The sequence below is a fragment of the Prionailurus viverrinus genome, chromosome A1 (assembly GCF_022837055.1).
Source record: "Prionailurus viverrinus isolate Anna chromosome A1, UM_Priviv_1.0, whole genome shotgun sequence".
Classification (NCBI taxonomy): Eukaryota; Metazoa; Chordata; class Mammalia; order Carnivora; family Felidae; genus Prionailurus; species Prionailurus viverrinus.
In genome coordinates this window covers 176,941,978-177,491,677 of record NC_062561.1, presented here as the reverse complement: position 1 = coordinate 177,491,677, position 549,700 = coordinate 176,941,978, and the positions used below count along the sequence as shown (strand labels likewise).

Sequence of the window (549,700 nt, the reverse complement as noted above, 5' to 3'; positions counted from 1 at the left end):
CTGACTCTCCCACAGTTGGAGCCAACTTTGAGCTTCGAGTAGAAGGGAAGACTTCTGCCAGGCTGTCTCCCATTAGAGCAGTTCACTTGACCCTTAATATCTGTCATTTAAGAAAGCAATGCAGGTGGTTACGGTGGCCACATAAAAGGATGCCACGGTCTTTGAGCCCTAGCCATCGGGGAAGCGTGACTCCATTGCAGCTCTCCACCCAGATTCTTCTCGCCAGGCTCTGCACCCCATTATCCCTGGGGGCGGGGGAGTCCGTCTAAAACCTTCCCACTGCCACCCTGCACTGCTTTCTTGCAAACCACCACGGTTTTGAAGCTGAGCCTTGTGATGTCTCTTGTGTAGTGGCACTTCTTTGAGTGCTGCTTTCACGTGGCTTGAGTTCAGCATGCTGCATTAGCCAATAGGGAGCCTACATAGTTTTAGGACAGCAGACCTTAGCTATGGCGTGCTTGCAGCAGTGATGGAGAGCACCATTCATGATCATATTTTGACACATTTCCAATGTAATGGCCTAGTTTAAGGCAGAGGTCATGACCCTGGCTGATCCAAGTCCCTGATTTCTGCCTTGTTTTGTTACTTTGTACTGATGCATTTTTTTTTACTTGCCATTTGCTCTCAATTAGACATTGGGAAACCAACTGGATTACATTGCTATTTGCACTAGGGCTTGCTTGCCACTTGCTGGGATCCAATTCCTACAGACACGAGTCAGGAAGGTTAGTATGTCGGCTGCACTAGTAACAGTGTGAAACACAAGGATGAGAGCCCTGAAGGGCCTGGTTCTGTGCCAGGGAGGTTTTGATTGTCCCCCAGAAGGGAGCATTCTGCTCAGTAAGCCTTCTAGGGAAGGAAAAGGCCCTAATGAGGTAATAGTTCAGGCCTGAACCTGGAAGGGTTCTCCAAACCCTACTGGGACTTACTGCTAGTGAGGCCCTAATGGCCTCAGCATAAAGCCTATGGAAGAAGACAGGAGTAGGGGCGCCTGGGCGGCTCAGTTGGTTGAGCGTCTGACTTCCGCTCAGGTCATGATCTCACGGTTCGTGGGTTTGAGCGCCACGTTGGGCTCTGTACTGACAGCTCAGAGCCTGGAGCCTGCTTCAGATTCTGTGTCTCTCTCCCTGCCTCTCTCCCACTTGCGTGCGCTTGCTCTCTCAAATATAAACATTAAAAAAAATTTTTTTTTGAAACGAAGAAGAGGAAAGGACCTCCTTTCCTAGCCAAATTAGAGATCAAAGACTTCCTAGATAATCGCAAGCCCCTAAAGGCCAGGTAGGGTCACTCTGTCACCTCATAGCTTTATTGGTATTGCTGAAATGAGGGAATCAGCTCAGATTCCATGAGGGAAACTTGTCGAGTTCCCTTTGCCCAGGAAGTCACTTAACTCTTGAGCCTGTTTCCTTGTTTATGAAAGTGTTGAGAATATTAATATTAACCAGTATATAAACTCAGATACATGTTTTCTCCTCCCCTCATTCCTAGTAACTGACCCATTTTGTTACAGCATGGCCCATTGTCTGATATGGATGGATGGCCGCGAATCACATTCTGCTTGGCAGTTCACTTGCTCCAGTGATTGTCGCGACCCCAGCTTAGAAGGAGCTCCATCCAGCCCTTTGAGAGGATATTGAAAATGTCCTTCTACAAAGCCTGTCCAGGTGAACACAGTGTGGACTCCTGGTATGATCATTAGACTAGGTGAGGCCCCAGGTTTGCAATCTTACTGCATCACTTGCAAGCTGGATTAACTTTGCACAAATCATTTAATTTATGAGCCTAAATTTTTTCTTCTACAGAATGGGGCAATACCTGCCCTTTCTGCTATCCAGGTTATTACCAAATGAGATGGTGGTGGTGAAGATGATTTGTAAATTTTAATAATACACAAAGTGTATTTTGGAAAGAAACGACAAAACTGCTGGGACCCCCTGATGACTTTCCTATTAAGATAAGCCCCAGAGGGGCAGCCAACTGATATTTTCTTCTACATTTGGTTTACTTTTTGATTAGTCATTTGTGCTTGGGTCATAGAAAAAGAAAAGGCATGCTCCAGGCTCCAGGCGTGAGCTCTCAGCAGGGAGATAGATCTCTTAGAAACCATCATAGCATAAATGCCTGGACCACATCCTTCCTGCCCTTCCAGATTCTACACGAGTTCTATGAGCCCTTCTGCCAGGACAGGAGTATTTCCAGCATGATTTGAAGATGTAATCTGAGGGGCACTGGTTACTTTTAACAATGTTTTCCTTGTTTTCTTTCAACATAGAATGATGTCTATATACTTATTACTGACCCAACAAAATTTTATCATATGTTACTTTGACATTGCTTCAGATATAGCACCATTTTGTGCATTTCTTCTGGGCAGTTTTTTAACAACAGTGCTTGGACTCATGGGAGATTTGGGCCTGGATTTCCTTGTCCAAAAATTTGAAGAGTAAATTGCTCTTTTATTAAACTATATTTAAATTATATCTTAAAATACATATTTAGGCATTTTAGAATGGGTTCACCACCCTATCCTTGCTCCCGCCTGTTCAGAGAACAAATGTATTTTTTTTTTTAACGTTTTATTCATTTTTTTTTTAATTTTTTTTTTCAACGTTTATTTATTTTTGGGACAGAGAGAGACAGAGCATGAACGGGGGAGGGGCAGAGAGAGAGGGAGACACAGAATCGGAAGCAGGCTCCAGGCTCTGAGCCAGCAGCCCAGAGCCCGACACGGGGCTCGAACTCACGGACCGCGAGATCGTGACCTGGCTGAAGTCGGACGCTTAACCGACTGCGCCACCCAGGCGCCCCTGTTTTATTCATTTTTGAGAGAGAGAGAGAGAGAGAGAGAGAGAGACAGCACGCCAGCAGGGGAGGGGCAGAGAAAGGGAGACACAGAATCCGAAGCAGGTTCCAGGCTCTGAGCGGTCAGCACAGAGCCTGGTGTGGGGCTCGAACCCATGAACCATGAGATCATGACCTGAGCCGAAGTCAGTCGCTTAACTGACTGAGCCACCCAGGTGCCCCTAGAGAACAAATGTGTTTAAAATGAAGATGGGCTCTTAGGCAAACGTTATGTATTTTTTTTTCTTGCCCCTTTATTTCAACTTCTTCTCAAGAGTTGAATGGATGGAATTAATTGTAGAAAAATCCATAATTTTCAAAGAAAAAAAAATCACAGTATAAAATACCATTGTAAAGGATATTTATCATGGTACAGAATGAAAAAACACCTTAATGCCCTTAAGGAGAGGCTTAAATAAGTTATACTGCACCCAACTGAAGGAATATGGTGCATTTAATAATTTCTTTTTTTCTGGAACATATGCCTAGAAATGAGATTGAAAAGAGAAAACTACTAACATTGCTTCTGGATGGGAATCACAAGTGATTAAAATTTTCTTTTTCCTTGTTAGCATGTTCTCCTATGAAAAGGTAATACTTGAGTAAAAAACAATAACAATTATTTTAATAACAAAAGATAATAGAATATTAAGAGAAAAAGGATTTTTAACTTCTGTACATAGCAAAAAGCCTGGTGAGAAACAGACCAAAATGTTGATAATGATTATTTCTTGTATGGCTTTGTATATTTTCCAAAAAGAGCATGGTATTACTTCATAATCGGGGGTAAGAGGGAAGGCATTTTGGAGGGGACCATTGTCAAAATAGTGTTAGTACTTCCTTCAAACATTATATAACACACACACTTTTTTTTTTCTTTGAGAGCAATTCAGGGTCAGGGGAAATGAAGTCAACTAGCTCTATTAAAACACTGAAGCTATTCTGAATCAATAAAAATGAGCAAGTTCACACAGCAATTCTGATTAACTGTTTCCATTGTGCAGGACAAAGTACAGAGCATTCAGCTTATAAAATTCTGGCCTCCTTTTGTATAGGTGTTCACAGTGACAGCATGGTGAAATGAAAGGGAAGCATTGATTTCGATTCTGCCCACATAGAAAAGTAGAAGCCTGGGGTATTAATGTTCTGGGGTCCCACATGCATTAGAATAAGCCCCACTGTTCTTTCCCTCCCAAGTGCTCCAAGCAAGTCTTTTATTCAGGCTGTGTCACCGCTTCAGTTAAAACCTCCTCCTTTTGAAATGTGTTGGCCCTTTTTCCCCCCCAATACTCACCACCACCACCCCCCCCCCCCCACCGGCCAGCCGTAAAACAGGAGTATTCTAGTGGCTAAGGATGCTCAACGACTAATAACTGCTACCCACGTGAATCCAGTCAGGATTCTGACATGGTTTCCATAGTTTCTTTACACTGTCCAAAGTGTGGTACTACACTGTGGGTTGCCACTCCAAAACAGAACAAGCAGAGCAGATGTTTTATAAAAGTAGGCGATGTATTTGAGGAAGCTGGAGTGGAGAAGCTAAGTGTGACTGTGCAAGCCACAAAAGCTTTTCAGCAACACTCAACAGGTATTTCCAGCATTGTCCCGATGTTAGCTGCTCGGAACAGTGGGAAGCAGGAGACTCCCCCTGGGCTCCTGGAGCTTCGAATTCAGCAGGGTGACAACTGGCACTGGGTGTCCCTGGTGGGTGGAGCCCGAGGTAGCCAGGTCCTGTGCCTTAGGACGGACTGGTTGCTGGGTAAGAGCACTAGAAACACTGGTAGCGGGAGGCTTCTTGAAGGAAGTGACCTTTAAGGGTAAACCCAAAGGATGATTAAGAGCTAGGCCAACGACTGATGCCGCTGTTTCAAGAGTCTGCGAGAGAGAAGTATCCTGGGTTATGGTAATAGGAATGAAATGGAGTCAGAGAAGTAGTGTTTTGGGGGCTAGCGCATGTTTACTAGCATATTCAGGTGACTGATTGGATGTTAGGGGTGGAGGTAATTAAGGGACAGGAAGGAGTCCAGGTTCCCCGCTGGGTGGACATTGGAACCTTTCACTGAGATGAGGGCAGTGAGGAGTTTAGTTGTAAACAGATGGAATTTGCCGGCACCAGAGGTATGCACGTGCAGATACCCAGTGGGCAATTGTTATGTGGCTCTGGAAGTTGAGCAGGAAACCCGGGCTGTAGGTGGGGGTGTGGGGCACCAGCATGGAGATAACTGAACCTGTGAGTGTGGCTACGAGGGCCAGGAAGAGCATGTAGAGTGAGCAGAGACGCAGTCTGGGCTGGAGGCTAGGAGCATCCTCTCTTAAGCGGTGGGCAGAGATAGAAGAGGAATCTAAAGGGGACCCATGGAAAATGCCGCCTTGGCTTGGACAGCAGTCAGCACTGCCCTCCCCTCCAGCTTCCTCATATACCTTATCCTATGAGTAAGTGGGACATATTCCTATTTTACAGTTGGAGATACTGCGGTTATGTGACTTAGTCAGTTTCACCCAGAGGCCACCACCTGAAATCCACAAAATTAGGTGCATGTACACTTGTCTGTGTTTTTCCCGGGAGCAAGTATATGGCTTTCATGAGACCTCTGGAAAGGTTCAGAACCACTGTTACTAGTACTATCAACAGTAGGGGCACCTGGCTGGCTCAGTTGGTGGAGCATACGACTCTTGATCTCAGGGTTATGGGTTTGAACCCCATGTTGGGCAAAGAGTTTACTTAAGAAAATAATACCAGGGGCGCCTGGGTGGCGCAGTCGGTTAAGCGTCCGACTTCAGCCAGGTCACGATCTCGCAGTCCTTGAGTTCGAGCCCCGCGTCGGGCTCTGGGCTGATGGCTCGGAGCCTGGAGCCTGCTTCCGATTCTGTGTCTCCCTCTCTCTCTGCCCTTCCCCCGTTCATGCTCTGTCTCTCTCTCTCTCAAAAATAAATAAATGTTAAAAAAAAAAATTAAAAAAAAAAAAAAGAAAATAATACCAACAATAGCTGATCCTTCCCTGGTGCCTACTGTGTGCCAGGCCCTAAGGACTTTACCCTTCACCAGACTGTAACTGGGGCAGGACAGGGCAAAGAGCAGTATCGCACATCTCTCCCCTTTCTAATAGTCTCAACTCCTCTGTGTCCCCCCAACCCCCAGGCAGGAGAAAAGACCACCAATCTGGTCCTCTTTTCTCCCGTGGTGTTTACGGGGGCTGCTTACTGTTACTACTTCCTCTTTTAGAAGGAGAGGAGAACTGCCCCCTACTTTGTCCTAATCTCACTTCAGTCTCCACCTCGACTCCCAGTTTTCCCAAAGGTGACTCCCTTGTTTTGCCATGCTGGGAAGAGATGCTTGGATAGTGGGCAAGAAGCCCCCTCATGCCAAGCTGACTGGTTGTAGGGGCACCAGGGAAGAGCTGTGGCCAGGTGATCAGGACTCCTGCAGCCATGATCCTGGCTTTAGCCTGAGTGACGATGGGTGGGCCGACCAGGTTGCTAAGATGTCCTCAGGGTCTATATGGAAAGGCAGGCACCCTGCAGGGGCCTAGGTGGGCACTGAGGTATGGGGGCCAAGGCATGCATCTTCCCCTCCTAACAGGATAGTACCTGCACTTGGCATTCAGGTTTGTTAACGTGCTTTATGTCTTGCTGTGACTGGTGTATAAGAACAGGTGTAGAGGATGGTACCCATTTCTTTTACACATTTCACTCCTGGGCTGGACCCTGTGAGGCCAGGGTGAAAACACTGGTGGTACCTCCCCTGGTGTTGCTGTCACACCAGGGAAATTTATGACATTGCGAATTTGCAGGGAAAACAAAAAAACCTGGGATACACAGGACCCCCCCCCCCCCCCCACTTCACCCATAGTTCTCTGAACTTTTTATTCTTATTTATTTCTGTCTTCTAGCAACCTCTCTGGACTGTTCACTTCCTGGATGTGGAAATCCAGCTTCATAGTTTTACACTGGATTGAGGCTTTCGGAGCACACTTCCATCCATAGCTCAGCAATCTATTATCAGAGTTACAGGTCTTGGTTCCTGCTGCTTATCAATCTGTTCCTCCACTTGCTGTTTTTATCGGCCTACTTCAGGCCTCACCAAGAAGAATGTCTTGTTGTACCTGTCCTTTGGGAATCTTTCCTACAACAAATGCTAGATTGTTCTCACTCTCTGGCTTCCTGGTTCGCTATCAGTTAGAGTTGCTGATACTAACAATGTATGTTCAGCTCAGTGCTGACAAAAAACCAAACCAAAGCAAAAAACAAAATCCCACAGGAACTGCTAGCTGTCCTAGAAGTTTTCAGTCTTAGTGGAACAGACAAAACAATTTTGACAGGAATGCCGCCTTGGAAGATAACGGAATCACCAAACAGTCTGAGTTGCTGGCTGCCTTCTCTTGCCAGGCTACTTTCCCTTTGCTGCTGCTTCTCTTCTAAGAAGCTTCTGGTCACATTCCTCCCTAGAAGGTGGAGGAGGGGAGAGCCAACACTGTTGAGCACCATTATGCATCAGGTTCTGCATTTGATTTTCAAAATCAACCTGAGGGAAGTTATGCCAGAAATCAAGGAACAGTCAGCTTAGTTTGTGCCTTGCCCCAATACGTTAGCAAGAAAGTGGCCCTGAAACACATAGGTATCTTGTTGTTAACCCCTGCACCGCGGCCTCCCCTGTTATAAACTCTGTTGTTGTTATTGGAAGCTTTTCATGTCAGTCTCCTTCAGGTTCTGGGTTCCTCCAGGGCGAGGACTGTGTCTTCATGCACACATGAGACGTTCAACTTGTCATTTTATTTCTCTCTCTTCTCTTCCCCTACTCACCACTAAGCACAGGCTTGATTGATTATGCTGTCTAGTGACGTGCTTTGCACTCTCCCTAATTCAAGGACATATTAGTGTTTATGCCACTTGGTTTATTTTTTTTACTTATGTTTTTAAATATAATTTATTGTCAAATTGGCTTACGTACAACACCCAGTGCTCATCCCAACAAGTGCCCTCCTCAATGCCCATCACCCACTTTCCCCTCTCCCCCACCCCCATCCACCCTCAGTTTGTTCTCTGTATTTAAGAGTCTCCTATGGTTTGCCTCCCTCCCTCTGTGTTGTAACTATTTTTTTCCCCTTCCCTTCCCCCATGGTCTTCTGTTAAGTTTCTCATGATCCACATAGGAGTGAAAACATATGATATCTATCTTTCTCTGACTGACTTATTTCACTTATTTCACTTAATACCCTCCAGTTCCATCCACAAATTGCTGCAAATGTATGCGCCTCGATTTAATTGAGGACATAATAACACATGATATGAATAGTACAAAGCAATAAGTACATTAAGTGCTCATTTGGGTGGTAGAGGAAAGGGTATTAATGAGGGCAGTAGTAGATATGGTAGAAACAGACTTCATAAAAGATGTGGGATCTTGAGCCACGGAGGATAAATAGGATTTGGACCATAAGGGGTTATTAAGCTCCTATCCCATGGTAGGCCTGGTTCTCCATATGGGGAGTGAGGAATCAGGGTAAAGAAGTAACAGATAGAGTGGAGAAGAGCCTTGGCACAGAATTGGGGGCTTTCTGGGAGAAGAAACCAAAGCTCAGAGCTGTCACATAAAGAATACTGCATCCTACGGAGAGGTTTAGGCCAGGGGAAGAACTGAACTCTTCTTCCCCCAAAGAATGTTTTTTAGGAGAAGTAAATGAGGGACGGGTGCCGATTGCCAACCATCAATTAGTATTTTTTAGATTCACCCTCAGCAATGCTCCAGTGTCCTCAGGAATAAAATCAGTTTTTAAAAGTGCGAGAAGGACACAGCTTTTCCTGAAGATCTTCCAGCTTTCAGTTAATCAGTCGCACTTCTGAAGCTGTGAAATCTTCAGGTATCATACAGGTCCACAGGGGCCTGGAAAGAAAATACTTAGACTCAAAAGGATAACACTCATTTAAATATGTACATAATCAGCAGGCAGGGCTCAGTCTGTGCTCGAATGAAGAATTGCAAACTTTAGGTCGTAAGTCAAGCTAGGACCCGTGGCAACCATTTAAATTATTTTAATTATTTTCAGGAGAAAATCGGAACCCAGAGAGGTCCAGCCCCTCACCTTGAATCCTATAGTAAGTGGGCTCAAATTGAAGTCTTGGGTCCAAGAACAATGTTTCAAATACATTAAGGTTTAAAGTGGGTGAAATGTCAGCATATCCAAAAAAAAATATCGCTGGTAGGAAACACAGAGCATGGGCATTTGTGCTTGCTTCTAAGAGGGGAAAACGAATGGCCAGGGAACAGGGGTAGGGGAAAGATTTACTATTCACTGAATACCTTTTTGTACCTTTTGAATTTTGTGCTGTGTATATGTTACCTAATCAAAAAATAAATAATTTATTTTTAAGAGTTCAGCGGAGTCCTAAGTATTGCATTGTGTCCCCCATTGTGTCATGTTTGTGTAAAAAAAATATATATATATATATATATATATATATTTTTTTTTTTTTTTGACGAAGGTTATGTAAATGATTCTGCAGAAGCAAGGTTAAGCACTTTAGAAGTGGTGATGGCAGTTGGTTTCTACTTTGTGGCTAGAACAAGAGGCTCCTGAGCCTTAAGCCAATGCTATTCCAGAGTCCCAACTTCCTGCCAATTTTGATTGTGGCACAATCTGGCAGGATAAAACCCAGAGAAACACAAATCAATTAGCAGTCAGTGATTTCATTCACTTCAGAGCAAGATATGGTCATTAACGAACCGTGATGTCTCTGTTAGTCAAAACTGTCCTTTCCAAGACAAGGGAAGATGCAAAGTCGGGAATCCAATGTACCTCACTAGTGAACCCCTTCAATGGCAGAGCCCTGTGCTAGAAGAATCAGGCTGCTCCTTGATCCCAGCGAACTGTTGCCCAGCAGAAGTGTGAAAATGATGTGTCAAAAGGGCAGTGGAACAATGGAAGAGCTAACCATCAGCTGGAGTTTTTCCAAACATAGTATTACGTGAAAGGATAGTCTGTGATGTGTTCCATGGAGATTTAATACATGAATCAAAATGTGAACAAGTGAGAGGAAACTGGCCCAAATTTCCCAAGCCAGTTTTTCTATTGATGCTTCAATTTTAAACTCCAGTTGATATGGGAAATTAGAATGTGGTATGTTAGACTTAAAAAAAAATAATTACAATCCTGCTACTTCCTGTGCAGTAGGGAAAAGACTTATTTCTTCACTGGGCATTGAGACCCTAAACTATTTTGAAGGATACAGAGGTGAGATTTACTTTCCCCTTAGGTATCTACATATACCCACCTACTAATATTGTTTACAAAGGTATTATTTTAGTGGCTGTTAAACTGCTAAAGTCTAGAGTTACCCTTACTTGCTATTTAGTTTACAGTACATCTTCTAAATGATGTCTTTGAAACAATCTGATAATACTACCATTCATTAACTGCTCACTATATGCAAAGCACTGTGGTAAGTACCTGGTGAATTTTTCCACTCACTTCTCACAACCCCCATGAGGTACTTACAGAGGAAGCTCACAGAAGTTAAATAATTTGTGCTGGTTCACATATGGTAGAGGCAGGGATTCAAATCCAGCATGTTATTCAACAAGTATTTAATGACTGTCTATGTCATGAAAGGTAGAGGATAAACAACCGGGCTAGTCCCTGCCCTCTTGAAGTTTATGATCTTTAGAAGTCTTTGAATTACAAAGTCCATGGTTTTGACATTGACATTATACTACTTTCCTAGGTCTGTGCAAAGAGGAGCCACATTTTCTAAGGCAATTATTCCTAAGAGAAATATGGCAGCCTGAGGGAATCTGGCCAAGCATTTCTGTTCTCCTATCCTCCTTTCTCCATGGCTACTAAAGTCATATTTCTGTTCCGTGCTCAGAAGATAACTTCTGTGCCCTTAAGAAGTATAAAGAGGAGTCTGGAAGCACAGGCTATGGTAACAGATCTGGGTTCCGGACCCAGCTGGTTCATTTACTAGCTGCCTGACCTTGAGCAAGTAATCCCACTGAGCCCTAATTTCCCCCTCTGCAAAAATGTGTGTATTACCATTGCGCGTCCCTATAGGGTGAACTAAATGAGATGATGAGCCCACCACACAGTACACGTTCAGGAGCAGAGGGTGGCTATTGTTATCAACAGGATTAGGGAGCACAAGAAAACCTCAGGCACATGTGTTACGAAGGTTTGTTTGTGTAGGCGCTTCTAGTTAGCACCCTGTTTGTACAGTCGTGTACAGGTATTCTCTCTCAAATGTGCACGCAATATAGTTGATCCCAGTGTCTGGGGCTTACGTACGCAATAAATATTAATTGAATGAACGAAAGACTAAAGGCAAGGTCAGTCTCAGCAAATTAAGAGGTTCAGATGTGGAGGACATACCTAAAACAGTCGATACAATTCCTCTCCTAAGCTTATGCCACTATGGTCCCGGAGCCCCCTTCAAGTTTCACTGAACTTCGAATGTAAATGCAAATTGGCATAAACATAAATATAAACGGGTATACGTATATTCAGGCCTCACCGTGTAGCTGTGAGATCAGATAAAACGCTGGACGGGAAAGTCATTGTAACTGAACCTCCTCTACAAACGTGAGTGTGGCTGGGTATCAAAGTCGGCCCACGCCCACGCAGCAGTGGCAGGCGCCAAGCCCCCGCTCCGCCCCCTCTTCCTGGTTTTTCCCGGCAATCCGCCCCTCCGGCGTCATGTGACAGGGGTGCCCTGCCGGGCCGAGTTCCTGATTGGCCCGGCTGCAGAGCGTCTCGCGATTGGCCCGAGGCCGGCGGGCCCCCGCCTCCCTCCTCCTCCTCGCCGCGGCCCACGTGAGGGGGGCGAGTCACGCGATTTCCGGGAACCCGTCAGGAAGGACATAAACAAAACAAACCGAGGCAGCATGGAGAGGGGCCGCGGCCCCTGCAGCGGAACCGGACCGAGCCCCTGAGCCGCCCCCACACGCACAGGTGAGCTCCGTTGCCCTCCGCCCAGATCCCGCAGGGGTCTGGGCTGGAGGACTAGCCAGGCGAGGGGCGGAGGAGGGCCGCTGGCCTACGAGGCAGCAGCGCCGGGGCTCTGAGCCGGGCCGGCGCGGGGCGGGGGCCGGGACCAGGGCCGAGTCTGGGGGCGCGCGGGCTTCAGGCTGCCGCCTGCCGGTCACGGGGTCCCCGGTTCCCCTCCCCCACCCCCGGCCCGGGACGGTTATATAAAAGCGCGGGGCGGCGGTGGAGGGGACCCACGGGTGGGCGGCAGGGTAGACCGGGGGTGGGCAGCTCCAGGCGTCTGTCCTGCCAGGCCGCCCGGCCCTTCACTATTGCCTCCAAGCCCGGGGCCGTGGCTGCCGGCAACCGGCCTGTCAGAGAAGCGAGCGGGTGGGAGGGGCCGGAGAAGGGAGGGGAGGCGAGGCTGGCGGGGGAGGAGAGAGAGGGGCGTGTGAGGAAGGGCCGGGTCCACTAAGGTTGGAACCGTGCAGGCAAGAGACTAGGAAGCGCGCGCTGGGGGTGGGGGGGCTCCAGGCAGGGGTGTCTCTGGGGTAGCCGCTCCCCCTTCCCGTCTCCGCCCCAGAGACGGGCGAGAGGGGCCTCCCTCCCGGGATTTGTTTATATGTCTTCTCAAAGCAGCTTGAAGCGGCTCGTAGGCGGAGCCCTCAGCGCGGAGTGGCAGGCCGTTCGGCCCAATGGGGCAGGCGGACGGAGACTGCCGCGCCAATGGGCTTGGGGGAGGCGGTGCCGCGGAACCCCCCTAGTTGGTTAGGCTGTGCCGGGGGGTGGGTCGGGTGGGGCGGCCATGTTAGATGGGAGGGGACCGGTGGTGGTGGGTCACTGAGAGGGGAGGAGACAGGGCAAAGGGCGAGGGAGCCGGGCCGGGGGCGTTTCGGGTGTCCGAAGGCGAGTCCGATCGGACCAGGAAGTAGCTCAGGGGAGCCAGACCCCGACCCACCGCTCTCCCCTCCCGAGCAGAGGAGGCAGGGAAGTACCGAGGGCAGTCTAGCCGCCCATGGGGGTGGTTCCTGGGACTAGATGGAGCTCAATCTCTGGATTCTCCCTCTTTCTCTGCCCTACCCTTCCTGACAAACACGGCCGCCAAACCCTGTAATTGCTCTCTTCTAATCCAAGAAAGCAAACCTTTTTGCTGTTTTCTGAGCGGGCTTGAGCCTTACGACTACCTTAAGAAGGTACTTGGATAACTAGCGGTCTGAATTTCGGCACAAGGCCTCAGATAGAGGCAGGCAGTGAGGAGGAAGTTCTGCTTCTCTGGATTTTGCACAGAAGCCGGGACTAGAAAAAACCGAGAAAGTTAAGAGCTGGGTGGGGTTTCCATGTTTTCATCAGGGTACCTTCTGAAGATCGCCCCCGCACTTGCTTGTCCAGTCTTAGGAGTAATTTGCCTCTCCTGCTAACATAAATCTGTAGCTCACGTGAATCAATTTCATGAGAAAACAGCCTTCAGAAAATTATTTACATTTGAAGGCTCTTTAGGAGTTTGTCTTCTGAATATCCTGCAGGTGAGGAATAGGATCAAGATCTGACTTAACTTCCTTTTTAAAAAGCAGAAGAGAAGACTTTTGTGTAAATCTGGTCATCTGTGGTAAACTGGTTGTCACTTGATTGTACTGTTAAATATTTCCCCCCGTTTTCTTTTTATCCAAAATAGCTAGGAAAGCACCAAAGATGAAGGGGGGAGATGGTATGAGTAGTTAGAAAATCAGTTATTTTACTTTGTTTCCTGGTTATTTTGGCATCCCGTCGCCTTATTAAATGCTTGATTTAGCTTTATGTTCACGTCACCTTACAACCTGTAACTGCACTGGTATTGTCGAGGGTACCAGGCTGCGTGTTGATGCATCTTTGGTTAAACACTTAGGGTATCAAGCAGAGGCTATTCAAGAGTTGTCTGTATTTACGAATAGGCGTTATCTCCTATTGTAACTGGAGAATAATAATAATCGGTAAATAAATGATTTGTCAATTTCTGTATTAATTGGACATGATAGACTCAGTACTGTTAAGAATGATATGTAAAAATGTAATCCCTGGTTTTTTAACAGACGTCAGTTCTTAAATACAACTTCTATAGCAAAAAAAGTATTAGCTTTTTTTTTTTTTCTTATTTGAAGAATGGCATAAAGAGGGGTGCCTGGCTAGATCAGTGGGTAGATCATGCCGCTTTTGATCTCGGGGTCAGGTTCAAGCGCTACATTGGGCCTAGTGCTTACTTAGATAAAATAAATGAAGAATGGCAAATAGATCCAGCAGGACTTACTTGACTGTAATTCTTCCCTATGACTTACATACCAACTTTGGGATTTTTAGGCTAGTAAGCACAGAAGAGGCTGAATACATCCAGAAGAAGAGATTTTGGATGTTCCACTTACCATCCCATTCTCTGTCGTGACAGGTGAAAGCAAACTTAGAAAGATTATGGCCTACTTTGTTTACTGGTTCACTGTGTGTGGGCTCTTGGATGCCAGCTTAAGGAGTAAAAGAATAACTTGCATGGTTCCCTGGTGGTGGTTAACTATACAAGTGACAGTGAAAGTCAGTAAGTTTGTATGTTTATTCTATTAATGTAACACAGTTTTTAAAAGATTAAGAGTTGAATCCACCATTTGCTTTGAAAGTTTAGTTTTTAGTCAAGATTGACAATTATATGACTTGGAATGAATCAGCAGAGGTTTGCTTCCCTGTGGGTTTTGACTTGGATGTTTTGGGGAAGAATTCTCTTTCATTGTATTCAGTAGTTCATCATCCAGGCTAGGTAAACTCTTAGGCGACATAATTTGTCAGGTCATTAGTCTGATGATTTTAAGATAGGGGTTGACAGACTTTTTCTGTTCAGGGTCAATTAGTAAATACGTAGGCTTTGTGGGCCATGTAGTCTCTGGCCCAACTACTCAGCTCTGCAAATTGCATGAACAGCCATAGACAATTTGTTTGGGGCTGTATTGTAATAAGATTTATTTACATGAGCCGGTTGTGGTTGAAGGTTGTAGTTTGTCAACCTGTATTCTAAGATATCAGTCACTGGGTTTTAATTACTTAGATGTCTAGATATTGCAGCCTATATGAACATGCATCAAAAGTAGTAATTGGAACACTTGTAGAATGTACGTATCTCTTGAAGAACTTTCAGAATAAGAGCACATGGGAGCATTGTATTCTATATTTTTATATCATTTGTGGATAGATGTTTTCCTGAAAAGACATTTTAAAGCAAATGTTGGAATATTAAGTCCTATTTATTTTAGAGATGCATTCTGATTGAAAAGATTTTGCTTTTTAAGGTATGATACCTAAGAACCTTAATACAGTCGAGAGTATGGTCCTATTGATACCTAAAAGTGCATTTAGGTTATCATGCCTAATAAAACTGTGTATAGCTGTTTGAAGAGATGTCAGTGAATCGTCCACACACTTAGCTCTTATATACATCATGCAGTTAATTTGGAAGCCACACTGATAGTGCCATTGCCTGAGATGTTTGTGAAATTACCTAAATAGGGTTGGGTACTTTTTCACACAAGACCCCAAAACGTACAGATTGCTACCCCTTCCTTGGAAAACGTCAAGTGGTGCTAAGTGCCCACTGAAGCCGAGATGCCAACACCTAAAAATACTACACAGGCATATACTTAATTTTCTCATGGGTGGCTTTTTGCTTAGTTTCTGTGTAGTATTTCTCCAGTTTTGTTGACTTGAACTGGATTTCAAGTGCGAGCATGACAGTTGAGAAAGGAGAATATATTGATCTCTTAAAACTGATAAGCATCATGTGGCCTATAATCTTTTTTCTAGTTAACCTGCTGTTTGCCTGGGTGACTGTGGGTAATCCAGTTTATTAATTTGTGATGGGAGAGATTAATATTTTCTGTCTCACAGTGGGATTGGGAAAGTGTCAGTTACTGTATTCCCAAGCTTTTCTACTTTGAATATGCTAATACTTCCAGCTGCTTGGAACCACCTCTCAAATCTCTCTTCCGGTTTTTTTTCTCATAGTTTAATTGCCTCTCAATTTATCTTTATTAGTACTTGTTCTACTCTACAGTATTTATCTACTCATTTATCTCATCTACCTGGTGAGCAACTTGAGATCAGAGTCTGCCTCTTTATTTCTATATCCCCAGTGCCTCACCCTGTGCCCAACATCTTTTAGTGCTTGTGAACTGTTTAATTAAATGAGTAAATCGGTGCCTGGGTGGCTCAGTCGGTTAAGCATCCGACTTCAGCTCAGGTCATGATCTCACAGTTCGTGGGTTTGAGCCCCACATCAGGCTCTGTGCTGACAGCTAGCTCAGAGCCTGCAGCCTGCTTCGGATTCTGTTTCCCTCTCTCTCTGCCCCTCCCCGGCTCATACTCTCTCTCTTTCTCTCTCTCTCTCTTTCTCTCTCTCTCTCCCTCTCTCTCTCAAAAATAAATAAACATTAAAAAAATTTAAATAAATGAGTGAATTGCTAAAGATTGCTTATCTGGAAGGCAGTAAGTCAGTTTGCTATTGGTAGAGATGTTGGGCTTAGTTGGAAGGGAGGAATTAATCACCATCTATTTCACTTAAAAATTGACCTTTTAAGAAAGTTTATGTAAAAGCTATTTTGATGATGTCTTAAAATCTCTTGAATTCTTAAAAAATTTTTTCAGATACATTCTATTAGTTAAATTTGTTGAATATTCCTTCTAGACGCATGCATACAGATATGCACGCGCACGCACATAAAACCCCTGTGCCTTGTCCTTTGGATTTGTCATTAGCTCTTGGCACACTTGGTCTCTGAGTGTTTGGCAAATGTGAGTGGAACCTCTTATTTCTTAGAGGTTTGTGATAATTGTTTATCTGTATAGCAGTGTTCCTTGTCTTGGGGAAGCACTGTAAAATCGTTCTTGCTACTAAGTCTGGTTCATCCCAGTGGGGACAGTTAGACTCAGAGTTTGTTGCAGGGGACTGCAGTGCTACTTGGTGACTGCAGTACCATCCCGTTCCTCTGCCAGCCAAGCCTTACATGCTTTTTCACCAGTTCATGACCTTTCTTCCAAAACGGAACTTTACTCCCTAAACGACTTTCTAAACCGCTCATCTCCCCACTGATTCCCAGCAATTCTGATCATCCTCCTATTCTGTCCATTTTTTCCCCTCTGCTATTCTGTCCTCTTAACACCAAACCCACTTTTACATATTTTGTTACAAAGTCATGTTTTACTTATTTATCCTTGGGTGTTGTTGACTTTGACAGTTTCCCTGTGAAAGCATTATGAGCGTGTTGATTTTGTTCCCTCCAGTTTTCTTCAGATTCTTTTTGTACACTTATTTTCTTTAGTATATGATGTTCTGCCTTTGAGGGCTTAAGGTGCTTTTTTTTTTTAAATTTCAGAGAGGAAATTCCTTCTTTGACTACTACACACTATTCCTGATGCAGTTTGCCTTCTCTTTATGTTTTTGCCATTCACTGGAAATTTAAAGCATTACAAAAATAAAACTTTAAGGGGCATCTGGATGGCTCAGTCTAAGTGTTCAACTCTTGATCTTGGCTTAGGTCATGATCTCATGGTTCATGTGATCAAGCCCTGTGTCAGGCTCTGTGCTGACAGCGTGGAGCCTGCTTGGAATTCTCTGTCTCTGCCCCTCCCCTGCTTGAATGCTCTCTCTCTCTCTCTCTCTCTCTCAAAATAAATAAACTTAAAAAAATATATTAAAAAAAAAAGTTGACCATGGGCCAGTTAAAAGAAAATAAAACTTTGCAAAAGGGTCCTTTATGGTATGGGGAGGAAGTAGGGGTAGGCCATGTGGGCTCTTGTTCAAAAGATTCACTGTAGAATCCCTTTAAACAGCAAGGCTTCTAGCTTCCTACTTGTGATGTATAAGATGTATAAAATTTCCTACTTGTAAAAAGACTTCACAGTTTTTTTAAATGCTTTTTAGTAAGGGTTTTCATCCTTCCTATTGAATGCTCTACTGGAGTTGCTCGTAGACTAATAGAGGAGACAGACATTGCAGTTCAACAGGATAGCATTTAGAACAACATGTTCTGAAGATATGGAAGAGGGACTACTAACTCTGCCTGTGAAAGTTGGAGAAACTTCACGGAAAAGGTCTATTTGAACTGGGTTTGGTTTTTTTTAATACTTATTTTTGAGAGAGAGAGTGCGCGCGCGAGCAGGGGAGGGGCAGAGAGAGAGGGAAACAGAATCCCAAGCAGGCTCCAGGCTCTGAGCTGTCAGCTCACACAGGGCTCGTACCCACAGACCACCGTGAGATCATGACCTGAGCCGAAATCAGACACTTAACCCACTGAGCCACCCAGGTGCCCCCGAACTGAGTTTTGAAGACCAGCAAAGGAAACATTCTAGTCCAGTCAAGGAGGTATAAAAGGGGTATGCGGGGCACCTGGCTCAGCTGGTAGAGAATGTGACTCTTGATCTTGGGTTCAAGAGTTCAAGCCCCACGTTGGGTGGAGAGCCTACTTAAAAAAATGAAAGATGATGTATGCAATTTGTGGGATAGGCTTGGGTATGACAAGGCTTCGCCTAAGGCAGGGTCATGGAGAGGGGATAGATGGAAGGGGAGGAGACTACTTGGTGAGATTTAGGAGGAAAGTGCTTTTTTGTTTTCCCCTTGTTCTCTACTTCTCCTGGGCCTGCTCTACACTGCCAGGTCTCTGGTCTCTTTTCTCTGTAGCTCTGACTTTGACTAGATGCTCTCTTTCCCCATAGTTGTTAGTTTTTCTTTTAGTCCTTCATCAAGATCTAACATATCTCCTTTCTCTCTTACAGTTTGTCAGTACCAACATACCTTTTATTCTGACCAAATGTGTCTCTTGCCTTTATTTTACCTCCTTGCTTGCATCCCTTTCTTTATTCCTCCCTTTGAGTTGCTTTTCACCTTTTTTTGACTCTTGCTTTTCCTTTTCATTTTGCTTTATTTAAAAACAAAAACACTTTCACGCATTTTCTTTCTGCTTATTTTGCATTTGAGCAGTAATATATGTCTGAGTTGACTTCCTTTTGGGAAGTCTTGTGAAATCAACTTGTCTTTGATACCTATCCAAGTACTGATTATCCATCTCTATGAATTTCCTTTTATGAAGCATTTTCTTTGTATTCAGAGATGCCATTTCTCATAGGTTACAATGCAGAATATAATCACTTACAGGTTTTGTTTTCTATCTCTTATGCACCTTAAAATTACTCTATGATGAGATCCAATTCATATATCACCTTTTCCTGACATTTTCCCGAAATTACCCAAGTAGAGATGATAGTACTCTTCTCTGTAGTTCTATAGTATTTTCTAAACACCTCTTTTTAAGTCAGCTTTATTGAGGTATAATTTGCATAAAATGAAGTTCACCTAATTTTTAGTTTTGACAAATGTATGCAGTCATCTAATTACCTCTGCAGTCATGATAACAGAACATTCCCAAAAAGTTCCCTCATGACCCTGCTTCACCTCTGGCCCCCAATCACTGAGTTACTTCCTATTACTATAGTTTTCTCTTCCTGGAATTTCATTTCATTTATTTATTTGTTAATGTTTATTTTGAGAGAGGGTGTGTGCGCGCAGAAGGGGGAGGGGCAGAGAGAGAGAGACACACAGAATCTGAAGCAGGCTCCAGGCTCCAAGCTGTCAGCCCAGAGCCTGACATGGGGCTCGAACCCACAGTCCACTAGAGTGTGAACTGAGCTGAAGTGGGACCTTTAACTGACTGAGCTACCCAGAGGCCCCTCCTGGAATTTCATTTAAATGCAGTCATAGAATGTGTTGTCTTTTGAGTCTGTCTGCTTTTCCTTAACATAATGCTTTTGAGATTTCATGTCATCTCAAGTATCAGTTGAGTACTTGTGTTGTATGGATGTACCACAATCTGTCCATCCATTTTGGGTTTGCTTCCAGATTTTAGGCCATTGTGAATAAAACTGCTATAAACATTCATGCGCAGATCTTTTAAATACTTCTTTTATCATTAACTGTCTTTGATTTGGAGGTCCAGTTGCAGAATGCTTACGAGTAAAAGTCCTGGAGTTAACTGTATTCACAAACAGGCTTTTTGCTTGTGCTGTGGTTTTTGGCAGTGTGTTAGCTTAGATACCTCATCTGTAAAATGCAATTGGTAGAGATTGGAGCAAGCTGGAGAGCACAGGCCAGTTTAAAGGGATAACTCATTTCAGTTTGAGTGATTCAGTTCAAGTGATCTTGCTGGAAATATGTACCCAATGACAACACCCCCCCCCCCCCACCAAGAGAGTGGCATTTGTTAACAGGATTCAGAAATTGTATATGAAATTTCCAATTTATTATTTTTTTTAATTTTTTTTTTCAACGTTTATTTATTTTGGGGACAGAGAGAGACAGAGCATGAACGGGGGAGGGGCAGAGAGAGAGGGAGACACAGAATGGGAAACAGGCTCCAGGCTCCGAGCCATCAGCCCAGAGCCCGACGCGGGGCTCGAACTCCCGGACCGCGAGATCGTGACCTGGCTGAAGTCGGACGCTTAACCGACTGCGCCACCCAGGCGCCCCTGAAATTTCCAATTTAAATGCTGGTAGTTAAAATTAAAATTTTTTAATTAATTGTTTTCATTTTAATTTTTTCATTTTAATGTTTTCATTGTGTGAGCCGAACAAAACCTGTATGTAGGCATTGATTTGTGGCTCCAGTTCGAGACCTTTGTTTTAAATCTTCAGTTAACTTTGTATTTTGTTTTAAATTGTGTATATTCCTGGTAGAGTGAACTTGGTAGGATCTTGCTCCCTAGTAGCTTAGCATAATAACTTGTGGTTGTCCAACCTCCCCAGTGAAAAACGAATGAATTACTATAAATGAATTTCATTCTTTTCTCTGGTAGGAGGATTATCAGAATTCTGAGTGTCTGATGGGAGGGTGGGATCAGATTCTTTTTACTTTTGGTACTTCTTTGATAGTGGCTCATTCTATTCAAAGTTCTGTTTTCCTGGCAACTGAGATAGTCCATCTCCTTTGGTTTATTCTGAACCCTATTGAGACAAGTATAATATAAACTGTGTGTATTTATTAGGAACTGTGTAAGGTATTATGGATATAAAGATAAGTTTTAAATGTTAAGTCCATTCTCTTGAGTTACCCATAATCTATGGTGAAGCTAATATAACTATAAAAAAGATAAACTGTATGTAATTGGACAATTAGAGCTATAATCTCTCTGAAGAAAGCCTTTCCCTCTTGTAATTTTCTTGCCAGTTTTTTTTTTTTTTAAGATTTTTTTAAGTGATCTCTACACCCACTGTGGAGCTTGAATTTACAATCCTGAGATCAAGAGTCGCATGCTCCACTGATTGAGCCACCCAGTCACCCCTACTTGCCAGTTCTTTATTGTTGTGTTGTGTTTTTCTTTTCTTTTCTTTCTTTATTTTAACTGTTTATTTTTGATAGAGCACGTGTGCACACGGGGGTGGGAGGAGGAGGGGCAGAAAGAGAGGGGGACAAAAGATCCGAAGCAGGCTGTGCTGACAGCAGGGAGCCCAATTTGGGGCTCGAATTTGCTAATGGTGAGATATGACCTGAGCCGCAGTCGGCAGCTCCACCGACTGAGTCACCCAGCTGCCCTTATTTTATTTTTAAGTAATCTCTACACCCACTGTAGGGCTCAAACTCACAACCCAAAGATCAAGAGTCACACTCTATCGACTGAGCCAGCCAGGTGCCCTGCCAGCTCTTTATTGTGTACAGAGATGACTAGCTGGCAGCTTTATGAATTACTTTGTAAATCCAAAGATTCTTTTGCTGATTAAACCGGCATAATTGACACTGACCCTCATAAGCCAGGACAAGGATGTTAAATGACCTGTGTTGCCTGTGTATACCTTATACATCCTAGTGCCAAGCAGTTGAGTTTTTGTGATAATTAAGTGTGGAATTTAGACAATCTAGGACTCTGAGTTGAGTTTGGGTTTATACCTTAAGTAGCTGCAACGCCCCAGGATTATTTTATAACAAGGAAGAAATCTTAGAATAAAAAATAGCCACAATTTATTGAGTAGCTATTTATCTGTTTTGTGCCAGGGCACATATTAATGTGAATCACAGAATCCCTGCAAAGTGAGATGGGGAATTCTTGTATTTACAAATAAAAGAAGCCAAGTAAGAATCTAGAATGAAATTCCAAATACTCATAAAGCAGAAACTTTTATTTTGAATCCAGAGTTTGCTTCTCACAGAGCAAGCCTTTGGAGTACTAGAGCCAAAGAGCCAGCCTTTCTCAGTGTTGAAAGAAAAGACTGCAAAAAACTATTCACAACCTCTTTGTAGCCTTATGCCCATAACCCCTGTACCTGCTGTTCTGTAGTCTTGTGCCAGTGGTGTAGCTCATTTCACACAATAGAATTTGAAGAGGATTTCAAAATTGTTGTATATATTTTTGCTACTTTTCAAAAGTGTCCAATCTGGGAAAGGAGGGAGGAAACGAAGTTTGAAGAAGAGCCCAGATCGCTGATAATGAGTGCTGAAGTTGTTAGGGTATGTCCAGCGTGTCTCGTGATGGTTATTCTGCTGGAATCTTGCAGGATGGTTCAAGCGTGTTTGCTTACACCACTGTCTGTTTCTATGCTACGACCTTTAATCCTGCGGGTTCCTTTTTACACTTTGTAGTTCTGCTGAAGAGCTCAGAAAACTAAAGGATTTTTTAAAATTTCAGCGTTTAACCTGCAAAAATATCTTGTTTTAATTAAAAATGGGAGTGGGAAGAGACAGAACAGTGTAACATGTATCAGTCCAGTGCCTTAATTCAGTTGGTTTAAATAAAATTTAATCCTACTCCTTCCTCTTCCCTCTCCTCACTAAAGAAGAATTCTCTCTGGTCTTCAGAATTGACTGGAATTCAAATAATACTTTTCCTGGTTGTGTAAAAGAAAATTCCGGAGTACAATTTAAAATATTTTTATTATATGACACTACAGTGATTCAAGACTCAAATTAACAAGCTACTACTAGATAACTTCAGAGCACATAAAAGATGATCAATAAATATACAGTGCCCTTGAATATCATGTGGGTCAGCGGCACTAACCTTCCCCTCCCATGCAGTTGAAAACCATGTGTAACTTTTGACTCTCCCAAAATTTAACTATTAATAGCCTGCTGTTGACAAGAAGCCTTACCGATAACATAAACAATTGATTAACACGTATTTTGTATGTTGTATATATTATATACTGTATTCTTACAATAAAGTAAGCTGGAGAAAAAAATGTTCTTAAAATCATAAAGAAGGGAACATACTTTTACAGTACTGTACTTATTGAAAAACATTTATGCATAAGTAGACCCACACAGTTCAAACCCATGATCCAAGGGTCAATTGTATACTAAATGACTGACTTCTTTGTATGTAAAGAAAGTTGCACCTCTGACTCCTTATCCAGAAAGACCTGTGATCTTAGGGGATTTCCCATTCATTGTCTGTCAGCTCTTGTCTGGATGCCTGTCCTGGGAAAGGCATTGCTTTTGGCACTGTTGTGAAATAGAGATGGTCGTTCTCAAAGATTTTACGATCTGATAGTGGAGACAAGGGATTGAGGAGGAGGAAGAGAAAAGCCATTATGAGCAAAGGCATAAAAGGCCAGAGCCTCACTGTTGGAAATTCCTGGTGGAGTGAAGTGAGATTGTGTGTACCTCAAGGGTTTGATGGAATTGAAAGATCAAGCTAATATTAGTGTTATAAAATGGTAGTGGAAGATGGGATTGGAAAGGTAGTTTCATTGTATCTGAGTATTTTGAACATTATCCAAGACATTTCTGGGAGCTGATGAAAACTTTTGAGCACAATGCTAATACAAAGTGGTGGTTTAGGGAGAAAATACAGTGGGACATAAGAACTGAGAGGGGGGGGGAAGGTCTCTAGGGCAGCAGGAAGGTCTGTAGGGCAACTATTGGAATGGTAAATATAAAACGATGAGGCACAAGTAAGAGTTGAGAAAGTGGGAAAGGCAAAGATGAACAGATGCCTGTGTGCTGGGTACAAGGTAAGTTGTCCGTGTATCTTTGTTAAGAGAACTGGCATGATTTAACAAAGACTTGAGGAGGAAGAAAAGAGGTTGAGATCAGTGTTCCATGCCTGGATGTCTGAGAGTGGTAGTACTGCTGACAGAATGGAAATGTTTGGATAGGAAGGTGACATGCTGTGTCTGAGGTCATGGGATGTGAATGAACATGGAAATAGCTGGTTCTCAGAAGGTAGGGCTCGTGCATTCACATATTTAGGCTGAAGGTGTGGATTTGGAAGTCTTCTGGAGATGCACTGAACGAGATAGTCTCTATAATGATAGGTTTGCACAGAGCCATTTACTAAATGACCTCAGATAAATCCCTTATCCTTGCTGGACTTTTTTTATTAATGTAAAAATGGTTGGACAGAGGTTAGGGCATGGCAGTGATGTTAATATGTACCCTAACTACTTCACCAACTTGTTTTATCAAATGACGGGGTATAGCAACGTGCCTGTTGTCTGTAAACAGTAATACAGGTATAAACTTGTGAATATTTTGTTGCCAGTGGTAACCAAGTGTGGCTGGGGTTAGAAATGCATTCTTTAGTTCTGTCAAAAACTGTCCCATACTCTTATTCTTGTGCTCTGAACAACCTAATTGACAGGTTTCAATGCTTCAGAAGGCCCCTAATATCTTGTAGTTAATAGTTTTTAGACACAGAAAGTAGCTCTTCCTGGGGGTGCCTGGATGGCTCAGTCGGTTAAGCATCCGACTTCGGCTCAGGTCATGATCTCACGGTTCATGAGTTCAAACCCCACGTTGGGCTCTGTGCTGACAGCTCAGAGCCTGGAGCCTGCTGCGAATTCTGTGTCTCCCTCTCTCTCTGCCCCTCCCCTGCTCACACTTTGTCTCTTCTCTGTCGCCAAAATAAACATTTAAAAAAATTAAAAAGAGAAATAAAAAGTAGCTCTTCCTGTTTAACTCACGTCGATCCAGACACCTGCTTTAACGGTCTTTCTTTTTGGATCCCAAAGGGTTTTAAGTAAGCTCCCATATGTTTCTGTAGGTCAAAGATTAAAGTTGGGCAGGAGCCTTTGGAAAGGAATTGAATAAAATTCTGAGAGGTCTTGTGTCTTCCTCCAAAACTGTATTTCAGGGAGAGATCATTTTTGAGATGTAGTATCTTTTCTTAACTCCTCAGGATTCTCAGTAAAATGTAATTATTTTAATTAAAATATCCGTATTTTTAAAACTCTCTGAATGTGAGGATAAAAGGGGACTATCGGATTTACCCAGGAATAAAGAGTTTACAAAATGGGGCACCTGGGCGGCTCAGTTGGCTAAGCATCCAACTTCAACTCAGGTCATGATCTTGCGGTCCATGAGTTGGAGCCCCACATTGGGCTCTGTGCTGACAGCTCAGAGCCTGGAGCTTGCTTCGGATTCTGTCTCTCTCTGTCTCTCTCTGCCCCTCCCCTGCTCGTACTCTGTCTCTCTCAAAAATAAATAAACATTAAAAAAACAAAAATTTAAAAAGTTCACAAAGTGTTACAGTAGGAGGATTACATCTGCTTATATGGGGCCATGATAGGTACTACGTGGCTAGGAAAATGATCTTTTCTCACTCAATATGAGGGAAAAGATACGTCTTCTCTCTCTTTACCCTGCTCTTTTCCTTAAACACCAGCAGCAGCAAGGTTTGGAAAATAAATAATGGGGGTCTTTTGCTAATAATTCCAGACATAAAGTATAACCATTTAGTGTGAAGTGTTACCTGTTTTCTATATTTTGGAGTCCAGAGAACTGCTGTTGAAAGGTAGAGAATAGCAGTTCACTTGCAGTGTGTTCATGGGATTTATATTACATAATAAAGGGAGACTGTGGCCACCACCATTTGCCCCATGTGTTCCTTGCATAGGCAGTGTATGCTTCCTTAATGGTTTGGAGATTAGTGGATCTCTGATTTCTGCTGTGCTGTGAAACAGGTAGTGACTTGATTCAGTAAGCATCTGAAGAACTGTTTTGTTCCATAGAACTATTTTGTTCACTATTCTGCATAGTTTTCAAAAGGAATTGTTGAGTGGGACATATGAAGTATGGCAGGATGGATGGAATGTGGCTCATGGGTCCTGGTCTGCTAAGGAGCTTGGGCAAACTGATGAACTGTCCCATGGGGAATCCCGTGGGACATACACACTGTATAAGCTTAAATTACCAAGTCGGTGGTCCTTCTTTCCTTCCTTCTTCCTTTTCCTCCGCTCTCCTTCCTTTCTTTCATCTTTACTTGGGGATTAAGCTTCAGGAAAAATGGTTTATTTAAATTAGGGGGTCAGGACAGTGAGCCACATCTTAGAATTGTGGATCTAGCACAGTTGAAAGATAAGGGAGAGAACCCAGAAACTCTGCACACATGAAAGAAATGATGAGCACGAACCAACAAAGATTAGGAAATCTTAAAATAAACCATGTATGTGAATTACTTAACAATGTAAATGTGTTGGCATTTCTTACCTCAAAAAATTTTTAAGTATTTTTCATAAAACAAATTTGGCCATTTAAACCATTTTCAAGTGTAGAGTTCATTGGCATTCAGTACATTGACATTCTTGTGTAACTGTTTCCAGAACATTTTCCTCATTCTAGATAGAAACTCTGTACCCATCAAACAATAACTCTCCCAGCCTCTGGTAACCTCTATTCCACTTTCTGTTCCATGAATTTGCCCATCCTGCTACCTCATATAAGTAGAATCATATAATATTTGTCCCTTTGTGTCTGGTTTATTTCACCTAGCATCATGTTTTCAAGGTTCATCCATGATTAGGATTTCATTCCTTTGTATGGCTGAATAATGTTCCGTTGTATGTATTACTACGTGTGTGTGTGTGTGTGTGTGTGTGTGTGTGTGTGTGTGTGTGTGTGTGTTACCGCATTTTGTTTATCCAGTCATCTGTTGATGGCTGGTTAGGGTTGTTCCCACCTTTTGGCTATTGTGAATAATGTTGCTGTGTAAATGGGTGTATGTGTATCTGTTTGAGTCCCTGCTTTCAATTCTTTTGGATATATAGCCAGATGTGGAATTGCTGGATCGTATGAATTCATGTTTTAACTTGGTGAGGAACTGCTAGAGATTCCCAGCTGCACCACTTTGCATTCCTACCAGCAATTACACAAGGGTTCCAATGTTTCCGTATCCTCCTCAATATCCTCCACTTGTTATTTTCTGGTTTTTGGGTAATAACCATCCTAATGGGTGTGTCAGAAAGCTTTTGACCTCTACTCTGATGAGTGTTGGATAACTCAGAAATGCTACCTCCCACGTGTGAGGAATCAGTTCCCTCGGGTTAACTAAGAGGGAGCAGTGACCTAAGTTAGTGCCATAAAAGGGGAGCTCTAGGGATTCTGACCATCACATATAGTATCTGCTTTTTTATAAGATATTTTCATTTGTAAATTCATTTATATTTTTAGCCTTTTTTTTTTTAATTTTTTTTCAACGTTTATTTATTTTTGGGACAGAGAGAGACAGAGCATGAACGGGGGAGGGGCAGAGAGAGAGAGGGAGACACAGAATCGGAAACAGGCTCCAGGCTCTGAGCCATCAGCCCAGAGCCTGACGCGGGGCTCGAACTCATGGAGCGCGAGATCGTGACCTGGCTGAAGTCAGATGCTTAACCGCCTGCGCCACCCAGGCGCCCCTAGCCTTTTAAACATATGTGGACTCTCAGGAATCACGTGAAACCCTCAGGTTCAGAAGGGGCACAATTTAGGGGCTCTTGGATATGTGTAAGCTGCCTGGGCCCCTGCAGTCAGCTCTTCAGTTTGGCTTTTTAAGTTTGGATTAGTGGTTTGAGCAATCCGAGGGATGAGCTTTTGTAAAAGTCCTTTGGCCTTACCTATCATCTTACTTCACATTCACTTTTTGTCTTGCCTAATGTACATAGTAAGCCTCAACGTATTTTCAAGTGGAGTACTGAAAAAACCTAGGGAAGGACTTGGTAAAAAGGGCTATGAAAGATACTGAGCTGTGGTTGTCTTCGATAAAGTGGTAAATGCTCATAAATCAGTCATTTGGTCCATCTCATTTGTAGGGGAGGGAAACTTTTTCTTTCTTCCCTTGTAGGTTCTTTGGCTGGTCTTATGTAATTAAATTGACACAAGACAGATTAACAGGAGAAAAAAATTAATTTCATATGTATAGGAGCTCAAAGAAGTAAGAGATTCAAAGAAGTGACCAAAGCAGGCAGCTTTTATACCTTTAGACAAAGGAACAATAAATCTGTTAAGAGCTGATAAGACAAAGATGGTTGGGCTTGGGATAGCAAATTAATGAAGAGATAACAAGGTTTATTTATACAACCTTCTTGGCCCTGAATTGCCTATCTCTGGCAATAAGTATGCCTCTATCTCCCAGGTGCAGGGAGGGTACCTTCCACATGAAGACTTTATTTCCTGCTTTCAGGGGGACAGAAGAGGGTCAGAGTATCTTTCTTGTACTGGCTCTTTGTTGAGTAACTTTAATTAAAAATAATATACCAGGGTGGCATATTTTGGGGTGGCCTGTCCTGGACCCCATCACATTGCTTCAGAGAGCTAATTTTCTGCTAACGGTATCTTCCTGTGCCTAGAAGATGTTGTTGAATAGTTCTGAACAGACCCAGGTACAGGAAATGTTGGCGAATGCTTCTTTTTAAAAAAAGCTTATTTATTTTGAGAGAGAGGGAGCGAGTGAGCACAAGTGAGGGAGGGGTAGAGAGGGGGAGAGAGAATCCCAAGCAGGCTCCAAGCAGTGAATGTGGAGCCCAGTGCTGGGCATGATCCCATGAACCATGAGATCATGACCTGAGCCCAAACCAAGACTCAGATGCATAACTGACAGAGCCACCCAGGTACTCCTACTGGCAGATATTTCTGATGGAAGACAGTCTTCTCTCCCTTGAAAAGCCCACAAAACTATATTGGGAACTGGTGAGCCAGAACTATGAATAAAAGGAACTCATAACTAGGGGAATTAATTTAGCCTTTTCTTTAGGGTGGTGGTGTTGTTTAAGAAGCTCTAGTCTTGAGGTCTCCTTGAGTGCAGGGTAGAGGATTTTAAGATCAAGTAAGTTTGGGAAATGATATCTGCTCTATTCATCTATTGGTGATTTATAATGCACAGTATCACCTAGCACCTTAAAGTTCGCAAGAAGTCCTACGTAAAGGTAGTATTAACAGTTTTATTTAATGTTGTGTTTTCCAAACCTCATAACCCTTTTGTTGAGTAACTATTCAACATCATTTGGAACAAATACTCCTCAGGTCACACGTTGAGAAATTAATTGCTTTTAAAGTACATAACTTTCATATCGAAGCTTTGAGTAAAATAGTGGGTATTCTTGAGAAGTATGAAGGCCTCCTGAAAAGCCCATTGTTACACTTTTCCTCTTGTTACTTGCTCATCTAAACATTAATGTACCCTCTGTATATGGCTCCCCAGTATAGAAGATGATTTGGGAGCAGTGTATCATTACAGAAGATTCTGTGCAATGGTAATTGGTGTAGAAATCTTTATTCTTTTTTTTCCCTTCCACTTTTCAGTGGGGAATTTTGTTGTTTGTAGTTATTTCACAATAAATGTTTGGAATGGTATGAAGCATTTGGAAAACCTTGGGAATGAAGATAATTGATTGTGACCTTGGATCATTAGTTTTAGAGACTGAGAGAGTTTATTACTGAAAAGAGGTTCTGCTGCTTGGGGTACAATTGGCTCTTCGCCCATCCTGTTTGCTGCTACCCGAGAGACTGGGAGAAGCACCTAAGGACCTTTACTCCAGGAGTGCGTGCTCAACTCTTTACATGGTGGATACCCTCTCTTTGGGAATTGGTGTCCTTAAAACATTCAGCCTTGCTGCCAATAACTGTCACAAATGTTGCGCTTCTGAGATGGACTACTGTGCAACGAAAGCATTGGCAAAATATACCTGTTGATAATAATCACCTTTCAGATTTATTTTATTAGTACATCCTAACTTAATATCTCATTCAAGTCTCATAGCATTCCTGTTACATAGTTAAAGGAGAATAATTGTAATTCCTCGGTCTGGGTGCTCAGTCATAAATTTAAATAACTTGTTCAAAGTCATAAGACTGTTTAGTTTTAATTATGGGATCAAAACTGGAATCCAGGTCTCCTGTCAAGTGCTCCAAACAAGTGGTCTTTTTGCTAATTGCATTGACAGCCTAGTTTTGATGTCCAGTGTTTAAATAAAATTTTAAATAAAAAAAGGTTTCTCCTGCTATGCAAAACTAGAACGCTCTTCTGAAACCTTTCGTAAGCTGAAATGTCATAAGGCGGAGAAGCAATTATCATTAATTATGAGGAAAAATTTTGATCATTCCCAGACCCGAAAAATAACCTCTCCTAGGGTTTCCTGATAACCTTAGGATACTCTTGCTAACACATGCGCAAAATAAATGTAGATAAAGCACAGATGCTCACAGACACTGTTCAAGCTGTGGCAGCTTGATGCTGAGATGCTGAATGTGGTTCCCAGGGAAGGAGCTGGTGAGGCTGCTCTCGCTGCTCTGCTTGTGGTGTGCCACTGCCTCTATAAGGGCCCAACAAATGCTTAACACTATTTTCACCTTTTTTCATAAAAACAAAAGTTTGCTCTGGATTTCTTTCAGTTAACAAAAACTGGTACTGATGTAGGTCTTTTGTAAAAGTGAGGTGGCATAACATGAACTTCAAAAAGTGGGATATACCTGTATTGGTATCTGTACATGGTTTTGTGGCTCGGAGAATTCAGTGGTCAGGAAACTAGTATTTTTAGTAGTAGTGTTTTCTTTCTAGAAATGAGAAACATGAGGCTTAGAAAGATTGACCTACTCAGTGTTGTATAGTTTGCAAGTGAGAGCTGCAACTAGAACTTGGCCCTTTTTTGGTCCAGTGTTTCCCTGATAAACCAAGTTGTTGGTAGCTGGTGTCCTTGATAGACGTCGGTAAGTATTTGTTGAATAGAACTTAGTTTTTCTTGAGTTCTTCAGCCCTGTTGCTTAGTAAGGGTAGACTTCAGGTTTTAGAGTATCAAACTTGTCTCCCAGGTCCATACTAACCCAGTTTGTGGAATGCATCATTTGAATCATATTCCTTTTTGGAATCTAAAGTAATAGGTCTAGAAAAGGCAACTTGACCCTGTTTCTCACAGGAATCAAGGGAAGAATTTGGACTGAGATTATGTATCAGTAGTAGGACCAAGGCAGAAGGAAGGCTGCATTAGGAGAAGCTTGACTAGAACTGGCCTTTGGCAGGAGCAGGGAATAATCTGGTTAGACTGTAGCATTGGATTGAGATGCATAATTATTGAGATGTTAATTCTGTTTCTAGGCCCAGTCTGGGCGCTCGATGGTGTTTTCTAGGCTAGAACAGTAGCGTAAGAATGAGAGCCCACCAGAGGGGAGAGCCCAGCAAAGATCCAGGAAATACAAATGGTTGTCAATTTATTAATCTAAAAAGTGGACCAATTGTTGAATCCCTTGTTGACAGTCTCTTATTTGTTCAGCAGAGGCCTTTGAAATTGATATAATGTACTATTCTAATCCTCTAGTCCAGATGTGTTAACTATGGAGCAGCTCAGCTTAAATTGGCTCTTTACATCAATCCAAGAAACGATACTGCAACTAGGCAGAAATGAGAGCAAAGAGTTGAGTGTAGAGCTGTGGTTCTCAAATTTTAGGGAGAATCAGAATTGCCTAGAGGGTTAAAGACATAACTGGAAGAAACACTCCCAGAGTTCTGCTTTAGCTGCTCTGGGTTGAAGCCCAAAATTTTGCACTCGTTAACACATCTCTAAGTTGATGCTGATGCTGCTGGTCTTAGGATCATGCTTTGAGAACCACTGACAGGAAAAGTTGATGAAGTGGGTATAATTAAGGCCTTCACAGAGAAGGAAAAAGGGAATTAATCCACCATAGTCAAGACACTGTGCAAGGTGATTTGCAATCATTACTTAATTTAACCCTTGAAACCCCTCTGCAGAGTAATCCTTAATCCCTGTTTCCCCCCAGGATAAACATGTTGTTAAATAAGTTATAAAAAACTTACTGGAATAATTCTCATTTCAAGGACAGCTTTCACTTATAACTCAAAGAATAATGTTGCATATGCTGTTATGAATGTGATTTTATTTAATGCAGAGGATGATGTGTTAAATTCCGTTGTTGACTTTATTTATTCGTTACTCTTGTAGATTTATAAGAGATATAAAATGTAGATCGGTTTTACAGTAATAATTACACAACAGATGGAATTAAATGTTGAGACATTATCGTTTCTCATACAGAACATAAAGTGAATGGGAACTTTATTTAACGTTAGGTATCTTTCAAATCACAGGAAAAGGTAGGCCTCAGTTAATTTCGTCAAGGTGGTTTTTTTTTTAATGTTGCCAGTTGGTTATTGACTTACCCTGTTTTAGGAACAAATAGAGGGATGGTGAGTTTCAGGAAAGTTACTACCAAGAAATGACCAAATTCTTGAAATTGCAACCCTAAGACTTACTCCTTTTTTTTTTCAACGTTTATTTATTTTTTTGGGACAGAGAGAGACAGAGCATGAACGGGGGAGGGGCAGAGAGAGAGAGGGAGACACAGAATCGGAAACAGGCTCCAGGCTCTGAGCCATCAGCCCAGAGCCTGACGCGGGGCTCGAACTCATGGAGCGCGAGATCGTGACCTGGCTGAAGTCGGACGCTTAACCGACTGCGCCACCCAGGCGCCCCAAGACTTACTCCTTTAAAATGTTCTTTGTTAATGTCATTTTTGAAAGGTCAACTTGTTTTTAATGGCACTCAGTAAAGTTACTTTGTGTTGTTGTTTGACAGATTCACACAGAATTACTTAAAAAAAAAAACAAAACAAAACAGTGATCCAAGCATTGAAATTGAAGGCATTCTGGGAAAACCTGGCATTTATTGTGAAAATCGTCTTTGATCTTGAAATTAAAAGTAAAGCTGGAAAGGAATTTACAAACGAGGAAAAAGAAAAGTTTGCCATCGGACTCACAGGATCTGGGCTTGGAAATGCCTCAGGTAAATTACAACAGAGTAGGTACAAAGTTTTATATTTTCCCACTGCAGAAAAGTCCATACCATTGATTCTGTAAGTTCTCTGAATCTTAACACAACTTGACAAACACTCTCTTTAAGACATTTTACTTACCACCTCAGCTAGTTTTGAATACATGTCCTTCCTTCCATTGCTTCTATTTCCTCCTTTGCTACCACTTTGAAATGTAATGAGCTTGACATGGGAAACATGGTGAATGAAAAGCTGGTTAGAAGGGGGACAGGTCTGCTGGCTTTATGGAGGCTAACCCAACTCCCCTGAAAATATCAGTCTGCCACAAAAAGCCCACTTCCATCTCCGTGTCTACTTCCTGTTTCCTGTTTGTTCCTTTGCATGTATGCCTACTGAATTGAAAAGTAGTTAAGAGGAAATGGTGAGATATTTCAACCTTTCTCTCTTTCATACACACACTTATGTTCCCATATGTGTGTGTGTGTGTGTGTGTGTGTGTGTATATATACATGTATATACATATATATATATATATGTATGTGTGTATATATATATATACACACACCTCCCAGAAAACATTTCTGAATGATTATATCTATTTATATTATGGTAACTACTTAGAATTGATTAGCTCTGGTTTGAGGCAATTTCTGAAAAAACTAATGAAGCCCCCTTTTTTTTTTTTAATGTTTATTTATTTGTGAGAGAGAGACAGAGTGTGAGTGGGGGCGGGGCAGAGAGAGACAGAGCCACAGAATCTGAAGCAGGCTCCAGGCTCTGAGCTGTCAGCACAGAGCCCGACGTGGGGCTCGAACTCACAAACCGTGAGATCATGACCTGAGCCGAAGTTGGAAGCTTAACCGACTGAGCCACCCAGGTGCCCTGCCCCATGAAGCCCTTTTAATCCCCATTGCACATCCATACTTCTTCCTGTCCCCCTCCAGTGGTTAGTTCTTACCCCCTTACCTCTTTCTGTTTGTTAAGTGCTGAGGAGAAGCCTAGAAATAATGAGAGGGCAGGGACTCTTAGGTGGCTTTATGTGGGGCCAGGCAGAATTACACCTTGAACACAGAAAATAAGCAACTTGGTGGGACTGTCCAGAGGCTCAGAGGCAGGCAGCAGAGGCAAAGAAAGGGGATTTGCTGGTTAATATTAAAACCAGGGGCCTGTCTCCACCCCAATATCTGTGCCAAGTAGACTACCTGTACTCGTTTAGAGTTCTTCCCCATTCAAAGTTTCATTTGCTCTTTACTGAATACTTGAATTTAGAGCTATAAAACACTTACTTTGAGCATGTGGCCTGGTAGGGTTGGGAAAAATCAGAGAAAGAAAAGAATGGATTGGGAAGTGCCAATGAAGAAAAAACATGATAGGAGAGTGTGTAAAAAGGCCAGTCCGTGGTAGGTAGAAGCTATATGAATAGAGAAATACAAGCAAATTGGCTAATATAATTTTTTTAAGTTTCAGCAAAAACTTGCAGAAGGACAAAAAAGAGAGAATTTTTATTCTTTCCCATCTTCTTCCTTCATCCAAGTTAGATTTCAAAGTTTGGCCATTCACTTGTTTGGCCCCTTTGGAGTGTGAGTCCTGACTTCACTCTGGAGTGATTTATATAGATGTTGAAATGGAAAAGGGGGATGGAGAAAAGGAGCATCAACTCTGGGTGCCAAGTTTTTTCCCCCTAATTTTATTACAGAATGAATGGTACCCTTTTCTGGAATCAGGATTTTTTTTGGTAGGAGGGGGTGGGGTATCAGGATAAAGGTTACTGAGCTCATGCCCAAGTGTCTGGTCTCACCAGTAGGATTTTTGGATATTTGGCTGTTCCTATCTTCATCACGTTCCTGGATGCACTTGTTGCACTGCAGATGCCAGAATTCTCTACTCTTCTAACTCGGGGAGTTAGAAGAGGGAGTGTTGTTAGAGATAGATTTGAAGAAATGTCATATAGCTGAATAAAAGTACTCATTAAGTAGTGTAGGCTGATTCTAGTGGCTAAATAAACTTCAGTTTTTAGAAGTTAGATATTATTAACAGTTGCCACTGTTCCTTTTTCTGCTTTTAATGCATCTTCATTGTTTTCCTAGTTTAAGGTCACAATTTAATGCTAATTAAATCTCTTAAATGCACTAAAAAGTAGAAAATATACAAAATTCTGAAAATAGTAAGTTAGTAGGCACGGGAGTGGGGTGTATGTGTAATAAATTGGCCTTGGAGTAGTCTTTAACTTGTCTAAAATTAAAATCACTCTGTTGTAGCCTAGTGTAAGCGGAATGGATCCGCCTTTTGGGGATGCCTTTCGAAGCCACACCTTTTCAGAACAGACTCTGATGAGCACAGATCTCTTAGCAAACAGTTCAGATCCAGATTTCATGTATGAACTGGTAAGTAACACTTTCTTGGATTCTGCTTTAATTGATTTGGGGTAAAAATGTTGTGGTATCTTTTTTTTTTTTTTTCATTTATAAATGCCTGAAAAGAGAAAGGATGTCAAGTTTGATTCTCGTGACTGTCAGTCTAGTAATTTTAGACGGCTAAAATTGAAAAGAGTAAAAGGAAGGCAGGTGGGTGAGGGGATGGGTGAAATAGGTGAAGGGGATTACCATGAGGAGCACTGGGTAGTGTATCGTATCGAATTGTTGGATCACTGTATTGTATACCTAAAACTAAAATAACACTGTATGTTAATTATACTAGAATTTTAAAATATGCATTATAATTATAAAAAAATAATTCTATACATACACACATGCACACACATAAAAGAAAATAGAGGAGAGTTTACCTTTAGATAAGTCCAGCTTTTGTTGATGAGGATGGGAAGCTTTTTTGATATACCTAACTGCTAACGGGCTCTTCAGCTGGGATATTTAGGAATGATAACGTTGAGCAAAGCATCTGATGCAAAGAATGTGAGGTAAAAATAGCAATTCCAAACAGTATACTTATTACTTATTCTCGAGGTAAATAGACACCTAAGAGTACTAAAAAAAATTTTTTTTTAATTTTAATTACATACCATTTAAGCAACATGGAAGTATATAAAAACTGAAAAACTAAAACTAAGTACACAAACCGGCTAATTTACTACAAATCATTGAATTGTACACTTGATATAGGTGAATTTTGTGGTCTGTAAGCTGTATTTCATTAAAGCCATAAAAACACGCAGAGACACACATATAAAAGCAAAAACAAAACAAGAAAAGCCCCAAACAAATGGAAAAATCAAAACAGAACAAAAGCATGCCGAAAAAGTGAAAATTTTCCTTGTTTCCTTCCTGAACCTCCACCCTCCAAACTTTCCTCTCCAAAGATAGGTACTCCTAACAGAGTTTTTCTGCTTATATATAAATATATGAGTATTTTAAGTTGGGTGACATATTCGTAGATACGGTATTCTATAACTTAATCCTTTTAACATAAAGACTCATGGTGAGCAGCCTTTTGTGTTAGTACATTAGACCTTAACTGCATTCTTTTTAATGACTGCATAGTCTTACTGACCTATTTTAAAAGTCCTATGTCTGTTCATGAGGAGTATCATACTTGTGAGAAGTAATATAGTCCCCATGCCCGGGTGTTGTTAACAAGGTCTTACTGAAAATCATACCCTTCTGTGGCTGAGTTTCAACTCTTCTTTGGTTTGCTCTTTGTCTCAATATTAAGTTCTCATTTAAGAAGACAGATCCTTCTGTGATGAAGGTAAGGTCTTCATTATTTGCTTTGTAATTGAAGCTCGTTTCTAAGGAGTTCCTCAAATCCTAAGTCAAAGATCAGGAAATGTAAAGGTTTTTCAGGAAGAGTGTTTATAGTAAAGTTCAAGAGCCCTTGATATTTAGACCATACCTAAGCCTCCCAAGGGGCATATTTTCCCTTTTTTTTTCCTTGCGCCGGGAAATGATATTGTATGGAATGGTAAAGTGACCTGTAAATAGCCTTTATCTTAAAATAGAACAGACCAGAGGTCAAGTACTGATTTATCAATTTGATATATGGATGTGAGGATGGAGGTAAATGTTTCTTTCCTAAAATGTGATGTGTGATTTTTTTTTTTTTTTTAACTTTTCTCAGGATAGAGAGATGAACTATCAACAGAATCCTAGAGACAACTTCCTTTCTTTGGAGGACTGCAAAGACATTGAAAATCTGGAGTCTTTCACAGATGTCCTGGATAATGAGGGTGCTTTAACCTCAAACTGGGAACAGTGGGATACATACTGTGAAGACTTAACAAAGTATACCAAACTAACCAGCTGTGACATCTGGGGAACAAAAGAAGTGGATTACTTGGGTCTTGATGACTTTTCTAGTCCTTACCAAGATGAAGAGGTCATAAGTAAAACTCCAACTTTGGCCCAGCTTAATAGTGAGGACTCTCAGTCTGTTTCCGATTCCCTTTATTACCCTGATTCACTTTTCAGTGTCAAACAAGCTCCTTTGCCCTCTTCATTCCCTAGTAAAAAGATCTCAAGCAGAGCAGCTGCCCCTGTGTGTTCTTCTAAGACTCTTCAGGCTGAGGTCCCTTTGTCAGACTGTGTCCAAAAAGCAAGTAAACCCACTTCAAGCACACAGATCATGGTGAAGACCAACATGTATCATAATGAAAAGGTGAACTTTCATGTTGAATGTAAAGACTATGTAAAAAAGGCAAAGGTAAAGATCAACCCAGTGCAGCAGAGCCGGCCCTTGTTGAGCCAGATTCACGCAGATGCAGCAAAGGAGAACACCTGCTACTGTGGTGCAGTAGCAAAAAGACCAGAGAAAAAAGGGCTGGAGCCTCTTCAGGGTCATGCCACTCCAGCTTTGCCTTTTAAAGAAACCCAGGAACTATTACTCAGTCCCCTGTCCCAGGAGGGTCCTGGGTCAATTGTAGCAGGAGAGAGTAGCAGCCTTTCTGCCAGCACATTGGTCTCAGATTCATCCCAGAAAAAAGAAGAGCACAATTATTCCCTTTTTGTCTCCGACAACTTGGGTGAACAGCCAACCAAATGCAGTCCTGAAGAAGATGAAGAAGACGAGGAAGATGCTGACGATGAGGACCATGATGAAGGATTTGGGAGTGAGCATGAACTTTCTGAAAATGAGGAGGAGGAAGAGGAGGAAGAGGATTATGAAGATGACAAAGATGATGATATTAGTGACACTTTCTCTGAGCCAGGTATGGTAATGCTTGGAGGCTTACCAGAATGACCTTTCTGCTATCTTGAGATAGGGGTATTTTCTTTGTCTTAGTTTGGGGATCAAATGACTTACTATCTTGGATCAGATATGGAATTGCTTTTTTCTATTCAAGCAGTTCTGAAATAATCACTGCTGCTCTTACAGGCTATTCTTCAGGAGCTTCTTCTTAATTTATCTTATGTTAAGGGACCTACTTTGTTACTCTCTGCAGCAGCTGTGCAAAGATACCAAGAATAGATTGACTTAAAAATATTCCTATTTATACACATGGACTTCTGTTACAGTCGAGGCAAGTTAGGAGGGCCCACAATGGTAAACCAAGTGACGATGGTTTGTATTACTTATGCTTGTAACCAGCAAGGCCTCCTTAGTCAATAATGTAAAAAAGAGCTTTTTCTTTGTGTCTGCCCCATCTTTCATTCACAGTGTTTTTCCATTTAAGAAAAATACATGCTGTAATTTAATGCGTATGCAGGCTACTCTGCTTTATTGATGTAAACGGGAGAAAGAAAAGAAACCTGTGGGAACTGGTTCCCTTCATTCAGCATTTACGTGCTCGGGCTGTTGCCACTGTTGGCTTGTATAGTATTTATGAAAATGGTATTGCCAAGTGGCACACAGTTTAAACTGCACAAAGAAGTGAAGATCTTCAAATTTAAGCAAAAGTTATTTTCTTCAAAAATAATGTTGATACTATAACTTGTACATAAAAAAATGAAGTTAGTTTTTAAACTTTATCAGTTGTCAGAGAGAGCCCTTTTGTTATGATTGCTGGAATTTCTAGCAGTATAAACATTAATATTTAATTTTTAAAAAGGCTTTTTAAGCCACGGTAGCTGTATGGTAGCCCTTGAAGCACTATTATTGCCGAAAGACTTCCTTTAATGAAATCTTTCTATCGTAACAAATGCTTAGATGTGTGTTTGATACAACCCAGTTGTTTGACTTGGGTGGAGTTTCAAGTAAGGAAAGGGTCCTTTAAATTTAACGTGGAGGAAAAGGGCTTGTGCGTTTTTTTGGTTTGCTTTAGAACTCTGTGTCGTCTAGATAGAACACTTGTTTTTCTGCTTAGCTGGAAAACTTTCCTGTCAACAAATTAATGAAATCTGCTTTGAGGGTCACCTAGCTAGCCCAGTTGGTAGAGCCTGTGACTCTTGATCTCGGGGTTGTGAGTTTGAGCCCCAGGTTGGGTGTAGAGATTACTTAAAAAAATTTTTTTTAATCTTTTTTTAAAAAAAATCTGCTCTGAGATGTTTCAGGGAAAGTTGTCTTTGTAGCTAGTGGTAAGTTATGTAGCTCCCTCCCGTGGGAAGACCAGAGTGCTGTTTATGAGTGGTCATCAAGGTCTATAGATCAGGCCTATTGCTTTGAGTTCCATACTTAGGATCAGGGTAGGAGGGTAGGGGAAGAGTGAGATAAAGAGATGAGTAATAACTAAGGGAAATGGAAAGCGTGGGGAAAGAGATGCCTTTGCCAGTGGGTACTTAAAGGAAAATATAAATCAGAGGGAGTCAGTCAATCCCACCATCACCAAGGACTGTACTGTCTGTCTCACTTCTGGTTGTAGTTTTGCTTTTCTTTGGCTTTCAAGTCCACTTTAAATTCACCCTTTATCTTTTAATGTGGTTTTACCTGGATAAATGTGTTGAGAGATGAGTAGGTCCGCGAAGAGAGATCACTTGATGAGTTGACCCTCGTTTCCATTTTCTCAGCCTTTTGACTCTCATAGGGAGGGGGGACCAGTGTTATAGTTGGTGTTGCCCTCATGCCACATTCTCTTGCCCTGTCTCCTGTAGAATTATCCTGATTTGTGAGCTTGCTGGTGTTAACCAACACTACTTTGAAACAGAAATGCTTTGGCTGGCACTCAGCAGGGTAAAACTCTCCTCTTGGCTCTGTTTAACAATGCTAAATGTTTGGATGGCATTTAATTCATTCATTTCCAGTTGACTTGAAGTAAAGCCTCTTTGGTTAGTATTACTTGGACAGTTCTCACAAATGGTAATGAATGACATGATTTAACCACATAACCAACACAATTTTGTGGTACTATTTGGGCTTTATTCACATTTGCTAGTGAAAATTTCCCTTTTTCTTGGAAGAAAGAGCTAAACAAGTGACTTCAGGAATGCAAAAGTGAGTTACTGGTAAGAAGCAGGAAGACATTCTTTGAAGCAGAAAAGTGGGGATAGTTGTAGTTTCTTCAGAGTGCTAGTTTTAGAGTGGGTCGATTGGTTTAATTTGCAGCAGAGAGTTACAAAGGCCCTTTTGTGATGACTAGCTCCCTTGATGCTGTTTCTTGGCAGTTGGCTACAACAGTGCCTGAGCCTACAAAGCTCCAGGAAAGGTGTAAAATGGAGTTCCAGTCCCTACTTTGGCCTTGCTCCCAAGTTTTAATAGAGCCTATTCTGTGGACAGGCTGTGACTGTTCGGGGTCATTGGGATTACATGGTTGTAATAATAAGAATTGGGCCCCCAGAAAGAAAGTTTATTTTGTAATCCCTCCTAAACATTTTCACGATTGACTTTACTGGTAGTCTGCACTAACCAACGATGTGTGATTAGAATTTTACAGAATAAACGTGGCCTTTTTGATTTCCATCTGATAATCATGTCAGGAAGGAGTGAGTCAGATCAGTATGGTGATCCAGCAAATGAAAAGAAAAGGGAAAAAGGCTTCATGGAAGTGTTGCGTTAAACAAATACTTGATTTGTTAAAAGAAAAATATTTCTGAGTGCCTACTTTTGTGTCAGGCACCGTGTGTATTAGGTATTGGCTATCTAGAGATGAACAAGGGAGACATGATTCTTATCTTCATGGAATTTAGAGTTGAGTGGGTTTGTTTACTGTTACGATTTCTCCGTCTTTTAATCCGCTTGTGTGTAGTGTGACTCGGCAAGAGAGAGATGCAGGATGAGGGTTTCTTAAAACTTATTTGACCACAGAACTCACTTGGGGATGAAGGCCTATCTTATGGTAATAGTGTTTCTGAGAACATACTTTGAGAAATATTTAATTACCTTAAATGCTAGACCTATGATCTGGGAATATAATTTTTCTGCATTCGACTTGCTCATGGTGGTCTCTGTATTGCAAAGTGGCCATCTTAAAGAAATCCATTGTGTATGTATGACTGTCTGTGTGTGTGTGTTATGGTGAATTTGTGGTGTATGTTACTAGAAAATGTTAATATGTTAGGTCAATACGTTATTGATGGCCCTTCTGTTTTTTTTTTGGAAAAGGCTGACCGTATATAAATAAATAAAACTGGTAACTAATTTGAGTGGACCGGAGAAATTGAAATCTTCATCATTCTTTGAATTTGACACAGGATATATGTGAAGAAAAATCCATTGAGACCGTTTAACTAGACAGATAGGAAAAGAGAGAAGACCAAGAGGAGCTAGACTCCTTGAGTCACGGGACTTGGGTCACCAGTTCCAGGTCTGCCAAGTCACTTAAAGCCTCCATGAGCCTGTTTCTTTGTGTAAATAGGGTTAAAAATGTCTTTTTTTTTTTTACCAGGCTCTTAGAAAGCTCAAATATCTGTAAGTGAAATGTGTAGGTACATTAAATGAGATAGACAGTGTTTTGCCAGAAATCCAGGCCACCTGAAGAGAACTGCTAAGTAGGGGAGAATATCAGATAAATTGCCAGAGGGATGGGTTGCCTGAGGAAGCTGTATAGGAAAAAATTTCTTTTCTACTTTGGGCTAGGGTAGATTTCAATATGGAACACTAGTTCTTTCATTTTTTTATTAAAGTATAATTGACATCCAGCGTCCTGTTAGTTTCAAGTGTGCATCGTAGTGATTCGTTATTTTTATATATTACAAAAAGATCTCCATAAGTCAAGTCTGTCACCATACAAAGGGTTTTTTTTTTTTTTACTTTTTAAAAAAATTTTATTTATTTATTTTCAATGAAAGTATGGTTGATATACAATGTTAGTTTCAGGTGTATAATATAGTGATTCAACATTTATACACATTATAAAATGATCTCCACAATAAGTCTAGTTACCATCTGTCACATACAGTTATGACAGTATTATTGATTATTCCCTAAGCTGTACTTTATATCCCTAAAGCTGTACTTTATTATAACTGGAAAAATATACATCATAATCCCCTTCACGTATTTCACCCACCATCCCGTCCCTCTTTGTATCTTGTATACGGTTTGTTTCTTGTATCTGTGAGTCTGTTTCTGTTTTGGCTTGTTTGTTCATTTGTTTCGGTTTTTTGTGGAACACTATTTCTTGACATTGGTAGGAAGTTGGGAGTGTTTTTGTTGGTCCACCTGCCTGTGTTGAGGTGTTCCCAGCCATACTAGGTTAATACCTGTGGGCTGGTAGTTTGTTCGAGCCAGTAAGCTTTTCTTGGTGAATACACCATTTCTGGTGGCACAGTATTGCCCTTGTGCCTTTTCCAAAACTAGGTTGATAACTGGAACAAGATAAAATCCTTTAATTTGAAGTGTAACGGTGGCACAAATAAATAGACTAAAGCCATTGCTTTATGTATCTAACACAGTTTTTAAAAATCAGACTTCTAGGAATGATTGTGTGACTCAACTTCTGGATCATGTCTTAAGAAGAACCTGAAGTTCACTGTCACATCCCTTGCCATATTGTTTTAAACTACCACGTGTGCAACTCTCATGCTGTTAATGCTAGCAGTGCTGCAGAAGCTTCTCTTGATTGTTGCCCTGAAATCATTCTGGTCTCCAAATTGATTCTTTTTTAAAAGGTCATGTTTATTGCAGTGTTTATTTTATGTATTGTCATACATAAAATTCAGCCTTCTTTAAGTGTATACGTCTTTGAGTTTTGACAAGCGTATGTACTGGTGGTTGTGTAACCATCAGGATATAGAAGAGTTTGATCACCCCCCCCCCCAAATTTCCCTTGTGTTCCTTATAGTCAGCCCCTCCCTCCACCCCCAACGCCTGGAAGCCACTTTCTAGTTTTGCCTTTTCTAAAATGTCATATAAATGGACCATATTTCTGATTAATCCTTTATTTATTTATTTTGAGAGCAAGAGAGAGCAATTGGGGCAGGGCAGAGAGAGAGGGAAAGATCGAATCCCCAATGTGGGGCTCAAACGTAAAAACTGCGAGATCATGACCGGAGCCAAAATCAAGAGTGGGATGCTTAACCAACTGAGCCAGCCATGCACCCCTCTGATTAATTCTTAATCTGAAGTAAACCTGGTAAAATTCTCAAATTCTAACTTTTTTCCAAAATGTGCAAATGTCATCACTTTCTAGTGTCCGTTCCAGAGGAGTGATGATTTTAGGAGGGAGAGTGGTCATTTTGCTTGGCCAGAAGTGCCCAAGTTTTCCTGGCCACGTTAGGGTTGTATATATCTTGTGTGGGGCCCATCTCCACTCCCCTGCATATCTAGAAGTAGTGATGTGGAATACACTGAGATGGACATTCTCTGAAGGTATTTTAGATTTGTAGGTCATTCTGCGTGAGGTCTGACCAACAGTTCCAGCAGCTCAGTGTTAACTATGTTCTGAAACTCCCCATTAATAAGGAAAATAACTTCTTAAAAGTGAAGTAAATGCAAATTTCTTCCAGTAAAATATTAGACTGTGCATATATGTTTTTATTTGAGAGTCTGTGCAAGAATTCTCATTTTTGTACTTTTACAAAACGGTTAGGGTCAGAGGTAGGAAGAAAACCACTCCTGCCTTACAAAATTGTGTCTAGTAAGAGACCATCATAGAAATGCACACACCTGTCTGTCTGGGAATGTTTTGGATGCATAAATTTTAGGAGAAAGACATTAAAAATCACAGTGTCATGTCTTAATACCATTATCTAATGGTACATTTGACATTCCTGTAGCTATATTTCATCATTCTCTCAGAGCCTATGTGAAGATACAAAAGATGTCATGTACTAACTTATAAGAACCAATGAGAAATAGAAGGCGAGTGAACAGTATAGTTATCTGTGTTTATTAATCTCAATATTTTATGAGTTAGAGATTTCCACATTAAGTTATTTTATATGGTCTATTATCTTTGACACACCAGTGATGTTTTCAGATGAAATGAACCAAGTGACAAATAGATCTTTTTATTTGCCCCTATTGCTATATTGAAAGTTGTGGAACTTAAAAAATTGGGGGTGGGGGGGATTTTTTTTTTTTTAAGGCTATGAAAATGATTCTGTGGAAGACTTGAAGGAGATGACTTCAATATCCTCTCGGAAGAGAGGTAAAAGAAGGTACTTCTGGGAGTATAGTGAACAGCTCACACCATCACAGCAAGAAAGGATGCTCAGGCCATCTGAGTGGAACCGAGATACCTTGCCAAGTAATATGTATCAGAAAAATGGCTTACATCATGGTAAGACGGAATTACAGCCAAACATTTTGTGTCACTTTATTTTTTTTTAATGTCTTTACTTATGTATTTTGAGAGAAAGAGCGCTCAGAGGAGGGGCAGAGAGAGAGGGATAGAAAGACTTATAAGCAGGCTCCATGCTCAGTGTGGAGCCCAATGCGGGGCTTGATCTCACAACCAGGAGATCATAACCTGAGCTGAAATCAAGAGCTGGATGCTTCTGAGCCACCCACGTGCGCCTCGTGTCACTTTACACAGAGACCATAAACCATAATGCTTACTAAGTGTACCTGCGTATTCAGCCATTCCTAGCAAAGTGGACAGGGGAACAGGAGAGCTGCTATATTTACTTATTACTGCAGAGACACTCACAAGTAGCCTTTACCAGTTGTGAGAGCTGTCACCTAAACGGAGGAAGGCCTGTGCAGAAACAACTTCTAGTCATCTCCTGTTCTATTTATCCTACTCGGGAAATGACCAGGAGACTGCCGATTCCTGACCTGCCACAGTTGCTATAAACCAGAAGGGTTGGGGAGAAAGGGGCTGGGCTCCAGCATCTCTATCTTCTGTTCTTGCCCAATCTCCAGGCTGAAATGTAAACAGGGAGATTGGAATCAAAATGGTAATAGGAAGGGGCGCCTCACTGGCTCAATTGGTAGAGCATGCAACTCTTGACGTTAGAGTCATGGGTTTAAGTCCCACATTGGGTGTGGAGCCTACTTTAAAAAAAAAAATGGAGGTGGGAAGAAAGGTGGGAAAAGAAAGGAATGGGAATAATTGTAGAGAAAAGCACTGGAGAGAGGAGAGTTGAATAGTAGGAGTCAGGAGAAACTTATAATCATAGGCAAGCCAAATTTCCAATGGTGAACAAAGGAAGATGTAGTTAAGTAGAATTTCTTCTTTTATTCTGTATGATCTAAAACCTGTACTGAAAATGGGGAGGGCACTAGTAAGTTTGGCTCTCAATAAACAGTTTTCGTAATCTCTCATGCTACAGATTTATGTTGCTAAGCAATTTTGACAACAGGAATTATATCAAAAGTGTATCTGTGCCTCATTTTCCCTTTCCACTGGCACTCAGTCTGTATTCTACTGTTTGTCAGTGAATATGGCCTTCAGATCGGTTTTCTACCAGAAATGAAGACAGGTCCACTAAATAGCTCTAGGTATCATGTGCCGAGTACTAGGAAAAGTTATTTGGTGTATTATAGTTCACCCCCCATCACTCTTGTCTGCAGTGATAGGGCAAGACCCCTGAGTCTTCTGTAATGTTATTTATCAAACTAACCAAGGAAGAGCTTTCAAAAAAAGCGGTCTTTATTTGCTGGCCTTTTGAGTCCAGCAACAAGGTATACATGTCTGAGAATTTTTCAGTCATAGCATCAAAATATCTTGGTTTGAGTAAAGTCTCCAGAGTCTTTTCTGGGTGTATATTCTACCCTAGCCCTGATTTTTGGGCTTGGTGAACTTGCACTCAAGTCCTGAGGTTTGAGATGCTTATTACCACCATGCATATAATTAAGATTCTGACATACCAGGGCTAGAAACTCTAAGGTGCATAAGGACTTGGCGAAGACTGGCTCTGTGCCATGTTTCCCCCATTTCTTGCAGTTACAAGGTGGGAAGGAGAGGAGGCTAGCCCCTTTAGCATAGGCTGTTAACATGCTGAGACTTCTGAAACATGCCAAGACTTCTAAAAAAGAAAAAAGGTGGAGGGAGAAATGTGGATTTAAAATATGGCTGCAGAATGTGTCTTTTGTTAAATACAGTGATCTAACTTAAATCTCTTTATGCCATCTATAGGAAAATATGCAGTCAAAAAGTCACGGAGAACCGATGTAGAAGACCTGACTCCAAACCCTAAAAAACTACTCCAGATAGGCAATGAACTACGGAAACTGAATAAGGTGATTAGTGATCTGACGCCAGTCAGTGAGCTTCCCTTAACAGCCCGGCCAAGGTCAAGGAAGGAAAAAAATAAGCTGGCTTCCAGGTAAATGATAATCATGTTCACCTGTGTGAATAAAGTCTAGGAGGTGAGGTTAGATTCTAAGTGAGCTTTTATGGATGGCCATCAACCTCTTACTCAGATATATGTTTTTAGAAATACTACAATGAGAGTATTATAATTTTTCCTTTGAAAATAAAAGATGGTATTCAGACTTCATTTATGCTTCATAGTACCAAGAGATGGTATTATGCTTTTAAAGGGGAGAGGTGAAAGGACTCTCAAGTGCATTATATTACAGCAAGGAAAAGTTTTGTCATAATTTTAATTTTTGTTTTGTAGTAAATCAAATTTTTTACTGGGATATAATTTACTTGAGGTAAAATATATCCCTTTTAATGTACACTTTTTATGGGTTTGACAGACATACCCAATCACATAGACACCACCACAATCAAGATAATGAATATTTTCCATCACCTTAAAAAATTTCCTCATGCCTCGCTGTAAAGTGAACTCCTTCTCCCACCCCTAATTCCTCACAACCACTAATCCGTTTTCTGTCCCCACAGATTTGCCTTTTCTAGAATGTCACATAGATGGAATTATATGTAGCCTTTTGAATCTGGCTTCTTTGATTTAGCATGAGGAATTCGAGATTCATCCATGTTGCTGAGTAGTATTCCTCTGTAGGGATACACCGTAGTTTATCCATTCCCTAATTGAAGGGGCATTTGGGTTGTTTCTGCTTCTTGCCAGTAATGAGTAAAACCACCATAAACATTCACTTACAGGTGTTTGTGTGAACATAAGTTTGCATTTCTCTCTACATGTTCAACTTCATAAGACATTGCCAGACTATCTATTTCTGAAGTAATAAAGTAAATTTTAAAAAACTTACTGTTTTTCAAAGTAGCAGTAAGTAGTGTTTACATCCCAATTAGCAACATATGATGGTTCCACTCACTTTACATTCTTTTGGTATTGTCAGTTTTTGTTTGTTTATTTTAGTGTACTGATCATAGCTTTATTTTTGGATGTGTGGTAAAATTTTTTAAAAATCAGTTTGGATTAATGACTGTATTGTGTGTTTTTTGGAAACTGAGTTCCTTGATATAAACATCAATAGGCAGTGATTCTCGGTTGCTATTAGAAAATAGTTTGACAGCAGCAAAAAGAAGTATATTCTGAATGTTCACTTAAAAACTAAGTGAACTAATTGCTCCTTCCTTTCACAGGGCTTGTCGGTTAAAGAAAAAAGCCCAGTATGAAGCTAATAAAGTGAAATTATGGGGCCTCAACACAGAATATGGTAAACCTAAACTTTTAAGAATTTAATTAACCTCCTGTTATTTTGCCAACCACTCTCTTTTTCTTCGGTTTTGTTATTTGCTTTCCCTGTATTCTGCCAAGTTTTAGGCCAGCCTCCTTTTTGTTCATCCATTCAGTAAGCTACATACTCTTATTCATTCATGTTCTCCTTTTAGTGAGTGTATCTGTGGCTCCCCATGCCAAATTTCCTCTCTACCCTAGAGAGCTTGTATACTTGTGACCACAATAATCTCCTACTTCCATTTTACAATTGTATTGCTGGGTTAGCCAGTTTTATTGACTAATGTCTATTTGAGTGGATAATTGAGATCTGTGTTTTTCAAACTTGATGGCTCCTTAAAAATCATCTGGGTACATGTTAAAATATAGATCCCTAGGCTTCTCCCCAGATCCAATGAATTGGAGTCTGTGCAAGTAGAACCCAGGAGTCCATATTTTTAACACTACTCCAGATTACTCTAGGCAACTATCTTAGCACATATTTGGGAACTGTTGGCTTAGATCAGTGCCCCCCAGTCTTTTACAACATGGCACATGTAAAAAGTTATCATCTCTAAGACATCCTGGAATATAACAGAGTAGGCTGCTCAAGGGAGGGGAAGCCCCTTATGGACTGAGAGGATTATTATTTAAAACACCTGGAACCCTTTTTCAGCACTCTAGAGGTTTGTAAAGCTCTGGTCTTGATCTTCTGTAATAAGAACCATTCTTCCTTTCTTCCTTGCTCTGTTACTATTCCTTAAGCCTGGTATCATAAGAGTTTGTATGTTCTTTTGCCTCTAAAATTATGTTCTTCACTGGACAGCTCTTGGGCTACGTTGTATCTGAAAGTGGATCAGTGGCAAAATGACCAGTTGTTATTTGTTTCCAGAGATTTTCTGAAGTCGGCACAATGTCTGGCACATAGGTGCTCACTAAACTTTGTGCAGTTTTCTTAATCCTTTATCTTGATTATCTTGCTTCCACTTGTGAGGGCAGAAAGAGGATTTCCTACTGTGAAGTTTACAACTTGTGAAATGAGCTGATGGTTTTATTTATTAATGGCCACTCAGGAACTCTCATCAGATAAATGAGTTAGGTAAAACAATAGTTGGTTTGTTAGAAAAGAAATCTACTCATTTTCCTATTATTCTTTCTTGCTGTTGAAGCATTCTGACCTTGAGCTCTGTGAGTACATATACACATAATTATTACAATACCTTAGGCATTCATATTTCATTTTGGAACCCAGATGACTTACACTGCAGGGAGATATGATGGGCCATTTGGGAGCCTTCTGGCTCTGTGTTTCCTTGGACACTTGTAGGCATCTATCTGTGTGTTGTTCAATTTATGTATTTAACTATAAGTTTGTGTATCTGTGTGCCTGTAGATTTGTGCATTTGTGTATATGCTAATTTACATCTCCACACACATGCTTTGGGTCTGTAATGTAAGCATATTCTGGATTAGGGAACACCTGGGGAATTGCTAAGGGCCAGTTGGAGTGTTTCTGGATGTGTTCTATCTCATTGATTTTTGATAGCTGCCTTAAATTTTTCTTATTTCCAAAACTAATAAAGCCTCTGTTTTCATGTAGGAATAGGCCTGTCTTTAAAAGGTTATCATTTTCTTCTCAGTTAGTCAGCATGGAGGAAGAGGATCTTCTCATTCATTTATTTCTCTTCCCCTTCTGCCTTCCTTCTCTTCTCCAGTTTCTGGGAAAGAACAGCCAGCCGTAACTATTGGATTAGAAGTCATTTCAGAACCCCATGAGATGCTCTCATGTAGTCTGCCACATGTAGTTTGAAAATTCTTCCTAGGGTTTCTGGTTCATCCCTCAAGAGAGTGGTGCCCTTGATTCCTTGAGATATTTGTCGGTCAGTCAGTTAACTGTTTTGTGGAACACTCATTACTCACCACCCACCGATTAGCTGAGTAGTTCCTGGAATTTGTGATTCAAAAATCTGTGACATTTGAAAAAGAATTTGGGATTTGGAACTATAGGTTGCCAACCTTAAATTAAACTTTATGAAAAATATATTGCATTATCCTTATCTGTTTTTATTTATTTATCTGTGTTCTGAAGGTCTTAGTTATTCTGCATTGTATGTTTTGTACTACATAGAATTAAGCACAGCACAGAACCCTTCCTTCATCTTCCCTAGCCCCTTTATTTTAGGATCCAACAACTTATACACTTAAGATGTTAAAATGGAATTTACTTGGCAGTTAGAGGGAAAAGGATTAACAATATCTAAACACAGGAGTTAATGAATTCATCATTTCTGCTAAAGATCAAGCACCCAAATATAAAAGACCACACTGAGAGGGACATCCCTAAGACATCCCCAAGTGGATAATGAACCAAGTCATGGAAAACTGAGATAGCCCCAAGAGCTAACAAAGAGCCAAAAATTTTAATTTTGATGGACTCCCAATTTGCCAATTTTTCTTTTTATATTTTATATTTTTTGTGTTCTGAGAAATTTAGTCAACTTCAAAATGCACATATTTTCTTGTATGTTTTCTCCTAGCATTCCTATAGTTTTAGGTTCTACATTTAGGTTTATGGTCCATTTTAGGTTAATTTTTATTTATGGTGTGGAGTGAGAATTGATGTTCATTTTTATCTATATGAATATTCAGTTGATCAAGCACCATTCATTGAAAAGATTCTCCTTTTCCCATTCAATTATTTTTTCATCTCTGTCAGATCAGTTGACCCTATATGTATGAGTCTACTTCTGGACTCTGTATTCTGTTCCATTGATCATTTGTCTACCTTTATGTGAATACAAACTATTTCGATTTCTGTAATTTTATAGTAAATCTTAAAGTCGGGTAAGTTTAAGTCCTTGTTAATCCTACAATTTTGTTTTTTCAAAATTATGTTGGTTATTCTGTGTCATTTACGTGACCATATACATTTTGGAATCTCTTTTTACAAAAAAGCTTACTGAAATTTTGATTGGGATTGCTTTCAATCTGTAGATCAATTTGGAGAGAACTACCATCTTAACAAAATGGAGTCTTCTAATAATCCATGAACTTGGTATCTCTTTCCATTTATTAGGTCTTCCTTAATTTCTTTGTGCCTTGTTTTATGGCTTTCGGTGTAGAATGCGTAACATCTTTTGTTCTGTTACTGGCTATTTAATATTTTTTGGTGCTCTGTAAATGGAATCGTTTTTGAAATCTATTTTCTTAAATTTTTTGTTTTAATGTTTTATTTTTGAGAGAGAGGGAGAGAGAGTGCAAGCAGGGGAGGGGCAGAGAGAGAGGGAAACAAAATCTGAAGCAAGCTCCAGGATCTGAGCTGTCAGCACAGAACCCTTTGTGGGGCTTGAACTCACAAACCACAAGATCATGACCTGAGCCAAAGTCAGACACTTAACCAACTGAGCCACCCAGGCACCCCTAATTTTTAAAAAAAATTTTTAATGTTTATTTCTTTTTTGAGAGAGAGAGTGACAGAGCATGAGCAGGGGAGGGACAGAGAGAGACACACACAGAATCTGAAGCAGGCTCCAGGCTCTGAGCTGTCAGCACAGAGCCCGACACGGGGCTTGAACCCACAAACCGTGAGATTATGACCTGAGTCAAAGTCAGATGCTTAACCAACTGAGCCACCCAGGTGCCCCTGGGCACCCCTATTTTTTTTTTTAATGTTTATTTTTGAGAGAGCGAGAGAGAGAGAGACCATGATTGGGGGAGGGACAGAGGCAGATGGAGACACAGAATCCAAAGCAGACCCCAGGCTCCAAGCTGTCAGCACAGAGCCCAACACGAGGCTCTCCGTGAGATCATGGCCTGAGCTGAAGTCAGCCACTTAACTGACTGAGCCACCCAGGTGCCCGTGAAATTTTACTTTTAAAACTCTTTGCTGCTAATACATAAAATGGATTTTTATATATTATTCTTATATCTTGTCATCTTGCTAAATTTATTAGTTCCAGTGTAGGTATGTAGATGCCCTGGGATTTTCTGTTTAAGCAGTCATCATCTGCAAACAGGGATGGCTTTATTTTTTCTTCCCTGTGTGTGTGTGTGTTTTTTTTAATGTTTATTTTTGAGAGAGAGAGTGAAAGCAGGGTAGGGGCGGGCAGAGAGAGAGGGGGACAGAGGATCTGAAGTGGGCTCCGTGCTGAGAGTAGTGAGCCTGATGTAGGGCTTGAACTCACAAACTGTCAGACCATGACCTAAGCCAAAACCAAGAGCTGGATGCTGAACCGACTGAGCCACCCAGGCTGTTTTTTCTTTTTTTTCTGATATTTTTTCTTTTTTTCTTTTCTGATATTTATGCCTTTCATTTTCTTGCCTTATTGCAATATCTAAGACATTGGATAGACATGGTGATTGTCTTGTTTGCAATCTCAGGGAAGGGAACCTTTCACCTTAAAGTATGATGTTGGTGGTAGGCTTTTTTGTAAGATGATACCCTGTATCACTTTAAGTAAGTTCTCTTCTTTTCCTAGTTTCATTTATCTTGAATGGTGTTGAATATTATTATATGCTCTTTTTTGCATCTATTGGAACAGTCATGTTGTTCTCCTTTATTCTGGTAACATATCACATATTTACCTCTTAATATGGTGAATTGCATTAATTGATTTTTGATTATTAAACCAACCTTGCATTCTTAGCATAAACTCTACTTGGTTATGATTTAGATTCCTTTGTATGTTAGAGTCTATTGCAAATATTCTATAAGATTCCATTCCAAAACTTTAAGTTGGATTCTGTTGCTAATATTTTGTTAAGAATTTGATGTCTATATTCAAGAGGGACATTGCTCTGTGATTTTTTTTTGTAATATCTTTGTCAGGTTTTGGTATTTGGATTATTTTGGCTTTATAGAATGAATTAGGCCATGATCTTTCTTCCACTTTTCTGAAAAGTTTGATAAGATCAATTTTGTTTCTTCATTGTATATTTGATGTAGTTTTCCATTAAAACCCTCTGGGTTTTCTTTTGGGAATAAATTTTGGATAAATTAATACTTTTACTACAAATAGGGTGTTCAGATTTTTCATTTCTTCTTGTGTCAGTTTTGTTAAGTTGCATTTTCAAGAAATGTGACCATTTTTTACCAAATTGTTGAATTTGTTGGCATAGTATTTTATTATTATTCTTTCAATGGCTCTAGATTCTTAAGTGACAATCCCTTTTTCATTCCATGTCAATCCAAAAGGTGGAACCCCTTTTTCATTCCAATCAATCATGTAGGTGATTGATCTATTTAGCTGGGGTTGGTTGGGGGTGGGAGTGGATATCAATTTTGTTGATCTTTTTAAGGAACCATTTTGGGCTTTGTTACTTTTCTCTCTTGTATGTTTGTGTTGTTTTATTGATTTCTGCCCTTTATGATTTCTCTCCTTCTATTTACTTTTGGTTAACTCTTCTTTCTTTCTTTCTTTCTTTCTTTCTTTCTTTCTTTGTTTCTTTCTTTCCTTCCTTCCTTCCTTCCTTCCTTCCTTCCTTCTTTTTTCTTTTAAAGCTTCTTAAGGTGGGGATATTTGTTTTTAAAGTTTTGTCTTTGGAGGACTTGAAGGACTTCATTTGATTTATTTAATAAACATGTATTAACATCTATGATTTGATATACAGGCACTATCATAGGTCTTAAAGCCATGAAGACAAGTAAGGAAATTGCTTATAGGATAGTAGACATTGATACATGTCTACAGTGTGTTATCGAAAATGGCACCTCATTTGAAGTTAGTCCCTTTGGATAAGAAAGCTTATAACCATTACTACTTAATATTTTCTTACACATTTTCCATTTTTTAACCAAATAACTGTTACTACATAATAAAAAGCAAATTCTTCCATGTCAGTGACGTGTTCCAAGTGTCTTGTTCTGTCTTACAGATAATTTATTGTTTGTAATCAACTCCATCAAGCAAGAGATTGTAAATCGAGTACAGAATCCAAGAGAGGAGAGAGGACCCAACATGGGGCAGAAGCTTGAAATGCTCATTAAGGATACTCTTGGTAAGAAGAATATTGGAAAAATTAATAACAGTAACATGTAGTGTAAGATATATGATTTAAGGAGATACTAAGTTCTTTTAAGGAAAAACCCAAATGCTTTTATTGTAGTTAGTTTTCTTTACAAATTGTTTTGTCTTTTGAGATTTTGCATTCATAAACGTATTGCTGGTTACCACAATTTGTTATTTATACTTCATTACTGAACTATTTTAACACTTAGGAAAGATGAACTTCTAGCAGCTTTACCTTTTGTGAGGAAAGGAAAGATCCCTGAGCTGTCAAGCCTGTAATTTGTACTTTGGTGGAGGTTCTTATCTGTACGTTTACTCAGTAGTACATTTCACGGGATTCTAATAAACTTAGTTGTATGGTTTTCCCTGGACAAATTATACAACATGAGGAGGAACAGAGAGGCAGGCATCCAGAAATCAAGTAGAGGAATACCTGATGGAGGAAAGAGGGAGATAATACAGACATGAGAACTCTAGAGGTGCTGGAGCTTAGGGGCCATAGGAGCAGATCACCTTGAGAGTAGCATCCCAGGACATTGCAGCATAGTGCAATCTGTGAGAACCTTGAAGCATCATAAAATTGGTTCAGCTGTTTCATATGTTCTTTAACAATATTTATTCTAGGACGGTCTTTTAAAAACTGGTTCTTATGTAGTCATTATGTAGAGTGACATACTTCAGCTATCTGAGAATTTTCTTCCAGTTCATTTTTCCCCAGGCTGCTGATTGTGTATTGAATCAGGTCACTCAAAAGAATTAGAGCTTACTTTTTTTTTTATGTTTATTTATTTATTTTGAGAGAGAGGGAGAGAGAGAGAGCAAGCAGGGGAGGGGCAGAGAGAGAGAGAGGAAGAGAGAGAATCCCAAGCAGGCTCTTCACTGTCAGTGGGGACCCCAGCTTGGGGCTCGAACTCACAAACTGTGAGACCATGACCTGAGATGAAACCAAGAGCCGACCGTTGAACCGATTGAGCCACCCAGGTGCCCCTAGAGCTTACTTTTTAATAATTATTTAGTTCCTTACCTGAATTCTAGAGTAACAAACACTATAAATCATTCTATTTTCTTAAAACTGTAACTATCTCAGAATTTTTTTTACATTTCTGTTAAGACAATTTTTCTTACTTTTAGTTACTATAAATTCATTCAAAGTTTTTTCAGTGCCTGCTATATGGCCCAGTGTGGGGGGATATAGGGTTGAATAACAGACTTGGTCACTAGTCTAAAAATGGAAGACCAAGAATGAACAGAAAAAATAACAAATTGTGGCAATCGCTGTGAAGAAATCAAGATGTTTCCATGGAGTGAAGTAACAGTTTATTTCTATTTATTTATTTATTTATTTATTTATTTATTTATTTATTTATTTAAAAAAAATTTTTTTTAACGTTTATTTATTTTTGAGACAGAGACAGAGCATGAACGGGGGAGGGACAGAGAGAGAGGGAGACACAGAATTGGAAGCAGGCTCCAGGCTCTGAGCCATCAGCCCAGAGTCTGATATTTATTTATTTAATATAATTTATTGTCAAATTGGCTAACATACAGTGTGTAAAGTGTGCTCTTGGTTTTTGGGATAGATTCTCATGGTTCATTGAACAGTTTATTTCTATTTATACAGAAATACTTCTCACAGCTACCAAAATGATTGCATTTTCTTTGATTAAAAATAAATGCAGATTGAATGCTTCCATGCATGTGTCCACAATGCATGTTTCTGATGGTCTTTGAAATTATTAGTTTCTCTTTGTCAGCATTGTGTTCATACTGAAGGTAAAATATTCTAGTACATTTGAAAGGTAGTTTGGAAATCATTGGTAGAATTAGCAATGCATATAGATACTAGCAAAATAGTTTCATAAAGTTTGGCAACATTTATGCTTGAAGGCCAAAGGAGAAGGTTTGTAAGTGAGATCATGGGCCAGGAAAGAGGGCTTCCTCAGGTGTTCGGAAGGGATAAACAGCTAACATTTACTGGGTACTTACTATGACCCTAGGACCTGTCTGCTAAGGTTGTTTCGTCATTTACTTTCACAGTTCGGTGAAGGAGGTATTATTACTCTAGTTTTACAAATAGGAATTAGAAAACACAGCAAGGTATTAAAGTATCTTATGAGTCCCACAATCAATAAGTGGCCGAACCAGGAGTAGAAGTTCTTTGAGTTCCAGTGCTCATACTGCCTCCACATACCATCATTGAGCCCTATCATCTGACTCTCATCTCTGTAGTCTGACCTGAATAGTTTATCATTGGCCCCCTAATCGCTTCATCCAGTAGGCCTACTTGAGAATTTCTTTTTCTTGACACTCATTGTAACATTTGGCACTTTTGAGTATTTTTCTGGAAGCATTTTCTTTATTTTAAGATCTGCAAGCCTTGTTTCCTATCTTTTTACCAAAGAACAAACACACCAAAAAAACCCCAAAAAAACAAAAAACAAAAAAACCCTAACAAACACTAGTGGCGTCTCTGTGGCTCTGGAAAAACCAGTGGTCTGAAAATTAAAGTCATGTTTCCAAAAAACAGAAGTTTGTTTATTGTAGTGGTTAAAATCAGAGTATTTGAAATCAGTTCTAGATTGAACTCCTGGCCCTACTACATACTACATGAGGACCCTACGAAAGTGACTTTACTTCCCTCAACCTAATTTTGTTCATCTATAAAATATGGACAATTGTGTGGATTAATTGAGAAGAGTGCATATAAAACACTTAGCACCCTGCTGAGCACATAAATTCTCAATATTCCATAAGTGTTAGCTGTTGATGTTACCATATTACATCTTAACCATTTAGGTTTTTTTCTTTTTTCTTAAAAGTTTTATTTCCACCTTATTCCTAAAATCCATCATTCATATTTTAGAAAATTGAAGATTTTTTTCATGACAAAGTCAATTAAAATTAGTCAAATGCTTAAGTTGCATGTTCACAACATATTAACCTGATAATTATTTGTGATATAATTGGCTAACAAGATAGATCTAATTTTTCTATTTAGGTATTCCAAACGGTATAACATTTCAGTGATTACTGCTTATCAGTAATTAATAATTCTTTTTGCTAAGTTTTGGGAAATGACTTATAGTTACTAGGTAAGTTCACAGAATAGTAAAATGAATATGTAATTATTATATTTACAGAATTACCTTTTCAAAAATAGAGTTGTACATATGTATCAAAATAGAGTAATGGAAAATGAAACGAAACTAAGAACTGTATATTTATACAGAAATAAACAGTAAAGGGGTTCTTGGGTGGCTCAGTTGGTTAAACGGCTGACTTCAGTTCAGGTCATGATCTCGTGGTTTGAGTTCAAGCCCTGCATTGGGCTCTGTGCTGACAGCTCAGAGCCTGGGGCCTGCTTCCGATTCTGTGTCTCCCTCTCTCTCCACCCCTCCCCTGCTTGGTCTCTCTCTCTTTCTCTCTCTCAAAACTAATAAACATTAAAAAAATTTTTTTTAAAAAACACAAAAAACCCAAGATCACCTCAATTACCCAAAATACAAGATGAGATTGAAAAACTACCATTCATTTAAAAAAATAAAAAAATAAAACAGTATGAAAGATAAGAAGTTTATTTTGAACAAAACTATATTTATGTAGAAAACACTTAGGTGAAGAGTGGATTCTAACTATCAATATTTTCCTAAACAACCAGTTACTTTTTACCTCATGTAGATTAATTCAGTATGCAAATAGGAAGTCCTGGTGAATTTACTTGACTTTTTCTTCAAATGGATTGATGCTGTTTTAATATTTTATGTATTCTTTCAGTGCCTTTTTGTCTTTAATGTTCTTTAAAATAATTTTCAGTTCTTTTATTAGGTAGAGGGAGGAACTTAATATTACAAGTAAAGATTCTTTTTACCTTTTTAGTTTTTAATTTAAAGGCCTTATATGTTGATAAACGTGTATATAAAGGTCAATTTCAAATTCCTTGACTCACATTTTCTTTCCTTTAAAAAAATTTTCTTTAATGTTTGTGTATTATTTTTGAGAGAGAGAGAGAGAGAGAGAGAGAGAGAGAGAGAGAGAGAGAGCACGAGCAGGGGAGGGGCAGAGAGAGAGAGGGAGACACAGAATCTGAAGCAGGCTCCAGGCTCTGAGCTGTCAGCATAGAGCCCCACGTGGGGCTCAAACTCACAAACCCTGAGATCATGACCTGAGGCTAAGTCGGATGTTTAACCAACTGAGCCACCAGGTGCCCCTTTCCTTGAGTATTTAAATATGCTTCTCCGTTTGTTTTTTTTGTTTGTTTGTTTTTGTTTTTTTTTGGCATAAAATGTTTCTGTTAAAAAGCTAATAATTGCCTAGGTTTTTTTTCTCCTTATAGGTCATTTGCTATTTTTGCCAAGTTGTCAACAGGATTTTTTCTTTTTTTTTCTTTTTTTAATGTTTATTTTTGAGAGAGGGAGACCACTAGGGGAGGAGGGGACAGAGGATCCAAAGTGGGCTCCACACTGACAGCAGTGAGCTCCACACGGGGTTCAAACTCCCAAACCCACGAGATCATGACCTGAGCCAAAGTCAGATGCTAAACCAGCTGAGCCATCCAGGCACCCCTTTCTTTTTCTTTAAATCCCAGTAATTTCACTAGACTTTGTCTTGGAGTTGGTCATTTTAGGTTGATATTGTCATGTGTGTACTGTGCTCTTTCAAACATTACTATTTGACCTGTTTCCTTGCTTTGTTTTGTTTTTGTTGTTCAGGAAATTATTATTTGTGGGTTGGACCTTCTTTGCCTGGCTTCGGTATTTCCTATGTGTATTTAGTTTTGTATCAGTTTTTTGCTTCTTAATTTCTTTTTTTATTTTAAAATTGTTTCTTGTTTGCACCTCCATGTCTCTTGAAAGCATTATTGTTGTGTTTATTTGCTACTCTTGTATTTTTTTGTTTTTTCTTAATTTCAGAAATTAATTTTTCTTCCAGTTTTTTTCTGAGTTCTGTCACCTTATTTCTGAGTTTTTCTATTTCTGATTTATGTTGTCCCTTCATGTAACATTTTCTCTAATGTTTTTTAGTTCATTTTGAATATCCTTGAGTTCGTTCTGAAATAATAGTAGGTTCTGACCATTTGGGATAATAATAAAGGATATATATGGTCGTTTTGTGGTCATATCTGCTAGGATATTCATTGTTTGTAGGAATATTCTTCTCTTTTTTCTTATAATAACTTTATATGGGATTTTTGACCTTGATATTTTTCTCTTCATTTGTATGTGAATTTGGTTTTTCTGAACTTTGAAAGTTTGGTTCACAATAGCTTTCCTGACTTCAGGCTTTACAGAGTCCTCTGTTTTTGTTAATATAAAACTATGTTTTGTATTCATTTATGAGATGGTGTATAGTCTAGCCACAAGAAGGGGACACAGGAGAGGAGCAGGAAGAAAGCTTATCCTAGAGAAACAAAGTCACCACATGCCACAAGGGGGCCACATGAAGGAAGCACTAAGGGAGAAGACTCAACAAAGCAGGTAGGGAAGAGACAGAGAAGAGAGAGAGACATGGAGTGGGAGAAAAACAAAGGAACCTGGGGACAAGTGCCTTTATTGGATGCTGAGGTGATATGCAAAAGCAAAGGGTGGGAGGCAATTTTTTTGGTACATTTGTATGTCACTAGCCCACAGTCAAGTGAGGGCAAGAAGAACTTGTGGCAGGGCAGGTGCACAGGGCAACTTGCTTTCTGAAATTTCTTGTTCTCTGCTCCTCTCCCATTTTATCTGCACCGTCTCTTTCTTTCATATCTATTGTTCCTGTCTTACTCAATTTTGATTCTTACCAATCCTGGCTCTTCTCATGCAAGGGAGTCCTGGTTGGTCAGTTTTTAGTTCACAGAGGCTAGACTGCTCCAGCCCCTCAACACCTTACTGCGGGCTCCTTGCACTCACCTTGTACTCACTATTCATTTGGACAAAAATCCCTCACGGCTTCAGCTGTGTTCTCATGTTGGTTTCCTGTGGCTTCCAGTGCATAATCTGTTGGCTATTTTATGCTTTTGTTCTCAGGTCCAATTACTCCCTTTTGACTCATCCTACACAAATGTTGGTAATGTTAATACCATGGAGGTCTTGTCACTTTTGATAGTTTGTTTGAACCCTTTCGGATTTGGGGGTTTGTGGAGATAACTTGTCACTTGTTAATGTTTTCCATGGGTTTATGGTTTTTCTGCTTAATCTCTTTATATGGGGAACTGAGGAGATTAAAAATCTATACAGCTTTGTAACAGTCTTTTCAGAATTCCCCTCTGGAGCAGTTTAAATAAGTTGGAGTTTCTTTTTCTTAAAGATTTGGTAGAATACTCTTTCAAACTGTCTCCATCCTGTGTGTTTTTTTGTGATTAACTCTTTGAAAACTTTCTGTGTTCTCTCTGATAATTTGTATGTCAGATTACAAGCTCTTCTGGAGTCAGTTTTGATAATTTATATATTCCTAGAAAATTACCCACTTCCTCCATGCCCTCAAATTTATTAAAATTATCTTCATACTCCTCTGTATCCGTGGCTAGTGCTTCATTTTCATTTGTTTATGTCTACTGTGTTCACCTTCACTTCTTGAATTGGTTAATTACAGGTGGTTCTGCTTCCCCCCCCCCCCCACCCAAACAACCAGGTCTTGAATTTGTCAGTTCTTCTGATTAGATGTTGGTTGCTTAATTCACTTCTTTTTATTCTTTCTTGTTCATTATGTAATTAAAAACCTTTGAAATTTCTTCTGAGTGCTGCGTTAGCTATATCCCAAATTCTGATGTCATATTTCATTGTTTTCTGAATACTTTGAAATTTTATGCTTGATTTACTCTGTGACCCAAGAATTGCTTGAGAGAGATTTAAAATTTTCCAGAAGGTAGGTATTATTATTTTCTAGTTTTGTTATTAACTGTTCTTTTCGTGTGTGTGATTTAAGATTTTTTTAAGCTATCTAACATATGATTACATTTATTTATATTTGTTACATTTATTACAACCTATTTAAATGTTCTGTAGGCACTTGAAAAGCAGATATATTTATTATGTTAAGACTCCCATTATAGGGGCGCCTGGGTGGCGCAGTCGGTTAGGCATCCAACTTCAGCCAGGTCACGATCTCGCTGTCCGTGAGTTCGAGCCCCGCGTCGGGCTCTGGGCTGATGGCTCAGAGCCTGGAGCCTGTTTCCGATTCTGTGTCTCCCTCTCTCTCTGCCCCTCCCCCGTTCATGCTCTGTCTCTCTCTGTCTCAAAAATAAATAAAAAAGTTGAAAAAAAATTTAAAAAAAAAGACTCCCATTATATTGGGGCACCTGGTGGCTTGGTTAAACATCTGACTTTGGCTCATGTCATGACCTCACAGCTTGTGAATTTGAGCCCCACCTCTGCTGTCAGCACTGAGCCAGCTTTGAATCCCCTACCCCTGCCCTGCTCATGCTCTCTCTCTCAAAAAATAAACTTAGTAAAAAAAAGACTCCGTTATATGTTGGTTAGGTCATCTTAATTAGGTCTCTTTTTCCTTTTCATGTTTGTAGGGGTGTCCATTTACTCTATGTAAAACTGAGAATGAGCACCCACCACTAATGTATTTCATTTTTCTCCTATTTTCCGAGGTTTTGCTTTTGAATGCTGGAGTGCTTGAATGGGAATCCTTACCAGTAGATCTTTATTATGAATTGTAATCTTTACATCATGAAGCATACTTCTTTTGTCTTAATAGCTTTTTCTCTGAATTCAGTCTTGTCTGATATTATAATCATAAATACAGCTTTCTTACTATTTATATTTGCTTAGTATACCTTTGCCTACTCTTTTATTTTCAGTCTTTCTGAATCACTTCATACTAGACAGATCTCTTTTAAAAACATTTAAATTCAAATTTAATTTTGATAAGCATATTATAAAATTCACTTCTAGATTTTTATATATACCATATAGTCCTTTATTTGTCAGACTGGGAGTTTTTCTTTAATAGGTGAGTTGAACTCATTTTTTATTTATTGATACATGTTTGATTTTAGTTTTGTCATCAAAAAATCTGTTAGCCTTTGTTCATATGGCTTTTGCCTTTTTGTATCATTCACTATATGATCCATTATTATAGTTTCAGTATGTGTTCTTTGATAATTTGTAAGCTCTGCGTTGTTATCTTGTGAGTTGACTTTTTTAGTTATAACATATATATTTTTTCCCTTAACGTTTCATTTAAGATTTCATTCCTGTAAGAAAAGTAGAAATAGTACACTGAACATCTGCTTATCATTCAGCTAGATTCACCAGTTGTTAATATTTTGCTGCAGTTGCTTTATTTGGATTATCTTCTTATTTTTATTCCTAAGTATCTGAAGGTAACTTCTAAACATACTCTTCATCCCTAACTACTTCAGCATGTATTTCTTGAGAACAAGGACATTCTGAGAATAAGGCACAATACCATTTTCACATCCAAGTACTTCAACATTGATACAATATCTATATGGAGTCCATATTTAAACTTCCCCATTTGTCTCAATAATGTCCCTTAGAGCCTTTTTGGTTTTTATCCATTAAGTATCATGCATTACATTTATTTATACCATTTTTCTCCTTTAATCTAGATCAGTCTCCCAGTGTTGTGTTTATTTTTTCCTATGAAAAATCTAGGTAGCTGTTCTTGTAAAATGTCCCAACATCTGGAGTTGTCTGTTTCCTCATGATTACATGCAGTTAAATTTTCTTGGCAAGAATCTTCATAGGTGATTATCCTTCTCATTCCATCAATCAAGAGGCACATATATCAGTTTGTCCCATTATTGGTCATGTTAGATTTAGTCACATGATTGAGGTAGTGTCAATTGTCTGGTTTTTTTACAGTATCTTTTGACTTCTTCCTGGGAGCAGTGACTAGATATTTTTCTCTTTCCATCTTGTTTTAATCATTTATTTTCTCATTACTTTTAAAACGCGCTTATACCTCTGTTATTTGACTTACTTTTTTTTTTGAGTTTTTTTTAATGTTTATTTATTTTTGACAGAGAGAGAGACAGAGCATGAGCAGGGGAGGGGCAGAGAGAGAGGGAGACAAAGAATCCAAAGCAGGTTCCAGGCTCTGAGCTGTCAGCACAGAGCCCGATGTGGGGCTCAAACTCACAGACCACGAGATCATGACCTGAGCCGAAGTCGGACACTCAACCGCCTGAGCCACTCAGGCGCCCCTGTTATTTGACTTATTGATTTGAAGTACCTTTTGACTTCAGCTGTAGGAGATGAGGAAGATGAAAAACTCAAAATACACTATCTTCTACCTTTTTTTCCCTCTTCTCTTCCAACTTTTGTTTATTCATTCACTTTCTTTAAAATGAAGAAAAGGGGGGGGAGGGCACCTGGGTGGCTCAGTCGGTTAAGCAGCTGAATTTGGCTCAGGTCATGATTTCGCGGTCCATGAGTTCGAACCTTGCATCAGGCTCTGTGCTGACAGCTCAGAGCCTGGAACCTGTTTCAGATTCTGCGTCTCCCTCTCTCTGACCCTCCCCCGTTCATGCACTGTCTCTCTCTGTCTCAAAAATAAAGGTTAAAAAAAATTTTTTTCAATAAAAAATAAAATGAAAAGGGAACATAAACTTAATCCAGTAGTTCTAAAAATTACTGAAAACATCCCTCAGATCAGAGTCAGTTACATGGGTGAAAGCCATCCATGGAATGCACAGAGGCTGGAGAAGTTGGAAGAGACAGGCTGAAAAAACAGAGCAAACATGCTGGGCTGGGGAGCAACGCTTGTTGGTGGGTGTGGGTTTGGGCTTGGACTATTTTTTGGAACCTATTACCTGTCGTCTCCCCCACTTAAAAATGGTGATTAACCATTCTTAATTATTGGTTTGACCTTTCTAATCTAAAAATTATAGGCTCTGGAGCACCTGGGTAGCTCAGTCAGTTAAGCATCTGACTCTTGGTTTCAGCTCAGGTCATGATCTCATGGTCTTGGGATCAAGCCCCGTGTTGGGGTCTGTGCTGAGCATGGAGCCTACTTGGGATTCTCCCCCACCCCCCCCCCCCCCGGTCCCTCGCCCCTCCCCTCTCTCTGCCCTCCCCTCCCCCCATCTCTCTCAAAATAAATACACATTTTAAAACTGTAGGCTCTAATCTGATGAGGAGATTGAATTTCTATAGTAGCAAGCAGCTGAGTACTCATCTAGGACTGGTATCAAGCTGGGGGCCACCCCTGACCCTCATACCTGCCTACTTCTCACCTTCCATCTATGCCATCGCCATTTCTGTGCCTAAGTGTGCCTTATTTCTTTTTCCTAGGTCTCCCAGTGGCTGGGCAAACCTCAGAATTTGTTAACCAAGTGTTAGAGAAGACGGCAGAAGGCAATCCCACTGGAGGCCTTGTAGGACTAAGGATACCAACGTCAAAAGTGTAATCAGCCTCATTGGACCACTGGTCAGAAATGTCTGTGTTTGTCACATTATTCATTGTAAATTTTCATTCTGTTTGCATGTCAGTTTAGCATTATGTAAACATTGATTAGGTTACATTGTTTTAAGAACTAAGTAGCATAAGTGAAGCATGATCCAAAATACTTGATTATTGCATTTTCAGAGCATAAACCATGGTTAAAACTGCTACTGGCATCAGAATTGGAACGTGTACATTTAAGTAAACGTTTAGGTACAGATTGCGAAAATCTGTTAAAGTCAAACAAGTTTCGGAGGAGTGAAGATATTAGTAAATGCCAAATACTGTGGCAGGTTTATGCTCTGAACCACACAAAAAAATTGAGGAAGCATTTTTTTAAACAGTCCGTTTAGATTGTTTTTAGAATTATTCCTTCTGTTCTGATTTTTCCACAACCATTAATCTCACTTGTACATGGCACAACCCAGCACTCATGCCCATGTGCCATATTAGAAGTTCATTTTCCGAGCTCAATATGGTATATATAAATATATATATAGATATATATATAATGTCTGTGCAAGTAAGAAAAAAAAGCATATTCTTTGTGCCTTGTATTTTGGGGAAACTATAAAACTGGTAATATTTTGTATGATGAAAACCCTACTGAGGAGAAACAAGATATATAGATGGAGAAATTATGGGGTTTAAATGTTTTTTTGTTCCAACTCTTTTTCAAATTTTTTGAATGTATATAGGACTATGTTGAAATGTAGATATATGCCACAGAGTCTGTGTATTGTATAAAAAACAAAACAAAAAAACAAACAAAAAAAAGATGGCTCTAGAAAACTCCTATTTCGGTACTTGACCGGAAGAAGACAAATACTTGCACATTATTGCGATTGTTTTATTTTTTGTACCAAAGACAAATGCAACTGATATGGCAAACTGCCAGTCTAAGTAAAGTTTTGCACAGCTTACATGATACTGTATGAATGTATGAAAAACAAAGGAAAAAAAACCCAGAAAAATGAAAAGGTCAGGGTTAGGGATCTTACTGAACTGTGAATCTTATTTCTGTTTGGGTCCAATTATCTACAGAAGGAGCATCCACACATACAGATATTATTTTGCCGTTCCTCTCATTCGCTTCCATAGTAGATAAGTTGGTGGCCATTTAGATGTCCGTAAGTCTTTTTATTTCTGCACTTATTGTAGGAAATTTTAATATATTTCATTTTAGTAAGCTATTGGTAAAATAGTTTTTGACCTTGAAAATTAAAGTTTATTTAGCTTATTGTAGTATACTTCCACCAAACAACCAAAATACAGATTATTTTTATTGTATTATATATATATATGTAAAGAAAGAAAAAAAAGCTAAAAATATCTAATTCTTTAGTTGCCACTTTTCCAATCAATGTATTATTGTGCATGTAATATTTTCAAAGATCAACACAAGCTTAAAACAAAAACAATTTATAGATTTTTATATTTTTGTACAGGTATTTTCAAACTAGCTTCTTCAGACTTACATGTGACTTCTTCTATGTTTCTAGAACTGAGAAATAATTAACACATTTAGTTTTTAGGTGCTCTTTTTTGCTCACATAAAACAGCTTCATTAGTCAGTGTTTTAACTATGTTAAAGCTTTACCTCTTGATGAGAAATTTCTTGTGTCAAGGCAGCATTATAAACCTTCCCCACAGATCTTTCCATTCTGTCTCTCTTACTGTTGATTCTCTAATCTTGTGTTTTGAACTCTGAAAACTGGTGGCTTAAAAACTATACTTAAAAAAACAAAACAAAAAAAAATCCTATCTAGCCCAGAAAAAATACCAAAAATTTCAGACCTAGCTGCTGGGAAAGTATCTATTTCTCCAACCATTTCTCTGTTACTCCCTGGAGAATTTATTCCTTAATTATATTTTGTTTTTACAGTGTGTTTCCTTTTCTTCTACTTTATTCCCCCAACCCTCACCGCTATTTGTAAGCTGTAGCATATGAAGCTATAGCTTATAAAGGCTTGATTCTAAAACACACAGTAACAACTGAACTATGTCCTTATATGCTTCTTTGACATCATGAAAAGGAAACTCAGAAAAGGATTAACACCTTAGCTGAACTGTGATACACAAGATTTTCCTGTGTGCTTGGTGGAAATGTACCTGGTCAGTGCATTCATGCTCAACAGGCGATAAGCTCAGATCTAATGGTTTAATAGAACGTAAGCTCATTGTTTAAAGTTTTTCCTCTTCAGGTGGGAGAAGGCAGAGCACAGGCTTATAACTTGGAAGTATCTGAAGTTTTGACAGAGTGTGTTTAGTAGATTGAAACATGTTCCAAAATATGGCAGTTTTGCAATCAGGTGAAAATCACTTCATGATAGAGATTCAGCTGATGAGGTTTATAAAATTGCCCCTTTCTAGCTGCTCTGTTAGGAATTCTGGTTTTTGATACTTTTTTCCTGTCTGCAAACCAGAATTTGATTTTTTGGTCTTGCATTTCAGAAAAAAAAAAAAAAAGACTTTGAATCTGTTTAGTAGATTCCATATCCTTGCATTTCAGTGTTTTATATGTACTACTTAAGTTAAATAGTTTAAAAGCTTTTAAATAGTTGAGCTTTTTAATGTTGACACTTTATTTTGTACCTATTTATATATGTATGTATATCTTAGAAAAGCACTTTGTTAAAAAAAAAATTGCATTTTATATGATTCCTGCCATTTGCTGCTAAATCTGGGCTGGTCAGAATGCTGCAGCGATACTTGATCTAAATAAAAAAACCTGGCAGTAAAATGTAGAGTGAAAGTTAAATCCTCTTGCTGTTTTAACTTTATCATAAAGATGACATAGGCAAGCTGTGCAGCTTTACATTTTAACCAGGGGACTCTGTGGCATTTAAAACCGTCTAGAAATGGTTGTACTTTAATGCCAGTAATAATCTGCTTCCTCTATTGTCATTCAAATATATACGTTTAGTGTATCACACAACAGATCTTATAAGGGTAACGTAAAAACCCCAACAATTGTACATGTTCTGTTTTTGAAAATTGTGGCATGTATTTTTGGGCGAAGATCATTAGAGAAGAGCTCTCTAAAGGTTTTCTGTGTTCATACATGGTATACAGATAGCTCATAATGAAGTCCAGAATCTTACTTTAAGTGAAGGCATTGTGAATTCACCTCAAGTAAACCCATTGTTCCAAAAGCAATTATAAACTTTGACTCGAGTACTACTATGATTTAAGAAAAAAAATACAAAAAACGTTCTTCCTCGTTTCAGATACACTGGATTCTTTATAGAGTTTGTCTCCATATGAAAGCATGCTGTCCAGTTGTTCTTGTTAAGATCTTGTCTGAGTTTTGAATTGGGTGCCACACTTTTTCAGTCAATATGATTGCTTGTCCTACTGTACCATGTATGATTCTTGTCCTTTCCTATATCCTTCATGACAGATTATGATGTGGCTTTATATTGTGCCTTACTTGTACATTGAAACTGAACATCTTCATTCCCTTCCACTTCCTAAATCTTTGACTTTGACCTTTTTGGTAAGAGAATCAGAGCAATTATAAAAACATCGTGAGGGATTTCAGATGGGTATGGTTTCAAATTCCCTCTCTTCACAGTTATTTTATATTTGTATGGAAGACCAGTTTTGAATGGTCTTTAAATATGAGAGGGAAAGACTTAGCAGTAATTTCACTACATCCCTTTTTTCTGACTTTCATGAATTTGTCCTACATCTTCTTTCTGATGCTTGACTTTATTTGCTCCGTAGCAATAGTCTGCATTTAAAGAAAGGTGTGTTCAGTTCATCAGCTTGAAATTGACTATTTCATCTTTCCAGAATTTTTTAGGAGAAGAATACCCGTTTTGTTTGTTTTATAAAACAGATGACAAGTCTCTTTAAAAGAAACAGAAGTACAGTACTTTTGAAATACAATGCTGTTAGTTTGGATTTCTTTTTTTATATATACTATTCATACAATTATCTGATGTTTGCCTTCATTAATAAAGCTGTTAGTTTATTCACCAAAATGTCAAGAATGGATGTGCTTTTCTTTATTCCATACATTTAAAAATATTTTAGCTGCTAAGATTTAATTAACTTTCTAAGAAACAAATTCAAGTTGCCTTCAGCAGGAATTAACAAAAGCTTATGTTCCCTTTCTTTATATAGTCTTCCTAAAATTCTGTTCAAGTATTTTCTAGTTAATTATGTAAGAGAATGTTAGCATCTCTCCAAATCTTGAAACTTGAATTTTGAGAATGCATTGAATTATGCTTTCAGTGTTAAAGTAAAAGGTTTCAATTATCCTTCTAGTGAAGTCGATTGTGGAATACCATTTCCCATGGAACTGAGGCCATTTCCACAACTTTGCACAGAATTGCAGTCTTGTTCTTCCCTTGGATCATGACAAATAAGTCTCACACAGTGCCGTAATACTTGTGGATTCTTTTGTAATCTTTGTAATCTTAATAAGGGCATTATGAGAAGATGACTCCATGTTTTTTTAATATTTCAAACACATTGGGATGGAACAATGAATGTCCGCTGTAGGAACAGTTGTTTCGTTTTAAGGAATAAGCATGTTGGGAAAAGATGATGAAAATGTACTACTGACAGTTTTACACTTCCATAGGCGAGTGGGATTATGTGTTGAAGCATAATCCTCATGCTTAGTAAACTGACTGAAATTGTAGAAATTACACCTAGGAACTGAATGATGCCAAATTGCCATTTTTCTTTAGAAAAGAGAGGTTTGGGTGTAGTAGTGAGGGACTAGAACCTTAAAACTGCTTCCAAACAGTGATCTTGGAATCGAAGACTTGGTGACTAGCGAAGAACACGAGGGTCCGGTATCTCAGTGTGCCAAGTTCAGGTGAACTAGGTTTGCCTCTTTCATAACCATGTAAACACAATGGTGTGTAGGTAATTAAATTCTGGGTGTATGGGAGCGGGACGGACTACTGTGTCTTGCCCTTCGCCCTTTGTTTTTTTCGGAACCAAATAACAGAAATGTGTATGTGCGTACTGTATCTGCCTTCTCCACCGCATCTTTATGACACTGTGTTCCGCTGCCTGCTTTTTTTTTTTTTTTCTTAACCTTCTTTCCCTAGGATTTGTCCTCCAACTTAGCATTTGTGATTAACAGTTGATACTAGGGCTGACCGCACATGAGAAGTCACAAGAGAAGAGCGGAAGGGCAAGAATTCAGAGCATTCGTTCATACAATGTGGCGACCTCTTTTGCGTAGTGGCGTAGGATCCTGTTTGTAATGCTATCATAAATATTCTGTAGTTTTGTTTCCCCATTCCCCCAACTGGAGCTATGAAACTTATTGGATTCAGTCTTGTCTTTTGTCTAGAAAGAATTTTATCTTGTTGACGCATGAGCTGTTTAAAAATTATTCTATTACATGTTGGTTAATAGTTGTGCAGTTTTTCTTTTCAGAAGAAGAGGCAATTCAAATGTTGCCTTTGTTTTCTGTCACCTTCCAACCCCCCAGCACTTCTAGTCAGATACAGATTCATCAGTGTATGCAACATCCTTTGTAATTTAAAATAAAAAAAAGATGAAAAGGTTTTGAATTGTTTGCCTCATGTTTTCGCCCTTCCCTTCTCTGTTGCTTTTCTGTCGTTTACCAAGGTGGCTAACCATCTCCTCGTCTGCAAAGAAATTGCCAACTAAAGACAGCAGTGAACTGTGGATTGTGCTGCCCCTCTCTTGGTGTAGGGCATAAAGAGCTAACGTTTTGGACACTTTGGGCTTTTTCAGTACTCTAGTGAAAGTTAGTGATTATGGAAAATTATTTGTTGATGAAAACATTTGCATTCTTCATAGTTTGGAACATAGTTTAGTTTACATGTATTTTTCGTCTTTGATTCTTCAGGCAAGCAAGGGAAATAAAATGTTTCAAGTCTCTCCTGACTTAAACATTTGTATGTGCTTGTATGTTTAATCAAAGTACGTCTCTGAGATAGGCTGGGTATATACACAGAGCCTTAAGTGAGGGGACCCGAGTGAACACCACCGTGGCACTGTGTTCCTTCAGCCAACAAACATTTGTTTAGCCCATGCTCCGCCAAGACTTGTGCCAGGTACGGACTGTAAAGAGATTAGAGAGACATCCAGGAACTCCTGAGGTTGCTGAGGGGAGGCAGCATGTGAACAGGATCATGGAACGAGACAAGAGCTGTTACAAATGGAAAGGGTTCTGGGTACGTTATTGCCGAGATACTTGCAAGGATGCGAGTACCACATCCAGTAGGGTATGTTAGGGAAGAATTGACAGGCTTGTGTTCGTGATATCCCAGGACTCTTGAAAAAAGCTCTTTTTGCTTCATTCAAGGGATATTGGGACCATCAGAGAGCAAAGTGGACATGGCCTCTCAGGGACTGGTTCTGCTTCAGGACTTGACCTCCATCCCAGGAGCCTCTGTCATGGTCTGGGAACTTTTAAGGAGTTGGGTGAGCCAAGTCAGTATAGTTCTTAGGAAACCAAACCTTTTGTGGGTAGCATCTAGTTAAATGGGTTGTTCAGTTGTCCCTCCTCACCCAGTGATTTCAGAACCAGGAGAGCTCTTTAGCAAGCAAGAAAGACATAAGTTGGGAAATGCTTTAATATTCCTGCTGAAAGGTTTATAATAGGAAGAGGGTGTTAGAAAGGCTAGGAGCACCTCAGTGACTCTGTTGGTTGAGTGCCCAACTTCGGCTCCGGTCATGATCTCACGGGTTGTGAGTTTGAGCCCCGCATCCAGCTCTCTGCTGTCACCCTGTCAGCACAGAGCCCGCTTTGGATCCTCTGTCTCCCTCTCTCTGCCTTGTCCCCGCTTACGCTCTCCCCAGAATAAATATTAAAAAAAACAAAGAAAAAAAGTCTAGAAGGCTGGGGGTAGCATTCATTAAACCCCTGCTAGGTGCTTTCCAGTCAGGTAACTCTGCTCTCTGTGGTGCAGTGAGGTGGGTGGGTGTGTCCATCTTACAAAGGAGAATAAACTCCGTTGAGGAGACTCACCTCACACCCAGCATGTGTGATGGCCCCAATTCAAACTCCTGTCTGCTGTCTGCACTGAGAGACGATTCGTACTCCTGAAGGGCCAGGCCAGGTCACAGGCAGTGTATAATGGTATCTGTGTAGGAGGGAGATAATAGACTTAGAATCTGAAACCAGAAAGAACTAAAGCTAAAACCAAGCAGACGTAGTAACCAAAAGTTACTCTCAGGATGTGTGGGTAGAGGTGATAGAAGCAAAATAGTGTTGGCCAAAGCAGCCTGTGATCGAGAGTGTGGGTCACCACACTGTACGTCTATCCCTCAAAGATGGCCTCTAGATTAAGGGCTTAGAGTTGGGTCTCTTCGTTAGAAGGGAGCATGTTGGAGGTGGAGAAAAGGGGATCTGTGTTTTCTTCTCTAATTGCTATGTAGAGAATTGCATGGAGACTGTCAGTTGCATAGAGGCCCAAGGTCATGCGTCCTAAATAGGGAGCTTCTATTTGAGGATCCAAAACTTTTGAGTGATCTGAAAAATGTCAGTTTCTTTAAAAGATTCTAAACTTACAACATCACCGGGAATGAACTTAAAATGTACAGGGTCTGGATAAAGAAAACTTTAAAATAATATGAAGGACATAGAAGAAGACATGAACAAATGGAAAGAAAGACCCAAGTTCTTGAACTGGAGCAGCCAACAACATGAAGCTGTCAGTCCTCAAAATTAACTAATGCTATCTCAATAAAACATACCAATGGGGTTTAAAAAAAAAAAAAAAACACCTAAGTTCATATGGGGAAAAAAATAATAGCTGGAAGATGATGCTAGGGGGAAAAAAAGATTGGGTGTTTAATCCAAACATTAAAACACATAAAACTATAAATAAAACTAAAAATTTTTGGTGCACAAATGAATAGGCCAATAGAACAGAAGGAAAAGTTTAGAAACAGATTCAAACATAAGAATTTATTATGGTAAATGTGCCATCCAGAACCAGGGAGAAAAAAATGGATTCTTCAGAAAACAGCGTTGGAACAACTGGGAAACTCTCTGGAGAAAGAAAAGTTGGCTGTATCTCACACCATATTTCAAACTGTATACATAACAGGAAATGTTGGCAATTCCTTTAAAATCTGTGGGAGGGGGTGGGGAGAATGTTCTAACTTGGATCCCAAATTCAGGAGTCATAAATGAAGATCGACAAATTCTATGTGAAACAAAAATAAAAAATTGAAACCTTTTTAAAGTCAAAAACATCCTAAGCCAAGTCAAAATGCTATAGACTATGAAAAAACTCATCTCTAAGGGCTAATCCTCCTAATATATTAAGAGCTCCTGGAAACTAGTATGAAAAACCAACCATCCAATAAAGAAATGAGTAAAGTAACTACAAAAAGCACTCAATCTCATTCATAATAAGAGAAATGCACATTAAATATGGCAGTTTCACTTAATCAAACTGGGAAAAATCCCAGTGTTTAACACACCATGTTGGTGAGGCCATGGGAACGCAGGCATTTGTACCACCTTGCTGTGGATAACTGACGTAACCTCTATGAAGAGCAATCTGGTAGTTTGTATCTAAATTTTAAAATGCACATATCCTTTCATCTAGCACTTCCATTTGCCCTGGGCAAATCATCCTGTGCCTGTTTCTTCATGTGTAAAATGCAGACAATTCTACCTCGTAGGGTTGTTGTGAGAATTGTTAGATGAAACACATTAAGAACTTTGTACAAAGTGCCTGGCACATAGGAAGTACTCCAAAAATGTCAGCAATGTAAGAGCAGCTAATGCACGTTGAGTTTTTAAACATATGCTGCATTTACTACACGGTGCTTGGTGCTTTTCATGTATTACCTCATTTAATGCTCCAGCCATCCCTGTGATTATCACCAGTTAGCCTCAAGATTCTGAGGCACAGAGATGTGAAGTGGGTTGTCCAGCAGGATTCAAGCAGGGTTGACTCCCAAGCTTCCCTTAAGGGAGGGTGCGTGGAGCACTGGAGTAACACAGATGGGCAAGCCATGTGTTGAGTTTTGAGGGAAGATGTGGCTCTCAGTTAAGGCTCTGCCACTCTCAAGTTGGGTAGCCTTGGGGCAGGATGTTCAGTTTTGTTTCACTTTTGACCTACTCTTAGTCCATCTGCCAATCTGTAAAACTGGGGTGTAACTATTTCAAGTGTGGTTGAGAGGATTAAACTAGGCATTCAGGTCTTCCTAATTCATGCTTGCTGATGTGAACAAAAGTACACAGGGTGGGAGCAAAAGGGGAAACGCATTCTGAGAAGAGGGAACAGCACATTCCAAAGCTACAAATCTAAAAAGAGCCTGAGGAATCCAGGAGTGGGATGAGATGTGGTGGCTGATGGCCTTGAAGACCAGCTAAGAAACTTGGACAATTTGATAATAAAAATAAAACGAAGAGCCACCATTTTCTGAGGGTCTGCTCTTAATTATTTCCATCAAAACTACTCCAGCGAGGTAGATTTAATAAATCCAACTGTACACAAAAGGGAACTGCCAGGAGCCACAGAAGAGGTGTAAGCTGGGAGGTGGCTTGATCAGTTGTGATTTTAGAACCCTTGGACCAACAGGAGGTGCTCTAAGAGAACTGCCTTGAATCCCATACATTAAAAGTATTAATAACATTTATCATTTTTGCATTTATTCCACAATTTATACTCACTGTAGAACATATGAAAAATACAAGAAAGTTTAAAGATATATAAAAAATTGTTAATTCCACCCTCTAGAGAATCCCAAGTGATACTTTCCTTCCAGTCTTCTCCCCCCGCCCCCACCTGTATGCAAAAAAATATGTAGTGATTAGAATGGCTCTTAGATAGAAGATGTGGAGAGGTCAGTGTTAAAACGCCCTTGATACTCCTTCTCTTCTTCCTTTTCTTAGGACCACACCAAGGGGAGAGCCGACTCCCTCCGCGTTTTCAGGGATACTCCCCAGGACTCATCGCCGCCACGCTCGCCTCGCCTCAAGCCGGTCTCTAGGGGGCGCTGCTGCAAGACCTGGAGCGGAAGGAAGGCGATGCTGAAACGCGGTTAAATTTGGGCACCGCCGCCGCCCGTAGTCGGCGTCCTCAACATGGCGGCTCCCCAGGATGTCCACGTCCGTATCTGTAACCAAGAGATTGTCAAATTTGACCTGGAGGTGAAGGCGCTTATCCAGGTACTAATTCCCGGGACCCCTGTCGGGCCCCAGCAGCCCTAAACCCAGGCTCCTCTGGCCTCCTGTAAGCTCGGCGGTCTCACTCCCAAGCTTTCCCCGCTTGGTCAAGTCTCCGAGTTCGTTGGCCCCGTCCCAGGGCCGGCTGCTCCCTCCCTCCCCCTTTGGTCCATCTCCTCAACCATTGGCCTTGATCCTCTATCCAGTTGCGGTTGTCTTGCCCTCTTCTGGACACTCTCATGCTCCCCCATCCTGACCAAGCTTACCCTTTGTGACCCCCACTGGTCCCTCCCACTCCCACTTCTCGACCCGGACCGCCACACAACATACCTGTCACCTTGAGTGGCCCCGCCTTCTGACACCGCCCTCCCCACCAGTTGGTGGCGTCCTGAGAGCCATTGGCCCCGCCCACTCCTGACCTGCTCCTCTGGGTCTGGTGCCCGGTGACACCAAAGGCCGCCTGACACGGGAGGCACCAGGTGAAATGAACGTAGGCCGTAGTTGTGACTCTGTAAATGAGGAAATCAGGTAAAATGCCAAGGCCTGGGGCAAAACTGCGACCCGGACGAGGAAAGTCAGCCTAGAGAAGGGGCTTAGGGAGTCTCTACAACTTTCTTTAACTGATGGGGTAATTGAGGTGTTTTGCCTTAAGCTATTTAAGGTAGAAGGCAGCAGAGCCATGAACCAATAGGCACAGGCAAGAGTTAGGAATGTAGAAATGATCCCTCGAACTTAGCAAAAAGAAACCAAGAGTTTTAAACCTTGGTTTCAGGCAAGTCATTTCCATTTCCAACAGATGCTATTAAACATTAGATGTAGGGGCGCCTGGGTGGCTCAGTCGGTTAAGCGGCCGACTTCGGCTCAGGTCATGATCTCGAGATCAGTGAGTTCGAGCCCCGCGTCAGGCTCTGTGCTGACAGCTCAGAGCCTGGAACCTGTTTCAGATTCTGTGTCTCCCTCTCTCTGACCCTCCCCCGTTCATGCTCTGTCTCTCTGTCTCAAAAATAAATAAACGTTAAAAAAAAATTTTTTTTTAATAAACATTAGATGTAGACGCAGAGTTTGCAAGTAACTGTGGCAAAAACTGAAGGAAAGTCGGATTCCCCATGGAAACCCGATGCAGGATAAACCAAATTAGTGCTTTATCATGGTGCAAGAAGTGGGGTTTAATAAGTCAGAGAACAAGTGAGGAAACTTGATGCAAACATTTAAACTTCTTCAACTTCACTTCTTCTCCATACACACTGCAGTACTTCTGGGCTGACTCTGGAAAAATAAGCGTAGGATTCATACAAATAAAACATTTTCACATAATCTAAGTTGGGTAAGCCCCTTTTGTACTGTCTGTGTTTGGGTTCTCATGATTGCAAATGAGAAAGATTGATTATACATAGATGTACTGCACTCTTACTGTGTTCCAGCTCCCCTGCAAAGTGCTTTACATACATATATGGTTTATGTGGTAGGTAATGTGGTGAGGAAACTGAGGCACAGAGAACTCAATGACTTTTTGTTACACAGCTAAGAAATTGCTACAGCCAGAATTTGCATCTGCATACTCTGGCTCCAGGACCTGCTCTAAAACCTGACCCCAGGGCTTTTGGATGCCCAGAAACCAATTCTAGATCTCCCCTCGAACATGTCTGTAGAAAACAATTCTAGATCTCCCCTCGAACATGTCTGTAGAAACCAATTCTAGATCTCCCCTTGAACATGTCTGTAAACACCGTGATTTATATATAATAGATGGTTTGTAAAATCAGGGTGAAGTTAATCTTGTCATATGATGCCAGGAGTTGATCCTGATTTTCAAGTTGGAAAGTTCTAAAGTTATAGTGTCACTTTTGGATGTCCATTCTTGTTGGACATACAAGCTGCTTTAAGCCTTTTATACTGATCCTGTGGTGTTTTGTTGAAATCAGGAACTAATAAGTCAGGACAGCTGTGTTTCTTTTCATACTTTTGTGTTACCTGCTCAGAATTACAGAAATAGGAGAGAAATGTAAATGATAATGTTTTTGCTTGTGTTGCTGAGGTAAACAGCAAAGATCAGGATGAATTAACAGGCAGTAGGCCAGCCTTAGTTGTGGTCTGAGCCAGTCTTCTCACTGTACAAATGGTATCATTTCACTTCATTGCCTTGAGAAAGTCCCTCTCACCTTTTCAATGTCTCCTAGGATATTCGGGATTGTTCAGGACCATTAAGTGCACTTACTGAACTGAATACTAAAGTGAAAGAGAAGTTTCAGCAACTGCGGCACAGAATACAGGTGAGTAGCTGCAGAAGTAAGATGTGGAGAATGCGTCACAATGAGGGGGCTCCCTCCGGGAGCCACCTGAGCGCTGTCCGGTTTCTTCAGTAGACATTTAGACAGTGAGGGTAACTGTACTAACTTGCTCTCAAGGTAAAAGTGAAGAACTTTTGAATGCGTTGCTACTGTCTCTTGAGGTGTTTTTTTGTTTGTTTGTTTCCTCCTGCTCTTTGCCCAGCCTCTTCCTCCCTGTTTCTGAGGTCTCCAATCACATCACACGCACATATAACGCTCCTGAATCCAACTATGGCATATGTGCAATCTCAAAACCAGTGGAGCGAGAAGTACCTGTTTGCATAGCCTGCTTGTGCTGCCGTGCCCTAGAGAGAATAAGATGAGTACATGGGCCTGCCCGTCGCTGGGTGGGTCCTGGGGCCCTTGGTCTCACTCTGTGGTACTGGAGTTTACAGATCTGTGCTTTTCCTGTGACCTGGCCCCACGGGCCAGCCAACAACTCCTGTTGCTTAACAGAGGATAGTCTGTTTCAAAGCTGGTAGCAAAAGTGGCCATTTGGACCTGAGAAATAGTATGTCTGGGCCCTGTGTATTGCTTTCCTAAGGGATTTTCAAGGGCAGTTTTGAAAATAAGTACTTTCTGCCGTAAGAGTTCACTTTAGAATTTTAGCAAGGTCACTGAACCTCGCTGATCTTTTTTTGCCTCCGTCTGTAGCACTGATTTATAATTGAATTTTTATTTTTGAAAGGCTGTTACTTTCTCATGTATGTGTATACATTCTATGTATGTATGCCCATGGGTGAATATGGACACTCAGTGAAAAGTCCCACGTATGAGTGTTATTATTCTCTATTCCTCTCCTCCACACGGGTAACCACGTTTGTTACTTAGGTATCTTTTCATGGTGTATCTACTCAAATACTAAAAAAAGCCAAATATATTTTCTTATTTCCAGTTTCTCATATAAAAGGTAGCATACTAAAACACCACTTTTTAAAACTTAACAATATCTTTTGGAAATCTTTCCATATCAGTATTAGAGTGCTCCCTCGTTCTTTTTTTATAGTCCTAGTTTTCTAGCCAGTTCTGTATCAAAGGGCATTTTATTTGGACTACTTCTCTGCTTTTTGGTTTTTCGTTTGTTTTGCTTTTTAAAGCTAATGCATTCCCTGAAAGACCTTTCTTCGACTCTCATGATTGCAACTCTGCAGCCACACCCACCACCTTAAGTATTTTCATGTTCTTTCTGTTTAAGTATCTGAGTGCTCAGTGTTTATTTCCTTCACTAATTGAAATTACTTCACTGATACATGTACATATTTATTATGTCCCTCTCTCCCATAATCACCTCCTCGAGCACCAGAATATCCTGGCACCTAGTAAGGACTTAATAAAGCACATGGTCAGTGAATGAATAACCCCATCCCAGTTTTATCTGCATTTCCTGAACATTTATGCCAGGAGATATATACAAGATTTCTGTTTGATGTTTTTAGCTCTTTATGAATGACTACTTTGTGTATTTGCAACAAGATTGTGTAGTACTGGGGGAACGGGCCTCATATCCTCAACATATGGCCTCATATCCTCAACATAGGCCTCAGCTGGGCATCGACTGACTATGTGTAAATACCTGTGTGAATGTCTTTGTGTATGTGGTTCTCAGACTGGAATTTGAGAACTATTTTACCCCTTTCTTTTCTTCCACAACTATTTGGTTCTCTATGACAGAACTCCCTTTTATGAGGAAACTATACATTTCTTCCTTCTTTCCTTCCTCCCTCCTTTCTTCCCATGCATCCATTCTTCCATTCAGTGATTTGGTGCCTAATAATGTGCCGGCACAAGGAATATATATAATGAACACTAGATAAAATCTTGCTTTACTGGAGTTCACATTCTGGTAGGGAATCTAGATTTTTTTTTTAATGTTTATTTATTTTAAAAAAATAATGTTTATTTTTGAGAAAGAGAGACAGAGTGTAAGCAGGGGAGAGGCAGAGAGAGAGAGAGAGACAGAATCAGAAGCAGGCTCCACGCTCTGAGTTGTCAGCACAGAGCCCGACATGGGGCTTGAACTCATGAACTGTGAGATCATGACCTGAGGTGAAGTTGGACACTTAACCAACTGAGCCACCCAGGTGCCTGGGAATCTAGATTTTAAGTAAATAATTAAGCAAGTAATTTACTGACCACATTCGCAAAACTTGCATTCCTTTACATTCTTTTTTTTCTCTGACTCAGCCATATCTGGGACCATTAATTGGAAGTTATCTCTGAGCTAGTGAAATGGTGGATACAGACGCGTGTTCCTGACCAGCATGTGCAAATTAACACATAAATGAGTATATAAATAAATAAATGCGTATATAAATGCACTAATATGTTGATGTTTTTAGCATCAGTAGCTTGATTGGAACTGGAACTTGTTTTAATCTGTAAACAAAGAACATGGCTTGATTCTTGAGGTATAATGACGTCTTTCATTAGAGTCTGTCTGCTACTTCCATCATGTGAAGTTCTTGGGGGGTCTCAGACTGCCAGTTGTTGTGTCCACTGCCCCTCACTGAGGTGGACCGTTTGTCTCCTGGCGTTTGGTGATTCTGGGTTGTGAGCAGTCCCCTTCAGCCGACCTTATCTGTGGGACTTTTGTTCAACCTGGACTGAAGGCAGCAGGTCTCTTCAGAGGTTTTTGGATTTGCTTTTGCTATGTCTCCTGGGGTCGTAAGTCTGGAAGCACTTTGTATGCTCATTTCTCCTCGTGAAGATTCCCAAACCATTCAGAGAGGAGGAATTGTTACTCCAGATCAGCTTGAGGGTGGCTCCATGCTTTTAAATTCTCAGGAGATATTTTGTATCCTAGCCAGAGCCCAGGGCAGGAAAAGGGACAAGCTTCCATGCTGTCTCTCGTGCTGGTTGACAGACGTTTTCCTAGTTCACCTTTTCACTGGAGGGATATCCCTTTGTAGGTCTTGGATTTGTGGCTCCCTGCCTCAGATAGCTCAACACTTTGTTTGGCTGTCCATATATAGGCTTTAAAATCTTCAAACTGTTTGCTACCAGTATATTATGAAATAGGTACAGAGATGGAGAATGAACATTTAGACACATATAGCAGTTTGATGTTTGCATGTATCTCAAAGTGGGACCAAGGGGCTCCTATTTAGTAATTTTTCCCCCCTTTTGATTCCAGTCATGGCCCGGACTACAGGAGTAAATGTCCTATCCCAGGGCAGTTGTGCCTCACTCACAGTCTGACATCTCTGGCTCTTAGTTTCCTTCTCACCTTGGGGCCTTGGGGATTGTCCTTAACTTTCTTGCAAACTCAGCTCTATATTTAGAAGGATGTTTGTTATATGTCACCTGGCATTCCTGAGTGTTCTCTTTTAGGAGCGTTTTTAAGTGCTATCATATAACCTCCCTAGAAAGAGAAGTGCTCTTTGGTTTTTATATTGGCTTTTAAAATCATTTTAACATAGAGCTATTTTCCCCAAAGGAGCTTGAGCAGTCAGCTAAAGAGCAAGACAAAGAGTCAGAGAAGCAGGTTCTGCTCCAGGAAGTGGAGAATCACAAGAAGCAGATGCTCAGGTAGGTGGGGCCTGTGCTGGGTCACTTGCTCTGTGGGAGGCTTGTGCAGAGCTTTGCCTAATAAACCTGGCTTCATGATTTAAATGTGTCATTTATACACAGACTGTCCTCTCTAGATGAGTAATTCTCAAAGCAGGGGCAGGTAGGGGCTATCGGTAGGTCGAATTGTGTATAGTTTACAAAAGCGCATTTAACCATATGCTATATTTTATATTTTTAACACAAACCCAAAAAATGGTTGCTCATGTAATACAAGGTCCTTTTTCTTTAAGGATAATTGATACCAGAAAAAGCTGCTGAAAATGAACCTACTTAAGATGAAACAAAATTTAGAAAGTTTTAAATGGGACCTTATCTTAAAAAATGAAACCAAAAAGATGTAACTAAGGTGATGTTATGTTAAATAACTTGGAGATGATCGTTATAACTCATGTGCTAACCTTTAATTATATTACTGAGGTATGTGCTCTTTCTTGGTATTGAGTTGGAGGACTGTCCAACAAAATTGTCTGATGGCATGAAACCGTACCTGTCCCTTCACATTTGACCTTGGTACCATATCATACAGAGGATTATTGTTGCAAAAATATCAGAGGGCTCCATCATCTGTCCCAGTCCTCTGGTAGCCAGGTCATTCTCTTGAAGCCCCTGCTGGTCATCGCCCTCCTAGGTGTTCTCTTCCTCCTTGTTAATTGCTCTAACTCTGCCAGATCTGTATTTGTCTGTGGTTTTGCTTCTGATTTGGGTGATGATCCAGCAGTATCCTTGCTGAGAGCAGCTATGTTTATAATACCCAGCAATCAGGAGAAGACTGTCTGACAAAGATGGGGGCGTGGTAGAGACTAGTGTAAGCAGGGAGGGATGTGTGCGTGGTGACCGGTGTTAAAGTGCTTGGCTCAGTAGTATCACTGTGTCATGATGGCATTTGCTTCCCTTGGCCACCAAGGATACCCAGGTTGTAAACAGTGAGTAAAGAGGACCCTTGTATAAAGTATAGTAAATTACACGAGGTGAAACAGGCTCAGCACGGGTCTGAGAATGGCCATCCATGATGTGGAGTTACAGGTAGGGAGAGCAAGCAGTAAATGAATACTTTGGCAAGCCGTGTTGAGACAGCAGTTGTGCTTGCCCGCGTTATTGTGCTTATCACACCGGCCAACAGATCCTTTGTTTGCTTGTCTTTCTCCCCAAGAAATGTGAGCCGCTTGAGGGCGGCTCACTCATCTCTGTGTCACAGGGTCAAGCAGAGCTCCCTTGCCCACAGTTTGAAAATGTAATTGATTCTTTTTAAATATCAGGTGTGAAATGGCATAGCAGGTGCTGTTCAGGTGACAGAGAACTTGTTTTAATGTTTTAAGCACAGAGGTGCTATTAGAAAAACACCCTCTCAGTTCATGTGCCCCGTGCTTGACTTTGTAAATATCTCAGGGGTTAGCAAAACTGACGTGATCCAGCTGCCTAAGAGTTCCAGTGCTTGAGTTTGATTCTCTGAGGGGCCCAATTAACATTTTTATAGTCCATCAACAAAGGTTACACTGCTAACCCCAGGGAGCCGTTCACCAAATTTGAGTTGTCTCTCACAAGGGAGATCAGGTAAAGAATGTAAATAAATCGTGTCAAACTGGGCTCTGCTAATACATTGTTGTTTGTATTGTTCATGATTGGTCTGGGTGTGTAAAAGACAGCACATCTTAAAGAAATATCGAGCAAACCCTAAGTGCTGAATCACTATATTGTTCACCTGAAACTAATATTACACTGTATGTTAACTGGAATTTAAACAAAGCTTGGAAAAGAAATACTGGGGAAAACGGTCTTTCTATGATTTTTCTACTTCTTATAACACATATTAATTGGCTAATGGGCCAGAAACTGTTGTTCTAATTACTGGTGATCCAAAGATGAGTGAGACATGGTTCTCAAGGAATGGAACTAACCAGTACACAAGACAGAGCCTTGAAGTGTTACAGATGTGACTTGACAGAACAGGGCCTTGTATGTCCAAGGTGGATTTGAACTCTGAAACCATGGCTGGCTGTAAACACAGAAGTGGCATGGCCAGACTGCTCCCTCTGGCTGCCCTGGAAGGAAAGGGACAGCTATGGGCAGTAGGGCAGTAGGGGAACATCTTGCAGGCAGCCTCCAGGGTCCAAACCAGAGGTGTTGGAGCCTTAGCTGGGGCAGCTGCTGGGGCAGCCAAGAGGGAGAAATGTCGGGAGGTGGAGTTGGGCTCTGTGGGCCAGGCCTTCCCCATCACTCACTTGCCGTGACTTGATCTGACTGACAGAAACTCATGTGAGACCCTTCTGATTCCAGCAATCAGACCTCATGGAGGAAGGCTAATCTCACTTGCAAAATTGCTATCGACAATCTAGAGAAAGCAGAACTTCTCCAGGGAGGAGACCTCTTAAGGCAAAGGTATCTTTCTTTTTGTCTTTCTGGGCCCTGATAATGGAATTGACCAGGTGCAAAACCCACTGTAGGCAGCCCCTTCTTGTTTTCGATGTAAAACTGGTACTTAATTTTATTATATAAGTAGTAGTTTTTAAAGTATGAAAGAAATATATGCTTACTTGTAATAAACTGATAAAGAAAAATATTGATTATAAAATGAGAATAAGCTGTAATCGTGTTACAAATGTTGTGATGTATTGTCTCCTCCCATTATTTTTTTTACAAAGTCAAAAATCGTACTATATATAAAATTTAGTATCTTGCTCGTCTTCACATTGTATAACACAAAGACTTGCTTGTTGTTTTAGAAAACTCTTTAAACGAAGTTTTAAGAGTCCGTAGTATTCTCTTGTATTAACTAATCCGCTGTTCGCATGTGTTTACATTTCTAGTTTGTCAGTATTATAAATAATACACAAGGGCATGTCTTAGGACATAAGGCTTTGTCCACATTTTGGATATTTCCTTTGGAGAGATTCCCAGGGATGAGATTATTGGGCAAAAGGCACGAACATTTCTAAGGGTCCTGATACCTGTTGCCGAATTGCTCTCACAGAAGGGTAGCAGTCTTCAGCACATCCTTGGTGGCATTGACTGCGATCATTGATATTTAAGTATATATGGTATCTTGATAAATAAAAAAATGGGATCTCATTTGAAAATGGGGTTTTCTCGCAGTCAGGCTTTTGTTGACATTCCTCCTCCCACTCTGGATTTTTAGGAAAACCACCAAAGAGAGCCTGGCCCAGACGTCCAGTTCCATTACGGAGAGCCTCATGGGGATCAGCAGGATGATGTCCCAGCAGGTTCAGCAGAGCGAGGAAGCCATGCAGACGCTAGGTAAAGCCAGACCTGGAGTTAGAAGCTTCTCCCAGAGACACCAGCTCCAGAGCCTTTGCCTTGGCACCTGCCACCAGGCTCTTCCACCTCTGCCCCCCACCCTAGTCCCGAAGCTTGCTGACGTGGGTGGCTTCTCACTTCTTCGACAGCGTGGTCTTGCCCAGAGTGGGATGTGTTGCTCTTACTTCTCGTTTTGGTTTTCATGGTTGTACTAGAAGATCTGCACACCACTGTCAAAATGTTTCCCAAGCAGAAGCACTTCCAGGGTCTCATGTGAAAGGCAGAGATCTCCAGGCCTTCTTCTGGAGAGTGGGTCCCAGCAGGGCCGGGGGAGGGGCCTGGGAGTCTGTATTTTTTTATCCAGCATTCTGTGGACCCGTGTGGCCGGGCAGGCTTGGGAATCACTGCCTAGGGAGATGTTTAGTGTATCGGCTGCCGACGAGGCTGCTAGGTCCTCGGCTTACAATTATAACCCCCAGTGTTATTTTCACTGTGAACTGCTTTTAAAAGATACAGTCAAAGGCCATAGAAGAAGCTGCTGGAGCATCTGGTTCTCTCCCAGCAGCTTTCCCACAGTGCCTCTCTTGTAATGCAGAAGAGAATTGGCCCTCTTCAGGGTCTTCCATATAGGAAAACAGAAGAGGAGAGTTTACACTTTGAAACACTTTTGGCAGATTTCACAAAGAGACAGTAGAGAGCATGGTGCAGAGGTCCAACGGACCCATTCCCCCAGCTTCAGCAGCTGTCTGCTCATGGCCAGTCTTGTTTCGGCTCCACCCTTCCGTGCCCTCATCTGGATTATTTTGAAGCAAATCACAGACATCATCTATAAATATCTCAGTGTGTCCCTCTGAAAGATAAGAGGCTCGTGAAACAAAAAACAAACAAAACCAGAGCACGATACCATTATCACCCCTAAACAGTATCTGTCATTTTGAGCCACTTTTTTTTTCAGTGCACTCTTCAAACAGGCAGAAAAGCACAAGGAAAGCAAGCAGCTTGTTTGTCCCCAAGGTCAGTCCCTCTGTTTGAAACGTATCTGGGCATTTAGGCTCAGAACCAGCCGGTCACCTCCTCTACATGTGTGCTGGGGGTGGGGCTCAAGCCTTGGTAGAGGCCTTGGAGAACATGCCAAAGGGGGGGCTGCCTGGCCTTGTTAGTTGAGGGCTTTTCTGCTTTGATGCAGGTGACGGGCTGCGCATGCACATACCGGAAACAGATAATGTAGTTAAATGGTGAGAAGGGTACAGAGATGCCGATGGCCTCTGGGGTTTTCAGGGCTGTTCTTGGGGCCCATTCTCTCCTACCAGGAGAGAAGCTGTTGAAGAAAAAAGAATCCAATATTTTAATTTTTTTTTTAATTTATTTATTTTTGAGAGAGAAAGTGCGTGCTCGAGAGCAAGTCGGGGAGGGTCAGAGAGAGAGGGAGACACAGAATCTGAGGCAGGCTATGGGCTCTGAGCTGTCAGCACAGAGCCCAGTGTGGGACATGAACTCACGGACCGCAAGATCATTACCTGAACCGAAGTCAGTTGCTTAACCGGCCGAGCCACCCAGATGCCCCAAAAGAATGCAATTGTTAATCCTTTCCTTATAGCTCAGAAAGTCAGCTTGATTTAAAAGCCTGTTAGGGCTACAGTTATGTTTTGTTTTGTTTTTTGTTTTGTTTTGTTTTATTTAAAGCATATTAGGGATATAATGGAATTTGCTGAAATCGAGTGGGGTAGTATTGTGGGGACAAGAGTGCCAGGGAGTTAGCAGTTTAGGGTATGGGTGATGGGCACAGGGCATTTCATGATACTATTCTGTCTACTTTGGCGATGCTTTAAAATCCTCTATGATTTTTAAAAAGAAAGGCCTACTAGCTTTTTTTCTGAACAAGCTCTTAGGTTTTTGGAATGGCAGCAGGCATAGAGAAAGAGGACCAAGAGGTATTTTTGATATCTGAGTGTTTATTTTCACCCCTCATCTGCCTGTATATAAATGCTTCTCTGTTTCCTCTGGTAATTTCTTTTACTTACTTATTAACTTTTAATTTTGTGAGAAGGTAACATATATTACATGATTAAGGAGGAACCTCTAGGCCAGCACTGTCCAACAGAAACACAATGTGAGCCACATATGTAACTTTAAATTTTCTAGTAGGCACATTAAAAAGGTAAAAAGAAACGTTTGAATGTATTTAGCCCATTACATATAAAATATTACCATTTCAGTCTGCAATTAATATGAAAAATTATTGATACTTTACCTTTTTTTTTTTTTCATGCTAAGTCTTTGAAATCGTGTGTGTGTTTGACACTTAGGGACATCTCAATTTGGTTTAGCCACATTTCACATGCTCATGTGCTGCATACGTCCAGGGGCTGCCGTGTTGGGCTGCCTCGTAGACACCAGTTCTACTCCCCAAGGGCAACCATTGTTAACCACTTTCTTTTATATCCTCCTGAGGTCTTCCAAGCATGTCTAGCACAAGCAGATTAAATACTGTTTATACTCCTGTCTCTTCCATAAGTGGAAATTTTCACATACGCTCTTTCACACCTCACTTTAACAGCATATTTTATTCTGTGGATGTTTTGATGATGCCTTGCTAGGCTTTGTGGGAGAATCTTGCCGCGTATACTCAAGTGTCAGGCCCAGATACCCATACTCAGAAGTAAATTTGACTCCTGGATACAATGAGCCTTCAGGGACATGTACTTCCCCTTAGATTTCATACAGTGGCCAGAGCACAGGTGCGTCATCTTTAAAGCTACAGCAGTGTCTCAGGACTGAAGGACTGGTATGTGTGTGTGAGGGCTTGTGGCAAGGCCCAGCCCAACTTCTTGTGATCCCACAAAGAGCAGATCTGACTGTCAGGGGTGCGGGCGGGGTGCACCTTGGACAGTCTTGGTGACTCCCAGCTTCTGCCCCCGTACCATACATTGCCTGGCCACAGTCACCCAAGTTCGTTTTGGGACTGGTGGTTCTCAACACCTCCCTGCTTCAGAAAACTGAAGTTGGTGGTCAGGAAAGGAACTCGCTTCTGCTTTTTTCCCTGGTGATTGTTCTTGTTGGAGAACACCTAGTTATGGCCCCGTGACATTGTATATAAAGCCACATCGCTCTAAGCTGGATGAGACCTAGAGAAGTGCTTTCCTTGTAGTATCCTTATTCTTTGCTCCTCTGGATTGTCTCTGCTCACATCTTTGCTTCTGGCTCAAGGGAACTTGCTATAGAGTGCAGTGTTATTTAGTGGTAACCCAGCCAGCAGAGCAAAGTCTTTGGTTTTGGTGCTCTACGGTCTCTGAGTCAGGCTTCCTCCCTCTTCTGTTTCAGCCAATTCTTCCCGGACTATCCTGGATGCAAATGAAGAGTTTAAGTCCATGTCAGGGACCATCCAGTTGGGACGGAAGCTTATCACAAAATATAATCGCCGAGAGCTGACGGACAAACTTCTCATTTTCCTTGCCCTGGCCCTTTTCCTCGCTACGGTCCTCTATATTATAAAAAAGCGGCTCTTTCCATTTTTGTAAGATAGGGAATTACCAGCTTTTGCCCTTTAAAGTCCGGTGTCAAGATCTGGCCGTGCTACCAAGCTCTGGTAAACCAGTCCATGCCTCCACGGTCTGCTCCAGTTGTTCTACGGGTTGGATGGAGGCACAGAGTTCCCCAGGTTCCTGCAGGTGGCTGGCTTGCAAAGGGCGAGCAGAGCAAGGTGTCATTGAGACACCTACAGGGACACAGGGACTCCACGAGCCGTCGCAACAGTGCTTATGGCTGTCACATGGGGCATTCAGAGGCCAGCCTTCAGGCTTTGATCCTCCTTTCTCTCCTTCTCCCGCTGTGGCCTTAGTGCCAGATCTGGTAGAAGGAAGAGAAAAGTGGGGGGGAAGGAGGATAAGGAAAACTCACGTCCATTTCTTGAATAAACTTGACTATATTTAATAGAATGAAATGCATTTGGATTATAAGGTATCCTTCTGGGAATTTGTGTCCTGCTTTTGGTGTCCAGATTTCTAGGACGTGAACTTAGATCATTTATTTGTTCTCCCAACAAAGGATTATCAGGCAGCAGTCATATGCAATGTATTACAGACCCTGCGGACTGTTACAAATAGATTGGTAAAGCAGCTGTGGTTCCTCCCTCAGGGAGCAAGGAGAACAAGATCTCATAGGCTCCAAAAAAGTAAGTTACAAAAAGCCCCCACCGGAGGTGGCTGACCCATCTGAAAAGGCTGAGGCAAACAGCCTTTTCTTTCTGTGTACAGTGGTGGGCCTGGCCTCTCGGTGTGCAGCGTCTTGGGGGCTGGCGCATGTCTTTCTCTTTGAGGTGCAGAGCTAAATATAACGATGAGAGGGAGGCTAGTGATAAGCGGAGTCCTGTCTGGGCCTGAGTTCTGTCGAGGCCTGGGGGATCCTAGGGCTCAGGCTGGGAGATGTTCGTGTCCTTGTGCTATAGGCCTGGCTGGCCTCACACATGAAATCCCAGCCTCCCCACTATTTATAGCCCCAGAGGCCCTGGGGTGTGTAACATGGAGGCAGAGGGTAAAGTGAAAAGAACATGGACTTTGAACCTTGGTTTTGAGTCTTGGCTGTTTAACTAAAGGATCATGTGACTATGGGCAAGATATCTTATGTCACTAAGCCTCAGTTTCCCCACCTGTAACATGGGGGTGATAGTCCACATAGACATTTGTTTAGTCAACATGAGACTCCAACAAGAACGTGAAGTAACAAGTGCAGCTTCTGTCTGACTGAGCAGTGGGCTTCCCAAATGGGGCCACCTCCAGGGCTCTGGACCCTGAGGTTTCCTGCAGCAAACAGGGGCTTCGGTGAAAGCTGGCCTGGGCATCACAAGTTCTGTTTAGATCTGTTTGAGCAGAGGATGTCAACAGTTAAGGCTTTGGCTTCAGTTATGAACTGGCAAATCTTCATGGGACCAAGTACTTAAGAGATTGGCTGCACACCTCAGACTGACTAGTTTAATGAGTAGGTTCTAAGTTAAAGTGCGTGCGTGTGTGTGTGTGTGTGTGTGTGTGTGCGTGTGTGTACACACTTCTATATATACATATATCATACTTAAACAATTTCTGGCCTCAGAGGACACTCACTGCAAATTGTGCATGCATGTGTCTTATTTATAGTCAAATTAAAGCTGAGAATAAAGCACAGATGGGAAATTCCCACTCAGATTCCAGCTGTAAGTGCAGCAGATGGATGTTATCAATTTAGGATTTTCTTGTCTTAACATTTTTCTTTACCACTTCCCACTAATTGTCAACATCCTCCTTCCAATATGGGAATGTGTGGGCGCTGTACTCCTTAAAAAATCTCCCTTTGACTTTATTCTTCTGTAACTTGCTAGGTTGAATTTGAAATGTCATCAATAGCATTGTATCTTGGAACCCCATTCAGCCACCGGGATTCAAAGTCATCCCCTAGCCGGCTGGCTGGACGGAGAGCAACCATCTCCATGTTCAACCGTGAGGGGGCAGTGTTCACATTTGCTCTGTGGTCTTGCTGTGTGTACGGCTTCATCAGTCCATACGGAATGCTCTTGCGGATTTTTTTTCCCCACGTACCAGACTTTAAAAACAAACAAACATACAAATGTACAAAGTTTATAGTTTTTAGAAGATGTTTCATAGATGATTTTCATTTTCACTGTGAAAAGTAAGGCCAGCTTGTGTTCTATAGTTTGGTTAGGTGACAGTCAAAGAATTAAAAGTATAGAGCAGCTGTCAAGAGATTGTTCATTCCAAGTATTTACTGAGCACGTACTTTGTACCAGGCACTGTCCTAGGTATAGGCAGTGAATAAAACAAAGATTCCCTGTTGTTGTGGAACTTACAATATGTGAGAGAGGGCAGGCAGATGATAAACAAATAAGCCATTCATTCTGTTAGACAATAAGTGGTCTAGGAAAGAGGGAAGCCCGCTAATGGAGACAGGAATGTAGGTGTGGGGATAGGTTTGCAGTATTAAGTAGGGTGGTCAGAGCTGGCCTCACTGAGGAGGTGAGGTCTGAGCAAAGGCTTGTTGGGGAGGGAGACCCCTTAGCCATGCAGACTGCTGGGGGAGATGGGCTCTGGCACAGGGACCAGATGGGGCTGGAGCAAAGGCCTATGGTGGGAGCACCTGCGATACTGTGATTGATTGTGTGTGTGTATATATATATGTATGTGTGTGTGTGTGTGTGTATGTATGTATATGTATATGTGTGTGTGTGTGTGTGTGTGTATATATATACACACACACACGTATATATATATATATATGTATATGTATATATATATACATGTGTGTGTGTGTATATATATATATATATATATATTTGGTGTCCCCAGTCAGGGGCACAGAGCTCCTAAAACCCTTGGACTTTCCTGCAGTGAGAGCCATAAAGGTTTCTTTTGTTATGTGTATGAGGCGACTTTTGGAAAGCACTAAAGACAGGGCTGGTTGCCAGTGGACCTCAGAGGAGGGGAGAGGGGTTGGAAATTAAGTTCAGTCACCAGTGGGCCATCATTTAATCGATCATGACTGTCGAATGAAGCCTCCACAAAACCCAGGAGGACTGTGTTCAGAGATTTTCTGGGTTGGTGAACACGTGGAGATTGAGGGAGGGTGGCACACTTAGGGCATGGAAGCTCTGTATCCTTTCCTCGTGCCTTGCCCTGTGCGTCTCTTCCATCTGGCTGTTCTACCCTTTCTTAATAAACTGGTCGTCTAGTAAGCAAAATGTTTCTTTCATTTCTGGGAACCTCTCTAGTGAATTAAGCAAACCCGAGGAGGAGATAGGTGTTCATGGGAACCTCCCATCTACAGCCTGTTGGTCAGAAGCACAGGTGACAGCCTGGACTTGTGGTGGGCAGCTGAAGTGGGGGTTGGGGGGGAAGTTTTGTGGGACTGAGCCCTTAACCTGTGGGATCTGATGCTGTGTCCAGCAGATAGTGTCAGAATTGAGTTGAATTCTAGGATACCCAGCTGGTGTCAGAGAATTGCTTGTTGGTGTGGGGAAGAAACACACACATCAGAACTGGGTACAGAACTGGAACATGACTGATGTTTTGGAGAATAGCAGGGAAGCTAGTATGGCTAGAGCAGGGTGTGAGGAGTCCTAGAAAAGTAACAGGAAATCGGAGATGCTGGGGGACAAAATCATGAAAAGCCTTATAGGTCATCAGAATGACTGTCCTTGTACTCTGAGGGACATGAGGAGCCAGTGGAGCAGGGGAGTGACAATATGACTTACGTGTTGATAACAAAGTGAACAAGACAAGTGCAGCATCAGGAGGCCAGCTGGGGGGACGATCGCAGATGTCCAGGTGGCAGATGATGGTGGCTTGTACCTGGCTGAGCAGGAGAGGCGGTGAGAACTAATCATATTCTGGATATATTTTGAAGATAGAACCAACAGGATAAGATTTCTTGAAGGAATGAAAGCAAAAAACTAGGAAATTCTTTTTTTTTTTTTTTTTTTAATTTCTTTTTATTTTTAAGAAATCTGTGTACCCAGCATGGGGCTCAAACTCACAAACCTGAGATCAAGAGTCGTGTGCTCTACCAAGTCAGCCAGCCAGGTGTCCCAAAACTATGAAATTCTTGGCCTAAGTAACAAAAGGAGGAAAAGATCAGGAGTTGGGTTTTAGACCCATTGGGCTTGAGATGATCTATTAGACCCTCTAGTCAAGACGTCAGATACACATGTAGCTATGTGTGCATGGGGTTTGGGAGAGCAGTCAGGGCTAGCTGGATAATTTGGAAGAGGCACGTAGATGGGATTTAAAGCCATGAGGTTGGATGAGACCACCCAGAGATTTGAGTATAGACAGAGAAGTAACAACTACAAAAAAAGAGGAACCCGTACGCAAGACTGAGAAGGAATGCCCAGAGACAGAGGAGGCACTTGTACTGGTTAGACTTCTTAGGGAGTCTGTTCATCATTTAATCCCCCAAACAAGGAGACTTCCTGATATACAAGGATCTGTGTTTTTCATCATCATCTTCATCGTTATCATTGTGGCTGCCATCATCATCAAAAAGCATCTGATATTTATAGGGTTCCCGCTGTGTGCCAGGCACTTGAGGACTGCACATAAATGTAGCCCCCTGCCTTTAAGGACAACCCAGAATGACGGTGGTGCCTATGCACTGGGGACCTGTGGAGGGAGAGAGTGTTCCCCTGGACAGGACACGGAAGAGCATGCCATCCCCCTGAGCCACTGCTGTCCTCTCCCCTTTACCACCCAACTTCTGTGACAAGTCTCCATTTCCTCATCTCCCACTCCAGTCTGACCTCCGCTCCTGTCACTCTCCCAAAAACAAGCCTTGCTGAGGCCTCCTCCAGACTGTTCATCTGAAGGATGTTTGCCTCCACCTTCTCTCATCCTCAACCGTTGTTGACCAGTACCTCCTGCTTCTGTGACTCCACACTTCCGGTGTTCCTCTTGTTCTCTGAGAACTCCTGTTCATTCTTTTTTCTTCATCTCCCACTCAGCCTTAAGTGCTGCTTAGAGCTTCTGCCCTCGCCTCCCTCTATATATTCTCTCACAAGCAAGGACCTCCATGTCCTCCACAGTTTAATAATCATCAGGAGAATCACTGTCAATAATTCCAAAGTTATTTCTCCACCACAGACTCTCAGGTGAGCTCCAGGTTCCTCTGTCGTCTCCATTCCTCCACTCCTCCGCTTGAGCTCGTCCCTGACCTCTCTCTCCCAGGCTCTTCTCCAGCCTCCCAGTCTTCCCGGACACAACTCCCATCCCCCTTCCAGGCTTCCTGTTCCCTTCACCAAGGCCATCTGCTTGACACCTCTTCCCACCCGCCCAAGGGAGGAGACTTCATTCAACGGTCAATATATTGTTCTGAAGGAAGGCAGATACCTTGTGTTGGCGAATTTAGATGGCCGGAAACGCTCTGCCGAAGGCAATTTGGCAGGGTGACCCAATTTGGATATTTGTCTAAGGAAAACTGTAGTCTAAAAAAAAGATAGTAAAATGTATAAAATAAGCTCAGTTTTCTTCCTTGACTAATGGTGGTCTCCCCTGGGGCCCTGCCTGAGGGTTTGCCCAAGCTGTGTTTCTTCCCTAAACAAGGGCAGCATAAAAATAGCTGGGGGCTAATCTAAGAGATACCAGCCAGGAGTCTCAGCAGTTGTCAGGAATGAAGGGCTGCAGGCGGGTGGGGTGGGGGGGAGAGGAGGGGTGGGTGTTATCTACCCCACCAACCCCCCCCCCCACCCAGTCCTCAACAGCAGAGCCCCAAGGGCCCATGGTATTGGTCACCTTGCATTTTCAATGGGCTACAGTGCACCAGCCCAGAATCAAATTGCAGTCCTCCCGGCCATATGCCCCTGGGCAGGGATTGCCCCTTTGTCATTTCCTCATCTGGAACACAGAGGCAGCCAAGAGCATTGACCTCTTAGGGGTGCTGGGAGATTGAAGGACAAAAGTCCTCCGAGAGCCCACACAGTGCCTCACATAGTGCCTCTCACACTGTCACTCCAATGGCCACTGCATTCGTGGCATGACCTCATTCCCCTTTCTCTTTGGGGCTTTATTTTGGGTAAATGGTGGCTAGGCAAAGAGGATGCTGGGATAGGTAAGGAATCAGGCCCAAGGATGGAGTAGAGTTTCTCAAATGGCAGGGAGCTAAGTGGGACAGAGCAGGCTGTGGCAAATTGGTCATCTTTCCCAAAACGTCAAAAAAAAAAAAGAAAAAGTGAGAAGAATTAGCTCAGTGTAAAGTGTTCTGTTTTTTATTAATATTAAATCTTTGCTCTTCTCCCCCCACAGTCTCGTTCACTGGCAAAGAATGCTCCCGGATAAAAATCCATAATGTAGCAAGTTAACTATGGTCTGGAAAATGAGGAAACGGTCAATCAGTTTTAATCCTGACAGCTTGACTGGTGTGAAAAACAAGAGGGTTCCTGACAGAAATGCTATAGTTTCTAAGAAAGGAGTTTTTAGTGTGCAAGTGATGGCTGTGCCATTGCCACCCTCTGAATAGGTTCGCAAGCCAGTGGATTCGAGGGCCAAGGGGAGGTGCATTGTTAGACTGGGCAAGCTCCTGGCTGCCTCCCTGAATGACCTCCACCCACTGCACCCCCAGTCCATTCCAGAGTCCTACTGGTATGTGCTTCAGCTACACTCTGTGCTGGGCACTAAGGATAGAAGCATAAGATTCCACCTGCCTTGCGGAACCCACAGCCTGTTAGAGACAGAGCTGGAGCTAGATAGTCACCCCAGAGGTGGTAAGTGTGCCTTGGGGAGCACAGTGGGACAACCCCTTTAGACAGCTTAGAAGCAGCAAATAGTAGTTAAAATAAAATTAACAATGGGGCAATCATAATGAAATCCAAAATGAGGTTAGTGTATTGAGTGCCAGGCACTGTGCATTATTTCCTTTAACCCAGGAATTCTACCCATAGTTGGTCGTTGCTACCGCTGAGGCAGTTGAGATGCAAAAGGGTCCAGAAACACACCCAAGGTCACACAGCTAGTAACTGGTGAATCTAGGGTTCAAACCCAGACAGCTGGGCTCAAGAGTCTCTGGACTTCTCCCAACAGTAGGCATAAGAGAGGCCAACAAAGTTGTAGGGGCAGAGACCCCTCAATACACATCCCACCCAGCAACCAAAATGATGTAAAGGAGAGGGTAGAGATGGAAGGATTTGAGGGTGCAGGGTTCGCAGATCCCTGTGAGGATAGCTGCTGAGCCCAAGGTCGGCACTAGGGGTTCAGGAACAGGACAGTCACATAAGCAAAAGAAAGAACTGACTGGTTTACGTAATGGATGTGGCTTTCGGCACAGCTGGATCCAGGTGCTCTACCAAAAATGTTAAGAACTCGTCCCCCTCCGTCTCTTCTCTGTTTCCCACCACTTGGCTTTCTTCTGAGTGGATTCTGACCAGGTATCAAGTCTCCCCCTTCCTCCATGGGCAGCTTCAGACTTCCATCCACTTAGCTTGGGATCCCTAAAGAAAGAGCCTTTCCCCTATGAGTTCCTAAATATCCTTGGTGGGACCCTGCACTAGGCCCTGTGGTGAGAAGGCCAGGATGTCCTGATTGGAGAGGCCCGGGTCACGTGCCCAACATTGGGGGGGAGTCAGCCCCTCTTTGACCACCAGCAGAACCAAATATGGGAGGGGGTGGTTCCAGCTGCCTTTCTGCTAGCACAGTGGTGCACATGCAGTAGGCTTTATGAAGGTTGGGGTTACTTCCTTTGTAGGAGGAAGCATACTTGGGCCAGAGGATTCCCCTTTATGAAAGTATTACATATTAATTGCAGTGAAATTAGAAAACATATTTAACCCATGCAAACTCCCCCTCCCAAAGATAGGAATTTATAAACCCATCTAGAGAGAATTGCTGGAAACATTTGGGAGGGCGTTCTATGTCTTTTTTTCTTTCTTCTTTTGTACCTTCAACAAATACAGGATTATCTGGTATAGCCTGTTCATTTTTTTTTTTTTACTTTAAAAATAATTGATGATATAATTTATAATAAACTACACATAATTAAACTGTACCATTTGCTGCATTTTGATGTGTGTACCACCACAATCCAGGTAATATCCATGACCCCCAAAAGCGTTCTGGTGACCTTTGTAATCTTTATTATTTTTTTTTCCTTTGTAATCTTTAATGCAGGTGCTGCCAAAGCGAACACGTGACCCTTTGTCACCTGTTGGCCGGCACTGCCCCCCCACTGCTCCCGCACTTTGTCCAGATGACCGCTGATCTGCTTTCGATCACGGTAGACTAGTTTGTACTTTTCATCATGTTACATGAATGGATCATATCATATATACTACGTGGGGGATGTGGCTATTGGCTTCTTTACCTCAGTATAACATTTTGAAGTTCATTTGTGCTGTCAAATGTGTCGATAGTTCATTCCTTTTTGTTGTCGGGTACGATTCCATTATATGGGTGCGTCACGGTCTGTTTATCCGAACCGGATAATGGACTTGCACAACCATGTTCATAGCAGCATTATTCATGGTAACGTACAGGTGGAAATAACCCAAGTGGCCCACCGATGGAGGAATGGATAAACAAAATGTGGTAATACATACGATGGAATGTTACTAGGCCTTAAAAAGGAATGAAATTCTGCCACGTGCTACGCGGATGACATACTTTGAAGACATTATACTAAGGGAAATAAGCCAGACATGAGAGGACAAATATTGTATGATCTCACTTACAGGAGGTACCTTTCCGAAATTCACAGAAACAAAGTAGAAGGGTGGGGCTGTGGGCGGGGTGGGGTGCGAGTGGGGGAAAAATGAGAAGGGACAGTAGGGAGTTACAGTTTAATGGGGACAGAGTTTCAATTTAGGAGGATTCAATTTGGGAAAAGTTCTGGAGATGGATGGTGGCGATAGTCATACAATGGTGTGAATGTGCTTAATGCCACTGAATTATATACTGAAAAGTTAAAATGATAAATTTTATGTTATGTGTATTTTACCACACCTAAAAAATTGTTTTAATGGCGAGGGTGGATTTCCTGGGACCCCAGTGGAGTGCCTCCAGATGTGAAGGTGAGCTGTCAGAGCCTGGACAGCTCTGGGACTGAGTCCTGAACAAGTCCTGAGCCCAAGCACTCTTCCCCTTCTGCCTCCCGTCTCTGCTCTTCTCTGGAAGGCTTCACCCCCTCAGCCTTTTCTTGGCAGGACACGTGACCACTCGCTGCTCTGGCATTTAAGAAGACGGAGAGAACTTTCCCCCATCTAGGAAGAAAGATACTAGGGAAGGATTCATGGATCGCAGACACCGGAAGCCTCACAGTCATGTTTAAAAACTCCCTCGCTTGCCCCCATAGTATCACCTCCAAGGGCATGACCCTTCTTTACCAAAGTGAAATTTCCTTTGTCTCTCCCTTTTCCTACTGCCACAATTGGGCTTTGCCTAGTTTATTGGAATAACTTTCTGGATGGTCTCCTTACCCTAGGCTCTGAGGGCTGGGCTTATTTAAGGTGAAGAAACTTAGCACACTTCAAGAATATGAGGGTGAATGGAGAGGAACGTACGCAAGGTCATGGAGGAAGTGAAAAGAGAGGGTTCACCTTGGGAAGGGGGTTCAGGTTCTGCTCTAAGAACACTTCGAGGGAGTATGTGCACACGTGGAGACATCTGTCTCTGGTTTCTCTTTCATGAGGGTTCAAGGTGGGGTTAGGGGTGCTGAGGAGATGAAAAAGACAGAGACTCATGGGGTGGTGGGTAGGATGGCTGGTGGTATTGAAGCATTGCAGAGGTTCTGGCAACTTTGGTTCAGGAAACCCCTGTGTAATCACTTTAAAAGATGTTTGCAAATTTCTTGACATTCTTTTCATCAAGAGGTATAGTCTAAGTCCTCACCTCTTGAATATGGACTGACTGTCACGATGTGCTTCTAACAGTACACTGCAGTGGCAGTGAGGCTGTGTCACGTCTCACATGTGGCAATATAAGGCAACATAGCATCCATCCGGCTCTCTGGGGACACTCACCCTTAGAACCCAGCCACCATGCTGTGAAGAAGCCAAGGCCAAACAGGGAGGCCATTTGCTAGTGTTCCAGCCCAGCTGAGGTCCCTGCTGACAGCCAGCATCAGATGCCAGGCATGTGAGTGACGAAGGCTTCGAAATGACTCCGGCACCAGCCACCATCTCACTGCACCTGCGTGAGAGGCCCCAAGGAGGAAACACCTGGCTGAACCCCACAGATCCCCGGAACCCCGAGAGGAAATAACAATGGGCGAATGCTGTTGTTTTCCGCCGCTGTGTCTGGGGCGATTTGTTAGGCAGCAGTTATTACCTGGAAGGTGCGGCCAGATCTGCTTCCCTCGCAACATCGGTTCCTTTGGTTGATTTTGTCCTCGTTGGATGAACATTCATCTTGTGATGGTAAAGTGATTCATCTGATGGTAAAAAGTGGTACAGGTTCATCTGCGAAAATTTGGAAAAAAGCAACAAAGTCTAAAGAAGAAAAAAAATTTTTACCTGAAAACCCTACTAGCCAAAATAATCCCCAGCATGTAATAGGCATATTATGTACATAATATGTAAAATTATGTAAATAAATATTTTCTAAGTGAATGAACCTGATGATTTGACCCCTCTCCATTTTTGGGCATTTAGGTTGTTTGCAGGTTTTTGGATGGTAGGTTTCTTTTTTTTTTTTTTTTTTTTAAGTTTATTTATTTATTTTGAGAGAGAAAGAGAGCAAGCAAGGGAAGGACAGAGAGGGAGAGAGAGAATTCCAAGCAGGCTCCGTGCTGTCAGCACAGAGCCTGACCTGGGGCTTGAACTCACAAACTGTGAGATCGTGACCTGAGCCGAAACCAAAGTCGGAAACTTAACTAATTGAGCCACCCAGGCGCCCCCAGAATGGTAGGTTTTTGACCTCTGGAGTTTCCTGTGCCGAGCAGGTTGGAAGCCGGGCACAGTGAACTTGTTCGGCAAGCCATTCTAAGGTTTGCAACCTCAACATTTGTCTTTCCCAGGTAGAAAAGCATTTCCTGGAGCCTTCAGCTTCCTCCCATCTAGGGCATTGACTCGCCCCCAGCTTGGAAAAGAGATTGCAAACATCTTCCTTCTGGAAAATGGATTTACATAGGAAGGTGAGCTTTCAGGGGTAATATTTATTTCCATCTTTCAGTCGCACTGCTCATGTTCCTCAGCGTCGTGCTGACTTCAAACTCTTTATCCAGCAAGTATAGGTATTGCCATCAGCTACTCTCAGGAACAAATGTGGTTGTGTAATCCCAGGGCCTACGAGCAATGTGGCAGCAACTGAAACCAAATTATTAACCATTTTCTAAACCAAAAACTGAAAAGCAAATAGCAGAGGTACTTTTGAGCAGATAGTATTAGTGATCCAGAATTTTATCAATCTTCTAACCAAAATTCACCCAGATCCTTCTAACTTAAAAGAGTCCCCTCACAAGGTTAATGTGTTTCTTTGTGTATTTAACACACATAACATTGCTTTCTTCTCTAGTGTTCTTGCAGTGATGTAACTTGTAGAAACAGAATGGAGTTTAAGCAGGGGGTTGGGGGGGCTCCCCAGGTAACCAGGAGTATTTCCCTCCTTTCCTTAGGGACTGGGGAAGTAGGTATAGCTAAGCACAGATGAGGTTATTTGGTTGTAGTAGGGAATAGTCTGGAGGAAGGACCCACACTCTTTTCCTTTGGGCAGGAAAGGGATGTCTCTCTCCCTCAGCCTCAGCATTGAGAAGCAAATGCCCTGTGGTGGGCATCTGCTATGTCTGCCTCTCCCACATCTATTTCCCTTCATCTGGGAATACCCCACCCCTGCCAGTTTTTCCTTGGGGAACTACCCTTCTTCACTCTCAGTCCACATGGTTAGGGTGGAGCTCACCCAACCCTTGATGCCAGGGTTGGAGATGTGACCTGGACAGTGAGGGTCAGATTAGCTAAGTGATTGTCTCATATAACCAAAGCCAGGCCACCAAACATCAGTCCTCAGATATTTGCTGGAATTATCCAGAAAGAATTCTGGAGATTGCTAAGATTTCTGGGATTGCTAAGCTCATAGGAAGGGATCCTGGAGTTACTATCTTTGGGGGATCCTGTTCAAGAAGAGAGCTGAGAGTCAGAGGGACAGAGAGACAGCATCCTATTGACATAATTTAAGACCCCGGGATCTAGCCATGCCTGAAACCAGCTGTATTTCTGGTCTCCCTATGTAGGTCATCCAAAAATTAACTTATTTTACTTTGGGTTCTGTCACTTGCAACTGAAAGGGTCCTTACTCATACAGCCCCTGCATATTAGAGGAGGGAGAAATGAAGAGGGAAGGAACTGTCAGGCCAACCCCCTTCCCAAAGAGGCTTCCGAACAAGGGCCCTCCACATCAGCATGGCCTGAAGAATAACAGTTTTTATCCGGACTGCTCCCTGCGAAGGCCCAAGCCCCGTAGGCCTCGTGGCTTACTTTTACCACCAGTTGTTCAGTTAACTGTGGACTGGTCTTAACCCAGAGCTGGGATTAACGTTGTCCCAAAGTCTGGGATTTGGCCCTTATTGATGTTAAGCCTGACCCTTGGCTTACGACGGGTTTCTGCCCCAAGACCAAGCCCTACTTGACCACAGGGATGAGTGCTTAAATCTGACCGCTGACCAAGAATAAAGAAACTGGGTGTCAAAAGCTTTACCAACCCCAGTGGTGTTTCCTGTTTGGGTTGCAACCTAATTACCATCTCATAACTTCCCCACCTTTGTTGGGGGGCCCCCAGTGCCCAAGGCAGAAACTCAACCTCCTTCCCACCTCCTTTGTCTTTACCTCTGACTAGTCATGAGGCCCCCACTTCCACAGAAACACTTAGTATGAAGAAATGTGTCCGGATTCAAAGTCCCAAGAAGTTCGTACACTTATGATTGCCAAGTGAAAAGAGAGGTTCTTTAAACGTAGTTTTGACCGTTGTAAATTTTTAGAGATGGCAAAAAAATTTTTCTAAACGTTTTTTTTAACTACTTATGAAAGCAAAATTTGTTGTTTTTTGTTTTTTTTAATAATATTTTAAAGTTTATTTATTTTGAGAGAGCACATGTGTGGGCATGCTTATGAGTGGAGAGGGGCAGAGAGTGGGAGAGAGAATCCCAAGCAGGCTCTGCCCTGTCAGTACAGAGCCCCACTGGGAGCTCAGTCTCACAGACTGTGAAATCATGACCCTGACCCGAGCTGAGATCAAGAGCTGGACTGAGCCACCCAGGCACCCTGTGAAAGCAAAATTTCTTAGCAATGGTGACTATTAAGAATTTGAAGCATTCATCATTAAAGCAAAGATTGCAGGTGGCCGTGAGCCTAAAGCCTGACACAAAAGTTATATTCATGGAAGGAAATTCTCATTCAGATTTTTGAAAATATTTCATTCAAATTTCCTATTAAATAGGTTTTCTGCTCTTCGTAATTTATTTCTAAATCAGTTACATATTATGAAAGTGTGGTGAATGTTTTCACTAAGCCCCATAGAGACAGGTCTGAAACCCCTCTTGTGTTGCCATAGCAACATTACCATCTTGGTAAAACAACTTTCTACCCTTTGGTATGTGTGAAGTATTTCTTTTAAAAGTCTGACAACTAGGAATCCAGAAGCTTGGATCATCCTTACTGTCATCACTTTCTAGTCCAGACCCAGCACACTATTTTCATTTTCTCCTCTGTACCCATCTCAGGATCCTACTGAAAAGCCCACAGCTAGTCCACCAGTAAAATGAAAAACAAAACCACGTCAAGCATGGACTTCCATGTCATTGCGTGTAGAATGGAGGTACAATGCCTGTCTCTTTTCTACTTTTCAAATTGGTTATGAGAATAGCATGATTATCCCTTGAATAAAACTGACACGTAAATATTCTCTCATATGCAAATTCTATATGGAAGGAGCCCCATTTCCAAAAGCCGAGTGAGAACAAGATGATTTCCCTTCAGAAAAATGACTAACTGTATGGTGTGTTAAAACACAAAATCCAAAGTCTTTGCAGATTGGAACTCCTTGGGAGACGTGCGCCAGATAACAGAGAAGCTTAAAACGACATGTTCACTTGGGCATTTATCCCAGAGAAATGGAAGTTTATATCCACACAGAAACCCACAGACAAGTGTTCACAGTGGATTTAATAGCCCCCAAACCAGAAACAACTCCAATGTCCTCCAGCTGGTGAATGGCTGATCAAATTCTGGTGCATCTTTACACTAGAACACTACTCAGCAGTAACGGGGGGCAAACTGTCCATATGTGCAACGACCTGGATGGGCGTTGTGGGAATGATGCTTAGTGAAGAAAGCCAATCTCAAAGGCTGCATGCCCTATGAGTCCATTTATGGAACATTCTCAAAATGACAAAACTACAGAGGTGGAGACCAGATTAGAGGCTGCCAGGGGACGGGTGGAGGGGGTTTTGGCTGTGAAGAGGTAACGTGAGGGGATTCCTAGGTGGGGATGGAAAGGGTCCGTGTCTTGATGACCGTGGTGGTTACGCCAGTCTATCCATGGGATAAAATTACACAGAAACACACACACACACACACAAGTGAACATGTAAAAACCGGTGCGGAGGAAGGTCGGCGGTCTAGTTAACCGTACTATGTCCACATCAGTCTCCTTGTGATGTTGGGCTATTGCTCTAGAAGATGTTACCACAGGGGGAGGGCTGGCCGAAGGGTCCGTGGAATCCTGTGTACTATTTTTGCAACTTCCTGGGAGTCTCTAATTATTTCCAAAGTTTTTAAAAACCTTAAACATTAGGAATTAATACAGATAATACCTTTTTTTTAATACTTTAAAAAAAAAGGCTTCTTGCTAGACTCAGGTTCAGTTTACTTGTGCTTGACTCGCTAAGTACTGTGCAGGGGCACAAGTCCAAGTGCAGAGTATCATGTACCTTATGTGCTTGTGAATTTGACTTGTCTGTTCCCCCCCCCCCCCCCCCCCCAGTAAAGACCAGGCTGCAGCTCGTCAACTGAAATGAGATGTGGCTTTAATTCCTAGACTCTCAGTCCTCACAGTCATCCATTTGGTTGGGGACCAGAGGTCACCTGGCGGAAGTGCATCCCTCCTGTCTCACTTCTCGCCTTCCTGGCCATGGCCGTGGGTCCTTTTAACAGAGTGGCCCCTCCAGGTGTGGCCCCCATGACCCCTGTCTTCCCCTCACCGGGTGCAGTGCTCACGTGGGAGGCTGTCCAAGGCCCCCATCACTGGCTTCAAAGGCGGCCCTTTCAAGGAAACAGAGCTCAGCTGTCTGTGCCCTGTGAATAGTTATGAGTTGGGGCGGGAACTCTAGAGAATCACAAGCAGCTCCGATTCCCATGCTTAGGGCCACTCAAACCACCTGGCTTTGAAGCCCCAGCTGGGGTGTCTGTGCAGCTTCCAGCAGAGCAGAGTTCAGGGAAGGAAAACAGATGGCTGAGTCATTAGCGGAGGACAGGGGACAGCATCCTCAGGCCAAGAATCCAGGGCTCCGGATGGGTTTCAGCATCCCCTGGGGTAGCTCCGAGCCTCTGGAGGAATAACCCAGGGGTGCCGCCAGGCTCAATAGCACCTTTGAGGAGTTGGACAGTTGTGTCCCTCTAGGGGGGGTCACGGGTCCTCTGGCCCACACAGTTGGCCAGCAAGTGGCACCTTACGTGAGCATATTCAGCCGGTTCAAGGAAAGCTCAGATGGCCAGAGGAGAAGGCTGGAATGCAGGCTGGGACAGGCTATGAAGGACTTAGATTTTCATGCCAAGGGATTTGAACCTCATTCTGTGCTTGAGTGGAGGGCCAGGTGTCAGTCAAGTGAGGCATACCCCAAAACCTAAGCCTGAGGGAAATCTGGTTTCCTACCTTGTGGCTGTAATTGACCATGGTAGTTTTGAAATACAGCCACGGATTTGTTGGCACTTCTCTTTTGGAGGAGGAGTCTATGTCTCTGTCCATAAACTCCATGCCCTTCCTCTCAAAACTCCAAGGGCTTGGTACTCTTTTGATGAATGGAGTACAGTGGAGGTGATTCTCTGTGACTTCCAAGGTTAAGTGATGAAAGGACATACAGCCAAACCTTGTTCTCCTGAACCCTTGCCCTTGGAAAACTGAGCTGCCGTGTAAGAAGTTCAACTCTCCTGAGGCCAATATGGTGTGAGGCTCCCAATCCACATGGAGAAGCCAGCGTAGATGCTTGGGCTGTCAGTTCAAGTTGCGGTCAATCTTGGGGTCATCCCAGCGTAGGTGCCAGATAAGTGAGTAAAGAAGGCTCCAGGTAATCCGAGCCCCCAGCCATTGCAGTCTTCCCAGTTGGGGCCCCAGACACCATGGAGGGGAGACACATCATCCACACTATGCCTCATCTGGATTCTTGGCCAATAGAAGAGTTAAACAGTTGTTCTGTTGTTTTGGGGTAGTTTGTCACATAGCAACAGATAACTGGAACATTACCGATAACCTGAGTAAGACAGAGATCTTAACCTCAGATGCTTCCACTTGGGCAAGGCATGAAGTAAGAATGTGAGCATGGGGCCTAATGAGGGAGTGGGGGGGCCAGTAAAAACACCGTACCTGGCGAAAAGCACCCACCTGATGGCGCTGGGGTGAGGCCTTTGTGACATTTGGATTAAACCAGTAACACCTTGGTCAACGTGAACCAAGAGTTGGAGCACACTGTAAGCTCCAACCAGCGTCATCTGGGGCAATCTCAGGGAGGCCCAACTATTAGAGGGGACTGTAGATGCTTTTTTGAAGCAGAAGCCTCATCTGTTGTGTGGCGCCCACCTAGAGAAACAACCTTGTGATCACTTCAGCCAGGAGGATAGGAAAGGGCCGCCCCTGAGGCCTCACCTCACAGTACCCCCCAGCTCTGTCCATCAGGGAGGGGTGGGTCGTCACCTTCCCTGCTCTGGTTCCAGCCTCCCCTACAAATGCCTCTCCTTGATGGTGGTGCCCTGGTCCTGTCACCTCCCGCCCAGGCTCTTCACCCCTACCCCTTACCCCTGGGCCTCCAGGCCTCCACATGTGTCCCTAGGACCTAGCATGGTGTCTGCACATAATAGTTGCTCACTAAGAACTTGGTACATGAGTGGATGGCTTAAAACAATAGACAATTATTGTCATACAATTCTAGAGGCTAGAAGTCTGGGATCAAAGTGTTGACAGGTCCGTGGTCCCTCTGACAGCTCGAGGGGAGAATCCTCCCTTGCTTCTTCTAGCTTCTGGTAGTTACCAACAATCTCTGATGTTCCTTGGCTTGTAGATGCATCACTCCAGTCTTGGCCTACACCACCACATGATCATCCTCTCCCTCTGTGTCTTCATGGTCTTCCCTCTGTGCACATCTGTCTCTGTGTCCAATTTACCCTTTTAATAAGGAGACCAATCATACTGCCTTATGGCCTCCCCTAATGACTTCACCTTAATTAATTACATCAGGCATAGCCCTATTTTCAAATAAGGCCACATTCTGAGGTACTGGGTATCAGGACTTCGCATATCTTTATGGGGGAGGGGGCGGCACAATTCAACCTATAACAGCTTGGATAACATAAGTCCACCCCAAGATAAGGACCTACTCCCAGGATGCTGATGAAAAGCCCTCTGAGCCAGCAGGATGAGGATGAGAACCCAGTCTGAGGGGTTCACCAGGTGACCAGTGGAGCACCCATCCGGGAGGACTTATCAGGCACCCTAATGCATTGGCTCTCCCATGGGCTTACCATCCCGTGTAGAGGTAACCCCTTTTCTTGCCTTTTGGCACATCTCTTCATAGGGCAACACTTACTACCACATGTCATTATTTTATTCACTAGAAGCTCCAAGAAGGACAGGGTCCTCGTATATCTTATTAACTCTTCTTTCCCCAGCCCCAGCACAATGTCTCAATAAATACTGAGTGCACACATGAATGAATAAATGAATAGTGATTCACTGGAGGGGAAAAGGGGTTTCAGAAAGCTCCCTTTGAATCACTGTGGAGGGGCAGAGACGGAAATTGAGGGGACCAAGGAGGCGGGCGCCGCCATAGGCTGTCACATAGAAAGCATTTGAAAATTGATTTGCGGAGGTTTCAACCCGAATGCAAAATTGCTGCCTGTTCCTTCCAGGAGAGGGGTACCTTTGTGCCGTGATAGTGGCACCCCTGGGAGCCAGGGAGGTGCTGGGCAGGGATCAGCACACGCCTAGTGCCGTGAATGGACCGGTGGGTGGGAAATACAGGACCGCATGAAAGCAGGCAGCAGCCCACCCTGGCTCCCTCCTTTCCAATTGTGTGCTGGTCAGATATGACCCAGCGAGGCTTGTTAACTCACCCCTTTCCAGACCTGTCTTGCCCCTGTACCTTTCCTTTCTGGTGTGGTGGCCAAGGTGACCAGGGACAGTGACAGCAGAGCAGACCTATGCCCTCGGCAAGCCCTCTTACAAGGAACAGTCATGCTAGCCAGCTGCTAGCCCGTGAACAGATACAGAAAACGTTGCCATATCTGTCTGTTCAAACCACGTGATGTAAACCCCACTCAGTGATTTACAAGCCCTTTAGTGTTTCTCAGTAAGTGCTCCCACAGGCAGGACCTCATTGCCCCAGTGACGCACAGGAACCCGAGATACAACAGAATGAAGTGTCTTGACCAAGATCCGACAGCTCAAGAGCAGCAGTCGGACTCTCTGTGCCCAAAGCCTGTCCTCGACCTACACTGCAACCCGACTTCCAATTCTACCCAGTTGGGATAGTCCAACGAGGAATCTCAGCTTTGGGGCCCAGGACTGAAACTACCTTACTTAGGCCCAGTCTCCCGCTTGAGACAGAGACCCATGGAAAGTGGGGAAGGGAACTGATGTTTGTTGAGAACCTGTATTATCCCATTTTTATACTCCCAGCAGCATGGCACGTGGGACTTTATTAGTCCCATTTGACAGGGAAATCAAGAGGTTGTTTCATGACGCTAGAGCATCATAGGATAATAACGTAGGTCGGTGGGTGCTAAAACCAGTGCTTTTGCTACTACCCCATGGTCCTTTCCAGAAGAAGGCCTCCCTGTACCTCCCTGTGTCCTCCCCCAGACAACAGATCCTTATGCATCCCATGGGCCCTGCTTGCCTGTGGCTGTAGGATGTGGTCAGTCCCCCCACCCAGTGCTGGGCTCAGTGGAGATAAGAGGATGGGGATTGTTGGGCTGGGTTGGGGTGGATGCCATTTAGGGATGGGAACATCCCTATGCCGGCCAAGGCCCATCTGGGGAGAAACCCCAGCTGACCATAGCCCTCAGGAGCCTTTCCTGTAGATTCAGGGTGAGGATACTCTGCAGATATTCAGTAAGGTTGACAAGACCCTGAAATGAGACACCCTTAGAGATGACCCCTGAGCCCCAATAGCCTACCTAGTTCACCAGATGTATATTTTACCCAGTCCTGGGCAGAAGGGAGGGGAAGGGAGGAAGGGAAGAAGGAGAGGGCAGGTACAGAGGCTGAAACACAGCCTAGGCAGTCTGGCGTCGGCTCCTACAAACTATAAAATGAACCCAAGAGAGAGAATGTTGAGCTTAGCTGGGGCAGGTGGCAGAGGCGTGATAGGGGAGGCATACTTTGCCTTAGATTTGAAGAATGAGGAAGACTTACCAGGGAGTCAGTCTAGGGAGGGCATTCCAGACAGAGGGAAGGGTGTACACAAAGGGCACAGGGGAGTGACGGATCATGGGAGGGCAAATTTCTGAGGCATACAGGTGGGACATGAGGCTGGAGGGATGAACAGGGCGATTAGATGACAGAGACTGCTCATTCCCTCCTCTTTGTATTGTAACAATTTTTAGGTAGGCACGAACATAGACATCAGCTTACCTACATTTGGCAACCTCCCTCGCAGCTAGGTAGGTGTGGCGAGGCAACTATTTTCAGATAGCGGGACAAGAGTGAATGTTCTAAGTGAAACTTTCAGATTGTGTCCCTCTCTACTTTTCCCTCATCCCCCCTGGCTGGAATGCAGCTGGGATGGTGGGGCCATCTCAGACCACGAGGTAGCTGTTGCATATTGAGAACAAATTACAGAACAGGATAGAAAGAGCCCAGATTCCCAACACCATCAAATCATAAGTTGGAACAAACTTTGCATGAAAGAGAGATAAACTTGTAATTTGCTGAAGCCATTCTAGTTTGGGGGTGCCTTATTATAGCCGCCTTTTATCCTAACTTCATTATACCCTGCAGAGAGGTTTAGTTCTCTCCCCAGAACAGCAGATACAAACTCGACGACTTACAGAGGCCAAGCAAGCCATGCAGATGAGGAAGGCAGACTGGGTGCTTCTTTTCACCAAAAAATACCTTCTTTCCTGTTTGAAATACAGGATCCTCGCCGCCTAGCTTTAGTTTTTCCAATTTTGCAAGACAAGGACATAAGAAAGCTTTCTCTGTCCTCAATGCCGCCGTAAGAGAAACAGCTGGTGCCGCCTCATTGTTGGGGAACGATAGGGGGTGGTGGGGACTGTGGTGAATTGGAGAGCAGATGCTTCAGTCAAGGGGCAGCTGCCACCTGGCCTCTCCTCGTGGCTGCCACGTGGGAACATGAGCGCCCGTGGCTGGATAACTCCACTTTTCAAATTTAATAATCTGAATTGTTAAAGTTCTCAACATTTGGGGGCGCCTGGGTGGCTCAGTCGGTCAAGCATCTGATTTCGGCTCAGGTCATGATCTCACAGTTCGTGGGTCCAAGCCCCACGTCAGGCTCTGAGTTGACAGCTTGGAGCCTGCTTCAGATTCTGTGTCTCCCCCTCTCTCTCTCCCTCCCCTGCTTGTGCGCTCTCGCTCTCTCTCTCTCTCTCTCTCTCTCTCTCTCAAAAATAAATAAACATTAAAAAAAAGTTTGGCACCATCTGTGTAGCAGAGGAGAAGAGCCCAGAGCCTCCTGAGAGAGCAGCCAGCTGAGAGACCTCACATGGGAAGAGCTTGGTCGGATGGACAGTCCTTCAGCTCTGCAGCACCTCCAAACGGTAGCACAAGGCCAGTAACATGAGGCCACCTGGGGCCATGAGACGTGGGACAAAGAGAAGATAGTCTGGAGCAGCACAGAGCCTGTCTTCAGCGTCGCTGTTACACTGTAACGGTAAGGAGGAACTGCCAAGGAGTTACTTTCCGAGCTCCTAGAATAATCTTTAAAGGCGTTACATCAATATTCATGAAAATCACATTCATTGTGCTCATTTTAGAAGAGAGAGAGAACCCTGCATGGGCAAAACATTCCAGTTTACAACCTCAACAACTCTAGTGACTGGAGAGCATGATGGAATTTCGAATGAGGACGTTGTGGGGAAGATTTGTGTGGAGAATGGATTGGAGAGTGAGAGATAGGGTCGGTGGCCCAGGCTGGTAGAAGGCAATGGAGCCTGACTAAGGTGGTGACTGTGGGCACAGAGAAGGGCAGGCCAGAGCCCAAGGCCACCGCCAGCGGGGAAGTGGACCGCCCCCCCTTCCCTGGCTTGCATCTGGCTGTGCTTTGGGAGGCCCTCCGGCTGGCTCTGCGGTGGGGGCTTGGGAAGGTGGGTGCGGGGTGGGGGGGTGCTGGCCCCGCAGAGAGCGACCTCTCTCAGGAGCCTCATCCCTGATGTGCTGCAGCCCACCTAGAACATCGGCAACCCAGTTTGGACGCTTCACAGGAGCTCAGTGTGGGTAGGGCAGCATTTCCCACGGTGTGGCTCCCACAATGTGGGGCACAGGACCCTGAGGCCATGAAAGACAATTTCATTGTATTTTTTGATGCGTTTATTTATTTTTGAGGGGAAGGGAATGGGCGGGTGGGGGGGACAGAGGCTCTGAAGCGGGCTGTGTGCTGACAGCAAGAGCCCAATGTGGGGCTCGAACTCACAAACCTTGAGATCGTGACCTGAGCCGAAGACAGACGTTTAACCGACTGAGCCACCCAGGTGCCCCCATGAAAGGCAGTTTTAGATGGTGCACAGAAAACATTTTAGTTGTCAGTAATTTTGTACTGACTTTCACGTACCTTTGGGAAATGGAACTGGCATATCAAAGCTGTGGTTTCACAGGTATTGTTGAGGATTAGGCAAGTAAAAGCAGTGAGTCACTTAAAGTGAACTTGGGGAACATGTAAAGTAAATAAGCACCCGAGCGCCAGGGTGAGTGGCCGTGGGAGAAACGGAGAAGGTGAGGCGTCAGGGCTGGGGCTGGCTGCGCTGGCGGTTTCCAGTTCAGCCAGCCATCTTTCATTACCTTTGGTTGTCTTGTGTTTGCCAGATACTGGCTCAGTGTTTGCACACACATCGGGCTCCTTATTGCTCACAAGCCCGCCTGCTCAGTCTTTTTGTCCTCATTGGAGGATAAGAAAGGCTAAATGCCAAGGGCTGGCCTGGACTCTAAGCTCGGTGTCTGGCTGTTTGGGATAGTTGTGACAGGCAGGCCGTTACTCCACAAACAGCTCTGAGAGGCGGGGCTGGAGTAGGGGTCCACCTGGCTCAGGAGCTGGCCGTGGCCCTCAAGGAAAGAACGTTCACCAAGTGTTGAGCACTTGCTAGGGTTGTTGTGAGGACCCTCGCAGGGTCAGCCAGACTTTGTTTTGTTTTTCAACATAAAAAGTGTTTTTTCAGTTTTTCAAGGAAATGCGTGATCATTCCAAAAATTCAGAAAGAAGGAAGAAAACAGACACACGTAATCCCACCAGAGATGATCAGTGTTAGTGACAGACAGACATTTGGGTCCAAGTTCATCATATCAGAATGCAGGGGAAAGCATTTTCTCTCCAGAACAGAAGTGTCTCCCCATAGCCACCCCCCACCCCTTTCTGGTACCCCATCAGGTTGCCCCCCAAACATCAACAACATTTGACAGGTCCAAGGACTTTTCTTCATCTGATAGATGTTCTGATTTCTACCCCTTGGCTTCTGGTGTTCCCCCACTGTTGTGCTCTGTAGTCTCTCTTCCCTTCTGACCCTCTAACCCCCGTCTGTCTGTGCTCCGAGTCCACAAAGCTCGGCCTGACGGCTTTGGCATTGAAAACACCTGACTTTCCAGTGCCATCTGAGGAGGGCGATGCTCCTAGCCCAGCTCAGAACAAAATCCAGAGTGTTTCTGGTAAAGAGATTAGGAACATAAAAAGGAGCAAGTGTCTGGGCACGGGAGCTAATTGCTTGCGAGGCCTCGCCTGCCGCAGGCCCTGCGGCTCACCCCACACTTGACTCCGGACCGCAGGTCCCAGAGGCTGCGGATGAAAGAGCAGAGGCTGGATTCCAGCATCTTGATTTCAGCCCGCAGCTTGGACAGCTGTGTGAAGCAGGCCCCCGCTTCCACAAGGGGAAGGCGGCCCAGCCATCTGGTTGGCGGGAGTCAGGGGCACGATTAGCTTCTTCTAAAAGCCGTGCTTAAACCAGGTTCTCTGGCTTTGAAGATGATTCCCGCAGGTCCAACAGTTCATTTCCTTGTGGGGAAACACTGTCAGGTTCAAAAGCCATCATTCTCCCGGGAGGCCGGGTGGCTCTCTCCTCATCTATAAACACTGTTAAGGAGGGGCTAGGTTTCTGTTCTAACAGTTCCTTGAGCTTTACGCTTAATGGGGACAGGGTGGCACAGGGAACAGATGGGCAGTGAGGCCATCCATGGCCCCGAACAATTTGGTCTCGTCGTCTTGTGTGTTTTATTTTCAACGATGCAGCTGTGCTCTCTGCCGCTCTTTCAATAAGGGCACGCCGTTCTCAGCCCAGGCGCCACACCTCCAGGGAACATCCATCCGTTTGCCATGTATTTACTGAGCAGTTACTGTGTTCCAGGCAGGGTGAACCAAACGGAGCAGTAGAGTCCGGAGGATACAAGAATGGGCTCTGGGCCAAGCCTGCCTGAGTCCCGAGTTCAGTCCTGGCTCAGCCCCTTACTCTCCATGTTCTGTTCACTAAGACTCCGGGCCTCGTCCATAACAGGAAGGTAATGATGGAATCTGTCTACGGGGTTACTCTGAGGATTAAATGTGATGTTGCAAGTGCAGCCTGATGCTTCGTAATTGCTCAGTGAGTACTGACAGTGATTGCATAGTCCCTGCCCTCCATGGTGCTGATGGTCTAGAAGGGACAACAGCAAAGCAATGTATCTGCAAATGTGTGGAACAGATGTCATAAGGGGCGCTAAAATAGAGGACACGGAAGCACTCAATTTAGTCTAGGGCTCAGGAAGGCCCTCTCAGAGAAAGCCACCTGCAGGAGCGAGTGATGCTGCTGGAGAGGTGGACAGGCCTCGTTGCCCAGACAAGGAGTTCGAGATCCCCTGCAGGCAACGGGGAATCCGTGGAAGGTCTCGTGCAGGGAAGTGACAGCCTCCAACTTCTGCCGTGTGGAGACGAGACTCTAGGGAAGTGGATTTGTTTTCTATTATCACAAACTCAGCGGCTTCAAACAATACAGATTTATTATCTTACAGTCCTGGAAGTTGGAAGCTCTCAAATCAAGGTGGCAGGAGGGCTGTGTTCCTTCCAGAGGCTCTAGGGAGCCTTTTCCTTGCCTTTGCCGGTTTCTGGAGGCTTCCTGCCTTCATCCTCCCCCAGGTGCGTTCACCGCAACCTCCGCCATGATTGTCACATTTCCTTCTTTGACTCCAAGCCTCCTGCCTCTTGTAAGGACCCTTGGGATGACAGTGGGCCACACAGTTGGGCACCAGTCCGCCCATTTCAAGACCCTCAACCTAATCATACCTGCAAAGGATTTTTTTTTTCCTCATAAGGTAACATTTTCACAAGTTCTGGAGATTAGGCCATAAACATCATTGACATCATTGTGGGAGACTGTTATGCTGTCTAACACAGGGGGCAGGAGTGGAAAAGAGGAGACTGGTTGGGAGGCTACTGTGATCATGCAGGCGAGAAGGAACGATAGTCTGGACCAGGTTGGAAGCCGTGGAAGTGGAGAGAAGTGGGTGGAATTAGAGAGCTTTACTGGTTGCCCTGGCAGAGGAAAAATGAAAGATGGACTAGTGTTCTGGCCCTTAAAGCTTTCATCTGGAATTGACATGTTAATATCACTTCTGCTCACAAGTGACATGGCCGTGCTAACTTTAAGGTGGTGGGGAAATGCAATCATGTTATGTGCCCCTCAGGAAGATAGTGTGTGTGAACCAGCCTCGTGACTGCCACATCTGTCATAGAGACACCGGAGCTAAGGGCCATCTAAGGCAGCATTCATCCAGCTGGCTTCTCATGCCCCTTGAAATAAAATCCCAGCTTCCTACAGTGGCTTCATGTGAGTTAACTATACCCAAAACAATGCTGTGAAACAATCCCTTCCCACCAATCCAGTGGCTTAAAACCGTCAGGTTTTTTCCAACATCTTTGGGTCGGCTGTAGTTTGACTGAGGTTGGGTGGGCTTGGCCCAGGCTCTAGGTTAGGTCCAGGCCTGCTCCAGGTGTCTCTTATCCTTCTTGGACCAGTGGGCTGGCAGAAGCCCAAGATAGTAAGCCCCACCATGAAAGCATATGTCAAACCTCTGCCAGTGTCCTATCTGTTAACATCTCATTCATCAAAACAACTCCCCTGGGCAGGCCCAAAGTCAAGGGTCAGGGAAATTCATGTACAGACATAAATGCCATACAGAGCAGTGGAGACTTATGACCAATCTGCCCCATGTCCACAAGGCTGACTTCTCCAACCCCACATCATATTCCTCCACCCATCCACTGAGCCAACCATCTAAGTGCTCACTAAGCTCTGACCAGCTTGTTTCTCAAACATGCCAAAGTAATTCCCACCTCAGGGCCTTTGCACAAGCTGCTCCCTCTGCCTTGAACTCTCTTCTCCAGATTCTTCCCTGGCTGCTCCATCTAAAAACTCAGAACATAACTAAAATGTTACTTCCAACGTGTGGCCTTACCAGACCACAATGCTTAAAACACCTCTCTCCGTCCCTTACCCTGTCTCACCCATCCAAAGCACCCTCTGTCACATCACCCAGCCGAATTTTTTCTCAGTACTACAATCTCAGATGACTCTCTCTATACATGTATTTGTTCGTTTATTGTCAGCCTTCTCACCAGAACCAAAGATTCGTGATGGCAGAGATATTGCTCACTGTTGAGTTCCCTAGTGCCTTACACATGTTTAATAAATATGTACTGGAAGAATTTCAGTGGTGCCAGAGAGGAGCAGAGGAGGGAAGTTGGAAAAGGTGATGAGTAAAATGCAGACAGTCCTATTTCTTATTCCATCAGCAGAAGTGGATTTCTTTATGTTGAAAGTCAGAATTGATGAATCCACTTTCATTCAGGCAGTACACATTTATAACACGCTTTCAGGGATGAAGACTCTGTACAGGGTGAACCTCCGCTTTCAGGGATGAAGGCTCTGTACAGGGTGAACCTCTTTTCCCTAGAGGGCCCGTGATTTAGCAGCAAGACAGAATTGCAACAAGATGAATAAATGCTCTGTTACAGAAAACAAATGCAGGAGATTATGAGTCTGCAGGTGTCCTTCCTTCCTTCCTTCCTTCCTTCCTTCCTTCCTTCCTTCCTTCCTCATATGTGAGCACCTACTAAGAAGTGTGTTCTGTATTAAGCACTGTGAGCATAGAGATGCATCAGATTTCCAACAGTAGCCACCACGTTACAAAATCTGTGTAACAGTAGGGAATGCTTCTCAGAAAGGGTGGGCCACATGACATGGACCTTGATGGATGAGTGGGAGTTTACCAGGTAGGAAGGAGGAACTTCAAACATAAGAGTGGAAGTGTATATAAGAAAAAGTACTGTTTTTCATACCGTGAGAACAGGGGGTGGGTTGGGGTGGAGTGATCATTCTTGAAGGAAAACTCATGCTAGAAAAAGGGCTATTTAACATAAATGGAGTCCAAACTGAAAACAAATGCTGAAAGAAAAAAAAAAAAAGATTAGTTTGGGACTTTGTCTTGAAGAAATGAAACATGAGAAAAATAAATTCATCTAATAGTCAACAAAAGTTGTTATATTGACAGTTGTTTTAATTCTTACAGCAAACCCAAATGGAATCAGATGTTCATTTGGGGAAAGATGGACTTATTCTGGCCAAGTTCGCCACATCCTTCACTTTGCATTTGACTTCAGAGCACGGGCCACAACTTGGGCGGGTTTCCCCAGTGCCTGTCTTTGCCCTCTGGTGTGTTGAATTGCTCCCATTTGGAGCTGACCCTCTCAGCATTTTCCTGTCTTTGTGTTTTTTTTTTTTTAATTAAAAAAAAAATTTTTTTAATGTTTATTTTTCAGAGAGAGAGAGACAGAGTGTGAGCAGGGGAGGGGCAGACAGAGAGGGAGACAGAATCCAAAGCAGGCTCCAGGCTCTGAGCTGTCAGCACAAAGCCCGACACGGGGCTCGAACTCATGAACCGTGAGATCATGACCTGAGCTAAAGTCAGAGGCTTAACCAACCGAGCCACCCAGGCGCCCCCTGTCTCTCTTTGTTGATAGTTCTTTGCTCTCCTTCCCTCCCAGCCCCCAGTTGTCCAGGACTGAGCTGGTGTCCATGAGGTTCTCTGATGCCAAGGTCCTCAACTTCATGACTTCCTGCATCTTTTGCAAGAGTTATCTTTTCATTTTGCTCTTGATTTGCATTTATTTGCACCATCTCATCAGAATGCTGGTCAGGCAACCCACAAAGATACTAGCAGGATTACCGGTGGCCTTGTTGGGGACCAGGGGATGGGTCTAGGCAGGTAGGACACTTGTGTTAGGCTGGTCAGGTCCTTAATGATACGTCTGCTTCCCTGTGCCTCAGTATAAGGACTTACACATTGCAGACCCTCTGAAGTTGCCGTGTCTAGGGCCTGGGTGAGAGGGCGCAGGCTGAGGCTGGGAAAGGAGAGAGGCAAGCCCTGGCAGCTTCACGTGCCTGATTTTCCTTGAGGGCAACAGGAGCCCTGAAGAGTATAAATGGGGTGAGACCAGGTCAGAATGGACCTCAGAAACCTCCTCCTCTGAGACAACCAATTGGCTTGGAGGGGGCAGGGAGGGGCACGGAATCCGAGCCAGACTGAGGCAGGAGCTGCCCTCCTCCATGGTGGCTGGTGGCCCAGGTGACTTTGCGCACGTTTAGGCCCCTGTTTTGCATGAGCTGGACTTGAAGGACAGATGCCCATTCTTGGCTGAGAAGGGGTTCTTCTGGAATCATGGACTGTCAAAATAGGAGATATGAAAAAGAAGTTGGAAGGGTGGGGAGGGACTCTTCTGGATGTGGTGGCCAGAGAAGCCTCTCTGACGAGTCTTAATCCTTAAACAGGAGACCAGAAGGTTGAGAAGGGGCCAGTCAGACAATGGTATGTGGAAGGTGCTGATGGCAGAGAGAATAGCATGGCAAGGGTCCTGAGGCAGGAAGGGGCTTCTCTGGTTCAGGAGACAGACTGCAGATTGGTATACCTCATACAAGAAGGGGATGGGCTAGGGAAAACAGGAGAAACAGATAGGGGCTGGAGCAGCAGGCCCAAGAATTCTGCCCTAAATTTAAGGAGAAGTCATTGAAGACCTTTAATTAGGGGAGTGATGTGATTCCATCTGATTTGTGTCTTTGCAGGATTCCGTTGGCTAGAGGCAGGCAGAGGGGAGCAGGGATAATGGAGCCTGTGGCTTAGAATCCCAGTGGGACCAGGTAGTTGCTTGGCTCAGGGCCGTGGAAATGGAAATGGAAACAGCGAACAGATGTGAGATATAGTTTAGAGGGCCCCCCAGCTGGGCCTTCTGATGTCTGCCCCCAGATCTGTCCACATCTCACCTCTGAGGCAACAGAGTGTTGGACACAGCATGGGTTTCAGAGTGAGACAGGCCTGGGTTACACATACTCCAGAGTAGAGCCAGCCTTCCCACCTTTCTGAGACTTTGTTTTCTTATCTGTAAAATGGTGATGACATCCTCAAAGAGTTAAATATAGAATCGCCATATGATCCAACAATTCCACCCCTAGGTATAGACCCAAAGGAATCGAAAGCAGGGGCTCAAACAGGTACCTGTGTACTCCTGTTCATGGCTATATTATTCACAATAGTCAAAGAGTGGAATCAACCCAAGCGGCCATCCACACACGAGTGAGTAAACAAAATGTCGCGTATCCATGATGCAGTGGGATCCTATTCAATCATAGAAAGGAACGAAATTCTGAAACAAGTTACAACATGGATGAACCTGGCAAACCTTATGCTAAGTGAAATAAACCAGCCACAAAAAGACAAATACCATATGTTTCCACTTATTTAAGGTATGTCGAGGAGGCAAATTCATAGAGACAGAATGTAGAATAGAAACGACAGGGGTTGGGGTAAGTATGAGTGGGGAGTGATTACTCAATGGGTTCAGAGTTCCTGTTTCTGATGATGAAAAGTTCTAAAAATGCATTGTTGTATGACATTGTAGGTGTGCTTAGTGCCATTGAGTTGTACACTTAAAAATGGTTAAAATGGTAAAATTTTATTATGTGTAGTTTACCACAATTAAACAAACAAACAAACAAAAACATGGTGCACCTGGCTGGCTCAGTCAGAAGAGCATGTGACTCTTGATCTTGGAGTCTTGAGTTCAAGCCCCACATTGGGTATTGAGATTAATTAAAAATTTTTTTTTAATATGAAATTTATTGTCAAATTGGTTTCCATACAACACCCAGTGCTCATCCCAACAGGTGCCCTCCTCAATGCCCGTCACCCACCCTCCCCCTCCCTCCCACCCCCCATCAACCCTCAGTTTATTCTCAGTTTTTAAGAGTCTCTTATGGCTTGGCTCTCTCCCTCTCTAACTTTTTTTTCCCCTTTACCCTCCCCCATGGTCTTCTGTTAAGTTTCTCAGGATCCACATAAGAGTGAAAACACATGGTATCTGTCTTTCTCTGTATGACTTATTTCACTTAGCATAACACTCTCCAGTTCCATCCACGTTGCTCCAAAAGGCCATATTTCATTCTTTCTCATTGCCACATAGTATTCCATTGTGTATATAAACCACATCTTCTTTATCCATTCATCAGTTGACGGACACTTAGGCTCTTTCCATAATCTGGCTATTGTTCAAAGTGCTGCTATAAACATTGGGGTACAAGTGCCCCTATGCATCAGCACTCCTGTATCCCTTGGGTAAATTCCTAGCAGTGCTATTGCTGGGTCATAGGATAGATCTATTTTTAATTTTTTAAAAATTAAAAACTCCACACTGTTTTCCAGAGTGGCTGCACCAGTTTGCATTCCCACCAACAGTGCAAGAGGTTTCCCATTTCTCCACATCCTCTCTAGCATGTATAGTCTCCTGATTTGTTCATTTTAGCCACTCTGGCGTGAGGTGGTATCTCAGTGTGGTTTTGATTTGTATTTCCCTGATGAGGAGTGATGTTGAGCATCTTTTCATGTGCCTGTTGGCCATCTGGATGTCTTCTTTAGAGAAGTGTCTATTCATGTTTTCTGCCCATTTCTTCACTGGATTATTTGTTTTTTGGGTGTAGAGTTTGGTGAGGTCTTTATAGATTTTGGATACTAACCCTTTGTCTGATATGTCATTTGCAAATACTTTTCCCATTCCATCAGTTGCCTTTTAGTTTTGTTGATTGTTTCCTTTGCAGTGCAGAAGCTTTTTATCTTCATGAGGTCCCAATAGTTCATCTTTGCTTTTAATTCCCTTGCCTTTGGAGATGTGTCAAGCAAGAAATTGCTGCGGCTGAGGGCAGAGAGGTTTTTTCCTGCTTTCTTCTCTAGGGTTTTGATGGTTTCCTGTCTCACATTCAGGTCCTTTATCCATTTGGAGTTTATTTTTGTGAATGGTGTAAGAAAGTGGTCTCGTTTAATTCTTCTACATGTTGCTGTCCAGTTCTCCTAGCACTATTTGTTAAAGAGACTTTTCCATTGTATATTCTTTCCTGCTTTGTCAAAGATTAGTTGGCCATACTTTTGTGGGTGCAATTCTGGAGTCTCTATTCTCTCCCATTGGTCTATGTGTCTGTTTTTGTGCCAATACCATGCTGCGTTGATGATTATAGCTTTGTAATAGAGGCTAAAGTCTGGGATTGTGATGCCTCCCGCTTTGGTCTTCTTCAATATTACTTTGGCTATTTGGGGTCTTTTGTGGTTCCATACAAATTTTAGGATTGCTTGTTCTAGCTTCGAGAAGAATGCAGGTGCAATTTTCACCATGATCAAGTGGGATTCATTCCTGGGCTGCAGGGCTGGTTCAACATTTGCAAATCAATCAATGTGATACATCACATTAATAAAAGAAAAGAAAAGAACCATATGATCCTGTCAATCGATGCAGAAAAAGCATTTGACAAAATTCAGCATTATTTCTTAATAAAAACCCTTGAGAAAGTCGGGATAGAAGGAACATACTTAAACATCACAAAAGTCGTTTATGAAAAGCCCACAGCTAATATCATCCTCAATGGGGAAAAATGAGAGCTTTCCCCCTGAGATCAGGAACACGACAGGGATGTCCACTCTCACTGCTGTTGTTTAACATGGTGTTGGAAGTTCTAGCATCAGCAATCAGACAACAAAAGGAAATCAAAGGCATCAAAATTGGCAAAGATGAAGTCAAGCTTTCACTTTTTGCAGATGACATGATACTATACATGGAAAACCCGATAGACTCCACCAAAAGTCTGCTAGAACTGATACATGAATTCAGCAAAGTCGCAGGATACAAAATTAATGTACAGAAATCAGTTGCATTCTTATACACTAATAATGAAGCAACAGAAAGACAAAGAAACTGATCCCATTCACAATTGCACCAAGAAAAAAAATTTTAATGAAAAGGAAACAATAGGGGCACCTGGGTGGCTCAGTCGGTTAAGCGTCCGACTTCGGCTCAGGTCATGATCTCACCGTCCGTGAGTTCGAGCCCCGCGTCGGGCTCTGTGCTGACAGCTCAGAGCCTGGAGCCCGTTTCAGATTCTGTGTCTCCCTCTCTCTGACCCTCCCCCGTTCATGCTCTGTCTCTCTCTGTCTCAAAAATAAATAAACGTTAAAAAAAAAAAAAAAGGGAAACAATAGATGCCTCGAGGGAGCTTGTGAAGAGGCAGAGAGCCCCCCAACCCATCACCTGGTGTGGACCCAGCCCGGGTGGAATGAATTAGGAAAGGGCTCCCGTCCAGCATGTGGGGACCACAGGCACCGAGTTCAGGCAAGGCAGCCCCTCGGGGAGCAGAAAGGAAGTAACTGAGGCAGAATGTGTGATGTGGATCACGGTAGTTATCAAAACAGAAGGTGGGGTAATAAAAACAGAAATTGTGGCTAGAGCATGCCAGTGGGTCAGAGGATGGTAGGGCTCAGGTTTGGATCCAGGGCGGGGTTGGGTTAGGCTTTGACCAGCTCGCCTGGAGCCGCGGGAAGGCGCTCCCCAGGACCAGGTCAGGGGATGCCTCTATCTGCTGGAAGGAGGAGTGGAAAACACTGAAATGCCATTTGCTGCTTGTCAGGTGGGCAAAGATGAAACCATGTTCACATTCAGTAACACTTTAGCTGGTGCCACGTTCTCCAGGGCAACTTGGCGTCACGCAGGCTCGAGTTTTAAAACAGTTTCTAGAAGTTCTACTTCAGTGTATCCGTAAAGATGTTCATCGCAGTGTTGGTTATGAGAGAAACACAAGGGCCCCGAATATTTTGAGTTAGGGGAGGCTAGTTAAATTATGCCATATCTGAGCAACAGAATTGTTTGCTGCAGCTAATAAAAGTGGTGTCTTGGGGCGCCTGGGTGGCGCAGTCGGTTAAGCGTCCGACTTTAGCTCCTGTCACGATCTCGCGGTCCGTGAGTTCGAGCCCCGCGTCGGGCTCTGGGCTGATGGCTCAGAGCCTGGAGCCTGCTTCTGAGTCTGTGTCTCCCTCTCTCTCTGCCCCTCCCCCATTCATGCTCTGTCTCTCTCTGTCTCAAAAATAAATAAATGTTAAAAAAAAAATTTAAAAAAAAGTGGTGTCTTGTTATGCAAGAATATTGACTATTATGTAGAGGACACAATGTAGGCACTTACTATGTGCCAGGCACTGTTCTGGGTGCTTTATGTATATAAACAACCAATTTGATCCTCCCCGCAGCTGAAGACGTAGGTGCTATTATTACCCCCATTGTCCTCTTCAGGAAAATAAGGCACAGAGAGGCTAAGAAAGCTGCCCAAGACGATACAGTTGTAAGTGGCAGAACTGGGATTTGAAATCAGGAATGCTGGAGCCAGACTCTCAAAAACATTCGTGGCGTACTGTTAGGTGAAGGGACGTACCTGTGTTTTGTTTGTTTGTTTGTTTTTTCCTTAACAAAAGAAAAGTTAAGAAACGACAAATCATTGAAAGGGAAAGATGATGTTGCCTGGTTCTCGCTGAGTGGCATCATGGGTAAATTTTACCTCTGCATTTTCTAAATTTGCTGCAATGAAATGTGTTAATTTTATAGTAAGGAATACTTTTTAAAAACAATTTTGTGTTTTAGGGCCGTTTTAAGTTCACAGCAAAATTGAGTAGAAGGTACAAAGAGTTCCCAAATATCCCCTGCCCCTACACACATGTGGAGCCTCTCCCACTATCAAGATACCACAGTACCGTAGAATGCTTGTTAGGCTGATGAGCTGACACTGACACGTCATTATCACGCAAGTCCATAGTCTACTCTAGGGTTCATTCTTTGTGTGGTACATTCTATGGGTCTGGACAACTGTACGATGACATATGTCAGCATCATACGGAATAGTGTCACTGCCCTAAAAATCCCTTGGGCTCCTCCTAATCGCCCCTCCTCCCCCAACCCCTGGCAACCACTGATCTTTTTACTGTCTCCATGGTTTTGCCTTTTCCAGAAGGTCATAGAGTTGGAATCATGTAGTGTTTAGCCTTTTCTGATTGGCTTCTTTCCCTTAGTTATATGCATCCAAGGTCCTTCCGTGTCTTTTTGTGGCTCGATAGCTTATTTCTTTTTAGGAATGAATAACATCCCATTGTCTGGATGCACCACAGTTTATTTATCCATTCACACATTGAAGGACATCTTGGTTGCTTCCAGGTTTTGGCAATTAGGAATAAAGTTGCTATAAATATCTGTGTGCAGGTTTTTATGTGGACATAAATTTTCCACTTCTTTGGGTAAATGCCAAGGGCACGATTGCTGGTATCATGAGTATGCTTCGTTTTTTAAGACACTGCCACACTGCTCCCAAGCGGCTGGACCATTGTGCATTCCCACCAGCAATGAATGAGAGTTCCTGTTGCTTCACATCCTCACCAGCATTTGGTGTTGTCAGTGTTCTGGAGTTAGCACTTTCCTATTTGCAGAAAGAGCGATGTCCCTCCCAGCTTTTCCTTGGCCACCCCAGGGCCCACCTGAGGATTCCATGCTCCACTTAGTGGTAGGTGCTGGTTGACAAGGCCAACTGGCTCATGATGCCCCCTTCTCTGGGAACAGTTGCAGTGCCCAGGGCGGGCCCTGAGTTCCCTCTGGCCCAGTTGATGGCTCCAGGGATAGAAAGCCTCCAGCTGCTCTCCTCAGTACCTGACCACGGATGGAGCTTCACAGGCTGCAGCCATTGGGGCTCGGTGGCTTTTTAACAACACCCTCTAAAGAGGGCTGTGCTGTGAACTCCTCCTCCAGGTGGGCCTTCAGGATGCACTGGTTCTACACCTTCTGGACCTCGTTGTTTGGGTCCCCTTCTTGGATTTGATGAGCTGCTCTAAGAACTGTTCAGTGAAGGCCTCTTTTGGGCTTGTTTAGCCAGAATCGGCTCCTACCATGTGCTACCACAGAACCTTAAGCCAATACCATTTCATTTCTTTTTTTTTTTTTTAATGGTTTTTTTTTTTAAATTTTTTTTTCAACGTTTATTTATTTTTGGGACAGAGAGAGACAGAGCATGAACAGGGGAGGGGCAGAGAGAGAGGGAGACACAGAATCGGAAACAGGCTCCAGGCTCTGAGCCATCAGCCCAGAGCCCGACGCGGGGCTCGAACTCACGGACCGCAAGATCGTGACCTGGCTGAAGTCGGACGCTTAACCGACTGCGCCACCCAGGCGCCCCTACCATTTCATTTCTTGTAACTGCAGGTAAAAGGTAAGAGATACTACAGAAATTTAAAACCCTCAAAATGCGGCTGTCATTGTGAAACATATGCCTTCTATAGTTGTAACTTGAAAAACCCTATTCCCTACAACCCAGAAATTACACCGCTAGGTATTTATCCAAAGGATACAAAAATGCTGATTCGAAGGGGCACACGCACCCCAATGTTTATAGCGGTGCTATCGCCAATAGCCAAATTATGGAAAGAGCCCGAATGTCTATCGACTGACGAAATGATAAAGAAGATGTGGTAGAGGCACCTGGGTGGCTCAGTCGGTTAAGCATCTGAATTCGGTTCAGGTCATGATCTCACAGCTCGTGAGTTTGAGCCCTGCATCGGGCTCTGTGCTGACAGCTCGGAGCCTGAAGCCTGCTTCGGATTCTGCGTCCCTCTTTGTCTCTCTACCTCTCCCCCACTTGTACTCTGTCTCTCTCTGTCTCTCAAAGATAAATAAACATTTAAAAAATTAAAAAAAAAGATGTGGTACATATATACAATGGAAAAGTACTTGGCAATCAAAAAGAATGAAATTTTGCCATTTGCAACAATGTGGATGGAACTAGAGTGTATTATGCTAAATGAGATTAGTCAGTCAGAGAAAGACAAATATCATGATTTCACACATATGTGGAATTTAAGAAACAAAACAGATGGACATAGGGGAAGGGAAGAAAAAATACGATCAAAAGAGAGGGAGGCAAACCACAAGAAACTCTTAAATACAGAGAACAGACTAAGGGTTGCTGGTGGGGTGTTGGGTCAGGGGTAGGCTAAGTGGGTGATGGGCATTAAGGAGGGCAATTGGGATGAGCACTGGGTGTTATAGGTAAGTGATGAATCGCTAAATTCTCCTGAAATCTTTATTAACTATATGTTAACTAGCTTGGATTGAAATAACGTTAAAAAATTTTTTTTAATTTAAATAAATAAAAATATTAAAAAAAAGAAAAACCCTACTAAAACACATAATCAAGAAACGCTTTGTATTAATGTAGCAGTTGCCAGAATAAAAAAAGATCTTGAAGCACTGTGGCAAAATATCATCATTAAAGATCTCAGTCTAATAATAGTGATGGTTGCACAACAATCAAAAAAGAAAAAGAAAAAGAAAGAAAGAAAGAAAGAAAAAGGAAAAGAAAAAGAAAAAGAAAAGAAAAGAAAAGGTGTTGCCAGCTTTCTGAAAGCTGAGGGAAGTGCTGTTCCATTTATACCCAAGGCAACAGGAAGATAAAGACCTGGCAGGAGGAACCCAGTTCCTCACACACAGAGAGAAAATCAAGGAGTGATTTGTTAAAAAGCAAAAATCCAGTAGAACCCAAAATTCTCAAACATTTTGTTCCCAGGAACACTTTACACTTCTTAAAAATTATTGAGGACCCCAAAGAGCTTTAGTTTGTTGGTTGTATTTATTGATGTTTATCATATTAGAAATTAAGAGTGATCATTCTTAAAAATACGTATTAATTCATTTAAAAATTACAATAAGCTCATATGGGGTTTGAGATAGAAGACAAGCGAAAAAGCAAAGAAAGATGTAAATACGTGGGCAAGTATAAGCAGACATTGAATGTAAGACGTGGGTTAAGAAAAAGGAGGGGCTAGAACCCTAATACCAGATAATAGTAACTTATACATGAGGAGCGGTGAAATGGAGCTGAAGTGTGTTAAGCTCCAGAAGGAGGATGGAGGTTTTGATTAATTGTAGATTTTCCCAACTACATTATATTTCTCGACTTGGGTGGCAGTTACATGGGTATTGCTTTACTACAATAAGTAAAATTGCACATATGTGTTTTATGCCTCATTCTGTCTGAATGTTATATCGAATCATTTTTTAAATGTTTGGAAAACTTTTACAAAGCCCAAAAGGATATCTGGTGACGAACTGCATCCTTGCACAGATACCTGATGCATAAACAAGCAAATACATGAGACTCTTCTTTTTTCTTTTTGCCCCCTTTACATAAGTGGCAGATTTTAGACTCACTGGTCTGCACCTTGCTTTCTTATTTATTTTTATTTTTTATCTTTTACTCGTGCAATATCAGGGTTTTATTAGCTTTTAATTATTTTTATTATTTTTAAATTATTTTTAAAATATAATTTATTGTCAAATTGGTTCCCACACAACACCCAGTGCTCATCCCAACAAGCGCCCTCCTCAATGCCCATCACCCACTTTCCCCTCTCCCCCAACCCCCATCAACCCTCAGTTTGTTCTCAGTATCCAAGGGTCTCTTATGGTTTGCCTCCCTCCCTCCCTGTAACTTTTATTTCCCCCATTCCCCTCCCCCATGGTCTTCTGTTAAGTTTCTCAAGATACACATATGAGTGAAAACATATGGTATCTTTCTCTGACTGACTTATTTCACTTAGCGTAATACCCTCCAGTTCCATCCACGTTGCTGCAAATGGCCAGATTTCATTCTTTCTCATTGCCAGGTAGCATTCCATTGTATATATAAACCACATCTTCTTTATCCATTTGTCACCTTCCTTTTTAAAATAATTTTTGGAGTTGGCTCCATTATCAGTTAGTGAAGCACCTTACTCTTTGTATTATAAGTACGTACTGTTTCACTGCATGGATGTACCATTTATTTTGTTGCTTATTGGTGGATATTTAGGTTGTTTCCAATTTTTTTGTCTTGAAAATGATATTACGGTGAACACTTTATTAATATGCCATTTTAGTGTTCCCACACTAAAACTCTGTATCCATTAAACGCTAATTTCCCATTCCTCCTCCCCCCAGCCCCATGGCAACCACCATTGTACTTTCTACCTCTATAAAATCTCACTACTCTAGGTCCTCCTATGAGCGGAACCATACACTATCTGTTCTTTTGTGTCTGGCTTATTTCACATCGCATAAGGTCTCCAGGGTTCACTCGTGTTGTAGCACGTATCGAATTCCCTTCCTTTTTAAGGCTTCATTATATTTCATTATATGTATATATAGCACACTTATTCATTCATTCACTGATGAACACTGGGATTGCTTCTCTTAGCTATTGTGAATAATGCTGCTGTAAACATTAGTGTGCAAATGTCTGTTTGAGTCTCTCCTTTTACCTCTTTTGGGTGTATATCTTGATGTAGAATCGCTGGATCAAATGGATCTTCCATGTTTCAGTTTTGAGGAATTGCCATACTGTTTTCCACAGGTGCTGCGCCATTTTACATGGCCACGTTTCTCCACCTCCTTACCGACAACGTGTTATTTTCTGTTCTTTTGATAGTAGCCACCTTAATGGGTGCAAAATGGTGTCTCGTTGTGATTTTGATTTACATTTCCTTAATGATGAATGATATTGGAGCATCTTTTCATGTGTTTATTGGCCATTTGTATGTCTTCTTTGGAGAAATGTCTATACAAGTCCTTTGTTCATTTTAAAATTGAAATCCTACATGTTTTGTGGGATTTATTGTTTCATTTTATAATTGAGTGGCCTTATGGAGTTGCACTGGTGCTGACACACTGCTACTGGGGGATGCTTGGGGGACTTTGATCTAATGGCAATGGTTCTCCAGGTACACATTTGCAAGAATTTCTCTAGAGTGTGTATGTAGATGTGAAAATGCTGTTTAAATGAGGCCTACTTTTTAAAGTTGTCAATTTGTTAGTCATTATTTTTTATTTTCTGAGGACTTTTGATTTCTTATGAAACCTAGGCCAAGTGATTTGGATAATGACCCTGATACAGTGTTGTGGTGCTTTTTGATTCTTTTAAACAAACTCTTTTGAAACACAGACACTTCTCCCTTCCTCTTAAAGACTTTCTTTTAGACTGGTCAAGGCTGGACATCTTGGACTTTAGACTTGGACAAGTCTGGACAGCCTTGGACATCTCCAAGGCTGGACATCTCTTGACTCTGGGAGAATCAAGGCTGAAGTCCTTGGAAGTAAGACTCATACCCCCAGATATTCTTCAGGTTCCAGCATAGACCACAGCCGTGTAGCCCAAACTCTGGGATCAGCCTGGTTTCTGGGGCCTCATCCTGGAAGTTGGGCTGAATTGGAATCCCCAGGGCATGGGCTTGGGTGTTGTGTTTCTGATATCTCAGAAACATCTCAGCATGATGGTCAAGTTTGGGAGACTGAGGATGAATGTAAAAGCACTTTGTGGTCGGGGCGCCTGGGTGGCTCAGTCAGTTGGGCGGCCGACTTCGGCTCAGGTCATGATCTTGCAGTCCGTGGGTTCGAGCCCCGCGTTGGGCTCTGTGCTGACAACTCAGAGCCTGGAGCCTGTTTCAGATTCTGTGTCTCCCTGTCTCTGACCCTCCCCCGTTCATGCTCTGTCTCTCTCTGTCTCAAAAATAAATAAAGGTTAAAAAAAAATTAAAAAAAAAAACACTTTGTGGTCAATATTTAGTCCACATTATGCCAGGAACTGTCCCAGACCTTGAGAATCCCAAACCCCTACCCTCATGGAACTTCCACTGTAGCAATGGAGACAATGAGCAAACGCACCATCATTTCTAGGAAGGATAACGCACTCCTTTCTCTCTGTCCGGCCGTGATCTCTAGTTCATAGTTACCAGGCCTCTTGGTTCACCAAGAGGGCCTCCACCTACTGCTGTCTCTATTTTTTTTTTTTTAAGTTGGCTTCACACCCAGCATGGAGCCCAATGTGGGGCTTGAACTCAAGCCCTGAGATCAAGACCTGAGCTGAGATCAAGAGTTGGATACACAACATACTAAGCCACCCAGGTGCCCCTACATATTTATATTTTTAAACTTTGATTTTGTTTCTGATGCTCATTATAGTAGACTTCGAATGTAAAGAAATCAGAGTTTGTATCTTACGTTGTATATAAATTGAATCCTGTGCTTTTGAAGTAGTATAATACCAAAAATAATCATTTCCCTTTAGATGCAAAACTTGAAATATGGAGGCACCTGGGTGGCTCAGTTGGTTAAGTGCCTGACTTCGGCTCAGGTTATGATCTCACAGTTTGTGAGTTCGAGCCCCGCGTCGGGCTCCGTGCTGAAGGTCAGAGCCTGGAGCCTGCTTCAGATTCTGTGTCTCCCTCTCCCTCTGCCCCTCCCCTGCTTGTTCTCTCCCCCCCCCCCCCCCAAAATTAAATAAAAAGCATTTTTTTTAATTAAAAAAAAAACTTGATATATGAATTGCACTTTCCATTTAATCCTACTGCAACCCAGGCTTGAATGATTTGAAGTCCTAAGGAAGCCTTCCTCGTATAAAATTTAAGATTACCACTGGCCAGGCACGTGTCGGCGTATTTACTTCCCACTTCAACCCCCCCCCCCCCCCCCGTTTGTTGTGAGCGAGGGGGGAGGGTTGCAGCCTGTAGCTGAGTGACTTGATTCACTTTGCCTCTGTGTCCTCAGTTGAAACAGTACCTGGGTTAATTTCACAGAATTGTCAGCGGCCCGAATGGGCATATGGCTTGAAAGGGCTCAGTGCACAGCAGGCTAAATAACATTTGACAGCTGGAAAATGTTGATCATTAGACAATATAAAGAATATTCATAATAGCATATAATATGAAATAATAAGTATACACTATTTTTTTACATACCTGAGACCCTCCTGGAAACAGTTTTTATCTTGCTTTCTTTCACTTTGAAATATGTCTTGGGCAGAGCCTCCTTATTCTAAGGCTAAGTCCTGAAACTGAGGATATTATGATCAATTTTGGGCGTGTATTTTAAAATTGTGAAATATAGGATTTTACATATGTACACAAAAGAGTGTTATAATTTGCAAAATTTAGTTGACCATGTAAGATTTATGCACTTAACTGTAAATCATATTGGAAAGTTAAATAATAATAAAATTTTAAAAAAGAGCATATATATGTATAGTTTAAAGAAGGATAAAATGAACTGAGTACTCATCACCCAGACCAGGAAATAGGCCATGGCCATACCCCACAAGTCCCCACTGAAAGCTCCCCCCAGTTGCATTTCTCTCTCTCTCTCCCCCTGAGGCAACCACTCTTTGAATTTTGAGTTCATCATTCACTTGCTTTTCTTTATAGTTTTGACATCTAGGTGTACATCCTAACTAATACGTCATTTTGTTTTGCCCATTTTCACCATTATGTAAATGGAATCTCATTGTCTGTATTCTTTGGTGTCTTGCTTCTTTTGCTCACCTTTGAGCACTGATTCATCTCTGAGATTGATTCATGTTGACAAGTGTGGCTGTGGTACCTACATTTTCACTGGTGTATAATATTCCACTGTGTGATTCTTCCATCCAACTGCTGATAGGCATTTGGGTTGTTTCTAGTCCATACTGTTACACACAAAGCTATTTTGAACTTAACCACATAATTACATATGTCTCTGGGTGCACATATATAAGAATACCCCTGGGATATGTGCCTAGAAATAGAATTGCTGGATCTAAGGGAGGCTCTTATTCAGCTTTACTAAGTTGTGCCAAACTGTCTTCTAAAGGCTTTCTACTTGGTAATGCCTCTTTCAGAGGAATAGTTCCCAATGATGCTTATTTTCCCAATTTCTGCTACTAATGGCTGATTTTTGCCAGTCTGGCGGGTGAATTATAGTACCTCATCATGACTTTTTGTTTTTCTAATTAATGAATAGATTAATTGTATTTATATATTTTGAGGACATTTGTACTTCCTTCTCCATGAAATTCCTGTTCATTTCACTTGTCCACTCTTCCCTTTTGGATAATTTGTCTTCATTTATTCATTCATCACATTTTATTAAGCATCTACAAGTGCCAAGTACTCTTCTATATGCTTGGGATACATCACTAAACAAAAAAGCACATTAAAAGGTGACAAGGGTTAAAGGAAAAAAAATAGGGACTGCCAGGAGGATGCATGTGCGGGAGGGGGGGATGTGTGTGCAATTTTAAATAGAGTAGTCAGGGTCAGCCTTATGATAAGGACATTGGAGTAAAAACTTAAAACAGATGAGGCATTAGCCAGACAAATATCTGAGAGAACGTCATTCCAGACAAAGAGAACAGCCAATGTAATGGCCCTGAGGCAGGGATATGTGCCATGTTTGTGTGGCAAACAGCAAGGAAGCCAAAGAGGGCTGGAGTGTGGTGTTGAGGAATTGTGTTAGGATTTCATTATATATTCTGCATACTAATGTTCTGTTGGCTATGTGCATTGCCAATATCTAACGGAGACAATCTTTTCCTTTAAGTTTATGTGTTTTGGTGTTATATTTAAGTAACCTTTTCCTACCAGAAGGTCATAAAATTTTTTCTTACGTTGCCTTCTAAGTGTTATACAAGTTTCATTAATCTTGATTTCGTTTTCATGAATGGTGTGAGGTAGGAGTCTAATTTCATTTGTTTTTTTGTCTCATGAAGCACTATTTTCTAGGAAAGTCCACCCTTTCCCCACCAATCTGCAAAAATAATTGTGTTATGGGGGCACCTGGGTGGCTCAGTCGGTTGAGTGTCTGACCCTTGATTTTGGCTCAGGTCATAATCTCACAGTTCATGAGTTCAAGCCCCGTGTTGAGCTCTGCACTGATAGCACGTGGATCTTGCTTGGGATTCTTCCTCTCTCTCTCTGCCCCTCCCCTGCTTGTAGTCTGTCTCTCAAAATAAATAAATAAAAACTTTTAAAAAAAAGTAACTGTGGGGGCGCCAGGATGGCTCAGTTGGTTAAGCCTCTGACTTTGGCTCAGGTCATGATCTCCTGGTTTGTGAGCCCGAGCCCCATGTCGGGCTCTGTGCTGACAGCTCGGAGCCTGGAGCCTGTTTTGGATTCTGTGTCTCTTTCTCTCTGCTCCTCCCACACTTGTGCTTTGTCTCTCAGAAATAAATAAATGTAAAAAAAAAAAATCCACATGATCCATTACTGTATTATGGATCATACATGTATAGATATGATTCTAGGTGCCCTGTTCTGTTCCATTGGTTCATTTTTCTGCCCTTGTGCCAAAACCACACCGGGTTAACTACCATGTTAACTGACGGGGAAAGAACCCCCCCCCCCTTGTTTTCCTTATTCCTTATTGAAGAGCATCTTGGCTTTTCTTTACAGTTCCATGTGAATTTTCTAATCAGCTTGTCAAGCTGCATTATACACATACGCACTACTACCATTTTGATTGGGATTACTTAGGGACCTTTTAAACCATCATTTCTTTATTGACATGTTCTAAACCTCAAATCTTTCCAAATGGCTCTTGGATCCTTATCTAGGTGGCTAGGAACTCTAGATCATGGAAGTAAGTCAAATAACCACCAGTGAGGACAAACATGATGATAACTGAGCGTCATATTTGTCTGGAGTTGGAGAAAAGGGGAAACTATTCTTTTTAAGTTTTTTTTTTTTTTTAATTTTTTAAAATATTTATTTATTTTTGAGAGACAGAGCACAAGTCGGGGGAAAGGCAGAGAGAGAGAGGGAGACACAGAATCTGAAGCAGGCGCCAGGCTCTGAGCTGTCGGCGCAGAGCCCGACATGGGGCTCAAACTCACGAACCATGAGATCATGACCTGAGCTGAGGTCAGACGCTTAACCTACTGAACCATCCAGGTGCCCCTATTCTTTTTAATTTGTAAGGAGAGAGCTAAACTAAGGTCATTAGCAGGATATATTTCCTATTGTTGAAATTGCATGGGGATTTATGGAGGGCTCCAAAAGAACAATAATGAATAATAACTGTTGCATTCATTGCAAATAAGAACTCCTTTCTATATAGCAGCTTAAAAAAAAAAACCTCTCCTAAAAAGTTGGGATAGAGGAAATCAGTTGGAGCCAATGCGAGTCAATGCTTCAATCGAGATTTCTGTAAACTGGAATCTGGGTGGGGTGAGGATAATTGGGGGGCGGGGTGTACTGGAAAGAAGAGGGTTTGGTGTTAGAACTCAACTTGACTACTTCCTAACTGTTGGAACAGGGCAACTGACAAAACCTTTTAAAGCCTCACTTTCTACATCGGTAAAATGGAGCCCATGATGACCAATTAATTGTGGGGCTTTGATGGCCTCACACAGAGGGCCAGTGGAAAGCCTAGCACACTATAAATCCCTCTTGAGGCTAGTTTCCCTCTACTCCCCTTCCTGTGGGACCCCACAGTGGAGCTTAGAGCCTGGAGGAAAGGATGGACTGTCTCTGAATAATCCCCCCAAATTTCTCTTCTCTCCTATGCAGTACTGGCAGGCCCTGGGTTGTATAGCCCACAGGGGTGGCTTTGTGGTCTGGGCCAAGACAAGTGTGTCCCAGAGTACCTCTCCCAACCTCAACCCCCTCGGTTCTACCTCTTTCTGCCCTCCTCCCTGCTCCCAGGATTCCCGACACTGCCTGGCTGCTGCACAACCACTGTATCACAGCAGACACACGGAGACCCTGGGATGGAAGAGCAGGACCTAGAGAGGGGAAATCTGACTCCAGTTTCTCCCAGGTCCTCCAGAACCAGACCCTGGAGGGTCTGGGGGCCTCTGTGAGCTGCAGTTCTGCAACTTGCCAGATGATGAGAATCACCTGGTTACAAATGCGGTTTTCCAGGCTCTGTCCCTGGGAGTCCAATTCAAGGGAGTCAGGGCAGGCAGGGGTTTGGGTTTGTTCCAGCCTCCAGCAGGTTGTGTCCTCTGGCAAGTCGGACAACTGCTGAGAATGGTTTAAAGAGCCAGGATTCTACAGGCGTCATCGTCTGATTCAAGCACGGGCTCCCCCCAGTCCACACTAGCAGAGTGGCCTTAGAGAGGCAGTGTCCTTAACTTCTTTGGGTTTCAGTTTCCTCCTTGGGAAATAACAGAATGAGATTTGCGGGGTTAGCACTTAGCCCTAGGCCTGGCACAAAGCAAGCACGAACAGATGTTAGGCAATAATATGTATTGTTATCCCATGCAGCTGTGGGTTGCAGCAGGGTAAGGAGCCTGTGGTGGCTCTGGGTGACCAGGCTGTGAGGGGTGCTCATTTTCCACCCTGTTCTGCAGTAAAGTCTCCTGAGATGCCGCTGAGTGGGGCGAGGGGTGATTGCCCCCCTGGAATCCCAGTTGCAATGCCTCCCCCACTAGGAGATCTTGGGCGGGTCACATCTCTCTGTGCTCTTTTCCTCTCCTGCCCCAAGTGAAGACTAATTGCACCCATTTCATAGGCATGTTATGCCTGGTACATAAAAGCCTTCAAAGAATCGTTAGCTAATATTATTACTGTACTCTTTAATCAGTTGACAAACATTTCTTGTTCCCCTCTCTTTTTGAAAAAAATGTTTATCTACTTTTGAGAGACAGCGTGCACGAGAGGGGGAGAGGCAGAGAGAGAGGCAGACAGGAGCCTAAGCAGCTCTGCACTGGCAGCAGAGAGCCTGATGCGGGGCTCAAATGAACTCCCAAACCGCGAGATCATGACCTGAGCCAAAGTCGGAGGTTTCACAGACTGAGCCGCCTAGGCGCCCCCTTGTTGCCCACTCTTTGAACTGGGGGTGGGAGGATGCTGTGCGCTCAGGTTTCAGAACCAGCCTCCCTAGGTTTTTGTTTTGTTTTGTTTTGTTTTGTTTTTTAACCAAGCTCTGGCACTGACCAGCTGTGTGACCTTGGGTGAGTTACTCCTCCTCTCTGAACCTAAGAATGATTTTTCATCTATTTCCTCAGCAGAAGAACTCAGACGTGTGAAAGAGGATTAGATGGGTCCATTTTGTAAAGAGCTCAGGACAGTGCCTGGCAGGTGGTATTGTGCCAACAGTGATAAATAAATGAAACCCAAGCCACGGGCCCCCTTTTCCAGGAGCCCAGCGTGAGGGGCAAGTAGGCAAGACCTGGGACTGCGCCTCCCGTACAGGGCCTTGAGCCTGAGTCCTGAGTTTGGAAGACGTCCCAGAGGAGGCAAGGGGCGGGGTAGGGTTCCTGGCTGTTGCCAGGGTCCGGGGTCTGCAGCGATCCCTGCGGGTTCTGTGCCTCCTTTTCAAGACAGGTATTGAGATACACAACATGGTGTTGATTTAAGAGGTGTCTGTACAAAATAAGAAAACAGGAGCTATTCTGATTTGGCAAAAGCTTTATCTGTTAGCTGGGAATAACGCAAGGAGGCCAGAGGACCTCCGGGCAGAGTGCGGCTTCACTGGGAAGGGCGGGGTAGTCTGGCCTCTTTCCGAGTGAGACCCCAGCCGCGCGTCTCCTCTGCCAGCCTGCGCCCGGGGCGGCGCCGCTCTGTGGTTACCACTCCATCCGAGCCCCGGAAGCCAGCTCTTTTCCTATATCACCTTGTAGCTCTCATTGTTTTGTTTGCTTTAACTTTTTAAAATATTTATTTATATTTGAAAGAGACAGCGTGAGCGGGGGAGGGGCAGAGAGCAAGGGAGACACAGAATCCGAAGCAGGTTCCACGCTCCGAGCTGTCAGCACACAGCGCGACGTGGGGCTCAAACCCGCGAACGGTGAGATCATGACCTGAGCCGAAGTACAACGTTTAACCGACTGAGCCACCCAGGTGCCCCCTCTCTCATTGTTTTTTTTTAACCGGGGCGTCCTTCTTTGATTTTTTAAAAAATTATTAAATATAATAATTTCCGGAATGCGGAACCTGCCTGCGCCACCCCAATCCTTGAGCACTGTGCCACCTCGGAGGTGGCCCGCACTTCTCATCTGTTTCTTAATTTTGTGTCCTGGTTCAATTTTCTCGCTGCGCGCGTCGTTTGTGTAATACTTGAAAAACAAAACAAGCGCTACGGATTTAATTTGGGAAGAGATCACTGTGTAAACGCGGGCGTTTAGGATACTTCTGACCCTGCGGGTCCCCGCCCCCTGGCTTCCGGATCCGACACCCTCGGCCGGCGCTTCCCTGAACTCCACGCACTACAGTTTACCGCATAACGAGCCTGAATATGAAGCCTGAGACTCTTCACCGTCCTGGTGAGAGAGTGGGGTCGGCTCTGTGACTTGGCCAGAAGCAGGGTCCCGCTGCACCTTTCTGGAAGAGAGCCACCTAACGTGGCAGGCTCGTGTTTCTTCACCATGGAACCCCCCGCTGCCACTCAGTACAAGCCTGATGGGTTTCCCAGCTCCACGCTGGGGAAATGTATGACCCTGACCATTACCGTAACCTCGGGCCCTCAGTTTCATCGTTTGCAAATTAAGATGGATTAGAGAACTCCTATAAAGCATTTATTTAGTCGGGAGTCCCGGCAATTGACAAGCCCAGTGCCAGCCAGGTATTGTTATCCGTTTGTGACAGATATTGCAGTCACTCAGCTGGTCCCTGGAGGGACAGGACAGAGAGTCATCATAGAAAAATCCTCACGAGGGGTGTCTAGCTGGCTCAGTCCGCAGAACATGGACTTTTGATCTACCGTGGTGAGTTCAAACCCCAGGTTGGGGTAGAGTTTACTTAAACTAATTAATTTTAAAAAAGAAAAATCCTCACTGTATAATGTTAACTGAAAGAAATATTCTCTCTAATGTTACCGTAGACCTGTGTAAGATGAAAAAGGCCAATGAATGTGTAGGACCCCAGGAGGTTGTGGGCAAATACGCTGATCTGATTAAGAGCTCAAACATGCGTGAATTCCAGATAGAAGAATTTTCGTGAGTGTGTGAGTTAGGCCGCCTGTGGGCCGGGTATGCATGGTAGGAGAGTGCCATCGGGCTTCAGAGCTGGTCTGGTGGCCTGGCGGAGCCTCAGTGTGCCCCTCTAGGAGATGGGACCAAGGCATGCATCACTGAGAGGGATAGGGAGCGCCCAACACGCTGGAGGTAAAGGCACAAAGCAGAGTCAGGCCCAGAGCAAGGAACGCTGGGACTGAACTGAACACATCCTCTTCCCCGTGGCGCTGGCCAGCCTGGCTTGGACCTTAGAGCAGGGGGAATAACTCCGGGGGCCCAAAGCCAAGCCCTGAGCTCAGCCGTTTCCCCTTCTTCACAAAGCCAAGTGCAGAACCCTGCGATGATGGATTGTGTGCTCCCCGTGGCATCCAGCTCAGCACCTCGCACGGCTCCCAGAAAGCAGTAGCTTTTGGAACCTCTTGGCATCTTCCCGTCTTTCACTGGCAGGGTGTGGCGGGTCTGAGGGCAACACTTACCCAAAGAGACGACAGGACAGGCATTGGCAGTGCTGCATGGGCCCCAGCACGTCAGCAGGAGGGCTCCTGGTTGGCTTGGCGGCGACTCTTCCCGGCACTAAGGCACATGAGTCGTGTTGGGTCCCTGAAGGCTGCAAGCAATATTTTGGCTGCGACCAGGAGTTCTACGCCAAATGCCTTAAGCCCCACGAGGCCAGCCCAGCGATTTCTGGGGGGAACTCTCAGAAAAACCTATATTCCACTAGAACTCGAAGCTTGGACTCCTCCCCGCCCCCCACCCTTTCATCCCCTTTAAGAAGCGCAGTTAGTTCCTCCAACCCTGGAGGCTGGAATCAGAAGAGACTCACTGGTAGGAGCTGGGCTCAGAGCAAGGTATTCTTGTCATCCACATTTTACAGACGAAGAAACCAAGGCGTGCAGCGAACAAGTCTCACAGTGAGCAGGTTTTTAGCTTAATTTCCCCGAGCCTGTTTCTCATCTGTAAAACCTGGACGGTAGCATTCACAGGTCACAACTATAGCAAAATTCGTTAAATGCGGAGAAGAGAGGACGGCAGTGGGGTTTGGGTGGGAGGTTCCCTGACACTGTGAATTCTTGTGGCACAGCCACAGCTGGAGTGAGCGAGGTGGACAGGACACCTCTCCCTGGAGCCTACCAGCTGGTGAGGCTGGGGCCACGGGTCACAGGCCCTCTTCCTGGCGGGGCTGGGGAGTTCAGGGAAGCTTGACAAGCGCTTTTCGATTCTAGATTTTCCCATCTAGAAACAGGACTGTAAAATGGACTAAGGTGTTCTTTCAAGCAGGATGAATTATGGTGTGCTCGAACTGCCTAGGACCCAGGTCCCTTTGCTCTCCATTTAATGCCCAGCCCCTCAGTTGTGCGGGACTGGTAGGGTTCAAGGAGGTAAGGTTGGGAGTTCTGGCAAGGGCCCTCTGTGAAGTGAGACCTGGAGTAGAACCTCTACCACAACTGGCTGTTTACTCACAGGCAAGTCATTAGACCTCTCAAGGAGCTGCCCAACTTTAAAATCGGACCTCCTTTTTGGGCATTATTGAAGATTACACCAGACGATGCCAGGAAGTATCTAACAAAGGACCCAGCATGAGTTGTTTATCATCATCATCATCATCATCATAATCATCATCATCATGTTTGCTCAGTGAATGCCTATACCTGCAACTCTAAACCAGACGGGACGCATGCTCTGCTTTCTAAAATTCAGTTTGGGGGGCGGGGCGGGTAGCTCAGTCGGTTGAGCCTCGGACTTTGCTCAGGTCATGATCTCACGATTGGAAGCCCACGGCCGCCGCCGACTCTCTGGAGTCAGCGCGGAGCCCCCTTCGGATCCTCTGCGCCCCTCCCCCCCCGCCCGCCCCGTCTCTCTCTGCCCCTCCTCTGCGGGCACGCGCGCCTTATCTCTCAAACATAAATAAATATTTTTAAAAATCCCTTCAAAAGTCAGTTTCTCGAGCACCGCAAGCCGAAAGAAGCACACATGCGGATCAGCGCACTCTCTTTAATGAGAAGGGAATTCTCATTTCTTACAACAACAGGTAAAAACATAAATACGGGTGGGTGGGCGGCGGCAAGGCAGCAAGGGCCCGGGCGCCGGGCCCAGGCTCGAAGAAAGGTGCACCCGGGCTCCCAGTCCCAACTGGCCCGTGTTCAGCCGGTTGGGGGTGCCCGTGGCCGTTTGGAGGGCACTCGGGACGACGGCTGAGGCACCAGGTTGCGGGATCGTTCGCCGCAAGCTCTGTAAACGCGGCCACAAACTCTCCCGAGCATGGGGACAAAGGGGCATAGGGCCGAAAAAGCTCCTAGGCCCCTGCGGGAGTGAACGTGAAATCCAAGGGACTCGGAGACACGTCAGGGGGTCCTCCCTCCCCCGAGAGTCCGTGTCCCTCTTTAGAGATGGGATCGGTCGGGGCGCCCCAGGTAGGGCCCTTCCCTACCAGGCTCGGATACCGTGCAGCGTGGACACTCCCGAGTTGCCCTGCGGAATCCCGGGGCTCTGCACCGCGTTCAAGTCCCCGACGCTGAAGTTCACGAAGTTGTTGTTGGTGGCGGCCGTGGCCGACTGCGCCGGGGGCGGCCCGGCCGGGTAAGCAGCGGCGCAGCTGTAGCCAGGGTTGCAGGCCGCGCTACCGTAACCCGGGTAGGCGGGGTAGGCGTTATAGCCGTAGGCGTTGAGGCCCACGCCGTAAGCCGGCGCGTAGGGCGCCGAGTCCCCTAGGCACGGCTTGCCATCGCGCACCAGCACGGGCACCGCGATCCTGCGGGCCGGCGGCGGCGGCGGCGGGGGCAGCCCCACCAGCTCCAGAGTCTGGTCCTGCCGCTGCCGCTTGCATTTGTAGCGCCGGTTCTGGAACCAGATCTTGACCTGCGTGGACGTGAGCTTCAGCACGCTGGCTAGCTGGTCGCGCTCAGGCGCGGACAGGTACCGCTGCTGCTTGAAGCGCCGCTCCAGCTCGTAGACCTGCGCCTGTGAGAAGAGCACGCGTGGCTTCCTCCGCCGCCGCGCCCTGGGTCGTTCGGCGCCGTCGGCCTCCGGCTTCTCCAGCTCCACCGCCTTCTGCAGCGAGCACAGCTCTGCGGGGAAACAAAGGGGCAGAAGGACGCCGGATCAGGTCGGAGCGGCCCGATCCGCGAAGCGCCTGCGAGGTAATTAGCCCTAGCGGGTGCCACCCCCGACCTGTCTGGAGCGCCCAGCTTGGCTGCGTCTCCTCTGCCGCGTGCACTGGGCGCCACCGACAGCTCGCTTTCCGACCCCCAGTTAGCATTTGTTGAACGCTTACTATATGCCAGGCATGGCTCCCGGCACTGGAGAGCAAAACACCAGAGGTCCTTGTCCTGCGGGGGGGGGGGGGGGGGGGGGGATTCACATTCTAGTGAGGGAGACGGACTGTGACTTAAGATTTCAGGCTGCAAAGAAAATAAAACCGGGTGATGCCCTGGGGCGAATTAGATTAAGGCTACTCTGGCTTGAGAATTTGAGTGAAGGGAACCAAGGCCTCACCCCAGGATCGGTCACACTGTCTCAAAATTACAGAACCCCGAAGAAACTGAAGGGGAAAAGGTGTTGGTTTGCTGGTCGAAGCCGCCACGGGGCTTGTCCGGCGCCCAAGAAACCGCGGGTGGTCAGGGAGCCTCGGAACCTGCCCGGCCCGCCTACTCGAGTTGGAGTCGAATTGGTAGCGGTCAATGGAATTGACCCGCCAGCGGCTGTCTCCGGGCCTTCCCTTTGCTCCTAGACAAACCTCTCTAGGCCAGAAAGATCCCTTCTCGGTTCATGGCGGCCCTTCGCCCGGCGCCCCCTGCCACCTCGGATTCGCCCTGACCCTGTGTTGGAACAAAGTCTCCCCAGCGTTTCCCTTTCTGCTCCAGGGCCAGCCTCTCCCCTCTCCCCGATCCTGGGATGGCATTCGGAGAGATGCGGGCACCTTCCTCAGTCATCTCCTCCATTGCCTCGCGACTTTACCGCGCGGCATTTCCTAACTTTTTCCAGGAGAGAACCCCTGGGCCCTGGTCGCCTGGGGAAGTTGTGCCAGAAAAATAAAGCTGCTAATCAGATTCTTGAGGGTCCGGCAGTATCTCATTTTAAACTCAAGGCCTTTGTTCCCAAAGATTCCACTGTCCTGGCACAAAGGAGGAAAAACCCCACAAACCCGGGTTACCGGTGGGCTATAGAAGGTCCTGGACCTTTCTCCAGTTGTGACCAGCAAAATTATGTCTGTTGTGCAGAATTTTAACTTGTGTTTAGGTGTTTTTGGCAGATTCTGAAAAGACCTTTAAAAATCCAGAAGAGATTTAAAAAACAACGCCAACAATCCTAACACAGAATATCTCTTTCTCTATTCTGTGTGCCACAAACCGATAGCTAACTTCGTTGAGTGAGGCTGCTGCCTCCTGGGGCTTTGTTAGGCCAAAAAAAAAAAAAAAATATATATATATATATATATATGTATATATATATATATATATATATATATTCTTTTGTCTCTTGTTTCTGATCATCTCAATCCAGCATTTCTTTTAAACCTCCGATTGGATGCGGGGCTCAGGGGCCCTGGCGACGACCTTGTCTCTCAGGATCAGAACCCCCTGCGTTCGGCCCTCCGCCCAAGCACTCGCGTCTCCTCCACCCAGGCCAGAGTTTCTAGGCGGCGGCTGGGGACACAAAAGCGACCCCAGGAGGGAGCAGGGGCTTGTGTTTCCTTCTCACCTTTCTTATCTGCTCGAGGATCCTTGGCAGGGTCGGGGTCGCCATAGGCACGCGGATAGAAGGCGGGGGCTCCCGGGAAGGCAGGCGCACACTTGGCGGGCGAGGGCGCGGGGCCCAGCTCGGCGCGCAGCTCCGGGAGGGCGGGCGCCGCGGCCTCCGGCCCCGCGTAGGCCTCGGGCTTGAAGGCGGCCAGCATGCAGGAGGCGGGCGCCAGGGTGGCCTCCAGGCGCGCGGAGAGCTCCCCGGCAGCCAGACTGCGCTGCTGCTGCTCCAGGTTCAGGATGTCTTTGACCGAGAACGGCGTGGGCGTGAGCGCAGGGCTGGGGAACATGGTGGCAGCGCGCGTCTCACAGCGCCAGGTGGGCGGCAGAGAGCAGCGCTGCCCACGGCCTTTGGCAGCCTCCCTTCATGGTGCCCGCCACCCGCCCGCGCACCCGCCTCCCTGCTCGGGTTGTGGCCAGGCGGCAGGTAGTGCGGAGCACAAGGGGCAGGAGAGGCGGGACCAGGCCAGAGGAGGGGGACTCAGGCTGCCATTGGGCCGGGGGCCCCGATGACAGGAGCGATGAGCAGTTTCGTGTCACCTAATATAGTCATAGGGCTAAAAAAAAAAAAAAAAAAAAAAATCCTGTTCAGCTTTTTAAAGGGGCCGCGAAGCATTTGGAAGGCTCTCCTATTGCTCCTGTAGCCTGAGATTTCTCCACGGTACTAGCCTGAAACCCCCACTGAGGCGCATATACAAGAAAGGACCTAATTCTTCTCTAGATATGGAGTCTGGGCCAGGTTGGGTGGATCTGGGGGTTGAAGAAATGTTCCTTGGCACCGAAAACGGAATGCAGGAGCGAAGGATTGGGTGGGGAGCTGGGGGGGAGGGGAAGTCATTTCCAGGAGTCTTAAAGACTTTTTTATGCAAGGGAAGACTTTGTATAAGAAGAGAAGCACCGGGGAGAAAGTTTGCTCTGGGGTAATGGCAGGAGGGGGAGATTCTGGGTAATTTGGGGGTTCTGTTTGGCTTGACTTACAGGGCCGGTCATGCCCCAGTAGTGCCCCGTACCCTAGGAACAGGGCAGGAACCCTAGGGCAGTTGTGGGGTTGTGGGTGGCCACCTTCTATGGTAGTAGTGTAGGTTATACACACACACAACTGCAGGGGGCGTCAGTCGCTATCAGCCTCCTCTCAGAGATGACCATCCCCTTAATAATGAAACAAAGCCAGAATCCCAGCAGTCAGCTCAGCTTCCCAGAAGAGAACTGTCTTCTAGGGCGACCTAGCTCCCCAACCACCTAGTTTCTCCTTTTCTGGAGCCCACTATTCCTGCCTCCTACTTTCCCCTGTCCTTCCAGCCTAGCAGCAAGGCCTCTAGGCCTCATCAGCCCCAGCACCTCAGGCTCCAGCCCAGGTTTAGTTCTCAGGCAGGCAGGCAGGGATCCCCGGAACCCATCGCGGAAGGGATTTCTCAGACATCTCTGTGCTGGCTTTGGCTCCCAGGAGGGCATCCCACGGCAGTGGCAGCGGGGCCAGGAGCATGGGGGAAGGGCTGGGCACACGGGGTGTTAATTTTTAGCCCCAGGGTCAGTTAAGAAGTGATCTCCATCTGACAAATCTACCAATGTTTCAGGAGTGCAAGCTACCTACCCGGCCAGACCCTGTGCTGGTCCACCTCATCCTAGTTTCTTGGGAGATCTGATGAAAGCTTGGGCTATCCCTCACCCCCAGAATACTGCAGAGAGGCGCTCTGTTTTGTGTACAGTTTCAAGATCCAGGCAGGCAGAATGGCCCCCAGGTTAAGGTCGCTGTCTTAACTTTATCTCCAGTTGGTGGTGCTTGTTAGGAGAACCGCATCGATTTTCACAAGGCATAACCCAGACTTATGCCAGGAAGGCGCGGGCGTGGTGCGGGGACTTGGTAAGAATGGAGACTTGGGAGGCTCAGCTTTTAGCAAAGTACGTGTTTGGGGACTGGGGTAGAAGTGCTTGGAGTAAAAGAGTGGCGCGCAGGGGCAAAGGCAAGCCAAGGACATGGCGTAGAGCCGAGACTCCTGAATTCACACTTGAAGCACCGAGGCAACGCACAAGTTTGGTAACAAGAGGGACAGGATGGTGTCTGTCCGGGACATGGACCTTTGGGTGCTCAAGCGGGGCGGTGAGCCGTATGGCAGCGCCTCAGGGAAGGGCGAGATCAGATTAAGCACAGGCCTATCATTGGTATCTTTACGGAGGCCCCGTCAAACCCGCACTCCCAGGACCTGTGGCCTTCGGGTTAGGGCGAAGGAGAGTGGACCCCCGCGAGGCTCTCCCGCGGTCTCGCAGCTCTCGGATCCGACTTCCAGGAGCCAGGTGCCAGTACCAGGCCCAGGCCTTCGTGGTGGAAATCTATCTTTGAATTTTCCAGCCAGGGTCGACGTGCATTTCTGGAATCTTTAGTTGGGTCTGCAGAGAGATACCTTTTTCAAATGTGTGGAGGGCGGGGGGAGGGCGGGGGGGGGGGGTGGGGGGAGGTGCTCTCAAGCCTCAGAAACCCTTGGCATTCACCCATCTCCCAAGGCCCCAACTCGGGTTCTTCCTTGAGGGACCTGCAGACCAGTGGCCTCTCTTCTGCCCTTCTGCGCAATGCTTTTGGTTATCGTCCTCAACTAACCTAGTTTGGGGGCCTACCTCGCCTTTGAAGATTTTGGCAGGGGGGGAGTGGGGAAGGATGCCTATCGCCTAGGCGGTGACGTCTGGCAAACGAGCCACATCCGATTCAATTAAATGTCTCATTCAAAAGAGCTCCAAGCGAGGGTCCTGGGAGCGCTGTTAAGTGAATAGGCTGGTCGGGCGGTTTGCGATGACAGTTTGAAAGATTAGTGTGAGCCAGCGCCTGAAATATTACCGTTTAATGGGGGACATTGAGGCTGCATCCGGGATCCCTGTTTTTAGTAGTTTTTTTTTTCCCCGTGTGTGTGTGTGTGTGTGTGTGTGTGTGCGCGCGCGTGTTTAAGAGATAGTTCTGCAGGAAGAAAAAAAAAAACACCTTGGCATTTCCTTTGCAAATCAAGGCGGTTAAGATTTATCACCTATTTTCGGGTATGGTTCCCAGGGCTGACAGATAGACCTGTGGGTCAGCTGTCATGAAAAGGGGAGGAAAGAAAACCTTCCCTATTTGGACGAAATCAGTGGCTTCTCCACTCCCTATACCCTCAGTGAATCCAATTGTAGTTTCCCTCGGCTCTAAAACAGACCTTAGCGTTACCAGAGAGAGGAAATCCAGCAAAGAAAAAAAAAAAAAGGGATAAATACCAGCAAAATGGAAACTGGGCGACCCATGCTGGTGTCCACAGAGAAATGTCCAAGAGCAATTGCTAACTTTTCTTTGCAGTCCTCACTTTCTGAGTGACTAAAACTTTTTGTTTTCTTTAAATAGAAGTTACAGTGGTTGGGGGTGGGGAGGTACGAAACTTGATTCTCCAGACTCACTAGGGACACGTCTTCCTTCCCAAGGGCGGCTGACCCAACCTGGCCGCCTCTCTAAGCCGCACTTTGGCCGAACTAGCAGGACAAACAAACAGCTTTCAGCCTAGAGAGAAGCAGAGAGAGAGAGAGGGAGAGAGAGAGAGAGAGAGAGAGAGAGAGAGAAAAGGAGGCAGAGAGGAGAGATCGAAAAATCTATCCATCTATTTCCTCGCCTTTTAAAGAGTTGGGGCTTTAAGATGAGCCAAATTCCAGATGACTTGAGCGCATTCTGCGCGCATAAAATATTATTAATTGAAAAAGCGATCGGCACGGCCCAAGCCGCCCCCCCTTTCCTGCAATCAGCAGGGCCGGCCGCAAAAGGTATATATGATTAATTGAAAGATAAGCTGGAACTATCACCGGGAATGTCATTAATGCGCCGGGGAGACGTCCATTGGAGACAGGCGGCGTTATCCGCGGCTTTATCTTCAACAACGCCTCGCTCTCCGCCCGCGCCGGGGAAACAGATGGGGGTTTCTGTCTGGGACGCTCGCCCCATGTTTATATTTTGGGAAGAATCGCAACTCGTGGGAGTCCCCGGCGGGCCCCCTGATAAATGAACATTAGCACTTTTTCGGACTACTGTATCAACAAAGGGGCTGCGGCGCGGCAATAATTGGCGAGAAAGCAAACAGAGGGCCGAGAGCGCGCCTCTGCTCTTCGTCCGGCTGATGGATGAGCAGCGGCGGCTGCGGCCCGGCTCCCGGCCCTCAACTCGGCTCCCCGCTCTGGCCGCGGGGCCCCTCCACTGCCCTGGCTTCCTTCCGGGCCCGGGGTTGGGGGTGGGGGACGACTCTGAGGGCTACCGCTCCGGTCCTTGGCTTCCGAAGCCTCCGGGAGGCCCTCCGCGCCACTGGATGCTTCCTGCAGGGGGGCGCGCCTCACGCTGGTGGCTCAGCCCGGATCAAATCCTGGTTTTGCTGCTGTTTCTAGAGCTCTCACTGAGTGAGGCACACGATCTCCAGCGCTGGGCAGAGGAGAAAGAGGCTCAGAGAGGTGCCCTGACTTGCTCAACGTCCCACAGATGGAACGTGACAGTGCTAGGATTCGGACGCAGGACTCACTACAGGATTTGTGCATATTTTCTTTTATTGCACGTGGCTGCCTCCTAGAGTCACATCAACTGGAGAGGAAGCAAGACGCTGTCCTCTCCACCCTCGTTCACACACACACACACACTCGGGCAGCTGGAGAAGGGGACCAGGCTGATGCAGGGTTGCCCGAAAACCTTCACCGACGAGAGGGAGGGGCTTCCCTCAATAAGATTGGCTGAGAGAGAGAAAGAGAGGGAGAAATTTAAGTCCCCCCCCTCCTCCTCCTCTTTGGTAACACCTTCATTGAGATCTAATAGATATTTAATCATATACCATACAATTCATCCCCTTAAAATACACAATTCAGTGATTTTTTAGTATAACCACAGAGCTGTGCAATCATCATGCAATTAATTTGGGGACATTTTCATCACTCCCAAAAGAGACCTGTAGGCTTTAGCCATCCGCCTCAACCCTCTCCCCCATCTCCTACCCCCTCAGCTCTGGACAACCACAAATCTGTCTACTTTCTGTCTCTAGAGGTTTGTCTATTCTGGACATATACAAATGGAATCATTTTAAACGTGGCCTTTTGTGACTGGCTTCTTTCACTTAGCATAATGTTTTCAAGGTTTACCCATGTTATAGCACGTAGCAGTATTTTGTTCTTTTTTATGGCAGAATAATATTCTATGGTATGGATATATACCCATTGTTTCTCTATGCAGCAGTTGGTGGACATTTGGGTTGTTTCCACCTTTTTGCTATTATGAATAGCATAACTCCCAGCTCACTTTACCCTAAAATCTAGAGCTTTAGAGGATGGAAGGCTCTTCTCTCCTCTCCCTTGATACTTAACCCTGTCCTTCCATGAAGACTGGCCTAGAAGGCCCTGTGCTCTGCTGATGTTGTCTTGAAATTCTTGATAAGTTTTGAACAAGAAGCACTACATTTTCATTTTGTACAGGGCCCTACAAATCATGTTGCTGGTCCTGTATCCGGGCAGTCTGAACAGAGCCCTGGAAATGCTATCTTCATGTTCCCCTATAATCTGTCTGGCTTTTGCCCTAGGATCAGCCTCTGCTAGCTAGCTAGGACAGGCAGGAAGTCCCCTGAAGTGCTTTAAGGGCTGTCTGTCCGAAATTGCTTAGCCATAGGAAGGGCCTGAGGCCCACAGAAGGGGGAAGCAGAGAACAGATCTACCTGGCTGGTGGATATTATGTACATCTATGTATGAGTGTTTGAGTGTATCTCTCTACAGGGGGGCGGAGGGAGGGCAGTGAGGGGAAAAGCTAAAAGAGAGGGCCAGAATATTCCCCCCCGCCCCAGCCTCCAAGTGACTCCCAGCCTAGTCACTATGGGATGCTGGACGTGATTTCTGCATCTTTTCACCCACATTGACTGGGTGCCCCCCCCCCCCCGTCCCCCCGCACCAGATGCTGGGATTGCACAGCCCAAGTCACACAGACTCTGAAGGATGCAGAGTTGTACCAGAAAGAGTACCGGACCATGAGCCAGTACTAGGTTCTGGTCTTGCCTCTCGCACTGATTGGCTGATCCTGAGCACATCTTTTTTCCCCTCGCTGGTCACCAGTTTCATGGTTTTCTTTTTGGTGTTATTAGTTGCACCTAAGGTCCCTCCTCAGCTGTGCTGTTCTGGGAAGCATCCCAGGTTGTTAACTGGACTCACCTGGGCCGTGGGTCTGGTGACAAGGCATGTTGGTGATTGTGAAACTGGTTAAGATGGGAAATAAGGTCCCTGCCAATTGTGATGTTACACTATTTGAGGGAGTGTAGTACACATTTAAAATAAAGTGAAGTGGTGTTAGAGAGAAATGGATTATTCTTACACCAAATACTTTCAATTCTGGAAAGATTAAATATTTAGACATAAGAATCGAAACATAAAAGTGCTATAGATGATTAAGATAATAATTTTGGAGTGTTTGTATATTTGGGAGGGTGGATGAGGAGAACTAAAGATCTAGAAACCATAAAAATAAACTATATAAACCTGATGGCATAAAAAGAAACTTGTGCACAGCAAAAACAAAAAGAAAACATGAATAGAATCAAAGAGAAAAAACATACAGGCTAAATACTAGAAATAATGACAACAAAAAACTAATTTCCACCATATGGAAAGAGTTCCTGTAAATCAATAAGAAAATGACTCAAGAAAACAATTGAAAAATTGGCCAAGAGTAGGAGAACGTTTCTGATAAAACGGAAGAAAGAGAGAAAGAAAGAAAGAAAGAAAGAAAGAAAGAAAGAAAGAAAAAGAAAGAAAGGCAAATTAAAACACAAAGAGGCAAATGTTTTCACGTGTCAGACTGGCAAAGATCAAAAAGTTTGATAATTACCCTTCTTAGTCTCTCTTTTGCATTGTTGATTAGAAATGTAAATTGATAAATCTCTTTGGAATAATTTGGTACTATCAAAATAAAAAAAGGCATAAGCCCTTTGGACTAGTATTCCCACATCTAGGACTCTATTTTACGGGTATATGCAAACAAGAAAAGTATTTTTTGTTGCAGTTTTAATCTTTTAAAGAATCAAAACATTAAACAAACCCAATATGTTGACCTTAGGGGAATAGTTAAAAACAAGTTATGTTCAGCAGTAGAACAGAATACTAGCAGCCATGAGAAATAGTTACGTTTATATGTATCTCTATGGATATATTTTGAGGTACATTAAAAATCAAACCTGGTGGCAGAATTTGTATTTTATAAATGGCCTTATGTACATATATGCAGTTATGTGGATTTTTTTGGAAGGATAAAGAAAATGGTAATGAAAGCTTCTGGGGAAGAGAACTGGGGGAGCGGGGTCAGGAAAAAAACGACATTTTCCGCAGTACATCTTTTAGGACAATTTCTTTCTTTTGTTTTTTGTTTTCTTGTTGTTCACCATAAGCATGTATTGCCTTAAAGAGATTTTTAAAACCACAATCAAGATAAGCCCCAAATGTAGTGAATAAAGGGGTAACCATCTAGGCTAGAATCTCCTGTGGCACATGTTGAAAAAAAGCACATCTCTGAGCCTTCCTCCTGAACTTTACTAATCAAAGGTGTGTACAGTTTGAGACAGGCAGCCCAAGTAGCAATCCAGTGAAATCTCCATGGAGGGACTGGAGCTCAGCCATCAGCAGTAAGAAATCTGAGTCCGGTGGTCCGCAGAGCCCCAGAGATGGGGGAGTGGGACGGACTTTGTCCCACACTATCCAGGGACAGAACCTCAATGGTCCTGACCGCCACCAGCAAATTTGCTCTCATGATGTGCCCCTAACCTGTCCCAGCAGCAGAGCCAAGTCTTGGGGTCACCGGGAATGCAGCCCCCTCACATTACTCAGTGCACTGGCTCGCTGGTTGAAGGTCCCGTGGCTTCACGGGGCAGCAAATGAAGTTGGCTGGTGGACTTGGTAACCCCACCCAGGCCCTGTCCCCAGGCCAGCTAGTTTTCCTGGCCCCTGGTCTCTGGCCCACTGTCCATCTGTCTCTTGAGGGACAGCCTCCAAAAACCTTTCTGAAATAGCTCTGAATCCGAACCAGATCTGGAATCTATCCTAACAAGGCCAAGTGACTTTCCCCTGTCTTCCAGGGCAGTAAGTGGAGATAGTTCATACCTAGTTCCCCCAAACAGAGGTGGGACCCTTGCAGCTACTGGTCCCAGAGAGGCTGTGGGTTTGGTGGACTCCCATCTCTCCGGCCAGGAGGCACCCTGCCCTCCTGCTTAGCCTTTGGGCGGCTCTGCTTGCCCCCCAGGCAGGTCTGGAGCCCTCGCGGTTTGGCCTTCCCTCGGCAACACAGCCGGTTTCCTCCTCTTTGCTCTAAGCGGGATAGCGCACTGCTGCTCCTGCTGCTCCGGGAGCCCGAGGAAACCCTCCCTCCTGCTCCTGTGGCTTTCTGTCGCGTGCTTCCGTGGCCGGCCTGCCCTGAGAGTCCTCAAGGAGATGACAGCCACTCACATCACACATAAGCACCGGAAAAGTTCTGGGTGTTCATTTTTCGTTGGTGTGCTAAACATACGACCAAAACCCAAATAGATCAAATCTGAACACTAAAGATATTGCCCCTTCCAAGATATTTTCTGGGCTTGGACAGAGCATGCTTTTTTTTTTTTTTTAATCCCTAAAACAGGGTGTACAAGCATCTCTGTTTTTGCATTTGTTGGTTTCTTTAACAATTGCTTTACATTCACATCACCCAACATCCTATTTATGTATTTTGAATACATATTACACCATAAAAACAATGACAAAACCCAAAACAAACAGGTGAAAAGGATGCAATGTAAAGTGTCCCATGCCTTTCCCCCAGCTACCCAGTTTCCTTCCCTAAAGACCAAATTGTCAGTGGGTTTATTTATTTTTCAAACCACCTTTATTAAGGCATAATGTACCAAAAACAAAATGAACAGTTCAAATGTACATACGGTTCCATGAGTCTTGACACAGGGAGTAAACCCCCGTAAGGACCACCACATTCAAGATACAAATACATTTGCATCACTCAAGAAGGTTTCCTTGGGCCTCTTAATTTCCATCCCCATTCAGGCGGTCACCAGCTTTTAAAACATATATCTTTCTAGAGACATTTTCTGCAGATTTCAGTATTATTCCTACATTGCCTTTGGGGGGGGGCATCTCCTTTCCGTTTTTTGCCATTGACAGTTTTCTTGTTAATATCTTTGTGTAAGCCACTTTTTTGTGCTTTGGGGAGTATGTTTCTAAAACCGAATTTATCTTGAATTCGTAGCTATGACCCACTTTAAAACTCGCGTTAGGATCTGCCAGATCCGAGGGAGTCGTTTTCAAGCTTCCGTTGTCGTTTTGTGTTAATTTGGCGCTTTCTCCTCGGTGTTCCCGCTGGTGCCCCAACCCCCACACCCCACCGCTACGAACCGCTTCAGCGAAAACAGCGCGCAGAGGCCAAGAGAGCCGGGACGTGCGAATCAGTCCCTCAGGATCCTGTCATTGAAGGTCACGGCTGGAGAAATCAGATGACACTTGAGTCAGACGGATAACGATTCGAAACACAAAGAAGAGGAAAACGGATTTTCTAGGGATGATCCGTACCTGCCTGGCGTGGGTGCAGCTTGGGGAACTGCGGCCTTGGAGGAACCCTGGGCGTGAGCGCGCAAGGTTGGGGAGAAGCGGGGCTGGGCGAACGGTCAGCCGTTTTCGTCCAAAGCGCGGGGGGCTGGCGAGGCCTGGGGCAGGGTGGCTTCCCGGAGGGAGAAGAGTTGAGCTCAGATCAGTGCGGCGTCCCTGGCTCGCGTGGACAACCCAGGCCGCGGCGCCCGGAGCTTCAGCCCTGGGTTGCTGCGGCCTGGTCTGTGTTGAATTTCAGCTGGAAATTAAGCGAGCGATCGAACCTTCCTGTGGCCTGCCGCCACCCTTCCTTCCTCGGCATCTTCTTTTCTTGTCTTGCCTTCCAACCTGCTCTGCGGAAACGCCGCGAAGTTTCCACGGTCAGGTGGAGCACATTGCGAGTGCGTAGATGGCAAATTGCTGTACCGGGGAAAACCATTCGATACCGTCCCTTCGGTCCAATCAGCATTTACCCAGAGCCTCCTCCCGGCACGGCTCAGGGAACCCAGGGGCCAGCAAGCTGCGGGATTCCGGAGCACATTCAGTGTCATCGGGGATATCGCCGGGGACATTCTGCGGCCCCAGCAAATGGGCGAAATGCGGGAATTCGAACACAAAATGGGCGCGCTGTAACGGGTTGTGTGGACCCAGCTCCATACTTTAAGGGAACACTTGACGGTTGTAGACATTCGAGCCCTGAAAAGGAGCACAGCGGAGCATTTACGTTGCCGACGTGTGTGGAATCCACTCACAGCGACCAGTAACTTTGCATGTGTTTACTGGTGTGCTTTAAATACGCTGAAACGACACGGGTACACATTTGTGCTTCAAGAGCACAGCCACTTACTTTGTGTGAAAAAATTTCAAAGGGTACAGAGGATGATCCTGTGAAATGCCCCTTCCTCCCCTCTGCGCTCCCGCTGCCCTCTTGGCACGCTCGCATTTGTGCAGTCTGCGGTGTGAACGTGGCTCTCCTCTCCCCGCAGCCTAATTGGACGTCGCTTGTGCAGACCCTCCGATGTGTGTGGAAGGCTGTGGCCTTGTATCTCTAAGTAGGGAACATCTTTTGTCTCTCGGCAAGAAGCTTTCCTCTGGGAGAGATAAAGTAATCGATAGGGTCTTTTAAATAGCTCCGCGTTTCCTGTCGGGAGAGGAGTATCAGCGCGCACACCAAATCTGCTCTGGTATGTCACCTTATCTCCCGTCCCCGCTGTTGTCCCCAAACGCCGCCTGTCAAGGGAGACGCCACCCGCATTAGGACCCAGACTGGGGCCCTTCCGCTCGGGGTCACACGCAGCGCCCTTGGCCAGGCCCTGCTGCCCCTGGGGGAGTGTGGGAGGATGAGGAGGGGAGGAGGGGGCCAGCACGAAGGTGCGGGGGTCCAGAACTCCCAACCCGGCCGGCCAAGAGGAAATACCCGGCTGAAATCGCTGTGTCTAGGGGAAGCCTTGGGATGCAAGACTCGCTTCGCCGGGAGAGGGGACTTCTTTTCGTTTTTTTACCTAACCACGAAGATAGTTGATCTGGGCTATAGGCTAGTGAGAGCAGGCGTCAGAGGCTATGGGCAACCTTGCTCGCTGGCATCTGGAGGAAAACCAGGTTTAGCATTTGAGGAGGGCTGTCTGGCCTCTGGGCGACTCTTGTCGGGTGGAGGAACGAACTCCCGAGCCCTAAGGGCTGGAGAGACTACCAACTCCAGCCACCCACCGTCGGAACCTCTGGCGGCTTCACCTGCTCAGCCTGCAGCAAATCCGACTTGGAGCTGACTCCAGCCAGGCCCCAGGCCAGGGTGCAACCTGAGGCTGGTCTTCCAGCCTTAGTGAAGGCACTGTGGCCAACCTCAGTGGACCTGCCCCTGGTGGACCTCCCACGGGGATCTTCTGCAAGCCAGAGGTGCACAGAAATGTTTCTAGGTGTGGATGGACTCTGGACCTCCCCGCCACATCGAAGCACTGTTACCCACCTCTCCTCATTTTTCTCCTCCTATATTGTAGTTGGCTGTACCCAGCTTTAAAAACATTTTTTTAAAGAAAAATACTCTAAACAATACCAAAAAGCTTTCAACCCCCTCCTCCTCCTTACCCCGTAAGCATGCGCAAAACCACCAACCATCTGGATGAGGTGGGATTCAGCTTCCCTTTATTTCCAGCCTCACAATGACCCACAGGGATCCTTTCTCCTGGGAAGCTGGAGGGGGAAAAAATTACTTCTTGGCTTCAGTACAGACTTGCTTCCTTCCAAGTTGCCCAGGATCATCTGGATTATTCCAACTGCTGAGAGAGGACCACCCACCAAAATGCATCTAGAGGAAAATGCAGGCCTTGGGAAAATTTGGGTTCTCATTGATCAGGGTTTATTTATCTAAGTAGGAACTCCTGTGGGGAAATTAAGTAGGGGAAAACATCACCTTTCTCCCTCACAGGGAGGGGGCAGCATTTCTGAATCTTCTTAGCCTTTAAGGCCCTGGTCTAGGCCTTCCTATTCCTTGTGAGCCTTTCCATATTATCTCAGCCTTGATTGAAAAAATACTGAATTTGATTATTATCCACACACACACACACACAATGTTGGTGGCTGTGGAGGGGAGACTCTAGCTGTGTTTTCTGGCAGGACAGCTCACATGTACCATGTGCTGTGTTGAAACTAGCAGGGTGTGCATTAGACCCTGCCATGCCGCCTTTGAACCGATGGCTGGATGTCCTTTATCTCCTGGCCGTTGGTGTTGCAGTGCTGACCTAGTTATTCCGTCCTGGGTAGACCAGGAGCTAGCCCTCCATCATGGGGAGAGTTGCTTCCCCCATTCCTTCTGGACAGGGGCCCTCTTAGAGGGCTTCTTCTGAATGAACACTTTGGTGCTTTGTTTCTTTTCTTCGAACAAATGTATGGGGTGACGGATGGGGGAAGTTGGGGCATTTAGAATGAAAACCGGTTAGAATAGCCACGGGAGGAAATCAGTATGGACCCCCAGTACCTTGCCCTCTCCCTCGATGTGGCAGTCCACTTCTAGGAGCTCTCTGCCCTCTTCCTAAGGGAAAGCTGTACTTCCTGTTCGTTAGAAGTGGCACCAGGTGGCTCTGGGGACAGGTCTCAATCAGTTACAGGATCCTGAGCTTGACAGTGACTCTGGGAGTTACTTGGGAGTAAGAAAGTGATAGACCCTGGGGTCACTTAAGCCCCTGACCCAGTCCAGCAGTGCACATAGTCCCCCTCACTGAACATTTTATTCCAGCAGAACACGGAGGTGCACAAAATCAAAACGAACAACAGCCTGGTGAATTTTCACAGTCTGAACACAGCTGTGTAACCAGCGCTTGGTTCAAGAAGTGGAACATTAATGGACCTAGAAGCCTCCTCCTTTCCCCCCAGGATAATCGCTATCCTGAGTTCGAACAGCACAGAATAGTTTTGCCTGTTTTTGAACTTCACATGTATCTAAGCGCACTGTCTGTAGACTCTTCGTGTCTGGCAACTTTCACTCAATATACGTTTGTGAGATTCGTCTGCATTGCTGATGGCTGTGGCTAGCTCCTTTTAACTTTTGTGTAACAGTGCATTGTATGCACATACAACTATAGTCCCATTCTCTATTGAGGCACGCTTGAACGGTTTCCAGCTTCTGATTGTTGGGAACAGTGAGTGCAACTATGAACACTTTAGTACGTGTCTTTTGGTGAACATATGCACACATTTTTACCGGGTATAAATCTGGGAGTGGAACTGCTGGGCCGCAGGGTACTCATAAAAGCAGCGTCAGTAGATTCTACTCAGCAGTCTTCAGGTTTACAATTGTTGTGCCAACTTGTACTGGCAGCGTAGGAGGTTTACAGCTGTCCCACATCTTCACCAGCGCTTAGTATTGTCAGTGTTTAGTTTTCAGCCATTCCGGTGAGAGCGTTGGGCTATCGCAGTGTGCTTTTACTTTGCCTTTCCCTGCTGAGTAATGAAATTGAGCACCTTTTCCAATGCTCATTGGCTTTTGAATATCCTCTTTTGTGAAGTGCCTGCTTAAATCTTTTGCCTTTTTCTTACTGATTTCTGAGAATTCCTTATATATTTGGATATGAGTCCCTTGTTAGATATATGCTTCTTTTGAGTATCATCTCCTAGTCGGTGGTTTGCTTTTTTACCCTCTCAGTGCCGGGGCGTCCACTGTTGGCTCCGGTCTAGCGACGTGTTTCTGACCTTGAGGTAGTAGCATGGCTAGTTTCTATATCTGGAGTGTCTCTGGCTGAGGTACCTTCTTGGGCTCTAGGCAACCAGTCCTTCTGTCCATGGTAAACGTACCTTGAAGACAGAAGCCGGGTCCAATTCTGCTTGCTTTCCTCACAGGTGCTAGAGCATTGTCTTTTCTGAGAATATTTCAGTCATCTGTTAAAAAGAGGAAATCCCAATAGAAAGAAGCCTTTGGATCTGAAGGAGGAGCTGAATTCATGATCATATACCCTTTTTCATACATAGTGCTAGGTCAAATATCTACAGAGCAGTTTAAGCAGAAGAATTTATTTGTTTATTTAATTTATATTTTTTATTAACATTTTTAAATGTTTATTTTTGAGAGACAGAGAGACAGAGCACAAGTAGGGGAGAGGCAGAGAGCGGGAGGGAGAGAGAATCCCAAGCAGACTCCATACTGTCATCACAGAGCCGGACACAGGGCTCAAACTCACAAACTATGAGATCATGACCTGAGCCGGAATCAAGAGTCAGACGTTTAACTGACTGAGCCACGCAGGTGCCTCTAAGCAGAAGAATTTAAGTTCCAGTTCCGTGAGTTGTTCAAGCATAGTGTAAATGTTACAGTGCAGCTGAGACCTCCTACCCCCTTTTATAGTCCCAGCCCAGCCCTGCCTCCCCCAGGGGGTCTTTCGTGATTGCTGCAGCTCAGGAAGAGCCACTGACCTCTTAGAACATGAATGAAACAGGACTATAATTTTGTACATTCATTCTGGAAAGCAGTCTGGGAATCCTCACTTTTAGAATCTTTGCAAATATATATAGTGAAAACAGCATATTATAATTATTTTAAATTATTTTCATTGTTTTCAAATGTCTGTAATCCACCTGTATTTTTCTTGTTTAAATCTATCACCTGCTTGCATCTTTCTGCTATTTACTGAGATCTTAATTTTGTCTTGTTGATTTCTATGAGCTCTGTATATTAGTTAGTAACCCTTCATCATTTTATGCCATATACTTAAAAAAATTTTTTTTTCCATTTTCCCACTTGTCTTCCTAAAATCTTCATTTGTATTTTTTGACATCTGATGGTAATGTTTAAAGGAGATACTCAAACATTGGTGGGGTTTTGATACCCAGTTGGGACTGGCCATGGTTCAATGGCAGAGTGAAGGCTGGGCACGATAGTGGCTTCCCTGAGGCAGTGGGGATTCCAAAGGACAAAGGTCATTCCTACTCTGGCCAGTAGAGCGTGAAGGGCCCTAAGTAGCTGACATTAGAGACTGGCAGAAGTCAGAGCAGTGCCTTTCTTGACATTTCCATCCCAGGCCCTGGGGCTGGTAAAGATGGGATGGAGGTGAAGGGCAGAAGGAAATTTGCAGCAGGTAAACCAACAGAAAGAGGTGAGGAAAGAAGCATCATGGAATTTGGGCTGGGGGGATTTGGGGAGCACCCAGAGCAAAGGAAGGCATCAGAAATGATAGGCAGTGAGTCATGTGGACAATGATTTGGAGCATAGGCTCTGAAGTAGGCTGCCTGAACCTCAACGCCCTCATCTGTAAAATGGGGATGTAACTCCTGTTTCCTCAAAAGATTATTGTGTGGGAATGGAACAAGATAGTTGTAAACCGTATTTCCTGATGCTTAGCCATTCCTCCCATTGAGAGGTGGGGTCCGTGTATGTCCTCTCCCTTTGAATATGGGCAGGTTTGACACTGCTTTGACCAATACAACCAATACATTAGGTACAGTGGCACCATGTGACTTCTGTGGCTAGGTCAGAAAAAGCCATGTAACTTCTTTTCTACTTGCTGGTGCATTTGCACTTGGAGCCATGAGCTACCATGTAAGAAGTCTGCCTACCCTGAGGCCACCAGGCGGTGAGGAAGCTCAAGCCACATGAAGAAGCCATGTGTGGGCACACTGGTTGAAAGTTGTAACTCAACCAGCCTTCTAGCCATTCCAGTTTAGATGCCAGACAGACCTGTGAGTGATGAAGCCTCTGGATGAATCCAGCACCCAGCGAGCGGGGTCTACTTTTCACAGCTAAAGCCCCAGACTCCATAGAGCAAAGACAAACTATCCCTGCTGTGCCCTGTCCAGATTCCTGACCCACAGAATCAGTGAACATACCACTATATTTGGGGATGGTTTGCTATGCGGCCGTTGATAACCAGAACATCGCTCAAGCGAAATGGGTTGCATAATGTTTGCTTGGTAGCAAGTGCTTAAGAAACAGGGGCTCTTAGCAGTATTATTGGCAAGAGAGTCATCCCAGAGTGGAGAACAAATGGCCTAAGGGAGAAAAAACAGAGAGGCCTACTATAGGAAAGTGGATCCAAGATGATCTTAGGCCTTCCACCTGGACTGTGTCTGTATTTTGGCTCCAATCATAGCTCTCCTTCCCCCCTACCTTCCCAGTCCGAAACTGCAAATGACCACAGAAGGAGGTAGTCAGAGGGTCTTGGCATATTCTTTTTTTGCACCGCCCCCACCTTTAAAAATTTTTCTGGAGTGGTGTCAGCAAGGGTTGTAGGCTGGAGTGGAGCTTGGGGAATGTGGGGGTGGGGAGCAGAGCAGGCGTGAGAAGCCATTTTGTTGCTTCAACTATAAAATCTTAGTACTGTAGAGTAATCGGAATAATAATCATGCAGAATAGTAGCAGCCCTTTGCCTCTGTGCGCGGCTTTTCGGCTTAGGTGCCTGTCTTCCTGCGCATTGCCTCGTCTTCAGGCGTTTGAGGGCAGAGAATACATTCTTAGCACCCTTCTGGGCTGGGTGTGCAACAAATGCTTGCCGGTTGATAAACAGGAAACACGTGGCACAGCGACTTTTTAGCAAATGCTGAGTGCCACCCAGCGCTCCTTGGATCCAAGAGGCTTCTCCTCTCTCTGCAGAGCTGCAGGCGCCCGCAGAGAGGAGCATCCGGACAGAGGGTTCCCGCAACCCTGCCCCGCTGCCCTGCCCCGCTGGGTGCGTGCACTCCACTCCCTTGCGTCTCGCTCTGACCTTCTGCCTTGGGGAGGCTGCCCCGGACCTTCTGCCTGCCCTTCTTCATTCCGCTTTGCTGCCTTCACTACTGGTTGCTCTTCCTAGAGAACCGGAAGAGAGAGGGAGGGTGTTGGAAAGAATTGGAAGCGAAAGGAGAGATTGAGAGAGAGGAGATAGAGAAATAGATAGGGCGCCGCCGGGAAAGGAAAGCTTTCAAGTGCAGGGAATGCGCCCAGCGAGCCTGGGAGGGCTGCGGTGGGTGTGGGGAGAAGGAAAACTGCTATAGCTCCCTCACCCACAAGGAGACTGACAGCGGCCAGGTGTCAGGAGAGGAGAGTGGGCATCAGAGTATTAAAGGACATTTAGCTTTGATGAAAACGTTCATCGGCCTAACTATTGTGAGGGGGCCCTTCTTTTAATCAGCTCAACGTGGCTGAGTGGGGGGTGAAATGAGCAGTCAAGCATTTTGGGGCGGAGGGAACTCTGGTGTGTGAAGCGGCCGGGAAGGAGGAGGGGCGGAGGAATCCAGAGGATAACTGTCCCTCCCTGGCTTTGTGAGCCTGTGGGCCACTCCCTTCCTTCAGGTGTGACCTGGGAAGAGCAGCCCCACCACCTTCTCTGGTTGTGGTGGAAATTAACTGTGGTCCCTGCCTACACCACCTAGCTCAAGACCAAACCCAGAGGAAGAGCTCAGGACACCTTAGTTTCTCCCTCCAACTACCCATCTCTTAACCCTCCCAGCTTCCTGCCCTTTTTTGTGAAACAGAGATGATCACACCTGTCAACTTCACTTGTGGTTCAGATGGTAGGAGGGCTCAGTTGCATTTGAAAGATGTTATATACATGTGAGCAATAATTTTTCACTATGGGTAATATGTTTTTGAAGAGGTTGCTTCTCCCCTTTAAACATTAAATTGCACATTGGTTTATTTAAAGTTTTTTTTTTTTTTAAAGTTTATTTTGAGAGAGACAGAGACAGCATGAATGGCGGAGGGGCAGAGAGAGAGGGAGGGAGAGAGAATCCCAAGAAGGCTTCACACACCGTGCAGAGCCCAAAGCAGGACTCAAACTCACAGAACTGTGAGATCATGACCTGAGCAGAAACCAAGAGTCAGAGGCTTAACTGACTGAGTCACCCAGGTGCCCCGAACATTGGATTATTTTTTTAAAAAGTAAGAAAAAGCATGTGATAACCAAAACCCAAAACCAAATAGACACAAGATCTCACCTTGAGGGAGAATGTTCCAGCCAGATGTCCCCATGTCATCTCTTGGATGGTGGAAATTTTGCCTTCCCAAACAGAGACAAGGGCTGTGGGAGGGCTCTGGTCCACCAGGCCAGGATCTCTCTGATTTGGAGGTAAAAGCAGGGCTAACTTTGGACAGGCAGTCTTTACCAAGGGATGGCCTGCTTTTTAGTTGTGGGGTCTGGAAGCATCATTCAGTAAGTACTGTGAAAGAAGAGTAGCCTCCCTCGGGGGTGAGGCAGGGGGAGGGCTGGGTATTTGGATTTCCTTTCTTCAACCACTTTTTTGTCAGTATGGTTCTGGGTGGAGTCAGATTCTAGCCAGGAATCTAGCAGTGGAAAGTTGGCTAGAAGGGATGACACCCCTTTGTATCTTAGTTGGTTTTAGAAATCTCTTGGAATTCTTGTATCTTGCAGATTTTGTGACCCCCACCTCACCAGTTCTTATTTTGTAGGGCTCAGGAGTCTGCATTTTAAAACTAGCATCCTCCCATGTCCCTTGCTATTGTAATACACTCGTTTGCACATCTGCACTTTGTCAGAGCTTCAATCTGAATATTCTAGAGGACTGCGTCCCCCCCCCCCCCCCCCCCACCCCGCCGAGGTAACAGAGTTCTCATGGAGGCACCATGGCTTTCTGTTGCTAGGTAGAGAAGCAAGCAAGGTGACCCTCAGGAAGCTTGCTTTTGGCTTCTGGCTAAGCTAGGGCAGTCGCAGATCAGCCAGCCAGCCCCTGGGGCCAATGGGGCTCGAATTTTAAACAATGCAAACACCCTTTGCTGATGAATGGATTTGAACACTATGTTTCCTCATAGCTCATTTATAAACTGTTGGTTTCATGTCTCATGTTCTGGTTCCTATTTTTTTTTTTTTCAATTTCAGATTTGTTTTATAACATTACATAAGTAGTGAATATATTCTCACTGCAACGGTTTCTAATTCTACACAAGCCACTTCATTTCCCCAATTCCAGTTCCCTCCCCAGAGATAAGTCTAGTTATCTGGTGTGCCTCCTTCTAGCCTTCACCTGTTCAGTAACACTGTAGCTATAAGCCACATGGGGCTATTGAGCCCTTGAAATGTGGCTAGTAAGAATTGAGATTTGCTTACAGCATAATTTTCAGGAGTTAGTACTAAAAATGTTACATAACTCATTAATAATCTTTTATAATGATTTATAATATTTTGGATGCATTAGTTTACATAAAATGAATTCCACTTTGTAAAAATATGGATACAAGAGAATTGTAAATTACGTATGTGACTCATTTCTATACACAATATTGTTCTAAACCTTTCTCTATGCATTTTTAAAAAAATTTCTAAGCTTTATTTATTTTTGAGAGAGAGAGAGAGAGAGAGAGAGAGAGAGAGAGAGAGAGAGAGAATGTGATGGGGGGAGAAACAGAGAGAGAGACACACAGAATCCGAAGCAGGCTCGAGGCTCTGAGCTGTCAGCATAGAGCCCGATGTGGGGCTCAAACCCACGAACGTGAGATCATGACCTGAGCCGCAGTCAGATGCTTCACCGACTGAGCCACCCAGGGACCCCTCTATGCATTTTAAAACCTGGATCTGTTTTACAACTACAAAGAAAAGATAACTGGGATCAGTTAGCTTTTCCTCTTACCAATTTACCTTGGAGATCTTTTTATGTCAGTCCATATAGATCCCTTTTTCTTTTGAATTGGTGCATAGTATTCCATATTGATAGGCCTTGATTTATTAACCCATTTCCTATTGATGGACATTTGACTTATTTCCATGTTTTCCCTGTTACAAACCAAACCAATGAACATCATTGCTTTTTGGGTTTTTAGCTAATTAATTAAAAAATTTTTTAGGTTCATTTATTTTTTTTTGAGACAGAGAGAGAGTGCAAGTTGGGGAGGGGCATAGAGAAGGGGACAGAGGATCTGAAGCAGGCTCTGTGCTGACAGCAGAGAGCCCAATGTGGGGCCTGAACTCATGAACCCTGAGATCATGACCTGAGCTGAAGTCAGACACTTAGCCAATTGAGCCACCCAGGCACCCCAGCCCTTGGCTTTTTTTTTTTTTTCTTTTTAAATTGGATATGTTTGATCTCTTTGCCTTTTTAATCCCTGTATGTGTTGGCTTTTAGAACTACCTGGGGGTTTCCAGATTCTTACCGAAAAGCATAGGTGGTGGCTGGGTCAAAGATAGAGTGACTGTATAATCTATTGTGAAAATGGGGCCTTTTGAGAGTGAAAGGCAGTAATGATTCTGGGATAACAAGAGGTACAAACTGGGACTATCCTGCACAGAGAAGGACATATGGTCACCGTGCCATATAAGGAGTCCCAGTATATGTGTTAATTGTGGATTACTTTACAAGAAGATCTGAAGCCAGTCCAAACCCTTGTCTCAAACAAATGCTGGATTCCTCCAGTTCCACCCTCTCTTTCTAGCTGATCGTCTGTGGGCATTGGGGCCATCTTCTGAGGCCGGGGGTGGGAAATGGATCCAAATGTCTAAAGAGAATGCTCAGTGAATGGGGAGACCCATTTGCTGGAGGCTTTGCCTCTAACAAAGTCTTTGTACAGTAGGTGGTGGACACATTAGCAGAGGGCTTGAAGAAGTTGATTTCATTCTTGACGGCCCATTGCTAACTCAGGGACAATCTGAGCTGCTGTGACCTCGAGGTGAAACACCCCAGATCTTGTTACTGGTTCCTTCAGGAAACCTCCACTGTCTCCCGCCCTCCTTTCTGTGACTAATTTCTGAAATCTCTGTAACCGAGAAGGCATTGCATGAGGTTTCCCACTCTGGGAGGGCTGTGGGTGCCAGACGGGGGTGGGCGTGGTGATGGTGGGTGAGGGGCAAGACCCCTGTGCACATCACATGCCGTCCCTCCAGAGCAGGAACACAGGCCTCCGTATTGGGTGGCAGCAGCTGGTGGGGTGTTGGGATAATCTTGCTGATGACTGGGTAGATATGAACCTCTTGTGTTAGTGGATTCCAGAAAGTAACGTGCTCCTTGATGAAAAGGCCTTGGTCATTGTCTTGTGGGATCTGCCTGGCCCAGCTCTGACAGTTCTCAGCTGCTCCATAAATCTCCCATCAGTTCCATCTGGCCAAAAAGATGTCATCACCATTTTCTCATAGCGATGAAGAGGAAAGGTCAGCAATGAAATGTTCTGCCACCCCTGTTCAAACCAAGGAAGATGAACTTGAATTTTTCAGTGGAACAGGAAGTTCGTGTTATGTTGGGTTGTTTATGCTATAGTGATAGTTTATATTCACGCTTTAGAGATGATGACAATGAGGGTGATTATGGTTTAGGTATTATTGGATACTCTGGGCACCCGGATACTTAGTGCACAAGAAATTTGGAATCTGAAAGCTTGAAGGAACATTAGCAGTCATCTTGTTAGCTGTTTTCAAAGGTTTCTGTTTTGTTTTGTTTTAGAGCAATGGAATCCTTATCGCAAATGATTTTTTATATGCAGAATCCCATAAAACAGAAGGGATGAGTGTAGGGGAGTCCTCGTGTCCTCATGGTACTCCTGTGTGGAAGCCATAGTGTTTAAATTCTCTCTACGCAGTCCCTAAATCCCCACTGGAGCACCCCCAACGGTTGGACTTTAATGTCCTGGCTCTCGCTGGTGTAATTCCAGTGGGCAGAGCTTAGTGTCTGGGGCAAAGCTGCCTCTGCTGTGCCACGATCCATCGATCAGGCCAATGGTCAGAAAGACTTACTTTAATGCCGGTAAAGTCCTCTTACCTCCTTGTCTCCCAAATCTGCCCCCTAGGGGCCCAGTAGCCCATTTGGTGCCCCCACTGGAGATGGTGAATATCTCAGGCTGCTGAGCCATTTCTGTGCTTAAATAATGACTCAGTCCTTTTGTTGGACTGTGGTGTTTATCAGAGATCTGGTAATGTTCGTCTTGTCTGGGACCGAATGGACACCGTAAGGAGCCAGTGGAGGTCACACATCTCCCTCCTTGAAGAGCTTGAGGACCTGGTGGGAGAGTTCCTGGGGCGGGAGGTGGGAGAGGCGGGAGAGTTCCTGAGTCCCACACCCTGTTCTTGCAGTAACTCCTCCAGCCCATGGCTTCCCTGGCTGACAAGGACAGGCTTGGGCTTCAGCGTTTCCCTCTGTAGCACTCGCAGCTGGAGGTGTTCAGGTCACAAGCCGTCTCAGTAATTTCCAGAATCCACAAAAACCAAAAATAACAAACCAGACGCATGGTCACCGGAGAGGACTCTCCGGTAGCTTGTGAACTTGACTGTGTCCTACCTCTGGTTTCGCCTTGAGGCTGCAGAGCCTGGAGGTGTCGGACGACTGGGGATTTTACCGCCCTCTGTGAACTCACAGCTGGCGGTGACCGGTCGTGGTTTGGTCCGATCGCGCTTCTTGATCAATGATGTACATTTAAGTTCTGGTTGGAAGATAAAAAGTTCTAAAGGGGCTCTGCTAGTATCTTTTTAGCCTTTAAAAAAACATTATTTTATTTAGCATGAACATTTTTTTTTTCCCCTGCTAGTATTTTCAGTAGCAGAAGCAGACGTGAGAAAGCCCTCTGGTTCCTCCCTTGCAGCTCCCGGGACCGCCTGCCTTCCTAACCAGTGTCGGCTTCCGCGCGCTTCCCACTCTGTGGGGCGGGAGCTGCCACTCAGGCTCCGGCCCACCTGTTGACCACTAACTTGTTTCTGTTGGGAGTTAAGGATTGTTCCTACTAAACTCCATCATTAAAGACAGAGTTTGTCCTCAGGCGAATGGCCAGAGACCCAGGGAGAGGTGGACAGAGAGCGGGTGAGATGTCTTGGCCTCCACCAACATTCAAGCCAGTGTCCTGGGCATGGATAGGTGTTTGATCTGCTTGCTTAGTTTAGGTCAGTGGTTCTTAAACTTGAATGAACACCGAATCACCTGGAGGACTTGTTAACACACAGATTACTGGTTGCCACCCCTCTGTCTCTGACTCAGTTGGGTTGGACAGGACCCAAGAGTTTGCATTCCTGACACGTTCTCGGGTGATGCTCATGCTGCACACTTTGAGAATCACTAGCTTAGATCTGTCCCCTGAATTATGGAGCTCCAGCGGAAACATGTTTAATCTTATTTCTTGTGGTAGATTATGTAATAGTCATTGATCCCTCCCATCTCAGTATACACACCCCTTTGAATGTGACTTTGCTGTTCCTCCCCAGCAGAAGTGGAGTCTGTTCCTACACTGCCTAAAATCTGGGCTGACCTGTGGCCTGCTTTGGCCAATAGAATGTGATGGAGGCCACCTTGGGTGAGTTCCAGAGCCCAGATCTCAAGAGGCCTTGCAGCTTCCACCTTCACTCCCTTGGTACTCTGCCCTGAGACCGTGCTGTCAGGAAGCTGGTCTGGCCTACTGGATGGAGGACGAGAGGCCGCACGGAGGAGAACTGAGGCCCCTAGCCAATGGCCAGCACCAGCGCCAGAAGTGTGAGTGAGGGCATCTTGAGTTTTCCAGCTCTGTGGACCCTCTAGCTTGGGTTTCTCAACCTTGGCACTATTGACATGTGGTTCCAGATAATTCTTCCTTGTGGGGGGTGACCTATATACCATACGATGTTTTACAGCATCCCTGGCCTCTACCCATGAGATGAAAGTAGCACCACCAATGATGTCTCCAGACATTCCTAAATGTTCCCTGGGCGGAGGGGGGGGGGGGGTGGAATTCATCCCTGTTTGAGAACCTGTGCTCTAACTGAATGCAGCTGCCTAAGTGAGCCTGGGGGGAAACCAGCAGAGGAATCATCCAAACAACCCACAAAATCGTGACAAATAGTAAATTGTTGTTGCTTTAAACCAGTAAATTTTGGATGGTCTGTTTTGCAGAGATAATTGAGATCCTTCTTTTCTGGTCATTTCTCCTAGAGCTCTTCCTTATAAATCTTAGCAACATACGTTGAAAATGCTAATTCTTTTTGTTGAAGTGTCTGCTACCTTTTTATTCTATTTTTATATTTGTCACTTGACTTTCCTATGAACTAGTTTGTCAGACATTTAAAAATCTATCCCTAGCAGAGAGATGAAATGAAAAGCAAGACATTAAATAATTAATTAAGGTCACGTACCTCCTTGGAAAAGCCGGCCTTTCTGATTCCTCGCCCAGTATAACCCAGCCCCTGAGGTCAGGCTGATACCAACCTTACTCTGTTACTTAAGATGAACACAGTCTTGGAGAAGTCACTTAACTTATCTGATCCTCAGTCTCTTCATCTATAAAATGAGGCAAGTAATATCATTTCCCTCATTGGTTTTTACATTTTTCAAATTAAAAACTTTCGTTTCTCCTTCCCCCCAACCCTCGTCATATGGTTTTTATGAGGTTTTAGTGAGATAGAACACAGCAGATGGGTAAAGTTTTTCTGTAAAGTACCAGATAGTTCATATTTTTGGCTTTTCAGACCATATGCTTTCTGTTACAACTCTTCAATTGCTGTTGTAGGCAAAAGTAGTCAGAGATAATGCATATTTGAATAGGGGTGGCTGTGTTCCATGAAGACTTTCTTCACACAGCCAGGTGGTAGGCTAGACAGGGCCCATGGATCATAGCTTTTTGACTACTGAGATAGAGCATGGAAAGATCTTGGCTTTTGTCCAGGATAAGGGAAGCATTCAATAAATGATGGCTATTATTGCTACTATTATACTTTATTTACTTGACATATTTATACTTTCCTATTACTTTATTCCTTCAGCAGTCCTGTTCTGCTCTCCATTTTTGTGCTTTCTTTTTTAGCATTGTTACATGCTCTGTTGGGATGTGAGGAGAAATTCCATTCTGTTCTGGCCAACTGTGGCAGCCAGGTCCCAAGATAGTCCCCACGATCCTTGCTTTCTGGTATTCTGGAAGGATAAGAGGCCATGTGGAGAAGACCTGAGCCCCCCATCCCCTCCCACAATGAGTGGGGCTGACCTGGTAGCCAATAGGGTGTTGTAGAAATGACTGTGGATGGGCTCCGATGCTCAGTCTTAAATGACATTGTGACTTCTCCTTGCCGTCTTTTGGATCACGTGCTTTGGGGAAAACTAGCTACCAGGTTATGAGGACACTCAGCCCTGTAGTCTCTGTGGCAAATAACTGAGGCCTCCTGCCAACAGCTAGCTGGAACTTGACAACCACGGGAGCAGTCTTGAAAGTGAATCTTCCAGCCTCAGTTAAGCCTTTAGATGACTGTACCTGCCTTGCATCTCATGGGATACCCCAACCCAGAAGAACCCAGCTAAGCTGTTCCTGTATTCCTGACCCAAGAGCTGTATGAGATAATACATGTTCACTGTTTTGTAAGCTGTCAGGATTTGGGGGGATTTGCTATGAAGCATTAGATAAACCAGTATAGCAACTGTAGTAATCGAGAGTTGCTCTGTATTAGCTGATCACTGTTTAACTTGCATAAGAATAGGCTGGCTTTCAGGTGAGAGTTTGCTGATCATCTAACGCTTTGAGTGACAGAGTGATTGGCAAAGGTGTGACCACTTGGCGACTGCTGCTGTGATTTTGAGGCTCTCCTGACCTCAAGTGATTCGACTCCAACCTGACCATCTAGTTACATCCTCCAGAAACTCCTCATGCAACCCACAGTCTAGCCAAGCCAAATTATTAAAACTGTTTTTAATAATACATGGATCAATATCAATAAAACTGCCATTTACTGCATACTCACAGTGTGCTATGCTATTCTCATTTAATTCTCAGGACAGCCCTAGGAAGAATGTACTAGTGTTAGTTCCATTTTACTCCGATCAGAAAACTGCTTTTCAAAAGGTTATAGGGGGAGCCTAGCTGGCTCAGTCAGTTGAGCGTCTGACTTCAGCTCAGGTCATGATCTCATGGCTCGTGAGTTTGAGTCCCGAGTTGGGCTTTCTGCTGTCAATGTAGAGTCCACTTCAGATCTTCTGTCCCCTACCCGCCCCCCGCACCTTGCTCTCTCTCTCTCTCTCTCTCTCTCTCAAAAATGAATTAAAAAAAAAAAAAGGTTACAGAACTAGGGGCTGACCTAGAATTTGAACTGAGCATGCCTGCCTTTAGAGTCTGAGCTTCTCAGACACTCTATGCTTTTCGTCTTTGCTTGTATAGTTGGTTCCCTCTTCCTGGTATTCTCTTCCTCCTTCTCTAGCAGGTGAACAAGACCCAGCTCAAATATCACCTCCCCTGTGACACATTCTCTGACATTCGTAGCTAGTGACCCATATTTCTTGAAGGCCTGTTAAATGACAGTCACTGAGCCACAAACTGGGGATGCACTAGTAAAAATAAATCAAAGCCCCAAAGAACAACAAAGTTCCTGCATTAAAAAAGATAACATTCTGGTGGGAGAAAATGAAAAAATTCAAACTGATAATTTTTTTTTTGGAAGTAGAGCCCACTGATGTGCTGATGGATTGGTTTTGGGGGATAAAGAAAGGAGAAGAATTAAGGCCAACACCTTAGTACATAAGTACCTGGCTCAAGTAACTAGTATCATTTCCTGGGGGAATTTCTAGTCTTATCTTTTATTTCCTAGAACGTGCTATGCATAGTTACTCTGAAGTGTTTGATAGCTCCAATATCCAGAGCCTCTGTGATCTGTTTCTATTATTTGTTGATTTTTTTCTTATTCCTTTTTTAAAAATACTGCTTTGTGTCCTTTGTGCCTTATTATTTTTCATTGTGTTTTGGGCATTGTATCTGTAGGTTCCACGTGGGATTAATTTGAAGCCTCCGGGGATGTTATTTTCTTCCCAAGATTTGTCTTTGCTTCTGTCAGGCTCTGGGGACACCAATGATCCAGGATTACTTAAATCTAATTTTAGGGCTTTAGAATACTTGAAGCTGAGCTGTAGTCCCCGCAAGGGCCTGTCGACTTCTGGTTCACACTTCTTGCAGAGAGCATCCTTTTGGAGTTCCAATCCTTTCAAGTCCCAAACTCTTGGTAGGCCTTAGATACGATCTCTGCCCCTTTATCCCTGTGAAGCTGTCCAAAGTGCCACTCAGCCTCTCAGCCACCCCTGGTAGAATTAGCAAATGCCCCCACGTCTTCAAGCAGCTCAAAGAATGGACTCGCTTCTCTGGGCCTCCTTCTTCCCTTGGATCCTGGCTGGTAATTCTTCATTATTTTGTGAGCCCTCTGGTGTCTTTTTTTTTTTTTTTTTTAAACATTCTTTTACTACATTTTCTTTTCTTTGTTTAAAATTTATCTATCTATCTATCTATCTATCTATCTATCTATTGAGAGAGAGAACACAAGCAGGGATGGGGCAGAGGGAAAGAGAGAATTTCAAGCAGATTCTGTGCTGGGCACGGAGCCTGACACAGGGCTCAAGCCCACAATCCTGGGATCATGATCTGAGCTGAAATCAGGAGTTAGATGCTCAACTGACTGAGCCAGCCAGGTGGGCCAGCCCTCTGGTGTCTTTAAGCAGGTTTTTTTTTGTTTGTTGCTGCGAATAATCATCAGTTTATTTATTTATTTATTTATTTGTTTGTTTTTAAATTTTTTTTAATGTTTATTTATTTTTGAGACAGAGAGAGACAGAGCATGAACGGGGGAGGGTCAGAGAGAGAGGGAGACACAGAATCTGAAACAGGCTCCAGGCTATGAGCCATCAGCACAGAGCCCGACGCGGGGCTGGAACTCACGGACCATGAGATCATGACCTGAGCCGAAGTCGGACGCTCAACCGACTGAGCCACCCAGGCGCCCCTCATCAGTTTTTTTAAAAGCACAAAACAAATGTTCATAAACGACCAAGTAAGCTGACAATGTATTTCACTGGATTTATTCCTTTTCTTTCTCAAAAAATATTCTGTCAGTCAAAATTCTCACAAAGAAGCCACTTCCAAAAAAAAAAAGCACATACAGATTTTCTTTCCCCTTGTTTTACCTGTACATGCTTTAATGATAAATCCTCACATCTAAGGCAAAGTGATCACTATTTAGGATTCATAACAATACAGCTACTACTAAATATACTTACTACATTTACTGAGAAGAGTGGCTGGGTCATTTTGTTACTGCCTTTGAGTTTACTGATAATCTCCCAGTTTAAAATGTGCTGGGGAAAGTAACAGATAGAACTTAGCAATATCTCTCTTCTTTATATATTCCAAGACAATTTATGAATTTCTTCCATTTGTGCAGTTAAGGATTTGCTGTTTCTGCAAGTTTTATATTTGTCCTCAGCAGAGTGGTGTTTGGTCTGAATGACCTAGCCTGTTACTGGTGACAGTCGCTCTTCCAGATTCTGGTTCTAGTCTCAGCTTGGTCATGAACTATTTGTAGGACTGTGGGTCCCACGTACTTTGGTTTCTTCATTAGTTGGAAGAGGACAATAACACTGGGCTTACTTGCCTTGCAGATTACTGTGGGAGCAAATTACACAAGCTGCATGGAGACATGGAATTCTGTACAAATGCAAAGTGCTAAAGTCCGTTTCCTCTTGATCCTCAACCCAGGATTTCCAGAGGCATCTGAACTCCTTTGGAAGGAGGACCCTGCTGACTCCCAGCCCTGGGTGGTGGTGCCCAAGGCTGTTTGCCTCAGGTCATCAGTCCTTCTGTGACTTTTTTTTTTTAAATGTTTATTTATTTTTGAGAGAGAGAGAGAGAGAGAGAGAGAGAGCAAGTGAGCAGGGGAGGGGCAGAGAGAGAGGGGAACAGAGGATCCCAAGCAGGCTCTGCACGGACAGCAGGGAGCCCGATGTAGCGTTCGAACTCACGCACCAACCATGAGATCATGACCTGAGCCACTAGGTGCCCTGCTCTGTGGCTTTCTAAGCCTCAGGCCAGATGTTGGTACACTGCTCATTACAGCAGTCAAACCTTCAATCTGGATCATCAGGTGAGTTTTCATTATACCTTTTCCCACACGTATAGTGCTAATTCCCTGCACTTCAGGAAGCATCCCTGGCTTCTTTCTTTCTTTTTCGCTTTTGTCTCTAATAGCCTTCCCTGAGCAGATCCACAGTGTGCCGCAGCAAGGAATCAGGACTTGGCTGACTGACAGCTCCCAAGCCTTGACCTCCCTGGGCCAGTCACCCCCAAGGGCCCCTCTGGGTCTCACTTTTATTTTGGCCTTTGTGAACTGTGCAGAACCAGGGCTGACCCTGCCGATCTGTGGATGTGTGGCCAAGACAGGTCCCAGTGTCCTGCCGGGTCTGTGCGTGTGAGGGGAGTCTGTGATGCAACGTGATGGCATTTGTGACAGGGTGAGGGAAAGAGATTGCTGGCTGGGGCTTCAAGGGGTGCGATTAGATTACAGCTGGAGTTGCCTGTCTGGCAGACATGGAAGACCTGGGCCTGTTCATTTTGTATGCAGTGGAACCCGGGTTTACATACTGGCCAGAGGGGTCCATTTCTGGAGCCGGAGGCACCAGCCCAACAAACGCAGAGCCAAGAAGCTAATTCCACAGCGCGGCCCCGCGCACTTGCTTTTTTATCCTTGACTTCGTTTCCTTATCTGGCTTTCTTTTTCTGAGCTCATGTGTCTCCCCGCTGCTGAAACGTCTGGTGAGAAAGATTGTCAACCACCTGGAATCTTGTCAATTGCAGCTCACGTTCCTTCTTCTTACCCCCTCATCGCTTTCTGTGCACGTACACACCCCCTTTCAGAGACTGGGAGCAGTGTGCTTTCGTGCCGAGACCTTGGGCTTTGGCTTCAGATTCACCAGATTTGGATCTTTGCTTGGTCGCTTCTAGCTGGGTGAACTGTCATGAGTTATTTAACCTCTCTGAGGCTCTGTTTTCTCATCTGTGAAATGGAGAGTGTGATGTTTCAGTTGTTGTTGGGGCCTGCAGTCAATGAAATACATCCTGTTTCGAATGCAATTTTTGGCACATAGTATGTATTAAATGAATGCCATTTCCTTTCTCTGTTTATTCTCTCTCATTTTGGGGGGGGTCCATTTTTTGTTAAATATATATAGGGAAAAACTTTTCAGTGGCAAGTAAGAGATTCAGCTCTAGTTAGGATGCATTGCAATTATTATCCCAACCGTCATCTTTGATCTCAGTTCAGGTGACCGAGATCAAAGGACCAAGGATCTGTGTTGGCCGAGCAGTGTCTGGGCCAGTGTTAAAGCTCACTGGATCAGGAGACTCCTGCGGGGCCTCATGGATTCACCTGGGGATGAAGAGTGACCTCAGTGTTGCCCTTCATTTAGGGGCCTGCTGGCCTGTCACATGCTCCTTGTGAACTCCGTTCCTCTCTCGATCCTCTGTGTGGATCCCCCTTTGTGGCAGGCATCTTAAGGGTGGAATGGGTTATCCCCCAAGTCAGACATTTGTACATATTTTTCAGGCTTTTAAAAACTAATACACTAATTTAGAGTTTCCTAAACCTCAGTTGTTTGTCATAATTAGATAACATCTGTACTATTTTTATTTAATATTTTAATTTAAATTGACTCACTTTTTTTTTTTTTACTTGAAAACTTATTTTCAACGTTGACCCAAGCAATCATATCTAAGAAATCATGGGTTTCTCTAATGCACAGGGGATTGTCAGGTCCCATGTCCCTTCTTTAGAAGGGTAATAAACTGGTGGAGAAACCCAAGTTTCTTTCATGAGAAAGAAGAAAAAAATCATAATCTTACTAAGTGATGAAAAGCACAGACTGTGTTCGGGTGTGTGGCTTTCCATTACCTTTACATAATTGAGATCATATCGTAATGCAATTTCTGTCTTTTGTACATGCAAATTTTGCACTTTTGTCTCAATTTCTGTCCCAAATTTTGTACAAGTTTTGTACTTAATTGTGAAATGCTTTTATAATGATAAGCATTGAACATTCTCTTTGGGTTTGATCTTGGTGGCTGAGCCTCCTATGGTGGCCCAGGATGGCATTTCAACCTCACATGCCCTTCTTTTGACAGGTGGGCTGTGGTGACCTTGAGGTGGGCAAACCTTCAATCAACTCCATTTGCCACCTTCAGCTTGGGGCTTGGAGCTTTGTGAAGCTCATGGTTTGCTTTTCACTGACATGTTTGTGGCTGATCTTTAACACCGTGTTAGGGGTAGAGAATGTGGTGACTTCCATCTGTGGTTGACTATATGAAGCTCTTGTGTAATAAAGTGACATGAAACTCCAACACAAAAATAACGCTATTCACAATAAATTGGGTTCTCCAATCTAGAGAATCACAGAACAGCCTCTCAGAAACCATTCTTGTTCACTGTCACCCCTAGAATGTGTGGGGGTGACAAGTGACTCCACCTCCGGTCCCTTCTGGTCTGCTCTGGAATGTTCCTCTTCCCTTTTGGTATACAAAGGATGGTAATCATGGTTCCATAGGGAACCAGCTCTCTTGGGTGCTCACTGAGGACGTATTTCTGAGGCCCGGCGCCCACCCTTGCTTCTGAGCACCTCTGTGGCCTGGTCCCATTACTGTCCTTCCACAGCCGCCCAGCCTGAGCGGTCCTCACGCCTGCCAGCCTGTGTCTGCAGTGCCTGAGAGAGAGCGTGCCTCATGACCCAGCAGAAGGGATTGAAGTGTCCAGGGCCCTTCAGAGGTGCAACTGAGGAGCTCGGATGAAGCAGGGTGTGAAGAAAGACATGACTGACGGCTGGGGATCGCTTGTCCATCAAGCAGATAGAGAATCAAGGGACTCACTAAGCAGGAGAGAGGAGGCCTGAGCTCGTTGCGCCATCTCACCAGGTCCTCATTGAATGTCTTGTTTGAGCAAAATGGCTGAAGACAGCCAGCCCAGCAGCTTCTCCCAGAAGAGAAGAAGCTGGTGGTCGCCGCAGGAACGGTGGCTACAAGCCATCTTGTGGACGTTCAGCGGTAACCACTTGCTGTGTCGGCATGTCAGGACTGGGGGCAGGAGCCCAGAGTTGGTGGCCACAGATCCACCATCTTGGTCCTGGGAGCCAGAACGTGGCAGACGCGTGGGAGCGGCCCCAACCCTCCCAGACTCTGCAGGACAGTAATAAGACCAATGATGTCAATAACGCCTGGAAGTCACACAAAGCAAACCCCAAAACCCCATGATTTCACGTACATCGTTGTATCTCAAGAAGGATCAGGGAGACCAGGTTCACATGGCTGCAAGCTCAGAACTTCCACGGTGCTTCTGGAAAACGCATCTCTTCCCAGGCAGAGCGCCCGCTCAGAGGTGTTTTTCATCAGGTCTCTTTCTCCCAGTTAGTCCGTGCTCTCCAGCTTTGCTCTGGCTTGCGCTCTCGGCCCAGGCCACCCAGGGGCAGTGGGCTGCTGATGGGGGCAGCCCCGGCAGCTGCTGCCTCCAAATTCTCCGGGATTCCAGGCCGGGTGCTGGGTGATTACACTGCTGTTATCTGGGATTAGCTATTTTCGCTCCCTGTATTTATATCATGGAAGCTGCAGCATGATGCTGCCAGATGCCAACACAGGCAAACTGTGCCTTCCTTCTGGACCCACCTGCTGTTCTGCTCACACCCGGCAAGGTGGCAGTTGGTGGGGACCAGACCTGCCAAGCCCTCCCCCACCTCCCCAAACATCCCCAGTGTGGAACTGACACCTAGGGAGAAGCGGGGCTCAGCAGCCAGGATGGCACAGGGAAGGCTGGACACAGGAGTGGGGGCGGGGGGCGGGGGCTGGCAGTGTTCCCTGCACAAGACGCCTGTCACTTCCCTAATCCCCTGAAGTCTTGGAGTCTAGGAACCCTCTTGCCTGCCCCCACCCCTGCTCCGCTCCCACCCCATGTGTGGCTTTCCAGTTTGCACGTGAGGAGTGCTGAAGGGTCCTCATTTTAGGCTGCCCAGAAAAGCACCAAATGCCCGAGCGTCCCAAACTTAAGTGCAGGGGGATTAAAAGGCCCTGCTCTGTTTAACTTGGTCCATCTTTGTTTCCATCCCTTTTCCTTCTCTCTTTTTTTTCCCCCTCTGCTTGGAGGAGGTGGGGAGATCCTGGCTTGTCATCTCTTCTTTCAGGAAACGGAGAGGGTTTGGGAAGGTATGTCGTGTCTCACCAGGATTGGACCAGATGACCTCAGCAAGTGATTTAAAAATGCAGGCTGTTATTCAGCAAGTGGGATTTGCTCCCGGCCCTGCTGCATGGTGAGTGGGGCCTCTTTCACTGTGCCTGGGAAGGTTGCTTGCAGACTGGTTTCCTCTCCTGGGTAAGAGTGGACCACCCTAGGCCTTGGCCCCAACCTCGGGAACTTTCAGACAGGGTCGGGAAGGTGCTCCCCTGGGGAGGCAGGTGGAATTCTGCCCTAACAGAATTCACTGGGGAAAGCGCTGCACTGAGCGTGGTCTTCTGTTTAGAAGCCTGTCGGTTTCCATATGCCCGTTGTGGAGCTCCAGCTGTGTGCTTTTCTGCCCAGGCCCACTTCTCAGGGTGGGAGTCTCAAGGGTAGCAACGAATATAGCCCTCCCGGATATGTATTAAACCATTAAAAAAATTAGTAACCTGTTGTAGAGGTTCCTTAACCCCAATTGTTTGCCATACCCAGGTAAGATAAATGTGTAAACATGTACAGATAATGGTAAATAAACATACGAAGTCCATAATATATTTACTAAAATAACATTTTTGGGGGGAGATAGGTGCACTTTGTCTTTACTCGAAAGCTTATTTTAGCGTTGCCCCAAGTAGTAATACCCAATAAATCAGGGGTTTGAGACCCTGGCTGCATTTTGTCTTAATACACTCATCAAAAAGTCAATTTTGTGTTTTGTCTTAATATACTTTGTAACAAGTCAGGACAGTGCTTGGTAGTTTTTGAAAATCCGGGTACTACCATGCATTGTACAATTCTGGCCTGACTAAAAGAAAGATGGGAAAATGGGGGCGAATTCAGGGGGCCCCAGTGGGCTGGCATGAAGTGGGAGGGGAGGGGACATATCTGGATGGGGCTTATGGGTGGGTGTGGGCTGTGGCGGGGGGGGGGATGACGGGTGCGACGAAGGAGATACTTCCTGTCGACAGGAGATGGTAGAGCGTCATCTTGTCTGAGGAACATTCCTCAGGGCGGAAGGAGAGATGAAATGAAAGCTCCAATGCACTAATACAAAGGCTCTGATGGGGCGGATGGTGATTTCCCAGCACCAGCTACACTGGACCAGAGAGCGTCATGGGAGCAAACCTCACAGCAGCAAAGAAATGGCAGCCTCAAGCCTGGGGCCAAGGGATTCCTATTTCCAAAGCAGGGGAAAGGAACGTGGAAACCAGCCCTTACCTTACCGCATCCCAGTTCGGTCACCCTTACATATGAAGGTGCCCAGACACCTTGGGAGAATCTCCCAGGAGGTGGAAGATATGTTGCTACCCCTCCCCTATTATATTAAAAAAAAATTTACAAGCTCACTGTTGTCATTTTGGGAAACAGAGAAGAGGAAGAAAAAACAATTTCGCCAATTGACAAGAAGCACCACCAATATTTAGGTGCGGTGTTTACCATTCCTATTCTATACATGTTTCACTGGCCGAAGACACGTTCTGTGCTATTTCTGATCTGATTCTTCTACTTGATAGAAAATTGTAAGCCTTTGCCCATGCTGTTGAATACTGTCTACAAAGACAAATATGGTTTACGAATAGTCTTGGCAGCCGTTTCCTGTTTTTGTGCGTTCAGGGTCCCTCCCACCCCCCTTTTTAAACTATTATAAATAATGCTGCAGTTAATATATTTGGTCATACAGCAAACTTTCCAGTTATTTTCTAAGAACAGATTCCCAGAAGTGGTACCAGTGTGGAGTATTGGATGCAGAATGTGGAAACCTATGTTTTGTGTAAATAAGGAGCAAATATAAGCATCAATTTGCAGGTGCATAAAGAAATTATTGAAGAACCAATAAGGAATGAATACCAGTCGTTACCTGAGGGCTGCGAGGCGGTGGGATCTGGCCAGACAAACTGAGAATCAAGAGAGACTTCTCAGGGTATACATTTTTGCATATCTTGAGTTTTGAGGCATGTATACATATGGCCTCTAAAAATTAATCCAGAACAAATCCTAATAGCTACTTGATTGTGGAACGGAAGCAGCAGTCCCTCTGTAACCGGCTCTCGTGTTTTCTGTCACACCCGGGGCTGTGCACTCACGGTAAACAGTTGTGTTGGATGGGCTGTGGACTCTCTGTAGCTGGGACAGGGAGGCAGTTAGCTCCACTAAATCATCTGGGGCTCCAGGTTCCTTCGGTCTTGTTGGTCACCACCCATGTCCCTGCCCCAGCTTGTGTGATGGGGGCAAGAGAAAGGAAGTGGGAGGCAGACAGTGTTCTTTTGAGGTAGTGATGTGGAAGTTGCACACAGCACATCTTCTCAGGGTCATTGGCGAGCACTTTGTCGGGGGGCCACCCCCAGCTGCAAAGGAGCCTGGGACATGTGGTCTCTGCTCCGGCAGCCTGGATGAGGGCAGGGGTTCTGTGATTAAAGGAAGGAGGGGAAAAGCAGACTGGCGGATAAGTAGTGGCTTCTGGCCGGGGAGCTTTGACTTAAAAAGAATGACTGGAAATCATTGGCTTTACAAGATTATTTGGCAGGCTTTTACTTTCACCAAACCCATAAAACTCTGTTACCGTGGGGGCAATTAAAAGGATGTGGTAGTGATGGTATTATTACAATGGAATCATCTCTATTCTCCTGTAATTATCCCTCCGTGAAATACCTTCTCTCACATGAGCAGCCATAACATAAGCTGCAACAGCCAATTATTCAGTTCGGCAGATTTGTGAAACGATACCCTCTTTACCTGCTTTGCTGGATGCGAGGTGGGCTACAAAAGGAGCGGAGGACACAGCTCCCATTCGTGGGAATGACAAGGAACTACCCGTTTGTTTACTATCTACAAAGCCAGTGTGTCCTCGTGTCCTAAGCTAGGGATGATCAACACAGAAGAAACTGAGGCCAACGAAGGGAAAGCATTCGCTCAAGGTCATCCTTGGAGCTTGGAAGTGGCAGAAGCAGGTCAAGGCAATGTCTTGACTTCAAAACCCGTGCATGTAAGACAATCCCAAAAATTTTGTCGAAAGTATCTTGCTCTATCTCCCCCCCTCCCCCCCCCGTCCATCCAACTAATGCTGCCCCCCTCCTCCCAGAAACAACATTTGTCAACCCATGCCACTATTTATCATTGTATTTGCTTCCATATTTACAAGTCATAAGTATCTCTTGATTCATTGATTTGACCATTATTGCTTGACTTCCAGTTTTACGGCAGATAAAGTTTTTAGCCCACTTATATCTTCTCATTCCCTTTCCCTCCAATATAATTTATCTCAGCATTTTATAAAAGCTTTATTCAGTATTTACATTATTGTGACCTTATAAGCATTATTCACTGTTGAATCTGCTAGTCTACTGTGGTTAAATTTCCTTTCTTGTACAATTTTTTTGTTTGCTTAGTTTTCTTCCAGTACCTAACCAGTCATGTCCTGCTCTTCAATAGCTCTGTAAACCTCTCCGTATAATTTTCTATGCAGTCACATCTATCAGGTAATTAATTCATCAGTTTAACAGTATTCTCCAAGCCCTCCCTCCTTCCACATAGCTATTGGCCGTTGTGGTATTTCCTTTCACTCCTACGTGGGATTTTCGTTTGCCTTTTTCTCACGTTGGTTTCCTTTTCCCTCAATCCTTTGCCTTCCTTGTTTCCTTGGAGAATACCTTTCAGCAATTTTCTCAGAAAGGATGCACGAAAGGTGAATTCTTGAGATCTTGCATGCCTAAAATGGGTTAACTTTTAATCTCTTTATTGGATTTATAGTTTGGTTGGATATAGAGGTTGAAATTAATTTCTCTTAACATTTTGCAGTCATTTCTCCATTTTCCTCTAGCTGTTGAGAAGTTGGCTACCATTTTATTTCTTGATCTTTTTCTGTGTGATTTGGTTTTTTTTTCCTCTATGGATGTTTTTAGTATCTTTATGCTCACTGTTCTGAAATTCCAAAATGATGTTTCTTGGTACAGTTATTTTTTTTTATCATTTATTGTGCTGGGAACTTTGAGGGCTTTTAAAACCTAGAGACTCGTGTCTTGTGATTTTTTTTTTTTCAACGTTTATTTATTTTTGGGACAGAGAGAGACAGAGCATGGACGGGGGAGGGGCAGAGAGAGAGGGAGACACAGAATTGGAAACAGGCTCCAGGCTCTGAGCCATCAGCCCAGAGCCCGACGCGGGGCTCGAACTCACGGACCGCGAGATCGTGACCTGGCTGAAGTCGGACGCTTAACCGACTGCGCCACCCAGGCGCCCCTCGTGTCTTGTGATTTTGTGGAATTTTCTTGTATTCTTTTGGTGATGATTTCCACCTTGCCATTTTATTTGCTCTCATTTTCTAGAATGCTTATTACTTGGATTTTCATTGTAGCCTTCCTCAATTGATTCTCTGATTTCCTTTTGATCTTTTCTCACCTTTTCTCATTTCATTAATTTTCTACTGGGGGAGAAATTCTAATCCTTTTATTGAAGCATTGTTTATTTCAGCAATAATTAAAACAAAGAAAATTACCCTGAGAAATTTCTTGTTCTTTGGCCTCTCCTTTTGTGTAGTATGCTGCTCTTGTTTCATGAGAACAGTATCTTTCATGGAAGCAGAGGGTATTAATTATAATTCTTTGAAGTGTCCTTGAGCTCTGAATCCTCTCTGTTAACTCTGAGTTTCTTCATTGTCTTTGAATGTTTTGGTTTCTGTCTTTCATGGCCAAAGTGTTTTCAAGATTCTGGCAGTCCTTGCCTCTGAGTTTATATTTAAATTTTTTTAATGTTTGCTTTTGAGAGAGAGAGAGAGTGTGTGGGAGGGGCAGAGAGAGAGGCAGACAGAATCCGAAGCAGGCTCCAGACTCCCAGCTGTCAGCACAAACCCTGAAGTGGGGATCGAACCCATGAACTGTGAGATCATGACCTAAGCTGAAGTGAAGTCAGATGCTTAACCAACTGAGCCACCCAGGTGCCCTCTCAGTTCATATTTAAATCGGAAGAAACTGGTTGTAAGCTCTGTGTACTCTTTTTTTTTTTTTTTAATTTTTTTTCAACGTTTATTTATTTTTGGGACAGAGAGAGACAGAACATGAACGGGCGAGGGGCAGAGAGAGGGAGACACAGAATCGGAAACAGGCTCCAGGCTCTGAGCCATCAGCCCAGAGCCCGACGCAGGGCTCGAACTCACGGACCGTGAGATCGTGACCTGGCTGAAGTCGGACGCTTAACCGACTGCACCACCCAGGTGCCCCCGTGTACTCTTTTTTTAAAAAAGTTGAGATATAATTCCCATACACAAAATTTATCTTTTAGTGTACAATTCAGTTGCTTTTAGTATATATATAAGGCCATCCAACCATCACCACTCTTTAGTTCCAGAACACTTTCATGACCCCAAAGAGAAACCTTGTACACATTAGCAGTCACTCCCCGTTGCCCCTTCCCCCAGCCTCTGGCAATCACTAATATTCTCTGTCTTTGTAGATTTGCCTATTCTGGGCATTTTATATGAATAGAATCATTCAATATGGGATCTTTTGTGTCTGGTTTCTTTCGCTTAGCATTGCTTTCAAGTGTCATGCATATTGTAGCCTGGATCTGGACTTCATTCCTTTGATGGCTGAATAATATTCCATCCGATGGATATATCACATTTTGTTTATCTATTCATCTGTTGGTGAACTCTGTGTACTCTTTAAAGAGATTTTTCAAACAATTCCTGTTTTCACTCCCTGTTCTACCTCTCTCTCTATATATATTTTTTCAAGTGGTGGAGCCCGACATGGGGCCTGAACTCATGACCCTGAGATCAAGATCTGAGCTGAGATCAAGAGTTGGATTCTTAACTGCCTGGGCCATCCAGGCACCCCTCTACCTCTATCCGATGTGGGAACTTGATGCCTCCTATTCCTGAGCCTTTTGGGCAGTTCTGTGAGAACAAATGATGTCCCTCCACCCAACCCCACAAGCCCTCGGGTCCGACATGCTTCTTCCCTCTTGGATCCTTTACGTTCCTTCAGTTGCTGTGGTTTTATATATTGGGGTTGAGGGCTACAGGTGTCTCTTGGCTTCACTGGAGATGCAGTTTGTGCCTGTTTCTTCTTATCCTTGTGTGGTTTCTAAGGGGAAGACTTTGTTCCGCCCTTTTGAAACTGAGCCACTGATGTGCCTTCCATTAGGCTGTGCAGCGTCGTGTAGAGTATAGTACGTGGGTCAGGTGGTAAGTGCTAAGAAGAGTTATTCATTTCATCGACTCGTTCAACAGATATTTACTGATCACCTATTATATCTGGGCAGCATGCTAAGTCCTGGGGAATCGGGGACGATAAGAGAGATGCATCCCCTACCCTCAAGGAGAGTACACGTTAGGGAAAGATCTAGACGAGGAAAGAAATTGCAGTGCAGTGCTCAGGACTCAGATGGTAAGATCGGAGAATGGGTGCACATGGGGGAAGCACTTAGCTCAGGCTTGGAATAAAGCTCTGACTTTCCAGAACACTTTCACACGTTCAGAAGAGCTCCAGTTAAGTTCAGAGACGAGAAAGCAGCCCTATATTGTGTCCTTCCTGCTGTCCAGTGGCATCTTCCTTTGGTGTGGAGAGAGCTCCCTGAGGGGTCCCGGCTCCCTGCAGCCTCTGGGAGGTAACGATATTTAAACGGCCAACCCTGGCCCAGGTTGGATGCAGTGAGGACACACTACAGGTGATGGCTGTGATGGCTGTCGGTGGAGGGGTGTTCGTGCTTCTAAGCAGGCCTGGCTCACATGATACAGGCCTTGTGGACAGAAATGTGTTTGAACCCAGCCCTGCCTGCGCCATTTATTCTCAGTGCCTGAGGGTGCTAGAATAGGACAGTGACAGCGCAAAAGCCCTGGAACAGACACCTGGACAAAGGCCTCATTGCAGGAAAGCTTTAGCTGTGAGGATGAGGGTGGCCGGGGGAAAGAGTGGGGATAGACGCTAAGAAATCAACAAGTGTCTCAAACTAAGATTCGTCGCTTCACAAGGAGCTCCAAACACAGCTATACTTTTTGTTTTCAATATTGTACCTTTCATGTCTTTCCTCCTACTGCCACCCTTCCCCCCATTTTGTTAATGTGAAACAAAAGGGGATCCATTTTGCATTAATATTGGCCCAGGTCAGGGAACTGGCAGGGCCCAGCTGGACCCCTGCATCCTGCCATGGGCTTCTAGGGACAGGGATGCTGATTGTGAGGGGGGCCTGGTGGGGCAAGGGGAGGGCTCTGAGGGCCCAGGCACTCAGCTTGGAGGCACTGCCGAGCGGGAGGGGGACTGGCTTCCTTCTGTCTCTCTTCCAGGGCAGAAGTAGACTTGGGGGAGGATGTATGTTGCGCGAGCCAGATTTAGCCCAATGTATTAGGACGATGTTTCTAATCGTGAATGCCTTAATGAAAGAACAAGCTGCCTACTGAAGCAAGGATGGCTCCTTGGAAGTTGAAGCAGAGACAGGAAGTTGTTACACGATGTCGGACCAGGTCACTTTGGTCTTTTCACGTCCGGGCCCTGTGATCTCCAGAGCAGTAACTAAGATCTACTGAGCACAGACTCGCTGTCACTTTACTTACCTTAACTTGTTTTACTCTCACAGCAACCCTCTGAGGTTAGGTGTTATTATTTTTTCTAGCCCATTTTACAGATGAAGACCCTGAGGCTCAGAGGGGTTGCCGCGTTTTTGTCGTTGTTCTTTTTACCATCGAAGTGGCCTGGCAGAGTGAAAGGCACCATATTGTAGTGGTTGGGAGCTTGGACTCTGGAGTCTGTCCTACTTTCCCAGCTAAGGGGCCTTGGGAAAGTTCCTCCTTGTCCCTGAGCTTTGGTTCTCTCATCTGTGAAAGAGGTACGGAAGCAGGGCCTCCCTTGTTAGGACTCTGTCCTACATACAGATGTCAGGCAAAACCCAGCCCAGCCCAACCCAGGTTATGTCCCATGAGAAATCCTTTCTTTTGGCGCATTTGCAGATTGGCCAACACCATCCTCACAGGCGCTGCTCACGCGAGTTCTAGGCAAACGGGGTTTGAACTGAGCTGTTTGACCTTGGAGCTTTCACACAGTGGAAAGACTCTGGCTTCATGGGCTGGTGGGCTGTGTCCCCTCTCCGGCTGATGCTAAGAGGCAGGAAGACCAGAGAGAAGGAGCAACTGAAGGAGCCAAGAGTGGAAACCGGGACCCACGAGCATCTTCTGAACACCTTCCCTGCACAGCCTCCTGCCAGTCAAACTCTTCGCTTTAATCCCAGCAGCAAAGGTACCCAGAACCTGCTGGCACATAGCTCTCATTCATGTCACCATGGGGATGAAGACAGGGTCTCTGTGCAGCCTTTTCCCCCTTGCTTGGTGTTTAAGGCCAAACCCGGGTCCTGCCCCCCATGGAGCCCTGCTGGGTGTCCTCTGGCTATGTGTGTGGTAGAAGGAGCCCAGGCTTTGGGAAGGGACACCTCTGGTTCAAGGCCTACACCTTCGTAAGCTATGTGACTTCAGGCAAGTGGCTTCTCACAGCCTCTATTTTTCATCTATGAAAGGAGGAAAGTAGCACCTACTATCTCATGAGGTTGTTTAGTGCATTCAGTGGAAGAACATGCGTGAAGTGTCCGGTGTTCTGCTTGGGACCTAATAAACAGGAATGCTTAATAAATGGCAAATTATTACGATGATGACAGGAGCAGTAGGTAAGCCAGGTCTGCTCAAATAAAAGATGATTATTATGGAATAGTATCTCCTTCCGTTTTCTTCCATTCTCTTCCCTTCATGTTGAAATTCTGCTTTTCTTTTTTTTTTTTTTAATTTTTTTCAACGTTTATTTATTTTTGAGATAGAGAGAGACAGAGCATGAATGGGGGAGGGTCAGAGAGAGAGGGAGACACAGAATCCGAAACAGGCTCCAGGCTCTGAGCTGTCAGCACAGAGCCCGACGCGGGGCTCAAACTCACGGACCACGAGATCATGACCTGAGCCAAAGTCGGCCGCCCAACCGACTGAGCCACCCAGGCGCCCCGAAATTCTGCTTTTCTACAAGAAAGGGAGCTAACCTATTCAACACCCACATTCTTCTTTTCCAATGTATTAAAAAAAATTTTTTTTGTCTACTTATTTATTTTGAGAGAGACAGCACGAGTAGGGGAGGGGCAGAGACAGAGAGGGAGAGAGAGAATCCCAAGCAGGGTCCGCGTTGCCAGAGCCCTACACGGGGCTTGAACTCCCGAAACCACAAGATCACGCCCTGAGCAGAAACCAAGAGTCACACGTTTAACCGACTGAGCCAGACGGGTGTCCCTCCAGTGTGTTTTAACAGTGCTTGTCCCCTCCTACTGGCTGAACATTTTCTTTAAAAAAAATTTTTTTTTTTAATGTTTATTTATTTTTGAGAGAGACAGAGACAGAATGCAAGTGGGTTAGGGGCAGAGAGAGAGGGAGACACAGAATCTGAAGCAGGCTCCAGGCTCTGAGCTGTCAGAACAGAGCCTGACGCTGGGCTCGAACTCATGAACCTGGAGATCATGACCTGAGCTGAAGCCGGAGGCTTAACCGACTGAGCCACCCAGGCGCCCCTGGCTGAACACTTTCTAGCTAGTCTCTCGAGACCATTTGTATTTTAACTCACAGGATTACCTCCACGGTGGACACCCAGTGACTTCAGGGGCCAGAAGCAGGACTGTGGGATTATGGAATCTGCGTGTTTTCTGCCACATTCTGCTATACCAACACCCACTAAGAGTCCCGAATATTCAAAAAGGGACTAAACAATATGAATGCAAAACAGAATATATGAAAAAGTAACTTACAGTCCTGTTACCTCAGGAATTCCTTTTTTTAAAAATTTATTTCCATTTCCTTTTTCCTACAAGCATATATAATTTTGAGATGGCTGCCGTATATAGAACAAAATTCGCATCTTCGTTCTGCTTATGTAATTGTCCCAAGTTGCTGGGTACTATTCATCATTAGAATTCAACACGTCCATTCAAGTGGATGTGCCATAATTTACTTAGTGATCACAGTCATTGACATTGCTTGCAATTTTTTTATTATCCGTAGCTAGGTCTGCAAAGGTGCACATAGCTCCCCATGACCTCATCTTATTTTTTGTCTCTTTATCTTCTGACACCAGCTTGTACCACTTTTATGGAAGTAGCATGTTTCTACTTTGCCTCTAGAATGGCTCTTCAAAAGTAAAGAAGAGCCTGGTTTTGAGTCCGTGCTCCGGTCTGGGGAATTGAGAACGAGGAGGAGCGGTTCCCCCCCCCCCCCCCCCTCGCAGGTTGGAATCTGAAGCTCAATGTTGCCTCCAAGCGAGAACGCGCGGAACTGCAGGGTTGGGAGCCGGGGTCTGAGCCTTTAGTGAGGGGCGCTTTGGTTTCAGACTTAGGAAGTTGAGAGAACAGGCCGTCCTCTCCAGTTTTGAGGAGACGCTGATCTGGTTAAGAGACGGACCTGGGGCAGTTAGACGACCACCGCCAGGCCGGAGACTTTCGGAATTCAGTTTTATGGTGGATTCCTTTCTAGAGGAAGAAAAAGAAGATTAATAATGAGTGTGGTCACCGTTAATTAAATGCCTATTATGTGACAATATTTTTTGTTAGGTGGTTTGTGTACATCAGTGCTGAGTTTTACAGCAAAGCTCTTGGAACTGCTCTTTTGCAAATGAGAGAACTGAGGCTCAGAGAGGTCAACTCTGTTGCCTAGAGTCAACTAGCTGTCAGATGTGGGAGCCAGGTTCAAGGTCAGATCTGTTGGGTTCTAAAGCCCTGCCCGTTTTATTAGACCAGGCCCATCTGCTGATGAACCTATTTGGGCAACATTGACCTGAGTCCGGGTTGGATTGGCAGATCCCAAGGCGATACCTGTTGCTTTCACAAGACCACGGTCCTGCTATTCTCCCAGAGCTCTGTTACCCAGGCCCTGCTGGGAAGCTCTGTTTTCTATGTCAGTAGGCCAGAGGGCTTTCCTGGTCGGGACTGCAGTACCAAGCACCAAGCCCTCAGTACCCAGCGGACCTGTCCTGGTTCCTCAAAGGTGGCCACCAAAAATCAAATGGTGCCAGCTTCCCGGTAGCTGAGGGTGTCCTGGGCCCTGTGCCCCAGGGCGGAGACTGCCACCCTGCCCTGGAGAGGGAGGGGCACTGTGGAGCCCACCTCTGCCAGCTGCCCACCTCCCACTGTGGGTGCCAAGGAGGCGGGGCCACAGCAAGCCCTACACTGCCACCCTCCTCCATATTGATTAGGTTAAAAATTAAGAGCATGTGAAAAGGGAAAAGCAAGCAAACAAAAAAGTCTCCACAAACTCCGGTCTCCAGACCACCCTCATTAATTAAAAAAAAATCAATGCATTCCAATGGCAAAAAAGTACCTCCAACAGCATGAAAAGGCAGGAAGGAAAAAGTAAAGCCTCTTCTTCCAAAGGCAGCCTTCAAACAGCTGCTTGGATTTCCTTTAAGACTTTTCTTTTGCATGGACTAGCGCACCAATAACACATAAACTTATTTGCACGTGTGTAAAACTTACACGAATGAGGTCGCGTTACGCACAGGTCGAGCACTTTGCTTTTTTCTCATTCAATGTATGTTGGGGACTTTCCGTATCAGCAGGGGCCCCATTCTTTGTAAGGGCTGCGCAGCGCTAAGCTATACATGCTGTGATTGTTTTAAGCTGCCCCCTAATGGCAGTCACTGATATTTTGGTTATTCTGGTGTTTTCTTCAGCAAGTCCAGTGTGGTTACCCTACCCCATCAGCCGGTGCAGGAACGAACCTGCTACAGGGGGCCGGGGGTGGGGGGCGGGGGCATCTGGTGGAACCTGCTCACCCAGCGGTGGCCTCCTGACCCAGCACTGGCCGAGGGGTGGGGGTGCGTGTACCCGGAGATGCTGAACTGCTGCCCCCTTGTGGCCTGGCGAGGGCGAGCCTCTTGCTAACCAGGTGCGATCTAGTAAAACAGAATCCCACCTAAATCCTCTCCATGGAACCTCAGCTCATCAACCCATTCTTGGTGTGAGGAAGGGAGGAAGGCAGAGAATCTTTGGTCCTTACACCTCATGGTTCAGTCATACCTGTGGCTGAGTCCAGCACTCAGTCTTGGAACAAGGATGCTCAGCTGCTACGGTGCTTGGGCGGGAATGTTTGGCAGTGATTGGGTGCCTGTAGCCTGCCTGCTTAGGGTGCTGAAACCCAGGATCTCCCTTATGCTCAAATGGAAGGATCTTGTTGGAGTTAGGTAAACCTGGGTCGGCCACTGACTTGCTGTCTGTTCATCCATCCATCCGTTCTTCCAATCATTCAAAATTATTTATCGAGTGCCAACATCTTGAGTGCTAAGCTCTGTGACTTTGGATGAATTACTTCACCTCTGTGAACTTTAGTTTCCACACCTGGACGTTGAACATGTTGACATTTAAATCATACTGGGAAGGTGTAGATGAAATACGTGTTGTATGGTATAGACTCAGAAAAAGATATTTAGTGGATCTGAGAATTAGGAGATGCCTAATCTTCCAGAAGCTTACACCTTAGTTAGGGAGACCTGATGTAGGTACATAAAATGGTCAGGGACTTTTAGCAAGCACAAAATAGTGTAAGCCCATTGTGTGTGCACATGTGTGTGCACGGGTGTCCAAGCTGTAGGCCTGTGGGCTGAAGCAGTGCAAAGTAGGAGGCGGACCGGAAGGGGCTTCTCGGAGAGACAACTCTTTAGTCAGGCTGTGAAGCATCGGAATTGCTAGAGAGAAGATGTCAGGAAGAAGGGACCACACAACCCAAAGGACTTTCTTCCACAGAAGTGCAGTGCTGTGGTTTTACTTGCATTTCCAGCCCGTGCGCCGTGGCTTCCACCCAAAAAACAATGGCAGGTCCTGTCGAGACAACCTGTTTCCTGGGGCAGTGAAGCACCCAGCCTATTCCAAGCTCAAGCTCAGTCAGAGTCATTTCTTGCTGCCCAACCAGTCAGTTGACCGCTAAATGCATGCAGTAATGTTGCCCCTGCCCCAGTAGCCTCCCTGGCAACCCAGATAGACTTTGTTAGATTAATTGCAGACCAAAGTTCAAGGATTCTGATTTAACCAATGATTATTGAGCACTTGCTTTGTGCCGGGCCTTGTGCTGGATTCGTCATGTAGTTGTAAGGTTGAACTGTTACGCTCATTTTTCAGAGGAAAAGACTGAGGGTCAGAGAGGATAAATGACTTGCCCAGGACCTCACAGCTAGTAAATTATAGAGTCAAGATTCCAACCAAAGCCTCCTGACTCATTGGTTTCCCCCTATATTTCCTCTGTCCTCTCCCATCCACTCTTCTGGAGTTTAGCTCCAGGTGCAAATTAATTCCCAATAATTGGGTCTTCCATGATGTTGGCCTGAGTCTCCCTCCCCATCGGGGAGGACATAAATGGCCTCACCCCATCCAGAGTGATTGGAGGGGACTCAGGAAACCCCTGGGGGCTTCTCTTTCTTTAAAAGGTAACCCCAGGGGCACTGGGTGGCTCAGTCAGTTGAACAACCAACTTCGGCTCAGGTCATGATCTCACGGTTTGTAGGTTCGAGCCCCACACTGGGCTCTGTGCTGACAGCTCAGAGCCTGGAGCCTGCTTCAGATTCTGTGTCTCCCTCTCTCTCTGCCCCTCCCCTACTTGTGCTCTGTCTCTCTCAAAAATAAATAAATAAATAAATAAATAAATACATACTAAAAAAAAAAAAAAAAAAAAGGTAACCCTAAACACAACTCTGAATTTCAGTGCCAGAGTCCTTTTTTTTTTTTTTTTTTTTTTTAGAGAGAGAGAGAGAGAGAGAGAGAGAGAGCATGCAAGTGGGGGAGAGGCAGAGGGAGAGAGAGAGAGAGAGAGAAAATCCCAAGGAGGGTCTGCATTGACGGTTCAGGGGCTCAGTCTCACCAACCGAACTGTGAGTCATGACCTGAGCTAAAATCAAGAGTCGGGTGCTTAACAGACTGAGCCACCAGGTGCCCCCGACTCAGCATTTCTACCTCTTTAAGAATCTGCCATATAGAAACCTCCCCCACCCCCACCCCATGCCCCAGTCCCCGCAGTGACCAGAGTTATAGGTACAGGGATGCTCTGCATGTGTAGTGACATCCAACTGCAAGGGACTGCTCTGAGAGCAAAACTCTGTGGCAACACTGATGAGAATACAGTAGCTTATGGTAACGTGGGAAGACGTCCAAGATAGGTAAAAAACAAAACAAAACAAACAAACAGCTGTAATGCACATCTTATTCCAGTTTCATAAAGAATATACTGTGTGTAATCTCTGGTTTTATGTATAGAAATACTTAGTTGAATATGCACCAAATTATTTATGGGCATGTGGGGGGGGGTTGTCCATATTTTTTAATACTTCTCTAATTTTATTTTATTTTTTATGTTTATTCATTTTTGAGAGAGAGAGACAGAGTGTGAGAAGAGGAGGGGCAGAGAGAGAGGGAGACACAGAATCTGAAGCAGGCTCCAGGCTCTGAACTATCAGCACAGAGCCCGATGCGGGGCTCGAACTTGTGGACTAGGAGATCGTGACCTGAGCCGAAGTCGGACGCTTAACTGACTGAGCCACCCTGATGCCCCAATATTCCTCTAATTTTAAAATTCTGTGTCAGGTGAGAGGCCAGCCTGCAATCTCTACTGGCCAAGGCAGGCAGGCAGTCTCCATCTTGGGGGGTGTGGAGACGAGGTCAGCAGGGCCTCGGGTGTACAGGTTCCAGGGCGTGTGTGCTCGTCTTGACATCACTGGCTGTGTGTGTGGAAAGGTGGAAGGTGGGGGAGCAGCTGTGAGATGGGCTGTCAGCTGCACAGGGTGGGGACTGCTTCTCTTCTACTTATCCTGGCCGACTACAGGCTGAGCCCACCTGCACAAGGTGGCTCCCACATCTGTAGGGTGCCTTATAGCATCCCAGGCTTGGTTCCTGGTCCTTTTCATCCAGGCCCCAATAGCTTTGTGACACAGAAATTATTACCATCTCTATTTAATAAATGAGAAAACGAGGGCCAGGATGGGTAAGTGGCTTGTCTGAAGTTACATGGTTGATGGTAGAGCCCAGACTATAGCCCAGGTCCTTGGGCTGTGGAGTTGTTTCTCTCTCTCTCTCTCTCTCTCTCTCTTGCTCTCAGTAAATTTTCTTTGAGTCAATGGTATTTTATACACTTAGGATTGAACAGTTCAATGCTCAATCTAGTTAAAGAAAGAGGGACAGAATATATTAAGTTACAACATTGACAACTGCAAAGAATAAGGTTTCAGGCATAGCTGTATCAGGGTGCTCAAATGGTGTTACTAAAGATCTACTTTCTCCATCTCCCAGTTCCTCTTTTCCCTGTACTGGCTCAAATCTCAGGCAGACTCTTTCTACATGGTGGCAAGACAGCCCTCAGCAAGGCCCAATTTCTTTCTGTGGAAAGATGCCTTAGAGAGGCAAGAGGCTGGGCTTCAACTCGGACTGAATCCCGGTGAAGCCAGAGCCGGGACCCGTGAGTGAGGAACATCGCTTTGCATCAAGACTACAAAGTGATGGCCGAAAGGGTCTCTTTGTTTGGCCTCCACAGTGTTTTTATTTATTTACCTTTGCATTTTAATTAATTAGTTAATTAATTAGCACAGTGGTTTTTTTTTTTTAAACTTGGAGTTGGTTGCCAATATTTGAAAATCAGATTTCATGTTCAATTCGTATTTCCAGCTTTTGAAAAATAAATCGGAGTCCTCATCCTCGTCAGGGAGCATACTCACTGGCAGCTTTCCCCTCCAGTCTGGGTGTGCGGTTTCTAGAGCATCACAGTCCCCACCCCTCCTTCTTGTCTTCTGTACCTGGTCTGCTTCACTCATAGAAAGTATAAGTCGTAGAAAGAGTAGTTAACAGCGTGGACTTGAGCCAGAGTGTCTGGGTTTGAGTTTTACCTACTGGCTGTGTATCTTAGACAGGTTAGCTAATTGTTTTCTGCCTTAGTTTACAAACCTGTGAAATGGGGACAGTAGTAGGGTGTATCTCATGAGGCTGTTTGGGGAGGCTTAAGTGAGCATATATAGAAAAACTGCCTGGTGCACTGACAGCATTTTATAAAAGCTAACTATTATTAAAATTGTCTTCTGGCTATATATATTTGCAGTTTTTGGACAGCCCCTTTCCCCTTACAGTGACAAACGTTTTTCCTTCTCAAATTGTGAAACCGTCTTCATCCAGTCTGATAGACAGAAGAGTTTGCAGAGGGGGTTATGAACTTGTCCAAGATGTTGGTCGAAGCAAGGCAAACAGAGAAAGGAGGCCAGTGTGAACCTCCCGCCATGGCCGTGCCTTTGGAGGCTGCTGCTCCTGGCTGGGAGCCTGCCGTGACCCCGGGGAACCGCTGAGCAGGCTGTCACTCGGCGTCCCCAACACCCTGGCCTGTCAGGCAGAGACCATTCCCTTCTGCTCGGCACCAGACACCTTCAGACCCTGGAGTTGGGAGGCCCTGCTCTCCTGCTGCTCAGCTGGGCTGCTTGGCCCTGCTCTGGACAGGCTCAGAGGACAGAGGCAGAGCTTAGAGCCCTTTCGGATGGCAGCTGGGATTCAAGCTGTCAACCGGAGGCGAGTCGACACAGCCGGGCTGCGGAGACCAGGCGGCCGCGCGGAAGGGCAGGAGGTGATGCTGTGCAGGTCTCCCGCCCCTGCGCTCTCTTCTATTTATAATTCCCCTTGATAATAGGGCACATTCATCCCCCTGCAGGCCACTAATTGCTCTGGAGCGAAGGGATGACAGCCTAATTATTCACTTCACAAAAATTAAAGTTGGGCCATGTCAACAAAGTCCATTCGCTGTCACCCAGATGCAATTTGTTGCCCTTCGTTGGGGCAAAGGGCAGTTAGAAAAAACCCCCAGACCCTGGCCTGGTTCCAGCTCGAGCAGACTTTTATTTTCTGGCCTCAAATTATCTCTGGGAGGTTCTGTTTCTAGGAGACAGAATGCCTCTTCCCCTTGGCCGTAAACTGCGGTCAGCCGGTCACTGCTTCCCTGACAGGAGGCGACATTTTGGTTCCTGGAAATAAGGCATCTGAGAGCTAGAAGGACCTCAGGGAGATTAAAAACCGGCAACTACTGGGCCCAGTTTAGCCCATGGATTTGTTTTATTTGGCTAGTGGGGTGTTTAAAAAGCTAGACAAAAACAATTTGAGATAACATCCACATTACATAAAATTAACCATTTTGAAGTGTGCGATTCAGTGGCATTTAATACATTCACGATGTTGTACGACCTCTATGTGGTTCCAAACAATGTCCATCACCCCAGAAGGACCCCCCAGTCACTCCCCATTGTCCCTTCCCGCCAGACCCTGGCAACCACCAGAGTTGCTGGTCGATACTCTCTACTCTGGATATTTCACATAGATGGAATCATATAACAGGTGGCCTTTTGTGATTGGTTTCTTTCACTTTGTGTAATGTTTTTGAGGCGAGTCCACCTCAAAACGGTGCGGTGTGTTTCCGTACTTTATTCCTTGCAAGCTGAATAACTTCAGAAAGCTTTTGCATTAGTTTATAACAGCCTCCCTGAGATACACTCTGCACGCCATCCAGTTCGCCTTCTGAAGCACACAGCTGCGTGCATTTCACGATGGCGTGCAGCCATCAGCACAACCAAATTAGCTTTTGACCCTGAAGAATCAGATTTCGCAGAATGCCTTGGAAAACCAGAAGATGCGGTAACACTGAGCCCCCGAGTCACAACACGGTACTGCGGCCCAGCCCTCTCGATGGCACTTGGGTTTACGGGTCGTATGGCTTCCTGCGGTGCGGAACAGGCCCCTTCACTCGTTTGCCGATCGCCTGGTCCTAGAGGCGTATGTGAGCGTGTGAGACTGTCCGATGCCCTGCATGGACACATGGAGAAGCTGAGACCCCGCCAGGCCATGCTGAGGTCACGTGAGATGGGCTGCAGGTTAGAATGCAGACTTTCCAACTCCTAGCCCCACACTCCCTCCACTCTCGCATGGCTCTTTCTACAGCTGTTGAAGCTAATTGTCAGAATATCTTAAGGGAGGTGTGACCCTATGTTTGTGACAGCCTTTACACCGTGTTATTTGATTAACGGGTGTGTTGGGGATGTCTGCTTCCTTTGGTGATTATACTCCAAGCTTCTTTTGGGGAAACCCCCCAAATAATTCCATGGTTTGGGTGGGGGCAGGCCCTGAGCGCCCCCATCTTAGGGAAGTGCTTGTAAATTTCCAAGCCTGACAGTCAGACTCTGTCCGGATCAGGGCTGAGGAACTTTTGTTGGATTACTGGAAAAGGGAAGCTCCTTCCCTGGTAAGGGTCCTGACGCGGTGAGATGTGAGTGGAGGCCTGCTGAGGGCTATCTCACCATCGTGTGGAAAACCTGCCTGAGACTTGAGCCAGTGTAGGGGGAAAAAAGAACTGAGAGATGGCGAAAGCAGATCTGTAGTAACATTTGAGCACCCTGATACAGCTGTGCCTGAAACCCTAATCTTTTCAGTTTTCAGTGTTGTAACTTAATATATTTTGCCACTGTTTTTTTTTTCTTAAACTAGATTGAGCTGGGTTTCTGTCACTCACATTGAGCCACTGAATCCTAAGTGTATGAAATGCTATTCACTCAAAGAACCTTTATTGAGCACTTATCCCATATCAGTGTATTCACATACGTGATCTTATTTATGTGAAAACTCTGTAAGATAGGTAGCTACAATTATTTCTGGTTTATGGACAGGATGGGAGGGTTGGAAGGTGACTTACCCAGAGATACTCAGACTATGAGTGAGTGACCTGGGCTTTTAACCTCATTTCCAAAGCTAGTTCCCACACCATAGCTCCTCAGTGCATGTTGGGAATGTTTTCCATTTTCCAAAGAGCTTAAACACATTTTCTGCCCCCAACTCCGTGATAAACTGTGAAAATGTTGGAGTATATAGAAAGTATATGAAAAATTCTACAACTCACAAATAACCCTCGTGAACATTTTAATGTAGACACTCACGATTTTGTAACATACGAAAGTTTATATAGAAAGAATAAAAGATCAGCCAGTATGTACCATTTCATATGCTGCCTTTATCACTTAAAATGATGTCGTAAGAATGAAGACAGTTTTCCTTGTGTTTCTTGAGTCAGAGGAAAGAGGCAGCTTGCTAAAGCTTTGGGGTAGAGCTGGCGCTGACCCGCCACTGGCTTGTGGCCTAGAGCCCCGTGTGGCACCTCTGTGTCCAGGTGGCCCCTTCCCCGCCTGGGGCTTGATAGACTAGCGGGACTCCCCGGAAGGGTCGGCGACCCCAGGTCTGTACTGGATTCTGTCCAGCGGCAGCCAGAGCCACGGGAGACCACAGGGCCAGGAAGGGACGGCTTCCATGTCCGTTTCCTACACAGGCAGGGTGTGTTGTAGTGGAGTCAGTATAAATGTGAGTCCCATGGGGAGGTGGAGCAGGCTGTGCTGGAAGCTCTGGTTTTGCTCCCGGTGTGACATTCCCATCACCTCCAGGATCACCTCCAGACCTAGGAGGCGCTGAGGCTTCCTCCCTTCGCCCGCTTGATCAAAAACACGCTGTGCTTTCAACGGCCGCCAGGTGGCGCTATAGAATAGGAAACGAAATTGCCGCTCAAGCTACCGGAGGAGACCTGAAGGCCGAGGGAGATGAGATCTTGAAGAGAAGGAGGCAAGCTGGGAATGTACAGTTACTGAGGGTGCACCATGCAGGGTGAGCAGGGAAGGTGAGATCCCAGACAAAAGTAGGAGCACACTGGGGAAGAAAGATACAACGGTAATGAATCAATTAACACGTCGTCATTGGAAGCTAACACGAGAGGCATCTGATGGAGAGGAAATTCCCGTGGGTGGTGGGGTCACACAGACTGGGTGTGGATCCACGTTCAGGGAGTTACTGGCGCGATCACAGCAAGTCACTTCGTTTCTGAACCGGAGTTTCTTCATCTGTAAAAGGTACTGAGCTCTTACAGGCTGCGTTGTCCTGAGGCAACCTCTGGGCTCCAGGGCTGATGAGAAAAGGAGGAAGGGAGGCTCTTGTCTGGATGGCTCCCATTGCCTGTTGGGAAGGTGTGATTAGCCCAAGATTCTCTATGGTGTTTTGGTCCTCTGTGTGCTCACTGGGGCCAGGATGGTGTCATTTTTTGCACAATGCCTGCCCTGCTACCTTGTACATACAAAGTGCCCAGGACATTGTGTATTTTATTTGAATCAGTTGAATGGATGTAAATTACAGAACATAACCATGGGTTTCAAGCTGTGATATGGACAGTGGATAGTGGCCATCAGGTAAAATAAAGGGGTTTAGGAAGGCTTCTTGGAGCAAGTGGGGCTTAGAAACAGGGCAGGATTGACTAGGGAGATGAGAATCCCAGCGTTTTGGGCTAGGGGGCAGCATGAGCAAAGGCCCTGAGGTGGGAGTGGGGGAATGGATGTGGTGCAGGAGGGAGGTGCCTTGCTGGTGCTGGGAGAAGAGTGAGGAGCTGGAGCAGCTAGGAGGGAGGGGCGCCGTGTGGCAGCCCGAAGAGCCCAGCTGTGAAGTGCTTGGATTTGCCTTGGCAGGTGCAGGCCACTGGGCAGTCAGGTCTAGGACACCTGTCCCTGGGACAGTCACCAAATCAAGTCTGTCTTGGTTCCAGACCCTCCCATCTTGCCCAGAGGCTCAGGGCTACAGGGGCTGCCGTCCATATAGGTGCCTGCCTGGTCTGGAGGGTGTCAGTGCAGGCAGGGGCCATGGATATCCAAGAGTCTTTTGAGGTTCAAGGCCCCCTGCTGTCTGAGGCCTTACCTGCAAGGAGGGAGAGGAGAGGTTAGGAGGCTGTTCTAGGGGTTTGGAGGGACCGTGGTAGGCCAACATACTCTCTTCCATTGGACAGCTTCTGTGAAATGGGAGTGGCTACAACTGCCCTCCTTGTGGCGTGTGGGGCAAGGAGCCAGGAGGCCAGGCCCAGGGGCCCCTGACTGGGTGAGTGCTAAATAGGTCTGTGTAAACTGCAGGGCTCTGGGACCAGGAACAAACTGGTGGGTAGATGTGTGCTTGCTCACAGGCAGCTCCTGGATCCTGGCTGTGGAGATCCTAATTCGGAGGTTTATGGTGAGGACCTCAGTGCTTCTGGGGCATGTGGTCACCGGACTGGACTTGGAAGAAAATGCTGGACTTTACCTGTGTGATTGATAAAAGTAATGTGCCCCACTGCCCGACTTGGTAGGATCTCCTGACAAGGGGAACCGAATTTACTGTGCACCTATTTTGCGCCAGGAATACATAATCTTATTTAACCCTTTTCATAAATTTTTTTGGTGTGTTTCTTTATTTTTGAGACAGGGAGAGGCAGAGCCTGAGCGGGGGAGGGGCAGAGAGAGAAGGGGACGCAGAATCCGAAGCAGGCCCCAGGCTCCGAGCTGTCAGCACAGAGCCCGACGCTGGGCTCGAACCCACGGACCGCGAGATCGTGACCTGAGCCGAAATCGGACACATAACCGACTGAGCCACCGAGGTGCCCCTACCTAGTACTTTAAAATGCACAAACTGCTTTTGCTTCGTTCTCTCTCGAATCTGTTTTTAATCCCCTGATACCCGGTGAGCAAATAAGGCAGTTTAAAGAAAACCATCGCCCTCATTTTACAGATAAGGAAATGGAGGTGCAGAGAAGTTGAGGCTGGCCTAGGAGGCAGCTGACCAGCGAGAGGAGGGAACAGAACAAGCCTGAGTCCACAGATCCCAGGTTGGGTAGTGACAGGCAGGGGCAGGCTGCATTTCCTGTTGCCACTGGGGGCCTGGCAAGAAGGGTGTATATTCACGCTCTGGCTGGTGGGCAAGAGCACCTCAAGCCTGGGCCCCAGAAGGCACCGTGGGGCGAAGGGAAAGGAACTCGCCTACCGTTGTATCAGTTAGACCGCCTTTGGCTGCAAGTAACAAGAAACCCCACCGACACTGGCTTGAGCTACAGAATATTGAATGATCTCATGGACAAAGAGTCTGGAGAAGGCTTTTGCAGGTATGGCTCAGTAGCCCTGCCATGGCCTCGGAGGTCAAGGCCTTCTCTTGCTTCCTTTCTTTTTTTAAAATTTAATTTAATTTTTTATTTTTTTAAATTTACATCCAAATTAGTTAGCATATAGCGCAACAATGATTTCAGGAGTAGATTCCTTAATGCCCTTTAGCCCATCTCCCCTCCCACAATCCCTCCAGTAACCCTCAGTTTGTTCTCCGTATTTATGAGTCTCTTCTGTTTCGTCCCCCTCCTGTTTTTATATTATTTTTGTTTCCCTTCCCTTATGTTCTTCCATTTTGTCCCTTAAAGTCCTCATATGAGTGAAGTCATGATTTTTGTCTTTCTCTAATTTCCCTTAGCATAATACCCTCCAGTTCCATCCACGTAGTTGCAAGTGGCAAGATTTCATTCTTTTTGATTGCTGAGGAATACTCCATTGTGTGTGTGTGCATATATGTGTGTGTGTGTGTGTGTGTGTGTATGTGTATATGTATATATATATACACCATATAGACATATATGCATATATACACACATATATGTACATATACGTATATATGCATATATACGTACACATATGTATACATACATATGCATATATATCTATATATGTATACATATATATATGTGTGTGCATATATATACACCACATCTTCTTCATCCATTCATCCATCCATGGACATTGGGCTCTTTCCATACTTTGGCTATTGTCGATGGTGCTGCTATAAACAAGGCCTTCTCTTTCTACTCCACTGGCTTTAGCATGTTGGTCTTACATCTGTCCTCTAGGTCACTAGATGGTTGCTGCCGCTCCAGGCCACACATCCTCACATAGAGCAGGATGCCAAAGAGGACATTTCCCACAGTGCTCTTTTTTTTGGGTCAGCAACCTCAGAAAATCTTGGCAGACTTCTTACATCTCATTGACCAGAGCTGGGTCACACGACCATTCCTGGACTCTCACTGGCAAAGAGGAGCAGGATGGCCGAGACTGGCTCAGACAAAGCATAACTTATCTGCTGGGTCTAGGAGCGAGAGTCTGGCTTCACTCAGCAAGGTGTCTGAGCAATGTCCATGTGTGTTATTGAGGAGGAAGGGGCAGGCAGGTGGCGGGGTGATACAGAGGAAAGCTTGTTGTATAGGAGACCACTTGTGTCTTCCTCGATCACGGTGGGGCTGGGTCTAGCATGGCTCTCCTTGGGCAGGGGAGGGGGCCGCCGTGGCAGGTGTGTACCTGTGATATGGTGGGCCCGCCTGTGAGCGAGGGCCTGGGTGGCTCCTGACTCAGCAGCCAGCAGGACGGCACAGGTGGGAGGGGTGAGTGCAGTGGCCTTTGCCTTGCAGTGGATTCAATAAAGCTTTTTTTTTTTTTTTTTTAATGTGGGGCTGCAGTCCCTTTAATAGGGGAGAGAGCAGGCCTGGAGCTTGGTGTTTCAGAAGAGCCTTTGGGGGCCGTTTACCTTTCTTGGAGCTTTGCCACATCTCTCATGATCATTCTATACCTTTGTCTCAATGTCAGGGGCAAGGTTAGGGTGGAGGCTGCCAAGGTGAAAGAGAGAGAGTTGGAGGAAAGCATCTAGTGGGGATGGATGCGTCCCAGGGGTGTGGCGAGGGGCTGCCCAGGCTGTTCACTGCACAACCCAAGTGGCTGTGACTTGCGTAGATCACGGCATTTAAGGGCCCCCTAGAGCTGTGTGGGCACAGTCTGGAAGACCCGATGAAACCATACATGTGTGTGGACAAAGGGCACGGATTTGGGGCTGTGGGACACTTGCTGCATTGTATTTGCCATCTCTCCTCTTCATTCCCCCCACCCTGTTCCCCCTCCCTGCCTCTCAGTCACCTGGCCCTGCACATCTGTCTTCCTGCTGTTGTCTTCCACTCCCTGGGGCCACCACTCCCTTTTCTGGTCACCTTAGCCCTCAAGGCAAGGTTCTGGTGCTGGAACCCAGAATCCAGGCCTGCTAGTGTGAAGACGGGGACCATTTTCAGTCCTCCCTGAATTTTCTCCATCTGCCCACGCTCCAATGTCTCTTAGCAGCCTCTCTCTCACCTCCTGTTCCCCTCAGTCTCTTCACTGGGGGCCCAGCTTCCATCTAACGTCAGCTAAGTCCAGAGCTCAGTGAGGGAGAGGGCACTGGCGAGTCAGTGGATGCGGGTGGGGCGCAGGCCCCATGCCGCCAAGGTGTGCTCCTTCCCCTTGCCTGCTGGATTGTTCTCTTTATCTCAGGTCAAGGGCTGCCCTCTCCATTTCTCCAGCTGACCTGCAAATGGGCCCCACTGTTTTGGGGCAAATGGAGAGATACAGGGGGAGGAGCTTGGAGAAGGATCCGGGCCAATTCCTTTACAGGGCTTGATGAAGCTTCTTGCTCGGGACTGCAGACCAGTAACGTCACCTTTCTATGGGAAGAATGACACCCTGTTGCCACGCAGCCCTTGAAAACTACCTCGGCCCCTTTGTTGTCTATAAGCCCCGTTGGGGAATGTGGTGAGTGATCGTGTCCGATGACCAGATAACAACAGCAGCAGCACTGTCCCCACCATGGCAGACCTGAACAGAGCCTGGCAGACAGCTCCCGGGGCACACACTCCTTGGATGGGATGCCAGCATTTGCATGCCAGTCTGGTTCTTGAGCTGCTGTTTTTCCATTTCCTTGTCTGACTTTTAACATCCACTTTTGCAATGCTGATCCTCGGAGGGCAGATATCTGGGCAATCTTGCAAGGACGGTACCCAGGAGATAAGAAAAGTACAAAGATAGACACGATAAAAGAACGATAAAGGACTGTTAAAGGAACGATAAAACTGACTTTTAAGTTGTGAGTTGCCTCTCTTAAATCTGGATTTTGAAATATTTTGCCGGAGACCTCTTTTCGCCCCCCAAAACCTAATAACACTAACGACAACAATAAAACAACAACAACAACAACAACATCAGTGACAGCAGCTACCATCACTGAGTGAGTTTTATGTGCTGGTTGCTGAGCTCATTTAATTTAACATAGCAGCTATTATTATCACCATTTTACAGATGGCAAAACTGAGGCCCAGAAAGGGGAAATGACTCGCTCAAAGTCACATACCTCATAAGACTTGGAGGCAGTATTTGAACTCAGCCAAGGGGGCTCTAAAAGGTAGGTCCTGAATTTGGCTGCATTGCCCCCTCCAGTGAGCTGTAGTGAGAGGAACGCCAACTCAGAGAAGGTCAGTGATGCACGGGGTCTGTGCCAGGTGGACCTGATGAGGAAGAGGTAGTGGTCTTTCCATTCTTTTTATTTAAGAAATTTTTTAAAATTCATTTGAGACAGAGCGAGTGGGGGAGAAGGGCAAAGGGAGAGAGTCTTAAGCAGACTCCAGGCTCAGCCGGGAACGTGATGTGGGGCTCGATCCCGTGATCCTGGGATTGTGACCTGAGCCGAAACCAAGAGTCAGATGCTTGACTGACTGAGCCACCCAGGCGCCCCCAGAGGTAGTGGTCTTTTAAGAGTTGCACCCCGGGGCTCCTAGGCCAGGGGTTCTTGCTCTGGGTAGGTCCTGTGGTTGGTGAGTGGAGCAGTGGGGGAGCCCAGAAGCTTCCCTAGGCTCATGGCTCTCACTGCCTTCTCTGCCGTATCTTGCTCCCACCTGGGGCCCGGCACGGGTCTGAGGGGACAGGTGCTAATTCCAACCTTCCAAACTGGGAGATGAGGCTCCAAGTCCTGCAACCCAGAAACGACAGGAAGCCGGAGTCATCTGTCACACCTGCTCTCCTGCAGACCCTCTGGTAGAGCACATCTCCCCTGCTCGGCTTGCTCTGACTGCACTTGGGAAGGTCTGGAGGGAGGTTCTCAGTGACAAGAATCTCTTGAGGAGGCGAGAAAAGGGAAGGAAGGACCTGTGAGGCTTTTGGGATGGTCTCCCAAAATCAGTGGCCTGCTCTTTCTTCCTTGTGACTGCTCCTCACTGGATTCCCACCCACATCTGGGCCGTGATTGCTGTCATCGTGTGGCCCTTTCCAGGAACAGTGGGTGGAGTTATCCTGATGTTTTTCTGAATTCAAAGAATTTCTCCAGCCTCTCAGAACTCAGGGATGGCCTGGACTTGGCCCGAGAGCTGCCGGGCTGTGTTTCCCCGGCCTCTAGTGAGGGTCAGATTCCGAAGGTCACTTCTCTGTCCCTTCCCTCTGCTTCCCTTTCCTGTTCCCCACTCTTCCCCGGCAGTCCCAACCCCATTCCCACCTTGATGCTTCCCAGCCAGAGATGCGTGTTTGGAGGCTCTGCATTTGGCTTTCCTGGTGGTCCTTTTCCTGGCCCTGTGGTTCTTGATAGCTCATGATGGCTTGGGTGGAAACTCCTGCTCCAGCCCCAGATCCCTAGGAACCCAACCCCGGCCTCGGCCCCTCCAGGGCGCCTGGCATGCCCCATCCCTGCCTCCCAGGCTGCGGCTGCGAGATGGAACACGCTGAAGCCAATGGAGAGATGGGTGCAACAAGGCCTTACGCTCCCAGCCCCCTGCCGTCTCTCCACCCCCAGCACTTCCCGGGGCACTGAGTAATGCTGAAGCGTGGCAAGTCTCTGGCAGTCTTAAGGTAGAAACAGAGAAAAGGGAAATAAAGTGAGAAACAAGTGGCAAATAGAAAAAAGAATAGCATTACTGTTGTTGAGTGCACTGTGCTTGGCACCTTACATAGATTATCTCGTTCTATCTCCATAGCAGTCCTCTGTAGCCGGCACTGTTAACCCCATTCACAGATGAGGAAACAGGTTCACAGGGGGACTCTGACCCCCTCAAGGCCCCACAGCTGGGCAGTGGCAAAGCTGGCAACCCTGGCTCTATCTTTATCCCAACGAATCCCTTTTAAATCTCCAGTCCAGGCCTTTCTCTCAGAGCTCCAAATCCTCATATCGGATACTCCCTACATGGCTCTGCTCTGAGCAATCAGTGTATTTCTTCTCCCTGGCCACAGTGACTGTGGAAAACACACACACACACACACACACACACACACACACACACACACACGGGCCAACGAGAACCCTTGGGAAGGAGAAATTTTTTTCCTCTGTGATTGCCAGTAGGAAGGAGGCTGTAAACCTGCAGCATCCAAGGGATGCCACATGGCATCCTAGAAGGAGGCTGGCATGGAGAGAATCGGGTCTGAAAGATGGAGAGGAGGCGGCTAAGTCCTCATGGCACCGTTTGAGCCTGGATCCAACTATGCCTGAAGCTGGAACCCTGACCTTTTTAGCCAATAAATTCCCTTTGTTGGCTTAAAGCAGTTTGAATTGGGCTGCTGCCACTGGCAAGCAAAATCGTCTAATACAATTGCCAGGACTTGCCCTAATTCCCATTTAAGTGATTTTGTTAGATCTGTCCTTTTGAAGCACCTGGTGCACAAAGGCCTTATAGTCCGCCTTGCTCCCAAGTGGGCTGTCTTTTATAATTAGTTGTATGCTCCCAAGCCTGGGGCATAGAAGGTGCTTTATACAGAGTTTTAAAAATTTTCTCTCTCTCTTATTATCATTATTTTTTTAAATAAATAACTTTTGAGTTCTAGACTAACAGCCAGCAACCACCTCCCTCTTGCCTGTTCTGACCTAGTCATATATTTAGTTCTTTTCAACCCTCTCCCTAAACTTTGTAGCCTCTCCACCTCCCTGGTTCTTGCTGTCTTTATAAATACATGAAATGCTCTGAGTGGCAGGTTGTGAATCCTCAGGGGCTCCCTTCACTTTGGTGTTCCCAGATGCAATGTAGGAGCCTAGGTCCTAGAGTTTCGGGACACTTTGGCCTGTCCTGCTTTGCCCCTCTGCCAGCCTCTGGCCTCTTCTGAGAAATGCTTAGGGAGCCATACACCTACATCGAGTGGCTCAGTCCTCCAGATTTCTGCTTTGTCCAGTGACCTGGGTAGACCGCGATTGAAGACACAAGCTGAGCTAGACCATGGTTCTCTCTCCTACGGTGGGGTTGGGAGTCCAGAAAGTTCTCTACAAAAATGGTTGGCTTGGTTTGGGGCTCCTGTCGGACCCAGCAGAACCTGGATGGAGAATCTCCTACTTTATCAAAGCCTGGCTCACTTCCTTGAAATGATCTTTCTCACTCCCACTGCCCCAATGGGAAAACTGAGGCAGAAACAAAGGAATGACCTGCTGGAAATCATAACCCAGAGTCTGACCTTTGGACTCGGAATCCCACGCTGCGCTTTTCTGCACACGTAATTCGTCCTGCTGCTTTATTTGGTCTCTTTCCTTCCGAGCGGGAAACACAGCTGTTGGAGCTTTGGGGGAGGATGTAATGCTTATTAAGACCCCCGCTCCCCAGGCAATGGCTCAATGGCTGAACTCCTGACCCTCGGGCTGCTGCAGGAAGTGTGACGTACTGGCTCCGGCTGGATTCTGAGGTCCGTGGGGGAGAGGCAGACAAGCCAGATTGAATTCTTGCGTCCAGGAGGTTAAATATGTGTAAGGGAATGGCAGAGCTAAAGCTGCTGATGCACTTCTCTCGGCTCCCGGAGGAATCGGCTCTGCTGGAATGACGTGTGAGCATCCGTGAGCCTGCTGCTGGGAGGGTCCTGGCGGGATCTGGTGGCCCTCAGAGGCTGCAGGTGTGAGCTCTGGGCCCCGGGGTCGCCTTCGGACACCTGCAGGCCTCCCCCGAAAGGTTGGGAGACTCCACAGCTGGGAGTCTTGGCCAGAGCACGTGGCGGGGGGCAAGGGGTTGAAGGGGAGCGGGACAGACCTATCCCTCCTCTGGGAGCCCCAAGCTCTCGACAGGAACCTCAGCTTTCATTTGAGAATCTCCTGTGGGGAGGCAGGGAGGTCGGTACCTTTGTATGACTGCCTCGGAGGGTGGGAAGTTGTTAGAATGCTGGGCCCCGGAGGCAGGAACGGTTGGTATAAAGTCTGCCCAGCCTCCCTCCGCTTCTCCACCACGTGCCCGTAAGAGTTCTGCTGATTTTTGATGCCTAGTATCCATTCCCCTTTCTCTTTGGTAGCACGTCTTGACTTCTTTGGGGAAATCTGCCACTGACCGATTAAGGTGGGGCTGGCCTTAGCTTCCTGATTCCAGGTCGGTGACTCTGCCCAGCCAATCAGAGCCCCACACCCTGACTCAGCCTAGCCAATCAGAGCAGCATGCCGTGACTCAGTCTGGCCAATCAGAGCACCATACCTTGCTGGTGCAGGGGTGAATCTGTATCCCAAGGTAGACCAAGGAGACATGCATTAGCGTAGGCCACGTTAAGCTGCTTTAGCAAATCCGTTTCTAATTTCTTTACAGCCACCGTGTTTTGCTTGTTTGTTTTGTTTTGTTTTGTTTTAAATCCCTTCTCAACTACCTGCTGTCTTCCTACTGGGGTGGCAAAACTGTAAGATCGAAGTGTAGGAAGCCACTCTTGAGGGAACCTGCCTTGGAATGAAGCCAACACCGAGGAGAACGGAATGGAGAGAGGCAGTTCCTGATAATCTATCATTTGAGCATCTGGATCTAGCCACGCGTACATCCCATCTCCTGAGCCAATACAGTGACCTCTATTGTTTTCTCTTTCACCCCTCCTCTCCTTCCTTCTTTTCTTCCTTTTCCTTTTTCTTTTAAAAATGTTTATTCAATTTTGAGGGAGAAAGATAGCGAGCGGGGGAAGGGCAGAGAGAGAGGGAGACCGAATCCCAGGCAGGCTCTGTGCTGATGGCGCAGAGCCTGATGCAGGGCTCCAACCCCCCAACCGTGAGATCATGACCTGAACCAAAACCACGAGTCAGAGTCTTAACACACTGAGCTTCTCAGGCGCCCCTCTTTTTCTTTTCTTGTTTGGCTTAAGCTACTTTGAATTAGATTACTATTGCTTGAATCAAAAGAACCCTAATATATAAGTCCAAACTCTTTTTCTCCCACTGGCTGGTTCAAAACTTACCTTCTCCAAGATTAACAGTTCTTCTTTCTGACTCACTTATTTTTTTCAATGCTTCCTCAGAATTTACAACTTTTTGCATGACGTCCTTTTGTGCCTATTTGTGTATTGTCATTTTCTCATACAGTTCTTTTGAAATTTCCTTGACTAGAGTTTCAGTCAAATAAAAAACAAAAGATATTTACTGGGCTCTTCTGAGCAAGTGGCAATGTGCTGGGTGGTGGGGTGGAGGGAGGGTAAGTCATTTAAAAATAACAATAGAACATTTGAATTGGGTCAGAGACAAAACTCGTGCATTAGGAAGGCCCATTCAAGCTGGGAGAGTCCAGGAAGGGGTGATGCATGAGCAGGGCTTTGTCCTGGCTGCTGTCATGGACTCAGGACTGGTTTGCAGGTCACTTGCAAATCTGATGATGTGGAGAAGAAAGACCTGTAAGCAGCGGGACGGGACGGGAGGGAGCTAGCTGAGCAGGTGCCACTTCGCGAGTTGCCTCCGGGGCTCTCTGTCCTGAGGTCCGTGAACTCTTGAAGCTGCTTCAACTGCAGGCTCAGGCGTCAGTCCTGTGACCTGTCAGGGAATATGAAAGTTCTCTAAGGTCTCTCTGGCCGAGTCAGCGTTGTATCACCTCACTCTGACCTAGAACTCAGCAGGCCTGTTTCCTGATGACCAAGCCTTGACTAACTTCTGCCTGGACCCCTTGCCTGACAGCAGATTCCCTTCTGGGCACGCGGTCCTGCCTTGACCAAGGCTTTGCAGGTGCCGAGCCCCAGGCTGGGTCCCTCCTCCTGGCCTCCACGTGCTCTGTCTGGCCCTCTGCTTATTTCTGTCTATCAGGCTCTCCCTGATCCACCTGCTACTTTCCTGTTGGGCCGTCTGGGCTCTGGGCTTTGGTTGGTCCCCATGAGCCCATTGCATCCAGACGGATCTGGCTAAGATGGATTCCGGGGGCAGGAAGCTCCCTCTACCCTCTGCCAAGGTGCCTCCGTCTCCCTGAGAACCATCTGCTTCTCCTCTGAGACCTGGGGTTCAGGGGCAGGAAATGACTGTCCCAAAGTCACTTGCGAGGGTCTGCAGTTTTCCCTAGAAATGTTAGTGAGACATTGTGGGATCTTCAGACGGAAGGCAGCAGATAACTATCATTAGAGCAGCAGAGAATGACTCTCCCTTCTGGTATTGGAGAAATTGGAAGAGAAGGGCTTGGAATTCTATATGCTCAGGCTCATAGCCCAGGCTTGACAAAAGCCCTTTCAGGATTGAAATAACTGCCGCTCCCAGCTCGGCTGTCCATTTCTGGTCCCAGCAGCACTTTCTCTTTGTCTGCAAACTGCTGTGCTGGTGTTTGCAGAAGGGGTTCCTGCCTGCTAACTGTGTACTCTTGCTGCCCTGCAGAAGGCAACTTCCTAGGAAACAGGGCCTCTCACCCCACCGGGCCTGCCTGTTGTTTATCTTGTCTTCAGATGAGTCACTGCTTCTTGTGACTTATTGACAGGCCTGATGTGGCTCTGCAGAGAATCCAAAAGCCGCGGGTGCTTCCTTGGAGGAATGCCTGTCTCGTGGAGGAGAGAAACCAGGACTTAGTCCTGGGGATTCCTGAGGTCATCTGTCGGCAACTGCAGTCGTGACCTGGGGAAGTTGCTTAATCTCTGGGCGTCTGTTTCTTTATCTGTTTTATTTATTTATTTATTTATTATTATTTTTTTCATGTTTATTTATTTTGAGAGAGAGAGAGAGAGAGAGAGCGAGCTGGAGGGGGTGGCACAGAAGAAGAGAATCCCAAGCAGGCTCTGCACCGTCAGTACAGAGCCCAACACGGGACTTGAACTCCCGAACTCCGAGATCATGACCTGAGCTGAAGTCAAGAGTAGGACGCTTAACCGACTGAGCCACCCAGACGCCCCTGGCTCTTTATCTGTAAAGGGGGAATAACCATTTCTGTCTCTCAGGGGCATCGTGCAACGTCATCTTTTGAAACCCTGGTCTAAATGTGGAAGTTGAAGAAAGATTTCAGAGCTTGGGGCTGCCTGCAGGGCTGTTGTCTCGCAGTTACCTGGACCGGTGCCAGGTTATTGCCCTGTGTGCGCTACCCAATACCTTAATTCCCTGACGTCAGCTTCTCAGTCTTCCTTCTGTGGGCCTGCTCCTGTTCCCTGGCTCTGGTGGGAGGCCCGAGGTGGCGTTCATGCTCTCATTAGGTGTTTTCAGCTGCCTGCCCAGTTGTGTGCTCAAGGCCCACGAGCCTGCTGTGCTGGTCCACCCAGCACAAGGGAAACTGCTCTTCCCTTGGCTGGTGGCTGCTCATGCTATTCCTTTTCACTTAAATTTTAAGTTTCAGCTAAGTAGTACCTATATATAGTTAAACATTTTAAACACAAGTTCTATTGGCACAGACTCCTTTTCCCTCACAGGCACATGCCTTTCCAGAATAGACATGGTTTTTTTTCCAGCTCCCCTTTGCAGCGGGGAATGACCATGGGACTCAGTTCTGGCCAGTGGGATTGACACAGAAGTGTTGTGTGGTCATGTCAGGGAAACATCCTGGAAGGACAACTGGAATATACTCTCTTTCTCCTCTTTGTCCCCTTTCCCACCCAACTGGCAGGAATATGGATTTGATGGTGGGAACTGGAGCAGCCATATTGAACTATAAGGTGATCTTGAAACTGGAGGCCATGTGTGGTCTAGCAGCAAGAAAAAGGAGCCAGAGTATTTGAGAACTTTGTGGAGCAGCCCCGAGTTGCTTATCTTCAGTCTTTTACCTGGCACAGAAATGCATTTCTGTTTTCAGGATGGGCTTTTGTTTTGGGTTTCTGTTTCTTTCTGCCAAACCTAATTCTAGCAGACCCAAATGACCTGCCCTGCCACTCCCCACTGACAACCCCTTGCTGTCCTTTAGCTGTTTCTTCTAGTATTTTCCTCCAGATGTCTGCATAATGCACCTTCATGCTATTTTGTTGTGTATTTGATTTTAGACATTATCTATGACTTCATGCTACAAAATATTTGGATGTAGCTTTCTTTGCTCATCCCCTCACCTTCTGCTAGCCTTGCATACTGCCCTCCTGCCCGATCTGGCCAATATGGATTCTGGTTGAATCCATAGATAGTGTATTTATCCATTATTACCACTGTGTAATTACTGTCTATAGTACAGGGAGTATCCCACAACTACATTTTCTTTTTATTTATTTATTTAAAAAAAATTTTTTTTTTTAACGTTTATTTATTTTTGAGACAGAGAGAGACAGAGCATGAACGGGGGAGGGGCAGAGAGAGAGAGGGAGACACAGAATTGGAAGCAGGCTCCAGGCTCTGAGCCATCAGCCCAGAGCCTGACGCGGGGCTCGAACTCACGGACTGCGAGATCGTGACCTGAGCTGAAGTCGGACGCTTAACCGACTGAGCCACCCAGGTGCCCCTACATTTTCTTTTTAAACATAACGTTTTGCTTTTCATGCAATTAATAATGAATCTTTTTTGGTTTGTTTAGTTTTCTTTCGAGGCTTTATTGAGGGGTAAATTATGTGTAGCAGAATATGAATCTCTTAAGTGCCCGGCTTAATGGCTTTTACATGTGATGTACCTGTGATACCAGACATGTGACATCCCAGAAAGTTCCCTTGTGTCCCTGTCAGTTAATACCCACCGTAGAGACAACCACTCCTCCCCCACCCCAGAGATAACCACTTTTTTGGATTCCAACTCCGTAGACTGGTTTTTTCTGTTTTTGACACTTATATAAATAGACTGATACCACGTGTATTCTTTTTTGACTGACTTCTTACCCTCATCGTTTTTATTTATTTATTTATAATGTTTATTTTTGAGAGAGATAGAGAGAGGGAGAGAGAGAAAAAGTGTGAGCGGGGGAGGGGCAGAGAGTGAGGAGGACAGAGATCCAAAGCGGGCTTTTTGCTGACAGCAGAGAGCCCAAAGTGGGGCTTGAACTCATGAACTGTGGGATCATAACCTGAGCCGAAGTCCGACGCTTAACTGCCTAAGCCACCCAGGCGCCCCACCCTCATCATTTACAGATTCACTCGTGTGCTTGTGTGTATCAGTCATTCATTCCTTTTTAATGATGAGTTGCATTCCTTGGATGGAAATATCACACTTTGTTTATCCATGGACATTTGGGCTGGTTCCAGTTTTTGGCTATTATGCATAAAACTACCCTGAATATTCTTGAACTAGTATTTTTCCGGCTCTATGTACTCATTTCTGTGGACATATGCCTAGGAGTGGTGTTGCTGCCATAGGATGGACGTATGTTTACCTTTATAAGAAATTGCCACAGAGCTTTGCAGAGTGTTGTAGTCACCATTTGGCCCCCATCAGCAACATATGAAGGGGCTCCTCCTCAGCACTTGGGATTGCCTATCATTCTTAAAATTTTTTTAATGTTCTTTAAATTTTACCTTGGGGTGGGGAGGGGCAGAGAGAGAGGGAGACACGGATTCCGAAGCGGGCTCCAGGCTCTGAGCTGTCATCCCCTGACACGGGGCTCAAATTCACGGGCGGCGAGATCATGACCTGAGCTGAAGTCGGATGCTCAACCGACTGAGCCACCCAGGCGCCCGTATCATTCTTAACTTGATCAATTCTTCTGGGTGGATAGTGATCATCCTTGTGGTCTTAATTTGCATTTTCTTAATGACTAATGTTGCTGACACCTTTTTCATCTGCTTGTTAGCTATTTGGACATCTTCTGTTGTAAAATGCCTGTTTGAGTCTTTTGCTCGTTTTTGGTTTGCTTAGTTTCCTGGAGCTAATTTAAGCATCACTAACTTACCCCTCAGCCCTCTGACAGAACCATGAAGTGACCATCTGCATTCCCCTCTGCCCCCTGCTCTCCTCACCTTGGACTCCTCTTCCCACCATCCTGGGAAGCCTCTTCCCTTTCCTTCCCCTGTGCTCGATCTCTGCTTCCCGGATCAGATTATGTCTTTGTTCCCACTTTACTCCCTCCTTTTGGTGGAACACAGCCTCTGAGCTTCCTGTGAAAGGATATTTAAGAAGGACATTTTTGGGGACTTGGCATTTTTGAAAAATATCTGGATTGTACTCCACTTAATTGATGATCTGACTGGGTGTAGTATTACTTCCCTCACAGGGGTGAAGGCTTGCTCCTTTGTCTCTGGCTTCCAAAACTGCTGTTGAGAAGTCTGAGGCCATACTGATTCTTGATTCTTTTTATGTCACTCCTCCCCCTGCCCCTTAGAAGCTTTTGGGATCTTTTCCCCCTTTCTTCCTAGGAGTTTCAAAATTTCACAAAAATGCTTCTTCTTGGGCAGTTTTTCGTTCATTGTCAGGTCCTCTTTCAGTCTTTTCAGGCAGATAAGTCGCGTTCTTCGGTTCTCTACTATTTCTTAGATCATTTTCTCCCTACCGTTTCCTCTGTTCCCTTATTCTGGCATTCCTGCTGGTCGGATGTTACATCTCTGAGACTGATTTTCTTTCTTACCTTTTCTCTTCCATGATTCATCTCTTTCTGTGGGATTTTTCCCAAATTGGTCTCCCGGTTGTTTTATTGAATTTTTTATTTTTCTCGCTTATATTTTAATATCGAACTCCTTTTAGGTTTTCTAAATGTACCTCTTTATATCCCCAAAGGGAATGGAATGACCGCGAATGGCTTGGCTGCATCCACGCGTGTAGACAGGTGGCCTACAGGGGCCAGGCTCACCTAGTGTGCGCGGGAAACAGGTAGAGTGTAAGACAATAGGGAGTGGGGGGACCATGCTGAGCTGGAACATGGACTTGGGATTGGTGGATGTTTTTATTCTCGAAGAGAAGCTGGACATCTGGATTTTTACGGCTTGTATGTGCTAGCAACTAATTTGGCTTAAAAAAAATTATCGACATGTGAGTTAAACCAAATACACGTATAGGCAATATTTGACCTGTGAGCGACCATTTTGTGAACCGCGAAGGGTGTGCCTTCTTGTTTGAAAATTACCCTTGCTTTCATTCTCTACTTTGTTTCTCACAACAACTCCGTGAAGCCCCTTGCCTCAGGGCTGGTCATGGGTAGAACCGTTCTCAAGAACTAAGTATAGTCCTCTGCTTAAAGATGCTCGGTCGGTTGGGCGTCTGACTCTTGGTTTCGGCTTGGGTCACGATCTCACAGTTCATGGATTCGAGGCCTGTGTCAGGCTCTGCGCTGACAGTGTGGAGGCTGCTTGGGATTCTCTCTCTTCCTCTCTCTGCCCCTCCCCTTCTCGCGCGCATGTGCGCGTGCTCTCTCTCTCAAAATACATTTAAAGAAAGGTGTTTTTTGGGGCGCCTGGGTGGCGCAGTCGGTTAAGCGTCCGACTTCAGCCAGGTCACGATCTCGCGGTCCGTGAGTTCGAGCCCCGCGTCGGGCTCTGGGCTGATGGCTCGGAGCCTGGAGCCTGTTTCCGATTCTGTGTCTCCCTCTCTCTCTGCCCCTCCCCCGTTCATGCTCTGTCTCTCTCTGTCCCAAAAACATTGAAAAAAAAAATTAAAAAAAAAAATTGAAAAAGAAAGGTGTTTTTTAAAAAGTGTTGCCAATGAGCAGCGATGGGAGCGTGCTGCTCGGGTCTCCCTCCTGTGCAGGGTGTAGGGAGCTCAGCCTCCACCTGCCTCTCCTTTGGAGCCTGTCACGGTGTCGAGGCTGAGCCATACTCCCCCCAGGCTGTTGCCAGCAACCACCGACCACAAAGCAGTAGGGAACAGAGCCGGCCATTTCTGCCCCACTCAGCCCATCTCTAGCGTCACACCTTGCTCTGGGGTCCCCAGGCCCTGGATGACACTTTCTCAGAGCTTCACTGCAGTCTCACTCAGCTCCCCCTTCCTTCTCCTCCTCCCCCTTTGCAGATGTCAGGCCTGCACCGTGGCCTGAGGCTCTGTCTGCCCGCTCCTGCTCTCCACCTGAGCCTTCCCAGCCTTTCCCCACCAAATCTTGCACACTTTTAATTCTGTCTCTGCTTCCCCAACTGACGCAGCTTCTGAGGCCCCAGGCCCTTGAAACATGCGTGTGGAGGTTACTTCCATCTCTGCCGGTGGTAAAGGACTCCCAGGACATTCATGCCTGGCAGGGAAGGGCCTTGAGAGGGCAGCTGGCCCCATTCTTTCTGCAGAGCTGCGGCCGTTAGGAGGCCAGAGGGCCCCCCACGCCCCCAGTCCCCGAGTCCCCTTCAGGTGCTGGCAGTTGTTTGAATGGGTCAGAGAAATGGCTTCTCTTCTTGAAGATGCTGGGATGACAAAGGGTCTGGGGGGCGAGGGGTTCTCTGCTGGTTTCCCATTTTCTGTCAGAATGTAGGGGATACAGTCAAGGAGTTTCCTCACAGGGGCAGGGGAGTACCCCCTCTGCCCGCCCCCCTACCCCCGGCTTCTTACTTCGGGACAGTTGGGGCATTGGGGTTTGATCTGCTGACCCCCTCCTGGGGTCTTTCTCTGTATCCATCATCGTGCTCCCTGCCAGGCTGGCCTCCCTGCTTTACATCCTCCCAGGAAAACACATATGGGTGGTTTCCCCAGTGACAGGAGCCTCTGGGTAAGAGGAGGTTGGGACACCCTTACAAAAGGCTGGTAGGGTTGACCTGCCTCTGAGGGGTTGCGGTTCTTAGGCCATGCTGAGCTGCAGTCTTCCTCCCAACCCCCTCCTTTTCTAGAAATGTGAGTTTCCACAGAGTTCCATGCTTGGGAGGAGGCGGAGCCCCGATGCGAACCCAGCACTTATTGGATGACCCTTGGGAAGGGACACACAGAGCTGTGGCTTCGCGTGGTTCTCGCATCTCTTCTCATTATCACATTTGTTCTCCACTGAATGTTTCAAGATGAAGCTTTTGCAATCAGGGTCATCTGACCTTGGCTGTCGGAAGGGACGGAATTATGGCAACCTCTGGGGAGGGTGCCTCCTTCCACCTCCCTCCCTCGCGGTCCCCCGGATGGTTTTGTGGATGTAATACTGTAACAGAGCGAGGGAGGAGTCACAGGGCCCGCGCCAGCCCCCCCTCCCCCACCCAGGTGACTGAGCCCGAGGTCACCTTTCTACCCAACTCCTTGGTCACAGAACTCACTGCATCCTCGGAATCAAAAGTGTGGAGAGGCTTCCTCACTGCTGGGTGGCTTTCAGCATTTTTCCTGCACTGGTGGGCACCAGCCCCCGGGGCCCATAGGCCTGGCAGGCCCCAAGGACTCTCTTCATTTTCCTGGTGTTATTCTTGGTTTAGGAACCCCAGCGAGCTCTCGAGCTTTTTGTAGATGCGTCCCACTTACTCTGAGAAGGCATTTGGACCCTATCCTGGGGCTCCATTTTGTTCCTTTGTGCCTCTCATCATTTTGCTTTTTAAAAATACATTTCTCTTCATTTCAGCTGAGTCATTTTCCTCCTCCTCCTTCTCTTCTTCTTGACACTCCCAGGAGCCGGAAGGAGCCCTGTCCCAAATCCTTGGCTCCACCAGGCCAGATCTTTTCCAAATGTCAAACTCTCAGGAGCCTTGGCACAGAGCGGAGCCGACTGGGTTCTGGCCCTGACTCTCTTCCCTCCCTCATCTCTGTCAGCCTCTGCTTTCCTTTCTCATTAGGGAGGTTTATTAACTGGCTTTTCTGCGGGTACCTTTGCCTTGAGGTTTGCAGACAGAGCCTGGCAGGAAGGCCCTGTGCTCCCTCGCATGGCCCTGCTGCTGTCTGGCCCAGCCCGCCCCTCAGAGCTCCCCTGGGCACTCGCTTCTGTCAGGAGGTGCAGCATCAGGGAGCTGCTTGGGGGCCACCCTCCCATCAAGAGAGGGGCCGGGCCTTGCTCCAGGGTCTGGGCCTAGGCGGCTTCGGACCCTCGTGTCTGCTTCAGGGAACGCTCCCACCACGAGGGACCGCCCCTGCCCCGCCCCCTGCCGGCACCGTGGCCCTGGCCACGAAAGGCTTTGTACCCGCCTCACAGAACCGCTGAGACAGTGGAAAGGTTGGGCCGCTCATCCCGTCTGTACTCTTGGCTGTAGGGGAGAAGCCTCCCAAAATGGCCGGGAGAAAGAGCACCCAGCCTTTGCAGGGCATTTCATGGGCTTCGAAGACTTTCCCATGTATTGTGACTCCGGTGCAGTTTCAGCTGTCTCGTCCTCACCGACCACTGTGAGGGAAGCTGGGTAGCTGTTCGTTTCCTTATGTTTGTAGCTGAGGAAACAGGCTTAGAAAGTTTAACAGATTTGCCAAAATCTCAGGGCCAGTCCTGATTTAGTTTTTCAGTTGTTATTAAAGAGAGAGAGAGAGGGAGGGAGAGGGAGATTGACCTAGTACAAGACAAGTAAGGGGCTGGATCACTAGTCCTGTCTGCGTCCCCTGATGCCAAAATTACAGGCTTCTCAGTGATTTTCAATTTTGATAGCCACTCACTGATTCTATGACATGTTGGGGCCTCTCACAAGGACAGAAGGGTATATTTGCTTTATTTTTTATTTATTTATTTAAATTAAAATTTTTTTTTTTAACGTTTATTTATTTTTGAGACAGAGAGAGACAGACCATGAACAGGGGAGGGGCAGAGAGAGAGGGAGACACAGAATCGGAAACAGGCTCCAGGCTCTGAGCCGTCAGCCCAGTGCCCGACGCGGGGCTCGAACCCACGGACCGCGAGATCATGACCTGAGCTAAAGTCGGAGGCTTAACCGACTGAGCCACCCAGGCACCCCCGTTTATTTATTTTTGAGACAGAGAGAGACAGAGCATGAACAGGGGAGGGGCAGAGAGAGAGGGAGACACAGAATCCGAAACAGGCTCCAGGCTCTGAGCTGTCAGCACAGAGCCCGACGCGGGGCTCGAACTCACGGACCACGAGATCATGACCTGAGCCGAAGTCGGACGCTTCACCGACCGAGCCACCCAGGCGCCCCGGTATATTTGCTTTAGAAGTGAATTGAAATGGGTCTGATTTGACAGCTTGGCACTCTTCTAGACATTCGTTCATACATTCACTCTGTGCAATGGCTGGGCTGCTGGGGAGACACGAAACTGTGTGCAAGTGACATGGTCTCTTCCCTCATGGCATTGAGGTCCTGGGGTTGTTACGGTACCAAGGATGAAATCAAAATCCCAGTTTGGATTTGAAGAAGGTGCTGCAGGATTCTCTAAGTTCACTTAGGGAAGCCAGTCTCCGTCTGTCACTCTGAGGGAGCCACACTGTGAGAGGTCTTGGGACCTGATCGTTCTTCCTGTGCACAGCCCTCTCTGGCACCCTCCGTCCTTTGCTGAGTGCCATTCCTGACTCTGGAGGGCCAGCAGGCGGCTGGTCCCCATCCTTGTTAGCATCCCACTTCTTTCCATGCATGTGGGCACTCCCCTTAACTTGAAGAACTATAAAAAGTCCTGAAAACTCTCTGAGGAAAAGTGGAACCAGCTGATTGTCGTCCACACCTTGTGAACAGTTGCCCTGCCTCTGAGAATTCCGTCGGGGGGGACTGTCGCTTGTCCCTCACGCTTTTAGTTCACCTGGGCAGACCTGATGTTAAGCGCTGGCGAGGCGGACGTGCGCCCTCAAGAGCCACAGGGCTTGGGTTCTGTGGAGCAGACATCGGGGCTCATCCCGGTGGGGCCCGTTTCGTGCATAAGCTGAGGTTGGCTTTGTGGGTTTTTTTCCGTTCTCTTTGGGGAGTGACTTTTGGTGTGTGTGTTCTGAGCTGCTTATGCAAGCAGCAACGCATGACTCCTAGCCCAAGGCTTCTGTTACTCTTTTCTTCTCTTCTCCGGCCACAAAAAATAATTTCACATGAAACCTGTTCTCTGGCCAAGGCTTGTCCCCTCCTCGGCAGGGGGCTCTCTTTTGTGTTGACTTTAGAACAAATTCAGATTTCTGTCTCCAGATTTTGGGGCGCGCAAGCTCCAGCTTCCTTTGGAAACTTTGCTTAAATACCAGCATACTTGGAAGCCCTCTGCCTTCTTCCTCCCACAGTCTAATAATTCCTGAACTGATGGATGGGAGCAGTCCCGAGGGCTGGGGGGGGGGGGGTGGCGGGGAGCCAGCTGCCATTTTTGAACACGGTGTATTTCACCCACGTTTTCACACCCGGGGTGAGAAATTGGGAGTAAGACTGAGCAGAGCGAGCCCTCGGTGGGTTGGCACGCCGAGTCTAGAGCTCGCTGGCCTTGTGATGTGATGAGCTCCAGGCATATTAAGATGCCTTTGAGCCTCAGTTTCTCCATGCGCAAAGTGGGGTTCAGAAATAATGCCCATAAAGTGCGTGGGGGGCACACAATAGAAACTGCAGGTGTCACGAGGAGGGTGGTGATGATTTCCGGGGAGCCTGGCTTCAGATGGAGCTGGTGATTGGGTGGGTTTAGTGGAGAGAGTTCTAGCTGCATATTCAGAAAAGCCAGCCGCTCCCCAAAGCTCCCCTCAGCCACGCCCGAGAGAGCCTTAAAAAAAAACTACCTATGTGCACAGAAAAGTGATGAGACTCCACGATTCTCCTGCTCTCCCTTATCTGAACCAAAATTTGAGTCTTTGCAGAGAGGAAAGGTGAGGGCAACAATTTTCCTTTCCGTTCTAAAGCAGAGCTCCTCAGAGGTGCTATAAATATAAGAGTATAATTATTCTTTCTCTAAGCCTTGTGTAAAAGGGGCATACTAGTGATTGGTTTAAATTAAGAAGAAATCAAATGTGGAGGTTCTAAGCCCGAAGAAGGGGAAAGCAGGTGGGCTTAGAGTCACAGATCTGGGTTTGGGTGCAGACCCCCCCCCCCCACTAGCCACATGGTGGGGCTTGGGGCCAGCTGACCTTCCCCCAGCTCAGTTCCTGCGCCTGTGAAATGGGGGTGATACCCACTACTTGTAGGACGGAGTCTGGAGGAGGTAACAGATGCAAAATGGCGCCCGGCACGTGGTAGGCACACCAGTGGCGTGTACCCTGGGGGGAACCAGGAACTCCAAGCTCTGCTCTGCTGTGGTGAGGCGCCAGTGAGCTTCCCTGCTGGTGCCAGGCCGCTGAGCTGTCCCGCCGGTGGCACTTGCCGCAAGCTCAGTGTGAAAGAAAGGGTGGCCAGGCCACAGGGGAGATGCACAGGTGAGACCAGAGGGACTGGTGCCTCTAGGCAGGCTGCACGGAGTGCATCTTCCTCTTTGTCTTGGCGACTCAGGCAGCGGTTTGGACAGAGTGCCTCTAATGGAGGAGAACCCCGGGCCGGTCATCTTCACCTGGTCCCCACCCCCCCACCCCCGCCCCGTAAACGGAACACCCAGCATTTTAAACGGACTCAAAGGCTCACTTGCTCACAGCCTTCCCCCCCACACACTGGATGCCCAAAGCACTCTCGGACAGGAACACTTACTCAAGGGAAAGCCATTTATTTCAAATCTTTATTCATGATTGGAGAAAAATAATGCCATGTGACAGTGTACAGGTCCTGCTCCCTAAATCCATAACAGAGATAGACGTTATGACTTAGCAAGCTCACGTGGTGCCAATTCTGAGATCAGATGAGGTTGTTCTTCCGTAGGAAATGGGCCCTGGTAGCATTGTTTTTCCATGTTGTTCTAGAAAAGCCTTTTGCTTGGTTCACGTTTAAGTTTCTCTCTTTGTGTGTGTGTCTAAGTATGACTACAGCTCTGGGCTGGTGTTTTCTATTTATTTGGTGTCGGGTGTCAGCATTTCACGGTACTAGGATGGTCCTCTCCTTTGAGAATAACAGGGCTATTTATTGATACAAAGGAGAGGTGTTCAGATCATCTTGTTAAGATGCAAAGCTCAAAATAAACACCGTATCTTTATTTGGAAATCCACATCCTTCCTTAAAGGAAGGCTCATGAGTAAATTTGTATGAAGTATGAAGCCCAAGCTGAGTGTCTATTTTTAATGACTTCTTTGCTTACATTTTAGATTGTACAAATGCCTCTGTCAACCCTTACAGGAATTTGGACTTCACTCAGTTTCGAGCAAAAGAACCTCAGCAATAAATACTACCGTATGCCTAGAAACATTACGAACCAGAACGAAAGGAGATCTACCTGACTTCTGAGAAGAAACAAACCAGTGGCAATGAAAAATATACAACCGAGATCAGTGAAGGGATTTAAATGGACACAATAAGCAATTTGATGCCTGGGGGGAAAACACGGAGATAATAAATACAAATGACAAATATTTACAATGGAAGCAACAAACAGGACATCAGTAGGCGAACACATAAAACATTTACACTGAGGAAAATATAAAAGCGATGCCTTTCACACATCCAGCCCAGGAGCCGACGAACAAACGAACAGCTGACCCAGCAACGCGGGAGAATGTTATTGTTTCAGCCTTTGAGTGATGTAAGTGAAATAGTCAACGTGCTGCAGTGGCCCATGGCATGAGACAGCCATGGTTTACGCTCGGTTCCCATGGCAGAGCCTGACACATCGCTCCTCCTCCCCCCGCAGGCAGAGCTGGCTTCAGTGCACCATCTTTTCTGCTTCCTACAGCTCTAGCTCTTTCTAGGTGCTTCTCCCAGCATTTTGTCACCTTCCCCCACCCCCCCCATACCCGAATGGTTTCTTTCCAACGTGCACATGAAAGATTCGGGGAGATGACCTTCCAGCCGGAGGCTGGAACCAAGGAGATTGGATTTGGGGTACATAAATACTAGCTGGGTTGGGGTCAGGGCATTCCCTGGAACAAGTTATGTTAGAGCAGATAAATTTAGCTTCTCTATCTCTGGCCTCAGGTTGCTTTGAGGGAGAGCTATAAGCTGATATAAACAGAGGATGCTTCCTTTTTTGCCAACTCACTAGAACGGGGGTCAGAACACTCAAGCCCAAGAGCCAAATCCAGTTGGGCACCTGTTAAATATAATTTTACTGGAGTGGAGCCAAACTCCTTTGTTATGTGTTGTCTCTGTATGCCTGCTTTCATGCTATAATGGCAGAGTTGAGTCTTTGGGACAGAAACCACATGACCCACCAAACTGAAAATAGTGTATTTACTATCTGGACTTTTACAGAAAGAGTTTGCTGACCGTTGCTCTAGAAGGAGCTGGCCCAGAACACCCGTCTATTCTTTGTAATACTGGCCTTCTATTTGAGTACTGGCTGCAAGAAAGGATAAGCTTTAATGTGATAACCCAGTGGGAAAGAAAGGGCCTATCTATGGAACATTTTGAACAATCACAAGAACCCCAGCGCTGACCCTTTATTATAATCCTCTCCTTCCTTGCCTTGGAATTTTACTTCTGTCCCTCCGCTCTTTCTTTTGTCCACTCGGACTCTTTTCTTCGTTGCTAAATTTCCAGTCCGGATCTGGAAAATCCTGTCTCTCAGTGCTTCCTGGCGGTCTCCTCCATTTATGTAAAAAAGCTCAGCATTTCTCGCTGGAAATCACAGTCATCTGGTTCTCTTCTCCCCCTTTCCATGCTCTAAACCCAGAAGCCACGTTTCCAACTTGGCCTCATGGCATCGGGTACAGGGCTTTATCGATCTTGGCTGAGGGTCAAGGAGAGGTAACAAAATGGTAAAGAAAATCTGTCAAATGTACTCCTCGTGTGTGCATTTTCCTCCAGGTGTGTGGTTTGCCCTAAGTGGCTAGAAGCCCACGCCAGGCAGTTAGATGTACAGGTACACCGTTCTTTGATTCCTTTTAAAATATCACTCAAAAGAAAAAAAAAAACGCAGCCCCCAAAGATGGGCTGTATTTCTTTTTCCTTTGAGTTGGTTTTAATGACCCAGTTGCTTTGTTTGAAAGCCATTTATTTAGACGACAGGTATGTAGATGTAACTGGATAAATAAAAAAGTGAAATAGAGATTTGAAGCAGTGGTTAATATACAAACACACAGGGGCCACTCCCTCGGACATGGTCCCCCAGACAGAACAATGGCTCAGAACTTACACGTAGAACCCTTGCCCTCCCCGTCCCAAGCAGCTCTAAACCTCAAGGTCCCATGCAAGAAATGGAATTTCTGTTCGGCACCAAGCACCCACACGGCCCTGTCTCCTCTCCACCCTTCTGACTCCCAGCTCGATTTTTACATTCACCCCTGCATCCGAATCCAGCCGCCCTCTGCCAAGACAGCACCGGAAGATGCGGGCCGGGGCCCAGCACCAAGTGCGAGGTCTAGCTGGTGGGCCCGCCGACCCCTGCCCTTCCCTGGCCCACCTCCCCCACAGCAGAGCAAACCGCAGGCCGCCGCCCAGTGGCTCCACGGTTGGAAAGAAGACAAAGTTGCAAGGAGGCTGCGAGGCACGCTCACTTCAGGATGTGCAAGTGTGGAACCCACCGGGCACAGCCGAGACCTCGCCGCTGCCCAGGCCGTCTCCGCCTCACCTGTTCGTTCCGCTAGCACACGCCTTCATCAAGTCCGCAATCCCCACCAAATCCTGCGTGTGACATCCCCCCTCTTTAATGGCAAATGTTCTGGAATGTCCATAGAGAAGAAAATGGACGGCATGGAGGAAAGATTTCCCGGCCAAGCCTTTCGTTTCACCTCCGGATATCGGAGTATTCAGACTGTTCCTCCTCCCACTCGCTGCTTCCAGAAGTTCCCTGGCCCCCGTGGCCGGCTGCTCTGCCCCGGGCATGAGCGTTTGGGTGGCTTTTGCTACCTCGCTCACCCTTGACACCTCGGCCCGTCTCCCGACTACTGGGTTCCGAGAGGTGGTGACCTGTGTCTCCGTGGTGGGCCCTAGAGAGCTTGGCTCTGTCCACGTGGAGCTGGCGTTCAGGGGGCACCGTGGGAGGCCTCTGGATGGCTGAGGTGCAGAAACTCAAGATGGAGCACAGGCTTCCCCAGTTCTGCTCACATTGAGCCTGAACGCTGTGGGTGATGGCCTCCTTCACCTCCTCCCCACAGGTCAGCAGTAGGTTCACCAGGTCCACGTAGGGTCTAGAGATTGAAAGCAGGAGAGAGAGAGAGAGAGAGAGAGAGAGACCGAGAATGGAACCAGTCCCGAATGGGCCACAGAGGGCAGCGGTGACACAGGCAAGAGAGATACAGCCAATGCCTGGCTTGGGTTTCATTTGGTGAAAATGCTTTCTGGAATGGCCTCCAGCTTTTATACATATCCTCTGGAGTGCTGGCCTCCAACTACCATTTACTAGGTGGCCATTACGTACCAGGCTCCACGCCAGGCATTGGAGAGAGAGAGGCTGGTGACGGGGCCTACCATCAGGAAAAGGGCCAGTGGCAATTTACAGGTGCATACAATAAAAGGAAGAGCCTCTGGGGAAGGTGGGTGAGAATGCCAGGTAGGGCGGCTGTGTGAATGTTGAAAAGGAGCACAGGTCATGCTTAGGGTCTGCTTTTTAGCAGGAGGAGCAGTGAAGTGTCTTGGGGGCCAGTGGAATAATACTTAGGCAAATGGTGAAGGGTCTGAAATACCAAACCGAGGACTCTTTTTTGGCAGGGGAGGAGAAGCCATCAAAATTGGGGCTGGGGAGCTCCCCATCGCCCTCTTGCAGCATGGTGTCAGGTGGGGCCGGCTGGCTTTGCACTTGGTGCCACTCTCCTGGGTAAGCCTTAAGCCTTAAGTGAGACTCCCAAGAAGCCAATCTCCCATGTCTGTGTCTGCCCCTGGTTTAGGCTCATGATGAAGAAGGGTGTTTTTGGAAGGTACTGGATGCAATTCCATCTGTACCTGGAAGAGTCTGAGATCGGTGGAGAAGGGTGGGAGGCAGACGGCCACCCTGGGATCTTCCCTTTCCTGGTAGTAAAGGTTGAGGAAGGGGAGTGGCTATCCAAGCATCTCTACTCTTCCCACCTCGGCTTGCCTGGAACTCGAGGTGAGGGCTGGCTGCAAGGTGCCTGTGTGTTGGAATGAGCGCCAGCCGTCTGTGAGATGAACACACTCGGTTCTGGAGGGGAGAGCATTGCTCAGGCCATCCAGCTGCCCTGGGTTGTTCTTTAGGAAAAGTGCTGGAGGAAGAACGGCCGCATCATGCCAACATGGGGTGGGAGTCGTGTGCCGAAGGCGGACACGGTGTGTCTGCTTTTATGGGCTTATCTGGTAAGAGGCGGCCCCAGCAATGGGCTCTCATGGCCCACTCACTGAACCTTTCTTACATCTCACTGGCCTTTTAGAATCCCCGAGGCGGGTATGGAGTGTTTCATGTGGCTAACTAGCATTCTCAAGCAGTCCTTGGCTAGCAGTATTTCTGGGTATATCTGACCATGAGCATCGTGCAGCTCCGGGCCATCACCCGGGGCAGGAAAATCACTCTGGAACGGGAGATCATTTATAAGAAGGGGCAAGACTTTTTTCCCTCTGTGAGCCTGGGCCACCTGGGTGGCTGCATTTTAGCTCACATCATCTTTTCTTTGCAAGCTGACAGTTGCTGCTAGGCACGAAGAGCAGATTGTGTTTTAGGACTTGTGAAGTAGTTTACTGCCATTTTTATGAATTAGTCCTCAAGTTGTAGTTGATTGAACTGTCCTCATGTCATAGATGTAAAAATGGAGATGGCTGGGGGGGGGGGCGACGGGGGGAGAGGAGAAAGTAGTTTTTGGAAGCTTCTGGGCTGGGAAGGCCTAGAGCTGGGCTGAGAGCAGAGAAGAGGAATGTTCTGGCTGATAGAGATCAAGCTGCCTTTTAAGGCCTACTTGATGCCTTTGGAGTCAGAGAGTCTGTGCATGGCTGATGGACAGGGTGCTTAAACTCTCTAAGGCAGGCCCCTAACAGTGACAAGGACAGCGATAACACTCCTCGGGCTAACAGAGGAGGGGAGAGGGCAACACAGAAGAAATGTTCAAAGCATGTTTGTTTCCTTCCATCTTTTGACAACTAGCAACTGATTGCCTGAGGGAGCTCAAGGTCATGGAATGTATCTGCTACCACAGCATCAGGATTTTAGCACCTGATTGCACCTGCCACCCTCTGGGGCTGGATGAGCAAATTGTAGGGGCTGAGACTCTCTCTTTTTTGGGACTAGCCCGGCGCTCTCCGAGTTTCTTGCCCCAGGGTAAGGGGAGGGCTCTCTTGGGGATGTATAGGCTGCCTCCTGGCCTCCTTTGCCAGGGCAGTCTGCCTGCCAGATGAGCTCTCAGAACCCCAAGGCGGATCCGAGAAGGCTGGACAACCCCACACTCTCTCCTGCCCTTGGCACCCTCTCCCGAGGAGAAAGCTGTGAGCCATGGGGAGGGGTGTGTGTTAATCTAAGCCGTGTTTCGAGCTGGCGTGGTGCCTTCTCAGGCTGCAAACTCAGCCCGTGTCTAATGACAAAGCCCAGCTTTCTGAACTGGGTGTCAGCAAGGCTACAGGATTTTAAAAAATACTTGGAGGGGGATGTGCCCGGAGGCTGCCAGCACCCAGTGACAGGGCGTGTGGTAGCCAAGGCAGTTGATATGGAGAAAGTGGGGCGGGAAGGGGTGAGAGGAACAGAGGGAAGCAGAGAGCTTGAAGGGAGCCGCTTCAACCAAACATGAGTGTTTTGGGGTGGTTGGGGGTTGGGTTGAGGAATGGGGGTGATGTGGATTCTGGAGTGACTGTGATTTCCTCTTCTCTAAAATGAAAAGCAAATTCAGTTCTCATTTTGTTATCTGTGACCAATGCCACACGTTCTTAAATGGTCTTCTTGATAATTGGGGACTGACAGGATCCTTTGTGCCCAAATCGGTTAAGATAGTTAAAGCACAACTCAGTCAATTCAGCCTGAAGTTCAAGTTGATGCAGTGCATAGTCATGGCTTCAGAAGGGCAGGTAGTGGGTGGGGGGTCCGTGGGGAGTTGGGGTTAGGTGAGACCCCCTTTTGGAGGTCCTGGCTTAGCAAGAGGGAAGAGGACTTGTGTGCAGGCACAGTGAGTGTTCTCAAAAGAGGCCCGGACTCACTTACAGGGTGAGCCACCTGCACTCCCAGAGCGGGCTGGGGTGGGGGGCTATGTGTTCATTCTAAATGACCAAGGAGTCCTTCGGAAGTAAAAATCTCATGCCCCCATAGGCTATATTTCCATGGAGGAGGCACCAGAAAAGCCACAGGGCTTTCCTCCTTCTTAAATTCTAGGGGGGAGCAAAAAACAAAACAAAACAAAACACCAAAAAACAAACAAAAACCCCCTCTGAAACCTTCAGTTTTCCCAAAGAAGATTTTTCTCCAATCTTGAAAAAGGCAAAGTCTCCTTGCACTCCAGGAATGTATTATTGACTTATAAACTAGTGCGCGTCATCCATTCTTGAGGCCAAACAAACTATCTATAGTGGATGACAGTGGACTGAGGACAAAGGAGCTTCAGGACTCTCTCAGCCATGGGACATTTGCCTCTTCCAGAGGCAACTCGAAGGAAGGGAATTTCACAGTGCTCTCTTTGTGAAATGGGGTGTATTTGGGAAAAGGGAGAAACCTCTGCTACATCTGGGGGCCAGTGAGCCTTTAGCAGGTCTAATGGGGACAGAGAAGGTCAGGAGCAAGGAGGTTTGATGTCTATTCCTGATAATCAGCTTTAGTCATATATATTGCCAGTTCCCAAGCTGGCAAGTAGGGATCAAACCTCAGAGCAGGATCTTTAATCTCTTAGTTTCCCTTTCCTCCTCTATTAAATGGGGATAGTCATCTCTATCTTCCAGCCCTGTTGGGAAAGGTGCATGAGACAGTCCAGGTAAAGTCCCTGGCCAGGGGCCTGGCCCACTCACAAAATGATAGCTATTATCATTATTGTTATTGTTGTGGAAGCTGTTGTTGCTTTGTTTCCTTACGGGTATTTGGAAGAATGATAGATATTTTAGTGGATGTTAGTGTGACTAAGGAAAAGGCAGCATCATTTTGCTCCTGGCAAGAGCTGCCTGCAGAGATTCACGGCGAATCTTATAATTTGCAGCAGGGGTGTTGCAAGATACCTACAGCCTCATAACCTGATGGAAAGTGACGGGTGATGGTTGGCCTCTGTGACCCAAGTGGTGTGGGTCAGGTGGGGAGCAGTCTGCTTAGTGACATGGCTTGGGGAAGGCCATGGCACCAACGAAGGAGCAAGATTTCATAAAATTGTACAGATAGAGACCAGCGGTGCCCTAAGTTGCTGAGGCAGGAGCCATCGTAAGCCACCGCCCATGCTTCATGTCAGGAGCAACTGTGTACCACGTGCTTTATCACTTTGCAAAGTTTAGGATCCCATAGATGGGATATATGTGTGCATATATATATATATACATATATATATATATATATATATTTTTTTTTAAGGACTAAGATGTCCTGGGTTTATTATGGCATTGCAAGTCTTTAAATAGGTTAGCTCATATTTACCCACTCTGGCCTAAAGGTGTTTAGCTGGTAAGTTTTTGACATTGGTCTTGTGAAAGTTTCCTCTGGGAGGGCATTCATGTGTTAGGGAAGGTGAAATGGACCTTTGGAGGAAAGAGGGCTACAGAGGCAGGGGAAAAAAAAAAGCTATTGCTGTCAGCTTTTGGCATGTAAGATTGTGGAGCGGGACTGCCTGCCTTTGCCTCTCATTGTCTGTGTGACCTTCGCCTCAGTGAGTCCGTTTTCTCATCTATAAAATGGAGAGAATGACGCCTAGCTCGCAGAGCTTCTGTAAGGATCCAGGAAGAGGGGCGTGTGAACACCTGAGCACAATGCCTGGCACTCAGTAAACGGCCAACAACTGTTACGAGTGCTCAGGGGCACTTTCATGGCCACTTGGAGTATTCACAACTGTTGGGATCTGGGCAGAGGGGAAGGCGAAGCCGTATTTCTGAATCCTACACATTTCGTGCTTAGTAAAATGTTTTCTGTTGCTGTTGCTTATGCTTGTGAAGCCAATGGTGGAAAGTTCTTTCGCTTTTCCTGAAGGCCAGCAGGAAAGGGACTCCCAGGGGAGTCAGTGCAGCTTTCTGAGGTACAGCGCAACCTTTCCCGTCTGATGGGAGTTTGGCCTCCAGCAACAAGCCCCTTGGAACGCCTCTAACACCAGCCAGTGGAGCGGGGCCCCTTCTCCCCATGGCCCCCGTGGGGGCGGCACTCACTCGTGCAGCAGCAAGTCCTTGAAGTGAATCATCTCCACCATGACTCGGGTGTTCTCCTGGGCGGCAGAGCACAGATCGTGTTTGAGGTAGCACTCCCGTTGTAACTGGAACACCATTTCCTTAATGGCTGGGCACTTCCGGCTTATGCAGCCGAATCTGTGCCGCAGAGCATGGGCCTTGCACTTCAAGGCCTCTTTGATAAATGACTTGCCCTGGGAACAGAGAGGACAGAGAAGACAGAGTGGGGCAGAAAAGACAAGTCCTCATTATAAGCTTAGACGTCCGCCCTTCTTGGGCTTACACGGGGTCTTTGTGACAACTGAACCTTAAGGCCCTGCCTCACGCTGACGTCCGCGCAGGTGACGGGCTGACGCTGCATCGGGAGGTATGTCTCGAGTGACACGATACCTCCGGCATTTGGCCAAGAAGGATGTCACCGGGAGACTTAACAAATCTGCCTCCTTCCTCCCCAGCTGCTCGCCTGGTTTCCCTTGTCCCGGGGCTGCCGTGGCCATCTGTCCTCAAGGCAGCTCAGTGTTGGCGGCTTGGTGGTAACCTTTCTGGAACACAAGGGGAGTTTGGCCAGATGCAAATCCAGAGCTCCCAGCAAGAGTTTTCCCCAAGTAGAAGGTGTCTGCTCATCCCACTCTCACATTACTGCCTTTTCCTCCTGTTCCACGAATGACATCAAGATTGGGTGCTATCTGTGCCTCCTTTTCCTGTCTCAGCGCCTCCCACCGCCCCCAACCCATACCCTTGTCTCCTCCTATCCTTTAAGGAGGAGCATTCTTTTCCTTTTTGAAAATGATTCGACTCCTTTAAACTGTTAGGATTATTGCCTCTAAAAGGCCCGCCTGGCACATTGCCTGGCAGCATCTGGAGTCTGAACTGCCCAACTGACAGCCCCTCCCCCACACTCCCTGCCTCTGAGTGGCTAAGGCAGCCAGGCATACATCTGGCCCACAGTTCTCTTTCCTGGCAACCCCATTAGATTGTTCTTATCCTAGAAAGGAGACAGCTGTTGGGGGTGTGGAGGCAAGCTGGGGCGTTAGGTCCCTTATCAACCTCTCAGGGCAGGGAGGCATTCTGGGATGCCTACCTAGGGATCCCCATTCCCCCATCACTATAGAAACAAGCTGTCGTTGGAGAGGTCACCCCTCTGTTTTTAGCCAGGCCTGAACGTAACTGAGTTGAGAAAGTAAACGGGGTTAGGTTGGAAGCGGGAAGCCAGCCAGCACATTTATTTCAGTTCTTCCTTTAGAAGCAACTGAAATGGCTACAGACAGTGGCTCATCACTGAAGAGCTACCTCCCTGAGGCCCCTTTTGCTCTGACTTTCCAGTGGGAGCCAAATAGGATGGAGGGTAGGGTGTGCCGGTCTATGAAGTAGTTACATGCTGAGAACCAGCTTGAAAGGGATGCTCCGCACTTGAGAACATAACTCCTGTTGGTTGAGAGAAAAAGGAAGATTAATTTGTCTGAGGGCTGCGGCAATCTGTTTGGGTATTCTTCCCCAACATCCTGTGGGATTGCCCTTCGGTACACATCTTTCCTCCGGATTTCCTATTACGTTTCCTAATTCCAGTTAATCCAGAAGGGATCCTTTATTAGGGAGCCTCGAGGAGTTCAAACGTTCTACTCTTTCCTTCCCTGGCTTCTGTTTCCCCTCCTGCCACCCCACATCCTCTGTAGGGTAGGTTGCCAGGCCCGTCGCATCCCTTTCTGGTTCCCAGGCATTGCTTTGTCAGGCTCTCTACAGGATGTCAGTAGATGATGACTGGTGACATTCATAAATCACACCTAAACTGTTGGCCTCATCCAAACATTGTCTCCCACTCTCTAATGCAGTGGGAGAGGAAGCTGATGAGAGAGAGCAACGGGGGTGGTGGCGGGGGGGAGCTTCAGAGTGCATATACGGGTTGGGGAGAACGTGAAGAAGGTGAGCCCAAGGCCATCTGCCACCTGAAATGTATTTGGATTGTCAGCACTGGGACCATAAGATGGCTTGTTGGGTTCTTGCCCTACCCTGAGCAGCAATTAGGCTTTGTTTTCTACCCTGGGGATTCTGGGGTAGCTGGATTGCATTAGGCCTTATTAGAGGACTCTGTAGACTAGAGCTCATTCAGGGTTTTCAGGTTAGGAGAGGAGGGTCTGCTACTTAGGAAGAATAAGTCTGTTATTCTGGAGGCCCCAAATTATCCGTGTTGCCTGCTCACACACCCATTGGAGATGATGAGTTTCTACAAAGTTCGTGTCCCGTTTATTCTTTCTGAGAAGGTGAGAACAAGTCTTGGAATGTATAATTGGAGTCGCTGCCCTTCCCTCCCCGAACCTACTGTTTCTAATGTGATGGGCCTTGCAGACCGAGTTCTGGGTGGCCAGACATAGTGTGTCCCCTTACAAGATGTTTATTATTTGTTGTGACTTTTGTGCTCTCTGTTAAGAATACTTAGATGATTGTTCAACTTGCTCTCCGTCCCGCTCTGCCTGTGTAGACACAGCTTAAGAGTGGAGAAGGGTTTTGCCACCCCCCCTGACAGTTCAGGAGAGAAGAGTCCCATGAGTGGACTGGGGAGAGACTGGCATCCTGCTGTGCACCAAGAATGTCTCTTGCAAACGTTAAAACACACCACGAGGATCAGCCACGGAAATCTGTTCACAAGTCCTTCCAATGAACGTTTCAATCATGTGATGCCAACCTAAAACATTTTGTGCTCTATGTGGTTTTTACCTGCGCATCAAATTTTCCAGCGTTGTGCAGAAAAGTCATGCAAATCCCATGTAAGCCTCGAATCTCACAAGAGTTGTTCTCGAAACATTCAAACACACCACACCCCACATCGCCAGCGTTGACCAAACAGTGCTGGATTTCCGCTAAAATGAGAATTACATACAAATGTATACAAAATTCTCAGCCGTGCTGGGGAATGCAGAGAGGTCGGCTGAAAGAAAAGTTAGTAATGACTAAAAGAAAATTTAAGAAGATAAAGTTAGAAATGACTATTTTGGGATCTAAAAAGCCAGGGCAAGAAAATTTCATCATTTAATCTACTTATGGAAATGTCACTACTTGTAAATACTGTATCTGTAAAAAATTAGCCAAACCTACGTTACAAAAATCACAATCAGAAGTTAGGTCTGAGCACTCCACTTTTCATCCTTTCCATCTTCTTAAAGTATTTGTGGAAATACTTAGTTTGAAAGCAGAAGATATTTCAGCTTCCTAAACCCACACACAAAAATAAGATTTTAAATGATTAGCTTGCTCTCTTCCTTCTGTACTTCATCAATGAAATACCCTTCTCTACTTGGAACTTGAAGCTGCTGCTGTTAAATCACAGCCATTTCCTTCCTGACCCCCAAATGCCAGCGTCCAAAGAGCAGTTTCAATTCAGCTTTGTGATTCAACACCTAAAAATCAAAACAAAATTCCTATTAAGGCAGCGCCTCCAAACCATCAGCATTAAAAATACCAGGCTAGGGAAGCTGCGGTTGCGAGAAGGCTCAGGAATCAGGAGTCAGATGGGGGCTAGCCTGCAGAAACGCAAACGTCGCAGTTAGAGGCTCCTTTTAAATAGAGATCCGGTGTGAGATATCACTTAATCGCCTAGAATTCCCGCGACCGGGGAGTTTGCCGCCCTCCTTCGCAGAACGTGGCCCTAATTCATCTCTCCAAAAGGAGAGACTGAGGGAGTTAACTGTCAGGCTGCCGCACGTAAAAGCCTCTCTTCCGTCCCTCCCCCCTACCCAATTCACTGATTTAAGCCAACCACAAAATTACATCAGAAAAGTATATTTTGGAAGAAGGGCGGGGTCGGAGTAGATAATCCGCATTCAGATTAAATCTACCGAGAGAATGAGGGGCGTGTATTTGTTGAGGTCACCAACTACCGAGAATCACGTTCAGTTCTCAGGGAAAGCACCGGAGAGGGGGAAGGGTGGGCGCGGGTCCCAGGGTGAACCCCGCGCCGGCGGGGGGTGCGGGCGCTCGCGCGTGGAGGTGGGAGACTCCCGGATGATCCCACGCGCGGCCCCGGCGCGCCGGGCAGGAGCGCGCGGGGCTGCGATTCACTCGCTGCGGGCGTCCCTAATGGGCACTCGTGCATTCTTGCTCGTGCGGTGAGCGCACGCACGCCGTAGCTGGGTTTCAGACCCCCACATAAAGGTGGGGGGGGGCGGTGCGCCGAGCGAAGGAGCTGCAGGCAGATTTTCTTTCTCTCTCAGGAGCTGGGAAAAGGGCCAGCCCCGTGCCCTGCACGCCTGGCTCTGCTCGGCAGCATGCGGGTGAGCTGAGAGCCGGTTGAGCAGCGGCGGCGCACAGTTCGGGCCGTGTCACCATTTCTTCGCCTGCCGACCTGCCCTGGAGCGGGAGAAGGCGGCAGCACCTCAGAGGTACGCTTTGAGCCACCTCCCCTCACCCCTCCGCGGAAAGCATTGCCCCCATGGCGAAAGTTCGCAATGTAATCGGTCTGGCCTACAAAGTTCTCGGGTGTCGGGCATCTTTTGAGGGGGGTGGGGTGGGGAGTGGTCCCGTCGCGGCCAGCCGGCTCGGAAGAGTTCCCCGGGTGCGGGGCGCAGGCCGGCTCCGGGGACCCTCGGTGCCTCCCGAGGGGCGGCCCGGATGGAACAGGGAGCTCTCGCCGGAACGGAGACTCCGGGGCCGGCAGTGGCCTGGTCAGATGCTACCTCTTTTACCCTCGACCCCGGGGAGGACAGCAACAAGTCCTGCCCCAGCCATTTCATCACCCTGCCAGCACGTGCGGATTCCCGGCGCGCGGAGCCGGGCGCGGACCGAGTCTCGCCTCGCCTCGCGCTTTCCTTTGCATGTCCCGCGCCACCCCAAGAGTTTGCGCTGCCCTAGGTGGGCGCTCACTAACCAGCAAAGCGCCCGGGGTGCGCTGCGTGGGTGCGCGGTGTTGTCTCCCCGCAGCTCTCCGCCTCGGGGGCGCTCGCACTTACCTGTGTTCTGCAGGGACAGGCGGCCTTTCTGCTGGGAGCCCCTGTCTTGGGGACCCTCCGGCGGGTTGGTGGCGTCGGTCCCCCGCGCCGGGTCGAAGGTGGCCAATACCAAAGCCAGGGTCACGAACTGGCCCAGCCGCTCGGCACACATGGTTCTTGGTATAAACCTCCCTCCCGGAGACCTGGATTCTTTGTGCTCCCCTCCGCCTCTTCCTCCTCCTTGGCCGCTTCCCCTCCTCCTCCCACTCTTCCTCCTTGCTCGCCTTTTCCCTCCTCCTCGCGGCCGCGGCTCGGATAGAGGTTACCCAGCGCCCTCCCGTAGCTCTCTGGAGAGCATGTGACCAGGCCGTTAGCGGCGCCGCGAGTGCCCGGCAATGGCAGGGATGGTGCCTCAAATATCCCTGGAAGCTCTGGTGTCACTTGAATGAAGGAGTCGAGCAGGTGTTGTCCCAGCGGCTGGACCAATCCGAGACCCCGGCCCGTTTGACAACACGGCTGGGAGGCGGGGCCTGCGCCCAACTACTACAGGAGGAAGCGGAGCGCCGCTGGGAGCGCCCGACAAAGTTGCCGACCTGGCGGCGGCCACGCGTTTGCGTGCGTGTACGAGTGTGAGCGCGGCCGAAGATGCGTGCGCGTGTGCTGATGCTCCAGAGCTATGGCCGAAGGCACTTTAAAAAAATAAAAGTGAATCCCAGCTCCGATTGTAGCTAAAGAAGGGCGGGAGGCGACGATCTGCGCTGGGACAGCGTTCCCTGGCTCGCATCACACCCGCAGAGTGCTGGGAAAGTTTCCTTTCTGTCGTTTGGAATTGAGTGAGCTTCCCAACCCCGAGCCTTGACAGATTGGGAGTCTCCTGGGCACAGTGACGCTGGGGGCAAACTGAGCACATATGGGAATTCCTGTCTTTGTGACGCTTTGCATTAAGAAAAAAAAAAACCCACCACAACTCTCAAACTCAGATAGGAGCAGAAGCACTAGATACAGGACTTGGCCTGAGCAGCTGGCCCATCTTCCCCCCTTCTTTTTGCTCCGATTTGGTGGGCGGTGCAACACCTAGGGTGCCAGTTCCTCGCCCCTCCCCCAATCCAGACGGATTCCGGGCCGGGCTGCAGGGATCCAGGTGACCGACTGGACTTGCATCATTTCCAGGCGGGTGGCTGTGAGGCCCAGGCAGCCCTGAGTCAGCCCTCCGCGGAGCATCTCTTGCCCCGGAGGTCGGAGCTTGAAAGGCAACTTTACGCGTCTCCAAACACACTCTTCCATTTTCCCAAAGCGCTACTCGCCGCCCTGGTCCGGGTTCCTTTTACTCTCCAATCATCGATGTAAATGGTTAAAACAAAAACACAAACCCCCAAAACCAAACCCGGGGAAATTCTCTCCATCTCTTCTTTCTTGTTGGAGCTTCCTCCGCAAGCGCGGCCGGAGCTGCATCGCCCCGGCTGCTTTCTCCCCCGGCCCGCGGAAGCTGGGAGAAAGTTGGGCGCCGCTCGGAGCGCCTCTTCCCCCGCTGTGTGTGTACGTGTGCACGCTCACGTCTCCCCGGCGCCGGGGCCGGGGACAGGAACTGCTCTGGGCACCGTCAGTCCGACGGCGCAGCTCCGGGGGCTCGCGCGGCTGGGGGAGGGCGGGGACCCGAGCGCCGCGGCGGTGCGCCCAGCCGCACGCACTCACCCGGGTTGGCCCGCCCTCGCCCCTCCCCCGCCGTCCCCACCCGCCTCCCGGAGAACAGGTGAGCTCGGGTACCAGCTCCCACCCCTCACCCCCACCCCGCTGCCCGCCCGCGCCCTCTGCGGTAATGCGCGGGGGAGGTTTCATCACCCACCGCCCGCGGCGACGCGGCCCAGGGTCTCCGCGGCGGGACGCACTGCGCGCCTCGTTGGGGCCGCCATGTGACACGGTTGGGGGAGGGGGTGCGGAGACGCGGGGGCCAGGTCGTCTCGCGGCCGCCGTAGGGCCTCCCGAGCTTCCTTCCAGGGTCCCGCCTGCACTCGGGCGTAGGGAATGCGGAGGCGGGAGGCCTGGGTGGCAGTCGCTGGCCGCAGCTGTCCGGCGCGTCGAGCGGCCCTGAGTCTGGAGTCTGAGAGGAGGGGGTGGGGAGGGCGCCTTCGGAGTGGGCAGTCCACCATCCCCGCCCGACTTTCAGAGCCCCAATAAATGGTCACTTTGAAGGTTTGAGTCTGCAGCCGTGACAAGAAACCGAGCACTTATGCCCATGATTCCAATAGCAATTACTTTGTGCAGCCTCAGATCTTTTGTGGAAGGAGGTGGGGTCCAAGTGCATTAAAATGGGTGGTTCGCATTTCCCACCCTGCTTTTGTTTGCATAGTTAACTTAGCTTCCTTTATTAATTTATGAAAAACATTCTCCTGGAGATTCTTAAAAGACAGAACATAACAGACAGTGTCATTCCGGCCTCTTCAGGAACTCCAGAAGCCCCCGAATTTCCTGGGTAGGCTTTCCTTCCATGAAGCCTCTTTTGTAGGTGAGAGCATGAGCAGTGTTGGCATTTAAAAAGGCGTCTGGTCTCTTGGTGCTTTGAGCAACAGAAACAGAAGAGGTCCAGGGGGCAGGAGCAAGCCCACCTTTGCTGGATGCAGACACTGTGAGTCTACTTGATAGAAGGCTCCCAGGGCACCTGGAACAGTAGGGAGGCAGATGGCAGGTCTCCAGGCTCCTGCCTCCCCACTGCCTTTGGCTAGGCACTGCCTTGTGCCCCAGGGCCCTGGGGCTGCCCTCAGGGGACCTGCATAATTTAAGTAATCATTTGCTCCACTTTCACAGGGGACATTCCTGTCTCCCACCTGAGCCAACTGCCTCTTTAGAACTAAGTGAAAAGTAGTAGTTAGATTTTCAGGTGTTGCAAGGACAGGTACTCATTCTTAAACGTTTCATCTCCAGGCCACTTGGCTAGGGCCAAACATCCTGAGGAGAATGCCCATCCCATTCAGTCTCATCGGAGCTGAGAAAGTTCTGCGGAACCAGTAGGCAGTTTGCTGGAACAACTACCCCGGGCCTGTGGCCTGGGGTGAAAGCTGGGAGGGGAGACCAGACTGGTGACCTTGTTGTGACCACCCCCGCCTTCATTTTTTTTAGCTCTAGAACTCTGGCCTAGTTTGGCAGATTGTGGCTGATGAGAGTGGGGGTGGGGAGGGGACAGTAATGATTTTATTATTATAAAGCTAACATGAATTGAGAACAGACACGGCACCACACACTGAGTTTGTGGCTTTGGTGTCTCTCTAGACCTGAGTCCACCCTACGTGGGAACTGGGACTTGGGAGGAGCAAGGACAGACTGGCTGGTGTTGTCCCAAGCTTCGGCGGAGAGTCTGGCTGTCTGGGCCCTCCTCAGTTTAAGACCCAACCAGCAGTGGGGGCAGTGAGGCAGCCTGCCCGGTGACATCCCGGGCCTCCTGTGGTTGATGCCCAGGATCCATGTTTTCCTCTCTGATTCACCAGTTAAATTCAGTTAAACAGTTAGTAGGTTTTTTTTTGGGGGGGGGGGGAGGATATTTGGTTAGACTTTGAAAGGCGGGAGAGGATACTGACAAGTAGAGGTAAGGAAAAAAGAGAGGGCATCACAGGAGGGAGGACCAGCGGGAGTCAGTGAATGGAGGAGCCACTGTGGGATTTGCATCAGGAATAGGGGTTCTCAGTTCAGAGTTAAAGTAGGAGACAAAACTGGCGAGGGCATCTGGGACCCTGTTGTTAAGGCCTTGGGACAAATCTGTGCTCACCATGTGGAAGATCTTGTTCTGTCATTGTGATGGCATTTAAGGATGAGACTCCAGCATGCTCTTAGACTAGCTTCCCCTTTGGAATTAGGACACGGAGGGGTCCGGTGCTGACGTGATGAAGGGGGAGGTGGGAGAGAGGAATGGGAAGTAATTAGTTGGAATCTTGATGTGGGTTTTGAGGCCTGCAGGACAGAGGTGTTCTTTCAGGGGCAAGCAGGCGGGGCCGTGGAGGGTGGGAACACTTGTTCGGTGATGAGGCAGCGATGTGTAGGTTGGTACACGGCTGTCTGGTCCAGGCTTTTTGCGAGTTCCAGAGCCTGAGTGGAAAACGTGGCTTCCACGTGGAGAGCTCCTCCTACTGCACACCCCGCCCCCTTGGGGCTGCCTGTCTGGGCTGATGGCACCACCTTCTGGTCGGAGAGGGAACTGTCTGACCACATAGTGGACTCTTCCTGACTCCAGGGCCTGGGGCACTAATATTGGGTCCCCTGCCCTCTTCTCAATTTCCTTGACAGATCAACTAATACCTATTTTGGCAATCTCCTCATAAAAACTGCTTGAGCCTCATCAAGGACATCTCTTTCAAACTTTTTGCTTTTCCTTCTGCATCCTTTGCTATCTTGCTACCCAATCTACCCTCTTCCTGGCTTCTTTGAGTCATGCCTATGAAGGAAAATGTGGGCAGACAAAATAACAGACCGCTGCTATCAGCTTCCAAAATTCTTGCAAGCAGAAGTCTCTCCATAGAAAGTCTCCATCTTTCCTCTTGTTTTCTTTCCTTGAAGTGGTTGTTATGTTAAATAGAATTCGGGATAAAGGAGAATACGTCTTCAATATTTGGGTTTGTTTACTACTATTCCGACAAAATTGCTCTCTACTAATTTTTACTGGAAAAGCACAGAGCTTCAACAACGTTATGAATTAAGACTTTTGTGGGGCTGGTTAGGAAACCTCACCATCATTTATAATGTTATTTATTGAAGGAAAATATATCCTGAGTTCCCAAAACAACCAACTCCCAAAGTTTTGGAACATACTACTTTTGTGAATTGGACATTTCCTCTGGTCCTAGATTAACAGTCTAGTGTATTCATGAAATGATTGGAAACACAAAAGATAAAAAAGAATTTTTAAAAACCCCACAAGAATAGGAACATTGTCTCCCTCACCATAAATTCATTTACTGGAAAGAATATAAAGCAGTAAACATCGGGTGTCTGATTGTGGTCGGAGTTTTCTTGGTGCTTTGAAGCCTGAATAGTCTTCCAGAAGTCCTCTCTGTTTTCCTTGGGTCATCATTTTTGTTTCCTCATTGCGTGCCAAGATGAAGTCCAGGGGAAAATGTCCTGGGCGGGGGGCTGAGTGGTCTCCATGGGGAGTGCGGAGGAACCCAGGGGTGAGCATCTATGGTGTTGAAGCACTGTGGAACTTTCTTGGCTGAGTTTCAACTTTGGTCTGAGAACTGATGGATTTCAAGTGGGTGAAGAAAGAGTCTTTTGGCGGGCCAGTTTTCCAGTGGGCCAGATTGAGAAAGTCTTCATGAAGCAACCAAATCTATAAATGTGATTTTAATGGTCAGTATACAGTCAGGGTCCATTGGACCCAGTTTTGGTTTCTGAGTTGTTGTTGTTGTTTTTTTTTTTTTTTCCTTAGCAGTTCTAACGGTCTGTAAAGGTTGATGTTTCGTGACTTTTGTTCTTTTTAAAGAAATCTTCCAAAGATCAAAGAGGACATTTACTTTTTAACAAAAACAGAATAAAGCTCGTTCTCTCTTGAATTTACCATATGGGACCATTGGAACCATTTATAAATCTAAGATACTTCATGGGATCTTAGTGAGCTTCTTTTTTTTAATATATTTTTTTAACATTTATTTTTGAGAGAGATTGAGAGAGAGAGAGAGAGAGCATGAGCAGGGGAGGAGGAGAGAGAGAGGGAGACACAGAATCCAAAGTAGGCTCCAGGTTCTGTGCTGAGCTGTCAGCAAGGAGCCCAATGTGGGGCTCGAACTCACGAACTGTGAGACCATGACCTGAGCCGAAGTCGGATGCTCAACCAACTGAGCCACCCAGGCTCCCCATGATCTTCTTTTTCTTATATCTTGAAACATTTTCCATTTTATTATCCTAGGAATTATCTCATCATTACCCATCAATTATTGCTAATTGTTTGATACTAAAAACACTAAAATAATAAGCAAGTGGAAGAATGATGGAATCACCACCTAGCAGGATGAAGCAGTAGTGATATAAACCATCACTACTGCGTTGCCTTTCTATTTTTTGTTTGTTTGTTTTGTCCTTTTTTTTTTTTTTTTTTTTTTTTACATTTCTTAGAGTATTACACCATCTTTCAAGAAGGTATAGAAGGAGATGGAGGACACCGTCTTTGTCCCTTTCATTGCATCCAGTTGAGAATTCAGAAGTTTGCATTTCCTGCACAAAATGGTAAAGAGAAGAAAATTGACAAAGGAAAATGTTTTATCGTAGTTGGACACAGCAGACGAGACAGCAGTGCTGTTGACTTTAATGATAACAGTAAAATTGCTTGTCTAAGCAAGATCTCAGACTCTGAGCCTTACAAGGTAATAATCTGGATGAATTTTTGTCAGACTTCTGAATCAATGAATAAACAATATCTTTCTGAGGACAAAGAGAAACTATGATATTCTCCTCCTGTTAGTCATTCCTCAGGAATGATTTCATCACCCGATATTTTGCAACAAGAACCTGGACCATCCTGTTTTGCTGAACGAATGGGGGCCAATATTCTTTTACCTCTTGTGGTGTTTGGTTACCAGAACGTCCCTGATATAGTTCGCAGGGGACAAATGATGAAGTCAGATGTGTTTACAAGGGCAATCAAAAGGAAATAGATGATACAGAAATGGGGGGGGGGGGAAGTTATTGGTCTAGTTCTTGCTGGTGTTTGTACATTTAAAAATAAAAACCCTTTGCAAGTGGGGGGAACAGAAGATGCTCATCTGCTCTTTAAGAAACTGATGAGCCATCAGAGGTTTCAAAAGTAACCGATTTTATCAAGTGCCGGTGCCAGAAGTACCAGAAATAATGGTAAGCTGGAACTTCTGGGAGATTTACTTGGAATCCGTATTGATAAGATAGATTTGTGCCAGGTTGCTGCACGACGGCTGAGGAACAGTTAGTTCACGTAGATGACGTTGCGCAGTTTGGGTTTATATACCTTCGAAGTCAGGAAAAAGAGAATGGAAGTTTGCTATATTTAAACCGTTATATTTTGTAATGAAGTTCTAAACACTATTTCTTTATTATTACTTCTATAAATTGCTCATGAAAATAAAAAGGCCCCCATTCGCCCCTGCTGGCAAGTGACGCTGACCATTTTTTTCACCGAGGCAAAATATTAAAATAAAAAATCAAGTAAACCCCCTTAGGCAAGCGAGAGTCCGTGGAGCAGTATCCGTCCACTTCTGTTTCCCCCATCCCACCTTCCTACATGTGCTCACCACTAGGGATTGATGATTGTTTGAAAGCAAGCGGTTTGAATGAATGAGAGACACTGTCGTATAACCTCTCAGTGTATTCCCCCCTTTAGCGGAACTTTGTGCTTCTCAAAGTTCCATGGGGATAAGAATTAACTGCACGGGACACATCACACGGATACTGTATTTTAGTGTATGATATTATGGTATGCAGGACCTTTAAGATCAATTTTGACCCCTTACGGTTTTCACTTTGTTTGAAAACTTTAGAGCCTAACTGTCTTGGTCCTCTGGGGCTGCTGTAGCAGAACCATCAGCTGGGTGGCTTGCAAACCGACATTTATTTCTCGTAGTTCTGGAGCCTGAGATCAGGTGTCAGGGTGGTTGGGCTCCCGGCGATGGCCTGCTTCCTGGTGATGTCTTCACGTGGCTCTCTCTCTGAGTGTGCGTTGGGGGGGGTGGGGTGGGTGGGTAGGGAACAGGAGAGCATGAACAGACGGGTTGTAAGCTGGATGGTTTGGTGTGGCTGGGCAGGATGGTGTGTGAGGAGGAGAGAACTCATAGGTGCGCACTGACCAGTGTTGGACCCTGAGGGCCTGGTGTGTCCGCTCCATCAGCAAGTAAGAAAAAACCCAATGCAAAAAGTTTTAAACAATAGAGGCAAGCACGTTACCCCGTATTTCAAGAAGTCCTGGGGGTGTGGGGCTAGTGTGGGCCCAGCAGATGGATTGGAGGTGAAGACCTCGGAGGAAGGAATACATTGAGAAATCGGGTGGCAGATTAGAGGCGGAAAAGGAACAGGTGATTTTGAGAAGCTTATGGGGGACCAGCTGGCAAGATAGCCAGCTTGCACGCGTGAGGAGTAAGTGGGGAAAGTGATGGCAGTCTAGGCCTCTCTTTTCCCGTTCTCTTCTGCACCTGCCCTGCGTCCCTCCCCACACCGTCCCCTCCATCTCAACCAGTGGTATCACCACATTTCTGGTTGCTCCAGCAACCCCAGCCCCCCCCCCCCCCCGCCCCGATTCATCTTTGATACGAAAATGAGTCATCTTCTCCTCCCTTCATGCTTCCACATGGAATTTATCATGGATTTATTTCCGATTGCAAAATACACATGATTCTGTTCACCTCCCTCCATTGCTACCATCCGGGTCGTCTCCGTCTTGTATAGTGTGGGATTGACCAGCTGGTCTTCTGCTTCTCCTTCTGCTCACCAGCACTCTCTCCAAATTCTCTGCACTGTAGCCAGATTGAAGAAAAACCAAACCAACCAACAAAAATAAACCCCAAACCAAATCGTACCACTCAGTTGCTTAACTCTGAAGGCCTCTGTAGAATCAGTTTCACACTCCTGACCGTGGACGGGGCGGCCCTGTAAAATCTGGCCCTGCTGGTTTCGAAGACCTCAGGGGAACCGCTCTCATCCTCGCTCATTCCCTTCCAGCACTTTCTTTCTATACTGCAAATAGGCCAACCTCTTCCTTGCTTTAGGGCCTTAATGCAGGCTGTTCCCATAAACCAAGGCCTTTGCTCAGTTATTGCCTTGTTTATTTATTTAAATTGTCTGCTGTGTCTTACTGCTGCTCCCACCCAAAATGAATTATAAGTTCCTTGAAGGAGGGGATGCAGCATGCCATGTTCAGTGTTCAGTCCTTAGCACCTACTACAGTCCCTGACTCACAGCAGATTTAGTGTGTCTGGTGTGTGTGTGTGTGTGTGTGTATGTGGTTATCGGATGACAAAATGCCTCCTAGTTCATGAGAAGAACTAGTACTTAGGGAGGGGAAGCCCAGATTGGTGGAGAGGGGTGAACTGAAGGGCTAGCAGGCATCCTTCCCACTCTTGTGGCATTTCATCGTTCACCCAAGGCCCTGATCCCATACTGCTTTGTGCTGGAATTATTTGTAGGTTGAAAGTGCTTTCCGACGTATTACTCCTCTAAAACTTCTCTCTAACCTTGGGAAGGGTAGAATTATTATTCTCATTTTACTGGTGAAAACCTCAAGCTCAAGAGATTCTTGTCCAAGGCACACACAGCTGGAAGGGTCCAAGTCCAGATTTGGACATGAGTATTCAAATTCCCAGATCTTTGTATTTTATTATTGTTCTGGAAGTCATAACCCACTTCTCCATCCCTGCCAATGAACAGTCAGGGTTATGGATCACATTGCATAACGCTTTCATTTTGATGCTTATCAAAGTGAGTTTAGCTAGCTTGATGGTCAAAGGAATTCAGTACCCTTGTATGTGTATATAATACATACATATATATATATATATATATATGTATTTATTCTCTAAGATCTTAAAACCTTGAAAAAGTCAGAACTAGGAAGAGAGACAAGTAAAAGAAAACTAAAAGAGGGACCTCAGAGGAAATAAATGGAAAGGAACAAAGGTAAGATTATAATCTAAAAGGAAGCCAAAGAATATTTTCAGAATCTTCTTGTTTTTTGGGCAAGGTTACAAACAAAAGAAATGGGTAACAAGATAAATTAGGCACATAGAACAACAGGAGGAGGGCTGGTAATTGAGAAAAAAGGGAGAAAACAGCCCCCCAGGGGAAGGCAGAGGAAAAGAGAGGCTGGCCAGAGCGGGGTACATCCGTGAGCACAGCATGAGTTCGCCATCGTCACCTGTGTGATGTTCACTGTAGGCCTGGCATGTGTTTGCTGTTGAGGAGAGACAGAAAAGAGGAAGGTGTGGGGCCCTTGATGTTGGCTGATGGCGGAAATGAAGTCGAGCAAGGAGAATTAACCTGTGGAATGTGCAGGTGGGGGATACTGTCTGGGTGGGTGAGGAGGGCTTTGGACCAAGATGCCACGAGGTTCAGATCTCAGCCTTGAAAGCGATTAGCTGTGTGACCGAGGCCAGGTGACTTAGCCTCTCTGAACTTCGGTCTGTTCAACATAAGCCCGTGGTTAATACTATGTACTTCATAGGGTTGTTGTAGAAACTGTGACGTTCAGTTGCTCTGGGCACCCTCGGATCCTCAGAAGGCAGGAAACAGAGTTGGCAAGCTTCCCTCTCCTCCCTTGGTTCAAGGGGCTCCATCTGGATGGCGAGATTGGGGTGGGTTTCCTCTGGGGGCAGCTGTGTGGGTCGTAATTGGGTACGTTTTTATTTGCAGGTTACTGTGTGCAGTAACTTATCACATTTTCTTGTTAAAAATGCCTTAATGGACTGCTATAGTGGAAGGAGAAAAATCTTTCATTCGTATGTGTATGTCATTCAAATGGTATTTTTAAAGATTTATTTTTGTGTGTTCACGATGTTCTTGAATAATGTTTCCATAAGTACGGTCAAAGATAAAACTTGCACGGTGCGCAAAATCTGGTCATGCATATTTTAGAGTGTGACCGTCTTTTGGCCAGCCTTGGGCTCCATTTGCTGACTTCTTCACTGGCCGTGTTTCCTTAGGAGGGCTTGCTTAAACTGGCTCGCTGACCGGGAAACTTCTTGAACACAGGCTAAGCTAACGGTGGTGCCCTCCGCCAGGGTCACCCCATTCCCCTTTACCGCCAACAGCTCGGCTCTCTGTCCGAGCCAGTGGAGGCCAGGCTCTTGTGTCTGTCATTTATTCAATAGATACCTGATGAGCGCCTTGGACGTGCCAGGTGCTGTCTGGGCTTTGCAGGTGAATAAGATGGGCAAGTTCGCTGGCCTCATGCAGCCAAGAAAATAATGAGAAGATACAGTTTCTGAGGGCCTCTGTCAGTGAGGGTGGCTCGGGATCACCTGCCTGAACAGGGATCGCATCTTGAATGGCACAGAAAACTTAAGTGGCATGAAAAACCGCCACGTGAAGGTCGGGAGAGGCTGCTTCCAGGCAGAAGCAGGTAAGTACAAAGGCCCTGGGGTTGGCATTCAGTTTGGCTAGTTCAGTGAACTTAAAAGATGTTGGTGTGGCTGGAACCTAGTGAGTGATGTCCGGAGACTGGCAAGAGAGGAGTAGTTCAGGGCCGGTGGCCAGAGCGGGGGTGTGGCCGTCTTACGTAGTCTGGGCAGCTATGAGCAGATACCACAGACTGAGGGGCTTAAACGACAGACATGTGTTTCTCACAGCTCTGGAGACTGGCGGTCTGAGCTCAGGGTGCCAGTGTGGATGGGCTCCAGCGAGAGCACAGTTCTTGGCTTGCCGATGGCCATCTTCTCGCTGTGTCCTCACATGGTGGAGAGAGAATGAGAGAACGAGCTCTCTGGTGTCTCTTCTTATGAGGGCATCCGTCCCGTCATGAGGGTCCCACCCCCCTTGACCTCATGTAACCCCTCATTACCTCCCCGAGGCCTCATCTCCACGTGCCATCCCAGGGCACCAAAAGGCGCCCAAAGGTGTCGGCTCTCCGGAGTCAGAGGAAAACGCAGCAGTTGTGAATGCCTGCCTCTGTTCCCACTCAGTGCTGCCCCGGTCTCCGGATTCCTAGGTCAGCTTCTGACCTGGAAGGAAGACACATCTCCCCAGCCACCGCAGACCCAGCAGCATGAGGCGCCCCTGTTTCGCTTCATTCTTCAGCAGTTTCTGTAAACGAGGACGTGTTCTTTCCAAGTGAACGATAAGCTTCCTGAAGTGGGGTTGCTTCTGTGTGATGCTCACAGTCCTGGACACAGCAGAAGCTCTGGGCAGACATTTGTCCATTGAATCAAATTGGCTTGTGATTCTGACCCATCCTCGATTAGCCAAGGACCAAGGTGGGTCTATGGGACGGGCCTGTATTTAGACAATTTACGTCAGGATCACCAATCGTCAGTCATTTGCTCGTCACCGTTGTGGTTTTCACCATACGTGCATTCCACCATGCAATTACTTGCTTTCTCCCTTTTTTTTTTTTAATTGGCTCATGTTTTTCACTTACAGAATTAATTTCAGCAGGAAACTTGATAGCATGACTGTGCATGAAAACCACTATCCCTTCCCATAAATACAAGGTAATTGTAAAAAGAGATCCAAGTCTCTGAAATAGAAGGCATGCGTCTCTTGCCCCATGAAGCAATCCTCTCTCAAGCGGTCCAGTGATATGCACATCACGCTTCAGGGAATTCCGATTTATGGGACAGGGGACAATGCATTTGGGAATATGGCGGCCATCCCTAGACGTACCTCTGGATCTTGGGCACCTTCCCGTCCCGTGCACTGTGGGCGTGACAGCCAGGGACTGCCACTCCTCATGGATTGCGTGAGGAGGCAGCTAGGGAGACCAGTGAGAAGTACCCGGGCAGTCTTCTCCTGTCTGTGGTTGCCCCCTGCTCCTTGACCCTCCGCCCTGCTTCAGGCTTCTCCTGGGACTAGGACTCTGGTCTTCTTCCCCCATTAGCTGCTAGTCCTGAGAACAGCTGTGAAGGAGGAGGGAGGGAAGGGGAGGGGAGGAGAGAGGAAGAGAAAAGGAGGGAGGGGAGGGGAAGGGGAGGGGGAAAAGGCAAAGTCCAGGGCGGTGGCTCAGGAGGAGAGAGCAGGATGAGGGGCTAGAAAATGAGGGGAGGGACTGAGAGGTGTATCTTGCAGAAGGCAAATGGTTTTGGCAGAGAACCAGGAGACAGTGTAGTGTATATTTGTCTACGCGCTGGACAAGCACAAAAGCAACACTCTGATTCTTACACTGCGACGCGTAACCCTCTGCAGGAGAAAAGAGTTTAAAAGTAAAAGGCGAGGCACCAGCATGAAGGTAGTATGATTACTATTCAGGTGACAGCTTTCACTCTCTCTGTGTTGGGTGTTGGGACGTGGCTTAGTTACCGGTTTGGATTTCAGCGGGTGAAGAGATCAAGTGACACGGCAGGTCGTCCACAGGTCTTCACGTTCCAAGTCTGTTGTGTCCCGGCTCATTGTCGGTGCAGAGACCCCGAGGTGGCGGGGACCTTAGTGGGAAGCATCTCCCCAGAGCCCCTTGGCTGGCCCCTCCCTACGTGTCCGGCATCCCCAGAATCTGAGCCTAAGTCTGGTGGGTGGCTTCCCAGCAGGTGACCCCCTCCCTGGCTTCTCAGGGCAGCATCAGCTTGTGCAGGCTGCGAATGCATAAAAAAGCTGCAGGCCCTGCCCTCTGAACCCTGGGCTTCGGGCTCCTGTGCAGACATCATCCTGGTCTGAGACAAGTCTTGGCAAGAATGTTGGGAACCAGTGTGCCTTGTTTGAGGACCTGGAAAGAGGCATTGCAAGCTCCTGGAGAGTCCCCCCTTCTTCCACCTCTAGATCAGTCAGCTTGCTCACGGGGTTGACCCAGGCTGGTTTGCTTCCAGATGTGCAAACCAGCCACCGTATATAGTCTCGCGGCCTGCATTTGAGCCCGTTATCTCTTTGCTTTATGGTTTCAGATGAGTCATTTCCCCTGTCATACATACGTTGGCTACCTAGTTTGATTCCCAGCTTTGCCCCTTGCTGGCTGTGTGACTTTGGGCTAGTTGTTAACCTCTCTGTTCCTCTACATCTGTCTGTGAAATGGTGATACTTAGCATACCCATCTCTTGGGGTTGTGATGACTTAGAGACTTGACGTATGTTAGTCTGTGGAGCCCCGAGAGTCGGGTCTGGTGGGCAGTAAGCACTATGTAGAAGTGTGAGCTATTGACATCATCTGGGGGTGCTGTCTCCACTGCCCATGCACGCTAGGCAGGTGTGGGAAGTGTTTGCCGATGCCTGCCTGCTGATGCTGTGGCCACACCAACGTTCCATTCTTGATTTGAGCTGGGGCCGCCGATATCCTGATGCGTGTGTATCATCTAATTTGCATCTGGCCCTCCCCTCCTTCAACCTCCTTCAGGCCACAAGGCTGTGTCCCCCCACCCCCAGTCCTCTTGCCCTCCCCTACATCGTATACCCTTTCTCCCAGTTTTCTCTTCATCATCCCTGTTCCTTATCCCTCGTTTTCGGTAACACCTCCTACCCCTTCCTACGAGGTGTCCAGATATTAACTGGACCCCAGCAGGGCCGGATCCTCTGGAGAGACTCCTCTAGGCTGTGCCTCTGCCTCAGCCCCTTCCTTGACTGTATCTCCTCGTGCCCTTGGCCGCAGACTTTTCTCTCATGCTTCCCCTCCGGGGCCAGCTCATTTGTAGTCCAGGGTCACTATGATGCTTCTGCGTGTTTCAGGCTTTCTCGGAGGACATCCTGCTCCTCACCCCTGCCCTCGCCTCTCCACTTCCCTGTGTGGCCTGGCTGGCGTGTGTTGGTGGCCCGCCTGACATTCCAGGTCTGTCCCCTTGGTTTCTTGTGCTCGTTGGAGCTGCTCTTAGAGGCTCCCCCTCTGGCCTTTTTTCCTTTCAGTCTCTTCCTCGGAGATGCCACCAGTTACCACGGCTTTGGCGGTTTTCTGCTCTGCATGTGGCTGCGTGTCGTCCGTGGTCTGCGTCCGTGTACCCCCGAAATGTGGTGACCCAGACTCCTCGTTCTGCCTTCCATGCCGGCCCCTCCTGATTTCGCCCCTGCTGCCTGACGCGCCCTGGGCCCACCTGCCTCCTCCCTGCCCTGCCCTTGCCAGCCACACTTCTCAGTGTCTCCAGGCCACCCCCAGGCTCCAGCCAGTTCATGCTATTGCTTGTATCATGGGAAACCTTTTACCAACTCCAGGGGCCAGGGCGCAGGCCCAGGACCTCTTAGCAGAGCGTCGAAAGTCCTGCCTGTGCTGACTCCCAGAGGGCACGCCTGCCATGTGGCCCCGGGGTTCAGCTCACTGTCATCAGTGCTCTGTCATGCTATTCTCTCCTAGGCCAGCCTGCCTCCCGCCGCTCATCCTGCCCTTCCTTGCTCCTTATCCCATGCCTCCTGTCAGGTTAGTTTTATGTATCGACTTGGCTAGATGATAGCACCCAGTTGCTTAATCACAGGCTCATCTTAGTGTTGTTGGTGATAGTATGTGGTTAACATTTGTGCTCGGTGGCCATTAAGTGAAGAATATTACCCTTGACGTCCTGGGTGGGCCCCATCCAGTCACCTGAAGGCTGTAAGAGCAAAACTGAGGTCTTGTAGAGAAAGAATTCTGCCTTGAGCCTGGGGCATTGACTCCTGTGTGTTTCCCAGCCTGCCGGCCCCTCCTGGGCTCAGGTTTGCCAGCTCCCCACGATCACGAGAGCAGTTCCCCCCAAGAAATCAGTCTGTGTGCATATACACACATGTGGCATGTGCATATATAAGCAGTCCCCAGTTATCTGCAGTGTTGCTTTCCATGGATTCAGTTACCTGTGGCCCACTGTAGTCTGGGAGCAGATGACCCTCCTTCTGAGGTGTCAGTCTAGTGTGATGCTGTGTCACAGCCCCTGTGCCATTCATCCATGTCCTCTTCCCATGCAGGCGTTGTGTCATCTGGTATCTTCACAAGAAGTGAAGTATAGTACAGGCCTCCTGGGGGGCTCAGTCGGTCGCTCGGGTCATGATCTTACAGTTCGTGGGTTCGAGCCCCGCGTTGGGCTCTGTGCTGACAGCTCGGAGCCTGGAGCCTGCTTTGGATTCCGTGTCTCCCTCTCTCTGCCTCTCTCCCACTCATGCTCTGTCTCTCTCTCTCTCTCTCTGTCAAAAATAAATCAACGTTAAAAAACATTAAAAAAAAAGTGAAGTATAGTACATTATTTTGAGAGATAGAGTCCACATTTACATAAATTTGTTGTATATTATAATTGTTCTGTTTTATTATTATTAAATATATATTTAAATGTTTATTTTAGTTAAAAAATTTTTTTTGAATGTTTATTTATTTTTGAGACAGAGAGACACAGAGTATGAATGGGGGAGGGTCAGAGAGAGAGGGAGACACAGAATCCGAAACAGGCTCCAGGCTCTGAGCGGTCAGCACAGAGCCCGATGCGGGGCTCGAACCCACAGACCGCGAGATCATGACCTGAGCCGAAGTCGGACGCTTAACCGTCAGAGCCACCCAGGCGCCCCACGTTTATTTTAGTTTTGAGAGAGTGTGAGCAGGGGAGGGGTAGAGAGAGAGGGAGACAGAGAATCCAAAGCAGGCTCCGTGCTGACAGTACAGAGACTAATGGGGGGCTTGAACTCGTGAACTGTGAAACCATGACCTGAGCTGAAATGAAATCAGGAGTCGGATGCTGAACCGACTGAGCCACCCAGGCACCCCTGTTCTGTTTTACTGTTAATCTCTTCCTGTCTCCAATTTATAATTCAACATTTTCCATAGGTATGTATGTATAGGAAAAACAGTATGTATAGAGTTGGGTACCACCACCAACAGTTTCAGACATCCCCGGAGGGGGGGGGGGTCTTAGAATTTAACTCCTGTAGATAAGGGAGAACTACTGTATATTCATTTATTTGTACGTGTTACTGGCTCTGTTACTCTGGAGATCCCTAACTGATATACCTCCTCTGGCATAGCCCAAACCTTGCTTTCTGGAATCCTGCTCTGAGTATCCAGTCTCCAGGAGCCGTGCCCTCCCGCCTGTCTCTAGTGGGCAGGATTATTGGGATGCCTCCTTGAGCTGGCTCATACTGTGCCTGGTGGGGTTACATAGCTTTCAGGTGGTGCACCCATCTCATACTTCTCTAGAGCTTTCCTCAGCTCCCAGGGAAACTGGACACGTAGTAGGTGGTCGCCAGACATTTGCTGGCTGAATGCACGTGGTGGGGACAGGGTGATAAGTTGGGGATGGTGGTAACCGTAAGCTGATTATAAATACTTCCCTGGATTTGCAGGGGGAGGATTGAGAGTGTCTAGCCCCAGGTCATACTTCAAAGAATTGGCTTATTCTTCTCGTGTTTGAGGCCTAAGGCTCTAAAATATACCTTAACTACATTTCTTTCCCCTTGTTCTCCCTTTTCCTGCCTCCCTGCCCGACATAGTTTCCAGAACATAAAATACAAGTTCAGACATGGCAGAGGAGACTAGAACACGAAATTCCGAAGCTTTCAGGTGGTTATTTGGTTGGTAGACACAGCTCAATTCTTGTTGTGCTTGGTCGAACTCTGTCTTGCTCACGGTCGAATATTCTGGGATTTGCCTCTTAAGTGGCCATCCCTTGGGTATCTTCAAGTAATTCCAAGTGGAAAACCACACAAGTGCCCGTGGAAATGTAGACAGCTGAGTCGACTGCAGAACAGTGGCATCCCTGGGACCTGGAGGCCAGCCTCTACCACGCAGGCTGACCCCTTCCGTGTCCCTGGCGATGCCTCACCACATGACCTGGCAGCCACGGTGAACATGCACTCAAGAAGTTCCTGCCTTGAGCTAGGGAGCTTTTTAGTTTTAACAAAAGCCAAGGCCTTCCTGGAATTTTCTTTTAAAGTCCCAGTACATAACCCTGCTTTACCTCTACTGGGACTTTTTGGAATTGACAACGCTTTCTCTTTTAACCCAAAACACCACTCTTCTTGGTGGGCGAGGCGGAGTTAATGAGCACAAGGAGGGCATTGCAAACGAGTTTTGAAATGGCAAAAAATTCCTTTTATTTTGTCGTTTTTATGGAAAGGTCAAATCGTTGAAAAAAAAAATGTCCTCGATGAGTTATACTTAGGGTTTACAAAAAAGCACACTTTGTTGATAAAATATGAACTGTTTGAAAGATTTATAAGAGTCTAAAATCCTGCATAGCCCTTCAGAATTTGAAGCAGCAGGAAACCACTGTGATATTTTTAAAACAAGTATTTATAAAAGTAATTGGGTACTCTTGATGTGGAATGAGGAGGAAAAAAAAAACTGCTAAAGAAGCTATATTGGACTTGACATAAAAGCAAGGTATGTAATTTGGGAGCAGAATGAAGGGTGAGGAACGTGTACACACAGTACCTGCGGGCCTCTCTTGTTCAGAAGAGGGGGAGGCCGGCACAGAACCCTGCCGCCCCCCAGTGCGGGGAGAGAGGGCCCTTCGGCAGGGCCCGCGGGCCATGCCCAAGTACTGCAGCTCATTTCTGAAACCCCAGTTCAAGACTCCGAGGCCCTCTAAAACTGATTACATGCAAACGGGACAGAAAACACATGTTTCTGAGAACATTTTGGTTAAAATTAAAAATGTGGCAGAGGCAGTGCCAATAACTTACTCGAGAATATCTGAACCAGATGCTGCTAGCCCGTAACTCCGAGTAATTTGCCAAAATTATGTATTTACTTTAATCCCAGAGATGAAGCTTCACTATGCATGGTTTTTGTTATTTGTGACGCAAAAAAAAAAAAAAAAAAAAAAAAAATCTGAGGTGACTTCGGCAAATACTGGGAAGGGAATGAGAAATGGGCAGGGCTGTGTATTAACTGCCACTTGAACCTGCACGGAAGTTAAGGCAGAGGCTGTCAGAAATAGATCCTCAAAAAGCATAACATCCTAGGAGGTTAGGCAAACATTTTTGAGTAAGTAATTTATAAAATGACAAGCTTGCATTAAGACAGTGTTTCTACCGGTGACGGTTCCTGAGAGGCTCCCACTCATGGGCATATCATCTTGTTTCTGTCATGCCCAACATCTGGATGCCAATGGAAAAAATACTGGTTAGCTGTCTGGATTCCTGTTCTCTATGAAGTCGAATAATCGAATGACGGGGCTGGGTGGACATTGGATAGCGGTTTCTTGTTCCTATATAGATATTTAGCATCTAAGTGAACAGAGGCCATTTAGGGTAGTGGGTAAGCATGCAGACTTTGAAGCCAGGGTACCTTAAGTTCTGTGTGCTTAGACTTCTCATCTGGAAAATGGTCATAATAATGGTATTTACCTTGTAGAGTCTTTGCGAGAGTTAAATGAGTTAATAGAAGTATGATACCTGAACACAGCAATTGTCCTCAATGCATGTGACTCACCTTCACTTTTCCTAGTATTTGAGCCCTAGGGGAGGGTGGTCCCTGCATTTATGCCTTTTTTCCTTTTGACAAATAAGTAGTGTCACTTGGAAGGGGAGAGGTTTTGTGTGTGTGTGTGTGTGTGTGTGTGTGTGTGTGTGTGTGTGTTAAAATACACAAAACTACCATTTTCACTATTTTTTAAGTGCATAGTTCAGGGTCATCAAGTACATTCACACTGTTGTGCAATCATCATCACATCTACAGAAGAGAATTTTTTTTTTTTTTTTTTTAATTATAAGAATCCTCTCGAATCCATGGCTGGCTGTCCATACCTCAGTTTGGCCCTTGTCCTCTCTCTCCGGAACTATTACAATGGCTTAGTGGTGGGCTTCCTGCTCTTCTGCAATCCATATATGGCTCGAGAGCAGCCTTTCTAAAATGCAGATCTGATCTCTGTTAGCCTTTTAGGGTCTTTCGGCAGCCCCTGCCCCCTGTATCATTCCTACAGGGTAAACGCTGGCCTCACTAGCATGGCATTTTCGGCATTTAAAACTTCATGCCTGATGGCCCGGTGCTTGGCATACAGGCTCCGAGAAGTGTTTGGGGGCCTCTGGGTATGTGCTGCCGGAGAGATAAGGGATTCAGGGATCGTGCCCATTTTATAGACGAGAGGTGGTGTCATCTTCAGCCTGGGGTGGTGCCCCACTTATGACTGGGGGCTTTTTGGAGTCTGTCTTACTGTGTACAATTTGAAGGGTACTGGGATCCAGCCAGCATTGCCTGCTTCCAAACTCCTGCTTGGGGTTGGTCCTTGCATGTGAGATGGTGCTACCAGTGGGTCGGGCCTAAGGAGATGTGGGTTCTAGTCCTGCCCCTGCCCCTCATTTGTGGTGGGACCCGACCCCTCCACCCCTCATCTCTTAACTGAGGAGGTTAGGCCTTGTTGGTCTCTGGGGGAGTGGATGAGGCCTTGGAGGGCGAGGGGTGCTTCCTCAGAAGAGTGGGGAGACCTGGTTAGAGGGAGAAGGAAGGCCCTCCATATTTCCCGCTTTGCTTGGCAAGCTGGCACCTGCTCGTATTCAGGAAATGGGCAGCCCAGGGCCTGGTCCCGGGCGGAGGCCAGTTAGGGAGCTGTGGAGTGAGGGGATGATCTTGTACCTCAGTGACACTTTTGATGGTCACACACTTGTGAGCAGCCCTCCTCTTTGGCTCTAATAATTGATTTCCCCAATGCTGTCCCCCTCCGTACCAGCTATTGTGCCATGCATTAGCTATCTCCTGGCCTGTTCTTAGTCTCTAGTTTACCTTGGGGAATTGACACCTTTCTTCTGGATGCTTCAAAAAGAAACTGAATGCTCAGTAGGGCTGCATTCCTGCTACTTGCTCTCTGGTTCTTACGCCTGCCCCCATTATTGTGGAAACGATCCCAGAGACCTCTGGCTTTACAGACAGGACAGGGGTCTCCCTGGAGGGGTGTGATTCCAGATTCCTCCAATCTGTGGAGAGCCTTCTCTTTAGGGTGCCTCTCCTTCTGACCTGTTTCTCACTCCCATTTTCACTCACAGTAAGCTGCCCCTGGGGAAAGCTTTGCTTATTGTCTTGAGTTGAGAAAAGGCTGCAAAACTACTTTTTAAAATTTCAGTACTTGAAATAGGCTGTCAGGTTGCCGATGCTATTAGGACTCGGCAAGGAAGATCCCTGCTTGCTTCGAAGTTTCTGTCCGGTCTTGCTCTTCTGCTGTTTGCCTGGTTTCAAGAAAGGCCCTAGAAGTGGGACCCCGTCCCACGGAGTCAAGAACGGTACCATCTGTGGGACAGACTTGAGCGTGTGACCGTCGTCACAGCCGGGAGAGCCCCGTTCAAGAGCGTGTGGGTTAAATGGTACACCCCATGGGAAGGAGAGGCTGGGGATGTGGCCTCCCTTTGGTGCTCAGGCAGTTGGGCCACCCCGGGGCCCCACAGCCATGGTCATTTAGACCCTCTGCATCTGCAGGAGGGTGGAATTAGCAAGCTTTTTCCGTCTTTCAAATCTGAGGAATGTGTGAAAGGCGAGTGTCAGACCAGAAAGGAGCGCCATTAACTGTGCCTCTGGCACTCCCAGCGGGCCTGCCCTGCCACAACCCTGCTTGCTGTCAGTTTGTCAACAACTCGGACTGAGCCTCTCTGTCCCCGGCTGTGTGGACGCTGGGGGAGACAACAGGAGACATCTGCTGCTGCTTCCAGGCAGGGTGGAGGGCCGGCTCCCAGGAGGCTGTTTATTTCAGATGAGGAATTTTGCTGGCGATTAGGCCAGGTTGCCGCTGGGAAAACACAAGCGTGTTGGTGATGGTGTGGGCAGGCAGGCTTCTTACGGGCGTGGCCACTTGTGCTCACACGCGCACGCACGCACACACACGCTAGCATGTGCCGACACGCGTGCACCCATACCCTCACACGCACACACGTGCATTACGGGCACACGTGCCCCCTGCATGCACACTCACGTGCACACCACCCAGGCACACGCACGAGCACAGGCTTACACACACACGTGGACACACACTCGCCACATAGCTCCTTTATCAAGCAGGCAAACGTAAGCATCGAACACCCTGTTTATGGAAACAATAAAGCTGGCAGAAGTTAATAAACTAAATGGGCCAACGGAAAATTGCGTCCTTTTGTCTCTACTGCTTATCTGTTACTAACGCTTTATCTCTTTCTTTCTCTATTTCTCATTCTGCTTTGAGAAGAGAGGCCGCTTCTTCCTCTTACTCGGGCATTGAAAGCTGCCCTTGGATGTGATTCTCGGCCCTCTGAGCAGAACGAAAACACTTTCTCTGTCTTTTCCGGACGCGATGTTATTTTATGGCACCTGAAATCAGGCTGTCTGGGCTCGTAGGCCAACTCTGGTACTTATTGGCTGTACCACCTGGGGAAAGTTACCTAACTTTCTGTGCCTCAGTGTCCTCGTCTGTAAAACGGGGTAATAATAGCCCTGCCTTTTTGGGGGCATTGTGAGAATTAATAAATGCTGAGCCCAGTGCTTGGCACGTGGTAAGTATCTGCTTAATACTGATGATTATTAGTTTGCCCCTGGCCCTGACTGTTCTCTGGAGAGACTCTTGGCTGTCTTGGGCTTCCAGCCTCTTGCACTCAACTATGCAAGTGTTTGTGTCTTTCCTTTCCATGTGAGCTGGAGAAGAAGGAACCGGCAAGGTTAGACACAGACTCCATGATTTCTTTCTTTAATCCGTGGGCTTCTGTCTACCTGACTGTCTCCGTTTGTACCCTTTGGAGCTATAGTTGGGATTATTTCTAATTTGCTTCACATGGTTCCTTAGCAACACTCACTAATATAGGATTAGGAACAAAAATACTTTTGGTGAGAATTTCAAGGATCTTAATGTATTATAGACTGTTGCTTTAAAAAAATAATTACTCTGATTTCCCCTTCCTTATTTTAAAATTCATTGTAAAATACTTAGTCTACCCAGATAATCAGAAAGAATAAAAATCACCCTTCTGGCAGCATCTTTGTGTCTATTTTTCCAATTTGAAAAGTATATATACGCATGTATCTGTCAAAATGGCAATTGTACACGTCCTTTTCGTGAATAGGACATTTCACAATGCCCATCTGCCCACGATGTTTTGAAAATGAGTTTTAAAAGAACATGTTCTTTCCAATCGGATGAAGTGTGGCTTCTCCAGGAAGAACGTGGCCCATGTGTACACCCTCCGTGGAGAGGAAGTGGGTGTGTGATGGCATATTGAGCTGGATTGGCTGCTAGGTGGTCTCAGGGGCACCCCAGCAGGGCACGCCTGTGGGAGGATGCGGTTAGGCCGTGAGCGGGAGAAACCTCTCTCTCTCTATGTTGATTTGTCTCCTGCAGCCAGAGTTGGCTTTCAGCTCAGGTGCAAGGGAATGGATGGGCAGCCTGTGGTCATTCTCATCTACAGGCACCAGTGCACCTGCAGGGAAATGTGAACCCACTGGCACCTGGATGAGGAGCAGAGGGGTGCGGCGCTCACCTTTCAGGGAGGCAGGCAGAGGTGAAGCACACAGACACTAGAACCGGACTCCCTGCGTTTAGGTCCCACGGAGGTTACTTATTAGCCCTGTGCAGTTGGGCACGTTGCTTACGCTTTCTCTGTGCCTCGGATTTCTCATCCACAAAATAGACGTCATGGTATCTATTTCACAATGTAGTCATATGGATTAAGTTAATATGGACATAAAAACATCTTTAAGACAGCAATGGTGAGTTGAGTCTTGCCTCAGCACCCCTCTGATCTCTTCTGCTTTCTTCTCCCACTTTTAAGGACCCAGTTACTTTGGGCCCACCTGGGGTAATCCAGGAGACTCTCTTTATTTTAAGGTCAGCTGATCAACAACCTTAATTGCCCTTTGCTGTGTAGGGTGACATAGCCACAAATTCTGGGCATTAGGGTGTGGAGTCTTTGGGGGCCAATTTTCTACCCCATCTATTGTCTTGAACAATTCCTTACATCTCCTACAGTGATTCATCTGGAATGATGTGTTCAGAGCACATCTCCGTCCCCAGATGTGAACTCCTCAAAGACTGGAATTGTGTCTTGTTCTTATCGGAGTTCTCCATGACCTGATCTTCAGACCTGGGCTACTGGTACCTCTGCAGGTGTGGGAGAACTTTCCAAGGGGATGTGGGTAAAGGTAGTTTTAAAGGGACCCATTTAAGAATGTACCTGCTATGGAAGCCAGCTTTCCATTTCTCCTCCTCTTTCCAGATCCTTTTTTTCTCACTTCGACAAAGAAAGACTCAGCCCTCCCCCACCCTGAAATGCCAGATAGTGACATTCAAAATACTGGTGTCCATGAAGCCTCTGCATCTCTCGTCATTCTGATTAAGACATGTATTTTTGGGGCACCTGGATGGCTAAATCGGTTAAGCGTCCAGCTTCGGCTCTGGTCTTGATCTCATGGTTGTGGGTTTGAGCCCCGTGTTGGGCTCTCAGCTGTCAGCACGGAGCCTGCTTCAGATTCTGTGTCCCCCTCTCTCTCTGCCCCTCCCCCTTTCACATGCACTCTCAAAATAAATAAATAAACATGAAAAAGACACGTATTTGCAATGAATTGTATGTATGTATGTAACACATATACAGTTGCATCTCTCACGTACCTATATTGACTTGATCAGACATGTACAAGTAATAATTGCAGTGATAGCTGGCCAGAGGAAGAATTTGCAACACTCAGGGCTCAATTGTGGGAAAGAAAAAGTAAGGTGGAATTTCAGTTTATACGCATTTTTTTTTCTTCCAGAGAATTATGATAAGGTGAATAATAAAAGACTTTCTGGCACAAAAATTATATGACAATAAAATTCAGTGAGGGAAAATAAATATGCTTTCAAAGAGGAGAAAGGAAAAGCTGTAAGCTTTTCCGACTCATAAAGAAGAGTTTGTTTATGTGTTTTTTAAAATAACTGATGGTGAGTATCAGATTGCTATGGCATTTAAATTCCATTGGGGACGTTTAAGAGAGTGACGTAATGGTTTTATATTTATAAAATGTCAATATTTACGATACAGTAGGAATCACAGCCTTTGCCGTATTTAAATGTATGATAAAAATTTTAGATGTTAACCAAAACTGTGCAGGGGCCTATGTCCTATATCAGAATTCTTTTAGGAGTCATAGGAGCTTGAATGTTTGAAGACCGTCTGCTTTTGGCACCTTACAGGTAGTCGTGGTTCAAACGTGTTTGCTTTTGAGGAGGGATTTAAGTGAAGTTTGTAAACCATTAGAAAGGATAAGATTTAAGGTGGTCGTACAAGCTTTAAACGAGAGAGTTCTAACAGATACGCGTCTCTGCTGGATGGCTCCAGTGTGCACCTCTCAGCAGCTCGGGAACATCTTTGGGGTCTCTTGTGTGTTTCATTCCCTGCCCCCCCCCCCCCCCCCCCCAGCCAGTTCTTCTATTCTCTGACACCAGTTGGGCATCCTGTCCTTCACTTCAGTGCTGATACCAGTTACCCCGCACGGCTGACACAGACCCTGAAGGTTGACTCAGTCCTCCAGCACTGCCCCCACGCCAGGTGCCAGGTGCAGGCGGGGTCCCCGGGCTACCTGCACTTCTGCCTGTCCAACTACAGATGTGGGGGGTTTCACCACCTTCACGCCCCTCCAGTTTGATAATTTGTTAGAATGACTCACAGGAGCCAAGGAAGTGCTGTACTTGGGTTATAGTCTTATTTTAAAGGACACAAAAGTCAGGAACCACCAGATGGAAGAGAAGCACAGGGCAAAACTGGCAGGGGGTGTGGGCAGGGGGGCCTCCATGTCCTTTTTGTGGTACCACCCTCCCAGCACGTCCATGTGTCCACCGATCTGGGAGCTCCCCTAGCCCTGTGTTTCGGAATTTTTAGCCAAGTTTCCTTACAGAGGCACGATTGCTTAAATCACGGGCGGTTGTTGATTGAGCTCAGTCCGTGGTCACTCTCCCCTCCCCAGAGGTGGGGCTGGGCAGGGGGAGGTGAGTTCCTGGGCATCAGGCTGCTATCCTGCAGCTCCTGAGGGGGCTGCCAAAGGTCATGTCATTAGCATATGCGCAGGAGTGGTCAGAGGGGCTCCTGAGGAATAACAGAAGACTTCCCATCACTCACAGAATTTCACATTTTAGGAGCTCCATGCCAGCAACCCAGGGCAAAAACCAAATATGTATGTTTTTATTATAACACAGTGGGATTCTAGGAAATCATTGATTTCCTTTCTTAGTTTGGCAAGTTGGGGATTAGCTTAAGGGAGCAGGGGCAAGTGTGACCTTACGGCCTTTGCCAAGTCTTGGAGGAATAGCACTCGGGAAGGGGATTTAGGGCTCTTGCTAGAGATTTTTGTTGTTCATTTAACCAGCCAGCCAACCAGCCAGCCAACCAACCAACCAACCCACCAACTTTATAGCATGCTAAGTCCTCGACTAGGAGCCTAGGAGCCCAGGAGCCCAGGAGCCTGGAAGTGGTGGTCTGGGGGAGGCAGAGAGTACAAAGTTGAATTAAGCACAGTTCCTGCCCTGGAGGTTCCTGCCTTGCCAAGCTTTTCTTGGGGACCATGTCTTTCTGCTTCCCTTTACCCTTTTTTAGGATCGTGTTTCACTGATAGGACAGGCTTCTGGTGGAAAGGAATTCTGCACACCAGAGACATTGGGGAACAGGATCTCCAACGTGGAAGCCCTTGCTCCCCCTGCACGACTCCTGTGCCCTCCCTCACCTATGCTCCGGGTTGTCTTAGTCTCCTGAATCCTCATTAGCAGGAATGCGTCCATTTTTAGGAGTGATGAGTGGATGGAAAAATGTCACCAATCACTCATGACAGATGTCGCCAAAGCTTAATTAAGACCAGACAGTTTCAGCTCAGCGACTTGGTAGATGATGTCGGAAGAATGCTGGATCACAGAGCCAAGATTCAGGGTCCCAGCAAGATTCTGTAAGCAGTCTGTCTCACCTTTGTGGAAAGAAGCTCGCTCTGCAGTGTAGGGAATGCTACTTGTTTAAGATGCGGTTTCTGCCCTCATGGAGGTTATAATTACAAATTAAAAAATTTGTACACGAAAAGAAATAAGATGAAGCATGAAATTGTACTCACACTGCCTCTCTAGAGGGGAGTGGGAAGTGGAGAGAAAGGGAGAGAGACAGGGTTGGCGGGGGGAGACAGAAAGGGAGAGAGACAGACATAGGATTTTGGATTCTGTCCCTGGTCGCTCAGCCTCTCCCCCCTCTCTCTGCTCAGGGAGACTGTGCGTCTGCCAAATGGGTCCTGGAAGAGGGTGTAGGGGGGTGAAGACATCAAGAACCTTAGGCTGGGGTTTCGGGAGAGATTCTAATGGGGAATTAGTCAAGGCTGGGCTGGAGAGGGAAACTGGCAAGGAGAGTGTGGTAGGAGGCATGAGAACCGAGGAGGGGAGCAGTGGGGAAAGGGTTTAAATGTTGTTATGGACTGTGAATTAATTACATCCCTTTTGAGCTTCTAGAAGATTGCAGTGATTTTTCTGGAAAGGTTGGAATGCCTTTGGATTATTTTTGGTCTCTAGACTGCACTTTCTAAAACGTGCAATAAGACAGATACTGGGCAATACGATATGCAGAGTAACTCCCAATTTAAACTGAGGCCAGCTACGCTATTGGAAAATATCCTGAGGATGCAATGTAAATCTAATCATGCTACTCTTCGGCTTAAAACCGTTCAGCAGCTTTCGTTTGCACTAGAAGTGAAATCTCATCTCCTTACTGTGGCTTCAGGATAGGCCTCTGCCCACCCCTCCCAGGACAACTCAGGCCATTTTACTCACTCTGCTCTGGCCACGCTGGCCTTTCAGTTTCTGGGGCACTGTAAACTCAGCTTCTGCAGGGCTTTTGCACAGATTGTGCTCTCAGGCAGCAGTGCCTTGGTCCCTATTTCCACTTCTCTACTCTGCACAGTATGTTCTTCCTTATTCTTCAACTCTTGGCTTCAATCTCACCACCTAAAAGGCCCTCCCTCACTCCCCTCTGATCTAAAAGAAGTTACCTCGTGATTATTTCTTACGGTGCAGTGGGTTGAATGGTAGCCCCCGAAAGGTAGGTCCTGGAAACTGTGAATGCAACCCTATTTGGAAAAAGGGCCTTTGAGGATGTAATTAAGTTAAGGATCTCAAAATGATATCATCCTGTATTATCTGGGTGGGCCCTAAAACCTAAGTGCCCTTATAGGAGACAAACAGAGGAGAGACGCAGAGGGAGAAGACGAGAAGGCACGAGGCCATGTGACCATAGAGACCCTTTGCCAGAAGTGCCGTGAGCCAAGGAACACCTGTGGCCACCCCAAGATGAAAGAGGTAAGAGTGATTCTTCCCGAGAGCCTTTGGTGGGAGTGTGGCCCTGCAGACACTTTGCTTTCAGACTCCTGGCCTCTAGCACCGCGAGAGAATCAGTTTCTGTCACGGCACTTTGTCACGGCAGCCATGGGAAGCCCATACCCACAGCATCCTGTTCTTTTCCTTCATATTGTTTATGCCGACTTAATTTCACCTCGCGGACTTGACGATCTGTTTATTACCTACCTGCAGCTCCCCCTCAACGCTGCACCAGACACGGTCAGGTGTACTGTTCCGCACTGTATTTGCAGTGCCTGGCGCAAGCAGATGCCAAAGAGACATTTATCGAACGAATGAAGACAAATAGCACATCTCACTTAGAATCGTTGAGGAAAGCATCTCCTTCTTGGAGAACCGCAGGCTCATTGAGGGTGGGAATGTGTGCTTCTCTAGTGCTTGACGTCACCTGGCTTGCAGGTAAGGGCTGCAAGGGGTGTAACCATTCCCTCTGAAGTTGAGCCCGCTTTTAATTTGCCTTGCTAATGGTTTCTTTATGGAAAGGGAGGCAGTCAGCTTCCCAGTGGTCCCTGTCTTAAACGACCCCCGGCACCAGTGTGAGACGGGGGCAGCCTAGCTCTGAGCATGGAGGTGAAGTGCAGGGGGCCTGGGCACATCAGGTTCCAGCGGGATTCAGTGCCGAAGAAAACACATTCTTTGAAGAGAAGGGTAATTGCTGAAGGCTTTGTCTAATGTTGAGGCAGAGGGGATGGACCATTGGAACTGGTTTAGTATTCATGATAATATATGGTTCAGGACTCAATAAAAGGGTATAATTCTATTGAGGGATTCCACTGAGCTCATAAACCGCGGGAGTGTGGCTCGTCAGCAGAATGCAGAGATTGGGTTACCACGGAGCTTGTCAACAGGGACCACTCAGGGCTGTTGATCACTCCCAAGGAAGGATTATCATGGGACTCCTCTGGACTGCATGCCTAGAAAAAGCAGTGCCCAAATAGTTTAGTTAAATTGTGTGTGTGTCTGTGGTCCCAAAGTATACCAAGGATCGCAGTGGAACAAATGGTTTCATTACGTGGTATTTGTTAATGAAACTTATGCACAAAATTTTTTGTCTCTAAAGTCGCCATAAATGAGAAAGGGGGTATTTCCTGGAACTGTGGGCGAAACGACCTTTACCTTTATTTGGAATCATGACAGTGAATGTGAAAGTGGCATGGTATCGGGTAATAGGGAGTAGTGGGGACCACGGTCAGGTAGAAAGTACGTGTCTAGCTTAGACCTGGGGTTTGCCAAACAAGCCATCTCTGAAGCCAGTGTGAGGTATTAGTTTACATGTTTGTCTTTCCTGTCGACCAAGGGTTCACAAACTACAGCCCGGGGGTCCAATCTGGCCTGCCTCTTGTTTTTGTAAATAAAGTTTTATTGGAACACAGCCACACCCATTTTTTTTTTTGTGTGTGTACCGTCTGTTTAGCACTTTTGAGCTATAGTGACAGAGCTGAGTAGTTGCACAAGATAGCAACCGGCCTTCAAAGCCCAGAATATTTATCATCTTTTTTTTTTTTTTTACAGAAAAAATGAGCCAATTCTTGCATTAGACTATGTGCTTCTTGAGGGCAGCTTGGCACATATTTTAAACTAAGAAATTATTTGTTTATTTTGAAGAAGAGGTGTTCTATTTTCTATGGCAGGTACGCTGGGTTGTTTGCCCAACAGCCATTCCCCCTTCTTTGCTAACAGAGGCAGCAGCCATGAGCTTTAGGGGTAGTGGATGGGCTTCTCCCTAGCCCCCAGAGGGTGAACTTTGATTAGTTCAAGCCAACTGTGGTTATCCCCTCCTCTTCCTAGTTCTATGGTTTAGGCATTGGCCTGTGATGGGATTGTGGCCAGTGAGATGTGGGGAAACACAGGCTTTGCCCACGATGGAAGTCTGCTGGGGGTTTCTGAGAAGGTAGGTGTAAGGGATGGTTTCACATTCTTAAAAAGGGACCCAAGGAGTGCCATGTTCCCTTCCTTTGCCTTTGGACCTTCTTGAGGGAGGCTGGTGCTTACATCGGCTGTAGCATCTTGGTACCGGCCAAAGCCAAAAGCCAAAGGTGAGGATCGCAGGGTGAAAATAGCGTGTGGGTTCTCAACGCATAGTGAAAACCAAATGAACCAATCCAGGATCTGTCCTACTTTGCATGCACGTACGTGTGTGTGTGTGTGTGTGTGTGTGTGTGTGTGTGTGTGTGTGTAAATGTCTTTCTTGCTTATTTACTTTCAATCGGGTTGATCCAAAAACGAACATCCTAAAAAATTACAAATGTTACGTTGTTGGACCTGCCTACTCTTTCTTTGGGATTTCTAACTTTCAAGTCTGTCTACTAGGAAAGGTTCCTGTAGATTTTATGAAAATGTTCTTCTGATGTTGTTTTATTTTTCATTTAGAACCTTACTCCATCGGGAATTCATTTTTTTATATGGTATGAAGTAAAGGTTTTTTGTTTTTTGTCTGGATGGAGAAATATATTTTTTTGAGTGTATATTAGTGAATAAAATCCAGTGTGCTTATTGAAGTTTCATAAAGATGGTATGTTATTTTCTACACTGGAAACTTATATGACAAGACTGGTTTCTCATAGATACCTTCTTAGAAAATGGCTAACTTGGGGCACCTGGGTGGCTCAGTTGGTTGAGCGTCTGACTTCGGCTCAAGTCATGATCTCACAGCTTGTGAGTTCGAGCCCCGCGTCCGGCTCTGTGCTGACAGCTCAGAGCCTGGAGCCTGCTTCTGCTTCTGTGTCTCCCTCTCTGTCTCTGCCCCTAACCCGCTTGCATTCTGTCTCTGTCTCTCTCAAAAATAAACATTAAAAAAAATTAAAAAAAAAGAAAATGGCTAACTTAATTGATGCATTTAAGGGTGATACTGCTGTAACTAGAGTATTTGTGAATTCCTAACAAATAACTTAGAGAAACTGAAGATCTTTGCCAGAAGTTATCAGTTTTAAGACAAACTATAACATGTAAGGGAAACACCAGCCCCGTTAAGTATATCTAATCTGGCCCATCCCAAGGAAAGATATTGGGTTATTTCCTGGTGCTGATTAGGAATGTTGAAAGAAAGAAGTCAGAGTGAAAATTTATCAGCATCTTGCACTGACTCGAAGGAAACAGTTGGATTTTGAACTGCAGAAGACCCTCATATCTGAAGATAATTGGTGCTGCGAAACAGCATTTCAAGTAAATTCGCTCAAAATAGGGGCTAACGTTTACTGAATCCAAAACATGCAAGCCAACAAAAACCCCTTGACCGGTCAATGAATTCAAACAATAACTAGACGATATTTGCAATACACACGACCAAAGATTAGTATCAAGAATGTAAAAAGGATACCTGCAAATCAACAAGAACAGGAACTAGAAATGTGGGCAAAGATTGCAAACAGACTTTTTAGAAGAGAGAGCACAAGAAGCCGATACATTTGTGAATTCTTACTCGTATTGTTAGGCTCAGGTAAATTCAGATCAAGACCTCAAGGAGATTTCCCCCTCCTGCCCATTTAATTGGGGAAGATGTACCTACCATACACTTAACCAAATTTAGTTTATAATTGCCACTGTGCACTGACTCTTAGGACATGCAAAGTAAGAGCCAAATGTTGATTTTTTTTTTTTTTGGATGTAACGTTTTTAAGACCATAAGATGTACAATTTTTTAAAAAACTGGAAGATAGCAGTTCATAAGAGTCGTCTTATAACAAGGACGGGTGTTGACAAAAATATTTGAGGACATCAAGTTCTGATGTTTAAATCATTCTTTTTAAAAACTTATTTTAGCATCATCCCTTGCAGACTTTTCCTTTTGAGTTATAGCCGGGCTAACTTTGGCCAGATCCTCCTTTGCCAACAGCCCCGCATTTGATTTAAGCAGCTGTCCACCATCACCCTTCTGGAATTCATGACTTTCTGCATCTTTGTCAGTGTCGCTTTGCAATCGGTTGGCAGCGAAATGATGTGGCATTGTAAGGCCTTTGTAGTTTCCCTGGGAGACTGACAAAGAATTTGACTTAACCATTGATAAGATTGGGAGGGTGGGAGAAGGTTGGCAGCCGGAGTGGTTTACAGTGGCTTTTGTCTTTCCAGCAGTCATTTCGCCCTTTTTGGAAATAGCACCCTGATTTTCATGGGGAGACTTACTGTCTCCCAGCTCCTAGTCCATATGGTTTGACTGAAGCCGCTCCTACCTTTAACTCCAGGGACGAGCATGTGCCTCAGGCCTGGCCAGTCAGAACACTGACATTGCCCTGGGCACATTGATTGGTTCAGGGATGGGCATGTGACTGAAACCAGACCAATGAAATTCCGTTCAGTGACTTAAAAGACATTTTTTTAAATGTTTATTTATTTTTGAGAGAGAGAGCATGAGCAGGGAAGGGACAGAGAGAGAGGGAGACACAGAATCCGAAGCAGGCTCCAGGCTCCGAGCCGTCAGCACAGAGCTCAATGCAGGGCTCAAACTCACGAACTGCAAGATCATGACCTGAGCCAAAGCTGGATGCTTAACCAACTGAGCCACGCAGGCGCCCCTCCATTCCGGGACTTTTGATGGAACCTTTGGAAAAGAGGGTGTTCCTTTCTCCTAGGTTGCTCAGCTGCTGGAGTATAAGCCTCCACATGCTCTGACCACTTGGCTGCCACTCGGAGAAAGCAGATCTGAGGACAGAGCCAACAAAAAGCAGAATGCTGTCACAGAGGCAGATAGTTTCTTCTTGACATTTTTTTGGGAACTTCAAGAGGTTTTCATTTCTATTTTTCATGTTAAGTTGTATGAGTCGGATTTCTTTCACTGGCCCTCAAGAGAAGCTGGTGGACACACAGGATGGCAGAATTTGGATTAGAGCACACATTTCTTAGTCCTAGTTCACCGCTTTCTCCACTGCACTTGGGTGCTTTCCCCAGAGTCCCTTGTTCAGTTTACACAGTTTCTGGATTTGTGGTCTAGTGAGAGGTGATGTTATCACATATGGAAGAAATTGCCATCTATGCTGAGGGAACCCTTCCCACATCAGCCCAGCCAGTTATCTGGGAACACATTTGTTTCATGGAATGGTGGACCACACTTCGCTCCCCCTTGGCAGGCTCGTGTAATACCTTCAGAATGAGACTGTATAGTAGAAAGTTACCGGGAACCAGAGCTGGCATGGAAAAATGTAGGCCTTTGAAGAAGTTTAGAGGAAGTGGTGTTTGGGTCTCACTTCAGCTGACATGTGCTCAGTAAGAATCAGGGAAACATGATGTGGTTTTTTTTTTTTCTTCTTTTTCTGGCACAGATTCTGTGCCACTAAACATGGCCCAAAATGATAGTTGTAGGTTTGGAAAGAAAATAAGCCATTTGACAGAAGACCAGCTGCTTCCGTCATACGAAGTGCTGAAGAGTAAAGTGTATGACATTAGAGTGTATGTATCAGACAGGTTAGGCTAGGTTTTGCTGCCGTAACAAAGAACCCCTAAATCCCAGGGGCTTTTAACAACAAAGGTTTATTTCTTTCTCACACTACACGTCCATCGTGGGTTGGCTAGGGCACCCAGGCTGCTGGAGAAGCCACCCTCATCTTCAGTATGGTCAGTCACCGTCCCAGATGGGAAGAGAACAATTAATTAAAGGACATGTGTCACGTTCACTCAAATCACGGGCCAGACCTAGGCTCCACCCAACCATCAGGGGACCAGGAAGTACCGTCCGTGTGTTCAAAGGGGAGAACTGGAAATAATTGGGTGAACAGCACTAATGATGTCCATGGTAGCTAAATTCCAGCCTTGTCTTTGCTGGATGGGGGGAAGAGAATGTTGAGAGGGAATAAAAAGGGTTCCAGTGCTGTGGAGGTAGGTGAGGGGAGGGTGGGGGATGCTGGGTTGGAATGAGCAGGCCTCAGGGTCATGTGAGTGTGGGATATGGATACCACTTGTTGTTAAAAATACAGCATTTCACACCTCACCCCAGACTGGACTGAATTAGAATCTGCATTTTAACAAGAGTCCCCAGGCAATTTGTATGCACAGAGTTTGAAAAGTCTGACATGGGTAATAACTGAGAGTATTTTAGGTGGCATATGGACATATTTTGTCTTGGTAAGTATTAAAGGCAAATTTGTTTTGATAATAGTTGATAGTTATTTGTATTATTACGTTCTTTCCATGCCTTCACCCCAGCCATCCCTGCCCTTGCCCAGCTCCCTGTCTGCTCACAGAGCCACCTGTGACCAGCCTCCTAGGAGTCACAGGTAGGAGGGGACAGGAAAAAGACACACCTGGGGTCTGCTCATGGAAAGGGAAACGGCCATTCAAGTTCAAACTATCTGGATGGGAGGGGAATTTATCTGGAGATATTCAGCCTAATAAATAATTAGGAGGATCCTGAATCATCTAGCCAGTTTCCTCATTTTCCTAGTCACTGTGTTTGCACATATGTGTATAGAGTCTCAAAATTCTCTCCATTAAAGGTTATCAAACTAAAATAGAAAATCTCAAATGAAAGCAATGATGTGCACGATATCTCTCTGCTAGTTTCCCCTTCTAAGCTGATCCATTAAAGACAGCGTCTGAGTCTTTAATGGTGGATAATGGAACTACATAAGTTGCTGCCTTTTTTTATTATCCTTAATGTGGTAATGTCCCCCCCTCCAATGACCATGTCCTGATCCCCTAAACCCGTGACTATGTTACGTTACGTGGCAAAAATGACTTCGTAGGTGTGATTGAGAATCTTGAGATGGGAAGATTATCCTAGTTTATCGAGATGGGCCCAGGAGACACAAAGATTCTTATAAGAGGGAGGCAAGGGTCAAAGGCAGAGAGCTGGGATAGTGGGAGCAGATGTTGCTGCACTGGCTTTGAAGGCGGAAGAAGAGGCCACTAGCCAAGAAATGCAGGAAGCCTCTAGAAGCCGGAAAAGACAAGGAAACAGATTTTCCCCTTAGAGCCTCCAGAAGGAACACAGATTTGATGACACCTTGATTTTAGCCACGTAAGACTCAATTTGGACTTCTGCCTTCCAGTATTTCTAGATAAGACATTTGGATTATGTTAAGCCCCCCAATTTGTGGTGCAGAGGAAGGCAGTCCACCTCGACCCCCACTGCAGGGGCAGGGGAGTGGATGCAGACTGTAGCAGCCCATGGGGACAGCCACAGGGCCACCTTTTCAATTAAGACCCACAGATGGCCATTATCCCATGAGCCAAGCTCCCACTCCCACCCGCACAAAAAAAACCCCCGTGCAGTCAAGTGCTTCTCACAAGGAAAATTCACTTTAGTACATACGCCCATTTTAATACTGTAGATGCCCGTCTAAGTGATGGACAGGCTGGGCCAAAACATATCTCCTTTTCAAAGATCCTGTTAGCAAAAAATAACCTTTTAAATCACTGCCACAGTGATGTCCAATGTGACAAGTTGGCCCTGGCTGAGGGTGGAGGAAGGGGGGGGGGTCCCATGTTCCCACCCCAAATCTAAGTAGGATTTTGTGCGTTCAGAGAGAAGTATGTATGGTGGCTTCCTCAGAATTCCCCCAATTCTCCTCGTCCCACTTTGCATTTTATTTTTAAATTTTAACAATGTGTGTGTGTGTGTGTGTGTGTGTGTGTGTGTGTGTGTTTTCCCATGCACCCAGAGGCTGAAGGTCATTTATTTCCTGCTTTCCAACAATAGTATTAGATTCATTTGAAATTAACTCACACATCCTACTTTTGTTCCTTGCAGTATACCAAGCAAAGTGGTGTGCTGGGGCTTTTTCCACGCAGAGATCCAAGTTTGTTTTCCCACTGTGTCCCTCTCAGTTGTGTGACTTTGAGTAAGTCACCCTAGTGCCCAGAGCCTTGTTTCCTCATCTGTGAAACGGGAGGGTCAGTTCCAAATTCTAAGGGCTGCTGTGAGGATTAAGTTAGTAAAGAACCCGGAGAGAAAGCCTCCACATCAGTGTTGAGCTGATGCTGCTCAATAAATAGTAACTATTGTGGCCCTTTCCTCCTAAGTTACATGCGGCGATCTCATCGTGCAGTTTTAACTTAAGAGATGGGACGTTTTTTTTGAGATTTTCCCCTGGATTCCTAGGCACAGTGGTCTCTTACTGTGCCGCCCCTGCCCTCCGCTGTCCTTGTGTCCCACGGTGGGCATTGTTGGCTGAGTACCCACCATCTACTCTTCCTTCCTCCACTGCAACAGGACTGTGTTTTTGGTTTCCACTTCTCCCTGGAGGAAAATCCGAGCCCATCCCCATCCCAAGGGCCTGATTGACGTAGGATGATTCCCAGTAATTGGTTCAGGGACTTGGATTCGAACCAGAGATCATGTGGCATTGCCTCAGCAACAGTTACTGGGTCAGGATGGGTATGTAGCCAAAGCTGGAGTGAGATATGACACCCTCCCTCTCTCCCCTGATAAAACAAGTGAACAAGGTCTTCTGCTGCAAGAAGTTGCTGCACAGAGATGTTCATATAGAGCCCTGATCATACCATACCTGAAGCCCACAGCATCTCTTGACTCCCTATTACAAGAGATAGGGTGTCTTCTAATTGTTCAATCAATTTGCCTCAGGGTCAAGCTAGAGGACTCTCCATGGAAGAAATTTTCTCCTCTATGTAAGTGGGCACATTCTGTGCAAAAAGCACTATTCTTCGCATTGTTCTGAGCCTACAGAGCCCCCTTTAAGGGGTTGGGGAAGGGCTGACAACTACAAGGCTAGGTGAGTTTAACAAAAAGATCTACACTAAGGATTATGCTTTCTTCTTACCAAGGGGACGAGTCCATTGAAGATGGGATGATGACAGAGCCGCGGCTTCAATGGGAAGGGACATGAGACACTAATTGACCCCATTCCACCAGAAACCTAAGTCCGCTCTGAGAAGCAGCATGGCTCTGAGAGGCAACATGGCTTGGTGGGAAGAATCATTCAGAATCCGGACTCTGATCTGGGTGTGGACCCTCACTACCCCACACCCTAGTTGTGTACCTTTGGACAGGCCATTCATTCTGTCTGACTTACCATTTATTGGATGTCTTTGAGTGCCTCTGTGTGCTGTTCCAAGTGCTTTCTGTGGATTAGCCCACTTATCTTCCTGCCCACAAAGTGGGTATGTTTAACTAAGAGGGAAATGGGCTCGGAGAAAAGAATAACTCACCCAGAATCACAGAGTAGCAAGCAGTGATGCTGGGATTTGAGCCCAGACAGTGGGACACCAGGGACATATGGTCAGTTCCAACCACCATATTTACTCCCTCCAAGCTTCGGAGAAGCAGGAGCGGCTGGTTCCATCCAGCACGGAAGCTGAGGTCAAGTGCCAGGGAAGCTTTAATACTCCGTTCTTCCATTCTTTTATTTTAACTCACTTCTATAGACATTCCCAATGCTATGAAAATTTGCCCTCAGCTTTCTGTTTTATACCATGAAACATCTATCTGCTAGTGATCTAAGTCAGGAACGGGAGGGACACAGAAAGTTGAGCTTCCCTGCAGTTACACTTCCCCTTTTCCATTAACACCTTTAAGTAAGACCTGCATGCCCTCAGCAACAGAGAACTTGCCCTTGGAGCCCCCTGGTGAGGCTGGGAGACCAAGCTCTCTCTTTAGAGACTCTGGGTTCCCATGCGTCTCATGTGCCTGGTCAGTCCCAAGCACCATTCTGTTCTCTGGCTCTGGAGCTGACCACAGCCCGCTAGCCCCATGCCGTAGACCGGCAAACTGAGTCCCACACCTGCCAGTGAAGCCCCAGCCAGGTCAGCATCTCCAACTGGAAAACAAGACCTAGAGATGCTGGGCCCGCCCTCACCAGCTTCCGGCCAGTCATTTGATCTGGGTCCCATGTTTTCATCAAATGAATGGATGATAGAAGTCTGCCCTCCTCACACTGTGTAAGGAGGACTGTATGTGTGAAAGCACTTTGTAGACCACAAAGTGTTCTATGGATATGATGCTTGCCTGTCTAGTAGGAAGTAATATGGCCATTTCAAATTCCTTCTCCTCATTTTCCTGCATCTTGAAAAAAAGGGCAACAGAAAGTTGCCACCAGATCTGTGTAAGACCGCAGAATCACAGTGGTAAAGGTACGGGCCCTGGGGTCCCATGGCGTCAGGCCTCTGACACTCACCAGATGAGCGATGTTGGGACATCCCTGAGGCTCCAGTGCTCAGCTGCCTGGTGTGAAAAAGGAGCTGGTTGATGCCCATGTCATGCTCGTGAGGACCCATTTTGGATTTAACGTGCTCTTTGAACATCTGTTTTGCCTGAGTGTCACCAGTCACTACCCCTTATTCTAGAAGCAACACCTTGGTTCCCCTCCGGGGTGCATCCTTACAGCACGCATGCAATCTTAGCGGGGTCGCCGTCCAGCACCCTGGGCCTCCTTTGCTGATGGTGCACCCCAGACCCAGTCGGGCTGTAGCCTCGCTGCTGGGAACCCGAAACCTGCGTGGTAAGAAGACAGGAGACATCGGAGCCGAAGAGGCTGACGTTCGGCTCCACGGCCGACAGCCCTAGAGCTGAAGGCCTGGTTCATCTGCTTTTCCTCTCGTTCTGTGAGCTCCCCTGGAGCCTTCCAGCACCGCCATTTTTGCCTGTGGGCCGGAGTGGGTTTCTGTTGCCGGCCTCCTGAGCACCCTACCTTGATCTGAAGGCTTCGCACAAGAGCTTAGCAGGTGCATACTACACACATAACAGATGGTAACAGATGGTAGCCCCAGGTTCGGCAGACTGTCACACACTCCTGGGACACACACGTTCCACCCCGGCACCGCCCACCCTCACCTTTCTTCCCTCCTTCATATGAATGCTGCCCTTTTTTATTCCCCTTCTACATGTTATTCATGCCTCCTCAAAGACAAGGCCCGAGGCCCAGAACTTAACCTACTATGGGCATCGTGAGTGCGGCTCACGAATAGTTCTAGTTCTCTGCCTTCCAGCACACGGTAGGGTTGCACTTTCTGGTCTCCTTATGGTTGGATGAGGCCTAGTTCTGGGACGTGAGCGGTGAGTGGGAATGACGTATGTCATTTGACTGCCAGTCAATGACCCCCAGGGTTTTAATGCCCCTGGGATGCTGACCAACTATATTCGAGACAGCAGTTACTATAGTAGCCTGGGTGCCCTTGCCAACCTACATTGGGTGTGGAGCATGAGAAAGAAATAGACCTTCGTTGTTAAAAGCTGCCGGGATTTAGGGATTCTTTGTTACTGTAGCAAAACCTAGCCTAACCTGACTAATACATACACCCACTTTCCTTTTCAGCACCTTGCCTGTGGGAAGCACTTGATAAGTATTTATCAAATGGCTTATTTTCCTCCTTAAATCTAGAACCACTATATTGTCATTCTTTTTTTTTTTTTTTTAATTTTTTTTTCAACATTTATTTATTTTTGGGACAGAGAGAGACAGAGCATGAACGGGGGAGGGGCAGAGAGAGACGGAGACACAGAATCGGAAACAAGCTCCAGGCTCTGAGCCATCAGCCCAGAGCCTGACGCGGGGCTCGAACTCACGGACCGCGAGATCGTGACCTGGCTGAAGTCGGACGCTTAACCGACTGCGCCACCCAGGTGCCCCTATATTGTCATTCTTATATCATTTTTGGCCATGTTCAGTGGCATCGAATTGGATAAGACAGGAAGAAGAGAAAGAAAGCCCAGTCCTATGGCTTTGCGTCTTACTTTGAGCCACGAGGATGTAGGGCACACATCAGGAATCACTGCAGGGGAGTCATGAAGGTGACGGGGTTCTCAGGTATGGATATTCACCCTGTCATTCTAGTGGGAACTCATTTAGCCAACATGTGCCGACCTGGAACTCTGTGTTGGGTGCTGTGCTAAGCGTAGGCAGGTGGGGGAAGATGTGAGTGGGAAACCCAACAATCTCAGCTCAGCACTGTTATGGGCATAAGCCAGATGGTCCAGAAGTCGAGAGTAGGAATGACTCACCCAGTTTTGGAGATTCAGGTGACATTTGAGTCAAGTCCTTAAAGAGAGCACGGTTTACCTGGGCCAAAAATAGCTTGGGAGTAAAGCTAAGGGGACAAGCGTGTTGGGGAGATTTCTTGGTTTCCAGCTCCGCAGGTGCATTAGATAGTGAACCCCGTGGAACCATGGCATTCAGAAAATATGTGTGCGCTGGGCAGGTCATGTCTTCCAGCACTTTCTTGTTGAGGGATGGCGATATGGGCAGCTGAGGAAGCAAGTTTTCATCAAGTATTTAGAAAAGAGCAGGACTTGATCTAACATGATGCCAGAAGGAATGGGAACAACTAAAGCTAGATTTTCCCGGTGGTGCTTGGAGGAAGGAGCCAAGAGAGTGTCAGACTGGGGCTTGGGGGTGAGGAGTACGTGAGATGGGGAAGCTCGGCATTGCCACGGTTTCAGATTTCAGGCAGAGTTGAGCCACGTGGCCTCATCACATCAGAATTGCTGTTTTAACATAATGCTTCAACAGACTGACAGATCACAGGAGTGAAGGTTTTGTGTCCAAAGGGGAGGCCCCTCTAATTTGGGCAGATATGGGAATACCCCCACAGTCCATCCATTTACTTGAAAGAACATATACCTTCTTCTCATCTTGTGCACGCGGTCACATTGACTTCTTGAGTTTGTGTGGCTCTGTTGAGACACAGGTTGTGTACTTTCCAGCTGGACTTGAACCTGAGAGGATATAGGCTGCTGTGGCTGCAGACATCTTGTGACCATGAGGGGAGAGTTTATCTGAGAATGGAACCACCCTAGAGGGAGGAGAGACTAGAGAGAGAGAGAGAGGGAGAGAGAGAGAGAGAGGCTGAGACTCTAGGGCTTGTCAGTGCCATTGAGTCTCTAGATCAAGCTGTACCTGAGGCTGGTACTCCGCTGGACTTTGCAGTTCTGTGAACTAAGTTTGAGCTAAAATTTTCTATCTTTGGCAAGAGTTCTAGCTGAGACAAACACAGTGATGGAGGGAGAGAGGCTCGTGATATCTGTCACTTATTAAGTGTTTACTACACTCTGTCAGGAAGGTTTGGTGTTTTCTCTGTAGTTGATCGAGGCCACCTTTGCCCGCAGGCTCTTGTATGTGAGCTCAACCAGTGGGACTGTGGACGTTCAGTCTGGGAGGAAAACCCACAAGATGTTTTCACATCCATTGTCTTCCTACATTTAGAAGCTGCTGCTGATTTTCCATAGTGCAGTACAGTGATATGGGATTAATTTGGTAATTAAATGTTTGCTGCCGGGAATGAATAAATTGTCCTTCGTGGCTAGATTTTTTTCGTCTCACTTTGAATTTGGAGAAGCAAGACGCCTGCCTGTTGTGGCACTCGCTTCCGCTTTGCAACTGCGTATAATATATGCTGACAGTGTTTCCCCGCTTGTATTCTCTGGGAAGATGTTATTTACTGTCCCTGATGGTAGAGGAAGAAAAATTAGGTCATCGCCTCACACACATCTTTCTTAAACCATCCCAAGCACGTGCTTCATTAGGCAGAGACGCATTTTCGGGAGAGGCGTTTTTTCCTCTGACTTTTTTCCTGACTTTTTTTTTTTTTCTGTTCTAGACCAACTTTTCTCCAAGACTGCTGTGTCCTCAAATGTTTGCAGATAGCGTTCTGAAATGATGTCGGATATGTTCCTTGTTCTGTTATGAAGTACGCGACCCGCAGCCTTGGGTTCAGCTATGACATCATCAAATTTTAGCAAGTCCTCAAGTCATTTAACCTCTGACGCGTTGACTCTTGGCACCTCTTCTGTTTCTTGCCTTTGGAGGCCATCTCCATGTCCCCACGGCCTGCCCCCTCCCACCTAGGACCCTCTCCAGCATGCCCAGGGTTTGCCCTGCACCTGCCACACAGCATGGACGGCTGGGCTTGTGCGTGTGAACTCTTTTGAAATCTGCCACGTCGTATACTGGTGTTTCGTGGGTGACGCTTTATCAAGAGTCACTGGTCTACCTCCTTACTACCAAGTTAATATCAATGTAGCGTTAAATTTTTGTTTTCGGTTTGGGGGAAATCATTTGCAATAATTTGCTTTTTCTAAACCAATACATAGGACATCGGAATGTGTTTTTTGACTCTTAGTGTACCCTAAAATAGAGTAGAACTTTCATCCTCTCTGAAAAAAAAAATCATGGTGCATGAAGATCAGCCAGTGCATATGGTCAGTCCTTATCATATGCAACCTGTATTCTCAAAATATTTTACTCAGGGCGGGGGACACTGAGTGAGCACATATATGTAGATTTTTGAGTCCAGCAAATAGGGGTCAGATCCAAGGGCCTTGCTTAGGAACTGCGGGACTTGGGGCAAAATACTCCATATCCTGGGCCTCAGTTTCTCTCCTCCATAAAATGAGGAAAAGAATAAGTATCTGAGACATAAGAGGTACTCATCAAGTGATAGCTGCTTTAATTATTGTCCTCCCTTGTGACTTCTTCCCCTACATGAGGCTCCCAAAGGAACCTGAATACTGGCGTTAAGCTTAAGATGGGGAAGCAGGGGTAAAAGGTAACGTGATGCCCAGGTACGCTTTGCGTTAAGCAATACTTTATGAAAATTAAGAATCAAAAGCAAAAACATAGTGAAAGGAGAGTGAAAGCAGTCATCTGCTTTCAGAAAGATTCTCCGTGAAGCTGTAAACTTCCCTGATTTATTCGAAATGTGAGTTCATTTTTGTGCCACTTCTGGGAATGTATTCTAGACATCTGGGGTGTGTTCTCCAGGACAGACCTGGGCCCAGAAGAGACTGGGGTTCTGTTGAACAAGCACATTTAAGGTAGAAGTCAGGGCACCACTGGCTCATGGGAGGAGACAGAAGAACCGAAGGGATCTGGAGGGAAGAGGGAAGAGGAGAGGGTCTGGAGGGGCCGCAGCCTTGGAAAGCAGGGGCATCTCTGTGGGAGACCCCTTAGGAGGAGGGTCTGTAGTGGGGCAGGAGATGGAAAGGAGAGGACACGAGAGAGGGGGCCTTGTGGCTGTATGAGAAAGGCCACACACAAATGGTTAAAATATTGCTTACTTCTATTATATCATGAAAAAAACGGCAGTGACCAGAGCTGCCTGGATTAGGAAGAAAGGGTGTAATTCCATCTTGGGGCTTCTGGTGAGTTGAGCTTGTGGTTCTGTGGTTTATGATGTCACCAGAACCCCTGGCTGGAGTCACAGCCTTTTAATTTACAACTTGGTAAATGGAGAGGCCGAGGGTCCATCATGCCTGCTGGAAATGTGGTGAGGACCCAAGGGTCGAGGTTGGCCTGGGAGGTCAAGTTCCAGAGGCCGGCCCCTTCTTCCCTTAGTGGGGAGTCTTGGTTAAGCTGCTTTTCTTGTTCTGTCCTCTGTTTCTTCTCTCCCTTTCTCCCCATCCCTCCTTCCTCATTTCCCCAAGTTGTACAGCTTCATTTTCCCATGATTTATTTTATAAAAAGCCCAAGTTAGCCAGATTCCTCTGGTCTTCCTGCTCATTAAACTCACAGTTCAGACCTTTCTATCCGAAAGCCCACCCCAGAAAGGCTCAAATGTGACATCTCTGACTTTTGAAGGAAGAACCCCACTGTGAATTGGGTGGCTCCCTTCTGTCTTCTGTTCTGCCTCCAGCCTCCCACGTACTCATCCATGTCAAGGTCAGGAAGTGATGGTTTAGCCTCAGCAGATGCCTGTGGCCTCCTCAAGCATGGCGGCATGTTGGTCCCTGAGTGCCTTTGGTTATCCTAGTTCCTCAGCCTCCCTTTATCCTTCAGCCCATAACGGAAGCTTACTGGATATTTATTGTTGGCAGGATATGCCAGGGTGAGATCTGGGGACATAGCAGAAAACAAGATAGAGATGATTGCTGTTCTCATGAAGCTCCACCTGCCTGCCTGCCACCTGCCATTTTGGGGTCACAGAGATCTCAGAGTTAGCATGTCTCAGCCCTTGTCTCCAGATCTGCTCCTCCTCGAGGGCTCCCTATTCAGTTTCTGCCACTATCATTGCCTACTCAAGCCATTCACCTAGGAGTGTCCTGCCCAATTTCTCCTTTTCCCTCATCCCCAACCTCCAGTCCGTTAGCTGGTCTGGCCCATGCTATCTCCCATCTAGAACTGTTCTGGACCACTGACATCGTTTGATTCTACCAGCTCTTAACAATTGCAACAGCATCCTGGTGGCACTTCCCACTTTTTTAAAAATTGTTTTTTCTAACCCAGGAGTTCTCCAAGTGGGGTCCCCCCACCAAGGAAGTGTTAGAAATGCATATTCATGGGCCTCCCCCAGACCTATTGCGTCAGAATCTCCAGGGGTGGGGCCCAGCAATCTTGAGTCTGACAAACACCCCAGGTTATTTTGATACGAGCTCACATTTCAGAGTGTCCTCAGTCCATTTGTCAACCAGGCGAGGCACTTGGAACTTTTTAATGCATTCTCTTATTTACTTTCATTTTACAGGTGAAGGGACTGAGGCCTGATCTTGGAGGGTACATTGAGCTGTAGCACGTCCAGCTGAGGACCCTGGCTGAGCTTCCCATTATCCTTTCCCACAGCCTGTAAGATGCTATCCCATCTGGCCCCAGTCTCTCTCCCCAGCCTTCCCTTGAGCAACACTGTTCCTTGGACTCGCTCGTTTTAAGACATTCTACTCTTTTAGTTTCAGGGACACACAGTTCCCTTTCCAGCCTCAGGGCCTTTTCACACACTGTTCCCTCTGCCCGGATCACTCACTGTCCCGTTAGTTTACATGGATAGCACCTTCACTTCATCATTCAGTCCCAGCAAAAATGTCACCTCCTCAGAAAGACTGCCCCTGACTGTCTTAAAATAGGTTTCCCTGGTATTCTCCATTTTAATTCCTTGCAAGTCTCCACACGGCACACACAATTAGTAATAACTTGATTCATTCATGTATTTTTACGTCTCCTCCCCTGGGAAGTGAGCTCCTTGGGGACAGGAGCTGTGTCTATTCACCACAAATTCCTAGTACCTAGCCCCAGAAATACAGCATGGAACAAACGAGTGAGTGAACGAATGAGCGAACAAAATAGTCTATTTTGTTTCCTCAACAAAGTCCTTGTCTTTAAGGTCTCAGCCCAAATATTGCCCTCTCCAAGGAGCCTTCCCTTGTTCCCCTGGCGGAGTTAAATCCGTGTTCTCCTGACACTCTGGAAGGCACCATTATGGCACTCACTCATTTCCTGGTAGGGCAGTGGGGGGGGGGAGGGCAGTGGGAAGGCAAGAGTGTGGGCTCTGAGACACAGAGACCTGAGTCTATGAAACAGCTTGTGTCACTTTCTGGCCGCTTGCCATTTTGTCTGTCTGAGCTCTCTCATGGGTAAGACGGAGAGTTTCTTGTGAGGATGGAGATAATGTGCCCAACGCAGAGCAGGCCCTTAAGGAGGAGTGGCTGCTACTGTTCTAGAACTAGTTACTCACATAACTCCCTCACTCGAGAGACAATGAGAGAGAGGGAGCTCCCAGAGCACTGGCCTCTGTCTCGTTACCCATGCTGGTTGAGGGTGGAGGCAGAGTGAGTCCTCTGCCCCCACCCGTCCCTGTGCACACCCAGGGCATGGTTTTGGTGGCCAGCCGGCCAGAGGACAGTGAGAGGGCTGTCTGTGTCTGTGGGTGAGCCCGGTCTATGACTCACAGGGAAAGGGAACACAACTGGCTTGAAAAGCAAGCTAGACCTATTTACTGATGCTCCCCTCCAACGAACATCCCAAATAGATGAGCCAAAAACGCAAAGAAAACCATGGGATCGTAGCTTGAGCTGAGTCTCCCGTTTGCCACAAGATGCCACCGAGTTGTTTCGCAACACTGCTTGGAAAGGCCCAGCGGGTTTCTTTTCCACCCAGAACTTCTTCCTTCCAGCGCTTGCCCTCAGCTGCATGGGTGGCAGGGCATGCGGGAGCCCCTGGATTCCTGGGAGTCCTCTGGGTTTTTGCCCCATCCTCCCTTGGTGATTGGTAAAGTGTGTTTTTCTCTCGCTGAGAATCCTGGCCTTGCAGTAGATGCTGAGGACCGCCGGCCCATTCTCCCTCCAGCAGACTCGTCCCTACCGCGGAGCTTCCCGAGCTGCTCTGCCTAGTGCTGACCTCTGCTCGCGCCTGTGACCAGGGGACCCGTCTCCACGTTCAACAGCGTCTGCCATCTTGGGCTGTGTTCAGTCATAGGCGGGCACTTTGAGGTCTCAGCTTCCTCTGGAGGTAGGACTTGGCCATTGGTCTGCTTCCCGAGTGCTCCCTGGGCACGGTGCATGCTAGTGAGACTTCTGCTTCCAGACCCCTCCCCCCCCCCCTTAGTGTCTATCAGTCAGTATCTTTCACACTGGAGGCATTTGGATACATCTCACCTCCGTGATTTCTGCCACAGTATGTTTGCAACTGATACTGTTACTTCTTATTTTCTTTCAAATCTGCTCACTGTTTAACATCGATAGACATTTGATGTGGGAAGTTTATACCATCATCGTAAATAGAAAACCAGTGTCAATTGCCATTAAATGATAATAATAATACAACAAAGGCACAATCAGTTAATGTCAGCTAGCTCTGCCCACGAGAAACTTGAGCCGGGGACCTGCTTTCTCTCTGTGAAGAGGGAGGGACAGCAAGTTTTAGAGATGTGTTAAAGTCATTTCCGCGTTAAACGGTGACTTTTTCCTTGATACGATCAAAAAATGTGAAAGAGAATCGAGAACAAAATAATGTCTTGATTTCATGTTATTTAAGGCTATGTGTGGGGACCACCTAAACCGTATTAGGCATCGCGATTTTTGTCAACAATGCTGTGTTCTGTACTTCAAAATTGCTAAGAGACCGGATCCCAAGTGTTCTTACCACAATAGAGAGATGACGGTTATGTGACCTGATAGAGATGTTAGCTAAAGCCACAGTGGTAATCACACTGCAGTATAGAAATGTATCAAATCCACATGTTGTATACCTTTCACGTACACAGTATCATAAGTAAGTTGCATCTAGGAAGAGCCCTAATACTTAGGTAGGGAAGGCACTGAGTGATTTGCAGAGATTGACTCACTTTTCTTTGTAACAGTCTGTGATGTTGTATTATAATTATCCCCATTTTACAGATTAGTTAATTGAGGCATCAGGAGGCTAACTCGTTTCTTCATAGAGCTTGTAGGTAGTGGGGGCAGGATTTGAACCCAGCTGTCTGATTCTAGAAGTCTTGATCTCAAATGCTGGTCTCTACAGCCTTCGAAGCGGTCACTTGTCCCAGCGTTTTGGCAGACTCTGGCCATGTGTAAGCAGGGTGGGTCTGGTGTAGGCAGGGTTGCTTCCTCCCGGGGCTGGGGACTGTGGCCATCATGCCCGCAGTGCTCTTGTGTCTTCAGGTCTGTTCTCTTCGTCGAGCGCCTCCTGTGGGTGCGGTGCTGTGGTGGGCACTGGGGTTGTGGGTGCCGATGCACCCCAGACCTCGCTCCCAGGGAACTCACGGTCATCCAGTGGGGGACAGAGACTTGTAAATGGCACTGAAGCAGCCACGTGATGGGGTTCTGTTACAGAGGGGGGCCCTGGGATGCGATGGGCTATAGGTACCTTGCTTGGTTTGAGAGGTGGAGAGGTAGGTGGGGCTTGGCAAATGCCTTCTGAAATGAAGAAGGACACAGAGGTCATGCAGAACACAGGGAGCACTGGAGAAAAGGCCCAAGGCTGGCCAGCTGGGGATGGGGAGGGCAGCATGCTTCTTGACTCCCTTGAAGAGCGTAAGCAAGTCTCTGGAAGCCCTGTGGGGAAGATGACAGCTCTGTGGGGAAGAAGTTGGGCCGGCTCTTCTTTGCCATTGCCTTTCCAAAGGACACAGATCTGGAATTTTGTGCGTGGTGACCAGGGAAGACCTCCAGCTCAACAGAGAAAAGCGGAGGCTTTGGTCCCGGGCTGTCCCCCAAAGATCACCGCAGTCTGATACTTGTAGTCTCCGTACCGCTGTTTCAGCCCGTGACTCGGAGGTCTGCAGATTTGGCCATTCCGGGGAGGTAATTTTAGGGGTAAGTCTGTTCATTTGAAACACCACGCTGGCAATCGGGTCAGGTTTTTATGGGAGGATTTTGTGTTCTGCATATAAGGAAGCACTGCTCGTTAGCTACTACGAATGTGCCCAAAACATCTCTCTCCAGAATAGACTCGTGCTTTGCAGATGAAATGAAACATACTGGGGCCACACTCAGAATAGAACGTCCTTGGCTTGGCGTTGCGATCCCCGGTGAGCCGCTGACAAGAGCCCTGCAGTGGGAACCGCCACGCTCCATACTTGGAGCTCCCCGCTGAAGGCGGGAGGCTCGGGAACCCGGAGCCGAAGGGCTGTGACGAATGGCAGGCTGTGAACATTTTTGGGGAGATGCAGATGCTCCCTGGACTATTTCAAGGATGCACATACTCTCGGGCAGCATTTGATAAGTGGCGGTGGAGGGCTAGTTCTGGCACAGGCGGTGAGGAAAAATAGTCACAATTCAGACCTTCTCACCAGGGTAGCTTAGGTTGTGTCTGCACAGAAAATGGAGATTGTTTGGGCATCTGCTCCGGAAACACAGGCAGGTGGGAAACCGGATCACCTCTGATGTACTGAAGGACACTGGCTGTGTTGCCTAACCTTTCAAGATAACAGTGTCCTATTTTATTTTATTTATTTTTAATTAAAAATTTTTTTTTAATGTTTTATTTATTTTTGACAGAGAGACAGAGCATGAGCGGGGGAGGGGCAGAGAGAGAGGGAGACACAGAATCTGAAATAGGCTCCAGGCTCCGAGCTGTCAGCACAGAGCCCGACTCGGGGCTCAAACTCATGAAGCACGAGATCATGACCTGAGCCGAAGTCGGACGCTTAACCAACTGAGCCACCCAGGCGCCCCTATTTATTTATTTTTAAATGAGGAGGTTCAGCCATATTTGGGAAGCTTTCAGGTCACTTTCAGATTTTAAGTCCAGTGATTATCTGGGGACAGTGGGTAGGAACTTGCTGGGGTGGTTTTTGCTCAGTGTATTGGGCAGGCCCTTCAGCTGCAAGTTCTAGAAATACGCTGGGAATTTATCCACAGGACATTGAGTGCACTCACTGGGTCAAAAGCAAAGCTTGAGTGCCTGAGTCATGCAAAGGAGGGGAACTGGGGCAATGCTGGGGACCTGGGCAGCCGAACTGAAATGCTGTTTCCTGGGGCTTAACTGCTAGGTCCTTTAAGCCTAACCTTTTTGGGTCTTGTATTATTCGACTCTAGCCTCAGAATTCCTGCGTGGGAGAGGGTCTCATTGACCTGTCTTGGGTCCAGTACCCACTCCTTGGGCAAGGGAACACAGAGTTCCTGGAATCATAGGCCCATCAAGACTGTAAGCAGTGGGGGGAGGTGGGGGGAGGCGAGAGGGGAAGAATGCAGTGGCCATAAACAAAGTGCTTTGTTACCGGAAAAAGCAGGCATAGATACTGGATGGGTTACGATAACAGATTTCTGTTACTCTGGCATAATCAATGAAAAGGAGATAATTTGGATGGTCACAGTGTCTAATTGTAAGGTCATAATGAGCAAGGCAGCTGCTGTCTCAGCCTGATCCTATCAAACATTTGCTTAAATATTCCACTTGGCCGTGTAGAGACAAACATTTCTACACGTGGCCCATGACTTGGCCATAGTAGGACCCTGGTTCCTTCAGCCATTTGTCTAATCCATTGATGAGTAGAATTGAACAGGCCGGAGTAAGTGAAGCTGGATGACTTCAATGATAATACTGGGGTCTTTATTTTTAGATTTGGAGTCATAACTGATTTTTCGCACACGTTCCTTGGATTAGAAAGGAAAAAAGGAAGAGGAGGAATAAGAGGGGAATTGATAGCAACCCTTAAGCTCTTGGTTTACTTTATTCCTTTTCCCTCTTGGATTAGGTGAGCAAGTTATATTGTTAAGTTTCCACTAAATATTATTCTTACCATGTACTGACAGTGGAGAAACAGCTTCAAGCAGCGTTTTCCAAAGCCTGTTCTATGGGATGTAGGCCTTGAGATTCAAAAAAAAGGGGGGGGGATGTTTTATAGTCAAATAAACTTGGGAGATACTCCAAATTATATTGTCTGTTGGGTATTCATGATATGCATTGGCACTGATGAGTCCTGTAGTACACGAGCCTGATTTGTCTAACGGCATTTCCCAAACATTTTTGACCATGCGACATTTAAAAAAAATAACACCTATTACTGGATGACATCTTCGGCTTTGGGGAATGCTCACAGTGCTCTTTCACCCCCACTGATCAGGAATATGTAGGGTCATCGGTCACCTCTTCATCTTCTTGGCACTTAGAGATTTCTATACAGTGACTTCAGAGACTGTGTGTACTTGCACTGGAGAATTCTAACGCAGACCTGGGGCCTCAAAGCGTACTTACATGCTGCTCTAGATTTTCTGTGACAAGGTTCATGTTTCCTCCCACCAAATGTTTGCCAGGTGCCAGTGCACAATGTCCTAGGAGGCATAGTTGGAAGGAGAGAAATGAGTAATGGATGGACCCTTCCTTAAAGAGCGTCTGGGCTCACAGGGCAAGAGTGCATGCAAACAAATCACAAAAAAGAGTTCAGATGAGTAACAATCGAAAGATGCTCTGTGCCAGCCCCAGGAGGGGCTTGGTGTTTTATGTGTATGCTACGACCCGCAAGTATGTACCCTGTACCCAAGGCTCACCAGCTCTGCTCTATGGTATTATGTTTCCTTTTTCCAGATAGAGGAATGGAGGTTTAGAGAGGTCTGTCTCTTGCCCGATAATGTACCCTCAGTGAATGATGGAGGCAAGGCTTCAAACTAGCTCTGTCTGACCCTGAAGCCCAGGGTCTTTCCAGACACCTCACACTGCTGCCATTTCCTGATCAGATTTCCCAGATCCCAAGGCCAGATCGTTTCAGAGACTGTCAAATATTAGAGTGGGCTCCACCCTTTAAATGAGTATTGTCTCAGAAAGCCTGAGCCGTGATCTTTGTCACTGGAGGGAATTGAGAGGAGGGCAACTTTCCCCTCTAAAAAAAGTTATTTCTAGTTATGTGACCAATTCATAAATGCACTCATAAAAAGTGAAAACGTTGCTGCAGATGAGCTAACGTATAGCTGCTGTGCTGGTCTTCTCTTCCCCTTTCTCAAGGGTAAACCATACGATACATTGGGGTGTGTTCCTCCAGACCTTTCTCTGTGCATCACTTAACGCACAAATGGATGTAATGTGGGAAGTATCCCACTGAGTGCATTATCTTGCCCATTTTTTTTCCCACTTATCAGTATGTTCGGAGCTCTTTCTATACAAGGACACGTAGCTACATCACTCTTTTTTTAAACCACTCTTCCTTTTGAAGCAATAACTTTTTATTTTGAAATGCAAAAGTTGCAAGAATAATATGAATAGTTCAAAGATCTTCAAATACCTTTTAATGTTTTGCCCTGTCTGCTATGTGTGTGTGTGTGTGTGTGTGTGTGTGTGTGTGTATGTATATAATGTCTATATACACACATTATACATATAATGCAGTTTTCTTTTCTGAACCATTTGAGAGTAGGTACTGTTATTATACTCCTTTCCCCCTAAATGCTTCACTGTGGATTTCCTGAGAGTAAAGATATTCTCTTAAAAAGCCATGGTAGTTATCAACTTCTCTAGATGTAATATTGGTAGATGGTAGTCACCACCTATATTCCATTTCTTCCGGCAATTAATCGAATTATGTCGTTTGTAGTACTCCTCCCTGCAATCTAGGATGCCGTCTAGGATGAGATACTGTTCTTAGTTGTCGTGTCTTTTTGTTCTTTTGTTAGCATGGAACATTTTTACAGGCTTTCTTTGTATTTTATCCTATTGACACTTTTGAAGACTACAAGCGCTTTTTATGGAATGGACTGTTTCTTATTTTGGGTTCTCCAGTGTTCTCTTAGGATTAGACTATTAGATTCAAGGCATGCATTTTCAGCCAGAATATTCTATAGGTCCTTTTCAGGTGCTACATCTGCGCCCTCACGGTGTCTGCTCGGCCCTCGTTGGTGATGCTAATTTTGATCACCTGGTTAAGGTGTTGTCTGATTTGTCTCCTTTAAACGTGCTGTTTTTTCCCCCCTTGGAACGAATATGCATTCTGTTGGAAGACCCTTAAGACCAGGCAAATAGCCTGCTCTCCATCAGCATTTCTTCCCAGACTTAGCATCCACTAATGACTCTTGCCTGAGCCAATATTTATTAAGATGGTTGCAAAATGATGATTAGCCAGCTGTAACAACCCCTCCACATACACCAATGGGCTTGGCAGGGTCCTCCTTTTCCCCTTATGTATTTGTTTACCTATTTATTGTGGACTCATGGGTTCTAATTTTTTAATGGTCTATCTGTTACTTTCCTTAATTATTTTGGCGCTCAAAATGTCTCAGATTTGGCCAGTGGAAGTCCCTTCCTGTGTCCTTGTGACATGTACCCATCATTTTTTGAGTACTTTTTTACTTTCTGGCGTTACAAAATGTTCCAGGCTCATCTTGTACCTACCCTGTCTCAGCCCCAGATTGCCCCAGATTGAGCCATTTCTCCAAGGAACCTTGGTCTCTTTTAATAGGGAATAGTATGATAGACCAAGATCTGCACATTGCCATTGGGTCTCATCGTCTCTATCTACTATATTCTTTTAACTATTGCCTGGTATCTCACAGAATGACGGCATAGTAGTTTATTTATCGGTTGCCCTATTGATGGATACTTAGGTGGCTTCCCACTTGTCCCTATTTAAACAACTCTCAAAGAATATTCTTGTCAGTTCTCTGTGTGCATTTGTGTAAGGAGTACCTCTCCAAGGGTGAGTGCGGAGAAGTGGAATTGCTTGTTCACAAGGTGTGCACGTTTAAAATCTTACTACATACAGCCAATTTATTCTCCACAGTGGCTCCGCCAATGTAGAGAGCCCAGTAAACAGGATATGAAAGTCTTTATTTTTCCACACCCTTTCTCATGCCTGGTGTTGCCCAATATTTTGTTTTTACATAATTTCAGTGGTGAAGAGTGTTGTTGTATTGTTTTAATGTTCATTTTCTTGATTGTGAGGGTGAGCACCTTTCATGTGTTGACTGGCCATTTGTCCTCTCGTCAGAGGAAATAGAGAAAGCTTTATGAGGGATCTAACAGTTGAGCCAGACCTCACTAGATGACAAGGCTGTTAGGAGGTAGGCAAGACAGAGAAGCCGTTTCAGACGTAGGAAACAACAGAGCTAACCACAGAGCAGTGAGGGCCAACTGGTCGTAGACTTTGGATCCCCCACTTTCCTGGGGTGGGGCCCTGCTATTTCTCCTGGTGCTGCCTCTTTCATGGTCATCCCTGTGACAAGCTTTGGAAGAGATGGGAGGGCAGCTCCCCACCTTCTATTTTAAGGTCATTTTAGAATTCACACACACCTTCCTTGTCTGAGTGAAACTGAACCGGGGCTGAGGTAGCCAGATGTTTTTCTTAGGTGGTAAAACCAACTGTGCTCACCAAAAATCAGATCAAGTGAGGGAGCAGCTGATGAAGGAAAGAGTACAGACTAAATGACCTGCGGTGGGAAACAGATTGATCGTTCAGTGATATCAAGCAAACAAAACTCCACCCGGAAATGTGAGGTGGAAACCCCAACACGACGGGTGTGTAGGGTCAGGACTAGACGAGAGGCCAGCCTTTCATCGTGGCCCCGTGGTTAGAGGCTCGGAGGAAAAGCAAGAGACTGCTGAAGAAAGAGCATCTTACCGTGATCATTTTGCAATCTGTACGTGTATCAGATCACTATGTTGTATGCGTCAGACTAATATATTGTTATATGCCAATTATATCTCAATAAAACTGGATCAAAAGACTTAAAAAAAGAAAACAATGAAGGTGGTTACGGGGTCTCGGTGGTGTTCTGCTGAGGGACAGTGCAGGGTAATTTAATAGGGTGGAGGCAAGACCTTCTTTCATAGAAAAAGGGGCTCTGTGAGGGGAAAGGGCAAGAAGAAGGGATTTCATCTGGAGCATGGGGGATTTAGGTTGGAGGTTTGGAACCGACCGGGACTCTCGTCACTCTTCAAGTGATCTGTCAGAGGAGTTTGTGGAAGGTCCTCTTCCTCTTCGATAAAGACGCAGATTCTTTTCTCTCAGAATGATTTTGGGGCGCCTGGGTGGCTCAGTCGGTTGAGCGGCCGACTTCGGCTCAGGTCATGATCTCGCAGTCCGTGAGTTCGAGCCCCGCGTCGGGCTCTGTGCTGACAGCTTAGAGCCTGGAGCCTGTTTCAGATTCCGTGTCTCCCTCTCTCTGACCTTCCCCTGTTCATGCTCTGTCTCTCTCTGTCTCAAAAATAAAATAAACGTTAAAAAAAAATAAAAAATAAAAAAAAAGAATGATTTGGGGCATCCTGTGTGAAAGTCCCCCAGGCCCGGATTCTCTGCCCAGTCAGGGTCTTTGTGGGCGACTTCAGGTACAGCACCTGGGGGCAGACACTGGTTTACTGCTCACACATCCGTGTACTTTCTCTGTCAAGGAGAGGAGAGGAACCTAACCGGCAGGACCTGGACCTTTCACAGGGTAAACGGCTTTTGGGGCTGCAGACGTACTTGGGAAAACGGCATAGTAATTTTTTTTCCTAATTGATATCTTGACTTACTTCTCATAACAATACCATGATTTAGGGATTCTTATTCTTTTTTCCAGCCTTTTAATACGACAGATTTGAAGCTCACAGAAGCGTTGAAGGTCTCATATGAACGCTGCTAGATTCATTCATTCGTCACCTAGATTCCACAGTTTTGTCTCTAGTTCCTTTGTCCCTGTGTGAATTTGTGTACCTGTGTGTCTGTTATATGTATACACACATAGATCTGTGTGTCTTTATTTTTTCAGTTTGGCTGACTCTTTTTAATTTTTTTTTTCAACGTTTATTTATTTTTGGGACAGAGAGAGAGACAGAGCATGAACGGGGGAGGGGCAGAGAGAGAGGGAGACACAGAATCGGAAACAGGCTCCAGGCTCTGAGCCATCAGCCCAGAGCCCGACGCGGGGCTCGAACTCACAGACCGCGAGATCGTGACCTGGCTGAAGTCGGACGCTTAACCGACTGCGCCACCCAGGCGCCCCTGGCTGACTCTTTTTAAAGCAAGTTGCAAACGTTATGACACTTCACCCATTTGGGAGACAGAAACCACACCTGCTATTTGAGTAGAGAGAATTTACTCGAATGACTTACCTAGGTATACACTTATAACCAGGGAACTGCAAGAGTAGGAAGAGAACTCTAAGGAATCGTGGAGGAGGCAATTTCAGGAAGCAGGTACCATCTCCATGGCTGGTGGCATAAAGGTGAAAGCCTGGGATTCTTCAACTAGAAGCCTGGCAGGGAGGCTGCTTGGGCTGGTGCTGGCCTCTGAGCGTGGGCTGGGACCCAGACCTCTGAGCGGGGGGCTGGCTGGAGGGTGCTGGTGTCTGTGTGGCGCTGGCTTCAGCGGCTGCGGCTGCCAAGAAGTGCTTGGTGCCAGGGTGAAAAGGCCGTGCTGAGTGGCAGAGCCTGTCAGAGGGTTTGCAGAGTCCAGATCTAGCATCGGAGGCCGAGTATAGAGTACTGAGTTTGGAGTCAAGAGACAGCATTTTACTAACTGGCACAAACCTTAAATACTCCATCATGTGTCTCCTAAATGAAGAAGGCACCCCTCCTTATATACAATATCATCATCATGCCGAAACAACAGTAATTTCCTAATGTCATCCAATATGCAGTCTACGTTACGGTGTCCCTGTTTATCTGCCCAAATGGTTCCATGGCTGGGATTTTCATTTTGTAGGGATTAGAATCCAGCCAGCATTTCTGCATTGCCTTTGCTTGGTGTACGTTAGTCTCATTCTAGAACAGTCTACTGCCTCCCTCTCCTTTTCAGAAATTACTATGACAAGAGGCTAGGCTGACTGAGTGGTACCAAGTCCCACATTCTGAACGTCTTAGCGTTTCTTCATGGTGTTTCCTTACCTCCTCTTCTGTCCCCAGCGTTTCCTGTGTCCTAGAAGTTTAAGTCTGAAGGCTTGATTGGATTCATTCATTTTTGTCAGGAATACTTCATAGGGGGTGTTGTGTTCTTCACTGCGATGTGTATTTTAGCCTATGGATTATAGTGTCATCTTTTAAGAGGTTTAGGAACTGCAGGTACAATTTTGAACCCCTGAGAGCAAAAGCCAAACAGTTCTCATGGAAAGGGGGAAGGATAACCATTTTCACTGTAACAGGTGCTGTCCATTAGTTCTGGTAGAACTTGGCCTAACCGAGCCCTCCCTGGCTCCTCTTGTGTTGTCTGGAGATGTTCTGTACCATGTTCTGGAACTTCTGCTCATCGAGAGACTAGGTTTGATCCTCAAGCATCCTGTTTTGCAATCCTTTGGGTTCCCTACATGCCCTGCCAATGGAAGTGTGGGGCATTACCACTTCCCTGGGCATGCTGGGCTAGCTCTCTGCTGCCCCTGAACGCTGAGCTGCAGAACCAGTTTGATCATTATTTGTGAAAGCGGAGTTTCCTCTTCTTTTCTTGCCTGCAGTTGGCTCTTTGTGAGTTCTTCTGGGGGCTACCTTGCCCTCCCTCCTCTACGGACATGCCCTTCTCACGGGAGATTCTGCACGGGCTCAGCATTGCTGATGTTCTCTCTACCTTGTTGTTCATCACTTGGGATCTTGGCCAGGCTGACCTTTCTTGGGCAGCACCTTCACCTACTACCTTGGATCGTCTTTCTGGATTTTATTGTCATCAAATCCATTTTGCTTTCCCCTGTGCGCCAGTGGAAAGGTCGGGCATGCTTGTTCCGAGCCAAGCCATAGAATCAGAGTTCTATGTTCAGTTTTTTCATTTGGATACCTACAGAGTTCCAGGTATAGTGAAGTCTTGAGAAAGACCAGATGTGAGAAAACCAGGAGTTCGAGTTAAGGGGGAAATGGCAGCTGACCTGTAGCTTCTGTGGGGTGGGGATTATGGTGAGCTGGAGAGCCCCTGGAAAAAATAGCCATAGATTCTTCGTAGCTTCTCCTATCAAGAGACGAAGTCTGTTTCACTAACCTGTGAATCTGACTGATCTTGTGTCTTGCTTTAACCAATGGGACATTAATGAAAGGTATGTAGAGGAAGGCTTGAAAAAGGCTTACCTATTGGGGCTGATGGGAGAGCACTGAGCTAGCCTGCTGGACAGGCCACGTAGAAGAAAACTGAGGTGGCCGATCCAATGTCTGTCAGCTTCTGACTGTGGCCGTGTGTGTGAGCCTAGGCGAGACCAGCTGAAGAAACACTTAGGTGAGCCCAATCCAAATTGCAGATACTCATAGCTAATAAATGATTATTGTTTTAAGCCACGATTTGAGGTGGTTTCTTACACAACAAAGGCTAACTGGTATGTGCATCATGTGATGGGGGAAGCTCCCGCTCAGTCCCAGCCTAGAGCTGCCGTGCCAAGTATGGGCCCAGTATCATCGTATCTTCCAGTTTTTCTAGAAGAGAGAAAAATTCAAGATTAGTCTTAACGTGAAATCTTCTAACTTTAGAAGTTGGCTCCAATGTTTGCCACCCATCATTCTTGATCTAGAAGTAGTCATTGGAGGGGAGACACATGGCTGAGGGTGGAATGGGGGTAAAGGCTTCCTCTTGGCTGGCCTTGGAGCACTGAGTTAGTAGTAGACATTTGTGGCAGGGTGAGGATGCTTCTTAAAAAAAAATCCCTGAGAAGGGGATTTCTTCTGCTCATTTTTCAAGACTCAAACAAAATGGCATCTCCTGTGAGCTTCTCTACTACATAGTTCCTTCCTCCATCAAGGCACATGGTAAATACTCGGCCCTCCCCCTACCATCTGCCTCCCTCACGAGACTTGGGGGCGCTTCTGGCAGAACGTATCTGGGGGACTCATTTACCTTCCCACCCTGATGGTCAGACTGATGCATGGGGAAGGAACAAGTGACCTGGTGAATGCCTGGAATGTTCTTGTGTGCCTCTCCTTTTGGTGGGACAGGCTGCGTCTTGTCACTGTCCCAGTCACCCTTCCTTGAAACCCTGTATCAGCGGGAGTCATTGAGCACAGATGCTCCTCTAGCTAAGGAATTCAAGAAAATGGAACTTTCTTACATTTTTGTCCGTTTATGGACAAACGACAAATAAGCCCCCAAACCAACCCCAAAACCAACCCCGAAGGTCCTCCACGTGTCAAGTGTGTCAGAGGTTAAGCCCCAAAGGCGGCGCGTCAAGCTGGCCCTTGGTCTGGGGACAGTGATTAGCCTCCTTGGGGTCTTGGAGCTGGTGTAACCGCAGGTGACATGGGCCTCTGAGCGAGGTGATTTACCTCCACTGGGGAGTGCGGTGTTCTGTTGAGCCTGTGTGATCCGGGCCAGCCCAAACATCTGGCTGATTACGGAAGAGTAAAGCCTCCCAGAATCTGGTCCCCTAATTCCTTGTACTCCCAATGAGAGAATGAGTGCACGGACACACTTTTTCCATGTTCGTTCACATATTTGACATCTCACGGTCTAAGACTTGGCGTGATCAGTGCAGGCCAGAAAAACTTTGTGGGAAAGCCATCAAAGACCCTCAGGGGAGGCCTGGGGAGGAACACATGTGCCTGGCCCGGCCTCCTTCTCCTTTCTGCAATAGTCCATTCTACCCAGCTGGTGGAGAGCTGCTGTGACTGTAGGAGCAGGGACTGGAGCCCGGCTGCGCAGGGCTTTCCTCTCTCCACTAGGGGGTGGGGGAGTTTGGATGTCCCGCTAGGACGCTGCCTGCATTAAACTCTACCGGGCAAGGAAACCAGGCGGCTCAGAGAACTAGTGAGCCACAGTGAGGTCTAGGCCTTTTGATGAGTTGCCTGTTGGAGGCAGGTCTGGTTCCTGGGGAAGGGTGGGCAGTTGGGTCTGGCCCAGTCTGGTGCCAGGCAGACCAGTGAGGGCAGCTGCTCTGGGCGGTGACTCCTGTAGTCCTGACCTCCCGGCTAGCCTCCGTCAGAGATGGCTCTGTCCCTTGTCACAGGCCTGCCATAAATGGTGACTGTGTCCTGGGCGGAGGACATAGGGACGGGCTTCCTGTTTTACAACACTGTAGTACGGACCTGAGGCTCTCCCATGGCAGGGCGTTCAGGGTGCCAGGAAGCCTGGGGCCGTTGAGAGAATATTTCCCCAGCCTCCTGCTCACCGCCCGAAATTCCTGCATCCAAAATCTTATTCCTTTGAGTTACGTTGTGGGTGCTTCGCTGTGGTCTCTTTGAACAACGCAGCTCTCTCGGAGACAAGGAATATATTAACAAGGGGCCTTGGCAGTTGCCTTAGAACGCATTAGTTCATCACAGTCTTCTCCCCGGCGGTGGCCCTTACTATGAAGCAGAGGACGGAGAGGAAGGACAAAGACCGGGACCTGGGGGGCAGACACTTCTTCCGGGGCAAGAAGTGGTGGTGGAGGCCTCTTGGCGGTTTTCTGGGGAGGGAAAAGGTGGAGTAAAAGAGGATCTTTGGAACGAAAGAGGGGAACTGAAGAAAGATGGGGCTGGGACACTGATAAAAGCATTCCATAATTTAATCTCATGCTGCCTTTCTGTCAGAGCTCCTTGATTTCTGAGTGGGATGTTTTGTTTCTCACCCTTCCCAGCTTCCCCGTCGCTTACTGAGGGACTGACAAAAGCTTGAGATCCCAACTCAAGTCATTTAACTTTCCAAGTCTGGATTTTCTTGTTGGTAAAGTGGAGAGAATCCTACTCATCATCATGCATGGAAGGATCCAAGCATAGCCTCTGTAAGGAAATACTAGCTTACTGATGCCATAGAAGAAAATCTCGAGTGCCTTCCTTTACCCCTAATATGGAATAGTACTAAAAATAAAAATGCTGCCATTTCTGGGAGGTTACGGTAGGGGGTCTGGTGAGAATGGAAGGCCAGGAAGATGCTGGCCTCAGCTTGTGCCAGATGTTGCCATCAGGTGAGAGTAGGGAAGAGGGACAAGATTTGGCTTCTGGATTTTCAGGGAAGTGCCCCAACTTTACGATTTTTATTCGGGTGGGCCACATGTAGATCCATGTTCTAAGTATGCAAGAATTAAAGAAAGAAAAAAACCCTAAAATAGACAAGCAATATGTAAATACCATTTTCTTTTCTTTTTTAAATTTTTAAAAATGTTTTTATTTATTTTTGAGAGAGAGAGAGAGAGAGACAGAGCACGAGTGGGATAGGGGCAGAGAGAGACACACACACACAGAATCCAAAGCAGGCTCCAGGCTCTGAGCTGTCAGCACAGAGCCCGACGCGGGGCTCGAACTCGTGAACCGCGAGATCATGACCGAAGTCAGATGCTTAACCAACCGAGCCACCCAGGCACCCCCATAAGTACCACTTTCGATGATTTACACCCAAACAAATAATTTCAGAAAACCAAAATCTACTAAAAGTATAAAGAGCAAACAACATAAAAATGCACAGTGTTCCTCCATGGGACAAGAAAGATGTGGTCCACACGGTCTCCCCCTGTTGCATCTTCCCGGATGGAGGGAAAGAAGGGTTGAAACATCAGTGAGTCATCTCTCCTTCATTCAGAAGGCCTTAGGGCAAACCCACAGAACACAACAGGACACCCTGTGTAAAGGATAATGTGAGAGTGAAGAAGAACAAGGGTGAGACAGGAGAACCTTCCAGACGTAGATCTGTACACGGACACTTGAACCCGAAAGTCCTGCACGATGTCTAAAGGTGAACTGCAAATCTGGCTCTGAGCTTAGTGGTGGCCAAAGCAAAGAGGGAAATGTGATCTACAAGAGGCCTCGCACTTGCCAGCAGCTGGACCCACGCCCAGCTCACTCAGGAAAAGCACAGTTCTCGCCGGAACCAAACATCTGGCTGATTATGGAGGAGTCAAGGTTTCTACCCTGGGTTTTCACGGAGGAAACACTGTGTGATGAAGTCAAGGACTTCTTCACCGCAGCGCTGCAATACACGGAACAATGGGTTTTGTCCACCTCACCAAGAAATTCCCTCCGTGGAGGCAGATGCCAGGTAAGCAAGGTCCTTCCAGTGAAAACGCTCGCATGAGAACCCAAGACATTCTGGCCCAAACATTCAGCTTTTTCATGGTTGGAATTCGCCCAAAGGTAGAATTTAGAAAATGTGAAGGGGTGTCTTGCAAGGTGTGTCCCCGTGGGATAATAATATGCATGATGTGAAAAAAAGGTTAAACAAAGGTAAGCAGACTATTTCTGTAGCTGCAGACCCTCTCAGAACCTTTCCTGGGCTGATGTATTTACACCTCTCTCCAAGACCTATTTAACCGCTTAACTCTGTGTGTGTCTGTAGGATGTTGGGCATTCAGCAGAGCAGGGGGAGACGGAAAACAAAGAAAAGTCCTCAAAGCCCAGAAGTGAGGGCTGCGTAGTCTTGTTACCCAACTCTTCCCCTGCCTCACATTGTTTTTGAAAGGGAAGCTTATGCGCTGTCACCTTGGGAAGCACTCATATAAGCAGTTTCCTGTTTCATGGCCTGGCTAGAATTTTCCTAGGAAATGTAAATAAATAAATAAATGTATAACTCCTTTTAGCAGTGAACTTTCACCTAGGCCCCACCTAAAATGATCTTGTATCAGTCTGGCGGTAAGCCTGTGCACCACCCTTAGGCAGTCCAGCTGTAGGTGGAGGTGTGGACTGTCGCATGCCTGTCTGTGAATCCTGTACGGATTCGGGGTCTCATCTCTGAGATGGTAGGAGAGTTGGCGGAGAAGAGTCCGTGGTTATTCTGTGCCCTGGACTACCGCAGTCCTGGGTTTGGCATGCCCGGTGAAGGGCTAACCCATTCACTTTGGACTTTCATGGTGTGAGGGGTAGGGAGGATGTGGGAAGACGTTCAGAGACAGAACCTGATAGTGCTTGACCCTACTGGATATGAGCTAGAAGAAGATGAACGTTATTCCCGGTTTCTTAAACTGCCCAGTCAGTGGGTCCACTTCATTTTCTCCTTTGTTTACATTTTTTTTTTTTTTTTGGTCTTCAGGGGAGACTTCCAGATGGGATCCTTCAGATTGTATGACAGTGGATCAGGTTCATATCCCATCAGATCTTCAGCATTCCCCCCAGTTTTGTGGCCAAATGTTTGGAAATGTTTGCTTTCCAAAGGCAGCCATTCATTTATCTCCTTATGCAGCAAACATATATTCAGTGCTGACCATATGCAAAGCTAGAGTGAGCAGATGCTTACAAATATATACAAAAGTCATCTGAAAGTTACATAAATCTCTGTATAAATAGTATAAACCACATTTCCAGCCAAAAATGGCAAGCATCATGTATTTGACAAAGAACATTTATACAACAAACCCTATTCTTTTAGTAAAGCGGTTTTTAAATAATTTACACTCAAAGATTGTTGCTTACCAAACCCATCTGATCATTAAATATGGGTATTCTGATTTGGGACAAAGTGATATGGTTGAGTGTTTGACTTTCCCGTGTTTGATTTTGAGTGTCCTCCCCCTCCTCTGGCCACAGGGCCGTTTTCTGTGCTTTTCCTTTAGACTGTTGCTCAGGACTGACACCCTTAATGTCCTAGCATAATCCTATTCAGCAAACATTCACTGGCCGTGGTGGCTTAGCATCTTTACATTGGGCCAACTATCATCCCATCCCCTCCGACAACCTCTGGAAACCCACCTCGTGCACGAAAACTTTCTCTCGGGAAGTTTTCTCTTCAGCCTTCTGCCAGACAGGTCTCTAAAAGAACACAGAACACCCCCTTCTGGGAGAATTATGGTGAAGAGAAGCGTAGCCGCGGATCATTTCCAAGCGAGATGATGTACTATGCTCATAAGCCGTCTGAACAGTCTGTGATTTGATTGGTAGGAAATGCGCAAACAGCGGGAAAAAAATCCCCAGGGCGGTTAAAAGCCAGCGAAGATAAATTTCTTTTACCACCCCATTATTCAGTTGAAAAGGGGTACATTCGGAATGAAATTCTCTCTACAGGTTAGGTCCAAGGTCAGAAGGGACTGTTGTCCGGATCCTGGGGAGGATCAATAACACAGTAATAGGAGACGTCATCATCCTGGTGTGCAGATTAGGTTATAGCACGCCATTCGTATATGAGTGTCTTCCTGACTTGCCCAAATGACTTGAATAAACAGTGAGACATTCTTCCCAGCACATGGGTGTGTCTGACAAGGAGTAATTGACGAAGTTGCCAGTTATGCTTCAGGATTCCGGAGGGTGCTGCCTGCTTGGGAGGCTCTCCCGAGACACCATGGAGAAGAGGCATTAGTGGATGAAGCCGTGAACGCACCGTGGATGTTTTTCTCACGTGTGTAACTTTCCCCTTCATGGGACGTTGTGCTGTGCCACATGTCTTAATCCTGTGGCCTGAGTCTTTTGTGCTGGCCTCCACTGAGAGGGGAAATATTTTGGTGAGGGATGCGAGGTCAGATAGGAGTTGCGAGAGAAACGTAGTGAAGTCCGCCACAAGCGTTAGTCAGCCACCATTTCCTGGGCAACTACTGTGTGTGTGTGTGCACGAGTCCCAGGAAAGCTCTGTAGGGCAGTGATCTCTAGTTCTCCCTCTTGGATATTTTATCTCTTTTCTTGCTGTGGCACATCAGTATTCTGCAGCTTGCACATGGCCTTTTCTTCTCAAGTATGCCCTTTCTTTTTTTTTTTTTTTTTTAACATTTATTTATTTTTGAGACAGAGAGAGACAGACGGGGGAGGGGCAGAGAGAGAGGGAGACACAGAATCCGAAACAGGCTCCAGGCTCTGAGCCGTCAGCCCAGAGCCCGACGCGGGGCTCGAACTCACGGACCGCGAGATCGCGACCTGAGTCGAAGTTGGATGCTCAACCGACTAAGCCACCCAGGCGCCCCTAGTATGCCCCTTTCTTTATTTGAAAACCTGAATTTCACACCAGTGCAAAGCGATGTTGGCTGTAAGCCAAACCGTCCTGGTCTCAGATCCCCGTGAAATCTGCGTCCACCCTGAGTTTTAAAGATGCATTCATTTTCTTCTAGGGAAATAAGGGAGCCAGCTTCTTTTCTTCTTTTCTGTGGGTAAGAATAGGTTATGATTTTAGAATGTTGTCCTGGTCCAACAAGTTGTGCAACACAATGACCTCATCTGTATGAACTCATATTCTGTGGTCTTACAAAAAAGGCATAGAAGGGGCGCCTGGGTGGCGCAGTTGGTTAAGCGTCCGACTTCAGCCAGGTCACGATCTCGCGGTCCATGAGTTCGAGCCCCGCGTCGGGCTCTGGGCTGATGGCTCAGAGCCTGGAGCCTGTTTCCGATTCTGTGTCTCCCTCTCTCTCTGCCCCTGCCCCATTCATGCTCTGTCTCTCTCTGTCCCAAAAAATAAATAAATGTTGAAAAAAAAAAGGCATAGAAGATTAATTGGAGGGGTTATTTGGAATAATTGATATCACTTTATCTTCTTTGATATGCCTTTGGTTCTTGTTGACTTAAAGATGTTTGCTTCCTGATTGAGTACTTGAAAATCAGGATGCGTTTGAGCACTGGGTGTCTTTTACTTTTTAAAAAATAGGGATTATTTAATTACAAAAAATGCCGAAAACGTTAAAATAGCCTTGGAGCACCTGGGCGGCTCAGTCAGTTGAACGTCCAACTCTGGATTTCGGCGCAGGTTGTGATCTCACGGTTCACGGGATTGAGCCCTGCGTTGGGCTCTGTGCTGACAGTGTGGAGCCTGCTTGGGATTCTCTGTCTCTCTCTGTCTCTGCCCCTCCCCCACTCACACTTGCTCTCTCTTTCTCTCAAAACAAACAAGCAAACCCTTTTAAAAATAGCGTTGAGTAGGGTATTTAAAAATTAAATGCAGATATATCTATCTATCTTTATTTATAAAGGTAGATTCACATTGTGCCAACCATTTGTGACCAGTGTTTTCCACTGACTATATCAAGGATGTTTCCATGTGGTTTCATGTTTTTCTCTATCATCATTTTGATAGCTGCATAGTTATTCCCTGTGTATAATGCCATAATATATTAAACCCGTCCTTCATTGTTTGGACAGTGAGGCTATTTCCAACTTTGCTTTTATAAACAGGGCTTTACTTGACATTCAGATGCATGTATCTTTAGCCATGATGATTTTCCTTAGGGATGAATGCTTAGAAGTGGAATTGCTATGTCAAAGTTTATGAACATTTCAACAGTTATTAATAGGTTTTACAATATTGTTCTCCAAAAAGGGTTTACCAATTTATCCTCCTATGAGCAGGGTTGGGGTTTTTTACCTGTCTGTCCTCTTTTCAAAAGTATTATAAAAAAATTTGAGATGTATTTGCTAGTTTGGGGGGCAAAAATGTGATCTGATTTCCTTGTGTATCCTCAGTTATTAGCAGGGATGAATATTTTACGTTTACTGGCTGTATTCTTTTATAAATTGCTTATTTGTTATAAATATCTCCTACTAACATAGTTTAATATAATTTCTTTCTTTACAAATAGAAAATTTTTGACTTTATGCAGTTCAGTTAATCAGTCTTTTCCTCTGGTTTCTGCCTCCACCATGTGCTTAGCACAGTGTGTATATATATATCATCTGTATCTATCTGTATATCTATATCTAGATTTGTGCATTTTAGCCTTTATTTTAAACATTGTAAATGCCATGTATGCATGCTCCTTATCTTTTGTTTTTTTTAAGTTTTTTTAAAAAAATATTTATTTTTGAGAGAGAGAGACAGAGTTCCAACAGGGGAGGAGCAGAGAGAGAGGAAGGCACAGAATCGGAAGCAGGCTCCAGGCTCTGAGCTGTCAGCACAGAGCCCGACGCGGGGCTCGAACCCACGAACTGTGAGATCACGACCTGAGCTGAAGTCGGGACGCTTAACCGACGGAGCCACCCAGCTGCCCCTGCAAACAGATAGAAGTGTAAAGTAAAAAGAATTTTCTCTGCCTCCTACTCTGCATCCCCACACCCCAGAGTAACTACGGCTTGCCATTTGGAAGCCCTTGGTGTTTAAAACAGGTATAATTGGTCTTTGGTCACCGGAAGGATCGTCTCCACATGTTTATCGTGTGATGGTGCAGAGAGCGGGTGGTGGTGGCCCTTCCCCCCACCTCCGATCCAGTCAGCTTCCCATTCTCCGCTCTGCATTCTCCTTCCTCAGGCTGTAGCATCGGTACGTGTTTATGGCCGGGAGGCCCCTCACCAGGCAGGCTTTACAGTTCCTGCTGTGGGACCCAGAAAGCAGCTTGTCTAGAGGCTGATAGTCCTGCTGACCCAGTGTACTTTCTTCTGGGGCGTGAAATCTGGAGTTAGAGGCTTTTGTGCAGGTCGGGCCTTGTAGAGGGGGACAGGTACAAAGGCCCAGCCTCAGGTGGGCCGAGTCAGGCTGTCTGATGAGAGCCACACCTGTCCTGGACTGCTGGTGACCATAGCCCCAGAGTAATGTGCCTGTGCTCAAGGCTTTGTCCTCTCAGCTGCTGCTTTCAGGCTGTATTATTATAATGGATCGATCCTCGAAATGCTTTTGCCAATACAAAGGGAACTGAATGTTCTGAAAGTTTCAGATTGGTCTTTATGGAGAGTTAAAATAAAATAACATTTTTTTTTTTTAACCACATTAAAAAAAAGCCAGCCTCCATTTTTCACACAGTGTTCCTTAGAACACTATTACGCACTGCACCGAGCCACACAGGGAGGTAAAATGCTCCCTCCTGAATGTCTTTTCAAGTCAAGAACTTGGATTGGATGAATATTGGTTTCATGCACAGAACATTTTGATGTCTGATTTTTGTTCCTGTTCAGTTGTCTTATGAAAACGCACAGGTTTTAGCTCAGGTTCAAACTGGTCTGCCTTTTTTTTTTTTTTCCCCTGGAAAAAAAAATTGGTTTGTTTCACTCTTTGATGACAAGGTTAAGTTCTGGGACCAGCTCAGGGTTCGGCTCACGAGTATGGGTCGTTTCGGTCACAGATTGGCAGTGTGAGCTCTTGATGAGGACTGAATTCCTTTTGTTGCAGGGGATAGAACTGCTCATCTGTCAGCCAGCTGCCTTCACAGCTCCTGAGAGCTGCCTCCGAATTCCCTGGGAACGTTGCCTCACCTCCTGGCCAAGTGGTGAACGGGGCTCTGTGCGGAGGGGATGGGGGGCAGGGAGCGGCCATCTGCTGGGCTCGTGCCCCTCCACTCGCAGACCTGGGCTTCCTGGTGAGGCAGCCCCAAAGGCCATTTGTCCTTTCCTCTTGCCTGACCTGCACCTTCCTGAAATCCGTGGATGAATCCATCAGCAGATGTTGGGGAGGAATGGATATGTGATGAGCAACATTGGGCTGAGGATGTGTGCGGGTGTGTGTGTGTGTGTGTGTGTGTGTGTGTGTGTGTGTGTGTGAAGTGGAGTGGCATGACCTATAATACAGAAGTTTATCATCTCAAGGGATCCCTGTTTTGGGACACTTGGTTGGGTGATCTTTGGCAAGTGACTTGTTTTCTTTGAACTTTTATGCCTCATCTTTAAAGTGGGGATAATGAGATAATAACCATCCTGTACCTGCAGGAAGGTTGTGAGGCTCACATAGGAGCCTGCATGTAATGGGTTTAGCCCAGTGCCTGGAATAGGGTGAGCTACTTAGCTACTCTTAGGAATTTTGGGGATACACAGCCCATATGCATGCACTGTGGCCTAAAAATATCAAGGCAGTGTAAGAACCAGTGAGTGGCAGAGACAGGTAAATGTTGCAGGAGTTCAAAGCAGGGAGGGAGGAATTTCCAAGGGCTTGAGAGAGAAGGACAGGCTTCCTGGAGGTTTGAACTAGGCTTTGAATGAGAATTCTGTGGAAGGTAAAGGCAGATCAATGTTCACATGCTCTGCTGAGAGCCTGGGAAGAGATCTATAGACCCCCTCTCCACTGCCTTTGTCTCAGATGTTCAGGGCCTTGGCCACAGCCATGTGACAAGTTAATGGTGGAGCTGAAGCCAGAGGCACTTTTCCCGTGTACTTTACCCATTGGTATTTCTATTAGTTATTATGTTTTTGGGTGTAAGTGACAGAAGAAGCCCAATTCATACTGGTTTGAGCAGAAAACCAAAGGAACACGTCAAGAGCAAAACCCCAACGACACCAGGGAAGAGAATGCGTTGACTTCACTCTTGAATAGGTCCTCTCCATGGTGGCTCCTGGTGTTGCCAGGCGTTAAATGTTATCCCTAGCCTCACATCCACAGAAGGAGAGCACTCCTGCCCCCCAAGTCTGCCATCGAGTCTCACTGGCCTGGCTGTGCTCACAGGTCCAGCCACAACTCATCTCTGTAGTCAGAGCTCCCCACCGGAGCCTTCAGAATGACATGGTCTGGGAGCTTCTTGCCAGTAGGTGAGGAGTGACTCTTGAGAAGACAATCCTGGGACAAGGTCTGCACACTTCTTGGGGTCATGTCGTCCACAAAGTCAGGAGGGGCGCTGTAGAGTGGCCAAGAGGCGAGGGCTTCTTTTCTCTTGAGTTCTGAGTGAAAGTTTATCTAGTGGCAGCCAAAGAACTAGAAATTCAGCTCTGGCTGCCCGTGCCCCCAGGAGTCGATGAAACCAGAGTGCCCATTGTGTGGTCCTGGCACATGGCTTTGAGGGGCCGATCCAAGATGGGTCTGGAGAGCTGCCTAGTGGAGTTCTGGGTCACTGGACTGTGGTAGTTGAACCGGTGACTGCTGAACATCGCAGAGGCACTGTGGTAAGACAAGGAGAGCTTGAGGAGGGGAGGAATCCAAGTGCTCAGAGTGGGGATGAAAGACTGAGTGCCTGAGTGTCCCGTGTCCTCCCCGCTGTCCTTCTTCTCAGGCATGGAGCCAGATTAGTTTCCCTTCCTGTGTGACAATCCTGGGTGGTGGATATTCCAGAGGCAGCTTACTCACTGCTCTGTGGCTGCCTGAGGGAAGGGGGAAAGCACTGGGTGTATTCTTCTGGGGGTTGCTGGAAAGATGACCTCCAGGCACCACAACCCCCTGCTCTTTGGGGGTGCGCAGAGTGCACCTGGCCTGGCCTGTTTGCACCTGGTGTCCTAAATTATGTCCCTCAGAGGACCGGGGTGCAGTTGATATATGAGGTGAGTGCTCCCAAGGGAAAGCAGTAAGGGGTGGGAAGCAGGACCTTAAGCCAAGCAGGAGAGTGATTTTAGACAGAGCGCATGAAGGTGGCTTCCGTTCAGTCCTGCAGGGGACTCTGGGGGGTGTGATCTATCTCTCAGAATTGGTTCTGAGCAAGAGAGATGGGCTTTCATACCCCCATGGCCTTCAGTCATTGGCTTAGGGCCACCCAGAGGAATGTAAACTTCCACACACTTCATGTGGGCTCAGGATTTTGTAAACAAAAACACAGCAAAGGTGGGGGACGAGTACCAGAATGAGCAAGAGGCACTGGGGTAGAGGTGTGGTCTGAATGGAGCAGAGACACTGTCTACTCCTGTGGTTTCTTCTGTTTACAAAATTCTACCACATGTGTTCTTGCTGAGAACCCATGAACAGACTTCTTCCCCATGGGGAAGAGTCCAGGAAACACCCAAGTCTGTATCTCAAGTATGCCTGTATTAAATGGGTCTAAGTAAACTGAGCTAAACATAATTAGCTCATCACACTGAGCAGAATGGGGTAGGGCTAGCTTCAGGCATGGCTGCATCCAGATGTCCAAATGGTGCATCAGGGACTCTCACTAACTCTTGTCTTTCTGTCTTTTCTCCATACTGGCTTCATCCTCAGGTCGGTGGTGTCCTCATGGTGGGAGAATGGCTGCCACCAGCACTGGGCAGACTTCAGTCCAGTGCAAGAGAGCACTTTGCTCTTAGGCTTCTAGTAAGGGCTGTGGGATGAATTCTGTTGGGTTACATGCCCATCCCTGAACAAACCTCTAATGTTCTAAGTGACTAGGCCTCGGTCACCCTCACCCCTGGAGTGGGGTGTCTGTGTGTGTGTGTGTGTGTGTGTGTATGAAACTTTCCCAAGGAACATCAGGGCTCTGTTACTAGGAGAGGAGACTAGGTTCATGCTGGGGCTCAGGCCCCAAAGCCAGGCACTGGGGACTGTGTGGTTGCACCTCAAGGACCTCTTGCCCTCCCTTCATGCTCATGGTGACCTGTCCCTGACTTTGGAGGCTGGAACCAGGGGCTCAGATCTGAGGGGCCAGAGTCTCCTGGAATGGTTTGCTGTGTGCTTTCAATCACTTTACCTTTTCAACTTAATATTATAAAAGTTATATATAAGAATATTATAACATCAAATAACATTTCACTTATATAAACTTACACATATATATTTTAAATATATATGAAATATAAAAGATAATATTTGTATTATCGATCATATATTATTACATATATTTATACTTACATTTATTTTACACATATGTGAAACATAAAAGGCAAATTACTCAAATTCTCAGCCCCAGAGGAAGTCACTGTCAGTAGATTTGGGGAATATCACTCTCGAGATACCCCTTTCTCCAGCTCAGTGACCCAAATTTTTACCTCTTTCTTTAATATCCGGATGAAATCACTTCAGCCCTTATTATTTGTGACTGCAAGAAATCCCGTTTGGCCTAAGTTGTAACACATCACTCCTTGCCTGGAGCCCATGCATCCCTGTGTTTGTTCATGTAATTTTTACCGAGTGCCTGTTAGAGATCAGAAGAGTGCTGTAGGTACTTGAGATACATTGGTGATCAAAATAGGCTAAGGTGCTGCCTTCATAGGGTTCAGGTAGTAAATGATAAACCTAACAACTACACCAGTGACCTACCTATGAAAAGATGCTAAGGGCTGTGGAAAGGGGAAAGGCTGGGGCCCGGGGAGGGGCCCGGGGTGGCTAGTCAGTGCCAAGGGAGGGCCTCCCTGGGAGGCAGGGTTGGAGCAGGGACTTGAAGGAGGAAGGTGGCCATCTGGGCAAAAAGTGTCTCAGGCAGAGGGAACAGCCAGTGAGAAATCTCTGAGTTGGGAAAGCCTCTGGAATGTTCTGAGAAAGGAGGTCAGATGAAGGGAGCCAAGTGAATGACAGGGTCTGTGTGTGGAAGGAGGTGGGCCAGCAGGGTAGCAGGGTGGGGTAGGGCTGCACAGTGGGAGTCTGGGAGTTCATTGGCTTTAATGACACAGAATGGGGATCCAGGGTCAGGCTCTGTGGGAGGAGAGATGTCTCTTGACTCCTGCACGCTCAGCAGGGGCTCCCCATGTTTCCCCTGGGCTTCCTCCTGCTGTGTTAGCCCACACACTGGGCAAGGCTCCCTCCTCCATTCCCCATGGCAGGACTGAGCCCCGGCTAGTTAGGGGGTTCAGGGCCTGAGTGAGCTTTATCTCCATTGAAGGAAAATATGGGCACGTGTGTGATGGGTGTGTTAATGCATAGATATGCACATAGAAGTCTAAAAAACAGGACAAGAGGGTATGAAGTGCTGGGGAGGAAGCAGGAATTGGGGCAAGGAAGGGGAGACTTCCTGGACACACTTCTTTGTTGTGGCTGGAATCTTGTCAAAGACCGTGGCTACACTTTGGTGGTTCTCTCTGGGTTCCCACAGCACCTGCTGCTGTCACTTGACTTGTCTTCACGTCACCGCTTCTGCTTTTGGCTGGCGTGTTCTCTCTCTCTCTCTAGCTGCTGACCCTGTCTGTAACCAAGGATCTGAATGGTTCAATTAACCACCGGAACCCTATCCCAGGCCACGTGGTAGATCAATAAATTGGTTCTGAATAAAATACAAAGGTGCCAGTGTGCCATTCCAGCTCATGGGAGAGAGTGCCTGAGACATGGTGTTCCTGTCCCATTCTCCAGGTGGTCGTTAGGGGTCTGTATGGATGTTAGGGGAGACAACTGTGGCTCTTTTCCTTGGGGGAGGTTCTGCTTTGCTTTGCACCTGTAGCTACTCTCCAAAGTTTCTGTTGCTTCATGATTCCAGTTTCCATTTGGTTAGTCATTCAACAAGCGTTTTTGGAGCATTGAGGCCCTGTGCTGGATGTTGGAAGCATATTGGTGATTTTAATCAGAATCTTGACCCCTGGATGAAATATACATATGAACTGGGGGAAGGGTTCCAGTATACAGAGTTGTAATTATCACCCTCACCATCGTCATCATCACCACTGACATTTATTCCAACCTGTCTAAGCATTCCATGTGCATTAACTTACTTAGTCCTCACAACCATTCTAGGGAGCAGGTGCTCTTATTATCCCCTTTTTATGGAGAAGGAAATCAAAGCACAAAGATATTTAGTAATATGCCCGAGGTCATATCCCTAAAAAGTGCCAGAGCAGAGATTTGAATGCTGGTGGTTTGGATTCCAGAACCAGAGGAGTAGCTGTGGCCCTCAGTGCATTACTGTAGGATTCAATATTCTGGTGAACATTGGTTTCACGAGGCAGTAATAGACATTCCAGAAGGAAAAGGGATAGTTAAATGGTTAAGGAAATGATGAGCCAAATAGGGAAATGAACAGCTTTTTACTGCAGGCCTTCTCAGAGCCTTTAATTTGCTAAGGTACGACTCTCTAGTGGAAGCAATTTCCAAACTTGGCTGACCATGCTTTTAGGGGTAGAAACACCTATCAATATTGCATGGGACCGGTATTTCATTGAATGAAATTGAAGAAACGCTGCTTTAGGACTTGTTGTTCCTTACCATTCCTACTTGTAGTTTTCTTACTTTGTCTTTCTATGACGACTGCTGGGATATTCTTTCACTACCCATTCTACTCATGGGACCCACGGCAGTGGCTCAGGCATTTCGCGCAGAGGACATTGTTCTGACGCTTGATGCTCGATAGCCTCTGTCACTGTCAGTAATGACGCTGGTGTGGTGGAGCCGGCAGGTTCTGAGCTGGACTAGTGGAGTGGCCCAGAAGGGCAGCAGGGCACCAGGAGGTCAGCTAACACAGGCCACGTGTGGTCTGCTGAAATCCCACGTGGCAAGGCAGGGGCCGTGTCTGGGCTCTCAGACGAGGTGTGGGGTCCAAGCTGTGGTCGGCCTTAGAATCCAGGTTGGACGTGAGGAGCAGGACGTCCACAAGGTCTGCGGGTCTCGTCCAGGTCGCGGCTTCACCCGTCAAGGGGGCTCACTGTTAATCCCAGCCAGAGTGGCTTTGCCCTACCCCTGGCTTTTGGCACCTTCCCTAGGGAGGCCCATAAAGGCTGGAAGATTTGTGTTGATCCCTGAATGAAGCAGGAATGAAGCGAGACTGAAGTTTTGCTTTCAAGTTGCACTTCTAGGGATCCTCCTGGGGCAGTTTCCATGCCTGTTATAAGACGTTCAGAGCACAGGAGGAGGCTCATGGGACGGGAGTTTAAGACGACATGTGGTCCTGACCAGCTGAGAACCACGTTCGAATTCAGTCTGGTGGTCCAACCTCTTGGAATCCAACTCGGAGAAAGTAAAGGGTAGCAGGTGAATTTTCAAGAGAGGGATACGAGAACTGAAATTCTTTAGAAAAAGAACAGACGGGACTGTGTAGGAGTTGGAGTGTAGGCACGGGAAGGCTCTATGGGAGGTGACCGGGGGTAGTCACTGCTGAGGCTGAGATGGTAGTGGCCTCCCAGTGCCCATCCTCCCTCTCAGGACCTGCTGCCTACCGAGTGCCAGCCTCCCTGGCAGCTAGGCCAGACCATCTGACTACATTCTGCCCAGTGGAGTATAAGGAGTATCGCCTGGTAAATCAGGAAGTGACCATAAATGGGAGGAAATCCCATGCATCTCTTTCTTCTTCTGGCTGCTTGGAATGCAGACATGATGGCTGGACTTGAGCAACCATCTTGGACCATGAGGTGATATGCTGAGGATGGTGAAGTCCAAAGACAGAAGGTGACAAGGTAGAGCCAGCACACCAACCCTTTTCCTTGTATGTAAAAGAGAAAGACATTTCGGTCTTTTTTTTTTTTTTAAAGACACTGTTTTTTGCAGAAGGCTGGCCTGGGGCAGTTCTGGTATATCGACGAAATGGAGACAGCCATAATTTCTGCCTTTCTTTCCTAGATGGGCAATAGCCTGAAAAGTAAAATTCTGGAGATCTGAGGTCAGAGTGGAAACACTGAGGGCCTCGGGGTGGTGATATGTTCTCCTGACTGGCTCGGGCTGCTGCTCTCCACAGACTCACGGAGCTCCTCCTTTTTGGCCAAAGCAGTGAACGAGATGGACACGGGATAGGGAGCGGGGAGGAGGTTGGGAGCTATGACTGGTCCTCGTGAGACCGGGCTGCCAAATGTCTTGTTCTGAAAAGGGAACAGGTTTCACATGGACAAGAGGGAAGGACTGCTTGTTCCCTCTGGAAAGTTCTATTAAAATGACCAACCCAGACACACTTTAATATTAATGGGAAATTCCTCCCGTTGTTTATGAAATCATTTTAGAGTTGATTTTAAAAAGAGAGGAGAGAGAGAAAAAGCCATTTGTTAGCTACACGAAGCCCAGACAATTATTTATAGATGCATCTGAGTGGCTTGTTTTAACATGGGGCAACCGTCTGAAAAGACTCCACTTTGACACCCGTAAGCACCCCTGGCACTAAGAATAAATTTATGAATGTCTTTTATGAGAGTCAACAAACTAGACAAATAACTCCACAGACCGTCCTTCACATCGAGAACCAGAACAAAGACGGTCGTATTTGTCATTTGCTCAGGACAGGAGCGGTGCCAGGCAGCGAGGCCCTCCCCGGGGGCCGGGTGTTCCCCTCCGGCTAATGTGATTCCTTTGGGCACCGCCACGGTGGCAGGCAGACGCCTGGCTTCTTTCCGTTCTTCCACTTCTCTGATTTGTTTGGGTAGCTAAATATCTCTTCCCCAGGAGAACATCTGCTCTTTTAAAAATGGAAAAAAAGCAGGAAGACCTCCAAGCCTTTAGACTGGAACTCACCCTCTGGTGAGACAGACCAGAGCCTCATCCAATGTGGCTTGCGGGGTCCGTGCCACATTTCAAGAGAGGGTGCATGCTACCCAAGCATCTTTAGGGCTCCTGAAACTCCACTCAGTTGAACGGATGTCGAGACAGCTCACATTCTATGCTGCGATGCCTTAGGCTAATTCACTGCTCGGACCAAGTTTAGGTCATTTTTCTTGCTGTCTCATTTATGGATGACTTCTCACCATCAGAAACGCCATGCTTAGCTGGAAATGCATCCACAACAATTCAGAGATGCAAAAAACATTTGGTGGAGAACCCTCAAACTCGTCAGTTAAAGGTAACTTAACTGCTTCGGAGTGAAAACCGTCTCTCTGGGAGAAATAGTCTTTCAGAGGTTTTTTTCTCTTGTGCCGTCCTTCCCTTTGCCCCTGGGGACCCTGTGTTCTAGGGGATGCTCGCATAGCATCGTGGCTGCGTGGGGAGTGGGGGTGCTTCCTGCTGCCACCGCCCCCCTCCCCGGGCCCTGCTGCGGCATGGCTGATCCGGCCTGGTCCCTGGTGCCCTGACTGGGTCAGGCCAAGGGAGGTAGGTTTCCTCACCCTTCCCGGTCAGTTTGTCAGTCATTCCAGCACCCGCTAGTGAGTTCTGTGATGTCTCCATTTCCTGTGGTGGTGGGGTGCCAGTGTATTGATGCAGCCTGGCCCCACCTTGCGGGCCAGTGTGGATTCACTGATACTCATTCTCAGAGCACCTGACCATGCCAGGTGACATTTCTGTTTCGCTTGGTTTCTCCTGTGGCCTCTCTCCTTGGGCTGCAAATGGCAGCCTTCTCCCTGTGTCTTCAGAGGGTCATGCCTCTGTTCACTGACATCCCATTGGTTCTTCCTCTTCTTTTTCTGTTTTTAAATTTTTTTAAAGTTTCTTTATTTTGAGAGAGAGAGAGACAGAGAGAGACAGAGAGAGAGAGAGAGAGAGAGCATGAACATGAGTGGGGTATGGGCAGAGAGAGAGGGAGAGAGAATTCCAAGCAGGCTCCATCCTGACACAGCATGGAGCCCGACACGGGGCTCTAACCCACAAAAACTGTGAGACTGTGACCTGAGCTGAAACTAAGAGTCGGACACTTAACCGACTAAGCCACCCATGTGCCCCTGACTCTTCCTCTTCTTACAAAGATACTGGTCAGATTGGATTAGGGATTAGATTATTCTAATAGCCTCATTTTAACACAGTTACCACTTAAAGACCTTATTTCCAAATACAATTACATGTTGAGGTATGGGGGGTTGAGACTTAAATATATGAATTTGGGGGGACATAAATACTGCCCATAGCCATTCCCTTCCCCTCCATATATCTGGACTTTTCTTGTTGGGCCCTTGCTGGCCCCCTGGCCAAGGCCCGGGGAGGGGTGGGGCTGCTGGGTCCTTCAGAGCTCGGGCACATCCATGTAGGCCCATTTGCTGGTCCTCAGCGCCACCCTTCAGACCAGAAGGCTTTTCCTCCTTCCTGCTGGAGCGGAAACCTGGAGAACCACCCCCCCCCCCCCAAGCTCCATCCAATACCAACTTTTCTCTAAATACAGCTAATATGTTCAGACCACCCTGCGTTGTTCCTTGCAGGGGAAGCAGTCTGGGATTTAGAAATTCCTCTTCTCAACAAAGCTTGACTTTCAAAATGGTTTTCTTGCTGCTGCTATTACAAATCTTGTTCGAAACTCACAAGCTTAGCAATTGCTTGGCCCTTCTGAAGCAGTGATTGGGGGTGGAGAGCTGCAGGGCAACTTGATCTACAGGGAATGAAAAATAAATTAGTACGATAGTGTCAGAATTACAATTTTTGCTTCATATGTCATGTGACTGCATTTATTATTTTTTTTAGTTTAGGTTTAAAATTTTTAAAATTTTTCTTTATCTTTTAAGATGTGTAGTTTTGAGAGAGAGAGAGAGAGGGAGAGAGCAGGGGAAGGGCAGGGAAAGAGGGAGACAGGATCCAAAGCATGCTCCAAGCTGTCAGTGCAGAGCCCGACACAGGGCTCAGACCCACGAATCGTGAGATCATGACCTGAGCTGAAGTCGGATGCTTAACCGACTGAGCCACCCAGGCGCCCCTTTAGTTTAGGTTTTTCTAAGTTTATTTTCTTTTATTGTGAAGAACAATACAAATTCATTTTAGGAAATTTGGTAAATAGGTTCAAAGAAAAAAGTATGCTTAGGCTTAACATACAAAAGACACTGTTATTTTGACCTATTTCCTTCCAATCTTTTTTCTGTGGGTAATATTTCGGCTTTATTTTTTTTATTTTTATTTTTTTATTTTTTTCAACGTTTATTTATTTTTGGGACAGAGAGAGACAGAGCATGAACGGGCGAGGGGCAGAGAGAGAGGGAGACACAGAATCGGAAACAGGCTCCAGGCTCTGAGCCATCAGCCCAGAGCCCGACGCGGGGCTCGAACTCACGGACCGCGAGATCGTGACCTGGCTGAAGTCGGACGCTTAACCGACTGCGCCACCCAGGTGCCCCTCGGCTTTATTTTTAATGTAACTTGTATTTTAAAAACTGGTAATACTCTCAGAGGTATATAGTAAGAAGTCCTGCATGCACTCTAATTTCTCCCTTTTTACACAAAAGTCATTAGTGTTCTAGAATATTCTGCACCTGGAAGGCTTCACACACCAGCACTTCTTTCATAGCTTTCTACAGCCTGGACACCCAGCTCTCTTCCTTCCAAGTTGCGTCACTTTGGGCAAACACTTCACCTGCTTGGCTGAAGCTTCAGCAGGGATGCAGGTATTTGGATTTTGGGGAGCGAATGCTAGGTGTCCCCCTTTCCCTTCTCCTGGGAACAAACCCTGCCATCTGGTGTCCTGTTGCAGCCCTGGCCACCGGTGTGGACACATGGCCCAAGTCTGGACAATCAAATAATTGCCCAGTGACAGTCATTGGCTCTGGACTGGTCACGTGACTCTCTTGGCACTGGTGGGAATGCCTGCCTCCCTAGGCTTGCCGTGTGGTGTGGTGTGAACTTGGGGCTGCTCATGGTCATCTCCCCCATTGTGTGGAGGGCCCATCACTGCTAGGACAAACGTGGCCAACATTCAGAGAGAAGCAGGGGAGAGAGATAAGGTGTGCCGATGACTTACTGGAGTCGTGGATTTAAGACTGCCTTGGGATCCACCCCTCTTTCCAAGTTGTGAGCGTTTAAGCTGCACTTCTGTCATAGCTGAGCGAGTTCAGTGAAGCCATTCAGGAAAGGAGGGGAGTTCACTGAGTGATGAGGGTCAAGGGTATAGGCTTTGGAATCAAACTAGCTGGGTCCGCATCCTGCCTCCACCACTTAGTATGTGGCCCTGGGCAAACCATGTAACTTTATCATGTCCATTTTCACACTTACAGGGCAACATGATTGAATGCGGTGACATCAGGTACCCATGGGTACCTGGGTTATGGTAAACCGCTGATAAATGCTATTGCTGTATCCACCTGCTCGCACTTCCCAGATGCCCTTGCTTTCTCACCAGCCCTGTCTCCATCCTGACCAGTCCCGCCTCTCCATCTTGCCAGCCCATTGGTGAACATTCACTTGAGTTACACCAGGCAGGCATCATTAAGGTAGTACAAAATGACTGTTGAGATTTTTGGTCGGCAGACTTCTAAGGCTGGACAAACAGATAAGAAAACCAGTTTCACGTGAAAAGCACTAAAATGGAACAAAATTTTAAGGATGGACTGAGAATGTATAGCCCCAATATATACACAGGAGACTGTCTTTCCTCCTTCAAGAGTTCTCTTCCTTCAGGAAGGGCCTCTCATCAAGATGACTTTCCTGAGGCACATGGGTGGCTCAGTCAGTTGAGCATCCGACTTCGGCTCAGGTCATGATCTTGAGGTTTGTGAGTTTGAGCCCTGTGTCGGGCTCTCTGCTGAGCCCGCTTCGGATCCTCTGTCCCCCTCTCTCTCTGCCCCTCCCCCATTTTGCATGGTTTCTCTCTCTCTCTCAAAAAGAAATAAACCTTAAAAAAAAAGAGATGGTTTTCCCAATATCAAGTTGTTTATTCTTAAAAAAAAAAAAAAAATCTCCCTGCATTAATTTGCTAGGATTGCATTGAAAGTACCACAGACAGCGTGGTTTAAGCAACAGAAATGTATTTCCTCACAGTTCTGGAGGCTGGAAGTCCCAGCCCAAGTGTCAGCAGGCTGGTTTCATTGTGAGACCTCTCTCCTTGGCTTATAGATGCCTGTCTTCTCCCTGTGTCCTCACGTGGTCTTCGTCTGTGCATGTGTCTCTGTCCTAATCTCTTTTTTTTTTTTTTTAATTTTTTTTTCAACGTTTATTTATTTATTTTTGAGACAGAGAGAGACAGAGCATGAACAGGGGAGGGGCAGAGAGAGAGGGAGACACAGAATCGGAAACAGGCTCCAGGCTCTGAGCCATCAGCCCAGAGCCCGACGCGGGGCTCGAACCCACGGACCGCGAGATCGTGACCTGGCTGAAGTCGGACGCTTAACCGACTGCGCCACCCAGGCGCCCCTGTCCTAATCTCTTCTAAGGACCCCAGCCATATTGGATTAGGGCCCACCCTAATAACTTCAGTTTAATTTAATTACTTTGTTAAAGCCCCATCTCTGGATACAGTCCTATTCTGAGGTACTAGGGGGTAGGACTTTCACGTACAGATTTGGGGGGCACACAGTTCAGCTCATTGAACTCCCTGAAAGGGACTTTTCACTGCTGCCCACACTTCTCAGATGTCTCTCCTGCTTGGCACCCCCTTTCCCTGTTCTTGAACACCACAGCATGGTATTTTGGTGGAAGCAGCAAAGGGGCTTTCATTAGAGTCCGGGGATCCTGAAGAGGTAGGTGAACACTGACCAGCCCTCCCCAGGTGGTGGGTGTGGAGATGAAGAGGTGTAGGCAGGAGTATTTTGGGACTGTTTGTCCTTCGCATGTATTAAAGGCTGGCTTAGTTTAAAATGGAGCCTTTCCTATTTTTTTTTTTTTTTTAAATTGTAGTTTTGAAAGCGGGTGGATGATTAGTGTGTGTGCCTAGGAACCTGTCTTGGGGTAAAAAATAAGTCAGCGGACAGTTCCATAACTGGGTATAGACAGTCTTAGGGTGCTGAGTAAAGGAACATAGCAAGGTTCATGCCCTTCTATTTCTAATTCCTTCGGAATATTTTTAGTTGATCCGTCATTTTTAGCCTCGAATCATAGGAGGGATTGTTTCAGCTAGTTTTGTCACCAGGAGAGCTAAGATAGTCGGTTGTAATGGTGATACATTGGGGATAAGGGATGAATAGCACCCCTTTTGTTTTGACTGCCTAGAGCTGAACTTGTAGCCTGGAGCCCATGATCGTGTAGGGCTGGCACCTCCAGTCTCATGCGTGAACTTCCCTCGAAACCTCCTGCCCCTCCGCCTTCCTTTTCCATATCTATAACCTCATTCTCTTTTTTGTTAGGTTAGGTATATTTGTATAAACTGTCTTTAAATCCACTAATCTGTGCATCTATCCATATATATGTGTGTGTGTGTGTGTGTGTGTGTGTGTGTGTGTGTTACTACATATAAAAAATATAAGTATATCCTTGTATACACAAATGTATATAAATTATTTGGGAGCATTTTCCTGTATCTCAACATGATGTTGGAAGCAATCCAGGTTTAACCTTATAATTGGAGGTGGAGCCTCATTAATATTGTATTTAACCATGTTCACCTAATACCTTTCAGATTGAGATTAAGAATGAAAAACAGAGCTCTTTTTCCCCCAAAGGACTAACGTGCTCTCTTTGGCTTTGAAACACACTCTTGGTGTAGATGTCTTTGACCATACACATCTATAAATACATGGACACACACATATACAAACATAAATATAATGCACAGTGTATGTAGGATTCTGTCATTTGGCATGATTGGGATTTGTGAAGTGTTTTGGTTAGTTGAATGTTCTGGTTAATAGTGAATTTTTTTTTTATGTCATCTAAAAACTATCAAAACAAGAGTGCAAGAAAACATCTAACTCTGAAGTTAGACTGCACATAAAGGGACCTTTCTCTGTAATTCAGGAGGTCCATCACTCTTTGCATGATTGCGTGTAGCTATGTCTGTGGACTAGAGATAAACTATTTAATTCTGGACCTTTCTGTTAAGTTAGAGGAATATATACCAGAAGTTGCAAACGTGAGTTTTTTGGGCTGTGCTTTATTCTGAGTGCACAGTGTTTGAAAAAAAAATTTTTTTTAAGTTTATTCATTTCTGAGAGACAGAGATAGAGTGTGAGTGGGGGAGGGGTGCAGAGAGAGAGACACACACACAGAATCCGAAGCAGGCTCCAGGCTCTGAGCTGTCAGCACAGAGCCCGATGTGGGGCTCAAACCCATGAACCGTGAGATCATGACCTGAGCGGAAGTCAGACGTTTAACCAATTAAGCTACCCCTGCGCCCCCTGTTTCAGCATTTGAAATTTTTTAAACGAAGAGTCAATATTTAAGAATTGAGAATTCATATAATCTAGATTTGAGGCTTCTCTTGCGGGATCAGTGGTCCTAGACTCCAGACGCTTTGCTTGTCTCTCTGACCTCCCTGGTCTCTAGTGGGGTTTGAGATTGCAACTCCTGAACATGTTTTTGTAGTTATTGCAAGTTCTTAATAAGCAGTGATTAAATTATTGAGATAATCTGTGTTTTGCATCTGTTTGGTGCCTTTTATTTTTCAAAAGAGTTTCAAACCCATTGGTTCCTGGCTGCAGCTCTGTGGGATAGGCAGAGCAATACAATAGCATTGCACCCATTTCCGAGATGGAGAAGTTAAGACTCCTAGGCAGGAGATAGCGACCTCCTTATTTATTTATTTATTTATTTATTTATTTATTTATTTATTTATTTATAATTTTTTTTTTTAACGTTTATTTATTTTTGAGACAGAGAGAAACAGAGCATGAACAGGGGAGGGGCAGAGAGAGAGGGACACACAGAATCTGAAACAGGCTCCAGGCTCTGAGCTGTCAGCACAGAGCCCGACGTGGGGCTCGAACTCACGGACCGTGAGATCATGACCTGAGCCGAAGTCGGACGCTCAACCGACCAAGCCACCCAGGCGCCCCGCGACCTCCATATTTAATGGTCCCTAACACTCTTCAGGAAGCAGTTTGGAGTCTTGTCACTCATGGATTTATAAAACATCTTTTGAGGTTATGTACACTTTTCATCCCAAATGAAAATACATTTGCTGTTTTTTGATTATATAAACAATACATTTCGAAGTCCAGAAGCTTAATGAATACAGAATAAGTGAATAAAAAGAAAGTAAAAGTTACTCAAAGTGTCTTCACACAGAGATAATTACTGTTCATTTTGGTGAACTCACCACCTCAGAACCTCCCTAAACATAACTGTGGATGTTTGTAGATATGAAAGTGTACCCAAGTGAGATAATATTAACGAGGTTGTTTTATAACCTACTTTTGTTTCAGTTAGGAATGCATCACAGACAGCTTCCCGTGGCACTACACTGAAGCGTATATATCATTTTTAAAGCAACACAGAATTTTGTTTTAGGCGCGCACCCAGATACTTTTACCGAGGTACCTTTAACCAGTCCTCCCTAGTCAGCCACTTAGGCTCATTTTTCCATTATAAACAAGGCTGTCACAGACATCCTTGTATATGCACCTTGGTACACCTGTTCAGTGAACCCATAAGGGTAAATTACTAGTTTGAAACTGTGTACCTGTGCCCATTTTAACTATTGGCAACTCTGGAGAGAATGTTCTTCAAGTCCATGTGAGCTCTTGGATTTGAGGAGCAAATTCATATTGCTGGTGGCCTAGTTTCTCTAAGTGCACGCTCTGTGACCAAGGGCACTAAAAAAATCCTCAAAACTGTATCGACCATCTTTTACATATACTAAGCCATATATCAAGGCAAAACACAATTCTGGCCCTTCTTGAGCTGGTGTAGAAGCACACACCCACACACACCCACACTCATACACAACTAACTCACTATAATATGATATGGTAAGTGCTGAACTGCCAGGCAAATGAGTCAGAAGGCAAAATGGGTAATTATTCCTGGGCAAGTCTGAGGTGATAACATTCCTGCTAAGCCTTGAGGATGAATGGGGTTACTGTACGCAGAGATGAGCAAAGGCATCTCAGATGGAAAGAAACATGGGACGGCCTGATGGTTCAGAGATTCGGGGAGATGTGCTGGTATCCTGGTAGGGCTAGATCTTAGCAGTGAGATGTGAAGAGGCTTCCTTGTGGAGTGAGTTCGTAAAGATCCCTTGGTCTCATCTTTCTCATTCAGGTAAATAAGAATTTTGCCTATTACATAGGATTGGGGGTTTTAAAAAGGCAATGGGTGTAAGGTGCTTGAAATGGTGTCTGGGGCATACTAAATGCTCAATAAATGTGGTCCTTGTGATTACTATTATCTATTCCCTTCGCAGTTGATCTGAACTCTCCTTTCAGCCTTTAGCCTCCTGAGCAGAAGTCCTGTCATCTACCTGGGCAGTGCTCCAGTGCTCACTCCTCTAGGTGAGCTCTTTGGACCATCCCCAGCTCCACGGTGATCCTCCCTGAGACTTCCAGGTTCAGATGTGGAGAGCAAAGAGGCTTACTGTGGTTTGGTTTTAACATGCTAACTCTGAAAAGTTTGCTCTGTGCTGAGGACTCGTGGACATCGAACTGGACTTCTAATTTGGAAATGTGGAAAAGTCAGATAATTTCAAATATTTTCCATGACATGCTATAAACTTTTAGGCCCAGACAATAATGTTGTCTCAGGGTGATGAAATGGAAAAACCCACCGTTTTATGTGTGGAGACTTGGTTTTGCCCCAGGTTACAGCTGTGCGATTTCAGACAAACCCTTCGTCTCCCTGGGCTTTAGGTTCATCATGATATTGATGATGATGATGATGATGATGATAGTGGTGGTGGTGGTGGTGATGATGTAGAAGGAGGAGGAGCAGGAGGAGGAGGAGCAGGAGGAGGAGGAGGAGGAGGAGGGGAAATCAAGGAATTGATCCCATTTACAGTTGCACCAAAACCAATATGATACCTAGGAGTAAACCTAACCAAATAGGTAAAAGATTTGTACTCTGAAAACTATAGAGAGGCGCCTGGGTGACTCAGTCGGTTGAGTGGCCGACTTCAGCTCAGGTCATGATCTCACGGTCCGTGAGTTCGAGCCCCACGTCGGGCTCTGTGCTGACAGCTCAGAGCCCAGAGCCTGTTTCAGATTCTGTGTCTCCCTCTCTCCTTGCCCCTCCCCTGCTCATGCTCTGTCTCTCTCTGTCTCAAAAATAAATAAACGTTAAAAAAAATTTAAAACTATAGAACACTGATGAAAGAAATTGAGGAGGACACAAGAAATGGAAGAACATTCCATGCTCGCGGATTGGAAGGACAAATACTGTAAAATGTCTGTACTAACCAAAGCAATCTACACATTTAATGCAATCCCCATAAAAATACCACCAACATTTTTCATAGAACTGGAACAAACAATCCTAAAATTTGTATGGAACTACAAAAGACCCCGAATAGCCAAAGCAATCCTAAAAAAGAAAAGCAAAGCTGGAGGCATCACAATTCTGGACCTCAAGCTATATTACAAAGCTGTAGTCATCAAAACAGTATGGTACTGGCACAAAAAATAGACACCTAGATCACTGGAACAGAATAGGAAACCTAGAACTGGACCCAGAACTTTATGGTCAACTAAATTTTGACAAAGCAGGAAAGAATATCCAATGGAAAAAAAGACAGTCTCTTCAATAAATGGTATTGGGAAAACTGGAGAGCAACATGCAGAATAATTTTGAAACTGGACCACTTTCTTACACCATACACAAAAATTAACTCAAAGTGGATGAGAGACCTAAATGTGAGACAGGAAACCGTCAAAATCCTAGAGGAGAAAACAGGCGGCAATCTCTTTGACCTTGGCTGTAGCAACTTCTTATCAGGCACATCTCCAGAGGAAAGGGAAACAAAAGCAAAAATGAGCTTGAGAGTTCATCAAGATAAAAAGTTTCTGCACAGCAAAGGAAACAAAACTAAAAGGCAGCCTATGGAATGGTAGAAGATATTTGCAAATGACACGTCAGATAAAGGTTAGTATCCAAAATCTATAAAGAACTTATCAAAGTCAGTACCCCAAAAATAAATAATCCAGTTAAGAAATGGGCAGAAGACATGAAAGGACATTTTTCCAAAAAACATACAGAAGGCGAGCAGACACATGAAGCCTCTGGCCTTCAGGGTATCATTCCCACTTCACAGGGGAGGCAGCTGAGGCCAGGGAGGCCATGTGATGTGTCTAGCCCAACACACAGCCTGAGTTGATGGTGAGAGTGGATGTCAACGTTGGTGGTTGGAGATGGGGTGGGGTGAATGGAGAAGAAAGGGAATGGGCGCATTTAAGATCAAGTTGAAGGCAGTGTTGTTCTCATTGTGATTATTTCTGTCTTCTCACCTGTCCACGGAGTCCCTCCTGCCTCTGGATTCCTGTGGATCTCAGTGAATTCTCTGTGTCCATCATTCCCAGTGTAGTTATGATTCCAGTATGGTCATTATATGCTTATGTATTTTATTGATATGTAATTGACACGTCACATTCTGTAAGTTTAAGGTGTCCAACCTGTTCGCTTGATACATTTATATGTTGCGACGTGATGACCGTCATAGCATTAGCTAACACCTCTATTCCCATAATTATTTCTTCTTTGTAGGGAGGGCAATAAAAATCTAATCTTGTAGCATTTTTGAAGTTTATCATGCAATTGTTGACTGTAAACACCATGCTGTGCATTAGATGTATAGAACTTATTTATCTACTAACTGAAAGTTTGTGCCTTTGAACAACATCTCCCCGATTCCACCATCCCCAGCAACTGGTAACCATCATTCTGCTTTGTTTTAATGAGTTTGGCTTTTTTTAGGTTTCATATATAAGTGATGCATGCAGTGTTTGTCTTTCTGTGTCTGACTTATCTCAATTAGCATAATGCTTTCAAGGCCCACCCATGTCGGGTTGTCCTTGGGCAGTGGCAAGCTAGGGGGGTGCAAAAGAACTGGGGTCCATGCCTGCTCCAGGCCATATAGCATCCTCAGTGGAGAGGGGTTATTCTGGAATGCCCAGCATGCATCCTCTGTCTCTTGGGAGCAATCCTGGGCTTTTGTTCCCACATCCATCCCTCCCCCTGTCTCTTCCAGGCTCCTGGGGGAAACTGTAGAGTTTGCATCTCGAAACTTAGTCATTCATGCCCAACTAGATCAGGACCCTGCACACTCAGACATGTCTTGCCCTTTTGTGAGTGGCCACTGGCTGTGAGACCCACGTCTTGCATATATCCAACTCTGGATTTGGAGTCAGGACACCCGAATTCTAGTCCTGAGTCCACTGTCCAGTCACTTAAGCTTCCCTCTCCCGGAAGAGGTGAGAGGGTCACCAAGTTTTCTGAGTATTTGTGCAGTGCTGATGGTTTGCCCATGGCGGTGTACTGGGTTGTTGGGAAAAGTAAACCCAAGTGAATCTAAACAAGCGGCTCCCTCTGCCCCTGGGGGCTTTGCAGTTGTGCACAGACGCGGGATTTAGACACGGGAAGCTCTCCCAGGCCTCAGAGCCCAGGGCTGGGAGCATCTGCTGTGTGCCAGGCCCCATGCCATGTACTCTGTCTGCAAGCTTGCTTATTTCTCCCCACAACTGGAGGCTGGTATCTGAGCCCCATCTACTAGATGTGGGATACTGAGGCCCAGAGGCTCAAAGTGACGTGCCCAGGGCCATAGAGCCGATAAGGCAGCAGTCTGGCATCCGGCGCCGGGCCCCTCTGCCCTGCCCTTCCTCTTCATTCAGCCGACCACGAGCCCTCATTTCTGCTCTCTGGCTTCCACATGGCCCGTCTCCTTTGTTTGTGGGAAAGGAAGTTGCCGGGGATAGGAGTGTTGAAAAAACAAGTAAGGACGGCTGGAGCCTAAAAAGCCAGCCCGGACCCACTGCCACTGGACGTGGAGGCTGTCTTGACCCATGTTCCTTGGGGGAAAAGAGTTGTTGAATATTCTTCGTGTCAAGATTTTGTTTTTCTTGTGTGGGCGGTGGGGAAGGGAGTGTCTTCTCCATAATGCACCTGCGTGTTCATTGAGGAAATATTTATCGAATTATACTTACTCTGTGTGAGCCACACAGTGCAAAGAGCCAAATAAAGATTCGGGTCAGTGATTTCTTGAGACGCCTCCAGTCTAGAACAGTGGTGATCCTGTAAAAAGGATGTGATCTTTATCCTAAGAGAAGTGATAATAATCACTATTATTAATAATGATAATATTAATAGCAACTACAAGCATCGAGTGTCCTTTGTGTCTGGCTATTTTGCATATATTGCATATTTTGCATATATTAACTCATGGTTATAGCACCCCTGAGAGGGAGGTTTTGTTATTTTCCATGTTTTGTCGGTGAGGATGCTGATGGGAGAGGCAGGCGCCTCATTCACGGGCACACAGAGAATGAGTTGGAAGCAGAGACTGGAACCCCAGCAGTCTGGCTCCAAAGTCCACTCTGTGCTCTGTACACAGTTGTACTCTGGTTTCCCAATGCCTCAAGCACTCAGAAAATCAAGTTCATTCCCGTCTAAGGGGACTGAGCAAGGCTTCTGAGAGAAGGGAACTTTGAACTGGCCTTGCAGCGGGTGGGGGAAGGGGGACTTCATGCTGTGAACATGTGGGGAGCAGCCACACCAGGCTTTAAGGCTTGGCCTGGAGCCATGGGAAGCCCTTCACCCCCCTCACGCCCTCTGTGACGGGGACTGAAACCTGATGTTTTATTTCTCCAAATAGCTGCACCATTTCACATAAGTGCACTAGAGTGGACAGTCATAAGTTGGCTGCGCCTTGGAGCGCCTGGGTGGCTCAGTCAGTTGTGTCCGACTTCGTCTCAGGTCATGATCTCGTGGTTCATGACTTCGAGCCCGCGTCAGGCTCTGTGCTGACAGCTCAGAGCCGGGAGCCTGCTTTAGATTCTGTGTCTCCCTCTCTCTCTGCCCCTCCCCTGCTCATGCTCTGTCTCTCTCTCTCTCTCTCTCTCTCTCTCAAAAATAAGCATTAAAAACTAAAAAAAAAACAAGTAAGTTGGCCTCAGTTTTAAAATGTCACCTGTAGCAAACGTACATGGAATCCCAGAAATTGATTCTATGATGCATCCGAGGCATTTCTGTCATTGCTCCTACGTCTTCTCCAGCTCCTTGGAGTGACCTTGTGTGCTTATGTGGTAGGACAGGATACATACGAGGGATTGGTGGGTTTTCACTCTGTCCTTTGGTCTGAAATGCCCTGGAGAACTTGTGTTTATCTTTTGGAGGCTAAAATGTGTCAGGTCGCTCTGTCTCACTCCCTAAGGCCATGGCTCTCCCTCCCTCCTGTGTGCACGTTTGCATGTGGTGTCTCCTGTGGGCCAAGCACCACGTGAGGCACTGGCATATGGATGGAAAGACACTTCCTGACCACAGAGGGGTTAGAGTCTAGTGGGGAGAGTGTTGTGCGGTCAGATTATCTTAAACCAGCGTCATACTCACCGGAGATGTGCAGAATATGTGAACTGATCAGGGGCCAGGGTTTCGGGGCTTCAGTTTTGGGGTTGATGGCAGGCTTCCAGGGGAGGTGAAGTGTGACTGACCCACCAAGGACAGACAGGCACATAAGGTGGAGTTGTGCATTCCAGGAGATACAGAATTGGTGCACTGGCAGCAGGCTGTGGGTGGTGACAGGAGGGGACACTAAATGTGGGCGGAATATTGGTCGGGTCACCAAATCCCCAGTGGGTCACACCTCAGTCCCCGTTCTTCTCCCCCCAGGTAAGGAAGGAAATGCAGGTTCTGGCAAAGACTCGGGGTGCTCGGACCCTGGTTTCCCTTTCTGTTCGTTCCCCGCTGGCCCGAGACAGCTTCAGAGCCTATGAATTCCAGTACGTGGAATTTCTTCATGTGTTGAGAGCATCAACTGGAAGAGACTTTGGACACCCACTTGGAGGAAGGCTCCCAGGGAGAAGCAAATGCATATTTTGCCTTATTTTTTGTAAAATGGATCACAGAGGAGCAATTCCCTGATTCACCACGTGCAGACACGTCCTGTCCCATGGGCAGAGCCCCTCTGCAGATACCGCGCGCGGATAGCTCTGAATTCTCACTGTTTCCCATCAGGGCTGGAAGCCAGGTTCTCCCCCCACCCCGTTCAGCTGCACAGTTCACTGTTATGTGGAGTGCCCAGCCATCCCGGTTTGCCCAGGCAGAGGGGTTTCCCGGGAAGGAGGCCCTAAACTGGAGAAAGTCCGTCAGAGGAGCAGAAGCTCCGTGCTCTAGAGTGAGGGCTAATTTTAGGGATCTGACCTCGTTGTAGTTGTGGGAGCTGGTGCAACAAATGCTCCGTAAGGCCATTGCTTCTGCCTCTAGTGGCTGGACCTGAGGTCAGCAGGGCTGGTGGTTGGAGAAGGTGGATGTGAAGTGGGGGAAGCCAGGGCAAGCTGGGACCCATGGGGATGGATTGGACTCAAAAGGCTCGTTGGGACCCATGAGGATGGGATGGCACCTCCAAGGGCGAGCTGGGATGGCACTGGTCTCATCCTCCTCCGAACATCCCACCTCCAGGATGTGGGTGTCCTGCGGGAGAAGCTCGTGCCCTTAGTCATGGAGCGACATGCTTGGCTCAGGATTCGGAGAAGCCAAAGGAGGAGGCCCAGCATGAACCAAGGAGGCCCCAGCCCACCCGCCGCCTCACACAACAGGGCGGGCGAAGTTGCACTTGGGCTGCAGCAGCCCTTGACCCGACGCTGCCTTCGGAGCCTGAACATGGCTGCAGCTGCACGTCTGCCTTCCAGATCTTGCCCAAGTTTCTCCTGTGGCCCAGAATCAGACATACATGGAAGAGAATTCTGGGAGAGTTTGCTCCAACGTGGCTGAACTGCCATGGGACACAGTTGTCATCACTTGGGGGCGATTTCAACCACAGTCCACTCTCTCCTTATGACCCACAGTTGGTTTCTTCTGAATTTTCTAAGGGCAAACGCCCCTCAGCTCCATGCAGGCCACGGAAAATAACGGCACGACTGCCACTTTTCTCTTAGTGACTACACAGCCCCATTTCCCATGAGGAAAACCTATCCCTCCTCTCACTGACAGGTTAACCCTATCCCATATGGAGTGGTAACCCTGGCGGGAGACTTTCCCTCTTTCTTAGGCTTGTCTTCGTTATGAAGAGTCCTCCACGTGACCTCTGAATGCTTCCAGTGGTTTCTCCCTGATGCCCGCATTTCTGCCCACGAGGGTCCCTCTGGACTGCTATCCCAACTGCCTGTAGTGGTTCATTTATGTGTCAAGTTCACTGGCACAGTAATCCCCACCCCGTTCAACCCATCTGTTTGGCCCGTGCAGAAGACAGATGGGGCCTGGAGAATGACAGCGGATTATCATAAGCTTCACCAGGTGGGGACTGGGCTTGCAGCTCAAGTGCCAGATTGGTTTCATTGCTTGAGCAACTTAATACATCCCCTGGTACCTGGTATGCAGCTATCTGTGCAGCAAATGCCTTTTCCTCCTTCCCCGTCCAGCAGGCCCACCAGAAGTAGTTTCCTTTCAGCTGGCGAGGCCAGCAGTGCATGTTCACTGGCCTACCTCGGGGGCACATCAGGTCTCCTGCCCGGTGTCATCATGTAGTGTGTGGGGATCTTGGTTGCCTTTCCATTCCACAAGACATCCCCCTGGGCCATGACACCGATGATATGGTGCTGATGGCAGTGAGTGAGAAGTAGCAACTACTCTAGGCTTATGGTAAGACTTTTGCGTGTTGGGGGTGGGTAATAAATCTACCTAAAATTCGGGTTTTTTAAAAAAAATTTTAAATGATTATTTATTTTTGAGAGAGAGAGAGAGAGAGAGAGAGAGAGAGAGAGAGAGAGAGAGAGGGAGAGAGAGATATGAGCAGGGGAGGGGCAGAGAGACAGGGAGAATCCAAAGCAGGCTCCAGGCTCTGAGCTGTCAGCACAGAGCCCAACGTGGGGCTCAAACTCACCAACCGCGAGATCGTGACCCGAGTCAAAGTCAGACACTTAACCAACTGAGCCACCCAGGCATCCCAGGGGTTTCCTACCTCAGTGAAATTTCTAGCGGTCCAGTGGTGTGGGAGCATGTTGAGCTATCTTTTCTAAGGTGAAGGACAAGTTGTTACATCTGGCCTGTCCTACAACCGAGAAAGAGGCACAACGCCTAGTGAGCTTCTTTGGAGTTTGGAGGCAACACATTCCTCGTTTGGGTGTGTTGCTGTGACCCCCAAAACTTCTTGTTTTGAGTAGGGCCCAGAACACGAGCCAGAAAAGGCTCTGCAGTAGGTTTGGGCTGCGGTGTGAACTGCCCCACCACTTGGGCAGATGATCCAGCGCGTGCGGGAGTGCTTGAAGTGACAGTGGCAGACAGGGATGCTGTTGGCAGCCTGTGGCAGGGCCCTCCAGGTGAATCACAGCCCAGGCCTTTGGGATTTTGGAGCACGCCCTGCCATCTTCCGCAGAAAACTACTCTCCTTTTGAGGAAGAGCTCTTACACTGCTGCTGGGTCTTAGTAGAGACTGGATCCTTAACCATGGCCACCAATGACTGAGGACCTGAGGTATCCATCATAAACTAGGTGTTATTTGACCCACGAAGCCATAAAGCTGGGCATGCCCAGCAACACTTCATTGTCAAAATAGAAGTGGTATAGACGTGACTGGGCCCAGGCAGGTCCTGAAGGCACAAAGTAAATAACATGATGAAGTGGCCGAACTGCTCACCGTCCACATTATGCTACACTGCCTTCTCTCTCCCAGCGTATACCTGTGGCCTCATGGGAAGCTACCCTGATCAGTTGACAGAAGAGAAGACTTGGACCTGGTTCACAGATGGTTCTGCACAATGCAGGCAAAACCCAAAAGTGAATAGCTGCAGCCCTATAGCCCTTTTCTGGGATATCCTTGAAGGACAGTGGTGACGGGAAATCCTTCCGGTGAACAGAACTTTGAACAGCGTACCTGGTTATTCACTTTGCTTGGAAGGAGACGTGGCCAAATATACAATTATATGTTGATTCATGGGCTGTGGCCAATGGTTTGGCTGGATGGTCATGAACTTGGCAGGAACGTGATTGAAAAATTGGTGACAAATTTGGGGATGGACAAATTATGTGGATGGACCTCTCTGAATGGGCAAAAAGCATGAAGATGGAGACATTTGTGTCCCACGTGAATGCTCACCAAAGGGTGACCTTTGCAGAGGAGGATTCTGATAATCGAATGCATAGGATGATCTGTTCTGTGGAAACCTACCAGTCAGCATCTTTCTGTGGCCATCTCTGTCATTTCCCAATGGGCTCATGAGAAAAATGGCTGTGATGGCAGGGGTAGAGGTTGTGCGTCGACTGAGCAACATGGTCTTCAACTCACCAAGGCCAGCCTGGCTGTGGTCACTACTGGATGCCCAATCTGCCAGCAACAGAGACCAACACTGAGCCCCCACTATGGCACCATTCCCAGGGTGGTTGGTAAGTCAGCTACATGGTGGGAATTTGATTTTAATGGACCACTTCCATTGTGGAAGGAGCAGCATTTTGTCCTTACTGGATTGGACACTCTGGATATGGATCTGCCCTCCCTGCATCCATGCACTTTACAGGATGCTTTATCCACCATCATGGTATTCCACACAGCACTGCTCTGATCCAGGTATTCACTTCACAATAAAAGAAGTGCGATAATGGGCCCAGACTCATGGAATTCACTGGTATTACCATGCTCCTCATCATCCTGAAACAACACTCTTGATAGAAAGGCTCAGTTACAGTGCAAGCTAGGTGACAATACCTTGTAGGCCTTGTAGGGTTCTTCAGAAGGCTGATATGCTCTGAATCAACATCCAGTATGTGGTACTATTTCTTCAATATCCTGGATTCATGGGTGCAGGAATCAAGGGATGGAATTGGGAATGGCATCACTCACTATTGCTCCTAGGAACCCACTTAGTAATAGTTTTGCTTCTGGTTCCCAAAACTTTGTGCTTTACTGGCTTAGAGGTCTTTGTTCCAGAGGGAGGAATACTTCACCAGGAGACACAACAATGATTCCATTGAACTGTGGAAGTTAAGATTGCTACCTGATCACTTTGGCCTCCTCATATTTCTGAATCAAGAAGACAGTTATGGTGGTGGCTGGGGTGATTGATTCCAACTACCAAGGGGAAATTTTGCTACTACCCCATAATGGAGGGAATGAAGGGTATATTTGGAATACAGGAGATCCCTTACCATGCTCTGTGATTAAGGCCAGTGGAAAACCACAACAACCCAATCCAGGCAAGACAGCTCATGGCCCAGACCATTTACGAATAAAGGTTTGAGTCACCCCACCAGGTAAAGAACCACAACCAACTGAAGGCAAAGGGAATACAGAATGTGAAGAAGAAGGAGAAGGAGAAGGAGGAGGAGAAGAAGGGGGGGAGGGGGGAGGGAAAGGAGGAGAAGGAAGTTGTAAATACCAGCGATGACCATATGACTAGTTATAGAAACAGTAAAATTGTCATGAGTATTTTCTCCTTATTTTGTTATAAACATGTGTATCTATCTGATATATATCTCAAATATATTTGTTATGTCTTTTGTTTTCTTCTTTTCCTTATTCCCTTATCATATAACATAAGATGTATTGCCCTTATAGTCCTTAAGTATTGTGAATTTTATATCATGGGTTTAAGTTACAGGATATCAAGAAGAAGAGTAAATACCACACAAGGACTTACCTCCTCTTTGGGGGAAGGGGTTGGTGCATTTTTGGTTGTTTACAGAGTAGTTGTATCATGTTAGGTGGAATTATGTTATTGGTGATGTCTTTATTGGGATAATAAGACTTTGTAAGTCTTTATTTGGGATAATAATAAGATAATAATAAGTTTAAGGAGATGGGGCTGGGGGCCAAGGTGACAAGGGGAGGGCTTGCAATGGCAAACTGTATGTGTTGACCGCTCACGGCGGTGTCCAGGTTAAACAGTACTGGCGGTGGGCGGTGTCTGTGAGGATATTTTCGGAAGAGATTAGCATTTGAATCTGAAGACTCAGTAAAGTAGATGACCCTCCCCAGTATGGGTGTGCACCATCCCATCTACTGAGGGCCTGAATAGAGCAAAAGGCGGAGGAGGGAGGAATTTCACTGGTTGTGCTGAGACATCTCAGCTCTTTGTCTCGTGCCTTCAGGCTGGGATTGAAACCTGGTTTTTAGGGCTCCCCTAGTTTTTAGGACTTCAGACTCAGACTGAATTAAATCATCAGCTTTCCTGTATCTCCAGCTTGCAAATGGCAGACTGTGGGACTTCTTAGGCTTCCTAACTGTATGAGTTAATTCCTGATAATAAATCCATATAGTTGTAGATATACAGTTATAAATATAGATTTAGGTGTAGATATATATATCCTACTGGTTCTTTTTCTTTGGAGGATCCTAATACACTGCCCTATCTCAGCAATACTTCAGTGCTTCTCATTGCCCTGGGAATAAAATCCAGACTTCTTGTCTCAACCCGAGAGTCTGTCCTCCTCAGGCCCCTGCTCAACCTTCTCTTTTCTCACGCACACCCTTCCTTCCTTTCTCACGCACATGGCTCCTTTTGGCTCCTTGGACACTTTGTACCTTGCACTTGCTCTTCCCTCTTCCTTGACCAGTAAATAAAGTGGCTTCCCCAGTTGCTCATTGGCTTTTCACCTGTTTATTGCTCTCGCAGCTCTCATCAGTCTCTACTTGTTTGTTTCTGTATATGTTTGTCACCTGTCTCCCCTACTGGAATGCAGCCCCTTGAAGGCTCAGCCTTATCTGTCCTGTTGACTGTGGGTTTGTCCTCTCGCCTAGCAGATGTTGAAGGTACTCGATAGACATTGGTCAAATTGTTGAGTGGAGAATGTGGTGGTGCAGTGGAGAATTTGTGACAAACAGCAATGCTGATCAGAGGGGGAGTGTGTTAATGATTCTGTTGGTCAACCACACCTTGGGATGCCTGCTGGCTCAGATCCCAAACAGACCTTTGAGAGCTTGGAGTGCAACTTTTTACTGTGAGACCAACTATCACAAACTTGGTATTCCAAATGAATACCCTGGTTGTGTGAACCATGTGCAATTTCTCACGCCAGTAATCATAATATGAAAAGCATGTGTTTATTGAGTGTTTACTATGCACTCAATGTTGGCTGTGTAATAAACAGACATGGAATCTCGGGTGTCCAGCTTGCACATCTGCAGGTCATCTGGGGCTTGCCTGATTTACATGGGGCTTGGCTGTGTTGGGCTCTGGCTGTAGTTTGGGTCCAGGTCTGTTCCACATGATGCCCATCCTCCCTACACTAGTTGGTTCTTTGAGGATCACAAGAAGGCAATGTCAGTCGTGCAGGCATAGTTCAAACCATTGCTAGCATCTCAGTGGTCAAAGCAAGTGACATAGTCAAGTCAAAGGCAGGGAAGTTTCCTCCATATCCCCTGAAGTCATGGTGGGGGTTGGATGTATAACACTACCACAGGGGCATGGAGAAATGAAGTCAGTATCTCAGTCTTTGTCAAGTATATAATTGACTCCACCAACAACCCTACAAGGTTATTCTTATTGTATTACTATTATTATTATGTATTATACTATATACTATATTGTTACTATTATATTTTATTATACCATATTATACTATCATATGCGGCACAGTGTATATAAACTTATATATAGTATAATATATAAAGAAGTATAGAATAACATTGTATAACATATGTGTATAGTGTCACACATAATATATACTTAATATATGTATTATGTATAATATATACTAAAATATATAGCATAATATTATATAGCATAGTATAATGTATAATATATACATATACATTATGTATTATATATAATATGCATATATATTTTGTTATGCTACATAATATACTATAACACTATATATAGTATATGTGTAGTATACTATACTATTATATATACTATAATGTATATCATATAGTATAATATGTAAAGGAATATATAATATTGTATACTATATATTATACTACAGTATTATATATATAAATATATATTGTACTGTACTACTAATAATATTGTATATACTTTTTATATTATAACATCATCCTACAAGCCCTTGTTATTACCCTCTTTTTGCAGGTAAGAGTTGAAAAGATTTGCACAGGGCCACACAGTTAGTTAGAGGCAGAGCTGGAGTCTGGACCCAGGATGTCAGACTCTAGAAACTAATCATAGCCTATGCTGCCTTCCATCATTTTGATAAAAGAAGCCAAGTGCCTCCCAGTTAAGATGCAAGAAATGTTGGATGTTGGTTGTCCTTCCATCACAAATTCAGGTTCTTCACTCTGCCTACTTGCTGGCGTCTTAGGATATTCTTTGGTCTGGTCGTTACATAAAGCCCTCTTTTCCTCTAAGATACGCACACCCAGGACTTCATCTCTGCAAGGTCTCTAACACCCCTAGGGGTCAATGGCTGTTAATGACTTACTCAAGAGATAATTTTCTTGCATCTTCAAGACCCCAAATCCAAAGGCTTGACCAATGTGGGGATTTTAGACTCCAGGCAGACTCATGGGAGAGGTAGTTGGAGATAAGAAAGCTTTTTGGGATTCTTAAATCACTTTCAGATGGGAAGCTTATTTATTTGCCTGGAACACTTTCAACAGACTCAAGATTTCCTTAGCATTTAGTCCCTGTTACTCTTGCAGAAGGAAAGAGAGCAAGATGGAGAGTAAAGAGAGCAAGGAGCCTCAAGATTGATGCTGTGGGTCCACATACATAGGTATGCACTTACATAAAGGCATTCCATGCCGTGCAGAGGGCAAAACCACTGCTGAGAATCTGCTTCAATTGTGATGGAACATTTCATCCATCGTTTGGCACATTCTCTAACCAGAAGTCTTTCGGCACAAGACAGGCTGGTGGGAAAGGGATCTGTGCAGAGGACTTAATGCCATGCCCTGTTCTGGGTGTATCTGTTTGTGTGTTTGTAGAAAAATTCAATACTTAATTGTATGCTTGGCCTGCTCACCACTCGTTTCTAAGAGAGGCATTCCAAAGCCTTGGTTAGGTTCGCTTATATCTCATAAAAGCCAGAACTTGGCTGCGGGGGCCCAGAACCAACCCTATGTGCAGACAGAGCCAGCAGTCACCTGAGTGGGCTTGAAATTCTGAAAGACCCACTTTGCTGAGAATTACTAGTCACCTTCTTAGCATCCATTTGCCTTCTTCCTTCCTAAAAGGACTCCAGATTTCCCAGCTGGTGGTTTGACTGGCCCCACCCCCGGTTTAGAAGTGGATCTTTATTGGTTGAAGGCAATTAGTGTAATTATTGCTACTTTGAATTGGTTCAGGACTGGGAATTTGGTGTGAGTGGCTCCAATAAGAGGAAGCCCAGGAGTTCTTTGAAGGTGGGGGTGGGGGAGGATAAACTCTCTTCCCCTTGAGACATAAGTGAGGAAAATGAACCCTGTTAGCTCTCTTGTGACAGTGAGAGGAGTCAGCCTTATGGTGAAACTGATGCTGGGGTAGATCCATAGAGACACAGAAGGAAATGGATGCTGAGTGACATTGTTCAGCTACTGGATCAGACCATACCTGAAGCCTGTTCTGCCTCTAAAATCTTTACTTCCTGTAAAGGTTGAGCCTTGGTTTTGGTTTTCTGTTAAGTGGAACTAAAATAACCTGTACTATTAAACCCAGCCAGCCAAAATGTTGTCTTTTTGCTGGTGCTCTAGTACTGGGATATAATCCCTTCCCAGAGGACCGTGGGAACATTTTCACTCACAATATTTATGGGGCACTCATCACCCCCCAAGCACTATTCTGGGAGGTGGAGATACCACAGTCAGTCTTAGTCAGTTTGGGCTGTGGTAACAAAACACTATTGACTGGGTGGCTTAAATAACAAACACCTCTCAAAGTTTTGAAGGCTGGGAAGTCTAAGATCAAGGTGCTGGCCCATTTCATTCCCAGTGAGGGCTATCTGCAGATGGCTGCCTTCTTGCTGTGTCCTCACATGGTGGAAAGAGAAAGAGCAGGCTCTGTGGTCTCTTCTTATAAGAACATGAATCTCATCGTGAGCACCCCACCCTCATGACCTCATCTAAACCAACTACCAAAGGCTCATCTCCAAATACCATCGCATTGGGGATTAGAGCTTCAACATATGAATCTGGGGGGACACAGATATTCAGTCCATAGCATGCAGTGAGCAAAACAAAACCCCTCACCTCATGGATCTTACATTCCATTAAAGGAGGCAGACAGAAAAGAAATATGTGGTATTCAGCTGATGATGGAGGAGGATAGAAATGCTATGAAGAAAAATAAGGCAAAGTAAGAGGGATAAGGGGTGGCAGGGGTGTTAGGAGGTGATGGTGGAGAAGAGACTTGAGAAGTGAATCACGGAGGGGGCAGCAGAGAGAATAGCAAGGACATAGGCCTAAAGCTAGGATGTGGCCAGAGGGGCTAGTGCAGAGGGAGTGAGGGGCAAGGGGTGGGAGGCGAGGTCAGAGAGTTAGTGGGGACCATGACCTAGGGGTCTTCCCAGTCATGGTGAGGACCTCTGATTTCACTGACGAGATGAGAGCTTACAGAGAGTTTTAAGGCACGGCATAATGTGATGTATGGTGTTAAAGGCCATTGACTGGGTGTTGTATGGAGAACAGACTCTAGAGAGGTTTAGTGCATTGGATGGTGGCCCCCCAAAAGATATCCACGTCCTCACCCCACAATCCGCGAATGTAACCTTATTTGGAAAAAGGGTCTTTGCAGATGTAATTAAGGATCTTGAGATGAGATCATCCTGGATTATCTGGGTGGGACCTATTCCCATCCAATGATAAATGTTCTTAAAAGAGACAGAAGAGAAGACACAGACATGGAGGAAAAGGGCATGTGAAAACAGAGTCAGAGATGGGAGTGCTGAAGCCACGAGGGAGGGATGTTGGACGCCACCAGAAGCCCGACGAGGAGAGGAAGGATTCTCTTGTAGAGCCTTTGGAGGAAGCCTGGCCCTGCTGCACCTTGAACTTCTGCCTTCCCGAACTGTGAGATAATAAACTCCTGTTGTTTTAAGCCACCCAGGTTGAGGAGATACGTTGGGGCAGCCGTGGGAAAGTAATGCACGAGTCAAGAGTGGAGCAGGGAATCTGGGAGAAGGCTGCTGCCATAATCCAGGTGAAAAACAGAGCTTCCCTGGCCTGGGCTGGGACCTGTGAAGGGGCAAGAGGTTGTCATGTTGTGAGGGTAGGCTTTGCTGAGGGATTAGATGTGGGGTGTTTGAGAAAGAGAGGTGTCAAGGAGGACTTTAAGAGTTTTGGCCTGAGTAAGTGCAGAATTAAGAGGACGCCTTCTGAAAGGGCAGTGACTGGGAGAACCAGGTTTATGTGTGTGGGAATATCTGGAGTTTGAGGTGCCTATTGGATGTTGCCCACGTTGGGGCACCCGGGTCACTCGGTCAGTTAAGCATCTGACTCTTAATTTCGGCTGAGATCATGACCTCAGTTCATGAGATCAAGCCCCACCTGGGGCTCTGTGCTGTCAGCATAGACTGGGATTCTCTGTCTCTTCTTTCTCTGCCCCTCACCCGGTAATGCTATCTCTTCTCTCTAAACAGGCAGACAAACACTAAAAAAAGATATCAACCATGGGGCGCCTGGGTGGCTCAGTCGGTTAAGCGTCTGACTTCGGCTCAGGTCATGATCTCATGGTTCATGAGTTCAAGCCCTGCGTCGGGCTCTGTGCTGACAGCTCGGAGCCTGGAGCCTGCTTCGGATTCTGCATCTCCCTCTTTCTCTGTCTCTCCCCTGCTTGCTCTGTCTGTCTGTCTGTCTCTCTCAAAAATAATAAACATTAAAAAAAAAAAGATGTCACCCAGGTGGCAATGCCAAGTGCGTTGTTGATGTATGAGCTTGTTACCTGAGATTGTTGGCTGTTAAAGCCAAGAGTGTGGACGAGCTCACCAAGGACTGAGAATAGATGGGAAGAGGAGAAATGGATAGACCTCTTGGACGTACAAGGCCAGGAAGGGCACTGAGAAGGAACATCTGGAGAAGCAGGTGGAAAATCTGGTGAGCGTGGTGTCCCTGAAGTCAAGCAGAGAAAGTACAGACCAATTCCAGACAAGTTGAACATAATAAGAATTTTATTATTCAGTAATCAAAATAAAAATTTTCTGACTCAAGAATCTTGGTTTATGCCACTTCTTCCTCCCAACCTTGAGGACACGAAAAAATGTATCATGGCTGCCATTTCAGTCATTTAACTGTAATATGCCACACAAGCCTTGGATAAACACCTTTCAGGATTGACATGTGTCATGGGACCTGAGGGGTGCATGTTGAGCATTTATAAGATGATAGCAAGAACTATGATAATTCCTTGAAGTATCATAAAACTTGAAGTAAGTTCTGACTACTTGTTTTTTTTTTCATGTTTATTTATTTTTGAGAGAGAGACAGAGTGCAAACAGGGGAAGGGAAGAGAGAGGGAGACACAGAACCCAAAGCAGCTCCAGGCTCTGATGTTAGCACAGAGCTTGATGCGGGGCTTGAACTCATGGACCGTGAGATCGTGACCTGAGCCGAAGTGGGGATGCTTAACCAACTGAGCCACCCAGGCACCCGGTTTTGACTACTTGTTTATGCCCAATCCAGTTACCGAGTAGTTCCTTTTTTAGAGTGTTTGATTCTTTTTGGATCACGCTGTGTGTTAAGGGAGGGTGTGGTCATCTGTGTCAATGCTACTGGTAGGTCAAGGCAGTGAGGACTGGGCATTGACTGCTGGATTGAACACCCTGGGGGCCTTTGGTGGTCTTGGAAGGAGCCATTCCAGGGGGATTGCGAGGCTGAGAGCCGATTTGAGTGGACCTCAGAATGAGACGGGAGAAACTAGATCGTTTGAGTTCAGTGAACATTTCAGAAAATCTAGTCTGTGAAGGAGAAGAAAGAAGTGGCAGTAGCTGGAGGAGAGTGCTGGTGTCAGCATAGTTAAAAAGTATTTTTTTAAGGTAGAAGGAAGAAAAGCTTGTATATGGGATGATGGGGAAGATTGAGCAGAGAGGGAAAACCCAATACTTGTAGGAGCCAGAGGGTGTAATTGTTGGAGTAATGTCCTTAAGGAGGTGAGAAGTGATGGCATCCATGGCATAGGGGAATGGCTGGCCTTTGCAGAGAGGAAGTGACAGAGGAAGGCAGGATGATGGGACAGATGCAGGTGGGTGAGTGATCAGTCGGGGTTGCATGAGGAGGCTCTCTGTGGACTGCTTCTGCTTAGTGCAAAGGTGAGAGGATTAGTTGAGAGTGAGGAGGAGCGAGTGAGCATTGGAGGTTTGAGGAGAAGGTCCAGAGAATAGTCCCCAGCTGAGGGGACTGACTAAGGAAATGAGACATTGCTAGGTATGACCAACGGATGTTGCAGTGAGGCCCATTAGCATGGCTGGTTGTGTCTCTCCACCATGTTCAGCTGCTAGGAGCGGACACAGCATGGGTGGGAGGGTGGGCTTAACCAAGTTGCACTTTGTTAGGCAACGAAGAGAGAGGAACTACAGACACTGGGATTGAGGGTGTATGAAAGGGGGTATAGATCCTGGAATCTCACTAGGCAAGGTGGGTGGATTCTCTTGGTCGTTGGGGCAATGATGGAAGTCCTAATGGGTTTTGAAGATGATTAGAGTTGGATTCATGGAGGGTGTAAGCTGGAAAGACTGAGGATAGTGGTCTGTGCCTGGAGTGCTTGAAATTGGGGTAATAGAGAAAGTAAAGGGGATTAGAATGTTGGGCCTGTCATAACAAAATACCACAGGTGGGGTGGCTCACACAGTAGACATTTATATCTCACAGCTCTGAAGTCCTGGGTCAAAGTGCTGGCAACGCAGGTTTCATTCTGAGGCCTCTGTTCTTGGTTTGTAGGGAATCCATATCTTACTGTGTGTTTGCATGACCTCTTTTTTGTGCATGTGAAGAGGGAGAGAGGGATTGAGGGAGAGAGGGAGAAGGGCAGAGGGAGTGAAGGAGGCAGAAGGAGGGAAGGGGGGTGAATGAGAGAACACACAAGTGAGCTCTCTGGTCTCTTCTTTCTTTTTTTTTTTAATACTCTCTGGTCTCTTCTCATTGGGCACCAATCCCATTCATGGGGCTCCACCCTCATGGCCTCATTCAATGCTAATTACCTCCCAAAGGCCCCATCTCCAAATACCATCATATTGGGTGTTAGGGCTTCAACGTATGGATTTGGGGGGACATAAGCATTGAGTCCATAACATGTAGTTATTGCCAATGATCTGATCTAAGCTTTTGACTAAGGTTATAGGATGAAGAACAGGAGAACTGGAGGCAAGGAGGCCTAGGAGCAAAGCAGGAAGGGCGCTGGGAGAATTGCCTTCATGGAATTGAAATCACTAAGCATTATGATAGGAGAGGTTTTAGAAAGAGAGTCAGTGAGGCAGGTGCTAAAATCTTCAAGGAAGGGAGATGAGTGGAGGGGGCCACCATATCTGGGTGTGAGTGGTTGGAATGGTTAAGAGGCCAGACTCTAGTGTCAGTTCCCCGAAGTTGAGTCTTATCTGTGTGATTCTTGGTGAACTGCACAACCTCTTTCTGCCTTAGTTTCCTCATTTGTGAAATGAAGATGATCATCGTACCTACCTCGAGGGGTTTTGTGAGGTTTAAATGCATTAATAAATGAAAAGCACAATAGGGTTGGGACAGGGAGGGGCTGGGTGGTCTAGTCTAGTGGCATGAGCTTCTAGGCCCATGAGCTTTTTTAGGGAAGCAGGAAGGATAAAGTCCCGAACATGGCAAGGAGGATATCTCCTCCATCTCTGGGTCAGCAGCACAAGGAGTTTGAGAAAGAGAAGAGCTACCCTTGAGCAGACAGAAGAGGAAGCAGAGATTTTAGGAGGGAACTAGGTTTCAGTTCAGGGAAAGGTGAAGGGGAGCTTCAGGGAAGAGGTGGAGAATAGAGAATTTTTCTGAGAATGGACAGTGAAATGTGCAGGACCCATGAGAAGACTGGGACACTGGGGAGGGCAGGAAGCCGAGTCATGGCAGTGTGTGTACAAAGCTCTTTTGGGATGGAAGAGCAGGTGATGTGGGATGATGGCTGGGAGATGTAGGCTCCGGGCAGTGCCTGGGGCTTGATGGAATTGGTCCTGAAGATTTCTTAGACTGTGGTGTTGAGTGAGAGTGTGTGTGTCGTGGTGGCAGGGGTCTCTGCTCCGGAACACCAGTGGCACTGTGGAGACCTCCTGTGGGGAGCCCATGGAGCTGAGCAAAGGGTGAGCATGTTGCTGGAGCTGGAGTCAGGAAGGTGTCCCTGGGGATGGACAGGGGGATAGGAGGGACTAGCACTTGGCCTGCTGAACTGATGGGGACCCATATCATGAAAGGCCTTCTGTGCATGAGAGTCAGATCTGTGCTTTACAAGCATCACCCAGAATGAGAGTGGATGGTGGATGATGGAACAGGGAGAAATCCATCTACGCCACAGGGACCAGTTAAGGGGCTTTTGCAGTAGACTAGGCGCAGATAGTGAAGACCAAAAATCAGCAGGTGGAGGGGACAGGAGGATGGCAGATAGGGGAGCAGACTTGAGAAAATTTTCAGGACCTATTTCTTGGAGGTATTTTGAAATCTTTGAGCAAACAGTTCCCAGTAGAGGCATGGCGATCCAAAGTTGCTGAAAGGAGGCAGAAAAGGGGCAAAGTATATGAAAGCCGGGCTCCTTATGGGGTGCCCTCACCAAATCAGGAAGTTGTCACTTGCAACGATTCTCCTAAGTTTTCCAGAGGCTCAGTTTCCCGAACTATTCCACTGACACAAGAAGAATATATCCAACTTCCCCTGGCATTTCGGCAATGAGGAATGAGTGGATGGGATATTGTTACGCATTTGAGCACTTAAGTGAAAGAGGCCTTCTCTTTGCAAAGCACGTTCATGTCCATTATCTCATGTGATGCTCACCATTCTGTCGGTCAAGTGACTCAGACGATGACGACAGGGAAGGTGATGATGAAGACAGCTGGTGTTTATAGTGCACTTCCAAGTACCAGTCACCGTGCTTATCATTTGCCAACGTGGTTTTATTTGATCCTCACGCTAATCCCTCAAGGCCCATAGTATTACTCTCTCCACTTTAAAGTTGAACAAAACCTACGGCATGGAGAGGTTAAGCCAATGTTCTGAAGTTGTACACCCTCCGTCAGGGCCTGACACTTGGTTTTGGACTCGGGCAGTAAGCGAACACCATGATCATTTAACCACTTCTGCCATTTATGTCATCATTCTTGCGTTCCAGGAAGGGTTGGCAGGCGAGATCCAGCCCATTGATTGTTTTGTCAATAAAGTTTGATTGGAATCCAGTCATCCCCATTCACTTATGTATTGTCTGTGGCTGGGAGATTGCATGAGTCAGAAAGCCTAGAAGGCTTACCTTCTGGCCCTTTCCAGAAAGTTTCTTGAGCTCTGTGCTAGACTATCCTTTGTTTGGTCTGTTTCTTCTTCCTCTTCCTTCCTGCTTTTTTATTCTCCCCAATAATATATAAAATATAAGAATAAAGGAACCTTATTCCTAATGTAGCATCCTGTTTTCATGGGCATTTTACCGATGCCACATTGAGAAAGAAAGAGCAGTTCATGTGTCATCTGAATGAGTGTTTTGATGAGGTCTCTTCTTAAAGTAATGGCAAGGAGAAAAAATGACACCTAATTCTCATAAAATATTTATAAGGTACCTGCTGTGTACCAGGCACTATTCTAAACATTGGGCTTTCCCCCATATAATGTGGCGGGATTGAAATGAGAGAATCTAGATTAAGGTCTACCCATCTCTAACAAATTCTAAGCCATCATTTTTAGAAACCCTCTGTCTCTAAACAGATGTAATGTATACCACAAGTGGCATATACAATCAAATGCACCCAGGGGAAGGGCCTCCTTTCTAGAGATCAGTTTGATAAAGTGGGCTATACCACAAACATGCAGGTACTGGGTCATAGGAAATGTGTTTTAGCTCTTTTGGCCACCGGGGAGAGAAGGAGACCTGCATTCTCTCCCGACATGCCAGGCGAAACCAAACCCAGCTAAATAAAGGTCGCCAGCGACCATTGGGCATCCTGTGTTGGGACTCACATAAAAAGTTGTAGTGTCACCTCCTGGCCGCTAGAGGACTTCATCCTGTTTAAGCAGAGAAAGACTAGCTTGGGGGTGGGATGGGGGAGGTGGGGGGGGAGGGGTCTTTGTGCCCTGGGGCAGGATTGCTCATCTTTCCTTTCCGTAATTCTGCCAGGAGCCTTATGAGGGGATACTTCATGAGCTATAAAGCATCAGAGAGTATTTATGACAGAGAGCCATCCAGTGCTGACTTAATGAGGAGCACACCTCCAGCCTGCTCCATATGAGTGAGACAGCTCTAGAGTTACGGTCTTAATTATTTTGAGTACAAATCCACCTCTTGAAACTTCCACTGGTTCGGTCCCTCTGAACATGAGGTTTGCCCAGTTTCTATATCACATTCGCTTCCAAGGTGCCCTCAGTGGAGAAGGCACAGTGAGGTGGCTTGTATTTAACCCACACTTACATAGCACTTACTGTGGACTAGGCACTGATGTCTTTTAATGCCTTTACATTGTAATGCCTTACAAATGTTAACTTGCTTAATCCTCAAGAGCACCCCATGAGACAGGTGCTTTTATTAGCCCCAATTTACAGATGGGGAAACCGAAATACAGAACATTTAAAGAACTCACGGAGGGCCATGCAGCTCTTAGGAGGGAGGGCTGGGATTGAACCCAGACAGCAAAGCTTCTGAGCTCATACTCGTATCTAGCATGCTCTGCATTGCTACCTCCCAGGAGAAGGGCCAGATAAACAATGACATGTTTTAAAAACATTTTAACCTTGTTGTTTTTCATTATAAGTACATACCAGGAAGTTTGGAAAATCAAAAGAGAAGAGAGATCACCCACAGTCTTACCACAGTCGCAGCCAGCAGTCTCGTGGTTTGGCTTTCGTTTTTCATGTGCATATGTGTTTTTTCTTATCTCTGTGCATGCAGTTTGCATTCTGCTTAACGTCGTAACGTCCTAATGTTATTACATAATTTTCATAGCCGCTGTTTTAAATATTGCAAGAATGCGTGCATGCAGTGACGTAATTGAAGTTCAGAGGAGCTGATGGACAAGAATGTCCAAAGATGGGAGGGGGACATACGAACTGTCAAGGCAAGGATACAGAATGCCTGCGGGACCTCTGTACCCCCATGAAGACAGCAAAGACCACTGTGCTGACATGTCATATCAATGGCACTGAGCTAGGAGGCGGCAGCTGGCGAGCCAGTGCCTCATGGCATTTGGAGACTAAAAACAGCTCTGGGAGGTGACAACATGTGGTAAAAACTCCACGGGGGAGAAACAGGGCTTGTGTTGACTGTGGTGTCTTGTATCCTCATGTGTATTCAGGGAAGCCCTGAATTCCAGTTCTGGCTCCATTAGCTGTGTGAATTTGGATATATCAGTTTGCTTCTCTGGATATTCATTTTCTTCACTGCCTCATGGGAACAGTAACAGGCAAAAATGATAGTTGTCTCACTTAGGGATGCTTTTGGCTGCAAGTGACATCAAATCGGAATTACAACGGATCAAACAGGAAAGACTTTTCATTAGCTCACATAACACGAAGTTTTGGAGGTGAGTAGCCCAAGGCTAGCACAAGGGCTCACCAACGTCATGAGGGAACCCAGACTTTCTTTTCTGCAAAACACCATTCTTAGGGTGTTGTTTGTAGTTCTTGCTTTTGAGCACATTTTGATGACTGGATCCATGGTGGAGTAATATTGACCCTTCCTTATGGAAGTTCAGTTTCAGGCAGACACTTTGGTTCTACCTGACCTGTAAGAAGGCTCCTATCTTCCCAGGAGGTACCCATATCAATCCTTGTATGGGAAAGGAAGCTTCTTTGTGAAGGAGCCCTCCAGCATGTGCTCAGAACTACTACCAAAACCATTGTCTTAGTTCTGCCCTAAGAGTAAGTATATACCAGTACACACACACACACACACACACACACACACACACACACCATAAAACAAAACAGAAACTAAAACAAAAATAACTAGAAGTGTGTGAGGCCAGTAATGGTCAAGTCATGTCTCCCTTGGATGTGGACTCTCCATCTTGGAGATCTGTGATGTAGGACATACTTCTCGTTTCCGAGATGGAAACAAATGCTGTTGACCTGCAACACACAATTGCTGTGCTTTCGTTTGACAGTTGATTTGGTGGGGGGCGGGGATGGGCTTTAATTTCTAATAGATTTTTCTCTTAAAAATATTTTTTGTAATAGAAATCTCATAAATATATGAGACAGTTATAATAGAAAAATAATTTTTTTGTAATATAAATTTTGTAATATAAATAAGTATAAAATTTCAAAGTCTACAAAGGAAAGTATGAAGTGAGAGAGAAGTTTCTGTTTCAGGAGTGTTTTGGGGTGAAATTTGTCCCCTTCGTCCAATTTATGTGTGGCATTCCTAACCCCTGGTAGCTCAGAATGTGATCTGACTTGGAGATAGGGTCTTAATAGAGGTAATTTATTTATTTTAATTTATTTATTAAAAAAATTTCCTCATTTATTTTTGAGAGAGAGAGAGAGAGAGCAAGCAGGGGAGGGATAGAGAGAGAGGGAGACATAGAATCTGAAGCAGGCTCCAGGCTCTGAGCTGTCAACACAGAGCCCGACGCGGGGCTCAAACCTATAAACTGCGAGATCGTGACCTGAGCCAAAGTCGGACGCTTAACCGACTGAACCACCCAGGTGCCCCTTCTAGAGGTAAGTTAAGTTAAAGTGAGGTCATTAGGGTGGGTGTTAATCCAATATGACTGGTATCCTTAAAAAAGGGAAATTTGGACACAAAGACACATAGAGGGAAGACTATAGAAGGAGGCAGAGAAGATAGCCATGTGCAAGTCAAGGAGAGACCTGAAACGGATCCTTCCCTCATGGCCGTGAGTGTGGCAAGGTTGCTGGAGGCTGAAAGCTACAGCAGGTGTCTGGGGTCCAGACAGGAGAGCAGCCCAAGACCCATCTCAGTTTTACTTGCTGCTTCTGTAACACTGCAGCCCATGCTTTGGACCTTCAGCAGAGAGCGGTTCCTGTCATGACCCAGGGCACTCAGCTCCTCTACGCTCTTAGCAGAGTTGTGGTTTTCCACCGGTCTGTGTGGCCTTCTGAATATCTGTCTCCCTTCCCAGGCTCTGCGGCATTGCTCTTTGGTGTGGTTGGCACCTTGAACATCATCTTGCTCGAGTAGATTCTCAAGAACTACTCACCGAATGAGAGCATCTTCGTGAAGTGTGGATTATCAGACAAATGCATGATGGAATCAATGCAAAGGTAAAGCAGGTCCCCAATGACTGAGGAGAGCCGTCAGGTCAGATCATGTGAACTTCATGGAGGCCAAAGGTCTTGCAAGGCCCCAGTGCCTTGAACACCCTCCACACACCCTATCACTTGGCCCTTGCCTTTTGCTACCTTGGACCACTTGGAACTTGCAGTAACAACCAGCAGTGGCTTTCCACAGCTGTCCCCCGTCCTCCTGAATGGCACTGAACTGAGTATACCAGTGAGAGATTGAGTTCAGTGCACATTTTAGAAGCAAGGCAATTGGTTACAGTTTTTGGGCCCAGAGACACATAGAAGGCTAAGTGAGCACATCTACCGAGGAAAGTAGGGTCAAGAGTTACCACGGCAAGAACATAAACTGGGAATCTGGAAACGTGGTCACTAGTCATGGGACTTGGGCAAGTTATTTAATAAGAATAAGAGAACAACAACCACAAGAGCTGCTGGAAATGGGCACTTACTGCGTGCCTGGCATTGCATTTGGCACGTGTTATCCAGCTTCGTTCTTATAGCAACCCCGTGAGATAGACACTATGAATGTCTCCATTTTGCAGAGAAACAAGAAACGAAAAGCAAGAACAAAGCTCAGAGAAGCCAAGAGACACTCCACGGCCCTGTAGCTGGTAAGTGGCAGAGTCAGGTTTTCAATCTGTCTACCTCTTATTTCCTGACCACTACAGTGTCCCTCTGGGGACCTCCGTTTCTTCCTCTGAAAAGGGACGGGTAGCACTAATGACTTAGGAGATTCAAGCCCCGGTGACTTTGAAGCAGGAGATCTCTTAGAAGTTGGGCCATTTGTATCAAGTTAGTTAGGCACCCAGGATCATGGATCTTCAAAGTCAAATAAGTCCACCTGTGAAACATTAAAAACGAGACAGGAGTGGGGCACCTGGGTGGATCAGTCAGTTCAGCAACCGACTCCAGCTCGGGTCATGATCTCCCGGCTCGTGGGTTCAAGCCCCACGTCAGACTCTGTGCTGACAGCTCAGAGCCTGGAGCCTGCTTCGGATTCTGTGTCTCCCTCTCTCTCTGCCCCTTCCCCACTCGTGCTCTGTCTCCATCTCTCTAAAATAAAGAAACAAAAAAAACAGACAGGAGAAAGTTCCAGTGTTGGCCACTACAACAAGAGTAGCAGTTAAAAATCAAAACCACAATGAGATCCTACCTTCCGTGCAGCAGGATGGCTGCTATGAAAAAAAAAACAAACAATGACAACAGCCAGAGATAACAAGTGTGGGCAAAGATGTGGAGAAATTGGAACTCTTGTACACTGTTGGTGGGAATGTAAAATAGCGCAGCTTCTATGAAACACAGTATGACGATTTCTCAAAAAATTCAACATAGAACTACCACATGATCTGGCAGTTACACTTCTGGGTATGTATCGGACGGAACTGATGAAGAGATGTTAGCACTCACTATGCCGAATAGCCGAGGTGTGGAAACAACCTGAACGTCCATCAGTAGGTGAGTAGATAAAGAAAATGTGGCGTATACATAAAATGGAATATTATTCAGCCTTTAAAAAGATGGAAATTCTGCAACGTGTTACAACAAGGATGAACCTTGTGGACGTTACGCTAAATGAAATAAGCCAGAAATAAGACAAAATGCTCTATGATTCCACTTATATGAAGTACCTAGGGTAGTCAAATTCAAGAGACAGAAAGTAGAAGGGTGCTTGTCAGCGGGTAGGGGAGGGAAGTTATTGTATTTAAAACGGGTGCAGGGACATCTGGGTGGCTCAGTCCGCTGGGCGTCCGACTTCGGCTCAGGTCATGATCTCACGGCTCGTGAGTTCGAGCCCCGCGTCGGGCTCTGCACTGACAGCTCAGAGCCTTGAGCCTGCTTCGGATTCTATCTCCCTCTCTCTCTGCCCCTTCCCACTCGTGCTCTGTTTCTCTCTCTCTCAAATATAAATAAACATTAAAAAAATTAAATAAAATGGGTGCAGAATTTCCATTTTACAAGATGAAAACGCTCGATGCTTCACTAGAGCATCAGGAGCTTGACTCTGGGCGGGAGGGAGGTGAGTCTTGCATTGGAGGCTCTCTGAATGAGCCCTTGGTTGGGCCAGCGGCCCAATCAGCTGTGACAGCTGAGCAGGAGAGCCCTCAAGGGCCAAGGCTGCTCTCATGCCTTATGTGAGCCCTGTGACATCTGCACTGCCCATATCATTTCAGGAACTTGAGGACTCCAAGTGGGGAGACCTGGCAGCTGGGTTGGGGGATGGCCGGAAGGGGAGAATGTTCTTCAGATGGCCCTCAATCAGCAGCCGATGGCATTTGGTCTGCTGCATGCATTTGTGGCATTGCTTTGGAATGCATTTCAGGCGAGAGGACCCTCTGCGACAAGATAGTTTCTTTTGTTTTGAAGGGGGCTGGTTTGATTTGCTTTGAACTCTCTTAAAGTTCAGAAATTCAACTTTGTCATGTTCCTGAATACTGAGGGAGGCAGGGAAATGAGGTGATGGTATGCTCAGATTATTTTTCCCCCAAGAAAAAGGAAAGGTTAACCACTTACTGAGAAAATAATAAACATATGCATGAACAAATAGACGCTATGCAATATTCCTGACCAAGAATGATGGACTTTGCCATTCTCAAGGGTTTGGAACCACTGGCCCAACAAAATGGCAGAGGCCAGCAACAGAAATTCCAATGCAGGAGCATGGAAATTCTTTGCCCTTTCTTAACATTGAACAGACCTCAATGATGCAAGGATGGAGAGGAGCAGTTGCACAGGGTGGCTGACAAATGGAGCGTCTTCAGTCGGGGAGGGAAAGAACTCAACTTCCCTGGCTGAAGAAACTAGAAAGTTACGGACTCATACATCTGAGGTGTTCAGGATATGTCAACTTAAGGCTCAGCTGGATCCAGGTGTTCACACAAAGGCTTTAGACATCTGTTTCTTTCCACCTTTTAGCCCTGGCTTCCCTCTGTGTTTGCTTCATTTTTGGGCAATCTGTTTGTGGTGACTCCAGCATCTCCGAGCCCAGATTTTACCAGAAAGAGCCCCTCCTCCCCAGCGGTTCCTGCAAAAGTCCTCTGCTTGGCTCTTTTGCATCTGGCCAGGGTCATATGTCCATCCCTGACCCACTCACTGTGGCCAGGGTAATGGAATAAGTGGATAGTATGAGCTCATGCCTAAAGCCAGAGAGCAGAGGGAGCCTTCCTAAGTCACGCTGATGGTGTGGGTGCGGTGATTCCCCAGAGGGAAGTCTGGGGGGCTAGTACCAGAGTGAGGGCAAGGGGAAACGAGGCAGGCAAGCACAGTTGTTGACCATGTGGGACATGTGAGGCAGAAGCTGGTCCCATCCAGGATTCTGATTTATTTCCTTGGTCCATCATCATTGCCAAGTGCCGTGGGGTTATCGATGGAGTGGCTGCTCTTCTCTCTTCTGTCCCGCAAAGATGGCAGTCTGTTTTTTAAAAAAAATCTTTATTTATTTATTTTTGAGAGAGAGAGAGAGAGAGAGAGAGAGAGAGAGAGAGAGAGAGAGAGAAGGGGAGGAGCAGAGAGAGGAAGAGAGAGAAACCCAAGCGGGCTCCGCACTGACAGCATGGAGCCCAATGTAGGGCTCAATCTCATGGAACCCGTGATGTCACGACCTGAGCTGAAATCAAGAGTCAGGTGGATGGCAATCTATTTTTTAAAAATACAATATTTATTATCCTTTTTCTCCAAGCTTTATTGAGATATAACATAGTGTAAGTTTTAGGTGTATAATGTAATGATTTGATATACCTACATATTGTGGAATGATTACCACCATAAGGTTAGCTAACACATCCATCACCTCACATAATTACCTTTTTGTGTGTGTGTGGTAAGAACTTTCAAGATCTACTCTCTTAGCAAATAGCCACCATGCTGTACATGACATCCTCAGAACTGATCCGTCTTATAACTGGAATTTATCTTCCTTTGACCAGCATCTCCCCATTTACCCCCACTCCCACCTCCCGCCCTGATAACCACCAGTCTGTTCTCTGTTTCTATGAGTTCAGGGTTTTTTTAGATTCCACACACAAGTGAGGAATATAGTCCTTGTCTTTCTCCATCTGACTTATTTCACTTAGCATAATGTCCTTGAGATTCATTCATTTTGCTTCAAATGACAAGGTTGCCTACTTTTTTTGTGGCGGAATATATTCCATCACGCTCACACATGTGCTTGTGTGCGAACGCGTGCATGTACACACACACACACACACACACACACACACACATACACACACACCTTTTTTTTTTCTTAATCTGCTCATCTGTCAACAGGCACTTAGGTTGTTTTCAGATTTTGGCTATTGTGAATAATGCTGCAGTTAACGTGAGGGTACAGATATCTCTTCAAGGTATTGATTTCATTTCCTTTGGATATATACCCAGAAGTGGGATTGCTGGATCATATCCAGTAATAATTCTGTTTTTAAATTTTGGGGGAATCTTCATAACTGTTTTCTATAGTGGCTGTATCAATTTACATTCCCACCAACAGTGTACAAGGGTTCCCTTTTCTCCACATCCTTACCAATACCTGTAAACTCTCTCTCTCTCTTTTTTTTGATAATAGCCATTCTAACAGGTGTCAGGTGATATCTCATTGTGGTTTTGATTTGCATTTCCCTGATGGTCAGTAATGTTGAATGCCTCTTCATATACCTGTTGGCCATTTGAATGTCTTCTCTGGAAAAATGTCTATTCCGGTCCTTTGGCTATTTTTAAACTGGACTATTAATAACTACTGAATTGTATGATTTCTTTATATACTTTGGATATTAACTCCTTAGCAGATATGTGGTTTCAAATATTTTCTCCAGTTCCATATATTGCCTTTCAGTTGTGTTGATTGTAGTCACCTCTTGATTTGGGGCAATAAGGAACCTTGTGGTCAGGATGCCAGCAATGGTGTTTTGGGGCAATGGCTGTTCTGTTTTGGTTTTGCTGCACACAAACAACTCAAACATTTGTTTTCTTGCTCATGAGCCTGGGGTTGCCCAAGTCTTGGTTGGGATTGCCAGCTTGGCTCTAGGCTGCTAGTAGAGTCCCAGTCTCTTTGCACTAGGGGCTACTTGGGGCATGCCTTTCTCATGGTGGGTCATGAAAGTGTAAGGGGTTAAACCAAACTGTGCAAGTCCTTAAAGAGTTCCTCTTGTGTCACATCTACTAATATCCCTTTGGCCAAAGCAACACACATAGCCAAGCCCAGGGTCAGTGCGGTGGGGTGTGCTCTCTGTGTCCTCCTCCTCTGCACAGCCACGTGGCGGGGGAAGGGGTGAAGAAATGGGAACAATTGTCCATCCTGCCATGTGCTTCCTTCAAGAGAACTCATCTGTGTCAAGCTTCCTACCCAGAATTAGCTTCATGGCCCAACCAGACCTGTCTCCAGTGGTGATGGTGATAAGGGGGTGGTTTTGCAAGAGTTTGACTTCCCTCCTTGACAAGCAACCTTCTCAAGTATTTCTCAGGTACTTCTCTACTTAGTGTGTAACAGGATGGTCTTCACTCTTACTTTCCAGAGTCCCTTGTGGGATAGGTGATCAGGGTAAGGGGTGAGTTGGGTGCAGGGCTGGGAGAGTCCTGACCAGAGGGCTGCAGAGCACGGGGCTGAAGGTGAGCTGGGAGAATGAACAGCCAGGAGGCTAGTCTGGCTAAGGCACCTGTCTGGAGGAGTAGGCAGAACGAGATTGAGTCAGGGCAACTGGGCAGAACCCACAGGGACAGGCCAAAGCAAGAGGGTGCTGGACAGATTGGGGGATGGGGGCTCAAGAAAGTTCCCAAGCACAGGAATTCTCAACCTGGTAGGGAAAGAAGTGTTAACATTTGAGATATGACCCACTTTTTCACCGAAGGAAGAAACAGTCGCTGAGCAGTTAGTTTCCTCTCTGATTCCTGCCTTGGCCAAGTTCTTTAAACTACTTAAGAATATCAATATCCATAATCATTGTAAGAAGCTCACATACCATGAAAACACTTGCAAAGAAATCTAGTGTGATAGTTCTTTTTCATTTTTAGCTCCTGGAGAAGGCTGAGTGTTTTACAAGATGAATGGCTACTATTGAAATTTTCTTTCCAGAGCTCTGAGTATTTCTCTTTATAATTAACTCCAGTATTGCTGAAGTGGGTTTGTTACATTTGAGTAATGGAGGCACACAGTAGCAGCTGCAATTGCAGAAAAAAGGCACAGTTACTGTAAATGGGTATTTCTGTTGTGATGGAGCTGTTCTGCTTAGTTCTGTTACATATGGGGAGTCTGGGGGGCAGGGGGCAGAGGCAGAGCAGGTGGAGGGAAGGAGGAGAGGGCTCTTGGAGGGCAGAGAGCGAGTTTCTCCTGCAGAGAATGTGGGGCCTTCTGCACAGCTGGGCATCCACAGATGGCAGGGATCACATTTCCGGATCTGGTGTGAGTAAAGGAGGAACAGAAAGCCTCTACTTTTCTGTACAGCTGGAGGCTGATATTGGTACCAGATGGGAGAGAACTAAGTACATGCTTTCTCTCTTGAGGATAACCCAGTATAGTAACTACCATTATTAGCCCCACTTCACAGATGAGAAAACCGGGGGTGAAGGTGGTGAAATAACCTGCTCAGGGTTATATATCCATCCAGTCAGTGGTAGAGCAGGAATCTAAACCCAGGCCCCACTAAAGCTCATGGCGATTTGTCCAGTATAAGCCCTCGGTATGGCATGACTGTGAAAGCCACAAGTCTGGCTTAGCCAGTGTTTCTGGATGCCCAGCGTACTGACACAGGCAGAGTGGTTCCCCCGCATAGTTTAGCACCCCAAGGGCTGAGTGCTGGAGAGGGCAGCCAGATCACAAGAGGCCCAGGGATCCTCCTGTGGAGAATCTGCCGAAGGGATTGGATTTTCCACCGAAAAAGAAGAACCATAGAGTGGACATGGTGATTATTTTTCCAACAATCACCATACCCTTCTCCAATGTGTAAAACCAGCAGTGGTGGGGGTGGGGGGAGTGGAAAGGGTGGGGGGAGTGTGAGGTGGGTGTGGTTTGGTAGATTGATCCACAATCTTCGGATGGATCCTGCTCGGTCGATAGCTAAGCCAGTCAGGGAAGTCCCATCCCCCTGGCCTCTGTGATTGGTTCATAGATGGAAGATCTAAGACATTTCAGGCCAATGAGATGCAAGGAAGGGTTTGGTAGGGGCTTCAGGGAAAGTAAGTCTGTGCTTGGTTGAGGAGGGTTCAGGAAAGGGCCATCTCTCTGTCTACCCCTCCCGCAACATCGAGGGAGAAAGCAGGTAGCCTTGCTGGCTGTTGGCTGCCAGCCTGTAACCACAAGGCCATCCAGTCCTGGGAGATGGCAGAGTCCCTGGATCGATTCCCTCCCCCCTACCAAGCTCACCCCAACTCAGGGCTGCCTCTCGGGCAAATCTATAAACTTCCTTATTGTTTAATCCTCATTGAGCTGTCTTTTCTTTTTCTTGACACTATAGCATTTTAGCTGATAGCCTGAGCTACAAAAGGAAGATCAGCTTTATTTCTTTGTTCCCAGGAGAGCAGATTAGAATTATGGGGATCTAGGTATCTGTCTCAGTGGAAGGAGCTGCCTTGAGAAGCATCCAAGCTAAGCCTGGGGCATCTTCAGGAGATTTCTAAGGGGAAGGAGAGACATAGCTGCTGGTGTGCTCACCGCCATCAGAGTGGGGACTCCTGCAGCACTTGAGAGTGGGAGTGGGGGTCGGAGGCAGGGGGCTGATGCTGAATGCCCCTCGCTGCTGCAGAACAACTGTTCCAGGAGAACCGAAGGCATTCGGGTAGTTTTTCCTGCACCATCTTCAAAAGAGAGCAGGATTTTTAAAATCATTTCCCCCAAACTCCCACGTATTAAGAAGGTGAGTCAAAGCGGTACAAATGTGATGTGTATTATAGCTAACAAATCAGCTATAGGTCAAGTTGGTGGTGCAGTGGCATTGTATTTTTTAGTTGTTTTTTTGTAGGCTTTAGAGTAAAATGCGACTTTTCGTATAATTGGTTTGACCGATGAAGCAATGCCCATCATATGGGGCCGGCCATGTAAATTCTTACTGTGGCCAACTATTGTAAAGGTTTAGAGTTGTGATATCTTTGTTTTCCTGGCATGTTGAGTCATATTTATGATTTAATCATCATGAGGTCCACAGTTAGGAATGCTTCATAACCTTGCCACGGCAATATTGTTTTTGTGGGGAAGAGGGAAGCCAATCCATTTTAGTCATTGTGCTGATTTATAAACACGTTGCCTGTTTCAGGTTCCTTTCACAATCCCTTCTGGATCTGTCATCTGTGGATTTATTTGAATATTTAGAAAGCATTGACTGTTTCCGGTGTGTACCCACCACTTGCTGTGAGAAGCCAGGCTTTCTTTTATTTATCTGAAACTTGTATTTTCTGAGATGCCAGGGTCCTCACCGTCGCCCCTTTGGATTACTCAACTAGGGCATGACAAGCGTAATGTGACAAGTGGCAGTGGCCTTTGTCATTGTCACCTAAAGCCACCTTAACATTGTTTTGTGTAAGTGGCTTATTTACCCTTGCCCGCTGGGTCTCAATGCAAATTAACGGTGTCAGTGGATTTTGCTAAATGAAGATGGAATTAGGGAGAGACCACGGAATATATTGGTGCTACTTTGGCAGCCTTTTATACGGTGAAACGAGGGAGAAGCTGGCTCCGGGCTGCCTTGCCCAGTATGTGACTTTGTGCAGGAACATGAAGCAAAAGAAAGGCTATACTGCAGGCAGCGTGTTCTGGGTCGCTACTGAGTCAAGAAAGACTCAGTGTAGACAGGGGGGATCCTTATTTGAATTCATAGAAGCAGATCTTTAATTCCCAGATAGAATGGGTATTCCTCAAGTATCAGGCTGCTGTGCTTGTTTTCTGACCTGGAAGATGGGCACAGGGCAGGAAGAGTCAGGCAGGTTCTCAAATGTCTGGGATAATAGACATCATTTTGTGAAATTGTCTCTGCTTCATGTAGAACAGCTTTTTGAGCTCAACCCTCCCCTACCCCCCGCCCCGAATCTCTTGCTGGCTGCCCCGAAGCAAGCATGTTGCACCCCTTTCCTAGTCCAGACCTGCAGATGGATGTCTCAGGTCTCTTCTTCTTGCCCAGTGCTAGAGGGAGACCACACAATCTGCTTAAGGTTTGCCCAAGGGTCTGGGCCCAGTATGTGGCCCATCAGCCCCAACGCTCTGCGTGCCCAGCTCCACAGTGAACCACCGTTCCTGTTATACAACTTAGGGAAATGAGGCTGTTAACAGCTTGAAAGCCTGTCCCTGGCCAAGGCACTTGCTAGCCGAGATCTAGAGGAATTCGGGACTTCAGCAGCATACCCCAGTTCCTGCTTTTGCTCTCCAGCCAAGAGGAGCTATTCTGTGTGCATTTTTGTGCATGCTTATCTTTGTCTCTGACTTTTTGGTAGCAGTTGCTGGTCCTTATCGAGGGCTGACGTTGACCATGCATTCACTCCCTGTAAAGCTCCCAACCACCTTACAGGGTCTGTGTCATTCCTCCCATTGGATGGATGAAGGAACTCCTGCTCCCAGGAAGGAGGCACCTTGCGTGGAGCTACACTGCTTCAGGGTGGCAGAAGTGGGATTTACAATGCTCAAGTGCCACTGTCTACTGATTGGCTTATATGAAATTGGAGGAGCACTTTCAAAAAGATTGGAAGAAGTAGGAATGCGTTTGCATTAAGTACCTTGCCTATACCAGCTGGCTCGGCTTTTTGCTTCTCCAGGTTTTGATGCTTTCATCAAGGCAAGAGACACGCTTTGTTCTCTGTCCCATGAAGGCTTCCTTGGCAGAGCTGGGAGCAGTGGGCTTCCAGGACCCAGGGAAGGGGTGCATTACCCAGAGGGTTATTGACCCTTGTTTAGTGAAGAGGCTTGGGGCTGAGACTGAGGAGCCAAGGGTTGTCTACATTATCTCAGGAAGGAGTGAACTTGATTCCGTTGCTTCTTTGGGTGTGAGAAAAAACCTCGCTGGCCTTCCTTTTTTCTGTCTGCCTCTTCCCTTCTTCTTACTACCCTTGTGTATATTGCCCTGTCTCACTTGACCACAATTTCTCCCATGGTGTTAGTGATCATTTTATTTCTCCTTTCTTTCTTTTAAAAATGTTTATTTGTGTGTGTGTGTGTGTGTGTGTGTGTGTGTGTGTGAGAGAGAGAGAGAGAGAGAGAGAGAGAGAGAGAGAGAGAGAACAAGTGGGGGAGGCACAGAGAGAGAGGGAGACACAGAATCCGGAGCAGGCTCCAGGCTTTGAGCTGTCAGCACAGAGCCTGACATGGGACTCAAACCCATGAACCATGAGATCATGACCTGAGCCAAAGTTGGACGTTCGACCGGCTGAGCCATGCAGGCACCCCTATTTCTTCTGTAAATGATCAGTTTGTGGCTCCCAGCACCAATCCTAAGCCTACATCCATGACAAAGAAAAGTCTTTCTAGTTGAAAGGCTGTATCCACCTTCTGTCTCTGGTCTCCTTTTTGGCCAGAAGATAGGCATTCTGGGAAAAAAAAAAATGCCCCTCCTAAGACCTTTTCCTGCCTCTCCTGCTGGCATTTCTGGGTTTTCTCCCCTCACATCTTTTTCATTAGTAGCAGTTTCTCTGTTCCTTGACTCTCCAGGAATCTTGTTGTGCCAAGGAATCTTGTTGGCTACTTAACAAGATTCTGCCCATGCTTGAAAGCCTGTCTCAAATGTTGCTGCCTCCATGAGGTGCACCCTGATTCATCCCCAACTGGATATATCCTCTCCATTCTTTACATCCTCAGCATTGATACTCCATCTTTAATCACTGTTTTTTTTCTTTAAAACATGCCATTTCGCCATATTTCCTTTGTCGTAAAATTACTACACACACACACCATAGAGAGTGGAAGCTGCAGGAGGGCACGAAGAAGAAAATAAGAATTATCAAGATAATAAGATCTAGCATTGGGAAGTGTCATTATATAGGCGTTCTTCAAAGCTCTGGCCATGTATCCATCCAGCTCATTTCCAAAGCTGCTCCTGGCAGGTGGTATTATCAGAATCCTGATTTTACCCACGAGGAAGTGATGTTCAGGGTGGTCATGAGGGGCTTCTCAGGTGTCATCTGGGGCCCCGTGCGGCCTGGAGACCTTACTGAACTCCATGGACCCAGCTTCCATGGCTGTGAGAGTTGGGGAGTCCTGGACTGAGCCACTGGGCCCCTCTCTGCCCCTGCTCTGGACTCTGCACAGCCTTGGGCCCTGCTTGGACGTCCAGTTGGATACCAGCTGTCAGGAGTTTGTAACGTTGAGACGCCACCACTGTGTTTTACTTTCTTCCTCCTTCTCCCTGTAGGACTTCTCTTTGGGTCAGACAGAGGCCACCACACATGAAGAGAAGCTGGTTTTAATTGTGGGAATAAAAAGCACAAGAAGTAATACCCACAGCAAACATTTATGGAGTGCTTACCACGCGCCAAACCCCGTTCTGGGAGCTGCGTGTGTGTGAACTCCTTTCCTCCTCACACAACAGCTGTGTGATGGATGAAAGGACTTCAGCACAGAGAGGTTAAGGAACTAGACCAAGTTGCATAGCTAGAACACCGTGAGATTCAAGTGCAAGAGGATTTAACTACTTGCTCTCTGGCTTGAGTCATGTCCAGTGGTGAGACAAGCCAAACAGGCCTCTGTGAGTCAAAGGTGGGGGCCTACGGGAGGAGGCACAATTTCTTCTGCAACCTGAGGATTAGAATGAGGGTCAGGAAACTGCCTCATGGGCCTCTCCCCAGCCCAGACCACGGCGGGGGGGGGGTCCCCAGACTGGAGGGAGGACTGGGAAAAGGTGGGTGTGGGGCTGAGCACAAATGAGGGGGCCTGACTGAGGTCCAGGCAGGGAGGAAAGGTCAGCAGTGAGAAACTGTCAGGGGCAGCCTGGGAGCTGACCCGGGAGATGTCCACAGGGGAGTCCCAGCAGCAATTTGCCTAGTCATTCCGGCTTATGGCCTTCTGGACACCCGTATACCTGTGGATCATCCATCAGAACAACAGTTACTGAGCCTGGAGATTTTGTCAGGTCTCATCCAAACAGCCCTATGTGGACACCCCCATTCCTTCAAGGATCATCATACCTGTAGCCCTTGGAAATAGACAGCAGGGGGTCTTGACTCTCAGAGGGATGGTGGCTGTGCTGTTGAACTTGGGTAGGAACAGCACTGAAACCCATTACATCTTTTGGCATTCGAGGAACAGATTGAACATCATTACCTTTCAGGTCATGAGAGGTTAGAAGGGGACAGTCCTGTGGATGAACGCTTTCTTGGAGAAAGCAGAGTATAGCCTGGTTCTAGAATAACGGAGACAAATTCACCTGGAGGAGGAGGAGGGAGGAAGGAGCACATACCATACTGAGGAGAGGGGCCAAGAGAGGGGAGCGGCTCGGCGGCCAGGGATATAGACTGAGAGGACCCTCCAGAAACCGGGTTGGGGTAGTTGTCAGGTGCCATCTGGGAAGGAGGACGTGATGAGGTCAGGGAGAAGTGTGGCTGTGGGACTCAGACGGACCTGGGCTTGAATTCTAGCTCTGCTTCCTCCTCATGGAGTTTCTGGCAAGTCCCATGTCTTACCCTCACCCCGGCCTCGGTTTCTTCATTTATAAAATGGAAACTGTAACACCTGCCTAAGGAAGCGTCAAGCAGGACTTGGGAGATCGTAAACAGACAGTGCCTAACCCGGTGCCTGGCACTACACAGGACTTGCTTAGCAAACGGTATTCCTTACTCTTGTCCAGCTGCGCGGTCTCCACCCACTGCTGCTTCGTTTTATATGTCTTCATGCAGGGTCCCCAAGTAACGGGGAAAACATATTTTAGCCTCCACATCTGAAAGAAGGTGGGCAGATCTTAGTGGTGGATGTTCGGCTAGAGGAAGGTTATACAGTGGGCATAAAGGAAATGTCGGGATCCATTCCCGCGTCTTATTTGCTTTTGGTTTGCTTTTCATGGGAAGCTGTGTTCACTTGAGTCGTTTTCCTGGCAAACATCGGAAACATATGTCTGGTTCCTTCGTACGCAGCAGGGACGTTTCTGGCTTCTGTCCCTGTGTAGACCTGGGTTCAGGAGAGCTGTTTTGCTTGGAGTGGGGGTGGGATTTGCCCTCATCCACCCCACCGCCCTTGGCTCTGCCCATTTCTGGGAACCGGAAGCTGATGGAGTCAGGCTGTTGCATCCCTGCCCTCGGCCCTTCTCGGTGACCGCCGCCCCACCTCCGAGGGTCCTGAGGAAGAGCCGGCCACCCTGAACGGGAGGCAGCTGCCGAGTAGCTCCCAGGTTAAGGTGGAATTTTCCAGGTGAAATCATTACTGGCCTGGTTGCTTTAACTAATGAGCTTTTAAACCCGAGGAATACATATTCAGATGATTCCAGCACCAAGCCAAGTCAGAATTAGATAGGGGGGCGCCTGGGTGGCTCAGTTGGTTGAGCGTCCGACTTCGGCTCAGGTCACGATCTCACAGTTTGTGAGTTCGAGCCCCGCATCGGGCTCTGTGCTGGCAGCTCGGAGCCTGGAGCCTGCTTTGGATTCTGTCTCCTTCTGTCTCTGTCCCTCCCCACTTTCTGTCTCTCAAAAATGAATAAGTGTAAAAAAAAAAAGATTTAGATAGGAAATTAGAAGTCATTTGCCCAAGCCCCTACTTGTCTCCCTCAACAGAGGCATCAACAAACCACCCCCCCCAACACCCTCATCTTCTAGGAAGCATCGTCCCCGGTCTGTGTTTTCTTCAAAGTAAACCAAGAAAGTTCCGCCTGCATTAGCTTCTGCAGACAGCACCGAACAGTTTAAAGAGACAAAGTCAACTTCTGGTTGTCCTGCTCCCGCTCCCCTGCCCCATCCCTCATTTTTCTGGCTGTGTTCATACTGGATGAATGTGTCCCATGGCACACGGCCCGGTGCCAGGCATGTAGTAGGCATCCATAGGTGCTGAGTGCTCCCGTGGAGGCCAGAGGTCATTTTGAACATCTCGTTTTTATCTTTCTCTTCTTTCGATGAGCCTTCATGCTCCATAGCCCCTTCCCTGGTCCTCCCCGTCGGAGGCATCGACGTTAAAGATCCGCGGACTGGATCTCTAAAGCTCACTCATCCATGTGTCACTTCCACGGTTATTTGTAATATTTAAGGACCAATGGACATTATCAAAGAGATTTTTTTTTTTTGCAGTTTTGTAAAGAGTGAATTCCTTTTTTTTTAAACTTTTTTTTTTGCTTTAATTCCAGTGTAATTAACATACAGGATTTATGTTAGTTTTTCAGGCGTTCCATATGGTGACTCAACAATTGTATACATTACTCAGCGCTCATCATGGTGTTACTCTTAATCCCCTTCGCCTATTTCACCATCACCCCCCACAGATTCTTTAACTCCTTTTTTTAAGTTTTATTTTGTGTTTTTTTAAACTGTGTTTATTTATTTTGAAAGAAGGAGAGAGAGAGAGAGAGAGAGAGAGAGAGAGAGAGAGAGAACGAACAGGGGAGGGGAAGAGAGAGAAGGAGACAGAGGATCTGAAGCGGGCTCTGCCCTGACAGCACAGAGCCCAATGCGAGGCCCAAACTCATGAACCGTGAGATCCTGACCTAAGCCAAAGCCGGATGCTTAACTGACTGAGCCACCCAGGCACCCCTGAAAATTAACTTTAAAAAAAAAACCTTAATGTCATTTAAAATTTTTTTTTTAACGTTTATTTATTTTTGAGACAGAGACAGAATATGAATGGGGGAGGGACAGAGAGAGAGGGAGACACAGAATGGGAAGCAGGCTCCAGGCTCTGAGCCATCAGCCCAGAGCCCGACGCGGGGCTCGAACTCACAGACCGCGAGATCGTGACCTGGCTGAAGTCGAACGCTTAACCGACTGCGCCACCCAGGCGCCCCCTTAATGTCATTTTAAAGGTACACTTCAAGGGCTTGATGAGCTAGTTACATTTTTATAAACAGAAAAATAAATCTGTATCAATATAATTGAAATTTAAATTGAATGTTAATTTAAGTGAACTAAAAGGAGGGTTCATTTGCATTCCACCTGTGAATCTGTCTCACATTTGGTAGGTACCACTGTAAGTGAATCTCCTAATGGTGCAGGTGAGGGAACTGAGGCCCAGTGGAAAGAAGTTACCTGCTCAAGGCCACACAGCTAGCCGGTGGCTGAGCTTGGACTTGAACCAGATCGTCTGAATTATTTATGCATCTTGGCGCCATCTCTACCCATCTGATTCATGTGGTCCCATGAAATTGTTTGGAGTGTAAGCAGAGCTCCAGGTGTTGTGGCAGGTGCAAAGAATAGAATGGAGTGCCTGTTCTGGTAGGCTCAAGATTTGGTGGGGAGACGGTGTTCCAACAAGCCATCTCAGTGCCGAGTTACGTGACGAGAGCTGTGGTAGAGACAGGCGTAAAGGATCGCGGGAGAGGGGAGCTCAGGGGCTGGGGTTGTGCATCCGGATTCTCATGCTACCCTTATCCAGGGCTGAGGAGGTACCAACCCCCCTGCACTAAATAACTCCCAGCCACCAGTTTCCTGCCCCACAGTCCTTCATGTGCCAGCTAAGAGAGCACCACCGCAAGGGTCCCCCAGACCTGAGTTTAAATTGGTTGTGCAGATCATTAGCTCTGTGACACAGGCATGTTGTCACCTCTCAGCCTCGCGCTTCCTTCTGTAAGATGATGTTGACATGACCTTCCTGTATGTAATGGATGTAGGAAGGAAATGAAGTCATGCACATAAAGCACTGAACATTGCCTGGCCTATCATAGATACTCAAGAAGTGAGAGCTCTTATGTATTGTTCTAGCCAGATTGTTGCTACACACGCCTGCCATATCCCTTCCTCACACCCAATCATGGGCAATTTTTCCGTCTCCCCACCAATCTATTTGATGGTGCAGAACCCTGATGTGAGGGTCTTTAAAAGTCTTTCATGTGGTCTAAGGTCCTCCGGTCAGAGTTCTGGGCATGTCCTTTGTCAAAGCACCCACGTCTGTTGCACAAGCGGATGAGATGTCGACCCTTCAACACAACTTGGGAAGTGACTCCCATTAACAAAAGTCAGCATAAAAACATGGTGGCCCCATGGTCTTGGGGCCTGGCAGTTGGAAGTTGGGTTGAGTCTGTCTGACTTCATTTCTGGAGGCAAATGTAGCTCCAGCATTACCCAAGTTGGGCAGTGAGGAAATTCTCATGTTCCCAACACTTTCAACAATGTCCCATTATGCTTGGTGACTCACAAATGGGCCCTTGTCCATGGAACAGCATGTGTCTCTCTGTATTGAGTACAGTGCCTTGCTGTATTTTTGAACGAATTTCATAGGCTTGTCTCCACCACGGATGTTACTTGCCTTCTTTTCTGACGGTTGCTGGAAGCTTGTTGTATCAGAGAAAGCCAGAAAAGGAAAGTGCTATGATTCTTTCCACTGGGCAACTGAGCATGTTCAAGGTAGTTCTGGTGGGTGGGTGGAGGTGAGGGGCAAAGTTGGGTTCAAGATGAATTAAAAGTGAGGCCCTGAATATCTGCAGAAAGGCACTTACCTTAGGTGGCAGGTCAAAGAAACCTCTCAGGTCACCTGTAATTGTTATAGTTAATGCTGAAGGCTTTCTTTCCTTTGACAGGCAAAGGAAGAGACAGCAGAATATTGAAACAGCTCCCCGGACATGCCAGGGTCTAGGAGGCACTGCAGACTGTGTGCAGAGGCAGCTGATTCACCGCTTGTGTTGTTAGGATGGTGAACTTGGACAGTTTCATAGGCAACAGAGAACCCCAGGACCCAGACGTGATTTCTGACATTCCAGAGGTAGGGAAGAACGGCTGGCATCTGCACAGTTCCAAGGACACCCTGCCCTATTGCTCTTTCCGACTTCCTGGCGCACACTCCATGGCTGAGCTTAACTTCAGCCACTTTCAAGGGTTGCATGAAGCAGGTGGGCCCAGGGCGAGCCTTGCCTAGACTGGCTCAGACCTCTGCACCCTCGCAAGCACTGAATGCCTGCAGCCCCCCAGTTCCCGGGTGAAGTCCTGGTCAACTGCCAGCAGCCAGTGGAGACTACAGTCTCTCCAGCAGGCCTTCCTGACCTCCCATCCCTTGGGTAGCTGCCTCCGGTCCCCTCACGGGTTTACCCCCTCTGTTGTGGTACTAACACTGAGAGTTTAAGCTCCTTGGCAGGTCTTTGCTGACTGCTCTGTCTCCTCAACCAGACACTGGGTTTTCTGAGAGCAGGGACTTTGGCTGTCTTGCTCACTCTCATATCCTCAGCACACAGGACCTTTCTGGCAGGCAGAAGGCACTCAGTAAATGTTTGCTCAAGTGCCGGATGAAGATGTGAGTAAATGAATGAATGAATGGATGGCATCCACAGGTCATATTCTGTGTATGATGAGGCATGTAGAGTTTCTAGGAGACCTGAAACTCCTACAGTGAGCCGTTCTAGTATTTTACTATATTGTCTCTAGAAGGCTCCCTTTAAAAATTACATCGAACACCTGTTCTTATTCATCAGTACCTTAGCATGAATGAGTTTGCAGGATTATAAGGTACCTGAGGAAATAGACTGGGCTTGGTACTATTCTGGGGTGAAAGGGTATAAGTGTGAGGCAGTGAGTGAATAATAAAGACCTGGAGTGAGGCTGTAAGGGTACTATTCAAGCAGGTCCCTGAACTGAGGGACTCTTTATGGGCATGACACCTAGGAGAGCGTCCTTGAGAGGGACAGGCACTGGGAAGGCGAAGGCAAGAGGTCAGATGTTCCTATTAGCCCAAGGCCAAGACTGGGGGTACCTGATACCCAGGGTGGGGCAGGGGACTGTGTCCTGGGTGAGTTCCTGGTCCTTGTTTCTGGCTTCTTCCACAGGGTAATTCCCTAACCCACCCACTTCCATTCATTTGTTCATTCATTCATTGACCTAAACCACACTGACCGCTTCTAATGTTCCAGGTCCTGTTCCAGGTGTCAGGGTACAGTGAAAGACAAAAGGGACGTCTTCCCTGCCCTCATGGAGCTTCTGGTCTAGTTGGGAGAGTCAGATACTAAACAAATAAGTCTACTTTGATACCAGATAACCATAAGTGTCCTGAAGAGAAATGGAGTAGGGAAGGCCGGCGGGGAGCTATGGGGTGTTGTCTTAGATGAAGTGATCATTGTGGCTGTGTTCAGGAGGGGACATCAGGGCAGAGGATAAAGGAAGACACGCTGCCATGTGGGCTGGTCATTGGTGGGAGACAAAGAGACCGAATGCATTTCCAGCTCCCTTGCCTTTGGCAAGCACGTAGGACCCGGCCAAAGATGTTCTCTTTGGAAATAATTCTTTCATCTGAGCTGAACAGGGGCCTTTGACAGGTGCATGTGCTGGGCGTTCTTGGCCTTGAGTTGGCTCCAACACTTCCTCCCGCCGAGTGTCAGGTTCCTCCTCTGTGAAGTGGGGACAGCTTAGATCCCCTTCACAGAGCTCTCTTGAAGGTAAAGTGAGCTGACGTGTGAGGACAGCACTCGGTGACTGTAAGGGACCGTGCTGAAGAGTGTAACCTATATAGCCCCCACTTGTCAACCTTCAGGTTGTGGAAGTTCCACAGCAGTTTGTGGCCTGCTGACTCTGGGGAACTGTAGGACACCGTCCCTCCTGCCCTTGAGCCCCACCCCCTGACCTCTGTCCCCGGACTCCTATTAGGATTAGGTTCTGACAGTTTAGAGGTTAAATTTAATAGCTTTGTGACCTTGGGTAAGTTACTGTCCATATGCTGTTTCCATATTTGTGAAACAGAATCATTGCAGCGCTATTTCATGGGGTGTGAGGAGAATGAAACAGATTATGCCAAGAGACCTGAAGCCGTGCCTAGCACATGGCCCTAAGTAAGCGTCTGCCATTCTTCTTCTTTTTTTTAATTTATTTATTTTGAGAGAGAGAGAGAGAGAGAGAGAGAGCGAGAGAGCACAGGCAGCATGAGCAGGGGAGGGGCAGAAAGAGGAGAGAGACAGAATCCCAAGCAGGCTCTGCACTGTCAGCACAAAGCCCATTGTGGGGCTTGAACCCATGAACCGCGAGGTCATGACCCGGGTCCAGATCAAGAGTTGGATGCTTACCTGACTGAGCCACCCAGGTGCCATTCTTACCGTTAACTTCTCTTCCTCCCCCACTTGCCCTGTGCCTTCCTGCGGAGGAGAGGCCCATTCCATTCATCTCTTGGTTCCCAGTGGCTTTGTCAGGCTTGGCATAGGGTAGGCCCTCAATAAACATTGGCTGGGTGCATGGAAGGGTGGATAGATGGGTAAATGGGTGGGTGAGCTTCTTTTTATTTCTCCTGAGCTTTATGGTCAAGGCCATGAAGGTGACGAAAGAAAACGTGGAGAGTGCTGAGGGTACAGTTTGGGGAAGGGTCAGAGCAGGATGCCAGCTTCCCATTAAAGCCCCTGTTCCTGCAGAAATGCCTGAGGATTGAAGGGAGAGGGGACCTGGCTCGTCTTTTCTGGTTCCACGGCTGACTGGATGTGGGCTCTATGCCAAGCATGTTACCACACTGTCCCTCTCTTACTCCTCACAGCCATTCTAGGAGGCAAAAGTATTATTGCTTCCATTTTACAGATGAGAAAGCTGAAGCTTGGAGAAGGTGAAGTGACTTTCTTGAGGTCACACCCAGGACTGCTAATTCCAGAACGTTCTCCCTCAACCCTGTGTTCCACTGTTGGGTCTGTCCCTCAGCCACATTATTAACAGTTTTGCTACGTGGCCCCGAGCCAAGGACTTACTCTTTGGAAATCCTTTTTCATCTGAGGTGAATGGGGACATTTGGCGGGTGAATGTGCCAGCTTTGAGTGCTACGCATTCTCAAGTTAGGGTTGTTGACACCACCCTCTTCCTGGGAAAACTCTAGGATCTCGTCAGAGCAGTTTGGCTGAATTTCATTACATTCACAGGTTATGACAAAGCTGGTATCTGGTCATCTACATCCAGAATTCAGATGGAGGAAAAAGGGTCTTAGGGTGGAGAAGACAGAGGTTACTGAGTGCTTACAATATGCGAGCATATCATATACTCTCTCAGTAGTCTTCACTAAAAAGGGCTCCTCCTGAGATTTGAACCCAGGTCTCAGGCTTCCAAACCCTGCCCCTTTTACTGGGAATGGGATGAGGTTGGGGTTCCCCAAGGCTCATAACTATCTGTGTGCACAGCGTACCGTAAGAAGTCTAAATATACCTACGTTTATAATTGCTGTGTTTCCCAGTCGTTTGACAGCTAACTGATTTGCTCCATCTCAGCGAATGCTGGGTTTTCCTCCACCCACCTCCACCTTTCAGGGAAAAGTCACCGCCCAAAAGAAATCCTAGCGGTATATACCCAAAAGAATTGAAAGCAAGGGCTCCAAGAGCTATCTGTCAACCCATGATCATGCAGCATTATTCACAATAGTCAAAGGTGGGAGCGACACAAGGGTCCAGTGATGGACGAACGATCAGCAAAATGTGGTACATGCATAAGAGTGGAACGTTACTCATCCTTAACAAGAAAAGACGTTGTGACACATGCTATGACATGGGTGGATCTGGAGGATAGTACGCTAAGTGAAATCAGCCAGACACGAAAGGACAAATACCGTATGATTCTACTCAGGTGAAGTACATAGCGCAGTCAAGTTCATGGAGACAGAAAGTAGAATGATGGTTGGCAGGGCCTGACAGGAGGAAGTGGGGAGCTGCTGGTTAGTGGGTATAGTTTCAGTTTTTCGAGATGAAGAGTTTGGAGATGGATGGTGGTGATGGTTGCACAATGGTGTGCTTGAGGTCGCTGAAGCGTTCACTTAAAAATGGTTACGATGGTAAATTTCGCGTCGTGTGTGTTTTACAGTAATAACACAAAAAGAACTCCCAGGTGTGTAGGAGTAGTTTCGTATTTTTCTGGTGGGAAGGATCTAAATTTCACTTCAAGGAACTTCCCTCTTTCTGATCCTTACCAGTTAAATGGGTGGGAAGTAAGGGTAAGGTGTGATTCTGTAGGGTTTCTCCAAGTAAGGCACATACTTCAGTAACTTCTGGATTTATGGACAAGTTTCTTATGGGTGGAGAACCAACTCCCCTTCCTTCCTTCCTTCCTTCCTTCCTTCCTTCCTTCCTTCCCTCCTTCCTTCCTGCCTGCCTGCCTGCCTTCCTTCCTTCCTTCCTTCCTTCCCTCCTTCCTTCCTTCCTTCCTGCCTGCCTGCCTGCCTTCCTGCCTTCTTTCCTTCCCTCCTTCCTTCCTTCCTGCCTTCCTGCCTTCCCACCTTCCTTCCTTCCTTCCTTCCTGCCTGCCTGCCTGCCTGCCTTCCTGCCTTCCTTCCTTCCTTCCTTCCTTCCTTCCTTCCTTCCTTCCCTCCTGCCTGCCTTCCTGCCTTCCTTCCTTCCTTCCTTCCTGCCTGCCTGCCTTCCTGCCTTCCTTCCTTCCTTCCTTCCTTCCTGCCTGCCTTCCTGCCTTCCTTCCTTCCTTCCTTCCTTCCTTCCTTCCTTCCTTCCTGCCTGCCTTCCTGCCTTCCTTCCTTCCTTCCTTCCTGCCTGCCTTCCTGCCTTCCTGCCTTCCCACCTTCCTTCCTTCCTTCCTGCCTTCCTGCCTTCCCACCTTCCTTCCTTCCTTCCTTCCTGCCTTCCTGCCTTCCCACCTTCCTTCCTTCCTTCCTTTCTGCCTGCCTGCCTTCCTGCCTTCCTGCCTTCCTTCCTGCCTGCCTTCCTTCCTTCCTTCCTGCCTTCCTGCCTTCCTGCCTGCCTTCCTGCCTTCCTGCCTTCTTTCCTTCCCTCCTTCCTCCCTTCCTGCCTTCCTGCCTTCCCACCTTCCTTCCTGCCTGCCTTCCTGCCTTCTTTCCTTTCCTTTCCTTCCTTCCTTCCTTCCTTCCTTCCTTCCTTCCTTCCTTCCTTCCATGTTTATCAAATGCCTACCCTGTGCCATCTACTCTGCCAGACACTGGATGTGATAATATGTGATCAGTGCCCAAATATGCTCCCATTTTCTCCCGTTTTTAATTAGGGCATACACTGTTTTGCTTGATACTGATTCATGCTCCATTTAGTTTGTATGCTGTTTTTTTTTTTTTTTCCAGAGCAGCATGGAACAATTGCTTCTACTTTAATCTCCGATGCTTACGAAGGCTGAGCTGAAGGCTGCACCACCAGAAGCTTGGTAAGTGTGGGTGACTGGCCTTGGCCAGGGAGCCGCTGAGAAGTTCAAGTGGGAAGGGCCCCAGAGAGTCAAGTGAGTGCTTTCAGTTTTCTGAATCTGGCATCGTGGGAATTTGCCTGGCCTGCTGGCTATGGAGAGAGTCTGACTTGGATTCTGTGGGCTTGGAAAGACAGTCAACAGACTCTTCCTTTCCCTGAAATAACCATGCATTTGTTTCAAGACTTGAAACAGTTCTGAATGCTGGAATTTCCCTCTGTGTTTATTTTCACATCTGGGTGATGGTCTTCTGCCACTGGAGGACTTTTAATGAATCACTTCAGAGATTGCTTTTAATGTGTCCCAGATGAGAGGGGGCTGGCGCTCATCTTTTTTGCTGAGGCCTTACAGGGCAGGACTGCCTTGGCTTCCCAGCTGGCCGCCTGGAGTGGTCTCTTGGGGTAGGCAGACGGACCGTTTTCGTTTTTCTGGGAAACCTGTTCCCGCAGAGCTCCTTGTCACAGGGCCGCCTTTCCACGTGTGGAAGGGGGAAAAGGTGGACTGGAATATCAATCAAAGAGATGAGTTGAATTGGTTTGAAGTTTGAATTGGTTCAAGATGTTCTAGGTTGCGCTCCCTTCAGTAGCCACCCCTCTGCTTTCCCAGGCTCTCTTCTGCAGTGGCAGGAGCTCCGGGAGACAACGCCGCTGGCTGGGGTCGGCTTCCAGAGCACAGCTCGGGAGGCTCGGGAAGGTGTTGGCTTAGCTCAGGAGTTTTTGGCTGCCACGCATCATTTGCTGGACGCCTGTTCCCAGGGCCCTCGGCAAAGGCCGGCAGCGGCCAGTGCCTCTGTGACCACTGCAGGTCAATGGTTTCCACTCCTCCTTAGCTCGACAGGTAGGGTCCTTTGTGTTCACCCACACCCCACACCCTCTGTACCCCCCTCACCCTGACCCATACTCCATGCTCTAGCCACATGTCACACACTGCTGGGTGCTTTCCAGCTGCCCCCACCCCAGATCCACCCTGACTCTGCTCTGCCCAGCTCTCAGCCTTAGGAATCTGACTGCTTGGGGTGCATCACCTAGGCTCTCCTGCCCTGACCTCTGGCTTCCTGTTGGGCCCGGCAGATGGGGAGCCCCGCAGGAGATCTGAGGAGGGAGGGAGAGAGAGGCGCAGGTATTTATTTCCTCGGCCCCCATTCTGTGGGGTCATCTCAGGCTGGCTGTGGGCGTTAGAAGTCACAGATCCTCTCAAGGTGGCCTGCTGTATACAATGTTCTCTCTCAGCGTTCACGTAACTGCTGCCTTCCTTTATCCTTTTGAGTTCAGGGATGGTATAGCCCCTGGACTCTTGCACTGTCTCTTGTGGTTTCCCTATATCTTGCCCACACCTTTGTCAGTAATCTGTTTACTAAACCCTTCTTGAATTCTCTTCATTGGAGTAGTCCTGTTGGCACTCGGACTGATACAGGATGCCATTGTACATGGATCTTTCCCATGTTGTTTTCCCCTCCTTTGCCTAGGCTACCCGTTGAACTACTCCACATCCTTCAAAATTCCACTGAAATGTCACCTCTGTGAAGACGATCTTGAGTTCCTCCTAAGAGTCGATACTACCCCCTCGGCCTTCCATCTCCCGTGTCCCTTTCCATCCTAACCCCTTGTTAATCAGACATGTCCAGACTTTCCCCCATCAAAGCTTTATAACGTTTCATTCCTTCAAAGTTTGAGTAAGTGACTGTTGAAAGTTCTTGCTTCCATGCAAGGCCCAGAGGAGACGCTTCATAAAGGGTAGCTATTAGCGGACTACTTCATACTAAAGTGTGAACGGCTATATGGCTTAATGCATTATCCCTCCGAGGAGCAGCTTGCGTTTATAAGGGACCTTTTAGAAGTAACATTCCCTCCAATGAATCTCTAAATTGGCAGAGGGGTGGAAGGTCAAGGGATCTGTCTCTGGGGCTTCTCAAATTATATCAGGTCCAAGGCCTCTTGGTCTGTAGGTTTGAGAAAACGGAGAATCACTTCAGGTCAGTATTCAGCATACAGAGGCTGCTTGGAAAGGGGACAGGTTGCTCAATAGTGGCCTGGGGGAGCAGCGTCTGTGGAAAAAGACAGATGTGACTGGACACATCTCCGCTCAGCTAATATACCCTTCTAGGGCTATTGGAATGTGATTTTCTAAATTGTGACTGGCTGACTTTCTTCTCTTGTGGTTGAGTTTGTAATAACATAGACGATGACTCTAGTTTTGCCAAAGTGGAAAAAAAAATGCCATCCAGTGGATTTTTATGGTGGTTCTTAAACATTTTTTAAAATATTATTAAAGATGTAGCTCAGTAAGTCTTTAATGTCCTGCTTTGGGGCTGACGAGCCAAGGCACAGACTTACGAGGCTGGGTGTGGGCAGCTAACGGGTGCTACACCTGGGAGGTGCCAACACTGGTTTAGCTGCTGGGTGCAATTTTGCCTAAAAACGGAGGTACCTAATGGAGCTACCTACGTAAGTACAAATCCAGAGTATTTTGATCGTCCGTGGCTTGGGGCAGAGATCAAAGCTAAGTGTCTCACTCCTCATTAAGTTCAAGAAGCCAGGGCATCTGCTCCGTTCCAAGGAGTCCAAATACATCCTTCCTGGACTCTGGAGAATCGCAGCTCACGTCTTAGGTAGTAGAGGCGCAGGGCTGAGTGGAGAACCACCTCTTGCAAGCTGGCCTCGCTCCTGCTCTGTGGGGAAGAGGGGCCAACCTGACATAGTCCCATAATCAAGAAATCTGGGGTCATCTTGGGCGCCTGGGTGGCTCAGTCCGTTAAGCGTCCGACTTCGGCTCAGGTCAGATCTCACCAGTCATGAGTTTGAGCCCCGCGTTGGGCTCTGTGCTCACAGCTCAGAGCCTGGAGCCCGCTTCGGATTCTGTGTCTCCCTCTCTCTCTCTCTCTGTGACCCTCTCCCGCTCACACTCTATCTCTCTGTCTCTCTCTCAAAAATAAATAAACATTAAAAAAATTAAAAAAAAGAACAGAGAAATCTGGGGACATCTTTTATAAGAGAGTCTATGTCTGGTAACCCAGCAGGCTTCAAGAACCAAAAGTGGTGGTGGCTGAGTTAAGGGTGTGGCTGCCGAGTGTCTCAGAGTGGTTCAAGGACAGAACGTTTCTCAGGGGTGCCCAGGTGCCCTGCATTGGCTGCTCCCCGACTCCCCACCCAGCGTCTTGTGCCGTCAGTGTCCTGAGTTCCCCCTTTCCCGGGAACTATCATGCAGCCACTGTGAGGTCCCAGAACCTGGGAGGGGAGGCTTGTGAACTGGACTGAGAAGGGGGTTTGTCCGAGTTGGCCTTCTGCTGCCTCCCTGAGCTCCCCAGCCCCCACGTGGCCATCGTCCCCACCGCCCAGCATGGCTCTGGTGACACACCCCTTTCTGCTGCTCTTTGGATGTACTTCTGTATTCAGTAGATGCTCAGAGAGCCTTTGTCAATGGAGTGACTCTGAACTTTCACCTGCTGTGCTCTTTGTTGTCCTAAGATGCCGTTCGTTCGTTCCTTTCGCCTCTTGTGCCTCAGTGTTTATTTTCCTGGATTGGGCCCCGTCTTGGGAGGCCACTTCCACTGGACGAGGGTGAGTGACACGCTTGCTTCCTATCTCTGGCCTCAGGATGGCATTACTGTAATTCCAGCTTTATGGCTTCTGGCTCCTTGACTCTGGACCTTCGCTACACATTGCGGTGTGGAACAGGGCAGATTCCCCTTGTTGCAAAGAACTGCACATCAAGATATTCGAGACATTTCAGAAATTCCCAGTCAAAACATTTTGGGAAGAACAGCCAGATTTTGTAAAGAAGAAAAAAAAAGGGCAGTTTAATGGGCAAAGATATTTTGAGTAATTCTACGCTTGAGTGACTGTCCAAGTTAAGAAGCTGTTCAACTAGCATTTTCAGGACTCCGTCTCCAGGCTGACTTACTGTTGGAGCATTCATCTCGCCGAGTGGTGGGACCCTATCAGAAGAGTTGTCCTCACCCCGTCCGCCCACGACCCCGCCACCCGCTGTGGGTTTCCATATCAGGAAGGGGACAGGCTCACGTGGTTTGCCTTAGGGGCAGGGACGCTGACTGAATAAGCACCGCTTTGGTCTCTCCTTCCCTCACACCTGGAGGCAGGAACGCCTTCCCTGGAGGGGGAGGACAGAGCTCCAGACAGTTCCTTGCCCACCAGGAAGCAGTGGGATGGAAGGAATGGCCGGGAGGAGGCCCTCGCCTGCAGTTCCCCACCTCAGTTCCTGCAGTTCCCCCTGCAGTATTCCCCGCCTCCCCTGGGCATGCCTGCTCCTGGCTTCCGACTGCGTGGCCCCCCCGAGTGCAGGTGCATTGGGTAAAGCGGACCCCGTTCCAGAGGTGGTGGAGATACCACTCCCGACTTTTATATTTGTGGAGCATTCTGTGACTTGAGGCAGGTCTCTTTACACCTTTCTGCCTCAGTTTCCCTCTTCACATGGCATAATATGGCAAATATTCTGGTGCAGCCAATAGGAGACCACGTTTTGAAAACAGGTTTGTCCTCATCTGACCCCATTTCCTTCCGTCTCTTTAGTGGTTGCTTTTCATCTCTTGTTACTTCCCAATTCTATTTTCCTCTCAGCTGGTTGCCAATTTCTCTCCCTCTCAGATGCATGTTGATAATGACTGGAGGGGTGTGTTCTTTGAAGACACCCTAAACATAAAAGAAGATTCTGGAGGGCCAGAAGCCTTCAAGGTGCAGACGTACAAATCTCCAGTGACAACATTTCAGCAGAGATTTGTGGGGTTTTTTCTTTTTCTTTTTTCCAAAGGGAGTCTTTCCTAAAATGTCTTACATCCCATCGTGGTGGCAGAGGAGCCTTTACATAATGGAAATCATACAGATCGCTTTTCCTGCTTAATATTAGAACAACTATATTAAATTTATTTACTAGGCATCTACTTTTCTAACATTGTCTTACAAAAAGTTTTCAAACAATGCAGAAAAGTTGGAGGACTTTTAGAGCGAGTGCTCACATGCCTGCCACTTACAGTCTACGTGCATTAGTCTTTTAAAAATTGTTTATTTATTTTTAAAAGTTATTTTTTTTAAGTTTTCAAAAATTACATGCATTAATATTTTTTAAATAGAACTTATTGTCAAATTGGCTTCCATACAACACCCAATGCTCATCCCAACAGGTGCCCTCCTCAGTGCCCATCAACCACTGCCCCCTCCCTCCCACCCCCATCAACCCTCAGTTTGTTCCCTGCATTTAAGAGTCTCCTATGGTTTGCCTCCCTCCCTCTCTGTTTGTAACTTTTTTTCCCCTTCCCCTCCCCCTCCCCCATGGGCTTCTGTTAAGTTTCCCAAGATCCACATATGAGTGAAAACATATGGTATCTTTCTCTGACTGACTTATTTCACTTAGCATAATACCCTCCAGTTCCATCCATGTTGCTGCAAATGGCAAGATTTCATTCTTTCTCATTGCCAAGTTATATTCCATTGTATATATATACCGCATATTCTGTATCCAGTCATCAGTTGATGGACATGTCGACTCTTTCCATAATCTGGCTATTACTGAAAGTGCTGCTATAAACATTGGGGTGTGTGTGCCCCTATACATGCATTCATATTCGACTGTGTGTGGTTTTATCATGTTTCTCCCTACCCAGCCCTTCCTGTCTACATCCACCCATCTGTAATTTCGGGAGGTGCATTTCAGTGTAAGTTGCAGCCACTAACACGCATCTCCAGTATACTTCGGCATGCGTATTGTTAGAGTCCACTATTTGCTTATAGTTTTTTCTGAACATACGATAAAACGCATACATCTTAAGTGTGCTGTGGGTAGGCATCCATTTCTTAAAACGTTCATTTCTATTTTGGCTGTGTATTCCCACACTTCTTTACTTCATAGTTAATTAGTTAATAGTGGCCAAGAGAGTACTCTGCATTCTGCATGGGGAAGCTGGAGGTCTAGGCTCCTTTGTTCGTCAGCAAGGAGAAATAATTGTTCCCCCTGCCAGATTCCCATCACCGTGATCTCTCAACGTCCAGGCGTGGGAAACAGACCCCTCCCCTCTCCTCCCCCTCCAACCCTCGGTCAGGGAGACCCAGGGCCACTTCCTGGGCCCCTCTGCTGCAGGTTGACCTTGTCCAGCCAGACTCAGGGATGCTGCAGCCCTGAGAGAGTTAAATCATTGTAGACAATCAGCTTCCAGGCTGGCAGTTGTGACGTGCTTCCCGTTTCTGAAGAACTCGCCTTCGTGTTGTTTCATTCAGACCTCACTGCAGTCTGGTGGGGTGACTATTAGACATGGTTATTTCCCAGGCTGCAATACTGAGGCTCAGAGTGGGGAGGTCATGCAGCTTGGGTCTGGACGCAGGGCTGTGCGGCTTCATGTGATGAACTCTCCCTGTGGCCCCACAGCGCTTTCAACCAGTCTGAATCCCCAGGCTGTGACAGAGAGACTGTGTGCATCGCTAAGTATATGTCCCAGTAACTTTCTGGGAAGTCTGATTTGGGCACGATGTTAAACTGGGGCGGCGGGGGCGGGGGGTGGTTTGCAGACATTAATGACATAATTTGCTGGTCATGTGACAGGATGTATATAGTCTGGCGGAAAGACCGTTGGTTTTGGTGACAGCTGATGTGGGTTCTTCATATCCAAGCTGTGTGACCTCAGGCAAGTCATTTAACAAGAACCAAGAGTTTGAATGTTTAATATGTGCCCAGGGGGGTACATACATAATCTCATTTAACTCCCCGCCTGGTGCCATACCATTATTTTCAACCTTGCTTTATAGATGAAGAAACTGAGGTGCAGAGAGATAAAGTACCTTGTCCAAGGTCACACAGCTGAGGAGCCCAGAGATTGGGGCCTGTTCTCTTAACCACATTCCTCCATCACAGCATCTGCAACATGGGGATAACCAGGCCCTCCTGAGGGGAGCCTTGGGGACTGTGGGGTCAGATCTGTAAAGTTTTATCTCCAGAGAGAAGTGAGCTTCCGTCCCCTGCCTTCAACAGTTCAAACGCAGACTACAACGAGATGCCCCTGGGCCAAATTTGGCCCACGTGGTATTTGCCGGAGAGTTTTATTCTTTCACCTTGGATTGTCAGTACTTACAAATTGAGAGAATAGACACAACACTGTCATTTTCCAGCTTGCCTTAAAACATCTGAACATCTGGACAGAGCAAGTCCCCGTTTGGGCATGAAGCAGCTGGCGGGCGCTGAGGTAACTGATGCTTGACCCCCGGTCCTCCCCGGTGCCCACCGTTCCTTCTTGTCTCCTGCTTCCCAAGGCCAAGCGTCAGTGGTCATTTTTTCCCCTGCTTGCATTGCGGTTTGGGGCTGACACAGGCCCACTGAACTCACTGTCTGCCTCACCCCTGTGGGCATGTGGGTTTGTAGACAGAGCAAAGACCAGACAGCTCATGGGGCACATCCTTATTATTGTCCGGAAGGGAGCCACAACTCAGGTCATTTGCTATCTGTGAGAATCAAAGGTCAGGGTGTTCTCATGGCACTAGGAATATTTGCGAGGCATTTACTTCCCAGTTTGTCACTCACTGGTGGTCATACAGAGCTTTGGTGAATGCCGTGGCTGTATCTGGGGTCATCAATTTCAGTTTTTCAGCACACCCCGCAACCTGGCCCCTGTTCCTTGTGGTTGCCCAGGGCCTTGCAAAGGACCCTCATTCCTGATTGTGCGCCCTCTTCCCTAGGGCTTCCATCTGAAAGTGTAATCATGTTCCCCGGAGGTAGTAACAGCACTTCCCCGAGGGCAAGCATTTAGGTAACACACAAGTGTTTTTAAAAAGTTAATTGTTATGTATTTATTTTCATGAGTACTAGAAAAATATAACCAGCACATCAAGTCTCTGATTTTAAGAATATTCTTGCTTGGGAGGAAGCGAAGTTTTAAAAAGAGTTATTTTAAAGTCGATTCAAAGAGAAAAAGCAAGGGGCGCCAGCGTGGCTGAGTCGGTTAAGCCTCCGACTTCAGCTCAGGTCATGATCGCACAGTTCGTGAGTTCAAGCCCCGCATCGGGCTCTGTGCTGACAGCTCAGAGTCTGGAGCCTGCTTTGGATTCTGCGTCTCCCTCTGTCTCTCTGCCTCTCCCCCACTTGTGTTGTGTGTGTGTGTGTGTGTGTGTGTGTGTGTGTCTGTCAAAAGTAAATAAACGTTAAAAAAAATAAGGGGAAAAAGCAAGTAAATGCCACTATGGGTGAAAAGTGACAGCAAAAATACAGTGTTGACACGTTAATGACTGAGGTTTGGGAAAAACTTCATGGGCCTCCTGTCATCCCCTCCACTCTCTTTGGGCCAAGTCCAGGGGCAGGAGACAGGGTGCCCTCTCTCATCCCTTGCTTCACGTCCTTTGCTCCCCCAGGTCTAGGGAACCTTGACCTGGGTATGATTGGAAGCTTTGCTATTCCTAATCACAACTTATCCAAAGTCTATTGTGTTGCCTTTGCAAATAAGCCCTTTACGGGTCTTGAAGGCTCTACACTTTGGCAACTCAAGAAAAGATTCTGGTTGTGTGTCATCTCTTGGGGTATAAGGATATAGAACGCCCTGACTGCTGCACGAATGGGGGAATCATCCCGGGGTAATGTGAAATCACAGGAAACAAACAAAAGCCGAACAAAACCCTTACCAGTTAGTAGTTTAGAAGAACTATCCCATCATATGTGGATGTAGCAACTGTGTGTACGAACAGCAGTTGTTGGAAAGAACATAAGGGTTGAGCTGAGTCAATGGACGTGGCTGGATTTCTTCACCTGTCTGCAGAGTGGTATGTGTAAGTACTCAGTAATTGGTTGCCCTTGTGGGGATGATGACAACAAGCCAGGTCTTTCTTCCAGTGCTGATGTTAATTTAGGGAGAAAGAGGAGTTGTATCTTGAGGTTTGATGTGGAAGTTTTTGCCCATGAGAACATCTTGACAGAGAGCAGTCTGTTGGCATATTAACGGCCATGCCCTAGGGCCACCATTTTCCTATGCCTTTGTTTGGTCTGTGGGGACAGGGAACATTCTATTCTGTTGGTCATAAGGCCAAGACAGTGGGAGGAGAGGGCAGCTCTGGGCACTTGGCTACTTTCTAGGTTGGGTAAAAGCCAGCGAGGACTGGCTGCAGCTCTCCCACCTGGCTCCCATACGTGAATACACAGAATTTACTGAGTCCCAGCTGAGGGTCCAGTGGAGGGAAAGGGACACATGAGTGTGTTACCTTGAATGGAGATCACTAGGATTCTCGCCAATACAGCATTAGCATAAAGGACAGCAATGGCCCGAAGAAGCTAGCTTGGCTTCTCCCAGAGATGACTCCCCATTGAAAATAGATTCCTCTCTTTGGTGGGTTTTATTTAACTTGCAGTTACTTCCATTGATTTTGCAATAACCGCATTGTCTAGTGTCTGTATATGATGCTCCCCTCAGTAGTTCCAAAAGGATCCAGCCCCGCCGCCATCTTGACGTTAGCTGGTGAGACAGTTTTTGGACTCCCGGCCTTCTGGAACGGTAGAGAATGAATTTTTTTTTAAAGACACTATGTTCGTGGTAATTTGTTGCACTGGTCACGTACTTCCGTCCTTTCTCTCTACCGTGCTTCTGTTGGGGGAAGTGCCAGTAGGAAATATGACGTCCTATCCAGTTACAGCCAGGTTGGTGACTAGTGGAGGAACGTTGGCCTCCTTGCCCCTCAGAACCTCCGTCCGGCTCTCTTTGGTCAGCAGGGCTCTGAGTCTGAGCTCAGGGGTTCCCTTCAGAGGCGGGGAAGGACCAGGATGTCATGGGAGCTGTGAGATGGGGACACTGTCACGTACCTGTTGCATTTTCCCAGCCATAGGAACCAGATCCCTGCTTGGGCTGAGCAGGGAGCTGTCACTGGCATCTGGGCCCAGATCATCTGAATTAGTTTCCTGGTACCACAAAGGTAGTGGCTTAAAACAGCACAGATTTGGGGCGCCTGGGTGGCGCAGTTGGTTAAGCGTCTGACTTCAGCCAGGTCACGATCTCGCGGTCCGTGAGTTCGAGCCCCGCGTCGGGCTCTGGGCTGATGATGGCTCAGAGCCTGGAGCCTGTTTCTGATTCTGTGTCTCCCTCTATCTCTGCCCCTCCCCCGTTCATGCTCTGTCTCTCTCTGTCCCAAAAATAAAATAAACGTTGAAACAGCACAGATTTAATTTATTACAGTTTTGGAGACTGGAAGTCAGAGATCAGTCAAGGTGTTGGCTCTCTGGTGGCCTTAGAGGAGAATTCATGTCCTCGGGTTTTCCACCTGCTGGAAGCGACCTCCATTCCTTGGCTGCTGGGCACTTGCTGTTTTCAAAACGCATCACCGCAGCCTCTTGTCTGTCATCACAGGGACTCCTCCTCTGACTCTGACTCCCCTTGTGCCCCTCTTATTAGGAGATATGTGACCACACGGAGCCACGGAGTATGCAGAGTCACCTCGCCATCTCAAGATCTTGAACTTCATTACATTGGCAGAGCCCCTTGTTCCAAGGTCACAATCGCAGGTTCTAGGAATTAGGACGGGGACATCTTTGGGTCTAGGTACTTAGGGCCATTATTCAGCCTACTGCCGACCCCCTCAGAGCAGAAGGTTGCTGATGCCCTGTGAGCGTCAGTGGAGCCCCGGCCCGCAGCTCTCTTTCTGGAAGGTGATGGATAGCGTTCTGAGCCTGGGGCCAGCCTTTTTCTGTGTACATGCGAACACCGCTTGATCTGAGAGCCTCAGGGAGCCACCACTTGGCCTTGGCTGTGCACTTGCCCCGTGCTGGATAGTGGGGTCTTCAGTGGCCTTTCCAGAAAAGAACATAGAGGTGTGATCGTGAGGTTTTGTGAAAAGCACTCGGTAATTGCTGTGGGCCCCAGGGAGCTGTCTGGGAAGGACTCGAAGACCCCTGTGACAGAGCCCTGTTGGTTTTCTTTCCCTGGTGCTAGAGCTGTTTTTTCTGAGCACTTCCTAACTAATCAGAAGCCAGGCCTCACAACATTAGGCTGAAGCCACAGGTAAGCTCCTGTTGATCAGGGCTCCGGTTCGTGCTTTCTCGCCTACCACCGCAAGAGCATTGTGTACAGGACTGGAGTTGGGGTGCCTCTAAAAAAAGATCTTGGGTAAAAGGCCCATGGGGTTGTGGAGGTGGATGGGGTCTGTAGTCACGGCTTTGAAAACAACTGGATTTCATAGGGCGAGCATGGAAGGAGGGGCAGCATTGCGAATGCTGCATCTTTTTCAAGATAAACAGCGTTCGGAAGGAGTAGATGGTGGGGCCCAGGCAATTTCTCAACTGCCACGATTGAGTGTGGTATGGGCAGGGATAGGCCAGGTAGGGAATACCTTTACTTACGAATTAGCCAGGATTGGTTGAAAATGATAGAAACATAACTAGTTTAAGTAAAAGAAAAAAAAGTAGGAAAAATTTTGGCTTAGATATCTTGAAGAGGCTGACTTTAGGCACAGTTGGATCTGGGGCATCCACATGTGTCATCAAGACTCCATCTGTCCCCAACTATCTGTTCTGTTATCTTCCCATTAGCACTGAGGTCCTCTGGACTTGCATTCTATCAGCTAAGCAGCCTCAGTGAGAAGGAGCAGAGTTCCCCCCCCCCCCCCCCAATTTCTACATAAGTTGTTGGACTGATTTCCATTGGCCTGGTGTGAGCCATAGGACCATTCTTAAACCAATTACCGTGTGACCAGGAGGGTGTGATGCTCTGATTGGCTGGGTCTGGGTCGCTTGTCCCTCCTGTCCTGCAGCCAAGACAGGGGGTCAGACCTAACTGAGCCACCAAGCCTGAGAGTGGACGAAAATTGGCTCCCAAAGGAAAATTGGTTGTTGTTAACAGAAGATAGAGGAGTAGGTGCTGATGAGGCAGAAATAGCAGAACTGTCCATGGCAACTTACAGCACTGAAAGGGCTTATTAAAAGGCTGTTAGATTACTTTCTTTTTTTTTTTTTAATTTTTTTTTTCAACGTTTATTTATTTTTTGGGGGACAGAGAGAGACAGAGCATGAACGGGGGAGGGGCAGAGAGAGAGGGAGACACAGACTCGGAAACAGGCTCCAGGCTCTGAGCCGTCAGCACAGAGCCTGACGCGGGGCTCGAACTCACAGACCGCGAGATCATGACCTGGCTGAAGTCGGACGCCCAACCGACTGTGCCACCCAGGCGCCCCTAGATTACTTTCTAGGATAAGGGAAGGAGTGTGTGTGTTGCTTTTACAAATCTTTCTGAGAACATCTGTGTTCTGATCTTTAGCCCTGATCTTCAGTTAGGGGGGCATATCCCGTTAGACTTCAAGACAACTGGGGTTTATTTCACCATCTACAAAGTAGAAGAAAAAAACCCCAAACACTGACTTAGTAAAAAAGCAAACAAAACAAAACAAAACAAAACAACAACAAAACGAAACAAAACAAAACAAAACAAAACAAAAACACGTGGAGGTCCTGAAAGTTCAGAGCATTATCTTTCCCAAGTGAGTTTCAGGGGGCACAGAATGAACAAAAAATGCTTATCAACATATATACATTGTACTCAGAAATGCCATTCATTATACGGATCTCCAGTGAGAGGCTCTGGGAAGGTCTTAATACCCTGGGACACTCAGGCTGTCCTTTTTAATAAGGGGAGGCTTGTTCTGGGCAGTTGTTCTGGCCATGGCCCAATGAAGCTTGCTACATTCTATCTCCCAAATTCCCTTCAATTTCCTGTGGAATTCTGCCCTTTTTTCGTTTCCCTTTTATCTTTTTTTTTTTTTTTAAAGAAATTGTTAAAATTCCTTTTCTAGCCTGAATCTGCTTCCTGGTTATTTATAAGAGCTGTGTGCCACCCAGAGGTGGCTGGTTTTTCAGACAGAGACATGAACATTTTGTCTTTTGTGTCCCTCCTTAATTTGAATGTGGAGTGAAATGTGACCAGACCCAGGGTTTGGTCAGGTGTCACCATGTCTAGAGGATGACAGTAGCAGTTAGGACACGTTGCTCTGAAAGTAACAAAAAACCCAGCTCAAACTGGCTAAAATGCTACAGGCATTTATTGGCTCAGGTGGCTCACATGTCTAGGGATTATCAAGCTGCAGGCATAGGTTGATCAGGCATTTTTCACCTGCTTTATTCACTGATGTAATAGCCTAGGCATTTAGAACAGCGTTCAGAACAGTGAATATTTTCTGAATGCAGAAGATTATTGCAACTCTACTTTTTTCTGTGGGTTGGTTTGTGGGGGAACAGGCAACATCTTCTTTGTGTGTCTCTCTCTCTCCTTCTTTCTCTCCTCTCCCTTATTTGCCAATAGTGTTCCCACTTGCCTTATTATAGTACTAAATCCTCACAACTGCCCAAGGCCTCCAGCATTTTACAGAGAAGGAAACCAAAGCCAGAACTCCAGAAGAATATACCTTTGCATAGTCCTTTCCGAAGTGCTCCTGTGGAACACTGATGGCAGATATGTCTCTTCGGACTTCCCAGCCCGTACCTTCTGTTTATATTCGAAACGAGCAGCTGCCCTCAGCCGGCAGGATAAGGAGCTGAAATTCACTCTCCAGTCCTGCTGGTCTATATATTTCCAAGTTGGCAGCAAAACTCTTTCTAATAATAACTGCCGTCAGTTTGTAAAACAGGAACACATGGCAGGCAGCTTGACCATTCCATGGGGAGAGTGGGGAGCCCTGAGCCACCCTGGGGGAAAGCATCACCATCACCCCCTAGGCCAGGTCCCTGCAACACTGGAGCTGTGCTGAGTCCAGCTTTTCTGAGTTCACACCTTTTATGCCTCCGGAGCATCCCAAAACTCACATTGTCTTTTCTCAGATGCCCAAATGCCCTTCGATTGTGTGTTAACTGGATTTCCAGTTATTTATTTCAAACACTTAATATTTTTCATTCTCTTATTTAAAAATGTCTCGGGCACCTGGGCGGCTCAGTAGGTTAAGTGTCTGACTTCGGCTCAGGTCATGATCTCGCGGTTCGTGGGTTCAAGCCCTGTGCCAGGCTCTGTGCTGACAGCTCAGGGCCTGGAGCCTGCTTCGGATTCGGTGTCTCCTCTCTCTGCCCCTCCCCCGCCCATCTCTCTCAAAAATGAATAAACTTCAAAAAAATCAAGAAATAAAAATGTCTCATGTCCTTGGGCTGAACTTCCTAATGGAGGAGGGTCTCCTGCTACTCCTATGGATTCTCTATCAAAGAAATACCCCTGAGAACTGTTGGGCCCTGATACCCTTCTGGAAGACAGACTTTGATGAACCAAGTTCAAGAGGAGAAGGAGGACAGAGCCCAAACAAAAAACTACGTGGTTTGAACTTAAATCAAGAGCCCCAAATCAAAGGCGGCGTGCGACAGGCCCCACAGGGCTGCCAGAATTTTTTAAAGCTCTTGCCAGGCTGAGGATCCACAGAGGCTGGCCAGAGATAACACCAGAGAGGAGCCAGGAGTCGCTCCGGTTGTGGTGTGGGCTCCACGGTAGCAGCCCGGGCCGGGGCCCACGGAACTGCATGCACACCCCACCGGATCGCTACACTACACCATGCTTCCTAGCTCTTGGTGAACCCCTTAGCGACCTGATTGCCTAGTTGTACCTTCCTCTCAGCCCCCAAATCAGGTGTTATCCTTTCAGGTTAGGTGGGGAACTGTGTAACAGAAGGTAGGACAGGTACATTTGCATGCACCTGGGTGAACAATGCTTCCCGTTAAACGGGTGGAAGTCTTTTTTTTAATCCAGCATTTTCGGGAGTGGCCCCAGTAAAGATGTGTGAGGTAGACTTATCACATTCGCAGATGAAACAAAGCCAGGATAGAGAGGCAATTCTATAGATGGCCGCAAGAAAGCTCCAAGAGATCTCAAGCTCCAGCCAAGCATGAAATGTAACAGAGAGCAATGTCAAGTCTTATGTTTATTTCCATGAAATCAATTCTACTGCCCCCATGTCACTCTAGAAGGCCTGCCTTTAACTCCCTTCCTGAGGTTCCAGTTCTGAATGTCTTTGTGTTCGCTCCTAAAGGTCCCTTCAGGTCTGCAGACTTTCCTCATGGACCCCTTTCTCCCCCAAAGTGGTTTTTGGAGCTGTGTGGGGGATGTTCTGTCCCACCCCATGCTGTGCCTGCTTAAGCCATTACCATATAGCCCTGTGAGACCCACTTGGGGGAGAGTGGGGACTGTGGTTCCCAGAGGCACACATAGGATATGAAGCTCCATAGACCGGGGGCCAGGCAAAGGCTTCGACAGGACTTTGGGGTAGGCTATGTTGCTGAGCAGGAAGTGCCTGCCCCATTCTGACAGTTGCTGGCTGTGGAATGGGCCTCTGGGGCTGCCGTAGACCTTGCTCCGCATGACTTCCCATGTCCAGACTGTCTGCTCTCCAGGCTTCGGGGCTGGGGTTTTCAGGGCTCTGGTCTCTGCCGCCTCTGCTTCGTTTGTTTCTCTCAAGATCTTTATCACAACTAAAGATTTTTTTTTTTTTTAGGGGTATGTATATGAGTAGTTTAAATGTTCTCTGATAGTTCTTTTTTTTATTTATATTTTATTCTCTCCCAATTCAATATATATATATATATATATATATATATACATATATATGTATATATATATATATACACATACATATATATATGTAAAACATGTGCAGCCTTCTGTGAATATTGAATATGGAACCAATTACTCGAGGTTCCAGTAATTACTTTTATACAACTAGACTTGGAGACTCGTGAATCAATTCCATGCCCATTAGCAATGTATGCTTGAGCCAAGATTTTCTTTTCCTTTCTTTTTTTAATAGGACTGGACAGTGTTGAATCCTTGAAAAAAAAAAAATAACACTTTTTTTTTTTTCCCCAAAGCTGACAGCACATTCCGTCTACTCGGCAATGTAGTACTAATGAAGATGTAAATGTAAGAAAACCTATAATTGAATCCAGCACGTAGCAAGCATAGTTTAACACAAAGCACACCCAGCTGAAATCACATGTGCTGGCGGTCTAATCCTGTCAGGGCGGCCAGCACTAGGAAATATTTCTGGATTGTGTCTCAGGCGGTGTTCGATATCCAGGCAGCCGGGGCAGAATGCAAATGGCTGCGAGCTAAGTCAGGGAACACCCGACTTGCCTTTGATAAGGCTGCCTTTTGGTCGATTATTTAAAGGGGAAGGATAGGGAAAAATAAGCCTGGGCAACGGAGGCATTTGGACTAGAGATCGTCTCAGAACGTTCCTTCCGTTTCCCTTGACAGCGTTTGTCAGCTCCGTGCGTGGTGGCCAGAGGTGTGTGTCTTCCCACATTGCAGAATTGGGGCAGTCCCTCGGGGACGTGCCTTTTGGTCCTGGCCCTCCGGTTTCCAGCAGTCGGGGCCTGATCGACCCAGCTGACGAGTTCCCTGCATCCGAGGACCCCTTTGATGTGCAGTCAGCGTGGGAGGGAGACTAGAGTGGAAATATGTATCTTCCTTTCAAAATTCTTGATAGATGACTCACTGCCAGGTGTCCCCAGTGCCCCCAGCTGCTCTGTCCCCTGCAGTTGCTCCCTGGGGATAAGCACTCCTGATGCCTTGTCCTCGGCTCTGCCTGGCTTCCTGGCTGGGGAGGGAAACCGCGGCACAGCCCCCAGAAACTGTGCTGTGAATCAGTGCCTGCCAAAGGCAGGCAGGCGTGTTCCTTTGTGAGCCTCTCAGAGCAGCCAGCCTTGCAGAAGGAGCACCAGGCTAAAAACAGCTTGAAATTGAATGCCTCTGGTTGGCTCCTCCAGTGCCCACCCAGCCACATTGTTTCCCACTCAGCCTTGACCGAGATCACAGGAGCCGTGCTTATGTGGAAACTGTAACAGATCTACACAGTGACGCCCACCACCCAGCTGCCCCCATTCTCTCCCCAGTCCTCTGGGTTGAGGGCAAGCTGCCTGGCCCTTGGGGGCAGTGGCGTTCTGCTTGCAGTCTGTGGAAGGCAGCATGACCTTCCGGGCTCGGCCCTTGGAGAACTGGGCCAGATGTGCTGCCAAACCCTGTCCCCAAGGCCCTGGGGGCCTGTGCTTGGAGCTGCAGGGAAGTCCCTGGGTGTCTACCGAGCAGGCGGCCTCCGTCTGGACACCCAGCCCTTTCAGCTGTTGAGGCCTACTTGGAAGAGGCATTCCAGGGACATTCTTTCTGTCTGGATCAGGGACTTGGCCTGAACTCTGAACCAAAAACCGGAACAAACTGCACCGGTTTGCTCAACCTCGAACCAAATCCAAATAGTTTTTATATCACGAAGAACCAAACCAGAGTTCCGGGGTTTGCTTTGCTTTGCTTTGCTTTCCCACCAGAGAACATGTAGTGAATGAGGCCAGACTGGAACAGGAATCATCTCCCTCCTCAGGCGATGGAGAAGGAACACGAAGAGAACCTCAGCATGGATTTTGGACCCAGTTGGCTCATGGGCTGGAACACACTAGAAGTCGGGGTTAGATCTGCAGAGACCGTACTAGGTCGGCTGCAGGATGGAGAGGCTATGGTGTCAGACCTCTGCCCAGATGACAGGCGAAGTCGCAAACCCACATCTGTTCGGACGGTGCCCAGAAAATTGCCACCAGGCAGCCATGATGAATGCAGGATGCCACAGATGGGTAGAGAAATATGCAAAAGGTAGAGGCTTTAGTAAAGTGAGGTTGACCTCTCAGAATTTTTTTCTGGTCTATTCTGGGTCACTTAGTAGGTAGTTAGCCAGCACCTGCTAAAGCACATCCAAAAGAAGTGACAAAGGCATGACCCCTGTTGCCTCAGAGCCCTTGGTACCCTTTGGGGAGTATTGTGGGATACTACAGTGTACCGACGAGAGGCTGTAATGGTTTAAATAGTGACCCCCCCCCCCAAGTTTATATCTACCTGGAAACCCAGAATGTGACTTTCTGAGGAAATTGGATTTAGGGTGGGCCCTAAATCCAATGACTAGTGTCCTTATAATAAGAGGAGAGGACATAGAAAAACATGGTGGGAAGAAGACCGTGTGGAGGCAGAAGCAGAGTTTGGAGGGAAGCAGCCACAGGCCAAGGGACATCTGGGGCCACCAGAAACTGGAAGAGGCAAGGAAGTTATCTCCCCTGGTGCCTTTGTGGGAAGCACAGCCCCGGTGACCTTGATTTCAGACCTCCAGCCTCCTATACTGTGTGGGAGAATAAAGGTCTGTTGCATTTAAGCCATTCAATTTGGGATACTTTGTAATGGCAGCCACAGGGCACCAATATGGAAGCCTTGGAGACACCAAGGGCCTGCCACACCCACATCTGCTTTCTGAGGAACACGGCCTCTTCTGTGTAATTAACCACATCTGTGTCATGTGACTTCACTTTCCCGGTCACACATGATTGGACCAATGACTGGCTAGACATGTGAGGATGTCCACCCATGCAGTGCCTGGATACTCTAGAGTGGAAGGCATTCTACCAACCTGACCTCTGAAAATGGAGACACATACACCACATCGGGGCATGGTGGGAACAGAGGAAGGAGCCGTGAGGCAGAAAGTGTGAGGCAATCAGACCAGGAGAGAGAGAGGGAGAGAGAAGGAGGATGGAGGAACCATATATTGAGAGAGGCAGTGTCACTAGAATCAGCAGCCACGTTGCCCCCCCTAAGAGGACAGGTCACTGTTGCATTTCACAAGCAGCCTGAGACTGGTTGCTGTGTTTGTGTTTGCTTCCTGGGCTCCTTCACTGGATTCCTACAATTCATCCCCAGGTCCAGAGAGGACGTGAGCATTCCTTTGTCCTCTGCAATCTGAAACGGCTCAACCAACACAAAGACACAAGCGAGATCACCGTAGAAAAATAGGAGCTCACGTATCGTGTTTAACCCAAGGCTCGTCCATATAAATTGCTTGCTGGCTGTGTTACCTTGTGCAGGGTGCTTAACCTCTCTGAGTTCCGACGTTCTCTTGTATCAAATGGGATTAATGTCATCCCTCAGAGGGTTTTGTGAGGATTAAATAAGCCATAGAAAGTGAAACATCCATTACAATACCTGGTACCAAGCATGCCCTTGACTGTTTCCTTCCGTTCAAGTGACTATACCTGACACTGGACTTGGGTCTGGGTCTATAGTTTTGGAAACAGACATGTGCTGCCAGTTTGAACCAGTCTGGCAAGTGCTTTTTTGAAAAGGCTTTGGTTGGGTTTAATTCAGGGGTCACTAACAAGATTTAAGTTTAGTTTGTTTGGAAATGTAGCACATGAGTGTGGTTTGGGGTCCTCCCCGCCCTCTTTATGTTTGTGTGTCTATAGCTCATCTCAGTTAATGTCCCTGAAAGAACCTATCCATATAGCATTAATTTAGTCAGCAGAAATCTTGCAGAAATAGAATTTTGGAACCCACTAGTCTGTCAAAACGTTCCCTAGCTTTTTGAATAGTTTTTAGAAGTCTGATAACACTTAACACATCATTGGACCTTAACAGTATTATGCAGCCAAATCAGTGTCGGCCTCACCCGTGTTTTCCAGTGCTGTGCCCTTCTCTGTTCCTCCGACCCTGAGGCCTCCCACATCCTGTCTCTCAGGTCCTTAAGAGAACAAAGCACATGGGACGTCTTTGAACGTTGACGTTTTCATCCTGAGCACCGCAACTTAACAACAAAAGAGAGTTTGGGCAAAACAGATGATATTTTCTGATGCAGCCTGTTTTGTCTTTGGAAGGTTGAGATGCATTTCAAGCCCTACAACCATACTTTTTCATCTTTTCTCTCCTCCAGACCCCACTCCGCTTCCTAACAGTTGTGCTCAGCAGGCCTCTTCACTGGCTGAGCCGCTCTTCGAGGAGGGTCTCCTCCAGTACGTCCTTCCTGCCACGGTCACCTGCTGCTGCACTGGGCGGAGCTGACGGGGTCGTGGGAGGGAGGAGAGAGGAGGGTGATGTGAATGGCCGGGAATACGTATGCTAGCTAGGGGCGGGTGTGGGACAGTGGGACGAGGAGTGAGCATGTGCACAGAGGCTGCAAGCGTTCTGCAATACGATGTATGGCAAAAATGGCATAATGTGGGGCTCCTGGGTGGCTCAGTTGGTTAAGCGTCCGACTTCGGCTCAGGTCATGATCTCGCGGTTCGTGAGTTCAAGCCCCGCATCGGGTTCTGTGCTGTCAGTTCAGAGCCTGGAGCCTGCTTCCGATTCTGTGTCTCCTTCTCTCTCTGCCCCTCCTCCACTTGTGCTCTGTCTCTCTATCAAAAGTAAATAAATGTAAAAAAAATTTTTTTTAAATGGCATAATGTGAAGACTTGATAAAATTGGTTAGAGGTTGCAGTGTGCGCTAATATCCTCAAGACTTGCCTAAATGTTTGGTGGGGTGCCTGTGTGGCTCAGTCGGTCAAGCGTCCGACTCTGGGTTTCGGCTCAGGTCATGATCTCACGGCTTCGACGGTTCGAGCCCCGCATCGGGCTCTGCACTTGTGATGCAGAGCCTGCTTGGAATTCTCTCTTTCCCTCTCTCTCTGCACTGCTCCCCCGCCCCCCCCCCATGTGTGCTGTCTCTGTCTCTCAAAATAAATTGATTAAAACAAAAAAAAGGCTTGCCTAAATGTTTGAAATACCTTATCATAAAACTTTGCTTTAAAAATACTTGCAGGGACACCTTGGTGGCTCAGTCAGTTAAGTATCTGACTTCGGCTCAGGTCATAATCTCACGGTTTTTTGAGTTTGAGCCCTGCACTAGGCTCCGTGCTGACAGTGTGGAGCCTGCTTGGGATTCTCTCTTTCTCTCTCTCTCTCTCTCTCTCTCTTTCTCTGCCCCTCTCATGCATGCTCTCTCTCTCTCAAACATAAATAAACTTAAAAAAAAAAAAAACTTGCAAAGAGAGGTTCTGGACTTGAAAAAAAAAAGAATTTGCTGTGTTAAGAAAATCTGCATCACAGCAGTGCCATAGAATTTGCCCCGTGTCAGTGGGAACTTGGGGACTGAAAGGGCCTCGCATTTGAATGACTTCCTGAACGTGTTTGGAGATCAAGCTTGAAGTAATTTTTTTCCCCCAAACAAAGCCCCAGGTCTACCCCATTGACACAATGTTGATCACGTATGAAAGTTTCTTCAAATAGGCCCTTTTTTTTGTGGGGGTATTTTTTATACTTTCCATCCAGAGCCAGTTTATTTCTCAAGATTGTTTTCTGTTGGATAAGAAGAGAAGTTATCTGTGCAGTCACTGCCCATGGCAGGGACACTGGTTCCTGGGGGTCTGTAGCCATCGTGGAGGTTGTTTGTGAGGGTCTAGAGCAACGGCGTGTCACGAGAGTGCATTAGGGAGTAGACGTGTTCCTGGACGTTGGTCTGTCGGTCATCCATGCTCCTCTCGGTGAAGCCCTGTGGAGCCCTGGGGTGGGGCAGGGCACTGGGTTCATGCTCAGCACCGAGGCAAGCTTTAATTTGTTCCTCAGATGGTTGAGGACTAGGACAGCACTATTTATAGAGACTGGAACCACTTCATGATGTCCCGGTGCTGCTCACATAGTTTTTGTTTCTCCGTTGAGGTATATAATTACCCTTTCCTTGGCTATGAACTTTCAGAATATGGAGCAGCCGCACACACAAGGACCTTCTACGACTAGTGATGACTTCTTTGACGTTCTTGGACGAGCTGCTTGGGGACCTTAGCCCATCCTCCGGGCAGCAGCAACAGCCCCAGGGCGGGCTGAGTATGTGCAGTGGAGGTTTGGAAATCAAGGTGGGCTGTCATATCCTGGACTGGTTGCGGGCACTTGAATGAACTGCCTTTTTCCTGTTTTTCTCACGGCGGTGATAGTATCCAAGAAAATGTTGCTAAGTAAATGAAAGCACCCTGATGGCCAAACTGAACAACAAAATAAAGTAGTGTTGCTTTATTACCCAAAGTATAAAATAAATGTCCATGAGTCCATACGGGTATAAACAAATGATTGATAAGTTAATAAACAGGGTAGAAGAAACAACTCACCTGTGCAGATGAATTCCAGATAAAGTAGGAAGATACTTCATCTTAAAAATTTTTTTTAATTTTTTTTTTCCATTTATTTATTTTTGAGAAACAGAGTGAGACAAAGCATGAACGGGGGAGGGGCAGAGAGAGAGGGAGACAGAATCTGAAGCAGGCTCCAGGCTCTGAGCAAGCGGTCAGCACAGATTCTGATGCGGGGCTTGAACCCACGAACTGTGAGATCATGACCTGAGCCGAAGTCGGACACTCAACCGACTGAGCCACCCAGGCGCCCCAAGATACTTCATCTTAAAGGAGAGGAGCATAACTCCCCACTCACGTGCGCTGCACATAGCAACTGCCTTCCAAAGAAGACACTGTCTGAAAGGGGGAAAAAGGGGACTTCCCAGTGGAGAGACCTGAAAAACATCTCTGCCAGCGGATCAGGGTCAACATCAACAGTCATAAATCATGTTGATAGCATGTACCCTTGATATGTTGTAGTGAAAATAGCACTTCACCTCTGCGATCTTTCTCTCCCAAACCCATAACCTCAATCTAATCATGAGGGAAACACCAGACAAATACCAGTAGTAGGGCATCCTGCCCTGTACCTGATCAGTGCTCTTCAAAACTTCCAAGGTCATAAACAAGGAAAATCTGAGAAGTTGTCACAGCCAAGAGGACCCTGGGGAGACGTGACAGTTAAATATAAAGTGGCATCCTAGACAGGATCCTGGGACTGAAGAGCATTAGTTTCAAACCACGGAAGTCTAAATAAATGACGGAATTGAATGAAATTACTTAGGTATCAACATTGGTTCATTAATTGTGACAAATCTATCCTACCACTGTGAGATGCTAATGGGGATGTGTTCCACACATTGCATACATTGTTAAGATTTTGTCATATTTATTTCAAGCTTATTTTAAAAATAAATTAAAAACTACTGGGAAGAACAAATATGGATTTGAAAGTACTTCGGCATCTGTGGTGGATCAGAGATTGTCACGAATTCTTTGTCTCCCTTTTACACCCAGAGGTGGGATCTGTGTCTTCACCTCAAATCAGGGCAGAAACGATCTGTGTCAGTGCAAGGCCTAGCCTTGACAAGCCTGGTGGGTTCTGCTTTCTCCTGCCACCATGCTGGGAGGCAGCTCAAGTAGCCATGTGGAGAGGCCCACAATGGTTCTCTACTTGTTGATAGTCTACCTGAGCTCCCGGCTAACAGCCACACCAACTTGCCAGCCATTTGAGTGAATCACCTGGAAAATGCATCTTCCAGGTGCAGCCAAACTGCCCTCACTGATGCCACACAGAGCAGAGATGAGCTGTCCCCACAAAATCCTGCCCAAGCAAAGAAATGTTGTTTGAAGCCACTAAGTTTGGGGTGACTTATTACATAGCAAAAGATGACCAAAACAGCATTGTACAAAAAGATTTTACCCCACGTCCTGTCTCTTACTTTAAAAAAAATTTGTTTTCGTGTTTATTTTTGAGAGAATGGGAAACCGTGAGCAAGGGAAGGGCAGAGGGAGAGGGAGACACAGAATCCAAAGCAGATCCCAGGCTCTGAGCTGTCAGCACAGAGCCCGATGCAGGGCTTGAACACACAAACCATGACATCATGACCTGAGCCGAAGTTGGACACTCAACTGACTGAGCCAGCCAGGCGTCCCTTGTCTTTTACTTTTTAATTAAAAAAAAAAAAAAAAAAATCTTTCAGGGGTGCCTGATTGGCTCAGTCGGTTAAGTGTCTGACTCTTGGTTTGGGCTCAGGTCATGATCTCACAGTTTTGCGGGTTCGAGCCCTCCCCCTCCCCCATCAGGCTCTCTGCTGACAGGAGTAGAGTCTGCTTGGGATTCTCTCTCTCCCTCTCTCTCTGCCCCACCTCCATTTGCACTGTCTCTGTCTCTCTCAAAAATAAATAAATAAACTTAAATCTTCTGTAGGTTGTTTTCCAAAATGCCTCACCAATCGTCTGGGATGATACCTTTTATAATTTGACCTAGAGACTCTTGTCATGTCTTATATCTTGACCCTGGTAGGGAGGTTCTAGCCATGGGTCTCTTTTTAGGGCAAGGTTTCCTAAAGAGTACCTGGCAGAACAGAAGACCCACACCGGTCACCGGGGCTGCACTGTTCAATATGGTAGCCATATGTGGCTACTGAGCACTTGACATGTGTCTAGAATGAGATGTGCTGGAAACGTTCAAAACTCACCAGATTTTAAGGGCTCAGTGCTAGTCTTCGAAAAAGAATGGAAAATACCTCATTAATAATTTTATATTGATTATATGTTGAGCTGATAATATTTGGATGGATTGTATTGAATAAAATATATTTTCAGAATTAGATTTACCTATTTTATTTATTTTAATGTGGCTGCTAAAAGTTTTAAAATTACACATGTGGCTGGCATTAGGTTTTTATTGGACAGCGCTGCTCTAGAGAAAAAGGTTCTGGGTCCAAGTAGTTTGGGAAATGTTGCTTAATTACCCCTTCCTGGGGAATTATAGGGCATACACGTTCAAGCCTCTCAGAAGGAAACTGTTTGACACTGGGTTATGATCAGCACATCAAAGGACAAATGGCGATATTTAATTGGCTCTTCTCATGACCAGATCTCTTTGTCCTTCAGTTTCCAACAGAAATGGCTCCATTCCCAGCAAGGCCTTCCCTGACCACCCTATCTGATGTAACTGCCTCCTGCCAGCTGCTTTCCATCACATCGCTTTGCTTTATTTTCCTTCATCTCCCTTCTGCCTGGCTAAAACTCATCTTGTGCATCAGTCGGGGTCTTGACAGGACGTAGGAAGCAGTCACAGTGGGTCATTTGAGGAGTTTAATTAGGAACTGTTTATAAAGGTGGGGGCAGAATTTTGGGAAGCAGTAGGGATGCTGTAGGATCCTGGTGCTGGCCTCAGCTGGGAGCTGACACCACCAGGTGGATGTGACAGTCTTCAGTACCCAGAGAGAGAAGCTGGATGAGGAGGGCTGCCTGGCAGCAGCAGGGTCTTTATTGGGGGGACACGGTCTGCCTGTGGCACTCCCACAGGGAAGGAGCTGAGGAAATAAATATGCTAACCTCCCTTTCTCCCCCAGTTCTGGCTCTTCTGCTGGCTCTCCCATTGTCCACATCCTCCAGAAGCTGGAGGACAAGGGAGCCCACTGATAGAGCCTATCCTGGTCCACTGTCAACTTCCTTCTACTAAAATAGAAGCTCTGCAAGGTCAAGGGTGTTGCTGACTGGCTCACCAGTGCAGCAAATGCGTATTTGTTGAATAAATGACTACATGGATGAGTAAGTAGTTACTTAGGTTCAAAAGCCAAAGGCCTTAGGACATCGAGGTCATGAGCATCAGCACATGACAAAGTTAATCTGTCTCCCTTTTAGTTTTTAGTAAACTTTTTATGGAAGTATAGCCATATATGGAAGTATATAAACCATAAGGGAATGCTTAGGTGAATTTTCACACACTAAGTACACCCCTGTGCCTTAAACTCAGATCAAAGAAGAGAACATTATGATATCCCCGAAGCCCCTTATGCTTCCTTCTTTCCAGTCGTTACCCTCACAAGAACCAGCGCTCTTTTGAGTTTTACAGCCGAAAATGAGTTCTCTTTTTGAACTTTATATACATAGAATTCTATAATATGTGCACTTCAGCGTTTGATTTTTTTTTTTTTTGCTCAACATTAGTTTGTGAAATTCACTGATGAGGATGTGAGAAGCTGTGATTTGTACATTCATATTCCTGTATAATACTCAAAATTTTGAGTGCATCACAACTTACACACGTATATCCCACATACACCTTAAAGAGGAATTACGTATCACAGAGTATGTATGTGGTCGGCGAGAGTGGGTATCAACAATTTCCCAAAGCGGTCATGCCAGTAATATGCCCACTGAAGTTCCAGTTACGCCGTATCCCGTTACTAGATATTATCAAGATGGTTTATTCTCGCCATTCTGATGAGTGTGTGTTGTTGTTGGTATTTTTGCTGTGGTCTTAATTTGCATTTCTGTGATGACTAACGCGAGGAAGCACCTTTCTTGTTGGCCATTTGGATATCCTCTTTTGACAAACGCTTATTCAAGGCTTCTGTTAATTTTTCTATTGGTTCATTGGGAGTTTTCTTATGCACTTGTGGAAGTTATTATGTATTCCGTATGTGAGTCCAACAGCTAATACATATTACAAATATCATTTCTCACTCTTTGGCTTGATTTTTTAGTGTCTGAATGGTATTTTTGATCAAATTAATATATCTATTGATTTTAAAAGATACAATTTATCAGTCTTTTCATGGGTGGCAAATGCTTCTTGTGTGTTTCTTTTCTTTTTTTAATTTGAGTGATCTTTGAGCACTCCAAAGTTGTGAAGATCTGTATTTTCTTTTAGAAGCTTTATAATTTTACTTGATTTTACTTTGCACAATTACATCCTATCTGGAATTGTGTGGTGTATAATAGTGATCAAAAGTCTTTTTTTTTTTCTCTCATCACCCAAGTGCCATTTGTTAGTAAGACCATCACACCCCACATTGTACTCCAGTGTCACCTTTGTCATAAAATTATATGACTGCATAATGTGGGTCTATTTCCAGCGTCCCTATTGTATTTCATGAGTTTATTTTTATATCCTTGGTCTAATAACATACTGTCTTTTTACCCTGTAATGAGAACTTTTAAGATTTACTCTTTTAGCAATTTTCAAATATAGAATATTACTAACTATAGTCTCCATGCTTTACAATACATCCCTGGGACTTATTTATAAACTGGAAGTTTCTACCTTTTGACCACTTGTGCCCATTTTGCCTACCACCACTCCCCACCTCTGGAAACCACCAGGTTTTTCTCTGTATCCATCTATGATTTGTTTATTTATTTTTTTAATTTTTAGAACCCACGTATAAATGAGATCATACAGTACTCGTCTTTCTCTGTCTGACTTATTTCACTTAGCATAACACCCTCTAGGTCCATCCATGTTGTCACAAAATGACAGGATTTTCTTCTTTTCTTAATGGTCGAATAAGATTCTATTGTGTACATATATACACATATGTATGTGTGTAATTTATATAATTTTTCTCCATGTTCTGGTCTTTTTTGGTGTCAAGGTTATAATGGCCTCATTCAACAAGTTAGAAAATATTTTCTTTCTGCCAGTGTATTCAACTGTTTATGTAAGATCGGTGCCATTTCTTCCATAACTATGTAGAGGAATTTACTTGGAGGAGAGCCGTTTCTGCCTGGAGGTTTCTTCGGATAGATATTGTTAGCTACAGCTTCAACACTGTAATAGGTATAGGACTATTTTAGGCTATTTATTTCCTCTTGTGTCAGTGTTTGTTAGTTTTGTTTGCCTAAGGGTTTTCCGTTTTATCTAAAATTTAAAATTCATTATTAAGTTGTTTGTAATATGTTGTAATTAGCTTTTCGATATCTGTGGCACATGAACTGATGTCCTCCCTTAAATTCAAACTGGTAATTTGTGCCTTCTTTGCTATTTTCCTGTCAGACTTCTCAGAAACCTACTATTTTTATTATTCTTTTACAAGTGCTAACTTTCAGGCATGTTGATTTTCTCTCTTGAATGTTTGTTTTACATTTTTATTAATTTCTGCTCTTAGTTTTTTATTATTTCTTTCCTTCTCATTTCTCTAGATACAATTTACTATTTTTCTTACCTTTAAGGTAAATGAGTAGATTATTCATTTCCATTCTTTTTTCTTTTTAAATATATGCATTTAAGGGTATAAGTTTTCTCTTAGCAGAGGTTTAGTCGCATCCCTCATGTTTTGATATGTCATATTTTCATGATAATTTAGTTAAAAATATTTTCCAATCTCCATTGAAGTTTTTTTCTTTGACCTATTTAAAAGTGTATTGTTAAATTTCCAAGCATTTGAGGAATTTTTACTTATTTTTGAAATTTATTTCCAGCTTAATTCCTTTGCAGTCAGGGAGCACATTCTGAGTGATTTCAATCCTTTGAAACTTGTTGAAACTTCTTTCATGGCCAGCGTAAGTGTTCCATGTACGCTTGAAAAGAATGCACACTCTTTTCTTCACGGTGGTCTGTACATAGTCAAGGTTGTTAATTGTGTTGTTTATATCTTATATATCCTTACTGATTTTTTTTCCTCCTGTACCTTTTATTGAGAGAAGCATGTTAAAGTTTCCCATTGTGAGTGTGGATTTGCCTACATTTATAATTCTGTCAATTCCTCTTTTATATATTTGGAAGCTATGATTTTTATGTACATATAAATTGGGAACTTAGTGTCTGCTTGGAGAATTAACCGTTTCATCATATTAAACTTGTATTTTCATCCCAATGGTGCTTCTTGCCTTGAGTCTGCTTTGCTATCAGGATAGCCATTCCAGCTTTCTTTTGGATAGTGTTTGCCTGGTATTTTTTTTATCATCTTTAATTTTAACTACTTTATGTCCTATGTTTAAGGTATACCCTAATAAGCAGCATATATTAGATTTTATTTTTAATTTAGTTTAATAATTATAGACTTTTAATTGAACTACTTAATCCACTTACATTTAATTACTGATATATTTGAGTTTATAGCTACTCTCAGGTTACTTAGCCAATCTACTGGATCATAAATAGAAATTTATGCTAGCCCCTACTTCCTGACCTTCTTTCTTTACTCCTCTCTCTCATTCCTCTTTCTACCTCATCCATTAATTACTTCTTATTTTTGTTTCTCTTTGCCACGCATCTCTCTTTTCCCAAACTTCTAAATATCGGAGTTCCTCTTACCCCGTCCTCAGAATCAATTCTTCTCTACTCATTCCTTAGGTGACCCTATCCATTCTCAAGGCTTTATATAGACTGCCAACTCCCAGACTTATACCTCTACCCCGGAACTCCAAATACATACATCCAATGTCATACATTATCATCTGGATGTCTACTAGGCATCTCAAAATGAATGTTTCCAAGATTGAGGTCCTAACATAGTGAGAGGTTCCATATTGTGTTTTCTGCAGTTTTCCTCATCTCAGTAAGTAGCAACCCCATTTAATTACTTCTTTTTTTAAAAAAAATTTTAATGTTTATTTATTTTTGAGAGAGACAGAGACAGAATGCGAGTGAGTTAGGGGCAGAGAGAGAGGGAGACACAGAATCTGAAGCAGACTCCAGGCTCTGAGCTGTCAGCACAGAGCCCAACATGGGGCTCGAAATCACGAGCTGCGAGATCATGACCTGAGCTGAAGTCAGACGCTCAACCAACTGAGCCACCCAGGCACTCCGTCCACTCCCCTCCCCCCATTTAATTACCTCTTAGGTCAAACACTTAAAATCATTTTTAACTCCTCTCTGTTCTCTTTTACTTGACATCTAATCCATCAGGAAGGCTTGTTGATGTTACCTTCAAAATATATCCATAATGTGACCACTTTCCACCACCTCCTCTGCTGTTGGCTTGGTCCAAGCCTGTGTCAGCTCTCACCTGTTTTGTTGCAGTAGGCTCCTGCCTGATCTCCTTGTTTCCAGTGTAGCTTCCATGAAGCCTACTCGCATAGCTGCTGAAATGGTCTTTATCAAGCTTATGTCACATTGCATCACTTCTTTGTTCAAGACAAAAATGGCTTCCTATCTTTTTCGGAGTAAAAGCCAAAATCTCTGCCAAAGCCTATAGAGCTCTGATTAATTTAGTTCCATGTCACTTTATTGATCTTGTCATCTACCACCCTTCTTTTATTCATTCTGTTTCAGCCAGTCTGACCTCCCTGCCATTGCTCATAAATACCCTGAGGTCACCTCAGGGCCTTTTCACATGCTGTACCTCCTGCTCCCTCATCTTTTTATGGCTCACTCACTTCCTTCAGGTCTCTGTTCCAATACCCTTCTCTGGACCATATTATGTAAGATATTAAAGGAGTCTTCATCTTTTTTTACCGTGCACCATTTTTCTCCATAGCTCTCACCACCACCTGAAATATTATGTATTCACTTTTTAAAATTTATTTACAGTCTGTTTCCTCCAACCATAAACTCTGAGACACAGGAAGTTTGTTTTATTCACTGATGTGTCTCCAGAACCGAGGTCAAATTCTGGCATACAGTAGGCTACCAGTAAATAGTGATAGAATAAATGAATGAAATGCATTTTTACAACAATCCTGCAAAGTTGAGAGGGTGAATATTGTTATCTGCTTACTAAAGAGAAAGCTGAAGCTCAGAGCCTTGAGGTGATTTATAGAAACCACATAGCCATTAAGCGGCTTAGCTGGAACTCGGACACATCTTTTTCTGCTCAGTTCAGGGTTCATTCATGCAGGGTTCTCAGCCATGGCAGATTCCATACTGACAGCCAATGATGACAACAACTGGAAATAAGGGTTAGGCAGACTCTGAAGTCACCTTTGCTCCGGTTTCTACAGAACGGCAATACTGAAAAAAGAAGGGGGGACAAAAAAGGCTTCCTTATGATGTATGTGGCTTCTTCAAAGTTTGCTGAGGGTGGAAAAGAAGTGGGAGCTGAGTGAATGAGTTAGTCAGCATCAGGAAAAGGTGTGGCTTGTGGCCAGGGATGCCCTCCCAGGGATTGGGGAGGTAGGATCATGTTTGAACCAGGGAAGATTTTTTTTCAACATCAAATATGAACTCCCTATTCAGATGTTAAGATGAAGGAAAATTCATACATTCATTCAACAGATGTTTACTGGGTAACCTACAGTATGCCAAGCATGCTGTTCTATGCTCAGGCAGTAGACTTCTGAACAAAACAGACAGGGCCTTGCCCTCCTCTAGTGGAGAATCAATAAAGTCTAGGTTCATTATCACCAGATGAATGAATTGGTGAAGAACATGGGGTTTCCTATTGAGAGTACATTCGATAATTTTTCAAATTACCTCCTTGTTGAAAGGAAGGACTTGGTCTTAGACGCCAGAATTAGGAAACCGTGAGACGTCACTTTGGAGACATAGCTAGATGCACACATGTCAAGCCACAGAGGAGAAGATTAGGGAGGAGTATCAGTGGAAGAGAGGAGAAGTAACTGGTGTTCGGCAGGTCCAGTTAAAACTCTGGGTGGGATAGAATTCTCTCGCAATCTAGAAAAATCCATTTGTCCCTTCTGCCTGGCATATAGACTACATTCCTCACCTTCCCTTCATCCTTCATGTATGGTCATATGACTGAGTTCTAACCAGTGAAATATGGGTGGAAGTATTGAGTGAAACTTGCAGGTCTGGCCCTTAAAATCTCTTCAGAGGCTTTTTCAATATGGCGGAACTGACACCAGCCTGAGTCCCTGAATGACTGCGTGGAGTACAAGTGTGGCTGACTTGTTTCCCCACCTTGGACTGCTACACAAAAAGAATTACATTCTATTTTCCAGGTCAGAAATTTGGAATGTTTGGAGTTTTAGAATTCTTCAGAAATCCCACCCTCTTTTTCGAGTCTACGAAAGAGATTCTTGGTGGGCACTAAGTTCCATAAGTTTTTCTCCATTTCCTCGTCTTCCTTGCAGTTATTGGGGTCACATGGCTCAGTTCTGTCCAGTAGACTGTATGGAAAAGGATATATGCTACCTCTAAGCCTAGGCCACAAAAATCTCCCATGTAAAACCATCCGTTTTCTAGCTAGCTGATACCAGGGCAACTTTGAAGCCACAAGGTGGCAGAGCCACGGCATTAAAGGAGTCTGGGTTCCTGGATGAGCATTTGGAGAAGAGCCACCCAAGGGTATGACCATCAGACTTTGCATAAGAGGTTAATCCATTTTCAGTACTTTTAGTCCCTGATACTTGAAGTTGTTTCCAATGCAGTTAGCCTACCCTGGCAATGCAAGCTCTATTTGTTGGAGTACTTTAGTCAACTGTAACGAATACACCAAGTGTGCAATGGGCCCAACCCCAAGAAAGGGAATTCTCAGCTGATACTAGACTGAACCGTGAAAGAAGGGACAGGGACCATTTCATTTAACACTCCGTCCCCACCGCTTAGCACAGTACCTGGCACATAGTAGGTGCTCAAAAGTGTATGTTGAAATGATGATGAATGACCCAGTGTCCGTTTTGCAGTATTTTCGACATGTTCTGACTAAAACCCCCAAATTTAGCGCCAAGTTTTGTGCATTCACGAGAACAATTAAATGGTTTGTAGTGTGTGGCTTTTAAAGAAATATGTGAAAAACTTTAGAGTCAGACAATCCTCAATCTGTTTGTGACCTTCAAAGCATATAATCTCTCAGGGCCCCTGGGCCCCAATTTGCAAAAATAGGGGTTTTGCTCCCCCCCTTACAAGTGTGCGGTGGGACTGAATGAGGTAATGTCTGCAGAGAGTTCATCTCTGTGTCTTCCACCAAGTAGGTCTCTTCTCTTTGTACATGGTACCACCAGCATGTATCGTGGGATTCTTAGAGGAGTTCCACGGTCAAGGGATTACATGACAGGGCTCATGAAGCAAGGCCAGTTACTTAAGCCATGCCACTAGATCAGAGGAGACAGGGTTGTTCTTAAGTATGTGAGAGGCTCACTCGTCATCATTAAAGGGGATAACGAGAGGCAGTCTGGAGCTATGGAAAAAGTCGGCTCTGGATCCAGACCTGAGTTTGAATCTTGCTTATTTTATACTCAGCTACTCTTCACTGAGGGCTTATTCTGTGCAGCAGCTGTTCTGGGCATCCGGGATCCAGCGGTGAAAAAGACAAAGGTTCTAGCCTGATGGCGCTTTCAGTTAGGTGGGGGAGAGCTGGAATAATGAAATCGATCACTTGTGTGCAATGAAGAAAACATAGCTTACTAACTCTGTGGCCTTGGGCAAGTTATTTTTATCTCCATGAACTTCAGTTGTCCTCACCACTAAAATAAGAAATGTAGTCTCTGTCTTCCTCTTTGTAAAGATTATGATGTATTATGTGTGGCAGCTAGCCCGGGCTATGGCTAATGAGGAGTCAATTGTAGTTGTTGCTGTTACTGTTATTATGGTTGAGCTCAGGATAAGTGGCCAGAGTAGACCTGATGCTGAATCTCCTGCCTCTGATTGCCCCCATTGTCCCTTATTATTATAGACTGGTTATAGGGTTACTTGTAAAGATGCTAGCAGAAAAGTGTCTTTCTTGGGTGTATGTCTTTTGTGAATATTTCAGTAACCGTTGATAGAAACTAACTCAAAATGGCTTAAACAATAAAAGGAGTTTATCGTTCACATTACTAATTAGTCCAGAGGTAGGTCTTACTTCAGGTATGGCTTGATCGAGCATCTCAAACCAATGTTTCAGTTTATTTATTTATCCCTGAGTCATTAACCTGTAGCTAAAATTGTCCTTTTGGTTGGAAGACAGTTTCTGAGACATACATGCTTTTTTGCTATATCCAAGTTGTGAGAAGCATCCTTCTTTGAAATGAGAAAACTCCCCCCAACCCCTCCCCACCCCCAGAAGTCCCAGCAGAGGGTGTTTTAGGTCTCCTTTGTCTAGGCTGGGTCATCTGCTCCTCCCTTGGCTAATGACTATAGCAATTAAGGCTTCATTGATTTGCTGGAGCGGGAGGGTGAGATTGACTAAACAAACTCAAAGTGGGAGGGGTGGTTTCCTTAAGGAAATTGGAGGTGGGTGGGGGCGGGGACCTCTTTTACTACAAACAAGAAATGGATCAACAGCTAACAACTGCTGTCCACTCAGATTTTCAGGAAGCTGAGATGTGAATTGGCTCCTCCCCCAAGGTTTCTCCTCACTTTTACTTATCTCCCTAATACTCTTTCTTTATCTACACCCTATTGCTCAAAGCTAAAGGCCATTTCTCTCCAGGTAAGAGGATTTCATTCTTTCTGTCATCAGCCTCTGGTTACATCCGATTTAACTTGGGCCAGTTAATTAAGTGGTGCCGGTTTTTCCAGACATAGGGAAGAGGTCTTATCAAATGCTGTGCTAAACCTCCAACTTGAGGTAACCTTGGACTTGCTCTGAGCAGTCGGAACTGGGCTTTTCAGGAGGAAGAGGAAAATAAATATCTTGAGCACCCCTAACACCAAATGCTTAGGGGCGGGAAGTCTTCCATACTGATGCTTTTCAAAAGAGAGAGAAGGAGTGAATGAGAGAGGCAGACTGACCCAGGGCCAAACTCTAGGTTGTCTCCACAGTGATCTGGTAGAACTCACTCAAACCTTAGGAGACAAATGTCAGTGGCAACCCACAGTGCTGGAGATCAAGAATTGCACCGTCCTGAGTTACCGGCCACGAGGCAAAAGTACAAAAGCATTCTAAGTGAGAACTGGAACATCACCTTGGGCTACAGAGAGTGTGTTTCTGTGGATGGGACCCATCCCCCTCCCTCCAGCAGTTCTGATACTGGGAATGCTTGCTGCCAGCAGATGCCCTTAATTCCCAGCTTTGGGCTTCTCCCCTCGCCTGGATTCTGCTGCTTTTAGAAATCCGAAGAGTCAGCCTCTTAGATCAAGGACCTTAGAATCTAAGATTCTAAAGCTGGACAGGACTTGACTGGACATAGAGTGAGGACTCTATTTACCAGGGATGTCTTTTTCATTTTCTTAGCCGTGTCTTGTTAAGAACAAAAGTTTCAAATTCCAATGAAGTTCAGCCTACCAATTTTTTCATTTATGCGTCATGCTTTTGCTGTGTGTCTAAAAAGTCTCTGCCTAATGCAGGGTCACAAAGGCTTATGCACTCAATTGCTTTTACATCTCTGTTGAAAGTCAGTTGTCTGTGTGGGCGTGGGTTTGATCTGTTGGTCGGTTTTTGTGACAATACCACACGGTCTTACTTATTCTTGAAATAAAGCAGTGTTTAGTCCTCCAAATGTATCCTTCCGTTTGAAAGTTGTTTTGGCTATTCCAGATCATTCACATTTATTTTTTTTTTTTTAATTTTTTTTTCAACGTTTATTTATTTTTGGGACAGAGAGAGACAGAGCATGAACGGGGGAGGGGCAGAGAGAGAGGGAGACACAGAGTCGGAAACAGGCTCCAGGCTCTGAGCCATCAGCCCAGAGCCCAACGCGGGGCTCGAACTCACAGACCGCGAGATGGTGACCTGGCTGAAGTCGGACGCTTAACCGACTGCGCCACCCAGGCGCCCCAGATCATTCACATTTAAATATTAATTTTAGAATCAGCTTGTTAATTCTTCAAGGATTGTTGGGACTTAGGATTTCAATGAGTCTGGAAAACAATTTGAGAGAAAATTGGCACCTTAATAATATTGAGTCTTGTCATTCATAAGCATATTATATCTCTCTCACTAGAGATTTTTAATTTTCAATATAAATCCCCTTTTTCAGATTCAGCTCCAAAGATTTAATATTTTCTGCTAATGTAAGTGTATTTTTAACATTTCAATTTCTGATGGTTTATGGCTAGTATATCAAATATAATTAATTTTTGGATATTGGTCTGTACCCTTGCTAACTTAGTATATATTAAAAAAAAATTTTTTTTAGTAGATCTCATTATATTCTCTGGATAGATGTTTGCAAATAAAGAGTTTAGCTTTTTCCTTTCTGACATGATGCCTTCTGTTTCTTTTTCTTGCCTTATTGCCCTGGATAGAAAACCCCTAATACAAAATTAAATAGAAGTCATGAGAGTGAGAAAAAAAAAAAAAAAGAAGTCATCAGAGTGAACATTCTTGACTTATTCCTGATCTTAATTAAGGGGAATGTATTTAGTCTTTCACTATTAAGTTTGATATTAGCTGTAGAGTTTGAGAAAGGTTTTTTTGTTTGTTTTGTTTTTTTGTTGTTGGGGTTTTTTTTGAGGGCTTTTCTGAGATTTTGACAAGAATGGATATTGGTTGGTTAAAAAAATTTTTTTTGAATGTTTATTTTTTGAGAGAGAGACAGAGTGTGAGCAGGGGAGGGGCAGAGATCGAGGGAGACCAGAATCCGAAGCAGGCTCCAGGCTCTGAGCTGTCAGCACAGCGCCCAAAGCAGGGCTCAAACCCATGACTTGTGAGATCATGACCTGAGCCAAAGTCAGATAGATGCTTAACCGAGGAGCCACCCAGATGCCCCAGTTTTTTTTTTTTAAATACTATTTCTGTATCTATTGAGGTGATTATATGGATTTTCTTTATTTTGCTAATATGCTGAATTACATGGATTCTTTTAAACATTTTAATGAGGGTTAGTTTATTTATACTCATGAGACATACTGATCTCTAGTTTCCTTTTCTTGTAATGTCTCTGTCTGGTTTTGGTATCGGTGTGGCCTCATATTTGAGTTGGAAAGTATTCCCTCATTTTACAACTTTTTAGGAGATGTTATGTAGAATCTTGATATCGATTCTTCCTTAAATGTTGGTAGAGCTCGTTATGAAACTACCTGGGGCTGGAGCTTGTTTACATGAAAGTTTTAAACTAGGAATTCACTTTTTAAAATGAGATGTAGGGTATATATTTTTTCTTAAATAAGTTTTAGTAGTTAATGTCCTTCAATGAATTTGTCCATTTTTTTTGTAAATTGTAGAAAGTATTGATACGACATTGTTCAAAACATGCTTTTATTAATCTCTTTACTATCTGTAGAATCTGTACTAATGCCACCCCTCATTCCTCATATTGGTAATTTGTATTTTCTCTCTTATTTTTTTCCTGATGAGTCTAGCTAGATACTCATTTTTATTTTTGTCTTCTCAAGGACAGAGAAATCTGCTGGCTTCATTGATTTTATTCTATTGTTTTTTTCCTGTTTTCTATTTCATTTGTTTAGGTACTTCATTATTTTATTCCTTCTGTTTACTTTGGATGTCATTTGCTCTTTTTTATTTTCTAGTTTCTTAAAATGGAAACTGGTACCATTGATTTGAGACATTTCTTCTTAAGCATTTGGTGCTTTACTTGCATCCTACAAATTCTGGCATGTCGTATTTTCTCTCAGTTCAAATGCTTTATAGTTTTCCTGTTGATTTATTCCTTAACTCATGGGTTGATTAGGAGAGTATCATTTGGTTTCCAAGTATTTGGTTATTGATTTCTAATTTAATCCCATTCCTGTCAGAGAACATACTTTATAAGGCTTGAATGTTTTTAAGTTCATTAAGGCTTGGTTCATGGCCGAGAGTAGGATCTATCTGTGTGCGCTCAGAGAATGCATATTCTCCTGGTGTTGAATAGAGTGCCCTTTAGATGTCTGTTAGATCAGATTAGATCAGATTAGACCTCTAATTTTCTGTATCTGTACTGATTTTCCATACACTTGTTCCATCAATTATTAAGAGGGAATATCGAAATCTCCAACTATCTCCAACTATAGTTGTGGGTTTTTTTATTCTTCCTTTCAGTTCTGACAGTTTTTACTTTACGTATTTTTGCAGCTCTGTTGTTAGATGCATCAATATCTCATATTAGGCTTTTTAAAAATAAATCGACCACATTGTCATTATGACATGAATTTATTTTCCCTGGTATTATTCTTTGTTCTGAAATCTACTTTGTCCAATATTAATATAACCACTGCAGCTTTTAAAAACTTAATTTTAGGGGCGCCTGGGTGGCGCAGTCGGTTAAGCGTCCGACTTCGGCTCAGGTCACGATCTTGCGGTCCGGGAGTTCGAGCCCCGCGTCGGGCTCTGGGCTGATGGCTCAGAGCCTGGAGCCTGCTCCCGATTCTGTGTCTCCTTCTCTCTCTGACCCTCCCCCGTTCATGCTCTGTCTCTCTCTGTCTCAAAAATAAATAAACTTAAAAAAAAATTAAAAAAAATAAAATAAACATTATAAAAATAAAAAAAAAAGATCTCACCATAGTATATTTCCATTTCTCCTCTCCAACTTTTATCCTGTTGTTATCATTTTGTACATATGTTATAAACCTACCAATACCATGTTATCATTTCAGTTTAAACAATCAATTAAAAGACATTAAGTGTTAAGAAAAAACATATGTTTATCCACATAGTTAGCATTTCCAGTGTTTTTTGTTTCTTTCATAAATCTGTATTCCCATCTGTTATTGGTTTCCTTCTGTTTGAAATAGTTCCTTTAACTTTTCTTGTAGTGCAGATCTTCTGGTGGTAATGTTTTTTTCAGTTTTTCTATGAAGTCTTTATTTTTTCACCTAGAATATAGTATAGAATTTTAGGTTGACAGGGTTTTTTTCTCCCTCTCACTACTTTGAAAGAAGATTTAAAAAAAATGTTTATTTACTTTTGAGAGAGACAGAGAGACAGAGCACAGGTTGGGGAGAGGCAGAGACAGAGGGAGACACAGAGTCCCAAGCAGGTTACAGCCTCTGAGCTGTCAGCACAGAGCCCGATGTGGGGCTCAAACCCATGAACTGTGAGATCATGACCGGAGCCGAAGTCGGACGCTCAACCGACGGAGCCACCCAAGTGCCCCTCCCTCTCAGTACTTGAAAGATGTTGCTCCCCTACCTTCTAGCTTGCATAAGTTTTGATGAGAAATGTGTTGTTACCTTTACCTTTGTTCCTCCTTATATAATGTATCTGTTTTTCTCATCTTTAAGATGTTGTTCTTTATTGTTCATTTTGGGCAATGGGTTATGATGTATTTTGAAGTGGGTTTCTTCATAATTTTTTTAATGTTTTTTTTTTTTATTTTTGAGAGAGGGAGGGAGGGAGCATGAGTGGGGGGAAGGGCATGGAGAGAAGGAGACAGAGGATCTGAAGCCATGCTGACAGCAGAGAGCCAGATGCGGGGCTCGAACCCATGAACTATGAGATCATGACTTGAGCCGAAGTCATATGCTTAACCCACTGAGCCACCCAGGTGCCCCTATTTTTTTTTTTTTTTTGAGATTTAGTTGAGATTTCTATTTTTCATCACATTTTGACAGTATTTTACCATTATTTCCTCAAATATTTTTTCTGTCTTCATTCCCCTCCTTTGGAGTTCGAATTACGCATATATTAGTCTGTTTGAAGTTGTCACATAACTAGAAAATATTCTTCATTTTTCATGTATTTTTTCTGTGTTTTACTTTGAATATTTTCTGTTGCAATGTTTTCAGGTTCACCAATCTTTTCTTCAGTGTCTAATCTGTCATTAATCCCATACAGTGTATTTTTCATCTCAGATATTGTAGTTTTTATCTCTAGATGTTTGATTTGTTCACTTTTATCTTCTCTGTTTCTTCTCAACATGTTCGTGTTGCCTTTAGCTTTTGAACATAAGGAATACAGTTATTATAACTGTTTATATGTTCTCTTCTGCTAATTCTTTTTTTAAAAAAATTTTTTTTTCAACATTTATTTTATTTTTGGGACAGAGAGAGACAGAGCATGAATGGGGGAGGGGCAGAGAGAGAGGGAGACACAGAATTGGAAACAGGCTCCAGGCTCTGAGCCATCAGCCCAGAGCCTGACGCGGGGCTCGAACTCACGGACCACGAGATTGTGACCTGGCTGAAGTCGGACGCTTAACCGACTGCGCCACCCAGGCGCCTCTCTTCTGCTAATTCTAACACCTATAACATCTCTGGGTCATTTTCAGTTTATTTCTCTATTCCCTATGTGCCACATTTTTCTCTTCCTTTGAATGCCTGGTAATTGATCGGATGGAAAACACAAATTTTACCTTTGTGTTATCTTGGTTGCTGGGTATTTTTATATTACTATACATATTTTGGAGCTTTATTCTGCAGTGAGGTTAAGTTGCTTGGACACAGTTTGATACTTTAAGGTCTTGCTTTTCAATTTCTTTTAGGCTGGACCAGAGCAGCAGTTTTTAAAAATTTTTTAAATGTTTATTTATTTTTGAGAGAGAGAGACAGAGTGAGCAGGGGAGGAGCAGAGAAAGAGGGAGACACAGAATTGGAAGCAGGCTCCAGTCTCTGAGCTGTCAGCACAGAGCCTGATGCGGGGCTTGAACTCATGAACTGTGAGATCATGACTTGAGCCGAAGTTGGACACTTAACCAACTGAGCCGCCCAGGTGTCCCGAGCAGCATTTTGTCTAGGCCTAGTTATTCTCTACTACTTAGGTAAGACTCTTCTCAGTGCTTCACCCAATACCCCCATGAAATATGAGTTTTCCAGCCTGGCTGACTGTAACAGGTACTATTCCTTCTAGTCCTTGTGGGTGGTTTTTTCCCCAGCCTCGTGTAATTTCTTCAGAAACATACACTGATCACTATTCTGCTGAATACTCAAGGACACCCTCTACAGATCTCTGGGGTTTCTGTGTGCAGCTTGCTCCTGTCTGCTGTTATGCCCTGCAGACTCTAGCTGTCATGGTCTTCTGTACTCTTAGCTTTATCTTCTAAACTCAGAGAGTACTCTTGGACTCTTCTTGGTTCCCCCTACCTATGCCATAGCTGGAAATGCCTTCAAGGCAGTAACCCCGGGATAATCATAAGACTTAACCTCATTTTCTTCCAGCCTTGCTGGGGCCATTATGTTTTGTTGCATGGTGTCCAATGCCTTGAAAAGCATTGTTTCATATATTTTGTCCACCTTCATAGTTATTTCAGGCATGAGGGTAAATCTGGTCCCTGTTATTCCATCATGGCCAGAATTGGAAGACTCCATTTAGATGGTTTTGATTTTTTGGACTATCTAGGTTATTGTTCAACTCTCGAGTCATGTTGATTTACAAAGCCCCTGATGATCAGAATTAGGGTTTACGATGCTCATAAATACTTCAAAGAGCAAAGAGGACACACCAGGTCACTTCTTTTTGCTTTAGCTACTTGTTATAATCATTTTGCCAATTTAAAAACATTTCCAAAGTATAATGATTGTGTGGAGCCCTGAGAAAGATACAGTTCCAGGCCAGTGAATGTTCTAATGGAGTTTTATTATGAGAAAGAGACAGATTTCTGTCCTTAGAACTTGACTTAATAATAAAAGCTAAACTAGTTTATAAAGTTTTTAAATGGCCAAAGGAATATAGAATCATTGTTTAAACAGTTAAGTAGAAGTATATAAAATTAAAAGTATAAGCTTTTTCCCCTTCTGATCCCCCAAATGTTACTGCCTCCAAGCCATTAATGGTGACATTATGAGGAAATTGTCTTCTGTCATTGAATTTTGGAAGTGAGAATTTAAAAGTTCTTTCTGGGGGCATCTCGGTGGCTCAGTTGGTTAAGCATCTGACTCTTGATTTCAGCTCAGGTCATGATCTCATGGTTTGTGAATTTGAGCCTGCATTGGGCTCTGCACTGGCAGCATGGAGCCTGCTTGGGATTCTCTCTGCTCCTCCCCAAGTTGTGCACTCGCTCGCTCTCGCTCTCTCTCTCTCAAAATCAATAAATAAGCTTAAAAAAGTAAAGTTCATTCTGTTTCTTAAGGTCATCAACTATTCATCAACTTTGTGTATAAGAGAGAAATTGTCCTCTGTTTCCCTTCACTGGCTTGCTGTCCACTTAACTGCATGAAACTTCTGTTCTTGTAAACAGTGGTTGCTCAGAGACCAGTTTCTTCATCCAGGAAAGAAGGAATCTCTGGGATGTCCATTTCTCATTTTATGTCCTATATCCCAAAGGGGACCAGGGATCTTGTAGATGGAGTACTAGATCTATTCACTGGCATCCCATGCCTCAGTTTATCTCACTTTCCTTGCAGATGGTATGAGAGCTAGCTCGAAAAGTTTGAAAAGTTCTTTGGAAGCGAGAAAGGTTCTGGGAGACTTGAAGTCTTTCTCATCTGCAGACCTAATCATCCTATCAGAATCCCAGCAGCTCTACCTCATCCCTGCATGCTAATTCCATTACCAAAGGCTACTGAGGGGTCTCAATTCATCAATGCTTCCTTGCTCTCACTGAGTGTTCTGCTTTACCCAGGATGTGATCACAAACAACTTGAACTAAATTAAACTTGTCAAAGTGATAAATAGGAGTCCTTTAGAAGGATGAGTTATCCTGAACTTGTCTTTCAAGTGGAGACATCTTTCTGTTTCTTGAACATGTTAAAAGGGAGACAGGTTCCCCCTTGACTGTTATGTTTTGGCCATGGCCAAAACAGATTTGATAATGATTAGGTATTATTAGCATCACCATTTAAATATTTATCCATCAAATTCAACAAATGGCAACCAAGCTTCTTGATATATAAATTATTTGGTGTTTGCCATTGGCAATTTGCCTTTGCATATAAAGGGATGTCACAATTCTGAGTTGGAGGAACAAAGGAACGTCTAAAATGCCATACCATGGTTCAAATGTACAGCCCCAAATTAAAACAAAACAAAAACAATGTAAAAAACTCTACTTGGCTACGATGTTTGTGTCATTTTCCTTCTGCTGTTCCAAGTGCTATGCGGTAAGGTGGTCAAATCATTGGATGATTTGTTCCTTCAGTCTACATAGGTCTCTGTTCCAGAACTGTGACTACTCAATCTAAACTATCCCTTAACCTGTTACTGTCTAAATTCCTACCCTGCTTTATTTTCCTTTGTAGCACGTATCCCCCACTGGAGTTATATTATTTGTTCACTTATTTAGTGCCTGTCTCCCTACTGGAATGTCAGCTTTATAGGGCAAGGATTTCATCTACTGCCTTCATTATACTGTCTCTAGTGGCAAGAACAGTGCCTCGCAAGTAGGAGATACTCAGTAAAATAATAGTTGAATACAGACATTAGATAAGTGACTTCTAGAGAAGACAGCTTAATTTTAGCACACTACTTGGACCAACATGAAGAATATTAATATAGACCCGTTAATGCTATATTTTTAATTAATTTGGTTCAATCTATAAGAAATTACTGCTAATCAAAGTTGGAATAGGAAGAGGGAAAGAGAAAAGGTTGAGGAAAGAGAAGAGTATTGATAACTTCAGTTTACAAAGTGAGTGTTTGGGATTCATATGAAAAATGACAGAACAAGAAATAGAGGTTTAGGTAGGTTATTTAAGGTTGCAAAGGAAACCAATGGATAAAATACGCACACACACATACACGTGCACACACACACAAGATCACATTTTGGAAGGCAGCAAATAGAATGGAGGTGGTAGAATTGAGCCATATCATTATCTTTTATATTAGAATCAGAGATATTATCTAGATTAATAAAGCAAGGGAAAAGGACTAAGCACATATTCTGGAGTAGTAGAGGCAGTGAGCTAAATTACTTTAAATTAGAAATAGTCAAAGTAATTCTCATCAGCATACAAACATGCTATTTTTCTCCCATAGTAAGGCAAATTACTTTTGAACTTTTATTCCCCATTTATCTTCTGTGCCATTTCTCTGTCTATAAAACAAAGCTCAAAGGAGATTAATACTCCCAGCCTCCACTTTCTCTCTTCCCATTCTCTCTTGAGCCCCTCCAGTCAGTCTTTGATGCTCAACACACAACCAAAATAGCTCATCAGGTTTTCCAGTAACCTCTATGTTTCTAACTCCACCAGTCAATGCGGAATCCTCCTCTGTCAACCCATGAGCAGCATTTGACCCAGCTGACCATTCCTTCTTTCTGACATTAGTGAAAATTAAAGGACAAGAAAGGAAAATGGGTGGGAAGCAGCTAGAGCAGTATTTAGAGGGAAACTTATAGCACTAAGCCTATCTTAGAAAATAAGAAAGGTGGCAAATCAGTGACTTTTGTCTCCACCTTAAGAAACTAGCAAAAAAAATGAATAAACAAACAAACAAATATGTAAATAAATGGCAAATGAAACCCAAAGTAAGCAGAGGACAAGAAATTGTAATGATCAGAGTAGAAATCAGGGGAGTAGGAACTGGAAAGTAATAAAGAAAATCAATGAAACCAAGGATAGTTATTTGAGAAGACCCTCCAAATTTATAAACTTGTTGACAGATTGATCAGGAAGAAAAGAAAGAAGGATCAAATTACCAATATCTGGAAGGAGAGAAGTGATAACAGTACCGATTCTACACATTTCAAAAGGATAATAAGGAGATATTATGAACAACCTAATGACTGTAAATTTAATGACTTAGATGAAATGGACAAAGTCCGTGAAGGACACAAAGATGTTCACTCAGGATGAAAGATAACCCGAATGGCCCTACCTGTATTAAAGAAATTTAATTTCTTTAAAAATTTTCCCACAAAGGAACATTTTACTCAAGGTATTGCTGAATTGCTAAGTTTTGGAGAGAGAGATACCGTGTTTATGGATCTATTCTAGTCTCCGCTAACTGATCCACTGATTCAACAAAATTCAAATCAAAACCTTGTAGGCCTTTTGGGAGAAATTGACAAGCTGATTTTAAAACTCATGTGGAGATACAAATGACCTCCATAACCAGAGAATGTTTGAAAAAGAAGAACAAAGATGAAAGACTTACATGATCTGACTGTAAGACTTGTTCTAAAGCTACAGTGATCCAGACCATATGGTATTAGCATCATGGCAAGCATATAGGTCACTGGAACATGACAGCATCCATGAGGAGGGGCACACGTATATGGCCAGCTGATTTTTAACAAAGATGCAAAGGACACCGAATGGTCTGACTTTTCGACAAACGGTGCTAGAGCAATTGGATGTGCATCTATTATCATATGCATCCATGCATATATCAACATGTATACATATTACCTTTGATCCACACTTGGCGTCATATATAAAAGTTAAGTAAAAGTAGATGATATATCTAAATATAAAGCTGAAAACTAGGAAACACTGTGAGGAGAACATGGGAGACTGGAACTCAGCTGGGCTCACCCATCTCCGTGCACGCTCCCCAGACCTGGTTGTGCCTTAGCTTTACCCCAGACTCAGTGGGTCCACACCTCCAAGGCACACGCTTAGGAATCTCCATACTAAGTGCTCACTGATGGGTAAGGTGGCGGAAGTTTGGGAAACACTGCTTCTAAGGTATCCAGGCCTTTCTGTCATCTGTCACCTGTTTCCCAGACCCCAGGCCACCTCTTCCTGACCTTCTCTTCCACACCGTGGACCATTTACAAAGAATTACAGTAAAGTTTCTTTTTCTTTTTTTTTTTGAAGTTTCTCATTCTGAAAATCTCTACGAGTTCAGATTAATTTTTAATTTAATTGCATTTTATTATCATCGTTACTGTTTCTGTTGCCGTGCAGCACCACACTACAGGCACTCTGCAGGGTGGGTATGGCCTTCCCCATTTTACAAAGAAGTAAACTAAGGCTCTAATGCGTTAAACAGCTTTGCTCAAACATACCCGACTTGTAAATTGTTAGACCAAGGATGTAAACCCTGGTTTTATGTGATTCGAAAACCCAACTTCTTAACCATTACACGTGCAGTGATTTAAAGGGCCTGGGGACTCCCTCCCACAGCTGACTCCCACATACTCCTTCCTGTCGCAGATACTGACACCTGCTGGGTCCCAGGCACTCTAAGGTAGCAAAGATGACTATAATGTTCTCATCCTGCCCTGAGTCGCTTCTGACTCTCTGGAGGTACAGACTGTGATATGATGATTTATAATAAGCAATATGTAAGGACGCCTGGGTGGCTCAGTCCGTTAAGCGTCAGACTTCAGCTCAGGTCATGTTCTCGTGGTTCGTGAGTTCCAGCCCCACATCAGGCTCTGTGCTGACAGCTCTGAGCCTGGAGCCTGCTTCGGATTCTGTGTCTCCTCTTCTCTCTGTCCCTCCCCTGCTCATGCTCAGTCTCTCTCTGTCTCTCAAAAATAAATAAACATTAAAAAAAATATGTATTTGGTTTTTTTTTTTTTTTAATAAATTTCAACGTTTATTTATTTTTTGGGACAGAGAGAGACAGAGCATGAACGGGGGAGGGGCAGAGAGAGAGGGAGACACAGAATCGGAAACAGGCTCCAGGCTCTGAGCCATCAGCCCAGAGCCTGACGCGGGGCTCGAACTCACGGACCGCGAGATCGTGACCTGGCTGAAGTCGGACGCTTAACTGACTGCACCACCCAGGCGCCCCTGTATTTGGTTTTTGACCCAGTTTCTCGCTCAGAGCTCCTAAAACCTTGGAATTTCCTTAGTGATGAGGTGATGAAGTTTTTCCCCCACAGATTCCTACTATCACTGCATTAGGCAGACACATTGCTTTTGTGAGTTTGAAGAAAAATTTACTGAGAGGGGGAAAAAAAAAGAGCTAGGCCAGCATAGTAGGTTATCAGAAGTAGAGGCAAGATCCATTACCGAAATGATACCAGGAACGAGATGACTGACTTTGAAGTCTTCTGAGTGACAGATGGGGGGGCGAGACTCTGGGGGAAGCAAGCTCCATTTTACAGGCGAGACTTCAGCAGAGACTTGCGATGTCTAAGTGAGGAGGTTGTGCATCGTGGGGTCAGGGCTGGAGGCCTTCCCTGTGACAGGACGGGAGCCCACAGCCTGCCGGGGAAGGCAGGGTGGTGGCAGGTGCACACTGGAGACTCCTCAGGTGGCAGGAAGAGAGAGGCACTGCTGGGGGTGCTCAGAGGCTAGGCCAGCAGCCCGTCAGCAGGTCTGCTGCCTGGAGGGGGCAGGGGGAAGGGGAAAGCCTGCGGGCAGCTGTTGACCCGGGGCCATCCCGAGGCCTTGGGAGTGCAGCAGGTGGCAAGGCAGAACAGACCCCCTAGAACAGTAAATCCTCCAGGCGCGGGGGCTTGGGGAGAACGGCTTCCAGTGGAATCGAACTCTGGTTCACAGAGGGTTGTACGGAGCTCACTCTGTTTTCAGCTTGCCAAAACTCCTCTTTTCCGGGGGTGCCTGGGTGGCTCAGTGGGCGAAACGTCCAAGTCTTGATTTCGGCTCAGGTCATGAACTCACAGTTTCTTGAGTTTGAGCCCCGCATCAGGCCCCGTGCTGACAGTGCGGAGTCTGCTTGGGATTCTCTGTCTCCCTCTCTTTCTGCCCCTCCCCTACTCGTGCTATCTCTGTCTCTCTCAAAACAGACAAATACATGTAAAAAAATTTTTTTTAAATGCTTGAAAAAAAAAGCTCTTCTCATCACCCTGGAAACCCCCCCTTTAGTTCCAGTATAAGGTGGTATATGGTGAAGGGAGAGATGCCTGCCTTCTGGGACAGTCTCCTCTTAAGCCTCTTACCGTGGAGTCCTTTCCTAATCCAACCCTGCTGACTCTGGCTCCCAGGGCCGGTGCCTCAGGAGAAGCTCCTGAGCCCTGTTTACCCTGATCCCAGTTGGCTCACAGGTCAGGGATGTGGGCTTCTCCTGGGGCCACCCCCTTCACATCACTCAGAAGTCAGCCTTCCCCATTGGAGACCCTCTTCATCTTCTCTCCTCTTTATAAAGCCCCTTGAAGCCCTTTGTCCCCCACTGCCCTCCCTGGAATCTGTTTCGTCTTGGATGGAGCCTGGGGTGGGGTGTGTTGTCTGGGGTGGGGCATCTATGAGCCTGACTTCCTCCTAGTCCACCTTCTGCCAGAGTCTCTCTTTCTGGGCCCTGAGTGCTTACCACTTACCTGGCCGACCACCTGGCCTTGGGCTGTGCCTGCCCCAGGATGTGGGGGTGAAAATCCACCCTGCCTCTCTACAGGAAATAGAATTCATAGTCACAGACTTACACTCTGGAAAGGAAGTTCTTGGTGAGCCCAGATGCCTGGTTTTCCCTATATGCCCCCCACACCAACTCCCTGCATGGCTGAGGGTATCTATCTATCTATCTATCTATCTATCTATCTATCAGTCAATTTTTTCATGATGAATCAAAGCCATTCTCCTTCGTGATTAGCCTAGGGATGAGCATTATCCCCAAAGCCTGAGCAGGGGTTGTAAGGGAGAGTCTGCTAGGAGACCTCTGGGAACCTCTCCCCTCCTTAATAAGAAGCTAGAGGCCAGGCCTCATTGTCCTTCACGCTTACGTGTCAAGTGAGCGTATGGTGTTGGAGGCTGCCACAGCCACCTCGTGACCATGAAGGTTGACCTGCCATCAGGTGGGAAGACCTGAGACCTTAGGAACCAATGCTGCCTTGTTCTGGGCTTCTTGCAAAGTGACATAGTAAGGGTCTGTATTGTTTCAGCCACCCACCACTGGCTAACCCATTACTTGCAGCGGCAGCTGAAAGCAGCCCACGTGAAACACAGGGTACACGGGCTAGTATACCACCCATCTGCCACCACCCCTCTAAAATCCGTCCTAGGCATGGGAGCAACATTCTCTTTCTGCAACAAGACCTTAGTCAGGTAACTTCCCTTATCCAGAGCCGGTGGAAGTTTCTGGTAACTTACCAATTTGAGCTGCAACCTCTCAGCACGCCTGGCTTGAATAGAGAATCTCTCATTTGGAGCCTGTAGCTGATGAAGTCACAAAACGATGGCTACTACAGCCTTTAAAGCCCACGTGGATACTTGTCACACTGGCCATAACTGGACTGTCACGGGACCTGCCCAAGTGATTTTTCAGCCGTGCGTCAGAATCCCCTGGAGGGCTTGCTAAGAACAGACTGTTGGGTCTTATCTCAGAGGTTCAGATTCAGTAGATCTGGGGTGGGGGGGTGGTCAATTTGCAGCCATATTTTGAAGTTCATGGCTGGGATTTGGGTGCCTTTCTCGTGTGGTGGGGACTTGTGAGGGGGTTCTAAACAGGACGGCACATGGGCCCAGGGGTGGCTTTTAAGATGACGTGTCCTGGCTTTGTCCACTCACTCAGGAAATTAGAGAGGATGTCTATCTACCCAGTGCTTTAAACGGGTCCAGCCTTGGGGCGCCTGGGTGGCTCAGTCGGTTAAGCATCCGACTTCAGCCCAGGTCACGATCTCGCGGTCCGTGGGTTTGACCCCTGCTTCGGGCTCTGTGCTGACGGCTCAGAGTCTGGAGCCTGCTTCCGATTCTGTGTCTCCCTCTCTCTCTGCCCCTCCCCGTTCATGCTCTGTCTCTCTCTGTCTCAAAAATAAATAAAAACGTTAAAAAAAAATTTTTTTAAACGGGTCCGGCCTTTAACCACGAACATGCTGAGTGCTGCTCTCAGAACAAGTGCCCCTGTTTCCCCTGCAAGTGTACCAAGTTGTTAATTCCCTCATTCACTCAAAAACACTAAGTAGGCACCTCCTCCGTGCTGGGTTCTTTGCAGATAAAAGCCTGCACACACATCTCCTTCTTGGCGCAATCCTATGAGACGGCAGGAAGGGCATTATGAACCATGCTCTCCGGATGAGGATGGGGGGGACTTGGTGAATATGAAGAGGGTGAGACAGAACCAGGATTTGGGTCCAGGTCGTTCTTTTGAAGGCTGCTGTTCCTTCTGCTACAGCCCACTGCTTTTCTCCACCTCCCCGGGGGGGGGGGGGGGGACCAGGTGGCCCCCTTCAGCTCCTGACTGGCACTTTTGGGATCCGATTTCCAGAAAGAGGACACTTCATACCGAGGGTGTGCATCCTGGGGTGGGGGGTGCCCAAGGGCGGAGAATTCTCTGCTCTGTGCACACAGATGGGGATTTATAAAACTCACCGCAAAGCCTAGCTACGCCGACCACGTCCGGCCCCCTCTATGTCAATGCTCTAATGAAAAAGTCACAACCAGACCATTCTGGCCACCTCGTGCCTACTGTTTGCGTGTGTGAAATACATGCTGTACTTTTCTCGTGCCCAAAGGGGGAAAAAAAACCCCAACCCTGTTGGCCTATTTGAAGAAGGCAGGAGCACTTGGAGAAGCATCCTGGAAGCATGTTTGCGCTGGCCTAAGAAAACGTCTCCGAGTGTTTGCCGATGGAGGCCTTGGAGGCTGAAATTCCATAGACTTGAACAGGAATAGTCAGTGGCAGGCCCACGTGTCTTGTTGTTTCTGAACCTTGGCCAAAATGAGGAGCAGCTGTCCCGGGCCAAGCGGGAATGCTTTATGATGTGCTGACACCTCCAGGAGATGTTACAGGGAACACTGGGGGCCATCTCTGGAGGATGCAAGTTTATGACTTTCCTGTTTGGAGTCCCCAAATGCAGGCTCCTCGTGTGCCTGCTGCCGACGGCCAAAAGGGAATCTGTTAAGAGTCACTTCTGCCCAGGGTCTGGCCACGCCCAGACCCCATTCTTCGAGGTTTTGGCCTTCAAAGGGAAAGAGCAAATCTTCCCTTGGCAGTTCATGCTGCTCCCCTCTGATGGTGCTAACGCTCTGATAGAGATGCTCCATTGGTCACTTCCAACGGAAGGATGCATCATGGCTTATGAACGAAGACAGCTTAGGCCCGAGTTCCAATCCCAATTCTGCCATTTCCCAGCTGTGTGACCTGGGCAAAGCCATCTTGGTTTCTTCGTCCTTAACATAGGGGTACCTGAACCTCTCTTCTAGAGTAGCAATCAGTATCTGATATTGACGGGAGCCTAAGTTATGCCACACATTGTGCTAAACTATTCCCATCGATTTTTTAGCTTGTTATCCACAAAATTCCCGTGAGAGGCTCCATTTTTCAGAAGAGGAAGTGAGGCTCAGAGACGTTAGGAAGCTCGCCCGAGGTCACACAAGTAGCAGGATTAGAATCTGCCAGACTGCAGGGCCAACCATCACCATCACCAGTCTCCTAGATTAACTGCTGAACTGTTGTCAGGATCAGATGTTACTCAAATCAAATGTCACTCAAGACCTGGCTTGAGCCGCAGCTCCATTTATATTCATTCCCTTGCCCGCTGCTGAGTCCTAAATGAAGAAGACAGATAAGCAAGCCCCAGCACTGGGGGCCAGAGCTGGCGCGGAGCCTGGTGAGACTCAGCTTCCCAGGAGGACCTGTGTTAGGCTGAGCACCTTCCGTTTTCTTGGGCTTGAATAGCCTTCGGGAGCTGAGTGGCATGGTGGTTAGGAGCCTGGCACCTGATAGCGATAGTCCTGGGCACGTTACTGTCAGTTTCCTCATCTGCAGAATGGGATGATGACAGTTCTTATTCTTCAGGCCAGTTGTGAGGCCCAGGAAGACGGAGCCTGGAAAGCACAGAGCATTGTACCTGGCCCATAATGGGCACTCAGCTGAGGGGAGCTATCATTATCCTACCTTGAGGACTCCAGATGAAGGGCAGGATGAGAGGGGGGAACTGAGCCTTCATTATGAAGATATGTTAGGAAACAGGAAGGCAAAACTCAAAGAAAGACGCAACTATAATTTTACACCCAGCAGACCTCCCCAGTCTTTCTGTCCTTCATTCTCTGTGCCTCTGTTTTGAATCTTCAAAGTCCCATCCCCACCCCACCCCCAAGGGAAATATGGCAGGTTCTAAATGATGCTGCTGATGTCCGGCTTCTGCTGAGAGAGGTGGAGCACAGCATCCTCAAGAGCACAGGCTGTCCTGTACTCTAAGTACCCTGGCCAGAGTTTGCTGTGTGTTATGTTTACAGCACATAATTAGTTGTGCCTTTTTCCTGAGGCCTTTTAAAGAAATCCTTAAATTCCCACAGAGTCCACTTCAGTCTTCTAAACAGAAAAATTCCTTTTTGCATTAACCTGAAGGGAAACGAGTGGTTTGCAGAAATGTCCAAGAAGCAATCATTTTATGGGGGCTGAACTCTGTCATTGGGCCCACACCAAGAATTCCACCCAGCAGTGCGGTATGCTTACGTTGCCCGTGGATGGCAGGCACTGTTTATGACCGACACTGTATCTTTGTCTCCCTCCCTTGCCGACAGCACTTTGGTTTTGTGCAGAGCAACAATGAACTCGATCCCCAGTGATGCACTCACTTCCTCACGCATCTCTGCAACTAGGGGCAGTTACAGAACATATTCTGGACACGTGCACGTGGGGGAGCTTTGTGAGCTCTGTGTAAGGTGTGTATTTTCTGCCTTCTCCCTTATTTCTACCTTGAGCGCAGACATGATAGATGGAGCCATAGCGGACATCTTGTAAATAAGATGGAAAAGGAAAGAGAATTGCGGAGACAGCGGTCCTGACATCACTGAGCTGCTGAATTATAACCAGCACATTCTACCTACAGGTATATCATGTGGGAAAAACAAACTTCTTCCTTGGTGATGGAGAGGGCTATGGTGGGAGTTGGGTTTACCAGATGACTGAACTGCTCTGGGGCAGATACCTGAAATTAGGGCGTTGTGGGTTAGGGGGCAACCCCCAGATACCAGCATTTCCACCTTACCCTTGCTCTTCTTGTCCCACAGGAGAAAAATATTGTGTAAGTCATTTTAGTTGTTAGTCATTAGTTGTGTAGTCATTTAGTTGTGTAGTCATTTAGCTGTGTAGTCATTTAGTTGTGTAGTCATTTTGTTACTTGGATCCTTAAATATTCCTATTAAATAGAGCCACAGATAACCTTTGGAAACCCAGTTAAGGAAAACTGGGAGGGAAATTCAGAGATGAATTTTTACTCTCTGATCTTTGTGTCTCCATTCTTTCTGGGTTAGAGTTTGGCTGACTGAACACTTGGAGCGCAGCAGAGTGTGGTCGGAAAATCTAGACTAGGAATTCTAGTTGTGTCACAGACAAGAAAAGAGAAAGTGGTGAGGGTCCCTGGGTCACAGACTCATAGTCTTTCAGGGGAGAATGTTCTCTCAGAGAGCACCTGGGTCCACATCCCAACATACTCCCTGGGTTTCCATTCATTGTTGCCAAATTACTTCCCATTTCCTGAACATCCTGTGCCTCGGCTGATCCATTTCCTTGACTCTAAAGTTTCCATCATCTCCTCTCCCACTTTCCCTTTTGGCTTATCTTTCAAGACACCATTTGGTGACCTCTTCTTTCAGGTTCTTCTGACCACTGCCATGCCTCTCCACCCACAGAGGATGTATTGCTCCTTCTGCTGGGTTATATTAGTTCCCTACTCTCACATCTTTCCCAGCTCTCCCTCATCCAGTAAGCACCTTGGCACAGTTTAGGCATTTAGCATATGACACGACAGTTCATTGTTGATATGCTTATGTCACCTCCCAAAGTAGGGTTTCTTTGATGGAAGGATCCATTTATCTTGACCATTTGCATTTTTTTTTCTAGAGCCCAGAATGATACAGTCAGTCAGTGCTTGAGTGTTTAAGACTGTGCTTTGGACCGTGTGTGCTTTGGCACGATAGTTTCCTAGAATGATCTTAGGAATTGCACACCAAGAGGACTCCATGGTCAAATAGGTGTGGAGAATAGTAGACTGTATGAAATTTTTCAAAGCCCCACCCATATTATGAATCACCAAGAGGGAGATTGAGTATGCCAGGTTTCTCCAGTGGATTTGATCATGGGGTCTCTTTTTCGCGGAGAACCTTGAGTGATTAAAATGTTGAGGAATGTGTTTTGGAAACCCTAAGCCAGACAACTCCCTTATTTTAAAAGAAAAGCATAATCCAGTGCCTGTCTTAAAGTCTACCAGCTGGCTGGAGATATAGATGAACCCGAAGACTGAGATCCCTTGAGGGAATACCATGGATGACCCCAGGGGTTACTAGACATTCAGTGAACTATAGTTCAAAAGGCAGCAGTTTGAAGGGTCAGGAAGACCTGGGCTCAAATCTGGATTTTCCACTTTCTACCTGAGTCACCACAAGCAAACACTCTAACCTCTCCGTCTCCAGTTTCTCATCTGTAAAACAGAGCTAATAATGCCCGTCTCACGTGGCACTTGTGATGTCCAAAGGGTCTACCATGTAACAAAAGGCTCAGTGAATGGTTACTGTGGAAGCCAGGAGCATTCTCCAGACTTCCAGGGATGTGAGGAAAGATCCTGCAGATATTAGAGGTAAACATTAAAGAAGAATTAACAACGCTTTGGGTACACAGGCCACTGATACGTAGAGACATAGCCAAAGAAGGTTCTCCAGGAGAAAGAACTTTCCAGCCCCATATTAACAGTAGGGCAAGGGCCTGTTCATTCTGGAATCTTCCTTCCTGCACCTGGGGACTGATAGGTGAAACCAGTCCTCGGAACCAGCTTCCTTCCCCACCTGAGTGGCCATCTTTTCCATGGCTCTCTACACCCCAGAGTGGGCATCAGTGCAGCTGAACCTGAACATTCCTCTCTTCCTCCTCAGCCTGTCAAGATCTGTCCTCTGTCCATCCCTTTGCCTCTTCTCTCTTTTCTTTCTCTGTCACACTCTGCCTCAGTGGCACCGATTCTCTATCACTTCCCAGCACCCTCTGGCCTCCTCCCTCCCATCTCAGGGCCTTTGCTCATGTTCTTTCCTCCATCTGAAAGCCTTCCCTTCTCTATCAATAATGTCTATCTCCCATTCTAGAAGATAAGTTTCTTGAGGCTTACTTTGCAACCATGGTATCCCCAGGGCCTAAGACAGCCTGGGCACAGTAGTAGGTGCCCAGCAAATAGTAGGTGAACTGAGTAGACAGCATTCCTGGTTTAGTGTGGGGGTCTGTGGTTCCCACAATTTTCTGAATGGGGTGGTTCTCTTTGTGGGCTCGGGAGGGAAAGGCTGGAAGGTTTGCCAAGCCTGCTTCTTATAGGAAGGGGCTGATGTTTGGGCCTTGGTGTGTGCATGGCCGGGCAGAGGAGCACTGCAGGAGACCCTGTCAGTGGGAGCCCATCTCTAAAGTGGTCCCCTTTAGGGATTCATAGGAGAAAATTCTTCCAGCCTTCAGTAGAGCATTTTCTGCATACCTCTGACACATTCCATTCTTTACTGTGCAGATTTTGGAAGGACTCATTTCTTCCGTTTTGCTTCAGCTGCTGGGAAGCTCCTGTTGAATTTACAGCCACTTCTTATAATCAAATGACAGCTCCAGGCTTGCAGTTTGCATGTTAACCACACCCAGGATTCATTTTCTTTTCCTGCCCCCATTTCCCTTTTGTCCTGACTTCTTACTGTATTCATTTTGTATCCTGGTGTATGTAGGTGACACTCTCAGCCACATCAAACCTTTTCTGCAATAGTTTGGCTATTTTTAAAAATTGAGGTGAACTTCAAATAGGTGAAATTAACCATCTTGAAGTATCAGTGGCATTTAGTGCGTTCGCGATGTTGTGCAAACAGCACCTCTATCTCATTTCAAACCGTTTTCATCACTCCCAAAGAAAACCCCCATGCCCTTTAAGCAGTCACTCCTCATTTCTCTCCCCCCAGGCCCACATAACCACCAATCTGCGTTCCATCCCTACGGATTTGCCGATCTGTTTCCTACAAATGGAATTGTACAATATGTGACCGTTTGTTTGTGTCTGGCTTCTTCCACTGTGCCTAGTGTTTTGGGGTTCGTCCATGTTGTGGCATGTATCGGCACTTCATGCCTTTTTGCGGTTTATTTTGGTAGATGGATTGGTTAAACATGGGGGTCAGCAGCAGAGGCTGAGAACATGTAGGTTCCCCTAACGTGTGAGAGGAGGAAAAAAAATCTCCCCAGGTCTCCGTAGAGTACACGATAGAGATCTCCACCCAGAAAGCCAGTATACTGCGGACAGGCCAACATTACATTCCAGAGGTCTTGAGACCTGGGCACGGGCTGCTTTTCTCCAGAGATATTCTCCCAGAATAGACAGAGGTGTCAGTCAGCGTTAAAATAACCTTGGCAGAAGTCCCGATGCCAGAAAGATAGCCACAAACGTCAACGCCAAGGTACATGGTGGCGGGAAGGGGGGTTCTAAATTAAGTCTTGGGCAGTGAGTTATATTGACTCGGTTCTGGTGGGGCTGACCGGTCACCTCTACCCCTTTGGACGCATGTCCCTGGTTTGGCAGGTGGTGGGTGAGAAGGGCCTTGGGAAGGCCAAGGTGAAAATGCTGCCAAGAAATGTGGTATGATTTCCAGCACTAAGGCACTCCATCCAGGCCAGAAGGCAGTTTCGGGGGGAGAAATAAAGGGAGGCAACTGGATTTCAGCGTCTTGAATGGAACTTAGGAAAGCAGATATAATGGCTACTCCGCTCATGGGAAGCAACTCTGTTAATGTGTTGGTTGATTATTGACACTGGAGATGATCAGAGAGATGATAGGGGACTGATGTAGATGAAAATGGCTGCAGAGGCCACTGTGGCCCAACCCAATTTCCTTCTATGACCCGACCTGAGGTTCTTCTTCTTTTTAAATTTCATTCGCAGCTTGAAAATGGCAGTTTGGGCATTTGGGGGTGGGGGGTGGGGCTTAGGGCTAAGATGACCCTGGGAACGGATTCCAGTCATGTCACCTCTCGTTATTTCAGCTTGGGTAAGTTTCCTCTCTGAACCTTAGCTTTCTCAGTTGTAAATGGGAATGATAGCCCAATTACCTCGAGGAGCTACTGTGCGGATGAAAATTGGTAATGCAGGTGAGACATTGGCGTTGAGGCAGGTGTTCCTTAAAAGCGTGCTCTCTTCTTCCTTTCTCCTCTTCTAAATATTAGGGGAGACAACCAGATCTTCAGGAGAATCCAGGTATCAGTGATGCAACGTGAGACCCAAAGGTGGGCTGTGAGTGAAAAAGTGAAGGGATAAGACATGGTAAGCGCCATACGGTTGAGAAAACTTCCAGTTGGGAGAGACAAAATACATTTATGTGAGAAGCAGTGTCAGGATAACCCATAACAAGGGCATGACAAAGGTGAAGTGGTGCGTGCTGTCCTTTACGGTCAAGTGGTCCCTCTCTTCTGGAGACAACGATCTTCGGCGACGATGGGTGAGTGCCATTCCACGGTTCTTGCCGTCCCTGCACTGACACGTTGGGTCAGCGTAACCTGTTTGTGGTCTGGGCCCCCTCCTCCGGCCTCCTGTGAAAACTGCCTGGTGCATAAATGCTTGTTTAATACTTTAAGTGAGTTTTCAATGCGTGCTTCCTATGCGAGAGGGCCTGCGCTAAGCTCTCTGTGCTGACCATCCCCTTTTCTCGTTATGGTGGCCCTAGCAGGCAGGTCCTTGTATTATCCCTAAATAGAGGAAAGACACAGGGCTCTGAGGCAGAGCACGCTTGCTCAAGGTGACCAGGGTAGCAAGTGGCAGAGCTGGCCTTTGACCCAGGCAGCTGGACTTCAGAGTTACTGCTCCAGCTCTCAGGCCCGGGTGACAACCTTCAGCACTCCCGCCTACTGGGTGCAGTAGGAAGGGAAGCAGGGATCAGTGTGGGCCTGACTGGTTGCTGAGGAAGACTCCAAGAACACGTGGTGACATTGCCGGACACGTTCACAAAGGAAGGCCTGGATGACTGCAGGAGACAGGGAAAGCGAGAGCTTTCCAGTGGCAATAAGTCAGAGTAAACACGGAGAGCAGCACAAGAGGACAGCAGAAGTAGGAAGACGGAGGAAGCTTCTGTCGGCAGCACACAGATCCCCAGAGAAGCTGTTGTTCCGTCACACAAGTTGGGGAGCACTGGCTTCGTGCAAATTGGGCAGCTACAGTGCGGACATGACAGGGACCGGGAAGGCCACCTGCTGCTTAGAAAGGAAGCCTGAGAGCAGAGGACTTGGGAGGGGATGTCATCCCTGGAGCCACATTTGGATTTGTGAGCCGGGACAGCCACTTTCTAGCTGGGGACTGACTTAGAAAGTCCCTTGTCATCTCTGAGCTGCGGGTTTCTTAGCTATAACATAAGGGCAGCTACCCGATGGGATTATCCTCAAGATTGGAGAGAATGCTTGCAACGTAATAAGCACGGTGCCGCCCCCCCCCCTCCCCCCATCGATGTAAATGTTTGCTCTCATCGTTAGTAATAGTGGTAACGAGTACTGTTAATGTGCATGTCGCTGTTGGCACAGTATTGGTGTAAACCCACATATCCTCTGAATGGCCGTGCCAATTCATGGTGAAAATCAAGAGCACCCACTTCTTTACATAAAGCTTCGGAATCAACCTTAGAATAGGAGGTGAAGAAAGTTGGTGTGTGTGTGTGTGTGCACTTGCATGCCCCTTGTGTGTATTGTGGAGCTGTGGGTAGTCTCAAACATGGCAGGAGAATATGATAGTGCCATAGAGCAGACGCAGCATGTACCAAGTGCTGTGAAGGCACAAAGGAGGAACTTATTAATGCTGCCAAGAATAGATAAGGCTTTCAGAGCATATGATGTGTGCATGAGCCCTTGGCAGATGGGAAGAAGTCAGCTGGGTAAAGAAGAAAGAGGAATGCAAAGGCACGGCGTCTTGGCAGAGCTTGCTTGGTTCAAGGAACAAGTTAAGAAACAGCAGAGACAGAGATCTTGGAGAAGGTACCAGGGCACATAGCTGTAAAGGTGAGCCCTCCCCCGACTCCAGCCCAAGCCAGACTCTGACTTTCTACCCAAAGGTCCCCCCAGGACACTCTGGCATGGGTGGCCCCATGTGGGCAGCTCTGTGTTCGGATAGCTATGTATTCCTGGATGTGTGTCTGTCCCAAGGATCCCAGAAGGGAGGAACATAGGTGAATGAAGTGGGAAGAAGCCAGAAGACAGGCAAGGACTCAGGGAAGGAAGCCAAGAAGGCAAAGCTCTTTGAGATAGCAGACCTTTGAGAGCCTACATAGATAGTCTCTGCTGTGAGCCCTGCCAGGGTGACCTCCGGCAGTCTGCAATGTCTCTGTGGATATGGGCCATGGAAATCGAGGGTGGAGATAGTTCTTGGCGAGGCACATCATGGTCTGGTACATCTCATGATTTCTCTTGGAGGCCTCCCTGGGTATGCTGTCACAGAGAAAGATGTCCACGGGGCCCCCCATCACTTCTGACTTGTTTTCCCAAAAGTGCAGCTGGATTTGCTCAGTGCTATCTGCACTATCTCACTGGCCACCCCGCCTACTCATCTGTTTATAGACTGTCAGACAGCTGGCCCGGGTTGGGGGGACACGGTGTGACCACAGAATGCAGTGTTGACTCCTCCAATGGGAGGACCCCGGGGCCTTTACCTTGCCTGCTCTGGGGTCCCAGCTGAGAGATGGGCCACAGGTTAGCATCCACGGTGAGCTTGACCTATGTTAACAACAACAGTCATAATACCATGATTAATTGGAGGTTTTTTAGGTATGAGGTAGCATACCAACATATAGTTTATTCCGGTAATCCTGTGAGGTTAGGGTGGGTCATTACTCTCTTCTTCCTCATGGGGAAACTGAGGCTCAGAGATGTCATGTAAATTGCCCAAGGATCCACAGCCAAAAGACAGAGCTGGAAGTAAGCTCCTGGAGGCACAGCACCCTCTAAACAAGAAAGAGCCCCCTCTTCCTGACATTCAACACCCTTCGGGTTGTGTAGTGATCTACGTATCTGGGTTCAGACTGCCTGCCCTCATGCCCACAGCACAGCCACAATATCCTGCTGGCTGTTCCTGATGCCCTGTCTGATTTCGACCTTCCATGCCTCTGTCCCTACAGTTTTCCCTTCCCAGCTCTGGGAAATATCTCAGAGGGACCCCACCTGGTCTCCAGGGTCAAGAAAGATTTTTTTCTTTTTTTCATTTTAGGGTCCAGCACTACAGAGTTAATGATGACACTTTTTTCTTCTAAAGATACCTCCTGCTCATTGTTTAAGATTCCCAGAGTACAAAAGTGTATGAAGTCCAACCCTCCTTTCTAATCTCTTCTCCACCCCGAATTCCACCCTCGGAGAAAGCCGCTGTTGGGTGCTTTGCGGTGTCCTCATTTATACAAATGAGATCAAATAACGTTTCTGGAGGCTTTTCTCCATCTTTCTCTACCCTGCTCTGTGTCCGATGGACAGCAGCACCTTGGCTCCCATGGGCTCTGGCTTCCGGGTGGGGTGACCGATGGGCAGCACTAGCAGGAGACAGGAGGGCCAGAAGAGAAGAGGCTGAAGTATATACCCCTTTCTCCCCTTCAGCTTCTGCGTTACCTCCCTGTGGTTCTCGAAGTGGTCAGACTCCCTGAGGCCACAGGCCACGTTGGGCCTTTCTCTCCCAGTCCAGCTACCTCTGGACTCCGGGGACCTGAGGCCCTCCCTTGTCCCCTGAGGCTGAGGCGGACAGTGACTTCCTGCTGTTGCTGCTTCCCAGATGCTTCACACCCCACGTTGGTCCTCTTACCCTTGCCCCAGCATCACACCAACTTCTTCACGACACCCTTTTCACACCTTTGCACACTCTTGAGTATGTCCTCTGCAGGCTGCCGGAACTCTGCGACATACATACCATTCCGGAACTCCTCTGCCCCTTAGCACTACATTGTGGGCATTTTGTCAGTATCTGTAGCTGCGTATCTATCCTTAAAGTATGCACGGTGCTTCTTTCTGGGTAAATCATAATCCAGAGTTGGAGACCAGAAATAAACAGGGACCAGGTAAATGCACATGGCAGAGAGAACTGTGGAGGGCTTGAGTGAGTGGCCATGACAGAGACGAATAGGAGTGATCTGCTGACTGGTCTCCTGTCGTGCTGATGGACCACGGTCAGTTCCAGCCGTGCCCCATTGGTGGACACTTAGGGTTTGTCCACAATTCCACTCCTTCCAACAATGCTGCAGCAAACATTCTTGTTCCTGCACCTTTGTGCCTTTGTCCCAACATATCTGGAAAGGAATTTTACAGACGTGGAACTCCTGGAAAGACGTGTGGGTGGATTTAAAATTTGCTAGAGTCAATAAATGATGCCGAAGGAACACCTCTTCCTCAGGACAGCCCGTGCAAGATGAAGCCATAATTTATTTGCCCTGCAGGGAGCCAGAGGAAGTCTTATCCAGGAGAGGGCTTGGTGAGAGCTGAGGCTCTCTGGCCTTCCCTGAACTAAAACCTCATCACAGACTGTCTCCTTTTATTCAAAGTGGCAATAATGCAACTTGCCCCCCATCCCTTCCCCTGCCTTCCACAGCTATCTTTCTTCCAAGAAACCTTGGAGTTGATAGAAGAATGTTACAACCAAATACCACAGAGATTTTTTTTTTTTTAAATGAGATCCAAGAGAAAAGCCTGGAAACAATTACTGCTTCAACCTTTCTGGTGATTCAGTTTGAGTAAATGTTTAAAGAGCACCTAGTCTGTGTTAGTTTTGTGCTGGTACTAGGAAAACATGGGTGGATAAGATATGGCTCCCTCACCCCCCTGACAAGCCCACAGTCTGCAGAGGGGAGGAGTTAATACTGTGTTTTCCAAACCTGTCAAGGGACCTGGTGCACCAGAATTATCTAGGAGCTTTTAAAAATCTCAGGTCCCAGGGGGTGCCTGGGTGGCTCAGTCGGTTGGGCATCTGACTTCAGTTCAGGCCATGATCCCACGGTTCATGGGTTCGAGCCCCACATCGGGCTCTGTGCTGACAGCTCAGAGCCTGGAGCCTGGGTCAGATTCTGTCTCCATCTCTCTCTGCTCCTCCCCTGCTTGCACTCTGTCTCTCTCTGTCTCTCAAAAATAAACAAATGTTAAAAAAAAATATGGAAAACTCAAAAGATTCCACCAAAAAACTTCTAGGACTTATCTATGAATTCAGCCAAGTTGTAGGATATAAAATCAATGCACAGAAATCGGTTGCATTCCTATACACCAATAATGAAGCAACAGAAAGAGAAATCAAGGAATTGATCCCATTGACAGTTGCACAAAAAAAACCATAAAATCCCTAGGAATATATCTAACCAAATAGGTGAAAAATCTATACACTGAAAACTATAGAAAGCTTATGAAAGGAATTGAAGAAGACACAAAAAAATGGAAAAAGATTCCATGCTCCTGGATAGGAAGAACAAATATTGTTAAAATGTCAATATTACCCAAAGCAATGTACATATTCAATGCAATCCCTATCAAAATAACACCAGCATTCTTCACAGAGCTAGAACAAACAATCCTAAAATTTGTATGGAACAGAAAAGGCCCCAAATAGCCAAAACAATCTTGAAAAAGAAAACCAAAGCTGGAGGCATCACAATCCCAGACTTCAAGCTGTATTACAAAGCTGTAATCATCAAGACATATGGTGCTGGCACAAAAACAGACGCTCAGATCAATGGAACAGAATAGAGAACCCAGAAATGGACCCACAAATGTATGGCCAACTGATCTTTGAAAAGCAAGAAAGAATATCCAATGGAATAAAGACAGTCTCTTGAGCAAATGGTGCTGGGAAAACTGGACAGCAACATGCAGAAAAATGAATCTGGACCACTTTCTTACTGTACACAAAAATAAACTCAAAATGGATGAAAGACCTAAACATAAGACAGGAAGCCATCAAAATCCTAGAGGAGAAATCAGGCAAAAACCTCTTTGACCTCGGCCACAGCAACTTCTTACTCAACAAGTCTCCGGAGGCAAGGAAAACCAAAGCAAAAATGAACTATTGGGACCACATCAAAATAAAAAGCTTCTGCACAGCGAAGGAAACAATCAGCAAAACTAAAAGGCAAGTGACAGAATGGAGAATGTATGTGCAAACGACATATCAGATAAAGGGTTAGTATCCAAAATCTATAAAGAACTTCTCAAAGTCAACACCCAAAAAACAAATAGTCCAGTGGAGAAATGGGCAAAAGACATGAATAGACACTTCTCCAAAGAAGACATCCAGATGGCCACCCGGCACATGAAAAAATACTCAACATCACTCATCATCCGGGAAATACAAATCAAAACCACAATGAGATACCACCTGACACCTGTCAGAATGGCCAACATTAACAACTCAGGCAACAACAGGTGTTGGCGAGGATGTGGAGAAAGAGGATCTCTTTTGCACTGCTGGTGGGAAGGCAAACTGGTGCAGCCACTCTGGAAAACAGTATGGAGTTTCCTTAAAAAATTAAAAATAGAACTATCCTATGACCCAGCAATTGCCCTACTAGGTATTTATCCAAGGGATACAGGTGTGGTGTTTCGAGGGGGCACGTGCACCCTAATGTTCATAGCAGTGCTATCACAATAGCCAAAGTATGGAAAGAGCCCAAATGTCCATCAAGAGATGAATGGATAAAGAAGATGTGGTATACACACACACACACACACACACACAATGGAGTATTACTCAGCAATGAAAAAGAATGAAATCTTGCCATTTGCAACTATGTGGATGGAACTAGAGGGTATTATGCTAGGCGAAATTAGTCAGTCAGAGAAAGACAAATATATGACTTCACTCATGAGGACTTTAAGAGACAAAACAGATGAACCTAAGGGAAGGGAAGCAAAAATAATATAAAAACAGGGAGCAGACAAAACATAAGAGACTCTTAAATATAGAGAACAAACAGAGGGTTACTGGAGGGGTTGTGGGGGGGGTGGGCTAAATGGGTAAGGGGCACTAAGGAATCTACTCCTGAAATCATTGTTGCACTATATGCTAACTAACTTAGATGTAAATTTTTAAAAATAAATAAATGAATGAATGAACGAATAAATAAATGAAAAAATAAACAAATAAGTAAATAAACTTAAAAAAAATAAAAATAACAATTAAAAAAAAGCTCAGGTCCCAGAGGCCCAGCCTAGGGGCTTTCTTGTTCAGCAGATCTGATGTGGGGTCTGGGACTCTGCAGTCTTAAGGGCCCTCCAGATGACTGACATTCAGGGTGGGTTGTGAGCTGTGGCTGTAACATGTCCATACAGGTACATGATGTGATCACTTGTGAAATGTAGGGGTGACAGACCTTTATGGCCTGAGGGCCAAACCTGATATTTTGGCCTATAGTTTGGGCTTGCACGTTACAAAAAATTAGTCTCCAGCCTCTAATAATCAGAAGATATCTCATTAAAATTTGGATTTTATCTCTTTGAAAAATCCTAACAACTTGCTACAATACTTGGCCTTTTAGATGGGACATACACTCTCCAGCTTTGTACAATTCCCAGAACTCCCCAGTGTCTCTTTCATAACATTGCCAGTTGCCAGTTGTCAGTTACTGGATTCACACTACTCTTTTTCGTATGGTAGGACTAAGGGCAAATGAAATACTTCTGTGCTGTTAACCCAAATGAAAAGTCAAAGAATGTTAAGACATGAGAGAGACAAGAAGTCTGTGTGTGTGTGTGTGTGTGTGTGTGTGTGTGTGTAATTTTTAAGTAAGAGAGAGTATATTTATTAAAATATTTTTTACATTTATTTAATTTTGATAGAGAGAGACAGAGCACAAGTGGGGGAGAGGCAGATAGAGAAGGAGACACAGAATCCGAAGCAGGCTCCAGGCTCTGAGCTGACAGCACAGAGCCCGACACGGGGCTCGAACCCACAAACTGCGAGATCATGACCTGAGCTGAAGTTGGACGCTCGACCGACTGAGCCACCCAGGTGCCCGATGAGAGAGCATATTTCCTCATAGAATTGTTCGATGGGTACATCAAATGTGACAAAAGAATATGAGCTCAGTCTATTTCCTTCATTTATGCTCCCAGCCGGAGCCCCATGCACCAGCACCAAGAACACTAGATCAGAGGTGGGAGGTGGGAGAATCAAGAGTCTGGATTCCTCCAGCCCCTTTGGCCATTAACTTACCATGTCATCTTGGGCACAATATTGAATTCCTCTTGGCTGCCTTGTAAAACAGTGGTTTTCAACTGGGTGAAGTTTTACCCTCCCTCCAAAGGAACAGTCAGTGTCTTACAGCATTTTTTTTGTTGTCACAACTGGAGGGAGAAGTTGCCATTGGCATCTAGGCAAAGGCCAGGGATGCTGCTAAACATACTGCAATGAACAGGACAGTCCCTCATGCAAAAGGATTATCCTACCCAAATATCAACAGTGTTGGGGTTGAGAAATTCTATTATAAATGGAGGAGTCCATCCCTTTTAGCTCTGAAAATCTAAAATGTTAGCCTTGGAACACACACACACACACACACACACACACACACACACACCTTTCAGTTTGGGAGTGGATAAAGCCTTAGTAACAGGTAAAATCTTGAAGTGTGACTAGGATGAGAGACAAGGAGAGGGTGTTCCAGTAAGTGGGAGCCATGGACATAGATAGGGGAGGGTGAGTGCAGAGCATGGTCATGGTCATAGAATGGTGAGTGGTTGGGTTTACCTGGTTCTTGCAGGTGATATAGGAATCCGTGCCTGGCAGAGAGGCTGGGGACCAGCTGTTTGGGACGGTGTTCTCAGTGCATGGGGTGGGATGGACGTCTGTATGGCTGATCACAACTATTCCAGCTCTCTCCCCTTCCACGTAGGATTGTACTTCCTGCTCAGGTGAAGTCAGAGCTGACCATGTGACTTGAGTTAGCCATTGAATAGTGGGCAGAAGTGGTGAGACTTTGCTGCTGGGTGCAAGTGTTAAAGACCAGTGCATCCGGGGAATTCTTCATATTACTGTCTCCTTTCCCTCTGGCACAATGACCCTCCACACCTAAGACGGTGGCTGCTTCATCGGCCTGGAACTCCGAGCAACAGGAATGAGTAGGGACCCTGTCAACCCACAGTGAATATGAGCAAGACATGACCTTTGTGCTTTCGACTGCTGAGATTTGAAGGTCGTCTGTCTGTTACCGCGGCAGAACATGGCTATCCTGACTGATTTAGACGGAAGTTACCGGTGGTAACTAACATGATTGTAGATGGTACACAGAGATGGCATGAAACTGTACTACATTCCTCAGTGAGAGCACTTAACTATCTGGGTAACCCTAACAAATAAGTGTCGGTGTGGTGCTAGACTGCCTTTAACACCTGTCTAATATATCCTGTGCTCTCTTTTTTAACAGAGAGTGGGCACAGGCTCAAGTTTCTGTATTTAGCTAAAATTTCATAGCATAGTTTTAAAATTGCATTTAATGTTAGGGTTGCCTTCTATTTATGGCAAGTTTTCCGTTTATGGTAGTGATATAAAATTTTTAAAAATGGTTAAGTAAAGAAAGTGAGTCATTTTAAAGACTTATAGAAAGCCAATAAAACATAGGTGGTACGTGCTTATGGCAAAACTCATAAAGACGGTTTACAAATGACTGAAGTTGGAGAGCAGAGCTCATAGGATCGGGCAAAATCTCTTGCAGAGGTAAAAGGGGTGAGTTGAGGCCAACGGTGGAATCACAACAAGAAACACAATATTAATACTATTTCTGGGCATTCTTCTAACAAGATGAGAGCAGCTGTCACATGATAGGATCTAAAGGGGCGTAGAATATAGTCCATGTTCTCCATACCGCCCAGTGCCTGGCACACAGCAGATTCCTGACCAATAATTGTGGAATGAGTGTGGTCAGTGGGCAGGACTTGGTTTAATTCTATGCTTGCTTAGGCGGGTGGGCTACGGTCTTGGGAAGTCCTTTGCTCTGCTCAGCATGTTGAAAAGCTTCTGCGAGCACATCTGGGAGACTAGGCAGAGTGCTAAGTAGCTCTGCAAGCAGAGGGTAGGAAGGTGAAGGATCCCTAGGTGTGGGGCCAGGGGGATGGGAAGAAGTAGCCATGGAGGCTGGTACTGCCAGCCAGGAAAAAAGAATCGGTGGTGTGTGCGCGTGCACGTGCGGGAGGTGGGTGGTGGCAGTTGGGAAAGGACTATGAAGGACAAGACATTTCTCATATGACGTTTGCAAAGCCCAGCTCTGACTCAGCAAGGGAGAAGGAGAGATTGCGGAAATGTCGGGGAGGCTTGGGCTTTCCAAAATGCACTAAAAAGTCTATGGGCTAACTTTCCCTCTAACTCATGGCAGCCCCATTTTTCTGCCCAGCTGCAGTGGTTGGCGAAGAGGTTGCTCCTGGTGAAGTCCCCCTTCATGTAAGTCCCAATGCTGGATGGGGGCAGCGTGTGGGCCTAGATTGTTTTTCAAGTGCCGTCCAATGTGTTTCCTTTGGTTCGCCCAAAGTCGTTTTGCAATTGCTGTTAAAAATTATAACTCTGAAGGAAGATTTATAAGGAGCCAGGAGTTTGCCTACTTGGACATCGGTGGGCAGTGTCCAGTTTAAGCAGTTGTCTCCTGGCTGGGAAGGAATCACACTGCATTCCGGAGGCAGAAGGCCAACTCCTTTCAACAGAGGATCATGACTGTGTCTTAAGAGTAAAGTCACTGCATCCTGGGGTCTCGCAGCCCTTGGAGGTTTCCCTGACATGTGACCTGAAAGATGCTGGGAGCATCTGCTGACTACGACCTGGAAGGGATAATTGAAAGAGGCTAAATTGTGCTGTGGGGAAGGGAACTCTCTGTGAGAAATTGACATGGCAAGTCAACTGGGAAGGTACCACCAACCAGAGCCTTGGAAAGAGGGAGTCCAGTGCACCTACTCCCTTTTATTGGAAGGATAATCGGTAAGGTTTGAGTTTCCCAAAGCAGAGAAGTATGCAGCTAGTTCATTTTACATAACCTGAAGCCTAGATCTCAAGATACATTTTGTGCTGACATAGAAAAGTGTGTGTGCTGGTGCCACCTATGGGCAAGTTGTGGTGCTGCAGCCTAGCTCTATTAGATGTTGGGTCCAGATAAAGTCAGTGGATAAAATGTGTAAGAGAATTAAAAAAAAATTTTTTTTAACGTTTATTTATTTTTGAGACAGAGAGAGACAGAGCATGAACAGGGGAGGGGCAGAGAGAGAGGGAGACACAGAACCTGAAACAGGCTGCAGGTTCTGAGCAGTCAGCACAGAGCCCGACGCGGGGCTCGAACTCACGGACCGTGAGATCATGACCTGAGCCGAAGTTGGACGTTCAACCGACCAAGCCACTCAGGCGCCCCAGTAAGGGAATTTTTTAAATCTATAATTATATAAATGTTTGTTGGCATAGTTTGTTTTACAAGGAAGTATTATAGGCTCTTGGAACTGGAGGCAGAAATCATTAAATTGTATGCAAGAAGCTGGAGAAAATTGTATTATAGGAATTTCTTCCAGAAAAAAATTCCATGTGTATAGGAGAGAAATTCTCTGATAAATCTTTTTGGTCGTGGAGTGAGACCCCAGAGGCCATGCTCCAGGAAGAGTAGACGGTCTACTGGCTACTAAGGAGGGTGGATCCTGTTAGCTCGCTATAACTGACCTGGATGGGGTAGACATGACTGAGGGCAAGGCTGCATTGCTTGACCCAATAGAAAGGAGATGAAGCATTTTCAGGGGAAGCATTCCGGAAGAGGAATAATACCCCAGGGAAAGCACAGGAGAATGGGAACTTGGAGGTTAGACATGTCTGATGAAGAATGGAGGAAGTATGCTGTGAGAGATACGGGTACCATCTCTCCTGCATTTCCCCCATGGAAAGTCTGGTTGGAGTTCTTTGTGGAAAATGGATAAGGGGTGAGAGCGTGGGTTGACTTGAGTTATTATTTTTTTTTTTTTACGTTTATTCAGTTTTGAGAGACAGAGAGAAACAGAGCATCAATGGGAGAGGGGCAGAGAGAGAGGGAGACACAGAATCCAAAGCAGGCTCCAGGCTCTGAGCTGTCAGCACGGAGCCTGACGCGGGGCTCGAACTCACAACCATGAGATCATGAGGTCGCTTAGCCAGCTGAGCCACCCAGGTGCCCCTGACCTGAGTTCTTAATAGAATCTTGGAGTTGAAAGGGATTCTAAGAGGTCATCAAGCCCATTCCCACCCAAAGTAGAAACACCTTCCCTGATTCCCATGGGGATGTGAGCAGCCTGGTTCAAACACATCCAGGGGACAGTGGGCTTACTTCTTCCGGAGGCAGACAGGGCCAGTGAGAACTTCCTTTCTTTGGTTTGCGGTCTTTGTTTAATTCAGAGGAATCGTAAATAAGGAAGTGGCTACACTAGGGGAGGGCACAACAGTAAAGTCATGACAGTTACTGGGTAGAGGGTTCCCACTGGTGCCAAGCATTTAACTTACATGATCTCACTCGAACCCCTTGGGAAAGTCATTCCTTCTGCTCTGGAGATAAAGAAATGGAGGTCTTGCAAGCCTTGCTGTTCTGCCTGAAGTCACATGGCTAGCGGCAGGGGAAGCCAGTGTTTGAACTCTGGCATCTTTGAGCATTTCACGCTGTCACCATTTCTCCCCTGCTGGTTCTCCTGGGAAATCACCCCCTGACGAAATTTGTGAGAGAGTTCTCGTTCTGCAGAGTGATGAACTCAACATGGTATCTGACCGTGGTCTCTGACCCTTAAGAGGAACAGAACTTCCAAAGTGGTCGACATGTTTGCCGAGGAAGCTTAGAGAGTCAATGATATCTTAGAAACACTCAGGAGAACTGGGGTTAGTTCACTTGGAGAAGGCTGATTATACAACGGGTCATCAGGTTTATGAAAGATTTTAGACACCGTGGTCACCCGCTGTTCTCTGTCGCCGCTCTGGACCAGAGAGGAGGAAAAACCAAAACGGGGCCCTTTTACCGAGGACACCGAATGGAGACCAGTGTTGTCTTGGTGTGTGGGGGCTTTTCAGAAGCCAGCGTCTTTCTGCCTTACTAAGCAGACTCACTAGGGGTTTGCCTCAAGATTTTGGCTCTAGAAGCACCCACGGTTGGAGGGGAACATTGTGGGCTCCCTTGCGCATCTTCTCTGACAGTAGCCCCGATTGAATTATGCCCCTATGATAGCCCAGTACCTCTTAATAATGATGGCTCTTGCCAAGCACTGGGGCATTACCGTTACATAAGTAAGTGCTGAGGCTCTGTGTCACTGTCCTTCCCCTGGCAGTTTCCTGATACTTGAAATGGGCTCAGGGTGTCTCACGGGATTCTGGAGAGGGGGCAATGAAATAATTTACGTGTAGGTCTAGCAGAGTGCTTGGCATGGAGTTGGCACTCCATAAATGATAGGCTTCTGCTCCCACAACCCAAATCTCTAGAACTTCTATGAAGTCTAAATAAATGCCATTTGTTGACACGAAAACGACTTGATTTTGAGCGGCGTGTTACAAGATCGCTGTTGGACCTAGTCAAAGATTCCAGCTGCACAACTTATGCATTATGGGGTAAAGTGGGAATTAAAACCCTGCAGCCCTGTTGCATGGATGGAATCAGATAGAATATACAAAGCACCTGGCACACGGCCTTGCGTGCAACTGCCAGATGAATGTTGAGACTAAAGCCGTGTTGTGGGATTTGTTTTCAACTCTTGGCCATGAGCAAACTGCCTGGGAGCCCTTCCTGGGTCGATCAGACTCTGGAGATTTATGGGCAACCCGAGCTGGCCTTATAGAGGAGAAGAACGTCCTCCCTTTTGGCAGATGTGCTAGGAAGGGAGCTTCTGCAGCCTCCTCCTTTGCCTCAGTTTCCCTGGAGCGGCTGATCCGATTGGCCGGGGCTGGCCGCAAGAGGCGGGGTCGCCGATGACTTGCTGCGCTGATGGGTGGCTCCGCCTCTGGCCGGCTGTGTTTTCTGCAGATGTTTCTATCACAGAAGGTGGGTTGAGACTTCCACACCCCCTAATACACAGTCTTCCGGCAGCCCAGCCTTTGGGAAGGGGGGTGATTAAGTGCTTCCGTAGCCATTGATGAAGCCGGGCTTTCTCAGCTTCAGCATCATTGACATTTCCGGTGGGAAAATCCCTTCTTGTATACATTATAGGATGTTAAGCAACACCCCTGGCCTCTACCCATTAGAGGCCAGTAGCAACTCCCACCTCAGTTGTGACAGCCAAAAATGTTTCCAGACGTTGCCAGATGTCCCCTGGCAGGTAAAAGCTGCCTGGTTGAAAGCCAGTCTCTATAGGCATGTTGGGTAGTGAGTCGAGTATCGGGAGAAGGGAATTTTACTTCCCACTAACCCTTGAACTCTTGAGCTTCACTACCAGGTGGCTAAGAGAGAGGCTTTCTTTAGCTTCTTCATAGCGAGAGAGAAACAGCAAGAAATAGTGAACGGGTGAGAGGCAGAAAGGGAAACTGAGGCAGGAGCCAGCCGTGAGCGACTTCCATGAAACTTCCAAAGGTGCCGCATGTGTAGGAGCAGAGTTGCTGTCAGGGCTGGGCCGTGAGGGCCCCCCTGTGCTTGCTAAATACGCTGTCTTGGGTGCAGAGGCTGACGGGCAAATACTAGTGACCATCTCTGCTGCAGCTACTGGGGGACAGAGGTCGGGGAAAGACACGCACTCCCTTGTGCAGAAACCACCGTTCTTCTCCCTCTGGCTCCCTACCCAGCCAGTCCTGCAAACCGCCCTGTCCCGTCCTCACCCGCCCAGACCCTCTGCCCGGGGTCGTCCACTGCCGCCAGCTGCCCTAGTCAGCCCTAGCGCCGGTGCAGGGAGACGGGGCAAGGGAAACGAAACTCCCCAGCACTGGGCCATTGAAAATAATCGCTGCCTTTTCAAAGGCCGACTTTGCCCGGTGCCAAGGCAAGAACTGTCTGTCTCGCCACCTTTCAGTTCTTGTTAAAAAGCAGAAGGCATGTCAGGGCCGGGCCAGGCCACAGGACAGAGAGGGCTTTCTTTGCAGCGCCGGATGATTCTCCGTGCTTTAATGAAAGCTCTTATTAGCCCCAGCTGGCGTCCCATTTTCCTGAGCTGTAATAAAAAATGGCCTGGGTCATCCTTTCCCAGGCTAATTTCAAAAGCATTACCACCGTCATAATTGATTACTATTTATTTTGGTCATTAATAGTCATGCACCCCTCCTTGTGACATGTGGATTAAATGGCCCGAGACTATTTATGGCACGTGGCAGCCAGTATTTATTTTCTGTGATTCCTCAAGCCCCCAGTCCCTTTCAGAGTAACCCCTTGATTTCATGCCGCCCAGAGAGTCCTCCTCTGGCTCGAATATTCAAACTACTAGCCGTGGTGCCTGCTGGGAGTCGGGATGAAAAGGTGGGGCTTCAGAAAAGATGAGAGAGTGCCGGGGGCATAGTCGTACAGAGGGCAAAGAGGTGTGCCTTCCACACTGGTGTTGGAGGCAGGAGGAAGGGAGATGAACCGAACAGTTATGCGTTTGTTGTTTTTTTTCTCTCTGGCCCCTTGAAGGAGGCAGTTACCAAGCATCCGTGGCCAGTTAATTTCGGAAGAGTATTGGTATTTTCTGTCTTCAAGACAGAGAGTTTGGAAGCTGCCTGCGTGTGACTGCAGAAGGGTCATAATGTTCCCTAAATAGTCAAAATATGAATAGAGACCTCATCAAATGAAAATCCCTGAGGAGGTCAGTTTAATTCACACCCACTCTTGAAATGGAGCGATTTTACTTCCATATCGTCCCACCTGTTGTCCTACTGTCAGGTAGTTAGTGCTCCCAAAAGGCTCTGGAAATTACAAAAAGAAAAAAAAAAAAAAAAGGCAAACAAGGGTTAAAAGCTTTAAATTTCCCCAAAGGCTGTGTTCCTACATCTCCAACGTCCTACTGGGCAGACATGCTATGTTCAGGTGGGAATCTGACTCAAGCTAAGGCAAAGGTAGTGCCTGCCTCTGGGCCATCTAGCTTCTTGATTGGTGGAAGGATAGACACCAAGCTCGAGTCCACCAATCAGAGCTCTTCCCTAGAAATTTTGAAGCTGAGACCAATAAAAGCACAAGTCAGTCCCTCTTTGGCTTTGGAAGTAAGGAACCATTCACAGACATGAATGAAACCAGTCCACCAGTGGGAAGGATTTGGTCAATATTCAGAGAGAAGCCCATTTCAGAGATGGAGACAGAGAGAGTCCTAGTGACGTTTGAGACGCTGCTTTTAGTTACTCCTGAAACCTGGAGGAGGAACACTGAAAAGAGTTGTGCAGAGCACAATTCATATGGCCACCAATGATATGTATGTGATATAGTGGCCCCTGGGGTTGTGCAGTGTGCAGCTTGCACAACTGTACATGGTGACCCTCAGAAGCATCCCTGCCCTTTCTTCCGCTTGCTTGGAGATACTCCAGTTCCCTGTTATTAAATTCTTCTTTTTACCAAGTCCATTTGGAATTGGATTTATGTCGCTTAAACCAAATGAGATCTAAATAATACAATAATAGCTATCTATGACCACAAAGGAAAAAAAACAAAAAAACTGTAACTCCCTCACCCCCACCATCCAGCTTATTCTAGATAGCAAGAAAGAAGTACCTGTCTTTCTTACCTATTAATTGTCAATTTACTAGTCATTCAGGGAGTCACAGAAGAGGGAGAGAAAGTGTGCATCCTGACTCCAGCCACAGTCCTGGGGTGCCAGGCCTTGCAGACTGCCAGGCTGGACAGAAGGCGCGTGAATGCAAACAATTTCCGGAAGGTCTTTGGGCTGGCTGTGTGGGAACAGCTGCACAGCTCCCTAATGGGTGTCAATGTCATCGCAGACTCAACATTTTCCAGGGGAATGGGGCTGAGAGAATGCTGTGCTCTGGCCAGACAGTGCCCCGGAGGGGTGGGGGGATGTGGAGAGACAAGGAAGGTTGCCAGGGAGAATAGCTTCATGTCCAGACCCAGGGGACGGAGAATGAGGAAGAGTCTTGAAGAAGCTTTCAATTCATGGTTTCTGCATTCCACCACTGTAAGGGCTTTCTGAGTCTCCCTAGTAAAATATGTAGACACTTAATTTCAGGAATGAACAATAATTAAAGGATTTTTTTTTTAAGGGTTGGGGGAGGAGGAACCCTGGCAGAGTTCTTTTAAAAGAAGGCAGAGGGAAGGGAATTCAAACAATCCCAAGGAATGTAAATAAGTGTTCTACAAAGGGATGTGGATGGTGCGGTGGGATTAGCGTGGATTTTGAATTTAGCCTGATGTGGGTTCACGTCCCGGCTTTGTAGGACTATAGAGAAGCCACATCAGTTCTGGGAGGTGGCGTTTCCTCATCAAAACCAAGGATGATAATACCTAATTGAGTGTGAGTATAGCCCCAGACACAATAAATAAATGTTAATTAGGACTACAGATCTAGAGTCGCCCAGGAAAATAGTGCAATGCCAGAATGTGAGCTATTGGCTTTGGTTTTGTTGGTCCCAGCCCCCCCCCCCCTTAAAATGTTTGGATACTGTGCTATGTTCTTACAGGCATCTTTTCTACTACAACTCCTTTCTCAGCTTTCATCCTGAGGCCACATGTTTTTGGAAATATGTAATGTAGTCCGCTGGATAACAGAGGAACTCAGACTCAGTGGCCATTCTTTGAATTTTTTATCTTAGCCCTGCCCTCCCCACGACCATCTGGCCCCATTGGTTTTGCTTTTGCTTTGCCATTACTGTTTTCATCTTTTGCTCACTGCCCATCTGTATTAGTCATCCTTTGCTGCATAACAAATTATACCAACACTTAGCAGTTTGAAACAAGAAGCGTGAATTATCTCACAGTTTCTGTTTCGGGGATTCTGGAGCATCTGGGTGGTTCTCATTCAGTGTAGCATATGAGGCTGCAGGCAGCTGTCAGCCTGGGTTTCAGGCACCAGAAGGCTGGCCTGGGGTTTGGGTCCCATTTCCAGGTCAGCTCAGTCACTTGGCTGTTGGTAGGAGGACTCAGTTCTTCCCTACACGGACCTCTCCACGGGTTACTTGAGCGTCCTCGCAACCTGGCAATGGGAAAAGGCCCTTGTCTCCACTGTCACCAACCATGTCCGGTTTCAGTTCTGTGCAGTCTGCCTTAGATGTCTCTTAATTCAGCCTTTTGTGATTGCTTCCCTAGAGGATCTCAACAACTTCCTATGATATGGTGATTTATAATGAGAAATAGATATTTGGGCTTCACCCCTGTTCCTGGCACAGAGCTCTTCAAAATCGTTGGAATTTCCTAAGTGAAGAGAGACCTTAAGATGAAGAGAGTGTCCTTTGTTATTCAAAACAAGCCCCTTTCAACCACAGCAGAGTTTATGTTAACGTGGTGACTTTTGGAAAGGCCCTAAGAATGGCGGAGACCAATCAGAGGATTAGAGGGTTGGAACTTTCAGCCCCATCCCCCTGCCTCCTGGGGGAAGAGAGGGACTAGAGGTTGGACTAATCACCAGTGGCTAGCGATTTAATTAGTCATGCCTACATAATGAAGCCTCCATAGAAACCTAAAAGGATAAAGGTCAGAGCTTCTCGGATGGCGAGCATTTGGGGGTGCCAGGAGGGTGGTGCACCGGGAGAGTGTATGGAGACTTCCCATACCACCCCTCAATCTTGCCCTATACATCACTTTCATGTCCTCTAGTAAGCTGATAAACCTAAATAAAGTGACTTCTTGAGTTCTGTGAGCCATTCTAGCAAATTATTGAACCTGAGGATGGGGTCGTGGAGGGGGGCCTCTGATTTATAGCCAGTTGAACAGAAGTACAGGAAACCTGAGATTTGTGATTGGTACCTGAAGTAGAGGGACAGTCTTGTGGGACTGAGCACTTAACCTATGGGATCCAACACTAACTGCAGGTAGATAGTGTCAGAATTGAATTGAATTGCAGGACACCCAGTTGATATCCACAGAGAATTGGGGAATTAGTTGGTATGGGAAAAAACCCACACATCTGGTGTCAGAGTGCTGTATGAGTGTAAAGGAACCAGGTTTTCCCGAACTTCCTCACAGGGCTTTCTCTTTCCAATCATCTGTTGAGCAAGGGTTTCTCAATCTTGGCACTAGTGACATTTTGGGCCACATAGTTCTTGGTAGTTGTTGAGCAAATTCTTTGTTGTCATTCTACGGTCTGTGCATTGCAGGGAGTTTAGCAGCATTCCTGGTCTTTACCTACTAGATGCACCCCATCCCCTGAGTTCTGACAATCAAAGATATATCCAGACATTTTGTTGTTGTTGTTGTTTTTGTTGTTGAAAGAGACAGAGAGAGAGAAAGAGAAGCAGTGCAATCAGGGGAGGGGCAGAAGAAGAGGTAGAGAGAGAATATCAAGCAGGCTCTAATGCAAGTGCAGAGCCTGACACAGGGCTCGATCTCATGACTGTGAGATCATGACCTGAGCTGAAAGCAAGAGTTGGATACTTAGCTGACTGAGCCACACAGGCGCCCCCACCAAACATTGTTAAATGTCCCCTGAGTGGGGGTTGCGGGGAGCAAAAGTGCCCTTAGTTGAGAACTCCTGTGTTAAGCTGACTCTAGAGTTTCATTATAAGACATGTTAACTATAAAATGTACTTGTGGTTTAGTGCGCAATGCACCAGACTGTTGATGATTGGATCAATTTGTGCCTTTCTCTCTTGTTTTGACTTTTTTCTAGTTGAGGTTATACGTATGCACAGTTTGACTAGTTCTACAAGGTCTGTTAAGATGCCAATAACATTGCTTAGTTCCCCTCCCCTCCATTTCCCCTTTGTGGGGATTCAGTTTTCAGCTCTTTTAATATTTACTCTCTATCTCTTTATATACTTGAATTGCTAACTCTGGCTTTTTCAGTCTTGGGTCTTATCCATTAACTGTGGATGATAAGGACATATCACTCTTTTCCTCATTCCATTTCCACCACTTCCCACCCCTCCACCCTTCCCATATATTTATATTGTAATTTTGGCTTGATAAACATTCATTGTTTCTTATATATGTTTATATATGCCTTACGGAGCCATGGCTATGAACTAATCTTTTGTTTTACCTGGAATTAACAATTGCCTTTTTATTGCCACTATTATTTGATTGTTCAATTTTCTATGTATTTATCATTAATTCAACTCCTAAATCTCAATTTCACCTTTCTGAAAAAAAAATCCATTTTTTACATTTCATTTTTCCCGGTGTGGGCTGGTTGCCCTCTACTGTGGTATAGAGCTGTCAGCCTGGGCTCGTCTTTTGCCATTATCCAGAGAATTCCCCTCACCTTTGGTTTCTGTAGTACTGGGTTAAATATCGTCATCTTCACCACCCCCCTCCTACTAATTTGTGTCTTTCCCGGAACCTTAGAATGTAACATTATTTGGAAATAGGCTCATTGTAGAGGTAATTAGTTAAGATGAGGTCTTATTGGAGTAGGGTGGGCCCTTAACCCTATATGACTAATGTCCCTATAGAAAGAGGAGAAGAGATAGAGAGATATGCACAGAGGCAAGACAGCCATATGGAGACAGAGGCAGAGATTGGAATTCTTCTGCCAGAAGCCAAAGAAAGGCTGGGCCCACCAGAAGCTGGAAAAAGCAAGGAAGAGTCCCTTCAAGGTTTCAGAGAAGGCATGGCCCTGCTGACACCATGATTTTGATTTTTAGCCTCTAGGACTGATAAATTTCTGTTGATTTAGACCACACAGTTTATAGTGCATTGTTATGGCAGCCCTAGGCAACTAATACATAAGCCGTGTCTTTTGTTTTTTCTTAGTCTACTCATTCATTTGATAGAATATACTAGTGGCTTTTTGGGAAAAGCATGCAGCAGTTAAATTTTTTGAGAATTTGCATATCTGAATTATTTTTATTCTGTTCTTATACAGGAGTGATAATTGGGCTAGATATAGAATTCTAGGTTGGAAATACTTTTCTTTTAGAATTTTGAGATCACTGCCCCATTGTCTTTTGTTTGTTTTTCTCCCCATAGCTGTTAAAAATTCTTAATTTATTCTAATTTCTGATCTATTGCATGTGGCCTGTTTTTCCTACCCTTCAGAAGCTTGGTGGGATGTTATCTTTGTTCTGAGTGTTCTGGAAATTTCATAACAATGCACCCTAGTTTAGTGTGAGTATATTTATTCTCATTATGCTGAGAACTTAAAGTCCCCTTTGAATCTGGAGATTTTTGTCCTTCAAGTTTCAAAATATTCTTTCATTATTTTGTTGATGACTATCCCCTCAGTTTTCACTGTTCTTTCTTTGTGGTACTTTTCTTATTTGCATGTAAGACTTCTTGGGCTGGTCTTCTAATTATTTTCTCTTTTCTTCCCTGTTTTCTCTTTGTCTTTCTGACTTCCTTTCTGAAACTCTTTCTCAATTTTATATTTAAATCTTTTACAAGGTTTTTAACTTATATTTTCACAGTGTTAATTTTCAAAAAATATTTTTTGTTTCTAAGTGTTTTTTTTATAGCATTCTGTTCTTGTTTCATTGATATGGTGTCTTTTCTTATCTTGCAAGGTGATCAATGATAGTTTGGAGCCATTTTTCCTCTCCTTGCAAAATTTCTGTTTTCTCCAAGTCATTTTTATTTGTTTGTTTTGTTTCGTGACTTGTCTCATAGAGGCTTTCCTCAGATATTTTGTTGTTGTTGTTGTTGTTGTTGTTGTTGTTGTTGTTTTTAATCAATGGCTGTCTGAATGAGTGGAGTTTCTTGACTGTGAACTTTACTGTGGAGTGCTATACTGTGCTAATTGCTGGGGAGCTCCTGTTTCAATATCTTTATGTCTTTCTACCTGAGTTTGTCAGACACAGGAGATAATTTTCCTCTAATCTCCTCTCCAGAGGGCAAAAGTCTGGATTCCAGCATTCTGGAAGCTCAGTATGGGAAGAGAGATGGGAGAAGGCCACGTCCATAGTGACTGAACAATAGCCCATCAACTGGGTCTGATGTCACATAGTCCAGAGTCTCTATATTTTATCCTTCTTGGAAGGCAGATGATCAGTCTTCTGCCAGAGTGAGGAAGGGGCAGGTACCCAGCAATGTGGAATGAGGAGGATGTCCAGGCATCTAATACTAATAAACGGATTCCAAGCAGTCTCCATTATTTTACACCCTCCCTCCCACAGCTTTGCTCTCAGTTCCAGAAGAGCACTGTGTCACAGGTTCCTAAGTTTTTCTGAGTATTCTCTTGTATGTGTCCACTCGGCTCACAGATTTTCTTGCTATGAGCTTGGAATTCAGTTCTGTCAGAGCTGCTTAGTCAAATAATACTTATCCATAAACTTTCTGGATCCCAAAGTTTTGTTATTTTCACCTCTCTCATTTTCCCTTGCACTTTTATGTCTTAAAAAAAATCCCATCCTGATAGTTTTAGTCCCTTCATGAGGGACTGCAATGAGATACCAGGTGCAATCTGACCTCTTTACTCAGAAGGCCCGAGTTTGCCCTTCCCACCTTGTTTTGGGCGTTACTTTCGAAGGGAGCTGAAGCGTGTTCTCAAGCGTGGTCTCAAGGTACCACATCTCAAGCATGTTCTGAAGGAAACTTCTTCACCACTACTTGATCCAAGACAGCATTTTGGACCAATCATGTGCTATCCAGCAAAACACATGAAATGTATTTACTTATATAATGGTATCTTCCTGTCAACCAGGGGAATCCTATTTCCATCAAACACTTTTCCCAAGCACTTTGCCACTTTCTACCTCTCCTGCACCTGATCCGAGGACAGCTTATCCCAGAGCTGATACTGAGAGGAGATAAAGAAAGCAGGGTTGAGGTGGGGGAGGTTGGGTGATTTATTGGTCCGTGACGCATGGAGCCCGAAGACGACTTGGGACTTGTGTTATCTGGGGTGGGCAGGAAAACATGCGTTGATGAGGTGGTGTGTGAGCGGAGACCACAGGAGTAGAGGAGAAAGGCATGCGGATGTCTGGGGGAGAGTTTTCAGGAAAGAAAACAACAGGGCCGAGGGCTCTAGGAGGGGAAGCAGGAGACCAGTGGGGCTGGAGAAGAAGAGGGAGGGGGAGAGCGGGAGGGGACTGGCTTTGTGGGCCCATAATTAGGCGCTGACATTATCTCCAGGTGAGGTGGAAAAGCCACCACGGGAGTCTGGATTGGAATTACCTGACGCATCCTGAATTGCTCTGGCTACGGGGGAGAAGACCATTGTGGGTGAGAGCGGAAGCAGAGAGCCCAGTGAGAAGGCTGCCGGATGCACGTGGGGGGGAAGAAGGTGTTGACCCGGACCAGGGAGCAGTGGAGGTGATGGTGCAGGACTCGATGCTGGGTGTATTTTAAAGGTAAGGCTCCGAGGACTTGCAGGCACGTTAAATGTGAGGCACCCAGGGAATGTGAGGAGCCCAGGATGACGCTAAAATGTTTGACCTCAGCTTCGAGAAAGACAAAGTGGCCAGGTGTTAGTGCAGGCCAGAGTGAGGGCCGAGCAGCCCGAGGAGGGAAGGTCAGGGGCTCGACTTGGGCTATGCCAAATTTGAGGGGCTTGTTACATGTCGAGGTGGAGATGCCGAGCAGGCTTCTCCCTGGAGAAGCGCCCAGGGTTCATGGAGCTTTCTGGGGTGCCAGACGCCCTCTGTGTGCTGTACAGGTAGCATGCAGCCCATCTCAACTGCAGCCTGATCAGGGATTCTTCTTTTTGTGTGTGGAGGAGAAAACAAAGGCATAGAAAGGTTAAGTTCCTTGCCCATGGCCATATCGTGAGTAAATGTTGGAGCTGGGTTCAAACCTGAGCTATCTGGCCCCAAGCTTGTTCTACCCACCGTGCTCCCTGTGTCCCCCTCCTCCTCTGGGGTGCACATTTAGATCTTCAGGGTTTGGTGTGGGCAGCAGGAACCTGATGGGGCTTGGGGAGAACAGTGAATAGCGAGCGAGCTCTTGGGCTCAGGTGTAAGGCAGGCAGCAGATTCTTGCAGTTGCTAAAAGTGAGGCTGGTGGGGCCCGTCAGAGCTGGGTTTGAGCCTCTGTTACTTATTAACCTTGAGGAACTCATTTGCCCTCTTGACCTCAGTTCCCCTTTTCATAAAATGTGGGTAGTGGCCACATGTGGAGAGATGCTAGGTCATTGAAAGGTTGAAATGAGCAATGCATACAAAGTGTTCAGTCAGTGTCATTTGTTGTTATCACCACTGGTCCTAAAAGGCAAACGTTGTAGTGTCTCCTGATCTGACCCCCAGAAGCGCCCCCTGCCCCAATCCACCATAAGGTGCTGTGTTGGGAGGGAGGTGGGATTGGTGGAAGGGAGCTTGGCAGTCCCCTGTGATAGAGTAGTGCATAGAATCTTCAGGAATGGCCTCATTCTCTTTCAGAAGCCAGGAATCGTTCAGGGCATTACCCAATCCCATATTAGGGAGACTTTGTGGCCAGTAAAACCACCTACGATTCTTCTGGCCTGATGGCTTCTAATCTTACTTTCCATTACTCTGGGATCCCGGGGATCAGGGCTACAGGAAGGGTCCTCCTGGCCGGAGAGCAGACTCACAAGGAAGCTTCTTGCTTCTCAAGGCCATTTGAACTCCTACTTGGAGGACTCTGGGATATAGCTTTAATTGGCCCTTCTCACCACACAACACGCCTGCAGCCCTGGAATGTTTCTTTAGACGAGACAGTCTCTGACTTACAGGAATGAAGAGTCACCTTTAATTCCTGGGTCCAGAAGGATCCCAAATGAATTTAGAACAACTAAAGACTCTCAGTTCAGAGGGACACTTTAAAAAGCAACCAATAATTACAGTTTGGGAGCCATGAAGTAGCCTGAAGAGGCCAAGGCCTGTCCATACTAGACCAAAGAAAGAATTTTATTTACCAACTTTTCATGTATGCTCCACCCACTTCCAAGAATTTGGGGTGGCTGGCTGGAGAAAGCAAACAAGAAGCCCATCTCTAAGGCTTTACCTGCTGGTAGAACTCCTGAGCTGGTTCTAATAAAGTGGGTTATTTTGCCAGGAGGAAACAGAGATCATGGAGCCTGGAGTAAGTCACACGGGGCGGGGGGGGGGGGGGGGGGGGGGGCGCTACTCACAGACGTAACATACACTGAAAAGAGAAACCATTCCAAGGGCCTCTCTTCCTAGCATCCTCAAGGAATGCAACTTATCATCAAATGTTGCCACATTTAAATTACTGATTCCTCTCTGTTCTATGCACTGGAACTCTGACACTAGAATTCCTAATGCAGAGGTTTGGGGCAGGTGACTGGAGTAAATGTATCGATTTATCAGGTAGTTTCATGGTGACAGTTGGTCTAGGAGTAGATGCTAGTTGGGGCAGAAGACTTGAGCGTCTCGACCCCCCCCGCCCGGGGAAAGACAGAAGGGCTGGGTGGGGCATGGGTGAAGTGGACTGACCGCATAGGGAGGTCTGGTGCCTCGATCAGGGAATGTGGTAATAAGAGAAAGTGGGCCCATGTGTGAGGGCAAGAAACCCACATTTGTTGAGCATCTATCTTATGTTTAGGCTGTTTACATGTTACCTCCCTAACAGTCCAGGGAGATCAATATTGTTTATTCTTGATTTTATCTAAGGAGGAAACTGAGGCTCACAGAGGTGCAGTGATGGGCCTACGCCACACGGCTAGAAAGGAATTGAGTCCTAACTTGTTCACACTATGATCTGGTAGCACCAGATCTAAACTCGTGGCAGGTGTTGACTCCTCAGCTCCCGGCCCGGCCTGGGGAAGCTTTAGGGCTTCTCTTAGTCAAACCTCGTCCTCTGATGGGCAAGGAAGCAAAAGCCCAGAGAGACCTGAGGTGTCTTGTCCGCTGGGAGATAGCAGAGACTCATTTTGCATTTTGATCCAAAACTTCTAAGGGCCGGTCGGCCGCCGTGACACGACCCTGCAGCACAAAGCCCCCTACAATTCTCCAAGCTCGCAAAACCATTTTCAGAAACGGAGGAGTTGGGCAGCCACACCTGCTGGGAAGTGGAGTCTATTTTGTGCTGGAAGCCACTTTATTTACCATACCTGACCGTGGCCTGTGTCCGAGCACATTCCTCAGGATCTAGACACATGCAGGTCAAATCCTGGTACAACCAGCACCCGGGGGGGCAGTTGTGCTTCCTTGGGTCAAGTGTTTCCGGGTACAAGTGGCCTGAGGCTTGGACATATTTCTGACATAGTGTGCTTTTTGTTGCTTATGGGATTGGATGTTTTTAGGGAAATAGCAGCACGAATTCCTGTGCGAACACAGACTTCCTTATACCATTTGCAGGTAGATTAACATCATTTTTTTTTAAATTTTTTTTAACGTTTATTTATTTTTGAGACAGAGAGAGACAGAGCATGAACGGGGGAGGGTCTGAGAGAGGGAGACACAGAATCTGAAACAGGCTCCAGGCTCTGAGCTGTCAGCCCAGAGCCCGACGCGGGGCTCGAACTCGCGGACCGCGAGATCGTGACCTGAGCTGAAGTCGGCCGCTCAACCGACTGAGCCACCCAGGCGCCCCGAGATTAACATCATTTTTCACCAGTGTTCTTTTGACGAATGCTGCCAAATTGAGGCAGCTGGAATATTAGAAATGGACGTATTTAAAAGCCACTAGGCATGCGTTAAATGGAGTTAAACCAAAGGCAGATACGCGGTTCTTTTGGGAGTGGGAAGAAAGTAATAATGAGCACAGGTGTTCAGAACTGTAAGACCAATGGGCACGTGATAATGGCCAAGAGCTGCCATTTTTTGAGTGTCCTTCTTTGTGCTGGGCACTCCTTTTCCTACAAGCTATCATTCAGTGAGAACCAGTCAGACCGCCCGGGCTTGACTCTGAGCTTTGCCATTTTCCAACTGGGTGACCTAGAACAATTGCCTTATTCTGTCTGTGCCTCCACTCTCCTCATCTGTACAACGGAGAGAAAAGTGGCCCCCGTCCTTGTGGCAGGATTGAGCATAGAAGATTATCCTCCTGAGGCGTTTAGCACAGAAGCTGGCTTGCAGTAAGCACTCAGTAAACATTAGCAGTTACTACCTTTTGCTTTCACAAATATGCCAAGTACGTTTTCTCTGACTCATTTTGTGAACGTATGCCGTGGGCTCACAGAAGGTTAACACACTGCCTAGCGCCACACAGCTAGTTTGGGGCAGGGCCGGGTCTTGAACTCAGACCGCTCTACCTGTGAAACTAAGCCCAGGGAAGAACCAGAACAGGCCAATGTGTGATCGCAAAAGCAGGTAGATGCTGGAAGGAGGTGAGAGGGCTTTGAGCAATCGGGCCACTCCCATATCGTTTCTTCTGGGGCAGGTGCGGGACTGTCTATTTCACACACGTAGCGAGGAGAAAGCCATTACTGTTACCTTAAAATTGGTTGGCCTAAGAGGAATACCGTTTTAGAAGAAAACCGCTCCTGTGGTCAGGAAAACACTTGAGTGTTCCCGTTTGATTTGAAAGCGAGGCCCACTGGGCAGAGCCGATTGCACTGGCTCTTACCCTGTCAGAACCAGTGACCCTGTCCTTATAGGAAATGTGTTGTGAATCCCCTTTGCTCTCCTGAAATGAAATGAAATGAAATGTGTCTACACACATTGTCCCTCCCCCCCCAAATTAACATAATGCTCTAGTTATAATAGAAAAGACAAAAAAAGTAAATAATGTACGATAAAATAATATATGTACTGACATCTAGACACATAGGCATGGCCGTACTGGGAAGTATATTTGAAGTGGTCAGATATGTGCTCCAAACCATAGGACATAAGTTTAGATTTGAAAGATGTAGACAAAAATCAAATGAAGATTGTTGCAACTTCATGCATCTTTAGTAGTTAATTAATAGTCAGCTAAGGATATATGTCTACTTAAACCATAGGATCATGTAGAAATGTAGACAGACATGGGTGGATTATACGGGTTACTCACATACCTTGAGCAACTTTGCTGTTGGTGACATATTTTTTCTGAAATGATGATTCAAATCTTGGCAAGGTTCCAAACAAAACAAAATAAAAATCTTCTCTAAATTTACACAGGAGTTACATTCTGGGAAACTCAGTGTATATTAAATCGTGCAAAAAAAACCCCCCACATTTTGTGTTTATGTGTAGAGCTGAGCTAGGTTCTCAGATCACTCTAAACAGGTTTTTCAGCTCCAAGGATGTCTAATGGATCACTCAAGAAAAGTGTGTGGGATTATAAATCACAATATGAAAGGTGAAACTAGAAAACTTCTAGAAGGAAACAAGGGGGTAGGCAAGGATTACTTGGGACCAAAAATTATTAACCCTAGAGGAGAATTCGCTGTGTTAAGACTCTGTTTCATCAAATGGCACTTTTAGGAACATGAAAAGACACATCACAGAATGAGAGAAGATGCTTGCAATCTAGCTATTCATGAGAGAAGCCCTAGACAGAATGCATGAAGAGCTACAGATCAGTCGGTTAAGCGTCCGACTTCAGCCAGGTCACGATCTCGCGGTCCGTGAGTTCGAGCCCCGCGTCGGGCTCTGGGCTGATGGCTCGGAGCCTGGAGCCTGTTTCCGATTCTGTGTCTCCCTCTCTCTCTGCCCCTCCCCCGTTCATGCTCTGTCTCTCTCTGTCCCAAAAATAAATAAAAACGTTGAAAAAAAAAATTAAAAAAAAAAAAAAAAAGAAGAGGCAAACAATTCAACAGAAAACCAGGCAGAAGATTTGAGCAGACGTTTCACAGAAAAGGATATCCAAATGGCCAGTGACCACAGTGGGATACCACACCACACCCTCCAGAATGGCCACCAAGAAACAGACAATACTAAGTGTTGATGAGACAACAGGGAACGCTCATACTGTGTAGGCGGAAGTGTAAGTTGCCACAACAGTTCGGGGCGAGTCTTTGGCCGTGGGTACTGAGGCTGCGATACACCTGTCCCGTGGTCCAGCTACTCACTCCTAGGTGTCCGGCAGAAATCGGTGCATCGGTGAACCAAAAAATGTGTGCAGGAATGTTCGAGGCGGCACCGTTCCTAATACCTCCAAACTCGAAACACCCGTGTGCTCATCAAGAACTATATGCGGCAAATGCGGGAATCTCACAGACATGGTGAGTGGAAGGAGCCAGACACAAAAGACTGACACATGGCATGAAGCCATTTCCAGAAGGTTCTAGAAAAGATGGGGGAGATTCCTCGTGTTAGAGGTCAGGATGGTGGTTATCAGTGGTGGGTCGTGGTGACTGCAAGGGGGTCCAAGGAAGCTTTGAGGGTCCTGACAATCTGATTTTGGTCTGGCTGCTGGTTACGTGGATATGTTCGCTTTGTGAATATGCATTGAGCGTGTACTTCGATATGTGTGGTCTTCTGCACGCATGCCGTAGCTCAGTCAGTTTACAGTAAATACTGAAAAAAAAATTAAACCCTACCAAAGGCCACTGCCAATCATTGGAACAGCTAAAAATATTTCACGGATTTCCAAAATGCTTCCAAATGTCCCCCCTTGAGAACCAGAGGTCCAAACAGAAGGGGTAACACCAAGAAATGGAGGAATTCTCTACCTGGGCAAATCACAGGGATTGAGAGGTTTATTGACTCATACCCAGGAGGACATGGGAGGAAGATTCTCTCTTCTATAGGAAGATTCCAGAAACAAGGATGAGGAGTTGACCTTGGATGGGGTTGCTCTAAAGCAACCCAGGATGCAGTCCCATATTGAGCTGTACGCTCTGGAGCAGCAGGGATGCTAGCTGGTGGCACTTTCTTGGCCATGTTCTGTACCCATGTGGCGTGGATGCTGAAAGCCAAGCATGCGAGGTAGGGGTCTGCCATGCCAGTGGGCCAAATGGGGTACAAAGTGAGACTCTTTGGGGGTCTGCATCCACTGAATGGGGGGGGGCGTTACAGTGAGGGGGGGATGGCTGGTGCTCCCTGGGATATTTCTGAGTCCAAAGAGCAAGCCATGAGTTCACAGGTCACAGGTGGGAGTATCACGTCAGCAGACTACCAGTGACCAGATGGGAAGGAACATGGCTCCCAGCCAGTACCCAGGCCGGGGCTCCTTCCTTCCCATGCCAGGATGGCGTGTGGAGGAGTGTGTGTGGCCCCTCCCGTGCTAACTTGGTTGCAGGGGTGACTCGTGGGCATCGCCAGTCTGAACCAACACTGGGCAGTGAGTTAGAGCAAAGTCTTTAGGCCCTCACCTCCCTGGGTGTTAAGCCTTCAGTTGCTGGGTTATGTGAGTCTGAGGGTTACAGGGAGCAATCGGGGACAGACTAGGCACGGATGGGACTTGAAGCAGGTTTACCACCCACATGGTGATGTTTAAAATTTATCAGCCAGGGGGTGGCTGGCTGGCTCAGTCGGTGGAGCATGCAACTCTTTGATCTCAGGGTCGTGAGTTCAAGCCCCACAATGGGCAGGGGGCCTACTTAAAAATAAATAAATAAATAATAAATAAAAGTTATCAGCCAATTCAAGTGTACCTTTATATACTGGCCAAAGATCAGCCCAGCCTGAGTACCGTATCCAGAAGCGAACCAGGGGGAGGTCATCTGAAAGACATTTTTATCCAAAAGACACCCAGGAAGAATACACTTGTGTCTTATAAACAGTTGTCTAAATCACCTGAAGTTGAATAAGAACTCAAGAAACAGAGCATTCTGGCCCACAGAGTGGGCCGAAGCAGTTTACTGGGTGTCAGTTCTACATGGAGAGGGGAAGAGGCATCTCAGCCAGAAGTCAGCCCAGGGAGAGACGGTCTCTCAGTTAAGATTAAGTTCAGCTGCTATGAAAGCAGCATGCCAAAGAAGGGCAGTTGAGTGGGCACAGTAATGCTGACTGTTCTCTCATTGAAAACTGCTCTACACATAGTTGGTCCAGGGCTGGTGTGGTTGTTTCATGGTCACTGGGTTGCCAGGTTCCATCCCTATTTTCGCTTCCCCAGCCTTAGCCTTTGCTTTCGTCCTTAGTTTGCCTCATGGCCCAAGGAGGCTGTTGGAGCCCCAGCTATCTCTTATGTAGTCCAGAAAGGAGGACGGAAGGAAGGGCAAAGGGATACTCCATCTGGCTGTTCCCTTTTTAAGGAGCATCCTTGACCTACTCCAAAGACTTGGAGTAATTTCCGGGATTTTACAGGAAGATTGGGAACAGCCAGGCCACATGTTCCTTCTTCATAGTCTTGATGAGGGGATTAAAACAGGATGCCCTCACAAAGCCTCTGGTCCAAATGCCCAAGGTTCCCTTCTCCCCTATGTCTTTCTTTTTAGTTGTAGATTCTCCTGGTAATTCTCTATTTAATTATGAATAATTCTAACTTACTGAGCATTGTTTTTGCTGGGCGCTAAAGCACTTTATATGTTAATACTTTAACTACTTAGCAGGACTCTTTCAACGAGAAGTAGGCAAATGTGGAGGCACGTGTTTCAAACTGGTCAGTTTGCCTTTAAGTGAGTTGAGCAGCAATTTTCAGAGCGTTTTCACATGTGAACTCACTAAAACATGCACAGTCTCAGGCCCCAGCCCAGACCCACTGAATCACAAAACTGTGGCTGTAGGGGTGGGGCCCAGCCATCTGGGTGCAACGTGACCTCCAGGTGACCTTGATATGCACTCAAGTTGGGAACCACTGGCCTCATTTTTCCCTGGGTTCAGCTGCCCTGTGTAATGATTAATAATCATAATTGCTAACAGTTATTTGACTTTTCCTATGCGCCAGGCACTGGCTAAGTGCTTTGACACGGGCTGTCTCCCGCATTCCCAAAGTATTCTACGTGGCTATTAATATCCCCATTTTATAGACAAGGAAACTAAGGCAGGGAAAGATTAAGTGACTGTTCAAGGTCACCCAGGCCTGAGCTCAACTGCCTGCTTTTGTGTTTTCACAGTGGTTGTAATGATGACACAGAGCATGGCAACATATTATATAATTAAAAAAAAAAAAATCTGTTCCCTGAAATCCTTGCAACCTCAAGGGTTTTTCTTAAATGGCGGTTGACCAGAAACTGTGACTGATGGGAACTGGCCTGTTCTCAGGGTATCTGACTAATCTAGGCTTGCCTTTGGTTCGAGTGGCAAATCCAGATCCCTACAAGCGCCAGGCAGGTGACATAGCAGGCGTGAGAGGTGACAGGCAGTGAGGTGGTTCCAAAGTGAGGCAGTAGGGCTTAGTGGGAACTATGGCGAGATGGGGTGTATGTCCAGTCCAAAGGGGGAAACCACAGCGCCAGAGATGTTGCCATGTGATGACGTGGGCTCCTGTCACCCCATTTTATAAGCAAAAACAGCAATCTGGATTTTATGTGAAATCTCCCAATTTAAAAACTGACCCTCGATTCCGGTTTTCAGACACCACGAAGAAGGCTGAACAGAAGACATCTATCTGGGGGCCAGATGTGGTCCAGGGGCCGCTCCGTTGCCACTTCTGTGTAGCCCTCTTCAATGTCAGTGTAGAAGGTTGGCTGATTTGGTTGTGTTTCCCCATATCAGCCTCCCGGATTAATTATTGAATTTTATGCATTTCAATGTCACCCTCGGGCCAATAGCCAGCCAGCTATGCAGGGGAATAAAAGAAGGGCGCAGGGAATTGAGTTGGATGTCAGAGATCCCAGAGCTTCTGGACGGGGGTTGGCAGGTTCCCTTCGTCCTACAGTGGCGGAGGTCCTGCGGTCCTGTGGTTCAGCGCCTGCTTTTCAGGCTCTGCGGTGCCAGCGGGTGTCGACAAGAAGGTGTTGCGAGCGCCCCCTGGTGGACAGAAGGGGCACTGCCGAAAGCCTGTGGGCTGGGGGCGTGAACTTCTGGGGCCAGGTCCAGGTAGGAAAGCCAGAAAATGACCTGGGTTGGGGAGAGGGGGGACACCCGAAGGCAGCCGTCTCCCTGCAATTCGAGAACAACTCGAAATGTTAGCAATATCTATAATAATAATAATAATAATAATATAAATTAATAACGTATTAATAATATAATATATTGCAGTAAGTATAATAGCCATATTAGTAATAAACAGAACAACATAAAAATTGATACTTAACAATTGAAGATTTACAGTTCACAAGAGGTATTACTTACTGTGTCTATTTAATCGTTAAAAGCACTGAGCACTCTAGTAACGTATAAATGTATTCTTATTGAACAAGATTCAAACAATATGGAAGAGCAAATATTTTCAAGGTCTTTTAGAAAACTCTCCTTTTGAAATAATGCTGAACTTACTGAAAAGTTGCAGGAATAGTGCAGACTTTCCAAACACCTTTTGTCCACCTGATCGGTTGTTAGTATTTTTGCCACATTTGCTTTGTCATTTCTCTAAATACAAAGTATTATTTTTATAATCCGAGCCATTTGGTAGAACATTGTAGACATGATACGCCTTCACCCGTGAATAGTTCAGTGGGTATTTCCTAAGAACAGGGTCGTTCTCTCCATTGCCTAGTTCACTCGTCAGAATCAGGAACATTAACACGGAGGCAATACTGCGTCATCTACAGACGTTATTCAGATTTCACCATTGTTGCAGTAACGTCCCTCATAACATTTTTAATAATAAGGATCCCATCCTTATTAGAAAACATGAAAATACGAATGTTTTTCCTCTCTCTCTCCCTTGGCCAGAGATACCTCACCAGCTGTATGGTGCATACCCCTTAGGGATCTATCTTTCATTTTCCTCGATGAAATCCTATTTCTCCCTTATCAATATGCCTTGAGAGCTCTTTTCAGTCTTCCCCAAGCCCTCCAAAGTAGAACTCTCGAGTTCTATTTTATGCCCGAAGAAACAGTTTCAACCTGATGGGGACAGTGCCTTTGGTGTTGCGGCTGGAACTCTAGTCCCGTTCTGTGACCTCAGGTCCCCCAGGCTCACTAAGAAGGCAGGAGAAGGTGAAAGGAAAGGCTTGTCCTCCGGAGTTATTCCAAGTGCTGCCCCATCTCCCTGGATCCTTCAGCAGCATGTGAACAGCCCGGGCGCCCTCCTCCTTGAGATGGCCTCCATCTGGCTTCCCGGACACCTTGCCTTCCCGGTTCTCCCCCCCTCCTCTCTGCTCTTATCGGGTCCTCCACTCTCAGCGCTGGGGCCCAGGACTCAGTCCTGGACCCCTCTCCTCTCTACCTGTACCCCCGTGCAGGTGAGTGCATAACCTCCTGAGTTCTGGGGACTCCCAAATTTGTACAGCTAGCCTGCTGTCTCCAGTGAATTCGAGGCTCCCATATCCAACTGCTTACTTGACATTTCCTCTTAGATTTCCAGTGGGCACCTCATGTTTAAAATGCCCGGATGGAACTCCTGATTCCTTGGCCCCATCTGGATCCCATTTGTCCTCATCTTGGTAGGTGACATCTCCGTCTTTCTGGTTGCTCGGGCTGAAGCCTGAAGTTGTCTCTGATGTGTCTCTTCTCTCTCCTACTCCCCATCCAGTCCAAGAGAAAATCTGATCGGTTCTTCCTTCAGTTCCAATTGCAACCCCTTCTCGCCACCTCCACGGCTGTCCCCCAGGTCTCCCATCCGGATGATCACAGACATTTTCTAACTAGTCTCCCTGCTGCTTCTCTGCCTCCTTTTGAGTCTGTTTTCTACCCAGAAGACACAACGATGTTTATAAAACAAATCATGTCGCATCCATGCTCTAAACCCCACAGTGGTTTCCCATCTCCCCTGTGTCTCTCCTCTTTCCCACCCTTCCTGTCCTTGCTATCTTCTGGCCACACTGGCTTCTTTGCTGTTGCTTGGGTGCACAGGGGTTTTTGCACTGGCTGTTCCCTCTGCCTGGAATGTTCTTCTCTCAGATACTCCCATTGCTCTGCCTTTTCCTACATGACTTGGTTCACCGTCATCATTCAGTGAAGCATGCCCTAATTGTTAATTCATTCAATACGTGTATTCATTTCTCCAACAAATCTTTGCTGAGGGCCCACTTTGTGACAAGCATCGCTCTAGGCACAGAGGAAACAACTTTGAACAAGATTCTCACCCACACGGAGAAAGACTATAAACAATGAGATAATAGGGTCAATGATAACTATTTAACAGGGGGAGGTGAGCAGGCAAGGGAGATTGGGGGTGCTGGAGGAGTTGTGGTTTAACATTTGGTAATCAGGGGGCGCCTGCGTGGCTCAGTTAGTTGAGCGTCCAACTTCGGCTCAGGTCATGATCTTTTGGTTTGTGGGTTTGAGCCCCATGTCGGGCTCTGTGCTGACAGCTCGGAGCCTGGAGCCTGCTTCAGATTCTGTGTATGTGTCTCTCTCTCTCTCTCTGTCCCTCCCCTGGTCACACTCTGTCTCTCTCTCAAAAAAAGAATAAACATTTAAAAAAATTTTAATGGGGTAATCAGGATAGGGCAATTCATAAAATGCCATTTGAACAAAGTTTTGAAGAAGTAAGGGCTTAAGTCATGAGGACATCTGGGGGAAGAGCATTATAGGTAGAGGGAACAGCCAGTGCCAAGGCCCTGAGGCAGGGAGCGTTCCTGCAGCTTCAAAGAACAGCAAGAAGTCCAGTGTGGTTTGGGGGTGAGAGCAAGGAGGAGTGGGAGACAGGAGGGCAGAGGAGGAATGAAGTTTGTGGGGTGGAGAACGAGGGTATCCAGATCTTTCTTCTGAGTAAAGCAGTGGCCACGAGAGAGGCCACCATAGCAAACACCATCGTTCTCACTGCCCACACTTCCTGCCTTGCTCTGCTTTCATCACTAAGCAAACTTATATGCCAGGTCCTTTTCTAGGTTCTGGGGATACAGGAGAACATTGCTGGTGGCTGCCCTCAAAGACTCTCCAGGCTAGCAGAAGGGACAAGGGAGGAATGGGTGCATAGGGAGCTAAGTGGAGGGCTTTGGAATGGGTTGTGGTCCCAGGCACCTGGCCGTCCGTCCGTAGCCCATGGTGGTGGTGGCCAGGCCAGAAGACTCGGTCAGGGAGCCCGGCAGGCCACAACCTGTCCCCAGTGGAAGTGTTGACCAGTGTCTGTGGAGTTGAGTGTGATGGCAGAAGTAAGGTCTTCCTTGTTCAGAGAAGGAGGGTGGAGAGGATTCAAGATCACCTGTGTGAGTTTAACCTAGACCCCTCGTAGCAGCTGTGGCCTTGCCGCTCAGTGCCAGGGGACAGAGAACTGAGCACACAGAGAAGGCTGCCTGCCCCTATCCCGGAGGGGCTGAGCGGTCTCCTCCCATCCCTGAATCTCAGAAGGAAGCAGGGGACAGAAAAGGAAGGGCTGGCATGCACATCTCCCAGTTTCTTTGCTTTGTTTTCCATGCTTTATGGGATACTACCCCCAGATTTCATGCTCCCTGGGACTCCAAGAATATGGGCTGTGAAACTCAGCTCTCTGAGGACTTTAGTCACTGAAGGACCTGGGTCTCAGCCCTGATTTGGTCCCGCTGGAGCTGTTGTAGAAAAGTGCCAACTGGTGTCCTGGGAGCCAGTGCTGATGTCCAATGGGTCACTGGGAGGAGTTACGTTTCTGAAGATCGTAGGTGAGCGTCCCTGCTTCATGGCGTCTCAGTTTGGTAATTGACAATGGCAGGCAGACAGTTTGTCCTTGAGCCTTTCATTCATGCCACCCCTCCTGCTGAACCCTCTGCAGGTCCCAGGGAAACAGAAAAGGCACACCCCTACCCAGGGTCTGCTGGAGAAGACCGGCAGGTAAGCAGGCAGGTCCAGCCCAGTGCGAGCAGTGCCCTTAGTTAGGACCCGGTGGCAGTGTGGCTCAGATGGGGCCACCAAGCCAGCTTCTGGTTGGGAAAGGCTTCTGATTAGTTTTCTGTGGCTGCTTTAACAAATTACCATAAGCTCAATGGCTTAAAGCAGCATAAATGTATTCCCTTTCAGTTCTGGAGACCAAAAGTCTGACATGAGTCTCACTGGTCAAGGTCAAGGTGTCAGCAGGGCTGGCCCCTTCTGGAACCACTGAGGGTAGAAAACGTTCTTTGCCTTTTTCAGCTTCTAGAGGCTGACCATATTCGATCTCAGCTCTGTCACGACATGGCCTGCTCCCCTGTGGCCAAATGTCCTTCTGCCTCCCTCTTTAAGGATGCTTGTCATGCTTTTTAGGGCTCACCTGGATAATGGGTGATAATCTTCCGGTCTCAAGATCCATAACTTACCGCACGTACAGAGACTTTGCCATATACTGTGACAAGGGGTCTGGGGATTCAGCTGTGGACATCCGGGGGCCTGGCACAGCTTCCTGGAGCAGACAGCTGTGAGGTGGGCGAGAGGGGTGAGGGTGCCCCTCAGTGAGGGATGGGCCTGAGGCACAGAAAAGGCTAGCACAGTCAATGAGGGCATGGGAGCGGAGAGGTTGGTAGGGGCCAGATCTCCCCGTGTTAGGAAGCCTGGCTTTGTCCTGGGGGTGGGGGGGGGGGGCGAGTCTGCCCTTAAACATGGACTGAAGGACGTTGTGTGGACCGGGGCCTCTCAGGACACGGATGCCACACTCAGAGGGGCTATTTGCAAAGGGGTGGGTGGGGTTTAGGATGACTAACAGGAATGGGGCTTAGCTGGGACTGGGCAGTGATATGTGACCACCTTTTTAGGAAGGTGTGACCATCTCAAGGAGGCAGGCAGGGAGGGGGGGATGATCAGAACCCAGAGAGGGCGGCCCTGTGGCGAAGAGTCTGCGGGAGAGGGGTGCGGCCAACCGAGTGACCTGGAGGGGAAGGAGCTGAGTCATGAATGTCACGTGCCTACTCTCCTCACACGCCCTCCCATGGCCTGCTGATGCCCCTCTATAGGGCGGAGCAGAGAGGAGGGACCGGGTGGGGCTGGGTGGGGGAATACCCAGTACAGGTGTCACAGGGCAGTGGGACAGCTGGATCATTTTCAGGAAAGATCATTCTGGCCACCCACTGGAGGATGGATCTGAGTGGGAGAGAGGTAGAAGATGGGGGTGGGGGGCACAGCTCATTCCAGATGATTAAAACAGCACTTTTTTTTTTAATTTTTTTTCAACGTTTTTTATTTATTTTTGGGACAGAGAGAGACAGAGCATGAATGGGGGAGGGGCAGAGAGAGAGGGAGACACAGAATCGGAAACAGGGTCCAGGCTCCGAGCCATCAGCCCAGAGCCTGACGCAGGGCTCGAACTCACGGACCGCGAGATCGTGACCTGGCTGAAGTCGGACGTTTAACCGACTGCGCCACCCAGGCACCCCAAAACAGCACTTTTTTAATGCTTTTATTATTTTTGAGAGAGAGAGAGAGAGGGAGAGAGGGAGAGAGAGAATGAGTAGGGCAGGGGCAGAAAGAGGGAAAGACAGAGGATCTGAAGCAGGCTCTGTGCTGACAGCAGAGAGCCTGATGTGGGGCTCGAACTCACAAACCACGAGATCGTGACCTAAGTTGGACACTTAAGCAACCGAGCCACCCAAAACAGCACTTTTAAAAGATGAATTCCCCAGTTGAGGGTCCATTTTCCCTATGGGATATCTGGAATAGTTTTGGAACCAGCCGTGTCTAAGAGGGTAAAATTCACCCCATGCTGCCATCATATAAGTGTGCTAAATGCCTCCCTTCCGAAGAGGCTACACCAGTGGGGAAGTCTGGGGGGGGGGGGGGAGACTTCCTGCAGACCACAGAAGCCACCTGCAGTGAGTTTAAGCAGAAACAGAATTTATTATGGGGTATTGGGGTGGGGGGAGGGGCTCCCAGCATCTCTGGGTCAGTCCGGGAACCAGGCCAAGAGGCTCTGCGGGGGAGCAGGGCCGTGCCACTGCAGGGCAGCTCCAGGGAGCGATTCTGTGAGCCCCTAAATACCCCGGATCCTCTGCTGCCTCCCTGCCTCCATGGGAACCTGCCTCATCTTCTTGCTGCCGGCTCTTAAAGTTTGGCTACTTATGTAATGGGTGAGCCTGGTCATGTGCCTGCACCCTAGTTCTGGAAAACAAAGTTTCTGGCTTCTCTGGGGAGTCAGGGACACAGAAGGAGGAAATTCTCCAAAGTTTTAGGGTGTTCAAGGATGCTGAACAGGCAGAAGACACATATACATTTGAAGTAAGTAAAGGTAAATCACTTGAAAGTCCAGGCCATCTGTACCTCGTCATCTGGACAGCATGCCGGCTAGCGGCTTCTGTCATTAGAGTAACATCTCCATGTTAGCCCTCCAGTGTGCAAATCCTATCCAGGCTACCCCCCCCCCCCACCGCTGAGGGGCACAGGTACCCCAAAGTGCACCCTAGCTCTGGTCCGTATTGCTGTGTCATTCAGTTTACAGGCTTCTCGTGGCCTGTGCAAGCCACTGGGCAGGGTGGAGGTGTTGATTCAGTACTTCCCTTGGGTCCCCTCCACTTCCCTCCCCTTCCTTAGAAATATGTTGAGGGTCTAATCTGCTCTAGACTCTGGGGACACGATGTTGTCTTACTCCCAAGCTCCCTGAGACCCAATCTGGGGATCAGCAAGAGTCACAACCTTCTACCTATCATCAACTCCATGGAGGCCCGTGGGCACAGCTCATGAGGCTGGATGAGACCTGCCCAGAGGCCAAGGGTAGGCCCACATGCCCCGATTCTTTTATATGTGTAAGGAGGAAGATACCTTTAGTGGAGGATCCCAACAGCTGGGCTTGCCTGGAAGAATCCCTAGCTGGATCACCCCATTTGTTATGTACATTCTCTAGTTTCCATGTTGCTGCATTGTTGCTAAATGTCTGCCTCTCCGCAACGGAAGTTCCTTTTCTTCCATTTCTAGTATAGTTTCCTTTATTTTTATTTTTTAAAAAATTTTTTAATGTTTATTTTTGAAAGAGAGACAGAGACAGAGCATGAGTTGGGGAGGGGCAGAGAGAGAGGGAGACTCAGAATCCAAAGCAGGCTCCAGGCTCTGACCTGTCAGCACAGAGCCCGACGTGGGGCTTGAACTCACGAGTGGTAAGATCATGACCTGAGCTAAAGCTGGACACTGAACCAACTGAGCCACCAAGGCGCCCCATATTTTCCTTTAAATCCTCACTAACATCCCCCTTCTGCCAAGTTGATGCCGTTTCGACATTCCCAGACACTTTCTTCAGAGGCCTCCCTGCTTCTGCTGGCTTAGCTTTACGTTCCAGTGGCACCCCACTTCTGGTGCCAGACTTCATATTCATTATCTGCTCCTGCGAAACAGATTACCCCAAAATTTAGCAGCTTAAAACAATAGCAAACATTGGTTGTGTTTCACGGTTTCTGTGAGTCGAGAATTCGGGAACAGCCTAGCTAGGCGATCTGGTTCCTGTGCATTCATGAGGTTGCAGTCAAACTGTCAGCTGGGGTGGCTGTCATCCGAAGGCTGGACTGGGGCTGGAGACCTGCCTCCAAGGTGGCTCACTCAGATGTTTGGCAAGGGCGCGCTGGCTGTGGTGAAGGCCTCGCTTCTTCTCCACGTGGCTCTTCCGTGGGATTGCTTGAGCAACCTCGCGCAACATGGCAGCTGGCATCCCCCGGAGAAAATGATCCAAGAGGAAAGGTGGAAGTCACACTGTCCTATGACTTAGCCTTGGGTGTCATGCACCATTTCTTCTGTGGTGTTCCATTGGTCACACTGACCATCCCTGACTCAGTGTGAGAGGATATACACAGCAGCAGGGAATGCCAGGATGTGGGGCTCATTGAGCGCCACCTCGGAGCTGGTGACCACAAATGGTTACAGTTCGTTAAGTGTTTCTCATTGTAAAAGTAATTTATTTATAGAAATTTAGGAAAATTCAGATTAGCGCAAACTACCCCATAATAGCTCCATTCAGAGAAAAACCACTGTCAACATTCTGGGGTAGATGTCATCAGCCTGTACTTTAAAATTTTTTTAAGTTTATATATTTTGAGAGAGACAGAGAGAGAGGGAGAGAAGCAGAGAGAGAGAAAGCACGTGCGTGAGCAGGGAAGGGGCAGAGAGAGAGAATCCTAAGCAGGCTCTGCACTGTCAATGCAGAGCCCGATGCAGGGCTTGAACTCACGAACCCTGAGATCATGCATGACCCAAGCCGAAATCAAGAGTCGGACGCTTAACTGACTGAGCCACCCAGGCACCCCTGAGCTTTAAAAATCTTTGCAAAAATTGGGTAATACTGGACAAAATCGTTTGTGACCACTGTTTTTTCAATTAATAGTACAGTCACAAAATATGCTTCCTGGACATCTTTTTTTAATGGCGACATTGTATTCCTGGGAGCTTTGAAAACCTGAGGCCTGGGTCCTATCCCAGAGATTCTGATGTGATTCGTTTAGTGGAGGGGTAGGCTCGGCAGGTTTTTAAAACCCCTGGATAATTCACATATGCTGCCAAGGTTGAGGACTGCTGCTCTAGGATCTTTGGTCCTGCAGAAAGATGTGTGTGTGTGTGTGTGTGTGTGTGTGTGTACGTGTGTGTGCATGTGTGCATCCCAGATGTCTTCAAGTTTGCATATTCCCAGGCTCACAGTTCTGGGGTCCTCCTTCCTGAGAACCCCATTCCACGAATTATGGAAGAGCCTGGGGATCTTTCCCAAGTGTTCCCGGATCCTACCCCCTGACCCCTGTTCAGCCCTCCCAGCACCCCATCGCCTCCTCCCCCACTCCACCTCACTCCCCACTGCAGGGGGTTTTACTTTATTGGTCACTTCCTGCCTCTGATTTCCTGTTCATACTGAGCACTCTATCCCATTCCTCTCTCTCCCCTCGGACTGTTTCCTTCTTTCTTTCTGTCCTTGTCAACTTAATGCCGGTTTTCACTGACCACCAGCACACAGCTGTCAAATTTCACAGATGTTTCCTGAAGGTCTGCAGTTAACCAAGATGTGTCGTTTGCAGACTAAATTACTCTGCCCTAAAGTCCTTGGGTCGACTCCTGCAAACCCTGCTTCCTCCAGCGGTCAGCATGCAGCTGCTGGCCAAGTTCCAAAATGCTGTCCCTTTCTCTTCTTTTCGTTTTCCTTTTTAAAAAAACTTTTAATATTTATTTATTTTTGAGAGAGAGAGAGAGAGAGAGAGACAGAGCATGAGCTGGGAGGGGCAGAGAGAGAGGGAGACGCAGAATCCAAAGCAGGCTCTAGGCTCTGAGCTGTCAGCACAGAGCCTGACAGGGGGCTCAAACCCACAAACCCCGAGATCATGACCTGAGCCCCTGCTCAGGAGCCCTTGCTGTTCCTTTCTTAATCAGAACAATTTAACTCCTTTGTCTGTGCATCTCCCTTAGTCCATGTCCAAAAGAGATGATGCACTCTCTGTGAAGAATCCAGTGACTCTGTACTCCTTACAGGCAAACTGTCTCTAACTGGAGCCAGTGTTTAAAAAAAAAAAAATAGCATCTCCTTCTTCCTTCTATTTGTTCAAATCTTCAGGGATTTTAGCAAGTTATCTTAATAGCTAGAGGGCCCTGCTGACTTCAGCGCAAATATTCTGGCCAGAGATCCGAGGTCCTCGGATGAAACCTAACAGTCAAAGGGGTCAGGGGTTCTGTGGTTCCGGAGAAGGCAGCTGGCGTCTCAGCAGATTTTCCTAAAAATTTGGGCTCGGGCCACATCTGTTCTGTGGGGAAAGCAGGAAGGAGAAAGGGAGGAATAGGAGAGAGAGCACAGGAGGCTAAAGATTAAAACAGAACGATATAGTTCCCCCTAAAGTTAAAGTCTCTGGTCCCAGGAAAGGGAGGAGAGAGAAACAGGGGGAGGAGGAATCTTGGTGACCCGGAGGCCCTATGGTCCACCCTCCCTCAGATCCCAGGATGTGCAGGGAGATAGCCACAGCCAGCCTTGGCCTTATGGGATGGACTCCTACCAGCCAAGCTGCCTCAGAAGCCAGCTGCCTCTTCCTCTCCTTCCCTTCCCTTGTATTTTCCCAAGAGGAGAGAAGGCTTTGTTTAAAAAGTCCAACATGGGGCGCCTGGGTGGCTCAGTCAGTTAAGTGTCCGACTTCAGCTCAGGTCATGATCTCATGGTTTGTGAGTTCGAGCCCCACGTCAGGCTCTGTGCTGACAGCTCAGAGACTGGAGCCTGCTTTGGGGTGTGTGTGTGTGTGTGTGTGTGTGTGTGTGTGTGTGCCCCTCCCCTGCCCACACTCTGTCGCTCTCTGTCTCTCAAATAAAGATGTAAAAAAATTTTTTTAAAAAAGGTTCAACATGAAACTTCATTGTGTATATCCATCCGATGGGTGAAAATTAGAAGGTTGTGTAATGCCAGCTGTTGGCCGTAGTGCGGGTGGGAGGGGAACTCTGGTTCTCTGCAAGGGAGTGAGGTCAGGTACGCCATTTTGCAGAGCAGTCTGAAAGGACTGGTGCAAGTTAACCGTGTGAATTCCCTGCTGCTGGCTAGGCAATGTGCCAACCCTTGGTATACGGGCCAGAGACACTCCAGCCTAAAGGGACATATGAGAAAGTGCTCATTCAGCATTGTTTGTGGCAGGGGAGTACCGGGCCACTCAGGAGGCCCGTCCCTGGAGGCTCCCGTCAGTCAGAGGAAGGGAAGCAATGTACACACAAATTGACATAATTTCTGGAACAGACTGCATTCAAATTCAAGGATACACATTAAACACACAGAAAGGCTGCCTATGAGGGAAGGGATTGTGAGTGGGAAGTGAGGGTTGTAATGGGTTAAAAGTGGTTCCAAATTCCTTGGCGTTGCATTCGTCCAGGGATGGGGCCTATACCTCTGGGTGGGCTTCTGACTGGCCGATAGAACGTGGCAGAAGTGATGTGGTGTCAGTTTCCAAACGTGGGTCTTAAGAGATTGGTAGTTTCTACCCCCTCTCTCGTGGAAGTTTGTCTCTGGGAGCTCTGAGCTGTCATGCAATAAATCAACTACTCTGAGTGCCCCAAAGTTGGAGAGGCCATGTTTAGGGACTCTGGTTCATGATCCTAACTGATCCCAGCCTTCCAGCCAGCCCCCACCCCCCAAAGTCACCAGATATATAATTAAAACCATCTTGGATCCTCTAGACCAGCCCACCTAAACCGATCATGACTGACCTTAGTGGATGCCACATGGGGCAGAGGCATCACACAGATGTGTCCTGCTAAATTCCTGATTCACAAAATGTGATAGGATAATAACATCACTAAGTTTGGGGCCCTTTTGTTGCCCAGCAATAAATAACTAGGATAAGAATAAAAGGCAATAAATCATGAAAGCCCTTGCACTTAGCAATGATGAGGCTTAGTGGCATAGAAATATACGGTGTCCCATCACCTGAACCCTCCTGCCATTCTTCTGGGCAAAGAAGAAAAATTGTTATGGAAGTATTAATATGTTTTCAGAGTTAAAATCATTGAGATTTCTAATCATGAGATCGGAAATACATTGAACTGTTCTTCTTCAGAGATAACAAATCAGCTCATCTGAATTAGAATTGACCAATATTCACTAAATACTCATTATATGTCAGGGACAGTACCAGTGCTGGAGCTAGAAATGAAGCTAAGACACAGGTCTGCCCTGGGAGAAGGCAAAGAAAGACATTAAACAATGAACTTGCACTCACCACCTGTCACAGACCACTTCGTGAATTTGCAGTCCCTAGAGTTTTCTTAAAGACCTGATAATCTGGTACTGTTTATAATACTTAAAAAAAATTAGTGTGTTTTGATAGGATGAAATATATATATTGCCCTTCTTGCAAAGCATCATTTTGAAGGATGATGGTTGATATCATCGTCCTTCAATATTTGGTAGATAATTAAGTTGCTAGATCATCAGGAATTTTGGATTTCTTTTTTTTTTTGGCCTCTAAAAATTCAGTGGAATCAAGGAAGATTCATTGTCAAAATTCAGGGCTTCTGGGTGAATTGAAAAAAAAAAACAGATTTTATTAATAGAGTATGAGCTTTATTTTTAAATGTGTTAATTTATATCCCATCTTTTACAAAATGATTTGGGATGGCTTACAGAAGTATGTACCACATGAAGAAGAAAGAAACAAATGATGTAGAAATCAGGGCAAAAGAAAAGTAATAGGCAAGAAAATGAAAGAAAGGCATCCTGATAGAAGCAGAAGAAATAAAACTATCTCTTTGGAGATAGAATGACATAAGGAATACACTAAAAAACTATTAGAAGCAGTAAATAAGCTCAGCGTGGTTGCAGGATACAAGATCAAGGTACAAAAGTCAATTTTATTTTGATATAGTAGCAATGAGTAAAGGGCAAATTACATTAAGAAAACAATTTCATTGGCAATAATAGCATCAAAAAGAATCAAATACCAAGAAAAATTTTAACCAAGTATGAAACCTACACTTTGAAAACTACAAAACGTTGTTGAAAGAAATTGAAGAAGTCGCAAATAAATGGAAAGACATCTCATGTTCATGGATCAGAAGACCTAACATTGTTAATTAAGATGGTGTTACAGATTGAGTTGTGTTTCCCCCAAAAGATGTTGAAATCTTAACCTCCAGTACCTGTGATGTGACCTTATTTGGAAATAGGATCTTTGCAGATGATTAAGTGTAGATGAGATCATTAGAGTGGGCCTATTCCAATATGACAGGTGTCTTTATAAAAGGACATCTTCACAACATGTGAAGACGAAGGCAGAGATCAGAGTGATGCATTTACAAGACAAGGGATGCCAAAGATTGCCAGAAAACAACCAAAGCTAGGGGGAGGAATGGAACAGATCCTCCTTTACAGCCCCCAGAATCAACCAGCCCTGTCAACACCTTGACCTCAGACTTCTAGCCTTCAGAACTGTGAGGTGATACAGTTATTTAAGCCACCCAGTTTGTGGTGCTTTATTATGGCAGTTCTAGAAAACGAATACGGGTGGCAATACTCCCCAAATTGATCTACAGAGTCAACGCAATTCCTGTCAGACCCAGGTGATTTCTTGGCAGAAAATGACAAGCAGATTCTAAAATTCATACGGAAATTCAAGGGACCCCAAGTAGCCAAAATAATCTTGAAAAAAGAAGAACAGGTTAGAAATCTCACCGTTACTGATTTCAAAACTTCCTGGAAAGCTATAGTAATCAAGACAGTGTGGTACCATCATAAAGAGACATGTACATCAGTGGAATAGAATTGAGACTGCAGAAATAAACCCTCACATTTATGGTCAATTGATTTCTGACAGGGTTGCCAAGACAATTAAATTGAAGAGAGAATAATCTTTCCAATAAGTGGTGTTGGGATGACTGGATACACACATGCAAAAGAATGAACTTGGACCCCTATCTTGCATAATATATAAAAATGAATTTAAAATGAATCAAAGACCTAAATGGAAGAGCTGAAGCTATAAAACTCTTAGAACAAAACAGAGGTATAAATCTTTGTAACCTTGGATTAGACCCTGCTTTCTTCTTTTTTTTCAATAGATGAAATTTATTGTCAAACTGGTTTCCATACAACACCCAGTGCTCATCCCAAAAGGTGCCCTCCTCAATACCCATTACCCACCCTCCCCTCCCTCCCACCCCCCATCAACCCTTAGTTCTCAGTTTTTAAGAGTCTCTTATGCTTTGGCTCTCTCCCACTCTAACCTCTTTTTTTTTTTTCCTTCCCCTCCCCCATGGGTTTCTGTTAAGTTTCTCAGGATCCACATAAGAGTGAAAACATATGGTATCAGTCTTTCTCTGTATGGCTTATTTCACTTAGTATAACACTCTCCAGTTCCATCCACGTTGCTACAAAGGGCCATATTTCATTCTTTCTCATTGCCACGTAGTACTCCATTGTGTATATAAACCACAATTTCTTTATCCATTCATCAGTTGGTGGACATTTAGGCTTTTTCCATAATTTGGCTATTTTTGGGAGTGCTGCTATAAACATTGGGGTACAAGGGCCCCTATGCATCAGCACTCCTGTATCCCTTGGGTAAATTCCTAGCAGTGCTACTGCTGGGTCATAGGGCAGGTCTATCTTTAATTTTTTGAGGAACCTCCACACTGTTTTCCAGAGCGGCCGCACCAGTTTGCATTCCCACCAACAGTGCAAGAGGGTTCCTGTTTCTCCACATCCTCTCCAGCATCTATAGTCTCCTGATTTGTTCATTTTGGCCACTCTGACTGGCGTGAGGTGATATCTGAGTGTGGTTTTGATTTGTATTTCCCTGATGAGGAGCAATGTTGAGCATCTTTTCATGTGCCTGTTGGCCATCCGGATGTCTTCTTTAGACAAGTGCCTATTCATGTTTTCTGCCCATTTCTTCACTGGGTTATTTGTTTTTTGGGTGTGGAGTTTGGTGAGGTCTTTATAGATTTTGGATACTAGCCCTTTGTCCGATATGTCATTTGCAAATATCTTTTCCCATTCCGTTGGCTGCTTTTTAGTTTTGTTGTTTCTTTTGCTGTGCAGAAGCTTTTTATCTTCATAAGTAGACCCTACTTTCTTAGACATGACGCCAAAAGTGTAGGCAACAACAAATAAACTGGACATGGTTAAAACCGAAAGCTTCTGTACTTCAGGTGGCATCAACAAGAACATAAAAAAGACAACCTACAGAACGAGATGAAAATTTTGCAAATCATATGTTTGATGAGGGACTTCACACTTAGAATATATAAACCATTACAACTCAATAAGAAAATGACAGGCCAGTTTCAAAAAGGACAAAGCGGGGACTCCTGGGTGGCTCAGTCGGTTAAGCGTCCGATTTTGGCACAGGCCATGATCTTGTGATTTGTGGGTTCGAGCCCCACGTTGGGCTCTGTGCTGACAGCTCGGAGCCTGGACCCTACTTCAGATTCTGTGCTTCCTTCTCTCTCTGATCCTCCCCTGCTTGCAGGATAATTATGGGCACTTAAGTGTCTGTCCCTTTGATTATGCAGTGAATGTCTCAGGGAGTTAGTTCAGGGGCATGGAGTCCCCGCCAGTGGATTCAGTGTCACCTAAGGGCCGAGATTTATTTCTAGGAAAGCAAAATATGAATAAAATTAAATGAAAAAATGAAAAAAATGAAAATTAAAATAAAAAATAAAAATAAGCGTTAACAATGTTTTTAAAAAATGGACAAAGCATTTTGGATGGGCAGCTTTCCAAAGAAGGTGTGCGTGTGGCCAAGCACGTGAAAAGATGCTCGACATCATTAGTCATCAGGAAAATGCAAATCAAAGCCCCAGTGACTTTATACCCGCTAGGATGGCTATGATCAGAGGTAGATTGGAACAAATCTTAGAAAGAAGGTGGAGAGATTCGAAGCTTCATAGACAGCTGGTGAGAGTAGAGATAGCACAGCACTTTGGAAAACAGCTTGGCAATTCCTCAGAGGGTTAAACTGAGAGTTACCATGTGATCCAGCAATTCCAGTCCTGGGATGTATCCAAGAGAAATGGGAACGTATATCCCCACAAAAACTAGTACAGTACACGAATGTTCACGGAAGCATTATTCGTAATAGGAAAAAGTGGGAATAACCCAAGAGTCCATACACTGATGAATGGATAACAAAATGCGGTGTCTCCATACAATGGAATATTATTTGGCAATAAAAAGAAGTACCTGGTAGGTGTTACAACATGGATGAACTTTGAAAGCATTATGTTGGTCACCAAGGGCCAAATGTCACGTGATTCTGTTTCCGTGTTAATAGGCAAATTAGGCAGATTTATAATAGGGCTGAGGGCTTCTGTATCATCTGCGTTTCAAAACGGTCCACAGGATATTGGCAGTGCACAAGTCACACAAGTCATAAGCATCATTATTATGATGATTGATTTATCACTCATAACTTCCAACAGGAACCAGTGGAGAATTTCAGCTCCTGTGAATATCGGACTTAGCCTAGTAGCTGTGCGTAAGTATTGAACAACGTGTTGGCCCCAGACCCTTGGGAGCTCCCTTAAGAATGCCTGAGGAGGACTGGGAGATATTGGTGTGTCCGTCTTTGGGTCAATGCCTGGCTTGATGGACTAAACTTGTATAGATCTCTCCAGAGGGAGGAAGCAAAACTGATAAGCACAGAAGTACATCAAGTAGACTGTGAGAACAGCTAAGAAGGTCATAGGAGAAGGCAGACAAGGGGAGCAAGAGGCAAAACCAAAGCCATTCATTGTTTTTAAATAAACTTAAAATTTTCAGTTTTAGATTTACAGAAAAATTGTAAGGGCAATACAGAGAGTTTTCATATATTTCATGCCCAGTTGACCCTATTATTAATATATTAGCATGGTGCATCTGTCCCAATTAATGAACAAGCATCGACACATTGTTATTAACTAATATCAATGCAGATTTCTTTGGTTTTTCCCTAGTATCCTTTTTTTCTGTTCCAGGGTCCCATCCAGGACTCTGCATGGCAATTAGTGACCATGTCATTTTAGGCTCCTCTTGGCTGTGACAGTTTCCCAGATTTTCCTTTTCCATCAGGTTTTTGATGACCTTGACAGTTGAAAGAATACTGGTCAGGCATTTTGTAGAATGCCCCCTACCCCCCTCGCTGGAGTTTGTCCGTTATTTTTCTCATGAGTAAAATGAGGTTATGGGTTTGGGGAGGAAGACCACAGAGGTAAAATGCCACTCACATCACATCATGTCAAGGGAACATACCGTCAATGTGACTTCTCACGGTTGCTGTTGACTTTCATCGCCCCGGCCAAGGTAGGCTTTGTCAGGTTTCTTCTCCGTGAGGTCACCCTTTCCCCCTGTTGCCATACCTCCTCTTTGCAGGAAGTCGCCACGTGCAGCCCATGCTTCAAATGGCAGGGAGTTCTGGTCCCCCTCCTCGAAGGTAGGGTAGCTACATGGTTATTTGGAACTCTGCACAGGAGATTGGAACCATTCGTTTAAAATCTGTTATTAACCAGAGGGGGAGGTGGGGCAGGGAAGACATGTCTCCAGGTGTGGAATTGGTCTTCGATTCCTTTAGGGAAAAGGAGGAACTGGTGCCACTCAGGGAGAAGGGCAAGAGGAAGGAGAGCTTGCGTGGCCTCTCCCTTCCTCACAAACGCCGTGAAAGAGGGGCCGTGTGTTCCTGACGCCGGTGCCCCAGGCTGTCTCCGCTGTACCGTCACGCTGACGCCGTGCCCGGGAGTCTTGACCTAACGCATTCATGAGCTGCCCAAGCAATAGTGGAAAAGTTTTCTGTCTTTTTCCCTGGGCAGATTGTTTAAAAAAGAAAAAAAAAAAAAAAAGGTCAGTTATAAAACCACAACAAAATTGTCGGTCCCCGAAGTGTTTCTCCTCCTTCCTCTCATCTTTGAGTGGCCAGAACTGAGCTGTGTACGTAGACCTCCTGAGATGATGTGCAGCGAATGCCCCAGAGTCACCTGACCAGGGCGTGTGGGGCCCTTGGGACTCGTGAGTGGGTGGGCCCCAGGTCTGGGAGAATGCCACCGAGAATTTTTCCACTCTGTGATGAAAGGAAAGACTCTTCTGGATTGGGCTGTTTAATGAAAGGCAAAAGCAATTTGGAAAAAAAAAAAAAAGATCTGGCTACTAAATGCAAAGGTTATTTTTACTGTACGGGGCAGCCATCTAATAAAATGCCACCGTTGCCAAAGTTTGTCTCTCCCCCACCCCGGGAAGCTTTATGGGCACTGACGTGTGTGTCCTTTTGATTATGCTATGAATGTCTTACGGAGTTCAGCGAGCGCCTGCCCAAGGTCATGGAGTCCCTGCCAGTGGACTTGGTGTCACCTAAGGGCTGAGATTTATTTCCAGAAGGAAATACGGATTTTTCCATTTGTTACAGTCACATAATGCTTCCTTAGTGCTGCCCGAGTCAGGCCATGAGCTCCGCCCACACGTCGGCATGGGGGCTACAGGAGACATCGTATTCTCGGTTGCTATGTTCTTGGGCTGCCTGCAGACTCTGAGGCATGAGATGTAGTTTCTTGCTGAGTTCATGTGTCTTGGGCACGAATCCCTTGCAACTGGACGGAAAGTATTCTCTGGTGGTTGTCCGTAGACAGGTTGAGGACTAAGTACTGTGTCTGCATTCCTGAATCCCGAATCGAGATGTCAGACGAGCCATTGCCTTCCTAGCAGGTATCTGAAATCAACTTTCAGACTTTTCCTAACGCCTGCTGCAGGCTTCACGTCCTCTTTACGGAGAGACAGGCTGAGTGGTGGCAAAACTGGGTTGGACTCCTACATCTATCATTACTTACTATTTGACCTTGGACAATTCACTGGAACCTCTCTGCTGCTCAGTCTCTGTAATTGCGGGAAGGGGTGACATGAAATGATGTCTACGTGATATTTGCACAACAGTGAATTACCAAAATTAAAGAGTGAATGGTGGAGAATATGTTTCCTCTTCTGACGCGGAGCTCCAGCTCCTGACTCTTAAAAAAACGACTCAACGATTCTACATTGCTACTACTTTTTTTTTTTAAGACCTTAATTTTTTACAGCAGTTTCAGGACCAGAACAAAATTGAGAGGGAGGGACAGAGAGATTTCCCACATATCCTCTGACCCCACACATGCATAGCCTCACCGATCATCAACTATCACTCACCGGAGTGGGACATTTGTAACGAAGGATGGCCCTCCCCATCACAGTCCCCCCAAGTCCATAGTTTACTTTAGGGTTCGCCCTTTGTTTGTGCATTCTGTGGGTTTGGACAAAGTATAATGGCACCTATCCACCACTATCATAGCATACAGAGTATTTTCACTCCCCTAAAATTCCTCTGTGCTCTGCCTGTTCACCTCCCCACACCTAACCCTGGCAACTTCTGATCTCTCTTTTTTTTTTTTTTGTGATGTTTATTTATTTTTGAGAGAGACAGAGACAGAATGCGAGTGGGTTGGGGCAGAGAGAGAGGGAGGCACAGAATCTGAAGCAGGCTGCAGGCTCCGAGCCGTCAGCACAGAGCCTGATGCGGGGCTCAAACTCCTGAGCCGTAAGATCATGACCTGAGCCGAAGTGGGATGCTCAACCGACTGAGCCACCCAGGCACCCCACCTCTGATCTTTTCATGGTCTCCGTAGTTTTGCCTTGCCCGGAATGCCACCTAGTTAGAATCATACACTGTGTAGCTTTTGCAGATTGGCTTCTTGCATGTAGTGATCTGCATTTAAGTTCCCTTCATGTCTTTTCATGACTTCACAGCTCACTTCTTTTTAGCACTGAATAATATTCCAGTTTCTGGATGCACCGCAGTTTGTTTATTTATCCACCCACCTACTGGAGAACATCTTGGTCGCTCCCAAGGTTTGGCAATTAAGAATGAAGCTGCTATAAACAGCTGCGGGTAGGTTTTTGTGTAGACATAAGGTTTCAACTCCTTTGGGCAAATACCTAAGGAGCGCTATCGTGGGATTGTATGGTAAAATTATGTTTAGTTTTGTAAGGAGCAGCCAAACTGGCTTTCAAAGTAGCTACCGCACCAGCAGTGAATAAGAGTTCCTGTCGCTTCACATCCTCACCAGCATTTGGGGTCAGTATTTTGAATTTTGGTCATTCTGATAGGTATGTAGGGGTGTCTTGTTGTTATAAACCATTCCTTTTTTTTTTTAAAGCCTGCTTTTCAATAGATCATCGATATGGTTTTTTAAATGTGTATTTATTTATTTTGAGAGAGAGAGAGAGAGATCATCAGGGGAGAGGCACAGATAGAGGGAGACAGAGATTCCCAAGTTGAGTTAGCCCAGAGCCCCCGTGCAGAGCTCCAACTCACGAACCATGAGATCGTGACCTGAGTTGTAATCAAGAGTCGGACGCTTAACCGACTGATCCACCCAGGTGCCCCAAGATTGATACCGTTTTTAGGGATCCCGGTCGCACAAATCTGAACATGGTGATTTGCCACGGTTAGACCTTAGACAATGGCTCTGTCTTGGGTTTTCGCTTTTAAAAAGCATTTCAAGCATTTTATTTTATGAGAGAGCCGCTAAAGGCTCACCATACACTCTGGATATTTAGCTGTGCCTATGCTCTTGTGTGCTGTGAATGTATTAAAAGAGTAGCCAGTCTGAATGGCTACAAAACTTCTTTTTATTTTTTAATGTGTTATTTCTTTTTTTAAGACAGAGAGCATGAGTGGGGATGGGGCAGAGAGAGAGGGAGACACAGAATGGGAAGCAGGCCCCAGGCTCTGAGCTGTCAGCACAGAGCCCTACACGGGGCTCGAACTCATGAACTGTGAGATCACGGCCTGAGCCGAAGTCAGACGCTCAACCGACTGAGCCATCCAGGCGCCCCTACAAAACTTCTTTACGAAGCTGCTAGACAGCTATGCCGATACATTCATTTCCTGTGGAACCGATAGGAGTTATACCAATAGCTTAGGGTACAAATCTAGTCATATTTCTTCTAGTTAATCACTTGAATGCTCCCTCCCCCTCAAACTCTGTTGTGATAAAGTGTAATATCTTGCTTTTGATTTTTCCAAAAACCCAGGGCTTTCCATTGTCCTGCTTCTGAAATACCAGATGCCGAGGGAACTGGAGAGTCAAAATCCCTTCTTGCTCTTGCCTCTCTGCGCCACAAGGTGGCACCGTTGAACACCAGCCTGCGCAGCCCTGTGGAGGGGAGGAAGTTCCTCTTCTGTATTGCTGTTCCGGCAGTGATGTTCCACACGCAGGCTCCAGAGTCCGGTCCCTTGGTTCATGTTTGGATATTATTCCCCCAAATGAAACCCCAAGCAGCGTCCACCAGCTTTCGGGTGCTGCGCCTGAATCACCCACCACCGAGACTCCCGTGTTTTTCCTGGTAAGCATTATGGACTGAATGTTTTGGCCCTGTTCCCTCCCACCCTCCCCTGCCAAATTCATACGTTGAGGCTCTAAACCCCAACATGACCGTATTTGGAGATATAGGGCCTTTGTAGAAGTGACTAAGGTTAGTGAGGGCCTTGATCTGATAGGATTAGGGCCCTTATAGGAAGAGGCCCCAGGGAGTCTGAGGTCTGTCTTCCTCAGTGAAGCACTGAGAAAAAGCCATGTGAGGACGCAGCGAGAAGGTGGCTGTCTGCAAACTGGGAAGAGGGCCCTCCCCAGAACGTGACCACGCTGGCACCCTGACCTTGGACTTCCAGCCTCCAGAACTGTGAGAAAATAAATCTCTGTTGCTTAAGCCACCAGTCCGTGGCAGTTTGTGATGGCAGCTCGAGCAGACGGACAGAGTGAGTTTCTCACTGCGTGTCGGCCGGAATGGACACTATGGAGCTCCCCGTGTCCATTCCTTTCAGCATACTTTGATCAGGGTCACCCTGGTCTTACCTGACAGAGCCGTTTGGGAAGGGAGTTCTGGCATACTGAGTACCCAGGCCGTGGGTCTAACAGTAGGGGGAAGGGAAGAACATGGGATCCAGGTGGGCACGTCCGTGGTCCTTGCCCTGCGGGGACAGGCATGGTCAGAGGAGGAACAGAGCAGGAGCGTCTGAAATGTGTGGCCTGGGACAGGGGTCCTTTTTCCCGGGCCTAAAGCCGGGCTGGCCTGGGCTGGATCCTGGGTCTGCTGCCCAGGAACTATGAGCCTCGGGGAAGGTTCTCTGTTCTCTTTGTGCCTCACTTTCCTCCCCTGGGAAATGGGGGTGATAATAGGATTAACCTTACAAAATTGTCACGAGGATTAAATGTGTCAGTTGCGTCACATACGTAGAATAACGCCTGGCATAGGGTAGCTGTTACTCCAAAAGCAAAACGCCCCCAGCCCCTCCGAGAGCTCTCAAAGTCGTCCACTCACACAGTGACAGCAGTGGTGACTGCAAACTTATCCAAGATTCGGTACATGGGCCGGAGGCCTGGGATGCCATGGTGCTCTCCACAATAAAAAGCCCTAAAGATCCCCTTCTCTCATCTTCTCTTTGGTCATCCTCCTGCCGGGCTGTCTCTCTCTGGCCCTTCGTCCCGGGGGTCCCCAGCTTTCCCATGTCTCTTATCTAGTCTTTACTCCCCTTTCCCTTGGGAGAAGATACATTCCTTTCCTTGTCTCCCCGGCCCTGTACTGTTAAGTCGTATCCTTTTCATGTGAACATGAGCTAAGGGTCTCGCCATCCCGGTCATTCTGTCAAAATATTTCTTTCAAAGAAATAAAATGTCCTCCCCGGTGGGTCCTGGTGGGGGACATTTCCTCCATCCTTCCAGGTGCGGAACTGAAAGCAGGGCCATGGCGTGCGTGGGAGGTCCTGCTACGCTGTCTCCTTTCTGCATCTGTGTACCTTGTTGAAAAGTGAGCTCCCCAAACACAGGGGTGACACTTTGTGAGTGGCAGCAGGGCCTGGCTCCAGAGGCACAGGGGACGTGTATGGAGTGAAGGAGTTCGCCTTTGGTCTCCGCCGTGTCCCTTGGCAAAGCCTTGCAGGCCCTTCCTCAGCTCTCGGGAGGGGACAGTTCTCCACACCCCGACGCGCTCTGAGCTCCAAGCTCCCTTCTGGGCAAGGCGCTTTTCTAGCACCCACTAGTCATTTCCATTTTTATCTTGGCCCTGGGGCGTCCGAGAAGCTTGCTCTGAGCTTTTCCCTAGCAACACAGAACATTCGCAGCTTTGGCATTTAAAATTACCCCCTTCGGGTCGTTTCGGCTGAAACAGAAGGAAAGCAAAGTGGCTCAAAGTGCCAAGACTACTTGGGGACCCCTCCCCCACAAATGGTATGGATCAGCGCCTGAACTCAATCTCTTATATAAAACCAGATATAAGAGGTAATGCTTACATCAGTGTGGTCAGATACCAGCTTAGTAAATGCACACTTTTAAAGGCACACCTAACCGTGACTTGCTCCAAAAACAAATTTGAGACAGCCATAGAGTTATAAATTCATAAATATATATAACCCGTTGTACAGATGAGAACCCTGAGGTACCCAGGCAGTGTGGCTTTGGGGTCCATGCTTTTAGCACGTATACTATGCTTCTAGAACTCCAAGGAGTCCAGGAAGTAATCTGTTTATCTGTGCATCCATTTACTGAGCAGACTCACGATGATCTCCAGCGCTGTGCCACATCCACAGGGGGCGCTGGTCACCCAGAAGGGACAGCGTCTGGGGGTCCCCTCCAAGGGGGCCTGCCACCCTGTGGTCCTCACCGCACAGAGGGGCTGAGTGAGGCGTCAGGACCCCAGCCCCAGGAACGCACTCAGCCCTGCCTCTTAAGAGCGTGCGCCTCGGGCCCGTCACTTCAGCTCTGTCCTCTGTTTCTTCCGCTGTAAAGCGAGAATCAGACCCCCCAACCCTCTCAGGTGGTTCTGAGGGTGGGATGCATTGGTGCTTGTGAAACAGCGTGCGGAGCACTGGTGCGTGTGCAACCCGCCCCCCTCCCCCGGAGAAACCTCTGCCCTTTGCATTCTGGTTTCTGGGTCCATTTGTAGAGTCATTCAGCAAACATGCTTGGGTTTTTGTGTTTGTTTGTTTTTTTGGCGGGGGGTGTGGGGGGGGTGGTCGTTCGAGTGTGCGCTTGCCCTGATGAAAGAAGGGTAAGGTTGAGCCCTCGAAGCTTCGAGGACTGCCTCCAGGGCAGGCAGAAGTGATTTTCCAGCGTGGAGCACGGCTGACAGCCGAGACGTGGATTCCGATTCCAGTCGTGTCACCCCAGCCCTATGATTTGGGGCTAGCCGTTTTACCAGCAGGGAGCCTCTTTACCTGTGATGGCACCCATCACCTTGGGCCGGTGAAGGTCTCAGACGGCGTGGGTAAGGTGCCCCGGGGCGTGCGCTGCTGTTGGTACAGCTGTGTGGTCACGCCGGGGGATGAGGCGAGTGGGTGCCCTGGGTGGCAGCTCCTCACTGCGGGGAGGGCACAGCTCAGTGAGAAGAAAGGACCCAGGGCAGGGGTGGCAAGGCCCCACTGAGGGTGGGCGAGACAGAAGTCAGGGACAGTGCCTGGATGCCCTCTGGCTTTCTGCACCCCACTGGGGCTCTGCCGGGCCGGGGGGGGGCGGCTTTCACGGCCCACCCTGCCCTTAGGTCTGAGTGTTATTTGAATCAAACGAGACTGCCACCCTCCAAACCCCCTCTCGAGAGGCCAGCGGCCTTCAGGGCCACCGGGGAGCGGTTGTTTACTTACAATGCTTCTGTCTGTTTATAGCAGTGGCACTGATGAGACCCGAGCTGCGGTTGGGCCTGGGTGGCTGGCTGCCCCACAAAGACAGCTTTCAGGCCACACTTGGCTGAAAATCTGGGGACAAAAGCGGGGTGAGATAGAAGGCAAGGTCAGGCCCGGATCAGGCTCGGGCTGACAGGGAAACAGGCAGGCAGCTACCATGGTTTAAGTCCTTACTACCTACTAGACTGTGCTAAGGGCTTCACATGCATCTTCGCAGTTATTCGCACCACAGAGAGGCTGAGAAGCTTGCCTCTGGCTGCTTGACTGCTTTTTCGGAGAGCTGGGGTTTGGGCCCTGATCTCTCTGAAGGTCTAGTGCTTCCCCCCCCCCCCCCCCGCTGTTACTTTGCCTCCCCAGGTAAACTTAATACTAACAGTTGCTGTTTAAGATTATCTGTCGTCCTCAAAGCAGTTTTATAGATAAGGAGACTGAGGTTCAGAGGGGACCAGTGACTGGCTCGTGGTCACACAGGGAGGGAGCGATGGAGCTGGGGCTAGCTCCTAGCACCTAGCTCCTCCGAAAGGTGAGGGAGGGTCTCCTCTGACACTTTTCCTCTAGGAAAATGCACGGTGTTCCCCGCCCGCCCTGCCTTCCAGGTAGACAGGTCCGCCGGCTCCGCCTTCCGGCATGCTGCATGGAATGTGTCCGAGGAGGACAGGCGTCTGGCTCCACCTCTGCCCTAGGCTCACCCGTCTCGCTGGGTCTGACAGGCCGTGACTGAGAGCTGCGTGCCCCGCCCCTGCCCCGTACCCCCGCGGCCTGTGAAGGAGGGACCGGACTGCCCTTCCCCCCCCCCATTTTACTGAGGACGACAGTGGAGGCTCCGAGGGTGAGGAGGGATTTGCCCAAGGTCGCCCAGCTACTGAGGGGTCCATGTGGTGGACGAACCCAGGCGGCCTTCACTCCAGAGCTCGGATGGCGGCTGCAGACCCTCAAATTCCGAGGGCCTCTCTCCACTTCCTTTCCTGCGCCTGTCCTATCCTCTCCGGCAGGTGAGCCTGCTCCTGAACCCCCTTCCCCTCAGATCCCCCGCCTCGCTCTCGCACGCCCCTGCTGTGTCTGTGCCCACATCTCCCATCTCTCTCTCCCCTGTCGCCGGGTCTCTTGGAGCCTGCTGGCCAGATCAAGTCCGTGCCTTGGGCTGGGCTCCCGGGACCTGCCGTGGCAGACAAGCCCTTGTTCTGGCTCTGCCACCCTCGGGGCTGTGGGGCCACGTGGGCCAGGTTGCTTCCCACCCTGGCTTCATCTGTAAAATGGGGGTGATGATGGCTGCGCTGTGTCCTGGGGTGTTTCGTGGTTGAATGAATCACCGACAGCTTCTGCTACTCTGCCGCCACTACGAGGGGTGATAGCAGTATTTAATGAGCACTTACTATGTTCCCCTGCGCGGTGCTCCCAGAAACCCTCTCTTTCAATAAATGATGCAGAGTCTGGCTAAGTGATGGGGGGGAGGGTGGTTTCTGAGCTTCCTGTTCTCTGCTGTTTCCTCTTCCCCTTCCTCTCCTTCTCCCTCTCCCCCCTCCTCTCCTCCTCCCTCTGCCCCCTTCCCTCCTTCCCTCTCCCCCCTCCTCTCCTTCTCCCTCTCCGCCTCCTCTCCTTCTCCCTCTCCCCCTCCTCTCCTTCTCCCTCTCCCCCTCCTCTCCTTCTCCCTCTCCCCCCTCCTCTCCTTCTCCCTCTCCCCCTCCTCTCCTTCTCCCTCTTCCCCCTCTTCCCCCTCCTCTCCTTCTTCCTCTGCCCTTTCTTCTCCTGATCCCACACAGCCCGGCCGTGACAAGAGTGCCACATCTCAGAGCCCACAGAGCAAGAAAAGCTGCCAGGTAACACAGGTAGAGGTTGGGGTGCCTTGTCCCTCGAGGATGTGGTTGTATCACTCCTCACAAATGGATGGGCCCCAAGTCCACGGCCATTGCCATATCAGGGCCCTCAAAAACCGTCCCCAAGGCAATGGCCGGGAACTGTGCACCTCCTGTTTCTGGTTCTTACAACTCTGGGCAGATTTGCAGAAGGTCTGCTCCTGTCTCCCTGGGCCAGCCCGCCCTGGGTCTGATCCCACTAAGGACACCCCCACTCGCCAGGGGACGAGTGCTGCAGGGACTGGTCAAATTCCAGGGCCCTTGTTGGGCCACGGGGCTCACGTGGAGATACCGGTCCACGCTCAGGTGCAGTGCTCTCGGTTATCACCTTTCTCTGCCCGTCTCCTGAGATTAGAGTGACACAGAGCTGGCTCTGCACCCTGAGGGCAGGCTGGGCATCTTCCTCTTCTTTCTTTCCTGCCTGGGAGGCAAATAAGGAGAGGAAGACCTTGTTCTACTGGCTCTGGAAGAGTCCTCTCCATTTCTCTTGTCCCTCCCTCCTCGTGGTCACCCGGCATGGGGCTTTCTCTGGCCTGACATGTCCTGGGCTCCAGCACTGGGGGCCCACGTGGTCTCTTGCTGCACACCCTCTCTCTCTTCTGCCCCAGGTGGGAGAGGGGACACCTTGCACCTTACTGGCCTGACACATTCCAGGAGGAGGGTTTAGACCGAGGGAAACAGGCAGAACTGGCCTTTTTTTTTTTTTTTTAATTTTTTAAAAGTTTATTTATTTTGAGAGGGAGAGGAAGAAAGGGCACGTGCGAGCAGAGGAAGGGGGCAGAGAGAGGGAGTTCCAAGCAGGCCCCACATGAGCACGAAGTCCAATTTGGGGCTCAAACCCACAAACCATAAGACCACGACCTGAGCCGAACTCGAGAGTCAGACGCTCGACCGGCTGAGCCACCCAGGTGCCCCACAGCTGGCCTTCTTAAAGCTGATTTCGGTTCAAGGTCGTGTCAACCCAGAACTGGCTTGGGCAAACAGCCCCCCCGAGTGGTCCGGCCTGTCTCCCTAGAGTCCTGTGTGAGGGTTGGGGCCACAGGCTTTGCTGATAGTAAAGGACCACTTTATCGATGTCAGCTGTGCAGATGTCATCTTGCAGGGAGGCGGGAGGCGGGAGGCCGGGCCAAGGCAGGAGAGAGGTGGGCCTGGGTCTCCAGGTCCGGTGGCAGTGGTTTACAACTGCCAACCACAGGGTGTTCCCGGCATAGGCTTAACGAGGGGAAGTGGAATGACGTATTACGGTTCTCCTCCTACGGGGGTTTTGTCCAATAATGTTCACTTTGTTTCCATCCACCCCTGCCCAAGCCTCTGTGGGGAGATTTGTGCTTGGAATGAACTTAGTAAGATTTATGGACTTTATTAGTAACTTATGGACTATAAATAAGTTTCTGTTGGTCTCTACCGCTCATGCACGTGGCTGCAAAGCCTTTCCCCCAACCTGCTGGCTATGCTTGAGGGGGCCTTGCTGGGGGAATGAAGAATGAGTCCTGGGCAGCCATCAGGAAGACAGGCGGCCTGCTACCCGAGTGGCTGACACGGAGCCATAGCAAGAGACACGAAAGGCGGATGGGGGGTGGGATGGACACAATAAAGTAACGTGAACAGAGAGAACGCAGAGGGCTAGCTTGACCCCCAAAACCTGCTCTCTCACTGCTCTACGGCACTCTCCAGGAGGTGACCCTGCCGTCTCCTCTTGTAGCCAAGCCCGAAGACAGCCAAGTCACCTGCCCTGCCTGGCAGGGGCTGTCACATGGTGATGATTCACTACGTTAGCCATTTCTTCATTGTCACCACCCCTGGCTGGTTCCGATTCAGGAAGGATTTGTCTGTTCATACCATGTGACCTTTCAGCAGGGCTCAGGTCAGGGGTTTACAAACGGTTACTGAGCCACTAGGTAAGCGTCCGTGGAGATGGGCACAGGGGGCGGTAGACCAGTATGGGGTGTCAGAGCCTGAACAGGTGGGAGGCCATCTGTCTGGGAGTGGGGTGTTGGCTATGACAGGAGGAGGTTCTGTGTAGAGGGGACTGTTCCAGTGCAAATGTATTGAGGTTAGTGGGAGAGGCTAGAGAAAGAATGACGCTTAAGGGAAGGAGAGAAACTCGAATGAACCCCTAGAGGGTCTGGGAGTAGTGGCACATCCAGAGTGACTTTTCTTTTTTTAATTATTTTTTTCAATGCTTATTTGTTTTTGAGAGAGAGACAGAGCGTGAGCGGGGGAGGGGCAGAGAGAGAGGGAGACACAGAATGGGAAGCAGGCTCCAGGCTCTAAGCTGTCAGCACAGAGCCCGACGTGGGGCTCGAACCCAGGAACCACAAGATCATGACCTGAGCCGAAGTGGGACACTTAACCAACTGAGCCAGCCAGGCGCCCCCAGATTTGACTTTTAAATACCAGACAAAGGAATCAGGCTTCTTGGAGAAATGGCAGATCCCAGGGCAGGAGCAGGAAAAGCACGAGATAAGCCTCGACCACCTCCTTGTGTCAGAAAGTAAGCAGGTGGCCAAGGACAGATGGAGGGATGTGACACGGATGCAAAAGCCGGCCTGAAACGCTGCCCAGCAGCCAAATCTGGGACAATCCGACACCGAAAGAGGTAATGATGGCACCAGATTGTACAAAACGTTGAGTGAAACAGGAATCCATGGGTCCATACAGACAGAAATAAACATGTGGACCAATAAATAGGGACAGGAGAAAGCAGAATTGGGAGCTAATCCTAAGCAGTCGTCAGACAAACCCACCTGAAGAGATATTCTACCAAAGATCTGGCTTGTAGTCTTAAATTTTTTTTTTTTTTACATTTTTTTTTTTTTTTGAGAGGCAGAGAGAGACAGAGTGTGAGTGGGGGAGGGCCACAGAGAGAGGGAGACACAGAATCCGAAGCAGGCTCCAGGCTCTGAGCTGTCAGCACAGAGCCCGACGCGGGGCTCGAACCCACGAACCGTGAGATCACGACCTGAGCCGAAGTTGGACACCCAACCAACTGAGCCGCTCAGGCGCCCTCTGACCTGTAGCCTTAAAGAGAGACTACTGCCGATTGGAGGAGACAAAAGAGATGTGGCAACTAAGTGCAACGTGTGATTCTGAACTGTGTCCTTTCACTGTGCAGCGTGGAGCTGGGACAACTGGCAAAACCCGACGAAGATGGAGAGGTGAGATGGTCGCACTCGGTGAACCAGGCCAGTCACGGAGGACAACCACGGTATGGCTCCACTTATACGAGGTTGCGGGGGGTGGGGTGGGGGCCTGGAACTTCCTGTAGAGACAGGAAGGAGCAGGTGGTCACGGGGGGTGGGGAGGAGGAATGTGGAGTTGGTGGGGACAGAGTTTCAGCTTGGGAAGATGCACAAGTTCTGGAGATGGATGGTGGTGGTGGTTGTGGAACGATGTGAATGAACCTGATCTTACTGAACGGGACACTTAAAGATGGTTCAGATGGTAAATTTTATGTCATGTGTATTTTCCTGCAACACAAATGGGGAAAACAGCTGGGTTTTGGAAGTGAACAGAGCAGGGTTGGACTCTCACCTCTGACACTGGTCGCTGGATGACCTCGGGTGACCTCGGGGGTGGCTGTTAGTGGCCTGCATGTGGCAAGCGCTCAGAACAGGCTACCTCCTCTTAACTGGTCATTGCGCGTCTTTGACTCTAACTGCAAGGTGGCTGGTTGGATTTTGCCCGTCGCCTCCACCCCCAGGCCCATACGTACGACCTGCCGGCCACTCAGAGCTCCTAAGCCTGCCACCAGTCTTCTCTCCAGGAACCTCTCCTGGGGACAGTTAGAGGGGCGGAGCGTGTCCCAGCCAAAGACACAGGTAGGACCTTACATGCTTGTGTATGCACCTGCCGTCTCTGGAGGGGAAGTATGGACCTGGGAGGGACACGGGTGGGGAGCTTCTCCCTGTGAAACCCGTTCATGCCCCTGGAATGTCTTCCCACAAGCTGCGTCTATGTAAATCACATAAATAAATACACACACAAGTCAGTCATTATTACTGAAGAGGGGCCCCCGTTCCCTCCTCCCTTTCCCTCGTCCCTCTCCTCAAGGCACTGCCGTCTTACAGTAGCCCCTAGCTCTCCAGCCAAAACTGCCGCGGCCCTCGTTGAGGAATTCGGTGGATGTCTCCCTCTTCCTCCCTCTTCCTGTCAGCTCCGTGGCACTTTGAAACACCACTTTCCTCGGCTTCCGGAAAACCAGCGAAATCTATTCACGATGGGGAAGGGCCATGCCTTTGCAGTCACCGTTGGAACTCCTATGGCAAAGGGTACTGCCTGGCATGCTTGTAAGTGCTCAAAAAAAAAAAAAGATTTTTTTTTTTTTTGAATGAACAAACCGTTAAACCAACAAAATAAAAAATATATAACAACGAGCCTCGGTGCAAAAGTAAGCTCAGGCATAATGGCACTGACACACTCCCCAAATCATGCAGGTGTGCAAATGGCCAGAAATAAAGGCAAAGGCCATCAGTTTTTAAATAAAGTAGTCCTGGGTGCGGGATTATGTTATTGTTTTGCAGAACGTTACCAACAGAGAAACCAGGTACGTGTCGATGTTTATGCAGGCTCTCTCAGTATCATCGCAACTCCGTGTGAACGAAACGAAATTATTCCAACATAAAGAGCTTAATTTAGGTGATGTAGTAAGGGCAAACCTGATCCGTCCGATGAAGACAAATCTGTCGATTTGTGCATCATCAATGAACAAAGTGCATCAGATGTTACTGGAAGTTTGGTCAGGGCAGGGGCGCCTGGGTGACTCAGTCAGTTGAGCGTCCGGCTTTGGATTTGGGCTCAGGTCATGATCTCGCGGTTTGTGGCTCGGAGCCTGCTTGGGATTCTGTCGCTCCCTTTCTCTCTGCCCCTCCCCTGCCTGCTTGCTCTCTCTTCCCTTCAAAATAAATAAATGAATTTAAAAAAAGGACAGAAGGCTGCAGGGGCGGATCATGTACCTAAAAGGGGAGAGATGGGAAAGGGGATTTTTAATAGCATCATGTGGTCGATGTTGCCTGTGTTTGGCAAGGTCTTACAAGAAGATGAGATCAGCCAAAAAACTTTCCAGCTTGTGAACAGACATTAGAAGTAAGAAGGGGAGTCCAGATATTTGAGGATTTGCAATGTTAGGTAAGCAAACTGATTCGGGGCCCTAAATGGCAAGAAGCAAATGTCGAGAACCCTTGTGTGACAAAGGCCTCCAGGCAATGATCAGATGAAAAATGTGCTGCCGAGGCAAACTTTTCAGGTGGACAGAACGGCTCGGGGAGAAAAGCGTTAAGGCTTGGCTTTCGCACATAAGTCCCATAGCGTCAAAGTTTCAATCAAGAGAGAGGTATGAGAGTGAGGGAGCAAAGGAATAAGAACAGATTTACGAGTCGAGTCTCACAAAAAAGTTGTGAATGGGGCTTCTGGCCCATGTCGCTGGTTGGAATCCGTTAGGTAAGACTCCTACTGCGTTTATAAGATAGCCATTCTGACCCAAACCCCCACGATCCCGAGGCTCCAAAAGTCTCAGCTCAGAACCGAAAACAACCTTGGGGCTCTAGTCTCCTAGGACAGGATGGGGATTAAGAAAGCTGGGCAGCCTCTCAATTCAGATTCCCCAGTGTGGTGTTTGGGTGGGGCCAGAGGGGGTGATGGCAACGGCAGAATCTCACAGAGGGTGGCGCTAGAGGCCGCAGAGAACAGCAGGGCGGAGTGGGACCTACAAGGGACACCTGCCATGCCGCGTTTAAGTGGCCTTACAACAGAATCGCTTCCCCTTTCCGGTTACTTCTCTGTTAAGGATTAGGTGGGGTATTAACCAGATGACTTTTCTCTTTAGCTATGAGGTCTAATGGAGGAGGAGGTGCCTCACCACTCAGGTGGAGACATCCTGGGCCTTGAGCTGGATGTGGCCACTAAATGATACTTAGGGTCATCTCCCGTGGAACAGGATTAGTATCTCTGCGGGAAGAAGACACCATTTTCACTGGTCGAGAGGGCACATGGAGGTAGCCTTCTAGGAACCCCCCCCCCCCCCATTTGATTCTCCTCTCCTTCCGGGCACATGAGTGGTTTGTACCTCTCCGCACCCCTGCAATTAGGTATGGCCACGTGCCTAGCTGTGGCCAGCGGGCTCTGAGTGAAAGGGAAGCGTATCGCCTGCAGGCCAAATTATTCATCCTTCATGCGAGACCCTCTGTTGTTTTCTTCCTTTCCTGTGCTCTTAAGGAAGAGGTCTAGGGTTAAGTCGATGGGCTAAAAGCTTGGAGCAGGCAGGATGCTAAATTTCACCTTGACCTTGATCTTGCCCTGGAGGGTTGCCCGGACCACAGCCATTTTGTGTTAAGTGAGAAATTTGTTGTGTTAGGCCTAATGAGTTTTTGCTGTTTCTTTGTTCACCTACTGTAGCGGCAACAGGATCTGTCATCACTAATGCTGCCCCAGAGCCCAAATGGTAGAGTCGGGATTCAAATGTTGAGCCTTGCACCACCAGCACATTATAGGAGTTCATAGGATTGTGGTGGGGACGGCCATCGTTAAGGCTTCGGCGGGTCTGAGTCTGACAAACTTCTCCCACATGCCCACAGAATCACGTCTGTAGAGACTGAACGCTGCTCCCTTACGAGTGCTGGAGAAACTTGGCCACATTCAGCCATCCCTGTCATATCCGATCTATTGCTCCTGTAGAGAGGGGTGGAAAGGATTTTCTCTCTTCTCTTCCAGCACTTAGCTGAGACCCCTGTAATAGATTAACAAGAGAAAAACAAGTTTCTTAACATGTACACCCCATGTATCCATGGGGACACCCAGGGAAGAACAAGTAATCCCCTGAGGTGGCTTAGAATTCAGAATTAAATACCAGCTCAAGTGGGAAAGAAGAGGGAGAGGGGGAAGTAAGCCTCTAAGGGGAGAGTAAATGATTTTTGGAAAAGAGCACGGACCTTTAGAACAGATGGGAAGTGTGACAGTTTGTGATGACGTTTGTCAGGGTGTGGGGTTGACTTTTAGTCTCTTCTCTCGTGGTAAGTCAGTCCTCCCTGGTGGATAAATTCCCGGGAGGGGATCTGTGTGGCAACTGTTGTTTCTTTTGGGGGTGTCGGTCTTTAGACAGATAATGGGAGTTCAGTGACAGCCTCTCCCTGTATTTGCTGTTTTCCAAGTGCCCCTGCAGCACCAAGCAATCCACGTGTCAAAAAGCAGCAAACTTGGGGGTAGCATGTCCTGCGTGGCATATTCTGCTACCCTTTGCTCTCTCGTTTACAAAGTTTTAAGCTTCATACGCTGATTAGGCCACACCGACAAGCCCTCTTCTGGCTTCGGCCCTGGAGAAACGGCTACTCCGGGTGAGTCTGAGGGGCTTCCGGGAATACCGTGTGCTGGTTTTACCCTGAGCCCACATCTGTGTGCAGTGTTCTGTGCCCTTCGCTCGTCCTTGGATGGTTCAATCTGGACACCCTGAGGGAGATGTTAGGGGGGGGGACTTCAGGCTCCATTCCAAGCCAGAGAATTCTAGAACTGCCCTCAGGTAGCTGAAAACTTAGTCTCCATGAAAATCAGTCTGGAAGATCTGGCCCTCTAGCTGGAGATGTTTTGAATCATCTTACAGGATGATGATACTCTAGGGCAAGTATCTCCAATATTCTCAGGGGCCAGCAGGGTGCTGCAAATGAGAGAACCAGCCAGTGACATCCGCATGTCCCACACGTTGTCTCAAGAGGGGAGTTGCTACAGAGTTCTGGCAGATTGTTAGCCCGTGGGAATATAAATGTGTTGTCAAATCTTGACATTTTCCATTAGGATCCAGAAATGGAGCTCTATCTGGAAACCTCCCCATTTAAAAATGTTGGTAATTAAAAACAAAACAATAGACAATAGTCACAACTCCACGGCCTATAGAACATGGTTAGAGGGCGGTCGGTCGTTCAGCAGACTCTGCCCTGTGATGGACATTTGAGCGAGGGGAACAGACTGGCTAGAGCTATAAGGGTACGTGTTGAGAGGTACCAAGCGGTCAAGTTGACTTGATTTTGGCCCTGTATTTGGAATGAAGGGTGGACCCCGAAGGACTGACAAGTCTGAACTTAGGTAATAAGGAGGCAGACTAGCGAGGGGGTGGTGAGGAGGGAAACGTGAGCTTTGAATTCAGAGACTTGGGTTCAAGCCTTGCTCCCCCACTAAGCAGGTGTACGAGTAAGTTGCTTCACCTGAGTCTAGGTTTCCTATCCCTGAAATGGAGAATAAATCCTAACAGGGTCATGAGAATTAAACTACATTTAGACATAAGAAGATGTCTGCCACCTGGTAGGGGCCTAGTTTGTCCACTTCCTTTCAAAGGCTTGAGAGAGAGGAAGAGATTTGATAACAGCAGTGTTTCTGGAAGGATGGCCACATGGCTGTGTGGGCACTGGAGACAGAACGACCGGCTAGGTGTCAGGCAGTGTGACCAATTTGAGAGGACGGGTAATCACATCCATGTGGCCTTGGAGCCAAGCCCATCCCTGGTGACAAGACCGTAAAAGTTGACCTCCTGGCTCCTCCGCAGGTAAGGTGATAGAGTGCAGTACATAATGCCAAGAAAAGCTTGGCTGCGCCACCTGTCCTGTCTGCTTCCCACCCTATCCTCAGCATCCTTAGGGCAGCTGAGAGAGGCAGGGCCCGGCCCCATCAGTGCTGATCCAGGGCCTCGGGCACAGGCAGGCCTTGACCTCTGCTGGGTCCCACAGGCAACTCTCCTCTATCTTTCATAGCCGGGGAGTCTTCTGCAGAGTTCTCAACAGTGTTCTGAGCTGCTTAGCAAACTCATCTTCAGAAGACACTTGTTTTGAAAGCTTAGGAGGTTTACGTTTCCAAGTCAAAATGCCCCAAAGCACGGTCCTTGCGAAGAACTAACAGAATTAAAAAAAAAAAAAAAAAAAAAATCAATATGAGACTCGCCCCTCAGGAGCCGTTAGAAGAGAGGTTTACCCACTAATTATAACTAAACCGTCATTGCCAGTCAACATCACCAGCTTTCCAAAAGTTTCTTCAGGTGAAAATGATTTTTCCTGTGTATCAGAATCACCTGGAGGGCTTGTGGGCCCCCCCCCCCTCCCCCCCCCCCTCCCCCAGTCTGTGAATCAGGTCTGGGGTGGGGACTGCATTTCTAACACTTTCTGGGGTGATGCTGAGGCTCCTGGTCAGGGACGCTGTGTTCAGTGCCACTTCTGTGACGGATCTGCTTGTATGCATTTAGTTCACAGAGCTGGCGAGTGATCCAGAGTGCATGGGATCCTATTTCCCTCATGAGTAAACAGAAGCTAAGGTTAAGTGGCAGAAATAGGGTCAAACAATGCCTGCAAATCTAAAAGCCACAAACTTCACTGCAAGCCAAGAAATGGAAAAGGTGGAGGCGGTTCATTTTTAACAGGGAACCAGCTAAGGGCTTTAAAGTTTACTAGATGGACACTAACCAGTGATAGAACCACGACTCTCTTAAGTTTTCTTGGATATTATTCAAGGCTTGCAGTACCAAGTGTTTGCCAAGGGCCAGCAGCACGAGCATCACCTAGAGCGTGAGAAACAGGCACAGGCCCCACCCCAGAACTTCTGGGTCAGAATATGCGATCTTTCCAAGATCCCCGGATGCTGCTGCTGCTGCTGCTGCAAACGCAGGTTAGAGGAACATGGACAGAACGTTCTGCCCTCACCTGACGACAGGCCTCAGTAATGGTCCAGGGGAGGAGAGGGACTGTCTGCCCACGTCTAGTGTTACCTACTAGCTTCAGGGGGTGGGCAGCTCTAAGTTACGTTCACCAATCTTCCTCCCACCCTCCACCACCAGACTAATCACGTGTGGGCATGGGCACAGCATGCCAACAGAGGACAAAGGTTGTCCTTCACAGGCCTAGAGGCTACCATTCAGTTGAGGCTTCGGAGTAAGAGTATCAAATGATTTTATTACAAAACCTAAGCCATTCATTGATCATTCAACTTTTCTAAAAAACATAAACATGAGAATAAAATAAACACACCCAAGACTCACCAGCCTTTGCAGGATAGGAAAAAGCCCTGGACAGAGAGCCTGCAAATGTTTTTCCATTTACCCGATGTCCGTTACTTCCTCACACATTCTAGGGTCCCATGTTTTGTCACCTCTTATGAGGAAAGGAAACCGAAGCTACAAGATTCATGTACAAGAGGGTCACGACAACTTTAGAGCTATTTGATGCTAATGCTTACATGTTCTAGTTGACAAATAAGCACTAACACCTACTCCATGCTAACCTTTACTGTCATTCTTTGAAATTGCATCTTTGGGACTGGTTATCTTCATTCTCTGTAGCTCCAGCCCCTCTAGGATCCCAAACACAAACCCTAAAATCCACACGCAGTCTCCAAGTTCAAGTATAAAGGTTTGTTTCAGGACAACCCCAGGCTGACGCAGTGTTTCTTTATAACTCTGTAGTGTCTTCTGGATGCCATCCCCTTCGACAGGCTGACCGGATGGCAGCACAATGAGGGGGCACACAAGGTCAACTTTGCTACTGCCTGTTCAATCTGCATGCTATCCCACAGTCCAGGCTGAATGCTGAAATCAGTGACGACCTCGGCCTGTCTTCATTCTGAAGGTGTACTCCTTAAGTAACCGAATCCATTTCTTCACAGTTAATTTAATGAAGCTTCCAAAAAGTGTCAGACATACTCTAAAAAGAAAAGAGAATCGGATCAAAATGCCTCTTGATGAGAGACTACATTTATGTTCCTAAAGAAATTTACAATTAAACTAGGAAGACTGGAAATGAATGTTTTGCATTCCGTAACGGAATTGAGGTGTTCTCCCAATACTGGCACAAATAGACAACCTCCCCTTCTTGAGTCAGTGCCCTACACGAGCTTCCCGCTCTTGCTTTGTTCACTCACTGATGCTTTCCTATCAAAAATGACAGACATCTTCATGAACCTTGAAAAGAGCACACCCCAATGGTAACTAACAACGGCTAAGTGAGGATTTGCTGCTTACTTGCTATCACTGCTCATATTCACTAATGGCTCAAAGCCTGTAAAAAGCATTGTTTTGTGCATCTGCAGCTGACTTTTAAGATTAAAGTAAATCCCAAGTGTAATAAAAAGAGGTATGCATAACAGAAGTGTCCCATGGTAACGGATAGTGGTAAACTCAAATCTCTAAATACAAGGAAATCCAGCAGGGCTAAAAGCGGACTGTGTGCACCATTTAGGATGCCATTTTAGAACACACTGTTCGATTGTATATTCCAATTGCAAACCCAAGTTTAACTCATGTCCAGGGCTGAGACTCATTTACACATGATCTTAGCCAAAAGGCCGAGAAGCGATTAGGAGCGAGGCCCATTTAATCATTTTCAGAAAAGCAGGACTTTCATTTGAATTTCTCTTGTGCACAACAATCATCCCGGTTGGTTTCTACTGAAGTATCTATTCACAGCCTACATGTTTAGCTCTGGTGGCACACAACTTCATACTCGCTAACACAAGAGGACACTACTAATTCGTTCTCAGTAACAAACGACTCCTAAACAGCAGCGGAAGTCTATCTGCACTAAATGCTTTTCTGAAGGTATAAAGAAGATGATCCCCAATGGTGGCTTACCCCTTTTCTATCCATTTTATATATTTATAAGCCAGAGATGAAGGCTCCTGGACAAAAGACAGGATACCGGACCTTAGGAAGCATCCTGGGATGGAGCTGGGGGGTCCTGGCTCTCAGGCTCTGGAGGGGGCGCTGGCACAGCTTCTTTTTTCTTGGCCGCCAGGAACTCATGAATTGCTCTTTCTATCTGTGGTCTGAAGATGTGGTTTAGTTTGGGATCCACCACTTGAGAAATGATTCTGTCCACTCCAGCTTCCAACATCCCTGACCTTGCGGAGACAAAGAGATCATTCTCTGAAGGTCCACGCGCCCTCTCCCCAGCCTCCCCTCGTGTTTGCACCGTGCGTACCTGACCTGTACCTGTAGTATGATATCAAAACTGGGAAAATGACATGAAGACAATACGACCTTATTCAGGTTTCACAGGTGTGGCTGTACCCTGCACAGGTAGCTCTGTGCCATTTCAGCCACATGAGTAGCTTCAGGGAGCCACCACAACGAAGCTCTTACCTACACCACCACAGCACCCCCTGTGCCAGCTAGCCCCTGCAAGTCACACTCACCTCCTCCCCGTCTACCCCCAAGCCCTTGGCAACTACTAATCTCCTGTCCATCACTGTAATTGTTCATTTATCAGAGTTACATATGTGGAATCGGCACCATGCATCTGTTTGTTACTGGCTTTTCTCACTCAGCATAATTTCCTGCTGTTTCTAAAGAGGTGGGCTTCATAAGCTTTTAGATATTCCAGGAGAGTTCAGTGGACGAAGACCTGAACACAAGTGTTAGTATTAAGAACAAGAAAAGGGGAGGGGCGCCTGGGTGGCGCAGTCGGTTAAGCGTCCGACTTCAGCCAGGTCACGATCTCGCGGTCCGGGAGTTCGAGCCCCGCGTCGGGCTCTGGGCTGATGGCTCAGAGCCTGGAGCCTGTTTCTGATTCTGTGTCTCCCTCTCTCTCTGCCCCTCCCCCGTTCATGCTCTGTCTCTCTCTGTCCCAAAAAATAAATAAACGTTTGAAAAAAAAAAAAAAAAAAAAGAACAAGAAAAGGGGAGGAGATTAGAAGAAGCTTATCTTAGGACACCAGATTCCAGGACCCACCTCCACTTTTATGCCCAGTGACACTACGAAGTCACTTGGATGACCTAGCACTTTATTAACTGAAGTTCGGTTTGTTTGAAAGACACGCTTTAATAGGACTCTACGCCTTCCTAAAAGCTGCCATCACACTTTAGAGGAGCCATGTGGACTCAAAGACTTTGTAGAACTCCCCTTCACTTGGGAGACCAAAGATCCAGCTCCTCCTGCCCAAGATCCGAATGCCGATCCTTGGTGTAAAACTCCCACGTATGTGCCAACTACACTGAAAACTCCGAGCGGCAGCGAGTATGTTTTGCAACCTGGAATATATTTCGGAGCACCCAGGAAAGTTTACACAGGAGGCCTATGGAGGTTGGATAAACTAGCAAGAATGTCATTTGAGTGCTTTGCTCATTTGAACTTGAATAAAAGGGTGGACTGTTGCGACTCGTGTGTGGGGTTTGCTGGAAAGTGCCATCCACCTTGACCAAAAAAATGACTCGCATCAGCTTTCCGCTTTCCTGTGTATTATACTGGTGATTACTGCCTTTTCACTCCTAATTCTAGTTACTTACTGAACCACACTCTGCCTCAGACCATTTCGCAACTGGTTTTTGTTCATTGTAGGATTCCATTCCTGCTTGTCCAGATGTGTTGACACAAAATTATCCACTTTCTGCCTCAGGTTTTGGTAAGCTGGCTAAAACATTAAAAAGAAGACACAAGGTAAGAAGTTATATGCACCAAAGTTTTAGAAATCAGTCACTCAAGAATACTGCTTTCCACAGAAACGTAGAATTTTCAAGTCCTTGAAGACACTTCTATGACTATGAAGATCACCGTGCAGCACAGTAGAGTGGGAATTAATGCCCGACGCAAGTGCTTACTTTATGGTGGCCAGGCACAAGGCCAGATGCTTTATCATCCCATTTACTTTTCAAGTAACTGTACAGGGAGATTTTATTAGCTCTCTCCTGCCCCCATTTTAGAGATTAGAAACTTACACTTAGAAAAAGTAAACAGCTTGCCCACTTAGCTAAAATGTGGCACAAGCCAAGGGCAGACCCAGTCTGTTTCTGAATCAAAGGAACCGAGTTCCAGCCTGGCACCATCACTAACTAGCTGTCTGACTTTCAACAAGTCACCAATCTTTAAGTCTCAGTTATTTCCATTTGTAAAACTGAAATGCTGCCGCCCTGCTTACCTTGCAGAGTATCCTTAGCAACAATGAAGGGGTCAGGAAAGCCCTCTGCATAAAATGAAGGGTCACCAAAACCTCAGCACAATGAGAAAGCAGATGCAAGTCAGAGTCTATGGAACACTGGGAAAGGCTGAAGGGAAGTACGGCTGAGGTCCGAACATGGAGCTTGAGACACTTACTGGTCTTAAATGTTCTCGACACAGCGAGGGTCAGAACAAAATGAGAAGGAACTTGGTGAACACAAGGAACATATGTTCTCAGCCTCTGAGACCTTCTGGTATGATCAGCTACTCTTCTTTAAACCAGGTATGATAGATACAGTGTGCATTGCTGTTTAGTATCACCGCTGTCCCCTTCTGCCATGGGCAGAGGATGCTTACCTACCCCAATGATGCTGAGTTTTGGCCATGTCATACGGTCTGGTCATTGGAGTGCTAGGGACAAGTGACCTGAAATGTGGTTGTGTCTGGCTCGGTTCTTGTGCTCTGGTGACCCTCTATGAGGGCATGTCCTGGGATCTAAGATGAGTTCATGTGTCGCCGAGCTAAACCGAAGCCCAGCTGAAGACTACTTGGATGAGCTGAACTTTAGCTGACCTGCAGCCCTATCAACATAAGAATGAATGCCTGTCATAAATCACCGTGATTTGGTTTATTATGCAGTGTTACTGTATCCAAAGTTTGCTAGCAGTCGGGTAAGTGAAACCGACAAAAGAATGAGTAGGCTTCAGCCTACACGTGGACTCCCAAACACCCATGTACTATCTACTCCTTCTTCCTCTCCTCACGAGGGTCGGGCAGAGGGTGCCACGTTCTCCTGGCCCGAGGGTGGTGCCTGACCCATGCTAAGACAATGCTGATGTTTCCTGGAATTTCTTTGAATAGGAATTGAGAATCCATTTCTAGAGGAAGAAGACGTAAGATGTAATCAAAATACTAGCAGCCAAATGGATGACTCTGCTCTACGGTGACAGTAAAACAGTTATAAAGAGCAGAGATGAAGGCCCTCGTGGAGCATCCCTGGTTCCAAACGCATCCCTACTCTTCTAGCAGTTTGCGCCTTGGGTCCTTTCTTGGGTCAACAGATTCACCTCTTTGCTTAAAGGAACTAGAAACTTGAACTACGCATCCTGTTTTACTTTCTACTATTCAAAATAACTCACCTGGTTTGAAATGACAATTACTGTGTATTGAAAAAAAGACAAAAGACAGCAAACGTCACCACCAAACCTGAACAGATCTTGACACTACAGAATAATCCCTTCAGTTCTTGAAGCGAAAGGAAAGAATGCGCCTGCCATTACATTTTATTGTATTAATCTGTCCCTAGCTTGACTGACTCCCATATCAATTCTGTTTATTTGTATTTTGGTGCACTACAAAGTAATCATCAGTATACTCCTGAATATTTCAGCAGTCTGGGAAGGGGCCTAAGGATATACGTTTCTAACAAGTTCTCAGGTGACGTTGATGCAGCTGATCCACCGGCCACACTGAGAACCTTGGGGCTAAAGCAACAGAGGACTCAACAGGTGCCTAAAAACACACTATCTTCCAGAATTAAAACCACCCTATAATTACCAGAAGGAGCATCTAAGGTGTTGGTGGGAAAGGCTCCAACTCTCCTTCCCCAACAGCTTTGTAATACTCTTATTTTCTTTTTTCCAGAGAGAGAGAGAGAGAGAGAGAGAAAGGAGAGAGAGAAAGGAGGGAGAGAAAGGAGAGAGAGAAAGGAGAGAGAGAGAGAGAGAGAGAGAGAAAGGAGAGAGAGAGAAAGGAGAGAGAGAGAAAGGAGAGAGAGAGAGTGAGAGAGAGAGAGAAAGGAGAGAGAGGTGGGGGGGAGAGAGAGAGGTGGGGGGGAGAGAGAGAGGTGGGGGGGAGAGAGAGAGGTGGGGGGGAGAGAGAGAGGTGGGGGGGAGAGAGAGAGGTGGGGGGAGAGGGAGAGGGGTGGGGGGGAGAGGGAGAGAGAGGTGGGGGGGGAGAGGGAGAGAGAGGTGGGGGGGGAGAGGGAGAGAGAGGTGGGGGGGAGAGGGAGAGAGAGGTGGGGGGGAGAGGGAGAGAGAGGTGGGGGGGAGAGGGAGAGAGAGGTGGGGGGGAGAGGGAGAGAGAGGTAGGGGGGAGAGGGAGAGAGAGGTGGGGGGGAGAGGGAGAGAGAGGTGGGGGGGAGAGGGAGAGAGAGGTGGGGGGGAGAGGGAGAGAGAGGTGGGGGGGAGAGGGAGAGAGAGGTGGGGGGGAGAGGGAGAGAGAGGTGGGGGGGAGAGGGAGAGAGAGGTGGGGGGGGAGAGGGAGAGAGAGAGGTGGGGGGGGAGAGGGAGAGAGAGAGGTGGGGGGGGAGAGGGAGAGAGAGAGGTGGGGGGGGAGAGGGAGAGAGAGGTGGGGGGGAGAGGGAGAGAGAGGTGGGGGGGAGACGGAGAGAGAGGTGGGGGGGAGAGGGAGAGAGAGGTGGGGGGGGAGAGGGAGAGAGAGGTGGGGGGGGAGAGGGAGAGAGAGGTGGGGGGGGAGAGGGAGAGAGAGGTGGGGGGGGAGAGGGAGAGAGAGGTGGGGGGGGAGAGGGAGAGAGAGGTGGGGGGAGCGGGAGAGAGAGGTGGGGGGGAGCGGGAGAGAGAGGTGGGGGGGAGCGGGAGAGAGAGGTGGGGGGGAGCGGGAGAGAGAGGTGGGGGGGAGAGGGAGAGAGGTGGGGGGGAGAGGGAGAGAGAGGTGGGGGGGAGAGGGAGAGAGAGGTGGGGGGGAGAGGGAGAGAGAGAGAGGTGGGGGGAGAGGGAGAGAGAGGTGGGGGGGAGAGGGAGAGAGAGAGAGGTAGGGGGAGAGAGAGAGAGAGAGAGGTGGGGGGAGAGAGAGAGAGAGAGGTGGGGGGAGAGAGAGAGAGAGAGAGGTGGGGGGAGAGAGAGAGAGAGAGGTGGGGGGAGAGAGAGAGAGAGGTGGGGGGAGAGAGAGAGAGAGAGAGGTGGGGGGAGAGAGAGAGAGAGAGAGGTGGGGGGAGAGAGAGAGAGAGAGAGGTGGGGGGAGAGAGAGAGAGAGAGAGGTGGGGGGAGACAGAGCACGCTTGTGCATGGGGGTAGGTGGACAGAGAGGAGAGAGAGTCCCAAGAAGGCTCCGTGCCTTCAGCACAGAGCCAGACTCGGGGCTGGATCCATGAACTCTGAGATCAAGAGACCTGAGCCGAGATCAAGAGTTGGACACTTTACCAACTGAGCCATCCAGGTGTCCCTCTTTCTTTCTCTTTCTCTTTTTTTTTCTTTTAAATAACCTGCATATTACATTGACTTAGCCACACAAAACGTAACAGAACATAGGAAACGTGAGTGGAGGACTTGTGATGGGAGAACACCCAGGGTCCTGGGAAAGGTAAAAGCTTAACTGGTATTATCTGAGACCTTTAAGTAAAATTAAGCACTAAATATTAAGCGCTTCTAACACCACTTACTCTCTATATTATCTGGTCTACGGGTCAGTTTTCTACCCTGGGGTACAAGCTTTGAGGACTGGTGGTGACTGACTTGTTCCTATACCCACACAGCCTACCATGCTGTAGGCCAATAAACGTTCAATGAATAAACGGACTATGTCTTTCCCTATCTTTAAGTTGCAATTTTAAGTTCACAATCTTCCTGTTAGGTAGGCAGGTTTTCTCAAAGAGAAATCACTTCCTTCGAGGAGCTGTCCAGTAACAGAGCCTCCTAAACCTACCACCATGGTCTTGCTAGAGAAGCTTCTGAAAGGGGAGAAAACGAACGTCCCAGCACCTACTATACGTCTGACACAACCCACGTGACTTCACTGAATCCCCACGACTTTGGCAAATAACATGCAATAGCATTTTATTAGGTTGACCTATGGCATTAGGATCTAAGAGAGGCACCAACCCCCCCTTCAATCCACCACAAGGATGCCGGTTCTGCACCAACGTACCTAATCCAAGCCTGCAAATTGCTGAGCTGGAGAGAAGGAAGAAACAAATAGCTACAGCGTTCTGGTGACTGTGCGTTCAAACCGTTCTTGCTTACTCACCTGGCTTTCTCCAACATTAACACACAGAGGTTTGTTACTGAGGGGCTCAAAGAAGTCTCACCTTGGGAAAGATCGGATCTAGGCTCTGAAACCAGAACCGAATCCCCAAGTCCGGAGAAACGACCGGACTCCACACAGCTGAGGGCGATGGGGCTGGGAGCCCAACCCACGTGTGTACCACTCAGAAAGCTTCCTGTACTGCCCCAAGCGGTCTAGTGCCTCACTGCTGAGATTTTTAAAAATACCTTTTGTTAGAAAAGCCAAGCTGCAAGCTCGCCATCCTCACGCCCAGCCCGACCCCGTCGGCCAGGCGGCCTCGGCTACCTTGGTGTCCACGTCGGCCAGGCAGTCCCGGCGGAAGCTGTCAAACAAACCCCGGCTCTTGAGCTGCTCCACGATGAGTGCGATGAGCTGCGGGTCCCCGGGAGGCAGTGAGGCGGGGTTGATGGGGCCGCCGCTCCCACCTGCCCCCGCCGCCCCTGTCGCTGCCCCCGCCGAGGCCTGGCCCGCTCCGCCGCCGCCCACCGAGCCCGTGCCGCCGCCGCCGCCGCCGTCTGCCATGGCTGTGCCCGGGGCCCACAGAGGAGACCGAACACAACTTCTCAGGGACGGAGGGCCTGAGTCGTGTAGAGGCGGCAGAAGCGCCCAAGAAGGAGGCGGCGGAGGGGGAGGACAAAGGGGAGGCGGCGGGGGGAGAGGAAGAGGAGAGGAGGGAGAGGGCGGCGGCGGCGGCGGCGGCGGCGGCGGCGGCGGCGGCGGCGGGGGGAGCCGGCTCTGAGGCAGCGGAGGTGGCGGTAGAAGCGGGAGAAACGGCCCGCTCCATCCCGGGCGCTCTGCCGATGACGTCACCACTGGCCTTTGCATTGTGGGACGGGAAGTTTTCGGCAGTCACCTCCTCCTTTCTTATAGGCAGAGGTCTAGCCGACAGAAACTACAACTCCCGGCAGGCTCCGGCTGGCTTGGCCTCAGTTTTCGGGGCAGTATGGGAATTGTAGGCTCAGGCCCTCGTGATTGCCGCAACGTGCGCTGGCCTTCCTCGGCCAGTCGCTGCAGCGCTCGCCTTGAATCTGCAGGTCTCGGCAAATGCCCGATTATAAGAATCATCTGTGGGGCTGGTTAAAAGTATAAATTAACAGGCTTGTCCCTGAGATGTTCGGATTCAGTATTACTGGGTAAGGGTCTAGAAATCTGTGTCCTAACAGGCACACCCACGTCCTCCTTGAACAATAGGAGCCCGGGAAATTTGGGAAAAAACAGTAGACTAGTCAAATTTGTATTATGTGTGGATATTTTTTTATCCTTTCAGATTTAAATAGCAGTGCATATTTAGAAAATTGAAAAATAGCAGAACATTGTGACGAAGACAAAAGTTTCCCTGAATTTTTTCTTACGTGTGTGGGTTTCCTCCCAGTTATTAGACACTGTCCTAATAACGGTAGTAATACTAATAATAAACTAATGTCGAGCAAATGGAATATGCCAGGAATGAAGCTAAAGCACTTGGTACACACGGCTTGACAAAAAACTAAAACGCAGATACTGTTATTGCTGTTTTCCAGATACAGAAATGGAGACGCAAAGAGTTTGTTGCCCTGATCACGTAGCTATAGGCTGAAGACGAGGCTTTGAACTCAGGTGTTCCGAATCCAAATCTGGCAGTGTTTAACCTAAGGTATGCTTCCTTCTGAGATCTAGCTGGCATCACACACTAGGTAAGGCTTTTTATCCTGACTTGTTTTTAGCCGCAGTTCACCACGAGAACCCCGCGGTTGCCCCCACCGTAGTCTCCTTTCAGCCTTTTGCCTGTTATTAGCTCAACTCCTGCCCAGGACTGGGTCAATCGTGTGTGCCATTGTTATGTTCTCATCTTACATAAGCAGTGTGGGGTGGGGGGTTATAAATAATAAATTCTGCAATATCTGTGGCTACTGGGAAGAGGCGGAATAGAGAGATTTGGGATGCTCTCCACACTAATGTTTCCTACTCAAGAGAGTTTAAATTAATCCTCAAGATAAGTATTCAGGTGCTAGTTTATAGTCACCTTTAACATCAGGTCAGTCTTCCTCAATTAAATGCAAACTTTAATGTTAATGACATTCTCTTAATACTTCACCATCCTTGAGATTAGCTAATGCCTGTTCTTATTAACTGACCTCACACTTACTACCTTTAGCCCCAGGAGAAGCCCCGTTCAGGCTACCTGGGCCCCATGTTTATTCTCCTCCAACCAACTCTGATCACCTTGACCAGCCTTTTATCTATTTTTGGCACAGCACACCTGACTCGCTTTCCCCAGGGCACATTTCTGACCTTCAGACCTCATCTGGTTTTGGTCTCCTTGATAGAGACTTTCAGAGCCTCATTTTTGTAGCAGTTATTATAATTAAAAGTGAATCGTTTATAGACTAATTAGCCATTTGTTTCCCCTACTAGAGTGTAAGCTTTAGAGCTGGGACCACGTCTTGTTCATCACTGTGTCTGCAGCCTGTAGCACAATACCTAGTTCAAAGTGAATGTGTAAGTTCCTGTCTGTTTCCTTAGTTTTAGGGTTTTAGGATAGGGTCGGAGTGTGTGTATTGTGTGTGTGTGTGTGTGTGTGTGTGTGTGTAGAGGGTGGGTATCGTTTAAGCCACAACCTTCAGAAAAGAAGCATTGTAGCAGGAAATGATGGATTAATCTGTTGATCTAATGGAAACGTGATCCTGGAGATTGGCAGTAGGTGGTTCACCCTTTGGCAATCTCACTGTGGGTTATGGGGACCTTGTGTCCCGGTGGGTGCAACTCTGAACCGTGAGAAGATGCTGCACCACATGTCTGCGACCTTGCCTCTGGAATTGATATAAATGGGGTGGGGTGAGGGTTTGAGGAGCCAAGGTGATCAAGACTTATTATTCATCCAGACTTGCAACCGGAAGCCACTGCTTACATCTAGAATGTGCTCAATCCGAGTCAAGGGATGTGTAGCACACAGTGGTCACTGGGGGGCGCCATTGCTCCGTTAATAATCCATCACCTTTAGAAACTATACAGATCATTGCTTTAATTTTGGCCCAGGTCGTCTCCTTTTCAGGTATCCTTTAGGAAAAAAAATAATTGTTGAAGCTCAGTTTTAAAACTGGTCTGAAACAGGTTTCCTGATCCCAGTGAATTTCACGCACTAGGTTCTGGAATATTTTATATCAAAGATTGCATACAAGAGTGGAAACTCCGTTAAGTCTAAACTCAGGTCTCGAAACAGAAAGGGCAGGAGCTGGAAAGAATTGAGATCTATAGGTTGCCAAGGGAGATAGGAAAAAGCAGCCACGTGCATGCACGGGCTTTTTGCATCAGATGGCGCAGGATTGGAATTCCAGCTGTCACTTTGGGGCAGTGTGACTTTGGGAAAGCTGAATCACCTCTCCAAGCCTCCACTCCTCAGGACCTTGGAGAAGATTAAGCACCATTTTGGCAGTCCTGTTAGTATAATCCCTGGCCCTTAGCAAATGTTTAATAACCTTCCAGTTGCAAATTTACCTTTGGGTTGGGAGGTTATTTGATTTACCTCTGTCTCCTCCCGCTGACCTCTAAATTCCATGAAGGGATTGTCTGTTTCACCTAGAACAGGGCCTGGTACATACAGGCTCTTGGAAGATGTATGATGGATGGATGGAAAAAATCATGAATGGGAAATTTGCTCTTCTAAGTATAGAATAGACTAAATACATGACTAAATAGAGTAGGAGGCTGGGGCAGTGAGCCCCCAGGTTAGAAAGGTTGCCCTGGTAACCTTCCAACCATGTAATCCAAGATCCTGGTCCATAAGCAAGAGCATTCCAGAGCACTATGACTAAATCCAGGACTGCATTTAGACACCGCAGCCACTTGGGGTAGATGCGTTGTTGATTGTTATTCATGTTCATGGCGTGGCCCTTTTTCTCCTTGTTTCTGTGTCGTCATCCAGGGAGCCCTGCCAATTCTTAGGCTGGACAGCTGTTCATTTCCTAATTAACAGCATCCAGAGTTTCTCAAGATTGCCTGTCTGTAGTGTGTTGGCTGTATCTATACCATGTGATCTCAGCTGCTTTTTGTTTGTTTCTGTCTGATATTTTCCAGCGTATCTAATGACAAAATGGATCCAAATACACGTCAAAAAACGGAGCTTTAATAAGCAGGAGTCCTCAGCACCAGTCAATACTATTACCGCCTTTATTACCAGACATGCATCTCAGATATCATTTCAGGCTTTGGTGTTTTTAACATGTTGTCATTTCACATTATTATTCCTGAAAGGTGTCTAGGGAAAGAGGCAACCTGAGATAATATTGAGGAAAGAGAGAAGTTTGGAATCTGGGTTGGGTTTAGACATAGCACCTCTGCTTATTGACTTAGGGTCATCCATTAACCAATATGAGTGTTGGCTTGTTCACCTGTAAAGTGGGATGATATTAATACCTACCTTTTGTTGTCCTGAAAATTAGGGTGATCATATATATGCAGAACCTGGTATGTAGTAGGCCATTAATTTTTTTTTTTCAACGTTTATTTATTTTTTTGGGACAGAGAGAGACAGAGCATGAACGGGGGAGGGGCAGAGAGAGAGGGAGACACAGAATCGGAAACAGGCTCCAGGCTCTGAGCCATCGCCCAGAGCCCGACGCGGGGCTCGAACTCCCGGACCGCGAGATCGTGACCTGGCTGAAGTCGGACGCTTCACCGACTGCGCCACCCAGGCGCCCCTGTAGTAGGCCATTAATAGCTAACGATACCATCTTGCTACAACATTCTAATGCACTCAGTTGTAGTCTATGATTGGGGGGAGAAATCTTGATTAACATATGCATTACTTTGGGAGTTTTAATCTTGTGATGACGTAGGGAACCACTCAGCCAACCCCTAAGCTGGTGAGCCCAGTGAAGCCAAGTTCGTAGTCAAGTCCTCTATGCTGTTGCTGCTGGGGTCCGGTTCCACCATCTCTCATTGTTGTCACACTGCCAACATTGTCTCTCATTCTCCAGTGACGCTCCCTGTCTTCCTATTTATTTCTAGTTGCTTATCCAGTATCTATTCTCCTCCTTTACCAGCAGAAGAGGCTGCAGCGTGCCCTGTTGAAGTATATACTTCCCTAGATGCCACTGTTGCTAGGGGTGGCCGTAGGCCCTGCTTCTGGCCAAAGAGATAATCAGCCGAGGTTCCTGGGCAAGCTTTGCCTTACTGATAGAAGAAGCACCCCTTCCTGCTGTAGCATAAAGGCACAGCAGTCATGAACCAATACCCTGAGGGTTAGTTGGGGCCAGGTCATGAGTTCTAGTCAGTGAGTTGTGAGCAGAAGTGATGGAACATTTAAAAACCAACATGGGACGCTCCAAGAACTCTCTTCCCATCTGCTATGATAAGAAGCACAGTTTAAGGTAGTGGCTGGTCTGTCATCCCGGGTCCCAAAGGGAGGAGGTGTGGAGCAGAGGCCCCACTGGCCCCTAATGGACATGTGGCAGGAGTGGGAAATAAACCTTGGTTGTTCGAAGCCACTGAGCTTTTGGAGCTGTTTGTTAGGACAGCAGACCCTAGTGCAGTCTGACTGATACAACCCTGACCGCATTCCCCCGCTAAATCCATCAGCTGAGAAATAACTGAAAAACGAATGAACGAGTGACTGAATGCATCATTGAATCAACTTCCTTCTCGCAGGGCCCATCCCTTCAGCTCATGTCTAGAAATGGCCACAAGTCAGCCTCATTTACTATGTGCCCCCTTTGAGACAGCGTCAGTCAGTCCTTCTTCAACTTTGGCAGCCGTCCAAATTCCCTGAGGCCCTTATATTAAAAATGTAGATGCTCAGCTATCCCCCCAAACCTACAGAAGCAGTCCCTAGAGGTGAGTCATGGCCATCTGCATTTTTAAACAAGTTTTCTTGGGAGGTTCTGACAACGGGCCAGGGTCAGGGACTGTGGCCTCTCTAGGTGGAAATTTCTGGACCCATCAACAGGCCAGAAAGGGTGATGGTCTTCGGCATGCGGGTTTTCAGCTTCTCGCCATCGTCCCCTCCCCAAGTCCTACTCCCAGCCTCCACCCTTGTGCCCATGTGGCCACTTTGACCTAACAGCAATTGCCATCGATAAAGGTTCCCTTGAATATGTGGGTGACATCTTCTCCCTGACCGTTTATCTGTCCGAAGAAGGGAGTTGAAACAGGGTGGCCAGAAGAACCTTCTGTGAGAGGTGTCAGCAGTGACAATCTAACATCTTTCAGATGCGTGCAATACAGTGTGATGTGATGTGATGGTGCTGCTTCTAAGATAATTCAGGCGTGACACACATGTGATGCCTATAAATTCATAAGTGTGCCACACGCCCTGTGGTATAACCGTTGGACAAAGTTGAAAGCTGTGTGACAGTTGCCTTCTTTGCTCCTTTGGCGTTTCTCTGTGACGGTGTATTTGGAGAGAACGTCTAAATTCGAGGACTGGACCGTGAGGCCCGGGGGAATGACCCTCCCGACACCCCACCACCCCCACCCCAGAGGCAAAGAGAGGCCAGGTGCTGGGTGTCTGGGTGTGGCTCAGGGGCCACTTTCTGTAGCCAGGCCCTGTCAGGGCAAGCAGAGGTCTCTGAGCTGAGGGAAGTCGCTTCCATTTCTGAGAGAGAGCTGGCTTTAGGGTGTGTTGGATCTTCCTGGAAACACCGCTGAAATTCCAAAGATTTATGGCAGGAGGAGAAGCAGATTGCCCCAGCTAGAGGGAGGGAAGTGATAGTTATTGGGCGCCTACTTTATACCTGGCCCCGGTGGGGCCCCCACTATCTGTAGTTGGGACAGTGACACCCTGCAAGGCAGACAGACATTCTTCTCATTTTACAGATGAGGACGCTGAGGTGCAGGGAGGGGAGGTCACAAGCAAAGTTCACGCTGGGTCTGCCCGATGCCTAAAGCCTGGGTTCTGCCTTCTGTAACATTTTAGGAGGACTGTGACCTCTGGAGACGGGCCTGGGATGGAATTCTGGCCCGCCCACCACGTTGTAGCTATGAATCATGGGTCAGCTCTCTTCTTGGAGCCTCCGTTTTCTCATGTGTGATATGACAGTAATTACAGAACCTACCTCCAAGGGATGTGGTGCCTGGCAGGTGCTACGTTCTAGATCCATGCTACCTGTGGTGGTTCTAGAGAGAAGACTGGTGATGGTTTGTTGAACAGGGAAGGGCCTGTGCACGGGTGAGGAGGTATGTGCATGTAGATTTTATTGTTCCTGAACTCAGGAAGCTCTTTCCGGGCCAAAGGGGTTGTTGTTTAATGTGGCCCTTGGGTGGTTGAGCGTCCCTGCCCAGATCTATGACAGCCTGCTGCTCTTCCCCCTGCCTCTACCCACTGTCTGCTGTCCCCCACCCCAGCCCTGCCCTGGTGTCTGCTTTGCTGGGGACTCCAGGCTATAGTGGGACATTTATATCCTTCGGGGCTCAAGGACAGAGGAGTGTAGGGAGCCACTGGGAGCTCCCGCACCCTGTGTCCTTACCCTCCCCTGAGACAACCTAGGTAGGAAGGCTCTAGAAGCTGCCCGTGGACTTACGTAGTGCTGGGCCAGCTCCCTGATTTCCTTCCATTGCCTTCTCTGGCCAACCCTCTGAGGTAGCCTTCTGGTTTGGGGCCCAGGTCAGCAGTGCTGGCTGAGTGTCTTTGGCAAGTTACTTAACGTCTTTAATCGGCCTCACATTCCCCACCTGCAAAACAGAGAGGACCCAAATCAGCCCTACTTGTCAATAAAATATTGTACATTAAGTACCTAGCACAGAAATGAGGGCACGGTAAGTGCATACATACGTCATGGTTATTACTCATTGTCCTCTTGTCGTATGTGTCCTTGGTAGTGGAGCTAAATCACTTATTTGTTCACTCAGAACTAATGATACCCACATTCTGTTCTAGGTACAGAGGGCTAGAGGGGAGAGGTGAGATACAGACATGATCTCTGCCTTGGTCCTCATCCTAGAAGAGTTCAAAACCTGGAGGGAGGTCCTTAATAGAGTGCCTGAGGAGGGAGGTGGGTACAGAGGGAACAGAAGGGGTGCAGGGAACTGCTCGACACAGCCGTGGAGAATGTCACCAAGGAGGCACTGTTGGAGCAGGGTCCTGATGAGCGCAGTGGGCATTTGCCCTTCTTTTTAGAAGTTCCTTTGAGCACCGTTCCTGCGTTTGGGCAGTCTCCAGCTTATGAGTGCTGGCAGGAGGCGTAGAGCCCAGAGACTTGATTTCTCCGCTTCCCAAACATGTAGCCTGGACTCCAGCTGTCAGAGGCCACCCTGGCCCGCTGATGCCGCAGGGGGGCATATGAAGAAGTAAGGGGGAGGTGGCACCCCCTTCAGAGGGGCCACGATGGAGCTCCCCCGTGGGTCCAGTGCCTGCATGGGCAGCATCAGAGGCAGCTGCTGCCTTGTCTGTCCCAGCAATGGGGCAGTAGTGTCACCATGAAATGTCTAGTAGTGGGACTTTGGGTGCAGCTCCTGGCCTTGTCATCCTCAAGCCTGGATCTCTGGCCTTCCCAGAGATTCTGGGAGCCACACTATGTCCGTTACTACCTCCTTTACTGCATGAATCAGCCAGAATTCCCTTCTGTTGTGATTAAGATTCCCTGGATAAGTAGGTAGAGAAGGAGAGGCTCAGAGTCTCAGGCAGAGGGTCAGCTTGGGTAAAGGCCCAGAAGCTTGAAGAGCATAGGTATATTCTGAAGAGAGTTGCATGTCTCCAAGCTCTGTGGGGTTGTAGAGCATGTATTTGGGGTGGGGTGTGGTGGGGACCAGCAAGAGAGGAGTTTGGAGCACCTGGGTGGCTCAGTTGGCTAAGCGTCTCTGTCTTTTTTTTTTTTTTAATGTTTATTTATTTTGAGGGAGAGAGAGACAGAGTGTGAGCAGGGGAGGGGCAGAGAGAGAGGGAGACACAGAATCTGAAGAAGGCTCCAGGCTCCAAGCTATCAGCACAGAGCCCGACGCGGGACTCAAACTCAATGAACTGTGAGACCATGACCTGAGCACAAGTCGGACGCTTAACCGACTGAGCCACCCGGGCGCCCCAAGTGTCTGACTCTTGATTTCGGCTCTCACGATTCATGGGTTCGAACTCCCGAGTCGGGCTCTGCACTGATAGTGTGGAGACTGCTTGGGATTCTCTCTCTGCACCTTCCCTGCCTGTGCACACACACACACTCTGTCTCTCTTTCTCTCAAAAGTCAATAAACTTACAAAAAAGAGAGAGAGATGAAGTTGATGAAGTGGACTGGGGTCTCAGATGCTACCATTTTGGCAGTTGAACTTGACCTTGGGGTGGCGACGATAAGCTTTAAATAGGGCAGGACCAGCATCCGATGTGCGGTTTGTAGAAATTTCTCTAGGACAGCACAGACTGGGTGAAGCTGGAGACGAGCAGTGAGGAGACAAGTGGCAGGTGTCACATGCCCCTTGAGATCTAGATAAGACTGTTCACCCCCACCCCTACCGTGGCCATCCTGAGCCCTGCAGAAGGCCAAGCCTGACCCCCTCCACGATTTCTGCAATTCTCCATGGTCACCTCTGCTTTGGCACTCGTGCCTCTACCCTGTTCCTTATAGCTTGTGGGTTTTTGTAGGGAACTCAGCATCTTGATTCTTTATTACCGACTGAAATTCTGAGGGTAGCACAGGAGGCACTGACATTTCAGCAACATTAAAAAACAAACGGGGGGCGCCCGGATGGCTCAGTCGGTTGAGTGTCCGACTTCAGCTCAGGCCATGATCTCGCGGTCTGTGAGTTCGAGCCCCGCATCGGGCTCTGGGCTGACAGCTCGGAGCCTGGAGCCTGCTTGGGATTCTGTGTCTCCCTCTCTCTCTGCCCCAACCCGCTCGCATTCTGTCTCTGCCTCTCTCACAAATAAATGAAAAAAACATTAAAAAAAATTAAAAAACAAACCGCAAATTGTACCTTCAACCTTCTCGCTCATAGGGGGCTTCCCGTATCATGAGGGATTCGTGATCAGCTTTTTCTCCTCGCGAGTGCACAAGCCTCTGTCCAGCTTATCTCCCGGCCCCTCTCCCCGTGCCCATCTTCACTCCCACCCTCACAGTTTGCCACCAGAATGCCCACTTCTCATCGTGGGATGCAACATAAGTCAGCTCTCTTCAGCTCCCTTTTCCAGACTGAGCCCCAGTCCCGCTCTTGCATCCCCAGACCCATCCAGGAGGTCATCCAAGCAGGAAGCTCATCCTTTCAGCCAGCTCCACACTCCTTTGAAAACAGGAGTGTGGTTAACATGACTCGTCTGCTTCTGTTAGAGCTGTTCGCAGTTGCATTTTGCTGCTAAGACCTGTAAACCGCAAAATAGCAGTGGCTTACACACGACAGGAGTTTGTCTGTCTCATGGAAAAGCCTGGAGGAAGGCAGTCCTGGGCGGGTAGGGTGGCTCTCTGACCCTCAGACTCCTAAGCTCCACCATCTTGGGAATGCTGCCTTGTGACCCAAGATGGCTGGCCACAGTCTTGGAGAGCTTTCTGGTGCAGCCTCCAGTTAGAAATTGTGGTTCATATTATTAAGGAAGAAGTGGCACATGTATATGGGAGGAGACTAGGGGTGGGTCTGTGTTGTATCTATGAAGCCCACTTGTCAGAAGCTACAACCGCCCTCTTCCCTGGCCTGGGTGTCGATGGGAGCTTTTGTATTTAGTCTGTTGGTCCTTGGCCCAGTTGTTACCAATAATTGCTCTTCCTCCTTTAAAAATTTTTTTTAACGTTTTAGAATTTATTTTTGAGACAGAGAGCATGAGCAGGGGAGGGGCAGAGAGAGAGGGAAACACTGAATCTGAAGCAGGCTCCAGGCTCTGAGCTGTCAGCACAGAGCCCGACATGGGGCTCGAACTCACGGACTGTGAGATCATGACCTGAGCTGAAGTGGGACGCTTAAGCGATTGAGCCACCCAGGCACCCCTGCTCTCGCTCCTTTTAGAAGTGTCAACATCACAACTTAAGGAAGGGCTATGTAGCTAGTCGGACCCAGGTGTGTGAGATCCTGCAGAGATGCAGACCCTCACTCTCCGTGCCTGGTTCTCTGCACTTTTCTGGGATTCCGCTTGTCTGTTGTCTCTCTGTGGCTGAAGCAGATTATGGCCCCAGTGGCCTGTAGACGTCCCAGCTCCTGCTGCTGTCCGTCAGTTGCAGGCAGAGGGTTTATTTTCAGAGAGAACGTAGAGCTGCAGAGAAGTATCCATCTTTCTGGGGAAACAGTGCAGTGACTAAGGAGCCCGTGAGCGAGGAGGAGGAGGCCGCCTGCCCACCTGAGCTCCAGGGGGCTGATCTGCACTTCTGGCTGTGGGATTACGCCTGGCCCTTCGATGCTTCATGGTAGATGGTGCTCTGACATTTGCTGTTGGCATTTGAAATTTGAGTGGACGGCTTTCTGTGACCACACCCAAAGGTGGGGGATCCCTCGAGCCTTGGAGGTGCTAGAGGAACACACAGACCTTGGTAGCTCAACCTGGAATGAAAGTCAGGTCTCGTATTTCCATTTCAGGGCGTTTTTCCTCTATTCGCTCCCTAGATGGGCTGTGGTTGGCAGGGTTCATGTAGTGGACTGTGGGCATCCTTAATGCTCTTCGGATATTCCCAGCTTTCTGTCTCCTACATCCAAGGCAGGATTGCACCTGCTGGCCCCAAGGCAGGGCCATGTGAGTAGAAGTGACAGTGAGCCATGAGTAGAAGTGACATGTGTCACTCGAATCTCCCTTTCGCTCTGCCGGGGTGACAGTGGGCAGTATCTGAAATGGTGGCTATGCTGTCAGCCTGAGATCTGGGCAAAGAATGACCTGGAGCAGAGCCCCTAGCTGGCCCTTGATGGATATGTAGAGTGAACAAGAAATAAATCTTTAATATTTGAAGCCGCTCAGATTTAGGAAGTCTTGTTCACACAGCATTACTGAGCCTACCTGACGGATGGTGCACATTTCCCATCTCTGTGGTTGCCTGGCATCCCAGCGCCCTTCCCGTTTGGGGCTTGGCGCCACCCTCGGCGACTTGTTGAGAGGCAGAGCCTCGCTATAAGAAGGTGAAAATGCCAGGCATCCCCCACTTCCCAGCCTCCCTTGCAGCTCAGGTGCAGGCGCGTGGCCAAGGCCAGCGGAGATCGTGCGGAGCTGTGGGGAGCCAGGGGCTGTGCGTTCGTGGCAGCTGCGATGGTGACATTACTGGGCTGGAGCCGTCGCGAGAGTCTGGGTTCTGATTCTGGCCGTGTGGCCTCGCTTTTTTCTTGTCTGCTTCCTAAGCCTCATTTTCCAGCCTTCCCATCTGTTCCATGAGCTGCCCAGTATCCTTTCTATAAATTCCCTTTCAGCTTAAATCACCCAGCGTCCGTTCATGTTGCTGGAGACTAGGAGCCTTGGACAAAAACAGCCAATTAGGGGGCAGTTGTGAGGCCGCAGGGAGGCAGGAGGGAAGACGCACATGCTGGCTTCTCTTCCCCTTATGGGCCACTTCCCGGAAGCAGACCTTGTGTATGTTAGCCCAGAGCAGGCCAGAGGGTACTGGGGAAGGGGGTTCTGGTCACACTTGGGCCACCTTTAGGTCCGTGAATCACACATTCCTTTTCTGTAAAATGGAGCAAATACCAGGACCTCACTTTATGGGGTGGATGTGAGGAATTGGAAAGAGAATGCATTTGACGGAGCTGTGGGAACCGTGAATCCCAACTCCAGCGCAAGTTTACCACTTTAACTGTGTAAAAGGTTAATGGGGTATGTCCAGCGGGGAATCTCGGGCAGTGCGGCTGTCAAGCGGTGACTGTCCTTCGTGATGCGGTTCTGTCAACTCCCCTCCTGGGTGGGCACAGCTCAGTCCTCTCAGTTCAGACCCAGCTGAGGTCCCACCCATGAGACCAGAGACCCCAGATTTAAGGTAATGATGGGCTTGGAAAAAAAGCAGAGAAGCGTAAAGGTGGGAAAGGATTTTAGGAATTATCTTCTTCAGTCCTTTCAATTTGCAGAGCTCAGAGAGGGAGGACCCCTGACCCACAGTCACACGGCAAATCTGTCCCTGAGCTTGGGGCTGGGATGCAGGTCTTTTCACTGTGACAGTGTCACTGTCTTAATCTGGAGGTGCATTTGTGCTGTCATCCACGTTTGCAAAAATGATTTGGAAATACAGCAGCTCTCCCTCCAATTTACAAGCCCCATTTCATAGCAGCCTCTGACCACCTGATCCTTATCCCCGCTGGAGAAGGACACTTCTTTTTTGCTTTCTCAGCCGTCTAAAACACTTTCTTGTGGAAGGGCGAAAAATTGCTGAACTGATCTTTTTAAATTAACATGGGATCCAAACGAAACAAATTTGGAAGAAGAGAACTTTCTCCTCCAAGTGCCTGCCAGCACCCAGCCCCACCCCCACCAGCTGAAGTGTCCCTTGTTCTTGCCTGCTGTGCCCCAGATTCATGGGCCGCTCTCCGAATCGTTGGCAATGCTCTCTGCACTGTCCTGACAACCTCGGGCCATGAAATTAAAAAGCTAGTTACCGCATCTTGCTCCCAACGGCTTTGTCCTTGCCAGCGATTTGACAGAGAAATCTGGAAGAGGGAGCCTCCGCTATGCCTGCAGTGGGCTGAAATGCTGCCGGAATGACAATGGGCTTCACCAGGGAAGGAGGAGAGAACACGCAGTTTGCCAGGAATGAATGAACGAAAGAACGAGAGAGAGAGAGAGAGAGAGCGAGAGAGCGAACTTTGGGCTTCAAATTGAAAAATTCCAGTGTCTCAGCAGAGGTCTTGGTGCCTCTACTTTAAGACCTGCTACAGAATACTGAGCAGGGCACGTTTCTCCACACCAGTGTCCGGTGGTCCTCTGTCAGGGTCCAGAGCTCACGGCTGGAGAGCTAGGAAGTCAGAATTGGGGGAGGAAATGGCTCCAAACTGGGGCAAGCCCTGGGAGGCCAGCCCACCTAGCCAGCTTGCCTGTGTGGCCAAGGCCCCCCACCTTCCCGTCCTGCTACCCCTAGCCTCAAGTGTGTCCCCTGAATTGAGACGCTAGGGCTCACTCCACATTCACTGCCAACCCCCACCCCCAAGGAATTTTAAGAAATCTTCAAAACCTGAGGAATTTTAATTACGTTTAATTAAGAAAAACCTTTCTAGAAGACCACTGTGCTGTGACTCACTGCAGCATGGGTGTCCCTGAGCTGCAGGTGGGTGGGGCTCCGTCTCTGTGCTCCAGCTCTTGACCTTGGCACCTACACAGAGCAAGGGCCTGGTCGATACTTGTTGGGTGAAGGGATGGGAACAGCCATTTCAGAGAACAGCTCTTTCCTACACTGCCCCCTGCGGGCACAGGCTTCCTGACTGACTTGGAGGGGTGCAGGGAGGCAGGAAAGAGGCCTTTGAGCCCTGGCTCACCAGGGGCGGGCCAAACGAGGTCCTTGACTTCACAGCCAAGAGACCTTGAACAAGCTGCTTAACCTCCCCAAGTAGGGCTTCTTATCTGTGAAATGGGAGTCACCATGGTGGCCACTCAGAGGGAAGCTGTGAATTAGACAAAGGCTTGCAGGTCAAGTGCTTGCCATGTAGTCAGTGTTGAATAAAAATAAAAACTTGCCAGGACCTGGACGTAGAGCCTGTTCTTACAGGGAGACTCTTCCTGAGAGTTTTGGCCTCACCGTCCCAGGGGACTTGGGATTAGTGTCTTGACTGGACAGGCCTGGTAATGAATGGACCCTGGGAAGTCATGTTGGTCCTCACTGTTGAACTGAGCACATGCACTCAGTCACTCAGTCACGTACCTGCATAAATGTTTATCAGGTGCCTTCTGTGTGCTTCCCTGTGCTGGGCTAAGGGAGTACGTGAAAGGTGGCATGGTCTCAGGTTTTGGAACTTAGAAGCAAGTGAGAAATAAACAAAATCAAGATCAAAATCATTTTGGGTGCATATCAGTAGGTGGTCAGGGAAGGCTTCTTTTGAAAGGTGGTGTTTGAACTGCGACCTTGCCATGCTCAGACCTGAGGAAAGAGGGTCCTGGGAAAGGAAGCAGTTGTATAAAGTCCTGGAGGTGAGAACGAGCCTGATTAGCAGGTCAGTGTGTCCGTGGTTGACGGAGCAGCGGGACAGGGATGGGTTCATTGAAGAAGTCATTCCACAGGAAGCCTACCTGGAGGGTTGGGGCTGGGCCTGCAGTCCAGAACATGTGCCAGGGGTGGAATATGTTCACCACTGTCTCTCCCAAGGCCTGCCCCAGCCCCCTCTGTGTCTTGCACCTGCTGTGACTTCATTAGAGGACAGGTCTTGCAAAATAGAGATGTAGCTCTATCAGACTATGCATTATTATATATGGCCCACCTTCCCCAAATGCATGTCTCCCTGACCTTGGGGTTATGGCCAGGTGTGTAGGGGGGATATACTTTCCTTCCTGCTGCCCTCCTGTGTGTGCACATGCTGGTGCTGGCCGCTGAAGTCAGAGATGCTCTTCCCAAGCCGGGTCCTGACTGGGACAGTGGTCAAGTAAGCTCCATAGTGGGCCTGTCCTCCAGGCCCCCAGCACGAGCTCACCCTTATGGCGAAGGCTCCCCTGGTCTCAACTGTGCCAAATGAGGACCTGCAGCCACCCTGGAGGTCAGATCTGGGGTCCCAACACCATGTTGACATGACTGGCTAACTCACAAAGGGCTTGGGGACCCCAAGCAGGCAGCCAAAGGCCTTCTGGTGATACTGAGCCCCAGAGTCTGTCTCAGGGAGCTAAGAAGCCAAGAGGTGTTTGATCCAACCCATTCATTCATTCATTTATTCAATGTTTGTGCAGCACCTGCCATGTGTCATTCGTCATATTAGTGCCAGGTCATATTCTGTGGTGAACAGGCTAGATAGGGTTCTGGTCTTTATGGACATCAGTACTTTTAGGGGGGCAAACAGACACAAGATAAGTAAGCCCAAAACACAGAATTCTGAACCACGATAAGTGAGAGAAAAGACAAGAACGAGACCTGTTGCCTACATCACAGACGCACATTTGGTCAAATCTGACCTCACGGTACAGGTCTGAATCCTCAGGGAAGGTTCAAGTCCCATATAAATACCCAGAATGCTCGAATCATCTGTGAGGTTCGTTATCAACAGTACATGCCACAGAAAAGAAACGTGAAAACCCATGTTGTAGAAGAAGTCTGAAATCTGGCCAGTTTTGAGATTAGCTGGCGAATCCTGATGGTAGGTCAAGTTTGACGGTCGTCGCCCGCGTTTGTAAGCTCAGAGATGTGAGCTGGTGACTGTTTGCGGAGCAGCTCCCGTGTCAAGCCCTGCAGTGGGCACGGGAGGTCTCCGGGGCGGTCACCGAGGTCTGCCCGCGAGGAGGACCATCCCAGTGCCAGGCTGTGCCGTGTGAGGGATGGCTGGGCTGCAGACTCTGGTTATCTGTTCTGTGTTGCCTCAAGACTCGGCCCTGTCCGTCAGATTTCTTTGGAGATTAACCTGACAGAGCCCCGAATATAGTTCATTCTGTGGTGGGTTAGGTTTCCATACTCGATGGAGTCGATCAAAGCCTACATCTTGGTGAAGCAGGCACAGACGGGGAGGTTTGTATCGCAGAAAATCTCTTTTAGATTAGGCAAAATAGAATTCATGCTTCGGAAAAGAGTGCTATTTCTGTCACCAATCTGATTTTGTACCCATTTCAGTTTTAAGCTCTATGTCCCATCCAGAGCAAAACCTCCTCCTCCTCCCTCCCCCTCTGCCCCCACCTCCTCCTTCCCTCCTCACATCTTCCCTGTCCTCTCTTCTCCTTCCCTTCCTCCCCCCTCATCTCCTCCCCCTCCTCTTTCCTCTCTTCAGCTCTTCCCCATCCTCCCTCCTCCCCCTCCTCCCCTTCTCTCTCCCCCTCCACCTTTCTCTCCTCAGCTCTTCCCCATCCTCCTCACCTCCTCCCCCTCCTCCCTTCTCCCTCCTCACCTTCCTCTCCTCAGCTCTTCCCCATCCTCCTCTTCCTCACCTCCCCCTCCACCTTCCTCTCCTCAGCTCTTCCCCATCCTCCTCACCTCCTCCCCCTCCTCCCTTCCCCCTCCACCTTCCTCTCCTCAGCTCTTCCCCATCCTCCTCTTCCTCGCCTCCCCCTCCACCTTCCTCTCCTCAGCTCTTCCCCATCCTCCTCCTCCTCCCCTCCTCCCCTCCACCTTCCTCTCCTCAGCTCTTCCCCATCCTCCTCCTCCCCTCCTCCCCTCCCCCTCCTCCTTCCTCCCTTCCTCTCCTCAGCTCTTCCCCACCATCTTCTTCCTCTCCTTCACCCCTCCTCCCCTCTACCCCCTCCTCCCCTCCACCCCCTCCTCCCTTCCCCCTTCTCCTTCCTCTCCTCAGCTCTAACCCATCTTCCTCCTCCTCCCCTCTACCTCCTCCCCCTCCTGTCTCCCCCTCCTTCCATCCTCCCCTCCTCCCCTCCCCTCCTCCTTTTCCTTTCCTCAGCTCTAACCCATCCTCCTCCTCCTCCCCTCTCCCCCTCTCCCCCTCCTCCCCCTCCTCCCTCTTCCCCCTCCTGCCCTCCTCCTCCTCCTCCCCTCTTCCCCCTCCTCCCCTCTTCCCCCTCCTGCCCTCCTTCCCCTCCTCCCCCTCCTCCCCTCTTCCCCCTCCTCCCCTCTTCCCCCTCCTGCCCTCCTTCCCCTCCTCCCCCTCCTCCCCCTCCTCCCCCTCCTTCCCTCCTCTTCCTCCTCCCATCCTCCCCCTCTTCCCCTCCCCCTCCTCCTTCCTCTCCTCAGCTCTTCCCCATCCTCCTCATCCTCCCTCTCATTATTTCCTCCCATTTTTTCCATCCCCTGCTTTTCCTTCTCCCCCTCCTCATCTCTCCCCTTTCTCTCCTCCCCTTCATCTTTTTTCCCTTCCTCCCACCTCCTCTTTCCTACCCCTTTCTCTCTCCTTCTCCTCCTCCTCTTCCTTCTTAAATCAATCCACACTTATTTGCCTTTAATTTGAAGTGTTGTAGTGATCAGGAGATTTATCGTTAGAGAAAAATCAGATAACCCTGGAACTGCGGACTTAATTTATAGGAGTTCCTCTGTTTTGCTCTATAAAATGGGATCAGTTCCACACCACATGCATTGATTTGAGCATATGTCTGTTTTTGCCAGTCTTCTGGGTCCTGTGAAGAATAAGAGAAGAATAAAAAGGACAGCGTCCTCCCTGTTAGCAACTTCCCACCTCAGTGGGTGCCTCCTGTGCGATGGGAACTTTCTATCTGGAGACACTTGAGACAGACCGCAGTACGTGACTGTACGCAATTCACATCCAGAGAGAGAGGCTCAGACTGCAGATGCCAGCAGACATCGGGTTGAGCGTGGGCTGGAGGAAGGCGCCACTGATCGTGTGCTGCTTAAACCGAGCCCTGATGTTTGGAATGATCTGGAAGGAATTGGAGGGGTGGACACTCCTGATTCTGACAACGGGACGAGCACGCTCTGCCCAGATTCCTTGTTCCTGCACCGTGGGGACTTGCCTTCTTATTTCCTCGCCCTTCTCCCCGCCCTGGCAGTCCCCTACCCCCAAGTCTTTCTGGCTTCAGACCTTTCCTCCCTGCTTCCCTCTCACTGGAAGTAACCAGCCCTGCCACTTGTGCTCACTGCACAGATGTTTCCCTCGGTGCTCCCAGAAGACCCAGATGTCCCAGTGCAGTAGAAACAACGTGTGTGACACACTGGCCGCAGACTTGGAGTTCACGCTGACCTGGGTCTGGATCCGGCTCTGCTTGAGACGCGTGGCCACGGGCGAGCTGATCGGCAGGTTGGGCCTCTACATCATCTCCTGTACCTCAGGGCTATTTTCTGGATGAAATGAGATAATGCATGGGTAAGAGGTCTGGTGCAGGTAGAGACACCCCCAAAAATACTGGTTCCAGCTTTGCCCCAGGTTATTTCAGCCAAGCCTGATGGCAAAGAGGACCAGCCAGGGGGATGGAAGAGTGAAAGCACTCACACTGGGGAATCTGATCGCACTGGCCTTGGTCCTGGTTCCTGATTCCAGGAGAGTGACTTATCTGGAGTCTTCCCAGGAGCTGTGCTCAGGACGCAACCGGACAATGTACGCGAAGTGGTGCACCCAGAGGTTGACATGTAGAAAGTGCTACAGCATCACCATCATGGCTGAACCCAGGCCACAGAAACTGAACCCCGTGGTGGCTTCGGGCAGAACATTTGTACCAGCCTTAGAAAGATGATGAAATACGTTGCAAATGATGGATCGTCTCTACAAAGCCTTTACACAGATACGCGCTCCATTTCTAGTAGGGGTTCCTGGGGGCCGGGATCATTTGGAAATAAATAGGGCCTGGGAGCGCCAGCACGACCGATGTTCTTGAGTTGCCCTTGGGAGCTCACACACAACATCCCATCCTCAGGATTCACACGATGCCGAGGGCTCATCATGTGTCAAGAACAGAGTAACCAAACCCGGGGCAGTTGGCATTCTGGGGCGCTTTGTCTGGGAACCTAACAGACAAAGCCAGCATATGGACAACAGCCTGCCAGCCTGCTTCAGGCAGGGCAGAGCCCAGGGACAGGGGGCTCTCCTCACCTGCTTGTTAGAATGACAGCAGCAGAAATAGGTCAAAGGTGAATGCACCGAATATCTTCCTGTTTTCAGGTGCACAGCAGGATTGAATGGTTGCCTCATCCCAGGAGCCCGCAGAGGGTGAACGGGCAGAACTGAAAAGGGAAGGAGACTCAGCTGAGATGAGGCCAACCCCAGCGCGTTTTAAATCAGGGCCCTGAGTGCCCTGGGCCTTCCCTGGGACTCGGCCTCAGGGCCTGCTTTTATTATCTTTACACCGCTCGGGTCCACGCAGGTTTGGCAGGCATGAGACACGGAACAGAGGGGACCCAAGTGAATCAGCCTTCAGGAATAGAACTGCTTGCAGGAAAAGTGCTCTTGCTGCGACGTATTTTCATGCTTCTAGACCTGCTTAAAATACGTGGTGTTAACAGAGCCTGCCCTTACTATGAGAAGGTGGGCTGTGCAGCTGAGACCAGGCAGGAATACGCTGAGGACACCAGTAAGAACAAAAGCAGCTCAAACACATTGAGTGCTTACTATGTGCCAGGCACTTCTGAGCGTTTGACATATGTTAATGCAGGCAGTCCGGGTTTTTAATCTTGATTTCCCTTATGAATTTGCTCTGCGTCCTTGAGAACTTACCCACCTTCTTTAAACAGAGAGAGAATCACATGCATTTCATAGGTTTGGGGGAGAGAATTAAATGTAGATAATGTGGGGGGCGCCTGGGTGGCTCAGTCGGTTAAGCATCCGACTTCGGCTCAGGTCGTGATCTCGCAGTCCATGAGTTCGAGCCCCGCGTTGGGCTCTGTGCTGACAGCTCAGAGCCTGGAGCCTGTTTCAGATTCTGTGTCTCCCTCTCTCTGCCCCTCCCCCATTCATGCTCTGTCTCTCTCTGTCTCAAAAATAAAGGTTAAAAAAAAATAAAAAAATAAATAAATGTAGATAATGTAGGTAAAGCGTGAGGAGGTGTTCCATGATGGTGACCAATGTTATTTTTTTTTTTTAACATTTATTTATTTTTGAGACAGAGAGAGACAGAGCATGAACGGGGGAGGGGCAGAGAGAGAGGGAGACACAGAATCGGAAGCAGGCTCCAGGCTCCGAGCCATCAGCCCAGAGCCTGACGCGGGGCTCGAACTCACGGACCGCGAGATCGTGACCTGGCTGAAGTCGGATGCTTAACCAACTGCGCCACCCAGGCGCCCCACCAATGTTATTTTTATTAATAATGTGAACTCTCCTGTGTATTTTCTTCCTTTGTACCTGTTTCCCAAGGCCTTGCCTGCCCAGGACCCATCCTTCTGAAAGTGGGAATACAGAGATCCACCTTCTCTCTCTGGGTGAGCTCCTACTTAACCCTCAAGACCCATTTCAAAAGTTCTCTGCACTGTGAAAGCTTTGCCAGTTTCCACAGCGCAAGACAAATTGCTCTCTTTGCCATGCCTCCATCCTGGCCCTCACCACATCGTATGGTAATTGTGTCTGTTTATGCTCTATCTTCTTGACAGCTTGGAAGTTTCTGGAGGTGCAGTAACAACTGCACTCTCCTAGCTTAGCAGTTCTCCAGGTGCAGTCTGGAGACACCTGGGAGCCCACGAAACTCTTTCAGGGGGTCCTTGAGGTCAAAGCTATTTCCATAACTCTAGCACGTCATTTGCATTTTTCATTCTATTAACATTGGTAGCGGTGGTGGGTAAAACTGACGTTGGTTGATGTGGCATATCAAAATGTACAAGGAATGGCCGTATCTGTGACCGTCACCCAGTTGCATTAAAACACATGAGACTGGCACGTGTGTAAGGACACCACAGATGTCCCTAATGAGGCAATGAAATGGTTAACTTTATGAAACCTCGACCCTTGCCTTTTTTGTTGTTGTTCATTTGTTTATTTTGAGAGAGAGAATGTGAGCAGGGGAGGGGTGGGGGGAGAGAGAGAATCCCAAGCAGGCTCTCTGCTGTCAGGACAGAGCCTGACACGGGGCTCGATCCCACAAAGCTGTGAGATCATGACCTGAGCCGAAATCAGGGGTTGGACACTTAACTGACTGAGCCGCCCAGGCGCCCCATCGACCCTTGTCTTTTTAATGATCTGTATAAAGAAAAGCGGGAAGGATGGATAAAGCATTTTGGCTGCATACAAAAAAGCATCATCGTTGCAGGTAGCGTGGAGGAAAAGCTCACATGTGGTCGAATTGTGAGCTGAATCACTCATTGCGTTTTCGCGACACATGCTTTTTACTTGAAAGAACAACCGACGAGCGCCATGCTTTTTCAGATTTGGGCATTTGGCAGATAGATGTTCCCTCAGAAATGAATTAAGCGAGCCTGTCATTTTAGGGAACGCAACTGGCGGTATTTGTTACCAGCGATAAAGTTCGAGCTAAGTGAAAAGCAGCAGTTTGGAAAACTTTATCTGCCATTCTGAACTTGATGCCTTCGCATCAAACGTCCTGGAGGAGAACTGCGGCGATACTGGTGACTTTGAATTCGTGGTACTGTACAGTGAAACGTGTCAATGTTTGGAAAACCTGCAGGAGTCTGTGAAGCAGTTGTTTCCCAATGAACAATCAAGATGTTAGGAAATCTTGCCTGGGTAAGAGATCCCTTCGAAGTGGGAGACAGACCAGTGGATTTTGATGGGGCAGAGTAGAACAGTTCGGCCGCACAGTTTCGGATTTTACGTTGCAGCTACGCTTAACCAAAACTTGTCAAGTGTGACCGTAGTTCCAAAGAACACCCATCATTATCCGAAAAGGCTGTTAAACTGCTTCTCCCTTTTCCAACCATGTATCTGTGTGAGGCCAGATTTTCTCTATACCTTTTAACCAGAACAAGCTATTGCCCCAGACCGAAAGCAGAAGCCGATCGGAGAATCCAGCTGTCTTCCGTTAAGCTGGACATTAAAGGGATTTGAAGATCTGTAAAACAGTGTCCCTCTTCTCACCAATCATCTTCGTTCTGTAAGGTAGAGTTTATTTTTTTATAACTTTTTTAAGTTTATACTTATGTATTTTGAGAGTGATAGAAAGCAAGTGGGGGAGGGGCAGAGACAGTCCCAGGCAGGCTCCAGTGCTGTCACAGAGCCCCGTGCAGGGCTCGCACTCACGAACTGTGAGATCATGGCCTGAGCCAAAATCAAGAGTCGGACTCTTAACGGACGGAACCACCCAGGCATGCACGATAGAGTTTACTTTGTAAAGTATAGACACGTTTTGATTTCAAAACATATGTGACATGTTACCGTGTAATGGGTTGTTTTGAAATGAATAAATTCATGCATATTTGTACAGTTCTTCAGTTTTCGTATCTTATACGACAAACAGCAGCCAAAGCACTCTGGGGCCTCTCCTCAATAATTTTTTTTTTTTAATTTTTTTCTTAATGTTTTTATTTATTTTTGAGACAGAGACAGAGCATGAGCAGGGAAGGGGCAGAGAGAGAGGGAGACACAGAATAGGAAGCAGGCTCCAGACTCTGAGCCATCAGCACAGAGCCCGATGCGGGGCTCGAACTCACAGACTGTGAGATCATGACCTGAGCTGAAGTCGGACGCCCAACCGACTGAGCCACCCAGGCGCCCCACTCAATAATTTTTAAGCACGTAGCGACATCCGAAGACCACGGATGTTGCGAGCTGCTGACTCGTGGCCCGGCACATAGTGGGAACTCACTAACTAGATGTGGTGGCCAGGCCTTTGAAGGCGATGACAGGCCAGGCTGCCTGGTTGCGATGTTTCTCTGTTCTTCGAAGGACGGTGTCTGGACGGCCTGGTCCTTGCTCCTGTGATGCAAAGCGGGGCTGGACGCGGTGACCTTGGAGCTCCTTCAGACTGAGTCCCACCGCCTGCTTTATGCTAAGTGAGATTACTGGTGAGCCCTCACATCCACATCCCAAAATCACCACTGCGGGCTGCAGGTTCTAATTCCGTTTCTCTTCTGCCTTTATTGCTGGGCTTGGGCTTACAGTGGGAAGCCTGCGGAATTGCCGAGACAGTAATTTGCAATGAAATTTAAGAAATGTTAGGGGTCAACCCTGGGGCAGATGTAGGCTATTTTTAACAGGCCATTTAAGAATAGAGCAAAGGTGGGCCACTTACCACTCAGGCCTTCTGGCTGCCTTGGCAAGATGCCTCCTTAAGGAGGGGAAATGCTGATTGCTCTCTCCTTGCTCAAAGGTGGAAAAAGGTAGGGGAGCAGTGACCCTTCCCTGACACCCTGTAATCCAGTCTCCCCCCTCCTTCCTCTCTCTCCTGCCCTGGCTGATCCCTGCGGGCCTGAAAGAGAGCATCTTCCCAGGCCCGCCTGTGTGGCTGCCTGTCATAAGAGCCGAGGCTATGATACACGTGAGGAACCAGTAATGGGGCCTAGGAACAAATCTAATTAGCTAATGTGTGAAAACGTAAATAAAGAGACCAAGCTCCTCCATGACTTTCAGGGCTTGTGGAGGTTGAGGTGGCCCTGGGCCTTTAGTGCCAACGCACTGGGGCTCCTTTTGCTTGGGTCTCAGTTGTGGAGGGACCACTGGGAAGACAGGGGCTGGGTTATAGCTTTCGATGGGGACAGATGCCTTTGTACAGTCTCTTAGGTGGAGTCTCCCAGGCATTTTCAGGATCAGGCTGGGGACCCACCTGTGAGGGGGCGTGAGTGGCAGGCCTGGCAGGGGAAGTTGGTCTGCGGTGCAGCTGCAACAGAGTCCTCAGCCGACCCGCGGGGAGCTCGGAGCAGGGGCAGCCCCAACAGTGACCCTGGAGTGATGCAAGGGGTCTCTGCTTTGTTCCCCCGTAATGGTCTGTCCCTAGTTGCCAGCTGTGCCCCACCCCAACCAGGGTAGGGGGAGCAGAACGGAAAGCCACACAGTCCCCCTGAGTCTAGTACAGTTCCCGGAGACGGACTCAGCGAGAGCCACCAGCAACCTGGAAGCAGAGGAACAGGTGTCCAGGTCCTGATGGGTGACCTGAGCAGTGCATCGCGGCACAGTCCATACAGGCAACAGGAGACCTTCTGAAGATGCCGGGAGTGAAGGATGCAAGTCAAAGCGCGGGCAGAGCCGGAAACAGCACGTTTCGTTTTAAAACACAGAGAGTATTGCTCCAAATAAAAGGAAAGGAAACATAGACGGTACTCGATGTCTGTCTGCTGAACGACTGGATGAAAGGATGAATAAAACGGTGAGATTGTGTATGGGAATCCAATACATAAAGAGGGTAACATTGCTCTTGGGCAGGTGTTGAACCTTCCTGTGCCTCAGTTTTGTCATCCTGTAAAATGGGAATGATAATGGCACCCTCGTGGATACTTTTGTGAGGATTAAATAACAATGTGTTTAAATGCTTATTAGCAAAGGGCCTGGTATTCAGTAAGAATTGGAGAAGTGTTGTCTATGATGAGGGTTGTTGCTATTGTGGGGGTGTGGTGGTTGCTGTCATGCAAAGTGCTCTCCCACCATGACAGTCTCTAGGTACAGCCATGGCATCTGCCATCTCCCCAGAGCACAGTTGCAAACCAGCAATCTACAGGAGACCGCGGAGGCACACATGTGGTTTGGGGCTGGCTCCGGTTTGTCTGGGACAAGAGTTTCTCGAAGAGTACGGACACTGGTACCTGGGGTCTCTTTAGTGGGGGACGCATAAAGCTTAAAGCAAGGATCTCGTTTCTGTCCTGTCTCACCCTTGATTATCTCAAGGAGGAAGTCTCAGGCTGCTGCTGGGGTGTCCCTAATGCCTCTCTAACACTTGCCGTTTTCTCTTTTTTAATGATGAGAGAGTAGGCTGCAGACTCAGCAATGCCCCTCCCCCCAACCCTGGCAGGGGGGGCAGAACCTGGCTGGATTTCAGTAGCATTATCTTGCTTTCAGTGTTCTCACTTTTCTAGTGACCATCTATTTATAAGCAAAATCTGTTTTTTAATTACTGTTGTGACAGAAAGATTCTTCGTAACGTAAGTTTTATAAAAATGAGTAAACCAACTTAAAGAAAAATGTGAAATAGCTATGCGGGGGGGGGGGGGGGGGATGGTTACACAAATGACTAGATTGAGATGCACTGGGTTTAAGGGACCAGACAGGAAGCGTTCGGGAGGCAGTATTGGCAGGGCTGGGACCCGCCTGCCTTCCTCTGCACACAGTTTATGCCACAGAGAATGCCCCCTGCCTTCTCATCTTCTATGTGTCTCTGATTGAGCACACCTTCCCATCCTCGCTTCAGAGCCTCTTCCTTCACAGAGTTTCCCCCCAATTCCTCCCTGGCGAGGAATCTCCCTGCTCTGTTCCCATAGCACCTCAGGGGCAATAAGGCTTTTCTATTCCATTAGAGCAGGTACAGACTAAATTCCAGTCGTTTGTACGTAGCACAACACAGAGCACGCAGCAGATACTCAGATGTTCACTCTGAGTCTGCATGTCACCAAACTGTGGCCAGATGATAAGCATGCGCACTGATCCAGGCCAATGTTACCAAAGATGGAAACTGCAGCAAAGTGCCATGGGGCCCCCAGCTGCCAGTTGCTTGGGCCTGTGATTTAAAACTTTACAATGATCATACTTAGTTAGCTTTAGCTAAACCTGATGGGGGGAGGGTGTGAGGGCTGGGTGGTGAAGGACAGAAGCGGGCAGCCGCCATCCCTGTTTCTGTGAGAAGTCCATTAGAGCTGATAGCTGCGACAGCTCCTCTTTTGTCCCCAGGAGCCATCTACTCTCATCAAAGCCACTCGCACTCCTCCTCCCCTCCTTGTGACCCTGTTGTACCCTGCTCCCCATCATAAGTGATCAGCCTTCAGTGCCGATTGTGTTAGCCGCTGATTGTGTTAGCCGCTGATCGGTAGGAAAGAGGACCGAGAACCCACAGTCTTCTTTCAACATGACAATGACCTTCTGTCTGTCTTCCACCTGGGGAGAGAGAGTTTGGCCTGGCAGAAGGCTCTCCACAGTTCTCTGATGCGCAGACTGGGATTTGAACCTCCAGCTCCTCCACTGATGGCCTTGTGACCTTGGGCAAGTGACCACCCCTTTGGTAGCCTCGGGTTTCTCATCGTGATTGCGGCCTCCACGTTATACCAGTGGAGCTGGAGCAGTGACGGGCAGGTGGCAGGGAGCTCCTGCTCCATAAACTTCTGGCTCTGCCACCTGGTCTGCTCCAGGGTTGCAATGGGGTGAGGGGCATGTCTGGGGAGACCACGTGAAAGGGAAGGGGCTCCTGTCTCCCATTGTAATGGATACAAATGAAAGGTGAGACCCCATTAAAATGGGAAATCCAGGATTTGTAATTCTAGAAGCTTAGCACCTCAGGGTGCTTGCTAAGATGCAGATTCCTGGGGGCTGGCTCCAAGGATCCTGGATACAGCCAGAAAGTGCATTTTAAATAACCCCCCAGGTATCTCCTGCATGTAGTTCCCAGATCTAGGTATTTCCTAGATCGCAGGGCTGGACAGTCTAGTCCAGAGGTCGCAAACGGGAACCACTGCTCAAAATTGAGAGTTTTCCATTCATACTGATATTCCTTGTTCTTTGGGAAAATCAGAAGCATTGCAATATCGGGCCTGCTTTTCTACCTGACCAGGGTCCAGAGCTCCGTTGCTCCTGCCCCCTCCAAATAGGGCCATGGTTTTTATTTGACATCCTGATCCAAACTTGTGTTGTTGGAGTTTGTGGCCGCTAGCTGGTCCGGTCCCCTCACCTCACAGACTGGGAAACTGAAGCCCAGAGCCAAAATGGTTTAAATGCAGAGAGCCAGCTTTGGATGCCCAGGTCAGAGGCAACCTCGGAAGAGCTGCTGTGTCCACTGTGGTGGTCCACCGTGGGTACACGGAAGCAGTGGGCGAAGGAGGACAAAGTCAGTGCAGGGCACTCCCGGGGAGGGGAGAAGCAAGCGTGAAGACTCACAGGGCCCAGGACCAGGCTGTTGCAGGGCCCAGGGAGGCTGAAGGAGGCCGTGAGAGGTGAGGGGCAGATCCAAAGCTGCTGGCCCTCATGGGTGGGACAGTCTAGGGTGGCAGAGAGCTAACTACAGGGGGTAGACCAGGGGTACGGGGCCAGCGTGGGCACAGGATGGAAGGGAGAGAGGAACGGGGGAGGAAGGGAGGGAGGGGTCCTCTGCATAACCAGTCCTAAGGAGCAGGGAACAGCTGACGGCTCTCTCTGTCCCCACAAGGAGTGGGCCTCCTTGAGGCTGCAGAAAGCAAAGCCCAGAGATGGGAATGGGAGAGAGAGAGGGAGAGAGAGAGCGAATACTCCTGGTGTTCCTTGAACTCCCAGATCCGGTTTGTTTCATGAGTTAGTAGGTACCCACCCCAATTAGGGCTGCCAGATAGGAAACAGGTTAGCCCATTAAAATTTGAGTTTCTGTCGGGGCGCCTGGGTGGCTCAGCCAGTTAAGCATCTGACTTCGGCTCAGGTCATGATCTCGCAGTCCGTGAGTTCGGGCCCTGCGTCCGGCTCTGTGCTGACAGCTCAGAGCCTGGAGCCTGCTTCAAATTCTGGGTCTCCCTCTCTCTCTGCCCCTCCCCCACTCATGCTGCGTCTCTCTGTCAAAAATAAACGTTAAAAAGAAATTTAAAATTTGAGTTTCTGACAAACTAAGTATTTTTTAACATAAGTGTGTCCCATGCAATATTTGAGACCTAGCACAAAAATTATTTGTTTATCTGAAATTCACATTTAACTGGGCATCCTGTATTTTTTTAAAGTGTTTCTTTTAACGAATTTTTAAAATTTATTTTTGAGAGAGACAGGGGGACAGAGTGTGAGCGGGGACTGGGCAGAGAGGGAGACACAGAATCTGAAGCAGACTCCAGGCTTCGAGCTGTCAGCACAGACCCTGACACGGGGCTCGAACCCACAAACCGCGAGATCATGACCTGGGCATCCTGTATTTTTATTTGCAATCTGCAACCCTAACCTCAACCCTCCTTTGGGTTTAAGCCAGGCTGGTTGGACTCATGAGTCTTGCAGTTAAAGGGATCTCAATGAAAGCAGATGGTGGGGAGGTGACTCAGCTTGCCTGGGGTCACAAGGCCAGCCAGCCAGTGAGCAGCTGGATTAGAACACAGGTCTGTGACTCAGAAGCCTGTGATTCCCACCCTCTTCACCCCGCCCCTGTCCAACAGCATGGGAGATGGCAGAGAACAGATGATCTGAAGCTCGTGCAATAGAAGCGGGTCTGAACAGAATGTGGACCAGGGAAGGGAAGAGAGAAGGGAAGGCGGACTCATAGTTTTGTCGACTGACGGAGGGGACATTCATTTTTTAATACTTTGTGCAGACTCACTCCCCGGATATTTGTCAAGCCCCCTACCGGGTGCAAGGCGCTGTGCTTGTTTCTCTGATCCTTCCAGTGGGCTGAATAGTATCATGGTTTATCCTTCCCCCTTTGCAGATGGGAGAGTGAGGCCCAGAGAGGCCACAGGTCTGGGAGCCGCAAGGAGCCCCGAGCTCCATGCCCTACCCTGCCACCCACACAGCGGCCTGTCTGCTCCAGCGCTTGCTGTGTGTTCAGATGCAACCTCCCATCCCCTGCCTGAGCCAAGCAATGAAACCGAAACTGGTAGTAAACGTTCAGTCTGGGTCTGCCCTTGGTGTGTCTGTTGTGACATACACCTGATGCTTAATCCTGTCCCCCTGCATCAGGCCACACCCCTCCTTGCATGTCCCCAGTGTGGTGCCCAGCCATGTCTCCTTTCCGTGTTGTGGGGTAGAGGCTGCTGGGGAGGGGGACAGGAGCTCAGGGCCTCAGCGGTGCCGGTGCCGGAAGTTGGATCCTGGCCTCTGGTGCCATGGTGACGGTTACTATAGAAACGCACAGGCTGCACTCAGCAGGACTACCAGGATGTGAGCAGGTTTTCACAGACTGGAGCCAACGGGGGGGGGGGGGGTGGGGGGGGGGTGGGGGGGGGGGGGGGGGGGGGGGGGGGGGGGGGTCCTTGGTAGTGGTTAGAGGACCCCCCCACACACACCCCAGAGTGAGGGCCAAGTCGTGTCTGGGGCTGCCCCACTGTGTCTCCATCTTTCTCTCCTGCCACTTCCCACTCATCCCTTCTCCTTATTCCATGCGGTCTACAGTCTCAGTGGCTCTGGCTGCTGTTTTCTCAGTCTGCAACAACCCTTCTGGCTTCTTCACTTGGCTAATTCCTCCTTACCCTCCAGGCCTCTTCCTGACGCTTTCTTCTGTTCCACAAATATTTACTGAGCGTCTGATAAGAACAAGACACTGTTCTGGTCACTGGGGACCAAGGCAGACAAGGGCCCTACTCTCATGGAGATGCCAGTCTCCATCAAAGAAGCATGCAAGTAAATGAATGAGAATACATTCAGACGGAGCCCCGGAGAGAACAAAAGGAAGGTGATGAGGCAGGAAGTACTGGGTTGTGGGGATTGGAGGCCAGGGAAGGTATGTCTAGGGAGCGGCATCTGTCCTCCCTGAGCCCTCTTGTTCTCCTCACTTGCGTGGTCTGGTCCCTGAGTCACAGGGACCAGATATAACGTCACTGCCTGCCTTCCACCCTAAGGTACTTTTTTCCTTGAAGGCAGGAGCAAAGTGTCATCTGTCTCTGTATCCCCAGTGCCGGTGCATAGCAGGGACTTGGTAAGGCATACGCATTTACTGAGTGTGACCCACGGGTCGGGCAATGTCACACATAGCTGACGTGTCCCCTTTATATTGGTTCCATGGCATAGCTGTGATTCGATCACATTTGATTGTTTTAGAGATTCAGGAACCAACCTCAGGGCCAGGTTTAGTCGTTAGCTTCAAGTCTGCTGGCTAGTGCTTAGTAGGGCTGAGATCCAAACCCAGTCTGGCCCTCCATGCCCCTTTTGTGCATCGTGATGACAGCTTAATGGAGATACGATTCACATAGTATACACTCCACCTTTTTAAAGCATACAGGTTAGTGGTTTATTCATAGAGTTGTGCGTCAACTGAGTTCCTCCAGCCAGGGCCTTCAACCTCAGCCTCATAGGAGGACCTGAAGTTCAGAAGTTGGGTGAAGATTATAGACTTAGAACCCAGGAGTCCTGTGTGGGCTGGCTGCATTTCTTTTGGCATATCAATATTGAGATTTTGCTTAGTGGCATTTTAAATGGATACGCTTGGCCTCTCTGAATTAAGACCCCAATTCTTCACTGGAAATCTCAAAACAACCTACGGACAAATAAGTTGAATTCCAGGAGAGCCTTCAGAGTGCTTTCCTAGCTGAAGTACGGGGCATGCGGTCCATGCAGCCACTCAGAATGTCTGGAATTCACCAGGCTGCGTTTTTAAAGCCCGAGGCTTCGTGGAAGCCTGACTCGATGGCATGTGCTGGCACAGAAGGGGCTTCAGCCAGAGGGAGCCAGGAGCTCTTTGCACCCCAGGACCACTCTGGCCGCCCCTTCATGAGGAACCTGTAGTGTTCAATTTAACCTGTTTGCCCGGTTCACTTAGCCCCAGTACCAGTGAGTGGAGTAGGTGATCGGTCAGTTTATCCTTTTCCTAGTGGGATGGGCTCCATCGTCCCACATTTTCACCTCCTTCCCCCACCCGCCATTTAGCGAATCACATGTGGCCTGAATCTCACCTCTGTAGTTATTAAAGTATTGAAGGGGAATGGGTATAACTTTTTTCCCAGCCTGGTGCACAAAAGAGGTCACTTGGCTTTTCACCATGAACGTCAAAGCCCTCCGTTGCCCAACCGAGCAGAATGTTCAGACTCTCTCCAGCCCCATCCCTCCCTCAGAACTCAAGTTCTTCGTCAGTCTCTAGGGGTCGGGCTGCAGTCCAAGATGGGGGGAGGTGAGCCCTGGAGGACCTCCTCAGTTCTTGCATCATCTTGCTCGTGGCCTGCTCTGCGTCTCTGTCCGTACTCGGAGACAGGGACCAAACTTGGCCAGTTGAAGCCGAAAATTATTTCTTAAAAGATTGTTTGTTGTGTAGCCTTGAGAGTTGTTCAGAGGCCGGACACTCGGGCTTGGAGATCACACATCTAGGAGCAACTTCCCAAACGGCACAACTGTTCCCCTGCTGGGCACGGACACTGCCACCAGCACCACCAACACCAGCAGGTCTGGACCCTGGATTGGGGGGATGATGCTGCCTGAAACCCGATTCACCTCACGGCCGCCGTCCTTGCCAGAATGGATTCCATGCAGTCCCTGCTTCTCAGTAGTGGCCACGTTCGTGTCCTAAGAGGGCATGTGTGATAGGAGAAACCAGGCTTACGTGCTGTCTCTCTGGGTACAAAGGAGACTGACTGGAAAGTGAATTTGGACTTTTGTAATGGGAAGTGGCCTACCAGGTAGACTCATGAGGTGGAGAGTTCTCCCCCAGATGAGCAGCCCAAACAAGTAACCGGTGTACTTCTGTGCCACGGGATTTGGAGAGGGCCATCCATTGGCCCCCCCAAGTAAATCCTTCCTTCCCCTTCTCTCAAGCCAATGGGTATCTGCTTGGCTGGCATTTCTATAACTAAGATGAGCCCCAGAATAAAGAAGCCTGCTCCAAGATGACCATAAATCCACATGGACCCAAGTGGGAAGAACTGTTCCCCAAAGGAAATCAGAGTGCTGTTTCCAAAAGAAGAGATTCTGGGCAGGAACAACGACTCATACTCACCACAACTGGGAAATTGCACAGAATTGTATTTTATTTTATTTAAACTTAAACTTAATTTTATTTTAATATATAGAGACCTAAGTCCCAAAGGTAGAATTTCAGGCTCAGAGGTCGTGTGTATTTTAAATCTGAACAGACATTGCCAGTATTTCCAAAAAGCTTCATAGTAATTCTCTTCCCTTCCAGTAACGTATGAGCATATCTTTTTCCTGTTCTTCCCAGCCCTGAAGTTTTTCTTTTTGCCAAGCTGAGAAAAGTGATGCGTCCTTGCTGGATTCTGTATGCTCCAGTGACAGCATCTGTGTGTCTCCGCACTTTTGTATTTGTTATATACCTCGTTTCTCCACCTGGATGTCCTTTTTCTCCTCCCCAGCCTGCTGAGCTCCTACTTGGCTTTCAAAACCCAGCCACAAGGCCCTGTACTTGGGAGGCTTCCCTAATCCTCCACAGTCAGCTTGCCTTCCTCCCTACTGCCTGCTCTCTCTGTGTTCCCCCCTGCCAGCCCCATCGCAGGGCACTAACAGGATTTGGGTCTCTGGAAGTCTTCCCCATAGCACTGTAAGCCGCTAGAAGAGAAGGATCCAGTTTTCTCTGGATCCCCTCTGCCTGAACTGTGCCTGGTGCAGAGGAGCGGCCCAGGGAATGTTCATTTGTTAAATGCCATTATAACAAAGCCTGTTCACAAATGTTTGTGGGGTGAGGGAAGGAATCTTGTAAAAGGATACTGGTGCTTGTAGCTGTCCAGGCAGGGTGAACTGGAAGGAGTGTGCAATTACAGAATCTGTGGGCAAAGCATCTCGGGGCCAGAGGGATCCTGAGGGTACCGTGTAGGCCTTGATCGGTTTAGAATTCCTATGATTCTGACATTCTCTGTTCTTTCTGGACTCAGGCATCCAAGGTCACCTCATTATGGCTCGCTCTGTGTGAAGACAGTACCCCAAAGGGGCCATCGATTTGGAATATCTGATCAGCTTTCTGAGTCAGATCCACTAGCTCGTAAAATCCAATAAATGTCAAAGATCTGTCAGGCCCATTAACCTCTGGAGGTCTATTAAAAGGCTGCTTTAGCTAAGGAGATTCTGTTTCTGTCATACAGACACCAGGGCAGCCAATTTGACATATGCCTGAGTTCAGTAAGTTAGGAAGGGGGCAGATTTAAAATGGGATAACTTGATCTCTGCTAGTTTTATCTTAAGACTCTGCCGTTTCTTCACTGGTCCACAGAGGGCATCTGCTAATTTGCCCAGCCCTGTGATAGGTATATGGGCGGGGGCTTCCTCCAGGGAACATTCTAGAACTTCTAGAACTAGGTAAAACCTGCCTCCAAGATAAAAAAAAAAAAAAAAAAATGAACCCAGTCCCTCCCTTCATAATATCCTATGCACATCTCTGTTTTATCCCTTAAACCACTAAAACATAATTCTTTGTTGCCTGTGGGTCCTTCCTATTATATTGTGAGTGCCTTAGGAACAGTGTTTGTAGGGATTCACTCTAATAGGAAGGGAGGGACAACTGTAACCAAAATTACTTGAGCAAAAGAAGAAATGTGGTTGGCACACCTGTCACAAGTCCTCCCATACGTGGCAGGATAGGCACTGGCAGGTTTCACGTGACAGCAAACCGAACAGCCCTGTTGAAAAGAACCTTTCTCTCAGGAGAGCCAGCCAGTCTCCCGGGCTGGTTCCCACTGGCCCAGTGTGGGGCCACTTGCCAATCCTAAAGCATTCCTCTAGCAAAGCAGTTGCCATATTGTGCTGTAATTACTGGTCTACCTGCCTGTTTCCCATCCAGAATTATGACTTCCTTGATGGGTGGGACCAACTCCATCTCGCCAGTGTCTAGTTTAAGGCTGGCACACAATAAGTGCTTCCTGAATGTGTGTGTGTGGGGGGGGGAGGGGCGGGGGGGAGGTGGATGGATGAATCAATGAATGAATGGATGAGTGAATGAGTGGAACTAACATTGTTGAAGGCCTTTGGTGTATGAGGCCCCGTGAAATCCACCTGTTGGACGCCGTGTTTCCAAAGTGGTGCAAAAATATTCCCTACCTCCCATGCTTTTCTGGGAGGAGACCTTGTATGTCCACGTCAAGAGGCAGAGTCCATTTGCACTCCTCTTGAGTCCTTGTGGCTGGCACCTGTTACGTTCACTAGAATGTGAGGGAGGTGATGCTGGCTAACTTCTGGGCCTTCAGAGAGCTGTAGCTTCTGTCTTCACCTCTTGGAACACCCCTCCACGCCACACTGTGAGGAAGCACAAGCAGCCATGCGGAAAGGGGTAGCAGAAAGAACCAGAATTCCCTCCAGCAGCCCCTCAGACTTCCCAGCTGGCGGTCAGAACTAACTGCCAGTCACATGAGCGAGGCCTTCAAGCCATCCCTGGGCCTTGGCTGGCACCACATTAAAGCAAAAGAACCACCCAGCCAACCTACAAAATCGGGAAACATTAATAATAACAATAATAATATAATAATAATATTTTGTTCTCAATCAGTTCCATGGAAGTAGAGGCTCAGAGGCATTAAATAGCTTCCCTTAAATCACACAGTCCTTAGACAGTAGAACATCAAACTTGCAGCCAGGATGTGCTCAGAGAAGAAACTCATTTGGCCAGCCATTACCGATGGAAATCAGTAATAGGAAGGCAAACTATTTTACAAAGTCACAGAAATGCATCTCGGAGCCAGGCACTGGATTTGGTTAGAGTCTCTTTGAGGCCTCGGGCATGGTAGCTAGGTGTATGGACATAGGGCAGGGGCTATACCAGCATCAGAGTGTGAGGGATGTAGGCTGCTGTGATTTACAGGGAGGGGGTGGCATAGAGTGTGGAAGTCAGGAGGGCGCATGCCCATCTGAAAGAGATGGCTACCACGAGGGCCCTGCCTATTGCTGCCAGGCGTGTGGGTCGGCCCAAGACCACCAGATCCTTCAGTATTTCAAAAGCACAACATATTCAAGTATCTCCATCTTGTTGAGTTGGGAGGAAGGCGGCGGGTGGGGGGGGGGGCGCGCTTATGGAGAAGACATTTGAATTCCAGATCTGACCCACAGAACCCAGATTTTGATTTTTTTTTCGAAAGAACTTGCTAGAATATAGAACATAACTACTGTCTTTGTTCCAGCAGAAAAAAAGCAAATTTTTTTCACTATAAGCTCCATAAAGGGCTTCAAAATGTTGCTGGTTTTTGGGTTGTTTTTTTTTTCATAGTTAAGATAATTCACTGGGGACTCCTGGCCCATCTTCCACCTCCTAACTAGCTTTTGCTTCTCTGAGCTGTCATCATCCTATGAAATGCTGCTCTCTCCCAAGGGAGGCCAGCCAGGGAAATGCCATGTGGAAAGGAAGGCACCTCCTGCTTTCTTAGGCCTAGACAGCCATGGGTTCTCATCCCACCAGGAGCTTGGTCCCTCGCAGGTACGGGGTCCCTGGTTCAGTCTGGAGAGATGTCATACTCTCTGCATACTGGCGGCCCCATGGCGCCCTCCTGGGCAGAAAGCATCTCATTGGATGACCTCACTCACTGGGTCCAGGACCTGAAGGTGAGGCATCCCCAGGGAGGCTAAGCCAGACCTACAGTGGCCCTAGAGGTCCTCACTCAGAGAGGCCAGGTAGCCATGCTGCCTTCTATCTAGCCTCAAGCTCACGACCCCTGTTTCTCTGTGTTCTTCTGCCCTTCAACAGAAGTGAAAGCCTTCTGTGCTTCTCTCTGTCTCATGGTGCCTCGTGCTGCCGCCTGGGTACATTTCACATCCATGAACTTCTTTACCATTTACGGCAACCCACCAGTTTTATAGCGGTGCCTGACCGGGGCTCAGAGAAGCGGGCGACTTGTTCAAGATCGTACAGTTGGTGAACATAGTAGACCCGGGTATTTTGTGATTATTTATACATTTATGGTTACTTATAGTTTTCACTCAGCAAATTTTTAAAAGAATTCCTACGTTAACAATTGAAAAGTCCCCTTTCTCACCCTGATTCTCGTATGCCCGGTCTTCTCCCCACAGGCAGCCCACTGTTACCACCTTTTTGTATGTACTGAAAGTCATGAAATTGGGATGAAGTTGGGATGAGTTGGGATCAGCCGAGCTCCGTGGCCACTCGGTTACGGATCATCACCTCTTGGAGAAAAGAGGTAAAGGCCCCTCCCGGTCCCCGAGTTCAAGCAGACTGAGTGTATGGCCCTGGCAAGTGCCTCAGCCTCCTTGAGCCTCAGTTTCCCCACCAGTGCTGTGAGAACGTAGCTGCTGGGGTTTTGTCTGCGAAGATCAAGAAGTGTACCACATGTGCTTGCACGAAGTTGGGCAAAGGGATAAGGTTTCCCAATTCACTCTACTCCCTGTTGACCCTTCGTTCATTCCACGCCGTACCTCCAGCACCTCGAAGAGCGCCTGGCACATTGTAAGCATTCAATAAGTATCTGTTGCCTAAAAGAACAAATGAACCATTGGCCCGTGTGCTGGAGCTGCAGCTCACCAACTAGGTGTCTTTAGACTGGCCCCCTACCCCTCTCCTAGCCTCAGTTTCCCCATCTCTGAGGAAGTGGGTCCCTTCCTCCGGGTCTCAACCCACCCAGCCCAGTCTGCATCTGAAACAGCCTTCAGGGGCCGGTGAGCAGCCCAGGGGAAGTTGTCCTTCTGTTTCCCTGAATATTATTCTTCAACTTGCATCCATTTTGGAGTATTCAGCGTTGCCATGGTATCACAACTGATCCCTCTCTCTGTCTTTCTCTCTCTTTCTCTCTCCCTCCCTTAACCACTCTCCCTTCCTCTTCCCTGCACCTCCCACCCCACCCCAGCAGACAGTCCAGGGGCCTTAAAGGGCCAGCTCTGCAATTTCCAGAGAAGGATGCTTTCTGAAGTCACAGGATAGCTGTTGTTTCCTGGCCAGGCGTTCACTTGATTCATCCTTTGGGGAGGCACATTGTAGCTAGGAGCTGTGGAGTCAGGGCTCCCCAAGGAAGGGGAGGCTGTCCCCAGGCTGCGAGTGGCGACTAGGCCTGAAAGGTGAGAACCTCATGCTACCCGGCTGATTCTCCAGAATCAAGCTGGAGGCAGAAATGGGAACAGTCTCCAGACGGGCCTGTGGAACAGAAGAGCCTGGTTCTGCCAGAGGCCAGAGCACGGCAGACGTGAAGCCACTCGAGGGACAGTAATTAATGTTTAAAATGTGAGACTTGAATGGAGACACGGTTGCCCACAGACGCCACTGCCGTGGCTTTGAAAATGACAATTCTCAGATTTACTGAGATATAACGGACACGTAACGATGGTGCAAGTTTAAGCTGTTCGAGGTGATGGTTCGATACGTGCGTATATTGCAGTGTTGACCACAGTATCAGTTAATACATCCCTCACCTCACATAATTACCAGGTTGCTGTTATGGTGAGCACATTTAAGATTTACTCATAACGACTTTCAGGTCTACAATCCAGGATTATTAACTATGGTCACCGTGCTGCACATTAGACGCCCCGAACTTAACTCATCTTATGACTGGCAGTTTGTGCCCTTTGACCGACTTCTCCCCATTTCCCCCACCTCCCAGGTCGTCATAAACATCAGTCTACCTTTTGTTTCTATGAGTTCTCCATTTGTAGATTCCACGTATAAGTGAGATCATACAGATCGTGTTTGTCTTTCTCTCTCTGACTTAGTAGGGATGGAAATTCTTAAAGGCATTACCATGGTAAGAGGGAAGGGCCAAAGGTCCCATAAGTAACAAAGATTCTGGCAAAGGCTGCTAAATAGCAATCAATCAGAATTGTTATATAAATGAGGACTGTAATAAGTAATAACTGTGTGCCTGTTGGGTCCCCATTTCACTGATGAGGAAACAGTGGCCCGGAGGGGGTCCAGTACCTGACTGTGTGGTACCGTGTTGACGTGGTGAGACCGGAACCCTGTTGTCCAGAATCCCCCTCCCTGCATGGTTCCAGGTGTGAGCTGGCCAAAAGAGGCGTGTGCACAAAAATCCGGAGGTGGAGGGGAGCGGTGGCTACACTCTCTGAGAAGTGTGACTGCGTTGGCTGTGGTGGCAAGTGAGACACAGAGTTGACAGTGGTACCCACGGGCCTTTACTCTTTTGCGCTCTGTGTCCAGCTCTCCTCCCTTCACCCTCACAGCAGACACATGGAGGCATCAGCTCCCCTTCCCAGTCCCATTCAGCTTCCCGATCGACTGGCCCGCGAGCCTTCCGATCCTCCCTGCCCCATCCAGACCTTCCTTCGCCCCCACTGGATAAGGCCAAACTCCGATAGTAGAGCCCTTATTCTGTGCCCCTTAGTGGCCTTCTCCCCACTTGAACCCTGACTAATACTTTGACCAAGGCACAGCTCCTGAGAGATGGAAGGAACCTCAATTGAAACCCAGCGCCATAGGAGAAGTCTGCAGTTCTCTCCATGATGTCCTCGAAGATGTTGAGAGAGAGTTATCAGGCACCCAGGTGCCTAGCGCTGTGGCAGACTATGGATGACACCAACGAATGAGAAGCCGGGCTTGCTCTCAGGGAGCTTTCAGAGATAGAAAATGAACAGACACAAGGCATTGAGAACACCCACCTGTCAGGGTCTTTCCTAGCAGAGATCATGTCAACCACTGTAGTTTAATTACGTAAGCTTTTGTGTAAGACAGAAGGCCATGCCCTGGGGTGGGGGGGGGGGGGGGCGGGGGCTGTGAAGGTGAGGGGCATGGGCGCTGGCCTGGTGGGGTAAGTAATTACAGAGATTGTACCTAAAGATGCACATACCGACTGGTATCTGCTGTGTGCACTTGGCCAGCATCCAAGTCCTGTTCTTCCAGAGACTTGTTCCTTTGGGGAAGGATGTCTTCTCTAGTCTCATCCCATGTGGTCTGGGCTGACCCTTCTCCTTGGCCACAGTGAGTGGTTCTGGGTAGAACACATGGCCCAGGTTAGCCTGCTGAGGGTCCCCTGAAGGACTTTTGGTGGAACCCTGGGAAAGGGGCCCTCGTGACTCACTCCTCACCTGGCTGGTTGGGCTCCGGGGCATCACGGAGTCTGAAGTTTCTTTTCCTCAGAGGACAGGGTTGGGTGACGCATATAAACCAGGGCCAATAGGAGGCTCCCCTCCCTCCAACAGGAGGGAGCCGAACCCCATCAGGCCAGGAGGTCAGGAGGCCTTTTCTGGTTCCAGAGCTGTCTGTACGTTTCTTCTGCACTCCCTATCACAGACGCGATCACCCAGTTGGAGGATTATCTGATGACTGTCCCTCACAGATGCTGCAGGGGACTATGGGGAGCCGGAGCTAAATGGAATGAGGGTCAGTCCTTAGAGAGTGGTAGACAGAGCAGTGGGCTGCAGTGCTCATGCCCGTCCAAAGAGGGCAGCAGTGACCACTACAGGCAATCGGTGCCAAGTGATCCTGGAATCTTGTTTTCTCAAGAAGCCAGAAACCTAGGCTTGGATGTGAAGTTGCCTGATTTTAAATGCTGGAAGCCACTTTTAAGATAAAATAAGACATGCCTAGGGGCCGGGTTCTGCTAGCACTCTGCCTGTATGCCCTGCACCAGCTCTAAGTGCCCAAGGGACAGGGCCAGCACCAGGCCCAGATATGAAGGGGGGGAACAGGTGTTTCTTGCCGTATGTTTCTGGCTGGGCCATGGTGTGAGGAGCCAAAGGATCCAACTTTCTCGGCAGCACCAACAGAACTGCCAAGGCGCGTCTGATCGGCCTGGTGGCCCAGAGTCATCATGAGTAAGAACACCTATCTCTTAGGGCACCTGGGTGGCTCGGTCGGTTGAGCGCCCAACTCTTGCTTTCTGCTTAGGTCAAGACCTCGCGGTTCGTGGGCCTGGGCCCTGCGTTGGGCTCTGTGTAACGGTGCAAAGCCTGCTTGGGATTCTGTCTCCCTCTCTCTCTGCCTCTCTCTCTCTCTCTCTCTCTCACTCTCAAAAAAAAAAAAAAAAAATATATATATATATATATATATAATAAACTTAAAAAAAAAGAGCACCTATCTCTTTGCCTCTCAGGCAGCTGCAGAAATGCTCTGAGCGTTGCATCGTTCTGTTTACTACATGCCCTGACTTCCTCTATCAAGAAGGGGCCCCCAAACCCGTGTCTTCCCAGCTGCCTTGCTAGGATTTCTGGAGCCTGAGGAAGATGCGGGCCCGCCCTGCCAGCTTCTGGGGCCCCTCTGAGCCCTGGGCAGCTTTGGGCAGCGAAGCATGAGGGAGAGACGATGGTGCGCCTGTGGGTGGCAGGCAGGCTTTTGGTGGCAGACGTTGGCACCTGCCCAAATAAGCGACCTTCGCTCAGCCTGCATATTTCAGCAGCAGCTCAAACCTGCCGGTGGAGAGGGGGGCCCTGCCTCGAGCCCAAGGCCAGCTGGCCATTTTCCAAAGCCTGCCCGCACCAGGGGGGCAGTAAGCCATGGCACCCCGTCCGTCTCAGGGAGACTGCCAGCGCCATCCCTTGCGTCCCTCAGCATGGCGACTGAGACCCTCCAGGAATCTGTCCGTCCCGCCCCCTTCCGTACCCCGTCTCTGCCACTTCTCTGGGCACTTTAGCACCTACCCATCCGTTCTGCAAAGATTTGCTGCCGCTACGTGCGGGGACCGGGGAGGGGTGATGACAGTACCTACCCTCCAGTAGCTCCCAGTGGCAGATGAAGTTATCACAGACATATGTGTGGAAGTGCAAACTTTGCCGAGTGTCAGGGAGGGAAAGAACAGTGCGTCGTGGAGCATTAAACAAGGCATCTGACTTAGTCTGGGGGTGGGCGTCCGTGTCAGGGCAGAGTGTTCGAGCTGAGCCCTGGAGAGCGGTTTTGAGCAGGGAGCCCGACGTGCAGAGATGGAGGCCCCTCGGGCTGCTCCGTGAGAACAGGGTGGTGGGTGGTGGGTGCTCCCTGGTGGGTGCGGGGGAGCTGTCAGGAGGCTGTGACAGTATAGTCCAGGAGGAGGTGGTGGGTGCTGGGAGGAGGGCCGTGGCAGCAAAGATGGGGCGGAGAAGTGGGCAGATTCGGGCTATATTTAGGAGGCTTTGGTGACAGTTTGGACGAGTGAGTGGGCAGGTGCCAGGGTGCTGCCTGTATTTGTGGCTTATGCACCTGGGTGGCTGGCAGTGCCGTGGCTGGGACGGGGAATCCTAGAGGAGAAGCAGGCTGTGGGGAGGGGCACTGTGGAGAGCAGGGGACATCTGAGCCAGCCCAGGGCCGTTACCTGCTTTTCCCAGATGCGCTCTGCCCCTCATGCCGCCATGCTTTTCCGCGTACAGCGTTCTCTGCCTGGAACACTGTTTCTTTCTGCTTTCTGGGCCAAATGCCTGTTTGTGCCCCAAGGCCCCGGTCAACTGCCCCCTTCTCTGTGCCACTCAGCTGCATCTGTTGTGGGAGCTTAGCGCATCACTTCACTAAGTGGGGAGGGGAGGGGGGAGGTGGTCACCTTGGCTCCTGGGAACAGGAAGGCAGGGTGTGTGTGTGTGTGTGTGTGCGCGTGTGTGTGTGCGCGCGTGCACACATGTGTGAATGTATAGACAAAGGAGGGAGTGTGGAGTGTGGAGGACCGGCCTCGCCCGTCTCCAGTGCTTCTGAGAAGACTGTATGTGCTCTGCTGCTCCGGGTCGGGGGCTCTGGAGCCAGGTGCACCTGGATTTGAGTCTGGGCTCTTCCGTGTAATAAGCTCTGTGGCCTTGGGCAAACGCTACCTTTCTAAGCCTGAGGATACTCCTCTGTATTAGATTCTGACAGCGTGTGCCGCACTGGGCTGGTGCGAGGAGGGAATAAGACCCTTAGCTGGGACCCGGCATATCAAAGGCACTCCGACATGATGAACGTTCACAGCAACCTCCCCCATGCCCAGGGACGAGGTCTCCGCCCACCATACAGGTCTTGTCTCCTGGTTGTTCCTGCACATAGGAGCACGTACCCCTGCGCTCCTGGGGGCACCCAGCCAAGCGACGACCATTATGTGAATATGTGTGTTCTCTGGGAGCTCCCAGAGGGCTGGAGTGCCGTCTTGCCCTGCTTGGCATTGTCTCCCTGGCACCTAGCCTGAGCTGGCACATAGTGGGATGCCACGAGCATTTATCAAATTAATGAGTGAATACAGAATGCTAGTCTCCTGCTCCCCTTTCTCCTTTCCTCCTTCTTTCCTGTTTCTTTGAGCCCCGCCCCCACCCCCACCCCCACCCCCACCGGATCCGGGGCTGGCCTCACTGCCCTCCCTGGGTGGCACAAAGCTGGTGACCAGAACCTAGAAGGGAGGTGAAATGGCCGAGACAGATCTGAGGCGCCTCCTGACACTGCGTGGCGTGGCCAGTGTCTGTCAAAGAGCTGGCACTCCTTTATTTAACTGATGGCTGCTGTCACCTTTCACACCTCTGAGCACGCTTGAGAAATTATACTTTCCCTTTTTTTTAATCCCAAGGCTCGTTATTATTTTTATTACTTGCAGGATCTCATCCCTTGGTTTAGGCATCCTAAATGAAGGCTGTAATTTATATTCAGCCATATGGTGACTCTTCTAATTTGTTAATCGTTGTTAAACTTTAACCCGCTATGAGATTTTTACCAGAAGGTATCACATTGCGTGAAGAACCCTTAAAATGGTCTACAAGTTTGTTTCTTCTTCCGAGTCCCACCAAATAAAACCAGTGCAGGAAGACATCCCCCTGCCGTCTGAAAGACTGGTACTCATCCTCCCGAAATCAAGCCATTTCTTTCCCATTATCTTTGGGAGCCGAGGCTAAAGACATGTACGTGGAAAACAAGAAGCAGCAGGCAGTCTGATTTTTCCCCTTTTTTTCCTTCAGGAAATTGCTCTCTTATGCAAGAGAAACGCAGGTTCACCCACAGCAGAGCAGTCATATGATAAGAAATCTGTCTGCGAGAGAGGGAAGCTCATTTCCCTCTTTGAGAAGCTGCATTTGTTCGAGGGAGACAAGGAGAGAGAAAGCAGTTTTGCTGGGGGACAGGGAAGAGATTAAGGCATCATGACAAGCACATGGTTTAGAAATGAGCCCAATTAAAAAAACATGAACCCATCTGACCCTCATATGAAAATCCGGAGCTGTCATTGTCCACTCCTTGATTTGAGAGACCAGCACAGTTATTCTGGAGATCATTAAGATTCTGGTGGAATGACTTCTCTGGTCTTGCTTGTGATTTCCATTTTCTCATTACTGACAGAAGCTGCGTTTATGGATCTTTCTCTTTTAAACAGGAGCTTCTCAGACTAATGTTTTAAAAATTGGCCTTCCCAAAAGGTATAATGCCAAAGCTTAAATGGGCTCATCTCGGCTGGTTCTGTGAGAACAGTCCCCCCTCCCCTTCCGCCCCCCTCTACCATCTAAAAAAAATTTTTTTTTCCCTTTGGAGATGGGATTCGCAGCCATGGCAGGCAATTAGATTTCAAAGCTGGAGAACTCTGTTGCCCTTTGCCAGGAACTGCTGAAGCAAGCAACACAGCCCATGGGTTTTGAATGCCTGGCCCGGAAGCAGGCCCTCCTGATGCAGCTCTCCCAGGATGGGCTAGAGGAGTGTGTTTGTCTTTGTTCTGCAAAGGGAAATCTAATTTCATCCCCCGAGCCCTATCTGCGTGGTAATTCCGTAGCTAGGCGACACCGGCATTCAAAAGGCTGGGAGATTGCCCACTTTGTGAAATGCTGAGGGTTGGCACGGTCCGGGAGAGGGTCAGCTGCCAGGGAGCAGGTCAGCCCCCGGGCTTGATCCTCAGCCTTCCCCCGTGGCTCTGTTCGTTGGAGGGCTGCTATCTCTCTGAAGACTGAGGGTACCCTTGTGTGCCCAACTCAGCCTTCTCTCTTGCTGGCTGAGTCACGGGGTTTGGGAATGAGATCCGATTTCCAAAGCTGCTGAGAAAATGCCAACACTTGTTCAAGAAGCAGGCTGGTGCTGTGGCTGGAGCTCTGGACTGGGAGCCGCCTGGAGACAGACCCAGAGTTGGTGGGTCATGTCTGTGACCCCAGACAGTGCTGCTGCTCTCGTGGAGCTTATCTTCTCACGAGGGGGTAGGGTGGTGGGGGGAAGGAAAAATACATGACTAAATAACGAGAAAGATACTGGCTAGTGATAAGTGCTGGGATCAAAGTGAAACTAAGTGATGTGAAAGAGCAAGACTGGAGGGCTTCTCTGTGGAGGTGACATTCGCGGTGAGCCCTGATGAGAAGGAGCCAGCCATGCAGACGTCTTGGGGAACAGCATCCTAGGTAGCGGGAACAGCAAGTACAAAGCACCTGAGCAGGGAGTGATCCTGGCACATCTGTGAAGCAGCAAGAAAGCGGGTGTGGCCAGAGACTGGCAAGGGACAAAGACACGACTGGAGATGAAGCCAGAGAGGTAGGCGCAATGATAGGAAGGAAGTTGGGAGAGATGCTGAATATTTTGTGGTCGTTTTGGAGGCAGAGGAGAGACAGATGATCTGGTTTGTGTTTTAAGAGCATCACCCTGCTTTCTGGATGGAGAATGGGTTGGAGGGGCTTGAGGCGAGAAGCAGGGCTGCAGGTCAGAAAGCTGCTGCTGTCCTCCACGTGGGGGCAGGAAACAGTTTTGTCTTCCAGTGACAAAGGATGCCTTCCACAAAACAAATAGGCTACCCTTCTTCAAGAAAATGTTTCCAGGGTTTTTGCTTATTCTGGACATCGAAAGCCTCAATCCAGTAGAGAGCTGGCTGGAGGTTGTGAGTGCTCTCTGGAGTATGTTTCACTAACCAGGCCCCAGAAACTCGCCTGTGTGCAAAGATCCGCTTTCATGGCCACCAGCCGTCCTGCAATAACAAGCCAATGAGAATGGACTTGAGCACAGCATATAGTCAGAGCAGACCCCCACCGGAACGCCGAAAAGGCCACGTGGGGCACCTCTGATGGTATGTGAGCAAAGCAAAATAATATACCCCATGACTGATTTTGAGGGCTGCGTTCGGACCACGGGGCCTGATGCTTAGGCGTCTACGGAAATCAGCACAAACAGGGATACGCGTGACGCATGCTATATGCAAATGCCTTATGTATTCATAGAATTCCAAAGTGGTTATCAGTTACACCACACAAAAAGGAGCAAATCATGTGCATTTGATTGTGTGTGATATTGTATACCATTCAGACTCCTTAAATTCTTTGTGACTTAGGGAATCGTTCACGCAGCTGCCATCATCTGACCAGCTGAAGAACTGTCCAGATGAGCCTATCTCGAAATGTAGAATTATCTGCAAATAAATAAGGGTTGTTTTAAATCACTAGGTTTGGGGTGATTTATTACACCGCGGTAGATAACGGATACAACTAACAATCACCGTCCCCGGGTCTGAAGCAGTCACCGCCCCCAGGTCTGAAAGGACACACAACTGCTAGAGACATGTGCTTTAGGAAGGTGGGAACAGGGGAGAAATACCCTAACCTCTCTCTCCTCCCCACTCCCTATTTGTTTTTTTTGTTTTTTTTTTTTCCAAAGGCTCCCACCGAGCAAACCCAACCAGAAACCAGAGGTTGAGAGAGCCTGGCTGATGCAATCCAGAGAGGTCAACCTTCCAGGGCTGGAGATTGATCTGGAGGTGGGCGGAAGGCACAAATGGAAAGTAGCCAGCATCTGAGGATGAGTGTTGAGTTCTCACACTCCCAATCGGTGCCCGGCCCCTGTGGTCCCGCGGAGCCCTCCATCCTTAGAAAACCCAAACACACGGGGCCAGTTTTTCCAGACGTCACTTGATTTCCTGAAGAAGGGAAAACAATTTGAGACCACTCTGTTGCTGTTCTTCCTGAGCTTTAAGGGGATGATTTTCTCCACAGTCCGTGTTGTGCTGACCACAGCTGGCTGCCCTATACTCCGCATGAAATAGAAGTAAGAATGCAGTGCTCTCCAACTGGACCAGGGACATCATCTGTCACCCTTGCCTCCCAGACCACGGGAGAGCTTTTCAATCATCCTTCAGACTTTAAAGAACTCCCGGGGGGCGCCTGGGTGGCTCAGTCGTTGAGCGTTCAACTCCTGATTTCAGCTCAGGTCATGATCTCACGGTTCATGAGTTCCAGTCCCACGTCTGGCTCTGTGCTGACAGTGTGGAGCCTGCTCGCGATTCTCCCCCTCTTTCTCTCTCTGCCCCTCTCCTGCTTGCGCGCGCTCTCTCTCTCAGAAATAAATAAACATTAAAAAGTAAAAAAGAACTCCCAGGTCCCTGTTGCCAGCGAGCACCACTCTCCCGGTGCCAGCCCGTCTCTGGGACTCTATACATTCCTGCCGCGCAGAATCCCACCGGCAGGTTGCCACGTGATCACAAAGTCAGTGACCTGCAGGAACAAAAGGATCTTGGCGTGGCCGGGGGACACCAAAGATCTGCTCTGGGGCTTGGAAGGAACCAGGGGGACTTTTTCTTTCAACAGGCACCGCTGGGGCAGGAAAAATGAAACCCCCTTTTCAACACTGCCCTTTCATAGTCGCCAAGGAGAGCCTTCACGAGCTGGTGATAATTTCAACTTCATTCTGGAAATGTGTAAGAGATTGCCATTTTCTTGCCATTTTATCTGAAATGACATCAGATTGGAGAGTTGCCTCGCTTTGGAGAGTGGCTGGGCAAGGCTCCTGGCAAGGCAGGGCTGGAGGGAGAAGCCTGAAGGGTCTGGGCAGGTTGAGTGATTGAGGAGCAGGAGAGTTTGCAGAAAATTCTGAAAGACAGACACAGCCAAAGTAACTCTAGCTTCTCGCAGAAGACCCCCAAAGAGGACCAGCCCCAAACAGGACCGGCCGAAGGGAGGGCAGAGGGGAGGCTGCAGGAAGACAACGGGGCGGAGACACAGCCAGCTAGTATCTATTAGAGGTAGAGCCTGACTCCGGGAGGGGCGGGAGCCTCCTGTCCAGTGTTAGCCGCCAACGTCGGAAAAGCAGTAGAAGGAATTGGCAAAGCAGCTACTCTCCTGGGAGACAGACCTAATGGGCCCGTTTCATCTTGGGCCTTATGAGGCTGGGGTCCTGTTTCAGGTAGCGACTCCTTAATGAGGCCCAGCGTGGAGAGGCTGTACAGCTGAGCTGTCTATCACACGGCGATAAACAGGGCTCCTCTTGTTTCCTGTCTTTTTCTGCTACAGAATCCAGTCCCATCCATCCTCCTAAGTGACGAGCCACGGTCAACACCCCGTTTTTCCCATCCACGGCTGGAGGATAATGATGCCAGTTCTCATTGTGCTTCCAGACCTTGGGACCCGAGGGACCAGCCTTTTTTTTTTTTTTTTTTTTTTTCCCTGCCAGAGATAGGGAAAGGACAGGCCAGTGTTTCGAACAAACGCTTACCCTTCTTCCCGTTGAATAGACGCGGGGAAGGCTGTGGAAGAGGGAGAGGGGCAGCCTCGAAGGCCCGGCAACCAGGCCAAGAGGAGCATTCAATCAGAGACCTGACATTTGCCTATTGCCCTCTTATCAGAGTCGCTAAGTCACTGGGGCCTTTGTGCCGCGGAATTGGGAAGGAAGGAATGGCCCGGCCCAGCCAATCCCGTGTCCGGCCCTCTGCCCAGGCGCCTGCCATTAGCATTTCCCTGACATCTGACTGATATCTTCATTTCACTTCGGTACACAGGCCACCTCAAGGCCAAGGTGACAGTGACCTCTGGCGCTGCAAGCAGCACGGGATTCTCCCCGGAGGCCCTGGTAGAGCACTTTCGCATGGGCCAGGGCTCTTATTTCCCACCCCGCCACCACTCCGATGAGTGCTGACTAAATAAAGAAAGAAAGAAAGAACCGTCCTGCAGAACAGACCGCGGGTGTGCTGGGCAGAGAAAGAGAGGTGAGGAAGGGCAGCAGGGAGGGCTGGGCGAGGCAGAGGGGGAGGTCTGACTTAGAAGGTCGCCTTTGCTTCTCTGCCACTAAGAACAATGCAGCTGCCCAGGAAACACTACCAGAGGCAGCCCGGCTATCAATAGGCTGGAGCACGCGGGCGGCCAAGCTGCTGCATTTCTTGATGTTTAAATCTCCAGTGTGAAGTTGCTTGCAGGCTCCGATTTTGCAAAGACAATTAAATATAGATTCTTTGGGGTGAGGGTTGGGAAGGGTGTGGGTGGAATGTAAGCCTGTGTCGCAATGCTATTTAATCCTGAGTATTTCAGTGGGTCTACTCACATGCTCGACAGACCTGCTTGAGCACGTGAGGTGTGACAAGTGCAGGGTACAACCAGATGAAGCCCCCCCGCCTTGCCCCCAGGAAACCCAGGGGGTTGCAATCACTACTTCCTGCAGGGGCCAGGCAAACAACATACATAAATGATGCAGACGGTGTGAAACAATAGGGAACGGTGGGGTCTGTGTATAAAGCATAGCTGTGTCCTCTGTACAGGCATCGGGGGCTGCTCAGCCCCAATAATTATTACTTTGCAGGCGTAACAGCCCAGTTTTGCTATGCCTTATGATTTTTATTTATTTTACATGTTTATTTATTTTGGGGTGTCGCAAGCAGAGGAGGGGCGGAGGATCCAAAGCGGGCCCTTGGGCTCTTTGCTTCTGGCAGTGAGCCCGATGTGGGGCTTGAACTCACGAACCAGGAGATCATGACCTGAGCTGAAGTTGGACGCTCAACTGTCTGAGCCACCTAGGTGCCCGATGCCTTATGATTTTCAAAGGAAAGACATACATTTGGAATTTCGTGTGAGGTTTTTTTTTTCCTGGTTTTGAAAAAATATCGTGTGGGCCAAACAAACCACATCTGCAGGCCTGTTGGGCCCAGGCAAGATCTTATAATAACATATGATAAAAGTTGATATAGAAGGAATCCCAGAAGCTGATGAGAGCCTAGAGGTGGGCATTTAACCCATCCAGGGTCAGGGGTGGATAGGCCTTCGTAGTGAAGGAGAACTGTCTGAACAGTGATAATGATGGAATAAATCATGGCAAAAAGTTTGGGGGAACCATTCCAGGCAGAGGAGTAGGAATTTTGCTGGATACATTGCACCTGCCAGCTAAAGACTGGTTCCCAGCCTTTGTTGCAACCAAGGGTGGCCATCTGACAAACGGTGTCTGTCTCATGACCTTAAAGCGTGGGGGGTTGGGTGGTAATCTGCCCTCCCCTCCCCCTCCCTGCTTCCATATTGCCGACTGACCTGGCCATCAAGAACACAGATTGTGGAGCTGGTGATTAAACCTCTTTGGCTTTGGTTTCTGTAAAATTGAGATAATATTATCTACCCCATAGGGAGATAGGTTGAAGGATTACTGTCTACAAAGTATTTAGAACAGTGCCTGACATGTACATTTGCCACCCAGGCATTATTCCATCAATGCGGTTCTGCTGACAATATGTTCTGGGGGGGGCAGAGCAAGAAGAGAGTTGGGAGCCCAGACCCCAGCTCCGGCCTTGCACCTGCACTGATTCGCACAGACAAGTCGCCTGCTCTCTCTCTTATGCCACTGCATTCTGCACCTCTGACGCAGCAGCCCCGCTGTCCTTCAAGTGCAATGAGTAGTTCAGAGATCGGCTGGGGCTCTTCCGGCCTGTGAAGAAATTGCCTCAAATTGCCCCTCACTGCATAGCCTGGTAAAATCCGGAGGGACGCTGATACCCGGTGGCTTGCGGCTCCTGGAAGTTGTGAGCCCAGGTTTCTCTTGTGCCACCCTGTCAGCCACACCCCATCGTGCCCTCGAGTTCCCACATCAGAGACCACAAGCAGGTACCCACGGGAAGTTTGAGGGGGCTGAGTGGGCTTCACTGAAAAAGGTGGCTGAGTGCCTGGGTAGAGCAGGTATGTGACCATCATGCAAACTCTGAGCCCCCTGCTAGGCCCCCATATCTCCCTCTCCCCCACCTTAGGAGCCCGGTTTTTCCAGTTGCCTGTGAAGGCCGCTCAGTGCCCCTACCGTCCTCTGCTTTCAGGGTGCCTAAGGGACGAATGGCCCTGGCCGAATCTGCACGGAGGCCTGGCCACCCCCCCCCCCCCCGCCCCGCCCCTCCACCGCCAACCCCATGACTGAGAGAGGCAGGGATACGAAGGCAGCCCTGCGGACACAGAAGTCCCAAACCTCGGGGACCAGCACAGCAGCCCAGGACATTTCCGCCCAACCTTCCCTCCCTCTCATTTTCACGCGGAGTTCAACTGCATTATGGTCTGACTGCTCTCTGAGCCATGGCGTTTCCCTTAATAAAACCCCTGTACATCCGTTCCAGTCTTGACATCTGCTTCTCTGGTAGCAACACACTAAGTTTCTTGGAAGAAGAAAGAGATGTGATTAGTTCTTCCACCCTTAGGGGATTTAGTCCATCCCGGGGCCTTTCGCATATCTAAAGAGAACAATGCCTCACTAAGAGTGGTATTTCAGACACCAGGAATACATTTTAGTATTGGTGGAGCCCTTCTGGCTGCCCCTGTACATAAGGGTCTGCTCTGTCTCTATACAGCTGGGCGAGTTGAGAGTACGATGCCTAGGAGTTGGGAAAGGCCTACAGCTTTGACTACACCCATTTGAATCCCGAGGAAATGGGAATGATCTCATATACCAGTTAGGATTCTTTGGGTAGCAGGTAACAGAAACCCCAACTCAAAAAGCCTTAAACATGAAGGAAGATCTATGATCCAGGTAGGGTATCTCCAGGGCTGGATAACTCTGTGTTATCACGCATCCGGTTTCCTTCTGTTCCACCACTCTGGTATCCTAGCCTATCAGTTTTGCCCCAGGCCTCTTCCCTCATGGTGCCAAGGTGGCTGCCGCAGCCCAGTCGTTGCACTAGATGCAACAACTTTTTGTCAGAGACAAAAAGAGACTGGGTTTTTCTATGTGTCTCATTTTAAGAGTGAGCAAACTTTCCCCAGAGTCCTGTAGCAGGACTGTCTGTGGTCAGAACTGTGTTACATGCAATTTTGTATTCGTCATTGTCAGAGGGAGTGGGACTGCATGTTTGGCTTGGACAACTGGGATTTAGTGATGTCTGCCAGGGTAAAAGAAAAGAGAGTGGTAGGATACTTTTTGTTGACTCTGGGCTAGAAGATCTTGAGCCTTCTAGCTCTATATTCTCTGGCTCTTATTTTCTCCTTCCTCATAGTTTATGCTGAGATTTTTTTTTTTTAATTAAAAAATATTGGGGCGCCTGGGTGGCTCAGTCGGTTGAGCATCCGACTTCGGCTCAGGTCACGATCTCGCGGTCCGTGAGTTCGAGCCCCGCGTCGGGCTCTGGGCTGATGGCTCAGAGCCTGGAGCCTGCTTCCGATTCTGTGTCTCCCTCTCTCTCTGCCCCTCCCCCGTTCATGCTCTGTCTCTCTCTGTCTCAAAAATAACTAAATGTTAAAAAGAAAAATTTAAAAAAATATATTTATTTATTTTTGACAGAGGAAGAGAGAGAGCATGCACCTGCGTGCACACGAGCAGGGGAGGGGCAGGGAGAGGGGGAGAGAGAAAATCCTAAGCAGGCTCCACACTGTGGAGCAGAGGCCGACCACAGAGCTTTATCTCGTGAGCCATGAGATCATGGCCTGAGCCAAAATCAAGAGTGAGTCTCTTAATCAACTGAACCACCTAGGTGCCCTTACACTGAGATTTTTAAGAGGTAATCTATTGCAGTTAGAAAATTGGCCTCTGATGGACCTGGTAGCTACGTGAGCTCAGGCCTGTGTTTTTTCGAACACAGTATTGCCACTAGGATTCTTCCGTGGATACAGAACCAGAAAGAAAATCTTGGTCTGTATCCCTTTACAAGTGAATATGTCCTGCTTTGTGTTTTACAGATAAATATAAATACAGGTATGGATACAGATACAGAGGTATGGATAGTGTGTGCATGCACGTGCGCGTGTGTGTGAATACATCGACATTTAGCATGTACACATTCACATCCTCATATGTGTAGAAAGCATACCTAATGCATACCAATTCAGTCACTCAGCCATTCAGTACACTGAGGTATGTAGAGTAGGCAAATTCATAGAGACAGAAAGTAGAATGTGGTTTCCCGGGGCTGGGAGAAGGGGGAACAGGGAGGTATTGTTTAATGGCTACAGAGTTTCAGTTTTAGAAGATAAAAAGAGTTCTAGAGATGGACGGTGGTGACGGCTACACAACAGTATAAATGTGCGTAATGCACCAAATTGTACACTTAAGAATGGTGAAGAAGCTAAATATTGTTAGGTGTATTTCACTACATGCAAAAAATTCAAGCATGTCTATTCCCTGTTCCTGCCTCACTGTGTGTATGCAGTAGGTAGTCAATGAATGAATGAGTCACTGATGAACTGCATGTCTGACGATTCATTCTTCATATGTGCTGACTCAGGCTCAGCCTGGACTCGGAATCCAGCCCTCGCGCACAAAATTCACTTGCATCGACTTTACTGACGATTTGTGTGTCGGGGGCACGGTCCCATCCCATAATAGTTCGCAGCAAAACCTTGCAGATTTTGACCGCTGGGTAGTTTTCCCCCGTCTGCCCTGTCTCCCTTCTGTCATGCAAAGGAATATTGCTGTCAGAATCAGTAAATTCTTGGGGCTCCGTAAACACAGTGCCTCCAGGAAACCCGCTTTTGCTAGGTGGTAGTTTAGGGACCACACCTGTTACCAGAATATTCCCCATTCTCTGGGCGGGGGAGGTGGTAGTCTCCTCAGTACCTCTGTAGAGCACAACTCTAGGAGGCAGTCCTCATGGTATATATCGGAGTTGTGCCCTGGGAAGTAGGCTCTGGAATTCTGTAACAGCAGCCCTGGGTATCTACATTTCTCACCTGCTGTTCCTCAAATATTTGTTCTTACAGCTTTCCCTGAATGCGATTCCGGTGGATTTCATCATTTTGTTCCAGCCATGGACATGCGTCTTTTTTTTTGGGGGGGGGGGGGCGTGGTGGTGGTCATGGGTTTTTATATCGAATGGCATCTGATATCCTTCTAGCAAAAGATGAATGGCTGATAGCTAGATACTTGCTAAGTAGATGCACCGTGAAAAGCACTTAGTGACAGAGTAGATCTAAATTCTCATGAAGAGTTAGATTTCACCATGGAGTTGGCAACATTAATCAGAGAGCATCCTGTCTCCAGCTGACTGGGCCCAGCAAGCCAGGGCACCGCTTCTCAACACCAACCAGGGTGGATTCAGTAATGTCACATTTGGTAAAAAAAAAAAAATAATCCAAAAGTTGCAGTATTATTATCACTAAGTCAATCCTCAAAATGCTAGCAGAGGTTCGAGTCAGGCAAGACTCAGTCTACCTTTAATGGAGCCATACCGTGTCCAACCTGACCCAAGTCTAAGCTTGAGGACACCAGACATCCCTCCAGTCCACTTTATGACAAGATAAAACTGTATTTAAAACCACAGTATATCAGTGGTTTTCAAAGCATTTTCTGTTTCAAAAGCCCGAAGCATTTAGCCCCATGTTTCACAGCCCAGGGAAGATGTCTCAGACCTGGCCGTGTCCCTGCCCCCGGGGTGTCTTACCTCCATCTGCTTACCTTTCCATAGCTGCACTTCTTGATCTAAAACTAAAGATTGCTTAAAGCCCGTCTTCCTCCCTTTTGTAGGGAAAAACCCCTAGCTTCTTTTACCACAATCAATTCTGCCAACCTTATGCGAGGACTAGATGGGATTGGGTTGGGAGTAAAAGCTTTGCTACTCAATGTGTGGGAGTAAAAGCTTTTGCTACTCAAAAGCTTGCTACTACTTTGCTGTTAGGAATGCAGGCTCCCAGGGCCCCAGAGCTACTGAATCAGGCTCTGTTTTGACCAGCTCTCCAGGTGGTTTGTTCACACATCAGTCTTTTCTTTTTTTTTTTTAATTGAGATATAATTGACATATAACGTTGTGTAAGTTTAAAGGGTACTACATGTTGATTTGATACATTTATTGTATTTATTACAGTGTGATTACCACCATAGTAGTTAGCTAACCACCTTCATCGGGTCGTATAATTATCATTTCTTTCTTGTAGAGAGAATACTTAAGTTCTAGTTTCTTAGTGACTTTATATAATATAGTATTATTGCCTCTAATCACAATATTGTACATCGGATCCCCAGAACTTACTCATCTTCTTTTTTTTTTAATATCAAATTTATTGTCAAATTGGTTTCCATACAACAAACTTACTCATCTTCTAACTGCAAGTTTGTATGCTTTGACCAGCTTCTCTCCAGTCTACCCTTCCCCAGCCCCTGAGAGCCACCATTCTACTCTGTTTCTATGAGTTCAGTTTTTCTAGATTCCACATATAAGTATTTGTCTTTCTCCCTCTAACTTACCTCACTTAGCATTAGTAATACCCTCAAGGTCTATCCAGGTTGCAAATGACAGGATTTCCTTCTTTCTCACGGCTGAGTAGTATTCCAGTGTGTGTGTGTGTGTGTGTGTGTGTGTGTGTGTGTGTGTTTGTGTGTGTGTGTGTGTGTGTGAGACACATGTCACATCCTTATCCATCCATCTGTTAACGGACATTCAGGCTGTTTCCCTATCTTGGCCATTATGTAAAATGCTGCAAAGACCCTGGGAGTGCAGATTATCTTTTCAAGATCCTGTTTCTACTTCCTTTGGATAAATACCCAGAAATCAGATTGCCAAAAATCGACAAGTGGGACTGCGTGAAACTAAAAAGCTGCTGCACAGCGAAAGAAGCGAGCAACAAAATGAAAAGGCAGAATGGGAGAAAATATCTGCAAACCATCTATCGGATAAGGGGTTAATATCCAAAATACATAAAGAACTCACAGTTCTATAACAAAAAACGGTGATGAAAAACAGGATTACAAACAGAACTATGCACGTGAGTCTTCTAGAAGCCCCTGCTGTAAGTCACTGGCACAGATCCAGGCACTCTGCAAGTGCTCAGTGAAATGTTAGTTAATGATTGCAGGGGTTTGAACCTATTATTTTTATGAAGAAAGAATCTCAAATTCTCCTGTGTTGTAAATAGTCTTAAGGCCTTTTAAAGTCACTGTCTTATCTAAATCGAAAATAGAAAGCAAACAAGAAATGAGCAAATGAGAGAGACTTAAATTCTTTGAAGCAAAAAAAGGGGGGGGGGTTGAAAGAAAAGAAAAATATATTGAGTGTTTTCTAGGCCATCTGTGTGAAGAAATAACAAAACCAGCCTTGAAACACCAACAGGAGAGAACACTGGAGTGCTTTACTTGATGGACTTATTGGAAATGCCTCTTCCTGGTTCAGGGAAAAAATAATTCAAATATATTTGTCATTTTTTTCCCCCTAAGCATACTTACAACTCCTGGTAAAGCCCACAACGGGTTTTCTGCTCTTTTTGATTCTACTTACCCTGTGTGGTTAAGAATTTCCAGTTTACCCAGCAGGGTACATAACCTCCCCTTTCCTGGGAAAGAATTTCTGTGCTCTGGCTGGCAGCGACCCTGGCTTCTTAGCAGCTGCCCAGCTCACCCAGCCCGCCCTGCCTTCTCTCCGACAGGGTCCCTCCTGGTGGGTGTCAGGAACAGTGACTTAGTGTTCCGCACAGGGGAGAGAGAAGAAGAGGGGGCTGTCTCCCAGAACGGTGAGGCTCTTCTTTTACGAGAAGAATTTTCTCCCTGTTTCCTGGGAAATAGCTGATAAAGGACAGTTTGTCTGCTGCTATTTATGTATACCTAGGCCGAACAAATCCCCAAACCCTTCTCTCCCCAGCCCCCTCCGGGGCTGGCACTTTGAAAACATGGGACAATAATGAAAGCCAAGAGCAGGCATCCCAGAATCTCCCCTTCCTTCTCTTGCCTGCTGCTGAAAAGCTATGCCAGCTGCAGCCACCATCCAGGGGTTGGCTTCTAGAAATTCTGCCTTTTGGCAAGGGGAGGGGGATGTTGGTACCAGGGGATTTTTGAGAAAGGGGGGTAGAGTAATCAGAGGGCACATCCCTGCAGCCTGTGGCACCACCCAGCTGCCTGCCCCCTCCCTGGGTGCAGATCTTTGCCCAGCAGCTTTGCTATCAGCAAGCATTGCTGGCGTAGGGGGTGGGCTCAGTGACTTTCTGATAATCCTCTCCCCAGTTTATCTGAATGAGTCCAGCGTCTGAATGGCTGCAGCAAAACAAACCAGAAAACTCCAGGGTGTCCCATAGAGTGTACCTGCAACTTCCTGTTTACAAGCTCAGTGCGAGAAGCCCCTGGGACCCGTTCTGCGTGTGTCAGTTTTCTTTCTGCTTCCTCTGAGATCCCTGACGTGCTAGGGCAAAGGCCTTCCCTTCTGCCGACAGGAAAAATAATACGCTGGGAACGGGAGCTTGAATGCGAAGGCTGTTCAAAAAACAAAACAAAACAAAAACTTGCAAGTTGGGGGTCTGGGCCGATGAGGTTGACTTGGCCTCAATCTTTTGGTCCCCCTGGGAGCATCCCTCAGCCCACATGGGCTCCCAGCCTGAGACCCCATGAGCTAACCCGCTCTGGGACTTAAGGGGGTCAGCCTTGGGGAGTGGGGAAGACAGCTGCAAAAGCATAGATGTCTAAGCCCTGCCACTCCCCACCTCACCTCCTGTGTATCCCTTGCCTGCCGTATTTTCTTTTCCTGGACTGAAATGAAATAGACATTCTGGGAGGTGGTGACTCGGCAAGTGGTGCTCCCAAGAGCACCTGAATGACCCGGGAGATGTATTTCCAGGTAGCCGGGCATCAGGGCCTCGCTTGCCTACTGTGGGGGTGCTGCTGAGGCTGCTGTGGAAAGAGTGCAGGGACCGTCTTCCTCTGGGAGCCTGTTAGAATGCAGAGTCTCAGGCACCGCCTGGACCCTGTCATCTGAATCTGCATGTTAACCGACCCCTTCCCCTCACCATCCCAGGGGATTCCTGCACACGTTCAAACTGGGGAAGCACTGCCCGAGGGGACCCAGCCCTGTGGCCCGGTTATGAGGCAGCGTGTGCGGACTGTGGACAACCCATGCTTTTAAAAATCTCATGGGCACTGGGACTCTTGGAACTGATCTGGTTTCTCTCTTGGCTAAGAAAAGCAGGTTTCAGGGGCGCCTGGGTGGCTTAGTCGGTTGAGCATCCGGCTTCGGCTCAGGTCATGATCTCGAGGTCCGTGAGTTCGAGCCCCGCGTCGGGCTCTGTGCTGACCGCTCGGAGCCTGGAGCCTGTTTCGGATTCTGCGTCTCCCTCTCTCTCTGCTCCTCCCCTGCTTGTGCTCTCTCTTTCTCTCTCTCAAAAATAAATAAACATTAAACAAAAAAGAAAGAAAGAAAGAAAGAAAGAAAGAAAGAAAGAAAGAAAGGAAAAGCAGGTTTCATTCAACTGAAGTGTTTGGCTTATTTGGCCTTGCGGGTAAGGCATGCCATGCATCAGAGACCCAATAAGCACACGGGTGAAAGGAGAGTTTCTCAGATGAATATGACACGTCCTGAGACCAGAAAATTCAAATGCCAGAGGGGCCAGGCAGGTGACAAAGATGCATCAAGTGGGCTGGGTGGGCCTGTGGGGACTGGACAGCCCGGGTCCTGCCTGAAGGGGCACCTGCTACCCAACCCCGGCCCATCTTTGTCATGCAGGGACCCAGTCCAGTGTGGCCACATCATATTTGTTCAGAGAAACCTGAATTTGAATTTTTTTTTTTGAGACCACCTGATACTGAAATATTAGCAATTAATTAAAACATTTTCTTAAAGACAGGAAACATGGGGTAAACCTAACCAGGCATGTCATGGAGCATCTTGGGGTCCTGGGTCTGTAACCTTAGATTGGGCCCCTCCATCCTGGATGAGCTCACAGGCTGGTGGGGGAGATGGAAAATTGCAGTATAATACTGTTACTGGAGCCCAGAAAAGGATACTCAGGTCAACCCTAGGCCTTCTTCAAATTGTCCATTTATTATTCAGAAGTGTTCGTTGATCCGCTGCTATGAGCCAGGCTTTATGCCGAGACTAGGGATAGAACAGCAAACAAGACAGACGCAGTCCCTTGCCCTCAAAGAGTATGCAGGCTGGAAAGTAGAACAGAGGGGCTGGAAGAGGGGGGTGGTGTTCCAGGCAGGGAGCCCTGCTTATGCAGTGGCCCCGAGGTGCAAACAGCACGTTGTAGGTGGGGAGCTACAGCCAGATCAGTGCTAGGGCAACTTGGTTATATGATTGAGGAAGGGGTATGAGGTGAGGCCAAAAAAGAAGTGGCCAGATGACAGAGGCCTGTACTGATCATACAATTAAGGAGCATGAACTTGGACCCGTGGGTCCTGAAGGATCACAAGTAGGGAAATGATGTGGCTGGAATTCAGTTTTTCTAAATTCACGTTAGCTGCTGAGAGGTGGGTGGGTTTAATGAGCAGGAAGCTGGGGGAAATGCCAGAACTCCAAAAGAGCAGTCATGGGTACTTGGGCTGTGGTCCAGGAACAAGGTGATAAAGGCCTGAACTGGGACATCGTGCAGGGATGGAGAGGGGGGGTGTAGACTTGAGGACCCTGCAGTTGATATCAGCAGGGCGATGCCAACTTGATGAGGACCATGGGAAGAAGGAGCCAGTGTTTCCGGCCTGCATGCTTGCTGGATGCAGATTGTCATTGTTGGGTGACTCAGAATCTGCCTCGGCTGAAATCCCAGTTCAGTTCTACCCCTTATGCTGTGAGTGACCTGGGCCAAGTACTTCAGCCCTCTGAACCTCAGGTTCCCCATCTGAGGAAGGGGGACCAGAGTACTTGGCTTCGTTGCCATGGGGATGAAATGAGAGAGATTGTGGAAAGCAGTCAGTGCATTGCCTGACACACAGTAGGTGATCAGGGATGGTGTTCTCTCGTTCTCCAGACTTCCGTCACCAGCCCATCAGGCTGGCGGGCACTGTGAAATCTGTTATCCCTCCAGCGATAGGTTGTAGTTCAAAACACTCTCAGACGGTTGACAAGGGGCTAACTGGCAGCCCATCCCAAATGATATGCCCATGTCCTAATCCCTGGAACCTGTGAATATGACCTCATTTGGAAAAAGGATCTTTGCAGATGTAATGAAGTAAAGGATTTTGAGATGAGGGGATCATCCTGGGTTATTTTTGTGGGCCCTAAATTCAATGACAGGTGTCCCTACAAGAGACCCACAGAGAAGACAGGAGAGGAGACAATAACTATAGGTAGAGATTGGAGTGGTGCAGACATAAGCCAAGAGATGCCACAACCACCAGAGGCTTGAAGTGTTCTCTTCTAGAACCTTCTGAGAGAGCGTGGCCCTGCTAACACCTTGATTTCAAAACGAAGAGAATGACAGTTGTTGTTTTCGGCACCACCACGCCCGCCCCAGGTTTGTGGTTATTCGTTACAGTAGCCACAGGAAACGCAAACAGTGCCCTTGCACAGCCTCTGAAACCATGTGATATAGGTGCCTTGGCAGACCATAGCACTGGCCACCCCCATCTTATCAAGTGGAGGACTAAGGCTCACAGCCAGTAAGCTCCATGAGTGGTGAACCTCGAATCCAGTTCTCCTGAGTTCTCCTCCACCCGCTGGCCTTTCTGGAACATTCTCCCATCTTCCTTCCTTCCTTCCTTCCTTCCTTTCTTCCTTCTTTCCTTCCTCCCTTCCTCCCTTCCTTCCCTCCTTCCTTCCTTCCTTCCTCTGTGGATTTTTGAGCTGTAGTTCCCTCTGTAACCAGGGCAGATTGGCAGAGTCCAAAATCAGCTGCTTCCACGACCGGGCAAACAGCCGGTGGGGTCAAGGGCCCTTCTGAGAATGTGGAAAGCAACAGCTAGCCGCCAAAGGTGTCTGTCGTGTGTGATTTCATTTGCACGGAGCCCCACGGAGGGGCTCACAGAGGTACCCTCCTAGAAACACAGCACTGAAGAACCAAGCCATGT

General features: G+C 46.9%; 7 protein-coding genes across 19 annotated transcripts; 3 read left to right on the top strand and 4 right to left on the bottom strand.

The window, feature by feature from the left end:
- Positions 1-11,672: 11,672 nt before the first annotated feature.
- Positions 11,673-69,580, top strand: CREBRF (CREB3 regulatory factor). Of its 4 annotated transcripts, none has more exons than XM_047827911.1 (9): positions 11,673-11,783; positions 32,632-32,838; positions 35,086-35,211; positions 36,902-37,988; positions 44,181-44,375; positions 46,176-46,365; positions 47,559-47,632; positions 53,506-53,628; positions 63,887-69,580. In XM_047827911.1, the coding sequence occupies exons 2-9, from the start codon at positions 32,830-32,832 to the stop codon at positions 64,000-64,002; spliced, it is 1,920 nt and encodes a 639-aa protein (XP_047683867.1). In that variant the 5' UTR covers positions 11,673-11,783; positions 32,632-32,829; the 3' UTR covers positions 64,003-69,580. The 4 variants fall into 4 exon arrangements, with proteins under 4 accessions (XP_047683867.1, XP_047683958.1, XP_047683782.1 ...); XM_047828002.1 differs by lacking the exon at positions 11,673-11,783 and adding an exon at positions 12,674-12,991; XM_047827826.1 differs by lacking the exon at positions 11,673-11,783 and adding an exon at positions 13,142-13,321.
- Positions 69,581-74,059: 4,479 nt separating this feature from the next.
- BNIP1 (BCL2 interacting protein 1) lies at positions 74,060-97,910 on the top strand. 3 transcript variants are annotated; one of them, XM_047863651.1, is made up of 6 exons: positions 74,060-74,169; positions 76,344-76,436; positions 79,930-80,021; positions 82,338-82,439; positions 83,197-83,315; positions 97,794-97,910. In XM_047863651.1, the coding sequence occupies exons 1-6, from the start codon at positions 74,086-74,088 to the stop codon at positions 97,904-97,906; spliced, it is 603 nt and encodes a 200-aa protein (XP_047719607.1). In that variant the 5' UTR covers positions 74,060-74,085; the 3' UTR covers positions 97,907-97,910. The 3 variants fall into 3 exon arrangements, with proteins under 3 accessions (XP_047719607.1, XP_047719606.1, XP_047719605.1); XM_047863650.1 differs by lacking the exon at positions 97,794-97,910 and adding an exon at positions 86,637-94,829; XM_047863649.1 differs by lacking the exon at positions 97,794-97,910 and having other exon boundaries at positions 83,197-83,901.
- A 9,760-nt stretch (positions 97,911-107,670) lies between these two features.
- On the top strand, positions 107,671-535,872 carry LOC125168466 (uncharacterized). 7 transcript variants are annotated; one of them, XM_047863646.1, is made up of 13 exons: positions 107,671-107,867; positions 335,431-335,572; positions 336,136-336,204; positions 352,201-352,382; positions 357,642-357,721; positions 461,974-462,029; positions 462,902-462,962; positions 466,583-466,894; positions 475,191-475,283; positions 475,779-475,896; positions 476,232-476,364; positions 491,514-491,626; positions 508,017-510,137. In XM_047863646.1, exons 5-12 carry the CDS (start codon positions 357,678-357,680, stop codon positions 491,567-491,569), a joined length of 873 nt encoding a protein of 290 aa, XP_047719602.1. In that variant the 5' UTR covers positions 107,671-107,867; positions 335,431-335,572; positions 336,136-336,204; positions 352,201-352,382; positions 357,642-357,677; the 3' UTR covers positions 491,570-491,626; positions 508,017-510,137. The 7 variants fall into 7 exon arrangements, 6 of the variants coding, with proteins under 6 accessions (XP_047719602.1, XP_047719582.1, XP_047719598.1 ...); XM_047863626.1 differs by lacking the exons at positions 107,671-107,867; positions 335,431-335,572; positions 336,136-336,204; positions 352,201-352,382; positions 357,642-357,721 and adding exons at positions 510,712-510,776; positions 511,602-511,620 and having other exon boundaries at positions 461,461-462,029; positions 508,017-509,886; XM_047863642.1 differs by lacking the exons at positions 107,671-107,867; positions 335,431-335,572; positions 336,136-336,204; ... (1 more) ...; positions 357,642-357,721; positions 508,017-510,137 and adding exons at positions 492,388-492,471; positions 510,712-510,725 and having other exon boundaries at positions 461,461-462,029.
- On the bottom strand, positions 136,283-139,547 carry NKX2-5 (NK2 homeobox 5). Its single transcript, XM_047863647.1, has 2 exons — positions 139,003-139,547; positions 136,283-137,369 (listed from the first exon to the last, which is right to left on the bottom strand). The coding sequence occupies exons 1-2, from the start codon at positions 139,331-139,333 to the stop codon at positions 136,729-136,731; spliced, it is 972 nt and encodes a 323-aa protein (XP_047719603.1). The 5' UTR covers positions 139,334-139,547; the 3' UTR covers positions 136,283-136,728.
- On the bottom strand, positions 195,237-200,901 carry LOC125168460 (uncharacterized). Its single transcript, XM_047863603.1, has 4 exons — positions 200,695-200,901; positions 200,044-200,391; positions 196,973-197,126; positions 195,237-196,606 (listed from the first exon to the last, which is right to left on the bottom strand). Exons 1-4 carry the CDS (start codon positions 200,841-200,843, stop codon positions 196,121-196,123), a joined length of 1,137 nt encoding a protein of 378 aa, XP_047719559.1. The 5' UTR covers positions 200,844-200,901; the 3' UTR covers positions 195,237-196,120.
- Positions 214,068-229,006, bottom strand: STC2 (stanniocalcin 2). The gene is made up of 4 exons (XM_047863648.1): positions 227,604-229,006; positions 225,376-225,518; positions 222,646-222,857; positions 214,068-217,580 (listed from the first exon to the last, which is right to left on the bottom strand). The coding sequence occupies exons 1-4, from the start codon at positions 227,752-227,754 to the stop codon at positions 217,178-217,180; spliced, it is 909 nt and encodes a 302-aa protein (XP_047719604.1). The 5' UTR covers positions 227,755-229,006; the 3' UTR covers positions 214,068-217,177.
- On the bottom strand, positions 481,976-490,777 carry BOD1 (biorientation of chromosomes in cell division 1). 2 transcript variants are annotated; one of them, XR_007153160.1, is made up of 4 exons: positions 490,279-490,777; positions 485,322-485,446; positions 483,669-483,937; positions 481,976-482,742 (listed from the first exon to the last, which is right to left on the bottom strand). XR_007153160.1 is itself a non-coding variant. In XM_047863652.1 (4 exons), exons 1-3 carry the CDS (start codon positions 490,513-490,515, stop codon positions 483,742-483,744), a joined length of 558 nt encoding a protein of 185 aa, XP_047719608.1. In that variant the 5' UTR covers positions 490,516-490,775; the 3' UTR covers positions 481,976-482,742; position 483,741. The 2 variants fall into 2 exon arrangements, 1 of the variants encoding a protein (XP_047719608.1); XM_047863652.1 differs by having other exon boundaries at positions 483,741-483,937; positions 490,279-490,775.
- Positions 535,873-549,700: the final 13,828 nt, after the last annotated feature.

What these genes read in the sequence shown, in the direction of transcription:
- LOC125168460 (XM_047863603.1), bottom strand. Translation starts at nt 200,843, where the DNA reads ATGGATACTAGGCATCAAAAATCAGCAGAACTCTTACGGGCACGTGGT. An exon ending in GTGGGATTCCGAGTCCAAAG is followed by an intron (nt 197,127 to 200,043) that starts GTCAGACTCTGG and finishes CTTCCTCATCAG; the next exon opens with GTCCACCTGGCACAGACCCC. An exon ending in CTGCCTCCAAGTCTTATGAG is followed by an intron (nt 196,607 to 196,972) that starts GTATGTGACTTT and finishes CGTCCTTGCAAG; the next exon opens with ATTGCCCAGATATCTGCCCT.
- BNIP1 (XM_047863649.1), top strand. Translation starts at nt 74,086, where the DNA reads ATGGCGGCTCCCCAGGATGTCCACGTCCGTATCTGTAACCAAGAGATT. An exon ending in AGGTGAAGGCGCTTATCCAG is followed by an intron (nt 74,170 to 76,343) that starts GTACTAATTCCC and finishes AATGTCTCCTAG; the next exon opens with GATATTCGGGATTGTTCAGG. An exon ending in CACAAGAAGCAGATGCTCAG is followed by an intron (nt 80,022 to 82,337) that starts GTAGGTGGGGCC and finishes TTCTGATTCCAG; the next exon opens with CAATCAGACCTCATGGAGGA.
- LOC125168466 (XM_047863634.1), top strand. Translation starts at nt 461,756, where the DNA reads ATGAACTTTGAAAGCATTATGTTGGTCACCAAGGGCCAAATGTCACGT. An exon ending in TCTGGTCCCCCTCCTCGAAG is followed by an intron (nt 462,963 to 466,582) that starts GTAGGGTAGCTA and finishes CCAAAAACCCAG; the next exon opens with GGCTTTCCATTGTCCTGCTT. An exon ending in AGTCACGGAGGACAACCACG is followed by an intron (nt 475,284 to 475,778) that starts GTATGGCTCCAC and finishes CTCCACCCCCAG; the next exon opens with GCCCATACGTACGACCTGCC.
- NKX2-5 (XM_047863647.1), bottom strand. Translation starts at nt 139,333, where the DNA reads ATGTTCCCCAGCCCTGCGCTCACGCCCACGCCGTTCTCGGTCAAAGAC. An exon ending in TCCTCGAGCAGATAAGAAAG is followed by an intron (nt 137,370 to 139,002) that starts GTGAGAAGGAAA and finishes GTTTCCCCGCAG; the next exon opens with AGCTGTGCTCGCTGCAGAAG.
- BOD1 (XM_047863652.1), bottom strand. Translation starts at nt 490,515, where the DNA reads ATGGCAGACGGCGGCGGCGGCGGCGGCACGGGCTCGGTGGGCGGCGGC. An exon ending in TGGCCGACGTGGACACCAAG is followed by an intron (nt 485,447 to 490,278) that starts GTAGCCGAGGCC and finishes TTAATGTTTTAG; the next exon opens with CCAGCTTACCAAAACCTGAG. An exon ending in CTGAGGCAGAGTGTGGTTCA is followed by an intron (nt 483,938 to 485,321) that starts GTAAGTAACTAG and finishes TGTCTCCGCAAG; the next exon opens with GTCAGGGATGTTGGAAGCTG.
- STC2 (XM_047863648.1), bottom strand. Translation starts at nt 227,754, where the DNA reads ATGTGTGCCGAGCGGCTGGGCCAGTTCGTGACCCTGGCTTTGGTATTG. An exon ending in CCTGTCCCTGCAGAACACAG is followed by an intron (nt 225,519 to 227,603) that starts GTAAGTGCGAGC and finishes TTCTCATTTTAG; the next exon opens with CGGAAATCCAGCACTGTTTG. An exon ending in CTGGAAAATTTGATGCGCAG is followed by an intron (nt 222,858 to 225,375) that starts GTAAAAACCACA and finishes CTCTGTTCCCAG; the next exon opens with GGCAAGTCATTTATCAAAGA.
- CREBRF (XM_047827911.1), top strand. An exon ending in CAGATTTCATGTATGAACTG is followed by an intron (nt 35,212 to 36,901) that starts GTAAGTAACACT and finishes AACTTTTCTCAG; the next exon opens with GATAGAGAGATGAACTATCA. An exon ending in GAAAAATGGCTTACATCATG is followed by an intron (nt 44,376 to 46,175) that starts GTAAGACGGAAT and finishes TGCCATCTATAG; the next exon opens with GAAAATATGCAGTCAAAAAG.